We start from the raw sequence: 576,716 nt of genomic DNA, 5'->3' as shown, positions 1-576,716 counted from the left end.
GCGGATCGATGCGGGGTGCGCAGGAAGAGAGACTTCTTGTCCTGCACGGTACCGACAGATATGTTGAGTCATGCCGACTCAAGTGCTATGGCCAGCTGTACCCATGGTGCGAGCAGCCCGATTGCGTGGTCCCACAGATTCTCGAATGGGATTAAATCCGGTGAACTTGGTAATTAGGGGAGTAAGGCAAATTTATCCTGGTGATCTTCGAACTAAGCATGTCCTCAATGATAGATGCGTATATGTGTTGAACCACTGTGCCTTCTTGAGTGACGAGATCACCAAGGGAACGCCACGAATTTATTCTCCCAGATCATACCCGTCACTCCCTGTCCGCTTTCAGATATTTCAAACCGTACACTCCAGCGGCTGTTTGTCAAATGTGGTTCGTCTCAAGAGGCCACATGTTGCCACTCAGGGGACGCCCAGCACTTTTTTCTTTACTTTTTTTCTCTTTTCGACTCATCAGTCTTCTGAATGGTTTGATGCCGCCCGCGTCGAATATTCCTCTCCCGTGCCATCCTCTTCATCCGAGAGCTCAGAGCAGCACTTGCAACTTACGCTCTCAGTTATTTGCTGGATGTATTCAAATCTCTGTCTTGTTTTACAGTTTTACACTCTACAGCTCCCTTTAGTAACATGGAATACACTACGTGATGTCTTACTAGACGTTCTACCAAGCTGTCCCCTCTTCTTGTCAGTGTTTCCCATATAGTTCTTTTTTCCTTTTCTCGCCGATTCTTCATGGAACCTCTGCTTTCCCTATTCGTCTACCGAATTTTTTGCAATCTTCTGTAGCATCGCATCTCAGATGCTTCTATTCTCTTATTTTCCGGTTTTCCCACAGTCCGTCTTTCACTACCACACAGTGTCGTGCTCCAAATGTACGTTCACAGAAATTTCTTCGTCAATTTGAGGCCTATATTTGCTACTAGCAGATTCCTTTTGGCCATGAATGGCCTTGTTTACGAGTGCTAGACAGTTGCAGTATTGGCGTGCAAATTTCATTCTTCGTCGCCGATGACCAGCAGTCGTCATGGGTGCATGAACCAGGCAGCTGCTACAGCTGCCCATAGGGAGCAACATTCGCTGAACGGTCGTTGAGGAGACATTGTTGGTAGTCTCTTGGTTCATCTGGACCGTTTAAAATGGTTCAAATGGCTCTGAGCATTATGGGAATTAACTTCTGTGGTCATCAGTCTTCTAGAACTTAGAACTACTTAAAGCTAACTAACCGAAGGACATCACAAACATCCATGCCCGAGGCAGGATTCCAACCTGCGACCGTAGCGGTCGCGCGGCTCCAGACTGTAGCGCCTAGAACCGCTCCTGGACTGTTTGTTGCTCAGTAGTTTCACGTCAATTCGCAGATATATATCCCCGCAACCGTCGCTTACCGCTCTATTTAGTGTTCGTGGTGCAGCACAGTTGCTACTGCCATTGTCACCGAGCGGTTCTAGGAGCTTCAATCCGGAACTGCGTTGCTGCTACGGCCGCAGGTTAGAATCCTGCCTCGGGCATGGATGTGTGTGATGTCCTTAGGTTAGTTAGGTTTAAGTAGTTCTAAGTCTAGGGGACTGATGACCTCAGATGTTAAGTCCAATAATGCTCAGAGCCATTTGAACAAATTTTTTAGCACCACAGTTGCCTCGGCGGCGGTTTTGGATGGCATCATTTTGTAATACACGATATACTTTATGTAGAATCTTGTAACGAAAGGCAGCAAGGAAGAGGATGTCGTTATGGGTTGCCAATATCCTCTTTCTACAATACAAATGCACACGTGGATTAACACGGTTCTTTATTTACGTGAAATGGAAACATTTACTTAACTTGAATAGAGTCCATGTTTTGTGGTACAAGCTTGTGAATAATACTCCTCTTGCAGACTGATGTACTGTCAATATCGGTAATATTGCTATTACAAACTTTAATTTCTCACTGCTGGTAAAGTACAATTCTGGCTGATCGCTGAAGTTAAGCACTGTCGGGCGTCGCCAGCACTTGGATGGGTGACCATCCGGGCCTCTTTGCACTGTTGCCATTTTCCGGGATGCACTCAGCCTCGTGATGCCAATTGTGGAGCGACTCGACCGAATAGTAGCGTTTCCGGTCAAAAGAAACAATCGTAAAGGCCGGGAGAGCGGTGTGCTGACCACACGCCCCTCCTATCCGCATCCTCAGCTGAGGATGACACAGCGGTCGGATGGTCCCAATGGACCACTTGTGACATGAAGACGGAGTGAGTGAGTGCTGAACTAGTCCCGCTATACTCACTAATCTATTCGCAATGTACTGTCCTAGCTTGTGAAGAACTAAACCTACTCTGAGGTTAAACTGGCAGACACGAAACTGGAGTCCGCAACTCGTGGTCGTGCGGTAGCGTTCTCGCTTCCCTCGCCCTTGTTCCCGGGTTCGATTCCCGGCGGGGTCAAAGATTTTCGCAGCCTCGTGATGACTGGGTGTTGTGTGATGTCCTTAGGTTAGATAGGTTTAAGTAGTTCTAAGTTCTAGGGGACCGATGACCGTAGATGTTAAGTCCCATAGTGCTCAGAGCCATTTGAACCATATTTTTTTTTTAACGAAACTGGATGATTGAGTGAGGCCCTCCGGTCAGCGGCGGCGACCTAAGTTCATGCTGTCGAGAGGGTGTTGGCGGCATGTTGCTTGTGGGTGTGTCTCTGGTCTCTCTCGTGATAGGCACGGTTGATCCAGTGCCTACTAATCGATCTTCGTACTTCATCTTTGCTAAACTGTGTGCTGGCGACAGCTTACGCCAGCACACTTTAAGCATAGCGACATGCAAACAGTACAGACTTTGTCGTTTCAAAAATCCTTCCACTCTTGCCCCAGAAGCCAATTATCACGCCCGTTTGCACGTCAGATAAATCGCTCTGTTTCCACATTATGACAATGACTGCACTGTTGTCCGTGTCCCCTCGACGCACTTTATATATCCCCAGCTGCTAGTGCTGTTGTCACCTGCCGTCTGAAAGTGGTTATTGTACATTGACGTCAAACCGTATGTGGCAATCACGTTAATGTGACTGGACCGAGTATATACAGGCGCTGCACTAAGAGCGTCGTTGTGCTTATCATAATGAAAACGACAGCTGTTGTTGTTGTTATGCTCTTCAGTCCTGAGACTGGTTTGATGCAGCTCTCCATGCTCCTATATCCTGTACTAGCTTCTTCATCTCCCAGTACCTACTGCAACGTACATCCTTCTGAATCTGCTTAGTGTATTCATCTCTTGGTCTCCCTCTACGATTTTTACCCTCCACGCTGCCCTCCAATACTAAATTGGTGATCCCTTGATGCCTGAGAACATGTCCTACCAACCGACCCCTTCTTCTAGTCGTGCCACAAACTTCTCTTCTCCCCAATCGTATTCAGTACTTCCTCATTTGTTATGTGATCTACCCATCTAATCTTCAGCATTCTTCTGTAGCACCACATTTCGAAAGTTTCTATTCTCTTCTTGTCCAACTTCCAACCATGGCTACACTCCACAGAAATACTTTCAGAAATGACTTCCTGACACTTAAATCTATACTCAATGTTAACAAATTTCTCTTCTTCAGAAACGCTTTCCTTGCCATTGCCAGTCTACATTTTATATCCTCTCTACTTCGACCATCATCAGTTATTTTGCTCCCGAAATAGCAAAACTCCTTTACTACTTTAAGTGTCTCATTTCCTAATTTAATTCCCTCAGCATCACCCGACTTAATTCGACTACATTCCATTATGCATGTTTTGCTTTTGTTGATGTTCATCTTATATCCTCCTTTGAAGACACTATCCACTCCGTTCAACTGCTCTTCCAAGTCCTTTGCTGTCTCTGACAGAATTACAATGTCATCGGCAAACCTCAAAGGTTTTATTTTTTCTCCATGGATTTTAATACCTACTCCGAATTTTTCTTTTGTTTCCTTCACTGCTTGCTCAATATACAGATTGAATAACATCGGAGAAAGGCTACAACCCCGTCTCACTCCCATCCCAACCACTGCTTGCCTTTCATGTCCCTCGACTATTATAACTGCCATTTGGCTTTTGTAAAAGTTGTAAATAGCCTTTCGCTCCCTGTATTTTACTCCTGCCACCTTCAGAATTTGAAAGAGAGTATACCAGTCAACATTGTCAAAAGCTTTCTCTAAGTCTACAAATGCTAGAAACGTAGGTTGGCCTTTCCATAATCTAGCTTCTAAGATAAGTCGTAAGGTCAGTATTGCCTCATCGTGTTCCAATATTTCTGCGGAATCCAAACTGATCTTCCACGAGGTTTCTACTAGTTCTTCCATTCGTCTGTAAAGAATTCGCTGTAAAGAATTCACTCCAAAGGATCCTATTGGAAATGGTTTTATTTACTGAGAAATCACGACTGAGTTTTTCCTCGCGGGAGTCCGTTATCAAGCGGAGGGCTGAAGCTCGTGTTTCACAACACAACGGCGAGCGCCAGCCAACGTGTGCCGCCAGTGGACCGGAACCACCTGTTCGCCCTCGTGTGTGCTTTGTGGCGAGCAGACGGGGACGGGCTAACTGTCCCGCGGGTCGGCGACCCCGGCCTGTTGACGAGCGGTGACGTCGCGACGTACGCTATCGATTCCGCCGTGGCCGGAGCTGTCTGGGCGAGGGCGTCTGGCGCCTCTCCAGTCGGCGCTGACCGCGCAGGCCGGCTGCCAATTGCCCGCCCGGAAGGCCGGCCGGGGAACTGATTTCGCCTGCTGGCACGCAGCAGCCGCGCGAGGATCGTTACCAACGCCCGGGCCGACAGCTGCAGTGCTTTCCGACCTAATGGAACGCTATACCGTGCAAAGTCTGGTGAAGCCCATCTCTGGTCCACTAAAAGGAATAAGGGGCAGTCAATGTCGTCGGACGGAATGATCCTACTGTACGATAACGCCCGCCCACTACAAGGCCGATTGAGAAACACTGAAACATCGTCTGTACAGCCTAGATTTTTCACTGTGTGATTTTCACATCTTTAGTTATCTGAAGAAAGACATGTATGGACGTAGGTTTCAGTCGGCCGAGGAAGTGTAAGAGTGGATTCGGTGGTGGATCCGTCAGCGGCAGACTGGGTTTTATGAAACTGGGATTGGTCATCTTGTCTCCCACTGGGAAAAGTATCTTAATGTGTGTGGTGATTACTTTCGAATGGAACCATTCCGTGGTCCCGTTGTGGCGGGTGTCCGGTTTTCATTTGAGTGCTCCTCCTGCTTTAGAGCAGCCGTGTTACAGTATATTGAGTAATGTTTGAACGACGAGCAGGAGTTTACCCCCATAAAATTGTGCAAATCACTTAATTCCTTTGCAAAATATTTTAATTAGGCTAAAACTAATGCTCAGCTGACGGTACCTTTGCAAAACTCTTGCTTAGTTTTGATTTTACGTGTAAAAACACTTTTTCTGGGAGGTTCTGTTCTTCTAAACATTAAACTTGTACGAATCGGTTCAAAGGTAGATAAATAAAGTCAGAAAATATTTTTTTATCCAATAATCTTTATCCGTTGTCGACGAACTAAAGTCGAGCTAAATATAGCACGTAAAATTCGTTCTCGCGTGAACTGAATGCGCGGATATGGTATAAAGTGAATCGAATAAATGAAAAACACGTTCTCACGATACAACTAAATCGTGGTCTGTCTAGGACCTATACCCGAAGTGGAAATCGATTTGTCTTTGTCGTCGTCGTTGGCGCTTTTACTAGATTTCGGTGGCTTATCCCATGTACGAAGACCACCAATACATTAAACATCCATCTTCTGTCGGCCATCTTCACTAGCTTTGGACCCCCGAGGATCTTGGTTAGAGATAATGCTGCCGCATTCACTTCACGTGTTTCAGCAACGGCATTAGGCACATTACTACAGCCCTCAACCACCCCCAACCCTCATTTGCTGAACGCGTAATAGAAACTTGAAGTCGGTCTTTCTAATCTACCGCTCAGGATCCCAACTGAGTTAGCCTTCCGGTTAACACCGCATGTCATGGGCCGCATAAAAGCACTCCGGCTATGCTGATGTTTTTATTTGCATTAACTCCCGTTTAGGCAACCTCTAGGAATTAAAACCCCAACGGGACGCCGCAAGGAGGAATAGCGAGCTTGGTCACCAGCGAGAAACCCGAAAGTAAAACAACGGTCGACGAGCAGCGTCAGTAACGGTGGGCGACTTGTGAGAAACGTGTGGAGTCGGAACAGCGACGCCCTGGGGTTCATGGCGAATAATATTCCACGCTTCGTGGGTCCCTGCAGGGTCATTAAGATCCTAACCACGGTCAGACTTTTGGTCCAAGAAATGCAAACGCATAGCAAATTCGAGAGTGACCTGAGCCATCTTAAACTGGGGAATTTGAGACAGAGGCCAGAGATAGGAGAAAGATGTGGCTCGGAGAACCCCCCCCCCCCCCCCCCCCCCGATATTCGTGTTTTTTTTTTTATTTTTTTATTTTAAGGAGGGAGGAGGGAGATTGAAACATACGTTTTGCGATCTGTCGAATATCACTGAACATCAGCATCGCTGATATTCAGGCTTGACCATCTGCCTGTGCCGAGAGGGCGCCCATGGCTGTTTCGGGAAGTTCTTAAGCCGTGTGCATATGCGGGTGTGGATGGTGTCTTGTGTCTGCTACCAGAAGCGGCGTAGCTCATGCGATGCTGGAATATGGAGGCTGGGACACGCAATCTTCTCTGTTCCAGCAAGATGCATAGATACATAAACATAGTTTTCCACGTTAGGTTTGTTTACGATTATTTGTTTACTTATTCCACGGTTATTTGATGATATTCTTGACAACTCGCTTTAATGTGGAACGTGTGTGTAGGTTTGCAAATAGGATACATTTTCTCTCTGTCAACATGGCTGCATCATGGCGATATGCTTAACCTGATTTTTGTTTTAACCATAATCTACAACAAAATAACAAAATTTGATCAATGTGCAGTGAGCCGGGGTAACTTTGTACCGGCACTCATCTTTTCTCAAAAATTCTGGACACAAAATAAATTATGCGTCACAACAGACATTGTAGCATGTTACATCTGTAGTTACTGAATGCTTGGAAAAGTGAAAATGTGTACTAACTGTTCCTCATTAAAGTAAAGTTTCATTTTTAATTGTGATACGAAGCTACATCTCTCATACACGATAACTTCTTTAGATCAGTCTTTTTTCTAAAATAAAAAAAAGCATTTTTTTCTACATCTAGTGCTCGCGGTAAATTTAGATCATGACACAAGGAAATTTGGTGTGAGTAAGAAATAAAAACAAATTATGTTAATTCAGGGCAGTAGATTTATTTTGAAATATGAAGATATTTGTGTAGAGCTAGCGCTGTTCAACTAAAATGCCGCACGGGATTAGCCGAGCGATCTGGGGCGCTGCAGTCATGGACTGTGCGGCTGGTCCCGGCGGAGATTCGAGTCCTCCCTCGGGCATGGGCGTATGTGTTTGTCCTCATGATAATTTAGGTTAAGTAGTGTGTAAGCTTCGTGACTGATGACCTTAGCAGTTAAGTCCCATAAGACTTCACACACATTTGAACATTTTTTTAACTTAAATCACTGTCACCAGAAGTTCTCTTCGTAGCCGGTGCTATTGAAGGATAATCACAAGCCTACGAGCTTGTGGGAAGCTGAAAGACAAATGAATACTAATTAGAAATGATAGGTAATAAAACTGTTACTTTTAATAGAAAGTAATGAAAGTAGGTGGAGCAGCAGCCATTTATGGTACTATGACGCAAAATGATTGCACTTCGTTTTTAAAACGTTAATTATTCACAAGGGATGTTGGAAATATGTTTATGGCTGCATATTTTCCTTCTTTGTGTGCAAGAGAAATGTTGAGTTGTGGATAGTCTAGGCTGTTTTTGTTTCGAGTGCTATATTTTCCAAGTTTACTATTATCTCGAAGTTGTTCTTGATTCATAGCAACAAACTTCATAAGTGAACAGATGAATAGTGGAAATGAGAAAACTTCTACGTGCCTAATAACAGTTTGTCAGTAGAACAGAAGAAAAGAAGGTATTTTTTTATGCTAACTTATATGTTTCTAAAAAGTTAATAAGGTATTCTGATAACATAGAATTACACTCAACACCTAGTCACTGCAAAAATAACGAGACAAATTAGAAAATAAATAATTTATTAGTAACGTTCTAAGTGCTGTACCAGAAAACACGAGCGGTTTCAAGTGCCACTAACAAAATTTTTGTTTCAACTACCATTAATGCAGAGGCACTACGTTTTATCTGTGATAATAGAAGTACAGATATACAACAGTAATGTTTTAAACAACTGAACTGTAGTCAACGAAATCCGTGTCTCATATATTTTAAGTTTTTGATAAGAGGATAATAAAAGCAAATTCAAGAAAAATAATTTCTCAGCAATGATTTATGTTTTTAAGAGAACTCCATTGGAATCAGATGCTATAAAGTTTACTGAAAACTTCCTGTGCTGCTGCGGAAGGAATGGCAACATCGTCAATACGTCGTGAACTTTTGAAACTGATAGACATGGCTGGTGTTTCGGATGAAGTGCGGCATGACATACATCTCCCACAGTCAATCCACTTCCGAAACATTGACATTTTTAGCTTTCTCTGTTTCAGAGTAAGGATGGTTAACAGCCATCTGGTATGGATGTTTAAGAGACACCTCGATCATACTGCTTTTGGAGAACTTACGCGCCTGCATTGACAACAATGTTTCAGCAGTATCTTTAAGATCAAAATCGTCAGCGGCACGTACTGGAATTACGTGAAATGTGTTCGTAGGTTTACTGACTCCACAAACCTGTATGAATCTGGCGGAACAGAGGCCTTGGTTATATTTCCTCATTTCTCTGAAGTCATAAAATTTATCCCCCAGCTCAAAAGGCTGTGCCCACTGACCAAAAGCTTTGGTGATATCTCCTCAAAACATCACAGTCTAAATGGAGAAGAGCTTCACGCATGGCACTTGGAACTCCATTGGGAAGCATTGCTTGGCGTAAAGAGCTTGTGCCATCTGGTGATGAGTGCCTGAATCATTTTCTCCACGATTTGACACATGTAAAAGTCGAGGGCATGTACCACGGTACCGCGTCCACTACTCCATTAGGTGATATACGAGTCGATAACGCGACCAGAGACTGAACAGGTGAGAGTGGTTCAAGCATTCATTTAGTCCGTGACAACACTCGACACTACAATTTGCCCGGATAACGTTATTTGTGCCACAAGTCGTCGTCCGATTGGGCGGCTTCCTCTCTTTACTCTGCTGCGAACACTTGTGAGTATTGACGGCGCAGTTCACAGTGTGCGAATTTGCAGTCTCATCAATACCGATTCATCGCGCTCGCCGGCGCAATTGCTGTCCGTTAATACCGTCGTCATGGCAGACAATGCAGCGAGCTGTCAACTAAGCCAGGATTTGCAGCCCGTTAATGGAAACGCGACAATGCTATTACGCAACACGCCTGACCAATTAGATTAGCCCGTCCCTCGGCGTCCCTGCCATTGCCTCTTTTCACTGCCCAAATTCGACCGTAGAATGCATCTCTCCTCTAAAGTGGGGTGCCAGAGTTAATATTGTGTCAAGTAATACCTTCATTATGTGTTGTTCGGCTGCTAATTGAGACAAAGCTTAAAAAACTAAAACAGATAAGAAATTGTGTTTTGAAAGGGCAATCAGAGAGAGACGTAGAGTAAGTCCGGGAGAGTAGGACCATTTTTTTTTCTTCAGAGTACAATTTGTGTTTTTCATCTTTTTTTAACTACTAGAAGCATGTTCGTATAGAGTGTCAAATAGGCTTAAGTGAAATGTATTATTAAGCACTGCCTTAATAGCTTGATAAGATGAAAATATGCATGGAAGGTGAGTGGCTGATATGGATCAGTCTAAAGAGAAAGATGGACTATATAAAAATTGTTATACCCCGAAGAAAAGAGTCAGTTTTTTGAATATCTAGTAGTGAATAGGGAATTATACTATTAAATATTTTAATCCAAAACAGTTTTATCGGTTTATTACAAAGCTTGACTGAACATCGGCCTTTGTAATGAGTTGGTTTTATATAAATACACTCCTGGAAATGGAAAAAAGAACACATTGACACCGGTGTGTCAGACCCACCATACTTGCTCCGGACACTGCGAGAGGGCTGTACAAGCAATGATCACACGCACGGCACAGCGGACACACCAGGAACCGCGGTGTTGGCCGTCGAATGGCGCTAGCTGCGCAGCATTTGTGCACCGCCGCCGTCAGTGTCAGCCAGTTTGCCGTGGCATACGGAGCTCCATCGCAGTCTTTAACAGTGGTAGCATGCCGCGACAGCGTGGACGTGAACCGTATGTGCAGTTGACGGACTTTGAGCGAGGGCGTATAGTGGGCATGCGGGAGGCCGGGTGGACGTACCGCCGAATTGCTCAACACGTGGGGCGTGAGGTCTCCACAGTACATCGATGTTGTCGCCAGTGGTCGGCGGAAGGTGCACGTGCCCGTCGACCTGGGACCGGACCGCAGCGACGCACGGATGCACGCCAAGACCGTAGGATCCTACGCAGTGCCGTAGGGGACCGCACCGCCACTTCCCAGCAAATTAGGGACACTGTTGCTCCTGGGGTATCGGCGAGAACCATTCGCAACCGTCTCCATGAAGCTGGGCTACGGTCCCGCACACCGTTAGGCCGTCTTCCGCTCACGCCCCAACATCGTGCAGCCCGCCTCCAGTGGTGTCGCGACAGGCGTGAATGGAGGGACGAATGGAGACGTGTCGTCTTCAGCGATGAGAGTCGCTTCTGCCTTGGTGCCAATGATGGTCGTATGCGTGTTTGGCGTCGTGCAGGTGAGCGCCACAATCAGGACTGCATACGACCGAGGCACACAGGGCCAACACCCGGCATCATGGTGTGGGGAGCGATCTCCTACACTGGCCGTACACCACTGGTGATCGTCGAGGGGACACTGAATAGTGCACGGTACATCCAAACCGTCATCGAACCCATCGTTCTACCATTCCTAGACCAGCAAGGGAACTTGCTGTTCCAACAGGACAATGCATGTCCGCATATATCCCGTGCCACCCAACGTGCTCTAGAAGGTGTAAGTCAACTACCCTGGCCAGCAAGATCTCCGGATCTGTCCCCCATTGAGCATGTTTGGGACTGGATGAAGCGTCGTCTCACGCGGTCTGCACGTCCAGCACGAACGCTGGTCCAACTGAGGCGCTAGGTGGAAATGGCATGGCAAGCCGTTCCACAGGACTACATCCAGCATCTCTACGATCGTCTCCATGGGAGAACAGCAGCCTGCATTGCTGCGAAAGGTGGATATACACTGTACTAGTGCCAACATTGTGCAGGCTCTGTTGCCTGTGTCTATGTGCCTGTGGTTCTGTCAGTGTGATCATGTGATGTATCTGACCCCAGGAATGTGTCAATAAAGTTTCCCCTTCCTGGGACAATGAATTCACGGTGTTCTTATTTCAATTTCCAGGAGTGTATTAGGCTGTGTCTTTCACCACAGCAATTACACTTATTACCAAACGTTAATCATCGTGAACAGGCAACACTCTGAATCTAGTCGTCATTTTTGTTAGTTTCGTAATAGATTTCAGCAGAGTCGACACGTTCATCCTCATCAAATTCATCGACAGCCGATGTGGCCGAGCGGTTCTCGGCGCTTCAGTCGCAGGCTCGAATCCTGCCTCGAGGGTGGATGTGTGTGACGCCCTTAGGTTACTTAGGTTTAAGTAGTTGTAAGTCTAGGGGACTCATGACCTCAGATGTTAAGTCACATAGTGCTCAGAGCCATTTGAACCATTTTATTCATCAAATTCATCAAAGTTATTTTCATAATCTCCTACGATGTCTGCATCTGATGAACACGTTGAGCTACTTGGAGATTTTTTCTTCTTTAGCTTCTTCGGTCTGTTTTTCTCTTCACTAGTATTTCCCTTCGATGATCTGTCTGTGTTTTTTTTGTATCTTTTCTTTTCTTATCCTTTCTTTCTTTACAGTTTCAATATTTTCAGCAGAATTTAGCTCTTTGGACACAGTTGCTGTCTTCCTCTGAAAGCTCATGGTTTTATCAATAGAAAGAATGAGTTATATTTCTTCCAAAAATTTTGTATGCGTTGGCTTAGGGTTAGTCAGTTCTGGGGTAGTAATCTTGAAACTTTTAGGTTTAGTAGCAGTAGAGTCCGAAATTGTATCATTGAAGGAATTTGACTTGGAAAGGTAATTCTGCTCTTTTGATGTGCTTGGGATCAGTAGGTCCTCTGATGAGCTTTGAAGTAGATGGTTCACCTTTGTGTGAGATTCTGCCATTCCATTTGTTGACAGACAGATATCTTCTGAGAAATAAATACAATCTGAGACTGTGCCTATCTTCACTGCGATTACTACAAGTGCCTTGAAACTAAATTTCATTGTGTACCATCTCACATTAAAAAAGTAGTCCATCTCTCCCATTTGTCTGGGAAAGATGGGCCACCCCAACTGTTATCTATAGGCAGCTAACTCTGGAGCCATTTTAGGTTAGTTTCATGCTTACACATTTGTCAACATCGTAGTAAAAATAGCTCATCAATATTGTGCAAACTGAGTCGTAATACTAGAATTATGTAACTACACAATAAAACTTACTGACTTACTATAACACAGAATGTAATGTTTCTTCAGAACTAATACAAAAATGATAGTAACACTTTTGCACCACCTTTGCTCACAAGAGAGCTTCCTCACATGTACAGGAAAGCAGCACACTGACCAAAATAAATTTAATCAAATAAAAACTCTTCCTGTTAAGAATGGTCTGTCTGATCACGATGCAGAGCTAGGTACAGTATATGACATAGCTCCATACGGTAATGCATTACAGTCCTTCAAAATAGTGCATTCAGTTAATGATTTAACAATTGAAAAGTTTAGCTAAAGCTTGCAGCAGTTAGATTGGGATGAGGTGTACACGGAAAATGATGCTAATTTAAAATTTAACCTATTTGATCTTACCTTTGTGAGTACATTTGAAAACATTTCCCCTAAGAAAACAGTGAAATATAATTGTAAGAAACCATCTAAGAAGCCGTGGCTTACTAAGGGGATAAAAATATCTTGTAAACAGAAAAGGGAAATGTATCTTAATGCTAGGAGGAGTAATGATCCAGAAACAGTGAAACATCATAAAAACTACTGCACTCTATTAAGCAAATTTATTAAAAAGTCCAGACATATGTACATTATGTCTGAGATTAGCGTAACTGATAATAAAATTAAAATAATTTGGAATATTTTTAAAAGTGAAACAAGGTACTTAAGAGCGCAGGAAGACTGTATTTCTATAATACTCAATGGAAAGTTCGTTGACAAGAAATCAGAGGCAGCAAACATTATTTAATTATCATTTTTTAAGTGTTGTGGAGAAAATAGGATCCAGCTGTTCACCAGGAAATGCAAGCCAGTGTATGGATGAGGCAATACCTATGCAAATTGATAAAATCATATTTCAGCTGACCTCCCCTACTGAAATTAGCAACATAATAAATTCACTCAAAAGTAAAAGCTTACATGGAAGTGATGCCATTTCCAACAGAATACTAAAAGCTTGTTCCCACCAGATTAGTAGGATTCTCAGCCACATATGTAATAGCTCACTGTAAGAGGGCATTGTTCCAGATAGACTGAAATACGCTATCGTTAAACCATTGGATAAAAAAGTGGATACGTTTGATGTTAATAACTACTGATCAATCTCACTTCTGGCAGCTTTATCCAAAATTCTTGAAAAAGTAATGCATTCAAGAGTAGCATCACATATTTGTAAAAATGAAGTACTAACAAAATGTCAACTTGATTTTCAGAAAGGCTTTTCAACAGAAAATGCTGTATATACTTTCACTGATCAAACACTAAACATACTGAATAACTGAACATAATGCATTGGGATTTTTTTTGTGATCTCTCAAAGGCTTTTGAGTGTGAATCATGAAATTCTTCTAGATAATCTTAAGTATTGTGGTATGAGTGGGACAGTGCACAAATGGTTTAATTCATATTTTACTGGAAGAATGCAGAATGTTGAAATTAACAGTACAGATAGTCTGCAAAAATCAGCAGTCCTCTAACTGGGGAGTATCAAGAAGGATGTCCCACAGGGTTTAGTCTTGGATCCCTTATTATATATATATATATATATATATATATATATATATATATATATATATATATATAATAAGGGATCCAAGATCATGAATACATTTCGTAATGATGTGGGACATGTGACTTTAACATAAGTTTTCTTTACACAATTTGTTTTACAGTTACTACTTCATATCTAAAAATTTATATATATAAAATTTTTAGATATTCATATATATATATATATATATATATATACACTCCTGGAAATTGAAATAAGAACACCGTGAATTCATTGTCCCAGGAAGGGGAAACTTTATTGACACATTCCTGGGGTCAGATACATCACATGATCACACTGACAGAACCACAGGCACATAGACACAGGCAACAGAGTATGCACAATGTCGGCACTAGTACAGTGTATATCTACCTTTCGCAGCAATGCAGGCTGCTATTCTCCCATGGAGACGATCGTAGAGATGCAGGATGTAGTCCTGTGGAACGGCTTGCCATGCCATTTCCACCTGGCGCCTCAGTTGGACCAGCGTTCGTGCTGGACGTGCAGACCGCGTGAGACGACGCTTCATCCAGTCCCAAACATGCTCAATGGGGGACAGATCCGGAGATCTTGCTGGCCACGGTAGTTGACTTACACCTTCTAGAGCACGTTGGGTGGCACGGGATACATGCGGACGTGCATTGTCCTGTTGGAACAGCAAGTTCCCTTGCCGGTCTAGGAATGGTAGAACGATGGGTTCGATGACGGTTTGGATGTACCGTGCACTATTCAGTGTCCCCTCGACGATCACCAGTGGTGTACGGCCAGTGTAGGAGATCGCTCCCCACACCATGATGCCGGGTGTTGGCCCTGTGTGCCTCGGTCGTATGCAGTCCTGATTGTGGGCTCACCTGCACGGCGCCAAACACGCATACGACCATCATTGGCACCAAGGCAGAAGCGACTCTCATCGCTGAAGACGACACGTCTCCATTCGTCCCTCCATTCACGCCTGTCGCGACACCACTGGAGGCGGGCTGCACGATGTTGGGACGTGAGCGGAAGACGGCCTAACAGTGTTCGGGACCGTAGCCCAGCTTCATGGAGACGGTTGCGAATGGTCCTCGCCGATACCCCAGGAGCAACAGTGTCCCTAATTTGCTGGGAAGTGGCGGTGCGGTCCCCTACGGCACTGCGTAGGATCCTACGGTCTTGGCGTGCATCCGTGCGTCGCTGCGGTCCGGTGCCAGGTCGACGGGCACGTGCACCTTCCGCCGACCACTGGCGACAACATCGATGTACTGTGGAGACCTCACGCCCCACGTGTTGAGCAATTCGGCGGTACGTCCACCCGGCCTCCCGCATGCCCACTATACGCCCTCGCTCAAAGTCCGTCAACTACACATACGGTTCACGTCCACGCTGTCGCGGCATGCTACCAGTGTTAAAGACTGCGATGGAGCTCCGTATGCCACGGCAAACTGGCTGACACTGACGGCGGCGATGCACAAATGCTGCGCAGCTAGCGCCATTCGACGGCCAACACCGCGGTTCCTGGTGTGTCCGCTGTGCCGTGCGTGTGATCATTGCTTGTACAGCCCTCTCGCAGTGTCCGGAGCAAGTATGGTGGGTCTGACACACCGGTGTCAATGTGTTCTTTTTTCCATTTCCAGGAGTATATATATATATATATATATATATATATATATATATATATATATATATGTGTGTGTGTGTGTGTGTGTGTGTGTGTATGTATTTATATGTATGTATAAGAATTTTTAGATATGAAGTAGTAACTGTAAAAAAAATTGTGTAAAGAAAACTTATGTTAAAGTCACATGTCCCACATCATTACGAAATGTATACATGATCTGTGGAGTAAATATTAACGTATGTATGCAGCAGGAGCTGCTTCTTGGTGGCGCATCTGTGAAATACTCCACTGGTCCGATTCATATATATGTATTAATGACTTTCCACTCTATATACATGAAGATGCAAAGCTAGTTCTTTTCGATGATGACACAAGTATAGTAATCACGCCAAACAAAGAAGAATCAGTTGAGGAGATTGTAATTTTCAGAAAATTATAAACTGGTTATCTGCAAATGGACTTTCACTAAATATCGAGAATACACAATATATACGATTCTGTACAGTAAATGGCATAACACCATTGATAAATGTAGACTATGAACAGAAGTCTGTTGCTGAAGCAGAATATTCAAAATTTCTGGGTGTGTGCATTGATGAGAAATTGAATTGGAAGAACAGATTGATAATCTACTGAATCAGTTAGGTTCAGTTATTTACGCTTTTAGGGTCATTGCACATTTTGGTGATAAACACATCAATAAATTAGTCTGTTACACCTATTTTCGTTCACTGCTTTCATATGGCATCATATTTTGGGGTAATTCATAACTAAGAGAAAAAGTATCCATTGCACAAAAGCGTGTAATCAGAATAATAGCTGGAGCCCACCCAAGATCACCTTGCAGACAGTTATTTAAGGAACTCAGGATATTCGCAGTACCTTCGTAATACAAATACTCACTTATGAAATTCAAAAATAACAGCTAAGTGCATAGCTAGAAAACTAGAAGAAAGGATGATCTTCACTATTCTGGGTTAAATCTGACTATTGACACAGACAGGGATGAATCATTCTGCCACAAAAATCTTTGATCATTTGCGAAATAGCTTTAAAAGTCTGACAGACAGCCAACCAGCATTTGAAAATAAATTAAAAAAATTTCTGAGTGACTACTACTTCTAATCAATAGATGAATTTTTAGATATGAAGTAGTAACTGTAAAAAAAATCGTGTAAAGAAAACTTATGTTAAAGTCACACATCCCACATCATTACGAAATGTATTCATGATCTATAGAATAAGTATTAACGTATGTATGCAGCAGGAGCTGATTTCTGGTGGCGCATCTGTGAAATACGCCACTGGTCCGATTCATCCAGTGGTCCAACCCTCTACGACTTACCCAGTATCAAGGAACATTCCTCAAATCTTGAGCTAACGCTATCGCATTTTTTGTGAACTCTGGCTTTATCAGGAAAGGACACAACGGTCTTTATGTAGGTCATTAAGATTAAAAAAATTTATAGAAAATCTGCAATTTACATCAGGCAATTAAAACATAATGACTAATTTCGGTTGTGTATAATAATCGTTTTCATACCGTGAAACAAGCAGAAAAAGAAATCGCCTAAGAAAAATTCTTAAAAATTAATATGCAGTTCAAAAGTGTTAAAGCCGAGAATGTATATGTAGTCAGTGCCGACTCCAATATTAAAATGAGCATACATTACAACCTACTACACAGTGTTATATGGATAATAATTTACTGCTTTCAGAGTGACTTACCGTTTGAATGATAAATGCTGGAGAATATGTGATGAACAGTAGTGAACATCATACAAACCCGTGCATTCGCATTAAAAAAAGGATAGAGTAAGACAATATTGATGTTAAAAGCATCATTAATGGCGAGCCAGGTCTTAATACAACAGAATTAAACAGCAATATTCATAGCAACACATTAATCCAAATGATATTGAACTTTTTAAGTAACAGAAGGATAAATACTTAAAAGACTGGGAATCTATCCTGTGTGATAACATGCCATGTATGAAAGACATATCCTTTGTCATTGTCAGATGGTACGGACACTTTAAAGTTCTAATGAAACCCCAAAAATGTAAACACATATCATAATCTTGCGAGACGCTTTTAAAACGCTGGGGAGAGGGAGGAGGGGTCACAGTTGCAGTAGCAAAATTATTTCATCAGTTTTTCATGAAACGCATTTGTAAAGCAGGCAATACACTGAGAATGCTTAATGCAACAAGGACTAAAAACTACTCCACATCCATAAAACAGTAAGTGGCAATATGGCGCTGCACACCCAAACGAAAAAAAATAAAAAATTGTGGAAGCATTTATAGTTCTACATTCTCAACAATTTCAAAATTCCACAGGTAACTTTCAGAAAACAAAGTAATACGAAAGCTAAGAATATAGGATATGACAAGGGATTCTAGTTCTCAGATAGAACCGGAAAACCACGGGAAATCGAGTAAAGGGAAGCAGAAAAGGGAAAGACTCTTCACTAAAAAGAGGGCAGTATACCAGAAAGACAGATTTCCCAGGAGTAGACCGAAATTATTGATAAAAAACAGTGTTTCTCTCGTTTCCCCGTCTGCACAGGCAAAGTCTACTGACTTGTGTTCATAATTGCGACAAATACTGGGCAGCTGATAATGATAACTGCACACCTAGATTTCATTTTCTGTAAATTATGACGTTGTTTTAGCTGTGAGGAGTTTGGCTGATACAGTTACTATACAGTTCAAAAACATAAAAACTTGAATCACTATTCAAGTAGGTGCCCCCTCATACAACTACAGTGTGGTGTGACTTCAGTCTGCCCTCGATATGTTGGAGAAGAGAACATGTTTAATGTCGATGTCGTCCTAAGTCGTACTAAATGCTTTCTCAGAAAATTATTTTGACCAGTTGGTTCAGAAGCCCGCACGAAGCGCAAATGGTTGCGAGAACGTACGCCAAAGTGCATCTCTTAAAGAAAAGAATCAGGTATAAATTCGCTTGATGCCACCCTAAGAGTTCGTCTCTCCTTCCAGTATAATTATGTATGTGATTTAAATTCAAAGAAATGGTATCGACGGCAACTGAGGGTGATATACGAAATTAATTAGTACAAAAAACAGACCGGAATACTGTTACAGAAGTACCGGATAAAGCAGGCCAAATTTAAAAGCACGCAAAATGCCCAGGTTGCTGAAGTTCGAAATTTAGTGCGATCTTCGACGCGAGATGCCTTTAACAGTTTCCACAACGAAACTCTGTCTTGAAATCAGTATCTTAAATGCACGATAGCAATGGTAATGTTATTGATGCCGGTACTACTACCAAAGCAGAGTTATGAAACACGGTATTCCGAAATTACTCCACGAATGAAGACGAAGTAAATGTTCCAGAATTCGAATCAAGAACAACTGCCAACATGAGTAACTTAGAAACAGATATTCTCAGAGTGGTGAATCTTTCGTAGGTTCCTGATAGAACAAAATTGTAATAAACTAAAACCGATAGTTTACTTTTGTTCTACATTATTACTTTTATTGTGTTAACCAGATTCCGGCTTACAAGGCCATCTTCCGACATTTACTGACTGTTGTCGCCAAGGAAGTTGTGATGTTTGTAAACGATATTTTAAAAGAAGTTGCACATCTAGACTGAAGAAGAAAATTACAGTAAATAGTATCTTGGGCAGTGTGGTGGTAATGCATTGTAAAAGGTAAAAAGTTGAACAGTAAATAAATATCAGCGGAGTAAACAGGAAAAACCTTTACACAAAACTGAAACAGCAAGCCTACGTAACAGTTTATATTAATAAAAAAGAAGCAATTTGCACTTGACGAGGCTATTTCAAGAGGTAAAAAACATGGAGAGTGATACAAAAACCAATTTAAAGAAGAGAGGATTATCAATGTATTACAGAATACATTAGGAACTTAAGCAATATCGATAAGATAAACAGAAATGAATAAATGCAGGACAACGGTGGCGTGTGAGGGAACATAGTGTAAATGCCATCTTTGAGAGTTTGATGGTGCTGCATTTTAAGAAGTGAAGAATTGAGAAGTATACAAATATATATGCAGCAAACAGGAAAAACACACGAAGACTGTACTCAAAACTGTGCCTATGTAACCCTTTGCATTAAATAAATGAACCAAGTAAAATAAAAACAGTACTTCATGAGATAACTATAAGAGGTATTGAACATGGAAAGAAATACAAGCACCAGTTAAAAGAAAGACTTAACAATTGTTACTAAAGTCTACATGGGTTACACAGACAATTTCAGTAAAGCGAAAGAACTCAATGAATACCGGGAAATGGGGGGAATATGTAGGAGCAGACAGTGTGGGAAGTAATAAAAAACAAAGACGATTATGACTGTCTGTAGGATTTCGGAATGTATATTGTGATATAATAACGTCGTGTGACGAGGGTCTCCCGTCGGGTAGACCGCTCGCCTGGTGCAAGTCTTTCGATTTGATGCCACTTCGGCGACTTGGCGCGTCGATGGGGATGAAAATGATGATTATTAGGACAACAAAACGCCCAGTCCCTGAGCGGAGAAAATCTCCGACCCAGCCGGGAATCGAACCCGGGCCCTTAGGATTGACAGTCTGTCGCGCTGACCACTTTTCTTTTCCTTCATTTTGTTCGTTGTTGATCGTTGTGTTTGGTCGTTGCGGACGTCACATGACATCCGTTAAAGTTCGTTTGTTGATCCTCCCACTCATTTTTTTTTTTTATTACAGAGGCCAATCAGCTCTCTGACAGAACACGCTGAGCTACCGTGACGGCATCACTCAGCTACCGGGGGCGGATTGTATTGTGATCGAACTTTATCAGTTAACTCGAAGAAAACGGTTTATTGACAAGTAGCCAACAGTGATTCAGACAAAATCGTTATTGTGACACACCACCATCTCTTTGTTCTTACGAAGTAATGAGTGTTATCGACAGAGGATTTCAAATTGATTACACCTCACGTACGCCACTGTACTGTTTGTTTCCTATCAGGAGTGTCACAATTCGTAGTAACTAAATGGGAGTCATCGACTAAAACAGAAATAGTATCTAGCATTCCTCGAGGAAGTGTTACAGGCCATCTATTGTTGCTGATCTACATAAACGACTCAGGTGACAATCTGAGTAACCCACGTATATTGTTTGCAGATGATTCTGTCATTCATCGTCTTGCAATATCACCAGATGATCGAAAACTAATTGAAAAATGATTTGGACAAGTTGTATGTACGATCCGATAAGTTGCAGTTGACTCTAAATAGTGAAAACTCTGTAGGTCATCCATCTGAGTGCTAAAAGGAACCCGCGATACTTGGTTACACAATAAATCACATAAATCTAACTAACGGCTGTAAACTCTACTCATTTAAATACTTAGCAGTTACAGTTACAAATAACTTAAATTGGAACGTTCTCATAGATAATGGTGCAGGGAAAGCGAACCAAAGACTATGAATTATTGGCAGAACACTTACGAATTGCATCAGATCTATTAAAGAGACTGCCTACACTACGCTTGTCCGCCCTCTCCTGGAGTACTGACTGCCGCGCGGTGTGGGATTCGCATCAGACAGGACTGACAGAGAACGTCGAAAAAGCTCAAGGAAGGGCAGCTTGTTTTGTACTACCGTGAAACAGGGAAAGAGTGCCTCAGATATAACACGCGAATTGGTGTGGCAATCATTATAACAAAGGCGCTTTTCGTTACGGGAGGATCTTCTCATGAAATTTTGATCACCAACTTTCTCCTCAGAGTGTGAAAATATTTTACTGGTGCCCATCTACATAGGGAGGGAGATACGACCATTATAACAAAATAAGAGAAATCAGAGGTGTCATGGAAATATTTAAGTGTTCGTTTTTCCCGCGCGATGATCGAGAGTGGAATGGTAGAGAAATAGCTTGAAGGTTTTTAGATCATATTTCTGTCAGAGATTTAATTGTGAACTGCAGAGTAATCTTGAAGAGATTGTTGCTGTTACTGTTCTTAAACGAAATGCATGACACATGGGCTTCTCAGATTTTCAAATGTATGACTTTCAGATGCTATATTTACCTTAATTGCAATTTTTTAGACTTTATGCAAAACCTGTGTACTAAGCACACAACATATTATGATTACATTAAAACATTTCATGCGTTGTATTGTAATTAATAACTGTATCTTATATTAAAGCGTTTTGCATAGCTCATTGTTATTGTCTTAGGCATCGATGGAAAGCTGAAATTTGAGGCGACGTCAAGTTATGTTTGGGAGGGATGGGGGGTTAAGTGTGTGTGGGGGTGGGGGAGGGCGTAGTAAAAAGCGCTGGCCTCTCCCAGAACCGAAGCCTGGATCCACGCTTGCTATTTATGTACTGTAGTTACTGGGGTGCAGGTGGAGACCAGCCCCGTTTTCGCCTAAGTGAGTGTGGAAAACCGCGTGATAACCACACCCTGTCTGACTGGTGTACAGGAACAACGATTGTTAATTCCCCTTCACCCTTCCATCCGGGTCTGGTTCCCTCCTCTGATGTGTAAACTACCGATCCGCGAGTTAACCTATACATCAACGTCACCACGTACCATCTCACTTTGTTTAACAATTTCTAACAGTTTCTGTAAGCAATACTACAGAGAATATAATATATTATCGGATGACAGCCTACCATTGTACATTTAATAACCGAACACAAATAGTTAAGTCTAATTTTTGTAACAAATGAATCATCAATAAAAACACAGCTGACGGAAACGAAATTTACAACACAGATTATGTAAGTGACAGTTTATTCAAATGATTACGACTTCAGATTTGTTTACTATTGCCAAATTTGAATGTATATTGAGGCGTTTTACAATTAGAGCGCCTACACATCACAGTAGGAAATAAAAACGAACCTGTCTATTAGAAAATTGAAACACGATGGCAGTAATCCTTTCTTACGGCTGAAATATAATCCCGAATGACATCAGACAACCAAAGAAACGATTATATGTGCAAAACGACATACATAAAATCAATATCTTTTCAAACAACAGTGGTCGACACAGAGCTCTTACACATGGTATCATTGACTTAGAACAGTTTCGAACGCATTCTTACGTAACGACATTCATAATTTCTTCCTGTCTGTTTCTGTATAATAATCTCGAGCGAGCCGTTGCCGAAATCCCAGACATGTTTAATATGCGACTATCAAGTGAATGGCCATCTCTCGCAAACAGAAAAAGTGGCACGTGGAGGGAAACTGTGCTATCCGAACACATTTCTTGTTAAAGGTTGAACAGCAGGTTCATGGTATTCTGTAGATAAAATTACAGGTCTACAGCTTTCTTGTAGGACCAGTCATTGCTGATAACGTTTGCAGTTCGAAGCATCCGTGGTGGCAAATGATTTTCCTTTAGTGACCCAAACTATTAACTCCTGTGCTGGTCTAGTATTGCTCTACATAATCTCTCTGTGGCAAGATTCATCTCTACTATACCACACGCGTATTCGGCCTCCGTTATAGTTACACTCAGTATGACATCGTGGAAAACGTAGTTTTGTTGCCAACCTCATGTGACGAATAACTAGAGCCATATTTGAAATTCTGGCGTGCGCCACATTCGGAACAGAAGAATATTTAGCCACAGCTCGCATCTCAGCATACACCATAAAAATACTGAGTTAGTGAATGGGGCGCTGCGCTAATGTTCACTACACTGAAAATAACACTCCACGGTCCGTTACTAAAGTGCAAGTGCAGTGCCGACGTCTCAGTCCATGGTCGGCAGCTATCTTTAGTTCAACTCATTCGTGGACACGTTTTCAACAAGCAGGTATCTGTAGTGACCTATTATGGTAATGTAAGCCACGTTCACCATGGCTAAGCATTCACATCCGTAACACTTTTGAAGTCCTTTCTGCACTGAAGAGCTATGGTGAACTACTTCACAGTGCTCTACTCCGTTAAGGCATGTGCCTTTATTGTAAAAGTCGAATATTTCATTAACAGCGTTGTGGTTTTTTTAGCCAGCAGTATTTTCCCGCGAAATTTTATATTTATTCCTGGTTTTCATTTATTATTGTATTTTCATGAAACACTGTTCCTTCTTTTATATTGGCCAGTGTATGAACAAAAGCTTTTTCAGTAAGTAGGAACATTGTACAAAAACTACACTTTTGCCATGAGTTAGTTTAATAATTTTGTTTACTTTTGCAATTCGGCTAGGTTTCTTTCATGTTTTCCAGTGCATATTTCTCGGTAGTTTTGCAGTATTTATGAATAGGTCTTCATTGTATCGGTCTCGCCTAGTGACAGGTATTATGAGTAAAAGTTACATATCGAGCGAATTTGCATATTTACAGCACATTAGTAAAAAAAGAAAAGAAATGCGAACTACTGCTATTTCTTTTCTTGTGTGCGCCTGAAGTTTATGAACGAAGTTTATGAACGAAGGAATGACGTACGGTTAAGTTAGACAAGAACCTTTATTAGTAACACTTCTCCTAAAGAGTTTCAGTTCCTTTAATTAATAGTGGCTTGTTCAAGATGTCAGTGGTAAAGTGAGAAATTCTAGATTGTGAGGCTTATGTGTACACTAACACCCCAGTATCTTTGCTGATCATATTAACTGGCAGCCACAAAGAAACTCCTTGAGTCGTGATTTCGAGGTTGAAGGATGCACTTTTGCTTTTACTTCCTTTCATGCGCTGTTTCATTTCAGCATGTACTTACAGCGTGTTACAAGCACGCTGCTTTTCTATGTGGTAGATGATTGAGGAATATATTTATAAAGGTGCCAGGATTTAAATGCAGGAAAATTTATAATATCAGTAGTTGTATGAAGGCTGAGGAGTAAGCATGTGTGATATTTAAAGTTTTCCTGCGGTGACATAAGAGAGATTTTTTTGTAACTACTGTTCATTTCATGGTGATGAGAGGAATAATTCTGGATTTGCACACTGTTTGTAATCCCCCCAGGCAACGGCAGCTATCCAAGACTTGGAAACATTACAGAGTAATTATTCTGTTCTGCGAAACTTAAGGACTAGATGCATAAAGTAACATGTTAACAACTCATGGAATAACATGTTAACAACTCATGGAAAATGAATAGGGCTGGTCGCACAACACGGTGCACTGTGGAGGCGTTCTTCGTTACAGCATGGCCCAGAGACAAAGTTTGAATGGCTTCACACAGAGAAGAATCACTGGAAACTGAAAGAAGGACGAAGTGTGACGAGTGGAACTCAAGAGTCTGATATTGCACACAGCATTGTTTGACGCACATAAGGAGCGTTCTGAACTATAGCCCATGCTACTCGGCAGATGGCAGGTGGTCGACCGCAGTCAAATACAGCAGCAGATGACTGGTACATTGTGCAATAATCAAGAAGGGACCAACATCAAACCGCAGGTGCAGTTGTAACAGGGCTTCAGGGCAGGCAAGCTCACGCTTCACAGGGACAGGGGTGGTCCTTTGGCCAGACAACCAGTACATTGTGTTCCGTTAACACCCGCAAATTGGCGGCGCCATTGCCAATGGCAAGAATAGCATACGGACTGGGACAGCGAGGAGTGGGATGCATTCGGCCCTGACCTCATTTTTGTGGATGACAACGCACAGTGGCATCGAAGATCGCAGGTGAAGGAGCAACGGGATATTCAGCGAATGGACTGGCCTGCCCGTCTGGCGGGCTTAAATCATACAGAGCAGGTTTGGGATGCGTTGAGGTTACTCCAACTATCATCAAGGAGTTAGCAACGGAGCTGATAGAGGAATGGAACGCCGTATCGCAAAAGAGCTTATCAACTATTTGGCCTCCACGTGAGCACGTTATAAAACATGCACTGTCCTCTGTGGAGATAACACATCCTATTAAGAACCAAGTCCCCATTTTGTAATGTCCAGGACAGCACAATGAACTGCGGTGACTTAAGCGTAGTAATTGTCTGAATAAAAATTTTACTTCTGTTCGTGTCATTGCGTACTTCTTTCTGTTACCTTCGGTCGAGCTTTTGTTACTTGGCAGGGGCACCCCATGCAAAAGTTATTTTCGTCATTAAGTTTTACACATAACCTTATATATGGTCCAAAATTTCATGTGACACACTGTCACTAGAGTGCTATTATCACGTGTATACTGAGGAGACATGAATCACTTCTTGTGTCGTCGTCATTAAAACGAATGATCACCCAGAGAAGCGGTTCGTGCCAAACAGTGCCAAGTCTGATGACACTGCGTTAAGACATGTGCAGTTAAGCTCGGTCACATGCAAGCAAAGCAGATAATACACTGAAGAGCCAAAGAAACTGGAACACCTGTCTAATATCTTATAGGGCACTCGTGAGCACGCAGAAGTACCACAACACGACTTTGTATGGACTCGACTAATGTCTGAAGTAGTGCTGGAGGGAACTGGCACCATGAATCCTACAATGGGATGGAGACCTGTTCTGAACAGGACGTTGCAAGGCATCTCACATATGCTCAATAATGTTCATGTATGGGGAATTTGGTGGCCAGCGGAAACGTTTAAACTCAGAAGAGTGTTGTTGGACCCACTCTACAGTAATTCTGGACGTGTGGGGTGTCGCATTGTCCTGCGGAATTGCTCAAGTCCGTTAGAATACACTATGGACATGAATGGATGCAGGTGATCAGACAGGAGGCTTACGTACGTATCACGTGTCAGAGTCGTATCTAGATGTATCAGAGGTTCCATAGCACTCCAACTGCACACGCCCCACACCATTACAGAGCCTCCACCAGCTTCAACAGTTCCCTGCTGACATGTAGAGTCCATCTATTCATGACATTGTCTTCAAACAGATACAAATCCATCCACTCGATACAATTTTAAACGAGACTCGTCTGACCAGGCAACATGTTCCCATTCATCAGCAGTCCATTGACGGTGTTGACGTGCCCAGGGGAGGCGAAAGCTGTGTGTCATGCAGTCGTCAAGAGTACACGAGTGGCCCTCGGCTCCCAAAGCCCATATCGATGATGTTTCGTTGAATGGTTTGCACACTCACACTTGTAGATGGCTCAGCATTTAAATCTGCAGCAATTTGGAGAAGGTTGCACTTCTGTCACGTTCAATGTTTCTCTTCAGTCGTCTCTGGTCCCGGTCTTACACGATCTTTTTCCGACCGTAGCGATGTCGGAGATTTGATGTTTTACGAGATTCCTGATATTGACGGAACACTCGTGAAATGGTCATACCGGAAAATCCATACTTCATCGCTATCTCGGAGATGCTGAGTCCCATAGCTCGTGCGCCGACTGTAACACCACGTTCAAACTCACACACAACCTGCCATTGTAGCAGAAGTTACCAAACAACTGCACAAGACACTTGTCTCATGTAGGGATTGTCGACCGCAGCTCCGTATTCTGCCTGTTTATACATCTCTGTATTTGAATATGCATGCCTCTACCAGCTTCTATGGCGCTTCCGTGTAATATTCCAGTGGTGGTGGTTAGTGTTTAACGTCCCGTCGACAACGAGGTCATTAGAGACGGAGCGCAAGCTCGGGTTAGGGAAGGAAATCGGCCGTGCCCTTTCAAAGGATCCATCCCGGCATTTGCCTGAAACGATTTAGGGAAATCACGGAAAACCTAAATCAGGATGGCCGGAGACGGGATTGAACCGTCGTCCTCCCGAATGCGAGTCCAGTGTGCTAACCACTGCGCCACCTCGCTCGGTAATATTCCAGTAATAACTGATTTGTGTTCTGTGTTGATAATATGTATTCTTCAGTCAGATAGTGGTAGAGGACCGATTTTTGCATAGTCAGACTGATAAATTATTTATCCTCTGAAGCTGATAATCGCACAATTGCTTACACGATTTTGCAAAACTCAGTTTGATACTTTCTCTGACGGAATATATTTATAATATAAAATAGCTGGTATCCTCTTAAGTTAAAGACATTATTTTGATGGGAGAAAAGCCGTATCCCGCTCTCTGCAACTCCGTAAAAACCCCTGATCTGAAGCAAGGAACACAAGTCCTACTCGTTGTTTGTGTGCTGGGACACAAACAGCATGCGGCGCCAGGTAAGTGGAAACCTTAAAGCATTAGTGTCTTGTTCTGATGTGCGAAGATACAACTAGGCCCCTTACACGAGGTTCTACTCCAGTACAAATGGACGCAGTGACACTCTGTCTGTGGTAACATAGAGAACGTTTGCGTGCAGTAGTTCTGCAGCCACGTGCCACGTACTATGCGCGTGAGCTATTTGATCAAAAATATTTGGACACCTAGGTTTTTTTTTTTTTAGTGTGTTCGATCCTACGGCAAGTCTTGTCATGGGGTAAGCCTCGTCAGAGAGGTCCACCGCATGGGCATCTAGGGAAGTGATTCCAGTGGTGGTTTCCAGTTCCCTTCCACTGGTGATGATGAAATGATGATGAGGACAACACAACACCCAATCCCTGAGCGGAGAATATCTCTGACCCAGCCGGGAACCTGGGCCCCTTAGACCTCCGCGCTGACCACTCAGCTATCGGGGCATTAATATGGGATGTGTCCACTCTTGGCTTTTATGACGTCTTCAACTCTACTGGGGACAGTTTCAATGGGGCGCCTGAATGACTACGGAGAAATGGCAGCGTGTTCTGTCCCAAGAGCCGAAACCAGGTAAGGTAGTGCTTTATTTTATTATTTTTCTGGAGCGAAATCAACGTTGACCTGAGATCAGGACTCTGCCAAGTCTATTTCAGGAATGTTACTGTCCACAAACCATTTTCTCACACATGCTGCCTCAACAAAGGGTTCACGGTCCGGAGCTAATTAAAACAATCGTCGTCTCCGAAATGTTCGTCTACAGTACACGGTACAGAATGCTGTAAACCTTTCCATCTGATTGCGAGGGGTATAGCATGATTGATCATTCCCAATGACTCCAGTATTCCACCGACCGATGGCACGCTCTTTACACCATATCGAGCGTCACTTAGCACTGACTACCGACATGTGTGGCATATGAGGAGCTGCTCAAGCATTGTCACCCCATTCGTTTTAACTCTCTACGCACAGTCGTTGTGGGAGCTGGCCGGTTGGGAGCACATGGGAATTCACGTGTGATTCCTTCCGCTAATTTTGTTCGACCGCTCACGACCGCAACCCGCAATGTTCGACGGTACGTATGGGTCAGTGTACGAGGTATGCCTACTATTGGATTAGCTGGCCGTAGTGGACGAGCGGTTCTAGGCACTACAGTCTGGAACCGCGCTACCGCTACGGTCGCAGGTTCGAATCCTGCCTCGGGCATGGATGTGTGTGATGTCCTCAGGTTAGTTAGGTTTAAGTAGTTCTAAGTTCTAGGGACTGAGATGAGTTATTTTGGTCCCCAAATAGCAAAACTCCTTTACTACTTTAAGTGTCTCATATCCTAATCTAATTCCCTCAGCATCACCAGACTTAATTCGACTACGTTCCATTATCCTCGTTTTGCTTTTGTAGATGTTCATCTTATATCCTCCTTTCAAGACACTATCCATTCCGTTGAACTGCTGTTCCAAGTCCTTTGCTGTCTCTGACAGAACTACAATGTCATCGGCGAACCTCAAAGTTTTAATTTCTTCTCCATGGATTTTAATACCTACTCCGAATTTTTCTTTTGTATCCTTTACTGCTTGCTCAATATACAGATTGAATAATATCGGCGAGAGGTTACAACCCTGTCTCACTCCCTTTCCGAACCATTGCTTCCCTTTCATGTCCCTCGACTCTTGTAACTGCCGTCTTCTTTCTATACAAATTGTATATAGCCCTTCGCTCCCTGAATTTTACCCCTGCCACCTTCAAAATTTGAAAGAGAGTATTCCAGTCAACATTGTCAAAAGCTTTATCTAAGTCTACAAATGCTAGAAACGTAGGTTTGCCTTATATTGGATTATACTCTGATTAAAGTTAATTTGCGATTGACATTTCAGGGGCGTGGCGTCAGCCAACCGGAAGTGTTCCTCGGACCCTACGTGCTCGCTGTATTGCCTGTTACGTGGGTGCGAGCAGCAGAGCCTCGCCATGGGACGCAGCCTGCAGGGGCTGGGAGGGGGCCAGTCGGGGCACGCGTCCAGGGTGGGACGGGCGAGGAGCAGGGCCCAGTATGTTGTGACTTTTTACATGTGCCACTATGAAAATGTTTTTTTTGCGAGAAAGTCAAATGAATATCGGCTGAAGGTACTCTTTGGTAAAAGGTTTAGTTTGTGCACAAAGTACTGAAAAGGAAAATGTCAGATTCATATCGTTTACCATGCGATCATAGATATGGATAAAAATTTCCATTCTTTCACAACTTACGGTCTCATATCACTCCTTTCCATCAGTGATGATAGTTATTACGATGTTTTGAAATTTAGAAAGCTATAGCAATTAATTCGGAGATCTTGTAGTGAAAAATGTGGTCGCTTTGTGTTCAGTGGACTTTAAAAAGAGACTGCACCCGAAACAGGTCTTGAATGTGGAATGTGGAAGTAATATGAGCTTCCGTTATTTTTCTCTAAGGAAAGAATGTTCTCGTGGTAATATGGTCATAAAATAGCTCTCATTGTAGTTGGTATGAAACTTTTATCATTGTAATAAACTGTTTTGTTATTTTGTTCCTACATCCATGAACGTAAAAGGCTGAGAACTTGTATAAATCATTCTACTTTGGTCATAGTCGTTGACAGATGTACTAATACGCACTGGAGATTGGTCTCAGTAAAGGCACACACAACTGAAACGTGTGAATAGTTCTGTGGCTCTTGATTTTAAAAAGTCATCAAAAAGTTGAGTAAACCTCAATAAGTTACAGACAGCGACTCTTACCGTTCGATTACACTTTTTTATTTTATTTATTTACATCTCAAGTTCCTTAGGACCAAACTGAGTAGCAAATCTCCAAGGTCATGGAACGTGTCAGTACATGAAATTACAACATACAAGTAATAAGAGATAAAAATGAATGTTGATGAACCCGAAAAAAGTCAGTCCATAATATTAAGTAAACGAAATCAACAACAGAATAAGAATCATCTCAATTTTTCAAAGAACTCCTCGAAAGAATAGAAGGAGTGACCCATGAGGAAACTCTTCAGTTTCGATTCGAAAGCGCGTGGATTACTGCTAAGATATTTCAATTCGAGTGGTAGGTTATCGAAAATGGATGCAGCAGTATACTGCACACCTTGTAAGTAGGCTGTTTATATTTTCTTACTGGCAACGTTACGTAGCGCTCTGTATGAAAATTACTGGCTGTGCTGTGTGCAGTCTGTGGCTAGTTAGCATTGTTGCCTGCCATTGTAGTGTTGGGCAGCTGGATGTTAACAGCGCGTAGCGTTGCGCAGTTGGAGGTGAGCCGCCAGCAGTGGTGGATGTGGGGAGAGAGATGGCGGAGTTTTGAAATTTGTAACACTGGATGTCATGAACTACTATATATATTATGACTGTTAAGGTAAATACATTGGTTGTTCTCTATTAACATCTTTCAATTGCTAACTATGCCTATCAGTAGTTAGTGCCTTCAGTAGTTTGAATCTTTTATTTAGCTGGCAGTAGTGGCGCTCGCTGTATTGCAGTAGTTCGAGTAACGAAGATTTTTGGTGAGGTAAGTGATTTGTGAAAGGAATAGGTTAATGTTAGTCAGGGCCATTCTTTTGTAGGGATTTTTGAAAGTCAGATTGCGTTGCGCTAAAAATATTGTGTCAGTTTAAGCACAGTCTTGTACAATTGTTCAAAGGGGACGTTTCATATGTCGACACTTAGCCTAGGATGCCTCACTGGAATCTTCTGATTTTTTCTTGTAGTATGTGTAATTAGTGTAGATTTTGTTTATTGCTAGCGCGTAAAAGTAGAGAGAATCTCCTTTGTAGTTGCAGTCTTTCATTGTTGTACAGTAAAACAGGTGTGGCACGCATGTACATTTGCCCCAAGTATTTCGCAGATGCGCTTGCAGTTAACTAGATATTATTTTCAGTGCTATGTTAATTTGTTCTCTTATTTTTGCTCTTCAAATTGTGTTTTTCTGTTTTGTCGTGTGAAATATTGTGACAATAATGGCATGTGAAAAACGTAATACTAGGCTCCAAAGTAAACTGAGAAATAACAGTGAAGAAGAAAGCAGTGTGTTAACGCAACCATGTAATGAATTAACAAATATTCAAAATAGTAATTTGGTAACTGTGCATAGGGAAATGGAGCGGGCGTCAAATAATGGTGTAGGCAGTGAAACAATTAGTGAACAGGGAAGCATTATCCATCGATCGGTCGGCAACAGCTCGCCTCAGGATTCCGAAATGACAGGACACAATCTTGCAAATCCTGTAGATTCAGGTTTTGCGTCCTCACCGTTTTCTCAAACAAATCAAGACACTTTCTGCTTTTCAAAATGCGAATATTGCCGGTTCAAATGCACTGCCGAATAGCACTGAGGAACATGTTTCAGACACCAGTGCACTGTTATTACAGTTAATGCAACATTTTGGTTTACTTGAAGAAACATTCTGGATTTAAAGTACTTGCTGTGAGATACCAGATGACACAGCGGTTAGTTTATGTGACAGCTACACGATTTTATCACGACACTACTAACGAGTGACAATTTACAATGTTGATTTTGCGGTGTTTCTGTTTTATATCTGCACAGTTTTTCTGAATTATTCTGGAAAGTAAAACATGTTTTAGTCGTAACTTTTGTGGTATAGCTACAATGAGACAGCCTTTTCCGTAGCTCAACAACACATTACAGCACAGTACTTTCTTCATCACGGCAATAAGAGTAATAACTAAGATATCTATATGCAAAGCATTTCACTTTTGTTTATCATGAGGTAAGTACATTGGCCTCTAAAGAACTTAGCTTTCGGAGGACAATAGCTATGACACTTCCACAGAGATTATCTTACAGCAAGACGCACATTTAGCGCTACAGGACACGTATTTGAGTGATTAATTTTGTACTTAAATCATTTATTTTTAAAGATATTTGAAGGACAATGATACAAAGGTTTTCTGTAATACATTTCATTCCATTGTTGTAATCTGTAACACCTGAGGGTATAATTACATTAATCCTCAGGGGGGTACACGCTTACTTTGTGTATCATGTGTTTGGCAAGCACAAGGAGCCCTAGCTAATACGGTATTTGCTTACACAACTTTACACATCGGTACCATATTTCTCTAACACATAATTACACAGCTATCTGATCATTTAACTAAGAGAGACAAACTTTTTTTACTACATCAGTGACAGATGTTTACGCAATTACACAGTTGGGTAACTTCACACTTATGAAATTGTATTTTGTTTGTACTTTGTGAACTGTTCATATTTTTTCAGACCCATTGTGATATTATGAGAGCTTTGAATGATATATTTGGTATGGGATCACGATTTTTAAACTACGTTTGAGGCAGATGACACTTCTGACATGAGCAGAGAATTTTTTTTTTAATTATTGGAGGAAGCTACGACGATTTTGAGAGTTGACTGAGGTGTTATGATGTTATTATTACGATGACTATGTGTATTATGCTGTTGCGGCATGTTTATGATCAATAAGCTGATGCTATATGAGTTATTTGCTTATGCTACGTATCTGTTATGATGTAATATTGAAGAAGTGTCGATGAATAAGGTAAGGAATAATGAGTAGTGGTTAGGGACTCTGGTTTGTGAAAAAGGTTGTTGGAAACCAAGACGTTTCAACCTTTCTGCACAAGAGTTAAGGAAGTCCGATCCAAATGCAGGTTTGATTTCAACCGACTTTTAACTGAGTGAAAGCTGCTTATTCTTGGGAATAAGCTAATATTGTTAACAAGAAATGACAGTAAGGAACATATATAATGAGAAGCCAATGTCAAAATACCCAGACTCGTGAAAAGGGATCGACAAGAGTTTCGTGAAATTACACAACTTATTGCCCAACCGCCCGTTTCTGAGCTAAAAATATCCTTTTAGAATGGGAAGATTTACCCCAAAATGGTGTGAAACTTTTATCAATGTAATAAACTGTTTTGTTATTTTATTCCACACATCCATGAACATAAAAGGCTGAGAATTTGTATAAATCATTGCCCTTTGGTCATAGTCGTTCACAGATGAACTAATACGCACTGGAGATCGGTCTCACTAAAGGCACACAGAACTGAAACTGAGATTCGTCTTGATAAGTTGCCTAATGTACTTTCCAGAAAACAAGACATTATCATCTGGCTACATAGAAAAGCGTTTCTATACGAGATGACTGTAGAAAAGGTGAATTACTTGGCCTTGTGTCTCAGAATAAATATGTTGCAGATGAACTGGCGAAAACATTTGGCCATAGAATCTCAGGCTGCCATCATGTCACTGCCATGCTCCCAAGTCAAGGGTTATGTGGCAAGGAACAATATAAAACACACCATGGCAGAAAAGGAGAGACTGACAAAGGATGCTATGAATCAAAATTATTGGCAGATTGGCATAAAGTGTAAGACACACGAAGGAGGTAATAATAAAAGCATGGAAGAATAAATCTGCAGTGGAAAATAGCACATAACAATTTATTACTTCATAAATTTCTGACGGCAGTTTCAGTGACTACAGAGACGGTAATGAAAGTGATTCACATTCAATTGACGTGCATCCGTTAGTGGTATAGCGTGCTACCAAAAATTCCGTTGTGTTTACCCCTTACAATTTTCGGCTCTTATTTAGGTAATTTGATACTTTGCGATATGTGTGTGTGACTTAATGCTTGTCGTATTCTTGTAATTCGCCAGTAGCATGTGATTACGGCATCTTATAGCATCACGGTCGCTACAGCAGCAGCAGCAGCGACCACCACCACTGCCCTCCCCACTACCTGCTAAGACATTGACAACAGCCAGCAAGTACACACCTTGTCTCTTTCTGGTTGGCACGCAACTGTCGACCGCATTAGCTCGTGACATGTTATATACAGTATTGTCCATTATAATTGTTACACCGAGAAGAAATGCAGATGACAAACTGGCATTCATTGGACAAATATATTATATTTGAACTGACATGTGATTACATTTTCACGCAATTTGGGTGCATAGATCCTGAGAAATCAGTACCCAGAACAGCCACCTCTGGCCGTAATAACGGCCTTGATACGCCTGGCACTGAGCCAGACAGAGCTTGGATGGCGTGTACTGGTACAGCTGCCCATGCAGCTTCAACACGATACCACAGTTCATCAAGAGTATGGACTGGCGCATTGTGACGAGCCAGTTGCTCGGCCACCATTGACCAGACGTTTTCAATTGGTGAGAGATATGGAGAACCTGCTGGAGAGGGGAGCAGTCGAACGCTTTCTGTATCCAGAAAGGCCCGTACAGGACCTGCAACATGCGGTCGTGCATTATCCTACTGAAACGCAGGGTTTCGCAGGGATCGAATGAAAGGTGGAGCCACGGGTCGTAAAACATCTGAAATGTAACGTCCACTGTTCAAAGTGCCGTCAATGCAAAGAAGAGGTGACCGAGACGTGTAACCAGTGGCACTCCATACCACCACGCCGGGTGATAAGCCAGTATGGCGATGACGAATACACGCTTCCAATGTGCGTTCACCGCGATGTCGCCAAACACGGATGCGACCATCAAGATGCTGTAAAAAGAACCTGGATTCATACGAAAAAATGACGTTTTGCCATTCGTGCACCCAGGTTCGTCGTTGAGTACACCATCGCAGGCGCTCCTGTCTGTGATGCAGCGCGAAGGGTAACCAACCGCAGCCATGGTCTCCGAGCTGAAAGTCCATGCTGCTGCAAGCGTCGTCGAACTGTTCGTGTAGATGGTTGTTGTCTTGCAAACGTCCCCATCTGTTGACTCAGGGATCGAGACATGGCTGCGCGATCCGTTACAGCCATGCGGATATGATGCCTGTCATCTCGACTGCTAGTGATACGAAGCCGTTGGGATAAAGCGCGGCGTTCCGTATTACCCTCCTGAACCCACCGATTCCATATTCTGCTAACAGTCATTGGATCTCGACCAACGCGAGCAGCAATGTCGCGATACGATAAACCGCAATCTCGATAAGCTACAATTCGACCTTTATGAAAGTCGGAAACGTGATGGTACGCATTTCTCCTCCTTACACGAGGCATCACAACAACGTTTCACCAGGCAACGCCGGTCAGTTGCTGTTTGTGTATGAGAAATTGGTTGGAAACTTTCCTCATGTCAGCACGTTGTAGGTGTCGCCACCGGCGCCAACTTGGTTTAAATGCTCTGAAAAGCTAATCACTTGCATATCACAGCATCTTCTTCCTGTCGGTTAAATTTCGCGTCTGTAGCACGTCATCGTCGTGGTGTAGCAATTTTAATGGCCAGTAGTGTACGAAGCGGCATCTGCCATCTCTCAATCGCAAAATAATTTTGATCGGAGTACAGCCGTGGTTGTTCCTTCGTGTTTCCATTTCCCAGTGACATCATCAACAGACGACTTTGGCAGCCTTAGGAGGGTAGAAATGTCCCTGATGAATGTGTTACTCAGGTGACATCCAGTGACTAGTCCACCTGACAGATTACTTCTGCTGTTAGTGTTTCACTGTTCATAACGTAAGGCCCCCGACCTCTTCCATACTGTCGTGACCGCTTCTCTTGATACCTAGTGGTCATTTCCACATTATTTAATGGTGTCCAGATACTCACTATCGAACAGTGTACTTCATTCCTGGTGGGAACGGTATGCTGTCAGATTTCGCCGTACTCTCCAGGTGGCATCGCAGGAGGCTGGGAGACTGTAAGGAGTTGGGTCGGGCGGCCGCTCTGTACGAGCGGCGCAGACCGCAGGCTCGTGTGTTATTAATGCGTGTCCGGCGGCGAGCAGACACCGCCAGATGTACTGGAGGCTGCGGCCGCGTTCCCACGGCGGCCGAGTCCGCAGACGGACGGACCGACGGCGGCACCTCCGGACGGCCTGGGACCTCGTTAGCGACTACCCAGAGGTCACGTGCAAGGACACGGCTCACTGCGGCGGGTGCCACGCCACAGATACTGCGGCCTGGAGCTGCTACGTGCATCTCTGGTTGTGAGGCAGGAACATAAGCACACACGCGTGCACTCTCTCTCTCTTTCTCTCTCTCTCTCTCACACACACACTTACTCATTCTCTCTCTCGCTCTGTTACTTGACTTCCGAAAGGTATTTGACTCGGTACCACCCAGGCGCTCGTTACTGAAAGGACGAACATACACCGCCGAGACAAAAACCCTTCAGTACACCTGGAAGGACGACGTCGATTTTGATCCGCTGACAGTATGTGCCACATGATACATTAGTAGATGTATTGGTTACAAACAGTCTTGGTTGCCATTTTAGTTTTTTATTTTTCAACGTCGCGTTTCGCCTTATTTAGGCATGTTTAGGTTATCTTTTCTAGATGGTCGCGAGAGGCACCAAGATCTGCATAACGCGTAAGCATATGCTTACTACCGAGCCCCCATCTTACTCTGTTACTCGCTCCTGTGAACGGGAACGTGTTATGCAGATGCTGGTGCCTCTCGCGTCCATCTAGAAAAGATAACCTGAAGATGCCTAAATAAGGCGAAAAGCGACGTTGAAAAATAAAAAACTAAAATTGCAACCACGACTGTTTTTAAGCAAGACTGTTAAGCACTGGTTTGCTGTATGCTACATATGGATTGGAAGAATTTCATTAGTAGATGTACTGATAATGGTTTCAATTTCGTCCGCCAACAGATACTGCAGTGGCACAGCTACCAGCGCGCCATCTGTTTCTACCCTTTAATAGCGAATGCTCACAGCCACGGTGCTCAGTGTGGTACAAACGTGTGGAACAAGCAGGTGACGATGCCAGGGAGACGCACTCTTGCTGCTGCTTATAGCCATCTGTGTGAGCGTGAAAGGGGTCAGACTATGCCCTCCCGAGTGGCGGGATGGTCCTTTCGGATAACTGCCACACAAGCTGGACGAGCTGCTTCAGTTGAGCAACTGTGCTGGTATATGTGGTCACGTGAACACCCTCACACCCGCAGATGAGGTTCAGGACGTCCACGCAGCACAGGCGGACACCAGGATCGTCGTATTGAACAGGCAGCAGTGGCAGAACGTACAGCTACCACAGCACAGATAAGAGGGCTTGTGAGCCCAGACGTGCTAACACAAACTATTGCGAACCGGTTATTAGCAATTGGACAACGGGCATGCATACATTTAACCCGTCTTCCACTCACGTCACAGTATCGACGTGCAGCGCTCTACTGATGCTACCAGAGGATCTCTTGGAAGATGGAACTGTGCGCTGTGGTCTTCAGTGATGAAAGGAGACTCCGCATGCACGCAATTGATGGCCGTTTGCGTGTACGACTAGACCTTCTGAGTGCTGTCTCGCAGAGTGCATTCGCCCAGTACCTGCTGACCCCACCCCAGGTCTTATCAACAGGTGTGCAATAAGCTACAGCTCTAGTTCACCTTTGGTGTTTCTGGACATGTTGCTAACCTACGCTTGGTACGTGTAATTTGTTTTTAGACCTGTTCTTTTGCCGTTCCCCCAACAGGATGGTGATGTGTTGTTCTAAAAGGATAATGCTCGCCTACACACACTCCGTGAATCTCAATGTGCCCTGCAAGATGTGCAGCAGCTTCAGTCTCTTGACTTTTCTCCGATCGAGCCAATGTGGGATACAATGGGACGAGAAGTGACTTGTAGACTTGTGAACCAACAACATTTACAGAATTACGTCAAGAGGTCGAGCGCCGACCGGGGTGGCCGAGCGGTTCTAGGCGCTACAGTCTGGAACCACGCGACTGCTACGGTCGCAGGTTCGAATCCTGCCTCGGGCATGGATGTGTGTGATGTCCTCAGGTTAGTTAGGTTTAAGTGGTTTGTAACACCCCACTCGTTACTTAGCTGGTTTCGGCGTTTGTTCACCCCAACTAATTGACTAACAGATCAACACAGAGTGCAAAACTGCCGCAATATCGGATAACGCAAAAAAGTAATAAGGCCCTGTGACTCCTGATTGAACTGCAGCGGCAGTGTTGACATTAATTTATTCAGAATTGATCACTTTTAATTAAAAAGGGGTGCACATTGATGTTATATTCAGCTATTGAACGCCAGATGCAAATGTTGAACATAAAATTAATTAAGAAAGTGACTTGGGATTTCAACTGCTTGATTGAAAACAGATGCAGCCGATTAGCACAAATTTATTTTAACGCAAGACCTTCAATCATGACATTACAAGACTCTCTTATCAGGCAGTGGTAATAAACTGCGTTTGCGTTGAGTAAAGCGCGATACTCAAAAGTAATTCCTATCGACTCACCCAGGTGTAATGCGAAGTGCGAGAGGAATTCTACAATACACGGCCCATGAAACCCTCGTCGAAACTTTGCCGACGTTATCCAACATATTAATCAGTGGCCGGAGCGGGCGCAATATCACCGAATACAGCGTGGCGGAGCGGCGTCGTTATGTGGACGTCGGCCGACCCCGTGGTGCTGCAAGGCTGCGCTCGTCTATTCACTCCTAGCTATCTTGCTCAGTACATAGCTGAACCGAAACTTCCTATCTCCAAGCTCAATCGTTCCCTTTGCTAAGTCCTAAACTGCAGAGATGCTCACTCTTTCTCAGGCAAGCTGAGTCAAGAACGCCACGTCCGCACTCTAGGCAAGCTGGGAATGGAAGACCACTATGGAGACTTCTCACAGTCCGCTCTTTGCCTCGGTTTCCCCTCCAGCAAAATCACTTACGCCAATTGCAGTGCAAGTCGCGTTAATTATGCATCGGTTCCCAGCGCCGACCAATGCCTGCTCTGGGAAGTGAACAAATTCCCACAAAATTCCCCTTCCTCTCAACTTCTGTTATTTAGATCCTCCCAGGCCACCCATCTAGGTTATCGTCTGCACAAACACCAATTTTTCCGGAATTCTGACTCCCAGGAGAGTACTTCAAATTCCTCGGTCCTACGTTCCCATCAGAGGCCGGCGTATTTCATTCTGTCGCTCTTCATCTGATTTACTTCAGATTCTGCGGACCGTGAATTCAGCGTGAAGTTGCTATAGTCACGAACACACACATTTTGACCTCTGTTGACTGCTCCACCGTAGCTTTGCGCGGCTTTCTCGCATGTTTCACTGAAAACGGGCCGCTGGACATTTATCAACAGGCGTACAAGTTCTCTGTCTGCTTCCCGGTACACCAGCATGGGGTCAGGGTCAACCACCCACTCTCTGTCACTCATCTTAAGGCAGCTGTAGGCCGCGCCCCGTTACCGCTTTCTCAGACCTTGAGCCGCCCTAAGCTGCCTATTGTCGCTTCCCTTTGCCGCTCCCCAGCTGGCCATGGTCAACTCTGAATACTTCCCTGGGATAAACTAGCCTCCAGTAAATCGAAGCATTTCCATAACGTTTTCATGTCGTGTGAATTACTTTAAAACCATCACCCGACAATGATTATTCCAATATGTCCATACTATACCATCTACAAGATGCATTGTGCCTTGACAGTCATTTTGTTCAGACCTACTGTTCGCTCAACGTGAGTTAGGTGATCTTTAATGACTGCATGTAAGGGGCATACTTCTTGCCATCTTACAAGTTCTATGTTCAAGGGGACTGATGACCTCAGAAATTAAGTCCCATAGTGCTCAGAGCCGTTTGAACCAAGAGGTCGAGCAGGCATGGCATAACGTGTCCCAGGACAGTATTCGTCGTCTGTACGATGGATACCAGAGACAGCGCCTGCATTGCCGCCCATGGAGGCTACACCAATATTAATATGGGTGTCACATCATGGGTTGACACGTGGTACCTGAGAACAACTTGTGCTGTTGATCTGTAAATGCTGTCATTTCATTTTACTCCCTATGTACTGTTACATCAACAAGTAACGAGTGGACTGGAAACCTCTGAAAGGGTATAATAATTTTTTCTGGCAGTGTATTAGCCGAGTCAACGAAGATAAAAAAGGTCGCCTGTACGAAAGTTAATATACTCACAAATTTTTTAGAGTGGTAGGAAGGAGCATAATTAATAACATACTAAAATGGTATCTGGTAGGATGTGAGTGTGAATATCTGGAAAACACCATTCTTAGCAAAAATGTTACCCAGTTCAAGATTAATCTGAACGAAATTTCCTGCAAGAAAGATCGTATTCATTTTTTCCCTAAAACTAACAATTTCCACATTGCAGGGGATGAAAAAATAGGAGATTATTGAAAATAGTGTTTTAATGCTATTAAATTTATGCTTCTTGCTAGAACAAGTGGGTTAAGAACATAAATTAAATGTGTGTACCACATCTGAGTGCAGTAGAACTGTATTGAGGATTCAGTTATGTTCCAGGTGTGTGACAGGCTGCAGGAGGTGAAGGGGTGGGGTGGAGAGTAGACACGTGAGGAAAGGCCAGCCGCCGGATGCCGGATTAGGGTCATACACTTCCCTCCTTCGTAGGCCTGTCAACTGAAGAGCGAGCGAGCGATTCTGCACTCTCTCTCTCCTAAGCCTCCTGTAAGTACGAGCTGGCGCATCCGCCATTTTAATTCTCAGAGCTCTGAAGTGTAAACGTTCTGCAGTGCTTCAGGATTTGCGTCACGGCACTTTAGCACAAAAATATGAGTGGTTATGCTGCCATAAATTCTTTTAACCACTCTAGAAGTGGAATCAGAATGGTTCGTTTCGCAGAAGATCCGGAGAGAAGAGAAAAATGGACTGTTAACTGTCGTCGCGAAAACGGGGAACACAGACGGGGCTCACAGTTATGTATTGTAAGTAAATAATATTTATTACGACCTGAAGCAATATTTAATAGTAAAAATAGTATGTGATATTCGAATTTTGGTCGTAAGTAAAATCTATGAAAGTTATGAACAGTTCAATACCTTCTCTTGCTGACAGTACAGGTAATGTAACTGATGATGATAATGAGAAGGTCGAAATTCTAAACCTAGCTTTCAAAAACTCGTTTACGATAGAGGACTACAGCACCATTCCCCCTTTCAATTATCGAACAAACGAAAGGATAGTTGACATAGTGTTTAGTGTATCTGGGATTGTAAAACAGTTAAGATCCTTAGACGCCAGGAAGGATCTGGCCCAGACGGTATCCCCGTAAGATTTTATGTTGACTATGCTACAAATATAGCACCATTATTATCCGTGATCTATCAGAGATCATTGGAACGGCGGGAAGTTCCACGGGACTGGAAGAAGGCCCAGGTCATAAGCAATCTATAAAAAGATAGAAAATCGGATGCACATAATTACCGGCCAATTTCACTGGCATCGATTTGTTGTAGAATCATGGAACATATTTTGTGTTCAGACGTAATGACCCTTCTAGACTCTGAGAAACTCATCTGCAGAAACCAGCACGGTTTTAGGAAACAGCGGTCATGCGAGACACAGCTGGCCCTCTTTGTGCATGATATACAACAGGCTCTAGACACCGGCTCCCAGGTTGATGCCATATTTCTCGTCTTTCGAAAGGCGTTCGACTCAGTTCCGCACTGTCGCTTGCTACAAAAAGTGGTCGCTTACAGTCTATCCGATGACATAAGCGGTTGGATAGAAAGTTTTCTAACAGACAGGGAGCAGTATGTCGTCCTGAACGGGGTGATTTCAGGAAAAACAAGCGTAACTTCAATTGTGCTCCAGGGCAGCGTAATAGGTCCTCTGCTTTTTACGATTTACATAAACGATCTGGTTGATGGTATTGACAGAGGCATTAGACTGTTTGCCGATGATGCTGTAGTCTACAGGAAAGTAGTATCACACGAAAGTTGTGAAAAAATCAGTGAGGATTTGCAGTAAATAAATGCATGGTGTAATGACTGGCAGTAATCTCTCAATATTAGTAAGTGTAACCTACTGCGTATAACAAGGCGAAAAATCCCCATTAATGTACGAGTACAAAATAAATGCCTAGTCTTTGGAAGCGATAACGTCCGACAAGTATCTGTGTGTGACGATTCGAAATGATCTCAAATGGAATGATCAGATTACACAAGTAACGGGTAAGGCCAACTCTAGATTGCGGTTTATTGGTAGAGTCCTGAAGCGATGCAGTCCTTCAACAAAGGAAATAGCTTACAATACGTTAGTTCGTCCAGTCTTGGAGTATTGTTCGTCTGTATGGGACCCTTACTAGTTGGGTCTGATTAAAGAGATTGAGAAGGTCCTAAGAAGAGTGGCAAGATTCGTGACTGGTGCATTTAGCCATCGCGAGAGCGTTACAAATCTCATAGAAAGTATGAAGTGGGACATACTTGCAGATGGACGGCGCGCTAAGCAGAAGGGCCTGCTCACTAAATCCCGAAATCCGATCTTCACCGAGGATGTAGAGCATATATTATTACCACCAACTTTCAAATCGCGCAATGATCACCATTCAGAGAAAAGGGAAATTAGAGATCGTACTGAGGCGTTCAGACAGTCGTTTTTCCCTCGCGCTATCCGCGAGTGGAACAGAGGGGCAGAAATATGACTTTGGCGCCAATTGTGCCCTCCGCCACACACCGCTTGGTGGCTAGCGGAGTATATATGTAGATGTATGTAGATGTAGAACGTACGTTTTTCTTTAGCTGTTTTGAAAGTACTACTTCTTAACACAGATTCTGCCTGGGCATTTTTCCAGATAGGCTGGAATATGCTATTGTTAAATCACTGCATTAACAGGGGGATAGGTCTGACGCTAACAACTACCGCCCAGTCTCACTTCTGGCGACGTTATCAAAAATTCTTGAGAAAGTAATATATTCAAGAGGTGCTTCATATATTTCTAAAAAAGAAGTACTAACAAAGTGTCAATTTGGTTTTCGAAAAGGCTTGTCAATAGAAAATGCTATATATGCTTTTACTGATCAAATATTAAATGCTCTGAATAACCGAACATAATCCTAATGGATTTTCTGAGATCTCTCAAAGGCTTTTAACTATGTGAATCACGAAATTCTTCTAAGTATTGTGGTATGAGAGGGACAGTGCACAAATGGTTTATTTCATATTTAACTGGAAAAATGCAGAAGGTTGAAATTAACAATACAGTGTGTCAACTTCAGTCATTTTTCATATTTACACATAACTTGTGCTTTACCTTGGAGAAGGAACTGCGTAGTGTGTAAGTGTCAAGTGATTTAACAAATCAAGCCCTGATTCGATCAGAAGTGCCGTGTTTGGTGAGTTTCGTATTTATACTTGGTTATTGCGCAAATACGCAGCCGCGCCAACTCGTACATATAGGAGCCTGGTACATGATTTAATAAACGTCGTTATCGAATATTTAGTTTGAATTCCGCGAAGAAAATAAAACATAGTACGCGATTCTATCACAGAAATATATATGTTCCTTGCACCTTTATTTTCCATTCGGACAGCAAAGAAAAGCAGCAATAAGCAACTAAAACGCGAGATTTTTGCCTCTAATCCACATACCGATGTAATCACGAGCGGAATGAAAGCTCAAAGTAGCACGATCTAAGCGTCAGTGCAAGACACTTCTAAAATATTTCAGAAAACTTGAACGAAACAACACAGTTCGCATAATTTACGTGCTATGTTTAGCTTTCATTGGGAAGCAAAATGGTGGATGCGCCAGCCTGTGTTTTTAGGAGCTCTACTCTCTCCCTCTATGTCACAAAAAGCTGCCACAGGATAGCACGCAAATGTATACCGACCCTTCCACAGCTCGCCTTACTACTAACTGTCGACGCAGTGTGTAGACTTTCCTGGATGGGTGTTTATTTCCATAAAGTGTGTTAACATTCAATACAGGTATGCGTTGCCAAGCGGAGTTATAATAGTAACGCAACAAAAGCACGTGTGAAGATTCTATGTATATCTTCTGCACAGTGTTCCTCCACTGCTGGAGGGAAAATTGATTCTTCGTTGTCCTGTACGGCAGCTGTAGCATTCTTCCTGGAAAAAACTTCCACCACCGCGATCACTGCTCGATTTTCAGTTAACACACAGGCTACGCATCTCCCCAGTATAACATGTCCAGTTCACTTTTGTAAGTAGGCAAAATAACTTCACTTAGCATGTCTTTATACTGTAGTTATTTTCACTTTATTTGAATGACTATTTATTCTTAGTTGTTAACTGAGCTTTCATGTAAAATACGTTCCTACAAACAATGACTGAGAAGCTCTTATTTTGTAGGTTTGATGTCAGGTCCTGATGTCAGGTTTGATGTCAGGATTGGTAAACGCGGCGTCTTGCAGCTGTCTGTAGTTGATAGCATACTGTAAATCCGTGTAGTTGTGTTGCAATCGCTTGGTGCTGAATCAAGAAATCAACAGAAAGTTACTGCACTTCTCTCACCATTGTACTAATGATGGAATGCCTAAATCGCTACCACTCAGGAATTTATACCAACCTTTCCGCAGCTCGCCTTATGAATCAGTAACGACATTGCGCAGAAATGCCCAGGGGTGTTTATATTCCACAATTGTGTTAACGGTGCAAGTAATACAAATATGAATTACCAATAATACTAACCCCATAATACGAAGTGGACGGAGTCTACATAAATCTCTGCACACTGTTCTACACTGGCACAGGGGAAATTTATTCTTAGTCATCCTTTATAGAATTTGTAACGTCCTTCCAGGAATGGTGACTTACCCTACTGCTAGTGCTGCTCGCTTTTAATTTGCAAGCAGACCTTGTTTTCCCAGCAGTTCTAGTCCACTTCTCTTATGTAAGTAGACAATATAAGTTCACAAAGGTCGTGTTTATGTAGTGGCGTTACTTTCAGTTTATTAAGTGACTACTTATTTGCAGCTGTTAAGAGAGATTTTATGTTAAATACATTTCTAAAACAATGGCAGGGAAGCGCTTAATTTGTGCAATGCTTTCTAAATAGTGGCGGTGGGAAAGGAACTGGATTGGTAAATGTGGCATTTTGCTGCTTTCTTTCGCTGACGCCATATTGTAAAGCCGTGTAACCGCGTTGTGGTCACTTGGTGGTGAATCAAGAAATGACCAGAAAGTTACTGCGCTTCTCTCAACATTAATTGTGTTACTGGTAGACTGCATAAGTCTCTTCCATTCGGGATTCATAGCACTTATAGAGTGAGCTGCACTGAGGGTAGCCACTTACCACACATCTTGCAAGATGGATGCAATTAAGTTTGATAGAATGGGACAGAACAGCAATTGGTTGCATTGCATTGCTTGACTCGTATTGAAATATCTGAAATTCTATAGCACCTAGGTGACCAGCTACTTGTACAGAGGGAACAAATTTAACCCTTGGGGCCCTGTTCAACTGTTGGGAGAGGAGAGGCAGGTGTAATACGTTTCACAAGCTCAAGCTGCGAAAACTGTTCCACCCATCGACAGTTGTTGTTGTGGTCTTCAGTCCTGAGACTGGTTTGATGCAGCTCTTCATGCTACTCTATCCTGTGCAAGCTTCTTCCAGTATTACTACAACCTACATCCTTCTGAATCTGCTTAGTGTATACATCTCTTGGTCTCCCTCTACGATTTTTACCCTCCACACTGCCCTCCAAAGCTAAATTTGTGATCCCTTGATGCCTCAAAACATGTCCTACCAACCGATCCCTTCTTCTAGTCAAGTTGTGCCACAAACTTCTCTTCTCCCTAATCCTATTCAATACCTCCTCATTAGTTACGTGATCTACCCACCTTATCTTCAGCATTCTTCTGTAGTACCACATTTCGAAAGTTTCTATTCTCTTCTTGTCCAAACTAGTTATCGTCCATGTTTCACTTCCATACATGGCTACACTCCATACAAATACTTTCAGAAACGACTTCCTGACACTTAAATCTATACTCGATGTTAACAAATTCCTCATCTTGAGAAACGCTTTCCTTGCCATTGCCAGTCTACATTTTATATCCTCTCTACTTCGACCATCTCGGTTATTTTACTCCCTGAATAGCAAAACTCCTTTACTACTTTAAGTGTCTCATTTACTAATCTAATTCCCTCAGCATCGCCGGACTTAATTTGACTACAATCCATTATCCTCGTTTTGCTTTTATTGATGTTCATCTTATATCCTCCTTTCAAGACACTGTCCATTCCGTTCAACTGCTCTTCCAAGTCCTTTGCTGTCTCTGACAGAATTACAATGTCATCGGCGAACCTCAAAGTTTTTACTTCTTCTCCATGAATTTTAATACCTACTCCGAATTTTTCTTTTGTTTCCTTTACTGCTTGCTCAATATACAGATTGAATAACATCGGGGAGAGGCTACAACCCTGCCTTACTCCTTTCCCAACCACTGCTTCCCTTTCATGCCCCTCGACTCTTATAACTGCCGTCTGGTTTCTGTACAAACTGTAAATAGCCTTTCGCTCCCTGTATTTTACCCCTGCCACCTTCAGAATTTGAAAGAGAGTATTCCAGTTAACATTGTCAAAAGCCTTTTCTAAGTCTACAAATGCTAGAAACGTAGGTTTGCCTTTTCTTAATCTTTCTTCTAAGATAAGTCGTAAGGTCAGTATTGCCTCACGTGTTCCAACATTTCTACGGAATCCAAACTGATCTTCCGTCAGGTCAGCTTCTACCAGTTTTTCCATTCGTCTGTACAGAATTCGCGTTAGTATTTTGCAGCTGTGACTTATTAAACTTATAGTTCGGTAATTTTCACATCTGTCAACACCTGCTTTCTTTGGGATTGGAATTATTATATTCTTCTTGAAGTCTGAGGGTATTTCGCCTGTCTCATACATCGTGCTCACCAGATGGTAGAGTTTTGTCATGACTGGCTCTCCCGAGGCCATCAGTAGTTCAAATGGAATGTTGTCTACTCCCGGGGCCTTGTTTCGACTCAAGTCTTTCAGTGCTCTGTCAAACTCTTCACGCAGTATCTTATCTCCCATTTCGTCTTCATCTACATCCTCTTCCATTTCCATAATATTGTCCTCAAGTACATCGCCCTTGTATAAACCCTCTATATACTCCTTCCACCTTTCTGCCTTCCCTTCTTTGCTTAGAACTGGGTTGCCATCTGAGCTCTTGATATTCATACAAGTGGTTCTCTTCTCTCCAAAGGTCTCTTTAATTTTCCTGTAGGCAGTATCTATCTTACCCCTAGTGAGATAAGCCTCTACATCCTTACATTTGTTCTCTAGCCATCCCTGCTTAGCCATTTTGCACTTCCTGTCGATATCATTTTTGAGACGTTTGTATTCCTTTTTGCCTGCTTCATTTACTGCATTTTTATATTTTCTCCTTTCATCAATTAAATTCAATATTTCTTCTGTTACCCAAGGATTTCTATTAGCCCTCGTCTTTTTACCTAGTTGATCCTCTGCTGCCTTCACTACTTCATCCCTCAGAGCTATCCATTCTTCTTCTACTGTATTTCTTTCCCCCATTCCTGTCAATTGTTCCCTTATGCTCTCCCTGAAACTCTGTACAACCGCTGGTTCTTTCAGTTTATCCAGGTCCCATCTCCTTAAATTCCCACTTTTTTGCAGTTTCTTCAGTTTCAATCTGCAGTTCATAACCAATAAATTGTGGTCAGAATCCACATCTGCCCCAGGAAATGTCTTACAATTTAAAACCTGGTTCCTAAATCTCTGTCTTACCATTATATAATCTATCTGATACCTTTTAGTATCTCCAGGATTCTTCCAGGTATACAACCTTCTTTTATGATTCTTGAACCAAGTGTTGGCTATGATTAAGTTATGCTCTGTGCAAAATTCTACAAGGCGGCTTCCTCTTTCATTCCTTCCCCCCAATCCATATTCACCTACCATGTTTCCTTCTCTCCCTTTTCCTACTGACGAATTCCAGTCACCCATGACTATTAAATTTTCGTCTCCCTTCACTACCTGAATAATTTCTTTTATCTCGTCATACATTTCATCTATTTCTTCATCATCTGCAGAGGTAGTTGGCATATAAACTTGTACTACTGTAGTAGGCATGGGCTTTGTGTCTATCTTGGCCACAATAATGCGTTCACTATGCTGTTTGTAGTAGCTAACCCGCACTCCTATTTTTTTATTCATTATTAAACCTACTCCTGCATTACCCCTATTTGATTTTGTATTTATAACCCTGTAATCACCTGACCAGAAGTCTTGTTCCTCCTGCCACCGGACTTCACTAATTCCCACTATATCTAACTTTAACCTATCCATTTCCCTTTTTAAATTTTCTAACCTACCTGCCCGATTAAGGGATCTGACATTCCACGCTCCGATCCGTAGAACGCCAGTTTTCTTTCTCCTGATAACGACGTCCTCCTGAGTAGTCTCCGCCCGGAGATCCGAATGGGGGACTATTTTACCTCCGGAATATTTTACCCAAGATGACGCCATCATCATTTAATCATACAGTAGAGCTGCATGTCCTCGGGAAAAATTACGGCTGTAGTTTCCCCTTGCTTTCAGCCGTTCGCAGTACCAGCACAGCAAGGCCGTTTTGGTTAATGTTACAAGGCCAGATCAGTCAATCATCCAGACTGTTGCCCCTGCAACTACTGAAAAGGCTGCTCTCCCTCTTCAGGAACCACATGTTTGTCTGGCCTCTCAACAGATACCCCTCCGTTGTGGTTGCACCTACGGTACGGCCATCTGTATCGCTGAGGCACGCAAGCCTCCCCACCAACGGCAAGGTCCATGGTTCATGGGGGGACAGTAGAGACAATGAAATCGGCACTGTCGAAAACATATTGACAAATGTTACACTGGGGTTAGGCTCTTCGCTGTGGTAGACAGCTCCAGCTGTTGAGCATTTTACATAACTGCAAACAAATACTCACGCAAAAAACTGAAAATAACTCCACCTTATAAACAAGAGCTCACTGAAGTTATTTTGTCTACTCACATGAGTGCACTGGTAAGGAAATGCTGGGGAGATATAGTCTTCAGTAAACTGAAAAGCGAGTAGTACTCACTGTGAGGGAAGTTTCCTTTCCCAGAAGAACGCTACAGCAGCCGTACAGGATGACTTGTATCAATTTACCCAGAGCAGTGTACAGCAGTTGCCACAGGTTTTTGTAGATTCTGCAGACATGCGTTCCTTACGTTGTTATTAATTGTAATTCATGTCTGCCTTTCGTGCAGTGTTACGCACTTTGTGGAAGACAAGCACGCGTCGGGTATTTCTGCACACTGGGGCGCCAGTGAATCACAAGACGAGCTGTGGAAGAGTTGGTATAACTTTGTGAAACACCGTGCAGTTGTTTTTTGTGACGTAGTGGGATAAATGTGGAATCGTCTGTTCGCACTTTATTTTGTAGTTTGTGAGTGAAAGTCGGAAGTGCAAAAGCCAAAATACGGCGACCTAACTTCCCTCACGATTCTCGTCTCAGTCCTTCCTTTCCACCCTGTTACATCCCCAGAACACACTTTATACTTAATAGGGTTCTTCTGTACTTAGATGTCTACGTCTACGTGGTTACCCTGCTATTCACAATACAGTGCCCGGCAGAGGGTTCAATGAACCACCTTCAAGCTGTCTCTCTACCGTTCCACTCTCGAACGGCGTGCGGGAAAAACGAGCCCTTAAATCTTTCTGTGCGATCCCTGATTTCTCTTATTTTATGGTGATGATCATTTCTCCCTATGTAGGTGGGTAATAACAGAATGTTTTCGCAATCGCAGGAGATAACTGGTGATTGAAATTTCATGGGAAGATCCCGTCGCAACGGAACACGCCTTTGTTTTAATGATTGCCACTCCTATTCACGTATCGTGTCTGTGGCACTATCTCCCCTATTTCGCGATAGCACAAAACGAGCCGCTTTTCTCTGAACTTTTTCGATGTCATCCGTCAGTCTCACCTGATGCGGATCCCATAACACACAGAAGTACTCCAGAATAGGGCGGACAAGCGTGGTGTAAGCACTCTCTTTAGTAGACCTGTTGCACCTTTTAAGTGTTCTGCCAATGAACCGCAGTCTTTGGTTTGCTCTTCCCACAACAGTATCTATTTATTTGTTCCAGTTTAGATTATTTGTAATTGTAAACCGTAAGTATTTAGTTGAATTTACAGCCCTCAGGTTTGTGTGACTTATAGCGTTTCGAAATGTAGCTGATTTCTTTTAGTACTCATGTGAATAACTTTACACTTTTCTTTATTCAAGGTCAACTGCCACTTTTCACACCATACGGATATCGTATCTAAATCATTTTGCAATTTGTTTTGGTCACCTGATGACTTTACAAGACGGTAAATGACAGCAGCATCTGCAAACAATCTAAGAGGGCTACTCAGATTGTCTCCTACGTCGTTAATATAGATCAGGAACAATAGAGGGCCTATAACACTTCCTTGGGAAACGCCGGATATTACTTCTGTTTTACTCGATGACTTTCCGTTTATTACTACGAACTGTGTCCTTCCTGACAGGAAATCACGAATCCAGTCGCACTACTGAGGCGATACTCCATAGACACGCAGTTTGGCTAGAGAACGCTTGTGAGGAACGGTGTCGAAAGCCTTCTGGAAATCTAAAAATATGGAATCAATTTGACATCCCCTGTCGATAGCACTCATTGCTTCGTGAGTATGAAAAGCTAGTTGTGTTTAACAAGAACGATATTTTTCGAATCAGTGCTGTCTGCGTGTCAATAAATCGTTTTCTTCGAGCTAATTCATAATGTTCGAATACAGTATATGTTCGAAAACTCTACTGCAAATCGAAGATGCACAATGCATAGGCCGTGCATTATGAACAGGTGCTCGATCGTGCTGAAAGATGCAGTCGCCATACTCGAATTGCTCTTCAACAGTGGAAAGCAAGAACTTGCTTCAAACATCAATGTAGGTCTGTGCTATGACAGTGTCACGCAAAGCAACATGGGGTGAAAGCCCCCTCCATGAAAACACCACCACACCATAATACCACTGCCTCCGAATTTTACTGTTGGAACTACACACGCTTGCAGATGACGTTTACCGGGCATTCGCCGCACTCACACCCTGCCATCGGATCGCCACATTGTATATCGTGATTCGTCACTCCTCAAAACGTTTTTCCACTGTTCAATCGTCCAACGTTTACTCTCATTACACCAAGCGAGGCATTTTTTGGCATTTACCGGCGTGATGTGTGGCTTACGAGCAGCCGCTCGACTATGAAATCCAAGTTTTCTCAGCTCCCGCCCGTCCGCTGACCGGTCAGCGCGACGGAATGTCATACCTAAAGGCGCGGGTTCGGTTCCCGGCTGGGTCGGAGATTTTCTCCGCTCAGGGATTGGGTGTTGTGTTGTCCTCATCATCATCAATTCATCCACAGCGACAAGTAAGTCGTCAAAGTGGCGTCAACTAGAAATAGTTGCACGAGGCGACCGTTCTACCTCACGGGAGGCCCTAGCCAATGGAATTTCCCCGTCATGGTACTTGCAGTGGATCCTGATGCAGTTTGGAATTCCTGTGTGATATTCTGGACATATGTATGCCTATTACACATTACGAACCTGTTCAACTGTTGGCGGTCTCTGTCAGTCAACAAACGAGGTCGGCCTGTACGCTTTTGTGCTGTACGTGTCCCCTTCACGTTTCCACTTCACCATCACATCGGAAACAGTGGACCTAGGGACGTTTACGAGAGTGGAAATCTCGCGCAGGAACGCATAACACAAATGACACCCAATCACCTAACCACGTTCGAAGTCAGTGAGTTCCGCGGAGCGCCCATTCTGTTCTCTCACGATGTCTAATGACTACCGAGGTCTCTGATATAGAGTACATGGCAGTAGGTGACAGCACAATGCACCTAACATGAAAAACGTATGTTTGTGGGGGTGCCCGCATACTTTTGATCACGTAGTGTATGCGTAAAAGTTATGCTGATCGGAAAATCTGGAGATGCAACCTTTTGTGTACAAGATTTTGAATGTTACGCGATAAATCAGTAAAGAAACCAGATAGTGAAAATCTTCTGAGTACGAACAGCCCGTGTTACCTAACAACCGTCAGTCGGTAAGCGTTAACATTTAACAACGTAGGTCGGTCAGAAAGACAGCAACCTCGACACTCTTGTGTGTGACTTCGAGCGAGCTCAGCAGAAAATGGTAAGAAGAGCACAGACCGTGCTGCCTTCACAACGTTATGTAAGACACACTAGGTAGGACGCAACGTCGCCTTGCAAGAGTTGGACTAAGCAGTAATTCGTTAAGCAACTCTAGCGGAACTGAAGACAACTGTCAACTCGAGCAGAGCAGAATCGATTCTGTCATTACGAATGACGTCGCTGAGCGGAGCCTCCCCTCGACGACGTAAGTAATCAAGTCCCACTAGCTTGGAGCACTCGATCAGTAGGATCGATGGAGTTCATGTCGTTTACACTCGGTTCGCTCGTAATGTTATGGCAACGACTTGTGTGTTAGATTGTTCTAGTGTTGGTCTTACATTTGCTGCCTCACGAGAAGATCAATGATTTGTAGCTGTGCATCATGAATCCAATAGCGAAGTCAGCACAGCAACTGCAAATGATGTGTGGTTCAGGGTCTACCATTATGGCTGCGGTACAGGCCAGAAGCTGCCTAAAACTCCAGCGTCTCAGAAGTCTCAAGGCCTGCCCTACTGGCGGACCAGGTTCAGCACTCAGCATGGCATCTTGCCATCCGCCATCGCGCTCCACCTGAGTGGTAACATGGGCAGTGATCGGGATGGATTGAGTACTCCCCGAAACGGCGTGTGAATCGAACAAACAAGTCGCGGTCACTTCCATCTCAAAGCAGGGCACCCGCTGGGCGTGCCAACTTCTCCAGCGGGCTGCACACCGCCTCATAAGGAGTCAGCAACTTCTCCTCCGAGCCGATGCAGCCTTGAGTCTTATGGCGGCTTCAGCTCTCCGGATTACGTAGATACCAGTCGTCGCAGAAGACAAAGCAACGACTTGTATTCTGAGTCATAAATTGAATATCTTGAAAGCTGTTTAATTGTGTCTAACGACGCATCACAGGCCCTCGAATCGCATCCTGACAAAATACACTACTGGCCATTAAAATTGCTACACCACGAAGATGATGTGCTACAGAGGCGAAATTTAACAGACAGGAAGAAGATGCTGTGATATGCAAATGATTAGCTTTTCAGAGCATTCACACAACGTTGGCGCCGGTGGCGACACCTACAACGTGCTGACATGAGGAAAGTTTCCAACCGATTTCTCATACACAAACAGCAGTTGACCGGCGTTGCCTGGTGAAACGTTGTTGTGATGCCTCGTGTAAGGAGGAGAAATGCGTGATGCCTCGTCTAAGGAGGAGAAATGCTTACCATCACGTTTCCGACTTTGATAAAGGTCGGATTGTAGCCTAACGCGATTGCGGTTTATCGTATCGCGACACTGCTGCTCGCTTTGCTCGAGATCCTATGACTGTTAGCAGAATATGGAATCGGTGGGTTCAGGAGGGTAATACGGATCGCCGTGCTGGATACCAACGGCCTCGTATCACTAGCAGCCGAAAGTAGGCATCTTATCCGCATGCCTTTAACGGATCGTGCAGCCACGGCTTGATCCCTGAGTCAACAGATGGGGACGTTTGCAAGACAAGAACCATCTGCACGAACAGTTCGACGACGTTTGCAGCAGCATGGATTATCAGCTCGGAGATCATGGTTGCGGTTACTTTTGACGCTGCATCACAGACAGGAGCGCCTGAGATGGTGTTCTCAACGACGAACCTGGGTTCACGAAAGGCAAAACGTTGTTTTTTCGGATGAATCCATGTTCTGTTTACAGCATCATAATGGTCGCATCCGTGTTTGGCGACATCGCGGTGAAAGCACAATGGAAGCGTGTATTCGTCATCGCCATACTGGCGTATCACCCGGCGTGGTGGTGTGGGCTGCCATTGGTTATACGTATCGGTCACCTCTCGTTCGCATTGACGGCACTTTGAACAGTGGACGTTACATTTCAGATGTTTTACGACCCGTGGCTCTACCCTTCATTCGATCGTTGAGAAACACTACATTTCAGCAGGATAACGTACGACCGCATGTTGCCTGTCCTGTACGGGCCTTTTTGGATACAGAAAATGTTCGACTGCTGCCCTGGCCAGCACATTCTCCAGATCTCTCACCAATTGAAAACGTCTGGTCAATGGTGGCCGAGCAACTGGCTCGTCACAATACGCCAGTCACTACTCTTGATGAACTGTGGTATCGTGTTGAAGCTCCATGAGCAGCTGTACCTCTACACGCCATCCTAGCTCTGTTTGACTCAATGCCCAGGCGTATCAAGGCCGTTATTACGGCCAGAGGTGGTTGTTCTGGGTACTGATTTCTCAGGATGTATGCACCCAAATTGCGTGAAAATGTAATCACGTGACAGTTCCAGAATAATATATTTGTGCAATGAATACCCGTTTATCATCTGCATTTCTTCTTGGTGTAGCAATTTTAATGACCAGTAGTGTATTACAGGCTTCCAGCCCGGCAGTGGGGCCGGCCGAAGTGGCCGCGCGGTTCTGGCGCTGCAGTCCGGAACCGCGAGACCGCTACGGTCGCAGGTTCGAATCCTGCCTCGGGCATGGATGTGTGTGATGTCCTTAGGTTAGTTAGGTTTAACTAGTTCTAAGTTCTAGGGGACTAATGACCTCAGCAGTTGTGTCCCATAGTGCTCAGAGCCATTTTTGAACCGGCAGTGGGCGACCCCTGAATGAAGAAGATATGTTCATCAGAAAACTGTTTCCCATTGTTGACCACTGTTTTCCTCATTTAATACGTCATATTCACAAATACGCCCTTGTATACTCTTCCTGTACGTCTCACATCCGTTTTTCAGCCTTTTCCGGCAGAGGCAGCTCTCTAGAGGCCGTGACGCTGCTATTTTTTTTCGATAGCGGTCCTACGGGACGTTCATCAAGATGGCGACCTCCTGCGCCGCCGCCGGTCTGCCGGAAGAGACCGCACGCCATTTGGGCGGTGCGGTGGCGAAGCGAATCGGCCTTCCGCGGCGGGTGTTCCTCAGGTAGCCGCCATCTGCCGCGCCTCACGATAGACATCTGCCAGTCTGCCCCTGACACCTTGTGGCGCTTTCCCCTTAGCCAGCGAGGCACGCCGGTGCTTTCATTTTGCTTGCGATGGTCGTAGCAAGAAGATCGATCAAAAAATTGGTCACCCTTTTTAAAGGAGCACATGTGGCTCATTCGAGGACTATAGACTTTTTAGAACCGGTACTAGGCAGTCATGTAAGCCACCATCACTGACGCAGGTCATGGCAGTGAAGTGGCGTCTGTTTACCAAGTTGGGCTTTTGGAATCAGTGCAGTAAGAACAGTCGACGCAGAGGCACCACAGAATGGAAGCAGGAAGGTATTGTGTTGCCATGTACCCACGCCCACACCGTGAGTGAAGTTAATCTATATGTTGAGGCTAAAATTTAACTTCGCCTTTTATCAAGGATGCTGACTCAGTAAAGGAAATGGAGTTTATGTTGCTAAAATTTGCCTAAATCCTAAGAGAATATAATATAAAAATAAGTAAGAAGAAAACAAAAACTATGCTAGTAGGGAAGAGAAAAGAAAATGGTAAAGCTAATATTAAACTAGAAGATGATGTTCTAGAGCAGGTTGAGAACTTCTGTTATTAGGGGAGCACAGTCACTGACGACAGTAAATATCACAGATATAAAGAGAAGAATAGCCTTGGCAAAGCAAGCTTTCCAAAATAAAAGGAATTTACTAACAGACAATCATATAAGCCTAGAAAGTAGGAAAAAATTTGCCAAAACGTTTGTCTGGAGTGTATTAACTTGCGGACGTGAAGCGTGGACTCTGAGAAAGGCAGAGAAAAAGAGACTGGAAGCAATGGAAATGTGGATATGGAGAATAATGACAAAAAAGCTGGGTAGATAGAAAAAGTAATGGAAAGGTCTTAAGAGAAGAACAGAACGCTGCTAAATTACATAGGAAGAAGAAAATAAAAAATGAGAGGATACATAATGAGACACAACCAGTTCCTAAAGAATGTATTTGAAGGAAGAGTTTTAGGTAAAAAACCAAGCGGCAGGCCAAGAGCAACGTATTTTAATAACATCAAAGAAGATATGGGGATAAAATCGTATGAGGAATTGAAGAGGATGACAATAGAGAGAGGGACGTGGCTAAATCGACAAGGCATAGCCTTTAGTTTATGATGATGATGATTTTATCAAAGACTTTGGGTAATCTTCTGAAGTACAATGAATATTAATTGATTACTAGCCGTAATCTCTAACCTACAGGGAAAACCGTGCAACGGGAATTTAATCAGTGAACTCCAGAACGACCAGTAATATATTATACTTCGTTAAACATTTTAAGAAATTTTCACTCACGGGACGAGAGGATACATGCTTGCTTGCACGATTTGGGCGAAGTTTATCGAACTGAGTGGATGCATATTGAGCAATTTATTTAACACATGGAGCATATTCCTGAATCTGTATTGACACAGAACACACATAAAAAAACGAATCCTATGGTAAGATTCTGATCATTTTTGTGTTTCAGCAACGCTACATACAAGAGTTTCAATGGATTGGAAGTATGCAAGAGCTTCAATGGATTGGAAATAGCAGCCAACCAGTTAAAACATACCGGTTTATTAAACCTTGACCAAGGTTTCGACAGTTTTAAAACTGACTTCTTCAGAAGATATTGCACGTAAAATCAAATATTATCTGTTCCCAATGTAGGAGTCGTTAACTCTGTTTAAATCGTGTATTTTAAATGGTGAAAAAAGTGGCTGACGCGCACTGTAATAGACGACTCTTACATCGGATGCAGGTAGTATGTGATCCTACATACAATACCTTCTAAAGGTAAACTGTCGAAACCATGGTCCAGGTTTAATAAATCGTATTTTCCAATTGGTTGGCTGTTATTTCCAATTTACTGAAGCTAATACAGTGGTTCCATACGAGCAAACGACACTAAATTACCGATCGTTATAAGTCAGCAAGGACTTATAGACTAAGGAAATGTAACGTGGACGCGCAAACTACTCCCACACAAAGATCCGAAAGTAAAGTTCACCACTTACCATTAATAAATGAGTCACCAAAGCCAACTTGTTACTCACAGCAAAAAGAGTAATAACAAACACAGGGCAGATGATACACGAATTGAAAATATTGCAAAGGCAACAATAAGCAGCGGGTATTTGAGGGGTGGCGAGGAACACCGAAACTGTGCAGTAGCTGACTGGAAGCGAGTAGTGAGGTGCGGCGAATCGCGGCTTGTTCTCTTTCCATATGATGCATGGCGTCAAAATAAACCGACGATCCAATGAGCTGTCTGACCGGTCCCGCTGTACGTGCAAGATGGAGTTCGAGCACTACCACGAACTGGGTTCACTCATTCAGAGTTAACGTGAAATTTAACCAGGTTATTTTGTGAAACCCCCGATTCTGTTACAGAGAGATTACTGATGCTAGCTAGTTGCCTACATACATCTCTGTTAAATGAAACACTGTTAATTAAACTGCGCGCAACAGAATTAGTCAGCGCTAATTTACGGCACCGAAGTGACTCAATGGGTGTGAAATAGTCACAAATTTTCCCTTGTTCTGCAAATGGATGACTAACTACGGCATCAAATTCAAAGGCAAAATAAATCAATGAGTTTAATAACAATAACTGATTTTGAAACAGTGGCAACTGATTCAGTACAAGCTTTCTCCTGATACACTGAAGCGCCAAAAAGAACTTTCATAGGCATGCGTATTAAAATACGGAGATATGCAGAATACGGCGCTGTGGTCGCCAACGCCTATATAAGACAACAAGTGTCTGTCGCAGTTGTTAAATCGCTTACTGCTACTGCAATCACAGGTTATCAAGATTTAAGTGAGTTTGAACGACGTCTTATAGTCGGCGCACGAGCGCTGGGACACAGCTTGGCCGAGGTAGCGCTGATGTGGGGATTTTCCCGTAAGACCATTTCACGAGTGTACCGTGAATATCAGGTACCTGGCAAAACTTCAAATCTTCGACATCGCTGTCGCCGGAAAAAGACCCTGCAAGAAAGGGACTAACGACAACTGAGGAGAATTGTTCAACATGACATGTGCAACCCTTCCGCAAACTGCTGCAGATTTCAATGCTGGGCCATCAACAAGTGTAAGCGTGCGAACCAGTCAACGAAACATCATCGATATGGGCTTTCGGAGCCGAAGGCCCACTCGTGTAACCTTGATGACTGCAAATGAAAGATTTACGCCTCATCTGGGCCCATCAACACTGGCATCGGACTGTTAATGGCTGGAAATATGTTTCCTGGTGGGACGAGTCTCGTTTCAAACTCCCCAGACATGAACATTATTGAGCATATCTGGGATGCCTTGCAACGTGCAATTCAGAAGAAATCTCCACCCCCTCTTACTCTTACGAATTTATGGACAGTCCTGCAGGATTCAAGGTGTCAGTTATTTCAAGCACTACTTCAGACATTAGTCGAGTCCATGCCACGTCGTGTGGCGGCACTTATGCGTGGTCGCGGAGGCCCTACACGATAGTAGGTAGGTGTACCAGTATCTTTGGCCTTCAGTGTATAACAATCACTAATAACAAGACGAAGAAACAAAGAGATGAAGAGTAGGGCAGGGATGAAGAGTAGGGCAGGGGACTGTGTAATGCTAAATTCATTCAGATTCCCAACATACTAAAACTGACTGACCAGAGCCCGCGACTGGACTGATCGCTTATCATGTCTGAAATAGAAGTGTAGTTGCACTAAGGTGACGAAGGTCTCGTGATAGCGATAATCACGTATTCAGATGGTGATAGTATCGCGTACACAAGGTATATAAGGACAGTGCATTGGCGAAGCTGTCATTTGTACTCAGGTAATTCATGTGAAAAGGTGTCCGACGTGATTACGGGCGCATGACGGGAATTTTCAGAGCTTGAACGCGGAATTGAAGTTGCAGATAAACGCATGGGACATTCCATTTTGGAAATCGTTAGGGGATTCAATACTCTGAGATTCGCAGTGTCAAGATTGTGCCTAGAAAGACAAATTTCAGGCCTTGCCTCTCACCACGGACAACGCAGCGGCTGACGGCCTGCACCTAACGACCGGAGAGCAGTGGCGTTTGCGTAGAATTGTCAGTGCTAACACACAACCATCACTGCTTGAAATAACCGCAGAAATCAATGTGGGACGTACGACGAACGTATCCTTTGGGACAGTACTGCGAAATGTGGCGTTAAGGAGGATTTGCCAGCAGACGACGGACACGAGTGCCTTTGCTAACATCGCCTGCAGTGCCTCTCCTGGGCTCCCGACCGTATCACTTGGACCCTAGACGACTGGAAAACCGTGGTCTAGTCAGATGAGTCCCTATTTCCGTTGGTAAAAGCTGATAGTAGGGTTCGAGTGTAGCGCGGACCCCAAAAAGTCAGGGATCAAAATTTCTAACTAGGTACTGTGCAAGCTGGTGGTAACTCTATAATGGTATGGGCTGTGTTTACGTGAAATGGTCTGGGTCCTCTGACCCAATTGACGCTATCAATGACTGGAAATGATTGCGTTACGCGTGCTTGGAGACAATTTGCAGACAGTCGTGGATTCAAATGGCTCTGAGCACTATGGGACTTAACAGCTGTGGTCATCAGTCCCCTAGAACTTAGAATTACTTAAACCTAACTAACCTAAGGGCATCACACACATCCATGTCCGAGGCAGGATTCGAACCTGCGACCGTAGCTGTCGCACGGTTCCGGACTGCGCGCCTAGAACCGCGAGACCACCGCGGCCGGCAGTCGTGGATTTCATGTTCCCAAACAATGATTTCAAGTCACTGGGCCACAGTTGTTTGCAGTTGGTTTGAATAACATCCTGAACGAGTGATTTGGTCACCCAGGTCACCCGTTATGAATCGCATGTATGGGACTTAATCGAGAGGACAGTTCGTGCACAAACTCCTGTATCGGCAACAGTTTCATACTTGTGGGCTGCCATAGAGCCATCATTTCTGACCAACGACTTGTTGAGTCCATGCCACGTCGAATTTTTGCAATATGCTGGGGAAAAAGAGGTCCGACCCAATGTCAGCAGGTATCCGATGATTTTTGTCGCCTCAGTATATTGTGCAACTGTGCCTGCCCACTATGGTCAAGTCGAACCAAATCGTATAATTATGGACGTTTGCTAAATCATTGCGACCTACTCTGATGCAGCACGTCAGTCTCACCATTACGGAAGTTTTAATGTGTTAATTGGCTCATTAAGTCCTTCAGTTTGGACGCAGCTGCTGCATCGTCCTCGGACAAGGTCTGAATTGTAGTCTGCATAGCGTCTCAACTTAGAACTGAATCCGGAGTGTCTCAACTCAAAGCAGATCTCGAAGTTTCGAAAGAGCTCGAATTGCGTTTGTTCTGCGAACGTTTCTCGCGGTTCATTTTGCAATAATCAGCCAAAAAAAGTTATATTTAGCGTCCTGCCAATGAAAAATTACGATGACGCCGGTGTACTCTCCCGCGCAAGAAAAATGCGCCCATCACAACCAAGTGTAGTGACGCTCCACTTCCAAAAACCTGAGTCCCAAAAATTTTACGCTGCGATGTTCTAGCCGATCCCTGTGTCTCATTTCCTGGCGCCTCTGGCGCCCTGTTTTCTGGCGTGGCAACACAAGTAGATGTAAAAATCCTGGGCCAGACGTCAGACTGGTGGTCGAACTGAGCGACCATTATTTTCCGATACTGCACGTGTCTATTAGAGAGTTTATGGAAGTGGACACATGGATATTAACAACAAAAGCCGCCCATACTGTCACAGTAAGTACAAAACAAAATTTTGGATCCAGATCAACAAAGAAACAATACTCCCGACAATGCATTAAAGCTTGTTCCATCTTATTCTCACAGAGCCAGCACCCAGCATTACCCTTTGAAACAGTTACGTAGCCACCATTACACAATCTGAAGATGATCCTGAAACGAATGGAAAACCGGTTCATGGAATAAGTAACTATTTCAAAAAAAGTGTTTCTTTGCTGTTTTCTGTATTTAAATTGAATAAACAACCACAGGTTCTTAAACATCCGCAATAGATAAGTTAAATCTTTTAGGGTGTTTCTAAGATCTGCATCTCCCCTGGAAAGCTCCTCTTAGGAACGCCTCAAAAAACGCTCGTGGGGTTTAAGAACCCATCTTCCATCAGCAGAGAATATTGTAGATGTTCACAGAGGTAAAACTCTTAGGTAGGGGCGCCTGGCCGACGTCGTCTCTGCAGGAAGCAAGTCATGCACAGGGCGACTCTGGGCACTCTCTCTACGCTTGCGGTCTGACCTTTTCCCAGCCTCCTAAGCCCAACGAGGGGTTTGATACTGACCCTTTGTTGGCATGTCATGTCTACTCTGGGGCGGATGCAGTTTGCTACAGTTTTAATCCGCACTCAGTTCACATGCAAGGTTTTGTCTACAAGTGCAGAAATAAAAAAAAAGAAACCACCTACGCAAACTCAGTAGTTGTACTACAAATAGAAATAAATATGCGTTTACATCAGCTACGTTATTTCAATTGGGCTTAATTGAGACGTCATTAATTTGCATATCAAACTGTCTTGAATTTCCATACAAAAAATGTAACTAGTTTGCATATTAAATGGTCACCGAATGAAAAGAAACGAAGCACACGGCGTCGACACTTTCCAGTTTACTTCAACATCTTCGGTGTCCAAGTGCTGCCTGTTGTGGATTGGCAAGACAGCCAACCCACTATGACAGGAAGCCGAAAGGCACGCGTTTAAGCTCACGCAGGCTGGCGTGAGGTCTGGAACAGGACAAGGAAATGAGACTAGCATAAAACATACGTAGCTGCTGGAATACTTAACTTTAATCCATAATTGGTGAACATCGCTCTTGACGGTACATGTTTTACAGCATCAATAGTAACTGGTAATGGCGCCTTGCTAGGTCGTAGCAAATGACGTAGCTGAAGGCTATGCTAACTATCGTCTCGGCAAATGAGAGCGTAATTTGTCAGTGAACCATCGCTAGCAAAGTCGGCTGTACAACAGGGGCGAGTGCTAGGAAGTCTCTCTAGACCTGCCGTGTGGTGGCGCTCGGTCTGCAATCACTGATAGTGGCGACACGCGGGTCCGACGTATACTAACGGACCGCAGCCGATTTAAAGGCTACCGCCTAGCAAGTGTGGTGTCTGGCGGTGACACCACACTGCCCTTTATTCATTATCTTCCTGATGACAATACTGAGGATGCTCCTGTCTTTCAAGATGAGATCGGCTACGTTCGCAGAGCTGCATACATAGGTTCGAGTTTGACAGTCACTCAGGGATCCTGTTGCTACTCGAGTGGCTCACTGAATTATCCGCACTTAATTGCATGTAATATGTCTGGTGCTATTCGTAACAGTGGTTAAAACGCAACTGTCAGCGTCCGCTCACTTTTGCAGCTCTGCAGGATCTAATCACCCATGTATAGCTTCAGGCTGGATATAAATACCGGAAGAAACTTGTGGAGACTCTTCCTGTCGAAATTTAAGACCATTACCAAGAGAGACGCGGAGGTATACGGTATTAGCCTGTTGACTTCTGGGAGGTCACTACCTTATTATGCGGTGTGCTACGATAATCGTGTGCCTCCGAGCCTCAGTGGCTCTTAATTATGAGAGTTATCCCGAAAGTATACGTGAATGAGTTTCATAACATCCCTCTGGAACTCGACAGTAAACACACTTTCTCAATTCTAGTGACAGAAATAGGCGCCTCAGATCTCTTTTCAGCTACGAGGTTACAACTGTGATACGTTATCTAACGTTAAGAACTTAGTGTCGACCGACATACATCATTAGAATAATGTTTTAGGCACTATTTCAGCCATTGTCGAAATGTCTAAGAACAAGAGTGAGACTGGCGACGGCCCCTCATCAATGACAGTATTTGTGTACCAGGTAAGGTAGCGCATTCTCAAGAACCGTCGCTTAAATATCTACATCTACATCTACATTTATATTCCGCAAGCCACCCAACGGTGTGTGGCGGAGGGCACTTTACGTGCCACTGTCATTACCTCCCTTTCCTGTTCCAGTCGCGTATGGTTCGCGGGAAGAACGACTGTCTGAAAGCCTCTGTGCGCGCTCTAATCTCTCTAATTTTACATTCGTGATCTCCTCGGGAGGTATAAGTAGGGGGAAGCAATATACTCGATACCTCATCCAGAAACGCACCCTCTCGAAACCTGGCGAGCAAGCTACACCGCGATGCAGAGCGCCTCTCTTGCAGAGTCTGCCACTTGAGTTTGTTAAACATCTCCGTAACGCTATCACGGTTACCAAATAACCCTGTGACGAAACGCGCCGCTCTTCTATACGGAACTCTAATACCATTTCTCACAGATTTTCCGCCCGTGGACATTGCAGACGATTGAAATAAAAGAACTTTATTTATCAGCCACGATCAGTTGATCATTTACTGATTGATGGAGCTACAAATTTTTCATAACGCATAGTGCAAAGATCAGTAAAAATGTCTGTTGAAAGTCAGTTGATATAAGTCTTGTTTATACCCAACGCGAAACGTTAGCCTTTAGAGTTACTGTTTATAGATGTAACCGGTTCTTATATAATTCTCAGCCTGAGACAGTATGTTTTTCGTCACTGATGGCGCAGAATCAGTGCTGAGACTTCGTCCTTCCCATATATTTACGATGTGTACAGCTCTATGAACTTGAAATTAAGATGAGCAGCTTCAGAGACCGATTCTGTAATATCAGTTTTGGACAAAATACTATTCAATGATTATAGTTGTTTCGAAGTCGATTATAAGTGAATAAATAGTAATGAAATTATGAGTGACAGAGTCGTAGCCTGAAGATCGCTACCTCTTCCGAAAATTCAAAACAACTGTCGTTAAAACGTGCACTAAAAAAATAAATAAAAACAGTACGCGAGGATGTGTTTTTAAACTTCTAATAGGACGTCTGACAAACATAAAGACAAAATTGTTTCTAACTCTACCATCCTCTTCTTCGGTATTCTATATCAAGTGATACTTGCTGTAACTAAGTTATTTTGAGGCAAATATCAGTACTGTAACATCCAGTTTCAAGAAAAGCTTCGTCACTGTAAGAGCCAGTCTTTTTCTTCTCCATATGACCCTCAGCGCAATACATTTCTTGCAGATGAGAGTAGGTGAGTATGCTTTTTGAAAAGTTTCAACCTTTTTTATAATCTCGAAGAAAATTCCTGCTCCATCGGCATTTTCGCATTGAAGAAGGGTGGAAACGGTCATCACATATTGGTTCCAGTATCAGTTGACACGCTTTGACGACACGGAAAGACAAAAGTTTATCTCTAGATAACATAATTAGCTTATTTCAGGGGATGAATATCTTGAAAAGTTTCTCAACGATTGCTCTCCGTCTAACCCTGGTACAAACTCAAAATCCGGGGGATCGACCGCGGTTCCGGATTCTATTTTAAATCTTCGGTGTGCTTGAAATTCAGTTATCGAGACTGTTAACATGTTGGCAGTGGATTGGGCAATAGGATGCTCCTCTGATTCTTTAGAGAAACAGTGGTTTACTGGTGTACAGCAAAGCTCTTTTTAACAATGGAAGATTTATTGCCAAAATTTACATATTTCTTCGGCTGGTGGCGAATCATTTTGAGTCTGCATCTAGATGTAGATGTAGATGTGGAGTGTTCCATAATCTCTACAACCTTGTAGTGCATTCAACAGCCGGCTGAGTTTATCTCAGAATAGGTGAAAACTGGTACATCTCTGCCAAACGCCCAAAAGTTGTTTTAGAAGTGAACCAGCCAGCACATACGTTTAAATACCGACAAGACCAGGACGGAAACCTCTAAGTCGTCAACTGCAGGCTACAACCTTTTTTGAAAGAACAGAAACAATTATTTCATTACACGTAACTAAACTGATCTCATGTCGCTCTGAGAATTATTGTCAGAAGCCCTGCGGGAATAGTGATTACAATTATATAATAACTGAATTAGAACCCTTTAAATTTACAAATGTGTACCGAATATATAAAGGATTCTTTATTTTTCTTCTGTTAGAAACCGGCAGTTTGGAGGTTTTGGCAGCAGGAAGGGACGTGGCGTCTCAGACTGGCTACATGACAAGTCGCTGCAGCATTCAGGCTGTTGTATTTAGTGCTAAAGCAGTGTCTCACATGTAGCGCGATTGTTACTAGTGGAGAAATGTGAACTGCAATGAAATGAATACCCCTACCTGCATACAGGCGTTGATATAAGTCAACGGGGAAACTTGAAAATGTGTGCCGACCGGGACTCGAACCCGAGATCTCCTGCTTACATGGCAGACGCTCTATCCATCCGAGCGACCGAGGACGCAGAGGATAGTGTGACTGCAGGGACTTACTTACCTCTGGGACGTCTCCCATAGGCATTCGCACAGAAGAATATGGTCAAGTGGCCGGTGAGCCTTATATACAGGGTGTTTCAAAAATGACCGGTATATTTGAAACGGCAATAAAAACTAAACGAGCAGCGATAGAAATACACCGTTTGTTGCACTATGCTTGGGACAACAGTACATTTTCAGGCGGACAAACTTTCGAAATTACAGTAGTTACAATTTTCAACAACAGATGGCGCTGCAAGTGATCTGAAAGATATAGAAGACAACGCAGTCTGTGGGTGCGCCATTCTGTACGTCGTCTTTCTACTGTAAGCGTGTGCTGTTCACAACGTGCAAGTGTGCTGTAGACAACATGGTTTATTCCTTAGAACAGAGGATTTTTCTGGTGTTGGAATTCCACCGCCTAGAACACAGTGTTGTTGCAACAAGACGAAGTTTTCAACGGAGGTTTAATGTAACCAAAGGACCGAAAAGCGATACAATAAAGGATCTGTTTGAAAAATTTCAACGGACTGGGAACGTGACGGATGAACGTGCTGGAAAGGTAGGGCGACCGCGTACGGCAACCACAGAGGGTAACGCGCAGCTAGTGCAGCAGGTGATCCAACAGCGGCCTCGGGTTTCCGTTCGCCGTGTTGCAGCTGCGGTCCAAATGACGCCAACGTCCACGTATCGTCTCATGCGCCAGAGTTTACACCTCTATCCATACAAAATTCAAACGCGGCAACCCCTCAGCGCCGCTACCAATGCTGCACGAGAGACATTCGCTAACGATATAGTGCACAGGATTGATGACGGCGATATGCATGTGGGCAGCATTTGGTTTACTGACGAAGCTTATTTTTACCTGGACGGCTTCGTCAATAAACAGAACTGGCGCATATGGGGAACCGAAAAGCCCCATGTGGCAGTCCCATCGTCCCTGCATCCTCAAAAAGTACTGGTCTGGGCCGCCATTTCTTCCAAAGGAATCATTGGCCCATTTTTCAGATCCGAAACGATTACTGCATCACGCTATCTGGACATTCTTCGTGAATTTGTGGCGGTACAAACTGCCTTAGACGACACTGCGAACACCTCGTGGTTTATGCAAGATGGTGCCCAGCCACATCGCACGGCCGACGTCTTTAATTTCCTGAATGAATGTTTCGATGATCGTGTGATTGCTTTGGGCTATCCGAAACATACAGGAGGCGGCGTGGATTGGCCTCCCTATTCGCCAGACATGAACCCCTGTGACTTCTTTCTGTGGGGACACTTGATAGACCAGGTGTACCGCCAGAATCCAGAAACAATTGAACAGCTGAGGCAGTACATCTCATCTGCATGTGAAGCCATTCCGCCAGACACGTTGTCAAAGGTTTCGGGTAATTTCATTCAGAGACTACGCCATATTATTGCTACGCATGGTGGATACGTGGAAAATATCGTACTATAGAGTTTCCCAGACCGCAGCGCCATCTGTTGTTGAAAATTGTAACTACTGTAATTTAGAAAGTTTGTCTGCAGTGAAAATGTACTGTTGTCCCAAGCATATTGCAACAAACGGTGTATTTCTATCGCTGCTCGTTTAGTTTTTATTGCCGTTTCAAATATACCGGTCATTTTTGAAACACCCTGTATATGTGAAGCTGGATGTTCCTTCTGCGATACTGCAGAAAGGATTGGCAGGAATGTAGCCACTGTACGTGATTGCTGGCAGCGGTAGTCTCGAAAACGTACGGTCGCAAGAAGACTGGGCTCTGGAAGTCCACGTGACACTACCGAGATGAAAGACCATCGTGTTCAGGGTGTCACTCTGGCGCATCGTACTGCATCTGCAGCAGAAATCTGATCAGCAGAATGAGGTTTTCACTCTGCAGCGGAATGTGCGCTGATATGAAACTTCCTGGCAGATTAAAACTATGTGCCGGACCAAGACTCGAACTCGAGACCTTTGCCTTTCGCGGGCAAGTGCTCTACCATCTGAGCTACCCAAGCACGACTCACGCCCCGTTCTCACAGCTTCACTTCCACCAGTACCATGTCTCCGCAATATCCTTTCTTCCAGGAGTGCTAGTTCTGCAAGGTTCGCAGGAGAGCTTCTGTGAAGTTTGGAAGGTAGAAGACGAGCTACTGGTGGTAGTGAAGCTGTGAGAATGGAGCGTGAGTCGTGCTCGGGTAGCTCAGATGGTAGAGCACTTGCCCGCCAAAGGCAAAGGTCCCGAGTTCGAGTCTCGGTCCGGCACACAGTTTTAATCTGCCAGGAAGCTTCAGTCTGACCAACAGTTGGCACCATAATGACACAACGAACTGTTACAATACGACTTCAAACACAGCTCCGAACCGCACACCCTGTAGCGTTCATTCCAGTGAACCCAAACCGCCGCCATCTGCGACATCAGTGGTGTCAAGCGAGAGCCCAGTGGAGGGCGCAGTGGAGATCTGTTGTGTTTTCTGATGAAAGCTCATTCTGCCTCAGTGCCCGTGACGGCCGTGTGTTGGTTAGAAGAAGGCCAATTGAGGGCCTGCAACCAACTTGTCTGCGTGCTGAGCACACAGGAGCAACACCTCAGGTGCGATTTCCTACGACAGCAGGAGCACTCACGTAGTTATCTCATGTACCCTGATTGCAAATATGTACGTCGATCTGGTCGTTCGACCTGCTGAGCTGCCATTCATGAGCACCATTGCGGGGAGTGTCTTCCAACAGGATAACGTTCGCCCACACACCGCTGCTGCAACTCAGCGTGCTCTACAGAGTGTTGACATGTTGCTTGGCCTTCTCGATCAACATACCTGTTTTCAATCGAGCTAATATCGCATATCATCGGACGACAACTCTAGCGTCATGCGCAACACCATTAACTGTACCTGCATTGATCGACCGAGTGAAACAGGGCATGCGAACTCCATCCAAGAAACTGACATCCGGCACCTGAACAAAACGAAGTAGGCACGTTTGCGTACTTTGCATTCAACATTCTGGCGCTTACACCGGTTTTTAATGTACAAACATTTAACTTTTGCAGTGGCTTATCTCACGCTTACATCAGCCTGTGATCTTGCGTTCTCAATTACTTAAATATGTTACCTAGTCAAATGTATTCCCGAAATTTTGGTACTCTACATTAATTATATTTTGGTGTTGTGGCTTTTTTTCCGTCAGTGTATGTTGCCTGTGGGTTGATACCGTGTCGGACGTAATGTTTTTTCTCTTTGAGAATTCTACAGATGATCGGCGAGATAACTGTGGAGAATCGATTATCTCGCAGGTGTGCCGCCGTCCAAAAATTTAATTCGATGCGACGGTAAATAGGTCGCCGTAGTCCAGGTGCTACACAAATTTTCAGATGGTAAGGGAATCTATTATCCGCCCAGTTTTCTTGTTTTAATGAATTTTTAGTGTATCACTGTTAAAATATTACAAACTGAGCCGAAAAAATAAACCCAGGAGACAGTCGAGCGAGACTGAACTCAAATTTGAGGGTGAAGAGTACTCCGGGCATACTGTTGACAATATGAACATTACCGCGATTGAATGGAACACGTATGTTTCCATAGAAGACTCACAACCCAGACTGTAGACATTTGAATTGTTTTGCAAGATTTTGAAGGGAATACAGATTGCAACAAGCCATCGGAGACCGTGGATTCCTTGCACCAAATTACTCAGAAACTATTCCTGAACACTCTCAGAAAGATATTGAGTTTCGCGTTTCCCTTAAAGGAAGAATATACTAATTAGTACTGATAAAAATATTTAGATAGGTAAATCTACCTAGACTTAGAGAACGTATCTGCTCATTAAATTACATTACGGAAAACGTAATTAACTGTACCAATTACTGCACATACCAAACACCGCAAATATGATTTTAAGTCACTATATCGTGCAAATTTGCGTCTAATTATTAGCAGCAGTCGTATGATAGTGGCATCTCAGTTGCGAAAACCTTGAAATTCAAGAGAGCTTTTAATACAGACCTGAGTCCTACAGAACACCATTGGCATGTTTTTAAACGTCGACTTCGTGCCAGGTCTCACCGACTGAAATTGATACCACTCCTTAGTGCAGCACTCCGTGAAGAATGGGATGTCACTCCCCAAGAAAACTTCCAGCGCCTAATTGAACGTCTGCGAGAGTAGACTAAAATTAATGATCGGGCTTGGGACAATAGAAATCGATAGTATATTTGCGTAAATGGTGTGACTAAATAATGCTCAAATGGATAATACATTTCAGCTAAAACTCGGTATACTATCCACCTACCCGAAGAGTGGATGGATCGATGACCTAATGTGAAGACCAAGTAATAGCAAAGGAGGAAGATCAGTTTCTATAGCTCTATAGAAATAGGCGACAAGCTGTGGTTGGAAAAGTTTGAGGAGGAAAACAATTGTGTGCCTTTGAAAAGAACAAACCCAACATTCGCCCTAAACAGTTCAGGGAAATATAAATATGTGTGGCCGAGAGGGAACTTGAACCTCGATCTTGAAGAATGCATATCCAGTGTGTTAATCACATTGCGGTGATAGTAAACAATATCTGATGTTCAGAAAGAATCAAAAAGCCTGATGCTTAAATTATTTTTTTGTTCCTGTTGTTTTTCATGACATTCTATGATATCAGAGTCATTATGATCATCATCACTATCACCAAAAAACAACAACAGAAGCATCAGGAGAAGACAAAGGTGGATTATTAATGAAATCGTTATTTATTTTCTGGAGACGGAGTAAGCGGCATTTAGTTGAGATTCAAGAGGGACGTATTGGACCCGTTTTCTGCAAAGTAACGCATGTTGTGTCTATTGCTACCATATGTGTTACACAATATGGACGTAAGTTTTCGATAAGAAGAGAAGAGCTCTATTTATTTATTTATTCCACCTAACGTTGTCATTAGGTGAAGAATTAAAAATCAGAATCGTCAGTACATAGCGTTCTAAGATTACTTACAGTATAACAGACATAATCGGTTTATCAACGAAATCGTGAATTTCTTTTCCAAATCTCTCACTTTCTCTCTCTCGCGTTTACGCACACACACACACACACACACACACACACACACACACACACACACATATTCACACATACAGGCAGAAAGACACGCGTATACACACAGACACACGTGGTTAGGCGTCATTTTGTTACGTGACGGTGGGTGAGTGGCGATAGAAGGAATTCTCTTTGACGTATCGCGTTACGCTTGCCTGTGCGATTGCGGTCGTTGCTTTCAACGCGCCTTGTCGTGACCTGAGGTGCAACCTTGTCGAATTCTTGAGTAGCATAGTTAATTTATGAGTAATTGTACGTCCAATATAAATGTAAATTATACTAATTAATCTTATGAGAGGACAAGACGGGTAACAAAAGCTTTACCCAAGAGGCGGGACCTCATCTACTGAGAAGCTGACACCTATACTTCAGTGGCAACACTAACCCCAGCTGTAGGTACAGTCACTGATCACTCTTGCTGTTCGCTTAGTTAGTCAGCATTTGATAGCATCTAGTTTTTTTTTCTTTTTTGAAAGAGGGAAGAATAAATCGATAAGCCGGTAAATCTTTCAGACTGTTAAGAATGTTAAGAAAGGGAGGAAAGACTGTGACCTCACTTCATTATTCACATTTTCCATGCAATGATGGCGAAATACAACGATTGTGAAGATATTTGATCGCTGCAAATAAATTCATATTATTTATTCATAACGTGTCACAAGATTAGCCAGCTTCAGGCAGACAATAATTCCCATACATTCCACTTAAAGCAAATGTTTGTGTAGTGTTACTCATTTCAAGTTGCTTAAAGTTGTTTGCATGGTTATGTGATTACTTACATTCTATAGCTATAGAAGGTGAAATTTGCAACAGCAGGCAAGAGTGTTTGTATCTTGGTTCACTTTTCAGACTTTATCATCTAGCCAGTCCAGAAAGATAAGTTTAATGTATTTCTTATTCCAGTCTTAAATGATGGCATTCGCTTTTTATCTGCTGCAGCCTTTTTCTGAAATTACAAAAACTGCTCCAGAAAATCAAGGGAGCACGATGAGAAAATACACGGTTACATATAAGCCAACGCATCTTTTACTACTGGAGAGGAAACTGAACCAAATTTTGCATGTGTTATCATTGTGTTATTGTCTATAACCTGTTTTTTCTTTCAACGTTTTGCCAAATAATTTGATCTGGGAGTTGCTGGATACTTTTAGAACACATACTATCTCATGAGGAACATTTTATTGTTACTTTACTTATCGTTCTGAAAATATCGTAGGTTATTACTATTAATTACATAAACAAATCTGTATATCAGTTTTTTTAATATTAGTCTCAGACCTCTCACAACATTTTTTTAAATTTATGTCTATGAATCAAAGAAACTTTTATTTCACAAAATTTTAAATAAATTTGACAGTTGTACACTGAAAAAATGTTGTACCGCAGGAGGTTGTGTTATAGTATTTCCAAAGTCTGCTGAAAATTTCGCCTTTTCATCTATAATGGTTCAGCAGAAAATGTTTCTTATATACTTAAAACTTACTACCTCGGGGATTCTGTGTCCTATCGCTCGTGTCCCGACTATAACAAAAAAGTTCAAACTCACTTGAATCTTGATAACCTGCATTTTAGCAGCAGTAACCGATCTAACGGCTGCACCAGACACTTATATAGGCGTTGCCGATCGCAGCGCCGTCTTCCGCCTTTTACATATCTCTGTATGTGAATATGAATGTCTGTATCAGTTTCTTTGGCTTTTCAGTGTATTTACATATATTATTATTACTTACATATGGCTTTATGTAACACCGTTGGTAAAAAACGCAAAGTGTGAATAAAAAACGCGAAGTGTGGACGACGGTTATTGGTGTGTAGCTGGGTGTCACACTTTGGTCAAGCTCGGAAAAGGAGAAATGCTCTAGGTCTTCTGTTCTAACATAACTGCAGTTAGTATTCTTCACAGTACTGCTGTTGGCACATAGTATAATTACACTGCGCCAAGGTATTAAACGGTAACTTCTTTGAAACCCAGTATTTTGCCTCCATTACGACGCAGAAGTGTGAAATGTGGCTCACACGTGCCTACAACCATCCTCTGTAATTGTGCAAAAGTGAAGTGCTCTGTGACGTCACCATTGTCTCTGCGACTCTTCAAACTGCAGGGTGTCAATATATGCGGAAAAATGGCCAGAACTCAGTTCGTATTAGGTGTAAGGTGGATTAACTGTGTCACATTGTCACCAAATTTCCCCATGCCAACACGATGGGAAGGTTGCCATACCCTTCCTTTCCCACATCTGATCCCTTATGTGGACGCCCTTGCTAGGGACAACAGAACCACGACACCCAGCACTGGAATCACGCGGTTTGCCTATGGGTGGTCGAGGAAAGCATTTGAGACACAACGCTGCGCAAAATCGACATGAAAAGGCCTCAGGAAGTGACATCAAGGCGTCAGTAAAACCACCCCTTTCCTTGGGATGTTCTTCTGCACACATTTTGCAGATCGATATGCAACAGAGAAACGTTTCTGACAATCTTTCACACTGTCGGCACCTTGCGGACGATATAGCCCTTCACTAAGGACATAGTGAGGCTACAACCGGCTTGACCACATCTAACTGCTTTGAAGTACAGAGCGACCATAATTTTTGGTTTGGTATACAGGGTAGAACGACTAGCGACTCTAAAATTCGAAAACATTTGAGCTTGATCCAGTGGAGCAAAGGGTGCTTATGCTTTTTCAGCCCTCTTTGGAGGAAGAATGGAATAAGATGCCCTTGTAAACCATACAGGAACTGTACTTACCCTTCCCGAGACTACTGGAAGCCGTTTTGAATGCAAACGGTTTTACTGCACGTATTAGGCATGGTAATAAGTTGTGTTTTAAGAGTTTACATGTTTTTGTCCACCCTTCTGTGTTTATCCGTACCTGAGGGTGTATCCAGACACTGAATGTCGGCGTCAGTCTTTCTGCAGCCGAACGCCGGATCAGTCAGTAGTAAATGAAGCAGTCCGATTTGCGGAAATTGGATTTCCGCCCGTTCGAGTCTCAGTTACAGATATATAGTAAAACAAAGGGAACTTATGACGGAATGAAGATATCCACACACCATAAATTTCTTTGTGACATTTTATACGGAGAACTAAACAGTTTCTTTTTCCCTCACTCAGTTTTTTAAGGGTTAGCCTCTTGTTCTTTATTTATAGTGTGAGCTTGCCAGGCACACCATCATACCGTCAATAAAAATGTATAACAGCTCAGGGGCATAATAAAATTATATAGGAGAAATGAAATGACCGAATGGCCTTGATGACTGGCAACCGCCACCTGAGGAAGTTTGGTCACCGACTTACATGTCTTTCCAAATGACGGCACATTAGGCGATTTGCGTGTCGATGATGATGAGAATAACACAACACCCAGTCCCTGAGCGGAGAAAATCTCAGACCTGGCAGGGGATCGAACCTGTCCTTCTGTACAGCAATCCGACTCGCTGACCACTCAGCTAAGTGTTTGGAATAATTATATACGTAAAAGACATCAAACAGCGTAACATATTTTGCACTATGAGAATCCTTAACTGGTTCAGCGTGTATTTAGTGAACTATAATCTAGCCAAGGGATCTTGTTCTTTATGATTCGTCATAGATGTCGTGAGGTAGCAGTTGCACAGTGGTATGTTTACCTTCTATAAAACGCCCCCAATGATTAGAGAGAGGGAGAGGAATGCTTACAAGATTGAAATGCTTCTAAGCTGTTCAGCAGCATAACTTCAGTAAGAGAATATTGCTGCAGTATGGAAACAAGTCGCTGAAAACTGCTAGAGCTATCGTTGTGTCTGGCTACAAGACCGAAGGAAATGGCGCAAGAAGTTCCCCAATTGAACTATATTCCCAGTGATACGGGAGTCTATAGACAGCTTATATTGAGAGGGTCTGTTTATTCGTTTGAGATTATCTCCGCCGGCACGTCAGGTCTAGCAGCGAGAGAACTTCGTGTTCAGCTGAAGAGTTAAAATTGCTTCCAATTTTTAAAGGAAAGAGGTTAAGGCTCGTAAGTTTTTATTTGAATGAAATAGACGGTAGCATCTGTGGACTACATCACGTAAGAGTAGTTTCTTACAGAACTTACTATTTCAGGTCAAATTTTTGTATTTCTTTTAATCCTCTTCAGCACAGAAAATATTACGGAACTCGTATAAGAATCGCAAAGCACGTGTTAGAAAAGAAGGAACTTCAAAATTTCATAGACCACTTACACCTTAGCCATGACAATTTATTGCCTCTTTTTCTAGCTACTGTTCATAATTAATATGAGAGTAAGCATCGAACGGCGATGGACTACTTAATCTATTCTGAACACCGCTAAATGTAACTTTTCCTGGTGGTACTCGTAATCGATCTCATTTTTGAGACGTTTATATTCCTTTTTCCTTTATATATTTTCTCCTTTCATCAATATATCTTCTGTTACCCAAGGATTTCTACTAGCCCTCGTCTTTTTACCTAATTGATCCTCTGCTGCCTTCACTATTTCGTCTATCAAAGCTACCTATTCTCAAAAAAATAAAAAAAAAGCTTCAAATGGCTCTTTGCACTATGGTAATTAACGTCTGAGGTCGTCAGTCCTCTAGAACTTAAAACTACTTAAACCTAACTAACCTAAGGACATGACACTCATCCATGCCCGAGGCAGCGTTCGAACCTGCGACTGTAGCAGCAGCGCGGTTCCTAACTGAAGCGCTTAGAACCGCTCGGTCACAACGGGCGGCTACTGTATTTCTTTCCCCCGTTCTTGTCAATCGTTCGCTAATGCTCTCCCTGAAACTCCCTACAACCTCTGTTTCTGTCAGTTTATCGAGGTCCCACCTTTTTGCTGTTTCTTCAGTTTTAATCCACAGTTTATAACCAATAGAGTGTGGTCAGAGTCCACACCTGCCCCTGGATATGTCTTACAATTTAAAACCTGGTTCCTAAATCTGTCTTACGATTATATAATCTCTCTGAAACCTTCCTGTATCTCCAGGCCTCTTCCATGTATACAATCTTCTTTCATGAATCTTGAACCAAGTGTCAGCTATGATTAAGTTATGCTGCGTGCAGAATTCTACCAAGCGGCTTCCTCTTTCATTCCTTACCCCTATTCCATATCAATCTACTACATTTCCTTCTCTTCCTTTTCCTACTGTCGGATTCCAGTCACCCATGACTATTAAATTTTCGTCTCCCTTCACTATCTGAATAATTTCTTTAATCTCATCGTATATGTCATCAATCTCTTCGTAGTCTGCCGAGATAGTTGGCATATAAACTTGTACTGTACTACTGTGGTAGGCGTAGGATTCGTATCTACCATGGCCACAATAATGCGTTCAATATGCTGTTTGCAGTAGCTTACCCGAATTCCTATTTTTATTCATTATTAAACCTACTCCTGCATTAGCCCTATTTGATTTTGTATTTATAACCGTGTATTCACCTGACCAGAAGTCTGGCTCCTCCTGCCACAGAACTTCACTATATCTGACTTTAACCTATCCATTTCCCTTTTTAAATTTTCTAACCCACGTGCCCGACTACGGGATCTGACATTCCACGCTCCGATCTGTAGAACGCTATTTTTCTTTCTCTTGATAAAAACGTCGAGCAGTTCCCGCTCGGCAATCCGAATGGGGGACTATTTTACCTCCGGAATATTTTACCCAAGAGGAAGCCATCATCATTTAAGCATACAGTATACCTGCATGTTCTCGGGAAAAATGACGGCTGTAGTTTCCCCTTGCTTTCAGCCGTTCGCAGTACCAGCACAGCAAGGCCGTTTTGATTAGTGTTACAAGGCCAGATCAGTCAATCATGCAGACTGTTGCCGCTGCAAGTACTAAAAAGGCTGCTGCCCCTCTTCAGGAACCACACGTTTGTCTGGCCTCTCAACACATACCCCTATGTTGTGGTTGCACCTACGGTACGGCTATCTGTATCACTGAGGCACGCAAGCCTCCCCAACAACGACAAAGTCCTGGTTGATGGGGGGAGGAAAAGTACAACGGCCAAAAACAGTCCTTCAGGTTGCTTTCGTCTGGACCGGAATAGTAGTTTAGCTGTCGACAGAGACACACGGTAAGGTGCGGCAGGGGACGAATTGGATGTAGGGCGAACAAGACATATTACCCATTCAGTAATGTAGGCAGTTAACTTACGAACTCTGTTCATAATCTAAATGGCAAAACACAGCAGTGTTAATGAGGACATTTTTTTCAATTGGAAGTTTGAATTCGTGAGTGTAGAGAAGACCAAATGAACGATGTACGACACAGATGATAACACTTACGATTGACCTCTTTAGCTGAAACATATATCTTTAGTTTACTTTTGAGGTTTATTTAGATTTCAGAAGGTAATCTGGAGGATCGAAGGAGAAGCGTGTTTTTCTATGGATGTAATCTTTTTGCTGTCGAGTTAGACCTTCCTCCTGGGATTTGTGCCATCCGCAGACCACTTCCTCCTCCAACTGCTATTGCTAGCAAGCGGATCGATGTTAATCTGCTAACAGCGTTCAGGGAACCGAAGAGCTGGCTGTCCTGGTGAGCATCCATGCTTACTGTAGCAGCAAACAGTACAGTGTCCTGATGGGACTATATGAGGGGGAACGCTATTTGACAACTTTCAGGTAAGACGAAACTGGGTCGATGGATTTCTAGCTTTGTCTGTAATACAAACGTATGTTACCGACCTTGATGATTGCGTTAAATCCAGTTTCTTTTTCATTTGTTGGTAGTAGATGTCTCCTCGTTAATAGCCAAGTGAAGAACAGAAGATTATCTTCGTGAAGGCAGGTACTGACTCAAGGGATATACTATTTTTCAGGAACGATCAAAAAAGCGTTCCCTTGTGACAACTATATAGTGACTTAACGCTAGTTTGATGTATGGGCAAATTGTCTGACTCCTACTGAACGTGAGCTGGCTTTAATCCGCAAACTGAAATATTTCAAATTTTACCAGAATGATGTTAGTCAGTGTCTCTGATTGGTGTTTCGAGCGGCGTAACAGAGCACGTGGACCGATGGAATTTTAGAAAATTTAGCTGGCATATCGTGAATTGTTAACAGCTCTATGCTACATGATTGATCTGAAAACTCAGATTTCTTCTGTGAACGGCTGCCGGTTCCGGGAGTATAGTAAGAAAAATATTAGTAATGAAATCGAGCTAATGGTGTAGCGGTACCAGATCAGAGTGTTGTGTCTTCCATGTGATAAATGCAAAAAAAAAAAAAAAAAAAAAAAAAAAAAAAATAGAACTCGTAATGCAATAAGTGTTGAGGTAAGGATTTGATCTGGTCAGTTAGTAAAGAATCAGTATATTTGTAACTGAAGGTAAGGCCGTGCATTAAGAATCAATTACAACTACAGCCGAAGATGCTTACACACTGGTAGCTGCGAGCGGAACGACAAGTGCGAGCAGCCAGGCTTCTGCTAGCTGCTCTAAAAGAAATTGAAAGCTGCATTTTGTTTTCTTACACAGATAATGCAAATATGAACATCAACTCTTTGATCGCAAATCTTTACCGGAATTTTACTTGAAAAATAATTTTTTAGCGCTGCGTATTACAGCAACCACACAATAAAGAAGACGTTTTTAAAACATGAATCCGATTTCATAAAACTACATCATCTACAGAAATGAAGACAGAAGCTTGGAACAAATTTTAACTGACGCATAGCACCACAAGTTATTAAAGCTACGTCTTATACAGGCACACAGATACAGCCTTGCTCTTTACAATTACGTTTAGGGTGAGAGCTTTCATTTACCTTTCCCAAATGTTTAATTTTCCCTCCACCGCACGTATGACACTCGTCCGGACGATAATCAGACTCCCCGCACACTTTTGAAAGGGTGTTCGGAGTTACTACATTCGCTACTGATGCTGTGCCACTTTGGAGTGCACTCACAGTTGATGGAAGGCCGTCGTTCAGGAAACCCCTCAAAAAAAAAAAAATTACTGATCGCGTACATTTTTTTATTCTTAATGCATCGAAGAGGAACCGTTTTTTGGCAAGTTTGATGGAAATGCTTCGTCAGCGTTGAATTTTCCCAAAAAAAACAGATCCGCATAACTTCAGTGTGAAACCAATTCCTAAAATTTACAAATTAGTTGCTGGTTGAACTCCATGAAGTGCAACCGTAAAAAGAATGCTGGATATGATATCGTTGTCACTGTGAGAAGCTGCTGAGAAATAATAATAACCCAGTTTGTAACAACTGCCTTATGAATCGTGTCGTCTGAGGTTAAAATTGGTCCGTATCATAGTCAGTCGCCTTCTTAGCATTAAAAAGGAAAAGAATAGAAATGAGCTAGTTGTGCCTTTTAGCTGTTACATTAAAGTCGAGGGAGCGTATTCAATATTGAACAGTGAGCGAAGAGGGACCGGGAGATGAAGTTAGAGTTCATTAGCCATGAACCTTCGAGATAAGGAGGATCCCCGCGTGAAGTAGAGTGTCGCAGCAATTATTTTGACATCTGACCTACGCCTTGATAATTTTCCACCACATCAAACATTTTACATATGCATTAGTGATGTGCAACTTCTGTTTTAGGATAACGTTCTACAACGCTATTAATTTCCGGCCTTTGCATTTCCTGTAGTTCAATGTCTGTACGCCATTTCCTCTCCAAGCAACACGTCCAAGTGTAATTTCGTTCTGTGTATGACTGATAGCCTGGGTTGTCGCGATTACTTACGTTTTGCTCAATCGAATAGGAATAGTGTTTATCCCAAGCGGTAACCGTCTGAATGAATTTTAAGTCTATCTGGATCATTCAGCATTGGTGACTCGCAGCTTTTAGGGGGCCAAATTAAAATTACGCCGTAAGAACTGTTTACCACAATATAAGTTACTTACGTCCTAAATGTCCAAATGAGTATTTATTGATAATATGCTGCCCAAGCGTAGAAAGCGTCACAACAATTGAAATAAAATGTAACACTTCTCTAACGTGACCATCACGGACTTTTTTCAAGATATACACAGGAGGAAATAGTGTATTGATTGACTGGGCTTTCAAAGTACCCTAACGGAGTGTTCATAGTAAATAACACAATGATGCACAACGTCTCACATGTGAAATCAGCCACTTTAGTTGGATGAGCGTCACAGTTACGCTTTTGCGGTTAGGAAACGAACCTGTGAAGAAACGCTCTGCTACAAAATTGTTAAGGCTTTCGTGGCCACTTGTTGACAAACTGCCTATTGGCTTCTGTCTCGGGTTCTTCGGCCGACGTTCATCTAATGATTTTTCTGACGTTTCGCCAGCACGAGTGGCTGGCATTGTCAAAGCTTCACCCTCCATTGCCGGTGGTGAACTGGAGGCGAGCTCGCGGCCGCAGACTATATGTACCTGGCGCGCCAACGTCCGAGGGCTTCTCCGCGGTCATTTCCGGTGCGGTTCTCCTCTTGCTACCTGCGACGGTCGTTCGCTGCAGTACGGGAAGCCAGGATCCATTTACCTTAAGGCTTTCCTCTTTCTTGTTGAAACTGTTCGCGTGTTTTTGGATTTCTACAGCTTCTCTGAACAAGCGCGTGTGATAGTGCTTCTCTACAGCCAGAACTTCCGTGTCGGCGAATTTTATTACGTGGTCGGTCTCATTCAGTGCGTGCTCTGCCACGGCCGATTTCTCCACCTGCCCCAACCTGCAATGTCGCTTATGCTCTTTGATCCTGGTGTTAATGGATCGTCCGGTCATTCCGACATAAAATTTTCCGCATGTACTGCAGCGAACGACCGTCGCAGATAGCAAGAGGAGAACCGCACCGGAAATGACCGCGGAGAAGCCCTCGGACGTTGGCGCGCCAGGTACATATAGTCTGCGGCCGCGAGCTCGCCTCCAGTTCACCACCGGCAATGGAGGGTGAAGCTTTGACAATGCCAGCCACTCGTGCTGGCGTAACGCCAGAAAAATCATTAGATGAACGTCGGCCGAAGAACCCGAGACAGAAGCCAATAGGCAGTTTGTCAAACGCTCTGCTCTTCGTTAGATTTTCTCTCTTTATTATACAAGTTCTTTCTGATAAGGGTCCCACACTGACGAACAATTTTCAGGTTTCGGTCGAACGACGATTTAGTAAGCTACCTTTGTCGTAGTTGGGCTACACTTCCTGAGAATTCTTCTAATGAATTTGAGTTTGGAATCTGTTTTCTTACGGTCACTTTCGCGTTCTCGTCCCATTTTAAATTGCTCCTGACGCAACCTGCCAGATATTTATTTAGTTAGGCTGCATCCAGTGATTGTTCTGGAATCGTGTAATCATTCAGTGATGGTTCTTCCCGTCTCTTTATGCACAGTACGTCACATTTGTTTATGCTTAGGGTCAGCTAACATTCCGTACGTCAAGCATCGATCCTCTGCGGGTCTAAATGCATTAAGCTACAATTATTTAGCGTTGTGATGTCTCTGTTTGAAATAGTATTATCCGCGAAAAGCCTCATTCAGTTTCAAATGTTATTCGTTTGTTCCGTTACAGAAATAGTGAATAACAATGCTCAGTCGGGTGAGCTGTTCTGTTTGTTAGGAAGTATTCAGTCTAGTCAAAGCAAATTGATATTCAGTACGATCGTCCTTCGTTGATTAGACGGCAGCGTTGAACTGCATCGAATGCCTTCCGGAAATTAAAGAACACGACACCAAGCTGACTGCCGGTATATACAACCCTCTGGGCCTCGTGGACAAAGACAGCGCGATGCTTTTCACAAGATCGTTGTTTGAGGAATTATAGGTTCTCTCGCTTACGCTATGTACAGGTATCCAGTCAGTTTTAGTCGCCTTTCACCTATTCAGCAATTTTAGTTGATTTTCTTTTCTACTTTTTTCGGTATTTCATTCTGACGTTCGTGCAATGATTGGAAATAGGAACCGAAGTGCAATCTTCCCAGTTACATAATAACGGGAAAGGGAATTTAGTAATTCGGCATTCCCTGTCATTCTCCCTTTCGATGCCATTGTGATCAATGAAAATATAAAGAGATTAATTTCATGATTTAGCCTAAGACCGAAACTTTTTAATATTTTCTACCAGCTCGGTAGAATGAATTTTACTTTCGAATTCGTCGAACCGTTCACAAATGGCTCTCCCTACTCTGATTTAGACGTCATTCAGTGTTTGTCCAGGAAGTTCTGGCTACAGTTAAATTTGCGACGAAACTCTCTTTGCCTTCGTAGCATCCTTCTAAGACTGCTGAGGAACGAGGATGGATCATTCCAGCCCCTCATAATTCTACTCACCAATTACGTGTCTAACATTAATAGTGCAATTGCAACTATGCCCATTTTGTTTTTGTTATCTTTTGGAACCGCTTTCCCTATTTGCTAACCGTTAGGCTTACGATCTCACGAACATTTTGATTTAACTGTCAAGCAATAGGACCTGACACATGGTTGATTTGCTACTTGATACGGAATCATGGAACAAGAGCAAGTAAGCTGTTCAGCTGCTGAGATGGAAACACCATGAGAAATGTATGATTCAACATAAATGCAGATGCTAACCAAGTCTGCAGGTTGCGCTGTAGTGTTTGACCATGAACGCTGGTAGAGAAATGTCCTCAGTACGTTGCAAGTCTCACTCGTGGTGTCCTGTGTAGCTGTGAGTGAATTATGTCGGAGCTAAGTGAATTCGAACGTGGACATACTGTTGAAGATGGTATGATGAGTGCTTCCGTAAGAAAGGTTGCCTCAGTGTTTGGGGTTCTAGAGGCAAAGATTTACATCGCATAGAGGGAAAGCGGGAACACAACATCCGCTGAATCACAACGAGGACGAAAGTGTGTGTCCAGTGATCGCGACAGACGATCACTGAAGAAGATTGTGAAGGAAACTTGGAGGACACCCGTCACGGCAGATCTGAATGTCGCAGCCACGAACACTGTCATCAACAAAACCACACGAGTGGAGTTCCATAAACAAAGAATTTCATGGCGAGCTGAAATTTTGCAACGTATCATCAATGATGCAAATGCCCGTGACAGGAAAACGTTGTGCCGAAGCCATCAAACCTGGACAGTGGAGAAATGGAAGAAAAGGCTTTTGGTCGGACGAGTCTTGTTGCGCACTATTACCAATTTCTGGTCGAGTTTACGTTCCAAGGGTGAAACGTGGTGAGGTTCGTTGATGATATGCGCAGTCATGCCTTAGTATTCTACTGGCCTCGCGACTACTCGGCAATGTCGATTTACTGTCAAGGACTATGTAACCATTTGGGCTGATCGGGTCCATCGCGTAGTACGATATTTTTCCCTAGTGGCGATGCTGTGTTTCAAGAGTACAGGATCCCACATCAAATCGCCCAGGACTGGTTTTTCTCTCACGAGGATGAATTATCGCATCTTACATGGCCACCACAGTCATCAGATATCAATATTAGCGAGCCTAAGTAGTCTACTTTGGAGAAAAGGATGCGTGATCGCGCCGGCCGGGGTGGCCGAGCGGTTCTAGGCGCTTCGGTCTGGAACCGCGCGACCGCTACTGTCGCAGGTTCGAATCCTGGCTGGAGCAAGGATGCATGGATGTGTGTGATGTCCTTAGGTTAGTTAGGTGTAAGTAGTTCTAAGTTCTAGGGGACTGTCGACCTCAGAAGTGAAGTCCCATAGTGCTCAGAGCCATTTGAACTTTTTTTTTTTTTTTTTTTATTGCGTGATCGCTGTCGACCTCCACCATCGTTAACTGAACTTTCCAATATTTTTTTTAAAGACGTGGTGTAATATTCGCTTTAGAACTACACTGGCCCGGTATTTATCCATTCCGAGGCGATCGAAAGCTGTTTTGAACGCCAGCAGGTTGCCTACACCGCATTAAGCGTGGTAATGTGTTATTGGTGCCTCCAGGCTTCTCTCCATACCCTTTGTAGTGTCGGCAGTAGCTAAGCTGTCGTTTATCGACTAATAAAGTCATCAGAAGATCAAAACAAACCGCAAAACGATTTAAAAGAAATACCAGAATGGTGCGAAAAGTGGCAGTTGACCCTAAATAACGAAAAGTGTGAGGTCATCCACATGAGTGCTAAAAGGAACTCGTTAAACTTCGTTTACACGACAGATCACTCTAATCTAAAAGCCGTAAATTCAGCTAAATACCTAAGTGTTACAATCACGAACAACTTAAATTGGAAGGAATACATAAAAAAATGTTGTGGGGAAGGCTAACCAAAGACTGCGTTTCACTGGCAGGACACTTAGAAAATGTAACAGACGTACTAAGGAGACTCCGTACACTACGCTTGTCCGTCCTCTTTTAGAATACTGCTGCGCGGCATGGGATCCTTAGAAAATAGGACTGACGGAGTACATCGAAAAAGTCCAAAGAAAGGCAGCACGTTTTGTATTATCGTGAAATATGGGAGACGGTATCACAGAAATGATACAGTATTTGGGCTGGAAACCACTAAAAGAAAGGCGTGTACGTTGCGACGGAATCTTCTCACGAAATTCCAATCACCAACTTTCTCCTCCGAGTGCGAAAAAATTTAGTTGACACCGACCTACACAGGGAGGAACAATCACCACGATAAAATAAGGGAAATCAGAGCTCGTACGTAGCTGTTCATTCTTTCCGCGCGCTGTACCAGATTGGAATAATACAGAATTGTGAAGGTGGTTCGATGATCCCTCTGCCAGGCGCTTAAATGTGATTTGCAGAGCATCCATGTAGATGTAGATGTAGATGTAGATGTAAGCTGTTTCTGTATACAGTTCAGAATGTAAATGTTATAAGTGAATTGACGTCGTGAATAGAGGAGGCTGGATGTATGTAGGGTCTGTCAGCAACGACAGTTCTACGTCCGCTTAGTGAGCAGACTGCCAGCTACGCAGCCAGCCACCTCCACAACCGGAAGTGGTAGGAGCCCCGCGTGGGTGGCGCTGCGGTGACGCAAGGAGAGGAAAGGGAAGAGGAGGCAGCGCAAGGCAAGGCGACGCGGGCCGAGGCGCGGCGCGACAAGGCGCGGAGGTTGTGAAGAAGCGCCGGAAGTGCGTGGGACCGGGGTGCGTGCGTTCCGCTGCTTTGTGTCCTTCATCCAAGGGCGAAGGTGCCAGGGGCGACACGTCTAGCGGCGGGTATGGAAAAAAGGAAATCGATAAAACAAAAATCAGAAAAAAAATCCTAAACTTTCACTTTTATTTGATCCCATAATGCTTATCTCAATATATCTTCGTCATACGTGGTTCGATTTGTTAGTAATACGCTGATGAATTATTGCACTGGATAATACACTAGTGGCCATTCAAATTGCTACACCAAGAAGAAATGCAGATCATAAACGGGTATTCATTGGACAAATATATTATACTAGAACTGACAAGTGATTAAATTGTGACGCAATTTAGGTGCATAGATCCTGAGAAATCAGTATCCAGAATAACCACATCTGGACGTAATAACGGCCTTCATACGCCTGGGCATTGAGTCAAAGAGAGCTTGGATGGCGTGTACAGGTACAGCTGCCCATGCAGCTTCAACACGACACCACAGTTCATCAAGAGCAGTGACTGGCGTATTGTGACGAACCATTTGCTCGGCCACCATTGACCAGACGTTTTCAGTTGGTGAGAGATATGGAGAATGTGCTGGCCAGGGCACCAGTCGAACATTTTCTGTATCCAGAAAGACCCGTACAGGACCTACAACAAGCGGTCGTGCATTATCCTGCTGAAATGTAAGATTTTGCAGGGATCGAATGAAGGGTGGAGCCACGGGTCGTAACACATCTGAAATGTAACGTCCACTGTTCAAAGTCCCGCCAGTGCGAACAAGAGGGGACCGAAACGTGTAACCAGTGGCACCCCATACCATTACGCCGGGTGATACGGCAGTATGGCGATGACGAATACACGCTTCCAATGTGCGTTCACCGTGATGTCGCCAAACACGGATGCGACCATCATGATGCTGTAAACAGAAACTGGATTCATCCGAAAAAATGACGTTTTGCCATTCGTGCACCCAGGAAAGTCGTTGAGTACACCATCGCAGGCGCTCTTGTCTATGATGCAGCGTCAAGGGTAACCGCACCAATGGTCTCCGAGCTGATGATCCATGCTGCTGCAAACGTTGCCGAACTGTCTGTGGAGGTGGTTGTTGTCTTCCAAACGTCCCCATCTGTTGACTCAGGCATCGGGACGTGGCTGCACGATCCGTTACAGCCATGCGGATAAGATGCCTGTCATCTCGACTGCTAGTGATACGAGGCCTTTGGGATCCAGCACGGTGTTCCGTATTACCCTCCTGAACCCACCAATTCCATATTCTGCTAACAGTCATTGGATTTCGACCAATGCGAGCAGAAATGTCTCGATACGATAAACCGCAATCGCAATAGGCTACAATCCGACCTTTACCAAAGTCGGAAACGTGCTGGTACGCTTTCCTCCTCCTTACACGAGGCATCACAACAACGTTTCACCAGGCAACGCCGGTCAACTGCTGTTTGTGTATGAGAAATCGGTTGGAAACTTTCCTCATGTCAGCACGTTGTAGGTGTCGCAACCGGCGCCAATGTTGTGTGAATGTTCTGAAAAGCTAATCATTTGCATATCTTATCATCTTATTCGTGTCGGTTAAATTTCGCGTCTGTAACACGTGATCTTCGTGGTGCAGCAATTTTAATGGCCAGGAGTGTATTACCTGGTAACGAGTAGCACTGTCCTTTGCATCTGCGTATAGATCTACATTCACACTATGCAAGCCACCATATAGTGCACGGCGGATGGTAGTGCGTACCACTATTTGCCATGATTACCATTCCTGTTCCACTCACAAATCGAGCAAGGGGGAAACTATGATATATAAGTCTCAACACGACCTCTAATCTTCCTTATCTTGTTTCCGCGATCTTTATGCGAAATGTACGTTAGCAGCAACGAAATCGTTCTGCAGCCAGCTGCTAATATCGCTACTCTAAATGTCGTCAATAACGTTTCGCAAGACAAACGTTGTCTTCCCTCCAGGGACAACAATTTCATTATACGAAACATATCCGTAATTCCATATTACTTGCGTGTTGATGGAACCTGTCATTTTCGTAACATCCTCCCAATGTATCAAAGTAGACTACCACCTAGTACGAACCTTATATGATAGTTGCAACCCATATCATTTTGCAAACGCTTCGCTTAGATATTTAATTTTGTCCGACAGCACACCATTAATACTGTATCCAGACATTATGGGATTGTTTTTCCCATTTGTAGAGCACTGTAATATATCTAGTCTTACAGCCACCATATTCGGCGACTAGAAGCTCTTCTTAAAGCAGCTGGAAAAGCTTGTGGCAAGATGACGTAAAGTGGTGTGAGGTACCGATGACAGATAGTTAGTTCGGTACGAGTATCATGAGAAAGACCACCTAAATTGTGGTCCTTCTCCGCGATTGGCTGCTGGATTCGGAAGTCGCGCTCCAAAAGGATAATCTTCTGTTATTAATATTAGACAAACCAAACAGCATATTTACTTGCATTTCACTTTAAAGCACCTCTCAATAGCGTGCTACCATTCCATTATTTCACAAGTATTAATAATCAGATGAATAATAAACAACTGCTGAACGAAAAGGCAGACGAAGCACTTCCGTGTTCTTCGGATCGCGCTTAATTTGTGTGGCAGGCGAAGTGGTTAAGGCTATAAAACCAGAGCTGGCTCGGTACTGTCGAAGAACAGGTATGTTGTCTGCCACGGTCAGTGTCAGTAAGATTTCATGGTAACTCATGGTTTGTAAAAATAAAGCTGATTCGACAGTCTTTACATCTACATCTACATCTACATCCACGTGATTACTCTGCTATTCTCAATAAAGTGGCTGGCAGAGGGTGCAATGAACCACCTTCAAGCTGTCTCTCTATCGTCCCACTCCCGAACGGTACCCGGGAAAGACGAGCACTTAAATTTTTTCTGTGTGAGCCCCGATTTCTCTTATTTTATCGGGATGATCATTTCTCCCTATGTAGGTGGGTGCCAACAGAATGTTTTCGCAATCGGAGGACAAAACTGCTGGTTGAAATTTCATGAGGTAGATCCCGTCGCAACGAAAAACGCCTTTGCTTTAATGATTGCCACTCCAATTCACGTATCTCCCCTATTTCGCGATAATACAAAACGAGCTGCCCTTCTTTGTATTTTTTCGAGGTCATCCGTCAGTCCCACCTAATACGGATCCCACACCGCACAGCAATACTCCAGAATAGGCGGGACAAGCGTGGTGTAAGCAGTCTCTGTAGTAGACCTGTTGCACTTTCTAAGTGTTCTGCCAATGAATCGCAGTCTTTGGTTGGCTCTACTCACAATATTATCTATGGATCGTTCCAATGTAGGTTATTTGTAATTGTAATCTCTAAGTATTTAGTTGAATTTACAGCCTTCAGATTTGTGTGACTTATCGCGTTATCGAAATTTATCTGATTTCTTTTAGTACTCATGTGAATAACTTCACACTTATTCTCATTCAGGGTCAATTGCCACTTTTCGCAGCATACAGATATCTTTTCTAAATCATTTTGCAAGTCGTTTTGAACATCTGATGACTTTACAAGACGGTAAATGATAGCATCACCTGCAAAAAATCTAAGACGGCTACTCAGATGGTCTTCTATGTCGTTAATATAGATCAGGAACAATAGAGGGACAGATATGTTATCTACCGCGGTCGGCATCAGGTAAAGACTTTATTAGCAATGTATGGTTATTTGTACAGATAGTTGAGAAGAATGCGATAATAATTACGGAATTATTTTGAAGAATAAAAATTATTTGTGACTCTCAAGAGGAATGTAATTGTGTAGTTTCTCGTGTTCTGCCAATAGAAAACGAGTGGCATCCCACGTAAATCACCTGATTGGAAATTTAATTATTCACATAACATCATTTCCTCGCTAATAGTTTATTGCAGTCTCAAGATAACGGTTTCACGACCTACGTGCTGTTCCCTGCGCATGGGACAACCGTAGAAGACTGCAGATTGGCGAACATTTATGAGAACTCATGCATTCCACTCCGGGCGGAGGAAGCAAATAGTCACCTCGCATGTACTGCAGTCTTAGTACAATTGAGATCAGTGACACGTCGTCTGTGGTAACACAGAGGAGGTATGAAGGACAGAAATTTTCGAAAGATGGGGTTTAGAATACGCACGTATATATAAATGCCGTAGCATCATCAGCGAACACTCGCAGCTTATTGCTCATCCTGTCAGTCACATCGTTTATGCATTCAGAGAACAAGAACAGTCCTGTCACACTTCCCTGGGAACTCCTGACTATAACGTTGTCTGTAATGAACACTCGCCGTCCAGTATAGGGTTTTATTACTTAAGAAGTCTTCGAGCCATTAACATATGTGGGAACCTATTCCATAAGTTCTGACCTTCGTTAACAGTCTGCAGTGTGGCACCATGTCAAACTCTTTTTGGAAATCTAGAAATATGGAATCTGCTTGCTTCTCTTCATACATGGTTTTCAGGACATCGTGCAAGAAAAGGAAAACCTGAGTTCCTCACGAGCAATGCTTTCTAAATCCGCGCTGGTTTGCGGACAGAAACTTTTCGCTCTTAAGATTTCAACGTGATAACGGCAGCGAAACTTCGCAGTGGGGAATGAACTAAGCACCATAAGTGTTCCGTTCCATTGCAGCTCATAAGACAAAGATTAGTCAGAGCTGTGAACAAGGCGCGATGATATACAGCGACAGTGCCCAGAAGTCAGGGGATGAGGGGGCTCACAGAAGTACCAAGAACCCTCATGTTCGTGTAGAGTTCCCTAGACCGTTCGGATACAGTCCCGGAGTGATGGGGTGAGGCATTTCCTTTCTGAAGGTAGGGATGTCCTGCTGTGTGCTTCAGACGAAGACACGGGCGCGAATGGTTACTACGCTCATGTGTCGTTTGCCACTGACGTCGGCTGAAGCACCAGGTCCCTCATTTAATTTTATATGAACACCACCCACACTAGTATTATTCCACTAAATGGTAGAACAGTTCCATATTGGCAAACGCAATACACCGCTTCATGTGCTGTTGGATGTTATTCACGTATACGAACACTTACCATTTCATCGGCATGTACCTTCGTATACCGAGACATATCAGTCTGTGGTTCGAGCATCCGACGACGATGTTCTTGCATCTGTAATTATACCTGGCTTTTGTGATATGCAGCGAGCAAAGGTATACGATTGGGGATGTAACTTCTGTACCCCACAGGGTTTTCCCGCCCAGCATAGCTGGTCATGTGCAGAATTATGACCACATTTTGCCGCAGTAGTCTACGGTGAACCATGGCATCTCAACACGTTGTTGCCCAGGGCAGGGGAGCTGTGGCGGTGCCGGTTTTCCGCAAAGTGTAGTGCGAACGGTACACCATACAGTATCATGTAAGAAGTCAAATATCTGTACAACCAGTTAAGCTCGCTATCAATTTTTTTTTTTTTTTTTTTTTTTTTTTTTTTTTTTTGGTCGTCAGTCTACTGACTGGTTTGATGCGGCCCGTCACGAATTCTTTTCCTGTGCTAACCTCTTCATCTCAGAGTAGCACTTGCAACCTACGTCCTCAATTATTTGCTTGACGTTTTCCAATCTCTGCCTTCCTCTACAGTTTTTGCCCTCTACAGCTCCCTCTAGTACCATGGAAGTCATTCCCTCATGTCTTAGCAGATGTCCAATCATCCTGTCCCTTCTCCTTATCAGTGTTTTCCACATATTCCTTTCCTCTCCGATTCTGCGTAGAACCTCCTCATTCCTTACCTTATCAGTCCACCTAATTTTCAACATTCGTCTATAGCACCACATCTCAAATGCTTCGATTCTCTTCTGTTGCCGTTTTCCCACAGTCCATGTTTCACTACCATGCAATGCTGTACTCCAGACGTACATCCTCAGAAATTTCTTCCTCAATTTAAGGTCGGTATTTGATATTAGTAGACTTCTCTTGGCCAGAAATGCCTTTTTTGCCATAGCGAGTCTGCTTTTGATGTCCTCTTGCTCCGTCCGTCATTGGTTAGTTTACTGCCTAGGTATCAGAATTCCTTAACTTCATTGACTTCGTGACCACCAATCCCGATGTTAAGTTTCTCGCTGTTCTCATTTCTACTACTTCTCATTACCTTCGTCTTTCTCCGATTTACTCTCAAACCATACTGTGTACTCATTAGACTGTTCATTCCGTTCAGCAGATCATTTAATTCTTCTTCACTTTCACTCAGGATAGCAATGTCATCAGCGAATCGTATCATTGTTATCCTTTCACCTTGTATTTTAATTCCACTCCTGAACCTTTCTTTTATTTCCATCATTGCTTCCTCGATGTACAGATTGAAGAGTAGGGGCGAAAGGCTACAGCCTTGTCTTACACCCTTCTTAATACGAGCACTTCGTTCTTTATCGTCCACTCTTATTATTCCCTCTTGGTTGTTGTACATATTGTATATGACCCGTCTCTCCCTATAGCTTACCCCTACTTTTTTCAGAATCTCGAACAGCGTGCACCATTTTATATTGTCGAACGCTTTTTCCAGGTCGACAAATCCTATGAAAGTGTCTTGATTTTTCTTTAGCCTTGCTTCCATTATTAGCCGTAACGTCAGAATTGCCTCTCTCGTCCCTTTACTTTTCCTAAAGCCAAACTGATCGTCACCTAGCGCATTCTCAATTTTCTTTTCCATTCTTCTGTATATTATTCTTGTAAGCAGCTTCGATGCATGAGCTGTTAAGCTGATTGTGCGATAATTCTCGCACTTGTCAGCTCTTGCCGTCTTCGGAATTGTGTGGATGATGCTTTTCCGAAAGTCAGATGGTATATCGCCAGACTCATATATTCTACACACCGACGTGAATAGTCGTTTTGTTGCCACTTCCCCCAATGATTTTAGAAATTCTGATTGAATGTTATCCATCCCTTCTGCCTTATTTGACCGTAAGTCCTCCAAAGCTCTTTTAAATTCCGATTCTAATACTGGATCCCCTATCTCTTCTAAATCGACTCCTGTTTCTTCTTCTATCACATCAGACAAATCTTCACCCTCATAGAGGCTTTCAATGTATTCTTTCCACCTATCTGCTCTCTCCTCTGCATTTAAGAGTGGAATTCCCGTTGCACTCTTAATGTTACCACCGTTGCTTTTAATGTCACCAAAGGTTGTTTTGACTTTCCTGTATGCTGAGTCTGTCCTTCCGACAATCATATCTTTTTCGATGTCTTCACATTTTTTCTGCAGCCATTTCGTCTTACCTTCCTTCACTTCCTATTTATTTCATTCCTCAGTGACTTGTATTTCTGTATTCCTGATTTTTCCGGAACATGTTTGTACTTCTTCCTTTCATCAATCAACTGAAATATTTCTTCTGTTACCCATGGTTTCTTCGCAGCTACCTTCTTTGTACCTATGTTTTCCTCCCCAACTTCTGTGATGGCCCTTTTTAGAGATGTCCATTCCTCTTCAACTGTACTGCCTACTGTGCTATTCCTTATTGCTTTATCTATAGCGTTAGAGAACTTCAAACGTATCTCGTCATTACTTAGTACTTCCGTATCCCACTTCTTTGCGTATTGATTCTTCCTGACTAATGTCTTGAACTTCAGCCTACTCTTCATCACTACTATATTGTGATCTGAGTCTATATCTGCTCCTGGGTACGCCTTACAATCCAGTATCTGATTTCGGAATCTCTGTCTGACCATGATGTAATCTAATTGAAATCTTGTCGTATCTCCCGGCCTTTTCCAAGTATACCTCCTCCTCTTGTGATTCTTGAACAGGGTATTCGCTATTACTTGTTACAGAATTCAATTAGTCTTTCTCCTCTTTCATTCCTTGTCCCAAGCCCATATTCTCCTGTAACCTTTTCTTCTACTCCTTCCCCTGCAACTGCATTCCAGTCGCCCATGACTATTAGATTTTCGTTCTCCTTTACATACTGCATTACCCTTTCAATATCCTCATACACTTTCTCTATCTGTTCATCTTCAGCTTGCGACGTCGGCATGTATACCTGAACTATCGGTGTCGGTGTTGGTCTGCTGTCGATTCTGATTAGAACAACCCGGTCACTGAACTGTTCACAGTAACACACCCTCTGCCCTGCCTTCCTATTCATAACGAATCCTACACCTGTTGTACCATTTTCTGCTGCTGTTGACATTACCCGATACTCATCTGACCAGAAATACTTGTCTTCCTTCCACTTCACTTTACTGACCCCTACTATATCTAGATTGAGCCTTTGCATTTCCCTTTTCAGATTTTCTAGTTTCCCTACCACGTTCAAGCTTCTGACATTCCACGCCCCCACTCGTAGAGCGTTATCCTTTCGTAGATTATTCTATCTTTTTCTCATGGTAACCTCCCCCTTGGCAGTCCCCTCCCGTAGATCCGAATGGGGGACTATTCCGGAATCTTTTGCCAATGAAGAGATCATTATGACACTTCTTCAATTACAGGCCACATGTCCTGTGGATACACGTTACGTGTCTTTAATGCAGTGGTTTCCATTGCCTTCTGCATCCTCATGTCGTTGATCATTGCTGATTCTTCCGCCTTTGGCGGCAATTTCCCACCCCTAGGACAAGAGAGTATCCTGAACCTCTATCCGCTCCTCTGCCCTCTTTGACAAGGCCGTTGGCAGAATGAGGCTGACTCCTTATGCCGGAAGTCTTCGGCCGCCAATGCTGATTAGTTATCAAAATTTAGGCAGTGGTGGGGATCGAACCCAGGACTGAAAATGTTTTGCTTATGAATCAAAGACGCTACCCCCCCTTTTTTTTTGCATTTTGCTCGTTATTGATCGTTGTGTTCGGTCGTTGCGGACGTCGCAAGACATCCTGTTCAAGTTCGGTGGTTGATCCTTCCACTCAGTTTTTTATTACAGAGGCAAACCGGCTCTCTGACCGAACACGCTGAGCAACCGTGCCGGCGCTCCTAGACCATGGGGTCTGATGTCTCGCGCTTTACCTGCCTTTTACTGAACTGCCTATGCGACGAAATAGCAGCCGATTCACAGTGTGATATAAATCTACCATTTCGCTCTTTCTGTAAACCAAAGATCGACTGAAACAGTTAGAACTCTCTAATCAATTGCTTCAGAAGGAAGACTCTTTCTTAATCGTAGCCTCAATTTTCACGTAACAAAACTTGTTTCTAATGTAATAAAAGCCTGCCGTTGTGGCCGAGCGGTTCTAGGAGCTTCAGTCTGGAACCGCATGATCGCTACGGTCTCAGGTTCGAATCCTTCCTCGGGCATGGATGTGTGTGATGTTCTTAGGTTAGTTAGGTTTAAGTAGTTCTAAGTTCTAGGGGACTGATGACCTCAGCACTTAAGTCCCATAGTGCTCAGAGCCATTTGAACCATTTGTAATAAAACAGACGCATTCGTTTTTTACAAAAAATTACTTGAAATTCGGCTACTGTTTCAAAATAGTGTGATTCAAGCTTTCGAGTTTGCTCTGGTTCAAATGGTTCAAATGGTTCAAATGGCTCTGAGCGCTTTGGGACTCAACTGCTGAGGTCATTAGTCCCCTAGAACTTAGAACTAGTTAAACCTAACTAACCTAAGGACATCACACACATCCATGCCCGAGGCAGGATTCGAACCCGCGACCGTAGCGGTCTCGCGGTTCCAGACTGCAGCGCCAGAACCGCGCGGCCACTTCGGCCGGCGAGTTTGCTCTCTCTTTGAGAAATTATTGGAAGTCGTGGTTGACGTTTCACATGTGGCTGAACACTTCCTGTTTCCTTCAATAACGTAACTATACGGCGAACGGTCCGGACAATTGGATGATGTCGTCCAGGATACAGAGCAGTATACATAGCACACGCCCCTTGGGCATTTTGATCACAATAGCCATACATCAACACGATATCGACATTTTCCGCAGTTGGTAAACGGCCCATTTTAAAACGGGTAATGTATCACGAAGCAAATACCGTCCGCACTGGCGGAATGCCACGTGACACCACGTACTTACACGTTTGTGACTATTACAGCGCCATCTATCACAAAGCGAAAAAAGTGGTCCAACTAAAGCATTCATATTTCTTTACGCACTACACGAATATGTAATAATGAAATGGGGGTTCCTACTTAAAAAAAAAAAAACGCTGTTGATCCGTTTGACCTATGGCAGCGCCATGTAGCTTGCCAGCCATAGCGCCATCTGGTTTCCCCCTTTAAGCTAGACAAATTTCGTTTTGTAGTTTTTTCGTTTGATGCTTATTTCGTGAGATATTTGGCCCGGTCACTATCAATGGACCACCCTTTATAATCACCACCTGATGAGGTGCCAAGAATTTCGGTTCCTCGTGTCTTCTCGGCAGAAGTAGATTGGTTGCTGTGTCACGACGTAATTAGATCAATAACAGTCCATCAGAAGCGTACAGTCAACCATTCTTCCCAAGCTTTGCCTGTAATGGAATGGGAGTAAATGTTAATAATGGTGCAATAAACAGCACGTGCAATTTTTTGTCATGTGCAACGTTTTTATGTAAGTGTGGATGCACACATAATTTCTCAGGCTGGCAGATACTTATTCCTTTACAGTCATATAAAAAATAGGTAATCACGCTTATAGAGTTACAATAAATAAATAAAAAAAATGAATTTCAGGCGTTCTCTAATAGCGTTGTTTTTGTTTTAACTGCTCAGTTTGTGCCTGCGTCAACTATATTCAACACAGGAAACTGAACTTCTTTCCCTTATCCATAACTATACTACTGGGATGTATACTTCATGCCTAGAAACTGCTGTTTGGAAACTACTCTTCGGCTGTAGAAACTGCAAATACACGAAGTTCAGTACGGGGAAACTACGGGAATCTCTACTACAATTGGAATAGCTTTCCAGAACTGCTCTTTTCACACGTAACCACAAATGAATTGAAAAATATTCACGACAGAGACTTAACTCCAGGTCGTATATCAAACTGCAGTTAATCATGACAGCTGTAACTACCGCCGTCCTGAATACGAAACAAGTCTTAATCCTGACTTACACTGATTCGTATTTAAGGACGGTTGTTGTTCTATCGGCATTTGTAATTACAGAATCTAATTGGACGCCTATAAGCAGATGCCTGAACGATTCACTGTGATTAGCAGTTTAGGCCGGCGGCGACATTCTCGTGACTTGACAGTTCGTATCTCTTCTACAGCCTAAAAAACACTGCCCTCTTTTGAGATAATAGCAACTTCGTGCTTCAGCTACACTCAGTAATTATTGCAGGGGCACTGTGTTGGTTTATTTATACCAGAACGATGACAGTGGACGCTTTCATTACATTCCTCTTTGACCCTCCGATTTCTGTATGCATTAATAATACAAAGTCTTCCAGGAAGTGGTCTGCTATATTACAGGAATTCGAGTTAATCACAGACATTTGTTGCGCCACGGACGAGACTTCGTGGTGTGCAAGAGGTGACCCTTGTAAAATTAAGTTGTTGTTACGTTATTCAATAATGCAGTAGTGTGGAAACTCTTACATTTATTGTCAAGAACGTAATATGAGCAGTCGTGAACGTGTATTCGTTTTGCAAACTAATACACATAACAAAAGAAACAGAAAAATGGTATCTTTTTTATTTTGTTTTTGTTTTTGCTGGAAGGCATCCTCACAGAAAACAACATGCATAAAATGTGAAATGAACGAATGCAAACGTGTGCTGGTTGAAATGGGTCGTAGGGCAACCAGTAGTTGTTGAGTGTACTTGATACATACACATATTTGCTGCCTGCGTCTGGGTCCTTTTGTTTCATACTTCGTGAACGAAATTTTCCAAACCAGTGCAGGTATACAGCTGGTTGAAAGCTTGCCCACTTCCATTAAATTAAACGATCTTTATGGAACTTCTCACAACCTGGGAGTATGGCTCGGTGTCGAGAGGTAGTCACATGACAAGACGTCACGACTTACAGTTATTAATGCTAACGGCTCCAGTTTTTTTGTTAGACATACAAAATCTGATTAATTGACATGCTAACCTCGCAGATTTCAACTTAAGAAATGTCACAGGTATTAACGAAGAATTCTTCACGTACCTGTTCTAGCCTCTGGTATTGAAGCCATGGAATGGAGAACATTCAAATCAGTCTCTGGCCGTTTAGATTTACATTCTCTGTAGTTTGTCTAAATCACTTAAAAAGAATGTTCGGAGGAATGTAGCTGATTTCTTGATCAGTCCTTGTTTCTTGAGTAGGTATTACTGTTATGACGACATTGATGCCAAAGAGGCTATAAACCTGAGCCGTGCGTGGCTCATGCCCATGCCATCTTTATTTTACATCTTGGTTTTACCGTACGGCCACCTCGTCATTTTAATTTCAATTACTGGTGTCACTGATTTGCTGTCTTGTCTGCCCGTTAGTGGCAGCAGCAGCGCATATCGATAAGTCCACTATCGTACTATCTCTGGGCGACCGATAGTATTTCCAGGTCGTCGTGTGCCTGGCTGTCAGTTGGAGAAGGACCAGCAGGGCTGTTGGGACACAGCACCAGTGCAGACGGGCATGGAGCCCCAGTGAGGTCCACACAGCCAGTACCAGTGTGGACGACCGTTGGTTGGTCGTTCGGTCGGTCGTCTCATCGACGACGTGTATTTGGATCGGTTCCTTCCTGTGCAGAGATGTCGGTTGTGTTCTCTCTGCATTGTCGGGTGCGAACCAGTGTCTCTGGCCCCAGTGAGGTCCACACAGCCAGTACCAGTGTGGGCGACCGTTGGTTGGTCGTTCGGTCGGTCGTCTCATCGACGACGTGTATTTGGATCGGTTCCTTCCTGTGCAGAGATGTCGGTTGTGTTCCCTCTGCATTGTCGGGTGCGAACCAGTGTCTCTGGGACGTCGTCCAACCAAAGAAACTTAGTGAGTTGGAGACGCACCAGAAGTGCAGTCGGGATGGAGCAGCAGTCACGGACGGACCAGCAGTCCAGTCGGTCGGTTGGCGTGGAGCAGCAAGCATGCCCCCGTCGTGTGGAGCCGAGCTGGAGCTGCTGGCGGCGTGCACGCGCAGTTGGAGTATGAGGTACTGCTTGCGAGTGCTACGAAATTCGTCGCCTACCGATCTTCTAAATGAAAGTTGAGTCCTCACTTAACTTACTATCGAGCCTCGACTGTTTACATTTCTTCATTTGATCGTGGTTGTCGTGTTTGGGACATTCCTGTGAGCAACAACCCCGAAGTCTGTACACTCTGAAAAATATCCTTTTTCTTCTTAATCCAGGTGATCGCGGGTTCCCACGCCTTGCTAAGGATGTAGCCGCTGTCACGATTTAGTTGTCGCTCCCTTACTCTGATCTCTATGGCTTCTTTGATGACACAGTCGCAGTATTTGGAAGTCTGGGAGGGGGGAAGGAGGGAAGAATAACGAGCGCGGTGCCGGCAGACCCTCCTGAACGAGAAGACCTAGGACTCAGCGTCCAGACGGCGGGAGAACGGACGCTGTATCTGGAGCGCGCGCGGGGCGCGGATCACAGTATTGTGACGAGGCAGTTGCTCGGCCACCGTTGACCAGACGTTTTCAGTTGGTGAGAGATCTGGAGAATGTGCTGGCCAGGGCAGCAGTCGAACATTTTCTTTATCCAGAAAGGCGCGTACAGGACCTGCAACATGCGGTCGTGCATTATCCTACTGAAATGTAGGGTTTCGCTGGGATCAAATGAAGGGTAGAGCCACGGGTCGTAACACATCTGACATGTACCGTCCACTGTTCAAAGTGCTGTCAATGCGAACAAGAGGTGACCGAGACGTGTAACCAATGGCTTCCCATACCATCACGCCGGGTGATACGCCAGTATGGCGATGACGAATACACGCTTCCAATGTGCGTTCACCGTGATGTCGCCAAACACGGATGCGACCATCATGATGCTGTAAACAGAACCTGGATTCACCCGAAAAAATGACGTTTTGCCATTCGTGCACCCAGGTTCGTCGTGGAGTACACCATCGCAAGCGCTCCTGTCCGTGTTGCAGCGTCAAGGGTAACCCCACCCATGGTCTACGGGCTTATAGTCCATGCTGCTGTGCAAACGTCGTCGAACTGTTCGTGCAGGTGGTTGTTGTCTCGCAAACGTCCCCACCTGTTGACTCAGGAATCCAGACGTGGCTGCACGATCCGTTACAGCCATGCAGATGAAGATGCCTGTCATCTTGACTGCTAGTGAAACGAGGCCGTTGCGATCGAGCACGGCGTTCCAAATTACACTCCTGAACCCACCGATTCCATATTCTGCTAACAGTCATTGGATCTCGACCAACGCGAGCAGCAATGTCGCGATACGATAAACCTCATTCGCAATAGGCTACAATCCGACCCTTATCAAAGTCAGAAACGTGATGGTACGCATTTCTCATCCTTACACGAGGCATCTCAACAACGTTTCACCAGGCAACGCTGGCCAACTGCTGTTTGTGTATGAGAAATGGGTTGGAAACTTTCCTGATGTCAGCACGTTATAGGTGTCGACACCGGCGCCAACCATGTGTGAATGCTCTGAAAAGCTAATAATTTGCATATCACAGCATCTTCTTCCTGTCGGTTAAATTTCGCGTCTGTAGCACGTCATATTCGTGGTGTAGCAATTTTAATGGCCAGTAGTGAAGGTATGTTTTCCGTCGTAGTGGTTAGAGTAGTATAATTGCAGTGTTTAAGACAAATCCAACATTGTTTTTCTTAGCATATGTGCTCTGTTCCGTGTTGGGAACCTCAATGGTAAGGCAATGGAGTATAAATTGTATATAGATATGTGAATACTGGGATATTGCGTGTGGTGCAGGAGGTCTCAAGTCATAACTTTCTGTCTCATAGAGTGAGAGCATTTGATACAGTCGATAATATCTGAGCCACTGCATTGGTCGTAAATCATAGACGCATCGTTGACGACATATGTAAGTTTGGGTCTGGCCATGAGCCGTGCGCGGACAGCCAAATGGTAAGGCGACCACTGGCGATAATAGGGAAATCCGGGTTCGAGTCCCGGTTCGGTACAAATCTTCACTGTCGTCATTCCATTATGCATGCATGCATGACGCATTTGTCACTGCAGATTAAATTAGAGGAAGTAATTAGAAACTTGTTGAGGGCCACACAGTGTACGTAACATACGTTGCTAATTTTGATTTCAAATAAAAGTACACAGCTCTCCGATGCTTAATATTGCTGAAATTTATACCCTTCTTCTGGCTTTTATCCCTCATCTTCGTGGGGTCAGCATGTCTATCTGAACTTTCTAATGTTAAGTGGTATTGGACGAGCGGATGGCCTTCCTGTCGTCACCTCTTCCCCTCCTGGGAGGGAAATTGTGTACACCATCTGTTTGCATCTAGTGTTATCCAGGTGAAAGCGTGAAAACGTTTCCGAAATGTTTGAAAATCGTGTGACTGACTTGGGAAGTGGGCACCAACGCGATATTCACCTAGTTGGATATGGAAAACCGCGTAAAAGCCACACCCCAGCAGGTTCAGCAAACGGTTCTGGTCTTTAACCCACTGGGCGGATGCGATCCCGGCCCGGCGCGCCTCCTCGAATCCCGGAAGCGGCGCGCTAATGCAGGCAGCTATCAGGGCGGGTCACTAGCGAAGCTTACAGCAACACGACAAAAGTAAATAGTAAGCAGTCACGACTCTTTTGCCGTTTTTGTAATGTAAATAACAATAGTCACGATGTTTCCTCGTGAGAGCGTGGTCATTATGTACTAGACTTGATATCGCATCGCTAAGTGCGCAAGCATCAGAGGTGAAGCGGCAGCTCTTAATATTCTACGTCCGCCACACCCAGGCGGGGAGTCGTGCACGAAGCCTGGAAAGGCCTGAAGAAGCCGGCAACGACTTAAAAAGAATTAGCGCGGCGCGAACGACGATGGCAAAAAATATGCGACCGCTGTGTGGGTTCCACGTGGCCACTTCTTATGCACGCCTGCTGCTGCATCCGGCTCAGGAGCTGCCAGACACGGCTTTATGACTCCGCAGATTATCTTCCCATCGTGCGAGGCTGCGGCGGCGCGGTACGGACCACAGAGTGTCGGTGATCATTATCCCAGGTTGACTGCGTTCTAAAAGCACGTCATGGGGCAATATAATTTTGATCCGCTTTGTACTTGAATTCGTCAATCCGGTCTCCGGATGTGTACATCAGTTTCTTCATTTTCTGTTGTATAGCAACATATGTATAGCAAACACTCTGGTTGCTCTCTTCCTTCCTTTCCTTTGGTACGTTCTACAGGGTGTCCCAAACCAAAAGGTGTAAATAAATAGAAATGTTCACTGTCCAATGCCCGTTGGGCACGTGATCGCTAGATATTTATGTTTCATAACAAACAAATGCCTACGACATCGTAATTGGTAAAATTACGTACCTTGAAAAACAATGTATAGTCGTCTGTCAAGTGTTCAGGATGGAATTTACCACTATTTACGATTCATGACTAGTAGGTGGTTGGGTTGTTTTGGGGGAGCAGACCAGACAGCGAGGTCATCGGTCTCATCGGATTAGGAAAGGAAGTCGGCCGTGCCCTTTCGAAGGAACCATCCCGGCATTTGCCTGGAGCGATTTAGGGAAATCACGGAAAACCTAAATCAGGATGGCCGGACACGAGATTGAACCGTCGTCCTCCCGAATTCGAGACCAGTGTGCTAGCCACTGCGCCACCTCGCTCGGTACTAGTAGGTGATGGATCATTACTCATTACAGGAGCTTTGGGCATGTGTTTAACGTATGCTGCAAAAGGAAGTATTGACCGGGAAGCGGAACGAATGTACAGAGGACACAACGGGTTGCATCTTTATTTGAATAAATTCATCGTCGTTGATTGGTAGTTACAAGAATTTCTGTTGTTCAAGTAATGGAGAGGTGGTGAGTTCACACAGTGGAATTTGAGAAGGTGTTGAATAATGTGGGAGAAGATTCATCATCACCCACCTGCCACATTACCTATGAAATGCACACTTGGAAGAGCACAGTGCGAAAGTACAGATAGGACAGGAATGGGGTGAAATGATTTTTAACCTATAGTTCAGTTCTGACAATGAATTATCCACACACTTACTGAGACTACCGGTCGTCGCTTTTAACGGTTGCTGTGTACTGAGTACTTGCTTTAAACCGTCCTTTTTTTACATCATTTAACAATTCAACATTATTTTCCGAACATTAATTTTTTATTTCGAAGTTCTCAGTTTATGGCCAGCTACCATCCATGTAAATTCGCAATGGTGGCTACGGGGTCCCATCCGGGAAAGTTCGACCGCGAGTCTTATTTCAGTGTACGCCACGTCGGGCGACTCCTTGTCTGTGATGAGGATGAAATGATGATGAGGGAAACATAACAGTCCACGAGCAGAGAAAATTTCCGACCCGTCCGGGAATCGAATCCGGGCCCGCTGCATGCAACGCAACCACTTTTTTTTCTTTTTTTTATCTCATTTTGTTCGTTTTCGTTTGTTGTATCTGCTCTGGGCGGACGTCGAAAGACATCCGTTTCAGTTCGTTGTTGATCCATTAACTCAGTTTTTTTTTTATTACAGAGGGCCGCTAGCCCTCTGACCGAACACGCTGAGCTACCGTGCCGGCGCTACTCAGCTAAGCAGGAGGACATCATGTATGTAATTTAGACACGAGATATTTGGAACACTCCATACATTGTTCGTAAGGTCACCCTTCACAGGAAACACTGGTGGTCATGGAGAGTTCTAGTTGGTGTAGACGTTCCAGGCGGCCATATCCACACCTCCTCCTCCTCCCCACCACCCTCCTCACAACTATGACGTAATTCGCAGCAGTAAAGTTTCAGTGACAGTTTCAAATCTGACAAACTGCTGTCGTCAGTAAATGCTGGTCCTTTTCAACTGTTTTCCGAGCGACCATTGCGAAGGGAAGTGTGTGAAATGGATCATTTGGAGTCGAGTACCATGCACAAGGTCATTGCTGTACGTATATCCGCTCATTCTGCGATGGGACAAACAACACAGAAATTGGACAGTAGGTAGCTAGAGGCCTTTAGTGGAATCCGAGGTGTCGCGATTGTTAGTGCTAAGTGATCTTTTCCTTGGAATAGCGATAAAAACAAAAGTGTTTTGTACGCTATTTCTGAAAGGATATCTACTTATCTTATATACCTGTTCTGTTGTTGTTACTAAAAAGACTCCTGAAATGCTTGCATCTTTCAACTAACTTGAAAGCGAATCCCTCTGCAGTTTTTCTTACTTTTGACCAGATATTCTGTCTTTTCTTCAGTGACATGTAATCTGGTTTTCTCAGCTTTGCATAATTGCAATTAAATCTGTTTTGGAACTACTTATTAGATCAGATAATTAATCAGTGGCCGGCCGAAGTGGCCATGCGGTTGTAGGCGCTGCAGTCTGGAACCGCGAGACTGTTACGGTCGTAGGTTCGAATCCTGCCTCGGGCATGGATGTGTGTGGTGTCCTTAGGTTAGTTAGGTTTAACTAGTTCTAAGTTCTAGGGGACTAATGACCTCATAAGTTGAGTCCCATAGTGCTCAGAGCCATTTGAACCATTTGAACGAATTAATCAGTGACTTCATCTGGATATGGCATAACTTAAGAAACTGCTCGAGTCTCTTCCTCTCCGAATTAACCAACGTTAGAGGCGGCATTACACGGTTATAGCGGAATGACTGTTGGAAGTTTTCCGTCTTGCGCCTATAGTCGTGCGTGTGAGTACCCCCTTAAAATGTTATATTTTCCAGAGTGAATAACAAATAACAATGAAACATGCAGTTTTAGTATTAATAACTGTAAAAACATCCAACTGTGTGTGTGTAGAAAACTTGTACCGTCGCTTCGTAACGACATAGAATAAGCCTTCCATCAGTACGGCTATCACGCCAGACTTTCCATTACAAAGCGAGGGGCTAATATTTCGGTACGGAAACTGTTTCGCTATAAGGTGAGCAAAATCAAGATATGTAATTTTAACTGTTTGGGACTGCTGCTTATTCTGAAGGACTGTTGCGCTTACCAAGTGATTGTACAGCGAAGCAGTTTGATTCACTTTCGCGGACAATTTCCTACAGTAATACGTGTACATGGAATTGAGGTGGAACGTGAAAGCATGCCGCAAACGTCTGACGGGGACTACAATTCTTATCGACAAATTACGAAATCGTAGGGCTGAATAAATGACAAAGTCCGTGAGCAGAGGGCGCTAAATAATACTGTTAGATCAAAGTGATAGCGATGATAATGCGAAATGCTGATACTGCAGTATCTCTGTACGCGGACTGCGCCTCTTCTGCTTGAGTGGTGTAAATGTAACTGTCGTATGACGCTGTTAAGCAACGATATAACGTAGCAGTTCAGATACGCACATCGGAATTTTTATCATTGTTTTGTGCACACTGTGTACCTGTACATTGTAAAATGTAAATGTTGTATCTTGCATGTAACGGTGCCGTGTACATGATTGTTATATATTGTCCTGGTATTGACGTCGTCACCAACCACAGAGAGAGAGAGAGAGAGAGAGAGAGAGCTGGATGAGGGCGCAATATAAGACCAGTACGTAGTACATACACTACCTGATCAGAAGTATCTGGACGTCTACCAGCGGGCTTTAATATGCGGTGTGTCCCCCTTTCGTCTTTATGAAGGCTAAGGCTCTGCTGGGATCATTTTCAATGAGACGTCTGAAAGTCTGTAGAGGAATGGCAGCCAATTCGTCCTCAAGACCTAAAAGCAGAGGGCCTGCAGCGAAATCTTTGCTCTAACATATCCCAAATCTGTTTCAGCGAGATCAGCTAGGAACTCTGGGCAGGGGTGTTGTTACCCATGGAGACCACAACCTATCAACGAGAAACGTCACCATATCGTAACACCACCTGCACCATACTTCACTGTTGACAGTACACATTATGGCAGGCAACGCATGCATTCGCCATTTCAAATCCTTCCATCGTTTTGCCACGGAATATAGGGTCATTCACCACTTCAAAGCACCCCTTGCCAGTCATTCAGTGGCGTCGCTTTTTGCACCGCCTCAAGTGTCACTCATCACTGACTACAGAAACGAATGGCTTATGTGGAGCTGCCCGACCATTGCTCCCCATTCTTTTTAATTCCTTACGCACAAGCCGGCCGTTGTGGCCGAGCGGTTCTAGGCGCTTCAGTCTGGAACCATGCGACCGCTACGGTCGCAGGTTCGAATCCTGCCCCGGGCATGAATGTGTGTGATGTCCTTAGGTTAGTTAGGTTTAAGTATTTCTAAGTTCTAGTGGACTGATGACCTCAGATGTTAAGTCCCATAGTGCTCAGAGCCGTTTGAACCATTTGAACTTAAGCACAACCATCGGGCTAGCTGGACTGTTGATAGCACTTTGGAACTCATGAGTAATTGATTTCTTCGATTTCATGCGACTTTTTACAAGCACCCGCCGGCAATCTCGACAGTTTCTGTCTGTAGGTACTTAAGATCTTTGTGGTAGTGGTTTATCTGTGGTTGTTCCTTTTTTTTCCTTTATTGAGTTTCGATTCCCCCTGAAGGGGGCGGGCTGGCAGCAACTTAGTACGCCGCTCTTCAGCCTACAGAATTTTGAAAACATAAGAAGAAGGTAATAAACAATAAAAGCGGGCGATAAAAACTGTGACTTAAATTGTAAAATGGTGGAAAATTGTGGAAGTTAAAACATAAAATAAAGGGTTGGCGATGCTAATAAAATACACAGGAAGCAGACAGTTAAAATAGTAGACAGACGATTAAAACAAAACACGGCGACAGTCTGGTTTCTGTTCGCAAGAGATACAAAAATCACACCCAGCCACATTATGATTTCCATTCGCAACACTTTAGAAAAGATGAACAGCACTTAAAACTCACTTGAAACACTGCACTAAAAGTTGGCACGAAGATGACACCCCACAGCCAAAGGCCAATGGTGGGGGGGGGGGGGGGGATGACCTGGACAGATGAGGACGAAAGAAGGGGGAGGAGAGGAAACCCGAAGTGGGGGGGGGAGGACTGACGGAGGGACAGGACTCATAAGGGGGTCGGGGGGCAGGGCAGATGCAAGAGGGAGTGGGGAAAGGCAGAGGAGAGGAATGTAAAAGTACTCGTGGGAGAGAAGGGAGGCAGAGAGAGGGTAGGTGGGGAAAAAACAGGATTTAAGGGGGGAGAGGGAGCCCAGGAAAAGGACAGAGGAAGGGAGGGGGAGGTGAGGATCAGAGTTGATAGGAGGGATAATTGGAGGTTGAGAGGGCATCATTCGGGAGGGGGAGTCGATGGAAGCTACCTTGGGAAAGGAGATGAAGGGTGTAGAGGTGGAGGGTAGGGGGGGGGGACACAACAGTGAAGCTGCGGCAGTGGGTGGGAGTTAGAGAGGAGAGGAGTAACCAGGGGATGAGGGGGATCAAGATGGCGGAGGTGTAGAGGACACAGATATGTTCGAGGGATAGAAGCAGATGGGGGAAAGCAATCAGGTCGCAGAGGATTTATGTGGGGGCCGGGAGGCGTATACAGAAGGTGCATGGCGCTCAAGGGTCTGGAGGGACTAATAGAACTTGGGGGGAGGGGGGGGGGCAGATATCCAGGTGGGACCGGCATAACAGAGGATGGGATGGATTAAGGATTTGTAGGTGTGGAGGATGGTAGAGGGGTACAATACCCATGTCCAGCCAGAGACGAGTTTGAGGAGTTGGAGGCAGTTGTGGGCTTTGGATTGGATAGAGTGGAGATGAGGGATCTAGGTGAGGTGATGGTCAATGGTGAGGCCAAGGTAGGTGAGGGTGGGGGAGAGGTGGACAGGACGGGCGCAGATGGTAAGGCAGAAATCAAGGAGCCGGAAGTAGCGAGGGGTATGACCTATGGTGATTGCCTGTGTGGTTGTTCTTTCGCGTTTTCACTTCACATTCACTTCACCAACAGTCGAACTGGGCGAGATTAGAAGGACTGAAACTTCCCTGATGGATTTGTTACTCAGATGACATCCAATGACTAGTCCACGTTCGCAGCCACTGTCACTCCTGATCGACCCATTTGCTTCTCTGCTGAAAACATAACACTGCCCGCCACCTTTTATAGTGGCTAGTCCGCCTTTACTGACATCTGGTGGTCAGTTCCATATTAGACAGAGGTATCTGGATACTTTTAGTCAGATAGTGTAGCCTACCCTCTCCCTGTCGCATAATTCTAACAAGGACTGTTAATGTCTTATCAGCATTTACATCCGTTCTCATTGTGAAACACAGTGAAGTGGCTATATTTTTAATCAAGAATATTGGAGCCTAGTTTGGTGATTACAAACTTAGATAAATACTTCTCCCACCCACGCTCTATAAATACCAGTGATGAAACTTTCTCCATTACCAGAAATCGAGTTACTTATTTCTGACAAGATCTCCACAATTTGTTCATCAGTGTTTTGTACACGTGAACAGCTGTCTTCGATTACTGTAACGTGATAGCCAATATCTCAAGAACAATTAAAACGCCATTTGATTTGATAAAATCTCGAAATTTTGGTTTTAGCTCACAGTTTTTTGTAGAACAATAATTTTGTGAGGACCGTTTAACTGTATTCGTCTGATATTGTATATAGTTCTGGTATTACATGTAAGTAGATTGACAGTTTTCATGCTATATCAGTAGCTTACTTGCGTCATTTGGCGTCAGTCGTAAGTGTGCTACTACAGTTTTGGATTCGAGCGGCTGAAACGAATAATAACAAACTGAGAAATGACAGTAACAGCTACAAGGTAATGAAGCAACACTTACATTTCTTAACGAAGAGTGGTCTAAAAGAGTTGTGCATAGAGTTAAATAAATTTAGAATGGGTCACAAGTAGAGATGAAGGGCAGATAAGACAACGTGAAATGTATGAGCGTGGAGAAATTGAAAATACAAGTCCACCTAATGAACAAACGGGAAGAATCGAGACGGGCCAGTGAGTGGTGAATAAATTAGAACAAAGTAGAAGAAAAGGAAGAAGGAAATGAAAAGAAGCGAAGTGAAAGAAGAAATTAAGATTTTCGTTACTGCTGTACAACGAAGTGTTAATTTTACTTAATGTTGAGGGATAAAAACTTCAGCGTCTTACCAAATTTCAACTGGTTCTTGATTCATTTTGGTTTTGTGTTACATGGTACCTTGTTACATAGACAGAAGGAGAAATGATGAAGGAGTTTGGAAACAATTTTTGTTTATGGATGGGTGCAGCCACAATACAAGCTAAATTTATGTTACAATCGTGATAGCCTGAGGTGTGTTTGTTTTTGAGATGAGATACTGAAATAAACCGGCGAAGTATTCACAACCTGTGGTATTCAAAACACTTGGTGATAACCATTCGGTCACATCCATACGAACTGTACACGTTTGGCACCAATATGGTCAAACAGTTGAATGTTACTGATGTAACGCATTGAGTGTTTGTGAGTTGCTCTAGTCGTCTTGTGTTCAATTGTTTAATACTCATGCGAGGTAGGATTAGATCACAATATTGTGAAACCTAGACACAAAATATGATTGCACAACAGGTGGAAACAACACTTCTCAGTATTCCTCGGAGAGAACTGCTTACACCGGGTTCCACCTCATTATGTTACAGGGTACCATGTAAGTAGCGTACCGAACCGGCTTATCGGCTAATCCGGTAATCCCCCATCGACTCTCGCTGTCGAAACTTGTGAACTGCGGAAAGTCATTTACTCATGTTCGAGAAACACATTGTTCTCCTCATCCACTCAGTTTTATTCACTACTCATGTAAGCGTTTCACATTCTCGCTTCATGATTTCCTATGTATGATATCATCGCCCATCGATACCACAAAGGAAGCAATCGATTTAGCCATTGAAGTTAGCAATGAAGAGTTCAGGAGCGACCGCTACGGTAAGACACACCTGCCCAGCCGCTGGATGCGGAAGTACGACGCCTCTGAGGGAAGCCCCAGCACAGGACCACAAACAAAGTGTTTAAGAAACACACGATAATATTACGCTCCTCACCCTGAAGACGAGTCGTAAAGAGCAGTTTTTGATGATGAACGACGATGTAAAAAACGTCATTATATTTTCAACACCTACTAATTTGAATATTCTGCGAGGGGTTTTGCGAATACGAGTATATGTGGATGGTACATTCAATAGTTGCCAAAAGTACTTCGCGAGTTGTTCATCGTTCGTGATCTGAAAGTTAGGGTCTACGTGCCAACTGCATTCATCCTCTTGACCGATAAACGCACATGCTCATAGACGACAGCGTTATAGGATGTTGCGCAAAATTCTCATGGTTGCATCATCCGAAAGGAAAGATGTTTTCATTGATTCTGAAACTGCTGTTCATGAAGTGATGAACCACGTTTTGCCAGATTCACGTATCAAGGTTTGTCGGTTTCACTTTGCTCAGTTTTGCTGGCGGAGGATACAGGAGCTACGCTTGTCAAATGGTTCAAATGGCTCTGAGCACTATGGGACTTAACATCTATGGTCATCAGTCCCCTAGAACTTAGAACTACTTAAACCCAACTAACCTAAGGACATCACACAACACCCAGTCATCACGAGGCAGAGAAAATCCCTGACCCCGCCGGGAATCGAACCCGGGAACCCGGGCGTGGGAAGCGAGAACGCTACCGCACGACCACGAGCTGCGGACTACGCTTGTCGAAAACGTATAAATCATCTCCCAACATGCCAGAGTTGTTACTTGAAAACTAGTTCGGGCTGCCTCCCTTGAGTCCAGATGAGGTGATGGAGTGCTTCCTGATGATTTTGTGGCAGCTATCTCACCGATGCGTCTTTAAACAGAAACCTGTAGTAGTAAAATTTACGAACTATGTTTTAGACACGTATATATGCCCCGAGCCTTTTTGTCGTCAACTATACAAGCCGAACACTCGCCCACGTGCAACCGTACCACCAACGGTTGTGAAGCTTTCCATTCTACAGTTCGTTTTATCCTACCTATCCTGTCCGCAGTCTTGCGGAGTTACTGGTTGAGGTGGAAGCAGACACATAGTGGAAACGGTGCCTAGCGAAAAAAAGGAAGGGAGCACTTTTATGGCAATAGACGGAAGACTTGAGGGGGACAATCAGCCAAAGTGTCTCCAGGGATACGCTAACTGGCTGACTAACCCCTATCCGCAGTTCATATGTCCCCATTTTACTCCTGTCCGCTGTTCACTTATTTAAGAAAGGGTTGTCCGCAGTTCACAAGTAGCGAGGGATATGCAACAGGTGTACCCAGTGTTAGACAAGGGAGAGGGGCAGCTGGAATAAGAAGTTTAGTGGATAGTTGACCTGTAGCAAGTGTACACAGAGACAATACCCATTAAATCTCACAACTACTTCGTCGTTTATCGCGAAACTACCACAAGCAATACCTCCGTGCCTTTGCTCCTAGCTCAGGTCCTGGGTGTGCCCTCGGTATGTTGTAGACGTATTGCGTCATGTCTGCGTCATCTTTGTTGCTGTAGTTTCGTTTCCTTTTTCTTTTTCTTTCAGAAGCGTGTTTGACACGAGGCACATGCCACATGTCGCGATACTGAAGTGCGCCGCTGAGTGGCGCTGAGCGCAGAGCGCTACCACACCACACGTGGGTGGGCGCTCGGCTCAACACGGCGCGACACGCGGTGGGAGCGGAAGCAGGCGCGGCGGCCGGCTGACCTTGGCGCGACACTTCCCACGGCGCCGAGCCTCGTGGGAACGCCGCCGCGCGGCGCCACCTGCAGCGCCTATCACCGCGCCGATGCCACTCCTCTGATAACGCCCGCCTGTCGGTCGCTGTCACACTCGGAAATACGTGCTTACAATCATTAAATAACTCCGCGCTTTTCCGAACACCGCATGTTCCACCTCAAACCACCTGTACTATAGTAGATGTAAACAAACCTCGTCAGTGTCGTAGGATCCATTTGTTGATTTTTATTCTATTCATTTCGATACAAGCGGACCTATAGACCGTTCATCTGCTCCATCTTCTCCGAGGCAAATGTCCCATGGATCTCCGCTCCACCTAAGTTCTTCCACTCCCTCCAAATACTCGAACACCTCGCTTTTGGTATTCGTTTACCTTTCTCCATATCGGTCTTTTACCATCTCATCTAAATACCGTCTCTACTCACTTACATTTATCATCTCTAACAAATTACATCATCCTAAAATTTGACTCCAACCAACATATCACCTTCCCTCTAATTTCCTTTCCTAGTATTCTGCCGTGTCTGTACCTACACATTCTCCACAACTACTCCCACTGAAGTTTTAGCCGTCTCCATCTCTCAGTCAATCAAATCCACCTCGACATTCACCCACTCTACCAACTGTAGCTCCACCACACCAACTCCTCTTCAGCAGGGCGCCACCCATTCTCCTACCCTCTGCTACCACCCCTATCCTTCCCTAAATCTTTTCCCCTTCAATTACTATATCCACACTCCAAACTACTCCCCCTCTTCTAGTCTTCCCAACATCCATCCAACACCTGTTCCATCGATACTACGCACCATACCACATACTTTCACCGACGCCCTCCTACCCTATTAAACACCCAACAATTTCCCCTAAAAAATAGTTTTTCCTGTGCAGTTCAATTAACATCTTAGCGGAAATGCAGTCCTCCTTTTGTGGATCACCATTTATGAGACGTGCTTCAAACATACCGTATTCTTATGCTTTTTAATTTATATTGTAGATTTTCCTGATTTAATTAGAAAAACGAAGAAATTAATAAGTAAATGTGGTTCTGCCTTGAGCAAACACAATTTAGCTTGTGATTCTTCAACTTCTGACGATGGCGACATGTCTGATCGCCGAAATATTGTGCCCGTTGGACACTATGGACCGGCAGTACACCCGTGGACTGTTCGAGCACCATTTATCTTGTTTTACTACCCACACAAGTTTCAGGGTGAAACAAGAAAAACTGTGTTTGCTCAAAACAAAACCACATTTCCTTGTTACATATTAGAAAGCAAACAGACAAGGAAAGATCTCCGACCACAAGACGAAAGTAGTGTTTATTTTACCTAAAATGCATCAGCAAATTTACTACTTTACAAAATAAACTTTTTAAAATATGTCACTTTTTAATTTATTGTCTTCGGTCTTTGTGTATGTACTTATACTTTGGCTGAAGAGCAGGTTCATTGTACTGCTGGCAGACCTCCACCTGCCCATATGGGGTGCGGGAATAGGGAGACCTGGCAACCCTCGAAGGGGACGAAACAATAAGAAATACGAGAAAAAGCGATATAAACCTAGACTAAAACCACTAACCGGCGGAACATGGCGATTGCCCGTTCCATAATCCGCACATCTACAAAACCTGAATCGTTCCCTTCCACTGCCATACCATGTAACTGGGAAATCCGCTCAATGTAAATTCTGTCATGCCATGTAACCTGGATACCCGCTCAATGTAAGTTCTGTTACGCCTTCTTAATCACTTAACGCCAGGAACTCCTCCTTCCTTTCCACATCCATTTACCCTCGTCTAAATTGATGCTTCAACATCTCATCATTTTATCCTCTTTCTTTACACACATTGCACACCTCTGTATATGCTATACGCCATGGGAACCTGACTCCAATCAGTCACCACACTGTTTGCCATTTAGTTTCCAATTCTAGTATTCTACCCCACCTATTCCATCAAACACCACCAACCTCAAAGCTAAACACACTCCATATCCTCTGCCTACGCCATTTAACGGATTCCCTCTTCCAGGCAAAAAAACTTGCCTGACATTTTCTCTGTCGCCACATCTAACCAACTCCTATCCTCTTTCACATCAATGCTCCCTCTTCTCACCACATCCTATTCATTTCTCGTCGCAAACATCAAATGGACTCCTTTCTAGTTACTATTCCAAAGCCCTCGTTTGTCCTGACATACGACTTTCAAATATCTACCCTTCTGCTCTATTAAAACCACACATCTTACACAACCAGCAACATTCAACCTTGTATCTCCTAAATTATCCCTTCCTGCTGCACGTCCTTCCCGTTTTAATGATGTGACCTACGCCGTCAGTTGTTTTACAGCATTTCTTTTAAAAAACCATCAATGTAATATCGTTTCATTAATTTTAAAAACCACGTAAACATTTTCTTAATATTCGTTTTTATGAAAATGCTTGCGACCGAAAAATGGCGTGTTGTACAGTTGACAGCCCAATATCGCAAGGGGCGATGGATAGAAGGAACGATGAAGAGGGAAAAAAAGACATAAATTTTCCATCATAATCAGACAGCATACTTAGGACAGTCACCACTGTGGCTTTCGTTCCATATTATCTGCAGAAGATCAACTTCAGCGTCCGGGTTACCTCCTGTACCAACAACACGCACACACACACACACACACACACACACACACACACACACACACACACACAAACGGAATAAGAACCAACGAAACAAATTCAAAATTCGTGGCTGGAAACAAAACAGTGCAACAGGCGACAGTCAAAAGCGCATCAAAAACGTAAAGTGTGCTGTGAATCTTGTGTGCAAGCCACAGAAACATAACAAGACAAAGTATTCACCAATGAAGAGGAGAAAACATGAGTAATCGCTCCTAAAATACGAAACATAAGCCACAACAAGTATTTCTCAATACCGAACCTTCACACACACACACACACACACACACACACACACACACACACAACCGATGTCCACAGGTCATTTCTACTACAAAGAAACAACAAAAACACGTTACAGTTCAAATGAAGCAATGACATGGACAAAGAAGCTGCATATGCCACGATATATATATTTTGAAGGTTGGATTACAAACAAAAATTCAGTGCAGACGGCGTCCTAACATCCCTTACGCTTGCAGATGACATGGTGCACTAATTTAAACCTGTGACTGATTTCGGTTGGCACCCGCAAGGACACACAGAATGTAAAATTAAAGTACCTACCTATATGATTTAAACAACAAAATGCGATGTAACATATTTCCTAAGCTAAATATAAATTTGGTATTTCAGAAAAGTATAGAAAAAACCACTAAGGATGCTACAACTGTGGTGAAGCATATATGGGTATCAAAGAAAAATAATAATTCTGTACTTGAAAAATGGCGGACTCGTCCTTAATTCATTATAACAGAATATGCATTCACCTTCCCTCTCCTAACCCGCGCCCACTGGAAAAATTTCTATTCAAACTTATATATACATCTAATCAACTACATCGGCGTAATTGTGGCCTTTCTCCTAACAGTCCAACTTATTTAACAACAAACCTCACCCTGTGTCGCATCTTGGATCCAGTCTCAGGCGTATTCTGTGGGCCCTTACATAGTAACTCTCTTTTCTCTTATAATCAACTGATATCAAATGGTTCAAATGGCTCTAAGCACTATGGGACTTAACATCTGAGGTCATCAGTCCCCAAGACTTAGAACTACTTAATCCTAACTAACCTAAGAACATCACACACATACATGTCCGAGGCAGGATTTGAACTGGCGACCGTAGCAGCCGCGTGGTTCCCGACTGAAGTGCTTAGGACCACTCGGCCACAGCGGCCGGCCAACTGATATCCCAAATGCACATCATCCCGTGTACCTACTCCACCATACCGATGAAACCTTCCCATGGCTACCATTCGCACATACCACTGATCCCTGAAGCTGTATCACACCCAACCCTGCTAAAATACGCCACAGGCTACCATTTTGGGAGAATGACTTTTCCACTACCACTAATATACAACCACATAATTCAGCTAACTAGACTATTTAACATAACGCACCGAAAATAAAGTCCATAATAAATTCAACTGCGAATTGAGTAAATGTAGGAACTAAGCCCCGTGGCTATGATTCACACAGGCATGACCCTCATCTACCACATGCTTTGTACCTCACTTGCAGGTTCTGATTAACCTCTCACGCCCGTGCTGTGAATCGCTTGACATTGTTCCCACAAATCTAAGTCCTATTTCATAAGCTTAAGAAAGACAGTTGTTTTCATATACAGCATGGTCATAAATTCTCGATCCATTCCTAAAAAATAATGGATGTATTTACAAAATACGTAATTAGACTATACTTCTGTGGAATCTTGCATCTATTGTTTTTTCGGGATAATCAAGAAAAATTGTTATGATAAAAAAACGTGTGGTTGTTGTTAGTGCACTATCCTCCATTTATCTTATCTGGAGGCGCAACAGTTTACAAGCCAGTACCACCAAGAGCAAACATCCGGTTACACTTCAGTAGGTTCCAAAGAACTCTAACGTTGCTGATGATCCCCTGAGCTACAAGACACTGTTCAGCGAATCAGAGGAGCAATCGAAAGAAATCCGAATCCATCAACTTGTCGTTTAAGCAACGAGTAAGCCCCGCCAAAATGGACGATTTTGAACGTTTCACACTTTCCGCTATAAAGAAAATAGCGTACCAGATTCAGGTGCTTCATAAATTATACCTCGAAGATTATGCTGTTCGTCAAGGTGCGTGTTAGAATTGGCCAGAAGCTGGAAACACTAAGATCTCATGGATCACATTTTGTTTGGTTCACCGATGACGCCACATTGAACATCTGTGGAAAAGTCAACAAACATATGGGAGGACCAGGCACCTCACACTACCTCTGAACTGAAGGTGTAGTCGCAAAGACTGCAGTTTACGGTCTCTTCAGATTCACAGGGGAGACAATCACAGGAAAGTATTACTTTGCTATGCTGGAACAATTCCAGGAAACACAGCTTCAGCAAGAACGCGTTGCTGACACTGTTGTGTTCCAACAGGATGCAACACGTCATTTATCTCTCGCAGTAAGGGGATACTTAAATAGAAGATTTGCCAGCAGCTGGACTGGCGGAGGTTCAATAATTCGGTGGACAGCGCGTTCACGTGATCTGACGTGGATTTCGTCGCACGGGGTACATAAAGTCACAGGTGTGCGAAAGAAAGGTAATGGATCTCCAGGATGTTTTGCTTGCACCTCCACGCACTTTGCATCTTTTCTATCATGATTTTTATTGTACTCCTTACCAGGCTGTACGGTCATTTCTGAGTATTCTTCCTAAAAAGTGGAATCTACCCTTTCCACTCTTGTCTACCTCTCAGGTCAGCCCCCTTCCAGAACTTACATCCTATCCGTTAGGCTTATCCTGCATGGAGAAACAATATAATCTCCAATACTATAGCATATTCAGCTCTACACCCACACTCAGAACCCGTATGTATGAAGTATTACCAGACGACACGAGTACCAGTTGTATTGTTAGGTCGTCAGTCTTCTGACCGGTTTGATTTAGCCCGCGAAGACTTCCTCTCCCGTACAACGCTCTTCATCTCAGCGTACCATTTACATGATAAAAATACAATTTGCTGGATATATTCCAGTGAAAGTCTCTCTCTTTAGTTTTTATTCTCTATAGCTCACTCTAGTAGCACGGAAGTTAGTCTTTCCTTCTTGTCAATGTTTTCTTCCACGTATTTCTTTCCTCTGCGATTCAGTGGAGAACATCATTTCTTGTCATACCACTCCAGCTAGCTTTCAACATCCTTCTGCTGTGCAGCAAAACACCTCATCCGCTATGATTCTCTTCTTTTCCAGTTTTCCATACGATTCTGCGCTTCAGAAGTACATTCTCAAAATTTTCTTTCTCAAATTAAGCAAAGTGTTTGGTGCTAGTAGACTCCTTTGCGCAGGAATGCCGTTTTTGCTTCTGCTGGTCTGCTTTACATGTCTCCTTGGTTCGTTCTTCACACATATTTTGTTGCCAAATTAGCAGAATTCCCTCACATCGCCTTTTTTGTGGCCTCTCATTTTGATGTTAGATTTATCATTAACCTCATTTCTCCCACTCCTCATTACTTTCGTGTTTCTCCGGTTTATCGTCAATAGTCTTTCCGTGCTCATCAGACGGTTCATTTCATTCAATATCTCCTGTAATCCTTCCTCGTTTTCGCTTAAGATAGCGATGCCATCAGCGAATGTCATCATTGATTTTCTTTCCCCCAGAATTTTAATCCTACTCCTGTCCGACATTGGTTCTTTCATGTACATATTGAACAGTACGAAGGTAAGACTGCATCTCTGTCTTATGTCCTTTTTAATCAAAGCACTTCATTCTTGGTCTTCCAATCGCATTGTCTTATACGTATTGTAGAAACCCGTCTTCCCCTATAGCTTACAGCTATTTTTCTCAGAATTTTGAACGTCTTGCACCATTTTACATTGTCGAACGCTTTTTCTAGGTCGAAATATCCTTGGAACGTATCTTGATTTTTCTTCAGCCTTGCGTCCATTTTCAGAACTGCCTCTCCAGTGCCTTTATCTTTTCCTGAAGTCAAACTAATCTTCACGTAAGAGATATTCAGTTTACTTTTTCGTCCTTCTGTGTATTATTTTTATCAGCAGCTTTGTTGCATGAGCTCTTGAGCTGATTTTGAGATAATTCACGCACTTATCTGCCCCTGGTATCTTCGCAGTTGCTTGGATGACATTTTTCCAAAAGTCTGATAGTATGTCGTCTCTTTCATAGATTCTAAACGTCAACTTCAATGGTCTCCTAGTTACCACTTCCGCTAATGATTTTAGAAATTCTGGTAGAAAGTTATCTGCCTGTTTTGCCTTAGTTGATCTCAAGTTTTCCAGAACATATTCAAATTCTGATGCTATTTCTGGATCCCCTATCTCTTCCATACCGACTCCAATTCCTTGTTCTATATCGTCATCCGGCAAGTACTAGCCCTCATTGAAGCATTTAGTGTACTCTTTCTATCTATCCACTCTATTCTCTGCTTTTAGTTTTCGAATTCCCATTGTACTCTTAACGTTACCATCCTCGCTTTCAATTTCGGCAAGAGTTATTTTGACTTTTCTATGTGCTGAGTCTGTCCTCCCGACGTTCATTTCTTTTTCGATTCCTTCACATCTTTCCTGCAGCCATTTCGCCTTGCCTGCCGTGCACCTTCTGTTTATTTCCTTTCTAAGGGATCTGTATTTCTGTATTCCTGTTCCTCCATGAATATTTTTGTGCTGCCTTCTTTCGTTCATCATTTGAAGGTTTTTTTCTCTTATCCAAGGTTTCTTCGCACTTACCTCCCTTGTACCTATGTTTATCTGTGCAAAATCTGTGATTGTCGTTTTATTGAGACGCTCACTCCTTTTCAACTGAACTGGCTACTCTGGTATCCATTATCGCAGTATCTACATCCTTAGCGAACGTCAAACGCATCTCATCTTTCCTTAGTATTTCAGTATCCCACATGGTTCCAAATGAATCTTCCAGACGTTTCCCTTAAACTTCATTGTGTTTTTAAATACTGAACTGCGATTTGAATATATGCCTGGACCTGGATACATCTTACAGTCCAATCTTACTTCTTACAGCCTGGCATTGCAATATCTGTCTGACCACGATGTAATCCAGTTGGAAGCTTCCCATATCTTCAAGTCTTTTCCAAGTCTACCTCCTCCTGCCTCATTCTGACACAGACCATTGACTACTACCATCTGAAACCTCCCTTGGGAACATCACCTTGAAGTAGCACTGTCCATGCTGGTGGGGAGGCTTTTTTGTTCGTGGGAAGCTGAGGGCTAAGCCGGCTGTAACAACCTATGGTCAGTAAGGTACCATAACGACCTGTCATCCCACATCAATTCCTTGTCCTTTTCCCACTCCTCAATACCCAACCCAACGTTTGATGCGATCTGTAGGCTACCAGTGGGTGCATGGCAAATGGGAAGATGTGTCATGAACGGAGTCTCAGGGATGCCGGGCGACCTTCCTGAGCAATTAGCCCTGCACTGCGTGGGGTTTCTGTGGTGTGAACTGATTAGATCGCCAACTCTCGTGGGACCAAAGTGGACATGAAAGGACACTGATGGGCAAGTTGAGACCTCAAACACCCAAACATCGTGGTTGGAACCAATGAAAAACATCCCCTCAGTTGAACAGGGAAGTGGGAATGATTACTAAGAAGTTGGACCAGATTAAGATCAAGAGCTTGTCTGGACCAAAGAGGAGGAAACCTCTTAGAGAACAAAAGTCAAAGGAAGGAAAAGAGTGGCTTCCTAAACGAAAGTGGAGGGAACTAAAAGGGCTTGAGCCCAAAACCTCCAAGAAAAGACTGTCTCAGGCGAAGGGGATGTACAAATCCCTTCTACATCGAGAGCAACAGTAAGAGAACAAGGGAGGAATCAAAGACTCTCACTTCTCAGGATAAGCGTATTCAGAAAAAGCCGAGGCAAGAAATAGGTAAACAGACCATCAGCACTGCAGTCTCGGTTTTTAGGATGACAGTTATCTACCAAGGCTATCCACTTGTCAGTGTCACTTCACGGTAGGAGGAGCTCGTACAGATGGCTCTCTTTGACAACATTGGGGGGGGGGGGGGATGATGGTAAAGGACCCAAATTCAGGAGAGTCTATCTGGATCACGGTGCTCTTGTATTTGTCTGTGAGGGGGTGGGTACAGTGGACTGGCTTAAGAAAAAGGTGCTCTTAATAACACCGTAAAAGAAAGCGAAGCTGCAGGTGACGACAGCAGCTGAGCTTCAAGGCCTCAAAGATATTTATCTGGGTGCCAAAACTCCTTCAGGAGACCGCTCCAGAGATTCTGACTGAGAAGATAGGTTTTCAAAACCCGAAAATCTCGACAGATGATTGGAAAGTAATCAGCCAGAAGCTTGCACCAAATGGCCAAATCCTTGTGATGGAAGTCGGAGAGAAGTCCGTAAGGGAAATGCGGGAACAGGATCAGAGACTATTGTTACGGTTCTCGCAGGTTGCGTCAGGGTGATCAAAGACATCAGAGGCGAAAATGGCGGCAAGATGGAGACTGAATGTACTGCAGATAAATCTGCAACACAGTGAGGAGGCCACTGCTGCCCTGAGTCGTCTTCTGGGAAGACAGGAAATGGATTCAGGAACCCTATTTATATAAATGGGGTGTATGGGGCCTCGGCGACACTGAAGGTGAGCTAGTATATGCTAGGAATATAAGAAACTCCAGAACGTGCATTTATGTAAAAAATGGGATCCTCTTCATGCCGATGGCGGAATTTTGTTCTGGAGACTTAGTGACCATCAGGATGCAGCAACATGAGGAAGGTATCACGAGGGAGTTTTTAATGGCCCCGGCATATGTTCCTTACGAGGACAGGGCTCCTCCTTCTCAGGAGACGAGGAGACTAATGAAAGCCTGTGCACAACAGGGCGACCATCTATTGGTCTGATGTAATGGTAATGCCCACAACTTAGTGTGGGGCAGCACTGACACCAACAGTAGAGGTGAGAACCTTCTAGAATTTCTTCTAGCTAATAACTCAGAGGTCCTCAATATGCGCAAGGAACCTACAGTTAGGAATATAAGAAGGGAAGAGGTAATTGACATAACCTTCGGTGGCACTTTGATGGGTAGTTATGTCAAACAATGGCATGTGGCTCATCAGACCACATGTATATTAAGTATGAGGTTGAAATGGGCATTAGGCAAACCATATCCTATAGGAACCCTAGGAGAACGGACTGTGAGGTGCCCTGGGAGAAGCCTCGACTCAAACCTATTGGGAGCCACTACTTCTATAAGGAATCCAGTAGAGTTTGAAGTGACCTCTGTCATCATGACCTCATACCATGACAACTGCTCGGTCACCAAGAAGTACACGAATAGGAATGTATCTTGGTGGAACAACAACCTGGAATCACAGAGGAAAAAGGTACAAAGAATGTTTAACCTTGTGATAAGGAAAGGACAATGGGCAGAATATCGGGAGACTGTTGTCAAATACAATCTTGCAATTAAGCAAGCAAATCAAGCGTCCTGGAAGGATTCTGTGAGAAGGTAGAGGGTATGGTTGCTCAGGCCTGACTTCACAAAATCCTCACTAGGATACCAACTAATCCAGGAGGAATTTTCAGGAAAGAGGATGGGGAGTATACAAGGACAGCATGTGAAACGCCGGAACTACTCTTCAAGACTTACTTTCCTCAATGTACTCTGACAGACTACATAGACCAGGACGAGATCCCCGTATGAGATATCGGTTTTCAGGTACTCAAAGTGAGGACTGGGAATCTGCCAGAGAATGTGTTGACCATAGTAAAATCCAATGGGCGGTGGTAACATTCCAGCTGTTCAGATGGAATTTTTCCAGTGCTCCTACAACAAGCAGGGGTGAACTTAACAATATTCCTATGCAGGTTATTTAGGGTTAGCCTAGCAGCAGGAATCATTCTTAATGTGTGGGGTGCAGTTAAGGTTGTGTTCATTCGAAAGCATTTTTAATGCCAAGGTCAAGGATGTGAGACCAATCAGTCTGTCCTCCTTTCTTCTTAAAACATTTGAAAAACTGGTCAACGTGCATGTCAGGGAGAGGAAGTTAACTAGGGCCCCTCTACGCATAAACCAACATGAATACCAACCAGGAAAACTGTGTGAAACTGCACTCCGCCAACTTGTTGGGAAGGTGCTGAAAACAATACACTTTCAGGAAATAGCCCTCTGCATCTTCTTGGACATCGAAGGGGCCTTTAGCAACACGACCTACAAATCCATGGTTAAGGCGGCAGAAGGGTATAGCTTGGAGACCACCATTTCCAGGTGGACCAGAGCCATGATTAGTGGCAGAAAGGTAGAAGCCACCATGATGCAAGAAAAAGTGGTAATCAACACCATCGGAGGCTGTCCACGAGGAGGAGTCCGGTCCCCTCTGCTGTGGAACCTTGTGGTGAATGATCTCATTGTAGAATTAAGCTCTAGACAGTACTTTTGCCAGGGATATGCAGAAGATCTTGTGATACTAATACTTTGCAAATTTTCTAGTATGGTCAGAGCTACTGCACAAGGAGTACTGAACATTTTTGCCAAATTGATGCAGAAAACAGGATCTAAGGGTCAGTCCTAAGAAGACTGTTATAGTACCATTTACGAGGAAGCAGATCGAACACACATATTGGAATCTCAAGCTTCTCGATGAAACTCTACCAGTGAAGGGGATAGTGAAATACCTAGGGGTAACCCTGGATGAGAAACTATCGAGGACACCTCACATAAGGAGCACCTGTTCCAAGTCGAAAGGTACTCTAATGAGAACTAGGAGAGCTTGTGGTAAAAACTGGGGCTTAAGCACCAAGAGTATATACTGAATATACACCATGGTACTAAGATCTATGATCAGTTATGGGGCTACAGTGTGCTCGAAAAGATAGAACAGCAGGTAGCTGCTAAGAAGATTGCTAAGGGGCAGATATTGGCCTGCTTATCCATTACAGGTGGAAATAGCAGCACACCAACTGCTGGGATGGAAATCATGCTGGACATGACCCATTACACCTATGTGTCATGATGGAGGTAGCAGCTGAAGCACACACGTTAAAGACTGGCAAAAACTGGAACTCACTGGGGTATCCTGGATCTCACATTAAAATGGTAGATAAGGTAGACATAGGTATGGTTGGAGAAATGCCAGCCGACTATATAATAAGTCTTAGCTGCTTCAACAAGGCTTTCAATGTAGTAATGGGAAATAGAGAGCTCTGCGAGAACAATATTGACACTGTACTTGGGACATAGTCTGGTTCACAGACGGTTCGAAAACAGACCAACGTGTTGTGGCCGGGGTATAGGGTGTGCAACCAAGGCTGGAGAGTGCAATCTCTCAAGGGAAGATGACCACTGTGTTTCAAGCAGATATATCTGCCATCAGGATGTGTGCGGAGGAGAATTTGCGGAGGTGCTACAGAGGTCGTAGCATTTTCATTTATATTCAGACAGCCAAGCAGCCCTGAAAGCACTGGCAGTCTCCTCAATAAGATCAAAGATCGTGGCAGGATGCCACCAAGTCCTTGTGGAGCTAGGGGGAAGCAGTAGGTAAACCTATTGTGGGTCCCTGGTCACTCAGGGATTAGTGGTAATGAGCAGTTGGCCAGGAGAGGAGCGATGACACTATTTATTGGACCGGAACCTGTCCTGAAAATCACCAAGGCGATGATCAAAATAAAACTACGAGGCTGGAAAAGGAGCAGCATGTAGAATATTGGGGTAAGGTCCAAAAACAAAACATGGCAAGGTGTTGATGCCGAAGCCATGTTCTAAGAGAAGTCTCTCAATCCTGGGCTTGAACAGGAGAGAAATGAAACTCATGGCTGGACTACTGACAGGCCATGGGAACTTCAAAAAACACCTACTTATAATGGGGATAATAGAAGAATACCAAAATGCAATTTTTGTGGTGTGGGCGAGGAAACCGTATCACATTTTATCTTCGAATGCGAGACACTGGAGATTAAAAGACACAGAATATTTGGATCAGCTAGACCTGAAGAAATTGTGTCTAGCAAAGGACTGGCGAAAGATCTCCTTGCGCTGTTCAAGGGCGTTGGTTGGCTTTACTAGAGACGCAGGGAACGATACCGCACAATAAACGCTGTTTCGGTGCGGGCAGCAGCTGACTTGACCAAATCCGTTTTTGCTTACCTGATAAAATCAACTCAAATCAAACCATCTGAAATGTATTGCAGAAGTCAATTAGTCTTTCTTCTCTGTCATTCCTACCGCCAAGCCCATATTCTCCCGCAACAGCTTTTCCTATCTCTTGCCCTACAGCCACGTTCCTATGATTGTTGGAATTTTATCTCCCATTACATACTGAATTACTCGTTCAATATTGTCATTTAGTTTCTTTATGTCTCCCTCTGCTGCTTGCGACGTTAGCATGCACATGGGAACTATCATTGTCGGCGTTGTTTTGCTGTCGACGCTGATGAGAGGCGTCCTATTACTGAACTGTCACTGTAGCTTACCCACCGCTTTAATTTATTATTCATAATGACTCCTACTCCAGTTACACCGTTTTCTGCTGTTGTCGATATTAACCTACACTGTTGTTACTACCCTACACTAACCTGAATCAACCCTTCATCCTTCCATTCTTGTAATATTTCTCTTCCGCTTTTCCAGAAGCCAAGCTGGGCCAAATGCATTTGGTACTTTACCAAAGGCCTTGAGAAAAGAGATATGCAAGAAGGCGGTTGACCCACGGCCTGCCTGTTATTTCAAAATGAACCTTCGGCTCTAAAGTGGAATAAATGCTGCAGTTGGTCTTTCATATCCATGATAATTATGTGAGAATCGGAAGTTTTTAACAGTAGAAGAGTGGCAATTGGAAGAAAAGAAGGAAGAAACATTAAGATTTCATGTCCCGTCGACGATGTGTTCATCACAGACGGAGCACGAGATCGGACTGAGGAAGGGCGGGGAGGGAAATCGGCGATGGCCTTTACAAGAAATCATTGCAGCATCTGGCTTTAGCCATTTACAGAAATCATGGAAACCTAGAGCTGGATTCCTCTGGATACGGGTCCACTGTCTTGCCGCTGCACTACCTCAACCGAGCATAGTTGCAGATTGTTACGTGACCTTAGCAGACATACAACCATTCTGGAGTCCCCGTCATCTCTCCACTGTGACGGAGACTGCTACCATGCAGAACTGTACTTGCACACGGTAGCAAGGCGAAGTAATTTTTAGGTTTTTTCTCGTCGCACAGACCTGGCGTATTTTCGCTTCACAACTCATTAACAAATAGGAACCAGAAAATTAAAGTAACTGCGTAATTTCAGAGACTGTCTTCGTGTATAAGAAATTAAAAGCCTGAAATAAATCTGTTATCTTCTGTAGCATTGAGTAGACTGACTTGTCGTTTCAGAGGAATTCAGTTTGACGCGCTTAAACAGTACCCTTGAAATCAATCCCGCAATTTGAGCAACTGCGCAGATCAAGATAAGATAACCATCAAAATATTCTGTACCTAACGAAACTCTGAATGATTTGTACACCTAGATTTCCCACACAGATATAGATAGGCCCTGCGTAGTTAGATGCAAAATGTTCTGCAGAATGACGAATTTTATTTTATTTTAACTCCACAAATGTATATGGCGAATGTATAGATCCATCAGTGTTTTACTGCCTTTTGATGAACGTAAATGAGTCAAGTTTATCTTAAATAGGTACGAGTAAGTACCTGACACCTCTTTTAATTGCTTACAGTTATTCCAACCGCTTGTCTGCTCCTCTTTCCTCTGGCTTTATCGCGTGTCTTGACCGGCAGTGATAGAGGTGCCCGCTGGCCCTTTCTGTCGCTACCTCTTTTAGGCCTGTTCGAAAACATATTGTTTGAAATCGATACTCCATGACAACTCACAGGCACATTTACCGCATCTAGATAACAAAACTCCCAAGTCCAAAATTCCTGAGCTCTAACTTGGAAGGATATTACATATGTTCTTGAATCATTTGAGAAAATCAGCCCAACAGCTGCAGGTATAAAGGTTTATTAAAAATTGCAGCTAGTTGGCTGATTTTCTCAAATCATTCATTTGCGTTCACCGTTGCTGAACAGCAGCTACATTCAAAACTTTACATGTGCCCAGTTAAGTGGGCAGCAAGCAATTTTGGTATATGGCAGAGAGAGCTCGTGTGTGTATGTATGTGTGTGTGTGTGTGTGTGTGTGTGTGTGTGTGTGTGTGCGTGCGTGCGTGTGTCCGTGCATGGATGATTCAGAGGGACAAAGAGAGAGAGAGGGCTACAAGTAGGTAATGGAGGAAGAGAGATGAGAAGGCGTTGGAATCAACATGAGACATAGGACTTCGAGAAATGACATTCGCTTTAAAGCCGCCCTTGTTACATATTGGAATTTGAATCATTAAAATATAAGAAAATTTGCATACCATTTTTTATGAGAGTGATTTTCATGAGAAAAGAGAGCTTGGTTGACTTGGTTCATACCTGGGAATGCAAATTACAAACACGAAGGATTAAACGGTGCCTGCGTAACTTCTATACCAATGACTTGTTGATCACTGCATTAAAGTATTTCCTTTCAATCAAATTTGCTCTTGTAGGACAGTGAAATTTGCAATTCGACTGCTGGCGTCATTTGTTTCCAGTCTGTTTCATAAAATATTATCATTAAATCGACCGGAATTCCCTCTTTATTGCCTTGGTAGTAAACAACCTTACAGCTTTATAATGATATTTTTTTAATTTTCCCATGAATCTTGGTTGTTATGTGTGCGAACGAGACAAATTTTTCATACTGTTTATTTTCATCAGCTTGACCGAGTCCGAAATTCGACCTGATATCCTGTTAAATCCCGCTTTCGGGTAGTCCACCATGTACGGAGTATATGTTATTTTTATTTTGTTTTCTTGGAGGAGGGAGCAGGACACTGAGTGGAGGAGTATTCAGTGCTTCCGTGAGAGATCACGTTGGGACCTGTGATTTGGACTACACTGCTGGCCAATAAAATTGCTACACCAAGAAGAAATGCAGATGATAAACGGGTATTCATTGGACAAATATACTATACTAAAACTGACATGTGATTACATTTTCACGCAATTTGGGTGCTTAGATCCTGAGAAATCAGTACCCAGAACAACCACCTCTGGCCGTAATAACGGCCTTGATATGCCTGGGCGTTGAGTCAAACAGAGTTTGGATAGCGTGTTCAGGTTCAGCTGCCCACGCAGATTCAACATGATACCACAGTTCATCAAGAGTAGTGACTGGTGTATTGTGACGAGCCAGTTGCTCGACCACCATTGACCAGACGTTTTCAATTGGTGACAGATCTGGAGAATGTGCTGGCCAGGGCAGCAGTCGAACGTTTTCTGTATCCAAAAAGGCCCGTACAGGAACGGCAACATGCGGTCGTGCGTTATCCTGCTGAAATGTAGTGTTTCACAACGATCGAATGAAGGGTAGAGCCACGGGTCGTAAAACATCTGAAATGTAACGCCCACTGTTCAAAGTGCCGTCAATGCGAACGAGAGGTGACCGATACGTATAACCAATGGCAGCCCACACCACCACGCCGGTTGATACGCCAGTATGGCGATGACGAATACACGCTTCCAATGTGCGTTCACCGCGATGTCGCCAAACACGGATGCGACCATTATGATGCTGTAAACACAACATGGATTCATCCGAAAAAACAACGTTTTGCCTTTCGTGAACCCAGGTTCGTCGTTGAGTATACCATCTCAGGCGCTCCTGTCTGTGATGCAGCGTCAAGGGTAACCGCAACCATGATCTCCGAGCTGATAATCCATGCTGCTGCAAACGTCGTCGAACTGTTCGTGCAGGTGGTTGTTGCCTTGCAAACGTCCCCATCTGTTGACTCAGGAATCGAGACGTGGCTGCACGATCCGTTACAGCCATGCGGGTAAGATGCCTGTCATATCGACTGCTAGTGACACGAGGCCGTTGGGATGCAGCACGGCGCTCCCTATTACCCTCCTGAACCTACCGATTCCATATTCTGCTAACAGTCATTGGATCTCGAGCAATGCGAGCAGCAATGTCGCGATACGATAAACCGCAATCGCGATAGGCTACAATTTGACCTTTAACAAAGTCGGAAACGTGATGGTACGCATTTCTCCTCCTTACACGAGGCATCGCAACAACGTTTCACCAGGCAACGGCGGTGAACTGCTGTTTGTGTATTTGAAATCGGTTGGAAACTTTCCTCATATCAGCACGTTGTAGGTGTCGCCACCGACGCCAACCTTGTGTGAATGCTCTGAAAAACTAATCATTTTCATATCACAGCATCTTCATCCTGTCGGTTAAATTTTGTGTCTGTAGCACGTCATCTTCGTGGTATAGCAATTTTAAGTCCCATAGTGCTCGGAGCCTGTATTTCAAAGCTTTTCACACAAATCCTTATACTGTCAGAACTAAGCGCGAAGTGAAACACAGGGCGGGAAACGGCGGAGGAGGATGGACGCCTCAAGCAGAGGCATGTTAAAGCTGCGCGAGGCGCTACAGCGTTACAAGTACATCACACGTCGTTTCACAAAGCGACCGCTAAAGGCAGCGAAGCGTACCGCACTCGGGAACGGGAAACAGGGGTAATGGCAGCTGCGGGCAGAAAATTAGTATTTCACTCGAACTGACGCCATAAAATCAAGGTGTATACCAAACCAAAGTCGTATTAATTAATTAGCTGTTACTTTGGAACTATAATTCTCCTGTCGTTTGTGGATCTGAACTCTCGTTTGACGTGTGTAATCCTAATATGAAAGTTTTTCTCTTCAGTACCCTTACAAAATAAATCCTAATTAGAAGAATGATATTCCTACTTTATTTTCGCAGACAGTTGAAACAATCCGCGGTGTTTGTTTTTTATTCCTTGCGTTGCATCGTACGCTGACCCTGCTGTAGAAGTAACAGTTTCCACCCTTCTCCACATACCACTATATTACTACTACTTTTAACTTCGCATACCTTATTCATAATCATTATTTCTTGCTCGATCCTTCGCTAAATTGTGCCAGTATTTTCATATGGATGTTTAAGACTGGTTTATCCAAAATACTTCATGATAGTATTGTTACTGAAAGAGACGTGGCTGTGTCAGCGCACTGCTGCAGTGGTAACACCGCTTCCTGTCGGATCACCGAAGATAAGCGCCATCGGACTTGGGTAGCACTTGGGTGCGTGACCGTTACGGTCAGCCGAGCGCTGCGGGCAGGCGGGGTGCATTCAGCCCTTCTGAGGCTACTCGAGGAGCTACTCTGGTTCCGAAGAATGACAACGACCGGGAGAGCGTAGTGCAAACTACATGATCCTCCACATCCGCATCCATTGACGCCATACGGCGAAAGATAACACGGCGCAAGTTACCATTTCGCCTTCCAAGGCCTGTTCGGACGGAGTTTGAAGTTTGAGATGTGGCAGTGGTTAGTATATTTGACATACATTCTGCAATATTAATTACGCTTTAGTATAACCATAGTTTTTTTAGATTGCATTTGGCAAATGACAGGTTCTACACTACTGGCCATTAAAATTGCTACACCACCAAGATGACGTGTTACAGACGCAAAATTTAACCGACAGGAAGAAGATGCTGTGATATGCAAATGATTAACTTTTCAGAGCATTCACTCAAGGCTGGCGCCGGTGGCGACACCTACAACGTGCTGACATCAGGAAAGTTTCCAACCGATTTCTCATACACAAACAGCAGTTGACCGGCGTAGCCTGGTGAAACGTTGTTATGATGCCTCGTGTAAGGAGCAGAAATGCGTACCATCACGTTTCCGACTTTGATAAAGGTCGGATTGTAGCCTATCGCCATAGCGGTTTATCGTATCGCGACATTGCTGCTCGCGCTGGTCGAGATCCAATGACTGTTAGCAGAATAAGGAACCGGTGGGTTCAGGAGGGTAATAGGGAACGCCGTGCTGGATCCCAACGGCCTCGTATCACTAGCAGTCGAGATGACAGGCATCTTATCCGCATGGCTGTAACGGATCGTGAAGCTACGTCTCGATCCCTGAGTCAACGGATGGGGACGTTTGCAAGACAACAGCCATCTGCACGAACAGTTCGACGACGTTTGCAGCAGAATGGACTATCAGCTCGGAGACCATGGCTGCGGTTACCCTTGACGCTGCATCACAGACAGGAGCGCCTGCGATTGTGTACTCAACGACGAACCTGGGTGAACGAATGGCAAAACGTCGCTTTTTTCGGATGAATCCAGGTTCTGTTTACAGCATCATGATGGTGGCACCCGTGTTTGGCTACATCGCGGTGAACGCACATTGGAAGCATGTATTCGTCATCGCCATATTGGCATATCACCCGGCGTGATGGTATGGGGTGCAATTGGTTACACGTCTCGGTCACCTCTTGTTCGCATTGACAGCACATTTCAGATGTGTTACGACCCGTGGCTCTACCCTTCATTCGATCCCTGCGAATCCCTACATTTCACCAGGATAATGCACGACCGCATGTTGCATGTCCTGTACGGGCCTTTCTGGATACAGAAAATGTTCAACTGGTCATCTGGCCAGCACATTCTCCAGATCTCTCACCGACTGAATACGTCTGGTCAATGGTGGCCGAGCAACTGGCTTCTCACAATACGCCAGTCACTACTCCTGATGAACTGTGGTATCGGGTTCAAGCTGCATGGGCAGCTGTACCTGTACACGCCATCCAAGCTCCGTTTGACTCAATGCCCAGGCGTATTAATGCCATTATTACGGCCAGAGGTGGTTGATCTGGGTACTGATTTCTCAGGATCTATGCAGTCAAATTCCTTGAATATGTGATCACATGTCAATTCTATTATAATATATTTGTCCATTGAATACCCGTTTATCATCTGCATTTCTTCCTGGTGTAGCAATTTTAATAGCCAGTAGAGTAAGTCCACGACGTATTTCCTCATCAAATTTTGCACAGCTGCGCTATTACTCTGCGTCTGGTGAGAAAGAAGTTTGAAGATATTGGGTTCTACAGTTCTTTCCTTCAAATTTTTGTATTAGACTGATACAATACAGTTCACTGCTCTTTCAAGTGTGAGATTAACGACTGTTTTTGTTGTCCCACTGCTCTGTCACTACGTCTCGTAAGATTTACTTACAACCGTCCTTCTCTGTCTTCGTACATGGTGTAACTAAATTCCCTTTAAATATTTTGAGAACTGGTCTCTGCCACGAAAACAAGAAAATATCATTTCTCTAAAATGCCTTAAGAGACGTGTTCCACAATAATGAATATGAGCAAGAGCTCGTACCACTTAACGTAAGCATTTTAGAGCCATTGTTTACTGGACATTTTTGTTTTATTTTGGAGCAAGGAACGTGTTCTCAAAGTCTATAAAGGGAGTTTAGTTGTACCCTGTAAATCATAAAATGGGTGGGTATATGTAGATGCAGCATCTCCTCCGAAACTACACTCCTGGAAATGGAAAAAAGAACACATTGACACCGGTGTGTCAGACCCACCATACTTGCTCCGGACACTGCGAGAGGGCTGTACAAGCAACGATCACACGCACGGCACAGCGGACACACCAGGAACCGCGGTGTTGGCCGTCGAATGGCGCTAGCTGCGCAGCATTTGTGCACCGCCGCCGTCAGTGTCAGCCAGTTTGCCGTGGCATACGGAGCTCCATCGCAGTCTTTAACACTGGTAGCATGCCGCGACAGCGTGGACGTGAACCGTATGTGCAGTTGACGGACTTTGAGCGAGGGCGTATAGTGGGCAAGCGGGAGGCCGGGTGGACGTACCGCCGAATTGCTCAACACGTGGGGCGTGAGGTCTCCACAGTACATCGATGTTGTCGCCAGTGGTCGGCGGAAGGTGCACGTGCCCGTCGACCTGGGACCGGACCGCAGCGACGCACGAATGCACGCCAAGACCGTAGGATAATACGCAGTGCCGTAGGGGACCGCACCGCCACTTCCCAGCAAATTAGGGACACTGTTGCTACTGGGGTATCAGAGAGGACCATTCGCAACCGTCTCCATGAAGCTGGGCTACGGTCCCGCACACCGTTAGGCCGTCTTCCGCTCACGCCCCAACATCGTGCAGCCCGCCTCCAGTGGTGTCGCGACAGGCGTGAATGGAGGGACGAATGGAGACGTGTCGTCTTCAGCGATGAGATCGCTTCTGCCTTGGTGCCAATGATGGTCGTATGCGTGTTTGGCGCCGTGCAGGTGAGCGCCACAATCAGGACTACATACGACCGAGGCACACAGGGCCAACACCCGGCATCATGGTGTGGGGAGCGATCTATTACACTGGCCGTACACCACTGGTGATCGTCGAGGGGACACTGAATAGTGCACGGTACATCCAAACCGTCATCGAACCCATCGTTCTACCATTCCTAGACCGGCAAGGGAACTTGCTGTTCCAACAGGACAATGCACGTCCGCATGTATCCCGTGCCACCCAACGTGCTCTAGAAGGTGTAAGTCAACTACCCTGGCCAGCAAGATCTCCGGATCTGTCCCCCATTGAGCATGTTTGGGACTGGATGAAGCGTCGTCTCACACGGTCTGCACGTCCAGCACGAACGCTGGTCCAACTGAGGCGCCAGGTGGAAATGGCATGGCAAGCCGTTCCACAGGACTACATCCAGCATCTCTACGATCGTCTCCATGGGAGAATAGCAGCCTGCATTGCTGCGAAAGGTGGATATACACTGTACTAGTGCCGACATTGTGCATGCTCTGTTGCCTGTGTCTATGTGCCTGTGGTTCTGTCAGTGTGATCATGTGATGTATCTGACCCCAGGAATGTGTCAATAAAGTTTCCCCTTCCTGGGACAATGAATTCACGGTGTTCTTATTTCAATTTCCAGGAGTGTATTTAACCGATTTCAACCAAACTTGGTACATGCGTCACTTGCTGTCTGGAAAGAAGCACTGTCTGTGTAAGAACCACCTACCTCTCAATGAGGTGAAAGTCGGGGTGAGGGTGAAAAGGGGCGTAACTCAGCGCGCGCAGATACCCAGGCTATATACATCCAATATTTGAGCTTGGGAGTACTTAGTGATTTGCAACAAAATTTGCACATAATCTTAAACCATGATGACGTTTTTACTTGCCGACACAACCCACAAAATGGTGAAGAGAAGAAAGTTACCACCTACTACACTTTTGGTATTCGTGGAGTAAGGCTGCAGCACCAGGAATAAGGTTTTAACGTATAACTTCTTTACTGCTAATTCTGTTGCCAATACATTTTGTAGACAGTATCTAGATGTGCCACTAAATGTGCCTGTGAATCTGTATCATTGTTCGACGCATGGTTCAGGAGATATGATGTTACAAACATAGGGACTCGTGAAAATCTCCTGCATCGGGCATTATGTTTTAGTTATTACTTCTTTATTATTAACTCTGTTCGCAACATATTTCACAGACAGTACCCGGCTACACCACTGAAAGTGTCTACAAAATTGTATCAGTGTGTCACGTGTAGTTCAGGAGATACGGCTTCATAGCACTAAAATTCATAAGAACCAGGTTTTCTGTAAATGGAACACAAATTACCAAGATTATACTCATGCAGTGTTTGATAATCAGAACACTTAGTGACTTCTAAGAAACTTTAAACGTAACTTTAAACCCTTATTATACTTTTTCTGGCTTATGTATTTAACGTCATATGTTTAACTCATGCACTTGCAACCGCCTGCTTACCTGAGTGACAACGTGTTTACCAACCACGCAGCGGGCCCGTGTTCGATTCCCGCCCGGGTTGGAGATTTTCTCCACTCGTGGATTCGGTACGGTAGCTCAGCGTGTTGGTTGTAGGGCTAGCTGCCCTCTGTAATAAAAACAAACTAAGTGAATGGATCAACCAAGAACTTTAATGGATGTCACGGGACCTCCGCCCCAAACAAATGGAGCGAACAATAACGAACAAAAATGAGATACAAAAAAAGGAGATTCTTTCATAATCATCACAGACACGCAAATCGCCCAATGTAGCGTCACCTGAAATAAGATTGCGACCAGGGGGCCGAACTTTCCCCGCTAGGGGCATGCCCGTTAACAGTACCATACGATCATTTCATTTCTTTTTTCATTTGTAAAGTAATCAGTCGTTTGACTATGTGCCATACAGCAGTGTTTGATTCTTTAAAGAATCACAGGTTTGCTGGGTATTATATTGGAAGAAATACTGTAGGGTTAAGAACGACATACATCTCATAAGGTTGGTACTGAAAATTGTGGTGTAACTGAGGGACAGCTGGAGCAGTTTCGTCCACATTTTTTTAGGCACGTAGGTTATTATTTGTGAAAAATATTTTCGATTAAAATTCATCGCTAACACTGTTGTCAGCCGTGTGGATAAGAAGGGTGACGTACAAATGTTGGAAAACAAGTGGTTTGTGTTTATTTCATGTATTTAGTTGGTTTAGAATACTTTTGACAATATGAAGTGCAATTTGTCTTGTGTCGTTCATTGTGTCAACAAGACCGCGAGAATTAACAATATGGCGAGCCATTATCTTTGACAACGTGTTTCAGAATTTAAGATCAAGTCAAGCGGCTGAATACCACAGATAAATTTAACAACCTCTCTGGAGTCGTATGACGTAAAACAGCAGAGAATGAGACACATATTATATGTGCAATGTATGTCACATACGCTTTTATTCAATATCTCCTCCTAAAGCCTTAAATCGATTTCAAACACTTGATGCGCATAGTACTTTGGGAAAAAATACTGTGGACGCAAAAACCACAAATCTCCCATTGTGAAGGGAGTGGGGGCAGGGGAGGGTGGTTGATAATGGGGTGATAGAGGAGGAGACAGAAGTGGACAGAGAGAGGGAGGGTGAGGAGACGGATGGACAGAGAACGGGAACGGAGATAGGAAAAGAGAAGGTTAGAAGGAGGCAGAAAGACAGGGAAGGTGAGAGGAGATGGGCAGAAAGAGCGAGGGGAGGAGGAAGATATGGACAGAGACAGAGAGAATGGGTAGAGAGAGTGTGAAGGAAGAGGTGGATAGAGAGAAAAGAGAGAAAGAGACGGAAATAACGAGGGGGCAGGAGGAGATGGGCAGAGAGAGGGGTGGGAAGAAGACGGAGCGAGACAGGAGAGGGGAGGAGATGAACTAACAGAACACTGAAATAAATTATTATCCGGGAAAAGCTTAGTTTCTCCATAGGTAGCTGGGAGCGAAAAAAGTATTTTGGCATTCGGAGGAGAAAATTGGTTGTTGAACGACGTTTCCGGTAGTGGGCACGAATCCCCAACTTTTACATCTACACTAGACCTACAATCCGTCGAAGCCTGTCTATATATTTTCGGTACATATCATAACTGTATATTCACTCATTCACACGTTTATCAGCTACAAGTGAAGAGTGTTTTTTCATCTTCTCAAGTGCCCTGGTTTTAGCTTATATTGTGATTTCAGCTCTATTTTCTTCTCTGAGATTTGTAACACTTTTTTTATTCACGCTAGAATATAGGAGGATTATCTTTTCGTTTTGCGGAAGACCCAGGCTCAGACCAAAAATTCAAGAGATAGGCTACTTGCGCCCATGCCGTGATCCTGGACTTCCAAAAGATCGTGGACACATTTGAGCCCTACCACCAAATGAAAACAGTATGACTGTACAGAATATCACACCACATGCGCGATTATGGTGAAGAGTTCCTAGTAAAAAAAATAGAACAAGTCATTCTTAACCAAAAGAAATATCGAGACGTGTAAGTAACTACGGGCGTACCACAAGGAAGGAAACAGGACCTTTATACGGCACAACACGATTTATATAGATTGGAGAAAACGTCCGAAGTTACGTGAGAACTTTCATTGATGATGCTGTTTTATACATCACCATGTTTGAAAACTGTAGCTATATGGAGGAGGACCAGCAATGGATCCGTGCTCGGTGCAGGGATTGGTTATTGATGTTCAACAAAAACAAATGTAGCGTATTGTGCATAAACAGGGAGACTGTATTATTGCACGATAGCAAAAGATTCACTGGATGCCGTCACAGATATTAAATATTTTGAAGTATGTGGACCAAGCAACTTTGAGTGGAACGACCGTATAATACTAATCGCAGGTAAAGCAGACGCCAGACAGTGAGTCATTTGAGGAGTGTCCAGGAAACGTAGTCCATCCTCGCTCGAGCAATCCTTGAATACCGCTCGTCAGCCTGGAATCGTTACCAGATAGGTTTGACAAACGAAACAGACGGGACGCAAAGAAGAGCAGTTTGGTTCTTTGTAGGTTCACTGAACTGGCGCGAAAGCGTCAGGGAGGAGCTCAGCCAATTCCGGTAGCAGATGCTGCAAGAGAGGCGTTGTGCATCAGATGTGCCTCAGTGTTAGGCTTCCCAAAGCGTACGATCCTAGGAGACTGAACCAGTGTATCGCTTTCTTCAACGTGTATCTGGTCAAATATTCTCATGTTGAAAAATGAGAAGGAGCGATGTATTTTACGTGATAAAAACTTTCTGTAGCTAATCACAACCAGTTTCGTCAGACTTTGCTGTCATCCTCCGATCTTCTAAAAGACCATGAAGGTAAAATTAGAGAGATCCACTCTCACAAACAGGCTTATCAGATATCATTATTTCCGTGGACCCTTCATGACTTGAACAGAATCAGTGGTACACAACGTACGCTTCGTCACACACCATGAAGTGGCTTCCGGAATACAGGTACAGATGTGGAATTGCAAACGATATATACGTTTTTATGTCTTCTGTTGAAATGCGAGGTGTTATGAAAATATCAAGAAAAAATTTATGATGTTATTACAAATTGTGGCGTACTTTACAAATTCTGTTTTAAATACCTGAAAAGAAGAAGTCGACGTAGCTTGTTAAGGTTTCATCGTGTCTATCTTACGGTTCGTTACCTGCAGGCTATATTCCCTCAAATAAAGGACATTCGTTAACTGTAGCTACTTAGTTATCAAATTAATCTCGACGTAATCTTTGCTGTGGGTCGACTGGAACTTTACTTATTTACTTTCTACGTTCTACACACTTCTGTATAGCACACCAGCACACCGCTTGGTCGATACGTAGAAGTGGAGATGCCGAGTTCCTGATGCTTAATTAAACAACACGCTGTAAATATGCTAGCGAATGTGCGTTTGCGGAAGTGTGTACCGAGTAGCGTTCAATTATATAAGCAGCGCGGTAGTGCTCGCTGAATTTTGGATGCGGCGCTACTAACCATACCGTGTCACACCAATGGCCCTCCCCTCCACCTCCCCCCCCCCCCCCCAAACCTGTTCTCTGGCAGAATGAGCCACGGTGTCGCAGGCGAGGGCACTGCCATCCCGAGATAGAGCAGAAAGACCTTGCTCTACCTGATAACCGGCGCGCGTCATCGCAAGGCAAACATTTTTGCTCGTTCTGGTATCGCATTAAAGTGTTGGCCGCGAGGAGACGATGCGCAAGTGCAGATATGTGAACTCTCATTAATTATGGCACGTTCACTGTCGTGAGTCTAACTATCGGCCAAGTAAAGGAGCTTGTATTTGAGCAATGAAAAGTATAAATAATTTGATAATAGGTGTTTCTCGTCAAGAAACGCTGATGCGAACTCCCTGCGTCACTGAAAACTCTTCCTCTTTATGATAAGGAATATACGTAACAGGTAACAGCGATCAAAACTAGGTACACAATGTGATAAAAAGTATCTGAACATCCCTATATAATGCAGAACTGACACACTATATGTCAGACGTGGCGGGCCCGCCGGTATAAAACGAGGTCGGGAGTATTGTCAGAAGTCGAGCAGGAACGGTAAAAGGGGATGTACAGGAGAGTACAGTAGATTCGAACGTGGACAAATCACTGAATGTCACCTGAGTAGCAGATCCATCAGGGACATTTCAAACCCCCTACAGCTGACGAAGTAAACTGTTGGCTATTTGGCTGTGAAGTGGAAGGGAAAAGAACGACGACAGCTAAATCGAGACTAGGCAGAGATCATGTACTGACTGTTTTACCATCGAGCACTGATGAGAGTGGTTGCAAGAATTGCATGAAATTAGCAGGAGCAATTCCTCGTGAGTTCCAGACTGCTCTCAGCAGCCTAACTAGCACAATAACTGTGTACAGGTACTTAACATAACGCAGTGAAATGGTCGAACAATTTTTTACTAGCCACACTTTGCGTGGTTGTTACTGAGTAACGCTTCCGGCGGTGTAAAGAACGACATCCCTGGACGGAGGATAAGTGGAAACGAGAGATTCAGACTGATGAATAGCCCTACACCCTGCGGAAATCCGGAAGAAGTGTATGGCTTTAGCGAATGTATGGAGAACGTCACCTACCATCAAGTGTAGTGACAACTGTGAAGAACGGTAGTGATGATCTTTCGGTGTGGCGGTGTTTTTAGTTGTAAATTTGTGGGTCCATTATTGTGCTTAAGAAAACGCTGAATGAGAAATGATGACAACAGTGATTACAGCACTGTATACTGCCTGCAGTACAGGAACAATTTGGAGACGACGGTTCTTTCTACCAGCGTGACAAACCATTCAGTCATAAAGCAGCATATGTCAGGCAATAGCTTGTGGACAATAAACGTTCCTGAAATGGACTAGACTATCCAGAGTCGCAACCTGAACTTAATGGAACACCTTTGGGATGGGTTAGAGTGTCGACTTCGCTTCAGACGCCAGCGTCCAGTACGACGTAACTGCTCTGGTTTTGGCTGTTGAGGAGCAATAGGTTGCCATCCCTCGACAGACATTCAGATACCTCTCTGCAAGTGTCACCATTAGAGCTGAAGCCGTGGTAGAAGCGAGCGGTGAACACACCCCGTATTAATGTCCTGTAATAGGTGACCGGATAATTGTGGTCAGGTAGTGTGCAGCAGCACGTCGCGAATTACTGTCTAGAAACTCTCCTGAGAGTCACCACATGCCACTCCACAAATATATCTGAATATATTATGAATTCCGTTTATCAGTGGTTTGGGCTAACTCAGCTTGAATGAATGATTACACACGGTCCAGTCACATTAACGTGACCACCTGTCAAAATCCTAAAAAACTACTTTTTACAGCGCGGATTTCTGCGACACGTGCAAGAAGAGATTCAGTTACATTTGTGAGTACTACCAAACCATCAGATGAAAAGGTCATTGTTGCTAAATGTTGGTACGAATTGTTTACAGGAGAATGGAAAACTGTCTGAATCCGACCTCCGTGAAGATCAGCTTGCGCTCCGGAGAAATGTTGGAACCCGCGAGGCAGTATTCACAATACAACTTATCTTCGGATCTTCGTAGACGGAAACCTTCGATTGTAGAGAGGGAGAGAGAGAGAGAAAGAGGGAGAGAGAGAGAGAGAGAGAGAGAGAGAGAGAGAGAGAGAGAGAGAGAGAGAGAAATATTTCAACAATGTCACTTTAATACACTCCTTGGAATTCTGAAGGTAGCAATGATAAAATACTGGGAGGGAAACATTATTAACAACTTGTCTGAAACGATGCTGGAGTTATAAGACTTGTACGCCTTGGTAGCTGCAGAGTCAGCGCGCGGATTGTTAAGGAAAGGAGCCAGGGTTCGATTCCCGGTAGGTCGGCGATTGTCTCCGAACGGAGACTGGGTGCTGCGTTGTTCTTACTTTAGTACCGTCACAGCTGAGATTTCACTAGGGACATGGCTGAATTGGAACGGCCTGAAAGCCAATAAATGAATGGAACAAAAGGTATGGTTGAGAAGGGAGTGGGACTGGCTTGTAGCCCAGTCCTGAAGTTATTCAGTCTGTACATTCAGCAAGCTTTGAAGGAGAACAAAGATATATTTGGAAAAGGGACTGTCGTCTGCCGATAACTTTTTGATTGCCTCAGATCCAGCAAATGACTTGGAATATCAGACTGAGGGAATCGACAATGTCGTTAAAAGACGATATGTGGTGTTCACAAACAACAGTAAAACAAGTGTACTGGAATGCAGCCGATTTAATTCAGGTGACTCTTAGAGCATTGGATTTGGAAATGAGACAGTAAAAGTAGTAGATTGGTTTTGTTATTTGGCAGGTATAATGAATGCTGATTGGCAAAGTAGCGAAGGTGTAAAATGTAAACCTGCATTAGCAAAAAAGACGATTGTGAAGGAGAGAAATATCAAATTAAATTTAGTCTATAGTCGTTTCTAAAGGTATTTTTTGGAATGTATCAGGTTTGGAAATGAAATATGGACGATAATCATTTCAGACAAGAAAAGAACTGTAGCTTCTAAACGTCCTGCTACAGAAAAATGCTGAAGAAAACATGCGTAAATCGAATAGCTAATGAGCTACTTTATGGCGCAACCTGTATATAAGAAAGGATCTATTGATGAGACACATCCTGAGGCAGCAAGGAAGAGTCAGTTTGGTAATTGAGGGAATTGGGGGGGGGGGGGGGGGGAAGGGAGAGGGTAATACTGCAGCGGGAAACCTAGTCATTAGTCATGGATACAGTATGGAGGTTGTAATGGATGGAGATGCAGTAGTACCATAGAGTGGGGTAAGTCTTCGATGCGGGTAAGACCGCTCAACACTTGTATCCCAGTTTCAATAATACGGCAGTTGGCTATGCTGCAGGGCACGAAACAGCCTCTGTGTCTGACTTTTTGTTGCCGCAGTTTGGTTGTTGTCCCGGTGCTAACTGCTGCGCAGGCGTTAAGAATTGTTTTACGTTATTTTCATATAAAATTGTATGTTGCGGAATTAAACTATAACTCAATCAATAATGGGATTACGAATTTTAACTTGGTTCCATTGCCTACTACGATGTACTGGCAGTCTTGTGATATATTAACACATCGATATTCCTACAAAGCGTTTCCATGTGCAGACGAAAACTGCAGTCCCATATTGCGGGGCAAGACTACGCCTCGTAGGTGGGGTAAAACTGCGCAGCGCATAAACTTACCATATCCATTATAATTATCAGATTTTGCGTTGATATGGAGCTAGAAATGGTTATGAACGTTACAGGTGGATATTAAACACCGGTAGTAGTCTTCAAAGAGTAACTCTGTTTCTATTTTAGCGCTTACAAAAGGAAAACCGAACGGAAGCCATGCACTCAAGAAATGCTGGAAACTTCAAAAGAGGGCTTGAAAACAGGAATTCTAAGCGACAAGCAGCGGGGAAACTTGGAATAAGGAAACCTGCCCTCAGAAATCGCCTTAAAGAGGTGCAAGGAACTTTCAAGCGCACTTTTATCTCTATATTTTTAATTTTGGAGACAGTTACCTACATATAGATAAGCTTAAAATTAATTTTCGTTCTGGGATTCGGGGTAAACAAACTAGAAGATTCGGAAGACCTTTTAATCATGATCAGGATATGGAACTCGGCGAACACTGCAGATATTTTGACAGCTGCTATTGTGGTATCACACTGAAAGCTTTCAGAAGATTAGTTTACGACTACTCCGAGAGGAATAATATAAAAACAAAATTTGCCAAAATCACTAAGATGGCCGGAAAGGACTAGGCTTATGATTTTATGTAGAAACGAAACCTTAGCCTTCGCATCTCATAGAAAAGCAGTCATAGATGTGTGATGGGACTCAACAAACCACAAACGAGCATCTTCTTTGATAACCTTTCGTCGCTAATGGAGAGAGATAAAAACGAACCCCACCGCATATTTAACATGAATGAGTCGGAGGTTACAAGTGTTTCTGAGAAAATTCTGAAAGAGATTGCAACATACCGCTAGAAGCACATAGGCTAAATTGTAACTGAATAGTTGTCTGTTGTATGGGAGCTGGGAGAAGGTCTATCGCTCCAGGAATAGTATTTCTTTGGAAAAGGATGAAGGAGAGTTTGAAGAATGGTGCCCCTCTTGCGCCACCAATGATGTGTTCGGACATTGGGTACAGCAACTCAGATCTGTAGCTTACATGGTTACAACATTTTGAGAAACATGCACAGCCAACAGAAGAAAATCCGGTATTGTTAGTTTTGGACAGTCACTCCTTACATTTGAGCCTGAATGTCGTCTTTTATTGCAGGGACCATAACATTCACGTGCTTAGCAGTCCTCCAGACAGTAGCCACAAACTGCAGCTTTTTCAAGCCGATGAAGGATTTTTATTCACAAGAATGCGACCAGTGGTTCATTAACCACCTGTATATGTCATTATTAAGGAATTTATTGCTGAATTGTTAGGAAATGCGTATCAAACGACGGCCACAATGAAGAAGGTAACAAAGGCGTTCAATATATGCGGCATTTATCCAATCGATCGTCACATATTCACCGAGGAAGATTTCCTTACCTTAGACTGTTAGAAACCAAAATGACAAATTTAATGAGGCATCCAAGGTTGAAACTGGACCTCCCCAGAGCAAAATTTCACAGATATCCGCAAATGAACCACAACCAGAACCAAATATGTACATTTCCCCAAAAGAAATAAATATTTTGCCAAGAAGAAAAGATTGCCAAAAAAGACAGAAGAAAGGGAAGGAGCCGCAAACAGTATCCGGGATCCCATTCAGGAAGCAACTGGAATCCCAATCGCCAGGACAAGAAATAAAGACACCAAAGAGGGAACTGTTTGATTTAGATCAAGCATACAAAAAGATAGCAAAGCCAAGTTTATATGCGTCGACAGAAAAATCCACAAATTTTTCACTATCCAGGCTATACTAAAAAGTAGAATAATCCACCAAACAGAAGATTGGATTCAATGTCTCAAGTGCGAGGAATGGTAGCATGAATCTTGTTATGAAGGTGCTGGACACTTTATTTGTTATCTCTCCTAAATAGCTTTTCTTACGATTGGAAAATTTTTGCAGGTTTTTGTGCACAGGCCCCAGAATTGTTCATTACTTAACATCTTGTATCAACAGTAACCGTTATATGCCGATAAACAATGCATACAATGTTTATGCACGCTGTAAATTAAATAAAGAAGAATAACTGACTGGCACATACGTTTTTCTCATTTAATAATTGTGCGCAAATCTATTCCACTAGAAGCGCACTCTTACCCCACAGACAGGTAAGACTGTGCATTTGCATTACTTTTTTTACTAAGTGCGAAATACAGTTTAAATTGTACATATGACTTTCGCACTCTGTTATATAACAGGCAAAATTCAGATGAAATGGCAGTTAAAACGGAACTGTAATTTGTGAAGTTCCTTCAGTATACTGCTAATTAAACTTGAAGTGCTCAATCTTGCTCCACTGTTCTCTATTGGAAGTTCAAAGGGACTGCAGAGGATACACTGGTGTGGAGAGCTCCATCAAACGAGTAGTCGGACTGAATACTGTAACACTAACACAGATGTAATTTCCGTCTGGATTGTCTCATGAAGTTACAGCATACAACACTGTCTATGACGACTGGACCGCCAGAGAGAACAAAGCAACGCATTGCTTAGGCGTTGGGCTGATATTCAAGAGAACTGGGTTTCATATGTGCTCGGTCGATACAGTTTTAGATTGTCCCTAATGAGACAAATGCCTGGATGATTGCTTTGAAAAGTGCTAGACAATAGACGATATCTTGTCTGGTCATTATCGCTCGAGATAAGGCTCAGTGTTTAATAAATATTTTATCAATGAAACATTAAATCTTAATGTCCTTTGCGTCCCCCGTATGCAAGTATTAATTTCAGAAGCCTAATTCGTGCTCTGTGAGAGGAGAAGTCTGCAGACCTTTATTTGTACACTCTAAGAAAAATGACGCACCAAATGGAATGGAAGTCGGTAGATGCGATGCACACGTACGGACGACCATACGATTACAGTTTTAGAAAAAAATGGATGATCTATTTAAAAGAAAGAGCTTCACAAATTGAGTAAGTCAGTAACGAATTCGTTCAGTTCTGGACCTTATGCAAGCAGTTACTCGGCTTGGCATTCATTGATAGGTGTGCTGGAGGTCCTCCTGAGCGATATCGTGCCAAATTCCGTATACTGGGGCTTTAGATTGTCAAAGTCCCAAGATAGTGGGAGGTCTTTGTCCTTAATGCTCCAAACATTCTCAATTGGGAAGAGATCTGGCTATCTCTCAGGCCAAGGTAGGGTTTGGTAAGCATGAAGACAAGCAGTGGAAACTATCGCTGTGTACGGGCGTACATTGTCTTGCTGAAATGTAAACTCAGGATGGCTTGTCATTAAGGACAGCAAAATGTGACGAAGAATATCGCTGACGTACAGCTGTGTTGCGAAGGTGCCGAAGGCGGCAACCAAAGAAGTTATGCTATGAAAGAAATGGTATTCCAGACCATCACTCCTCGTTGTCGGACCGTGTGGCGAGGGACATCCATGTTAAAATCCCAGCGCTCTCCGGGACGTCTCCAGACACTTCTTTGGCCTGGAATCTCGTTGACTGGAGTAAAACTGTCTTCAGTGATGAGTACAACCCGAAATGAGCCTATGATCGACGAAGACCTGTGTGGAGACGCCCTGAATAGCGAATGGATACCAACCTAGCTGTCACCCGTTTCATTTCATAGCGGGCCTTAGGCTGCCATCCGCGAAATCCTTACGTCACAGCGATATGTCGATGACACTACACCCAGTTTTCTTGCCCTTCATGACAAGCCATCCTGGACTTACCCTTCAGTAAGACAATAACCGCCCGAACGGTGAGATTTTCTACTGTTTATCGTCGTCTTTTCCAAATACTGCCTTGGCCAGTAAACTCGCCGATCTCTCTCCAGTTGAGAACTTTTAGAGTAGTATGAGCAGGGCCATCCAACCAAGTAGGGATTTTAGTGATCTGACGCGCTAATTGCACAGAATGTGGCACGGTGCCCCTCGGGAGTATCAATCAGTTCCAATCCGAGTAACTGTTTGCACAAGGGCCGAAGGTGGAGCAACACGTTATTGACTTGCTCAGTTTGTGAAGCTCTTTCTCTTCAGTCGATCATCCAGTTTTTCTGACAACGTAATCAATTGTTTGTCTGTACTTCTACACTACATCTACTTATTTCCGCTCCATTCGGACAATTCCTTTTTCGCGTGTCTATTTCTTTTCTTTCTTTTATTTGTCTTAGAGTGTATTTTACCCTATCCCTGGGCTCTGATCTCATGAAGAAACTGTCTCTTACATACTTGTCCATACAAACACTGAGGAGACAGACGTAACTGGGCTGTTTTGGTTAACTAGACCAGTTATGAATTCGAAGTATTTGCGTCTTAAAGTAGTAAATGTCAGACAAAGAAACTAAGCCAGTATTATTTACATGTATCTCGTGTTACTGGGGCATGTAACTGTTGCCGTGTGCACGCCTCATCCAGCTGCAGTGCACAGTGTAGACCTCTAGAGATGCCCATCTGTGAGAACGCAGCCTTGAGCGCGGGCACCGAGGCGGGTCCGCGGTTCGCCGCTGGGAGCTGGCAGCCAGTGACCTGTGCCGGCGACCACTCGAGCGAGGTCGGGCGTATTCAAACGCGGCGGCCAACGCCCGCGGCGGGCGAGTCACCAGGAAGGAGAGGATAAGGGACGAGGACCCGCGTACAATAACCTGATGACGTCAGCGCGTCATTGCGCCGCGCACGGCCGAGCTGCGCGGCGGCGCTCTCAGCTGCATTCTCTTGTGCACGTCCGCGCCGTACTTGCTTTCATGGTCAAAGTCATACAGTTTAATGTTGAATGTACAGTGCGCAACAGAGTTAAAGGATCACTCTTTCGAAACACCACAGATTGTAAGTTCTGTTTCGCTCGGGGGGGGGGGGGGGGGGGGGGGGGGAGAGAGAGGGTGGCGGGGTGGAGGGGGCTGGAAGGGTGCTGAATTATCATGTCCGTGAATAAAACGGCCAAGGGAACTACAAAAACTCCCCAATCCGACAACACTTACTGCGCCACCCACGCTCCTTTGTTGAGCACGTTATAAATGTATCTGTCAGAAATTTTGACACTAAATCAGCCTTGTCGTTGCTCTACCGCCTGCGGGTTAGGCAACCCCTTCGACACTGTTTGGGTGCAGTATGTCTACCTTCACACATAGAGCAGCCGCACCGCTGAATTTGTTTCGAAGTTTCCAACAGGTATCTTTGTAGCGTGCTCAACGAAGTAGTGTAGGTAGCACTGAGGGTGTTGTTGTCGAATTGAGGGCTCTTACAGGGACTCTTTGTCGTTTTACTGACGCACATGTAAATGTTTCACTACCGCACGATAGCACTACAGAAGGGCGGAGATCCAGAGTGTTGAAAAAGCACAACTACACTTTGCTGCTTCGGATCACGTTCAAATTTCGTCGAATGGTTTTGAATGGTACCTGGTCGTTCCAACCTGTACATGAGAGTAAAAATTGTGGTTGCGCTGCACTCCGAAGGGCATCGGTCACGTTCAATGGGGGAGCAGCCCCACAATGTCCTTAAGAAGAGTTTAAACATCCGAGAGTGAAATCGGTGTCAAAGGTTGTCAGCCGCGCGGGATTAGCCGTCCGGTCTCAGGCGCTGCAGTCATGGACTGTGCGGCTGGTCCCGCCGAAGGTTCGAGTCTTCCCTCGGGCATGGGTGTGTGTGTTTGTCCTTAGGATAATTTAGGTTAAGTAGTGTGTAAGCTCAGGGACTGATGACCTTAGCAGTTAAGTCCCATAAGATTTCACACACATTTGAACATTTGATCAAAGGTTGTCAACAACATCTTCCTGCTGCTCATCGGATTGTGAAATGTCATTATCGACGGCAAATGCGTGCGAATTAACGCCCCAGGAAAAGGACGCCCTTTATGAACCCCCCTCTGGCCTTTTCACGTCGGCTCTGAGCTACCGTGTGTCTGAAATGTTTTCCTAGACTACCCATAAGTTAACCATGTGATTTCAACACTGTGTGTCATGTGTCTGACCTCTATCTCAGAAATGTCAAAAGATGGAGTGAAATGTGCATAACAGGGGGTGTGACGGCCTTCCCATAGTATGTCACGTCCACAGGGACGCAGGGCAGAATTGCGGCGAAATCTTGCGCCAATGTGATTTAATTAACCTATCTCACAGATCACAGGAACTTCTGAGCTGTGACCTTTTCTCCATGTGTCGACAGCTTGCTGTCTGAAGTGGCGTCGAGGCCGAGGGTGCCGCAGGGAGCCATGCTTTTTCACCATTATGGAGGAAGATTGTAGACACCTTTGATCCAAATTTCACACTTATCCCCCACAGTGGGAGACAGTAATGTGGTTTCCAAAAAGTACGCATTTAATTCATTCGCGCAGTGTGTTTTAAGTTAATTTACGAAATAATTTTTAATTCCCCTTTCACCTTTTATTAATATTTACTAGCAAGAAGCATTTTGATAGCAAGCTGCCACCGTAAGGTACATTCAAGTTACATGTACATCATATTAATGTAAAGTGTAACTGAGATTATTTGCTGGATGTGTCAGTGAGGTAATGTATACTCATCAGCAAAAAATCAGGGCCACTGTAGACATAACGGCAAAAAAATGGGACCATTTGGCAACAGTAGCACAAAAACTGGACCAAGGTGTGACATCTGACAGAGGAAGCGGCTCATTGATTCAGGAGATCCGAGATATCCGACGTTCAGACTGTATTCACCTATGCCCTGTGTTCTAAGGATTGATTACTTTACATCACCGATTGCGGACCTGAAAATGTTTGAATCACAGTTACAGCATCTGGATGCCAACAAATATGAGGCACAGAAGATATAAAAGTGTTAAGATGCACTTACAGCAGTGTACTATCCACCGTTAAGCCTTGACAAAGAATGAAAGACCAGTTTCACTAACTAGTAATTTTTTCCTGAAATCGCTCGTATTCGTCTTTTCAACCTGAAATGATAACTTTACACGTTTCAAACTGAAGACAAAAGCTACAAAATTAAGTTCGACAAGAATTTTGACTCAACTATTCAAGGAGACTGCCGTGATGTTGCTCTCTTATGGCGTTATGTTTGCAGTAATGGGATGCTGATCTGAAGATGCTGGGTACAAAACTACATGTTTCCGCTTTTTTAAAAATTGTTTGTACGATTTCACTAGAATGAAATTTCCGACAATGGTTACCTGCATTGTGAAATTGACTATGAGAGTAACGAAATTTCTGACCGCACTGTATGTCAGCTTCGCCAAACTCAAATATTGTTCTTCGAGTAATTAAAGTCACGAGAGATACGGTGCGTGATGCCAGAGAAAATTTCTACCCGTAAAAGCAGCTTTTGGAGAGTTATTCTCAAAAGATAGAACCGAACGTGAAATCATTATTAGTTTAGTTTAATAAATGTTACGAATTCGTACAGATAACATCTAATAGATATTACTTATAAGTGTTTAGAAGTACTGATTACATTTTTCCAGCAGCTGACAAGTAAGGATGTTACGAGTACTTGTGTGCCTTAATTGTCATTAAGGCACTCGTGGTCACATTTTTATGAAATTAGTAACATAACGTTACTGGATCACCTGCTTGTCATAAAATTTAACTCTAACAGATAAAGTTTGTTACGGACTTCTAGAAATAAGTTATGCCCATATTTGAAAGCTTTACAGAGGAGTTCGACCTCTAATGCTCGTACCTCGAGTAATGAGGTAAGTGTAATTAATGGGCTTTTAGTTCGGTATAGTTCGTTAAATACAAAACAAACATTGTGGTAAAAGAATGAAAACAGAAAAAATCTACCTTTCTGTCGCTTATACAGTTAACCGAAACGTGGTATAACAGTACTCCACTATATACATAAAAATTTCGTCAGTCACAGGTGCCTAACAATTATTTCACTTTCCATTCCGATGACTAAAATACTTACAAAAGATCCGGTGCAACGGTAATTCTGTGCAGTTTCCACTAACCTTATAAGGCAAACAAGTCTCCAATTTCTTCATGGGTTTCCTGCCTCGGGCATGGATGTGTGTGATGTCCTTAGGTTAGTTAGGTTTAAGTAGTTCTAAGTTCTAGGGGACTGATGACCTCAGAAGTTAAGTCCCATAGTGCTCAGAGCCACTTGCACCACTCTTCATGGGTTTGTAGTATTATTCAGGTATTCGTCACATCGCCATTCCAGAAAAACAATGACATAACTGTCAAAATGAATAGTTTACAGAAGTAGGAAACCAAACAACACTTTTTAAAAACTTCATAAAACAACAGTAAAATTATCTATGGAATTGAAATTTGTCCTAATTGCGGTTCTAAGTGTTCTCTACAAAATACAAAAATTATTTCCTTCAAACAACATCCCAATCACCCCTTTACAACCCTTTAAGTAAATGTGTCATTGTTCTTCCGACATTGTTATCGAAATTAACAAAGACGACTAAAGAGGGTGTGTGGGCAAAAAATAAGTATATCTGTAAAGCATAATTTTTTGTTCACTCTTACAATTTCATTATTTTATTATAATTTTCGTTATTTGCATCTTGTAACTGACATAAAATTAAATACTAAGTGAAATAAAGAAGTTACAAATGACATTAAAGCAACAAATTACATTCATGTGGGAAGAGAATCATAGAAGGCCTTGTAATATTTAGGAATGATGTTGCTGTTAACCAAATTTTTTCCATCTAGAGTTTTGTTTCCTGAGAAGGTCGTTTTTGTAGTATAAGCAGGTTTCAGATCCAAATTACTTCCAACTACATTCCCTGTTAAACGCCTCTTTCTCCCTTTGAGCTATACGTGTACCCACCTTGACTGTTTGTAGCTGTTCTTATAATGAAACACATCACTTTCCTTTTCTCATCGAAATAATTTAATTTCAGACACTGAAAATACTCCCGTCAACGTCCTTGGCCATGTAAGGAGCCATCTCATCATGCAAAGCTTTATGTTACTGAAATTTGAAAAACCCATTTCTCTAAGCTGTAGCAGACTTCCCTCCTTTTTTGCATTTCGGATGACTGATATGTATTGATCGGGCACATAAATTGGCCCCGACTTCTTAACACTCTAAACTGCTCTCTCAATGATGCTGTGAACTGCGTCTCTTTCGATCAGGGTGTAACCACGAATCAAATACTTGTGCGTAACGGGCCGAATATCCAGCCTTTGTACTGCATACAAATACGTTGGAATCATGTATCTGAAATAAAAGAAAAAGAAAATTTTAATCAATACGATTCTTACAATAGAAACATATTGTTACATGATTTCTGTGAATCACAGTGTGAATTTATGGTACTTTCTTGTTCTTCTGTTGCCGTCCACAACTGTCGGAATAAAATACATCCATCCCAGGAAGATTCTTGGGTAACTCTTTTAAGATATTGTAAGACACAAGTTGCTATTTCTACCACGCCTCTGTTTCCAATGGCCTCGTGCCAAAAAAAGCAGGTAGTTTTGTCGTTTCCAATCTCAGTGACCTGCAACAAAGAACAAAAATAAGCAGAACAAACTTCAAGAGTAATAATAGCTAGTGAAAAAAATGTATGCATGTACATCTACTGTGAAATTGTAACAGCTGAGCCTCGACTTGTAGAAAAAGGCAAATGTTTGTAACGTTGGTACCGGTAAGACAGCTTGTAAATTATAAACAGCAAGTTGTATCTTCTTATTTTGAGCCAACTCTTTATGCAAGTTTTTTTCTATGCGACTCTATTTTTTTTCCTTCTGAGGTTCTTGAAACGCTTTTGTAGCTTTCCCTTGTGTTCATCTGTAGCATTTTTGTAAGCTTCACACTGGTCGCACTGATCCTTCTCTGGAACCAAAAATCCGACATTAAATTCGGTATTGAATATATGCGCGTAGGCGTCATAATTCGCAGCTGGCAGGTTAGCGGAAGATCGGTCTTACGAGTAATTTCAGTGCATTTCTGCGATGGATAAGCCGACATCGATGAATTCTCTTGTTGTGTCACTTCTTACATAGTGACTCTCAATATGGGGAATTGAGTTTATGTGATTCCTAACTGATTCCAAGGTTTCTGGAGCAGTTCTTCCATGTTGTCCCCTTTTGTCCACAGGTGCTGTCTCAGTCTCAGCCCATTTCGCTTCGGATTTGTCTTCTGGTTATTCCCAAAACTGTTTATCAGAAATGTTTTGCACACACGAAACTCTGCTCATTTTCCACCAAGTAGAAAATACAATTCGGCTTTTTAGGTTCTTGGGCAGTAATGCGACGATATTTGAGAACGAGTGTTTCAATGCATGTATTTAGAAAATACCGTTGTCTTTGTAACGATCCCAGTGCCCAGTAATTCGTGAACAGTTGACATCTATAGTTACTTTCTGTGTACAAGAGGTGATACATTTATCTGTACACGGAGCACCCATTTTTTGAGTTTTGACAATTTTACCCGCACGTGATGCATAACTTTTCCCACTGTGTCTCAACGTTCTGGCTTTTACTTTGCCCCAGTTGCCAACATTTCGAATTCTTCTTTTAGGCTTTTTAATGTGAGATTTTTCCTTATGGACGACTGATTTTTCATTTAAATTAGACGACTCAGCTCTGCTTGATGGCTGATAACTGTCACTTGAGTCAGAGGACAAATCAGAACCGCTATCGAAGTACTGCTCGGCAAAGCGGATGTTATTGGCACCATTTTCAATACTGATATTGTTACAATTGCCCTTTCAACCACATACACATTTCAAGCTTCCAGCAATTGTCTTACCTTGGATTTACATTTTGATGATGATGACAATGGCTCCACCTTGCTCACTTGCTTGTCTGTTATTTCACAGTGTGGGCTTGATAGTTGTTACTGTATACTGCTCACCCGTGCTTGTGGTTCACTTATCATGCAACAGTTTATTTCCATTGTTCCTTTATTAGCCTCCGCTAGCCCTTGAAGAACAAGTCGCATAATCTTCTTTGCTCGTTCGCCTATTTTTACCCCTATAAAACAGAAATGAAATTGACTTAAATGTATTAAAAAGCCATTTTGTTCACATCAAAATGACGCGAAGAACAATTCTGACGAAAAAGTTATTTAACAGTTGAGGAAACAATGACGCTATCAACAATCACGACGCAGAAGTTATTCAAACATCGGGAAAACAATGACGCAATGTACTCTTACGTCGTTATTGCACCAAGAATTTTAGTAGAAACGATTCTCGGTCCGCAGTATTCATAACTTGTGTCGTTGTTTCACTGGATACGTTACTACACTCACCAAAATGAAACACCAACTGACATTTACGACAATGTTCTTCCCAACCCAAGTCACAGCAGGCGATATTTCCACAAAGACGCAACTACCCTGCACTACATATAACACAGTTCTGACGAACTTTCACTGCTTGCGTTACCTTTTTGTGAGATGACCGTGGCAATAACCTCGATTTGGTGAATTTTGCAGTTGTGTCCTTGTTCTTCCGATATAAGGTTCATGTCTTGGACGCGAATTCTGGAACACTATACATCATGGGCCTGCCCCTGTAATTATTTACAAAATAACTGACAACAGACTACCTGCCCCTAAAAGAAAAAAATACAGAAAAAGCGAGGAATAAGATGGCGATATGAGGGCCTGTCATGAGTTGAACCACGAGTACAATGGTAACTACAGCGTGCGACACATAGCAGTTGATAAATTTGGCAGAGACCTTTGAACAATCGCGGTATATTAAATGCTAGAAACAAACATAACAGATAACTGTAGATGAACAAACGAAGACATCATTGGACGTCGTTAATCATGTCCTGGGTTAAATTCGAACCGTTTACCCCCAGTTAATTGTATTACACTCGTGGTGCTGACTATGGATGTTTGTGACTTATGTCAGACGAAGTATGATGATCTGATTTTGTTTATCTTTCTTGTTATGCTGATGATGTCGAAGGTGTTTACAGCAGTTTTTTTCGACCACACGGCCTGCCCTCCAGTGAGAGCCTAGCTGCAGCTGCACAGCGTTCAGCAAACACCTGCAGTATACAAATCAAGTGACTAGCCATCACATCTGGCACACTTATGAATTTTTATGTGTCATGGATTCACACGGTAGTGATTAAGTGACAGTAACGTTCACTGTCAAAGAATAAACAAAATCGCCTCAAGGACGACTATGGGAATCGAGGTTGACGGCGTATTGGGAACTGTGGATTAAATTTTCATCTGTGCGACGACTGGAATCTCAGAACGTCAGGGTGTATTCCTAGATTCGAGCTGTGGACTTAACAAATGTATGGTCTTCAGGCCAAACCGACAACAACCCGAGACACATTACATGTATGTCTGCTATAGATATTTCCAGTGCACATGAATCTTTTTCCTTTTGTTTAGCAATTAGGCGTTGGACACATGCGTGCTACAATATGTCCTATTCTCGAAATTAGAATTGGACAATTGCGCAAAACAACGATTCAGTGTGTTTTTTCGTCAAAAGACGACACAAACACTGTAGAAAAATCACCGTGCCTTGGAATACATTTCTAACCAGCGATCTCCGTCTTACCACGTTACTTCCATGTGACACAGGAGGTGGCCAAACATACTTCTCTTTATTTGGACATACATGTCTTACAGATACTGGTCTCGGACAAATGCTTGCTTTAGACACGAACTACTGTGTGTTAAAAATTCAAGCTAAGTTTCTTAAGAACTAGTTCGTAAATGAAACTTCCTGGCGGATTAAAACTGTGTGCCGGACCGAGACTCGAACTCGGAACCTTTGCCTTTCGCGGGCAAGTGCTCTACCAACTTTTTATTTCTTTTTTTTTTTTTTGCATTTTATTCATTGTTGATCGTCGTGTTCGGTCGTTGCGGACGTCGCAAGACATCCTGTTCAAGTTCGGTGGTTGAGCCTTCCACTCAGTTTTTTATTACAGAGGCCAACCGGCTCTCTGGCCGGACACGCTGAGCTACCGTGTCGGCTCCAACTGAGCTACCCAAGCACGACTCACGCCCCGTCCTCACAGTTTTACTTCTGCCAGTACCTCGTCTCCTACTTTCCAAACTTTACAGAAGCTCTCCTGCGAACCTTGCAGAACCAGCACTCCTGAAAGAAAGGATATTGTGGAGACATGGCTTAGCCACAGCCTGGGGGATGTTTCCAGAATGAGATTTTCACTCTGCAGCGGAGTGTGCGCTGATATGAAACTTCCTGGCAGATTAAAACTGTGTGCCGGACCGAGACTCGAACTCCGGACCTTTGCCTTTCGCGGGCAAGTGCTCTACCAACTGAGCTACCCAAGCACGACTCACGCCCCGTCCTCACAACTTTACTTCTGCCAGTACAGCACTTGCCCGCGAAAGGCAAAGGTGCCGAGTTCGAGTCTCGGTCCGGCACACAGTTTCAATCTGCCAGGAAGTTTCATATCAGCGCACACTGCGCTGCAGAGTGAAAATCTCATTCTAGTTCGTAAATGTTTAACCAGAGACATACAAAGACACACAAGGACAAGCACAAATTCAAAACAAATTCATCAAACTGTCTGGCAGGATTCGAATCCACGATCTCCTAAAAAGATTATTGGCTTAAGGGTAGAAGTAAAGCGGCAAGAATTTTTGAACAGGTCTTCATCAGTGTGACACAACTACTCTTCTTACTGACGGAAATATGTTTACCTGCCCCACAGGCATCAGTTTAAGAACGGCAAACGGAAATCTCATCGCAGACAGACAGGCGCAATTGCTCGCTGAGAGAACTGAGTTCGAGTCAGAATCGTCGCTCTTGTTCTCAGATAGAGGTGCGGCAGGCGATGTGGTGTGTCACCTACTATTACAGAAAGATGTTGGAGAAATGATGTTGAAAGAGGCACTGCCAAGAGAGAGACCAGCTTACACAGCTACAATGACACAGTTTGCCGAAGGTTGAGAAGAACTGGAACGCACGCAGAAAGATCCGCTGTCATACAGGAACTAAGAGAGGAAAATGTTTATTGACAGCTGGCATTAACGTAACTTCATGTGAACATGGCATGAGAAAACGCGAGAAACAACGATGGGCTAAGAGTGATTTCAAGGGTGCAAGGGACAAGACATAGTGCAGCATATGTAGTGACTACAAACAGAAGCTATCGCTTTCCTGCTGGAGTTGAATTGCTGCATGAGGTGCAGGAATATTTCACAGAATTGAGGGAACTCTTGATAGCAAGCAGTACGTCCATGTAGTGAAGAATGCGATACTTACTTTCTTCGAATGCTGTACACTGAAGGTAAAAATGATATGCCTGTGTGATATCGTACGCAGAAAGAACCGATTTGGTGTGTTCAGCCCCCTGGTGGAGGTCGTTTTATTTGACGCCAGTACGGCAACTTGCGCATCGTTGGTGAGGACGAAAAACACACACACACACACACACACACACACACACACACACACACATGCACACACACGCACACATTCCCCAGCAGAGAATGTTCTCGACGCGGTCGAGAATCGAACCCGGGACCCCGTGACTGAAAGTCGGCAATGTCAGGCAAAAGACCACTAGGTGCTGACACAGTCAAGGAGAATTCACGTTACGGGAAAGTCGTTCTCCTACGTATAATTCCGCATTCATTCAGCGGCAGCTGTCCAACATGGTCATTAACGCCATGGACTGGCCATCACAGGCTGCTGAGATGAATCCAGTGGAGGAATTTGAGCTGAGATACCACGAAAAACTGTCTGACACATGGCAACGAAACGAACGATATACGTCTGACGGCCTTTGAAGCTGTTCTTGATCCTGGCAAGAAGCTGTTTTGTTCTGAAAATTACGTCCGACTCCCACAGATACTTTGCCAAGACGCACGATTTATGTTAGAAGTAATGGTGGACACTGTACAAGATACTAAAGCACTGAAAACCTTAATTTTTCAATTGTTTTTTGCACACACACGCGCACAGTCCCCAGCAGAGAATGTTCTCGACGTGGTCGAGAATCGAACCCGGGACCCCATGACCGAAAGTCGGCAATGTCAGGCAAAAGACCACTAGGTGCTGACACAGTCAAGGAGAATTCACGTTACGGGAAAGTCGTTCTCCTACGTATAATTCCGCATTCGTTCAGCGGCAGCTGTCCAACATGGTCATTAACGCCATGGACTGGCCATCACAGGCTGCTGAGATGAATCGAGTGGAGAAATTTGAGCTGAGATAGCACGAAAAACTGTCTGACACATGGCAACGAAACGAACGATATACGTCTGACGGCCTTTGAAGCTGTTCTTGATCCTGGCAAGAAGCTGTTTCTTCTGAAAATTACGTCCGACTCCCACAGATACTTTGCCAAGACGCACGATTTATGTTAGAAGTAATGGTGGACACTGTACAAGATACTAAAGCACTGAAAACCTTAATTTTTCAATTGTTTTTTGCTCAATTTTTCTGTCAGTGATAGCCGGTGGACGATCACTCAGTGACAGAGAAGCATCGCACCCCAGATAATAAAACAGTTTTTCCCTAAGTTGCCTTTTTAATTAAAATAAATTTCTTCTAAATATCTTTTTTTAAGTATTAGGTTGCTCATTCATTTGCTCTCTGCCTACGTTCTTAAACAATAATAAATTATGAGAAACTGTTTAAGGCTATTTTTTGTTATTTCAAATTCATCTCCCTCTTGCCCTCTATTACTACCTCCAGCATCCCCACAAAAAAATGTAAAAAAAATTTCTAATATTTATTCACCTTTGAAATCCCGTCCCACTTTCTCTCAGTCCAATGGGCTCCAGACTGAGACATATAGCCTAGCTGGATGCCACCATCTGTATAAAATAATTACTGACGAGAGTCCACATTTGTCGACTGTCCTGGCCTCGATGTCGCTGTTTCCTGTGACATCATGACAACTTTTCTGATGTCTACGGTGAAAGGGTTATTCGTGTTTTGATCAGAACGTAGTGCATTGTACAGTAGTACGAGGGCGTTCAGTAAGTATTGCGACACATATACACTCCTGGAAATGGAAAAAAGAACACATTGACACCGGTGTGTCAGACCCACCATACTTGCTCCGGACACTGCGAGAGGGCTGTACAAGCAATGATCACACGCACGGCACAGCGGACACACCAGGAACCGCGGTGTTGGACGTCGAATGGCGCTAGCTGCGCAGCATTTGTGCACCGCCGCCGTCAGTGTCAGCCAGTTTGCCGTGGCATACGGAGCTCCATCGCAGTCTTTAACACTGGTAGCATGCCACGACAGCGTGGACGTGAACCGTATGTGCAGTTGACGGACTTTGAGCGAGGGCGTATAGTGGGCATGCGGGAGGCCGGGTGGACGTACCGCCGAATTGCTCAACACGTGGGGCGTGAGGTCTCCACAGTACATCGATGTTGTCGCCAGTGGTCGGCGGAAGGTGCACGTGCCCGTCGACCTGGGACCGGACCGCAGCGACGCACGGATGCACGCCAAGACCGTAGGATCCTACGCAGTGCCGTAGGGGACCGCACCGCCACTTCCCAGCAAATTAGGGACACTGTTGCTCCTGGGGTATCGGCGAGGACCATTCGCAACCGTCTCCATGAAGCTGGGCTACGGTCCCGCACACCGTTAGGCCGTCTTCCGCTCACGCCCCAACATCGTGCAGCCCGCCTCCAGTGGTGTCGCGACAGGCGTGAATGGAGGGACGAATGGAGACGTGTCGTCTTCAGCGATGAGAGTCGCTTCTGCCTTGGTGCCAATGATGGTCGTCTGCGTGTTTGGCGCCGTGCAGGTGAGCGCCACAATCAGGACTGCATACGACCGAGGCACACAGGGCCAACACCCGGCATCATGGTGTGGGGAGCGATCTCCTACACTGGCCGTACACCACTGGTGATCGTCGAGGGGACACTGAATAGTGCACGGTACATCCAAACCGTCATCGAACCCATCGTTCTACCATTCCTAGACCGGCAAGGGAACTTGCTGTTCCAACAGGACAATGCACGTCCGCATGTATCCCGTGCCACCCAACGTGCTCTAGAAGGTGTAAGTCAACTACCCTGGCCAGCAAGATCTCCGGATCTGTCCCCCATTGAGCATGTCTCACGCGGTCTGCACGTCCAGCACGAACGCTGGTCCAACTGAGGCGCCATGTGGAAATGGAATGGCAAGCCGTTCCACAGGACTACATCCAGCATCTCTACGATCGTCTCCATGGGAGAATAGCAGCCTGCATTGCTGCGAAAGGTGGATATACACTGTACTAGTGCCGACATTGTGCATGCTCTGTTGCCTGTGTCTATGTGCCTGTGGTTCTGTCAGTGTGATCATGTGATGTATCTGACCCCAGGAATGTGTCAATAAAGTTTCCCCTTCCTGGGACAATGAATTCACGGTGTTCTTATTTCAATTTCCAGGAGTGTATTTTTTACTTAAAGCAGGTTGTTTTCATTCAGGATTCCAACATCATATTATTAACGTTATTATCTACTCTCTCTTTTGGTGACAAAACCCTATTGTTCAACACAATATCCGTTCAATGCGACGGCCGTACGCCACATTACTGGGAGGGCCTGTATGCCTGCTTGGTGCCAGTCTATTAGTCTACTGACCGACGCCAGAGATAATGTATTTCTTCATCAACAAAATGCCTATCTTCCACGTACTGCATCCCGCAGAGTGCATCCTCTGAGTACCCCAACAGGTGACAAGTGTGTCATTACTACCAACAGAGGCGTCCAGTTCAGCAGCCAAGTGTTTGATTGTGACCGGCCGATCCCCTCGAAAGAGAACGTCCATACGTTCCAACACTGCAGGGGTCACAACTGTTTGTGACCGGCCGGCAAGCGGGAGATCAGATAGGTTTGCGCGACCTTGTTGTCCTGAAGACAGACGTATCGGTCAACGACTCACCGTGCTTTTGTTCACTGCCAGCTCTCCGTAGACATTGTGCAAGCGCCTATAATGCTCTGGTTTTCCGCCAAAAGTAACTCAGTGACAGCTCTCTGCCTGGAACGTCCCTCGGTTACCGACGCTATTTTGAAGGCTTCTTCATGAAACTAAAGGGCCTAAAGTGGGAATATTCTACGATGTCCTACAACTAATTCCGTACTTTTTCAATAGAAAACGTGCGAGAACGCCCCTTGTCTTTTAGGGCCACAGGAGGCTAAGTCAGTGTCAACAGTCGTAGGTGCGGCGAGGTGCCAAACGAACTGTAGCTACAGCGGCGCTTAGCGAAAATGGAAGATTCTTAAAAATTTGAGGGACCGCTGGGATCGTAGCATTGACAAGCCAGTTGCTGTCACTCGGTGGCTTAAGAGAGAAGACGTAGTGGCCAAAAGGACGCCAATTTAGTAGTAGTATATCAATATATCAAAACTGAAGTTTGGGATCATCAGCGACTGGTCAAGCACATTTCGGGTATGAAAGGACTACAAGGACATGTTCTGTGCCTGTCAGTGGGCATCGAGTTTCATCACCAGCATCCGACATCTGAAGTGGAGCGTTGATGTAACGTAGAAGCTCTTGACTTAATTTTGGGGCTTCAGGTTATCAGCAGTTTTGTTCTTCGAAGTAGAGTGTATGGAGACGGAAGAAGATGGTGTAGTTACGCTAAGGCAAAGCCAATAACTAGCTATGGAAGTTAAGGGCCGTTATGAGGCTCGTTAATCTGGAACTTGATCATGTTACTTTGTTTGCCTTGAATTTTTATTTTCCTGAAATTTCTGATGTCATTGCAGGATGGTAGTCGGCGGTAAAGGAGTGTATATTTCTGCTTCAGTTTACGATTTTCTAGTGATTGTTTCATGTTGGTCCGTGCTACTATCACCCGGGAGGTCGCATGTTTCAATGTCTATTGGTCGTTCTGGTTTTGCCCTCCTTGCCTACCCAAATTTTTCAGTTTAAAAGGAACTGGTAAGCTGGTTCTGTAGGCAAGGCTTCATGTCCATTGTGCTTACGGACGAACTTGGACAATTCCAGAAGGACAATGTGACACCTAAAACGTCCAGAACTGCTACAGAGTGGTTCCAGGAACACTCTTCTGAGTTTAAACACTTCCGTTGGCCACCAGACTCCCCAGACATGAACATTATTGAGCGTATCTGGGATGCCTTTCAACGTGCTGCTCAGAAGAGCTCTCCAACCCCTCGCCCTCTTACGGACTTATGGACAGCTCTGCAGGATTCATGGTGTCAGTTCCCGCCAGCACTACTTCAGACATTATTCGAGTCCATACCACGTTTCGTTCTGCGTGCTGGCGGGAGCCCTACACGATATTAGGCAGGTGTACCAGTTTCTTTGGCTCTTCAGTGTACTATTATCAGCTCTAAAGCAATCTCATACACTGGGAAATTTCAAAATTCCCCCCACTGAACCGCAAAAATACATAGTCAACAGTCTCCTCTTAACTGACTCCGCTTAAACTCCCAACTAAAACACTGCACTGTTATAAAAAATCTGAACAAAGAAAAGTTCTCAATCCCATTTTTAAAGCCTGGAAGATCAAACAGTCACAGGAGATCAACAGCATTCAACCTCACTGAACTTTAGCTACTTGAAGAAAAATATTTGAATTGTAGCGAAGCTTATATGCAGCAGGGCGAGATAATTACCTTACTCTATCTTACTCTCACACCTGGTTTCATAATTTGGGTAAACACTGTCCGAAATATCGTCGTCATTTTCATTGTAGAGATTTCGTAGAAACAAAAATGAAGATCGGAACATGTAGATTTCAATTCTCCACTTTCGGATTACCATTTCCCCACCAGGAATAGACGACAGAGCAATCTCCTTGAACACCTGGGTCCAAATGGTGGTCGAAGTTAATTTTGTGGCTTTTATCTTCATTCTGAAACGTCGGAAGTTATGAAGTTATCATTTCATGTTGGAAAAGACGAATATGAGCGATTAAAGAAAATGTTGGTAATATTCGTCTTTCATTCTCAGTTAAGCCTGAACGGTAGACAGTGAGCCCTTACAAGCGCATTCTTAAAACTTCAGTCAGACCCATAATCCGTGTCATAAAGTAACCCATAATTAGTACACGGGGCATAGATAACTACAGAGTGAGTTTAGGATATCCCTAATTTCCTCCATTAATGAGCCACTTCTTCTGTCTGATTTCATATCCAGGCCCAATTTTTATGCTGATTTTTACAAATAGTACGATTTTTCTGCCGTTTTGTCTACAGTGGTCCAGTTTTCTTGCTGTTGAGTGCACATAAATTTAACCCCATTCAAAAATTTGTAAACGGGAAACATTTAATTAGTTTATTAGCTTACATTTTTGTTGGCAATTCATTTCTATGGCACACAAAGCACTTAAATAAACACAGCACCATCACTTAACACTTTCACATTCAGAAGTTAACATTGTTCCAGATACTCTTGATTACTAACATAAACTAACTTCATTTGCTAAGATGGCACGTACTATGAAGGCACAATCCTTTTATTTTTTTACAAGCGTATTTATGTCACATCACGTCTTTGAGTGTATAATTAGATGGTGTTTCTTACTGTCATACTATGTAATATGTTCTGTGACATAAGTGGGAATACTCCCTTGGAGAAGTTCGGCTGTGGAGTTGTAAGTCTTTTCAGTTGCTTCCACATTGGGTGACTTGAGTGTAGATGACGATGAAATGATGAGAACAACACAACACCCAGTTCCCCAGCAGCGAAAAATCTCCAACCCGGCCGGAAATCGAACCCGGACCCGCCGCATGTAATTCAGACAAGCTGACCACTCAGCGCTGGGACGGATGCCATGACATAAATACGCTTGTATAAAAAAGACTTAGGCCTTCTTTTTCATGGTGACTCACCGCTAAGCTTCTTCATTTCTCATTCAGTAAATCCATTTGAACAGTGTTCCATAACAGACTGTATGAGCACTGCAATCCTTTTGTTACTCGGTGAATGAATTTAAATTTAGACCTCATTATAAGAACGTAAGATCTGGTACATTTTAGACGACCGATTTTTTCTTCAGAAAAAATTTTGTGGGTAAATTTCGTTGCAGAGAGAGACAAGAAAGCCGCTTGTCTGGAGCGGCAGGAATAATAAAGAAGAAGAAGAAGAAAAAAAAAGGTTCAAATGTGTGTGAAATCTTATGGGACTTAACTGCTAAGGTCATCAGTCCCTCAGCTTACACACTACTTAACCTAAATTACCCTAAGGACAAACACACACACCCTTGCCCGAGGGAGGACTCGAACCTCCACCGAGATCAGCCGCACAGTCCATGACTGCAGCGCCTGAGACCGCTCGGCTAATCCCGCGCGGCAGGAATCCCAAAGCAACAAGTACACATTACAGTGAATTGAGGTCCACTTTAGATGAAGCTTGGGATTTTATGAGCACTTTTTTTCCGCTAGACAAGTGGAAGTGTTATATTCTGCAAACCAAGCCTAGTGATGAAATCCGCTTGTCTAACAGGTGACATCAAAATCCTAACTGTGGAACTCGACAAGTGCACTGTAACTTCTGTCTACGAACCCCCTCCTCCTGAGTTAGTTTTCCGTCTCACAGGAAATCACCATAACCAGAAAAACAGAGTCTTTACCATCAATTTCAAAAGCCACCACAGTGATTGGGAATATAGTGCATGTAACAACGATGGAGCTGAAGTTGAGCTGTGGGTAGAGTTCCAGCAACACAAACTCATACATGACCCACATAAACAATAGAGATTCTGCTGCTGACGATGGAAGAAGTGTTACGGTCCTGGTGTCCTTGTTGTCAGCTGTGACATCAGTCAAACAATAAAAAGGCAGGTTCCCCAAGAAATACTCTCCACACAACACAGACCCGTTACGTGCTCCACTTAAATGTTTTACAACCTCAAAACCCGCACTTCAGACGTAGATTAAGCTTTAAAAAGACCAAGTGGGATGTGGTCACCAAAATGGTCGAAGACAAAGCGTTGGAAACAGATGGCAATCAAAAGAATTATGATGTATTCATCAAGCTCCTGGATAAATCTGCGTGTGATGACACGCCTCGACTTTACTCACAACAGCAAGTAGGCTTGGTCTAGAATAAAGAAATTATCCAAAGATCCACACGAACATGTACAATTTAGCAACGTCACTGCGAGTGAAATAGTCCATCAATTTGTAGTTAACAGGAAGTGCAGCAGAAAGCGTCTGATGGCTACTGATAAAGTAACACGCGGTATAAAATGAGAAACTGACAGCATCTGCCACCCCATCACAACAGAAGAAATCACTAATGGTATCTCAGCTCTGGAAGATAGCAAAGCTGTTGGGGTAGAAGATGCATATGTAGAACCGCTAAAACACCCTAGCAAAAGAGGTACTGACTGGCTCCGCCAAATGTTCAACAACTGCCAGTAAATGTAGAACGTTCCGAGCTCTGGAGACAAGCTCATGTTGCCGCTCTAATCATGGCCGGAAAATTACGATTTGAAAAATTTTCGGCCAACATCTTCAATCTGACATTTGTCCAAGCTATTTGAACGAATTCTTCTAGCCTGGCTCACCCCATTCATAGACGATAAGCTCATTAAAGAACAAGTCCGCTTTCGACCTAGACGGTCTTGCACAGGGCAGGTACTGAATCTTATCCAGCATATGGAAGACGTCTATGAGAAAAGTCTTGCCACCGGTGTTGCCTTTGTTGACCTAAGTGCGGCCTACGACAAAGTAAACATTGGAAACTTCTCACGAAGGTGTACAGCACAACCAAAGATTACGGTTCTATGAACATCACTGCAGAGCTACTCAACAACAGAGGAGTCTATGTTAGTTCTCAAAACACCGAAAGTCGGTGGCGCAAAAGAAAAAAAAAGTCTTCCTCAAGGAAGCGTTCTTGCTCATATGCTATTTACTTTGTACACGAACGACCAACAACGTAACAGGGCTTGCACCTCATTTGTTTATGCCGACTCTCTGGCCTTCTCTACCCAGCATAAGACGTTTGAAGGCATTCGGAGACAACTTCCTTCTGGTCTTGATGACACAGGAAAGTATTACGAGGCTGATAGGCTGAAGCCAAATCCATGCAGAACATTAGTCGGCGCTGTCTATCTACATATCAAATATTCTAACTACAGGTCAAAAGTCTCATAACTGGGAACTCCTCTTAGTGACAGTTTTCCTCTTAAATACGACGGGGTTATTCTTGATAGGATTCTGACATTCAAGTAACACTGTGAAAATATCGGAATGAAGCCGCAGCATGAAAAAAAATGTCAAAAAAACTCAAAAGCACAATTTGTGGTGCAAGCCGACATATACTTCGGACGTCGGCTCCAGCCTTGTGTTACTCGGCTGGTACCAATAAAAATTTACCGCCAGCTGGTAGAATGTTTGACTTCAGCCCCGATGGAGAAGATCCAGTTTCTGGCCGAAATAGCTCCACCCGGTATCAGGCAATTAGTAACAGCAAAATCCGAAAGACGAAAAGTCAGCACTGATGGCAGACACCCATTTCATGGGCGTGAACTTGGTGCTCGACGCCTTGGCAGCAGGAAAACATTCATCTCAAGTACCTACCCATTAGTGGCCAAAGGCGGAATAGAGGCTTCATAACTGCCAGGACAGAGCTAAAAGTTATTGGAAACCACCAAAAGGTCAGTTCCCCCAGAAGACAGCCTCTCATGGCCAACACTATTTAATCGTCTTCTCGTGGACGTTGGCTGAAGTAAAAGTGCCATGTTGAAATGGCGACTCTGCGATGACTAAGATGTGTCCTGTGCGTGTAGTGTTGAGCAGACGATGATCCATTACCTTCACTCCTCTGTTTACACCATCTCTTTACACTAACCTCCATAACTGGCTCCAAGTGATGAGACGTGTTTCCTAACCTAAAAAGTGCCTTTAAGTCAAATGAAATGGTTAACGACAAATATTATGGAGAGTTTTTGACAGCTTAGAGAGACTGAAAGCCGTCTAGTCAAACTGCTGCGATGGAGACTGTTTCAAAAAATAAATTTTTATCTATACAAAAACGTTATTTGTCGTGTGGTATATTAGAATTATTCTGTTCATTCATATACTTTTCCACCACCAAGGAAATGCATACGTCTTTAAATGGCAGTAGATGTATTTTACAAATGACACTTTATGTTAGAGTCCTAGAGGAGCATAGTGCTGCAGCTTTCACGCACACTCCGCACCATTCCGTCGCCCCTGCGTGCCATGGCGCCCTGTTGCCGGTATCTGCTTCTAGTTACTACTGTGCGCCCGCAGCTGGAAGCGTGTCGCTTCTTCCGTGGCCGTCGCAGCCTTTTTGTGGCGTCGTCCGTGCCTGGGTCGCATTCCTGGGGGCAGAGACGCGTGATAATGGACGCAGCTTCCGTTCTGTCGACGGGGCCCCCGTCGCCCGGAAAAACGAGTCGAAATACGATATCACGCGCCCCCTTCCGTTCCGAACGGACACTTGAAAGGAGTGTTTCACACTGCCTCTCCTGCCTGGGTTCCTCTGACTGTAATGCGTGTCGTAGCCGTTGGGAGCAACGCCTTCCTGTTGGAACGTTGTGTAGACGCACAACCGCAATTTATCGTCGAACTTACCTGCTGATATGAAAGTTCTTATTAAGAAAAGGTGTACGTTGTTACTGCTCTTCTTTTTCCTGGTCTTTATTCCGTGTCTTCACCAGGTTGACGTGTAAATCATTGGATTTGGCAATTTTAGTTGTAGAAGGTGGTCGGAAGCCCTTCCTGGCACATCCCATTTCCATTCTGGACGCAATTTGTCTACCCCAACTGCCTGTGTCTGGTGTTATCCCACGTGAAAGTGAGCGAACACTTTCTGCTTTCCAGATGTTTACAAATCGTGAGACAGAGACGGGACGTCAGTAGCGGCCCGGTACTCACTTAGCCAGGTATGGGAAAGCTTCCTAGACCCACAATCAGGCTGTCCAACAGACGGATCCTCGTCGCTAATCCGCCGGGCAGATTTGATCCGTGGCCGTCAGGGCTCCCCAAATCTGCGCTAACACGCGCGGCGAGTTACACTGTTACTGTTGTAGTCGTCATTTACCTTTCGTAAGATAACAATCGAAAAAGAAAGTAATGAGAAGTAGTAGAAACGAGAACACGGGGAAATCTAACGTCACAACTGGAAATCAAGGACGGGGCAAGGAGGACATAAAAACAAACTAGAAATGGCAAAAAGGGCATTCCTGCGCAAGAGAAGTGTACTACTGTCAAACATAGCCTTTAATACGAGGAAGAAATTTCTGAGAACGTACGTTTGGAGCACTGAATTGCATGGTAGCGAAACATGGACATAAGAGACTCGAAACATCTGAGATGTGGTGCTACAGAAGAACGCTGAAAATTAGGTGATCTGGTAAGGTAAAAAATGAGGTACTTTTCCGCAGAACTGGCGAGGAAACGAATATATGGAAAACACTGACAAGAAGAAGAACCAGGATAATAGCATATGTGTTAAGACATAAGGAATAGCCTCCATGGTTCTAAAGGAAGCTGTAGAGGGTAAAGAATGTAGAGGGAGACAGAGCTTTGAATACATCCAGCAAATAATTAAGGACGTAGTGTGGGAGTGCGTCTCTGGTATGAAAGGCTGGCACAGGAGAAGCATTCTTGGTGGGCCACATCAAAACTTTCCCTGCCTCATATCGAAAATGGAACACTAATGCTGCGAGTAATACTACACATTCTATAATGAGTGATCGAAAAATTTCCGTTTGAGAGCATTCCTTCAACGTACACTCCTGGAAATTGAAATAAGAACACCGTGAATTCATTGTCCCAGGAAGGGGAAACTTTATTGACACATTTCTGGGGTCAGATACATCACATGATCACACTGACATAACCACAGGCACATAGACACAGGCAACAGAGCATGCACAATGTCGGCACTAGTACAGTGTATATCCACCTTTCGCAGCAATGCAGGCTGCTATTCTCCCATGGAGACGATCGTATAGATGCTGGATGTAGTCCTGTGGAACGGCTTGCCATCCATTTCCACCTGGCGCCTCAGTTGGACCAGCGTTCGTGCTGGACGTGCACACCGCGTGAGACGACGCTTCATCCAGTCCCAAACATGCTCAATGGGGGACAGATCCGGAGATCTTGCTGGCCAGGGTAGTTGACTTACACCTTCTAGAGCACGTTGGGTGGCACGGGATACATGCGGACGTTCATTGTCCTGTTGGAACAGCAAGTTCCCTTGCCGGTCTAGGAATGGTAGAACGATGGGTTCGATGACGGTTTGGATGTACCGTGCACTATTCAGTGTCCCCTCGACGATCACCAGTGGTGTACGGCCAGTGTAGGAGATCGCTCCCCACACCATGATGCCGGGTGTTGGCCCTGTGTGCCTCGGTCGTATGCAGTCCTGATTGTGGCGCTCACCTGCACGGCGCCAAACACGCATACGACCATCATTGGCACCAAGGCAGAAGCGACTCTCATCGCTGAAGACGACACGTCTCCATTCGTCCCTCCATTCACGCCTGCCGCGACACCACTGGAGGTGGGCTGCACGATGTTGGGGCGTGAGCGGAAGACGGCCTAACGGTGTGCGGGACCGTAGCCCAGCTTCATGGACACGGTTGCGAATGGTCCTCGCCGATACCCCAGGAGCAACAGTGTCCCTAATTTGCTGGGAAGTGGCGGTGCGGTCCCCTACGGCACTGCGTAGGATCCTACGGTCTTGGCGTGCATCCGTGCGTCGCTGCGGTCCGGTCCCAGGTCGACGGGCACGTGCACCTTCCGCCGACCACTGGCGACAACATCGATGTACTGTGGAGACCTCACGCCCCACGTGTTGAGCAATTCGGCGGTACGTCCACCCGGCCTCCCGCATGCCCACTATACGCCCTCGCTCAAAGTCCGTCAACTGCACATACGGTTCACGTCCACGCTGTCGCGGCATGCTACCAGTGTTAAAGACTGCGATGGAGCTCCGTATGCCACGGCAAACTGGCTGACACTGACGGCGGCGGTGCACAAATGCTGCGCAGCTAGCGCCATTCGACGGCCAACACCGCGGTTCCTGGTGTGTCCGCTGTGCCGTGCGTGTGATCATTGCTTGTACAGCCCTCTCGCAGTGTCCGGAGCAAGTATGGTGGGTCTGACACACCGGTGTCAATGTGTTCTTTTTTCCATTTCCAGGAGTGTATGTGTAACGAAGCGCAACTCTGATGCAGTACCGACATGTTTGCAAGAAATTAGTGTGGCATATGAATCTTCCCGACGTGCATGCAGTACATGCGATGTTATTGCCAGTTGCGTTCAGACAGGACCAACGTGCTTTTATTCGTATTTTGCCTGCCGAAGAAGAAACATCGGCAGACATCCATCGGAGAATGACGAATGTGTATGAGGGAGCATGTCTGTTGAAAACCATTGTTGTGGAATGGTACGCCAAGTTCCGTGCTGGTCGCGATTCGACACAAGATACCAATCGATCTGCAAGGAAAGCCTCATCCATTATGGGACTTTATATCTCCATCACTGGGTAACAGTACTGCTCAGTGCAGGATAAACTACGGCCTGCAGTTAAGGCGAAACTTCCCAGAAAACTGCGACATATGGTGTTGCTTCTTCATGTTGACGCACGTTCCCTAACCGTATATGTCATAATGCAGAAGTTACGCCAACTTAAGTGGGAGACTCTCGAGCATCCACTCTACAGTTCTGACCTCTCACCATGTGATTGTCACACCTTCTGTCCCTTAACAAAGTCGTTGCTGTCGGACGAGGCTGTGCAGCTGGTATCTGGTATCTTCAAATTGGTGCAATGCTCACGGCAATTTTCCCTGAGTGGCATGAGAGTTCTGGACTGTACGGCCTTTGAACAGAAACCTTTGATCGACCCTTATGAGAGGACGTGCGACATACAACTCTGAAGTCCCATTAACCAATGCTCGCAATGGGGCTGCTGTAAAGGATGTATCATAGTTAACAGCCAGAAATAATACGGGAGAAATTATTTGGTAATACAGGACGAGCATTAAGTCTTTCCCTGGTTACAAACGTTTATTTGTAAGTAACCTTGCTAGATACAGCCTGACTGAGAGCTTTTATACGTACACTTTCAAATGTGTTCCGTTTTGCATCCGTAGGCGATACTAAATTTCCCCCATGACTTTGCGAACGTCTATCTTGCGTCACCATCTCTACCGCATCCGATATTCATGCCACAAGTGTTTGCACATCAGGAATGGGTAAAAAACGCTCTGTATCCTTAATGTAACGCCACAAAAAAGGTGAAGAGAGGATATATCTAGTGGACGTGGTAACCTTGATGAAAGACTGTGACAACTGATCCATCTGCCTGGAAAGCATTCATCCAATTACTAGCGACAGATAACCCCCAGTGTGGCTGTGCACCATCTTGTAGAAACACTACCCGTGACTGAAATTCTTCTAACTGAGCTGTCACATTACATGTAAAACTTTATCCATAAATACACTCATGCTCACAAGTTAAGGACAACTGCAGAACGTGGTGCCACACAATGTGGCACTACACAAAACTGGCGCTGATAGCATAGGCACATAGCGAACACACACGACACAGATCTGTAAGTCCACGGTATTGGCGATAATTTGAGAAAACGCCACTGTTTCCTGCGCATGTACCCCGACATCATTATGGGATATGATCACCATGCACACGTACACAGGCCGCACAACGGATTGGCATACTCTGGATCAGTGGTCGAGCAGCTTCTGGGGTATAGCCTCCCGTTCTTGCACCAGTGCCTGTCGGAGCTCCTGAAGTGTCGTAGGGGTTTGAAGACATGCAGCGATACGTCGACCGCGAGCATCCGAGACGTGCTCGATGGGGTTTAGGTCTGGAGAACAGACAGGCCACTCCATTTGCCTGATATTTTCTGTTTTGAGGTAATCCTCCACGATGGCAGTTCGGTGGGGTCGTGCGTTATCATCGATCAGGAGGAAGGTAGGACCCACTGCACCCCTGAAAAAGCGGACATACTGGTACAAACAGACGTCCCGATACACCTGACGTGTTACAGTTCCTCTCTCAAAGACATACAGGGATGAACGTGCATCAATCATAATCCCACCCCACACCACCAAATCACCACTTCCATACAGGTCCCACTCAAGGACATTAAGGGATTGGTATCTGGTTCCTGGTTCACGCCAGACGAAAACCCGGTGAGAATCACTGTTCAGACTGTACCTGGACACGTCCGTGAACATAACCTGGGTCTACTGTTCCAACGACCATGTACTGTGTTCTTGACACCATGCTTTACGGTCTCTCCTGTGACCAGGGGTCAGTAGAAGGCATTTTGCTGGTCTCCGGGCGAATAAACCATGTCTGTTCAGTCGTCTGTAGACTGTGTGTCTGGAGACAACTGTTCTAGTGGCTGCGGTAAGGTCCCGAGCAAGGCTACCTGCAGTACTCCGTGGCCGTCTCGGGCACTGGTGGTGAGATATCGGTCTTCTTGTGGTGTTGTACACCGTGGACGTCCCGTACTGTAGGGCCTGGACACGTTTCCTGTCTGCTGGAATCGTTGCCATAATCGTGAGATCTGACTTTGTGGCACACGGAGGGCTCGTGCTACGACCTGCTTTGTTTGACCAGCCTCCAGTCGCCCTCATAACGTCATCAGTATGTGGTCTTTGAGCCATTTTCAACACACAGTCACCATTAGCACGTCTGAAACGTCTGCACACTTACTCACTGCATCGTACTCCGACATGCACCAACACACCTCTCCGTATGTTGACTGCTGCAAGCGCCAAGTGCGATGACCACAGGTCAAATGCACCGTATGGTCATACCCTGAAGTGATTTAAACCCGCAAACCGCCCACCAGGGCGATGTTTCACAATGTATCAGTATTATACTTAATTTATGAGCATGAGTGTATTTATACGAGTTTAGCTACAATTTGCATAAAACTGCGCAGGGAAGGGGAGTTATCGAAAAAAACTTTTTCAGTTAAGCTAATATTTGATACAAGCTACATAGCTGTATCTAGCATAGTTCCTTAGAAATATTTTTTTTAATCAAGGAAAAACTCCATGCTCACCTGGTACATGCAAAAACATACTTATCAAAAGCGATCTGCAAACGAGCAGTTTACGCGATAACTGCGAATATGTCCTTACGAGCTTTCAATGACTTCGGTATGAAATATTGGCCCACTAATAATAAAATGTGTGTTTGATATTTTCCAAATTCACCTGCGTCCTGCGTGATTGGGGCGCGAGGTGCAGGCGCGGTGAGAGGAGGGGGGGGGGGGGGGGGGATCGGCACTTTCTGCTGCTAATGCAAGACGACCTCGATTTTGATCCGATAGCGGCATATGCTACGTGGGGGATAATAGACATACAGACATACTGATAATGGTTTCAGCGTGCGCCAGTAGATGGCGCAGTGGCTTAGCTACCAGAGCGCCATCTATGTTTACCCTTCAGAAGGGAGTCCTCATGGCCAGAAGGCTCACTGTGGTGCAAATGTGTGAAGCAAGCAGGCACCCATGCCACGGAGATGCACTCAAGCTTCCTACAGGCAACTGAGCGAGTTTGAAAGAGGTCAAATTGTGGCCTTCCGGTGGCGAGCTAGATATCGTGAGTTAGTTGTACAACTATACTGGTATCAGTGGTCACGTGAACATTCTCACACCTGTAGACGAGGTTCTGGACGTCCATACCGCACAGGCGCCAGGCAGAATTGTTGTACTGAAAGGGTAACAGTGATACATCGTACAGCTACCACAGCACTGGTAAGAGGGCTTGTCAGCCCAGGTGTGCCAACACCAACTGTTGCACACCAGTTATTAGCAGTGAGACTATGGGCACGCACACGTCTAGCCCATCTTCCACTCGCACCTCAGCATCGATGTACACAGGTCGTGCATGCGTGGTCTAATTCATCCCAGAACAGTGTTCGTCATCTGTACGATCGACTGGGTGCTAGAGTCAGTCAGTGACTTCGTTGCTGCCCGTGGAGGCTACACCACATACTGATGTGGATGTCTCAGCATGAGTCGACAGCTGATGCCTAAGAACCACTTGTGCTAATGATTTATAAATGTAAACGTTTCATTTTCTCCATATGCACTGTTGCAATACTTGATCTTAACTGGAAATCCCTAAAACGGTGTACGATTTTTTCCCATATAAAGTAAAGTCGTGTGGCGTGAATAGCTGTGAGACCCCGAAGGGCAGGTAAAGCCATCTAGTAGGAAAGATTACCCCTATCCTTCGCACCTGTAGGTGAGCTAATGAGAACATGTGTATCCACGTCATCATGGCCCTTGACCAGTGCGAGGTCATCCACGTCAGTACGAAAAAAAATCTGTTAAAAACCAGTTATACGATAAATTCACAAGGAATTAAAATAACGAACAATTTAAATGTAAAAGATAAAGTTGTTGGGAAGGCAAGCCATAGACTGCTTTTCATTGCAGAAATCTTAGAAGATGTAAACAGGCTTGCTAAATAGACTGATTACACTACACTTGCCCATCCTCTGCTAGATTTTTGCTGTGCAGTACGTGGTCTTTACCAGATGGCACTGACCAAAGACGTCGATGAAATCCAAAGAATTGCAGTTCGTTTTGTATATTCACGAAATAGGAGAGCAAGTATCATGGATATGATGAGCCGTTTCGGATGGCAATTATTAAAACAAAGGCCTTGGCGTTGCGGCGAGATCTTTTCAAGAAATTTCAATGATAAACTTTCTCCACTAAGTTTGAAAGTATTTTACTGGCGCTAACCTACATATAGAGGAATGATCATCTTAATAAGAAAAATCAGAGCTTATACCATAAAGATTAGGTGTTCATTTTTGCCATGCAGTTTATAATATTTTCTGATACCAGGATAGTGACGGTACTAGTTACTGCGTGCCTGCAGAGAACAACTTTAAATGTAAAGGTGAGAGCAGATATTCTGCTCGTTAAAAGCTAAATGGCGTCATGGAAGCATACTGTTCAAATGGCTCTGAGTGCTATGGGACTTAACTAAAAAATGGCTCTGAGCACTATGGGACTTAACTGCTGAGGTCATCAGTCCCATAGACTTAGAACTAGTTAAACCTAACTAACCTAAGGACATCACACACATCCATGCCCGAGACAGGATTCGAACCTACGACCGTACCGGTCGTGCGGTTCCAGACTGTATCGCCTACAACCGCTCGGCCAGACAGGCCGGCAAGCATAATGTCATCGCTTCTCACGGCACATTTCGTTATCGTGAAATCCACACCACCTCGGCACGAAACGAATACTAGTTTGTAACACAATAAGTTTCTCTTGATGTAATTGTCCACACAGTAGGTAAATTACGACAAATTAGCAGAAACAAACATTAATTTTCTGTGATTGAGCTAGAATGGCAACGAAACGTAATAAAGCAACGGAACTAGCACGTACCAGTAGTTTGTTTCAGTGTCAGCTATCCGTAGAACAGTGCACTCCGTGTTCGAGCTGCTGCTGTGTCCGTCGCAATAGAAATAGAACTCCATTGATTCTCGAAGTGTTACGTACTTAACGTTGCTAGGAAACAGTGCCCAAACACTGCGTTCTTAGAATACTTGATTGAGACATCTCCGGTCAGTTCCTTCCGAACAGACAAACAATTCGTTGTTGAATCATTGAAATGCGTTCTCATTAATTACGTGTAAGTTGTTATCCAACGGAAATTTATGATAACAACTGACATAGGACATTCTGAAACAGCAAGTGCTATATTACAAAATTCATCTTATGTTTAAGTGTAAACAATACATTAATAGCGTTTCCTATTTGTAATCACTATTTGTGAAAGTAACCGAAGAGCAGTTCTTTGTTTTAACTATTGCGAATAGAAGGTCGACTGCAGCAGCCAGATTCATCTACATCTACATCCATACTCCGCAAGCCACCTGACGGTGTGTCGCGGAGGGTACCTTGAGTACCTCTATCGGTTCTCCCTTCTATTCCAGTCTCGTATTATTCGTGTAAGAAACATTGTCGGTATGCCTCTGTGTGGGCTCTAATCTCTCTGATTTTATCCTCATAGTCTCTTAGCGAGATATACGTAGGTGGGAGCAGTATACTGCTTGACTCCTCGGTGAACGTATGTTATTGAAACTTCAACAAAATTCCTTACCGAGCTACTGAGCGTCTCTCTTGCACAGTCTTCCACTGGAGTTTATCTGTCATCTCCGTAACGCTTTCGCGATCACTAAATGATCCTGTAATGAAGCGTGTTGCACTCCTTTGGATCTTCTCTATCTCTTGTATCAACCCTGTCTGGTACGGATCCCACGCCGGTGAGCAGTATTCAAGCAGTGGGAAAACGTGTACTGTAACCTACTTCCTTTGTTTTCGGACTGCATTTCCTTAGGATTCTACCAATGAATCTCAGTCTGGCATCTGCTTTACCGACCATTAATTTTATATGGTCATTCCATTTTAAGTAACTTCTAATGCTTACTCCCGGATAATTTATGGAATTAACTGCTTCCAGTTGCTGACCTGCTACACTGTAGCTAAATGATAAAGGATCTTCTATCTATGTATTCGCGTCACATTACACTTGTCTACATTGAGATTCAATAGCCATTCCTTGCACCATGCGTCAATTCGTTGCTGATCCTCCTGCATTTCAGTACAATTTTCCATTGCTACAACCTCTAGATATACTACAGCATCATCCGCAAAAACTCTCAGTGAGCTTCCGATGTTATCCACAAGGTCATTTAGATATATAGTGAATAGCAATGGTCCTACGACACTCCCCTGCGGCACGCCTGAAATCACTCTTACTTCGGAAGAATTCTCTCCATTGAGAATGACATGCTGCGTCCTGTTATCTAGGAACTCTTCAATCCAATCACACAAATGGTCTGATAGTCCATATGCTCTTAATTTGTTCATTAAACGAATTGTTATCCAATGCCTCTTAAAATTTTTAATATGCCACGATGGCATATCATAGCTCTAGTCTTCTAGTGCAGTCTAGATCTACACTGATATATTGTCCTAATACTGTGTGGCACCAATAAAGAAAGTGTCAGCACGACTATACACGACTATACTTGACTGACGTCAGAGATTTTATAGGCTTGTACATTTCTTCATAATGCGCGCTTTCCAAACATGCTTCTCGTAACAGAAGACTACTTTTTCGAGATTTCTTGCAAGTAAAGAGCCTCTAATCTCCTGCTTTCAGTCGTACAACAAACCGGTCCGCTTTAAAGTGCTCTCCATTGCTTCTTATTTGATTTTGGAATAGATGAGATTCCTATGACGTAACCCCGGCAGTGTAAAAGATTGCAGTTGCATGTTTTTATTTGAGTACTGCATGTGTCTTTCGATTACGACACAAACTGAAAAGTATAAAAGCTCATTTTCTTGGGGTGCGGTAAGAGAGTGAAGAGGGGAAGGTATTCCGACTGGTCTGATGCCCTCCCCTCTCCACGACTTCGTCTGCTGTGCCAGCCACGTCATCTCATGGTAGCATTAACACCAGACTTGTTAAGTTATCTGTTAGATATATTCCAATTTCTGTCTTTACCTACGGTTTTTCCCCTTTATTGCCCCCTCTAGTTACCTGGCAACTTCCTTATCCGTTACACCTTCTTCTAATAAGTACTTCCCAATTGTTCCTTTCCACATCGCTTGGTGGAGAGCCTCCTCATTTCTAATTTTATCACTTCACGTACGTCAATTTTTACCATCGTTGTGTAACATCATTTCTCAAATACTTCGACTCCCCTCTTTCCCGGTTTTCTCAGTCCATGATTCACCTCCATACAATGATGCGTTCCGAAGATACCGTTTGGCTATAATTAAAGAACAGATAGTAACAGAGGTCCAGCGTGTGCTGTAATTATCGCATGGCAGCGAAACTTGGTAATATGCTAATGCGTGAATGCAGAGCCAATTTACGCTGGAAAAGAATGCGTTCCAATTTTTGCCAGGAGGTGCAAATCTTGTGCTGAGAACGCAAGAAATACGTATAGAAATGTTTCCATATGTAATGGATTAGGAACGAGATATGGACAGAAAAGGTCAAACAAGTGAGAGAAGCAGCGCCAAATTTGCACCTTGAGTACGAAATTGGAACTAATTTTTTCTGTAATACACAATTAAGTGCCTGGCAGAGGGTTCAACGAACCACCTTCAAGCTGTTTCTCTGCTGTCCCACTCTCGAATGTTACCGTCAGAAGCTGTAATTTCTCTTATTTTATCCCGCGTCCGGCCATCCTGATTTAGGTTTTCCGTGATTTCCCTAAATCGCTCCAATCAGGTACTGGGATGGTTCCTTTGAAAGGGCACGGTCGACTTCCTTCCCTAATCTGATGAGACTAATGACCTCACTGTTTGGTCTCTACCCCCAAACAACCCCAACCCTCTTATTTTATGATGATGACTATTTCTCCCTATATAGATGGGCACCAACAAAATATTCCCACACTTTGGGGAGAAAGTTGCTGATTAACTTCACTAGAATATCATGCTGCAACGGAAAACGCCTTTGTTTAATGATCGTTACCAGATATCATGTATTATATCCATAGAAGTCTCTCCACTGTTTCGTAATAATACAAAACGATCTGTCCAACTTCGCACTTTTTCGATGTCCTCCGTCAGTCCTATCTGATGTGGATCCCACACCGTTCAGCAGTAATCCACAATCGATTTCGTTACTAACCGCCTCTTACACAGTTTGTTCAGTATGAGAACCGGAGACATCGACGAGATAAGAGAGCATATATAGGTTCTCTACGACAAGATGCTGTACGGCGCCAGACTTGCAGCTTGTAGCCAAACTTGAGACTAATTTTTATCCAGCGCAAATCGGTTCCACGTTAACGCATCAGCTTATCTACTACGTTTCGCTGCCATACAATAATTACAGTCTACACTGAATTTCCGTGAGTAGCTGCACTTTGATTATAAATACATGGTACGCTCTCAGAAATTTCGTTCTCAAAATAAGGCTTGTGTCTGATATTAGCAGAATTCAAGAGGAAGATCTCTTTGTCAGTGCTGGTCTTCTTCTTACGTCATACTTGCTCCTTCCTTCATTGCTTTATTTTGCTTCCAAGTTAACTGAATTCCATCAGTTCGTCTTCTCCGCAGTCCCCAATTCTGATGTCAGGTACATTATTCCTTTGACTTTTCCTACTTCTCTTATCTTTTTATGTTTCCGTACCTCGATGGGTAAAAACGGTACAGGATCACTTTGTTGTCCGTCAGTCTGTTTGTCCGTCTGTGTGACTATTCGGAGCCCTTTTCTCAGGAATAAGCGGACGTATCAACTTGAAATTTACCATACACACTGAGGTCTACGGTCCCTTGGCAGTAGAAAATACTTAAGGTTCTAAGTCAATGCAATCAAAACAGCCGGCCGGGATGGCCGTGCGGTTCTAGGCGCTACAGTCTGGAACCGCCTGGCCGCTACGGTCGCAGGTTTGAATCCTGCCTCGGGCATGGATGTGTGTGATGTACTTAGATTAGTTAGGTTTAAGTAGTTCTAAGTTCTAGGGGACTGATGACCTTAGAAATAAAGTCCCATAGTGCTCAGAGCCATTTATGGCTATTTATGCCACATATTTTGATACTACAAAACTCATCTTCAGGGTACCTCCCGTGGACGTAGAATCATGAGATTTTGTAGGAAGTCAGGCTTCACAGTACAGGTAAAGGAAAAAAATCCGAAATCGTTGATCTGCAATTATAGCACACGCAAAAACGTTTTTGCCGTTTGTTATATGACTTCTTGTTTGTCCGTTTGTTTAAACGCCTTTCTCTCAGGGACAGTTAGACGTATAAAGTTGAAATTTATGCCTCGCACTATGGTTCCTTAGTGGCATAATAAAGTTAAGCTTCTAAATCAATGTAATCAAGAGATACTAAAACTTATGTCACATATTCCGATACTTGCAATCTCACTCATTAAAACCTGCGGGTACTTTCCGTTACCTTAGGATCATTAAATTTGGAAGAAGCAATGTCTCACAGTACAAGTAAAGGAAAAGAATCAGGAAACTGTTAATTTGTAATTAAATTTCTTTTTCCATTTGTTATCCGACTTTAAACTTAAACATCCTCTAAAGTCTTGGAATTCCCGGGATCGATATGTTGGCAGTATCAATGTAGATAACAGGCAAAAACTGCCGAGATTTTCGATTCCCAGGATGTATGAACTGTGTGTATGTATAACTAAGTTTCTACGGAATCCTCAGAGCGCAAGAACTTCTCCCATTTCCAATGCACGTTCTGTGAGGAGCTGACTTCGTCCATTCGACATGTCTTGTAACTGTACGTCACTTTCAGAAAAATTAGCAATATTGTCGATAAATCGTATTGCGGATTTCTTTCCATCAAGAAAGTCAGTACTACCCCTGAATCATTCTTTTATTAGTATCATCACTTCTACGGTATACGGAGTGAACAGCAGGCCTTAATCTTAGTTTAATCCGGTCTTCGCGCAGTATTTATATAATTTTTATTGTATATGCACTCGTCTTTCCTCTACAGCCTATAGTTATTTTTCTGAGGACGTCCGCACATTTTGCACTATTTTAAGTTTGCGATCACTTTTCCTAGATCGAGAGATCCAGCGAACGTGTCTTGACTAAGCGTCTTGCTTCCATTATCAAGAACAAAGCTAGAACAGGCCCCCTTGTGCCTTCACCTTTCCTAAAGCCAAAATGATTGTCATCTAATGGATTATTAGTTTCCTTTTACAATACTCAGCTTATTATTCTTCTCAGTGACTTGACTGCGAGAGCTGTTAACCTCTTGTGCAATATTTCTCGCTCTCATTTGTCCTCGCTAGCTCTGAGATTGTGCAGATGATGTTCTTCAAGAAGTCCGATAGCATCTTTCTAGTGAGAATCAGTTCGCTGACATCAATAGTTGTTTTAATATCACTTCTCCCACTGATTTTAGTACTTTAGAAGGAATGTTACGTACTTATTTTCAGGAGGTGGTACACCACAGCACTTATGTATTTGAATAATGTCATATTACCGCTTGAGCTGTTGGTAAAATACTTTATTTGTACAACCAGTCTATGAAAACTGTGCTAGATTGACGACTTAAATTATATTACGATATGGTAACAGTGTATTTTTTATATTTCTATCACCTGGCGATAAAGATTATATATTTCGCCTAACATGATTATATGAATCCTTTTATGAACCAGATGACGGTCAGATAACTGAAACAGTTTGTATTTTACAAGTAGCTCAAGGGGGCAACATGATACTTCTCAAATGTTTCTAATGTTACCCATCACGTTTGTTTTGTATGATTGTGACCTTACAAGTCTCTGTAATCTCTAATATTGGATCCGATATGTTTTCTACACCTTCATGACGTCATCAGAGAGCTCCTTCCCCCCTCGGAGGAACTCAGTGAACTCGTTCTATCCGTCCACGCCCTTCTCCGAGTTTAACAGCGAATTTCCATCTGAAACCTTAATATCGATGCATTTGCTTTAACTTCTCCGAAAGTCATTTTGCCTTTTGCTGGACCCTTCCCTTAGATTACAGTTGCCTCTTCGATATCTTCACTTTCTCTTTCACATTTTTAAGTCCAATTATTTTAGTTACAACCTGACTAAAAGAAAGGATCGGTTGATAGGACAATCTGGGACACCAAGGGAGCGCCAATTTAGTATCGGTTAGAAGTGTGGGTGGTAAAAATCGAGGAGGGAAACCAAGAGGGGAATACAGTAAGCAGATTCAGAAAGATGTTGCTTGCAGTAGTTATTCGGAAATGAAGAAGCTTGCACAGGATAAAGTACTATGCAGAGCTGCATCAAACTTGTCTTTGGACCGAAGACCACAAGAACAACTACTTCCTATTGACTTCTGTTTCTACATATACAAGGGTCATTCCGCAGTGTTGTTACAAGAGAAGGGTAAATGAATCAGTATGTGGCACGGCACGCTCGTCCAGAAACGACTGAACTGAAAGTAATAAGGGTAAATCGTTCTGATACTTCTGACAGTGGACCTATTCTACTGCAAGCTCTTTGCTTTTAATTTTTTAGGAGGAGTTAGTACGTATCAGAGTAACAAAAAATATCCAGTGTGCGTGGGCTCCAAAGTGCATGCCTTATGAGCTATGAGCATTTGTTCAGTTTTGCTACTGTGAAACATCTCTTCTACTGAAAAAGTGCTCATAGCTCTTACGGTATGCACTTTAGAGCTCATGTTTACTATACAATGTTGTATCTTCACTGGATTCCTGAATGTCAGACAAGTAATCAACATTACTACCTCGAGGTTCTTGCTCAAACCCGTGGGAACAGAAGACCCGGATTGTGGAAGGATAAGTCCTAGGTTCTACATCAGCGCACCGGATCAACTGGATCATACTGCATTCTTTGTTAGGAGATTTCTAGCGAATCCGAATGTCGGACCACCCACCTTATTCGCTTGAGCTAACACCATGTGACTTATGTATTCCCCAACGTCAGATCTACTTCAAAACGAATAAGAGCTCAGTCCGTTGAATAAGTGAAAGAAAAAGCAGTATTCTTCATCAACGGCCGGCCGCGGTGGTCTAGCGGTTCTAGGCGCTCAGTCCGGAACCGCGCGACTGCTACGGTCGCAGGTTCGAATCCTGCCTCGGGCATGGATGTGTGTGATGTCCTTAGGTTAGTTAGGTTTAATTAGTTCTAAGTTCTAGGGGACTGATGACCACAGATGTTAAGTCCCATAGTGCTCAGAGCCATTTGAACCATCTTAATCAACGAGCTTACAGAGAAAGACTTCCAGCACTGTTTCGATAAATGCAAAATTCGCATGAAAGGAAAGGGGAGGGATGTAGATTGTGGGTGACAAACAAATGTGCATGTGCTTGAAATAAAAGGTTTCACAGCAATAGTTCCGTAATTTTCCAGCCACACCTCGCATAAATCTTTCACTCCTTTCCCCACTTTTCCGCACTTTCCATTCATTCAGTTTTAGCAGTTCATGCATTAGATCATGTTTTCCATTCCATCTTCCTCACACAACTCGCTATGCTACTCCTCTTTTTTGCAAATGAGTGATCTGTAGTGGCTTCCCTGCAGTGTCTTAAAAACACTTCAGTTTCAATGGTGAAGCTGTAGTTCTGGATTTCTTCTTCTTTCCTGCGGCTAACTATTTTTTTTCTTTTTGCATAGGCTATTTCAGTTGACAGGCTCCTTGCTTAGGCTTTGCAGTTTTCCTTGATATTTTCGTCATTTACCTCAGTTCGGTCATATATCCCGGACGGACACTATGTTCCTGCCATGACTTCTTCTGCATTGAAATTATGATGCAGTTATGCAGTTAAATACTGTTCCTTGTGGTCTGGAGATATGCCCGAAATCAACGTCGTGCTCACAAAATCAGTCCTGGACGAAGCGAGCTGTTTGATCAGGGGCTCTGTCGTCTTGAAACACAACAACACTATTGGGGAACAAACACTGTACGATGGGGTGGACATCACAGGTAAGAAGGCCGCATGGTTCTTGGCAATAACGAAACCTTCCAGAGTAACTGTGTGGCCCATGGGATATCTGGCAAGGCTGCCCCCATCACCACCGAGACCCCGCCATGTTTCACTCCAGAGACATATAATCGACCAGAAGTTGGAAACAGTGTGAAACGAGGCTCACCCGACCGAATGACTTTCTTCCATAGCACCATAATCCAGATTCTATGGCTACGGCATCACGTTTATCTGTTACGGGAATTTCCGCCACTAACTCGTAGTTTTGCATTTCCAGCTCACCTTGCAGTTCCCAGCTTCTGGAGCTGCCCTCGTGTAATTTTGGTGCTGACTGGGTACACGAGTGCGATATTCAGTTCCGCAGTGACTTTTGAAATTTTTTTTTCGTCACATTTCTCCTCAATGGTCGCCACCACCACTCAACAAACGCTTTCTTCTGCGTAGTGACTTTGTGGATGATGTTTTTCCCGTTTTCCACGTACGCGGTATAAATCTTTGATACGACACCTCTTGAAATATGAAATGCCAAACACTTTGGCTATCTTGTTTACGGAATCACGCACTATAAGAGCTGTTTTTAAATGAGAATTTTATATGCCTATTCGACAGAGCGCTTCCAACTTAGTCTAGTCCGATAGTCATTTTATCGATACGTATTTCCAGGGACAGAAAAGACGAAGAACAAAGACAATCCTTTAGCGCATCAGTAGGGCTGCATGCTATGAGTTAGCATTCAGCGCAGGCAAGAGTGGTGCTGTGACTGCTGGAGTACTGGCTATTCTTCGAGGGTTTTTTTTTTGTTCCTATTGATCCATATCGATAAAACAAATATCGAACTAGGGAAACCTGGGCCCGCTCTATCGAATGGGCTCGTTAAATTGATCATTAAGAACCATTTTGTTTGTAACGGGAGACAAATCGACCGGTTTCGTCGACACTGGACGTCGCACGAAAGACGTGATGAGCGTAAGTTGTTTCTGCTGACTCCAGCTACACAATAGAAAAACGAAATTGGAAATATCTGCCGAAACACCAGAGAAAATGTACCTGACGATTCTTAGGAAAGACACCCTGTAAGTATAAGAAGAGGGGAATAATAACAGGGATGAATAAAAAACAGTAAATATACTTTGAATTATGAGCCAATAGAATATTCTGAATATAACGTATCAGTTCAGTATAAGTCTGAAAAGTTTTCAATATTTAATGGATATTAAGTGTACCTGAGTCATTTGACATGAAAACTGAAAATAGTTTCGTCATTAGCAGTGAAACTAACATAAGTTACCCCCATAGTTCCTAGGTACGCTCTTGATAGTACACCTTTTTTATGAAGAAGATTCATAGTTCACAGTGAGTTCCTGAGTTTTTGCTAATGAAACAAGGAAGTGAGGTAAATACTAAGCATTGGTCGATTTTTTCTGGATTGACACCAGACAGATTTGTGTAACACGTTGCGTGTAACCTATGAAATGAACGCAGTACTTGGACGAAATTGATTGTTTTATGTACAAATTTCTTTTATGAGCAAATACCAAAGTTGCTTTAGGAACATTTTAGTACTGGGTACACATTTTACGCATTCGCTGGCTCCATGAAAGACGAAAGACGATAAAACTGCAGAGTCGAATTATGGCTGCAAGAGGTCAACGACCTGCCCTGCCCTGACTAATGAAGCCTGCTTCCGCCGGCGACAGCGACGGGTTGTGGCTGGCCGTGCACTTTCTCACGAGTTTCTTGACCGTGGAGCAATCCGATTACACAAAGGACGGGTCGCTATGGTTGTGCTATTGACAAGTGCGCAGGCTCGTCTTAACACAGAATACCTTAAAAACGCACCGAAAACATCTCAGCCGCATCCATTGGTCACCTCTCAGTGTTTTTAATATGGGGTTTTTGAATCACCTATGGTACGCTACGTATTTGTACACAGGATAATAATAATTTTAATCGTAGGACAGTTCAGAGAATGTTATTAAAATTTAAAAAAACAACAAAAAACTGGAAATTATGGGAACACCGATCGTGCTTAAGCTCAATCAGATTGTGTTTAAGACATTTTTTGTTTTTACTTTAAGACAGGCTGTTGATAAATCCATATAGTTTTATCACCCAGCCAACCTGTGCTTCGTTGACTTGCCAAAAGGCGTTGATTGTTTTAGAAAAATGATGTAATTTCGAAGCTTAACCGACAAGATAGCAACTAATTGGTTTAGTGAAAGGCATAGAAGATGTACATACAGGTAATAAAACGAGAATTCCGACAGACGTAGGATCCACAGATGAAATTATACTATATAAAGGAATTTGACAAGGAAACTAATTAAATCCACTTCCGTTCAACTTTATGATGGACCACCTCACTCGCGGCGTAAGGAAGGAAACGGGCAACAAAATGAGTAATAAAATGGTAAAATAGTGAGGACGATTTACACCAGTTTAATAAAGCAGCTAAGCATATAACATGGAAATCTTATCCAAAAATACTAAGGGTATGGTAATATCAAACACACCTGATTGTGTAAATTAAACGTTGATGTGTGTCAATTGAGCTTTAATTATCCAGGAATTGTTACTACCAACTACAGCGACCTAACAGTGAAAGTGAAAAATCAAGTGATAAAGGCAGTAAGGGTAGCCTGCAAAATATTTATGGAAAAACAAATTCATGAGAATTGAGAGGGAAATAAAAATATGTAAAGCAATGGTGTACCCTGTTTTGTTATAGGCAGCAGAAATTAGAACAGAAACGAAGATCAAATAAAAGTTAATGGCATTGGAAAAGAAGGTACTAAGATCCAAGAAGTAATCATGTGGGACAATATAAGAAATGGGTCGATAAGGGAACAGTGTTGGATACAAAACATAAATAAATGGATGAAGCAAGAAAAAGGAGCTGGAATGATCACATGGGAAGGATGACCTCGCACGGCTAGATAAAATTTGTAAACATGGACGACAGCAAAGGAAAAGACTACCCCAATTACCACCCAAGAGATAGGACAGTAGTTTGTCCTGTACATCCACGGAATGAGGCACACAAGTAGAAGGCGACCCTAGTCAGTAGCAGAAGAAGAAGAAACAGGACTAGATATCCAACGCTGTATTTGTCTGTGGGAGAGAACAGGAATAAAGTCGATGATTGACTGCTCATCTAAATAGTTGGTATCAGGGAAGGGGCACTGGACCCAGCAGACAGGGGTTGGGAAGGAAATCTGCTGTTGTCTTTCTGAAGGAATAATCAAGAAATTCACCTTCAAGTCTGCTGATTGAAAAGATTCAAATACGATTTTGGAAGGAATATGTTCAGAATTTAGTTGTAAAAGTGGGGGAAATAGAGAAATTTTAAGTTATGAAAACTGATTACCGAATAATTCTTATTATAGGGAACAATTTCAGATATTAGTTTTGGTGAAGCAACATTTTCATCAATGGCAGCATATTTCATTCTTATGCAACGATGGAACTATTTTGGTAATGCGTAATTTACTTTGACGGTGAATTAAAAAGATATCAGTAACCTCAAAATTTTAAAAATATTTAGGTGGTCTACACAACGAAAGCCTGGTTGGCAAGTAAGCTAATAGGCACAAAAGATAGTCTTCCGGCATTTCGAACATAATAATATACTGAGACGTCGGCGAATAACACGAAACGAGATAGGGAAATGAGAGAGTCAGTGAGATATCATAATTATTTTTATCTTCGAATACAGTCTTATCATACCACGCATTACTTCTCCCGGTTAATGCCGTCACGTGCTCTGCTGTCATATATTATTTTAGTTTGATGTTTCTTTACACTATCAGAACAGAATAAACACTGACAAAAGAGAGGATATGTTAGGTACAAACTGTTCTCATAGTGACAACGAATAGTTGTTTATGACGACTGCCCATCAGTCGTCAAGTTTGACATCTCACAGTTCTATCAGATAGAGCACTGGTTGTCAATCTTATTCTCTGGCAGATAGTTTCAGTAGAAGAAGCATAATAATGCAGAGAATTTAACAGGACACACGTATCACTGCTAAGTACCATTCACTTACATGTACGTCTGGTAATATATCAAACTGGATAGTACTGTTTTAGTTGCAAATATTTTACAAACCACAAGATGTATCAGCGCTGGCTAACAACGCAGATTTTATTAGCTGATGAAACAAATGACTTAATCTTTTAGAAAATTGACACATGTGATATAAGGTAATATTAAAGTGACAAACTGTTAGATCACACAGGAGTTGTGTGAATTAACTTTTTAGACAGAAGCAGTATTGTTGTGATTCTTAAGGGGACACGCCCCTTACCGGGCTACATTTTTTGTATTATCTTCACCCTCATAGTGCAACTGATCTATAAATGAGTGATAGCTCAAAATTCTTACACACAGTTAAGCTCATTAGTCAAAGCATTTTCCAAACAATCATTGAGATATTTATTATAATTTGTTACTGATAACAATATTTATAATAGTATAAAAAACAGAACACTATTTCACTGTGGTACCATTTTCTTTTGAACCACTGACTGCACAGCTTGGAAAGAGTGTCAGAGTACAGACAACGTTCACATAAGTGTTTTATGCCTCCAAGTTCCTTTCCTGATGTTGATCTGTGAAAAAGGAAAGTAATTTATTTTACTACAACAAAAATATTTAAAAATTTAGCTCAAATATCGCCGACATTATCATGTTATAAATTTTTCAGGAAATAGTAGGCAAGGGATGTAGAGGATGTCATTCTAAATATTTGTACCAATTGTTGTGAGTTTAACTTCAGTCATTTGGGAGAAAAGTGTCCCTGAATGATGAAAATTCAAGTCTTCGGTAAATCGCAAAAAAAGATTTACAGATTTATCAACTTACCACATGTTTAGAACGTTCCAGCTGAATACTCAAGTTTTCCTCCTGTTTCCTTATCCTCCATAGTCTTTCTCTTCATTCTTTTCTTTATCCTTGACTTCTTGGTAGCAGCTTCTGCAGCTGAGTCTGCTTCGGTTACCCGCCGCTTATCAGTAGCAGTTAGAGCTGATGCCATATTCCTTCCCGTCTGGATGTTCAGTTCCTTCATAACATTGATCCTTGAAATTGCAGCATCATTGAATGTTATTATTTCATCCATTACACCAATCTGCAGCCCTGTCAGCCCAACAAATACGTTTTTGGGTATTCTCTTCCATATACAGCTGTTGAAGCTTTCTTTTACATTCTGAGAGAGACTATGCATACATTTCTTAAGTATATTTTCATTTGCCAGATCCCTATATATATAGGCTAAATTCCCCCATTACAGCAAGTGGTAAGGAATGCTTGTGGGTATATTGAATGCCTGTAGCATTGCTCAACCATTACTTGCACCTTCTGGACACGAACCATGCTGCGGGGTTTGATCTGCTGACACTCTGTGAAACCATGTTGCCCAAGCAGCTCGTCTCATGTTCTCCAAATCTCCTAAATTTCTCCTTATTGCTAGTTCATAATATTGAGTTCAAAAATGGTTCAAATGGCTCTAAGCACTATGGGACTTAATATCTGAGGTCATCAGCTCCCTAGGATTAGAACTACTTAAACCTGACTAACCTAAGGGTATCACACACATGCGGTTCTAGGCGCTACAGTCTGGAACCGCGCGACCGCAACGGTCGCAGGTTCGAATCCTGCCTCAGGCATGGATGTGTGTGATGTCCTTAGGTTAATTAGGTTTAAGTTGTTCTAAGTTCTAGGGGACTGATGACCTCAGCAGTTAAGTACCATAGTGCTCAGAGCCATTTGAACCATTTGAGGCCAATCCATCACTGTACAAAACGTCTGGGCAGCTCTCCTTCCCCTTCCAATACATAGCATTGCATAAATAAGCTGAATATTTACACTGTAATGTCGACTATCAGTTACTGGCGATGTTATAGTATCACTGTGCATCTTACATGAGTTACAGGCAATCACTAACCGAGTTGAAAGACCCTCCTTGCTGGAATGTCCTCAGAAACGTCAGTACTATCTTCACAATTGCAGTACTTACATTATACAGCACTCTTCAAACGTCTTGACAACATATTTAGGTTCACATAACATTACCGACGCTATTGCTTCTCACAATAGTACTAGGCTTTTTCTTATTACATTCATTGTGGTTCATGGTGTGGGTTCCTGTAGTCATGTCCTAGTTCATGAACCACGGGCAACGTATGAGTGGCCAAGAAAGTGGTCCTGACAGTCGGGATACCAGTTACTTTGGAATAAGGCTGGACATCTCGGACATATTCTGAGTCGTGGTCACCTTTGTGCTCATACGGCAAAGACTACCAAATCCACCGGTTAGTCCCTCAGCCGTTAGGGGTAAAACCCAATGGGACTCGGGGCAAGTAAGGCTAGCAACCTGCTTCCCTGGTACTTTAAATATGATGCTGGCAACAATCAGAGCAAAATGCCTCGGACCTTTGGAGGTGACGGAGTCCCACCTCTAACTGACAAACCAGGGACTCCTAAGATACGACTTGGCAAACAAATGCTAATGAGATGGGGAGCTATTAATATCAATGGGGGCTACTCTGGGAAGAAGGTAGAGCTGGCAGAGGCTGCAAGTAAGATGGGGCTGGACGTTTTAGCTGTTAGTGACATTCGGGTAAGGGGTGAGAAAGAAGAGGAAGTGGGAGAATACAAGGTCTACCTGTCAGGAGTCAAAGCAGGAATAGCACAATGGGGTGTAGGGCTTTACATCAGGAAAGAAATGGAACCCAGCGTAGTTGCAATAAGGTATGTAAACGAACGACTGATGTGGATAGATTTGACAGGGTCTATCAAGAAAATTAGGATTGTGTCAGTATATTCGCATTGTGAAGGGACAGATCAAGATAAGATGGATAGTTTTTATGAGGCACTCAGTGATGTAGTTGTTAGAGTAAAGGACAATGACAGTGTTCTGCTCATGGGTGATTTTAACGCCAGGATTGGAAATCGAACAGAAGGGTATGAAAAGGTTATGGGTAAATTTGGAGAGGATATGGAGGCCAACAGGAACGGGAAAAAACTCTTGGATTTCTGTGCCAGTATGGGCTTAGTAATCACAAACTCCTTTTTTAAACATAAGAACATTCACCGGTATACTTGGGAAGGCAGGGGAACCAGATCTGTCATTGACTATATAGTAACAGATCAGGAATTCAGGAAGGCTGTGAGTTACACACGTGTATTCAGGGGATTCTTTGATGACACTGATCATTATTTAATCTGCAGTGAAATTGGGATTGTGAGGCCGAAAGTGCAGGAGGTAAGGTCCATATGTAGGAGGATAAGAGTGGAGAAACTTCAGGATAAGGAAATCAGGCACAAGTACTTAACAGCGATCTCAGAAAGGTACCAGTTAGTTGAATGTAGCCAATTACAGTCATTGGAAAAGGAATGGACAAGGTACAGGGGCACAGTACTAGAAGAGGCTAAAGAATGTCTTGGAACAGTAGTGTGTAAAAGTAGGAAGAAGCAAACAGCTTGGTGGAATGATACAGTCAAGGCAGCCTGTAAAAGGAAAAAGAAGGCGTATCAAAAATGGCTACATACCAGAACCCAGGTAGACAGAGAAAGTTATGTTGAAGAAAGAAACAAAGCCAAACAGATAATTGCAGCATCCAAGAAGAAATCGTGGGAAGACTTTGGAAACAGATTGGAGACTATGGGTCAAGCTGCTGGAAAACCATTCTGGAGTGTAATTAGCAGTCTTCGAAAGGGAGGTAAGAAGGAAATGACAAGTATTTTGGACAGGTCAGGAAAACTGTTGGTGAATCCTGTGGATGCCTTGGGAAGATGGAGGGAATATTTTGAAGAGTTGCTCAATGTACGTGAAAATGCGATCAGTAATGTTTCAGATTTCGAGGTAGAATGGGATAGGAATGATGATGGAAATAGGATCACATTTGAGGAAGTGGAAAAAATGGTCAATAGATTGCAGTGCAATAAAGCGGCTGGGGTGGATGAAATTAAGTCGGAACTCATCAAATACAGTGGAATGTCAGGTCTTAAATGGCTACACAGGATAATTGAAACTGCCTGGGAGTCGGGACAGGTTCCATCAGACTGGACAAAAGCAGTAATCACACCAATCTTTAAACATGGAAACAGAAAAGATTGTAACAACTACAGAGGTATCTCTTTAATCAGGGTTGTGGGTAAAATCTTCTCAGGTATTGTTGAAAGGAAAGTGCCAGTATTAGTTGAGGACCAATTGGATGAAAATCAGTGTGGGTTTAGGCCTCTTAGATGTTGTCAGGACCAGATCTTTAGCTTACGGCAAATAATGGAGAAGTGTTATGAGTGGAACAGGGAATTGTATCTTTGCTTTATAGATCTAGAAAAGGCATATGACCGGGTTCCTAGGAGAAAGTTATTGTCTGTTCTACAAGATTATGGAATACGAGGCAAACTTTTGCAAGCAATTAAATGTCTTTACATGGATAGTCAGGCAGCAGTTAGAGTTGATGGTAAATTGAGTTCATGGTTCAGAGTAGTTTCAGGTGTAAGACAAGGCTGCAACCTGTCTCCACTGTTGTTCATATTATTCATGGATCATATGTTGAAAACAATAGACTGGCTGGGTGAGATTAAGATATGTGAACACAAAATAAGCAGTCTTGCATATGCGGATGACTTAGTTGTGATGGCAGATTCGATTGAAAGTTTGCAAAGTAATATTTCAGAGCTAGATCAGAAATGTAAGGACTATGGTATGAAGATTAGCATCTCCAAAACGAAAGTAATGTCAGTGGGAAAGAAGTATAAACGGATTGAGTGCCAAATAGGAGGAACAAAGTTAGAACAGGTGGATGGTTTCAAGTATTTAGGATGCATATTCTCACAGGATGGCAACATAGTGAAAGAACTGGAAGCGAGGTGTAGCAAAGCTAATGTAGTGAGCGCTCAGCTACGATCTACTCTCTTCTGCAAGAAGGAAGTCAGTACCAAGACTGAGTTATCTGTGCACCGTTCAATCTTTCGACCAACTTTGTTGTATGGGAGCGAAAGCTGGGTGGATTCAGGTTACCTTATCAACAAGGTTGAGGTTACGGATATGAAAGTAGCTAGGATGATTGCAGGTACTAGTAGATGGGAACAATGGCAGGAGGGTGTCCACAATGAGGAAATCAAAGAAAAACTGGGAATGAACTCTATAGATGTAGCAGTCAGGGCGAACAGGCTTAGATGGTGGGGTCATGTTACACGCATGGGAGAAGCAAGGTTACCCAAGAGATTCAGCAGTAGAGGGTAGGAGGAGTCGGGGCAGACCGAGGAGAAGGTACTTGGATTCGGTTAAGAATGATTTTGAAGTAATAGGTTTAACATCAGAAGAGGCATCAATGTTAGCACTGAATAGGGGATCATGGAGGAACTGTATAAGGGGGGCTATGCTCCAGACTGAACGCTGAAAGGCATAATCAGTCTTAAATGATGATGATGATGATGATTCAGAAAGCGAAAGTTTACTTCTAGAAGCAATGCCTGTAGACACAGTTTCCGCGGGCAACTTCTAAAGCACCTGATGTGTAGCCCTATAATTCGGTTGTGTTTGGAACTGGTTGTTACGAAACTTTCGTTTGGGGCTAAATTTCTTTACCCTCTGAATTTGTAGCACAGGAAACACATACACAGAAACAAAACAACACACAATAACTAAAAAACCACATGCATGTGAAATTCCGAAATCATGTATTCTGAGATGTTTGTTTGCATTCAGACTATAGCCTTCTAAACGTGCCTGTACTTTGGTTCCGGGAGTCAGTGCCTTCTAGAATACACCTGTGATAACGATCTGTAACTAACGACGGAAAAAACGTACGAACAAAGTAGTGCATCACGTATTCTGACGCACTTCAAACTGACAGATGGGTGTGGCCCCTGTGCAACATTACGTCAACCTCAATTTTAGAACGAACGAAAAATGATAATCCCACAAACTATACATTCTTTATATCAGCATGAAATGCTCTTTTCTAAAGACCAGAAATTTTTTTTCAGTTTTTTTGTCATTTTCACTAGCATGTCCCCTTAAACCTGACACATCAAATTTTGTTGCTTTAATTAGCTCTTATTCGTTAGTAGAATGACAGAATAATTACATGAACGAAGTTGTTTGATTTAAAATACATTTATATTTTATGTAATATCACAGAGAACAATAAGGTCTGTTTCGGATTCGGCTCATTGCAGAGCAAGATTCCTTTCAGCCAAGTCCAACGTTGCAAGTTGTTTGGTGGTGTTTCCAAATTCAGAATATCTGGGAGGGGTTTCATTTCTGACACTTATCTTGCTTTCCAATAACGTTTGTCGTATCAGAGGGTGAGGAGATGCGAGCTAATTTTAATTATTTTGGAGGAGAATTCGTCCAACACAAAACTATGAAAGCATAGCGAGCATTTCTATACTCGTTAGTGTGTTTAACAAACCCGATCACTTACTCGGCTTACGTTAAGAGTGCACCAGAGCGATTCTTTTGCAAATACATACGCAGGGTATCACATAACATATACTGTTAAACTGTCTGTGAATTCCTAACGGACCAAACTGTGGAGGTCATCAGTCCCTAGACTTACTAACTTAAACTAACTTATGGTAAGGACAACACACACACCCATGCCCGAGGGAGGACTCGAACCTCCGGCGGGAGGGGCCGCGCAATCCGTGACATGGCGCCTTAAACCGCACGGCCACTCAGCGCGGCTATCACACAACATCGGAAACTATTGAAATGAGTAATATCAGTCACACACAGTTGGCAGCATTGCGGAACAGGAGCCTTAAGCTGTAAACAATCTCGCCATTTAGTAATCATGGATCCTCGGTAAGGTCAACAGTGTGCTTTTGCCATAATAATCTTTTACAAACACAATCATAGTTTGAAAACTGCGCAGAGGGAGCTCCGACGTTTTTCCAACTTAGTGAGTCATGTTCGGGTTCCCTAAAAACACGTGATAAAACATGAATTAAAATTTTTGAAGAGACTGAATCTCCTCTGAAAAAGAAACCCACTAGTCGACCGAGAAGCGCTAGTACTCCTCGGAATATTGAAGCCGTAACCGTTTCAGTTTTAGGGAACCTATAGCGTTCTGCTCGTAAGCGAGCAGCTCTGGGCAGTGTAACAAAAGTGTTTTGGCTGAATTCTCCATTATGATTTAAAGTTTCAACCGTACAAGTCGCATATCGTGCAACAATTAAAGAAGAACAATTACCATTTTTGATTAGAATTCCGTCGGCAAATTGTGACAAACATAAAAGAGAGCAATGGATTTCTGGACAAGATATGCGAGGCCCATTTTCGTCTCACAGGTCACACATTACCATTGCTGCGCAGATAGAAACCCTAATGAATGCCATTTACATATCACCAAGGTGACAATATGGTGTGCAGTTTCGTCACATATGATCATCGTACTTTTACTTTTTCGGAAACGAAGAGCGGGTCACAGTGACTGTCACTTCGGATCGGTATGTTGAGATGTTGCAATCTTCTGTTAAAACTGCTTTGAACAGTGTTCCACAACTACACTAAACCTGGTTTCAACAACATGATGAAACATCGCACGTTGCAAGGTGATCAATGGTAGTTCTGCGAGATTTGTTTGGTAACCATATCATCACAAGATTCGGTAACATTCTCTGGCCCCGAAGTTCGACAAGTTTGTACGTTTGTGATTTTTGTATGTGTGGTTACTTTAAGAGTTGGTTCTACTCGTCTCGGCCAAGAACAATGGAAGAATTAAAGTAAATAATTCAAGGCAAAAATCGTGGTATCCCAACTGAGATACTGCAGCACTCAATGGGGAACCTCAAGAGCAGACTGGAAGAATGTTTAGGTATATGAGGACGACATCTACAGAATGTAACTTTCAGACACTGATAATTTAGATTACTACCTCTTAAAAGGCAAGTTGTAGTGGTTCAATTGCTGTTAACAAAAGTTTTTGTCGGACTTTTTTTCCTATTTTTATTTGGTGCTTCAAAAGTTAGTTTTTCTGTGTCACCCTGTATCAACCAATACGTAGCGTCATTCGTCACACGCACCGCACGCCGCTAAAAGCCATCATCACACGGAACGAGGCAGTTAATGTTGACGTGGACGTTAACGGGACGTCTGACCTCACGAATAACAGCGCCATCGGCACAGGGGACGAGCTGGTTAACGCGACTTGAGCGCCCAGCTCTCTTCAGCGACAGTTATCGGCTTTATTTGGCTCGCAAATCACACAGTTTGTTTGCGAAAATGGACGAGCGTTAAATTTCTGCGTAAACTCTATTAAAAGCCACGTTTCCTCCGTTGTCCATATTTACTGCATGCATGAACACGTCATAAGCCAATAAGTAAAATTCCATGTCCAGTTAGCAAGGGCATCAGTTTATAAAGCTTTACAAACTTGCTCCTGAGAGACAGAGCTCTTATATTTACGTAACACTGCGTATTACAGAAATTCTCTCTATTAATTTAATAAAGAAGTCACGCAACCATTTAGAAACACCAAATCCAGATACAGCGGGAAGCAAATCCATTACAGATTGTGTCATAGCTCAGCGACTCTACCAACTATGCTACACAGAAGTTCTGCAAGGAATGACTTTATGTTTTATGTTACGATCTTTGCAGGCTTTACTCGCCGACTTGTTATTAACTGGTATTCAATCATATATATTATTTCCCAAGTCAACATCTCTTTCCTCAATGCTTGCTAGTCATACCGGGATTAATCAGGAATCTTTACAAAGGTTTTTTAAACAGCTTCTGACATTGCATATCGATTTTGCGCTAAAACTTACTATTTGTGGAAAATTTTAGCACAAAAGACACTTTTAACCATCGCATTATGGGTGGCCAGCTTCACACATGTATTTTATGAAGATACCGTATTAATCTCGAATAAGAGACATACTTCTCACATTAACCAATTACAAATAACATTTCATTTGTTTTAAAGTACATATTCACTGGATAGGTTGTATATAGCATTGTCATAGGTAATAATGGTGACTGCTACGCTATTCCAATATCTCTGCCGGTCGTACAAACTGACTTTTCTAAACGAATATGCGTTCCGAACGACAAACTTGATTGTCACTGTCGGTTAGAATTGTGATTTACACTGAAGCGCTAAATAAATTAGTATATGCATGCGTATTCAAACACAGAGACATCTAAACAGGCAGAATACGGCAAGTTATCAAGATTTATGTGAGTTTGAACGTGGTGTTACAGTCGGCGCACGAGCGATGGGACGCAGCATCTCCGAGATAACGATGAAGTGGGATTTTCCCGTACGATCATTTCACGAGTGTGTCGTGAATATCAGGAATTCGGTAAAACATCAAATCTCCGATATCGCTGTGGCCAGAAAAAGATCCTGCAAGAACGCGATCAACGACGACTGAAAAGAATCGTTCAGCTTGACAAAAGGGCAACCCTTCCGCAATTTTCTGGAGATTTTATTTATTTATTGTTCCGTGGGACCAAATTAAGGAGAAATCTCCATGGTCATGGAACGAGTCAATACATGAAATTATAACACGATAGTAGAAACAGATAAAATGAAATGTAAGACATCAACAAGTGTCAGCATGCGAGCCATTCAACGAAACATCATCGATATTGGCTTTCGGAGATTGATGACAGCACGACAGAAAGCTTTACGCCTCGAATGGGCTCGTCAGCAGCTACGTTCGACTGTTGATGACTAGAATCATGTTGCATGGTCAGACAAGTCTCGTTTCAAATTCTATTGAGCAGGTGGACATGTACGGGTATCGAGACAGCCTCATAAATCCATGGACCCTGCATGTCAGCAGGTGACTGTTCAAGCTGGTGGAGGCTCTGTAATGGCGTCGGGTGTGTGCAGTTGGAGTGATATGGGACCCCTGATGCGTCTAGATACGTCTCTGACAGGTGAAATGTACGTAAGCATCCTGTCAGATCATCTGCATCCATTCATATTCATTGTGCATTCCGACGGACAGTGCGACACCTCACACGTCCAAAATTGCTACAGAGTGGCTCTAGGAATACTCTTCTGAGTTTAAACGCTTCCGCTGGCCACCAAACTCCCCAGACATGAACATTACTTAGCATGTCTGAGATGCCTTGCAAGGTGCTGTTCAGATGTGATCTCCACCCGCTCGTACGCTTACGGATTTATGGACAGCCCTGCAGGATTGGTGGTGTCAGTTCCATCCATCAGAGAATCGTTCAGCATGACAGAAGTGCAACCCTTACGCCAATTTCTACAGACTTCAGACGTTAGTCGAGTCCATGCCGCGTCGTGTTGCGCCACTTCTGCGTGCTCGCTGGGGCCCTACGCGACATTAGGCAGGTTTACCATTTTTTTGGCTCTTCAGTGTACCTGTTACTACTACGGACCAATGTGCTTACGGTAATTGAACAAAGTTGTAGATTATATGGTCCTACTGAGCCCTACTGTGGTCCCACCCGGGACAAAAATTGGAAATTTGTAGTAAGGTCTTATAGGACCAACTGCTGAGGTCATTGGACCCTAAGACTACACACTACTTAATCTAACTTAAAATAACTTACGGTGATGACAACACACACACCCATGCCTGAGGGAAGGCTCGAACCTCCGACGGGGGGAGTCGTACGGACCGTGCAAGGCGTCTGAGATCGCGCGGCTACCCCGTGCGTCAAGCCGGGTGCATACACTGTGAATGAAAAATCACATTTTTGGACACATGGAAATGTATATACAAGGATGCATAATAAATTCCTGATTAATTTTTCACGTCGTTCGGTTGATTTTTAAAGATGTTTTCTCTTCATTCCCACAACTACCCTTATCCTAATGATTACAATTATTCCAAATACTGTCATTATTTGAAACTACGAAATTGCTCAGGTCCCCTGGTTGAAAAAAATCCTACTAATAACGTCACGTTTTTTGACAAATCTTCGGTCTATCGTTTCCTTAAAACGGCGTACTTACGTAACACGCTAACTGTAACACGAGAATAACTACATAAAAAAATTCTCTAATCAACAAAGTAACATTTCCCGTCATTTTATTACAACAGATCGTACAAAGAAGACGCATTGTCGAATGATCCCCAATGAGCTGGTGCCTAGAAACAGCATATATTCATATGCTTAATTAATAACAAAAAACTCCAATAAAAATGGCTTCATCTGAAAATGACGAATACTAAAGTGACCAAAATAAATGTGCATATTGCCGAAACTTTAATACTGAACGTTTTGATCCTGAAATACTCGTATGTTATGATATCAATACATTCGTTTGCATGTAATAGTTCAAATGGTGCAAATGGCTCTAAGCACTATGGGACTTAACATTTGAGGTTATCAGTCCCCTAGACTTAGAACTACTTAAACCTAACTAGCACCTAGAAGCGCTCGTCCACAGCAACCGGCCTGCATGTAATGCAATCCAAGAGGAGACAGTAAATGTTTCTAGCACGAGGGGGCAGTATGTGCAATCAATGGCACCCGAAGAACCTGTAAACATTGCCCTCTTGCGCTCTGTGTCATTACGAGGGTTGCGTTGCTTCAGGATGGTTCACACAGCAGTAACGTAAGATCAGACTCCGTACAGTCAGTGTAATGGAGCAGTGACAGATGGACGGCGCAGCGGATGTCGCTGTGAGTCAAAGTGATGTCACTAGAATCTGAAATAAGTTTCTAGCGGGAGAATCAGTTGTGGATCGCCACAGAAGTGATCGCTGCGGAGAAACAGCAGGTATGCAGGACCGATATCTTCAGATAACAGCAATCTGAAACCATCAACACAAAGCGACAGTCCCAGACGCCTACAGTTGTGCCAGGTGTCACCACAAACGATACGAAATAGGCTCCTTCAGCAGTGCCGGAAGAGCTTTCAAGGCTCCTGTCTCAAGTCCGGTCCAAAGAGGGGCTCGTGCCGCAAGGGCACGAAACCACTCTTCGTGGACTAGGCAACAGTGGGACACGAAGTTCTTTTCTGATGATACCTGTGTTAGCCACCACCCTGAGAAAACTGATATTCGTGTGTGGAGGCAAAGAGGACAATGTTTACACCTAAATGATTCGTAGACCGCAACCCTTATCATAGCGGTTTTGGGGAGGAATCATGTAAGGGCGGAGGACGCCTCTTGTGCCCATAAGTGGAAGTACGACTGGTGTGAGGTATCGGGACGACATCCTTGCACCCATTGTGGCTCCATTTGGTGAACATACTGAAGGGGGATCCACGCTGATGGACGGCAATGCACCCGTTATAGTCACAATCACGTGATCGCCTTCCTAGTAGAGCAAAGAATCAGTCGGATGGTATGCCCTACATATGCTCCACATCTTAGCTGCATTGAGAATGCATGGGCCATGCTAAGGCGAACGGTTTGCAATCGTCCTGTCCCGCCACAGACCTTGCAGGGTACCGTTGAGACTGCTGTGGAGGAACGGGACAATATCGCACAGGCTTCTCTGGCAAATTTACTGAGGAGTGTTCCCAAACACATTCAAAAGTGTCCCCAGTTACGAGGAGGGTCAGTTGGTTCAAAAACAACGTGTTAAGCAAGGTAACAGTGAGAAGGAGCTATAGTGCTTGCAATTCAACCTTTCGTATGTTTTTTTTTTTAGTTTATCAAGTGGAAATGTGTTTATCTTCTTTGTTGTTGTTTTCTTTTGACTTTACCTGACAGAAAAGTCACTTATGTTTCCTGTTAAGTCCCGTATTGAGGGTAAAACAACATGCAACATTTATTTTGATCACTGTATATGGCGTCTCGCAAGTTCTGTTTGTGGTGTAGAGAGTGTACTTTCTTCTTATTGGTTCTACTTTAAATGCCATGTTACGGAAATAAAGCAGAGCTTATTTTGTGTTTCACGTGACGAAATGGCTCCTCAACGTGAAACAACAAGAAGTGGAGTCTCAAAACTCATGCCACTCCACGTCGACGACAGCTAACTCGTCCCGTATGACGATGGCTTAAGAGTTCGTGGACTCTCACCACAACTGAGTGGTACTTCACCAGACGCTGCAGAAGCTCGCTGACAGGAAGAAGGAATGTTTCAAGATGTAGATTTTCTTTAGCAAACGTGAATGCGAGCAAAAGCACATGATTTGTGCCTACTCACTAATGTAACGGATGCGCGGGAAGAATTTTACGTTTTCTATGAACCGATTTTTAAGCACTTTACCTCTCATAGGCGTACACAATCTAAAGGTGTTTTACTGGCAAGTGGCGAGACGCCACCCAGCGTGCGACTTTTTGAATTACAAAGAGAAATAATTCACACCTCAATCTGCAAGCATCACGCGTCCAGAAGACACCGGATTGGCCGCGAAATGTTGCAGCAGCGGCGCGGTGTAATGGCGTGCTGCACACGCAACGTTTACCACGGCGCCGGGGGAAATCAGCGAGCCGCGAGGGGCAATATTTGATGGGGCTGTAATATCGAGACTAATCCACTGATCCTCAGACGATCACACTAGGCAAATCCAGTGACCAGGAATCGATATTTTCCATATGTATCTACATCTATACTCCACAGCCCACAGCACGCCTTACGGTGTGTGGTGGTGGGTACTTCGTGCACCACTGTTACTCCCTTCCCCCGCCCCCCTCTCCCATTGTAGTCAGGTATGGTTCGCGGGAAGAACTTTTGTTGGCAATCCTCCGTATCAGCTTGAAGCTTTCTAATTTTACGTACATAGTCTTTAAGTGGGATGTATGTAGTAGGGAGCGGTGTATTGATTAATTATTCTAGCAGTGTACGCTCTTGGAACTTTAACAGCAGACCACACCCGATTCTGTAATGTCTGCCTCAGGAGTTGGGTGAGCTTCACCATGACGCTTTTACGCTTACTAAATGAACATGTGACGAAATGCGCTGTTCTTCTTAGGACCTCCTCTGTTTCCTTTCTCAATCCTACCTGGTACGGATCCCAGGGCCGGCCGTAATGGCCAAGCGGTTCTAGGCGCTACAGTCTGGAACCGCGCAACCGCTACGGTCGCAGGTTCGAATCCTGCCTCGGGCGTAGATGTGTGTGATGTCCTTAGGTTAGTTAGGTTTAAATAGTTCTAAGTTCTAGGGGACTGATGACCTCAGAAGTTAAGCCATTTGAATCATTTGAACGGATCCCAGACCGAAGAACAATATTCAAGTACTGGTCGGACGAGTGTTTTGGAAGCTGCATCCTCTGCTGCATTTTCTGAGGATTCATTCAATGAATCTCAGTTTGGAATCTGCCTCGCTCGCGATTAATTTTATGTGGTCGTTCCACTTTACATCGCACTGTGTGCCTCCTAGATATTTTATGGATGTGTTTGTTTCCCAATTTAGTAATCACACAATATGGGGCCTTTCTACTGGTTCACAGTGCGTTGTTTATGTTTTTATGTTTGTTTATGTTAATGTTTATATTTATGTTGTTTATGTTGAGGGTCACTCGCAACTCCTTTCATCCAGTGTCGAGCCTCTGCTGGTCTTACCGCAGTTCGGCACAATTTTCTGCCGTTGGGACTTCTCTATATACAACAATATGGTCCGTAAAGAGCCTTCCGACGTTACCTGCTAGGTCAGGGTGTAAATTTTAAGTTGACAAACCTGAATAACTCGAAAAATAAGCTTCACACAAAAAAGTCTGTAAAATTCAAAGTTGATCATTTTCGAGGGGGACATCTGCTGGTGCTAAAGTTAGTAGTAGGTTGTTAGTTAGTTAGCAAGTCAGACGATGTGTTTGGTAATTAAAAGTTGTGTGACCTCATGACTACGAAACAAACAAAACTTATCCGAATCTGTTGAAAAGATTAATATTTGGAACAACATTTGTAAAACTCTAATTCCTCTCTCTCAAACCCCACCCTATGGGGAATCAAAATTTACTAAGGAAATAAGTATTTTTTATTTATCCGTAACCATTTTCCACCCAAAAACGAGAACATGGATTTCCTTGGATTACAGAGCCACGTACCAAGAATCAAAACAAATGTTTAAGACAAAATGTACGTAGTTTTTTATGCAGAATATAATACTGCAATACAAAATGGGGGTTCCCATATGAAATTTTAAAGTTGCCTCTCGCCCCACCCCCAGGGGGCTGGAGTAGCGGGCTAATTTTAGGACCAGCAGATGTCCCCCTCGAAAATAATCAGCTTTGAATTCTACACATTTTTTCGTGTGAAACTTATTTTTCGAGTTATTCTGGTTTGTCAATTTAAAATTTACACCCTGTATATTGCGAAAAGTAATGGTCCTGTACACTCACAAGGGGCACACCCGAAGTTACTTTTACGTCCGAAGGCTGCTCCCCGTTGAGAATGATATGCTTCTTTCTATTTGGTAGAATCTCTTCAGTCCAGTCAGACAGCTGACCTGATATTCCATATGTTCGTATTCTGTTCACTAAGTGGCACCGCGGAACTGTATCAAATCCCTTCCGCTAGTCACGGAACACGTCTTCTACCTGGGCGCCAGTCTCTACTGTTTTCTGGGTCTCGTAGAGGAACGGAGCGAGCTGGGATTCACGTGATTATTTGTTTTCGAAACCCGTGTTGGTTTCTAAAGAGGAAATTTTCGGCCTCCAGAAATGTTATATTACGCCAGCATAAAACACGTTCTCAAGTTATGGAACAGACCGACGTCAGAAGTACAGGCTTGTAGTTTTGTGCATCTGTTCGGCGATACTTCTTGAACCAGACGGAGCCGATGGCAAAAATCCGCAGCTCATGGCAGCTGATAGGACATTTCTACGTTAAGTGTAGGATGTAAATGTTTTCATTACATATAGTAAACGTACTGCAATTGTGACGTTGCCAGTTACTTTTCCAGTTCACACTATACTGATTTTGTAACTTGCCATTGGATGAAATTTCTTAAACTTTTTCTCCACCAGTATACAGTATAATTTTTTGTTTTCTGTGAGAATTTGCTGTTTTAAAAATAATTGATGAAGAATAGTTGATTTAGGGCTATTTATCGTAAAAGCGCAGGGACGCTTATATTATAATAAATATCAATGGACGTTCGAGTGTGGTGAAACCTGAATAAAAATATCTTGGCAAACCAACATGAGGCAGCGTTATGCACTCACGTATAAGCAAGGCGTAGCATGTCTGTAGATTACAACTGTACAAGCAGTTATGCTAACGTTTGGTTTCTTTTACTTTTTATGGTTTGGATACAGAGAATAATTTCGAGCGCTGTGGATTTACTTTTTTCAAAATGGTTCAAATGGCTCTGAGCACTATGGGACTTAACTTCTGTGGTCATCAGTCCCCTAGAACTTAGAACTACTTAAACCTAACTAACCTAAGGACATCACACACATCCATGCCCGAGGCAGGATTCGAACCTGCGACCGTAGCAGTCCCGCGGTTCCGGACTGCGCGCCTAGAACATTACTTTTTTTTCTGCACTTCAAATATTGGGCTTTTGCGCATTAAGATGCCCGTGTTTTCCTAGGCCTTGTCCTTCCTGTACATTTATTGAGCAAGGTAAACGAACATTTTACAAAGACTGGAATGTACTTATGGAAATATACGCGAACATTTGTCAAAATCGCAACAATGTTAAGGATATCCCTAACTAAAGAACCTCATACAAATTAGCAGTACCCACAAAATAGAATTATAAAATTGTGTATAACATCTGACTGACCATTAAACGGTATGGAACCAAAAAAGAACCTATTATTTCCTTGGAGAGTACCACCCACAATGTTAGTGAGCAGAGAAATGTGGAGAGACAGTCACTTACGATGTTAACCAACATGGTTGGGAGTGTCAGCCATCTTACTTGTGATAATTACTTACGAAGAAACAGTTACGATCCAAGATACAATTTATTTGAAATGTCCAGTTTTAGCACACACAGTAGACCATCTTAAGATTGATTGCACTGTAAAGATTATAAAAGTGGATGGTAATTAGGGCAGTTAGTCTAGCATATCATGTACAAAGGTTAAACTAAAGTGCTGTGATGTTTTCCCATCTGCTGGAGATGGTGCCGTGCTAGGCATAAGCGTGTTGTCAAGACGCTAACTACTGCTAGTGGCCGTACTGTCACGCATTAAACAGTGGTCGAAAGCGCGCTAATTTGCTGCATTACGTCATCTGCAGCCAATGGGGTCTTAGTTTACGTAAAAAAATTTATGACGTGCGAATGTAGAATAAAATTAATAGTAGAGCGATGGGTATATCGATAGAGAAGTCTGTCCATACGTAATTTTTCTCAATTTTATATACAAAAGAATGGTTCAAATGGCTCTGAGGACTATGGGACTTGACATCTTGGGTTGTCGGGTGTTCTGCCGGATATCAGCGTCGTACTTGCACGATATTTCGGTCACGTAGCTCGTGGCCTTCATCAGGTGCGACCTGAGACTGCTCCTCGAGTGGACCTGGTCCAGTATTTATGCCTATGGCCTTCCCCGTCCACCAACGGCTGCAGGCGCTTCCTCTGTGGCCCGCGCCCATTCCCTGCGACCTGCTGGAGCGTTGCTGCTCCGTTTTCCGTCCGCTGCGGTTCTAGGTGTTCCCTCTGCGGTCCGCGCCCACCAAACCCGCTCCTGGGGGTTTCATCTACGGTCTGGGATACCAAGCGTTCCCCCTGCGGTCCGCGCCCGCTCACCACGACTTGTTGGAGCGTTGCCGCTCCGTTTGGGTGTTCCCTCTGCGGTCCGCGCCCACCAGTCCCACTTCTGGGTGTACCATCTTCGGTCTGGTGCGCCTGGCAGTCCGTCAGGGGCTCGTTTTCCATCTCCATGTCTCTGGTTCTTCTGTTTGTGTAGTGTTTGTGTAGTGTTGCAGCGGCAACGCTCCAACAAGTCGTGGTGAGCGGGCGCGGACCACAGGGGTGCTTGGTACCCCAGACCGTAGACTGTCACTGTCACTGTCACTTGTCCATATGGGTCTGCCCTGACCCGTGTTGGGAGCAGGCTAAGCATACACTGCTGTTCCTGCATAATCCTGTATCTGTGGAGTGGCATCCTTACAGTACGAATTGGCCTGAGGTGTTTACTGGTGTGGAGTTGTCCTCTCTCTGCCACGAGATATTAATCTCGTAACTGGTCAGGCCAACGCGTGGTTGGCCTGTGGTGAATAGGATGGCCCAAGTCCCTAATGAGCCTGTTGTCGGACTGTACAGTCCGCTCATAGAAGAGCCGCGCCGATTGTTTAAATCGGTCGCGGAGGAAGGGGATGGCGGTTTGGCGGTGTAGCCGAGCGGTCGAATAGAGCCTCGGTAGGCGCAGAGCGAGCTTGAGCGCCCTGTTCTGCACCCTCTGCAGCTTGTTGATGTGTGTGTCGGCTGCGTTGCCTCACACCACGGCCGCATATTCCAGCACTGGACGAACCAGGGCCAGGTACAGCGTGATGCCGTGGTGGGGAGGCAAGGCAGACGACGGGTTGAGCAGAGGGTGCAGAACGCGTAGGCGCCCTATTGCTCTGCCCCTGACGTCCTCGATGTGGGGTTTCTGCGTTAGCTTCTGGTCGAGAATGACTCCCAGGTAGCGGCCAGTCCTGCCCCATGGGACGGGGCTTCCCATGACGGTGACTGGCGGAAGATCTGGTGGCAGTGGTCTTCATGGGAACACCACTGCCTGGCTCTTCGCTGCATTCTGTTTCAGGCGCCACTTCGTCGACCACGCACCAAGGGCCTCACATCCGCGCTGGAGCAGGCGGCGCATCTCGACTGCCTTCATACTCCGCACGAATAGCGCCGTGTCGTCGGCGTAGAGTGCCAACTTCACCGGCGCCACGCGCGGAGCGTCGGCCGTGAATAAGGAGTAGAGCAGGGGGCCGAGGACGGACCCCTGCGGCACTCCAGCACGGATGGGTCGGTGCGTGGACGTCCCCTCGTCCAGGCGGACGTGGAAAGTCCTGTCGGCCAGATACGACTGGAGTAGGACCCCGTGCGATGTCGGGACCCCGTGCACAAAAAGTTTGTACACGAGGCCGTCGTGCCACACGGAGTCGAATGCCCTGGAGACGTCGAGGAACACCGCCCCAAGGGATTCCCGCGTCTCCAGGGCGCGCATGGCCTCTTCCACCAGCCGCATCAGCTGATGGACCGTCGAGTGACCCCTCCGGAAGCCGAACTGCTCATCCGGTATCACTCCTTCCGCAGTCACGTGGCGAAGCAGGCGCCTGGCGTAGAGGCGCTCGAACACTTTAGAGAGGGCCGGTAGCAGACTGGGGGTCTGTAATTGGCAGCGTCACGCGGGTCCTTGTTTGCTTTCGGGATGGCCACCACCTCTGCATGTTTCCACACAGAGGGGTAGACACCCGAGTGAAGGACCTGGTTGAAGATACCCACAAGCAGCGGATGGGCTCCTGCTGGAAGGTTCCTCAGCAGTTGGTTGGTGACCCCATCAGCGCCTCCGACCTTCCTAGTATTGAGCGCCTTCAGCTGTGCGGCCACCTCCACTTCGGAGATGGCTTCGATGACGTCCCCGTCGTCCCTTGCCTCTAGGAACACTGGGAGTTGCTCGGCTACCCGCTGGATGTGGTCTGCATCCAGATTGTCGTCCACCGGGGTGGTGAGTGACGATTGGAATTGGTCCGCCAGGACACCTGCTTTGCCGTCTGGGCTGCAGACGACGTCTTGCCCAACTAGTATTGGTGGTATGCGCTGTCGTCGGCGCAGGAACGACTTCACCGTGCGCCAGATGCTGCCGTCCTCTGGGTTGAGGGAGGCGACGAAGGCCGACCACACGCTGTTCCGGTGCACCTCAGCCGCTGCTTTGATGTCTCTCCGCATGCGGTTGAGGCGTCGCTTCGTCGCGGGTTGGCGGGTGAGCTGCCACTCCCGGAACAGCCTGTTCTCCCTGATTGCTTCCCGTATCGGAGGCGGTAGGTTGCGGGAGAAGTCCCTGGGCCCCTGTGGCTGAGGGGGGGGGGGGGGGGTGGCTGCGTCGGCTGCGTGCAGTAGCTGGTGGGAGAGGACACGCTGAGCGGCGTCGGCGCCCACTGCGTCGGGATCGGGTGTGTCCGCGATCGATTCCAGGACTATCTCCTGGAAGCGCTCGCAGTCCATGCGCCGGTACGTCTGTCGGCGTGATGGCAGCGTGGCTCCGGCTACATCTATGTCGAAGACCACCGGCAGGTGGTCTGACGACAGTGCACACCGTGTGGAGGCGGTCGTGTGGTGCCCGATGCCTTTTATGACTGCGACATCAAGCATGTCCGGCCGTCCCCTGGCTGGGTAGATTGTGGGCTCCTGTGGGCCCAGGATCAGGGCGCCGTTCCTCGCGGCAGCGCGGGAAAGTCGGCGGCCACTGACATTCGTGAGGCGGGAGTTCCATTTCAGGTGCTTCGCATTGAAGTCACCCGCAATGAACACCCTCCACCCAACTGTCAGGAACGCGTCGACGTCCGCCTCCTGGAGGTGTCCACGTGGCGTCCTGTATACTGCCACGAACGTGATCTGCCCGGCTGTCGTGGTGACCGTCACCCCAGTGGCTTCCAGGGTTGCCAGGTCCAAAAGTTGCACCGGGTGGTGCCTGAGTGATGCACGTACATAGATGGCGGTGCCACCGCCGGCTGTTGGCCTATCATTGCGGTAGCAAACATAGTTTGCTACACGCACGTGGACCCCAGGTTTAAGGTGAGTTTCACTGACCAGGCAGAGGTCAATGGCCTCGTCCTGCATGAACTGGCGAAACTCACCTTGTTGGGGGAACAGGCTGTTTGCGTTGAAGCCGCAAACGGTCAGGCCATGGATGAGTAGATTATCCATGGTGCAGCTTCATGGTGACGGTAGCAGCCTGGAGGGCCTCCGTGATTGCCGTGAGTAGCACGGGCAGTTGTTGGAGCAGGGCAGAGAGAGAGCCCAGAAGGGCTCCCAGGTCTGCGGCTCCTGGTCCTGTTGATGGTGCAGGTACAGCCGCAGCGGCGGGCGCGCGGACGGCTGGGTGCGGCGACGCCGTCGCGACCGATCGCTCGACCGCGCGCCCATCAGCCTGCGGCGCGGGAGTGTTGAGTGGACGGGCAGTGCGTCGTCCACCCTGGTGGTGGTCGGCCTGGGAGGCAGCCTGTGGGGCTGACGAGCCAGGCGTGGTGGATGGTGCGGTCTCGTTCGAGTCCCGTGGCGGGAAGGCTGCTTGTCGTCTCGTGGTGGCGTCAGCGGAATCCCCCTTGGTGGCGGAGGTGTAGCTGGTGCCAGGTTGCACCTTCCAGGCAGGTGCTGATCGTCCGTTCTGCCGTGGGCGGCGGTGGAATGCAGCGCAGCCTCTGTAGCTCGCCACATGCGGCTCGCTACAGTTGCAGCACTTTGGCGCCTCCTTCGTACAGTCCCGACTCTGGTGGGAGTCGGCGCACTTGACACAGCGGGCCAGCATGGAGCAGTAGCGAGCCACGTGGTCAAGGCCCTGACAGGAGAAGCACTGGGCGCGCCTCCTCTTGGCCTTGAGCGGCTCCACTTCCACCCCAATGCGGGCCACCATCTGCAGCTGGAAGATGTTTCGGTTTTCGAAGTTGTCTGGGAGGACAACTAGGAAAAGAGGCATGTCTCGCCTCGTCCTGGGCGACTTCAGGATGGTCACGGAGCTGGCCATGTAGCCCAGCCCCGCCAGTTCTTCTTTGAGGTGCGAGGGCTCCATTTTCAGCGGGAGGCGGCGGAAAAACCACCTTCAGCTGCTTCACGGGCTCCGCATTATGTGTAAAGCAGTGGAGCTTGTCGGTCTCAATGATCTTCATGGCTGCGCGATAGTCATCCATGGTGGCGGTCGAAACCCGGTATGGGTCTCGCCCGACACATTTGACCTTGGCAGCGGACGCAACTGTCTCAAATTTATCAAGGAAGGACTTGTAAGTGCCCGTCCATGAGACAGTTATCGGCGGTGGGGCGGGTGCCCGCCTCTTGGGTGGCTCAGTGGCCTCCATGGCCTCTGCCTCGTCGACATCGATGAATGAGTTCGTCGTCAGGAGCGGCTGCACTGTTTGGAGCCGTTTGGCCCGAGCAGTGTGCCGCCGCTTCGGGGCGGTGAACCCGTCGTCTGGTGTCTGGCCTGCCTCAGTGGGGGCAGGGTCGTCTGCCATCTTCTGCTTCTGGCTTCTCCTGCAAGCAGACTGAGAGAATGTGGAGGAGTCGTCCTCCTCTATTGCTGCCGGCCGCTTCCTGAAGGGCTGCGGTGTTGCCATGGCTTCCGCCTCGAGCAGGTCGCCAAGGTTGGCCTCTACGATAGTGTCGTCACGTGGCCGGACGGTGACGTCTTCTCTCGTCACGCCTGGCGGTACAGTTTCCGGTATATCTGTGGCCTCTTCACTGGAAGAGACCGGAGTGGCAGCCAGCAGTGCACCAGTTTCTTCTGGAACTGGGACTGGTGGCGCAACACTCATCGGGGCCGCCGCTGACAGAACAGTGTCGTCTGTATTGAACACGCCTGTCAGGGCTCCCGACGGTACTCGTTCCTCTTCATTGACCACGCAACCGAGTGACTTGAGGTACTGGTGGAACAAGTGGAGAGCTCGTTCGTCGGCTGCTCGTTCCCGGTAATCAGTATCCCGTGACATTCGGCGCAGGATGACGTACAATTGCGCCGCTGTAAGCGGGCCTGTTTCCCTAGAATATGCCGTCTCGTGGTCCATTGTCGTTTGCTGCGTCGTCGTACGTGGGGGGCCGGATGGGGCCGCAGACGGGGCGGACTCGGTCGCCCGAGCCCGTCCCGCCTGGCGGCGATCCGCCACACCCTTCGCTTGAGTACCGTGGTCCTGCTTGCACTGCATCGCTTACTCGAGTGCCAGACCGTAGATGAAACCCCCAGGAGCGGGTTTGGTGGGCGCGGACCGCAGAGGGAACACCTAGAACCGCAGCGGACGGAAAACGGAGCAGCAACGCTCCAGCAGGTCGCAGGGAATGGGCGCGGACCACAGAAGAAGCGCCTGCAGCCGTTGGTGGAGGGGGAAGGCCATAGGCATAAATACTGGACCAGGTCCACTCGAGGAGCAGTCTCAGGTCGCACCTGATGAAGGTCACGATCTACGTGACTGAAATATCGTGCAAGTACGACGCTGATATCCGGCAGAACATCCGACAACCCAAGAAGTCATTAGATCGCCGGGAAAGCCTGAAGAGTTACACTATGGGACTTAATTGCTGTGGTCATCAGTCCCCTAGAACTTAGAACTAATTAAACATAACTAACCTAAGAACATCACACACATCCATGCCATAGGCAGCATTCGAACCTGCGACCGCAGCGGACGCGCGTTTCCAGTCTGTAGCTCCTAGAAACGCTCGGCCACTCCGGCCGGCTTTTATATACACCTGAGAGTGAAAAGTGTTCATTCGCAATGCCTCCTTACCCGCAAATACTATTTTAAATAAATTAAGACACACTACTGGTAATTCCAATGAACACTTTTCTCGTTCAGGTGTATATAAACTGACTTGTGTGAAACTGGGTGTAATTTTAAAACACGTTTTAAGGAACGTTCCTCAGGAGTCTCACTAAATAAATCGATGTTTGGACAACATATTATAAATGAGGAACACGCAAAAAATTATAACACCAACTGCCACGAAATAGTACACACAAGCCCAAAGGCGCTACGCTTGAAAACACTTGAGGAGCTTGATATTTTTATTCACCGGAAAAATAATTCTACAGTTCTTTCAAATGAACAGTTAGATTTTCACGAAACGATCTTTTTCGATCTTTTTAAGAAAATAATGTAAGGGAGGATTGTAGAGTTTTCGTTTTCTCATTTAATAAGCTTATGTGACAAGTTATTTTAAATTGTTCCGCTGAATTTATTAGACTTTACTTATTTAGTTTTTATCATCTGACTCCGTCACTTAGTTTTTATATTTTAATTCCCAAATCTTTTATGGATACTGATACTGTATGTTGCAGAAAAACGCACTTCTGTATTTACTTTAAGACTGTCATAGCTACATAGCTCTTATTACAAATTTTTATTAATTACCTAAAAATTTAGTTTTGTCCTCATGCTACTCTGATAACTCACACATTATAATTACTGTAAGTGTCGTCTGATTCTCTCAGTCTTTTATAAATCACGGTATTCTCCAAGCACAACAGTGAAAACTTCGAGCGAAACGCTAATTCATCCAATGTAACGGCCACATGGAAAACGTCGCCATGGAAACAGCGTAATCCACACATCTCTTCGGACGCCAGTAGGCACTATACAACGTCACATAGGCAACATTGTGCTACAATATGGTCTTTGATAGCGTCTCCATGGGTACAGGATAATAATCTATATATATCTTTGGACGGCAGCAGGCACCCTACAACTTCGCCTAGGCAACAGCGTTCTTCAGCGTGCTCTTTGACAGGTAACGGCCAACACATCACAACATCACTTCCACGGAAACGGCGTCGCCTTGAAGTACCAGCACGCACCATCGGCTGGCGTTCAGTGTTCGCACACACTTTTGTATTGGTACATTTACAATTGAAGTTTATTTAAAGTTAAGCAATTTTATTAATGACATGTAATATACAGTTAAAAAGTAGCACTTGCGTAGTGATGTACATACAGCTGAACTGTTAGTTTTATACTTCTTTTGCATATCATAAATATTTTTACGTAAAGTACTGAAAGGCCCCATTGGCCCCACCTGACGCAATGCAGCAAATTGGCGTACTATCAAGCACTTTTTAACGTGTGGTAGTAGAGTCACTAGCAGCAGTTATCGTCTTGACAACACACAGCTGCTCAGCACATCGCCATCTCCAACAAACGTATGAAACATAACGACTTTCTAGTTTAATCTTTGTACAACTCATGCAAGACTGAGTTGTCTAACTACCATGCACTTTCGTAATCTTCACAGTGCAGTCAATGCGAAGATGGCCTCCTGTATGTGCCGAATCGTTCTTCTCAAATACACTCCTGGAAATTGAAATAAGAACACCGTGAATTCATTGTCCCAGGAAGGGGAAACTTTATTGACACATTCCTGGGGTCAGATACATCACATGATCACACTGACAGAACCACAGGCACATAGACACAGGCAACAGAGCATGCACAATGTCGGCACTAGGACAGTGTATATCCACCTTTCGCAGCAATGCAGGCTGCTATTCTCCCATTGAGACGATCGTAGAGATGCTGGATGTAGTCCTGTGGAACGGCTTGCCATGCCATTTCCACCTGGCGCCTCAGTTGGACCAGCGTTCGTGCTGGACGTGCAGACCGCGTGAGACGACGCTTCATCCAGTCCCAAACATGCTCAATGGGGGACAGATCCGGAGATCTTGCTGGCCAGGGTAGTTGACTTACACCTTCTAGAGCACGTTGGGTGGCACGGGATACATGCGGACGTGCATTGTCCTGTTGGAACAGCAAGTACCCTTGCCGGTCTAGGAATGGTAGAACGATGGGTTCGATGACGGTTTGGATGTACCGTGCACTATTCAGTGTCCCCTCGACGATCACCAGTGGTGTACGGCCAGTGTAGGAGATCGCTCCCCACACCATGATGCCGGGTGTTGGCCCTGTGTGCCTCGGTCGTATGCAGTCCTGATTGTGGCGCTCACCTGCACGGCGCCAAACACACATACGACCATCATTGGCACCAAGGCAGAAGCGACTCTCATCGCTGAAGACGACACGTCTCCATTCGTCCCTCCATTCACGCCTGTCGCGACACCACTGGAGGCGGGCTGCACGATGTTGGGGCGTGAGCGGAAGACGGCCTAACGGTGTGCGGGACCGTAGCCCAGCTTCATGGAGACGGTTGCGAATGGTCCTCGCCGATACCCCAGGAGCAACAGTGTCCCTAATTTGCTGGGAAGTGGCGATGCGGTCCCCTACGGCACTGCATAGGATCCTACGGTCTTGGCGTGCATCCGTGCGTCGCTGCGGTCCGGTCCCAGGTCGACGGGCACGTGCACCTTCCGCCGACCACTGGCGACAACATCGATGTACTGTGGAGACCTCACGCCCTACGTGTTGAGCAATTCGGCGGTACGTCCACCCGGCCTCCCGCATGCCCATTATACGCCGTCGCTCAAAGTCCGTCACCTGCACATACGGTTCACGTCCACGCTGTCGCGGCATGCTACCAGTGTTAAAGACTGCGATGGAGCTCCGTATGCCACGGCAAACTGGCTGACACTGACGGCGGCGGTGCACAAATGCTACGCAGCTAGCGCCATTCGACGGCCAACACCGCGGTTCCTGGTGTGTCCGCTGTGCCGTGCGTATGATCATTGCTTGTACAGCCCTCTCGCAGTGTCCTGAGCAAGTATGGTGGGTCTGACACACCGGTGTCAATGTGTTCTTTTTTCCATTTCCAGGAGTGTAGATGATATTTTGCCATAGGGGTCTGTTCTTCATAAGTAAGAAAGTGCAGTGATAAGAAACTGCACTCTATTTCGGGAGGGCAACAAGGTTTTCGTTTTACGTGGACCAAAAACTAGATGCTGAGATGGTTTCTCTAAAAAAAGTAGGATGAAGCAAATTAATGCTGCGTCGCTAATGCTTTCGTCGTCGACGGGACATTAAAGACTAATCTTCCTCCCTTCCGCTCTTCGAGTCGCGATGCAGCAACAGTTCTTACTGGAGGTCCGCGACGAACAAGTTACTCGACAACCACGTACCACACATCATTAACAGGTGACATGTCAGGTGGAGATGTATGCGGTGAAGTAGTGGCACTCTTCGTTCAACAAATAAAGCTCCTTTATGCACCGTTATTTTGGTTAGGCATTCGTCTGTTAAAGTATGTGGTAAAAGCATAGGTTCAAGGTGCACTCACACGATAGCACTATATTTGGCCACTCAACTCGTAATAGTTTCTGGACAAGGACAGCCGACGCAGGAGAGTGTCTGCTACCAGTCAACATCCCGTTCGGGCTAATGGATAAGATGGCGGTCATGTCTTGTATTGGTTCAAATGGCTCTGAGCACTATGGGACTTAACATCTATGGTCATCAGTCCCCTAGAACTGAGAACTACTTAAACCTAACTAACCTAAGGACGTCACACAACACCCAGTCATGTCTTGTATTCACAGCGCGTGAGCGACCACCCATTTTTTTACCGATTCCAGCCTGTTCTATATCTGACGAAATGTATGCTGAACATATTTAGCAGGAATGTGCAGCTCTAGCCTGTTCGAACCCCATGAATGACGACTTTACACCCTTCCACGTGGACGAGGCTCACACGTTTCTTTATATTTAAAAGTGGGATATTTTTTGACATACTGATTAATCACTGAAGTTTAAAATTTCCGGTTGTTTTGTACATATTTAATACGTACTTGAATCTCTCATTTTATATGATTATTGTTTATAAAATTTTTTTTGTTCATTGCTCGCAACGATTTGCTGTGTTATCCAGAGGAAACAGTAGTGGGCAAGACAGAGCAATATCTGAAAATGTGTCATATTAACAATTATGTAATTGACGTTATCAGCTTTCGATGGGAGTTTATTTTATGGATTACATTCAAAGACAACAAAAAAAAGACGCACTATGAAGGAATTAACCGAATGGGACTGAAATCAATAGATATGATGTGCATGTACAGACAAATGAATGATTACAATTTCAGAAAACTTTATGATTCACTCATGAGAAAGAGCTTGAAAAATTGAGCAATTCAATAACGCATTGGTACATCTCTGGCCCTTATGAAAGCAGTAACGTGACATGGCAGTGATTGATTGATTGAGTTGTTGCATATACTACTTACCGTACCAAAGCCTGTCAAATGGGTGTGATAGATCGTCAATATTCCGAGATGGTCGGAGGGCCATACCGTTAACGATCCAAACCAGATTATGTAAATGACAAACTATCAGTGCAGGAAACCATACCGTTGGTCCTGCAAAACCATATAATGTGAAATCATGGTAACAAGCAAAACGAACAAAAACTTCCTTTAGATCTCACTTCGTTAAATCAATTATAACGTAAAACATTTTCACTTTTTACAGTTTTCAATAAGCATAAACCCACTGATGATGGCACAGAGGTGCTGAAACATTTTTGAATAAAAAGAAAAAGCAGTGTGTTTGCAAAAAGAGGTGCAACACATATTCTATAATTTAACTGCAAATGCGGAAAGAAACGACAGGAGCTGCAGATCCAAAAGATGAAGTTATATATACTTCGCTGGACGTTTCATAATAGCGAGTTTACATTCTGACAAATTGACAATCGAGTTAATATTTCTGAGCACTAGGGAAACATTCCAGTAGTTGGCCTTTCGAACAAGAATTAAAGCATATACACGATTTATAATAATTAATATCGACTTTTCAAATAGTACTTCTATTAAATGAACAAGAAACACCCAGTATCTTTTAGAAAACAAAAGGTGAAAAAAATATACTACCTTTCTCTGTGTTCTACAGCTATCAATATTTGATAAAATATGCAAATTGCACCGAAAAGACGCACTTTCAGCTACAGCTACATCATACTCCGCAAACCGCCTTATGGAGTGTGGTGGAGGGTACTTTCGGTACCACTATCTGGTCCCTCCAACCCTGTTCCACTCGCGAATAGCGCGTGGGAAGAATGATTGTCGGTAAGCTTCTGTATTGGCTCTAATTTTTCGAATTTTCTCCTCGTATTCAATACGCGAGATGTATGTGGGGGGGAAGTAATATGTTGTCCAAATCCTCCTGAAAACTTCTGTCCCGAAATTTCGATAGTAAATCTCTCCGTGATGCACAACGCCTCTCTTGTAACGTCTGCCAGTGAAATTTGTTTAGCATCTCCATAACGCTCTCTCACCAGCTAAACAATCCCGTGACGAAACGCGCCGCTCTTCGTTGGATCTTCCCTATCTCCTTTATCAGTCCTACCTGATAGGGATCCCAAATGGATCCACAATACTCAACAATCGGGCAAACAAGCGCCTTAAAAGCCACTTCTTTCGTGGATGAGTTACATTTCCTTAAGATTCTTCCTATGAATCTGAGTCTGGTATCTAATTTTCCCACACACTGTTTTATGGGGTCATCCCACTAAAGGTCGCTCTGGATAGTTACGCCTGGATATTTTACGGCAGACTCTGTCTCCAGTTGTTGGTCATCAATAGTATAGCTGTACAGTAGTGGATTTCTTTTCCTATGTATCCGCAATATGTTACATTTAACCGGCCGGTGTGGCCGAGTGGTTCTGGCGCTTCAGTCCGGAACCGCGCGACCGCTACGGTCGCAGGTTCGAATCCTGCCTGGGACATGGATGTGTGTGATATCCTTAGGTTAGTTAGGTTTAAGTAGTTCTAAGTTCTAGGGGACTGATGACCTCAGATGTTGAGTCCCATAGTGCTCAGAGCCATTTGAACCATTTTGTTACATTTATTTACATTCAGGATCAACTACCAGAGCCTGCACCATTCATCAATTCTCTGCTGGTCGTTCTGCAAATTCTTACTATCTCCTGGCGTTGCTACTTTGGTATAGAACAACATCATCTACGAATAGCCTTAAGGAGCATCCGACGCTTTCTACTAGATCATCTATATGTATTGTAAACAGCAACGGTCCTATCACTGTTCGCCGGCCGTGGTGGCCAAGCGGTTAAAGGCGCTACAGTCTGGAACCGCGCGGTCGCTACGGTCGCAGGTTCGAATCCTGCCACGGGCATGGATGTGTGTGATGTCATTAGGTTAGTTAGGTTTAAGTAGTTCTAAGTTCTAGGGGACTGATGACCTTAGAAGTTAAGTCCCATAGTGCTCAGAGCCATTTTTTCCTATCACTGTTCCCTGTGGTACCCCGGATATTATCTTTACATCTGCCGATTTTGTTCCGTTAAGAGCGACATGTTGAGTTTTATCTGCAAGGAAGTCTTGAATCCAATCGCAGATCTGCTCCGATACTCAGTAAGCTCGTTTTTTTTCTCATTAAACGGCAATGCGGGCCGGTGTCAAATGCCTTTCTGAAATCAAGGAACACGGCATCAACCTAAGCGTCATTGTCCACTGCGCTGTGGATCTCAAGGAGGAACAGAGCGAGCTGAGTTTCGCAGTATCTCTGTTTGCGAAATCCATGTTGATTTTTATTGAGAAGATGTTCATTTTCCCAAAATGTCATAATTCTTGAGAATAAAACATATTCCATAACCCTACAACAGATTGACGTCAACGATATGGGTCTATAATTGCGTGGATCTGTCCTGCGGCTCTTCTTAAAAACGGCAGTGACCTGTGCTTTTTTCCAGTCTTCAGATACCTTTCGTTGCTCAAGCGATCAACGATAAACTACATCTAGAAGGGGAGCAAGTTCTTTCGCACAATCTTTATACAACCTTTTAGGTATATCATCTGGTCCTGAAGCCTTTCCACTACTAAGCGATTGTAGCTGCTTTTCAGTTCCGCGATCGGTTATCTCAGTATCTGCCATTTCGACTTTCGCACGACGATTGAAAGGAGGGACAGTGTTACGATCTTTCGCGGTGTAACGATTTCGGAAGACCGAATTCAGTATTTCGGCCTTTTCTCTATTATCTTCCGTTTGGGTGTCGGTGTGGTTCCAATGGCTCTAAGCACTATGGGACTTAACATCTGAGGTCATCAGTCCCCTAGACTTAGAACTACTTAAACCTATCTAACCTAAGGACATCACACACATCCATGCCCGAGGCAGAATTCGAACCTGCGACCGTAGCAGTAGCGCGGTTCCGGACTGAAGCGCCTAAAACCACTCGGTCCCAGCGGACGGCAAAGGTGCCGGTGTGGTTGCTGAGAGAACGAACAGATGATTTTGACCCACTTACTGATTTTACATACGACCAAAATGTCTTAGGGTTTTTAGTCACATCGGTTGACAACGTCTTACTTTCAAAATCATTGAACACTTCTCTCATTGCTGTTTTTACTCTCATTTCCGTTTCATTCAGCTTTTGTTTGTCAGTTAGGTTTTACTTCTCGTGAATCTGAGATGAAGTGCTCTTTGTCTACGTGACGCTTTTCTAACACGGCTATTAAACTATGGTGGATCTTTCCCATTCCTTAAAACCTTACTCGAAACATACTTGTCTAGGGCATATTGCAAGATGCCTTTGAATTTTTTCCATGTGTTCTCTACTTCTTCGTCCTTATCACCGAATATTTGATGCTGACTGTTGACATATTCTGAAATTTATGTTTTGTCACCCTTTCTGAGCATATATATCTTCCTACCTTTCTTAACATTCCTTGAAGGACCCGTCGTCATAGATGCTGTCAAAGCCTTATGATCATCTACGTTAACTTAATCGATAAGTTCAGATCTGTTTGTAGCTAGGAGGTCTAAGACGTTACCCTCACGTGTTGGTTCACTCACTATTTGCTCAAGGTAATTTTCAGACAAGACATCCAGAACAATGCCACATGAGTCTCTGCCTATGGTACCAGTTTTGATGGCATAACACTCCTAATCTGTACCTGGCAAGTTGAAGTCACCCCCTATTACAGCGGCATGATCAGGAAAATTACTAATGATATTGTGCAAGCTCTGTCTGAAGCTCTCTACAACTACAGATCCTGACTCAGTTGGTCTATAAAAGCATCCGATCACCATTTCTGACCGTTGTTTGATACCCAATTTCATCCAAATTAATTCACATTCGGAATCCGTGATAACCTCACTAGATTTTATCGAATTTTTACTGCAATAAACTCGCCGCCGCCATTGGCGACTAACCTATCCTTACGATAAACATTCCAATCTGAACCTAGGATTTCGTTCTCATTGACGTCTGGTTTCAACCAGCTTTCTGTTCCCAATACTATCTGTGCAATATAACCTTCAGTAAGCGATATTTATTCTGGGACTTTTCCTTGGATGCTCCTGCAGTTTACTAAAATCATATTAATCTTTTCTATCTCTGATCTGCGAGGACCAAGACTCTCTGAGGTCACTGTGGCTGATTTAACAGGCATATCGTCTTTGATCCCAAGGGAGGGGTTCTCTAACCTAAAAAAGCCCTATGTGCACGCCACACGTACTTCGCTACCCTAACAGCCGCTTCCTGCGTGTAGTGCACGCCTGGCCTATTGAGGGGAACGCTACAGTTCTGCACCCGATAACGGAGGTCGAGAAATTCGCAACCGATATCGTCGCAGAGTCGTCTGAGCCTCTGATTCAGACATTCCACTTTGCTCCAGACCAGAAGACCGCGATCAACCCTGGGTGCGATGCTACAAATAGACAGCTTAGCCTGCATTCCGTCTGTGTTGCTAGTTGCATTCATCAAATCAACCAGCCGCCGTAAGGAGCCGAGAATGGCCTCAGAACCCAAGCGACAGGCGTCATTCGTGCCGACATGTGCCACTACATGCAGCCGATTGCACCCAGTGCGCTCGATAGCCGCCGGCAGGGCCTCTTCCACAGCACATATGAGACCCTCCGGCAAACATACCGATTGCACACTGGAATTCTTTCCCGCCTTGCGTGCTATACCCTGAGGGGCTCCATCACCCGCCGAACACTGGAGCTCCCAATAACAAGCATACCCACCCTCTCTACTTGTCCGGACTGGGCAGGAAAATCGACCGTTGGCCCAACAGATGAAGCATCCCGTGCTGGCTCCATCATCAACACTGGTTAGCACCTCGTGCCTGTTGCTAAGACGTAGGGAGCCAGCCACACGGCCTGCTCTCTCTTTCGCGTGCCGCCCAGTGACACGCGAATCCAACACTGTCCGCCACCCGCTCTGGAGTGAGGACGGACCGGTCAGATGTTGCGTATCAGAACCCGCAGCGACGTCCGGGTTACCAGGGGATTCCAGTGGCACCAAGGGTGTCGCAGATCTCGTCGCTGGGGCCCCGACGTCACCGCAACTTTGAGCATTGGCTAGAAGCTTGTCGACGGTAGCCAACGCAGCTTCCACCTGTTTACGGACAGCAGCCAACTCTCCTTGAGTCCGCTCACAACAAGCACAGTCCCTAGGCATATCGTACTGTGTATAGAATAGATATATGGTCTCAATGGCACTACTGAGTTTGAAATGTATACAAAACACAACAAAGGAGAATAAAGTAACACTAATAAACTGCTGTGCAGATTTCTCACTGAACTCTGAGACCCCACGCTATTAAACAGAAATAAATTTCCCTACTGAATTTGATGTATTTACAGATACTTGTTATTAGAAGCCCTGTTTAACCAAAAGTTACAGCACGAGATGGATATTCGAACTGGAATGCACTGATCTAAACTGTATGCTGTCTACAAGCACAAAATCAAAACTTAGTGGCGTGACGGAGTTTCTGGCGACGGGACATTTTACATTAGGAAGCCGTCCTACACAAGGATATTGACAAGACTTACGTATAAACAAGAATTACGATTAATGTTCTAAGCACTAGTCTACACAGTAACATAAACACGTATAGTTCACATCTTTGCAGAAGCACGGGGAAAAAACAAAAACTAAATTAATTTATCAGACAACTGCTGCTGGCTTTTGAGAAATCATCAATGTGCAGCAGCATTGACACGGTATCCTTTCGTAGCGCTCACGTTGTAACTCTGAAAATATCAAAGACAGGAAACCGTTATTTACAGATACTTCGTTTCCTGTAATTTTATTACAGCAAATCTTAACTAAAACGACACGTATTCGCGACATCCTCAATTTTCTGATGCTTTGAAACGGCTTATATTCGTGTCAAGTACTTTATAAGAAAGAAAACCCACTAAATACGATGTTTAACGTCACACGATATGATAACTCCTGTGTGATGCTTGTACCGTAAAACGATGCCGCATCTCAAGGGTCATGTTACTCTGCATGAGGTAAAAATTTAAAATGCCACATTCCTTATTCACGCTGCGCAGTGTGATGAAATGTGGTTTCAGGCGGTTTTTCACATTCCCCTTGGTGAATACCGGGCTGGTCCCCACGTTGCGCCTCAGTTACACGACTCGCAGACATTTGAAACACATTCGCGCTATTTCATGATTTACACTAGACACAGACAGCTGGGGTACACTGATTCCATCCCAGGGGGCACAGGGTAGCTTCAGAAAGGGCATCTGGCCACCCCTTCAAATTAACCTTGCCAAATCCGTTGTAAGCATGTCGACCCTGCGAAAACTGCAGGACAAAGGCGTCAGTAAAAGAAGAAGGATGTCATAAAGTTTACTAACTGTGAAATATTAGGTTCTTTAGTTTTAAAAACATTGAAATGTTGTTGTGTGAGTGGATGTACCTTATTTTTCTGAGACCGCAGATTAATGCAGATTTGGACTAACATTTGACTGTCAGTTATTGGTTCAAATGGTTCAAATGGCTCTGAGCACTATGCGACTTAACTTCTGAGGTCATCAGTCGCCTAGAACTTAGAACTAATTAAACCTAACTAACCTAAGGACATCACACACATCCATGCCTGAGGCAGGATTCGAACCTGCGACCGTAGCGGTCACGCGGTTCCAGACTGAAGCGCCTTTAACCGCACGGCCACACCGACCGGCCTGTCAGTTATTGTCGAATTTCAAAGAACTGTAACTTAGCCTTCTTTAAGACTCTCCGCCGTTTCTTGGAGCCTGTACAATGGTCGTTCAAATTCCCAACTTTGGGATTTGCCCCATTTTCGGTGACGCTGCTACTCTTTGTACTTGGATTCGCTCGTACCGGTCACCTAGCCCGAAGCCGGAACTGCAGCGGCCAGCCCTCAGACCTGTACCCGCTAGCATTCAGTTGCACATCAAATTAAACATACCTCTTAGCAATTCTAGGCCTACATACTCGTCAATACAAGGTCAGTTCATGGACAGAATCCTGCACCGGCAACGTTTACCAATTAATGACAGCAGTTGGGGCAGCATGGCTCAGTATTTCTGCAGGGGTCTTCCAACGGCTTGTTGAGTCCATCGAGATGCTAGACTGCGCGGGACAGAAGTAAGTCCAACAATATATTAGGAGATATCGCATGACTTACATCACCTTATTGCTTGTGTCATACCTGAAGAAACATGCAGTCCTCTTCCTCCCGAAATAGCGGTCATTATCGATTCTAGAGGCGATATTACTCGGTATTAGCACTTTGTCTCCTGGGAGTAACTAATATTTTGTTTTGTTTGCTTACATTCATCACTAATTAAAATCTGGCGTCACTACATTCGTTCTAGAAGCGATTGTTACTCTATACACACTTTCTATACTCTGTTCGTTATGCGATTGTTGTTCTTGTAGGTACACTAAAGAGCCAAAGAAACTGGTACACTTGCCTAATATCGTGTAGAGCCCCCACGAGCACGCAGAAGCTCCGCAACACGACGTGGTATGGACTCGAAAAAAGTCTGAAGTAGTAATGTAGGGAATTTACAACATGAATCCTCTAGAGCTTACCATAAATCCGTCAGAGTACGGGGGGGGGGGGGGGGGGGGGGGGTCGAGACCTCTTCTGAACAGCACGTAACAAGGCATCCCAGACATTCTCGATAATGTTCATGCATGTCTGGGGAGTTTGGTGGTCACTCAGAAGAGTGTTCCTGGAGCCACTCTGTAGAAATTCTGAAAATATGGGCTGTCGCATTGTCCTCCTGGAATTGCCCAAGTCTGCCAGAACGCGCAATGGACATGAATGGATCCAGGTGATCAGACAGGATGCTTACGGAAGTGCACCTGTCAGAGTCGTATTAAGACGTATCAGGGGTCTCAATCACTCCAACTGCACACGTCCCACACCATTACAAAGCCTCCACCAGCTTTAACAATGCCCTGCTGACCTGCAGGGCCCATGGATTTACGCGGTTGTCTCCATACTCGTACACGACCATACGCTAGATGCAATTGAAACGAGATTCGTCCGACCAGACATGTTGCCAGTCCAAAATGAGATTTTCACTCTGCAGCAGAGGTGTGCTTATATGAAACTACGTGACAGATTAAAACTGTGTGCCGGACCGAGACTCGAACTCGGTACCTTTGCCTTTCGCGGGCAAGTCCTCTACCAAGGTAGAAGATGAGGCACTGGCAGAATTGAAGCTGTGAGGACGGGTCGTGAGTCGTGCTCAGTTTGTAGAGCCCTTGCCCGCGAATGGCAAAGGTCTCGAGTTCGAGTCTCAGCCCGGCACACAGTTTTAATCTGTCAGGAAGTTTCCTGTTTCCAGTCATCAAGAGTCTAATGTCGGTGTTGACGGGCGCAGGGAAAGCGTAAAGCTTTGTGTCGTGCAGTCATCAAGGGCATATGGGTGGGGCTTCGGCTGCGAAAGCCCATATCGATGACACTTACTGATGGGCCAGTATTGAAATCTGCAGCCATTTGCGGAATGGTTGCACTTCTGTCACGTTGAACAAATGGTTCAAATGGCTCTGAGCACTATGGGACTTAACTTCTGAGGTCGTCAGTCCCCTAGAACTTAGAACTACTTAAACCTAACCAACCTAAGGACATCACACACATCCTTGCCCGAGGCAGGATTCGAACCTGCGACCGTAGTGGCCGCGCGGTTGCAGACTGTAGCAGCTAGAACCGCTCGGCCACCCCGACCGCCCACGTTGAACAATTCTCTTCCGTTGTCTTTGGTTCCGTTCTTGTAGGATCTTTTTCCGGCCGCTGCGGTTGGAAAGATTTAATATTTAACCCGGATTCCTGATATTCACGGTTCGTTCCTGATATGGCCGTACGGGAAAATCCGCACGTCATCATTGACTCGGAGATGCTGTATCCCGCGTGACCGCTACGGTCGCAGGTTCGAATCCTGCCTCGGGCATGGATGTGTGTGATGTTCTTAGATTAGTTAGGTTTAAGTAGTTCTAGGGGACTGATGACCACAGATGTTAAGTCCCATAGTGCTCAGAGCCATTTGAACCATTTGCTGTATCCCGTCGCTCGTGCGCCGACTGTAACACCGCGTTCAAACTGACTTAAATCTTCATACCTGCCGTTGTAGCAGCAGTAACCAATCTAACAACTGTGCCAGACACATGTTGTCTTACACTCCTGGAAATTGAAATAAGAACACCGTGAATTCATTGTCCCAGGAAGGGGAAACTTTATTTACACATTCCTGGGGTCAGATACATCACATGATCACACTGACAGAACCACAGGCACATAGACACAGGCAACAGAGCATGCACAATGTCGGCACTAGTACAGTGTATATCCACCTTTCGCAGCAATGCAGGCTGCTATTCTCCCATGGAGACGATCGTACAGATGCTGGATGTAGTCCTGTGGAACGGCTTGCCATGCCATTTCCACCTGGCGCCTCAGTTGGACCAGCGTTCGTGCTGGACGTGCAGACCGCGTGAGACGACGCTTCATCCAGTCCCAAACATGTTCAATGGGGGACAGATCCGGAGATCTTGCTGGCCAGGGTAGTTGACTTACACCTTCTAGAGCACGTTGGGTGGCACGGGATACATGCGGACGTGCATTGTCCTGTTGGAACAGCAAGTTCCCTTGCCGGTCTAGGAATGGTAGAACGATGGGTTCGATGACGGTTTGGATGTACCGTGCACTATTCAGTGTCCCCTCGACGATCACCAGTGGTGTACGGCCAGTGTAGGAGATCGCTCCCCACACCATGATGCCGGGTGTTGGCCCTGTGTGCCTCGGTCGTATGCAGTCCTGATTGTGGCGCTCACCTGCACGGCGCCAAACACGCATACGACCATCATTGGCACCAAGGCAGAAGCGACTCTCATCGCTGAAGACGACACGTCTCCATTCGTCCCTCCATTCACGCCTGTCGCGACACCACTGGAGGCGGGCTGCACGATGTTGGGGCGTGAGCGGAAGACGGCCTAACGGTGTGCGGGACCGTAGCCCAGCTTCATGGAGACGGTTGCGAATGGTCCTCGCCGATACCCCAGGAGCAACAGTGTCCCTAATTTGCTGGGAAGTGGCGGTGCAGTCCCCTACGGCACTGCGTAGGATCCTACGGTCTTGACGTGCATCCGTGCGTCGCTGCGGTCCGGTCCCAGGTCGACGGGCACGTGCACCTTCCGCCGACCACTGGCGACAACATCGATGTACTATGGAGACCTCACGCCCCACGTGTTGAGCAATTCGGCGGTACGTCCACCCGACCTCCCGCATGCCCACTATACGCCCTCGCTCAAAGTCCGTCAACTGCACATACGGTTCACGTCCACGCTGTCGCGGCATGCTACCAGTGTTAAAGACTGCGATGGAGCTCCGTATGCCACGGCAAACTGGCTGACACGGACGGCGGCGGTGCACAAATGCTGCGCAGCTAGCGCCATTCGACGGCCAACACCGCGGTTCCTGGTGTGTCCGCTGTGCCGTGCGTGTGATCATTGCTTGTACAGCCTTCTCGCAGTGTCCGGAGCAAGTATGGTGGGTCTGACACACCGGTGTCAATGTGTTCTTTTTTTCCATTTCCAGGAGTGTATACAGGCGTTGCTCACCGCAGTGCCGTATTCTGCCCGTTTAAATATCTCTGTATTTGAATAGGCATGCCTGTACCAGTTTCTTTGGCGCTTCGGTGTATTTCTTGGTGTACGGAGGAAAATGCGGGGACCTGGGCAGCTGTGGCAGTGTCGGATGCGGGCGGGAAGTGTTGTCCCCCAGACAGGCCGCCGCCACGTCCGCCGCGGCCTCCTGGGGGCGCTGAGTCACCGCCGGCGAGACGTCGCGGCGTCATCCGCCGTCTCGCGGCCTCTGCAGACAGCTCAGCCAGCAACCTCGCCCTCCCCAGGCACCAGTCACACGACCGCCAACCCTGCCGTCCGTCGTCCGTATAACTTAATCAGGGCTGGGCAGAATGTTCCTGCATCTTCCGCGGGGCAGATCCGTCTTGCGTTTTCCTGTCAAAAGGTGAAGCTTATGACACAGCAGAGGAATTCATAATTAATAAGATACCATTTCATAGCCTCGTTATTATCCAAACGTGTCTCAGGACTTTTTGTGCTTTCCTAAGTGGGACTTTTGTTTACTTTCCTGCCGAAAAATTATTGTGCAAGTTAACCCCTTGTGTAGACTACATGAGTTTTTCGCTCAAAAGTACTTCCATCTGCAAAGAAGTGATTTTTAGGTGTCAAATACACTCTAAGAAAAAAAAAAGAAAAGAAACAGAGCGACGCATCACGAAGGAATTTCCCGAATACAACGGAAATCTATAGGTGTGATGTATACAGGGTGGTCCATTGATAGTGATCGGGCCAAATATCTCACGAAATAAGCATCAAACGAAAAAACTACAAAGAACGAAGCTCGTCTAGCTTGAAGGGGGAAACCAGATGGCGCTATGGTTGGCCCGCTAGATGGCGCTGCCATAGGTCAAACGGATATCAAATGCGTTTTTTTAAAAATAGAAACCCCCATTTTTTATTACATATTCCTTTAGTACGTAAAGAAATATGAATGTTTTAGTTGGACCACTTTTTTCGCTTTGTGATAGATGGAGCTGTGATAGTCACAAACGTATATGTACGTGGTATCACGTAAAGGTCTGCCAGTGCGGACGCTATTTGCTCCGTGATATATTACCCGTGTTAAAATTGACCGTTTACCAATTGCGGAAAAGGTCGATATCGTATTGATGTATGGCTATTGTCATCAATTTTAATTTAAGAAACCTATCTATCACAAAGAGAAAAAAGTGGTCCAGCGGGCGTGTGCTATGTATGCTGCTCGGTATCCTGGACGGCATCTTCCAAGTGTCCGGACCGTTCGCCGGTTAGTTACGTTATTTAAGGAAACAGGAAGTGTTCAGCCACATGCGAAACGTCAACCACGACCTGCAACAAATGATGATGCCCAAGTAGGTGTTTTAGCTGCTGTCGCGGCTAATCCGCACATCAGTAGCAGACAAACTGCGCGAGAATCGGGAATCTCAAAAACGTCGGTGTTCAGAATGCTACATCAACATCGATTGCACCCATAGCATACTTCTATGCACCAGGAATTACATGGCGACGACTTTGAACGGCGTGTACAGTTCTGCCACTGAGCACAAGAGGAAGTACGGGACGATGACAGATTTTTTGCGCCCGTTCTATTTAGCGACGAAGTGTCATTCACCAACAGCGGTCACGTAAACCGGCATAATATGCACTATTGGGCAAAGGAAAATCACGATGGTTGAGAGAAGTGGAACATCAGCGACCTTGGCGGGTTAATGTATGGTGCGGCATTAAGGGAGGAAGGATAATTGGCCCCCATTTTATCGATGGCAATCTAAATGGTGCAGTGTATGCTGATTTCCTACATAATGTTCTACCAATGTTACTACAAGATGCTTCACTGCATGACAGAATGACGATGTACTTCCAACATGATGGATGTCCGGCACATAGCTCGCGTGCGTTTGAAGCGATATTGAATAGCCTATTTCATGACAGGTGGATTGGTCGTCGAAGCACCATACCATGGGCCGCACGTTCACCGGATCTGACGTTCCCGGATTTCTTCCTGTGGGGAAAGTTGAAGGATATTTGCTATCGTGATCCACCGACCACGCCTGACAACATTGTCAATGCATGTGCGAACATTACGGAAGGCGAACTACTGGCTGTTGAGAGGAATGTCGTTACACGTATTGCCAAATGCGTTGAGGTTGACACAAATCATTTTTAGCATTTTTTGCATTGATGTGGTGTTTACAGGTAATCACCCTGTAACAGCATGCTTTCTCAGAAATTATAAGTTCACAAAGGTACGTGTATCACATTGGAACAACCGAAATAAAATGTTCAAACGTACCTACGTTCTGTATTTTAATTTAAGAAACCTATCTATCACAAAGCGAAAAAAGTGGTCCAACTAAAACATTCGTATTTATTTACATACTACACGAATATGTAATTAAAAATGGAGGGTTCCTATTTTAAAAAATCGCAGTTGATATCCATTTGACCTATGGCAGCGCCATCTAGCGGGCCAACGATAGCGCCATCTGGTTTCCCCCTTCAAGCTAGACAAGTTTCGTTTTTTGCAGTTTTTTCGTTTGACGCTTATTTCGTGAGATATTTGGTCCGGTCACCGTCAGTGGACCACCCTGTATATAGAGACAAACGAATGATTTCATTTTCAGGATAGGTGGATGATATATTCAGGAGAAACACCTTCACAAATTAATCAAGTTATTAGCGTGCTGGCCGAGCTCTGGCCTTTCTGCAGGCGTTTATTCAGATTGGCCTTGACTGAAAGAGTTGTTGGATGCATCCTGAGGGATATTGTGCCAAATTACGACCAAGTGGTGTGTCAGACTGTCAAAATCCCGAGCTGCGTGAAGGGCCCTGTCCATAATGTTCCAAAAGTTTTCAGCTGAGACGAGATCCTGTGGCCCTGTAGGCCAAGGTAGTGTTTGACAAGCAATTGGACAACCAGTAAAAACTTTGTCTCTGTGCAGAAGGGCATTATCTTGTTGAAATGTGAGCCCGGGATGGCTTGCTATGAAGGGTAACAAAACGGGGTGCCGAATATCGTCGTCGTACCTCTATCCCGTAAGGGTGCCGCGGACGACATCCAAAGGGGTCTGGCTATGAAAAGAAACTGCACTCCAGACAATCATTCTTGGTTTTCGGGTCGTATGTCGGGCGACAGTCAGGGTGGTATCCCAACACTGTCCGAGGTGTCTCCACACAGTCTTCGGCCTGGAATCTTATTGAGTGGAGAAGAACTGCCTCCAGTGATGGGTGCGGCTTCCAATTGGGCCACGATGACCAGCGAAGAAGGGTCTGGAGTCGTCCCGGACAGCAGTGCGATCTTAACTCCACTGTCTCCCGCCATATGGCCCTCCAACCAGGAGTAATGGTCTCGGCTGCCACTTTTTTTTCATAGCAGGATCCGTTTGGTTGTCATCCGCGCCCAGCACCCTTGCAGCACAGCGGTAAGTCCACAATACTCTACACCCCGTTTTGTTTCCCTTGATGGCAAGCCATTCTGGTCTTACATTTCGACAATATAATGCTCGCCTGCGCTCGACGAGAGTTTCTAATACTTGTCTTCGTGCTTGTCAAACACTACCTTGGCCAGAAACGTTGCCGGATCTCTTCCCATTTGAGACACTTTCAAAAATTCCTGGCAAGGACTTACTGTGGTGTCACCGCCAGACACCACACTTGCTAGGTGGTAGCCTTTAAATCGGCCGCGGTGCGTTAGTATACGTCAGACCCGCGTGTCGCCACTATCAGTGATTGCAGACCGAGCGCCGCCACACGGCGGTCTAGAGAGACTTCCTAGCACTCGCCCCGGTTGTACAACCGACTTTGCTAGCGACGGTTCACTGACAAAATACGCTCTCATTTGCCGAGACGATAGTTAGCTTAGCCTTCAGCTACGTCATTTGCTACGACCTAGCAAGGTGCCATTACCAGTTACTATTGATACTGAGTCATGTACAGTCAAGAGCGACGCTCATCATTAATGGATTAAAGTTAAGTATTCCACCAGCTACGTCCGTTTTTCTGAAGTCTAATTTCCTTGTCCTGTTCCAGACCTCACGCCAGCCTGCGTGAGCTAAAACGCGTGCCTTTCGGCTTCCTCTGGTACCCGGTGTTGGCTCTCCTGCCAACCCACAACACTTACAACCTGCTAAAGATTTTCTCGATGGAAAGCAGCAGTTCGACAGGAGTTGGTACGATATTCTTAAGGACATCCAACAACTCTATTACTAATATCACGCCGAATAATTGAGTCCATAAAGGCCATAGGTGGACCAACGCGCTACTGACTTGCTCAATCGGTAAAGCTCTTTCAATGAATCATCCAACGATTCTGAAAGTTTAATCATTTGTTTGTTTGCACATGTACATCACATCTACCGATTTCCGTGCCATTCAGATAATTCCATTGCTGTGCGTCGTTTTTTTCTTGTCTTACAGTGTAATTTGTTAGCAGAACACAAGATTTCTGCCACCCTAACAACACGCGAAGAAACGCCAGATCATGATACTGACACAACTGACTATGCAGAGCTCGGAGCTCACAATCTGAATATAATTCCTATAAGGTTGAGTACCCATACGGTAAATAGTTTTCCGTCGACACTGGCTCAAGTAGCGGAAGTTTAACTATAACCACCTTTCTGGTCTGATCCATTCTGGAGTTTGACTTGTCTTTGTGTTCCCGAGTTGGTCTGCTGACCACTTTGGTGGTAATTTCTGTCAGTAGATATAAATACTCGTGTCGTCTGGGGTCGCTGACTGCGTCATGTGCAAGGTTCAAATGGTTCCAATGGCTCTGAGCACTATGGGACTTAACTACTGAGGTTGTCAGTCCCCTAGAACTTAGAACTACTTAAACCTAACTAACCTAAGGACATCACACACATCCATGCCCGAGGCAGGATTCGAACCTGCGACCGGAGCGGTCACGCGGTTCCAAACTGACGCGCTTAGAACCGCACGGCCACACCGGCCGGCCCATGTGCAAGGGATTCGTTATAAAATTTCAAGTTGTGCTTCGCTCATTACAAAATTACGTTTTTCCTGTTTCTCGTGTCAACAGACGGAAAACTAAACACCGCGGTAATTTCTCCCACTGCATCGCATTCAATGAATCTTTGTCCACGACGCTTCTCGGCGAAACCGTGGAGGTTGTTTGAATGTATTCCGTGTCTGATGTGGCCGATGACTCTTCTTTTATGCTATTTCCTCTTGTTAATCACCTTTGGAAAGTAATTAATAGTTTCAGCAAATAACCAATCTGCGTTAGTATCGAGTTACTGATCTGGTGCCATGCCTGCGTACTGAAATTTACGTAACATTTGATCGATAATTCAGTTCGAACACAGGCCCATACAGGCGTTCTTGCTTCTCTTTTTCCTTTTCGATATTAATCAGATGTTTTATTTATCTCAGTTTTTCGCAGACGCATGCAGTAACTCGAACAGTTTTGAACAAGCTGTGCTCTACTAGCAACCGCTCACGTATTTGTGTGCCTTCAGCCGTTGACCATATGCATTAAGATTTTCCGTGTGAGTTTGCTTGCTGTGTCTTCATTTGATTGATTGGTTGACGGTTATTGGACTAAACAGAACAGTCATCTATGCAGTTTCTTCGGCAAATATATGTTAATTTAAACGATCTTATTTATTAATTTGTTCAAGCTGAATATAATTTTTGCATCCTCCCTCCATATTCCTCAAGGTCATTAGTCTAAGAACCCCGTAAAGAGAAATAAAAATGCTTTTTCTTTCGGCTCACAAAGTAAGAGAAGCATAACAGACAGAGTTTCGGCTGCACAAAACATTTGCTAGAGCTACAGAACGAGGGTCACTTTCTAATTGGACAAGCCTCAGAAACCAACTTCTGATACTTGAGCATTTTAATGCAGTTCAGGACGTGCAGAACGTAAGATTTCAACAACCAAGAGTAATTTGTTTTGGTGATAATAATGTAACTTTGTAACCTCCCCGCAGAGAAAAATGTCAATGAAAATGTAAATGTGAGCCAAGAGTAAGCTTCCCACAAAATATAATAACTTATAATTAAATGAATTTTTAAATTGTAAACTCTGAACAAAATTAATCTTAATGTAACCTCTGAACAAAATTGGCTCCGATTTATAGTCTCTGTGCAAAAAATGCACTCACACGTAATATTCCCACAAAATTCTTTTCTCATTTAATGTCAAGTTCGAAATAGAAAAATTCCTAAACACCGAAATAATAAAAAATTCTGTAACCTGATAAATTTTATGAGGACAGCAGCGCTGACCTTCGGCCCTGTATTCTGAATAAAAAAAGCAAAAATTCTTACCTCAATAAAACTGCAATTATATCTGCTCTTAAATTAGTCATTTTTCGACACAGCTTCGTGCAATGCTGGCGTATATTTTTTTTGAGTCTTGGATGCAATGATAATGCATTGGAAATTCTTTAAATTGAAATGAATGCTTTTCTTTAAAAGAGTTGCTTTATATTATAAAAATTATTATTGGGGTATTTCTTTGAACAAATTAAATTACAATTAACATACATTATTAAATATGTGCAAGGCTGCTTCTTTACCTTCTACAACAATGCTCATCCACCAGAGTCCTGACCAGAGTCGCGAGCAGAGCACGCAGCCGACGCGTGCCGACTCGCCGACCCACGCAGACTAGCACGGACTGACGACTACTGTCGACAGACAACTACTACAGTCGACTCGCGCGGTCAAGCGCAGACTAGCAACAGCTAACGATAAACTACTCTCTGGTCAGAGATTCTGTCATGCCTCGCCCATCGCCGGCAATGTACACGTCTTTCAACTTTAACACTAAACAACAGTTTCTACTTGTGAAGATATGTTCACCTGAGAAACCTATTTATATTAATTTATCCATTTTACTGGTTGCTGCACTCCGTGGCTGTGGATTATATTATTTCAACAAATGCCGCAACCAGGCATTTTTTTGTGTGTTTTTATTTATGCCAGCACCCGTTTCAGGCTTTCACTCATCTTCAGATGTCGTAATACATATTTAATCATCACTTAGTACATCGCAAAAAAAAATTGACTTCAGTGTGAATGCTGCAGCTGCCCTGTACAAATTAACAGTTTTTTTTAACCACTACACTTAAATCTTTCATTAAAATATTTAATCTATAGTCCGAAGTGGCTTCGACAGTAGTTTCCGAACCTGTAAGCAAGATAGAACTCTGAGCGCAGATATACACTCCTGGAAATGGAAAAAAGAACACATTGACACCGGTGTGTCAGACCCACCATACTTGCTCCGGACGCTGCGAGAGGGCTGTACAAGCAATGATCACACGCACGGCACAGCGGACACTCCAGGAACCGCGGTGTTGGCCGTCGAATGGCGCTAGCTGCGCAGCATTTGTGCACCGCCGCCGTCAGTGTCAGCCAGTTTGCCGTGGCATACGGAGCTCCATCGCAGTCTTTAACACTGGTAGCATGCCGCGACAGCGTGGACGTGAACCGTATGTGCAGTTGACGGACTTTGAGCGAGGGCGTATAGTGGGCATGCGGGAGGCCGGGTGGACGTACCGCCGAATTGCTCAACACGTGGGGCGTGAGGTCTCCACAGTACATCGATGTTGTCGCCAGTGGTCGGCGGAAGGTGCACGTGCCCGTCGACCTGGGACCGGACCGCAGCGACGCACGGATGCACGCCAAGACCGTAGGATCCTACGCAGTGCCGTAGGAGACCGCACCGCCACTTCCCAGCAAATTAGGGACACTGTTGCTCCTGGGGTATCGGCGAGGACCATTCGCAACCGTCTCCATGAAGCTGGGCTACGGTCCCGCACACCGTTGGGCCGTCTTCCGCTCACGCCCCAACATCGTGCACCCCGCCTCCAGTGGTGTCGCGACAGGCGTGAATGGAGGGACGAATGGAGACGTGTCGTCTTCAGCGATGAGAGTCGCTTCTGCCTTGGTGCCAATGATGGTCGTATGCGTGTTTGGCGCCGTGCAGGTGAGCGCCACAATCAGGACTGCATACGACCGAGGCACACAGGGCCAACACCCGGCATCATGGTGTGGGGAGCGATCTCCTACACTGGCCGTACACCACTGGTGATCGTCGAGGGGACACTGAATAGTGCACGGTACATCCAAACCGTCATCGAACCCATCGTTCTACCATTCCTAGACCGGCAAGGGAACTTGCTGTTCCAACAGGACAATGCACGTCCGCATGTATCCCGTGCCACCCAACGTGCTCTAGAAGTTGTAAGTCAACTACCCTGGCCAGCAAGATCTCCGGATCTGTCCCCCATTGAGCATGTTTGGGACTGGACGAAGCGTCGTCTCACGCGGTCTGCACGTCCAGCACGAACGCTGGTCCAACTGAGGCGCCAGGTGGAAATGGCATGGCAAGCCGTTCCACAGGACTACATCCAGCATCTGTACGATCGTCTCCATGGGAGAATAGCAGCCTGCATTGCTGCGAAAGGTGGATATACACTGTACTAGTGCCGACATTGTGCATGCTCTGTTGCCTGTGTCTATGTGCCTGTGGTTCTGTCAGTGTGATCATGTGATGTATCTGACCCCAGGAATGTGTCAATAAAGTTTCCCCTTCCTGGGACAATGAATTCACGGTGTTCTTATTTCAATTTCCAGGAGTGTAGTTTTTCGAGGTAAGCAAACATGTCAGTCGGCAGCATGACGGATACTGCGCTGTCTTTGTGGAACATACAAATAAATAAAAATCTTTGTACGACCATTACAAATGCGAAAATTACAGCAACAACAAGCACCTTTAAAACTGATGTCGATATTGGCTCTGAGCACTATGGTTCAAATGGCTCTGAGCACTATGGGACTAATCATCTGTGGTCATCAGTCCCCTAGAACTTAGAACTACTTAAACCTAACTAACCTAAGGACATCACACACATCCATGCCCGAGGCAGGATTCGAACCTGCGACCGTAGCAGTCGCGCGGTTCCGGACTGAGCGCCTAGAACCGCTAGACCACCGCGGCCGGCTGACGTCGATATTCTTAGCGATTTACTAACTGAAGGTTAAATAGGCATTACGGCAACTGAAGATACATGAAAGTCTGAAACGCGTATTTTCATAAATAAAAATACTTAAAACTTAGTTTTTTGCTGTATTTCTCAAAATAATATTTATATATTCAGTCACCAAGTACTGGAGAATTAAACAAGTCCGTTCGGTATTTCTGTGGCCTATCGTAGGTTTGGGACATGCTGCGGATTTTTCAGAATTAATGGATTACGTAACAGATAATCCATGTCATATGCAACAAAAAGAACGATGAAATTTAACCTGTAAAATAAAATTTTTGGTCTTGGAAGTAGTTCTGCAAAAGCGGAAAAAGAATGATGAGAATTGTGTTGGGCATGTGTAAAGTAGTTAAAGAAAGCTATGCATTTCCAATTATTTAAGAATTTTCAGTTACATGTGACACTGTGTTAATCCAATCGTCTACGGTTAATGTACACGCTGTAAGCTAATGGACGTCGAATAATCAACTATCAATTACTGCTTTTATCTGCCCGAGGCACTGAAGGAATTGCCAACAAATACGTGCTATTAACAATAGGGTAGTCCATTAACGTATTTTCTGAAGCGCCTGCCAAAATCTTGTAAGCTAACCGATTGATGCCCCATCTCGCTGATCAACCATGACTTTGAAATAAGAATATAACTATTCCCATGAACATGAGGCAAAATCAGCTTGTTCCTTTATATTGCCAACAGGTTACAAAAATGAACAAGTACATAATATTCGCATTCTCTACGATATTCTTCGTATGTTAGGCTTAAATTAGGTGCATACCTCACAGATTCGCAAAAAACTGTTAAAATGAGCCATTGCGGAATATTTTCCGTTGTGGGTACTAAGTCGAAAGAATGCTCACGGAAGGTCACCTTTAGCGCATTCCTAACTTCTATCGCCAATGCCAGGAGATATTAGCTTCAGCTGTGGCCTCAGAAGATAAAACATATTTGGCATTTGCTGACTACAGCAATATGTGATGGAATGCAGAGAACCAAGGTCTTGCTGATAAAGAAAATAAACGGCGCACAATAACGATAAAGCAGTCCGCTCCAGCGATTGTCAAGAACATCGTCGTGTTATTCGTCACACTACGAACTGTCGTTTCGGCTGCGAAATGTGTTGGGAAACAACGCCGCAAGGAAAGGGGTGATTTCAGTGACGCTCTTTACGCCCTCCTCTAAGGCCTATAGTCTCGATTCTGAGCGGCGTTTTGTCTGTAATGTTTTCCTCGGCCATCTTTAAAATTTCAACCCTGGGTGTCGCAGTTCTGACCTCCATTGCAGAGGCGTCTGTAGAATGGGTGAAATGTGGCTACGAGAGTACGTGACGACCTTCCCATCGTGAAGCACGTCCACGGTGGCGTTTGGGAGAACTTTGGTGAAATTGATTGCTAATAAGATATCATTAACCCACGTTACACGTCACACGAACTTTTGAGGTACGGCCTTTATTTCGCATGTGACTACAGCGTGCTTTTGAAGCGTCGCCAAGTCCGTGGGTGAGGTCGCAGGGCGCCACTCTTTTTGCCAATAGAGAGGAATGTTGTAGGCACCTGTGGGCCAAATGTCAAATTTCTACCTCGCTATCGGAGACAGTTAGGGCGTTTAAAAAAGGCGATCCTTTATTTGCAATGGTTAGCGTGGGTAATACTTTTCTAAGGTATATCGCGAATGTAACGAAGGAAAGTAGGTTACAACTGTCAACAGGTAGGGATAGTAAACCACCGGGTCTTTCAAGTACCGTTATCTGCGGCGATGCAACCTCTTCGAGGATAGTCTGTGCTGAGGGCATTATCTCTAACATAGGGAGAACGAAGAGTTTCGAGGATGAATTGCATCGTCATTACTTTCTTCTAATGAAAGAACTGGTTCATCACGAGGGGCAGCAGCCCTTTCAGTAGTTGCGGGGGACACACTCTGGATGATTGACCGATCTTGCCTTAGATTATCAGCCAACATGTCCTTGCTGTGCTGGTACTGCGAAGGTTTAAAGCAAAGGGAAACTACAGCTTTTATTTTTCTCCAAAGCCAGATGATGACACTTTGTTGAGTAATATGTTACAGAGGTAAATTAGTCCCTCATTCGGATCTCTGAGCCGAGATTACTCAGGGTGATCTTGTCTGTAGAATCGATATGACGTCGTGATGTCTCAACGTGTTTCACCCAGCTTGCCAACATGCGGGACCATTAAATAAAGCAACCATCTAATTGCGACGTCCACGAGTCAACACACACATTTTTAGGCACATATTGCTCACAACAGTTATATTGAAAACGGAAATTCAAGCAAAATAACCCAATAACATTCTTTCAAATTTCTCATAGTACGATGTTTCACCATTTTCGGCCCCAGGGTACGTAGAACGAAACTCCAACGGCGATGGCACAAATATGTTCAACATTAGTCGTAAATCGTACTTTGAGTCGTATTTGAATAAATATTACTTTTTACTGTAACCGAGCATTTTCGTGAGTTTTTCGGATGGTAACGTTAAATACTAGCCGAAAGTACGTATTTGAAGTCCTGTTTCGTACCTGTGTGATCTATTGGGAGGCTGTGTGAGCGCTTAAGGCTTATTAGTTTATACAGTGGAAAATTCATTGGGACATAGAAGGAACTTTGACAACTCAGCTGGCGGGTCACTGATCGAACTACGAGAATAAAGACTGTGGTGCAGTCGTCAGAAATTCAACTTGCAAAGGTAGATGGTAGCTCTGGAGTACATACTGACTGGGTGTTTCATTTTTTATTCCGTTAATAATGAGCTGTCATTGGGAGAGCAATATAGAGGGTGTTTGTTTTAGTTTGAGGCAACTAAATATCTAGAAAACGACGCATCGTGAGAGAAAGAGTTCTCAGTGAAAATATAATATTAGTAAAGAGAACATATGTCTGTGTTACAACTCGCCACTTCCTAACCGTCCTTCCGGAGTGAGCGGGATCAACTTTGTATCTTTAAATGGAACTCACCGTTTTTCCCCAAATTCAGGCAGGCCGGAGTGGCCGTGCGGTTCTATGCGCTACAGCCTGGAGCCGAGCGACCGCTACGGTCGCAGGTTCGAATCCTGCCTCGGGCATGGATATGTGTGATGTCCTTATGTTAGTTAGGTTTAATTAGTTCTAAGTTCTAGGCGACTGATGACCTCCGAAGTTAAGTCGCATAGTGCTCAGAGCCATTTGAACCATTTGAACCCAAATTCAGATTCTACGCCAAATAATACGTACGGTTTATTCAAACCATTGTTTCCCACTTGTGACAGATAGTGCTGTAATCGACAGATATCTAGTGCGCTTGTTTTTGCGATTAATAAGCAACGCATGTGATTCTACACTTGGTTTACGATGTAAAACTAAACCATTGTGCTCTAACGGTTTGTACTGACGTTCAAACGTTATCTGAGTGTTGCAAATGTGATTATATAGTACAAATAATATGACTATACATTGATATTTTGTGGCAGATAAGCTACTTGTATGGTCACATAGTTTTCTGTCTCCTATTCGGTTTATTGTGGTTAGTCCCCAAACCATCGTAATGCTTGATTTCGGTGGCCGCCTTCAACACCACCATCAGGGTGACAGTCTTCTGTGTGTGTTTCCATCCAACCGCCGTAACTCTCGCGCTGGCCGCTACGTGGCTATCGGCGGAATGCAAACCACAATAATTGTAAATAGGTAATATGTCCATCACGTGATAACGAACAGGCCGCGGTGGCTGTGCGGTTGTAGGCGCTCCAGTCCGGAGCCGCGCTGCTGCTGCGGTCGCAGGTTCGAATCCTGCCTCGGGCATGGGTGTGTGTGATGTCCTTAGGTTAGTTAGGTTTAAGTAGTTCTAAGTCTAGGGGACTGATGACCACAGCAGTTGAGTCCCATAGTGCTCAGAGCCATTTGAACCATTTTCGTGATAACGACTGGCGCACCTTCCATGGATAGAAACGTATCGCGTAAACACTCGCTCACCCCATCGCTTAGCGTTCCACCATGCCGCACGGCCCACTGCGGCGCCGCGTAATTTATGACTACAAACACTGAACCTCTCGACACCATTCCTCTCTGGAGTCTATTCTGGCGCAACTGGCGTAATGGATGTTGTGTCTGTTGCAGAGAAGATCGAAATAATTTAATTTATGGCGACGCTGCCGCGAAGTTGAACAATGCTGTTGCTCATTATGATGAACGTTTTACTGATAGGCCACGATCCGGCGTTATTATCCATCGTATAAGGAGAAGAAACCAGAGTAGAGTTGAAAAATTATGAACTCTGAGTAAGTTAATGATGCTATTTTATGGTGATTAGCGTTTGTTTGCGTAATGATCAGTTTCATAATAATTACCCCTCTTCTTATTTGACTGTCTCTCATCCTCTCATAATGTGTTATGCAAGTCATGTCAATCTTATGTTTTGTAGACGTCGGGCATCTAGCGCCTCTTATACTATTTCAGCGTAGTCCAGGATAAGGTTTGTGTGTTTCTGTATCTGCGCTACAAGTCAGCCCTGGAATGTATATCTAAATCTATACGCTCCTGTCCTATATTATTAATTATCTAGCATTTAAATAGTTTGTGTGCCATCCCATATACAGTTCTACCTTCACTTGGCATCTATTCTTTTGCTACTTTGGTAGAAAAATCATCTATGAAATAAATGTCGCATGGCTACGTCACATAATTTCATTATTTTATTATACAGTAGATCGTTTTTAGCATAACTTTATTCAGAGTTTTAATTTATGTGCTTTTGAATCGGCACTAGCATTTGACCTACGGATCAGTTCTTGCTTTACGAGACCATTTGCAACTAGTATCCATCTTTATTAAAAAAACTCCACATGAATTTAAGTCGCTAGCTACCTGCTAATAATTTTAACTTAATCTGTTTCAGTTTTAAAAGATTTTCACTAAGATACCTCTTGTTCTAAATAACTTACGTTTTCAAGACCCTTTGTTTCAACACGATGTGGTTAGTTACGTAAAAAATTTTCTAAATAATATGCTTCAAAACAACGCTTAGTAACTCACTGTGAGCCAGAGCCACGCTTGCCACAGGCCTGAAAGTGCCTCGGCGTTCAGTACTGTGTACGTGGTCGCAGGATGTAGAACGACGCTTCGATCGTGTTTACCATTTAATAGATTGTACAAGCGTGATATTGCTTTTTATTCACTGGACCAGATTACACGTCCCCGCAAGGTACTTACTTCGCATCTTTTTTCGCGTTTTCCTCCCTCAGTTTGTGCACTATAACTTTCATGGAAAAGACCAGTTGCAGTTTTGGTTTTCTTTAATTCATTCCATTTATTTCAGGGTATCAGATGTAATGCTTTTAATAAATGCGGGGAGCATATATTTACCTTCACTTATTTTTGATTTGCTTGTAACGACGGCAATTCATTTTTGCGAATGTTCTATCATCAATATCCTTAATTTGCTTACCAACATTTATCGGTAAATCCAATTTTTAATTCTTATAATTTCATCCAAGACAAGTTAAGGATAAATATTTCCAATTCAATTGTATTTTAATGTAGGCCAATGTGAAGATGCTTTGAATTAAGCATTTCAACATCGCAGCCAACATTCCTTTCTTCTCCTCATTCTACATAATTGTTGCTGTATCAGCATGCCATGGACTGAAAAACCTTTTTGTTCGTAGTGTCGAACAACAATTTACTATGTCAGGAAGTGAAGCCGGCCGCTGTGGCCGAGCGGTTCTAGGCGCTTCAGTCCGGAAACCGCGCTGCTGCTACGGTCGCAGGTTCGAATCCTGTCTCGGGCATGGATGTGTGTGATGTCCTTAGGTTAGTTAGGTTTAAGTAGTTCTAAGTCTAGGGGACTGATGACCTCAGATGTTAAGACCCATAGTGCTCAGAGCCATTTGAACCATTTTGAAGTGTGAGAACTTGTAGAGCAACTACAACGGGGAACTAGCTACGGTGGCTCACAGTACTCATGCAAGTACCACAGACTTATCGTGGCTGTCTGGAATTGCGTTGGGTGACCCTACACCATCACAAATAGCATCCTTACCACATCTCCATATACGAATAACTCCATGAGAATGCAATTCTTCCGTCAGGTAATGACCTTTGACAAGTCAACATTTACAAACCATAGCGAAATTAATCGACAAAGCATGCATTATTGGAGCGTGGAGCATCCGCACTAGAGGCCACTCGTCAGAGCATCCTTAGCCTGTTAACATTTGGTGCGATATCATAGGCGACAATCGGTCCCCTTGTTGTCAAAGGCTCATTGAACAGGGAAAGGTATCCTAAGTTATTACAAGATGAGCTACCCATTATGTTGCGAGGTGTATCTTTCGTTGTGGACAGAAAATGTGGATGCAAAACGATGGTTGTCCGGCACATTGCTCCGCAAGAGCCAAAGAAGCATTGAACCGCGATTTCAATGGTCACTGGATCGGTTATAGTTGCTCCGGTAACGTGGCCTGCCAGATCACCCAACTTTGCGTCGCCGGGTTTTTTCTTGTGGGGTCATCTGAAGCATAAAAGTGTATTCAGAAGTACCAGCTATCCGACAGGACATTGTAGAACGTATCATAAATGTCTGCGGGCAAGAACCCTGCCTTTAAGCTGTGTACGTGCATTCTAGGCACGAGTCAATACATGTATCAAAATGGAAGGTTGTATGTTTGAGCATCTGTTGTGAATTACGATTGTGGTGACAGGCAAGGGAACTCGTCACAATCAGGCACCCCAATTTTGAGAGCAAGGGGACTCATAGATTTGAAGGACCCCAATGGTGAGAGACAAGAGCGCTCACCGACATCAAGCACCCGAATGGGAGCAGAAAACGATTGCATTCACGTCATTATTCCTGGGCCACACTAAATGTAATTTTCAACCAGACACTGAAACGTCTAAGCATATTGCGCTGTGCAATCAAATTTGGAACACTGAAGTAAATTTCGAACACACATTTGAACAGTTAGAACACACATGTTACGATTTACATCGTAAATGAAATGTGGAATCAAATGCGTCGTTATTTATTTGCAAAACAAGCGCACTTGATACTTTAGATTACGCTGTCATCTGCTACGAATGAAAAACAGTGGTTTGAGTTACCCGAACGTATTTTTGGCCTTAGAATACGAATATACACGTGGGGTGGTTAGGAGGTGGGCAATTCTAATACAGATAGGTATCCCCTCTACTAATATTCAGTTTGCACCTGAAACATTTCTTTTTTTCGTACGATGTGTCTTTTGAGATAATTAGTTGTATAGGAAATACCCTGTAAATGAGTGTTTATGCGCGCATGACAACACCCAACTTGCTGCTCAGCTTGGGGCAGCCCTGCGCCTGCATGTAGCCAACATGTGCGTGTGAGCCGGCCGGAGTGGCCAAGCGGTTCTAGGCGCTGCAGTCTGGAACCGCGCGACCACTACGGTCGCAGATTCGAATCCTGCCTCGGGCATGGATGTGTGTGATGTCCTTAGGTTAGTTAGGTTTAAGTAGTTCTAAGTTCTAGGGGACTGATGACCTTAGAAGTTAAGTCCCATAGTTCTGAGATCCATTTGAACCATTTGTGCGTGTAACGCCACTTTGACGGTAGTAAGGATTGTACGGCACATATCTTATAAATCGTCGACAACAAGCACATTGCCTATACTACGTTTGTAGTATGAAAACAAAGCTCAAGATCACGTTACTAACCATTTCGCTGTCGTGTTTGTTAGTGTGAGACTCTAACGAATAGATTAGATTAGTTTGGAAATGATCAGAGAACTGTAGGATCACATTTGCTCATCTGACATACTACCTACCGGATCATGCAAAAAAGAAGTCGAAATCTTCTTGGTTTGAAGCTATTGCAATAACATCTTAGATCAGTTAGCAAGACGTTACACAGTACATAATTTTCCTTATCTTTTGTGTTTTTATGGCCATAATAAAGGATTATAATATTCACTAGCGTGCAAAAAACTGTCGAAAGTTACGAGTGTCTTAGCGTGTTGAGTGTACCGTCCTGTACTTTCCGTTCAAACGTGTTAAGATGGGAGTTCTGGCTGGTGAATTACCGGTTTCTACCCGACTCCACGTCGGTTCCAACATCTACCAGCGGCACGTCGACGACGCAGGGCTAACCAGAGTCCGATCGGCGGGGACGTCCGCCCACGCACGACGAGGTGGCGCCACACGGTCGGCCGGACTGAGTCACGCGTTGGCGCCACCAACAAGTTGAGAGGGAGGGAGGGGGGGAGTGTATTGAAGGAGGGGTGGCGAGACCGCCCCACCGCCCCGTCCGGCACTGTTGTTATCAGGGGCCGGCTGGAGCGCTCGCGTGTTTTGTCTGATAATGATACTGCCCTCTAACCTGACACCGCTTATCAACGTCTAATACCTCAGAATCATTGTTCGGCACTTGACAGGAAGAAGCTTGTCTTTTGCTGCACTAACGCTCAGAGCGTGCGATTGAATGTATATCACATGATGTTTATCTTCGCGATAAGATGTGAAGTAGTGACTTGACAAAGTTGCGAATAAAAATGACGCTTCTATTGCTCAGTATTTATTGCCTAATAATGTGTATTGTGCAGAAGTGTAGGCCATCTGAGATCAGTACTGACAGTTTGCACAATATGGTGAAGCAAAATGCAGAGATTTTTAACATATTAACACTTGTTCAATATATTGTACTATAAAGCTGTTTGGCCGTGCGGTTCTAAGCGCTTCAGTTTGGAACCGCGTGACCGCTACGGTCGTAGGTTCGAATCCTGCCTCGGGCATGGAAGTGTGTGATGTCCTTAGGTTAGTTAGGTTTAAGTAGTTCTAAGTTCTAGGGCACTGATGACCTCCGAAGTTAAGTCCCATAGTGCTCAGAGCCATAAAGCTGTTATTGAGGAATTGACCCGTACATGTCAGTTCCTGGTGAGACGGAGAGAATTTGTTTCACTGAGAACCATAAGGGCCCAAAGTAGAGAAAAATTTTTTTGACAAAAATAGATGTTTCTAAGCTTATAGATAAAACACCAATCACTGCACTTAAACCAAGTCTCAAAATCCCATATTCCTATGAAAAAATAGTTTACTCACATTATGTTAGGAAATATTAATTATTATTTAACATTAACATTATATTTATTATTAATGTTAATACACAAAATTTCCGTATGCAAGCTAGTGACAGTAGCGTCTTTCGACAGTTGTTAAGATTGTAATTAAGTTTGTAATTATCTAGAATCAGTACGTAAAGAACAGATACTAAATGCACCATTGGCACAATCACGATCTGCTGTGGAAATTCGTGGTCCTCGTTATCATCACTTTCATTAAGAGCATTTCGTGGCTTGATGTTAAGATAAAACTGCTGATATATCTCAGATTATGAAATATTACTATGACGTACATGATCTAAGCATGAAATTGTGTCATCAGTCGTAGATAACAATTGAGCCGCACAGAGCAAAGAAATTATGCTTTGTGCTTTGGGACCATAGGGAAATGAATATCCTAGAAATAGGTGAGACAGTTTTTCATGCATGATCTCATATATAGTGTGAGAATACAGATACAGATAAAGCTGGTTCGCCACAAAATCAGCATGTCAGGAGCACGCTTACGTGCTTCAATCTCAGAATCGATGACGGTGTGCTTTAGGCACTTACGGTTCTCAGCGCTTTAATTTAATTCGCTCCGAACAAATTCTCGCAGAGAACTGAAAAAGTAAATGAACAAAGAACAGAAAATGGGATGAAATGTATATGAAAGCTCCATGTGGCACTGTGAAGAAGTGACCTTCCTGACTGATCAGAAAGCACCAGATACCTCGTTCAAAATAGCAGAGGAAGCTGACGATCATGTTGTCATGACAACAATCAGAAATGTTCGTTTCAATTGTAGCAGAACTGCTATCTTCTACAAGGTATCACAACAATTTTTGCTTTTATTTTTCGATCCAGTCGTCTCCCTACCAGGGATCCTTACCTCAAATTAATACATTTACCCTACCCTATCAATCTAGAAACTTTGTAACATCATCAGTGCATTATCCTCTCATCTGTAATAGTGGAGGTGTGTGTATGTTGGAGGATTGGACTGCTGGGGGAGGGAGGAGAAGGGGGAATAGACGGTTGGCATTGCAGCGAGCTATTTTCGGCGTTAGCTCTGGTTGCCGGCAGTGTGTCTTCGGGCTGGCATTCGGTGTTGGTCTCTTGTTGTCGGCAAGTTTGAGACTAGTTTGGCGGCCATAGGTCTTGTTCAAGGAATTTCGCACTTGGAAGTTTTTATACGACAATGAATTGCCATCGGTTGTAATGAAACATTCCATTCCATTTAGACATCTTTACTGCTAGCCTGCAGCAGTGCTGTAAGTGAGACATGTCTGACATAAGAATTAACGTAAGTTTAAACTATTATACTTCAATGTGGGCATCATTACTGGTAGCTTCTCAAGTCAAGCTCTTCATATACATACGTTTCTAATGGATCATATCGACCACAGCAACCCCTCACGGTAAATTTTTTGTGCCATCGGCGTACCGTCTTCCCCTAGACCACAAAGAACAGCCGGAGAATCCTTGTAGTACTGTACATTGTTGGAAATCTCCATTGGTAAGCAGTAACGTCAGGTTTACTACGTCGCTGGGGGCTCATGAGCAGTATTAACAGTAAGAAAGCCAAGACACCGTCTGTTCATGTTACCTATGTTACTAGCATGACGTGAGCCTCATAAGTACTGCAATCAGAACTTCCAAAAGGAGTTTTAAGTAAGTCGGCGGGAGGGCCTACATAGATACGTAGTGAATAGCACCCCACATGGATTGTATATCTGTTCACCTAGTGTCAGCAATGATTTCTGTAGATAATGAAGGAAAGGTTGCGGACAGATACATTGAAGTGGCGGCACATTAGGCCACCATTCATATTAGGAAGACAGTTGTACCAACTGTCATTCGAAGGCGACTTGTACCCCCGTCATACAAAATGCTGGTCTTTTCTTGCTGAAACATGGCCTGTGGAAATACAGAAAGGAGCTCTAGCTCAATGGATAAGCCTTACCTGTCATACAACTTGTGCTTCAGACTGCTTGCAATATCACCGTGTAGCATATGGAGTCAAGCACCAGTTACGAGAAAAGCGTCGTCAACAAGACCCAACACTTCTCACTCGAAGCACAGGCGAAAATACAACAGAATATGAAATACTTGTATCATTTTAGCATTAGGCATAAAGTATTATTGTATGAAAATACAGTATTCTAACAAAGCAGAATATTCCATGAATAAATAAAACCCAGATCCTTGCAGACAGCACACTTACTGAATGATAAGAAATGGCTGCAGCCTGGAATCGAGGTGGTGACCCACAAGTCACCAGATAGTGACTACACCCGCTACAAAATAATCAAATACGCTCGAAAGGCTACATTTTCCACTCGGCATGTCAACGACGGTGTTACACCAAGCAGTATATAGAGTTAGTGGTAGGTAGCACGTAACAGTAACAGCTTCACCCTGTAAAATCGGAAATCCGCATGCTGCAGGGGAAAATCACTAAATATGATAAACAGATGTGAGATCGAAGTAGATAGCGTAATAAAATAGAGGTAACATTACATAATAAAAAGTTAGATACGGTATACATATAGCATTATCACAAACTGGTTTAGGTACTAGGTACGTGGCGAATCGATTTCTTCGGACTTGTTTTCAACGCCTCTCCTAATTCATCAGCTACAGTCTGATCCAATACGCCATCTGACAGAGGCCGGAAAACGGGTGGAAACGCCTGCAGCAATCGGGTCATGGCCATTATGGGCTGCCGCGCAACGCCACAGTGTTCGCCGTCGTTTGTGAAACACCTTGCATACATCGTGATGTTTAGTGACCTGAGAGAATGTGAGGGGAGACAATCCGAAATATCAGATAACGAAAATGCAAGGTGCTTGTGAAGTAATTTCTTAACAGCCCAAAATTTAATAACTTTTCCTAACATCTATTAATTTAGTCTACTCACAGTTACAATTCACGGAGGCGATTACGACTAGTACACTATATAAGCAAATTCTTGTCGTTTCTTGATTATGTAATTAGTGTAAGATGGCCTGCATGAAAAACTTCAGTGTCAGCCAGGGAGGGAGTAACTACATTCTTGGAAATTGAAATAAGAACACCGTGAATTCATTGTCCCAGGAAGGGGAAACTTTATTGACACATTCCTGGGGTCAGATACATCACATGATCACACTGACAGAACCACAGGCACATAGACACAGGCAACAGAGCATGCACAATGTCGGCACTAGTACAGTGTATATCCACCTTTCGCAGCAATGCAGGCTGCTATTCTCCCATGGAGACGATCGTAGAGATGCTGGATGTAGTCCTGTGGAACGGCTTGCCATGCCATTTCCACCTGGCGCCTCAGTTGGACCAGCGTTCGTGCTGGACGTGCAGACCGCGTGAGACGACGCTTCATCCAGTCCCAAACATGCTCAATGGGGGACAGATCCGGAGATCTTGCTGGCCAGGGTAGTTGACTTACACCTTCTAGAGCACGTTGGGTGGCACGGGATACATGCGGACGTGCATTGTCCTGTTGGAACAGCAAGTTCCCTTGCCGGTCTAGGAATGGTAGAACGATGGGTTCGATGACGGTTTGGATGTACCGTGCGCTATTCAGTGTCCCCTCGACGATCACCAGTGGTGTACGGCCAGTGTAGGAGATAGCTCCCCACACCATGATGCCGGGTGTTGGCCCTGTGTGCCTCGGTCGTATGCAGTCCTGATTGTGGCGCTCACCTGCACGGCGCCAAACACGCATACGACCATCATTGACACCAAGGTAGAAGCGACTCTTATCGCTGAAGACGACACGTCTCCATTCGTCCCTCCATTCACGCCTGTCGCGACACCACTGGAGGCGGGCTGCACGATGTTGGGGCGTGAGCGGAAGACGGCCTAACGGTGTGCGGGACCGTAGCCCAGCTTCATGGAGACGGTTGCGAATGGTCCTCGCCGATACCCCAGGAGCAACAGTGTCCCTAATTTGCTGGGAAGTGGCGGTGCGGTCCCCTACGGCACTGCATAGGATCCTACGGTCTTGGCGTGCATCCGTGCGTCGCTGCGGTCCGGTCCCAGGTCGACGGGCACGTGCACCTTCCGCCGACCACTGGCGACAACATCGATGTACTGTGGAGACCTCACGCCCCACGTGTTGAGCAATTCGGCGGTACGTCCACCCGGCCTCCCGCCCACTATACGCCCTCGCTCAAAGTCCGTCAACTGCACATACGGTTCACGTCCACGCTGTCGCGGCATGCTACCAGTGTTAAAGACTGCGATGGAGCTCCGTATGCCACGGCAAACTGGCTGACACTGACGGCGGCGGTGCACAAATGCTGCGCAGCTAGCGCCATTCGACGGCCAACACCGCGGTTCCTGGTGTGTCCGCTGTGCCGTGCGTGTGATCATTGCTTGTACAGCCCTCTCGCAGTGTCCGGAGCAAGTATGGTGGGTCTGACACACCGGTGTCAATGTGTTCTTTTTTCCATTTCCAGGAGTGTATATGAGCACTATCGTGGATGTTGTAGATGAGAGGTTGCGAAGTTGGTGGGCTGGTTGTTGCCGTGTAACATTCCACAGATAGTGACGTCTTTATTTTTCACTATTAGAACCTCGTTTACGGCTGAGTGTTTTTTCACCTTTATTTCCACATCTCGCTGAGAAGTGATCCGGCGTATCGCCACTGAGATACTAAGTGTACTGACCCATGCATACATTGACCTCGACTGGAATAGCCTCTCTTGCACAAGAGCAACAAAATGAAATACCGAGCCGCTAGCTCAGTGTTACTGTTCACGTCGAAATAATAGCGAGGTGTTTAACGTCCTGAAATATTAAGTTACTATCAGTTTCACAAGTTGAACCATTATATTAAACCAAGATTTAGACCTGGTTTTGTACTGTTCCTGTTGAAAGGCCAAAAGACAATATTTTGTCTTAACATATCATTCACTGCAAAGCAATAGTAGGTCCGCTCTGCTATCATTAAACGTTTGAAATATCTCCGGCTTATTCTGACGCTTTTCTAACCATCGTTTGGATGTTGTAAGCATGTACTAATAAAGTGCGTCTGCTTATTATTCAGGCATTTAACTCTTCTGATGTTCTTTGGAGAGTTTATAATGGTAAAAACAGGTTGAAGTTCGTAGCGTACAGTAGGTTTAGTCCGACTGCTGATATTAGTAGGGTTACGGACTGCCCTAATCTAGAAACTCTTTGTAAAGTAAAGAACACATCGATTCAAAATGCAGATTCTTTTTGTATAGGTGTAATGGTGTCAGGTTTGGAACCTAAGAAGGATTTTAAAGATCAAAGTGAAGTGAAATTCGCATCATTTGTGGTAAAAAACCGAAGTGTACATGATATTTTGTAAAAGGTATTTTCTTTACAGCATACGTCTGCATTGGAGTTTTTCTATTGCAATAGGGACCATAGTCGGAACTACCTAGATCCCTTGAAGCTTGCATTTCTACGTCCAAATGATGCAAGAATTGTTAGCTGTTACGTTTTAAATAAACTAAATTAATATTTCTGCTGCTTTTATAGTTCTTGAGGAATTGTGGTATTAAAAACCGAACTGTAATGCTTTAATTAGACAGTTTAGGGACGCATACAGAGATTATGTATTTATGCTGAACCGTATAAGATGTGCCAATAGGTCACCCCACAGTCTGCCTGGAAGTGATATAAGTGATATCAACAAGGAGATAAGGTTCACCAAAGAAGTAGAAGGCGAGAGGATGCTTTGATCGTTTGTTTATCTGCGCCTCATCGATCGACTTGCATGGCTCAACGATAAAGCGAGCTTAATAAACCGAAGTCTGCAATAACTTAATATAAACATTATTGCTTCCCCAGCAGTAGGCATTGATCTAGCGACCAATCATATTGTGCACCAGTACTAAGCACATCTTACCGAATATTTTATGACCGACGGCTGCTTGCAAAACATCGACTTCCTCGGCTGCTCTATCATGACATGTACAAGTTTGGGTGCTCTAAAGTTCACTCGCTGTTGTACGATGTGAAGTTGTTCCGGTCAATGCCCAACCTAGTTATATGGCGGTCGTTTAAACTTCGATAACAGAGGATGCTGATAAGCAAGGAATTCGCAGTCTTTGAGCGTTTGAGAGCAGGGAAGGGCTGGGTCCCATTACGCCTCTTACTTCCTTGTCTCGGTGTCGCATGGAAGTGGTTGCTTTGTCCGCCAAATACCCCGTGACCTTTTTCCTGCTAGCCTCTAGCGTCTGAAAACTGTACGCTTTTTCATACAGCAATATGAACCCTGTTCCCTGTACTGCAATCAGCAGATGATTTCGACACTTACGACCATTGCCTCTAAGAGATTACTGGCACATCTCTTTACTCATCCTCTCCACACCACCTTGTCGACTGCTCACTCCTCTTTAATTGAACCAATTAATTGAGTTAATAGGCGTCCCCTCTCAGTGCTTCAGCCTGCTTACGGCCCCTCGCTCTGAAACTCAGAAAGGGGAAAACTACAATAAGTCTTGTCGGATTAATGGAAGAATGCAAAACTTGAGAACATGCTCCTTAGCCGATGCGACTAATGCAGGATAGTGCGGCGTCTGTCTTTTCGGTGGCAGTTCGTTTGACTGCAGATAATGTAGGGTAATGGACCGGTAAGTGGAATGTTGCAAATGAAGAACAGTTAGTCAGTTAGTGCCACAAGTTAAGACGTGGGGGGGGGGGGGGAGGGGGGAGTGACTGTCGTCGTCAGCCGCATCGCTGTTGTTTGAGAGGGGTACACTACGTATCGATACCGAGTTTCGCCGTCTCCTTTTTCTACACGTACATTTACACTCTAGAAACCACTGTGAAGAGCATGGAAGAGGGTACTTCTCATTGTGCTAATAATTTGATCTTTTTCCCCTTGATTCACGAGGAGAACGACTGCTTAAATGTCTCTGTGCTCAATAAAATTAAGTTTACCTTGTCTTCGCAGTCCCTATGCGAGCGAAACGCTGGAGATTGGGTTATACTGTTAGAGTCTTGTATTACTCCTGCTCCTTCCAACGTTTTGTAAGTGAGCTGAAGAGGTGTAGTTGATGTCTACTAGTATATTGAAGCGGATGTGAATTTACGTGCCGACTGGAGTGGCCGTGCGGTTCTAGGCGCTACAGTCAGGAGCCGAGCGACCGCTACGGTCGCAGGTTCGAATCCTGCCTCGGGCATGGATGTGTGTGATGTCCTTATGTTAGTTAGGTTTAATTAGTTCTAAGTTATAGGCGACTGATGACCTCAGAAGTTAAGTCGCATAGTGCTCAGAGCCATTTATTTGAATTTACGTGTTTTAGTAATTCCGTGCAGCTCTCCTGTGAGTAGGAGAAATTGTGTCCGTTTGTGCTGCTCTTCTTTCTTTTCATCCGATATAAGCTGTTAATCTTGTTTCGTATGGGCCTCACATTTTTGAGCAATGTTCTAGGATATATAACTGTACTCGTTACACGTGCGCATATGGCTACAATACTAACACAACGTAAATGAAAGGCGGTAATATGCGCAGTGGAATAAATCCTTCCTAATTAAGAAAGGGTCAGTCAACCGACAATTCTATTTTACTCTTCCTTTACCTACCTTAAGCCCAGTTTATATTTTCAGTAAACACTAACACTGGTTGCTACTGACACGAGATTTCGACCTTTTCAGTCAATGGGTATTTGATGGAGGCTTAGTTGAGCGATAATGGGGATATGGATCTGATTTCAGTTCTTTTCCAGTCATCTGATCGGACCATCGACTCGTATCTGTTCCTGTCCTATAGTAAAGTGACATCCGTGTTTCGACTTCACCTAAGATCCTCGGAGCCTGCTTTACATTCATAATCCTTATCAACCCAACTATTTTTCTCCTTTGCCTCATCTGATGTGCTTTTCTACATACTCCTTTGCTTGCTCATTTATTCTAGAACCACTTCATTTCCAACTCTGTCCATGCGGTTACTATGCTCACTACTGTTTCCCTCCCTTTGTTATTTATAATGACACATCAACCATGTGATGAGGCATCACGAGAGATGTTAGCTCCTACAGCCAGCTTCAATAGATAGACGACTTCGCTAACATGGATGTGAATGAACGGGAGCCCCGGGGTAAGAAATTTCAAATGTTGGCTTCAACCCTTATTTAAAGACACTTTCCCAACAGTGCCCGTCACGAAGTACAGTATTTGGCATGTGGACCACAGAGTTACGGGATCGACCCAGCAATTTAAGAATAAGACGCCACTTGCTCCCACTGCAAATGATTCTTGGAAGCTTGCAAGATTTCTCCACAACGTGCCCCTTTTATTGTTTCGAATTTTCAATGATTTGTTTTCTCGCTTGTTCTCTATCTGTATAACCTACATTTCCTTACTGACAAGAACAACACACAAATGCACTCTACGACAAAAGAAACAACAATCACGAATGGAATGGAACTCGGTAGATGTAATGAACACGTACAGACAAACAGCAGATCAGAATTTAAGACAAAAATGGATGATTATGAAAGAGAAAGAGCTCCACAAGTTGAGCAAGTCAATAATTCGTTGGTCCATCTCTGGCCATTATGCAAGCTCGACTTGGCATTGACTGACAATTGTTAGATGTCCTCCTGAAGGATATCGTACAAAATTCCGTCGAACTGGCGCATTAGGTAGTCAAAATTTCGAGATGATGAGAGAGCCCTGCCTACAATGCTCCAAATGTTCTCCAATGGGGAGAAATAAAGCGACATTTGTGACCAAGGTAGGATTTGGAAAGCACGAAGACAAGCAGTATAAACTCCTGTCGTGTGCAAGCGGACATTACCTTGCTGTAATGTAAGCCCAAGATGCCTTGCCATAACGGGCAACAAAATGGGGCGTAAAATATCATTGACGTACCGCTATGCTGTGAAGTTACCGTGGATAACAACCAAAGGGGTCTTTCTATGAAATGAAAAATGAAATGGCACCCCAGCACATCACTCCTGGTTGTCAGGCCGTATGGCAGGCGATAGGCTGGTATCCCACCGCTGCCTGGGACGTCTGGAGACTCGCCTTCGCTGGTCATCAGGGTTTAGTTCGAAGCAGGACTCGTCAGAGAAGACGACTATACTCCAGTCAGTGGGATTCCAGGGCGAAGAAGTGTCTGGATGCGTCACGGACAACAGTGGAGTACCAACCAGACTGTCGCCCGACATACGGACCGACGGCCAACAACTACGGTGTCAACTCTTTTCACAGCAGGACCGCTTTGGTTGTCATCCGCGTTACCTTACAGCACAGCGGTACTTCTCCGTTAATTTACGCCCTGTTTTGTTACACTTCATGGTAAGCCATCCTGGGCATACATTTCTAGATAATAATGGCCTCCCGCACTCGGTCATAGTTTCTAGAGTTGTCTTCGTGTTTCCCAAACCGTACCTTGGCCAGCTAGGTCACCGGATCTCTCCCCAATTGAGAACGTTTGGAGTATTATGGCCAGGGCCCCCAAACCAGCTCGGAATTTTGACAGCTTAAGCCACCAGTTCGACAGAATTTGGGCGATGTCCCTCAGGAGGACTGCCAAAAAGTCGTCAATCGATGTCAAGCAGAATAACATTTGCATAAGGGCCCATGTGGACCAACGCGTTATTGACTTGCTCAATTTGTGAATCTGTTTCTCTTGTATAAATCATCCAGTTTTTCTGAAATTGTAACGATTTGTCTGTCCGTAAATGTACATCGCATCTACCAATTTTTGCCACATTCCGGTTATTTCCAGAACGGCGGTGACCCGAGCACCGGAACTACACAACAGTCAGAGAACATGAACTGAAGAATACAAGTCTAGGTCGAGTTCGATCACATGCAATGGTAGAGGTACTGTAACACGTAACTGCCCAATTCTGTGAGTGGAACCTCCAGCTACGACGACTGAAGCACAAGAGAGCGCGGCCGCGCTGGCGGCGCGCCGCCGGGACCGCTCGTCCGGCGGTGGCGCTGCCATCGAGTGGAGCAGGCGTGCTCATATTATTTTGTCGCGGGCGGCGCCGAATACGAACGTTGCAGAAGTAGTGGCGGAGTATGTGGGCGCTCCAACACATATATTTCTTGATTCTGTACTTCATATGTGTTACGGCGTGAAGTCTAGCACCGGAACGCCAGTCGGGATCGTTAAAGCAGGGAAGGCTGTGAAGTAGAAGTCAGCCAATAGCACGCTGACCGACCCATCTCTAGGACAACAACGCGATAGCAGCGGCCTCTAGGCGAAGAGAACATAAGCACCGCTGCCGAATGGTCGCGGCCAAGTTCTACGAGTTCTACAGAAACGTCAAGACCAGCGACCTGGATAGAATCATACACAGTATTACTTCACTTTAATTAGAATAGTTATACTGAAGGACGTTGATTATACTGCTTGTCGCCCTTTGTTTGCTATACATCTATGTATTTCTCAAAGTTAAGTATTGTCATTGATTCATTTCGTAATAAAACTCTTATTACGATTTGCTTGAATTGTTGTCTAGCGATCCGAGAAGCAGGTTTCCTAGACACCCCATCTTTGACAACTAGGAAGGATACACCAATATGCTCTCTTATTATATTCCTTAGTTGTCTCTAACCAGTTCCTTCTTACAAAATGCGAGGAATAGACGTAAAGGTTTTTTTATCACCACGATAAAATGAAGTTACGTAATTAAATTTTTGTTTGTTTTCAGGCACGTGTCTACAATCCAGGTACAGGCCACAGTACCGCAGCACACCGCTAGGGGAGTTGGAAACTAACTGCACATCCCGTTGATAGTGGAGTATTAGAAGGTAGTTTGCTTTCTCAATTCGAAGAGAACCAGTGCTGCACCCATCAGTGCTGAGCCGGCATTAATGCACTTTCGTACGACATAGCGGTTAGATAGCGGGTAATTCCAGTTGGCCACACAAGCGTGAATGACGAAGAGCGAAGTGGAGGACATCCTCTCTGTGAGAAACCGGGAGTCGCTACAGAAGTGGAGGCTCTGGTGATCGAACACCAACGTATCACAGTCGAGGCGATAGTGGGAAAAGTGAAAAACAGTCATTGAGCAGTTTTCAGTACCTTGTACGACATTTTCAGCATGACAAGGATTCTCCGACCGCTGTGTTTCTGGACTGCTCACGCTCTTTCGAAAACCCACAGAACCGAGGACGCAGTGAAACTGTTGCAGCTGCGTCTGGCCAATCCAACCGAGTTGATTTTCGAAGAGTTATTCAACGAATAATTATCACATTGAAGGGCGAACATATAGAGAAGGATTAAAACCATCACCAAATTTCATTGTTGCGGCTTTAATATTTTGACAGGATAATTAAAACTTTGTAACTAGCTTGTAAGAGCCAGTCACGACAAAATTATTCCATCTCTTGTGCGAGATATATCAGAGTGAGATACTCTCAGACTTCACGAAGAATGAAACAGTTCGTGAGAAGAATAAAAAATAAATAAAATAAAAAGAAACTTGTTGAAGGCGACCTCTAAACGCCTGAGGCCACACTGACCCGACAGTTGTTTTGTAAGACAGACCGGAGAAAAGCATGTATAAATTTTTAGCATTTCTAGAGAAACCTTTTGACAGTCTTGACAGGAATACACCCTTTGAAATTCTGAAGGTAGCAGGGTTAAAAAACAGGGAGTGAGAAGTTATCAGCAACTTGCACAGAAACCAGATTGCAGTTATAAGAGACGAAAAGTGTGAGAGGAAAACAGTAGTTGAGAAGGGAGTGAAACAGGATTATAACCTCTCCCAGATGTTGTTCCATTTGTACACTGAACAAGCAATAAAGGAAATCAATGATAAATTTGGAAAGCGAAATAAAGTTCAGAGAAAAGAAATAAAAACATTGCGGTTTGCCGATAACATGGAAGTTCTGTCAGCGATAGCGAAGGGCTTGCAAGAGCGGAATGGATATTGTATTGAAAAGAGGATATAAAATATATATTACAAAAGTAAAATAGGGGTAATAGAATGTAGTCACGTTGAATTTGGTATTGTTTAGGCAATTAGGTACGTGGCATTAAAAGTTATCGATGAATTTTTCTAGTTGAGGAGCAAATACATGACGAAGATTCAAATAGAGACGATATTAAACGCGACTGTCAAAAAAAAAAAAATAATAATAATAATAATAATAATAATAATGATAATAAATAAATAAACTTTAGCGAAACAGAGAAATATGTTAACATCGAAAATAAATTTTACGTAACACAATTGCGAAATAAAGTCTTACAGGAGGCAGGCGGCCATATTGCAGGTGAACAGCAATACTGCATAAATGCTCAATTCAATCCTATCTTTTTTCCGTACCACTGTCCATAAATTTAAGTGTTGGGAAGTATTACTTCTAAATTTATTTTTATGGAGTATAAGACCGTACAGAAGTGAAACGTAGTAGGTAATCAGTTCAGAAAGAAGACGGTAGAGCTTTAGAAATATGGTGCTGCAGAAGAATATTAAAGTATGGATCGGTCGATCTGACAACTAACAAAGTGGAAATGAAGCGAACATGGAAAATAGACGTTTATGGCACAGGTGAAATAAAAGAAGGGACAAGTTGATGGGACACAACCTATGCCATGAACAAATCTTCAGTTTGGTAGTGGAGGGAAGTGTGGAGAGTAAGAATTTTTGACGAGTACCTAGGTACGAATACGGTAAGAAGGTTGAAATGGATGTGGGTTGCTGTAATTATTCAGAAGTGAAGAGCCTCGTACAGGAGTGAATGGAGAGCTGGATCATGACAGTCTACTGTCTGAAGACCACAACCACAACGTGAGTACCAACATGTAAAGTAATAGTATTTACTCCGTCAGGGTTCATTCAGGTGATATTCCGACTTACATTGCCATCGTCCTTCTGTTGTAAGCAACCGACGCCGTTCAGGACTCCCCACAAGCGTCGATCTCGGCGCCGTACCTCAACATTTGCTTCACGTCACACCGCCAGTTCTGCTCACCGAAACTGAACAACTTGGCACTCTGATCCGAGGCGTTAGCTCGCTGCTTCAAAAAAACCAGAGATCTCCCCCATTCAGAGTCTGAGAATAGGTTCAGGTCGTTTCTGCTCCAAGGCCTATAATCACTCAATTTGATGGATGAGACTCATACGAGCACCACATGTGCTGAAGGAAACTTCTTTGTGAACCAGCTACTGGATGGTTCGATTAGCCTGAAGTACTGTCGTACCAGTGCCCAATTCCTAAGACAGATTTGCAAGTAACAATCGCTAAGGAACACGATCAGAGTTTACCCTGACTTTGTCCTAATCAGGAATTGTTCACTGTATTTCGGGTCCCAGCCTGTACGTTCTAGGTGGCATCATCTCGCAATGAAGACATCCCGAGCGTGCGGAAACCGATGGCTCTACAAGGACAGGGAAGCCCCATCCTCCCTCTGCCCGCGCAAGGTGAGACCTTCACTCTCATTGTGCCTTCAGATTTTGCGCAGCCCAATGACTCGAGCACACGTTGGGATACGTGTTGTTATTTTCGAGACATCGCACGTAGGAGTATTTGCCCTCTAAAACTGTGCAAAAACCAAAATCGCCAAGTTACTTACAAATAATTTCAAACCTGCTAATCTTCAAGATCGATATCCTTCCCGTCTTTCGGCAGCCGGAACCTTCCTCTTCGCTCACGCCACCTGTTATAAAAAGTCAATGTCAAATGACACATATAGTGAGAAATGCATGTGCTAGTCCGTGCGTTCTTGTTTGTTACTCTTGTTTCTCTCGATTTTGAGGTTAAATTTAGGTAAAAACACTCACTGGATATGGATATTACAGGTATTTTATCTCACATCATATCTTTATTCTTCAAATCGTACATTTACAGACAGTATTTCTATAGATATTTAGACTATGTGATCAAAAGTATCTGGACACGATCAAAAACATACGTTTTTCATATTATGTGCATTACGCTGCCACATACTGCCAGCTACTCCATATCAGCGACCTCCGTAGTCATTAAGTCATTAGACATCGTGAGAGAGCAGAATGGGGCGCTCCACGGAACTCCCAGACTTCGAACGTGATCAGGTCATTGGGTGTCACTTGGGTCATTCGTCTATACACGAGACTTCCACACTCCTAATTATCAAATGGTTCAAATGGTTCTGAGCACTATGGGACTCAACATCTGAGGTCATCAGTCCCCTAGAACTTAGAACTACTTAAACCTAACTAACCTAAGGACATCACACACATCCATGCCCAAGGCAGGATTCGAACCTGCGACCGTAGCAGTCACGCGGTTCCGGACTGAAGTGCCTAGAACCGCACGGCCACCGCGGCCGGCACTCCTAATTATCACTAGGCCCACTGTTTCCGGTCTGATAGTGAAGTGGAAACATAAAGGGACGCGTACAGCGCAAAAGCGTACCAGGCCGACCTCGTCTGTTGACTGACAGAGACAGCCGACAGTTGAAGAGGGTCGTAATGTGTAATAGGCAGATATCTATCCAGACCATGACACAAAAATTCCAAGCAGCATCAGAATCCACTGCAAGTACTATGGGCCGGCCGCGGTGGTCTCGCGGTTCTAGGCGCGCAGTCCGGAACCGCGCGACTGCTACGGTCGCAGGTTCGAATCCTGCCTCGGGCATGGATGTGTGTGATGTCCTTAGGTTAGTTAGGTTTAAGTAGTTCTAAGTTCTAGGGGACTGATGACCACAGCTGTTAAGTCCCATAGTGCTCAGAGCCATTTGAACCATTTGCAAGTACTATGACAGTTAGGCAAGAGGTGAGAAAATTTTAATTTCATGGTCGAGCGGCTGCTCATAAGCCACACATCACGCCGGTAAATGAGAAACGACGCCTCGTTTGGTGTAAGGAGCGTAAGCATTGGACGATTGAACAGTGGAAAAACGTGTGGAGTGACGGATCACGGTACACAATGTGGCGATCCGATGGCAGGGCGTGGGTATGGCTAATGCCTGGTGAACGTCATCTGTCAGCATGTGTAGTGTCAACACTAAAATTCGGAAGCGGTGGTGTTACGGTGTGGTCGTGTTTTTCATGGAGGGGCTAACACCCTTTGTTGTTTTGCGTGGCACTATCACAGCACAGGCCTACACTGATGTTTCAAGCACCTTCTTGCTTCCCACTGTTGAAGAGCAGTTCGGGGATGGTGATTGCATCTTTCAACACTATCGAGCACCTATTCATAAGGCACGGCTTGTGGCGAAGTGGTTACACGACAATAACATCTCTGTAATGGACTGGCCTGCACAGAGTCATGACCTGAATCCTATAGAACACCTATGGGATGTTTTGGAACTCTGACTTCGTGCTAGGCCTCATCGACCGACATCGATACCCCCTCTGAGCGCAGCACTCCGTGTAGAATGGGCTGCCATTCACTAAGAAACCTGATTGAACTTATGCCCGCGAGAGTGGAAGGTGTCAACATGGCTAAGGGTGGACCAACACCATATTGAATTCCAGCATTACCGATGGAGGGCGCCACGAACTTGTAAGTCATTTTCAGCCAGGTGTCTAGATACTTTTGATCACATAGTGTATGTTACCTCAAAATGTCTAGATTTCAATGTTTTTGTCACCTGTCGGTTTTGTCGAGCTATATTTCTTTTACATTCATGCAATTTAGACCGATGACAATTGTTTAGCACGAGAACATGGTCCATCTTCATCCGCCATTTTTGTTCAGGCAAAATGTAGTGATAAATTCGTTTGAGTATTTCAACGCTGCAGTTTTTCGTCTTTTTTTACTCTATATTCTTTGTGAACAGTCAAGGAATTTATCAGAAAAGCTTTTACGGTATTTTAAATCTATTTTAAAAGGGAAGAAAATGGAAGAGAAGTTTTCTTGGATTTAATTAAACGATTCAACGTAAACCTGGAAATGATTTCGAATGGCCACAGCATTGATAGTGATGAATTTGATACCATTGCACATGAAACTGCAAAAATGGGTACAGATTTGTATGGTTGTTCCTGTGTCACCAACTCTTCACAACGTTTTAATGCATGGTATCGGAGTTACGTCAAAATCAATTCTACCTATAAGCCAATTATCGGAGGAAGGAGCTGACGCCCGTAACAAGAACATACGGCAATGAAGAATAAATTACTCTCAAAAATTTTCTCGTGTGCATTGTGACAGAGATGTACTACACAGGTTTTTACTAAGTTCGGCTGCATGTTTCAGCTGTAGCAAACCAAGGCATCATAAGGTAAGTGTCCCATTCTCGCAGGAGGCAATCAGTCTAATGGTCGCAGGCACAACTACCGGGGTTACCTTGAGATTAAAATGGCAGAGACGAAACTGTAGAGGAAGGCAAAGACGATGACCAACAGTTTGACACTGAATAAAGATATACTGGATGTTCGAAAATTCCCTTACAAACTTCTCGTATTTGTATAGGGGAGTGAGTCGAATTTGAACCCATGCATGGAAACGTATCGCTTCAGTGCTACACAATTTGAAAACGTGTTGGTAATGCGACCACTTTTACAATTAATTGACTAGACGTGACCCAGTACATCACTTATTTTACACTTGCACTCATCAGTAGCCCAAGACGTTGCTCGTGTACTCGTTGACGGGTTCTCTTCAACTTGATACAGTACGCGTGCGGCGTCTGCTTGGAGCAACACAGCCACGCTTGCTGACGGTTTCTCGAAGCCGTTACCTAATTGCGGCGAGGAGGGTATGCGATGGAGTCGGACGTTGTGGGGAACTATCTTGATAAAAGCGATGAGTAGCTCTTCCATTACCGTGAGCTTCGCCATTCAGAAGGATCATGTCAGTGTTTTCGTCAAACGTGTAGTCAACTATTTTGCTCTGACAGTCACAGCCATGTGAATGAAGCTCGAACTGAGTCAGAGAGTTGGACAGATGTCAAATGACATCAGCCGATCCGAAGTAACTACCCCACACCATGTCCATCCTGTTGCATACCTACCTAGCAAACACGTATTCAAACTGCCGCGTTTCCGGACGTGGGTTCCTATTCAAAGTAGTATGTACTCAGTCCTCCATATATGTCCTAAAAGTTTGTAACTGGAATTTCCGAACTCGCTCTATTGTAATAGTTTGTATTTCAAGTTTGTATATTTTGTAGACAAACGTATAAGTAAGTTCGAAATCATATTCCATCTGATCCCATTACTTGTTCAATTGTTGGTGCTAGTCTTCTTCTAAAGAAGGCTCAGTAGAATGATACAACGAACAATACTTCTGATGCAATAAATAGGATTATTCCTCATCGTAATCCAATCGATACAAATCCTGTATGTAATCCTTGATAAATTCCTTCTCGTACAAAAAAGCATAAAATAATTTTGACTGGTTTTTGTATGTAAAGACTCCTACTTGAATCGCGTCTGAAGTGATGAAACCTGTTGCATCGCCTGTAACGATGTTCGACAAAAAACTGTCACTAATAACCTCGTAAGATAGTCGTTCGTTGTTCTTTGTGGTCTTCTGTTAGACGTAGAGAAACCCAGCTGTCACACACCTTAGAGTATCCCAATTGGTGGACGAGTGTGTCAGCAGTACCAACACGAACGTCCAGTTGTGCAGCTAGATGTTTGACTGTGATCCGTCGATCACCTCGAATGAGAGTGTTCGCACGTGCCATCATCGCAGGAGTCACAGCCGTGTGTGACCAGCAGCCAAGCGGCACAGGTTTGTCCGACCTTGCTGCGGTCGTGATAGACTCCTCGCCCAACGACTCAGCGTGCTTTTGTTCACTGCCAGGCATCCGCAGACGATCTGCAAGCGCCTATGACTCTGCTAGTAAAGCACCTCTCTTGCAGAAGCTATTTTAAAGGCTGCGTATAGCGTCGCCATCTATGGGCACTTCATGAAACTATAGGGGCTGAAGGCGGAATATTCCACCATGTCCCACAACAAATTGTGCATTTTTTTCAACCGATAATGGCCGAGGAAAGAAATGTGTCGCATTGCTTATTGAACGCCTCACAACCGGCTGAATCGTCTGCAGATTAATAGGTACTGTCGATCTTTGGTGGATCTCTGCAGACGTCTAGAGAGACAGCCACGGTGCTAACGACTCGCACAGTGACCTCCGGATAGGAGAGCCTCGACGAGTGTCCCCGTTTTTCGCGCAGCGCGGCGCGGCGCGGCGGGACCCCGGCGTCTGGCAGGCCGGCGACTCGACTCGCCGCTGCACTGTGGCCTGCTCTGCTCTGCTCTGCTCGGCGCAGGTTAATAACCGCGTGGCTGCGGGCGTTCCGCACGACCGCGGCGGGACAAAGCCCTGTAATGAATGCCGCGCGCCCGCTCACACGCCGCGGGCACCGCAGCCGCGCAGGCGGCTGGAGAGCCACCAGCTCTGCACGGCGGAGCGCAACAGGGGCAGGGGGCGGGCCGGCCGGCCGTATCTCTCATCTGGAGACGCTCCTCGCTGCCGTACTTGCTGGGCAATCCCTGACATCTGCATCTCCGAACAGCCCTCAATTTTCGTTCAGCTCCTGGGCAACATGAAACGACGCAACAAAAAAGCTGGGAAACATCGAAGCCGTAACTTCAAAGAAACCTCTTGAATGCGAGGTCGCATGTTCAGTCTTTAGTGGGGCTCATTTCAAAGTGCTGTGTTAATAAATACGGGAGGAAAAGTGTTAGCTGCTATTGACTCACACTGTGCATCAGGAGAGTAACAGAATATGTGTCTCTGGGAGATGCAGTCCGCAGCTCGGGGTCTTGCGGTAGCATTCTCGCTTCCCACGCCCGGGTTCCCGGGTTCGATTCCCGTCGGGGTCAGGGATTTTCTCTGCCTCGTGATGACTGGGTGTTGTGTACTGTCCTTATGTTAGTTAGGTTTAAGTAGTTCTAAGTTCTAGGGGACTGATGACCATAGATGTTAAGTCCCATAGTGCTCAGAGCCATTTGAACATTTTTTTTTTTTTTTTTTTTTTTCGGAGATGCAGAGATCAACCTTCTGTGGGATGTGTGTAGCACGCTTCACAAGATGACCATCGTCGACATCCAAGAAATGTTCAAAACAAACCATTAATTTGCACCACGAATGTCGAATGAAAATCGGCGCGCCGCAGTGTCACAAAGGTTCGCATTATAAAGATCGAATTTCTTCGGACATACAAACAATAAAGGACGTTCAAAAAGGTATCCACTTTTAAGGATCGGAAATAGACTCTCGTGGAGCTTATCGCGAAACTTGCTGTCCTTTAAGGTGTAGCTGTAGATAGCGCGACAATATATTTTATAGGCAAGGAAAAAAAGGATACACAGAAGCTAAATTCGTCTAGTGGTTCCAGGTAGTACGAGCTACAATCTCACGCACTTTTCTGGAGGGTAGTTTGCTCTAAGCCAACGGCCTTGCCGTAGTGGTAACACCGATTCCCGTCAGATCACCGAAGTTAAGCGCTGTCGGCCTGGGACAGCACATGGATGGGTGACTATCCGGTCTGCCGAGCGCTGATGACAAGTGGGGTGCATTCAGACCTTGTGACGCACATTGAGAAGATACTTGATTGAGAAGTAGCGGCTCCGGTCTCGTAACCTGACATACGGCCGGGAGAGCGGTGTGATGACCACATTCCCCTCCATATCAGCATCCAGTGACGTCTGTGGTCTGAGGATGACACGGCGGCCGGTCGGTATCCTTGAGCCTTCCAAGGCCTGTTCGGAGGAAGCTTAGTTTAGTTTAGTTTGCTCTAAAATAGTATGATTTTTACACGCGGACGAGGAATCAAACAAAAGTAAGTTATTACGACCATCTATTGGCCAAAAGCAGCGCTCATACTATAGTTGTAGTTCTCTTACACCCATTTTCCCACTGTTCATTGCTGTGATGCAAATATTCTCTACTGCCCTTGGAAGAATACGCGCACGAGAAAGAATCGTAGGGGAGAGAGCAACTTCCAATTTCTCGCAACACAATAAAAAACTTTCCAGACAATTTATTATTCAGATGAACAGTCGGCATAATTCTATACGAATGCGTCGAGGTATTTATGTCAGTTGATCTTGATACAACTCTCTTGGTATCTCTAATTTCCAGGGTTCCTTTCATACGTACCGGTATTTCCTCACCAAATCCCTAGTGGTCGGAGTTGAAAACAAATTCCTTACTGAACGATAAGTTTGCTTACCTCACCTAAAACAATTTCCATCAAATTCCGCAGTTTGCTGTGGATTGTCAAGTTGATGCTTTGTTTGAAATTTTCTTATCTTAAGTTTTGCACTCCTGTAACACTGTTTGAAGCTTATGCAATCATCCATTGCCAGCCTCTTTGACCGAACGGTTCTAGGCGCTTCAGTGTGGAACCGCGCGACCGCTGCGACCGCAGGTTCGAATCCTGCCTCGGGTTGTCCTTAGGTTAGTTAGGTTTAGTAGTTCTAAGTTCTAGTGGACTGATGACCTCAGATGTTAAGTCCCATAGTGCTCAGAGCCATTTGAACCATTTGAACCACTGCTTCCCTTTAAATCACCGTAATCTAAGTCGCACGAAATTTGATGTGTGTAGCGTAATAGATCACTATCAAGTACATCCTGTGAATTGTGTTGAAAGTCCTTGAAACGTGCAGACACCTGTTTTTGTAACAAGTGCGTCTTCCATCCCCTTGGATATCCGTAGTTTTTCTTGTGCTTTACACAGTGATATTGCTGTCGACTTAATCGAAATTTGTTAGTAATTGGTTCTTTTTTTTTCTTCCACTTACGTAATTATGTTAAGTACCCACTCGCTGGACAACTGTCCTTTACTGCGTTTCACTGGAGACGGTATTTGTGGCTCTGTCTGACAAGGATGATGAACTACATGGCTCGACATCTATTTCAGTGTCACTTTCACTTTTAAACAACGTATCACCATCATTGTACTTCTCATGTACATTGTCCGCAAAGGCGTGCGTATACGATGCCACACATTTCGCTGCAGAAACGCTAATATTTCATTTGCCACTTCTTTCTCACTCTGTGAAATTCCTTTGGCCCTTTCTGATGAAATGTCAACTTCGACAACTGTTGTTGTAGGTATAACTCAATGTTCGCTTTGTAACAATACCACTAGCACTGTAATACTGTTGAGAATTACTCGCCGACTAAGTATTTCAACTACACTCCGTAGCCTGATGCTCTGCTCACAATCGGATACGGCCAGTTCCGACCCGTATTGCTATTAGCTGCCAATATTGTGGTTGCACGGTAAACAATATATTGGGCGTCGAATGGCGTAAACATCATTGGCCTCTTGGGATCTCGCACTCAAGAGGTTCCTTGTCAGTACATCTTTGCTGACGACCTACGAGAAGCTTTGTACAAGTAATATCATAATTTTTTTCACAACTCGTGTCAGTTGAAAAAATGCGGAATTTATTGTGGGACATTGTGGAATTCCCCACTTCACCTCCTGTAGTTTGTGATAGATGACGGCGCTATAAGTAGCCTTTAAAAAGGTGACCTTTTTTTTTTTTTTTTGATAGCGCTTGCAGAATGTCTACGGAGACCTAACAGTAAACAAAAGCAAGTTCAGTCATTTGGTCGAGGCGTCTATCATCATCACAACAAGGTGGCGCAGACCTGTCCGATATCCTGCACGGCGGTCGTCCGTACACAGCTGTGACTCCCGCAATGCTGTAACGTAAAACAGAGGGACTGCTGTAGTAAAGATAAAATAATAAAAAAGCACTATACAGTGCGTTTTATTAAGCATGAATCCTTCCTCTGAAAGCAACATGCTGTGTGACTTACTGTCTTATTAGCTACATCATTTATATTACGTTACAGGTGTCTCACAACAACACTCGTGTCATCTGCAAAAAGAAAAATGAGTCACCTATCACTTTTAATGGCAAATCATTGACATGTCTCAAGAAAAGCCCAGGACAGAATACTATGGCATCACCTCACTTTACATAACTCCGGTCGTATTCAAACCTCTCCCATGCTTGGTGACACTAGAGGACGACGTTTTGCTTCCTGATTTTTAGATTGAAATGAATCTTTATTGAAGTTTTTCCCTATTCATATGATGTTCCAGCTTACGCAGAAATATCTACATCTACATTTAAATACATATTGTGCAAGCCACCTTACGACACATGGCGGAGGGCACCTTGTACCACTACTAGTCATACGCTTTACTATTCAGTTCGCAAATAGAATGAGGGGAAAACGACTATTTGTATGCCTCTATAAGAGCCTAATATCTTTTGCCTTCTTCCGTTTGCTACTGTTGTGATTGTATATTACTGAGAATACCCACACACCCGTGTAAATGCGTTTTGTATAGAGTAAGAGTAACGCAAATCTTTCCATTAGTTCCTGGCACAATAATTAAATACCTTCTTCCCTCTTCAGCGTCTACATTCCCACAGTGCACGTCGCAGGCGTGTCTCGGATGTTTGTTTTAGACAATGTTATTTACACGAAAGCTATAAAGCAAAACAGATGGATTTACATATGAAGATTGTTATCATTAAGCGTGAAAGCCGCCTGGTAGTATTTTGCACAGAGCACAACTTAATCATAGCTAACACTTGATTTAGGAATCATGATAGAAGGTTGTATACATGGAAGTACCCTGAACATACTAAAAGGTATCAGATAGATTATATAATGGTAAGACAGAGATTTAGGAACCAGGTTTTAAAGTGTAAGACATTTCCAGGGGCAGATGTGGACTCTGACCACAATCTATTGGTTATGACCTGTAGATTAAAACTGAAGAAACTGCAAAATGGTGGGAATTTAAAAAGATGGGAAGTGGATAAACTGAAAGAACCAGAGGTTGTACAGAGTTTCAGGGAGATCATAAGGGAACAATTGACAGGAAAGGGGGGAAATAAATACAGTAGAAGAAGAATGGGTAGCTTTGAGGGATGAAGTAGCGAAGGCAGCAGAGGATCAAGTAGGTAAAAAGACGAGGGCTAGTAGAAATCCTTGGGTAACAGAAGAAATATTGAATTTAATTGATGAAAGGAGAAAATATAAAAATGCAGTAAATGAAGCAGGCAAAAAGGAATACAAACGTCTCAAAAATGAGATCGACAGGAAGTGCAAAATGGCTAAGCAGGGATGGCTAGAGGACAAATGTAAGTATGTAGAGGCTTATCTCACTAGGGGTAAGATAGATACTGCCTACAGGAAAATTAGAGACCTTTGGAGATAAGAGAACCACTTGTATGAACATCAAGAGCTCAGATGGAAACCCAGTTCTAAGCAAAGAAGGGAAAGCAGGAAGGTGGAAGGAGTGTATAGAGGGTCTATACAAGGGCGATGTACTTGAGGACAATATTATGGAAATGGAAGAGGATCTAGATGAAGATGAAATGGGAGATAAGATACTGCGTGAAGAGTTTGACAGAGCACTGAAAGACCTGAGTCGAAACAAGGCCCCCGGAGTAGACAAAATTCCATTGGAACTACTGACGGCCTTGGGAGAGCCAGTCCTGACATAACTCTACCATCTGGTGAGCAAGATGTATGAAACAGGCGAAACACCCTCAGACTTCAAGAAGAATATAATAATTCCAATTCCAAAGAAAGCAGATGTTGACAGATGTGAAAATTACCGAACAATCAGTTTAATAAGCCACAGCTGCAAAATACTAACACGAATTCTTTACAGACGAATGGAAAAACTAGTAGAAGCCGACTTCGGGGAAGATCAGTTTGGATTCCATAGAAATACTGGAACAAGTGTGTCAATACTGACCTTACGACTTATCTTAGAAGAAAGATTAAGAAAAGGCAACCCTACGTTTCTAGCATTTGTAGACTTAGAGAAAGCTTTTGACAATGTTGATTGGAATACTCTCTCTCAAATTCTAAAGGTGGCAGGGGTAAAATACAGGGAGCGAAAGGCTATTTACAATTTGTACAGAAACCAGATGGCAGTTATAAGAGTCGAGGGACATGAAAGGGAAGCAGTGGCTGGGAAGGGAGTAAGACAGGGTTGTAGCCTCTCCCCGATGTTATTCAATCTGTATATTGAGCAAGCAGTAAAGGAAACAAAAGAAAAATTCGGAGTAGGTATTAAAATCCATGGAGAAGAAATAAAAACTTTGAGGTTCGCCGATGACATTGTAATTCTGTCAGAGACAGCGAAGGACTTGGAAGAGCAGTTGAACGGAATGGATGGTGTCTTGAAGGGAGGATATAAGATGAACATCAACAAAAGCAAAACGAGGATAATGGAATGAAGTCGAATTAAGTCGGGTGATGTTGAGGGTATTAGATTAGGAAATGAGACACTTAAAGTAGTAAAGGAGTTTTGCTATTTGGGGAGCAAAATAACTGATGATGGTCGAAGTAGAGAGGATATAAAATGTAGACTGGCAATAGTAAGGAAAGCGTTTCTGAAGAAGAGAAATTTGTTAACATCGAGTATAGATTTAAGTGTCAGGAAGTCATTTCTGAAAGTATTTGTATGGAGTGTAGCCATGTATGGAAGTGAAACATGGACGGTAAATAGTTTGGACAACAAGAGAATAGAAGCTTTCGAAATGTGGTGCTACAGAAGAATGCTGAAGATTAGATGGGTAGATCACATAACTAATGAGGAAGTATTGAATAGGATTGGGGAGAAGAGAAGTTTGTGGCACAACTTGACCAGAAGAAGGGATCGGTTGGTAGGACATGTTCTGAGGCATCAAGGGATCACCAATTTAGTATTGGAGGGCAGCGTGGAGGGGGAGACCAAGAGATGAATACACTAAGCAGATTCAGAAGGATGTAGGTTGCAGTAGGTACTGGGAGATGAAGAAGCTTGCACAGGATAGAGTAGCATGGAGAGCTGCATGAAACCAGTCTCAGGACTGAAGACCACAACAACAACAACAAGCGCGAAAAACATCCATGCACCACCTCGTAAAAGCTGTCATGATGAAGGCGGTAGAAATTGTGAACTGCTTATCTTAAGAAACGGATCTGTACTCTATGTTGGCAATGTTCAGTAACTTTATTTCTGTATTACTTCTTTTGGTAACCTTTCGGCATGTGTTCTTGTACACTTGATCAGGGTGTTAACATTTTTGAAGTTAATGCTGTCGTCACTTACTTCTGCAGCTCGCAACGCACGTTACAGTGGTTTTTATAGTGACTGACAGACAACAATTCCGGTAACATATCGTCCCTTTCTCTTTTCATACACGAATGGCGTCCAGCAAGAGCGACTGTTGGTAAGTATCCGTATGAGCTGTAATGTCTCTGGTTTCCCCGTTATGGTCATTTTACGACATGCGTGTTGAGAGGAAGTTATAAATTGACTTCGTCTTCTTGGAACGTCCGCTCTCAGAATTTCAACAGTAAATCTCTCCGTGATGTACAAGCCACCTCTTGTGACGACTGCCAATGAAGTTCAATGAGCATCCCCGTTAAGCCCTCGCGCTTACTAAACGACATCGTCAGTCTTCACATTCTCCGTTGGTCGCACATAGTAACTGTCCCACACTAACTGTCCCAGACTGCGGAGCCGTACTCAATAATTGGACGAACGAGCGCTTCGTGAGCTACTTCTTTTGTAATCGAATTATTCCTTAGGATTTTTCCAATGAATCTGAGCCTGTCATTTGCATTTTCTACAACTTTTTTTACATGGTTGTTGCACCTGGTTGCTACGGATGCATAGATGTTTTATGGTTGTCAATTATTTCTAGGGGTTTATTGACATAATCTAACAGCAAAGTATCTTTCCGTCTACACACAGGCAATACGTCACATTTATCTACCAAGAGCGTCTACTGCCATTCCTGCATCAAACGTCAACCTTCTGTAGGTCTTTCTTTGAATGAACTACAGTTTCATGGCAATGCAACGTTTCTATTCGTAACAGCATTATGTGTGAATAGCCTCACTGAGCTTTTCTATGTTCTCTAGAGAGAGAGAGAGAGAGAGAGAGAGAACGAACATTAACTCAGTTTTGTATCTGACGATTTCGCCCCGTTAAAAAGGTGTGGTGTTGTGAAGCTTGGAAATTCTTAATTGAAACACATAACGGTTCCAGTATTACGAAAGCTGAAAACTGAAAGGAAAGGGCGCCATCCCCGTGTCCGGAAAATGGGAGAGCGAACTGTTGAGGGTTAAATAAATACTGTGTTTGTACTGTACTAATCTTTGTTCTATATCTCTGACTAGTAACGTAAGTAAAGCTGTAACAACGATATATATTGTCCTGTCAGTCATTATACGAACGTAAAATGGTGTCGAAACTCGGGATCCTGTGACTGGTGGTGAAGGAACCAGCTGCTAGACGGGAACGGAAAGAAGGAAACGACGTCTGTTTGTTTCACGTCCTCGAAACGAGGTAAGAGCGAAGACAGTCTACAGCACGGCTGCCTGTAATAATGTTATTTCATCACCGGCATTTGACTTGTAGGTTTTCCCTGCCAGGCATATGTTAATGGACACGCATACTAACTCATACATTAACAAGGATTGAATGTTGTGTGCAACGAGACTGAGTAGTGGCAGTTTTTACGTTATATATTGGACGCGAACAGCGCCGTCTATTGTTCGTTGTACTACAATCTTTGACTGCTACTCCTTAACGGTAATCTGAGACAGCGCAATATTTACAGTTTCTTATATACATTCTTTGATAGTTTGTGTATGAGATCAGTTTAAAGTACGACGACGGAGACAGATATAGAAACATGTTTACGCAACTTGAAAAAGAAGATAAATGAGAAACACGTTAAGATACAGATAATGAGTACTTTCTGACTACAAGAGACATTGGACTGTTTGAAAGTGCTAGACGGTGCAATTCAGCATCTGCTTTCCGAAACAGACTGTTACGCCAATGTCAGCAAGTGCGAGAAATACTGTATATAGACATCGCTGGGAAGGCAATTTTGAAGTAAACCAGTGAGACTAAGCATAGTTTGTCATCATTAATCACAACCCTGACACTAGCTTCATCCGCGACAGAAACTCTGACACCTATGACACATTTTGTACAACTTCCCATCATCAAATTAGGGTTATTTTCAGGTGAAGCGGAGAAGTGGTTTCTATTTTGGGAACAGTTTCAGTCATCCATCGACAGCAATCCTTCGATTTCTACTATAGACAAGCACCTCTTCCTCCGAGGTTATTTAGAAGATAAGCCAAAGGACATGGTTGAAGGCATTCCCATCACTGAGGATTCGTATGAGGAAACGAAATGTATATTAGTGTCTCACTATGGCAACGAAAACCGTATATTTCAGGTTCACCTCGATTACTCGGAAATTATGAAACCCATGTCACCTGCGACAACGGATACAGTGAAGAGTACATTTATCGAATGTAACAAACGCATGCAAGCCTCCACAACATTAGAGGTTGTAGCGTTTTAGATACATTCACATCCACAGCTGCGACTCTGCAGGTGACTACAGAATGGGAGAAGCCAAGAAATTACCGTTATATTCTGTTGTATTTACATATTGGCTTGAGCCAGTACGCAAAACGGCGGCACTAGTTAAAGTATATCATCTGTGAAATTAATTTGTTTACTACGATGTCTTCCTTAAATTAGGGCACGAACTTTCATTCCTTCTGTTCCCAAGAATTTTCGTCGATGACGTAAACTCCCATCTCTCCTTGAAGCGTTGACAGAACTGTCCGAAACCCTAATGTCTGGTTAGTTACAGGCGATGTAAGAGCACAACTGAATGTAACATTTTAATTTTATTTTTTAACCTCTTTCTAATCCCCTTCGAAATACGTTATCGGTAGAACACAAAGGGTACGTTTTCTCGGTATAAAAAATACTTATTACCCGTTGGGTGGCCACAATTAATCAAACATTTATTTCCGCAAACTCTGTCATCACTTGGTTAGAAGTCTATTCATTCTCTTCTGTCAGCCTTTTCGTAGGCAAAACTCACGTCTTTTCTTCCCTCCGAACCTTTTACTTAGTGAAAACGATAGGTCTCCGCACAATCTGCCGTTAAAACTGCTTCTTTCACGTTATTGTTCGCTGCAGTCTCTGAATCACATTTACTTTTCGGAATGTGATCTACGCTAATACAGTTTCAGTTCCAGGTTCCTATATACGAGACATTCGAATCAATAATTAATTTCCGTCGGCACTGTACGCTAGCGCTAGAAACTTACTTTTCTCATTAAACAGCATAGGGACATTCCGCGCACAGTTGATCACTAACGTTTGCTCATCATATGCAGACGAAAGCGTACACACGTGCACTCATATTAAATGCTGCGCCCTCCCTCGGCTCGCGTACTCTCGACAAACACGTTTAATTCCGATAAAAGCCTCAGTTACAATTAATGTAAATTACGAGGATCTTTCGTATATTAAGAAGGGCTATTTAATTTCAGCGTCGTGCTTCTCTTATATTTTGTACGTTTCATGAGGTCCCCTCCTGCCATTAAAGTTATTATATGTGGCCAGCAGAGAACCAGTAAAAGGACAGAGACTGTGAAGTTCCACAGCTGAACAAAATAATTTTTCTGAAGTCTTTTCGTCAATAAATGACCTGGTGAGAGACGCCCACGGGTGTGTGGTAAGATACATACTACTAGATGTAAAATGTTTATCGGTGTGATGCACTATGGTGAACTACTACTGTAAATAACAAATTCGCCATATACAGCAACGAATAACCAGGAAGAAAAATATGTAGATTAAATGGAAGTTCTATATGTAGACATGTACCTACTGGGTGTCTGTTCTTAAGGTCGACAAGTCCGTTTTCTGTGTCGCTACAGCAGATGTTCGTAATTTGGTTTCTGCAATGTGTTGATGGATTCGGCCAAAAAAGAAAAAAAATTGCTGCTCAAGTGTTTTTATTGCGAGAACCCATGTCAACGGAAAGTACCAATTTGCTTCTCGTTACAAACAAAATGTTTCGCATAGAATCTTATTCGTCCACTCGATAGAGTAGTGGAAAATTAGTATAATGCGGTATTTGGATTAAAGATATGTATTATCAGTGACAACAAACACGAAGATTAGGCTGTGTACCAGCAGTGCTGCAGCATGCCGCTTGCAGACAACGTGGGGCGTGAATATGGAAAGCGAATCACCAGACCTTCTCATATAAAACCAGGGGACCAGTGAAAAATTTATGCAGTTTCGTAGTTTTCAATAATAGCAGTATTTGGAGCCCAGTTTTCGATTGTAATATGGACCTCGAAAGCATCCCTTAAGAGCTACGAGCACTTCTTCATCGTCAATACTGTGAAAGAAATCTGTTCTATTGCCATCTCATTGCTAACTTAAAGCCTTGTGACTTCTTCCGTTGTGGCTAGATTAAGGACCGTGTTTCCATACCCCACTGCCAGGAACACCGGAATAGAACACCGGAATAGCACATAGGACGCACCAACTGCTGTGACGACCAATGAGAGGCTGTTGCTACGTAAGGTATGGGATGAACTTGACTATTGCTTGTTCTTTGTCGTGTGACTAAAGGGCAACTCATGGAACATTTACAGCATGCTAAATGCAAACTTGGTGAATTCACGGTTCTATTTACGCATCAGTCATATTTGTACATGTATATCTTCGGTAGATATAGAGCTTTGAAACCGAATTTTATAGTAGTCCAGTTATAAGACGACATGCTATGGATGTGCTGGTCCACGTTTGCAACACTATATATCAACGATCGTCTGTGGCATGGCTTCGACAAGTCCTCGGTAGGTTTTCTGAGATGCCTACATACAAGTCACGAAATTCCCGTCAATTACAAGCTGGTGATTTTAGGGCATGGAGCTGGCGTCCGATGGCCGAGCACACTTGTTCCATGGGGTTCAGATCAGGCAGATATCTAGGCTAGGATCTCAGCATGAGTTCACTATCATGCTCCTCAGGCCACTGCAGTAAGATTCTGTCCCTATGACAGTGATAGTTATCCTGTTGGAAGATGTAATAGCTTTTGCGAAAGACATTAAGCATGGAGGGATTCAGATGGTCTACAACAATGTCAACAATGTTAGCACCTGCCAAAGTGCTTTAGATTTCTACCAGAGGTCCAATGGAAGTCCGGGTGAATGCCCCCATGGCATAAGACTGACCCAAAAGGCCTGCGTCCGTGGCACGGTGCATTTTTCCAGCACCCGTTCGCCTGGATGACCGTGTGTCCGGACACGACCATCGACCCAGTGTATCAACTCATGTGATTTATCTGGTCTGATGACACGATTCCATTAGTCTTCTGTCTGTTCCCCACGATCCCGTGCGCACTGAAATCGTAATTAACTGTATTATTGAGGAAATATAGGATCAAGTGGTAGTTGTCTGCCGCAGAGTGCTATCTTCAACAATGTGCGCTAAAGGTGTGCTCCAAAATAGTTGTGCGTGTCCTCAGCACTGTCCTTTGGCGTCATATCTGTCACAGATCGCGCCTGCACTGCTTCACAGAACGGGCAAGTCTCCGACCAATCAAGTTCTGTGAGGAGGCGTGAATGTCCAACATGGTTTCGCTTACTCGTGGTTTCATCGCTATTCAACCACAATTATAGATTTTCACGACAGTAGCAAGGGACAACTTCGCTGTTTCCGATATGCTCGTACCCAGCGCCGGCCCATAGGAATCTGTCCTTTGTCGAAGCTTCCACGTCAGTACACTTCCTTTCTGTGGTCCGTACGGTTGCTACAATGGTCCCCATTCATCTCTCCAGTCAAGAACTTCCCTTGCCGAAGTGCCCGCAAAGCCACCATGCCTCATTCAGTTTTGTGTGCAGTGGTCATAATGTTTTCGTAAGCCAATTTAACTACGTAGCAGATGAATAGCTTCTTATGATGAAACTTCCTGGCAGATTAAAACTGTGTGCCCGACCGAGACTCGAACTCGGGACATTTGCCTTTCGCGGGCAAGTGCTCTACCAACTGAGCTACCGAAGCACGACTCACGGCCGGTACTCACAGCTTTACTTCTGCCAGTACCTCGTCTCCTACCTTCCAAACTTTACAGAAGCTCTCCTGCGAACCTTGCAGAACTAGCACTCCTGAAAGAAAGGATATTGCGGAGACATGGCTTAGCCAGTTGGTAGAGCACTTGCCCGCGAAAGGCAAATGTCCCGAGTTCGAGTCTCGGTCGGGCACACAGTTTTAATCTGCCAGGAAGTTTCATATCAGCGCACACTCCGCTGCAGAGTGAAAATCTCATTCTGGAAACATCCCCCAGGCTGTGGCTAAGCCATGTCTCCGCAATATCCTTTCTTTCAGGAGTGCTAGTTCTGCAAGGTTCGCAGGAGAGCTTCTGTAAAGTTTGGAAGGTAGGAGACGAGGTACTGGCAGAAGTAAAGCTGTGAGTACCGGCCGTGAGTCGTGCTTCGGTAGCTCAGTTGGTAGAGCACTTGCCCGCGAAAGGCAAATGTCCCGAGTTCGAGTCTCGGTCGGGCACACAGTTTTAATCTGCCAGGAAGTTTCATATCAGCGCACACTCCGCTGCAGAGTGAAAATCTCATTCTGGAAACATCCCCCAGGCTGTGGCTAAGCCATGTCTCCGCAATATCCTTTCTTTCAGGAGTGCTAGTTCTGCAAGGTTCGCAGGAGAGCTTCTGTAAAGTTTGGAAGGTAGGAGACGAGGTACTGGCAGAAGTAAAGCTGTGAGTACCGGCCGTGAGTCGTGCTTCGGTAGCTCAGTTGGTAGAGCACTTGCCCGCGAAAGGCAAATGTCCCGAGTTCGAGTCTCGGTCGGGCACACAGTTTTAATCTGCCAGGAAGTTTCATATCAGCGCACACTCCGCTGCAGAGTGAAAATCTCATTCTGGAAACATCCCCCAGGCTGTGGCTAAGCCATGTCTCCGCAATATCCTTTCTTTCAGGAGTGCTAGTTCTGCAAGGTTCGCAGGAGAGCTTCTGTAAAGTTTGGAAGGTAGGAGACGAGGTACTGGCAGAAGTAAAGCTGTGAGTACCGGCCGTGAGTCGTGCTTCGGTAGCTCAGTTGGTAGAGCACTTGCCCGCGAAAGGCAAATGTCCCGAGTTCGAGTCTCGGTCGGGCACACAGTTTTAATCTGCCAGGAAGTTTCATATCAGCGCACACTCCGCTGCAGAGTGAAAATCTCATTCTGGAAACATCCCCCAGGCTGTGGCTAAGCCATGTCTCCGCAATATCCTTTCTTTCAGGAGTGCTAGTTCTGCAAGGTTCGCAGGAGAGCTTCTGTAAAGTTTGGAAGGTAGGAGACGAGGTACTGGCAGAAGTAAAGCTGTGAGTACCGGCCGTGAGTCGTGCTTCGGTAGCTCAGTTGGTAGAGCACTTGCCCGCGAAAGGCAAATGTCCCGAGTTCGAGTCTCGGTCGGGCACACAGTTTTAATCTGCCAGGAAGTTTCATATCAGCGCACACTCCGCTGCAGAGTGAAAATCTCATTCTGGAAACATCCCCCAGGCTGTGGCTAAGCCATGTCTCCGCAATATCCTTTCTTTCAGGAGTGCTAGTTCTGCAAGGTTCGCAGGAGAGCTTCTGTAAAGTTTGGAAGGTAGGAGACGAGGTACTGGCAGAAGTAAAGCTGTGAGTACCGGCCGTGAGTCGTGCTTCGGTAGCTCAGTTGGTAGAGCACTTGCCCGCGAAAGGCAAATGTCCCGAGTTCGAGTCTCGGTCGGGCACACAGTTTTAATCTGCCAGGAAGTTTCATATCAGCGCACACTCCGCTGCAGAGTGAAAATCTCATTCTGGAAACATCCCCCAGGCTGTGGCTAAGCCATGTCTCCGCAATATCCTTTCTTTCAGGAGTGCTAGTTCTGCAAGGTTCGCAGGAGAGCTTCTGTAAAGTTTGGAAGGTAGGAGACGAGGTACTGGCAGAAGTAAAGCTGTGAGTACCGGCCGTGAGTCGTGCTTCGGTAGCTCAGTTGGTAGAGCACTTGCCCGCGAAAGGCAAATGTCCCGAGTTCGAGTCTCGGTCGGGCACACAGTTTTAATCTGCCAGGAAGTTTCATATCAGCGCACACTCCGCTGCAGAGTGAAAATCTCATTCTGGAAACATACCCCCGGCTGTGGCTAAGCCATGTCTCCGCAATATCCTTTCTTTCAGGAGTGCTAGTTCTGCAAGGTTCGCAGGAGAGTTTCTGTAAAGTTTGGAAGGTAGGAGACGAGGTACTGGCAGAAGTAAAGCTGTGAGTACCGGCCGTGAGTCGTGCTTCGGTAGCTCAGCTGGTAGAGCACTTGCCCGCGAAAGGCAAATGTCCCGAGTTCGAGTCTCGGTCGGGCACACAGTTTTAATCTGCCAGGAAGTTTCATATCAGCGCACACTCCGCTGCAGAGTGAAAATCTCATTCTGGAGCTTCTTATGATGTTCTTCTCCGATCTCCATGCCGGATCAAGCAATCATCCGAACAAACTATTGTCCCGGTCCACCAGACTAGCTTTCCTTCAGGCGAGAACGATGTATGCTGATGCTGATCACGCCGGAATTGATAGATTCAGTGAACGGTGGCCCTTCCCCACACAACGGAAAGCCAATAGCTCTTGCGCCACAAACTGTCGCTGCTGCACCCTAGCGCAGGTGAACATACAACGTCCCAGTGGTGAAAGATGGCAAAAACGGTAAATGGTTATCGAATACCACTGTCAATAAATTCTGCCAGCCGAGTAGCCACAGTGTTCTTTAACGTCAGATAAAGCAGGGTTCCAAATCTCTCGTAAATGTTAACTCTTTTCTCTATTTATGATTTTGTTTGCCAATCTAATTTCGAGGGGTTCTTTTAAAACATAGTCTCAATAGCGAGACACAAGGAGTAATCATTTGTGTCTTATCGTACAACATTCATTGTTCCTCGGTAAGACAGTCCGCCGCCGCCGCCAATTTTTGAGGCTTATCGAACTTGTGTGGCGATGGTGCTCGGTACATTGGTGTTGAATAGTGCGAACTGTTTTGAGCTATATTCGATTTCCCACAGGGGCAACGAATTTTATAAACACGGTGATTCCTCAATCTTAGGTCATCTTTAATCAACCACAGGAGCGCCAGCGGACGAAATACACTCTTGACGTTATATTTCTGTTTTCCAAGATATGCTCCCAGCATAAGGTAGAAAGGCTACCGACGTACATACATCTTATCGTGGTTCCTTGATCCGACTGCAGATCCGACAAGAATGTCATCAATTAATGTGCCGACAAAGCTTACTTACTAACAGCTTCATATCAAACAGACCAACGTAAGGAATTTTGACACAAAATACAGTCTGCTGTAAAATCAAACTAACAAAACCACAATGCAGAGAAAGTAAAAACCATCGCAGGTATTCGACATCCTCCTATAGACTTGTCATCCTTTGCAGGTTAAAACATTACATATTTGTATATATAAAGGACGTCGGCTATAAGTGCAGATATTTATATTGGTGGCTGAGTACGGTGTACTGAACTACATTACATCAATATTTACGTCATTTGCGGGCTACTACTAGCTACTAAGAGTAGTATGTTTTTTAATGATTAATACCTCCAAGTACGTACGGCAAGAGCAAGCATTTAGAGCTCATTTTCCCTAGGCAACAGGTAAGATGCTGCAGCGTGAATGAGTCGACGCAAGACGGTTAGTCTATGCAGACTGGCATAGTTGTCTTAGTGTTGCAGTTGCGACCTGCTGCAAAATTTCGGGTAGTAAATTATGTTACTTGTTTTCGGGAACATTGTTAGAAGCAGAGAAAAAACAAGAACTTTTTGCACATATTAAGATACCACATATGAAAAGTAATAACTTCAGTGGATCGTGACCAGAAACTGAGAAACTGTAATTAATGAGCCACACTTCGAGAGGTATTCAACAGGGTTATTATCAATTTTTTCCTGACAAATGAAACTATCAGTCTTCATTTTTTCCTTCCACGTATCTGAGTGTTTTTTTCTGTCTTATATCGAGCTGTGACTGTGCAAGTGGCAACTCCTGTTACTGGATCGCAGTGGATTATATTTTAATCTTGACTGTATTAATTTAAAAACGTTTCCTGTGTAATTATAAACTTATACGTATTCCTTTAATTTTCCGGTGGCCGCATCGGAAAGATTGAGAGCGGATTATTCTGTTGTATAACGACCCGACACTTTAGGTGGTTATTCCTTATTACGAAGAACAACCAACCTGAGATTCATTTGTCGATCGTTTCCTCATTCTCGAGTACATTTTTGCTTATGAAATTCGTCAAACTTATCGGCCCACAACCACCAAACAATGAGGTTGTCAACTGCCTCAATAGCCTGATGTTCACAGTCCCTAAATGATGCCCACAGTTCCAAAATTTAATCTTGACGATGTATTTGTTGATAAATGCATGCTGGCTTACGATTATTCAGGATTTTACAGCATTTTGTCTAAACAGGGACTAGTTGTTTTCATCGTCATTGGAGCTTTCTCTTTCTCGTCACGTATTCGAGTTAGACAAAATTTCCTGGTACTCGTAGTATCGTCGTTCATGACATACTGACAATACTTTTTGTTGGTATGTCTCAGGCATCAGAGAGAGAAGCAGGAACGCTTCAAGATTTAGGTTCTCGTGTACCTGTTGCTTCTGCATATCTTGTACTGCAAGATTTCCACCTTCAATCGTGTCGTCACCACTGCCTTTTCTCTTGTATAGGAACTTGTGTATACTGATTTCATATTCTCCTCCAGTCCCTGATCTCCTACCTTCCAAACTTCACAGAAGTTCTCCTGCACGTCTCACGATTGGAGCGCTCCAAGAGTATCTGCAATGAGTGAAGATCCTGGATTCGAATCCGCCCCGTAACACTGTTTTAATAAACCTAAACATCCATTGTCGGACAGGAATTTGAACCACCCACTTCCCAAATCCGATTTCGGTGTCTAATCACCTTGCAACCTCGGCCGATGGAAGTAGTAGCACTGTAGTTTGGACGCATCCGTTTTCTGAAGTTGCCTGCAATCATCAACACTTGGTCGGCATCGCGAATCGGGTCTGTAGCCTACCCTAGTCGCCACCTCTATGCCCTCAGCTCAGGTAGTTTCCGTAAACACTCTTCCCAGGAGTCCACCTGGCAGACATCCTACCGGCGGGGTCAGGTCTTACAGCTTCTCGTACCCGGCCCCATCGCTCGTGAGATCTGCGCCCCTCGCCCTTGGTCCTGTTCACATAGCAACCGCACACATTCGTAGGTCACGGGGACACACGGCTACTCTCTCTAGCTGCCGGTAACTGCCGTGTGTGGCGAGTACAATGGTCGGCGCGGGACGGAGGACTCGTAACGTGTAATGGCCAAATGGAGCGCCATTGAAACCAGAACGCAGCACTGTTACGGGTGTGCGTGTGGGATTTCACTCTGAATTCAAGCGCGGTAATGGTGTTTTCCGAGTTTCAAGCTGCAAGACACGTTTTCGCATACACTCATATAAGAGCCACAACAGCGGACACTCGTATTTTGTACGTAGAACGGTTTCTGGAGGTCGCTTCGTCTTATCAGTAACGGAACAACGTGCCGTACCAACAGACGAAACAAGTGAATCCCCCAGAAGACATGGCCAGCTGCCAATGTAACTTCGTACAAGTGCGCTCTACCGATGCCCAGTTAAATGATTAGAGTGCAAATCTCTGTGACAGGTAGAATGTCCATCACAGTGCATTAACGTTATTCGTGTTTAGTGTTGTAACTAGGCTCGGTAAGATATATAAGGGGCATGAACAGCGTTACGTCTTCAGAGATCACTATGAAGGGCACAGGGGTGCCACGTACTTTTTTGAGACAACGCTGTCAACACTTAAAAAAGTTTGAAATGGGCCTCATAGTGTGTCTTCATTTGGCCGGCTGGTTGATTCGTGCACTATCCGGATTTGCATGGCATTTGGATGTGACAATGGTCAGATATTGGATGTGAGAGCAGGCATACTCGTAGTCAAGGTTTAGATCGACCACATTTAACCACCACCATCGCCCTATTGTGCACCGAGCACACTGAAACCCCTGAACATCTGTGTCTACCATCTGAAAACAATTACGGACTTGAGACTAGCAGCAGCATGCCTTGCAAATTGCCGTCCCACGTGGAGCATGCATGCCATTAACACAAGGGGTGCAGTGACCAGGAAGCATGGACTGCCGATTAATGGCTTCGTATTGCTTTCAGTCAAGAATCGTACTTCTGCACTACCCCGGATGACTATCGTCGTCGGGAATGGTAGGGACCTGGCGAGTGGTCCCAGCGCGAACGTTAAGTCCGTCCCATTGCCAGTATGTAGGACCAGTTACAACATTTGATACTCAGAATGCCTCGAGAGAGGATACTACAGCTTTACGACACCCTTCCGAAACGAATCAGTGCATGCATCCAGGCCAGAGGGTGTGCAACGTCGTAATGATGAGGGGGCTCATACTGTCAAGTTCTGCGTAAATCTGATCAGCTTTCGTAAACGCTGAAGTATCATCAATACCCCTTCAAATAGCGAAGTTATGTTTCGTTTCCTACTCTCCTGGATGCATAATTTCTTTTGTCAGACCACTGCATGGAGAGGCCAGATGAATACTGATTTAATTTGATTTTACTGAAATATGTGCGTTTTAAATTTGAGAGTTCTTGCTTAGAAATTAGCCTTTTGTCCATAGCTTTGCTCACGTAAGTATTCAACATATACATTGCTCACATGTCTTCCTTTTACCCCTTTCTATATCCACCTCTTCTTCCCCAAATCTCTCTAACCATCCCCACTTCCTGCCTCTGTCCGGTTCCTACTCGCTCCTCTCTGAATTTCCATCTCCTACCCTCTCTTTCTGCCCATCTCGTCTTCCTCCCTCTATCTGTCCACCTCTCTCTCTGCATCTCCATCTCCTTCTCTCCCTCCTCTCTTTCCATGTCCTACACCCCAACCACCATATCTCCAAACAAACTGCTTCTCTCCATATCCCATCTCCTCTCTGTCCATGTGCTCCTCCTCCCCCTCGCCCCTTTCTCTCTTTATCCACATCCTTCTTTCCTCTCTGTCCATCTACTCCTCCATTTTTCTGTCCATCTTCTCCTTTCCCCACATCCCACCTCTCTCAGTCCAGCTTCTCCTCCCCCTCTCTCACCGCCCATCTCCTCCCCCCTGACTCTAATTGTCCCTTCCTCCCCCTCCTCTCTTCCTCGTCCTCTTTCTATCGATCTCCTCCTCCCCCTTCTCGCTCTGTCCATCTTCTCCTGCCCCCTATCTCTCTTTCATCTCATCATGCCTCCTCTCCCTATCCATCTCCTCCTCCTCCTCCTCTTTCTACCCTTCCCCTCCTTCCCCATCCCTCTGTCCCTCCTGTCCCCTCTATCTCTGTCCATCCCATCCTGCACACTCTTCACCCATCCATCCCCTATTGCTTCCCTCTCTATGTATCCCTTCCCTACCCATCTTAACGTTCCCTCAGATGTGCCCATCAGCTTGTGTAGTCACTATGAAACAGATCGATAAAGAGGCCGACACTACTATATCAAAACAACTGGTCGTAGAGGTCAGCCTATATTTTGAGGCTGGAAAACTGCTTTTTTTTGCCCCTGATGTGTAGGCTTTCCTGTAAATCAGGTCGGGAAAGCAGATTGGCACTACTGTTATGCAACACGTCTGTCGAGCTGAAAAAAAGTTTTTTTCTGTACCTCCGTTCCTAGTTATAGCATCCATAGAGTCGATACATCTGAATTTTACTGTTTGTTCACCAAATCTGGTTGAAACAGATCCAGGGGTTTCAGAGGAGATGATATATGTAAATAATACGTCATCCGTGGAATTTCTGAGAAGCACGATTTTACTGGTGTTCGCGATTATTATGGCTCACCTAACAGATTACAACAGGAGGCCACGCTGGATTTTCAGCTATTCTACTATGAGAATGAATTCATCACCTTGAAGCAGACCGTGTGCCGTTCTGAAATTTCCTGGCAAATCTCATAAACGAATGTTTCAGTATTTTATGTTTAGTAGGAAACAGAGGCGATTGAACGGACTCATTGATGCTGTACTGTCACAGACAATAAAACGAAACTGTGATTATTTTGTGTGCCTCACAGCATGGTGAGAAACTTTCTGGTTGCCGACAACAATTTGCGTGTAACTGTATAATGCAGTTGACAACGGTACGATAAGTGCACTGCGTGTCAATGAAATAAGGAGCGAGAATGATGAAATTCGGTGGCAGGGCATAGCCTACTCACATTTAGGAACTACCAAGATTAACGTTCCCACTAGAGGAAATAATCACCAACGACTGATTCACGTGCTCTCACTCCCTGAGACGTTGGAGAGATATTTCAAATTTAATTTAACGTGTTGGCGTACAATCTGATGATCAGAAACCTTAGGTCACTACTCCTGGGGCAAATTTCTTTCCTGGTTATGTTTCTAGCCAGCTAACTCCGAGTCGAGTGTCAACACAGATGCTTACAGCTACATAAAAGCATTAAGTATAAAAATGTACATGAAAGAATTGCAATGAGATGCATGTCGAATAAAGGAATGGCTAACTGGAACATACGCTAAGGCAACTAGAAGTAATAAAATTGTCACTGGCAGGAATAGTAGCGGTACAATATAAATAGGGGCAAATAAGAACTAGGACGCGTGCTATAAATTACTAAGTGTGTCCCACAAATATAACGAAGGAGGCAACAGACGAGTAGAAGTACATATAGCTATGCAAGGTTATGCATGAAAAACGTAAAGAGATACGCATTTAATACAATCACATCATCTCAGTAATTAGAATTTCGGTATGCTGCCTTCTTGAGCCGCAGATACTAACCTCAGAGGTAAAATACATATGGACAAAGAAAATTATTAATCTCGCATTGTCTTTTTTTCATTAGTTCTTTGTTCGTAAGACAAATCTATTGGAACAGATGAGTGACTGAACAGACACTTCTCAAGAAAATTATGAAACTTTAGCAGGACAAAAAGCTTAACATCATTAACGCAGTTGTTCGCGCAGTTTTCCACATCCAAGTCCTTTGATCAGCGCTTCTTCCTTTGCTGTCTGTGATGTTTTTCCATCCAGAGAGGGAGACTGTTTTACAGAGCCCCGTGAGCAGCACTGCCATTTAATTAAGGGTCGTTGACGGAGTTAGAAGGGAGAGGGGTGGAAGTTCTGGTGTCCCGAAACTCTTCAGTAGCCAAGCGATTTAAGGAAAAACCGTCGACAAAAAAGTCTATTCCAACATAGAAAGTTCCAGATTTCTATTACTAAGGCATCTCAGTGTCCCCTCTGACAAAATGATGATAACAGTCTGTTCAGAGATATGAGAAGCAGTCATGCTGACGACGTTCCAAACGTGAATGGAATAGGCAGAAAATGTAATATATGGTACAAAAACTACAGTTTCTCTTTCACTTAATGCTGATTCGTAGCGTTTGACTGTATAAGTAGATACGACTTCTTGTTTGCAAACTTATTTGGAGCATGGTAATAATAAAGTCATAACGGCGGTATTGACTCACTAAGATGCGCTGCTCTCGAATGTTTAAGTACTCTTTTCACCACAAAACGCAATATGCTACTGGCTTCTTTATCTGGGAGTGCGGTAGTGTAAATAACAAAATTTCTTCACGTCAGTGTAGTCACACTACCTGCCGTGGCAAACAAGAGCAAGCCTTTACTGTTCTGATAGTATGGCATACGTAAGACGTCTCCATTCTATAGTTTCAGTTTCCTTATTATTCTTCTGTTTCTTCTTTCTTTTTCCTTCTTTTTCCTTGGTGTTCAACACAGATTTTTGGTTTGTATAAATACACCATTCCACTCTCCTCTCTGCCTTCCTCTTCATTTGCATACTCATTAACTTTTGCATATGTGACATTCTTGATCCTTCTCAGCGATTCTTTCCCTTAGTAACTCTTTCCACTATTGTTCCAATTGTCTTCCACTGTGTTTCTAAATAGGTCGTTCGAGTTTGTCTCTTCTTGTTTGGATGTGCATCCTGAGAGATCTGGATCTTGGTAACTCTTCATTTGTAAATCTACCTCCCCAGCTAGTCTTCATCATCCATCCATAAAAACCAATTCTCCAGCGCTTATGGCTGCCCTCTCTCCTGTCTGCCGATTGTTGGAGTTCCACATCCGTATAGAACCAGTCCCCAAACAAACGCTTTAATGATACGTTACTTTAGTTTCTGACTGATGTTCTTGCTGGCGAGTAAGTTCTATCTCAGATTAAGTGCTATTTTAGCCTGTTGCATTCTGCCTACAATTTATTTCCGGCTGATACCACCCCTTGTGATCCTGCTTCCAAAATAGATAATGACCTCTATCAGTTTTCTTTTTTTCGTGTTCATTCTGATAACACACTGATACATAAAATACTTTCTATTGCGGTAAGGTCCTTCTCTAGATCTTCTTTCGTCTCCGTGATCACAGAATAATGCAGAATGTCCATCTTCTGTCAATTAATTTTGAACCCTACATGATCTGTTTTCTGAACTTCATCCATAGCTTCAGGACATAAGAGTTCAGTATAAGAGGAGAGAAAGTATGTCCTCGTCTCATGTATTTTCTTTATTTTGCTTCTTGTTCCGTCCGGAAATTTCCAATCACAGCCGCAACGTTCTTATAGTGAATGAGTACCACCTGCATGTCTTACTATTTTAGATCTGCTTTCTTCAGGACTTTGAGCATCTCTTGCTATCCAGTGCTGTCCATAATCGTCTGTCTTGTTCCTAACCCTCTTGAATACACCGAGATCTTCACTCACCATATCCTCCATTTTCTCCACAACTGTTCTCAGAAACAATCTAAATCAGAAATTACGATGCATGTGATATTAGATCTAAGGTAAAGTATACAAAAAGGTAACTTTTGAGAAAATTTCTCGTGGAGAACAGCGAGTTTTCTTAGTATTTTAAAATGAACATAAGCAGTTCCGACCACAAGAAACCTTTATTTTTGTGGTTGCCGGTTTCGGTCAGTTACCGACGATCTTCGACCTCACACCGCGTTAGTAGGTGGTGGCGGCGAACGGAGCAGGCGTTACAAACTCCACGAATCTCAACTGCAGTTACCGAAACCGGTAACCATAAAAATAATGGTTTCTTCTGGTCGGTACTGTTCATGTTCATTTTTAAATACAAAAAAGTTAGCTCTGAACGTCGTACCTCTTTAGTGTAGAAGAGTCTCCATGAAAACGCTGGTCCTCTAAATTTTCTCAATAGTGTTCGTCGAAAAGAACTTAGCCTTCCTTCTAATGATTGCAGTTTGAGTTCCCGAAGCGTCTGTATAATACTTGCTTGTTGTTCGAACCTACATGTAACAAATCTAGCAGCTCGTTTCTGAATGGCTTCGATGTCTTCCTGGTGCGTATCCCAAACACTCCAACTGGACTCAACAGTGGGTCGCACTGGTGTCCTATGTTTCCTTTGCGGATGGACCACACTTCCCTAAAATTCTCCCAGTAATCTGAAGTCGACCATTCACCTTCTCTACTACAGCCCTTACATACTCATTCGAAAATGGCTCTGAGCACTATGGGACTTACATCTGTGGTCATCAGTCCCCTAGAACTTAGAACTACTTAAACCTAACTAACCTAAGGACATCACACACATCCATGCCCGAGGCAGGATTCGAACCTGCGACCGTAGCAGTCGCGCAGTTCCGGACTGAGCGCCTAGAACCGCTAGACCACCGCGGCCGGCCATACGCATTCATTTCAGATTGCTTTTGCAACGTCACGCCTAGTTATTGAATCTAAGTGACTAAGTCAGGCAGCACACTATTAATTCGGTACTCGAACATGATGATTTTGTTTTCCCTACTCATCTTCAGTAACTTACATTTTTCTACATTTAGAGCTATCTGACATTCATTTTGCTTACGTTATCTTGTATTCTCCTACAGTCACTTAATGATGAAAACTTCACATACGCCACAGCATCATCAGCAAAGAGCCATACACTGCTGATTACCATGCCCGCCAGTTCCTTTATGTATACAGGAAATAAGAGCGGTCCTGTCACATTTCCATGGGGCACTCCTGACGACATCTTTGTCTTTGATGAACACTCGCTGTCGAGGACAACATACTAGGTTCTGATACTAAAAAATTCTTCGAGTTACTCACTTTACCCTTATTATATGGAGGAGTCACCTGCATTTTTTTTTTCAATCGCTTGGGACTTAGCGCTAGGTGAGAGATTCGTGATAAATTCAAGCTAATTAAGTGGCCAGTGCTGCAGAGTACTCTTTGTAAACGAATTTCTATTTGCCATAGTCTGAATATAAGCCTATAAACAACTTGTGTGCCATGTTAAATGAGTTGTATCAATGAATTTATCAGAGAAATGTTACTTCTTATTTATTTTTAAACCATACGTGACTTACGAGTTATTACACATCATGAATCGCTTATTTTCTGTGTTCAGAACTGATATATGTGTGTTTAAAATAGGCGCAGTCTGCTACCCTAGTGTACTGAGCAAGAAAGTGAAGTTTATTTCTATTCTTTAATTTTTTCCTGCTCTGACTGAAACCATTCGGCTGCGTAGTTATTAACATTTCATCTCTTTATTCTTACTCAGACATTTTCTTACGACTGTTGTAAGACTATATTTATTTTTGGTGTAATTAAGATGTACGACTGTAGTTTTTATTGCAGTCTTACTTGATAGTTACTTTATTGTTCGACAGATGATTTGTAAATGCCAGTTATCATAACGTCGTTCTCCGATCAATGATTACTAGCTTCTGTTACCACGTGTTTTCACTCGTCCCAGTTTTCGCCGTTAATTTGCACATACCATGTGCCTGTATGAAAGTCGCACTATGGCACACGCAGCAGCATCGTTCAGTTTTGAGGGACTGAATTCCTTTACTGGTCTGTTCTAGATGTGAAGTGTTTTCACCTCGTCTTTGGTCACGCCTACGTCAGGTAACTTGATGGAATATTACCGTAAGAAAGTGACACACTTACCGTGCATTTCCATAGAAATGACCGCATTAGAAATCCCTGTCCTTCCTAACGAGGAGAAAGGAAGGTTACACATTTCGAGAGTTTTGAAGACCCCGTTGCAACATCCTGTTCGCCCTATCCAGTAACAGAGAACACAGTGAAGATCTACTCATTTTGTTTGTTAGTTTCAAGAAGGCCTATACCTACATAGGCTGCTCGAAATGACCGTTAGGACTGAGTCTACCTGTGACGGATTGCGCGGCCTCTCGCGCCGGAGTTTGGAGTCCTCGCTCGGGCATGGATGTGTGTGTGTTGTTCTTAGCGTAAGTTAGTTTAAGTGTGACCGACGACCTGAGCAGTTTGGTCCCTTAGGAATACACAGACATTTGAGCATTTGATTTGACTACGTGCACCACCAAAGTCTGTTCATTTGCATAAGTTAACGCAGGATGCCACAGACACTCATCAACGTTGAAGCGTCAAGATGGAAATCCGAATAACAGGTTACGTTGAAATTGTGACGGTTCTCGTGCAAGGAGAAGATGACACGAGCGACTATTAAACAGAACTCTGAAGCGATCCCGGCCGAAGAAAAGAACTTGGTATTGCTAGCCTAAGCAGATGGTATCTGCTTACCCTGCAGGTCTGAAGAAGAACTGAAATGAATGACCAGGGCTCTGGAAATAGCCGCCAGCAAATTTGGGCTAATCATAAACGAAGCCAAAACGGATTACCTCTTTATGACTCGTAAACCAGGGCGAAATACTGGGCAGCTATAGGCACTCGTACAAGACAGTCAGCTATGCTTGGGAGCGCTTTTCACAGAAACACTCACCATGCAGAGTACACATGAACGCCAGGATACAGGTAGGAAAGACTAATGAGAGTCACAGAGTATTTCCACGTGGTTCCTTTGTTATGAAACTGAAAGAATTACGTGGCTGGTAGCTGATCTGTGGTGATGATACAGCACCGAGATGTGTGTTTTCAATATGCACGTGAACACGTTAAGTAGAAATAATCATCATTTACTGTTATCAGCGGATAAGCAATGAAGTATTCCTGTAACAATGAGTATAGATAATATATTAGTTTCACGTTGGGTATATAATGAATGTTTACTGTTGTAATGTGTGTGACGTTCACTAGCGAAATACTTAGTCAGACATGATTGTCATTGCTCTTGCTCAAGGTGTGCAGCATCTGATTTCATGAGATGACTTCCTGTCTCTATGCTTACCCTAGACAGCGGCACGTAATGCAAGAAGGATAATTTCCAATAGCTGAAAACTGTTCCAGTATCTTGGAAGTTGTTCGTTAGAGAACGTCTTCCAAATAATCATCTTTTACACAAGTCTTAAGTTTCTGGTGAGGTGCAAAGACACTCTGTGCATGGGATTCGTGTGTTAGGAATGCTACAGTCCTTGGCTGTATAGCGTAAGTACTATATGTCTATAAGCTTTGAGTCGGTATTTGACTGATCAGTTCTGAGTCAGCGTGGATGAGATTTGAGCTGGCATGCCCGCGTGGACGGGATGACAAAGCACTCTTGTGTGTCCTGAAGTGCTGGAGCTAAATGTAGTGAGTGGACGTGGCCTGCACTTTTCATGCCAGTCATTCGACGACTTGTATAAAGTTGCTTGCAGGCGTGCTTTGGAGTAATATTACTTTCGCAGAAGTTTCATCTTTATTGACGTACTTTCTTTGAGACCAATGTTAAATCCACTTTTCAAGGCGTGAGACTTTGTTCCATGTTCAAGGATCAATGCCGGTCTTTCGTTTCTTCATCCGTGACTGTAGGCCACGGGGACGTTACTATTCCACTTATTATGTATTACCAAGGGGTTTTATGGTCCAAAAATTTCGAAAATTCGATTTTTTATTGAGTATTTCGACATCTTATATTGTGGAGAACGTAGAGGCGAATCCGTTTTTCCCGTAAACTACTGCACATAGTCGATATACACGCCATCGGGCAGGCAGTCCGCGTCGTCGAGGGCCTACGAACGGCGCTCAGAGTCAATCAGACCTGCAAACGAAGACCTATCGAATGACAATTTACTGGAAAGATGTGTTGGTGCAAACACTCAAAACTCTAACGGGTCGATAAATTCGCTGACTTGGACGCTCTCCCCGAAACACATATTCCGGTAAAGAATTAGTCGAAATTGCAAATAATTTGGCTGCAGGTATCCTCAACGACATGGAACTCGCTCAGACAGTGAATGCCATGGGCATTGAACTTGGCAAAACGACGTTCGAATTTGGCAGAAGGCGCAACGCGGACCACCATGTACGCACAGAGCACCGTGCGTCTGCGGCCAGTAAAGAAGTCAGATCTGCGTCCCGGGGGGAAGCAGTGCTCGCGAACAAGTTTTACGAGATCGAGGAAGGCGTACCGTATGCTCCAGGCATCGCAGACTGATGGTAAGTCCAAAAATTCGGCGAAGCCTCTTTCCAAAACTTTGAACGCTATTTCCTAAATTTCACATTTTTTGCTGGGTGTTTGAATTGCCGAAAAAATAATCGGCCTATTTTGATGCCACTTAGATATTTTTGTAGAGAATTGAACTGGATATGGTTAGAATCTCTAAAAATTAAAGTTTTCAAAATATCGAATTTTATGTGCGTTTGAATGCCCAAAGAAAGTCGATTTTCCTTACTTTTTCTTCAAATAGCCCCATTTTGTGAAACAATGACATTTTTTTCACTTTTCAGAGATTCTGACCATAGCTATACTCATATATTTTAATAATTTATTGGTCTGGTCCGTTTCTGGCCACACAGTTACCTGAGCCAAGTCCACCCACCCACCAGTGCACGGCGTGCGTTACGATTTTCAGCGCCATTTTGTTTAATAACCGTTTAATATTTCTGAACAAAAAAAATTTTAATGCAGGTAAAAGATAGATGAATAAAATCATACAAACATTGTTTGACTTATCTTTTGATTTCTCCTTAAAAATCGGACCTCTAGACCAGATGGCTCCCTTAAGGGAAGTAGAAAATACGTGGGTTCATTTTATTTTGTTTTTGGTGTTTTGTGATCTCAGGAAAGCCACGAGGTTCATGGGAAGACATACGTAACATTATAAATAAATTCTGCTGCCTGCCTCATGAGTGGTAATCCAAGATTATGTCACACTCTGCTTACTCATTTTTCAACCTGAAGAACTTTATACTTTATTACATTTCTCCTTTTTTGCATGCATTTACAGCAAATATGAGATACGTTTGTGCTGCTGAAAAAGAATTCCTGTTGATCCTGAATATGTTCCGAGTCACTACTATGAATGATGCTGGTTGAGCATAGTAGTTGGACTATACAACGTGGAGTTTTACACCCCCGTTGCACGTGTTATCTTTGTAAGAGAGAAAGCACATACACTCGCAGACCGTGCCAAAGGGTTTTAATGCTTTGATAATAATTTGTCATTCACTTAAGTACATATTCAAGAACCCCTTATATTTACCGTTGCACTATGAATGTCCTTCATAATTCTGAATGTATCACCAAATGAAGTCAGATCACTTTGCTGTTCGTTCATGGGTCAAAATTTTTTGGTCATTTACACTGAAGTCAAAAAAGTAGTTACGTACTCGTCAGCTTAGGTTCAGAAATTAGAATAAAGGCTTTCAACCTGACACTTATATCTGCATTGCTGTCCACAAAGCAGTCTTGCAGTTTGTAGTAGAGCGCCTGTAATCTGCAAAGTTAATTCTCTGTCCTTTATAACACATTCACTAACGGAACACGACAAAAAATATTTCCGCTGTTTTTATTGTTGTTGTGATCTTCAGTCAAGCTCTCCATGCTACGCTATCTTCATCTCCATGAAATTACTGCAACTTACATCATTCTGAATCTGCTTAGTGTATTCATCTGTTAGTCTCCCTCTACGATTTTTACCCTCCACTCTGCCCCCCACCTCTCCCAGTACTAAATTGGTGATCCCTTGATGCCTCAGAACATGTACTACCAACCGATCTCTTCTTCGAGTTAGATTGTGCAACAAATTCTTCTTCTCCCCAATTCTGTCCAGTACCTCCTCAATAGTTACGTGATCTAACCGTCTAACTTTCAGCTTTCTCCTGTAGCACCTCGTTTCAAAAGCTTCTATTCTCTTCTTGTCTAGACTATTTATCGTCCACTTTTCACTTCCATACATGGCTACACTCCATACAAATACTTCCAGAAACGATTTCCTGAGGCTTAGATCTATACTCGATGTTAACAAATTTCTCTTCTTCAGAAACTCTTTTCTTGCCATTGCCAGTCTACATTTTATGTGCTCTCTGCTTCGGACATCATCAGTTATTTTGCTTCCCAAATAGCAAAACTCGTTTGCTACTTTAAGTGTCTCATTACCTAATCTAATTCCCTCAGCATCACCCGATTTAATTCGACTACATTCCATTATCCTCCCTTTGCTTTTGTTGATGTTCATCTTATATCCTCCTTTCAAGACACTGTCCATTCCGTTCAACTGCTCTTCCAGGTCCTTTGCTGTCTCCGACAGAATTACAATGTCATAGGCGAACCTCAAAGTTTTTATTTCTTCTCCATGGATTCTAATCATTACTCCGAGTTTTTCTTTTGTTTCCTTTACTGCTTGCTGAATATACAGATTAAATAATATCGAGGATAGGCTAGCACCCAGTCTCACTCCCTTACCAACCACTGCTTCCCTTTCATGCCGCTCGACTCTTATAACTACCATCCGGTTTCTGTACAAATTGTAAACAGCCTTTCGCTCCCTTTATTTTACCACTGCCACCTACAGAATTTGAAACAGAGTATTCCAGTCAACATTGTCAAAAGCTTTCTCTAATTCTACAAATGCTAGAAACGTGTGTTTGCCTTTCCTCAATCTGTGTTCTAAGATAAGTCGTAGGGTCAGAATTGCCTCAAGTGTTCCAACGTTTCTACGAAATCCAAACTGATCTTCCCCGAAGTCGGCTTCTACAAGTTTTTCCATTCGTCTGTAAAGAATTCGTGTTAGTGAGATGCAGCTGTGACTTCTTAAACTGATAGTTTGGTAATTAACACACCTGTCAACACCTGCTATCTTTGGGACTGAAATATTATATTCTTCTTTAAGTCTGAGGGTATCTCACCTGTCTGATACATCTTGCTCACCAGATGGTGGAGTTTCGTTAGGGCTGGCTCTCCCAAGGCTATGAGTAGTTCTAATGGAATGTTGCCCATTCCCGGGGCGTTTTTTCGACTTAGGTCTTCCAGTAGTCTGTCAAATTCTTCACGCAGTATCATCCCGCCCATTTCATCTTCATCTACATCCTCATCCATTTCCATAATATCGCCCTCAAGTACGTCGCCCTTGTACAGACCCTCTATATATTCCATCCATCTTTCTGCTATCCCTTCTTTATATTTCCCTTACGTTATGAAAAAAATGGAGTTTCTCCAGTTTTAAGTTCGTGGTCGATACGTGATACGTGTTTGGGTGGAAGTAATGTCTTTCTAGACTTTTATTTTATTCCAGAATTCTGAGAGTACCACTTTTCGATGCACAACGCCTAATTTGTAGGCGTTATTACTCAAGTGGTCGAGAATTTGAGTAACGCTGTCGCTCTGAGGTAAATAAACCGGTAAAATTATGCAGCCCTTCTTATATGCTTCTTGAATCCAGTTTTGTAAGTCTCCATGCAGATCGGTCTCAACTCAAGAATTAGTAAAACTAGGGTTTAGTAAGTGACCTCCTTTGCGAATGAAACAGGTTCCTTAGAGTTATTCTGACAAATCAGTCCCAGATGTATGTTGTTAGTCAAATGTGTGGACAGTCAAATGTTATCGGATCTGTTCATTTCTTTATGCTCACTACAGTGCATTTCCTTATTCTCAAGATCACCTTCCAGTCTATGCTCGATGCTCTGATTGTCTCAAAGTCTTCATCTCCTTACATTTTTCTAATGACCCGAAGTGTATGTTAAAGGAGCGCGGGTGTTCTCTGGTCGAGTTTGGTGGACAGGGTAAGTCACAAGCAACTCGAATATTATATAAATCTCTATCGAGCAATGGTCTACGTAGTAGACTTTGGACCACGTCAAACAGGCGCTGGGTGGTGGGTGTCGAACCCACAGAAGACGGTGCAAGGAATTAAGAGGAGATCTAGCACAGCAGCCACTACATCCGTCTCAACACAGCAAGGAGGTGACCTGCGATGTTTGGATTGTCAGGCGACCGTCAGGCGACCGTCGATCGAGTTTAGCCATAGGTGGATAGCCAGGCGGAAAGTTTCGGCATTTGGTGGCAGAGGCATCGGGCTATGAACCCTGGTCTTGCGTCTGGTAGCCTGGTAGCATGCGTCTGGTGCTGGCAGACGCCCAGTGGCTCGGAAGCTGGGAGGGCGTGAATTCGACCGACGGCCCATCAGTGCTGCGTCTGGAACCCCAGGCAGGCGGTTTCGTCAGAATGGCTGCTGATACTGAATGCAGGAGCGTCCCCGTTGGTGGTAACTTCATTGCTGATCGACTGCAACGGGTGACCTGCGACTCCTAGGCAGGCAACGTAGCATAATGGTGTGCTGACGTGTTGCAGCAAGTAATATTCTTTCGGCATCTAGTCCTGGCCCTTCGATCATGCCGTTATCCTCCAGGCACTGTCGTAGCCGTAAACAAACTTCAGATATCTACAGACTTCATTTTCCAGGACATTTCTATAAGTGTTTGAACAGTAGCAACTCTATCGTACTTTCTTGAAGTTTTGCTTCTCGAGTTCAGTTTGGTATTGAATCTTAAATCCAATCAAACACCTCTTCTCTTATTCCATAAGCACGTATTTCATTTACGAAGCGATGTTGTGGAGCATACTCTAAGGTTTTCCGCAAATTAAGAATCGTGGGATCAAATTCGGCTCTGCAATCTGCGCTCATAACGGTCACGTTAACGAACAGAGCCAAACGTTTGATATACGTGGCGTAATTGTTGATTCCTGCAGATAAACCAGTCGATCTGCGAGAAGGATTCGTTTTAGTATCCTCCCCCCCTCCAATACTGACATGGGGTCAGACAGCGCGGCGCTCGAAACAGTCCGAGCAACGCCACCGGCTACTGATCGGTGGGTGACAGCACCATCAATATCACCAGCGGTACCATAAGTGCCGCATACCATTGGAATCAAGCCTTACTTAAACGAGCAGCAAGGACCTTCGAACACCAGTGTCGTACTTAATCGTCTGCTTTTCCCTACCACCAGCAGTAATGCAGTATGCACCATATTTAGGACTTGGTTCCTTGCAAGGGCTATCATTGGGACTTGTATTACCTGCTCATTGATGGACTTTGCTCAAAACATATCGGTTTTATTTTTGATTTTTGTGAACTGTGGGCAGTAGCTCACAACAAGTTAGCAAAGACTGGATGTTTTTTACACAATGTAGCAGCATCCAGCCTGTGACTGTGCTTAATTTAAATTAAGTTGCTTAAGAAAATAAATTATACTCATTTTTGAGCTCAGAGTACGTACAGTGACTCTATCATTGAGTCACCACCAGCGTAGAAATCACCAATCCCTTTTTCCACGTCAGAAGCTGTGTTCGGTAAGTGATGGAAATTTTGTAACAAAGCATATCCTTTCAGACCGCTTTGCAAGTCTCCTCACTGTCGTTTTTATAACCTCGAAGGAACTATCCGAATGAGATGGAAATGGATAGATGTGATGTACATGTACAGACAAACAAATGATTTCACTTTCAGCAAAATTGAATTGTTTATTCAAGAGAAGTCACCTTTAGCCCATATGCAAGCAGCTGACTAGTGGAGAAGTTCTATGTCTTGAAGAAAATAAATACCAATAGCCGTAATTTTATTCGACTACCAGTTTCGGTGCCTCATTTAGACTATCTTCAGGTCCCTACAAAAATCGACAAAATCAAGCTTAAAATAGACAACAAATCTGATACGCAGTATCAGTTGTCATTATTTAAAACAATCAGACATGTACATTGGTAAAAAGTATAAGAGAAGAGATCAAAGATATCAAACTGGCAAACGGAAATGCATGACATACAAACACTGGTAACTCATTTCAGTTTACCATCTTCATATCTTTGATCTCTCTTCTTATACTTTTTACAGACGTACATGTATGGTTAATTTATTTTAAATAACAACTGATGTTGCATATCTGATTTTCTGTCTATTTTAAACTTGATTTTGCCGATTTATGCAGTGGCATGAAGATGGTGCCAATGAGACACTGACACCGGTAGTCTAATAAAATAATAAAATTATGTCTGTCGGTAAGTATTTATTTTCTTCAAGAGTTTGACTACCTGTAGTCCAACTCCATTTGTGCAAAATTGAACTACAGAAACTTGTTCTACGTCCTGCTGAGGGATATCGTGCCAAATTCTGTCCAACTGGCGCGTTAGATCGTCAAAATCGCGAGCTGTAAGGAGTACCCTGGCCGTAACGCTCCGAACGTTCTCTATTGGGGAATGATCCGGCAACCTTGCCGGCCAACAGACGGTTTGGCAAACACGAAAACAAGCTCGCGAGCATTGTCTTGCTGAAATGTAAGCGCAGGATGCCTTGCCATTAAGGGTAACAAAACGGGCCGTAGAATATCGCTGACGTACCGCTGTGCAGTAGGGCTGCCGCGGATGACAACCAGAGGGCTCCTAGTCTGAAAAGAAATGGCACCCCAGATCATCTCTACTGACTGTCGTACCGTATTGCGAATGACAATAAGGTTGGTATTTACCGCTGTCCGCGGCAGCCCCAAACACGTCTTCGGCCTGGAATATCATTGACTGGAAATAATTCTCTTCAGTGATCAATCCCGCTTTGAACAGAGCCCTATTGACCCCATGTTACATGGGTTTTGCTAGTGTGGGCGAGTGTTCATTTTGTCTAGAAAGGGATCAGGGACTTTGTATTAAATTTTGTTGCAAGAACTTAATAAATGCAGAAAAGCTTTAGAAATGTTAAATATTGGTTTGGTGAGTCTAATATGCGTAATACAAGGGTCTACGAGTGGTTTAGGCATTCCGTAGACGGCAACAAAGATCTTACGGATGACGCCCCAGCACATCACAAGTCGATGAAATCGTGGGAAAAGATACAGAAATGATTTACGAACTATCGCTAAAAGAAGTCATTGATGATGGTGACGTTTCACCTGACTCAAATCATGAAGTTTTTATGTTGGTCTGTGTGTGTGTGTGTGTGTGTGTGTGTGTGTGTGTGTGTGTGTGTGTGTGTTTGGATATGAAGCGTGTGACAGCAAAATATGTTCTAAAATTGTTGAATTTTGTACATAAACAGCGGAGAAAGGAAGTTGCTCACGAGTCACTAGACGAAGTCAACAACGACGCCATTGATCAACAGTCTATGCTTACCGGTCACGGCACCGCTCCAGCCTAGCGCTTTGTGTTATTATGTTAATGGCAGCCGGCGTATAGGACAGTAAATCAAATGGTTCAAATGGCTCTGAGCACTATGGGACTTAACTTCTGAGGTCATCAGTCCCCTAGAACCTAAGGACATCACACACATCCATGCCCGAGGCAGGATTCGAACCTGCGACCGTAGGGGTCGCGCGGTTCCAGACTGTAGCGCCTAGAACCGCTCGCCCACCCCGGCCGGCACAGTAAATCCCTAGGACTGCTGTTATTCCCAAACCAATGACACTTGAAGACAAATAATGTTGCAGAGTGTCCATTATTTTTTTCGCAGATGCAAGAAGCCCATGTGAAGAGCTTACTGTGTGGTTGGTACACAATACGACGAACCTTCCTTGTGGTGGTCAGACGTGGTTGACCGGAATCTTGATGACGAATATGTATGCCCTCAAGCTTCAAGTAGTCCAGCATCATCCCACTGTCCGATCCAAATGCCCCAAAAATCTGGATATTGCATGATTAGATCTGCCGGCTAAATGGAGATCCCCAATGAGGCCCATTTCATACTCTGTCAGGTGCTGATTACGTGTCAGTCACAGGGTTCTGAGCCGGCCGGAGTGGCCGAGCGGTTAAAGGCGCTACAGTCTGGAACCGCACGACCGCTACGGTCGCGGGTTCGAATCCTGCCTCGGGCATGAATGTGTGTGATGTCTTTAGGTTAGTTAGGTTTAAGTAGTTCTAAGTTCTAGGGGACTTATGACCACAGCAGTTGAGTCCCATAGTGCTCAGAGCCATTTGAACCACAGGGTTCTGACACTGTTTACGCCCCTTGTGTACCAAGCCAGGCCTGGCAACAATACTAAACGCGAAAAACGCTAATACACTCTGGTGGCCTGTCACCTGTCACAGAGAGTTGTATATCTAATGATTTACGTATCCACAGGTGATGTGTACGTGTACAAAGCTACATTGACATCTGACGGTGTACCCCGGATGCTTCATTTTTATTGTCGGGCCCTACATTTACATTCTCCTGTTTTTCGGAAAAAAAATGGTTCAAATGGCTCTGAGTACTATGGTACTCAACTGCTGAGGTCATTAGTCCCCTAGAACTTAGAACTAGTTAAACCTAACTAACCTAAGGACATCACAAACATCCATGCCTGAGGCAGGATTCGAACCTGCGACCGTAGCGGTCTTGCGGTTCCAGACTGCAGCGCCTTTAACCGCACGGTCACTTCGGCCGGCTGTGTTTTTCGAAGCATTATATCATCTACCAATACTCAACTAAGTCTTCACCTATATCGTTTCCTATCATTAACAATTAGAGAAGAGTCCATCATCTTTCAAATTTGTTTCGCTGTATGTCTCGTCCAGTTGTATTTCAGTTGCACAACAGCTACTAGATTAGCATAAAATCTCGTATTTCTGTATTTATCTTTCTGTCTATTCTCCCTATTGCCAACATACAGTGGTTAGAGAAACACAAGCTTGAACATAAACGCTATCACACCTGCTGGTTGCTCTGCTGTTTTTGACAACGGACGCCAGCTGTGCGGCCGGCCGCGGTGGCCGAGTGGTTCTAGGCGCTTCAGTCCGGAACCACGCGGCTGATACGGTCGCAGGTTCGAATCCTGCCTCGGGCATGGATGTGTGTGATGTCCTTAGGTTATTTAGGTTTATGTAGTTCTAAGTCTAGGCGACTGATGACCTCAGATGTTAAGTCCCATAGTGCTTACGGCCATTTGAATCAATTTTTGGCAGCTGTGCAACGTCCTCAATAGGTTGCAAGTGTCAGTCGTAGTCAGAACAATGTTCTCTGTAGTCGTGAGTGCATTACGTAGCAGCTAAGTGAATTCGAACGAGAGCAAATTGTTGGTGCTCGAACGGTGGTGCTGCCGTAACCAAGGTACCTGAAGTGTGCCATGTTTGAAAAGTCACCGTATCTAAGATTTATATCACGTCCAGGGAAAGCTGAAAAACGTCATCGCCTAAGTCACAACGCGGATGAAAGAGTTTGTTGATTGGTTGCGACAGACGGTCACTGAAGAAGACTGTGACGAAAATTAAGAAGACGACAGCTGCAAAAGCCACTGCAGAACCGAAAGTCGCACTCGCGAACCCTGCCAGCACGAAAAAAACGCGAAGGAAACTCAACAAGCTGGAAATTGCTGGGCGAGCTACAATTCCAGAACCACTCGTCAGCGTTACAAATAACCGTAACAGGAGAACGTGGTGCCGAAGCCATAAAACCTGACCTACGATGCAATGGAAGCATGTCATTTGGTCGGATGAGCCTTGTTTCACACTGTTCCCGGCTTCAGGCCGAGTTTACGTCCAAAGAGTGAAACATGGCGGGCGGTCGTCGATGACTTGGGCGGTCATATCATGGTATTTCGTTGGGCCCAGGGTTACTCTGCAAAGTCACATGACAGCCAAGTTTTATGTGACCATTTTGGTTGGTGAGGTTCTTCCCACAATACAACGTTTGTTCCCCAGTGGTCACGCCGTGTTCGAAGACGACAGGACCCCTTACAGATTGTATTGTCCAGGACCGGTTTTATGAAATGGTTCAAATGGCTCTGAGCACTATGGGACTCACCATCTTAGGTCATAAGTCCCCTAGATCTTAGAACTACTTAAACCTAACTAACCTAAGGACACCACACACACCCATGCCCGAGGCAGGATTCGAACCTGCGACCGTAGCAGTCCCGCGGTTCCGGACTGCAGCGCCAGAACCGCTAGACCACCGCGGCCGGCCCGGTTTTATGAGCAAGAGGATGAATTCTCTCATATACCCTACAGTCTCATATACAGTCTCATATACCCCCATATACCCTACAGGGGTCTTTGTGGTCTACTTCGAGCAGTCGACTGCGCGATCGCTGTACGCCTCCATTATCGTTACCTGAAATTGCCAGTGTTTTTGAAGAAGAATCGTATGAGTTTCGCTTGAAAACCATATAGGATCTGTATTTATACATTCTGAGACGACTGGAGGCTGTTTTGAATGCCAATGGTTTTGCTACACCATAAAGTGCTGTGTTTGCCGTGTCCCCACATTTTTCTCCAACCATTGTATTTAAATTCACTTTCCATTAGAAAACTCTCAATGTTGGAAAACTTTGGCGATGGTGGTGGTGGTTGTTAGTGTTTAACGTCCCGTCGACAACGAGGTCATTAGAGACGGAGCGCAAGCTCGGGTTAGGGAAGGATTGGGAAGGAAATCGGCCGTGCCCTTTCAAAGGAACCATCCCGGCATTTGCCTGAAACGATTTAGGGAAATCACGGAAAACCTAAATCAGGATGGCTGGAGACGGGATTGAACCGTCGTCCTCTCGAATGCGAGTCCAGTGTGCTAACCACTGCGCCACCTCGCTCGGTTTTGGCGATGGAGTGCCCTGACTACACAATGGAAATTGTAAACTCCAATTATCAACATCTGGATATTTTGTTTATTCAAATTCCAATACAGACTGCTACAAAATGACAGCTGGACTGGACATGGTCTTGGGGTGTAGACTTTCCATTTCAGGCGCGTCGGGAACATGGGTCAACAGGTACACTGACTGCCGTTCTTGGCCCACGCTGGCTCCTCTTTTAGCCGCGCGGCATGCCATGCACTGCCTGGACACGCGATCCCAGCTGCTGGTGCCCGCTAATGGCGGCACGTGTTCCCTAATGACGGCCATTACACTGCGGCCTGTTTGCATCTGCCGCGCCGCGGCTGCTGCTGCGGCCGACACCAGGATGCGGTCGCAGAGCGCGGTCGCGCACTGCGTTCGGGGCTCGTTTTTGCTGCCAGTCTGCCACTCGCTCGTGTAAAGTAAAGACTGGGCGTGTGGAGGAGAGGAGGACACTTGTTCCCTTATTACATAGAACTGGTCCAGTCTTTCACTCTAAAACGAGGCCCCCGTGTAGATCATTCGTTTCATCGAATCATTTATCCGCAAGCGTGTAGAACTGTTATAGCGGAAACGAAGGAGAGGAAGCGCGCAGTTCTAGCTCATCTAACTCTGTTCGTGCTGACATAAAACTACACAAAAATGGATTTATTTATTCATGGAATATTCTGCTTTGCTAGAATATTGTATTTCCATACAATTATACTATATGCCTAATGCTATAATGAAACAAGTATTTCATATTCTTTTATATTTTCGCCTATGCTTTGAGTGAGTAGTCGCTACGGTCACAGGTTCGAATCCTGCATCGGACATGGATGTGTGTGATGTCCTTAGGTTGGTTAGGTTTAAGTAGTTCTAAGTTCTATGGGACTGATGACCTCAGATGTTAAGTCCCATAGTGCTCAGAGCCATTTGAACCATTTTTTTTGAATGAGAAGTGTTCGGTCTTGTTGATTGCCCTGTTCTCGTAACTCGTATTTGATTACGGATACTACACGGTGATATTGCAAGCAGTCTGAAGCACAAGTTGTACGGCAGAAACGGTTTGCCCACTGAGCTACAGCCCCTCTTTCTGTATTCCCACAGGCCATGTTTCAGCAAGATAACGACCAGCATTTTGTATGACGGAGGTACAAGTCGCCTTCGAATGACAGTTGGTACAACTGTCTCCCTAGTATGAATGTTGGCGTAATGTGCCGCCCCTTCAATGTATCTGTCCGCAGCCTTTCCTTCAGTATCTACAGAAATCATTACTGACGCTAGGTGAACAGACAGACAATCCATGTGGGGTGTTATTAACTATGTATGTATGTAGGCCTTCCAGCCGACTGTAGCGCCTAGAACCGCTCGGCCAAACAGTCTACACAGGCAGTTTATCCATATAGAGCACATAGCACTACTATGGGCCACACATTCTCACGACGTTTGTACGAGATAGTGTCTGGAGCGGCGTGCAACAGTGAAATGCCGATAGTTATAGCCATGGTAACAACCTGGAATAGTGGTTACCTCATACTGCACATCCCACACCGCAATAAAAGTAAGACTGCCTTGGTCACTTTGTCATTTTCACTGTATCAACGACCCAAGGAGGTAGAGGTCCAAAATGTTATCTCGTTTTAATGATGGAAAGACTTATTATTCGTAAAAGTCGACTTGAATAAACTGTTGTACAGTGCTAGTCCAATTACTAGTAATGTGAACGAAACATGTTGTTCTCTTCAGCATTTACATGAAAATGCTGTATGTTATAGGATCAGTCAATAAAAAATCGGTACTTTTTGTAAAGAATCTATTATGAGAATGGAATACAACTCTTTTGTAGGGTACCATAAATCAGCTTTGGTTTACCTTTTCTGTATTTAACTTTCGTTGTTTCCAGACTTCTTTCATCCTTTGAGTGTCGTTCCTTTTCTCCCTGGGCCCAATTTTTTCCTTGTGCAGACCACTTCCTTTCCTGAATCATCATAACGACCGGGAGAGCGGTGTGCTGACCACACGCCCCTCCTATCCGCATCCTCAGCTGCGAATGATGCGGCGTTCCGATGGCGCCGATGGGCCACTTACGGCCCGAAGACATAGTGCTTTTCCTTTCCTGAAATCCTGTATTTTGTGTTGCTTCTCTAAAAAATATTCCGTTATCTGTTATATCCAGTCTAATTCCTGTGTTTTTTATCTTTGTTAATTTGGTGAACCATGTGGGTTTGTACTTATAACTGTTTAGTAAACTGAAGATCGTGTATTTGGCCACAAAACTGTAGTTTTCTTTTCCTCACTACATCAGTTAACTTTTCCATTTTCAAGTAGAGCTCTCTGTTTGATCTTAATTTGTATTCAACATTACTCTTACTTCCAGGTCCAAGTATTTTCCTTACAAATATTCTTTAAACTTTTTCCAGTTTTTACGGGCCCCAAAATGTTGTTAGTTCAGTTGTTTCTGCTGCGTACACTGTTTCACGCCTTGCCACTGTTTGATGTGGTCTTCGTTTTGTGTTGCAGGACAAAGTTTTTTTGTTTTATATGTTTCTCGTCATTTCGAATGCCCTTTCCATTTGATGTACTCTATTTTCTATGGCTATCTTTTCTTTTGTGTTGCTTGTTATCCATTCTCCTAGGTATTTAAAATATTTTGTTTTAGATATTGTGTTGCTATGAGTTTTAAGATTTGAAGGTGCATCACTGAGCCGGCCGGTGTGGCCGTGCGGTTCTAAGCGCTTCAGTTTGGACCCGCGTGACTGCTACGGTTGCAGGTTCGAATCCTGCCTCGGGCATGGATGTGTGTGATGTCCTTAGGTTAGTTAGGTTTAAGTAATTCTAAGTTCTAGGGGACTGATGACCTCAGAAGTTAAGTCCCATAGTGCTCAGAGCCATTTGAACCATTTTTTGCATCACTGATATTAGTCGTAAAATGTGTATTTTTCAAATGATGTTTTTAATCCCATTTTGTCTGTAGACAAAACAGACAACAATTACTTATTTTTTAGTGTAATCCTTCTCAAGACCTATGTACTTAAGCCAGAGCTGAACAAGCTTCTCAGTTCCACGTGCAAAGAATTCTGGATGTTGTGTGCATATACATTTGTGGGGGACTTCCTCATCATGAGTGAACCTTCAGACATTTGATCTAAAGTTGACACATCCAGAGGAGTTGGGGCAAACGGAAGAACTTCAGGTTTCCCTGGACACATCCATGCGCTTTTCTTTCATTTCTGAAGTCAAATGTTTTGGAACCCACCGCACACACACTTTCTTAAAAGTCGTACATAATTAACAATATAGTGGGCTGATCCGATACTAATATACATTGTTGCAGTACTATCACTCACCGCAATACGCCTGTTTTCCCGTAGCAATTAATCAACTCTTGTATTGATGTTCAACGTGACTGTACAGGCACAACGTCCTGCACACAGAGAATATTCATCATACTCTACATCCCATTTTAAATTATCTGACCACTGGTATACTTGTATTCGACTGAAACAACTTTCACCATACTGTGCTGCCATCTGGCGGTGAATTTGCATGGGTATCAACACTTCAGCTAACAAAAATCGAATGAAACTCAGCTGCTCCAAGTTGGTGCAAAGGTGCCGCCATCTTGTTTCGCTGATTCCCAGCATCCCATTCGATAGTCAGGCCTGCCAACTCACCTGACAATAGTTCTAGGACAACACCAAAAAATAACTAAGAAGCGCAAACTTTGTCCAAGTTTTGTATTTTCTATACAACTTTTCCGTTATTTACTGAATGGACGTTGTAGATTTAGAGCACTTGGAACAAAATTTTCCCTCAAAACAGCAACTGAGATTTCCTTAATCACCCTCATTACTTTTAAGCTAATGAAGGCTTTTTTTGCAGAATGACCTCACGTTGGTCAGATTGCTACCCCTTTTATTCATTTCCCACTCTTTGTTTGGATATGAAATTTCGGGCAATACTCATTGTGTAATTACTTGAGAGTCTTGTTTTCACTCCACTCATACATTTGACCGATAATAGCTTATAAAAATGAATATCTATTGCCGAATATCGCCTGGCAGTTCAACTCTGTTATATGCTTCACGCAACTTTAAACCTATCTTAGCCCACTATTCATTGCCAGCTCAGACAAGCAGTTTTGAATAGAACATTGATCGCAGATATTATTAGGCCTGAAGGAGCAACAGGAAAGTCAAGACAATTCTCCCATACGATAATACTAGAAAATAAAAAATAAAAAAAAAACAAAGACAGCCTGTTCGAAAGTTCTTATCTGTGAAACGAAAATGTGCTGCTGGGTAACTTTTAATACTGTGTTGCTGCACCCTATCCGCTGTAACAAACTTTGATCCCCATTTGCATCACGCTCCAACTTGTCCACTCTTCCTGAACTTACCCAGTGTGTGAGATGGCTTCCTGTCACGACACGCGGCTGGGTTGATATCAAAATTCCTGGCACATTAAAACTGTGTGCCGGACCGAGACTCGAAATCGCACACTCCGCTTCCGAATGAAAATCTCATTCTGGAAACATTCCTCAGGCTGTGGCTATGTCTCAGCAATATCCTTTCTTTCAGGAGTGCTAGTTCTGCAAGGTTCGCAGGAGAGCTTCTGTAAAGTTTGGAAGGTAGGGGACGAGATACTGCCAGAAGTAAAGCTGTGAGGACGGGGCGTGAGTCGTGTTTGGGTTGCTCAGATGGTAGAGCACTTGCCTGCGAGAGGTAAAGGTCCTGAGTTCGAGTCTCGGTCCGGATACAGTTTTAATCTGCCAGGAAGCTTCGGAAATGTTATCGGTTAGAAGCAAGTGTTCAGCATCACAATCGAAGTAAAGACTCCAGGTACAAAATTAGTATACGTCGAGCATACATAAGTCTGTAGTCAATCAGAGGAGGGAAGTTCAGCACACTCCACTTCCTCTGGTTGTATAAAGGCCTCTGTCAAGCAATGCTGTCAATTTAGAGGGGAAGTCTCCAAGTGCTTCGTACTAATTGCTTCCTGCTTCACCACAGTATTTTGTACACACATGGCGTTGTGAAAGTGTCTCTTTCGTCAGCACCATTCTTCTCTGCAGTAAGATGAAAATGCCAGTGTAGTAAAGATCACGTGAACTGTACTGTTCGAGATTTATGTACACATAAGGATAATTTTCCGATATCTATAGCCACTTTATCGTCTGTTTCTGAAGAATGCGAAGTGTAAGACTTGACACTCACTCCTTTGCGACTTCATTTTTATTGCCTCTGTAGAAAAGCGGACAGGACAGGAAAATAGCACCACCAAATAAACCATTTTTTATGAACATAAAATGAAGAAATTAGTGACCCAGACTTTGGCCCGCTTTTATCTTATACGTAAAGGTGTAAATTGTTGGTTTACAGATGTTAGTCTCTTAGAAAATGCTTTTGAAATTTGTGGAGCAGGAAACGGTGGGAGTGGAAGGTAGTTGGTGTTATGTGGGAGTAAATTCTTAAAAATTTTGAATACATTTACTTATTCAACTCAACAAACCCTAGCGCTTGCATAAGGTGATAAAAGTAAGGTACAAAGCGCTCAAGTCACCAAAATGCAGGAATTAATATCTGACACAATACAGCACACGGTAAAGCTCATCAGCCGCATCCAATGCCTTCAGCTTTACAATGGGGAGCACAAAGCAATATAACACTAATAATAATACTCTGTAAGACAAGAAAGACTCGCAAATCTCAGTGCAGGACACACTATTAAAATTGTACTCCATCAAAAGGTTAGACCATAAACTAATAATATACAGTCAGCTAACAAGAGAACAGAGTATAAAAAATAGAACATACCAAACCAAGTTGCTCGCTTCTGACCACAGCCCACAATAAATGAGAGAAGCAAATTAGTGAACACCAGAAGCAAGAAAAGAGCAAAATTTCACTGGACACAATAAACTCTAAAATATAAATTTTCGTGGTTTAACACGCTAGGCGCTACCGTGGCCTCACTGTATTTAGAGTACGTCCTCTTCCACAATTCAAATTGGCCAGGTGCGACAGAGCCTTCTGCCTAACAAAGGTCTGCATTGAACATGACTGGCACCACCTCCTTCAACTATTGTAGCTGAACTCACACCGCAGTTAATAACGACTTGTAGAATTCTTTTATTTCCGTCAGTGATCACATTTATTTTTGCTGTTGCCGGGCAGCAATGAACGTCCTCAGATCTGCAGCAAACATGCAAGTGAAATAATGCCATAGTGGCATCGTCACAAAACATACACAAAATCAGCTTAGTATCGTTGCACATATTTAAAATATTGTGTAAACCAGGACACAGTGCCGGCGAAGTCTTACTGTCAACAGCGCTACTATTCGTAAGAAACTGCAATACAGTAGTCACAACATGTGTTTCTGCCGAAGCTCGGTGAATGTCACTACTTTAAGTCTACACGTATTCCCCAAGTATAAAACAGTACAGAATGCAATAAATGAAGAGTACATTAGTTAAAGTCTATGGTGGGTTTGTCAAATGTATAAGTTATTGCAGTGATAACATGTAATAATTGATAACACTAACAAAGTTAAATTTAAAATTGTTAAAAGGAAATGTTTAAGAGACAATATGTGATTCCGAGACGCTCTTGTAGACATTTTTGGTAAAAACAATAGAATACATAAGAACAAACTTACGCAGCTGATAAAGTAATGTAAAGTGGACAAAACAACTACGGAAACGAGGTCGTCCTAATAAACGTCGCTGATTACTTTAGTCTTCTGTTTGCATCCTTTTCACTTCTTTTTCTAGTTATTTTCGTTCTTGTGCGTGTTAAAATGACAACAAGAGTGTCTCAGAATCATGTATTAACACTTAACCATTACCTATTGACGCTTTTTTAATTATTATATTTTATCACTGTAATAACTTACACGTTTGGCAAGCCCGCTATAGACTTCACTTACTGTATTCTCCATTTATTGCATTCTGTACTATTTTATAACTAATATGTGTAGACTTACTGTATCGACATGCAGCAAGCTTCGGCACAAACACATGCTGTGGCTACTGTAGTGCAGTTTGTTACGAACAGTAGCGCTATTGTTGGTATGACTCCGCCGGCACTGTGGTCTACTTTACGCCATATTTAAAATATGTGCAACAATTATAAGCTGATTTTGTGTCTGTTTTGTGGCGATGCTACTATGGCTTTATTTTATCAGGACATCTTATAAAACAGGTTACACTATGTGATCAAAAGTATCCGGACAACTAGCTGAAAACTACTCACAAGTTCGTGGCGCCCTCCATCGGTAATACTGTGTTGGCCCACCGTTAGGCTAGATGACAGCTTCCACTCCCGTAGGCATACGTTCAACCAGATGCTGGAAGGCTTCTTGGGGAATAGCAGCCCATTCTTCACGGAGTACTGCACTGAGGAAAGGTATCGACGTCGGTCGGTGAAGCCTGGCACGAAGTCGGCTTTCCAAACATCCCAAAGGTATTCTATAGGATACAGCTCAGGACTCTGTGCAGGCCAGTCCATAACAAGGATGTTATTGTCGTGTAACCACTCCGCCACAGGCCGTGCATTATGAACAGGTGCCCGATCGTGTTGAAAGATGCTGTCTCCTTCCCCGAATTGCTCTTAACAGTGATGCAGTGATTAATGCAATGCAAAAGTTCACCTTTCAGATACCAGTGTGACTACTCTAATTTGTTTTTTCAACCCAACTTACTGTGAATGCTGGAGTGGTTCCTTCATCGAATTCTTGATCTTTTCCATGCCCCATACATGGCGTATACGAGTACTAAATGCGACTTAATGACAATGATGTTGACTGTAATCTTACCCTCCCACACATCACTTTTAAATTCACTGTCTTAGTATCTTCAATATGTTTAAAGCTTCAAGAAGTGTAAGATATACAAAGTAATAACTTTTTATTTATCTTCATTATCTCGTTATTGTTGTCCATGTCTCAAAGTCTTCTCTAGGGGTACATTCTTGCAGCTGAAATTTCGATTTCTTAGGTTTTGATGACTAAATACTTGATGGAGATATGTCTGTATCATTCTTGAATTTTATTCTTTGTCACATCTTTCAGCGTCACATCGTTTTTTTACATTTTCCACATTAAAAAAACCAGTAAGTACATAGTTGCAGAATGAGATTTTCATTCTGCAGTGGAGTGTGCGCTGATATGAAACTTCCTGGCAGATTAAAACTGTGTGCCAGACTGAGACTTGAACTCGGGACTTCTGCCTTTTGTGGACAAGTGCTCTACCATCTGAGCTACCCAAGCACGACTCACGCCCCGTCCACCACTACTTACATTCTGCCGTACCCACAATTTCCAAAGAGTTTACATAGCAAAAGAGTTTACAAACATTCTCGACGGGACAAGAATCTTTACCAAGTTGTATCACTATTTTATAAATAAATCCAGAAATAAACTCAATAATTAGCATTAGATTGTGCAATTAATAATATTAATTATAAGTATGCCAGAAATTTCGTCATTTCAATTATTTTTAAAAGAAGAGTAATTTCTACTGTTAGTACTTATCGCTTGTAACACACAAACACGCTTTAGCCTGAAATAAGATACATCCTATATAAAATCATATGAATTCTTTAAGTGAAACAACTGAGATAATTTTAACCTACGCAAGAATCGATAGTATACATGGTATTGTTTATTTCTATAAAAAAAAGGTAATGTTAGAGGAGGATGAGCAGTTATAAGACGAAACATTTGATTCTAACTTACCGTCCTTCTTCGCAAGTCGACGGGTTGTGCGGTACTAGCGTTAGCCGTTTCAAACACTTGAATTTGCATTTGTTCCTAGCGGGAGAAGAAAATTTACCAAAGTACCTAAAAAGAATTGGAAGGAAGAAGAGTGACTTCGGGGACACTGAAAAATCAGCACTATAATGATTCTAGACATAATGATGTTTAGTAGTATGTACGGCTAAGAGTCCCAAAGCACGTTTCCAATTTTTATGACCTCTTCCCCTTTGGTATTACTGAAACAGCTTTATACTTTTGCATTCTTGTACATAGAACATGAATAAAGTAAATTACTTCTGTTGTCGGAGATGGCCATTAGATAATTCACGAAGTGTTGTAATGATGCATTAAGTTGTTCTGAAAGCGGTGCTGATATTCAAGAAAATGAAAGCGGGTTAAAAGCCGCGAGCTATCTGGGGAAGTTAACCTTGCATTACTGAGTAACTGTTTCACCAGGTATCCAGTCTAGCTTACCAAATTTCCAACGAGACTAACATTAATTATAATCTTTTAATAGTCATCTTACGACAACCGGTGCGAAAGAGAATTTAAATAAAAAGAAATAAATAACATCAAATATGTAGCCAAGATTGGGAGATTGCATACAACACTGCATTTATAAAATAACACACGAAGAACGTTGAAACATATGCAAGCGTAAATTATCCACAACCAACCGATTCAATTTTCACCCAAAGAAGTTACGTTCGTAGCGTAATCCTGTCCGTCATGAAATTACCACATACTGGTATACTAAATTCATACTAACTCTCTGTGAAATCTTCCCGAAAAGAATAGCTGAGGGCTACTTTGATGATTACAGCACATGCTTCACGTGGTAAACTTGGTTTACACAAAGAGTGTAACTCCACAGTAATTTTGATAATTAAAATAAATTACGTCGAAAAGCAATTTACAAAAGAAAAACCTCGAACTGGTTACTATTGTCTTACTATTAACCTGATGGGTCAAACAATTGTATAATCAGGTGGTACTGATCTCACAAAGTGGGTTGAACATAAAGAAAAGTTGCTATATTGAAAAATATTGTCAAGACGAGACGTTATAAACTCACGCACATTCGCATTTAAGATTGATGATCTTAGAGTTACGAGTCATCAACACGTGGTTCCACTTTACTCACAAAGTAGTGACAAAGCAACTACTGGAAGTTATTCTGAACTACACACTCGAATTACACTGCGTTGCAATTTAAGATAACATTAGATATTTTAGATCCAAACCTGAAATATAGGTGATTAAATTTTCAGTTAGGCTGAACTTAAGAAATCCATTGTCCTAGCCAGAGATCTTACCACTTCCGACGCTCGCTACGGACAGACTGCCGTGGGCGCCTACCGAGGGTGTTTCACCGAAACAAACGTAAGTGACCAGAGAGTCAGCTTCCTATACCAACATGACAAGGGACGGACAGGACCACACTAAAAGTAGAAAACTCTTTGCTTTTAGAAAGCGTAGCTACCTGTTCCGACGTTGGTCCTACTGTTCTCTAGCAGACAGGCCTGTCTCCTACCATCAAGCATGCAACTAGAAATACATTTGCTCATTCATCCTTTCACACAGAAGGGAAGGAGGATGACAGTATCTTATCATATACAATAAATAAAAGAAAGCGGATGTAGGTTCCGTATGAGACTGTGTGACATGAATTACATATAAACTGTGTTTTAAAGTGTAGTAGTGTGACAGATCGTTCTTGATTATGTGTAAAAATAACACGTTCCACTGCTCAGTCTCCTCCCAGATAGAGTCAGAGACAGCACAGTAAATTTAGAAGTGGAATGACCACAGATTTAAGAAATTAACATGAAAGGAATCCAACAGAGACCTTTCAGTGTACTTGATAGAATCAGCGAAAAAAGTGTCAGCCAGAGGTTGCATAAATTGTATTAGAATTGGTTCGGACTTGCAAACAAGTCGTTATGAGATACACAACTGAACATGCACAGAGAGGCGCTCTCCGCCATTTAATCCAGCTCTAGTGTAGTTCTATGCCTTACCTACAGCAATAGTTACGTAATTTTTACTACTTTTTGACTTTTAGAAAACTCACATTCAGTTTTACATTAAGAATGCTGTTGGTCTTGTATTAATAACACACCGTTGTGCAGAACTTGAGGACAAGATACAAAAAGTGACATAACATAATAAGAACTGGATGGAAGAAAGTGAAAGTGAGGGAGCATGCCGCCAGACGTCTCCCATTCGCGCACAGGCGTCATAAGGCGTGAGAGCAGCAGCGTGACTATCGCGCCAAATGGGGCTGGCCCCCGCAACATGAGACTACTGAAAAATATGTGAAAAGACAGCGCCTATGCGTCAATCAGCGAGCAAGCAGTTACTGTGCACTGTGATTGCGTTGTTCATTACAATATGGCCCACAGACAGCATTTGGATGAATTCGAACCGGGAAGAACCATCGGGAAACTGAAAGAAGGACGAAGCGTATCCAGTGTACCCCAGCAGTTTGGTACTGCACAGAGCGCTGTTTTCACGTGCATGGCGAGCTTTCTGAACCGCAAATTCTGCTGCCCGAAAGAGATGAGGTGGTCGACCACGGTCAACTGCAGCAGCAGGTGACTAATACAGGGTGACACAGTAAAACGGGAACATTTCCACAACCCAATGAAACTAGAAGGGATGAAGGAAAAAAATTGCATTCACAGTAACTGAAACCTTACACCTTCGTCATTCACGAAACACTGATGGCATTTACCATTTTTTTGATTTTTTAAAAATTACGTCCTTTAGATGACGCCCTCCTGTACAAATTCATTCATGATATCTGCTGTTCAGATTCCTCATTGACCGCTGCATCATCTCAGGTGGGATACTGTGAACTGCATCCAGAAATCTCCGTTTTAACTCATCCTAGGCTCTTGAATAAATATGGGGATCGAGGGGGCCAGGGAATGTTACCGAATCGTGGGATCACACGGTTGCCAGACAATTCTCGCACATATGCCATTGATTGCAGTGCAGTGTGTGATGTCACTCCGTCCTGTTGAAACCAGACTTCTGGAACGTTTGTAAAGTTGTTCAATGCAGGTGTAACGAATGTTCGTAACATCTCCACGTAACATCGGCATTGACAGTTATTGTGTTTCCCTGTTGAATATGGTCCGATAATCCCATATGTTGAAACACCACACCTTGCGAGTAAAGGGCGCTCATGAACGTCATTGGAATTTGTGTTTGCCCAGTAACGGTAGTTCTGTTTATTCATATGACCTGTGAGATGAAAATGTGCCCCATCTGACATCCACAGGCCGAGCGGTTCTAGGCGCTTCAGTCTGGAACCGCGCGACCGCTACAGTCGCAGGTTCGAAACCTGCCTCGGGCATGGATGTGTGTGATGTCCTTAGCTTAGTTAGGTTTAAGTAGGTCTAAGTTCTAGGGGACTGATGACCTCAGATGTTGAGTCCCATAGTGCTCAGAGCCATTTGAACCAATTTAACATCCACAACTTGTTTAGAAATTCATCGGCATTGTTTATTATTGCTATCATTTGTTGACAGGATCCTAATCGTAACCGGTAGTCGTTGTCCTTCAACTGTTGCACCAACTGTAGTTTGTCAGGATGAAATTTTAAATCAAGATGAAGAATTCCGCGAACACTCTCCCGGCATTTCCAATCACTGCTGCTTGTTTACTCCGTATGACAGACTCGCGTAGAAAATCAACGTTCTCTGGAGAGCGCACACTTCTTGGTCGTCCTGTTGGTTTCTTCTTGAGGGCAGATCCAGTCTATTCAAAGTTATTAATCCAATATTTTATCGTGTGTTTCGACGGAACGACATCATGACGTCCTAAATTATAAAAACGCCGAAACTCCCTCTGCGCCGCTACCAAACTATCATTGCATTTATAAAACATTTTTATGGCTAATGCACGCAGTTGTCTGGTCCACTAATCGATGATTACTGAGATGACGGACTGTTTACTCGCTAATTGTCACAAACCCGCAGTGCTGCCACCTGCCGATGGCTGCCACTACTCATTTCAAACATTTCCATTATTCTGTGTCTCCCTGTAGATTGTGCAACTGGCGAGACGGGATCCACCTCAAACAATGGCACAGTTGCAACCATGGTTAACAGGACTGCAAGCCACATAGTCTCACGCTTCACAGTGGCACGATGACTGCATGGAGTGGGGGGGAGGGCCGAGGTGGTCTTTGATCGATGGCATGTCGGTTGTGTTTCGCTGACACCCACGCATCGACAGCACTGTTTACGATGGTTCCAAGAGCACAGGAGATGAACCAACGACAAGTGGGGTCGAGTGGTCTCCAGGGATGAGAGCAGATTCAGTCCCAGGAGTGATTCTGGACGTACCGTCATTTGGCGAGAGGTGGGAATACCTAACGCATCGAGAAATATTATGATGTAAGGAGGGGTAATGTTGCATGGGCTTCCTCCTCCCGAACAGACCATGAAGGTCCAACGGTACCGACCGGCCGTCGGCGTTACTGGATGCGGATGAGGAGAGGCATGCGGTCAGCACACCGCTCTCCCGGCCGTATGCCAGTTTCCGAGACCGAAGCCCCTACTTGTCAATCAAGTAGCTCCTCAGTTTGCCTCACAAGGGCTGAGTGCACCCCACTTGCTAACAGCGCTCGGTAGACCGGATGGTCACCCATCCAAATGCTAGCCTAGCCCGACAGCGCTTAACTTCGGTGATCTGACGGGAACCGGTGTTACCACTGCAGCAAGGCCGTCGGCTTACATGGGCTTACTGACCTTCAAACCTTTGAACTCGGTACACTCTCCAGTCAACGATATTGCAAGACTGTACTTCTTTTCATGTGCGTCTATTCAGGATTTGCATTGGGTCCTTATTCTTAAGGATGACAGGGCTCGATCGCATCGAACAGCGCAGATGCAGGAGCTCTTGGAACGAAAGAATATTTGGCGAACGGACTCGTCTGTCCGTTCCTCCAGCTTAAATCTCATCGAGCACGTGCGAGATATGTTAGGGAGACGTACCGCGACACATTCATTTGCACCAACGATTATCCAGCAGTTGTCAAGCGCACTGGTGGAGGAATGGAGCGCCCTACCACAATAACTCCTTATCAAAAATGGTTCAAATGGCTCTGAGTACTATGGGACTTAACATCTGAGGTCATCAGTCCCTTAGAACTTAGAACTACTTAAACCTAACTAACCTAAGGTCATCACACACATCCATGTCCGAGGCAAGATTCGAAACTGCGACCGTAGCGGTCGCGCGGTTCCAGACTGAAGCGCCTAGAACCGCTCAGCCACTCCGGCCGGCAACTTCTTATCAACTGTACACTTAGCATGGGAGTCCGTTCCAGAGCAAGCACTCCCGTTTGTGGTGATCACTCGCACTATTAAGAACTATATCCCGGCTTTTGTAATATCCAGGAGACAACCATAAATCGCGGTGACTGCAGTGTAATTAATGTACTTTGAATGCAAGTGTCATTTCTGTTCTGTTCGTCTAACTGAATACTTCTTACGGTTACCTTCTGTGAAGTAACTTTTTTTGTGTATGAGTCAAGTTTCATCGAGCTATGTTAATTGGCAGTGACATATAATGCTAAATTTACTTTCGTCCTTAAGTTTTGCGCACCAGTGTATTACATAAACGAAGTTTAATCTACTGCACCATCAAGTTCCAAAAATTAGAGCGGAGACACATTTACATCTGAGTATGTGTCCTGCCCTGTTCAGCTTTGCTTTTCACGAGTTACTATTGTAAGTGTAGTGTTTAGGATTTTCTGTTGGTAACGCCACGTAGCGCGCCGTATGAAAATCACTGACTGTGCTGTGTGCAGTCTGTGGTTGGTTGGCGTTGTTGGAATATTCGCTATTGGGTGTCGGGCAGTTGGAGGTGAGCCGCCAGCAGTGGTGGATGTGGAGAGAGAGATGCCGGAGGTTTGAGAGGTTGCTATAAGCGGACGACCTGGACGTATGTCCGTCAGAAAAAGGAAATTTGTAAAGATCGATGTCATGAACTGATATATATATATATATGATGACTTTTGAACGTTATTAAGGTAAATACATTGTTTGTTCTCTATCGAAATCTTTCATTTGCTAACTATGCCTATCACTAGTTAGTGCCTTGAGTAGTTAGAATCTTTTATTTAGCTGGCATTACTGGCGCTCGCTGTATTGCAGTAGTTCGAGTAACAAAGATTTTTATGAAGTAAGTGATTCGTGAAAGGTTTATGTTATTGTTACTCAGGATCATTCTTTTGTAGGGATTATTGAAAGTCAGATTGCGTTGCGCTAAAATTATTGTGTGTCAGTTTAGCGATGATCAGAATAAGTAAAGAGAGAAATTTCTGATTACGATCAGTTTTGCTGAGCTGTTTGAAAATCAAATAACGCAAGAGGTTTTCCAGCACAGCTATTTATAAATTTTTCTAAGGGGACGTTACACTAAGAGTATGTAACGTACTTTGGTGCGCGTAGTTGCGTTAATTTGACGTTGTAAACTACTTTCCTAGTATTTACTCTCCTCCTTTCTCCTTCTGTTGAAGTATGTTATCTGATTATGACTTGCCAAGTAGTCGAAACCATCTATGATAACAGTTCCGTGTTCTGAAACTGGAAAATAAATAAAAGAGCATCAGTTCAAAAAATGGTTCAAATGGCTCTGAGCACTATGGGACTTAACTTCTGAGGTCATCAGTCCCCTAGAACTTAGAACTACTTACACCTAACTAACCTAAGGACATCACACACATCCATGCCCGAGGCAGGATTCGAACCTGCGACCGTAGCGGTCGCGCGGTTCCAGACTGAAGCGCCTAGAACCGCTCGGCCACTCCGGCCGGCAAGAACATCAGTTAGACGACGGCCACTTTGTTCCACCAAGGCAGTCTCCTAGTTCAGAGAATTTCGTAAAGATGGACTTTCGGTTACTTTCAACACTGGAAACATGTAAGTTATCAAAACAGCGCCCCGTGTAAAGAACGTATTTGGCTGGCTGCTGGTAGGGTGCGCGCTTCGTGCGTACGGCGTTCTCAGCGGGCAGGAAGCGCTGGTCCGCGAACATATAGCGCTGGTGGCCCGTTAGCATACATCTCCACTCCACTCCGCTCCACAGGTTCCGTTGCGTCGCTCTCGTTTCGGCCGAGGAGTCGCTAGTTTGAAATGCAAAGCAGGCGAGAGCTGTCCTGCAGACAAATAACTGCCTTCTTGCGTTACGCCGTCCAAACTGGCGTGAATTACTAGCATAGGAAGGCGTTAGTGCCCATAGGAGACAGTCCCTGAACTCTTTAGGCTCTCGTCTTTAGCGTTTAGCAAGAAAGAGATCGGTTTGTTGCAAAATGCACTGCTCGTATTTCATTGTTACAGTATCACTTTTAAAATGAACGATCTAGGTAGCTCACTGAAAATGCCTACTTTCTTGACCTCTATTAACCGAGCGAGGTGGCGCAGTGTTTAGCAGAATGGACTCACATTTGAGAGAAGGACGTTTCAAAACTACGTCCGCCCATCCACATTTAGGTTTCCCGTGATTTTCCTAAATCGATCCTGGCAAATGCCAGGATTCTTCATTTGAAAGGGTACGGTCGATTTCCTTCCCCATCCTTGACTGAAGCCGAGCTTGTGCTCCGTCTCTAATGACCTCGAAGTCGATGGGATGTTAAACCCAGTCTTCCTTCCTTTGACGTCAATTAGTATGGGCAGTTCTGAGGTTGGCCCCAATGTTATCGAAGTGTCTACATCGGTGAGCAAGTTTGGCGCCTCTAAGATTTCTGTTACTCAGCCATTTGCTTATTCGCTGACACATATAATAACAAATAACACAACTGAGACAATTTATACAGATGATTAAATTGCTTTCGCCGTAGTACCGCCAAAGAGGAACAGTAAGTAAGATCTCGTATCCGGTACGGAAGGAGTTACGATTTTATTGGCAATTGACTGCACTGGAAATTCTGGCTACCAAGTTGTATATCAGTATTCCAGCTCTGATCTTAGTTTACAAAATATGATTCCTTCGCATATCGTGATGAGAAAAACATTAATATGAGTTTGTCACTATAAAACCTTATTCCTGTGAATCTTTGTCTTTTAACCAATATGTGAAACTGAGGAGGAGACATTTAGGCAGCCTGTCACAAACACGTGACTGCGTACTACAGTGTGTTACAGTGCGAACTATATTTGTGTAACATATCTTCCCGATATATTGTGTGAGACGTTTGTGCATTAACCAAGATGACGGTTATGTTGTAGTTCGGTTTTAGAAGGCGTGCAACACTCTTGGAGCTCATCACGACTCTCTTCGACACAATGTCACCCGTTTGCGTCGGCAGATATCTCGCCATTATAGCACCGGTGTCATAAAAGGAACGAATCGCTCCATTTCATCTTAGAAGTGTAGAACTCCTACCCTCATTTTTACAATGTGTGAGAAAGAACCGTGCCTTCGACATGGAACGCTCCAAGAAAACAATCGCAATATTGCCCCCAAAATCTGAATACTGTTTTCGTGAAATTATGGACACAAATAGCGGAGAGTACGAAGCGTACGGTTCTAAAAGATAAACTGAAGAACAAAGGAAGTATTCCACATACCGCGCGGTACGGAACGCATTCGGAAAATAACACTGACCTTCGAACTCGCCTGAGCATACTGTACCACTTTCAGGTAACATTTTTTGGCAAAACGATAATTTGGCCCAAGAAACATTTGGCACTCTCGAAATGCATCACGTTAACAGAGAAGTTGTAACAGGGAACGCGGAAACTTCATTCATTGTGTTGGACTGGAGACAAAAGGTTATTATTAAGGCATTCGATCAACATAACCTGTTATTGTATGTGTTTTGCTTTTATGTCTTTCGGGATTGTCATTCATTATATCACTGAAATTTTCAGGGCTTTTCAGGACTTAATCACAATGACAGAAACCACACTAGTGTCACAAATTTTAAGATCACGCTACTAACTTTATTTTTAAGACATTCCGCCTGCACTTCAATGCAGAAAACAATCAGCTTCATGTTACCCATCTCACATTGATATTTACTGCCTACTTTTCACTATGTTCACATAAAATATATTCATAAATATTAATAGAAGACACTAAGTAACTAGTCAACAAATTTTCTCACACTTTTGCCCATCATCAAGTGGCAGTGCTGGATTTTATCACCCGAGAAATCAACGATGTCGTAAAATATCTGCAGTCCTATGCGTCTTAGTTGTGTACCTTCCTCAGCAGCGCTCCATGAGCTTGACACATTCACTATTAACAATTTTAACCAGAGATGTTAAATGTGTTACAAAAAACATTAGTGCCTAGTGGCGTTGCGGTTTCATTTTAAACGAAGTGTCACTTAAACAGCTTACTATATTCGTAAAATATAGTTCCTTTCTTCTTCCATATTGCCTAGTTTAAATGGTTCAAATGGCTCTGAGCACTATGGGACTTAACATCTGAAGTAATCAGTCCCCTAGAACTGAGAACTACTTAAACCAAACTAACCTAAGGACATCACACACATCCATGCCGCAGGCAGGATTCGAACCTGCGACCGTAGCGGTCGCGCGGTTCCAGACTGAAGCGCCTAGAGCCGCTTTTTTTTTTTTTTTTTTTTGCATTTTGTTCGTTGTTGATCGTTGTGTTTGGTCGTTGCGGACGTCACATGACATTTGTTTAAGTTCCTTGTTGATTCTTTCACTCAGTTTTTTTATTACAGAGGCGAACCAGCTCTCTGACCGAACAAGCTGAGCTACCGTGTCGGCCGCCTAGAGCCGCTCGGCCACACCGACCGACTCCATATTGCCAAGTAGTAGTAGAGTAGTAGTAGTAGTAGCAGTTTTATCCACAGATGGATTACTTTTAGAAGGAAATAGGACGTAACGTGATAATACCATTTAAGAACAAAAAAACATAATTCATATGTAGATATTTGCACATTTGCAGGTCTAATTTGACAAGGGTAGGATAAGAAGTCGATAGTCACCTGAAGTCTTATACAGGTGGAGCAAATAAAAGTGAACCGGACGAGTGGGTACGATTGGACGTGAATATGTGACAGCATTGACGGAGGAGGAAAAGAACTAAATTTACTTCCAAGAGGATGGAGCAGCTGGCCGTACGGCCGGCCGAACTTGTTAAGGTCAGCAGTCACGTTGGGAAGGCAAATATACCTTCGGAGTGCTTGTTTGCCCAAGTGAGATACGGTCGTAGGTTTCTGGGACTTAGTGAAAAAGTGATGAGACCATTTTCCCTCTGTGTAGTGGAAAGCGAACGGAGGATTTGAGGAATGCAGTCTGACGCAACCAGATTTAAAAATATGTCGACCAACGATTGTTCATATGCTGAAATATTTTATGAATGAGTGGCAAACTATCTGCATGAGAAGGTAGAATTGTGGGTTATTTTGTCATTTCGTACTACAACGATTTTATATTTAACGGTAGAAACGCAGGTATCCAGCTAGTTCAAGTACTTATTACAAATAACGTTTGTGTTATTAGGACCTCATCACGTTGACGACCTACTAGCATCCTGCATTCCAAAAGACGCTAGTGTATATGAGAACTATACCTTGAAACGTGTTATTAAGTACACAGAACATTTCCTCTTATCAGTAAGCAGGCAAGCTGTATAGATATTGTTAGACGTTGAACAGTACTACAGTTAAACATAAACGCATTGATTACAGGCTAATGAATGGCTGATCACTGACTGGCGCAAACCAGGAGTATACAGTATGAACCGGAACTCCACTGATCAAAACAAGAAGAAAGTTTAGTAAACATGGACTCCAAAGTGCTTACCTTAAGAGCTGTGAGCACTTGGTCACTTCACTACTGTGAAACGCATCTCTTCAACTGAACGCGTGATCGTAGTTCGGAAGGTATGTATTTTAGAGCCAATGTTTACCAAACTCTTTTTCTTGGTTTTGTCCATACTACCACCTCTGAAAGTTTACCCTGTATAATAATCTCAGCTGAGGTCCACACACACACACACACACACACACACACACACACACACACACACACTACTCTTAAGGGAACGAGGCGAGCCAAGACGTTAGACTGCTCTGCCCAGCATTAACATCGACACAACACGAACAGGTAAGAGTAAAAACAGGCCGCCCGGGATTGGCCGAGCGGTCTGGGGCGCTGTAGTCATGGTCTGTGCGGCTGGTCCCGGCAGAGGTTCGAGACCTCCCACGGGCATGGGCGTGTGTTTTTCCTTAGGATAATTTAGGTTAAGTAGTGTGTAAGCTTAGGGACTGATGACCTTAGCAGTTAAGTCCCATAAGATTTCACACACATTTGAACATTTGAATTTGAGTAAAAACAGCTGGAGTTCTAGTATCCGGCACAACTGCATATACAGGCTGTATTTAACACATCCCATGTAAGGGTGTCTCCATGGTGGAAGGGGCTGGGAAGTAATGCATTCTATTTTTCCCCAGAAAGCCGCACAAATTTCCTTAAGCGCCGATGCCAGAATTCAGAAACTTGATTGAAATATGAAATCAGTTCAGGACGAATAAATTTGTAGCATATAAACGTTGGAATCAAGGAAGCCAGAAGGGCATCACATCAGCCTGAAGGAAGATTAGAAGATGGAGAAGACAAAAAGGGAGAGAGAAAAAGACATAAGAAAAATCAAAAGTTAAATGTTATTTCCTTGTCCTGTACCTTCATTTTCAGCTTGTGAGAGAAAAAGTATTCAATGCATCTCGATGGCTTAGCGTGATCTGAATCTATCGTATCTTATCTTTTCGACCACTTCCTTTGTACTGTGATACACTACAGATTAATGTTCTTTCAGCTGAAACAAGGCTCATCGGTTTCTCAGCGGGAAAGTTCACGGATGTAGCGTCGTGAACTACAGACTCATTACAGTGAGTCACTTCTCGTAACTCACAACTCGAAGCCGTGCACAATATCTAATGCACCTTAAGCTGAGGAACAACACCGGGAAACACGGCAACGATATTAATCGGAATGTATGGCTAAGGAAATCCCGCCGCGTGATATTCCCTCACGTCTTGAAAATGCTCTTGCATAACGCACTCTCCTTCGTCCTTGAAAGTTTTTTTTGTGATGAAAGGTCAGGCATTAAATATGTATAAAATATCTGTAAAAACCACATTTTCTTGTTTAATTATGTAACATGACAGTGAATTATCCTCCTCTGCTTCGGCGTAGATCGGGATTATCACATGTTAAGAGTAAGGCTCATGTCGAATCACCTGGAGATATTTGCGACTGATCACACGAGTAGTCAAGCTTGCATACTGTTAACAAAACGAATGTAACCTCCCACAATCCTGAAAAATGTGACAGTGAGTGGCGTAAACGGTGGTTCTTCAGAGAGCTTAATATTCCAAGCAGTGAGGGAATTAGAGATACATATCGCAAACCACCAAACCCGTATCACCAAACCCAACAACAGGACAAAATTATATCATTTTGAGAACTTACGGGCAGTACGCTGAGCAACCGCCTCGCAAAACAGGGCCCTTCTTCCATGTCGCTGACAACGGCAAATTCACGTCGACGTGATCTTTAAGAAGGTTACGAAAATTATTTCCATGCAACTGCTTAAATTATCGTTTCTTATCACCATATGCGTTTCCTGTATAAAGCAGCGGGTGTTATGCTGAAAAATTGACAGTGGAATGAATATTTTATTTCGTATTACTAGGCACTTCCTTGGAGTACACAGGTAACATTTATTGAATTAGTCGTAAATTAGTTACAAACAACGGCGTGCACACGCTTTATTCAGTATGTAAGCGTCATTACAGATATTCGGGTCTAGGTTATGTCACGTTCGATATGACTGCCATCATTGGCGATGATGTGACGCAGACGAATAGAAAAATTCTGCATGAACCGCTGAAGTGTTGGAATGTTGATGATGTCGATGACGACCTGAATGTCTGTGTTCAGCTCAGAAATAGTCATTGCTGTATACCCCTCTTTAATACAGACTCCCAAAAGAAGTCGCATGTGTTCAGATCCGGAGAATATGGATGTCAGTTGAGGCCCATGTCAGTGGCCTCTGGGTACCCCAGATCAGGAACGGGTACCCAGAGTGCTCCTCCAGGACATCAGACACTCTCCTGCTTCGATGGCTTTGCGCTCCGTCTCGCACGAACCACATCTTGTCGAAATCAGGATCACTTTGGATAATGGGGATAAAATCATCTTCCAAAATCTTCACGTACCGTTCGGTAGTCACCGAGCCATCAAGGAATCTTGCACCGAATATCCCGTGACTGGACATTGCACACCACACATTCACCCAATGAGGATGAAAAGACTTCTCCATCGCGAAATGCGGATTCTCCGTTCCCCAAATGAGACAATTTTTGGTATTGACGAACCCATCCCAAATGTAAGTGAGCTTCGTCGCTAAACCAAACCATGCATGCGCATACTAATTTCCATCATGTCTCGCGGCGAACTGTGGAGTTTGAACGTCCTAACACAAAGAGTTCAGGCGTTATGACGATTAAATTTCATATAATACAATAGTTGTCACCTTGTGCATAGCTGTTTTAAAGCTTGTGCATGCGACTCACGTTCGGCTGTTCGCCCATTCATATTTGCGTGTATGTGTCTGTTTTCATACGGACAGTGGAACGTCTGCAGTCTCTTTTCTTTGTTTATTGTTAATGATCTAAAACATTTACAGAACGTTTTTTGTTGAGTGAGATGGACAATTACAGACTGCCGAATTCTCACGTGTACTGTGTTTGTGAAAGCGTTTCTCTGCTTCCTTCAGATGTTATTATTGGTCATCGAATTTTGGCTTATTCTGTTGATCTGCCGACGTGTTACCATATTATTTCTGTCACATAGTCTTTGAGAAATAGTCGGTTGTCGGTGGTTCGTCGAGTATAAGGGCGATCTAAATAAAAAGAGCCGCTCAAACGATTAATACAAAAGCTGACGCGTATACTCACAGACTGCTGTTAGTCTAGTAACGAACAACGAAGAAGTGCATACGTGTTCTAAAAATGTTTCTGTGTGTGTGTGTGTGTGTGTGTGTGTGTGTGTGTGTGTGTGTGTAAGTGTTCCACATCTGCTCCTAAACCACTTGATTGATTTCAACTAAACTTGGTACACATATCCGCTGCTGTCAAGCAACAAGCGCTGTAACCTATCACAGTTCAGAAGATATGACGTCATAAACAATGAGATGAAGGATAAACTGCCGCATCATGAATGACATTTAAATGTATTATTGCTGAGTTACTGACTCCATTTGCAATAAATTACGCAGATAGTATCCTCATATGCCGCTAATGCACCTATCAAAGTATATCACGATATCACACGTAGTTCAAGTGATACGACACCATAAACACTGAGATGCCCGGAAAACTGTCGCATTGTGCATGCCGTTTAAATTTATTACTTCTTTGCTACTAAATGTATCGGCAACACATTGTGCAGAGATGTTTGGCATATGCCATTAAATGTACCTACAAAATTATATCACTTCACTATATGACACATAGACCAGGAGACTGACGTAATAACCACTGAGATGCATACACTTAAATTTATTACTTCTTTCATACGAACTCTTTTCGCAACATATTTCGTAGACAGTATCCACATACGCCGCCGAATACTCCCACAGTAATAAATCACTGCACGACACGTGGTTCAAGAGGTATAACTTCATCAACACTGAGATGCGTGATAAATGCTACATCATGCATGGTGTTCGAATACATTTATTCTTTACTGCTAAGACACTCCTACAGTCGAGTCAACTTGCGGAAATCTCTGCTACCTGGCAGCGCTTTTGATAGCTTTTAACTGCGAAGAGCAAACGGCTGTAGCCGAAAATCACATCCTTCTGTAGAGCTATGAAGAGGCGTTTACAGAATCGAGTTATAGACAGGCGAAGCAACTGTACGTATACATTAGTGTATTGCGCATTTTCTTTGTACTGCCGCGCGGGATTAGCCGAGAGGTTGCTGGCACGGTAGCTCTGCGTGTTCGGTCAGAGAGCTGGTTGTCCTCTGTAATAAAAAAACTGAGTGGAAGGATCAACAAAACGAACTTGAATGGATGTCATGTGACGTCCGCAACGACCAAACACAACGATCAACAACGAACAAAATGCAAAGAAAAAGCGGTCTAGGGCGCTGCAGTCATGGACTGTGCGGCTGGTCCCGGCGGAGGTTTAAGTCCTCCCTCGGGCATGAGTGTGTGTAACTTCCTGGCAGATTAAAACTGTGTGCCCGACCGAGAGTCGAACTAGGGACCTTTGCCTTTCGCGGGCAAGTGCTCTACCATCTGATCTCCCGAAGCACGACTCACTTCGGTAGCTCAGATGGTAGAGCACTTGCCCGCGAAAGGCAAAGGCCCCGAGTTCGAGTCTCGGACGGGCACACAGTTTTAATCTGCCAGGAAGTTTCGTATCAGCGCACACTCCGCTGCAGTGTGAAAATCTCATTCTGGATGAGTGTGTGTGTTTGTACTTAGGATAATTTAGCTTAAGTAGTGTGTAAGCTTAGGGACTGATGATCTTAACACTAAAGTCCCATAAGATTTCACACACATTTGAACATCTATTTCTTTGTACTACTGTTTCACAATTCCAAAGATAGTATTACGAATATATGGCAATAAAATTTTTCGACATTAGACAACAAACACAGTTAATTATTTTCCGTTTCTAATAAGAAATTAGCAAAATGAATACCAGGGAAATGCCTTTTCCGTCATCTAGTTTATTGTATACTAAACTTTGCTATAAAACTTCACTTATGAAACCTTGGTAAAAAGGCGAATTGTGGGTGAAACCAATAAAAGAAAAAATAATCAGTTATAAGCGGCTGTATGGATACTATATAACGCCATGAATGGTTTCTCGTGTGCGATGTTTTGCTGTAAACATTTATATCTGCGACGTTTTTCGCCGCATTTTCATCGAGTTCATGTGCTCCGATATTCCGTCTAGAGTCTTGAATACTTGGAGCAGCTTGGAACACTTAGAATTTGGCAGGACACGAGTCACATAAAATTTGTTGTAATCACAGTGCTGAACAAATGAATTAAGGACGCGTCCCTAGTGGCGGCTAGCACCTGCTATCGCTTTCATGACGGAGGAGATAGACATGATTCGTGCTCCACAAGACACCGAAAGCCTAGGGAAATCATACTGGCCCATGATTTCCCAACACTAGCTCGCAATTCATAGGGATTGTTCGCAACAGCGACAAAGGCGCGTACGACCCAACCGTCAAATAAAGTGAATGCCACTTTAAGGGCCAGAAAAGCAATCACCTGTCAATAATAGGTTCATCGAATCACCAGCACATTATTCAGAGCCGATGGGGTAATGTATTATCTTGACAAATGGCGTAAAATTCCAACGGAATGCTGTGTGTAAAGAAACAATTGCATGCTCTCTACAGGCGAGCATCTAAAGCGTGTGAATGATTGTAGCTGTGGATTCGGTTTTGCCTCATCCCACGTAAAATTTTTCCACATGAGGGTAGCGCCATCACTGTCAATGGGATCTGACATCCAAACCAAATCGTTCGCTGTTCAGAACGCACAGCTCATCGATCGACATGACGTTCATCCATGCTCGGAGGATGTTGCAGTAGTTCCTGTCATGTTCCACTTTCGCATACTTTTTGTCTTCTTCATCTCTGCAGTACGTATTTAAATAAATGACGCACACGTAGCACCGTCACATCCGTGAAGCGAGATTATGAAACTGTTTCTCACGGAACATGATATCTGATGTGACAGTTGATCGTCAATGCAGCGCACACGAAAGCTGAACGTTGCCAGTGAACAATGCGGTCCCCACGGCACCGTTTCGCAGGGTGACCTACATGTTCGCCGAAGCTAAGAGTTGGAAAGCAAGTAGCGCGCGAAAAGTATGAATACTCTCTTAGCAGCAAGTGTTCCCTGACGGTAGCGGTTGGGGTGGCACAGCTCTATAAAGCGTCACTCAGTATTAACGTTTTTAAATAATGATAATAAATAGAACTTGAATATAAATTAATGGAGATAACCAAAGTGAGATGAGGATCGCGCAGAGCTTGAAAGGTCTTCATAAAATTGTAAGAACGAAATTAGTTTGTTAGTCAACCATGGTATTGCGCAGTGTTGTAGGCCTATCACTTGTTAAACTGTATTGTGATACTGAAATCAGACTGACTTTTAATTCTTTTAGAGTAGCATTTGTGGATGTTTTTAATAAGAGGAATGACGTTATCACCTCGTTAAACGTATGCAGAATACGTAATATTTTCCAGCCGATTACTATCATGATTTGTGAACGTCGGACTACAACAGCTAATTTTATGTCTGGAAATGACTGCCTACGGTCGCTTCTGCCGTGCCAACGATACTGATCAGCTTCAGTTCTAATTGTCACCTTTCCTCGGGAACTGTTACAAACGACTTCTGCACTACGTACCAACTTTTGAATGCCGTGGCTTTTGGAAAGAGTAATGACTCGTGCGGGGCTGTTGTTTGTTCACCATCATCGCAAGCAAATTTTTGTGGATGTTGAGGATCGTTCAAATGTGGTAGTTCGCCGTTGAACTGGCGTGTGATCTGGAGCACAAGGAATCTGAGGGTGAGTCTTCATTCCTGAAATCGCTGAAGTGTAGATCTTGATATCTTGCCATTGTCATTTAATGTTTTAGTATTCGGTTCTGGTGTTTTCCTTCATGTTCATCCTTTACTTTTTTCACGTCTCCTCGTGATAAAGAGGAGTCCCTTAGCAGACAGTCTGCTCCACTGTTTTGGTAACCCGACGACGACCGCTATCCTCCACACTTTGTTGATCTTGGTAGGCGATTATTCAGACGATGATTCCTCACAAATAGAGGCACGCACGCTGGACCCTTCATATAACCTATATAACATAAAAGTAACATATTAAACCCCGCAGAACAGCTTCAGAGATGATGAGGCCTATGCGTCTGGCCTTGATGATCTGGAATTGTCCACTTGTTTCTTTCCGTTCCAGTTGCTTACGGGACGCGGAAAAAAAGACTGCTTACATGTATCTGTACACTTTCCACCGACATTTCGTGTCACATATAACAAAAATGACTCCAAAAATGCTTGTTGGTTTTTGAAGAAATCTCATACCTATTTTTCGAGATTTTTTATTTTCAAGTTCACGACATGTTTCGGGGCCAGCCCATCGTTCGGTGACCTGTTAGTAAATAAAATTTGGGATTAAAAACTCTTCCTATAGTAAAAATGCAAAATCAGAAGATTCAAAAACGTATAAAAATAATAAAAATCGAAGATTTCAATCAGGCAAAAATGTACATACCGTATGCAATTTACATAAGCTCAAGAGGCAGTTGTAAATGCGGTACATCAAGAAATGCACATGGTACATCAGGTCCAATATCCTTTCACTCGCGCAGACAGGAACCAAATATACCAGTGCCAGAGCGGTAAGTAGCGCACGCCGTGGCCAATAGAAGGCACCCAGGGCTAGCGCAGTGCCATGAGGCGGAACCGCCACTATCATAAGGAAATTTAATACGAGTTGTTTTTTAAGATTACTAATAACGACAAAAGTAAAGCCGAAAGACACGTGTTTATGTAAGATATGACAACAACTAGTATATAAGCGAAAATATCACATATTAAAACATAAACTCAAATTTGGGGCAAATATCACTGAGCATTTGGTGTTATAAACAATGGCCGCAAAGAGCACACGACTTTTACTTCCAGTGGCAATTAAAGAAATTACCAAAAGAAATTACACACTGCGATGGTTGACTAACAAGCATTTTTAGAGTCACTAACATCATATTTGTCATGATGGTTGCCTACCTCTACCACGTGTCACTCCACGTGGAATACGGCGGTCTACCCAACAACCTTGCACTGGTGTACTTCTTTATTTACCCACTTATTTCAAGTACTATCGCAACAGCTTCGTCTATATACAGACTCAGTATATCACTGCGAATTATGTGGCAGAGCGTAGTTGGCATTGTAGCACATGTTTGGGTTTCTTCCCGTTCCAGTTCCTTATGGAGCGCGGAAAAAAAGCCTGATTACACGTATCTGTACACGCTATAATTAACGTTGCGTTGTTTTTGTGGTCCCTACGGGAGCGAAGCGTGAAAGGCTAAAGCAGAGTCCTAGATTTCTGTCACTTGAAACCTTGTAAGCAGGATTTCGTGAAAAAATTGACGCCTATCTTTAACTGTGTGCCAATTCAGATTTTCCTTGTTTTCCGTGACGCTCTCCCACATGTCAAACACACCTGTTACTGAGGAGCAGGAAAGAGCATTAGTTGCTATATTGGAATCACTGTTAATTTATTCAACAGTGACGCACGTTTTTGCTAATTCAGGGCATCTCCAGATTAGACGATAAATATTGATAAGCAAATTACGGGAATCGATGATAAAACATCCTCAAAAATAAATTGCACTCGTCATGTGCAAGAAAAATAGTACAGGCAAATATATGGCACCGTCTCGTATTGCATACTGTGTATGTGGTTGCAGGATGTAGAACGACGCTATCAGCATGTTTACCATTTGCGGGTTGTACAGGCCCGATCCTGGCTTGTATTCATTGGACCACATTACACGTCACGCAAGGTGGTCTAATGGTAGGCTTTTAATACATGACTTATATTTGCCTCGACAATTTTTCTTGCACACCACGAGGGCAATTTATTTATCTGATGTTCGCCCATAACTTGCTTATCAACATTTATCGGGCAATCTGAAGACACCTCAAACTATGTGAAACGTGCGTCATTGATGAACAGCATTGGAGCCACACCTGTTGGTGTTCCCGTTGCCCTTATTTCAACATGTCGAGCAAACTTCTATAAATCCTACTTGGCATAGATCCTACATACTTGAGTAATATTGTAAGCTAGGACACAGTGGTTTTTTGTAGGCAGTCTCGATTATTGACTGACTGCTTTTTCTTACTTTCCTAGGAGTGAACCGAAGTCGGCAAAATGCTTTGTCTACGACTGAGCCTGTGAGATCATTCCGCTTCGCCACCACCACCACCACCACAACCACCACCACCACCACTCAGATTGGAAATTTGGATATTTGTGGGAAATTCCTGTGGGACTAAACTACTGAGGCCATCGGTCTCTAGGCTTACACACTACTTAATCTAACTTAAACTAACTTACACCAAGGACAACACGCACACACCCATACCCATGCCCGAGGGGGAACTCGAACCTCCGACGGAGGGAGCCGCACGAACCGTGGAAAGGCGTCTTAGACGGCGCGACACTCATAGATTGCACCTTAGGCCTGTTCCCATTGGGTGACTGCTGCCTACAAGGCAGTAAGAAGAGAGATGTATCTGCAATCACGGGATATGTGCGCACAAATGTCGTCAGTTCCTCCAGCCGTTATTTGCAGTAAATGAAGGCTGACATTGCTGCTGCTTCTTTATCCAAGCAGATGTCCGTCTGGTCTCACTAGGCTGAACGGTCACTTTTCCAGATCTACCCCCCCCAGAAACAATCCGAGGACGTATCGTGAATCGATTCCAGGTACCTCCGCACAAAGGTACGGACGCTAACCGATTACGAAGGCTGTCACTGTATTTATAGTCACATAAATTTAAAACACAGGTATTTGTATAAGTCGACTGGTTCCAAACTAGTATTGTAGTTATGGGATAGGCACCACGTACGTTTCCAAAGTCCACAATTTTACATTACATGTCGATATCTGTACCACTTTGAAAACTTATAAAGATGTGACTGGATGACTGTATAGCTATTTTCACACAGTATTTAATAAAAGATACCTGCAGCACCTGGAAAAAAGTCTGAGTTTTCTACACTGATGGAAATAATTCCTACACCATGAATGAGTTGTGCGGCATAAGCCAAAGTTGGTAGGCGTGTTTCTACATGTGGAAGATGGTGTCCATTCAAATGTCGCGCCAGACGCACAAGAGCGGTGCTGGCAGTTCCACTATGAGGATGAAAATCAGGTTTCCTTATATACTCGCCGTAAAGGTCGTAAGCGATAGTTGGCTGTGAGACAGGACGTGGTGAGTTGATGTTAATCACGAATGCCTTTAAGGTGACAAAAAAGCAGTTATCAACACCTCGTTGAGTTTAAACAAGATAATGCGATAAGGCTACAAGAAGCTGATGCTCCTTCTGCGACATTTCAGAAAGACTTCGCGGGAATGATGCCACTGTACAGGATTACTGGAAGCGATGGTCACGAGAATGTACGGTTGCAAAAATGCTGGGCTCCGGACTGCCACATGGTACTATCAGGAGGGAAGACTATCGTGTTCGGCGTATGACTATGTCGCATCGTACTCCATGTCCAGCAGTAACCTGAGCAGCAGAGGCACCACAGTAACACAACGAACTGTCACAAATCGGTTACTTAAAGGACAGATCCGAGCCAGACACCCTGTAGAGTGTATTCCACAGACCCCAAGGCACTGTAATTTGCAACTTCAGTGGTGTCAAGCGAGAGCTAATTGGACGGCAGGGTGGAGGTCTGATGAGTTTTCTGATGAAAGCTGTTCTTTCCTCGGTTCCAGCAGGCCTCGGTGGCCGAGCGGTTCTAGGCGCTTCAGTCCGGAACCACGCGACTGCTACGTTCGCAGGTTCGAATCCTGCCTCGGGCATGGATGTGTGTGATGTCTTTAGGTTAGTTAGGTTTAAGTAGTTCTAAGTTCCAGGGGATGCAGATGTAGATGTAGATGTAGATGACCTCAGATATTAAGTCCCATAGTGCTCAGAGCCATTTGAACCAATTTGAACCTCGGTGCCAGTGGTGGCCGTGTATTGGTTAGAAAGAGGTCAATTGAGGGCCTGCAACAAAACTGTCTGCGTGCTAGACACAATGGACCTACACCTGGAGTCCTATTCTGGGAAACGACTTCGTGTGACAGCAGGAGCACTCTTGTGGTTATCCCATGCACCCTGAATGCAGATTTGTACGTCAGTCTGGTGATACGGCCTATTGAGCGGCCATTCACGAACAGCATTCCAGGTGGTGTTTTCCAGCAGGATAACAACTGCCCGCGTATCGCTGTTGTAATTCAGCATGCTCGACACAATGACGAGATGTTGCCTTGGCCAGCTCGATCACCAGATCTGTCTCCAATCGAGCACATATTGGACATCATCGGACGAAGACTCCAGTGTCATCCAGAAACAGAATTAACCATCCCTATACTCACCGAAGAAGTGCAAGAAGCGTGGAACTCCATCTACAAACTGATATCCGGCACTGCTATAACGCAATGGACGCATGTTTGAAAGCTTGCATCCAACGTTTTGGCAATTACACCGGTTATTAATGTATTAGCAAAAAAATGGCTCTGAGCACTATGGGACTTAACATCTGAGGTCATCAGTCCCCTAGAACTTAGAACTACTTAAACCTAACTAACCTAAGGACATCACACTCATCCATGCCCGAGGCAGGATTCGAACCTGCGACCGTAGTGGACGTGCGGTTTCAGACTGAAGCGCCTAGAACCACTCGGCCGCACCGGCCGGCCATGTATTAGCATTTCATATTTGCAACGGCTTATCTCGAGCTTAAATTAACCTGTAATCTTGCAATGTTAATCACTTAAATATGTTACATAGACAAATGTATTCTCGAAATTTCATTAGTCTACATTAATTTTTTTTTTTTTGTGTTGCAATTTTTTCCGTCAGTGTGTTAATATTGTCTGGCATATCAATGGTATATGAAATAAACTGCAGTGGTACCAAGACAATTCCCTGGGACACGCCCCAAGTTACTTCATCAGTTGCCGATATATTTCCATCCGATGTAACATACTGCGTGCTCTGTACCAAGAGATCCTCAGTTCTTCACGAAATCTATTTTATGCCTCATGTGATAGTGCTTTTGTTAATTAATATTGGTGTACTACCGAGTCAAATGGCTTTCGGAAGTCAATGTACACCCCATTCACGTGGTTGCTTCAAATCATGGCTTTTACGATGTTATGTGAGAATAGCGCATGATCGATGTTTTCAGAATCAGTTCTGGTTGGTACGAAAATGGAGAAGGTTTTTAATTGATCATAAGGAAAAAAGTAAGAACGAAATATAAACAAAAACAACAGCAGGCTGATATACAGAATGAAGAAACAATTATGCTACTGTTTTTACGCTGCTACACAATGCAGCAACGCGCAGCAGCTACTGCGTTTTGGTTCTCTAGCATCAGTTCACTTTGTGTGCAAGATAAGGAGCATTCTGCGCACTGGAGCATGTGGGAGGCCCTCTTTTCTTCTAGACAGTCAAGGTAGCTGATTCCGTAGGAAGACTCTGCCTTCTCAGAAGATTCCTTGATCTGCCAACACCTGCACACAGCCAGTCAGTGACTTCCATGTAGGCGATGGTTCTTAACGCTCGTGTGACGCCCTTCCTTGCACTGGCGTCTGGACTTCTGGATTACTACCACATCTACTATATGGATCTATAGCGTGCTGGAGCAGCCATTCCTAGATCTGAATTGCACACGTGGACAATAGTGGCTCCGGATTCTTCCCAACCACGAGTCTGTAGCCTAACTGCCCTCAACCTTCGGCTTACAGCCTTCTTTATATTCTCACTTGAGTGCATCCTTTTAGTATAAGCAGGCCTTATGGTTCTGGGAAGAAAACGACTTTGACGATTCCTAGCACTAACCGAACTAGCACTCTTTCCTGGTCTGTTAGTCGGGCATAAAAAGCAGCAGAACCACTTCACCCTCTGCTCAGAAAACAGCAGTACAGATTGGTACTTAATTACAGTCGCGTTGCCATACAGAGCGATAAGAAGGGAGGTGGCCAAAGCCGCTGCACATAAAACTAAAGTTTTGGAAACTACAAACCATACCACAACGAAAGTTTTATTTGCCAAACGGATTAGCATCATTAGTGCATCTGCTCGATTAGAATTAATGGTTTATTTATTTGAAGTGTACGAGCCCTGTATGCGTTGCGAAACATCCAGTGTCACAAATTGACATCGGCTGTTCCGCACTGGTAATATGATTACTTGTCTACATTTTTCTGTCTTTATGTTCGCTATTAGTGTTCAAAGCAATTCTGATCGCGCTGCGAGTTCTTATTTGTTGCAATGTTCGTGCTGTAACTACTCTGCTGGCTATTAAATTTGGTGCCTCAGAAAGAACAGCAGATAATGAGATAGTAGAGAGAATTCTCGGTTAAATTAGTTTGTGCTTTGGAGGTATATAGGGAGGTGAATTTAGTACACACAGCGGGCACTTATAGCACCAACTATGACTCTAACGTGGCTGAGTATCGGGTCGAACTGAGCTCATGTGAGAGAAGTGCATCGTTAGGAGTGTCCGAGGGAAGTGTTATAGGGCCGTTGTTATTATCTGCATACATAAATGATGCGACTTAAAAGGTGAGCAAGAATTTACAGCTGTTTGCAGATGACGCTATGGTGTACGGGAAGGTGTCGTGATTGAGTCACTGTAGCAGGATACAAAGTGACTTAGACAAAATTTCTAGTTGGTGTTGCTCTAAATATACAAAAATGTAAATTAATGCGAATGAGCAGGAGGAACAATCTTGTAACGTTCGAACAGAGAACTAGTACGGTGCTGCTTGACAGTCACGTCCATTAAATGTGTATACGGAACGTTGCAAAGTGACATGAAATAGAATGAGCACGTCAGATTGGTAGTAGGTAAGGCGAATGCTCCACTTCGTTTTATTGTGAGACTTATGGGAAAGTATGTCTCGTCTATGAAGGAGACGGCGTATGGAATGCTAGTGCGACCCAGTCTTGAGTACTGTTCGAGTGCTTGGGATCCCAATCAGTATCGATTAAAGGGTGACATCTAAGCATTTCAGAGGAGAGCTGCTAGATTTGTTATCGGTTTTGTTTCTGTCCGCACGCAAGTATTACGGAGATGCTTCGTGAATTCGAAAGGGGCTCCTTGGAGGGAAGACGGTGCTCTTTTAGCGGAAATTTAGAGAACCGACATTTTAGGCCGACTGCAGAACGACTCTACTGCCGCGGACGTAAATTTCGCAAAAGGACCACGAACAGAAGATGCGAGATATTAGGGCGTGTAAGAAGCGTATAGACTGTCGTTCTCCCCTCGCCCTACTAACGAGTGGAACACCAAGGCAATGATTAGTACTGGTACAATGTACCCTCCGACACAAACCGTACGGTGACTTGCGGAGCATGTACATAGATGTAGAAATGGACCCAATGGGATTCCATTCCACCACTCCAGTTGCTGGCACCGTATGATAATTACGAAAGCAATTTGGCAACGTTCGTTCTCCTAGAAGTGTCTGCACAGGGATACCTTCATCATGATACTGTAGACGGAACCAGCACTTGCCTGAAAAGACAAAGTGTAGTCTCTTCTGCGTCCACTGTTGTCATTGGGCGTTTCACAGTCAGCGCACCTGTTTCAGCTGTCACGTCGATGGAAGCCGCAATAGTGATCGACTTGGTAAGAGTTCGTGGTGCTCCAGCGGTCGACTCACTGTCGCTGTGGATACCTGACTCGCTGAAGACGAGCCCATTTCCTGGCTCAAGATACGAGAAGTGTGTGTAGGATCATGAACGAACAGTATATCTGTGCTCACGGCCGCTAGCCACTTGAGGCTGTTAGTATCCTACGTGTTGAGTACAGCCCTGCTGAACTCATCGGTTTCTCATTCGCTAGACTGTCTTCGGATCCCGAACTGCACGAAAACCAGTGTCGTGGAACGACAAACCTCAGTCTCGATAGGTTACTATCCTGCCGCTGTCGAATTCCGACAAGTTCTGGCTAGACATGACTCCTTCTTACGCATACAATTAACAATCAAATGCAGCTTTCGTATGAGAAAACTGCTGCGTAATGTTTCCTTATATAAAGTGTCTGTTTTAACTTGAGGTAACTAAATGTCTCGAAAACTACGCATCATAGGTTCAAATGGTTCAAATGGCTCTGAGCACTATGGGACTTAACTTCTTAGGTCATCAGTCCCCTAGAACTTAGAACTACTTAAACCTAACTAACCTAAGGACATCACAACCAATCATGCCCGAGGCAGGATGCGAACCTGCGACCGTAGCAGTCGCGCGGTTCCAGACTGTAGCGCCTAGAACCGCTCGGCCATATGCATCGTAGGAAAAAGATGTCCTACGTCAAAAGTTATTGTTAGCAAATGGGACATATGTCTGCATTACAACTCGCTATCTCCTAACCAAGCCTCCTGCGTGTGCGGGATCAACTTTGTATTTGGATTCTATCCCAAACATACGTACGGTTTACTCCAACCACTGCCTTCAACTGGTGGTGGATCTCGCTGCATTCGACAAATATCATGTGTGCTATTTTTGCAATTAAGAACCGACGTATTATATTCTACAGTTCATTTACGATGTAATTGTAAACCTTTGTGTTCTGAGATTGACATTTATGTCAGAATTTACATTAGTGTTCCAAATTTGATTGTACTGTTAAGTGTGTTTGCCCGTTTCAACGTCTGATTAGAAACTACATTTAGCGTGGATGTAATAAATTTGTGTTCCCATCGGGATGCTTGATTTCGGTGAGTCCCCTTGCCTCTCACCACGGTGAGTCTGCATGTCAGGTGCATCTGCCACTATCATTTCACAGACATTTTCACTTATTACATTGATTGTGGTTTGTATTCCGCCGGTAGCCGCGTAACGGCTAGCGCGAGAGTTACAGCGGTTGGATGGAAACACACACCGAGATCAGTCACCCTGATGGCGGGACTCGAGTGTGACCCATTGTAGTCAAGCATTCCGATGATTTGAGATCTCACCACAATCAACCCTGCAGGGGGAAGAGCACCACATTACCAAAGAGGTACCCTATTTACCAGAAATGTCGATGTCTAGCCGTATTATTTGTAACATATAATCAATTCTGCAGCACTCAAGTAACGTGTGAACATCAGTATAACCGTCAAAACGCTATGGTTTACAGTCACGTCGTAAATGAAATGTAGAATCATATGCCTGCTCTTATTTTGCTTGCGCCTTTGTCCCGCAGTCGTCGCAGGGTTGTCGTGGTGAAGAACGCATCTGGCACAGTTAACTGAAGGGGTGGACAGATGCCCTTCCTGCCGCCATCTGCTATCACCCAGGATGGAATCAGCGTACCCCAGCTGTCTGCATCTAATGTAAACCATGAAATAGTGTTAACGTGTTTCAGGTGTCTGCGAGTCAGGTAACTGAGACAGGACGTGGGGACCAGCCCGGTATTCACATAGTGGGATGTGGAAAACCGCCTAAAAACCACATCCAGGCTGGCTGGCACACCGGCCCTCGACGTAAATCCGCCGTGCGGATTCGATCTGGGACCGGCGCGCCTACCCGAGTTCAGGAAGCAGGGCATTAGCGCTCTCGGCTAACCTGGTGGGTGAAATCTAGAATCATCTACGTAGGTTCTTAATCGCAAAATCGGCACACATGATATTTTTCGGTTACAGCGCCATCTACCACGAGTGGAAAACAACGGTTTCAGTAAACCGTACGTATTTTTGAAGTAGAATGCGAATATGCAGTAAAAATGTGGTGTTCCGCCTTGAAAATACAATGTTGACCATGCCCATTGCAGGAATGGCTGATTAGGAAGTGGTAGAGGTGACCGGTTGTACTCGTAGCACAGACAGATGTCTCCTTTACTACTATTAACTTTTCGCCTGGAACATTTTGGTCGTACGACGCGTCATTTTCGAGAAATATAGCTGTCTCGAGATGAAACGTGCACCCTGTATACATAATGTAAATGGCATTACTCCAGACTGCTTTGTGAGCTTGTACTGAAATGCCAATCGTATCCATATCCAAGCATGTAGTACACGTCATGTCAACTTGATGTTTGTCCAAACCGCTGTCATGGTGTTGCAGTTTTAACGCTAAGCGGTGTTCAAATGGTTCAAATGGCTCTGAGCACTATGAGACTCAACATCTTAGGTCATAAGTCCCCTAGAACTTAGGACTACTTAAACCTAACTAACCTAAGGACATCACACACACCCATGCCCGAGGCAGGATTCGAACCTGCGACCGTAGCAGTCCCGCGGTTCCGGACTGCAGCGCCAGAACCGCTAGACCACCGCGGCCGGCTGCTAAGCGGTGTGCTTTAACTTCTACTGAGCCACTTTTCCAGCGTATTTACTTTACTACAGTTCTGCCTTACTTTCTTCCGTCGTGACAAACCTGTTACCGATATTGCTTCTCTTAAATTCATCACCTTAATTCATGGCATGTTTCTGGATACAGTTTCATTTGTATTTGATTCTTGTGTACTGATTCAAATATTATTATGCTTCAAGTACCTGCGTCAGTTGGTTTCGTAAAGTTTCAACAGAGTTTTGGTCAAAAAATGACGAGTTGCAACATAATCGCAGCGAAAACGAAATGATCCTGGAATGGACTTTTTTATATTCGTCACATCCACGGACCGCAATATTTCATCTCATGTTATTAATTTTTGTCTGTGCTAGCAATCTTCACATTTGAGTACTAACAATTTTTCAATCGAATCGAGCCAACAGATGACTTACTACTTTAATTGTAGCGTATTTACGTATGTTGAATTGTTGATGAAAACTGTGTATCGGACCGAGACTCGAACTCGGGATCTTTGCCTTTCACGGGCAGGTCTTCTACCACTGAGCTGCCCAATCACGACTGACGGCCCGTCATCACAGCCGTAATTCTGCCGGTACTTCGTCTCCTACTTTCCAAATTCCGCTGCAGAGTGAAAGATCATTCAGAACCATCTTAGACAGAAATTAAGAAAGTGATGTTAAATATTGTCGCTAGTAACTGGAATAAATATCAAAATAATGAAGTACAGACCACTGATCATGAATTTGTATCAGCACATCTCTCCATGCTGACAGAAATATAATGGTCAAGAATCTTCCGTTAACTGTTTAAGTGAACCACCTACTCTTTCATTTAGCAACTTTTGCTATTGGAAAGCTGTGTTTTTTTTTCACGTTTGAGATGTAAGTATCACGTGGAATACAACTGAAATGATTTTATCTGTTTAACGGAGACTGAAGATAAACCAAAGTATGCCGTGGAAAAAAAAAATATTCTGACTAAAAGAGTCGTAACAGTAATTATGTCGATATAAAAATAAGCTAAGGCATGTGGCAATGTCACCTATGCGTGACTGAAAAGACGAGTGACCATTGCTTGGTCCCCAGCCAAGGGCCGGCCGATGTGGTCATGCGGTTCTTGGCGCGACAGTCTGGAACCGCGCGGCCGCTACGGTCGCAGGTTCGAATCCTGCCTCGGGCATGTATGTGTGTGATGTCCTTAGGTTAGTTAGGTTTAAGTAGTTCTAAGTTCTAGGGGACTGATGACCTAAGATGTTGAGTCACATAGTGCTCAGAGCCATTTGAACCATTTTTGAACCAGCCAAGGTGTCTTTGGACTGCGGTTTCGTGGCTGTTAATGGCGACTTCGCAGAGCGGAGCCAGTTCAGCCAATGCATCTCCTTGAAGTACTTCCTTGGTTATCCTCGAAGTGTTAGCAATACTGTGTTCTAAATCTTACACCAAAGAAGTAGCTTGGGCAATACTGACAATATTGAAGCCGTCTCTTCCGTGTGGTAGTCGGACGCTTCGGCCACACAGACACGAAAGCGGAAACAAATTACTGATTACATCCTTCAAAGTTGTTTATCAATAATTTTACTATATCTCTCCGAATGTTAAAAGATAATACGCTAACAGAAGTTGGAGAGTGTTACGCCATGAAACACCAGGCTGAAATTTTTTTAAACATTGCGGCGTTTGCCGGATGTCTGGTAGGCTAAATTTGGATTTTTTTTTCTTTTCCTCTCCCGGTGGTTGTGAGTGTGGGTGTGGACACGAACGTGGGTGTGTGCGGGTGCTTTTACCTATTTCTGTCGCCTATTTTGGCGCCATACTGATATGGTAACAATTGAAGGTAAACAGGGTCTGTACACACAACTGCGTTTTGTAGAGTAAAAACTCTTATTTACGAGGGTATACCGAAAAATGTGTTTGGTGTTTGTGTGTGCATTTCAATAACACATGAAACTGCAGATGAAATAGTAGTTCGAAACCATCCGTAAGTAATCGCATAACGAAATTAGGTTTAGACACCAAGTAATTTGTTAATTCGCCAACCAAACTCACAGTAACTTTACATAATTGCAGATGATAAGCTACTCGTGTTCTACAGAACCCTTAATGTTAAAAAATGAAGGTAATGACAAGGACGGACAAAAGCTGTTTTTAGGACTAATTTCTGTAAAATAATTATTACTTAAAATTCTTTTACATTTTACATAGATCAATAAATTATACTATGACGATGATACAAAGGCGCTGAAAGATATTAGGGTTCATATAAAGAAACATGTGCTTTCATAACAGTCGGACCTGATACCTCGCAATTTTGTCTGCAAAACCGTGAAACAATAGCTGAAAAAGAAAATGAAAAATAATCTATGGAGAGGTTCATGCCATAACGGTTGGGAGTGGAAGAGGGAGAGAAGATGCTAGTTGTGGTGCGAGGTACCCTCCGCCACGCACCGTATGGTGGATTGCGGAGTATGTATGTAGATGTAGTAGATGTAGATGTAAAATCTTAAACTTTCATTCCACTCGGAAGTGATGTCCAATATCAACACTGAGGCGTGACTCCTCTTGGACAGGAATATACTATTTTTCGTTGTGGTATGGGACCAAATCGTCTCCGAATGTCATCTTCAAGAACTTCTTGCCATGCCTAAAACACGTGTTACGTTAGTTCATGAAGACTGGTTGCTGGAGCCTGCTATGAAAGAAAATATCTTCGAATCGCATCTGTGGGTGATGTATCAGGGGACTGAGCATACCGTTAAAGACTGCATACATTTCTCAAGGCGTTTGTCGTCTACATCTACATCTACATCTACATGATTACTCTGCAATTCACATTTAAGTGCTTGGCAGAGGGTTCATCGAACCACAATCATACTATCTCCCTACCATTCCACTCCCGATCAGCGCGCGGGAAAAACGAACACCTAAACCTTTCTGTTCGAGCTCTGATTTCTCTTATTTTATTTTGATGATCATTCCTACCTATGTAGGTTGGGCTCAACAAAACATTTTCGCATTCGGAAGAGAAAGTTGGTGACAGAAATTTCGTAAATAGATCTCGCCGCGACGAAAAACGTCTTTGCTTTAATGACTTCCATCCCAACTCGCGTATCATATCTGCCACACTCTCTCCCCTATTACGTGATAATACAAAACGAGCTGCCCTTTTCTGCACCCTTTCGATGTCCGCCGTCAATCCCACCTGGTAAGGATCCCACACCGCGCAGCAATATTCTAACAGAGGACGAACGAGTGTAGTGTAAGCTGTCTCTTTAGTGGACTTGTTGCACCTTCTAAGTGTCCTGCCAATGAAACGCAACCTTTGGCTCGCCTTCCCCACAATATTATCTATGTGGTATTTCCAACTGAAGTTGTTCGTAATTTTTACACCCAAGTACTTAGTTGAATTGATAGCCTTGAGAATTGTACTATTTATTGAGTAATCGAATTCCAACGGATTTCTTTTGGAACTCATGTGGATCACCTCACACTTTTCGTTATTTAGCGTCAACTGCCACCTACCACACCATATAGCAATCTTTTCTAAATCGCTTTGCAACTGATACTGGTCTTCGGATGACATAACTAGACGGTAAATTACAGCATCATCTGCGAACAACCTAAGGGAACTGCTCAGATTGTCACCCAGGTCATTTATATAGATCAGGAACAGCGGAGGTCCCAGGACGCTTCCCTGGGGAACACCTGATATCACTTCAGTTTTACTCGATGATTTGCCGTCTTGACTGACCCATTATCGCCCAGTTCCAACTACTAAGGATAGAAATTTCAAACTTGGAGATTTTGTTGGTCTTACAGTGCAGGAATCATTGAAGAAGGGATTTTTCGAAATAGGCTGTTAAGCCAATTATGAAGCTAGACCTACGAAAATTAGTATTTGATTCCACGGTCAGAAACAAAACGTGTTTCAGTGTTTTTGGAAACTGAATCCCTAAGTGGGTGAAATATGAGATGAAATTTTTTATTAAAATATGTCGTTATATTAAAACATTTTTAAGACTAAATCTATGAAAACTGATAATCGACTTCTCGGTTAAAAATGAATAAATATGTGTGAGGGAATGAAAGTTTCTTTGAAGGTATCACCACAAGGACTTAAAAGTCAGGATATACGTCTCGATCTAGATGGATGCTGTGCAAATCACACTTAAGTGTCTGGCGCAGGGTTCATCGAACCATCTTCACAATAAATTTCTATTATTCGAAACTCGAACAGCGCGTGGAAAAAACGAACACCTATATCTTTCCATGCGAGCTCTGATTCCCCTTATTTTATTATGATGATAGTTTCTCCCTATTTAAGTCGGCGACAACAAAATATTTTCACATTCGTAGGAGTAAATTGGTGACTGAAATTTCATGACTAGATCCCGCCGCAGGTACAAAAACATGTGTTTTAATTATGTCACCACAGTTCTTGTATCATGTCAATGACACACTCTCTCCTTTTCTCGATAGTACAAAACCGCTGCTCTTCCTTGAACTTTCTCGATGTACTCCGTTAATCCTGTTAGGTAAGGATCCCACACCGCGAACAGTACTCCACAAAAGGACGGAAAAGCGTGGTGTAGGCAGCTGCATCTTCTAAATGTTCTGCCAATAAAACGCTGTCTTTGGTTCGGATTCCCCAAAACATTTTCTGTGTGTTCTTTCCAGTTTCAGTTGTTCGTAATTGCAATTCCTAGGTATGTAGTTGAATTTACGGCCTTTAGATTTGACTGTTGCATGTTGTAACTCATGTGGATGAACTCGCACTTTTCATTAATTACTGTCAACTGCCAATTTTCGCACCATACTGATTTCTTTTCTAAATACTTTTGCAATTAGTTTTGATTTTATTTTCACTTTACTAGACGATAAACGACAGCATCATCTGTAGACAACCTAAATCGTTTATATAGATAACGAAAATCAGAGGGCCTATAACACTACCTTGGGGAACGCTAGATATCACTTCAGTTTTACTCCATGACTTTCTGTCAGTTACTACGAACTGTGATCTCTCTGACAGGAAATCACGAATCCAATCACGTAACTGAGAGGTATTTCATAAGCACGCAGTTTGACTACAAGTCGCTTGTGAGGTACAGTGTCAAAAGCGTATTAGAAACCTAGACACACGGAATCAATTTGAAATCCCTTGTCAGTAGCATTCAGCACTTCGTGTGAGCAAAGAGCTGGATGTGTTTCTTAGAACGGTGTTTCCTAAATCCGTGTGGACTGTGTGTCAATAGACTGTTCTCTTCGAAGTAATTCAAAATGTTCGAGAACAATATATGTTCCAAAATCCTGCTCCATATCGACGTTAATCATACGGGACTGTAATTTAGTGGAGTTCTCCTACTGCCCATCTTAAATATTGATGTGACCAGTGCAATTTTACAGTATTTGGGTATGGATATTTCGTCGAGCGAGCGGTTGAATGCGACCGTTAAGTATGGAGCTATTGGATCAGCGTACTCTGAAAGGAACCTAATTGGTATACAGTATGGACCGGAAACTTGCTTTTATTAAGTGATTTAAGTTGCTTCACTTCTCTGAGGATATCTACTTCTAAGTTACTCATGTTGGCAGCCGTTCTTGGTTCGAATCATGGAGTATTTACTTGGTCTTCTTTGGTGAAGTAATTTCAGTAGATTGTATTTAGTGACTCTGCTTTGGCAGCACTGTCATCGATAGTATTTCATTGCAGTCGTGGAGAGAAGCCATTGACTGTGTCTTGCTGCAAGCATATTTCACACACGACCAGAATCTCTTTGGATTTTCTGCCAGGTTTCGAGACAAAGTTTCATTGTGTAAACTATTATAAGCATTTCGCACTGAAGTCCGCGCTAAATTTCGAGCTTCTGTAAAATGTCGCCAATCTTGGAGATTTTGCCTTTGTTTGAATTTGGCATGCTTTTTCTTTGTTTCTGTGACAGTATTCTGACACACTTTTTGTTCCAAGGCAGATCAGCTCCGTCGTTTGTTAATTTTATTGGTGTGCGTCTCTCAGTTTCTATCGATATTGCTTCTCTGAATTCAAGCCACATCTGGTCTACGCTTACATTGTTAGTTTGGAAGGAGTGGAAATTATCTCAGAAGGGCATCAACCGAATTTTTATCTACGTTTTTGAATAGGTATGACTTTCATTTATTTTTGGAATATTTTGGAGTTAATATATCCAATCTCGCTACGACAACCTTGTGTTGATGTGTTCACTAATCCCCTGTATCTATTTTGATGCTCGTTATTAGCTCAGGATTATTTGTGCTAAGAGTTTAAGTGCGTTTTTGCAAACAGTTGATATTCGAGTGAGCTCATGAACTAACTGTTCGAAATAATTTTCAGAGGCTGCGTTTTGCACAGTTTCAGATAATGTTTTATGCGTACCTCCGAATTTAAACATGTGTTTAAGCCAGCATATCGAGGGTAAAATGGAATCACCACCATCTGTAACTGTATGAGTCGGGTACATGTTAGAAATTAGACTCAAGTTTTCTTTGAACATTTCAACAATTGTATCATCTGAGTAGGGATGTCGTTAAAAGGATCCAATTATAATGTTATTGCCGTTGCCAAGAATGGCCTCTACCCTTACTTTCCCACTCGATCTACTTCAATTTTGCTAGAAGATAAACTACTTTGAACAGCAACAAACATGCCATCGCAATCTGCCCTCAGCCTATCGTTTCTGAACGTCGTTAGGTCCTACGCAAAAATTTCGGCTGAACTTACCTCCGGCTTTAGCCAGCTTTCAGTGCCTATAACGATTTGAGCATCGGTGCTTTCTATCAGCGCTTGTAGCTCTACTACCTTTCCTACACAGTTGCGAAAACCACAACTCTTTTACCGATGTTTCCTGAACCTACGTCCTTCCTGCGTTCGACCCGCAGCCTTTGAGAATGAAGCTCTTTTTGTATTTCCCCGAGCCCCTTTAACCTAACAAGCCGCCCAGTCCACAACACACAGCCCCTGTTACCCGCGTAGCCGCCTCCTGCATGTAGTTGACGTAAGATCAACTAAAACCTACGACACCAGCTACCACAATCGCTTGTTGGTCAGAAGTACATCAGGAATGGCCTTAATCAGCGTGAAAACCTATGAAGGTGAGGCAATTTGTGAACTAAATCAAAGAAATGTATTTAACAATCAGCACGACATATCAGCTCCGTCAGAATTTCGTCGAAAAAGAAACAGGGCTTAATACACTGATTTTTCAGTGGGCCTAATATGCGTTTATAAAAATTATTTTTGTTGCAGTCAGTTGAGAGGCACCCACATGCCTTGCTCATACTGCGGCATCAAGCAGTCAGGCCTGCAAGATGGGTGGTCTGCCAAGCGAGTGGATTCATTCTGATTTCTCGCAAAACATCAATGACTGATAATGAGCTCTAGTACCCACAATTAAGCTACAACTTACTCTTCAGTTTGAATATTACGCAACGAAAACGGATAACGCACATTTGACTATTGGGAATTTACACAACTCTGATTGTTCACTACGCTCTGGCAATACCACATTTTCTTTCTTACCCAACGGCTTAGATCAACACGTGGCCATCGCACTGAATATGAATGGCGCACACATTATAAATCCTGGTTATCGTGACTACACACTACTCGAAGAACAAGGCGATCAATCTTTTTTATTCCGATAAACTCTATTATGATTCAAAGATAACCTAAACACACAATTACATTTTATACAACAACTACACATGAGAAACTCCGCCCAATGGGCATGGCTTTACATTGGTGATTCTCTATCTTATGGTCTCGTAATTATCTAACGCTACAGTGCACTTTCTGGATAGGATGGTGGATCTTATGCTATATCTCACATTTCGACTGTCACACCCATCATCAGGAAAATTTACTCCAGACCGAGCGCTACAAAAAGGAACATGCGTAACTCACTGCCTCTGAACCTATCTTGCTACTCTCCCATGCAAACCACACATACTTAAATTACATGAAATACATCACACTGGCAACATAGAATACAACACAAAGAATAGTCTCAGCGTTAGAATCACTTCACTTTCAGCTTTCCCAATTCAATTACTATTCAACCCAGTTTCACACGACACTGCCCCACTTCGTAACTTTTCTTTCCTACTACGAACTCTGGAGGATATATGCACGTCTTCCTGTGCAATGCAAGCCAAGTGGCGTTGCAGGATAGACCTGCACACCTAAGACAGGTCCTACCAACACAAGATCCAGCACCAGAGTGCTGAAACATAGCCGTTCTTCAGGTCATCTCGCACCTCCCTCAAGGTGGGGGAGCACCATGATACCGTATTGGCCAGCCACCTTTGAGGCGCTCAAAGCTCAGGTAAATTTCATCTCTTTGGTTCCACCAAAGGTGACCAAAGGACCGTCTCAAAGATGATCATATATTGCACATTCACTATCTGTGGTTAGCAGACGACCATACATTCATTCATTTCGCAGATCTCACCAAATTGGATGTAGGTATTTATTTTGTGGGAGTGCACATGTGATCAATTAAATAAATAAATTGTCCTTCTTTCCTACACTGGTATCTGGCTTCGGTGTATTAAGTGAAATTGAGTTATTATTACAAAAAATATGTTGTTCTGACAAGAATAACGAAGAATGTTGTACCTAGTTTCAATGTCAGGCGGTACTGTACCCTTTCACTGTTCACAATTCGAACACAGCAGCGGGCGCTAATAGATAGTGCCAAATATTTCTGAGGATCTGACGAGGTGAACAGTAACGCCTCTTCGCTCCGAGTATGTTGGTTGAGGCACGCCACATGCTGCAGAACGTTATACAACTCCGACGGGGTATTCCGTTACGGAATTACCGGCAGGGGAGACGTAGCGCCCTACATTCGAGGAGCAGCAACGCTCGCCGCAGCGCCACGAGCATTCCGCATCGCTGGGGTGAGGTGGGGGGTGTGCCGTGCGGGCCTCCGCACCAGGCCGGCCATCAGGAGATTTCCCTGGGCGGCCGCACACCAGCCGACAGCCCCGGGCGGGCAGCGAACAGCGCCCCGCGGGCGCACTAGCGCCACTCGCCTCCACACGCGCTCGGCCCCGAGCAGATCTTCACGCTGCCACGCCGTTCTCATTTCGCTGTTCCTCGTCAACGGTGCGAGAATCTCCAACTATTTTGCTTCTTCAGTGGAGCAGGCGTCAACTGACACTCGATAAAATCCTTCTTTTGTTTTGTATCACACTACTCTACTAAAGGTGTAGCAGCATCAGTCCGCAAATACAGAATAACAATTTATTATTTCTTCATAAACATAGACGAATACAGACAAGCAGGGTTGACCAATATCGTCTCACACCTGAAACAGTTGAATTTTCTGTTGACATTTTCGTCAGCCCTATGTTCCAGCCTTCGGTGCCCTTGTGTACTGCGCACGATCTGTTGTCTCTTTCCTGCTACTTGCGATGACGTCACGGGCAGCCTGACCGCTCTCGGGGCCGCACGTAGCTCGAAAGAAATACCTCAGACATGAACCCAACAACGGTAGACTACGAAATAGTTCCAAAAACATCTCCTTAACAAGAAACTCTAATTCTCAACTGATTGTGCTAGTTCATTTGTTCGAAGCTACACAACATGGATATAGAATCAACAAATGTAAGGCAGACTTTATGCCCGTACAACCGTCATTCTTGATTCATGGCAAATATTTTCAACAATGAAAAAAAATTGGTTCAAATGGCTCTGAGCACTATGGGACTTAACATCTGAGGTCATCAGTCCCCTAGAACTCAGAACTACTTAAACCTAACTAACCTAAGGACATCTCTCACATCCATGCCCGAGACAGGATTAGAACCTGCGACCGTAGCAGTCAGGCGGTTCCAAACTGTGGCTCCTAGAACCGCTCGACCACCGCGGCCGGCTTGCAACAGGGGTTTAAGTCTTGTACATATTCCGGTAAATATAGCCGTGTCTTTCAGCTTCTCAAATTTCTGTCACGATCTCTTGTACAGTAGTTTAAACGATAGAAATTCTTTACCAAAAAAACACCCAGTTCTCTTGCTTCTGTCCCAAGCATTTTTAAGCACTATTGTCCCGCCATCATTGCAAGTGTTTCATATTAGGTTTATCGCATATTTCTGTTAGTTTAAGGTATCTAATTTACACTCAGGTGACGACAGTCGCAGGATACCTCCAAATGTTGTGTCGAACCTGCGGTTGCAAGCGTAGTGCATAAGCTCGACGTTCATGGACGCAACAAGTCTTTGGAAATCCCCTGCATAGTTGTTCAGCCATGCTCCCTCTATAGCCGTCCGTAAATGCGAAAATGTTGTTGGTGCATTGTTTTGTGCATGAACTGATCCCTCGATTATGTACCACAAATGTTGGATGGGATTCATGTCGGACGATCAGAATGGCTATATCAGTCGTTCGAATTGTCCATAATATTCTTCAAACCAATCGTGAACAACTGTGGACAGCTGACATAGTGCTTTCTCATCCATAAAAATTCCACCGTTTTTTGCTAACGTGAAGTCCATGAATAGCTGCAAATTGTCTCCAAGGAGCCGAGCATAGCTGGTTCCAGTCATTGATCAGTTCATTCCATGTAAACACAGGCCACACCTTTATGGAGCCGCCGCCAGCTTGCACAGTGCCTTGTTGAGAACTTGGGTCCATGGCTCTGCGGCGTCTGCGCCACAACCACTATCAGCTCTTACCAAATGAAACGCACGGACAACTCTACGCAAGCGATGCTGCTCTCTGTCGTTAAGTGAAGGGCGTTGGTCACTGAGTTGTCCGTGGTCAGAGGTGATGCCTGAAGTATGATACTCTCGGCAGACTCTTGATACCGTGGATCTAGGAATACTGAATACCATATCGATTTCCGGTATGGAATGTCGCATGCGAAGAGTTGCAACTAGCATTCCATCTTCAGGGCCTGTTAATTCCCGTCGTGAGGCCACAATCACGTCGGAAACCTTTTGACATGAATCACCTGAGTACAAATGACAGCTCCGCCAATGTACTGTCCTCTTATACCTTGAGTACACGATACTTCTACCATCTGTATACGTGCAAATCGCTATCCCATGATTTCTGTCACAACAGCATAATCGAAAGAGCAGAAATATTTTTCTTTGCTGACGATACAGGCATTAAAATCAAGTATCTTGCAAACAACATTTATTGAATATTAATCATTATTAGTTTTTCCATGTTCAGGCAGTGCTGCTGTCCCGCAACAGTTAGCGAAAGGAGACTCCATTTGCTGATATATGTAATTTATTTAAGTTCGTTAACAGTTTCAAGCCACACACACAAGAACATTTTCAAGTGGATGTGAAACTGCTATTGTTTTTGCATAACACACAGGCTGATAAGAGACGTGAAGCATCCAGAAGACATGGTCAAATGTCAACGTAATTTCGTAAACGTACATTCCAGTATTAGATTTCAAATTGTTTGTGACAGAACGGCGAGAAAGCGCATTAGTGATGTTCGTGTTCAGTGTTGTTACCAGGCCTGGAAACGTATAAAAGAGGCGTCAACAGCGTCGGATGTTGAGTGATCACTGTGTAGGACACGAAGACAACGTGTACCCGTGTGAGACGGCGTTATCAGCACCTGCCAGAGGAGCTTCATTGTCGATATCCGTTCGACCAATAATATCCAGTTTCGTGTAGGATCCGAGTGTGGTAGGGGTCCAATGTTCACTGGAAGGGAACATAAGGCCAGGCGTTCTCGTCGTCAGGGTTCCATTCTACCGTACCTGATCAGATCATTACAAGTGGGGTGCGGGGGGGGGGGGGGACGTCGTATTATGCATCAAGCACATCAGAGTCCCTTGACTTCTGCACCTGCCATCCGAGAACATATAATGGAGTCCTTGCCACATACTGTGTCATCCCGCACCATTGATCGAAGACTACCAGCAGCCGTCCGATGAGTGGGCTGCTGTTAACTCCACAACACAAACGGCTGCCTTTTAAGCGGTACTGTGACCAGGAAGCGTAGATTGCTGATGAATGGCATCGCGTTGTGTTCAGCCACCAATATCAGTTCTGTGTTACTCCAAATGATCATAGTCGGCGAGTACGGTGATGACCTGGGGAGAAGTTCTATTCTTCCAGTGCTGTCTAGAGGCCCAGCGATGTTACTCCCTGCGTTATTGTGTGGGGAGTCTTCGGCTATGGCATCAGGTCACTGCTAATAGTAACTGAAGGGAGCTCAGACTCCTTAACGGCATGCCACAGAGTTTCTGCATCCCCATGTCCTCTTTCTCGTGAGCCATTATCGAGGACACATTTTTCAACAGGACAATGCTCGTCCGCACACTGCACTTGCCTCTATGACTGGTCTACGTTATGTTGAGGGGCTCCAGTGTACCATAAAAGCCAGAGGCCTGCAACATCATACTTATAAGTGGGTTCATACTTCCAAGTTCTTTATATAGGATGAGTCACTAACTTTTGTTACCTAGAATAACTCCGAATGTGTGATAGTAGTTGAGGAGTATGTGGGACAAATGTTGCATGGGACAACGGGGGTCATAATATGACGTTGGTTTTTGTTGCTATGTTGCGTCGCGTCAGAGATACGAAGATCAACTTTGGTTTTTTAAATGGGATGCTATAGTTTTGTACTAATTTTCTGATAGCAGCTTTCGAGACGAATCCAATTATGTGTAACAGTAAGATCTTTGAAGGTTAACGAAGGTCAAAACGGTGGCACGACCGTCCATTTAAAGAAGCAGTTCGAAGTGATGTACATTTCCAGAATGAGATTTTCACTCTGCAGCGGAGTGTGCGCTGATATGAAACTTCCTGGCAAATTAAACTGTGTGCCGGACCGAGACTCGAACTCGGGACCTTCGTTGCTAAAGGTATTTCATCCAATAACAGACCTAATTTCTCTTGTGTGTGTACTTCCTACAATTAAGATTTCCTCTGATGAAAAAGGGGCCTATAATTCTGTCCTCCAGAGACCCATAGTATATGTTCACCGACCACAGTTTTTGGTGTGCAACTTCCTGCAGCCACCATGGATTTTCAGTTGCCCAGTAATGCATGTTATGCACATGTACATTTCCATGGTTCGTGAATGTAGCCTCGTCAGTAAGTAAAATCAAATTAATAAATGTGTTATACCTCTGAATCTGAAGTTGAACCCATCGGCAGAATTCAATGCGACGCATACAATCCGTACTAGTTAATTCTTGGTGGGGACTGATATGATAAGAATGATATTTAGGCGATACAGAACACGAAAAACACTGCTGTGGCTCATGCCAGATTCCCTTGCGATTTGACGCGAACTAACACAAGGATCTCGAACCACAGTGGTAAGAGTACCACTTTCCGTTTCAACATCACTAACTTTCCTTTGCCGGATATGTTTCCGATGTTAAGGATCCAGTTGTTCTCAATTTATCATATACACATTTAAATGTACGACGTGTAGGGTGAGTACGTTAAGGATATCTTTCAGCTTATAGCTCTCTAGCTCTTACTGAATTTCGTTGGCATTCTCCGAAAATGAGAAGCATATCGACTTGTTCTTCGAATTAATACATCATTTACATTCGCTTGATTCGACGATGCTAATCTTACCGTTACTGTTAGTGTTGTAATGCGAAACAGTCGAAAGGTGTTTACATGTCAATGGCACGTTAGATGGATACGCCGTATTCAACGAATATTTACTATTTGCGCGATATACGACAGAGATTTGTCAGAACATGTGCTTCGGTAAGTGCAGAAGTGATAAGGAATACCATGATAAGAAGATTGCAGCGCTGCATTGATACCAATGTACATCACTTCGAACAACTTCTGTAAATGGACGTTCAAGCCAACTTTTTGACCTTCGTTGACCTTCAAAGACCTTACTGTTACACTTCATTGGATTCGTATCGATAGCCGCTATCACAAAATAAGTACCTAACCATAGCATCCCACTTTAAAAACCGAAGTTGATCTTCATAACTGTGAAGTGACCCCACCTAGCAACAAAAAGTCAACGTCATATTATGGTCCCCTTATCAAATGGTTCAAATGGCTCTAAGTACTATGGGACCTAACATCTGAGGTTATCAGTCCCCTAGACTTAGAACTACTTAAACCTAACTAACTTAAGGACATCACGCACATCCATGCCCGAGGCAGGATTCGAACCTGCGACCGTAGTAGCAGCGCGGCTCCCGACTGAAGCGCCTAGAAACGCTCGTACCTAACTGGAAGGGTGCAGAAAGTTGAAATAAGTAGTTCTCATAATATGCAAAGATCAGCACATTCTTCAAAATGGGGAACTATCAAGAATGGGGTTCCACAAGGGTCAGTCTTGGGTCCTTTGTTGTTCTTAATATATATTAATGACTTGCCATTCTATATTCATGAAGAGGCAAAGTTAGTTCTCTTTGCTGATGATACAAGTATAGTAATCACACCTGACAAACAAGAATTAACTGAGGAAATTGTCAATACTGTCTTTCAGAAAATTACTAAGTGGTTCCTTGTAAACGGACTCTCACTGAATTTTGATAAGACACAGTATATACAGTTCCGTACAGTGAATGGTATGATGCCATTAATAAATATAGACCTTAATCAGAAGCATATATCTAAGGTAGAATATTCCAAATTTTTAGGTGTGGCCATTGATGAGAGATTAAATTGGAAGAAACACATTGATGATCTGCTGAAACGTTTGAGTTCAGCTACTTATGCAATAAGGGTCATTGCAAATTTTGGTGATAAACATCTTAGCAAATTAGCTTACTACGCCTATTTTCACTCGTTGCTTTCATATGGCATCATATTTTGGGGTAATTCATCACTGAGGAATAAAGTATTTATTGCACAAAAGCGTGTAATCAGAATAATAGCTGGAGTCCACCCAAGATCATCCTGCAGACATTTATTTAAGGATCTAGAGATATTCACAGTAGCTTCTCAGTATATATACTCTCTTATGAAATTTGTTATTAACAACCAAACCCAATTCAAAAGTAATAGCAGTGTGCATAACTACAATACTAGGAGAAAGGATGGTCTTCACTATTCAAGATTAAATCTAACTTTGGCACAGAAAGGGGTGAATTATACTGGCACTAAAGTCTTTGGTCACTTACCAAATAGTATCAAAAGTCTGACAGATAACCAACAAGTATTTAAGAAGAAATTAAAAGAATTTCTGAATGACAACTCCTTCTACTCCATAGAGGAATTATTAGATATAAATTAAAAAATAATAATAATAAAAAAAATAAAAATAAAAGATAAACACAAAAAATTAAAAAGTTGTTATATTAACTTAAGTATGTTGTTAAATTAATTTAATTATGTCATGTATTGGAAAATTTGACACGTTCCACATCATTACGAAATATCGTATTCATGATCCATGGAACTTGTATTAATCTAATCTAATCTAAACAGCGGGCGGCGCCATCCTTGTCCCATGCAACTTTTGTCCCACAAACTTTTCAGCTCCTATCATACTTTCGGAGTTATTCTTGGTGGCAGTAGTTAGTGACTCACTCTGTATATTTGACTCGATTTTGTAATCATTGAAATAATATCAGGTACGACCTCAAAATGGATGTAGTTTCATTACATTTTCTCTTCTTTTTCTGCAGGCGTCACTTTTTTTGTATGATAGTTTATAATGGATATCTCTCTGTCCGAACCGGTCTCGGAAGGCCCACCGCTACCGAACGACTGCCATGTCGTCCTCAGACGATGGACGTCACTGGACGCGGACATCTCCCAGCCGTTGTCAGTTTTCGTGACCGGAGCAGCTACCTCTCAGTCAGGTAGCCCCTCAATTGGCCTCACAAGGGCTGAGTGCACGGCGCTCGGCAGGCCCCGACGGTCACCCATTCAAGTGTTAACCAAGCCCGAAAGCGCTTCACTTCGGTGATCTGACGGGAACCAGTGTAGCCACTGCGGCAAAGTCGTTGGCATATAATGAATATACAATATAAATATATTACACATCACATGTATAACTAATGTTACTCGTCTCCGGTGTAAGTACAAGAACATAAATATTTTACATTGTGCTGGAGTGAAGCCAAGTCTGACTAAGGAAGTAAAAGTTGGGTGGACTTAAAAATCATATGTCCACTGATATCATAAGAAATACTGTCCAGGTGTGAGTAGGACACACGCTCTGAGGGTACCGAAAAAATTTAGTTATGTATATACACAGTTCGTCCATCCTGGGGATCGTGTATCTTCATGATTTTTGTCTGTTATTGGCATTGACACTCTCGAGCTATCGGTCTCAGGAATTCTTAGACTTTCGAGAATATTTTAATTTAAAATTTGAATTCGCGCAACCCATAGCAAAATAAGTAACTTTTGTATGGTATCGTTACAAATTAACCATTTTCTGATATTTTCCCTTTGCTTTTACCATGAAACCTTGGTTCTTGCCAAATTTCATGATTCTAGGTCAATGGGAAATATCCTGCAATTTTCAGTGAGTGAGTTTGCGAGTAGCAAAGCATGTCAAATAAATAGTCGTCTGATTTCATTGCCCTCGAAGTTGAACTTTTTTACACTGCCAACGTACCGTAGAACTCAGTATCTGGCATAAATTTCAACTTGATACGTGTATTCATTCCTGAGAAAAATAATTTTTAGCTGTTGAACTGACAGATAGAAAGAGAGACAACAAAGCAATCCTATACCGGTTCCGTTTTTACCAACTCACATACGTAACCCTAAAAATGGGTGTGCCGATAAGAAGCTAGAAGCACATTTTTCGATTCAGTTAAACCTTAAAAACGTTGCAGGAGACGGTGCGTCCACTTAGAGTGAAGACACGCGTCCTCTAGCCTGAAAGGGCAAAAGTTGGAACACATGAAATTGTTCAAGGCCATAGTGTGAACTGTTTACCAGGATATGTTCACTAACATCTAGATGCAGCTACGAAACTGTGGCGTACCTTTAAACAAGGTTGTCAATAACAGGGTGGCGTATTTCCAAGAAACTGGTGTTTCTTAGTGTGCCCTCATCATTGAGTGATTTTTCCCTGGATTTTTTTTGAGATGGACATAAATTTATATTTATTCATATATGTGCGTATAGAATCCCTACTTCAATGTAACCGATATGTTGTACTATTATGACAAGATATTAGGAATGTTCCGGTCACGAATATGCCATCACGGGTTAACCTGACCCACACTCTTGGACTCGAGGGCAGTGTGACAGAGAGAGCAAATATGTGAGTCCACGAGTCCAGGGATAAGCCGCTGAAAGCCTCTTATCACAGCCAACTTCACTGAGCCACCGTGGACTATGGACGGAGCTGTTACCTCGCTCTCCGTTAACGTGTCAGAAGAAAGTTCCAGAAGAAGTACGGCTGACTGACTACGAGAAAGAAAGAAGACATTATTCCATGCGTTTGCACGTATACTATGGGTGGAAACAGAACAGCCTCCCATTAAACTAGCTCTGTTTATATACTTTCACTCGGTTCCAGTTACATATCTTTACGGAGGAACGTATGACGAACTCGTCACATCTGAAGTCATAGTATGAGTGCTATAGGCCCTAAATATTAGCTGTTATTTGGACTGCTTTGCTACGGTGTCTCGTAGGAATACAACACAATATTTACAGTCTCGGCATCAACACTTTGCCAGTATTGTCACGATTAAACACTTTTTTTGTATTCATCGTAATTTGGTTACGCATCCATGGCCACTATGTAATAACTACGAGGAAGATGGGCAGTTTCCTGCTCGTAATGCTTCCAGTCAGTTAAGCAGGAATCTAATGCCTCCACTTCAAGGTTTGAGTTTCTCTTAACAAGATGAGCTGTTTTCCTGCAATCGGGATATGATACTGTTTCCGTATAACTTGTAGATACTTTCCGCCGTCCTTGCAAAAAGGAAATCATGTTAGCTCTTTATTCTAGAAGAAGTTGATTCAGATCTTGCTGATCAAAAAAGTATTCGTCATCAGAATGTTTTTCGCTTGATAGGGACGTATAGTTCAGGATGCAGTTCACTATTATCACAGTGTAAGTAAAATGTTGATCAAATTACCACTTTCGCCGTGATGTACAACGCAGGCCACCGCTGCTGGTAGACCGAGCCTCCGAAGAACTGATTAAATTCAGCTGCACGTTTAGTGACTTTCGAGATGAGTAGACTTCATGCAATTACTGGCTGTAATCGTCCACCTATATTTCACTCATCCACAACTCCACGAAAACCACGCTGCGCTTGAACGCACCAGAAAGGTAATCATTTGGTACAGCAGTCAGGGATCAGAAAAAGCCATTGCTTGATCACCGGAACTAAAATTCTTACCTATAAGGCTTCCCAGGTGTTGCTCGTTGCAAACCTGTTTGATTTTTCGCTTTTCATTTTCCAGTCACTCCACGAAAAAGTGCTTTCTACAGTGAATCCATCCGAGAACTTACTTTTACTGCAGAAACACCTATGAGTTATTCCTCGTACTCATTATTTGTGGGACATAACTCATTGTTACTCAGAAACACGATGAAAATTAATAATCTAATATTTCTGCTGGTGGGCTGCTGTTTACAGGTGGGAATTGTGAACAGTGAGCAACGATGAAGGTGAGAAGCTTATAAACTACCAGTGTTAATGAAATGAAGAGAAACAACAAACTGTCCGTGTTGGATATACACTCCTGGAAATGGAAAAAAGAACACATTGACACTGGTGTGTCAGACCCACCATACTTGCTCCGGACACTGCGAGAGGGCTGTACAAGCAATGATGCACACGGCGGTGTTGGCCGTCGAATGGCGCTAGCTGCGCAGCATTTGTGCACCGCCGCCGTCAGTGTCAGCCAGTTTGCCGTGGCATACGGAGCTCCATCGCAGTCTTTAACACTGGTAGCATGCCGCGACAGCGTGGACGTGAACCGTATGTGCAGTTGACGGACTTTGAGCGAGGGCGTATAGTGGGCATGCGGGAGGCCGGGTGGACGTACCGCCGAATTGCTCAACACGTGGGGCGTGAGGTCTCCACAGTACATCGATGTTGTCGCCAGTGGTCGGCGGAAGGTGCACGTCGACCTGGGAACGGACCGCAGCGACGCACGGATGCACGCCAAGACCGTAGGATCCTACGCAGTGCCGTAGGGGACCGCACCGCCACTTCCCAGCAAATTAGGGACACTGTTGCTCCTGGGGTATCGGCGAGGACCATTCGCAACCGTCTCCATGAAGCTGGGCTACGGTCCCGCACACCGTTAGGCCGTCTTCCGCTCACGCCCCAACATCGTGCCGCCCGCCTCCAGTGGTGTCGCGACAGGCGTGAATGGAGGGACGAATGGAGACGTGTCGTCTTCAGCGATGAGAGTCGCTTCTGCCTTGGTGCCAATGATGGTCGTATGCGTGTTTGGCGCCGTGCAGGTGAGCGCCACAATCAGGACTGCATACGACCGAGGCACACAGGGCCAACACCCGGCATCATGGTGTGGGGAGCGATCTCCTACACTGGCCGTACACCACTGGTGATCGTCGAGGGGACACTGAATAGTGCACGGTACATCCAAACCGTCATCGAACCCATCGTTCTACCATTCCTAGACCGGCAAGGGAACTTGCTGTTCCAACAGGACAATGCACGTCCGCATGTATGCCGTGCCACCCAACGTGCTCTAGAAGGTGTAAGTCAACTACCCTGGCCAGCAAGATCTCCGGATCTGTCCCCCATTGAGCATGTTTGGGACTGGATGAAGCGTCGTCTCACGCGGTCTGCACGTCCAGCACGAACGCTGGTCCAACTGAGGCGCCAGGTGGAAATGGCATGGCAAGCCGTTCCACAGGACTACATCCAGCATCTCTACGATCGTCTCCATGGGAGAATAGCAGCCTGCATTGCTGCGAAAGGTGGATATACACTGTACTAGTGCCGACATTGTGCATGCTCTGTTGCCTGCGTCTATGTGCCTGTGGTTCTGTCAGTGTGATCATGTGATGTATCTAACCCCAGGAATGTGTCAATAAAGTTTCCCCTTCCTGGGACAATGAATTCACGGTGTTCTTATTTCAATTTCCAGGAGTGTATGTACAAGAATATTCATAAGTGAAATGACCAAGTTCACCTATTACATCACTGGTAAGGGATAATACGAAAAATGTGGTTAAATAGACCAGTAATTGAGAATGTCGGTCGCTAGAAATGAGATGAAGGAGTCGCCGTAAGGTAGTTTCAGAATTTGACCATATTATGTCTCTGGTAGACATGTCATGCCATGGATTTGCTAACACCGCCCAGTGGGAACAGATGCCATGCTGGTTTTCCTGTTCTTGTCCCATCCGGACTGGTACTCAGCCTTTAATAGCTTCGTCAACGACAGTTGTCAAATCATAGAACTGGGAGACATTTAGCGAGCTGTTGCGTCGCTCATAGTCATTAGTTAGTTCATCGCTGTAAGTCGCACATACCCAACCACTCACAGTTACACTTTCTCGTATGCAGTGCATCAGGTCTTTTGATTACAAGTTACATGTTTCCAACTATCATTCTTTCTTCTGAAGGGTGTCCCAGGAACATTGGTCAATATTCAGGGATGTGATAGAAACGATCATTCGAAATTAGAAACTCTAGTAAACATGGGCTCTAAAATGCATACCTTAAGAGATATGAGCACTTGTTCATCTTCGATACTGTGAAAAATAAATTCTCTACTGCAAGCATTTGCTTTCCATATTTTGGGGGGAGGAAGTATGGAGAAAAACGAATGTCAAGTAAACATTGGCTCTAAATGCATACATTAAGAGCAATGAGCACTTGTTCAGTAGAATAGATGTGTTTCACAGTACCAAAGATGAAGAAGCGCCAATAGCTCTTAAGACATGCACTTCACAGTACATGTTTACCGGACATTTTTTTCATGTTTTGGTCCGTAACACCATCTCTCAAAATATGGAAAGTGAAGTGCTTTCAGTAGAAGAAATTTGTTTCAGAGTATCGAAGATGAAGATGTGCTCATAGCTCTTAAGATATTCCTTTTAGTGCTCACTTACAAGAATTTTTCCTTCGAACAATCGTTCCTCTCATGTCTTGGAGGACTGACCGTAGTCTGTTTCAAAGTCTTCACAACTTTGACTGGACAGGAGAATTCAACGAATGAAAACCTGTACCAGCAGGTACAATAATGACGGCAGAGCTTGTAGCAATTCTGGAGGCACTCGAATACGCAAGGGCGGTGTAACAAGACATCCTTCTAATGCTGGTCTGCCGATCAGCGTAACTGCTGCTGAATATAAGCTTTAAGCGTTGTACTAACCACTCGTACCTGTGGACCGTTTCGAAAGTTAGCATGAGTATCGACGTTACCGCATAGACTCGAATACAGGTGAAGACACACAGCCAAGTTCAGGATAGTGAGAAGGCAGACCTTCTAGCAGAACAAGTGGCATATGAACTGCAAAACATCACAATAAAATGTCAACACCGAACTACAGAGTGAACCTCATCTCCACCGACCAATTTTCCATTGTTATTCTAAGGATTTTGATACAAGGGGTAAACGCCCTACATCACATCGATAGAGAGTAATAATGTAACAAGAGGAAAAATGCCCTTATCGGACTACAAAAAAAAAGACGAATATGCATCTGTTTAAAATATTCTGACTGAAATGTGGGTTACCAGCTTTCTCATTATACCTTTCCAGCACCTTTAAAAATTTTCTCAAAAATTTTGCCATGCGAACATTTTCGCGCTCTTTCAACATGCAACTCACTCCTCACACCCACAAGATCCCCTAACAGTAACTAGCTCATACTCGTTAGTGACTTAATCGTTGGAAGTCGCTCATATCCGTCCATTTTCCCACTTGACCATTCTCACTCACTCATTCAGTCCAGCTCATTGTCGTCATCTCTCTGTGTCACTCTATCACTGTCCTCTGTCTCGCAGGCACAGTCTCCTTCGGTTCTGTCCAACCGGTACTGTCTCCTCTGACTGTCAGTCTTCCTCTTGCTCTTTCTCACTGCTAGTATCTCATTCATTCCTTCACACTGCTGCTGCTGTTGCTGCTGCTTTTCCCCCTGTCACTACCTCTCTCTTCCTGGGTGTCATGGTCACAGGCTTAGTCTCTCACCATCACTAGCTTTCACCCACTTCGGCTTTCTCCTCCTCTTATTCCCCTCCCACTGCCACTGTCACCCTCACTCTTTTCCTAGCACTGTTCTTTGGCTGTCAACTCTGTTCCACTGCCACAGTGTCCCTCTCTTTCTTTCACACTGCCACTGTCTCCTTCGCTATTTCTGTAAAACAACTACTCTCTTTCCCACTCCCACTGTCTCCTTCTCCTATTCTTTCTTTCTTTCTTTGGGCGTTGTCTCGCGCCAACGCGGGGTTGCTGTGTTATTACGGATTTGGCAGTGTTAGTTGCAGACGGTGGCCGGATGCCCTTCCTGCCACCACCCTGAACCCCTGGGAAGTAAGTATTGTACCCCATCTGTCAATGTCTAGTGTAAGCCACGAAATATTGCGAATGTTTTCAAATGTCCGCGAGCCGCGTAACTGAGGCGGAACGTAGGGACCAGCCTGGTATTCACCTAGTGGGATGTGAAAAACCGCCTAAAATCTACAACGTGGCTGGCCGACAGACCAGCCCTCGTCGGTAATCCTCCAGGCGGAGTCGATCCGTGGCTGGCGCGCCTACCCGAGTCCAGGAAGCAGCGCATTAGCGCTCTCAGCTACCCTGGCGGGTCCACTGTCTCCTTCTTCCTCAGCAAAAAAAGTGCAAATATGTTTGCGAAAATTTTTAAAGATGCTGAGAAAGATAGAATGAGACAGCTGTTACCCCACTTCTCAGTAAGAACCTTTTAAAAGGAGCGTAGTCGCCTTTCTTGTGCTCCTACAGGAGCATTTTTCCACTAGTTCTCTTCTTTTTCCTGTAGCATCAGGACACGTCATTTATAAGAACAGAACGTTATGAATCAGTAAAATTTTCGTAGTTTACTTATGTGAAACTGAAATAACGCAAAACTAATTTTACACCTCATACCGGGTTTCGTGTGCACAAAAATTTTTCAAGTTCTTCAGTACAACAACAAGCGGTTCCGAGAACCGTGCTGATGGTAAGGGAGATAGTTTACAGCATTAAATTAAGCTTATCCATTACGGATATTTTAGAACCCGTGACTGTTTATTGAATGTAAATACATAAAGTTGCATCCAGTCACTTTCTTGAATAGTTATTTATTATTCCATGAATCGGTTTTCGAGTCTTTTCAGATTCATCTTCAGATGGTTTTCTGGAAGTTACATCACTATTTCTAGCATAATGCTGGTTGGAGGCTTCCGACAGTACTGTACCCGATTTTTACTGCAACTGTCTGACTTAGGCATTCCACTGTTAATCAAACTTCCAAGGATTTCCTGCCTAAAATACCCACCCAATAGGTCTTCGTTCCATGATTTGTGTCTCCTCTTAGTTTTAATGTTTCTAGTTTCAGTTATTTGGTTGATGTTTCATTCATGTACAAAACTGTGAACAAGAGAAAAGTGTTCTTCGATTCCATATCGACGTATCGAACTCATAGACGAATTTTATTGGAGCAACCTTTCTTTGTCTGCGGCTACTCATTTCATATGCTGGAAACTAGAATTGGCGTTAGTGATTACTTATTATTTCCCATATGTGACTAGTAGTACTTTACTTAGCGAGTGTTGGATCGTGAGAAACGTTGACGCACTTGGAGAGGTTGCCGTCAGAGTCCTGTAGATGACTACCAGTAGTGACCTCAAATCACAGGCGATAGCTCCTCACATCAAGACTCCACACATGACAAAAGAATGGCACTTCTCTACAGGTCGCGGCCGTTATTGCCAACGATGGACATCTGGGTTAGCACAGAATCGCGATTCATCGGTGAACACAGTGCACTTCGTGCTTCCCGCTCACCGCACCACTTCAAACGCAACCATTTGCGTTGTGATGTTACCAAAAGCCTAGGCATAGGACGGTAATTCCCTGGTCGGGGTGCTGCTAGTCTCCGACCAATAGTGTGGAGTGATACAATGTTGAAGAGTGTTCATAACTCGTTCTCTGATTACTAGCTCAGATGGGTTATGATATGCTTGGTGGTGAATACGGCGATCCTTCTTCATGGTGGTCAGGCGTGGTCGACCGGAAACTGGACGTCTAGTGTCCCAGCCTTCACGTATTCATGCAGTCCAATACTGGACCATTGCCACAAGCGAACGCCCAAAGACTCTGGATATTGCACGATTCGACCAGTTGCTCAAATGGAGACCGACAATGAGACACTCTTCAAACACTGTCAGTTGCTGACAACGCCGTCCCATACAACTAAGCGGCATCTCCGTGTACTTTAGAGTGATGAGTTAACATCTGCCGCTGTTCACAGCCCTTATATACCCCATCAGACCTGATAACTCTGCACACGACCGTCGCTAATGCACTCTGTTGGCCTTTCTATATGTTACAGAGAACTGCAACTCTTAATCATCTACGTGCCCGCCGGTGATGTGTACGTGTACGAAGTTACGTTGACATCCGACAGTGCCTTTTGGATGATTAGCCTGTTTTAACTGGTGCAGAGTATATACTGTGTTGTGGGCGAAATGACAGGAAAAGTGGAACATCTTTATGGCATCAAATTTTGCTTTAAGCTTGGCGATTCTCAAGTCGAAAGAATACCCAAGACTGGACTAAACAATGGGTACCACACGGATATAGGAGCGGAAAACCACTGATAAAGGAGCGGTACAATCACTTCAGAGTTGGCCACTCGTGTGTGCAGAGTGAAGTGCATTCAGGCAGGCCCTCAACATGTACAAATGAGATTGATATTGATAATGTAAGGACCCTGGTGATGCAAGACAAACCCATCACTATCAGCGAACTCCGACACGAGGCTAAAATTAATATTGGAACCATTCATTCCATTTTAACTGACCATTTAGACATCTGGAGGATCCCAGAAAAATTTGTGCAGAAGTTGCTGACTGAAAAGAAGCAATGTCGTTCAGAGATCGCACTGGACATACTGTACACCGTGAACACTAATCCCTACTTTCTATACACAGTGATCACTTGGGGGCAGTCCTAGTTTATGGGTACTAGCCAGAAACAAAGTTCGAGTCATCGCAATGGAAGCATCCGTCATACCCGAGATCCAAAACTGCAAGGCAGATCCGCAGGAACGTGCAAGTCATGCTTTCTGTACTCCAAGGGCGTGGTCCATCACAATCTCAGAAGGTGCTTATGTCGATAAGGACTACTACCAAAAGGTTCTACGTCGCCTTCATGAAGCAGTGAGACGCAAGTGGAGGCGCAAACGGCCGGACTTGTGGGCAGTGATCAGTTGGCATCTTCACCTCAGTAACGCAACTTGTCATCGTTCTCAATAAAACAGAGGTTTTTGGCCGCCCTAGCAGCGAGTGACTTCTGGCTTGTCCCTGAACTGAAGAAACTCTGAAACGATCCAGATTTCAGAACTGGAGAGACATTATGTAGAATTCGATGGAAGAACTGCGCACCACACCTAAAGAGATTTTCTATCGATGTTCCAGCAGTGGCAACAGTGTTGGGACGCGTGTGTAGAAGCTGAAGAAGACTAATTTGAAGGTGACTGGAGTCAAGCAAATGTATTTAACTAAAAATTGATTTAATAAAACATACACTACTTGCCATTAAAATTGCTACACTGAGAAGAAATGCAGATGATAAACGGGTGTTAATTGGACAAATATATTATACTACAACTGACATGTGATTACATTTTCACGCAATTTGGGTGCATAGATCCTGCGAAAATAGTACCCACAACAACCACCTCTGGCCGTAATAACGGCCTTGATACACCTGGGCATTGAGTCAAACAGAGCTTGGATGGAGTGTACAGGTACAGCTGCCCATGCAGCCTCAACACGATACCACACTTCATCAAGAGTAGTGACTGGCGTATTGTGACGAGCCAGTTGCTCGGCCACCATTGACCAGACGTTTTCAATTGGTGACAGATCTGGAGAATGTGCTGGTCAGGACAGCAGTCGAACATTTTCTGTATCCAAAAAAGCCCGTACAGGACCGGCAACATGCGGTCGTGCGTTATCCTGCTGAAATGTAGTGTTTCACAGCGATCGAATGAAGGGTAGAGCCACGGGTCGTAACACATCTGAAATGTAACGTCCACTGTTGAAAGTGCCGTCAATGCGAACAGGAGGTGACCGAGACGTGTAACCAATGGCATCCCATATCATCACGCCGGGTGATACGCCAGTATGGCGATAACGAATACACGCTTCCAGTGTGCGTTCACCGCGATGTTGCCAAACACGGATGCGACCATCATAATGCTTGTAAACAGAACCTGGATTCATCCGAAAAAATGACGGTTTGCCATTCGTGCAACCAGGTTCGTCGTTGAGTACACCATCGCAGGCGCTCCTGTCTGTGATGCAGCGTCAGGGGTAACCGCAGCCATGGTCTCCGAGCTGATAGCCCATGCTGCTGCAAACGTCGTCGAACTATTCGTGCAGATTGTTGTTGTATTGCAAACGTCCCCATCTGTTGACTCAGGGATCGAGACGTGGCTGCACGATCCGTTACAGCCATGCGGATAAGATGCCTGTCATCTCGACTGTTAGTGATACGAGGCCGTTGGGATCCAGCACGGCGTTCCGTATTACCCTCCTGAACCCAACGATTCCATATTCTGCTAACAGTCATTGGATCTCGACCAACGCGAGCAGCCATGTCGCGATACGTTAAACCGCAATCGCGATGGGCTACAATCCGACCTATATCAAAATCGGAAACGTGATGGTACGCATTTATCGTCTTTACACGAGGCATCACAACAACGTTTCACCAGGCAACGCCGGTCAACTTCTGTTTGTGTATGAGAAATCGGTTGGAAACTTCTCTCATGTCAGCACGTTGTAGGTGTCGCCACCGGCGCCAACCTTGTGTGACTGCTCTGAAAAACTAATCATTTGCATATCACAGCGTCTTCTTCCTGTCGCTTAAATTTCGCGTCTGTAGCACGTCATCTTTGTGGTGTAGCAATTTTAATGGCCAGTAGTGTAGTTCGATACCTTTTGAGCAGCCCCTCGTATACATATTAAGAAGGGATCCTAGATCTTAAAGTACTTCCTGGGGCTAAGAAGCTCCCATGCGGTCTGCAGGAGGCGTCGTGGTACGTTGAGGAGAACAAGGCGTGAAGGGTTGGCTGAAGCCTACGACGCGGCCACCACCGCATCCGCCCCCACGGCTCTGCCGCCAGTAACAAACGCCTCTGAGTGCTGCCCCTCGTCGGACAAAGAGTCACTCTCGCGCCGGAATCGATTTCAGATAGCCGTGCCGCCGCTATCGACTGCGAGATAACTGACGTCTGCAATAACTTCCCAACGTCAGCTGGCGCGGAAGCTGAATAACACCGGCCGGAAGATTTATTGTTCTCACCGTGCGACTATCAAGGTCGTTTTTATGTTTGATGCTTGCCGTATCCTTCGTTCCCCAACGAAGCGCGAGTATAAAAAAAAAGAGTTGATTGCAACGGGAATTAATCATTTTTTTATCGAGCATTGTTATTGGACTGCACAAAGAGATGGAAAGAAGAACTATAGGTGGCTGTCATAGCGTGAAAAGTAGTACATATTCTGAAAGCTTGGATTCTGGACAATAACTCTTTCCCACTGTCAGACAAACTGCGTACGCCACACACCGCCGTTCCATCTTGATTTGAGATCTCTTTAATTGGATTGCGAACTACATACGACACTCTCTTCAGTAACTTTACTTCCTATCAATAATATCGTGTATCACTGTTAAAGTACAGGTAATAGTGCAGGAAAAAACAAACGTGAGACTGTATTCAAGCTTGAAGGCGGAGGGTAAAGAGGCGTTACTGTTGTGAGCAGCCGATAGTGTGACTGAGTGGGACAAGTTTGTTTCCAAATAAGACACACAGCGAATACACTATGTGGAGATACTTTCAGTGCAATACAGTTACAAAGATAAATTGGAGGTGATAAATCAAACTAAATTTAATCAGACCGGTACGAGCCGCTGCAGACGACGTGTCTCTTGTACCAACTCAAGCAGAAAATATCCCTGAACAATTACCGAAATTTTGTCGTAGTATTTCGGGTCCACTCTGTTTAATAAGAATATCTTGTTCCTTTTATTTTCTGTTAGTGAAGTAGTACCACCGATCGCTGGTGTACGTCAGACATTTCCTGAAATATGAGACAGATTGGTAATTTTCGCAGACGATACTAAGATACAATAAATCCCGTAAAAGAGAAAGCAACAGAAGAAATTGTTAATGATTTTTTTCTTACAACTATTAAGTGGTTTTCAAAAATGAATTGTTCTTCAATTTTGAGAAAGCACGCTATATTTTGTTCAGTACAACAAACGGAGTCATACTAACAATCGACGCAGAACATGAATACAAATCAGTAAACTGAGTAGAATGCTCAGAATTTTTAAGTGTACACATTGATCAAAACTTGAACTGGAAGAAACAGATAAATGAGCCTCTCAAACGATTAAATCGAGCTACTTGCGCTCTTCGTATAATTACTCGGCTTGGAAACCGGCTAATCAACCTTCTAACATATTTCGCAAATTTTCTAACTGAATAACTGTATGGGATAGTTCCTCACTTAGAGAGGACGTGCTGATTGTCTCATGTCAGTATCTATAATACTACACGTAAAAAAATGACCTTGGTTATTCTTTACTGAAGCTGTCAGTGCCTCAGACAGGAATCAAATTGGCTCAACAAAAATATTTGATCATTTGTCCAATAACATAAAATCTTCTATTTTGTAGACGAATTCTTATTCAAAAAATGGTAGTCTGTAAAAAACCTAGTTTTTATTATAGTTGCCTCAGTAGAACTGAAAAATAATATATTCATTGATGTTCAGTTTAGGCCAGTTTAGAAACTTGTAAATGACCAACATGTTGGTATCCACTGAAACTAATCTCGTATGCATATCATGTGAACTGACACGTTATATATCTTTTGATAAAAGCTGACGGAACATGTCACCAACTAATTAAGTAAATTTTATATAGGAAGAAATTCTGGCCAAGAGATGATTAACGGGTAATGAAGATATATAAGAATATTTTGCAATAATTATTGCGAATCGATACACAGCTGCAGTACAAACTTACTAAATGCGGCTAAGATAACGCTTAACACTAAAATCAAATCGATGCATCAGCTTGAAAGTTTTGACATGCGAGGATACACCTATGAGGGGAAGTTGGGCATTGCAAGATGGCAATGCCTGGCACTGTTCCAGAGAAGTGCTTCAAGATGTGCTGCAAAAGATACTTTTCGGTTGGCCATTACAAGCAGAGTCACTATGATCTTTCATCTACGTTCTTTGGCAGCAGTGATTTAAAATAGCACCAAAGACGAGCAGTAACTCTCACTTGCCTACTTTCAGAAATGCCTTGGAGTAGTCAACACGCGCTGTGAGACCGGATCAGCAAGCCTTAGTGCCACATGGACCAACCAACACTTTGGGTGCTATGTTGTAAGCAGTGGTCCTGGGCCCTGGAGCCGCAGAAGTTCGGGGAACTCTGCCGGTTTTCGATGAGCAAACCGTTTATGCAACTAGCTGCTCGTTAGTTGCGACAATTGGAATAATATATGTTAATGCGGTAGATATAAAGTAATACCGCACCGAACTACAAAGCCATTCACGTTGCTGCTGCTCCGGTAAAAGTAAATTTTCTGCTGTCGTCGGATGACGACTTGACAGATCTCTCGCGATCGCCTACATCGTCTCGTGTATTTGAATAAGCATTATGTGTCTTATCTCTTGTTTAGCGAATAGTAGCTACCGGTCCAATAACATGTAGAAGTTCTACAGTTCATGTAAGATTTGCCACTCGACTCATTGCCGTCACATTATTTGATTAAATGAGTTTATTGCATTTGTAATACATTTGCTCATTAGAGTCTGTCTAATCCTTTCCTTTGTGCAGCTTCGCAATCTCCCTACTTAACCTTAAGTTCTGTTATTGCCTGAGCATAGTCACAGAGAGGTTGTGGTTAATTACACCTGAGCGCAAGAGGAAGATGATGCCTGAACCACGGTCAGGAGAGGAAGCTGTAACGCAGTTGTCCGTTTATGTAAGAGCAGGCAGTATCCGGATGGGGGACCATCATAATATCTCCATAACCCAATGATTGATGCGTTGATTATCACACAAAAATATACCATTCCACTGCCACTAGCTATCTAGAAATTTGAACGTATTTGGTAGGAAAACAAATCCGTTAGGCTCAGTTTTATTTCAGTGGTACACGATACAGGACTGGAATTTTATTGATTTTTGGAGTACATTGAACTTCTATAATCTTGTTACGCGTATTTAAGGATTATTGAACATCTATTCGTTCAATTTTGTACAGGGTCCGGCATAAAAAACTCCCCGATTACAAAGTAACGTGCAGCGGACAGTAGAAGGAGCAGAGTGGTGGGGGGCGCGTCGTTACGTAGCTGCCTACGTGCCGTTTTCAGTGTACGCCATGGCGTGGTCTGGTGAACATCGTGCCTTCGTAGTGGAAGATTTTATTCAAAATGGCGAATCGCCTATTAATACTCAACGTGCTTTTCGCGTACGCTTTGCGCTCGGACGACGGGACCCTGTTCCCGATAAGAAAACAATTTATTCTTGGGTTGCTAACTTTCGTGAGACAGGTTCCGCATTAAAAAGGAAACCACCTGGACGACCACGGACTGCAACAGGCCCCGGAAATGTTGATGCAGTTAGAGCTTCAGTTCAACAATCTCCTCGACGATCCGCTAAAAAGCATGCGGCAGCATTACGGATATCTGATCGAAGTGTGAGAAGAATCTTGCATCGAGAGCTTAAAATGCATCCTTACAAATTTGTAACTACGCAGGAACTGAGTGAACGAGACTGTGGTGTCCGTGTAAGTTTGTGCCAAGACCTTCTTCGGAACATTCGTCCCAACGATATTGTGATTTTTTCTGATGGACATGTGATCTCGTTGCGTGGAGACATTGGCTGGCCCCCACGATCGCCGGACTTAACGCCCTGTGATTTCTTTCTTTGGGGCTATTTAAAAGCAAAAGTTTATGAACAACGTCCACAATCTTTACGAGCCCTGAAAGAAGCAATTACACAAGAGGTTGAAGCTATTCCACCTGAAATGACTCAAAGAGTAATGAATAACTTCAGGGAAAGACTCAATCAGTGTGTCGACAGTGCAGGAAGCCATTTAAGGGATGTTTTATTTAAAAAGTAAGACCATAAGAGTATTTTCTAAAATGGCATAATATGTACTTTTATTTAGTATAAATAAAATTGTTCTACCTTATTTGGTTTTGTTTTTATTAGCTTTCCTTAAAGGGGAGGTTTTTCTGCCGGACCTTGTATTAGTAGCTTTTCATGGACGTTACACTGCTGGGAACAACTGGCAACTAAATTTAAACATTTTTTCTACAGACATAATCTCATCGCACCGTTTAGAGTAGGTATAACAACTGAAATATTTTGTCTTTCCAGTTCAAAAACTGTAAATTTCCTTAATAAACCAACATTCCAATGTCATTTATTGAAATTGTTGCATCATTATTTGTATCGCAGGGACATGTGCTACATTTTCAGCGTTACGTGAAACTAATGCTAAAAACTAAAGACGTCATGAGAATAATTTTTGCTTCTATTTTGACAACAATGGTGTCCAAAATTAAAGCAACAAACAGTTATTTCCCCGTCCTGTGTCTAATTCACGATATAATCATATAAACAGTCAACCAGATGTCCATGCGATCTTGTTCTACATGGAAGACTGTCTGCGGTAGAGGGAAACGGAAAGAACGGAAGCAACACAGTCGCAAAACTAATTTGCCCCTATGGCTTAATGTGAATCGTTCTGTTGTTTCTCGGACGTGGCGACAGTTTATACAGACCGAAACTGTATCCCGAAGACCAGGAAAGGGCCGACCATGTGTATCTTCAGAAGAGAGGACCGCCATTTGGCTGTAAGAGCACAGTAGGGTTTTCGTTGTGCAAAGTAACTGGAATGTGAGCATGCAGCATCCACTGGTCGTGTTGTATTGAGGCAAACGGTGTGTAGAAGCCTTCAGCAGAGTGGCCTTTATTGTCGGAGACTTGCTGCATGTCTACGTCAGGCGCATCTTCACAGAAGAGAACGTCTAGAATGGAGTCATTAACTTGCCGCCAGGGCGGTCGAACAGAGAGCCAATCTTGTTTTCACAGATGAGTCCCAATTTAGTCTGGAGAGTGAGTCTTCATGGATTCAATTCTGGAGCCAACGTGGAACACAATTTCCGGACAAAACCATTGGGAAAAGAGCCGATATCGAGGAGGATCCCATCGAACCCCCATTAATGAAATTGTAGGGGTGAATCGGCAAGGTTTAACTCCTGTCAAGTATCGTGGCGAATATTGGGCCCTCATTTGTGGTTGTTGTGAGGTGCTGTAGGCCCAGACTCCGCATCGATGGACGATGATCCTCGACCTTATAGAGAACGAGTGGTTGATGTTCTCTTGGAAATGGAAGATATTGATGCGTGGGGTGACCTGCTCGCTCTTCCAATTTGAACCCCTTAGAGCATGTCTGGGAAGCACTAGGTGGATGGCGTTCATCACGTCAGCATCCACCAACCACTCTCCAACACTACCAGCAGCTCTGCGGGAAGAATAGTCATTATTGCCTCAGCATGAGACTGATGACATCATTCACAGCATGCCCCGTCGTTGTCAGGCCTGTATAGCTGCCAGAGGGGTTCACACGCAATACTCAGTATGTTAACCAGCTGGAAAGTGTGTGCAAATCCGTTAAGTTCGAGAGAACTAGGAACAGTTTTGTCTACCGTTATGCGTATTTCAATTGTTTACCTTCTGAATACTTTGCTTTGTTTCCACTTTACTATCACCTCTTTATACTGTTTTTTGGCAAAATAAAAGAAACCTTGCAAAATTTCCGTTTGTTGCTTTAATTTAGGACACCAGTCTGTTTATAAGTTTTAGTTTGTTAGTTCTCTTGGAGAACAAGGTTTTGGAGTCACTGAGACTGTTAGAGAAAACCATATTCCCCGAAACTGTCCCCTTTTAAAGAGGAAGGAAACAGACAAAACAAAAAATGCCTGTTTCTGTGTAAATGGCATGACAGCTCAGTTGTTTCTGCTATATCAAATACAACTGGTGTGAACCCAGTAACTAATTTGAAACCATATTCTCAACGATCAAAGAAACGCATCGAATTTCCTCAACACTCCTTCCTTACAGAATACAACAGGAATATGTGTGGAACTGAACGATTGAATCAAAACGTGAATCGTTACACGATAAATATTCTTAACAGTACTGGGCTCTTTGCAGTTGGCTATTGGATGTCACTGTACACAACGCCTTGATACTCTACCGAAAAAAATGGAAATATGGTCTCTCAGGTAAATTTTCGAACATAATTTTTTTAGCTGTTTTTGAGGGTATATGAGACACCACGGAAATGGCCTGAACGAACCCTGCACTCCAGTACTGTATGTAGTATGTGAGCTCCCATTTGATAGAATGAAGTACCTGAATGTTGAGATACACGAAATGAAAAAAAGAAGACGATGTATTCGAATAAACTGTAAGACATCAGCGCTTAACCAGTGCAAGAAATTTAATGTCAAACTGTGTCGAATGTTTTTCTGCTTATCATAAAAACTAATTACTTGCATTTGTTTTTGATCTAAAATGTTTATTCGCTTTAATTTATTTCATTCAGTACAAAAGTGTGTAATCTTTTCAGATAAATGTATGATTTGTTCTGCCTCGTGCTTAGCATTACACGCATGGTACAGAACATTATTTTAAAAGTGGACGATAAATATTACTTTTTCTCTTTAAATACTTCTTTTTCGATACAAGTAAAACAAGGTAAAAGTAATAAACGTAAAAAAATTAACAAAAAAATTATTCGAACCTACTGTGTTAACATAGTTCTGAAATTTTGAAAAGAATCTATATCTACATCTACATTTATACTCCGCAAGCCACCCAACGGTGTGTGGCGGAGGGCACTTTACGTGCCACTGTCATTACCTCCCTTTTCTGTTCCAGTCGCGTATGGTTCGCGGGAAGAACGACTGTCTGAAAGCCTCCGTGCGCTCTCGAATCCCTCTAATTTTACATTCGTGATCTCCTCGGGATGTATAAGTAGGGGGAAGCAATATATTCGATACCTCATCCAGAAACGCACCCTCTCGAAAGCTGGCGAGCAAGCTTGAGTTTGCTAAACATCTCCGTAACGCTGTCACGGTTACCAAATAACCCTGTGACGAAACGCGCCGCTCTTCTTTGGATCTTCTTTATCTCCTCCGTCAACCCGATCTGGTACGGATCCCACACTGATGAGCAATACTCAAGTATAGGTCGAACGAGTGTTTTGTAAGCCACCTCCTTTGTTGATGGACTACATTTTCTAACGACTCTCCCAATGAATCTCAACCTGGTACCCGCCTTACCAACAATTAATTTTATATGATCATTCCACTTCAAATCGTTCCGCACGCATACTCCCAGATATTTTACAGAAGTAACTGCTACCAGTGTTTGTTCCGCTATCATATAATCATACAATAAAGGATCCTTCTTTCTATGTATTCGCAATACATTACATTTGTCTATGTTAAGGGTCAGTTGCCACTCCCTGCACCAAGTGCCTATCCGCTGCAGATCTTCCTGCATTTCGCTACAATTTTCTAATGCTGCAACTTCTCTGTGTACTACAGCATCATCCGTCAAAAGCCGCATGGAACTTCCGACACTATCTACTAGGTCATTTATATATATTGTGAAAAGCAATGGTCCCATAACACTCACCTGTGGCACGCCAGAGGTTACTTTAACGTCTGTAGACGTCTCTCCATTGATAACAATATGCTGTGTTCTGTTTGCTAAAAACTCTTCAATCCAGCCACACAGCTGGTGTGATATTCCGTAGGCTCTTACTTTGTTTATCAGGCGACAGTGCGGAGCTGTATCGAACGCCTTCCGGAAGTCAAGGAAAATAGCATCTACCTGGGAGCCAGTATCTAATATTTTCTGGGTCTCATGAACAAATAAAGCGAGTTGGGTCTCACACGATCGCTGTTTCCGGAATCCATGTAGATTCTGGGTTTCCAAAAACGACATGATACGCGAGCAAAAAACATGTTCTAAAATTCTACAACAGATCGACGTCAGAGATATAGGTCTATAGTTTTGCGCATCTGCTCGACGACCATTCTTGAAGACTGGGACTACCTGTGGTCTTTTCCAATCATTTGGAACCTTCCGTTCCTCTAGAGACTTGCGGTACACGGCTGTTAGAAGGGGGGAGAGTTCTTTCGCTTACTTTGTGTAGAATCGAATTGGTATCCCGTCAGGTCCAGTGGACTTTCCTCTGTCGAGTGATTCCAGTTGCTTTTCTATTCCTTGGACACTTATTTCGATGTCAGCCATTTTTTCGTTTGTGCGAGGATTTAGAGAAGGAACTGCAGTACGGTCTTCCTCTGTGAAGAATGTGTTTAGTATTTCAGCTTTACGCTTGTCATCCTCTGTTTCAATGCCATCATCATCCCGGAGTGTCTGTATATGCTGTTTCGAGCCACTTACTGATTTAACGTAAGACCAGAACTTCCTAGGATTTTCTGTCAAGTCGGTACATAGAATTTTACTTTCGAATTCACTGAACGCTTCACGCATAGCCCTCCTTACGCTAACTTTGACATCGTTTAGCTTCTGTTTGTCTGAGGGGTTTTGGCTGCGTTTACACTTGGAGTGAAGCTCTCTTTGCTTTCGCAGTAGTTTCCTAACTTTGTTGTTGTACCACGATGGGTGCTTCCCGTCCCTCACAGTTTTACTCGGCACGTACCTGTCTAAAACGCATTTTACGATTGCCTTGAACTTTTTCCATAAACACTCAACATTGTCAGTGCCGGAACAGTAATTTTCGTTTTGATCTGTTAGGTAGTCTGAAATCTGCCTTCAATTACTCTTGCTAAACAGATAAACCTTCCCCCCCTTTTTTATATTCCTATTTACTTCAATATTCAGGGATGCTGCAACGGCCTTATGATCACTAATTCCCTGTTCTGCACTTACAGAGTCGAAAAGTTCGGGTCTGTTTGTTATCAGTAGGTCCAAGATGTTATCTCCAGGAGCAGGTTCTCTGTTTAATTGCTCAAGGTAATTTTCGGATAGTGCACTCAGTATAATGTCACTCGATGCTCTGTCCATACCACCCGTCGTAAACCTCTGAGTGTCCCAGTCTATATCTGGTAAATTGAAATCTTCACCTCAGACTGCTGAGAAAATGTATGTGAAATGTATTCCAGATTTTCTCTCAGTTGTTCTGCCACTAATACTGCTGAGTCGGGAGGTCGGTAAAAGGAGCCAACTATTAACTTAGCTCGGTTGCTGAGTGTAACCTCCACCCATAATAATTCACACGAACTATCCCCCCCATGAACCATGGACCTTGCCGTTGGTGGGGAGGCTTGCGTGCCTCAGCGATACAGATGGCCGTACCGTAGGTGCAACCACAATGGAGGGGTATCTGTTGAGAGGCCAGACAAACATGTGGTTCCTGAAGAGGGGCAGCAGCCTTTTCAGTAGTTGCAGGGGCAACAGTCTGGATGATTGACTGACCTGGCCTTGTAACATTAACCAAAACGGCCTTGCTGTGCTGGTACTGCGAACGGCTGAAAGCAAGGGGAAACTACAGCCGTAATTTTTCCCGAGGAAATGCAGCTCTACTGTATGATTAAATGATGATGGCGTCCTCTTGGGTAAAATATTCCGGAGGTAAAATAGTCCCCCATTCGGATCTCCGGGCGGGGACTACTCAGGAGGACGTCGTTATCAGGAGAAAGAAAACTGGCGTTCTACGGATCGGAGCGTGGAATGTCAGATCCCTTAATCGGGCAGGTAGGTTAGAAAATTTAAAAAGGGAAATGGCTAGGTTAAAGTTAGATATAGTGGGAATTAGTGAAGTTCGGTGGCAGGAGGAACAAGACTTTTGGTCAGGTGATTACAGGGTTATAAATACAAAATCAAATAGGGGTAATGCAGGAGTAGGTTTAGTAATGAATAAAAAAATAGGAGTGCGGGTTAGCTACTACAAACAGCATAGTGAACGCATTATTGTGGCCAAGATAGACACAAAGCCCATGCCTACTACAGTAGTACAAGTTTATATGCCAACTACCTCTGCAGATGATGAAGAAATAGATGAAATGTATGACGAGATAAAAGAAATTATTCAGGTAGTGAAAGGAGACGAAAATTTAATAGTCATGGGTGACTGGAATTCGTCAGTAGGAAAAGGGAGAGAAGGAAACATAGTAGGTGAATATGGATTGGGGGGAAGGAATGAAAGAGGAAGCCGCCTTGTAGAATTTTGCACAGAGCATAACTTAATCATAGCCAACACTTGGTTCAAGAATCATGAAAGAAGGTTGTATACCTGGAAGAATCCTGGAGATACTAGTAGGTATCAGATAGATTATATAATGGTAAGACAGAGATTTAGGAACCAGGTTTTAAATTGTAAGACATTCCCTGGGGCAGATGTGGATTCTGACCACAATCTATTGGTTATGAACTGCAGATTGAAACTGAAGAAACTGCAAAAAGGTGGGAATTTAAGGAGATGGGACCTGGATAAACTGAAAGAACCAGAGGTTGCAGAGAGTTTCAGGGAGAGCATAAGGGAACAATTGACAGGAATGGGGGAAAGAAATACAGTAGAAGAAGAATGGGTAGCTCTGAGGGATGAAGTAGTGAAGGCAGCAGAGGATCAAGTAGGTAAAAAGACGAGGGCTAATAGAAATCCTTGGGTAACAGAAGAAATATTGAATTTAATTGATGAAAGGAGAAAATACAAAAATGCAGTAAATGAAGCAGGCAAAAAGGAATACAAACGTCTCAAAAATGATATCGACAGGAAGTGCAAAATGGCTAAGCAGGGATGGCTAGAGGACAAATGTAAGGATGTAGAGGCTTGTCTCACTAGAGGTAAGATAGATAATGCCTACAGGAAAATTAAAGAGACCTTTGGAGAGAAGAGAACCACTTGTATGAATATCAAGAGCTCAGATGGCAACCCAGTTCTAAGCAAAGAAGGGAAGGCAGAAAGGTGGAAGGAGTATATAGAGGGTTTATACAAGGGCGATGTACTTGAGGACAATATTATGGAAATGGAAGAGGATGTAGATGAAGACGAAATGGGAGATAAGATACTGCGGGAAGAGTTTGACAGAGCACTGAAAGACCTGAGTCGAAACAAGGCCCCGGGAGTAGACAACATTCCATTTGAACTACTGATGGCCTCGGGAGAGCCAGTCATGACAAAACTCTACCATCTGGTGAGCACGATGTATGAGACAGGCGAAATACCCTCAGACTTCAAGAAGAATATAATAATTCCAATCCCAAAGAAAGCAGGTGTTGACAGATGTGAAAATTACCGAACTATCAGTTTAATAAGTCACAGCTGCAAAATACTAACGCGAATTCTTTACAGACGAATGGAAAAACTGGTAGAAGCCGACCTCGGGGAAGATCAGTTTGGATTCCGTAGAAATGTTGGAACACGTGAGGCAATACTGACCTTACGACTTATCTTAGAAGAAAGATTAAGAAAAGGCAAACCTACGTTTCTAGCATTTGTAGACTTAGAGAAAGCTTTTGACAATGTTGACTGGAATACTCTCTTTCAAATTCTAAAGGTGGCAGGGGTAAAATACAGGGAGCGAAATGCTATTTACAGTTTGTACAGAAACCAGATGGCAGTTGTAAGAGTCGAGGGGCATGAAAGGGAAGCAGTGGTTGGGAAAGGAGTAAGACAGGGTTGTAGCCTCTCCCCAATGTTATTCAATCTGTATATTGAGCAAGCAGTAAAGGAAACAAAAGAAAATTTCGGAGTAGGTATTAAAATTCATGGAGAAGAAGTAAAAACTTTGAGGTTCGCCGATGACATTGTAATTCTGTCAGAGACAGCAAAGGACTTGGAAGAGCAGTTGAACGGAATGGACAGTGTCTTGAAAGGAGGATATAAGATGAACATCAACAAAAGCAAAACGAGGATAATGGAATGTAGTCAAATTAAGTCGGGTGATGCTGAGGGAATTAGATTAGGAAATGAGACACTTAAAGTAGTAAAGGAGTTTTGCTATTTAGGGAGTAAAATAACCGATGATGGTCGAAGTAGAGAGGATATAAAATGTAGACTGGCAATGGCAAGGAAAGCGTTTCTCAAGAAGAGGAATTTGTTAACATCGAGTATAGATTTAAGAGTCAGGAAGTCGTTTCTGAAAGTATTTGTGTGGAGTGTAGCCCTGTATGGAAGTGAAACATGGACGATAACTAGTTTGGACAAGAAGAGAATAGAAGCTTTCGAAATGTGGTGCTACAGAAGAATGCTGAAGATAAGGTGGGTAGATCACGTAACTAATGAGGAGGTATTGAATAGGATTGGGGAGAAGAGAAGTTTGTGGCACAACTTGACTAGAAGAAGGGATCGGTTGGTAGGACATGTTTTGAGGCATCAAGGGATCACAAATTTAGCATTGGAAGGCAGTGTGGAGGGTAAAAATCGTAGAGGGAGACCAAGAGATGAATACACTCAGCAGATTCAGAAGGATGTAGGTTGCAGTAGATACTGGGAGATGAAGAAGCTTGCACAGGATAGAGTAGCATGGAGAGCTGCATCAAACCAGTCTCAGGACTGAAGACCACAACAACAACATCCAGTTCTACTTCACTACAGGATAAACTACTACTAACAGCGACAAACACGTCACCACCGGTTGCATGCAATCTATCCTTTCTAAACACCGTCTGTGCCTTTGTAAAAATTTCGGCAGAATTTATCTCTGGCTTCAGCCAGTTTTCTGTACCTATAACGATTTCAGCTTCGGTGCTTTCTATCAGCGCTTGAAGTTCCGGTACTTTACCAATGCAGCTTCGACAGTTTACAATTACAAACCGATTGCTGCTTGGTCCCCGCATGTCCTGACATTGCCCCGCACCCTTTGAGGCTGCTGCCCTTTCTGTACTTCCCCGAGGCCATCTAACCTAAAAAACCGCCCAGTCCACGCCACACAATCCCTGCTACCCGTGTAGCCGCTTGCTGCGTGTAGTGGACTCCTGACCTATCCAGCGGAACCCGAAACCCCACCACCCTATGGCGCAAGTCGAGGAATCTGCAGCCCACACGGTCGCAGAACCGTCTCAGCCTCTGATTCAGACCCTCCACTCGGCTCTGTACCAAAGGTTCGCAGTCAGTCCTGTCGACGATGCTGCAGATGGTGAGCTCTGCTTTCATCCCGCTAGCGAGACTGGCAGTCTTCACCAAATCAGATAGCCGCAGGAATATTTCCTTTGTTCTTACCTGTGGAAAACAGTAAATGAGAAGCTGGAGAGAACATACACACACACACACACACACACACACACACACACAAGCAAACCATAGTACAAGAGGCGAAAGACATTAAATTTGAAGAAAAGTATTTCGTTGCTAGGCTTTCTGCAAAAAAGTGTACTAGTACAGAAAACCAGTAACTTTTAAAGAAGATAATTTGTTGCTGTAGTCTCACCAAAAGAGTGAGAAAAGGCCGCAGAAACGCTCGAACGCTGATAAGATAAATAATGTCTGAATCGAGAATGAAAGTACGAAAGATTAAAGATTGTTTCACGCCGTCGAGACAGAGTCTGGCCGTTGGATGGATGAGGCAGACTAACGTGTCTTTCTTCAGTGAATTATCTAGCATTCCTTTCAAGTGCTTGTTTGGGAATAGCGGATGATCTAAAACGAAAAGCCCAGATAGTGATGTCAGTCTCATTACTGTCGAATATGAGTCCAGTAACGTAAAGCAACGCAAATCCACTCCATAACAGGAAAACACAAACACAAGATTGCCTCAAGTAAATGGCAGAGGTTTGGGGAAGAAAACGTCCTAATTTGTTTGGAAATTGAAAAACATTAACATGAGCTGATTTTCAATAAAATGCAAAGATATTTAGTACATAACCTAAAATTACTTTAGTATCAAGACTTACGGTACTGCCAGTAACGATATAATCGATGCTGAAAAATTAACTCCTGTTATCACAAAGTATATAAAATATGTTGTTAGAACTGCGAGGATAGCGGTCAGAGAACTAGGAAACATTTGACTCAATGTATTCAAAAAATGTTCAAATGTGTGTGAAATCTTATGGGACTTAACTGCTAAGGTCATCAGTCCCTAAGCTTACACACTACTTAACCTAAATTATCCTAAGGACAAACACACACACCCATGCCCGAGGGAGGACTCGAACTTCCGCCGGGACCAGCCGCACAGTCCATGACTGCAGCGCCTTAGACCGCTCAATGTGTTAAACTCACTAGTCCATACAACCAGTTCATTAATTGAACACCACGTGACATTTCGGTGGTTGAAAATGTGTAATTTTCCTTTTTCTCTACTGCGCGAGTAGCTGCCCGCTGTTGTAGCGTATGCAGTCCAGTGCGACATCCGCTGCTTCGCCAAACAGCGTGGCCGTCACGGCGTGTACCCGAAACGTGCTATCAGCGGACCCCGATCTATTTCGATAGTCACCTCGTACTTGTGAAACTGTTTTGATAAGACTCGACAGCGTCACTTTGATCTGCGAAAAAACATTATGTACGTCACCAATATAATCCTTGTAGCCATCTGTTTGCACTTGAAGTTTCGTCGTATGACTAGAACCCGTATTTGAATGACAAGTCATATTTTTTCCTCAACTGTAAGTGTGAATTTTACAGCAATTTATACACGAAGCCATGTACTGTAGTGTACAAAAATGTATTTTCATTGTGCATTTAAAGTCATATTTACACATTTTGTCTTAACAGGTTGTATTTCGGCCAACGTTTGCCAATAATGCATATATTTGTCATATCTTTAAACATGAAAATGTTTCACACATGACAGTTTTCCGAGTGATATTGTCACGTATAATCACAGTCGTTACTACAAAGTTTCATTTATCAGGACTGTAGTAGATAATAAGCGTAACCCACTAGTCGGTTCGCTGGCGTAGGACAGTGTTGCTGGAGGTCGACTAAACACTCTCTGAGCCAACAAAGGGGGTTCCGACGTAATAAACACCGCACACGCGGTCACACTATTCAATTTGAATACAAACTGGTTCAACAAGCTGAAACTAAAATACTCCAACAGCATACATTTCCTAGGTTTTATTTATGATCTTGGAGAAAAGTTCTTCTGCACTGGTGGGGAAATATTATTTTGTAAATCAAATTAGTGCTGAAAAGCCCTTTCATGTGAAACAACACTACAATACGGTCAAACGCAGTGGCAATGTGAAAGTAAGTGCTGAAAATGACCGGAGACAACAGGGTTGCCAACTGTCCAGTCTTAGACCGCACGGTCCGTTTTTTAAACAAAAACTGTCGTGTCCGATAGAACGTCCCAACCGGAAGTCCGATTTTCGGGCCCTTAAATTAGGCAAAATTCGAATTTACAGATTTGTTTTTTATTTTTTATTTCTTTTACAGAAGCCAATTGTGTCAAGCTGGGGGTATTGTGGATTTGTCGGGATGAATTCCACTGTTTTTTAATATAAGTTGGTGCGTTCATTTGTTCGGGAAGCTGTGTCGAAGAGGTCGAAGAGGCCTTGTATTTGTATTACGCCGCGGTGACCATTGTCGTCCATTGACGTCAAGTCATTTTAAGAGCGCGCCAATAAGAACGAACTAGGAAAGACAGGCCAGTAATAGTTTATTTTCTAATGATAGTTGCATTCACTTCATGTGGTCAATAAAGCAGAGTTACAAAATCAGTTCATGTCTATTTGTCCTTCTGCACGGTTATACTATATAGTGATAAAAAACAAACAAACAAAACAAGCCGTGACAATGTCGCATTTCCGTTCTATTATCGGTGCTTGCAATAAAGTCCTACTAATTTTAAAAGGAATACCGCTGTCGAACAAATGAACGCACCAAGTGTACCCGCTTTTGAGATCGGCTGGTTGACGTAATGATTTATTTTGTCGTGGCTGTATTAGGTGAACTGCACACATGATGTGTTTAGTTTAAAATTTGAGTGTTTAAGAACGGTATTGTAGTTACTGAGTGACGCGTGTACGCGTATAACTTCGTATTATAGGTAATCTACTCAAATGCAGCAGGCTCAAAAACAGCCCCGTGAGTGTCATTTCAATGACAAATGTCTACAAGAAACAGACTTTTCGGGATGGCTTTCGAAACAAGATGAACATACCAGATATTGTAAAACGTACTCTGTAAGTTTTACAGCGAAATACAACTCAGTGAAAACATTAAAACGTCATCCGAGTATCAAGACTCATATTGATAAGGTGCGGAATGTGTTAAGAAACTCCACTGTCCAAAGGTATTTCTTGCCAGTGGGAACTATTCAGGAACAGGAAGTGTCAGCAATAGAAGTAACCATAACATACCATGGAGTGAAACATCGTCGCACTTATCTTTCACAAGAATGTGGGAATGGGCTCCTGTCTCACTTTTTGTTTCGAGAATCGAAACAATCATCCAAAATTCCCTGTGGCCGTACTAAAGCTGAAGCTATTCTAGAGATGTACTGGCTCCACATTTTCTGCAGAAAATTCTGAAAAATGTTGGTACAGCTCCATTCTTGATTGCACGTGATGCTTCAAATAAAGGAAATATGAAATTCTTTTCCAGATGCTATCCGGTACTTGAACCAAGAAATTGGAAAGACTTCAGTTGTTGAAGACTTTTACAAATATGATTACGAAATATCAACTTTTATAGCCAAGAAGCTAAAAAAAGAAAGCATCATTAAGACTGGTCTTTCAGGATCGCAACTAGGTGCGTATGGTGCGGGCAAATGCTCCGTCAGTGACGGGAAAAGGCAATTTGTTCTGCGGAGTTGAAAAAAATCTTTGAAGCACCACATCTTAGTGAAAGACATTGCCACATGCATATACTGCACAATACTGCAAAATATGGACTAAAACTGCTGTCATACGATGTTGAATCGTTAGTGGTTAAGCTATTTAATGAGTTTCTTCAAGAGCGAAGAAGGTGAGTGAGCTGAAAGACTTTTTCGAGTTCCTACAGTCAGAGTACTCCACACTACGTTCCTAAATGCTCTTTGACTCTCTTTTCTGCTGTAGATAGATTGCTCCAGACTGCTCATTATTGAAGTCATCTTTTCCAATCTAGGGTGAAGGTGACACTGCCAGACTTATTTGGACATTCGTAACCCATGGCAACGACAGTGAAATGAGCGATGAAGTAACACTCCCAAAGATTTACATTTATTTTATCCACGATGTTATGCAGTTGTTTAAGACAACCATAAAAAGGGGGAAAGTGATTATATCCAGATAACTGAAATACATTCTGTATCCCTGAAGTTGGGTGCAGGAATTATTAATAGACAAAGAAATAATTTCTTACGATTCGAGGTATTACAAGAGCTGAAGAAATGACTGCAATATGTACAAGCAAAATTTGTCAGACAAGCTCAGCAAGTCTCTGCCTGGGTTCTGGAATATGTAGACAAATAGTATGCCTTCACTGAAGATTAAACTTTCAAGCTTAGCTCTCAGTTAAATCTTGAGGAGCCCCTTAGTATGGAGAACATAATGACACTTATAGATTACTTCAACATAAATATCAACAGTGACGAAATATGTGCCCTGAATGACTTCCTGCCATTCATTAAGGACTTGCCAGAGGAAATCACATCAAACAAGTGGGTGAAATTCAAAGACACAAAGCACATAATTTGCTGAAAGTTGTTGAACATGTGGTAGCAGTGCCACCGTCCATTGCGTTTGTAGAGCGGATTTTCAGTGTGATGTTAAATATCTGGAGCAATAAAAGAAACAGACTGAAACTGGAAATGGTGAAAGCCGAACTACTTGTGAATTTTTACTACCGTATGAAATGTGCTGAATTTGTCAAATCCGACAACGGGAGAAAAACTTGTTAAAGCTGTGAAGTCATAAAAGAAGTATAACTACAAAATACAAGTTACAAAGAAACAAGAGGCTCGCAGAAATGGCTAGCTTCGCAGTATTAACAGTGAGTACTGTGTTAAATAAATGTATGCTTCCTATCGCAGCAGCTATAATGTATGTACTGTGTAATGTGTTGTGAATAATAATAATATGATAATAAATTTTTCAGCTGTCTGGCTTTGGCTCCAGTTAAAACTGGTAACCCTAGCAGACAAACTCTTATTTGAGCAGACTGGTCTATATTTAACAGTTCAATCATTCTTTAAGGACTTGTGTGAGATGACTTGGCCTTGCAACAACCCATTAGATAAGTTGAAGAATTCAAGTATCATACAGCTCTTGGAGAAGTAGACAACACATCCAATTCCAGGCGAAACTACATTGAGAAAGAACTATTTATTCTTGCAGTACGAGGAGGTGCTCAACAAAATACGAATTAGTGTTTCTTACCAAAAGGAATGGATCTCCATAGATGAAACCACCGATGTGGGGCGGGCATCATTTCGCAAATGATGTTATTGGTGTTTTTAAGGGCTCACCTGCACGCGAAAGCGATAATACAATTTTTTCGTGCAGTCAAAGAAATGATATGAAACGCTATTGATAAACAATATGTAGCTGTGGTGAAAAACAGCAAATGTTTCAATATTGTACTTGAGCTTTGACTCCTCTCGCGCTACTCCGAGTGGTGAGATGATCTGTTTCTGTACGAACTCAGTTTGTCATTGCTCCGTAAATCCAGGCATTTTGTTACGTACAGAAAAGACAGATTTACAGAGGCGCATCGACGTACAGATTTATATTAATCTACTACCAAGCAACAATTATTCTTTATATGTAAGTGTATATTCATAATTTATGTGATTTCTTGAATATCTATTTTATTAATCTTTATGTCTTTTTTCCTTTTTAGCAGTTTTAACATTCATGTAAGAGGCTGAAACATAGCAGAGGTTTGTGTGCAATCTGATGAAAATTATAAAGTCCTATCATAATAGAACTGTAAGTCAATCTTCACGGCAATTTCACTGCAAGAAGTCCGATATTTCACACGGTAATGTAAAAATAATTAGCAAACGCACGACCTCAGCCACCAACGCCATTGTTAACATGGCAGACAACGTGTGAGAAAATAATGTTGTTTAATCTTAATACTTTGAAATATTATTAATTATCTGATCTGTATTCTCATCCTTGCCTGCAGAAGTAATATTACTATTACTTACATTCGCGACTGCATGTTAGGACTATGTTGCAGGTATTATACCCTCTGTTCTCTTTTTCGTGACAATCAACAACAACCGGAGAAACAACAATCAAGAAGTCCCGGATATGACCTGGCCAAAATTGCAATCTGCGGACCCAAATTCCAGATTACAGTAAGGCGCAACATATGCGCATTTGCATTCAGTTTACAGTGTGCGCAATCAGTCTTTAGATTCAGTGTTAAATTCATCCAAAATTCAGATTCATTTCAATTTATTTCATTTTCTGACAATTCGCGAGTTCATGGAAATTACGACAATAGTTATCAGCTTAAACAATAGGTTCTTTTCAATACACAAAATGACCGTATTCAAGTTAATTTCATATAACATGGCGGTAAGTCAGCAAGATTGAAATTTTGCGTTTCAAAATGTGGTTTCATTTATTCATATTAACAGAATGAGTGACTTTATTATAGGTATTAGACATACATTTTACACACTTACGAATTTAATTACTTTCTTTTCGCATTTTTCATTATGGTCAAAACAAGAAAACAATCAAACATGGAATAACAATTAGATAACCTGAATACTGATACACACACGAACACCGACACATTCGACAACACCATGAATAACCAAATACAAAATCAGATTGTGACAGGAAATAATTTCATTTCCTTGCGATCAACTTTCGAAAGATCAAATTCCGAACCAAACTAGCGCTTGCACGCCTCGGCTAATAATACGGTGGTTGCAGCGTCATTCTCTAACACAAATTTTATCGCAATCTTGAACACAATCATCCAACCTAAATGAAAAACAAACAAAGAATGACGAACGCATTTCGCAATTTGTGAAAGACAATGCAAACCATCCAACAAAGACCGAAGAAAGACTAACGCGATTACTTTGACAACATTAACACTCGTTTGACACAGCAAGTAAACGACTTGTCTGAGACAGTCTCAGGGCTTACTTTGAAGCACGATGAGACAGTATTAGGTATCAATGCAGCCAAACATCAGATAAAAGACGTAGCCACAGTCTGTGAAAATATGGTTACTCAGATTAAGACTAATACTCGTACAAACGATGAAACATACACCAGGATGAAGGCTGTTGAACGTACACTCAATGAGGTACACTCACATATACACGACACTGTACAAAAGAAACTGACACACACTTTGCAAACTTCAGTGAACAATTTCGAACTTGGACAGCACAGAAGGATAAAGATTTCGATACGTGTTTGAATGAGGAATTGCCAGCCATAGAGCAAGACAGAGTTATTAATTATATGTCGAAAAATAAACAGGTGCTCGACCACACAGTACGATGTACCACATCCGAACAGACACATACAACAATCCTTTACCTACACAACAGTCTGACACTACACAAGATTTGGTAACGAATAGTGTCATCGTCATGAATTGCAGCACACAGAAACACCGAACGTGACCAGTGACACAAACCGACAGATGACACCAGAATACAATTACAGTTGCTGCTCAGAATACATACATTCACAACACCCACAAGAACACTACGCATTCTCAGATCGCAGCAGACGCAATGCCTATAAGGAAGAAGAAATCCTGTTTAAACAGAGGAAGTTTCAACGCTTTATTCCAGGAAGGAATACCATATGTCCTGCGATATTCCTCAACGCATTCAAAAACCCCTTCCTCGCTCTTGGAGCGATAGGAAGAAAATTTCCAACATCGTTGATTACATTCAGGGCGAATCTGCCGTCTGTCCATACAAAGAGGCTGTAACACTGTAAAGCCCCCTTAGAAAAATTAGTGAATTACTGTGCTGATAAAGCTCTTACGTTATTTGATTTTCAAACAGCTGAGTAGAACTGAACGTACTCAGACATTTCTCTCTTTACTTATTCTGATCAACACTAAACTCACTCACAATATGTTTAGCGTAACGCAATCCGACTTTCAATAATCAGTACAAAAGAACGGCCCTGACTAACATTAACCTATACCTTTCACGAATCACTTACCTCACAAAAATCTTCCTTACTCGAACTACTACAATACAGCGAGCGCCAATACTGTTAGCTAAATAAAAGATTCTAACTACAGAACCCCCCCCCCCCCCCCCCATGAACCACGGACCTTGGCGTTGGTGGGGAGGCTTACGTGCCTCAACGATACAGATAGCCGTACCGTAGGTGCAACCGCAACGGAGGGGTGTCTGTTCAGAGGCCAGACGAACGTGTGGTTCCTGAAGAGGGGCAGCAGCCTTTTCAGTAGTTGCAGGGGCACAACAGTCTAGATGATTGACTGATCTGGCCTTGTAACACTAACCAAAATTTCCTTGCTGTTCTGGTACTGCGAACGGCTGAAAGCAAGGGGAAACTACAGCCGTAATTTTTCCAGAGGGCATGCAGCTTTACTGTATGATTAAACGATGATGGAGTCCTCTTGGGTAAAATATTCTGGAGGTAAAATAGTCCCCCATTCGGATCTCCGGGCGGGGACTACTCAGGAGGACGTTGTTATCAGGAGAAACAAAACTGGCGTTCTACGGATCGGAGAGTGGAACGTCAGATCCTTTAATCGGGCACGTAGGTTAGAAAATTTAAAAAGGGAAATGGATAGGTTATAGTTAGATATAGTGGGAATTAGTGAAGTTCGGTGGCAGGAGGAAGAAGACTTTTGGTCAGGTGAATACAGGGTTATAAGTACAAAATAAAATAGGGCTAATGCAGGAGTAGGTTTAATAATGAATAAAAAAATAGGAGTACGGGTAAGTTACTACAAACAGCATAGTGAACGCATTATTGTGGCCAAGATATACACGAAGCCCACGCCTACTACAGTAGTACAAGTTTATAAGCCAACTAGCTCTGCAGATGACGAAGAAATTGATGAAATGTATGATGAGATAAAAGAAATTATTCAGTTAGTGAAGCGAGACGAAAATTTAATAGTCATTGGCTGACTGGAATTCAAGCGTAGGAATAGGGAGAGAAGGAAACATAGTAGGTGAATATGGATTGGGGCTAAGAAATGAAAGAGGAAGCCGCCTGGTAGAATTTTGCGCAGAGCATAACTTAATCATAGCTAACACTTGGTTTAAGAATCATGAAAGAAAGTTGTATACATGGAAGAACCCTGGAGATACTAAAAGGTATCAGATAGATTATATAATGGTAAGACAGAGATTTAGGAACCAGGTTTTAAATTGTAAGACATTTCCAGGGGCAGATGTGGACTCTGACCACAATCTATTGGTTATAAACTGTAGATTAAAACTGAAGAAACTGCAAAAAGGTGGAAATTTAAGGAGATGGGACCTGGATAAACAGAAAGAACCAGAGATTGTACAGAGTTTCAGGGAGAGCGTAATGGAAAAACTGACAGGAATGGGGGAAAGAAATACAGTAGAAGAAGAATGGGTAACTTTGAGGGATGAAATAGTGAAGACAGCAGAGGATCAAATAGGTAAAAAGACGAGGGCTAGTAGAAACCCTTGGGTAATAGAAAAAATATTGAATTTAATTGGTGAAAGGAGAAAATATAAAAATGCAGTAAATGAAGCAGGCAAAAAGGAATACAAACGTCTCAAAAATGAGATCGACAGGAAGTGCAAAATGGCTAAGCAGGGATGGCTAGAGGACAAATGTAAGGATGTAGAGGCTTATCTCACTAGGGGTAAGATAGATACTGCGTACAGGAAAATTTAAGAGACCTTTGGAGAAAGGAGAACCACTTGCATGAATATCAAGAGCTCAGATGGAAACCCAGTTCTAAGCAAAGAAGGGAAAGCCGAAAGGTGGAAGGAGTATATAGAGGGTCTATACAAGGGCGATGTACTTGAGGACAATATTATGGAAATGGAAGAGGATGTAGATGAAGATGAAATGGGAGATATGATACTGCGTGAAGAGTTTGACAGAGCACTGAAAGACCTGACTCGAAACAAGGCCCCCGGAGTAGACAGCATTCCATTAGAACTACTGACGGCCTTGGGAGAGCCAGTCCTGACAAAACTCTACCATCTGGTGAGCAAGATGTATGAGACAGGCGAAATACCCTCAGACTTCAAAAAGAATATAATAATTACAATCCCAAAGAAAGCAGGTGTTGACAGATGTGAAAATTACCGAACTATCAGTTTAATAAGTCACAGCTGCAAAATACTAACGCGAATTCCTTACAGACGAATGGAAAAACTGATAGAAGCCGACCTCGGGGAAATCAGTTTGGATTCCGTAGAAATATTGGAACACGTGAGGCAATACTGACCCTACGACTTATCTTAGAAGAGAGATTAAGGAAAGGCAAACCTGCGTTTCTAGCATATGTAGACTTAGAGAAAGCTTTTGACGATGTTGATTGGAACACTCTCTTTCAAATTCTGATGGTGGCAGGGGTAAAATACAGGGAGAAAAAGGCTATTTACAATTTGTACAGAAACTAGATGGCAGTTATAAGAGTCGAGGGGTATGAAAGGGAAGCAGTGGTTGGGAAGGGAGTGAGACAGGGCTGTAGCCTATCCCCCATGTTATTCAATCTGTATATTGAGCAAGCAGTATAGGAAACAAAATAAAAATTCGGAGTAGGTATTAAAATCCATGGAGAAGAAATAAAAACTTTGAGGTTCGCCGATGACATTGTAATTCTGTCAGATACAGCAAAGGACTTGAAAGAGCAGTTGAACGGAATGGACAGTGTCTTGAAAGGAGGGTATAAGATGAACATCAACAAAAACAAAACTAGGATAATGGAATGTAGTCGAATTAAGTCGGGTGATTCTGAGGGAATTAAATAAGGAAATGAGACACTTAAAGTAGTAAAGGAGTTATTCTATTCGGGGAGAAAAATAACTGATGATGGTCGAAGTGGAGACGATATGAAATGTAGACTGGCAATGGCAAGGAAAGCGTTTCTGAAGAAGAAAAAATTGTTAACATCGAGTGTAGATTTAAGTGTCATGAAGTCGTTTCTGAAAGTATTTGTATGGAGTGTCGCCATGTATGGAAGTGAAACGTGGACGATAAATAGTTTAGACAAGAAGAGAACAGAAGCTTTCGAAATGTGGTGCTACAGGAAAATGCTGAAGATTGGATGGGTAGATCACATAACTAATGTGGAGGTACTGAATAGAAGTGGGGAGAAGAGGTGCTTGTGGCACAACTTGACTAGAAGAAGGGATCGGTTGGTAGGACATGTTCTGAGACATCAAGGGATCACCAATTTAGTATTGGAGGGCAGCGTGGAGATTGAAAATCGTAGAAGGAGACCAAGAGATGAATACACTAAACAGATTCAGAAGGATGTAGGCTGCAGTAGGTACTGGGAGATGAAGAAGCTTGCACAGGATAGAGTAGCATGGAGAGCTGCATCAAACCAGTCTCAGGACTGAAGACCGCAACAACAACAACAACTACTACTACTCAAGGCACTAGCTACTGATAGGCATAGTTAGCAAATGAAAGATTTTGATAGAGAACAAACAATGTATTTACCTTAATAATATTCAAAAGTCATTATATATATATATATAAGTTCATGATATCCAATCTTACAAATTTACTGTCTCTGGTGGACACACGTGCAGATCATCTCAAAACTCTGCCATCTCTCTCCCCACATCCACCACTGCTGGTGGCTCATCTCCAACTGCGCAACGCTACGCGCTGTTCATATCCAACTGCCCAACCAGTGATTTTCATACAGAGCGCTACGTGGCGTTACCAATATAGAAACCTAAACAGCCTACTTACAACACATACGAACGATTCGAAAATGCATTCCTGAATAGATACTGGTCAGAGACTGTTCAGGAACGCATTGGGAAACAAGTAATGGAACCTGAGCACTTCAACCCAAGGATCGGAAACCTGAGACGACACTTTGAGAAATGTCTCAACATGTTCCACTTCTTCGACGAACCAGTCGCACCTCGTGACATAATCCGTTCACTCAAATTCCAATTGCCATTTCACATGAAAGAAGAATTACTTAATTTCCCTGACAACGACGGAGAATACTTTTCAGAAAGACTTGACACTACTGATCTACTCTACGAAGAGAACCAACAGCACCAGTCTCAGAACAGAAATCATAATTTTTACCTAGCGACTATGGCGAACTTGCAGGCCTACCAACCCAGCTCAGGCGCGCAGGCAAATGTTTCTTTCGTGCGGCCACAAAATACACGAACGATTTCCAAAATTCACCACCCCAGTACAACGCAAATAACTACATCATCAAAACAACTCCACACAAGGGGGCAACCCTACAAAAGACGAAAATTTAATAACTTCAATCCGACAACAAGTCATAACCTATACAGACAATACACTAACAACTTCCGTAATATACAATCTACAAACAGAAAACAGTGGCAGATACATAATACGAATTACACAGCACCACTAAACCACATGCAAAGGTAAACTTTTATCCACATTATCAATTTCGCTACAGTGAACACTGGTAGCCACCGGCGTAGTCGATACAACAGAACAATTATGCAAATCAATACAACATGCCGACACCATTTCATACACAACAGCAACACCAAAATCAACCTGGAGAACGCCGGCAATACCCACAGGCAAATATAATTGAAATGCAAAGCGAAACGCCACCTCCAGCTAACACTGAGCTAAAGAATTTAACTACCCAAGAGTTAAACTAGACGCAGTCATTACAGAGCCTCAGGGCGTGACTGAGGAATATTTGGGGGGCAGCTTCGACACATAATTACTATTTCACACACCAAACACTAACATACCACACAGTAATACGATCAGATTCACACCACATGAATCACACATACTATTCTTGAGATACGACGAATAAGGAAACTTGGCTGATGACCTCACGAGTGATAACACACTCTGTCTGTCCAAGAAGAAACAAATTGTGCTATTATACCCTGCAGGTACAGTAGGGGGAGTACCCAGTACTACTGTCACATAGATCTTGAGATCTGTACACCTATGTCACAGACAGAGTATGAATGCAAAGACATATTAACACAAATTAATTCTAAGCTTTCAGAATGCACAGCGATCGCTGAAGAGGAAATGATACAGTTAAAGGATATCCTAGTGAAAAATATGAGCCGGCTGCTGTGGTCGAGCGGTTCTAGGCGCTTCAGTCCGGAACCGCGCGACTCCTACGGTCGCAGGTTCGAATCTTGCCTCGGGCATGGATGTGTGTGATGTCCTTAGGTTGGTTAGGTTTAAGAAGTTCTAAGTTCTAGGAAACTAATGACCTCAGATGTCCCTTAGCGCTCAGAGCCATTTGAACCATTTGAAAAATATGAATGTATTTACGAAAAGACCCGGTGCGATCAAAACTTACACATACACCATTGAAGTGAAGCCTGACCAGATATACTTCCATAAGTCTTAATACGTATCTATATCTCTACGACCTGTAGTTTAGCATGAGTTAAAGCAAATGCTAGAATGGAGAATTATAGAGATATTCACTGCACCCTATTCTAGCCCGTCACACATAGTGAGAAAACCTAACGGAAACATACGCCTTGTACTTGATGCCAGACCTATTATCCAGGTAACATTACTAGTCAGAACACAAGCTGAGAATTTAGAGGAACAGCTACAGCGAGTTTTGGGCGCAATGTACTTTGCTTCACTTGATTTGACAAATTCATTTTGGCAGGTACATCTCACACCTGAGTCCAAGAAGTAAATGCTTTTATGTTTGCTGGTCGTACCTATCAATTTCGTGTATTACCTTTCGGTCTAAACGTAAGGTCAGGAGTACTTATAACCACTCTGAATACTGTTTTAGGTGATGATTTGATGGAATATGTTAAATTATGTTTATGACACACTTATAGCCACGAAAACATGGACAGAACATGCTGAAACACTAAATACCGTACACTACTGCACAGATTTACATAAGCTGGAGTAACTGTTAATTTTAGTATGTCAAAATTTGCCTGTTCTGAGATCAAATACCTAGGACATATAATCAACATGCAAGGCATTAGGCCAGATCCTAAAAAACTTGATTCAATCAGACACTTCCCAAGCCCTACCACTAAGAAACTGTTACAATCATTCCTTGGATTATGTTCTGTCTTCCGTCGTTATCTTCCTGAACAACTTCTCAACAGTAAACACCTGTTAAATTTGTTGAAGAAAAACCATATATGGATTTGGTATCGAAACTGTCAGAACGACTTTAACAAAATCAAAGGAGCTTTTGTAAACTCACAAATTCTTGATCACCCAGATTTTAGCTTAGATTTCTGCATGACTTGCGATGCTTCATGTAGTGCTTATTCCAGATTGTCAAACTGTTGAATCTGAGCAGATCAAAATCACTGGTTTTGCCAGAAAAACTCCTACAGAATGTGAAAGAGCCTGTTCTACAACAGAATTAGAGACCTTGTCGATAGTCTGGGCCTTTAAGAAGTTTAACCAATACCTTTATGGCAAATACACCAAGGTATATACAGATCACCAAGTATTCACTTTTCTCCTTACATACAAACTTATGCACCCCAGATTGACACGTTTGACACTATCTTTACAAAATTACTTATTTGAAATAATACACATCAAAGAGAAAGATAACATCATTGCTGACACACTTTCTAGGTTACCACATTAATAACACAGACCTTGAAAACACAAATGACTACAACAGGATCTTCGTCATGAAGAATAAACATTACACACAATACTACAGAGACCTTTGCAAAAACGTGGCTACATTAGAAGATGAAGACAAACATTGGAGAAAGATCAAAGACATTTTAACACAACCACAAGATCACCCACTGAAAACTAGATACATGCTACACAACAATGTTCTCTTTTACAGAAGACTCCCATAAGCTACAAACTGGTTCGTTTGTATTCCTGCTGACTCAGTTAACAAACTCATTCAACACACACTTGCAGTATGGGGCTCACTATGGAACAAGAAAATGCTTCACAAAAATACACACGTAATGTTACTTCATCAACGTGAGACGCAAAATATACAGCATAATCAGCAAATGTATACTATGCCTAAAGACGAAACCACAGAACCAATCCACAAAACCTGATTTACATTCCTTTTTACCCAGAAAACCTAGAGAGCTAATTTGAACCGACATCAATAGACCTCATCCCTCAAGTACAGGAGTTGTTAAAAGTTGACGGGCCTGGGGAAATGTTCCTCTTAGTGTGTGATGCTGGCAGTCTGGAACTGCGCGACCGCTACGGTCGCAGGTTCGAATCCTGCCTCTGGCATGGATGTGTGTGATGTCCTTAGGTTAGTTAGGTTTAAGTAGTTCTAAGTTCTAGGGGACTGATGATCTCAGCAGTTAAGCCCCATAGTGCTCAGAGTCATTTGAGCCATTTTTTTGTGTGTGATGCTCTCCAGAGAGTAAACAAATCGCAACTGTCATTTTGTTTGATAATTCTACGAAGCTGCTGTGGTTGGATGGTGTGAACAGAAAGAACGTTTTGCTGTTAGTAACAGATGATGCTTCATACATGGCTAAAGCAGCCGAAGGGGCTACAGTTTCTCTGCCCCTGTCTAGTGTACGTCGCTTGCCTTGCACATGCATTAGACAGAGTTGCAGAATAGGTGCGATCATATTGCCCTGATGTTGACACATCAATTTTCTGTGGTAAAAGATTCTGTGTGACAACTCCGCCACGTGTGCGCAAGGAAAAGACACCTTCATTGCCTCTTCGTACTCAACCTGTTCTTACCCGATAGGGTTCTTGGCTTAATGCTATCGTGTATCAATGTACTAACTACATCACCAAAATGAAGACAATCTTCGGTGAGCTTCATAGCGCTGATTCAAGTGCAACATTCTGTTGACAGATGAAGCCCATTTCCATCTTCAAGACCGAGAGAGGTGACGTAGTGGTTAACACTGGACTCGCATTCGGAAGGACGATGGTTCAAAACCCGCTACCGGCCGTTCTGATTTAAGTTTTCCGTTATTTCCCGAAATGGTTCCTTTCCAACGGCCCGGCCGACTTCATACACCGTCCTTCCGACCGATGACCTTGCTGTTTGTTCCCCTCCCCCATATCAACCACCCAACCACCCAGCCATCTCCAAGGACACATCAACACACAGAATTGCAGTATATGGGGAACGGAAAATCTACTCTCGCATCAACATGAAGGTTCAGCGCAGGATTCGGTGGCCGGCGCGCAGTGACCAATTTTCGTCCAATGCGCTGGATGAGTTCATTCGTTTGTTCGGAAAGTGGGGCCAACGTAGCCTGATTTCGGCCGGTTAGCGACGCACAGGGCTGACAGAATCGAGGCGCACTCCCTGCAGAGTTTCCGTAACGATTTTACGGATATTATTTGGTAAAAAAATTCAGTTTTTGCGTTACTTATAGCTTTGTACGTTAGTTTCATGACGACGTGCCCGTCATTTCGTTAAGTCATAATTATTGTGATATTTGCATTTAAGCAGGACAGTGCGCTAAATTGGAAAAGTTTCCAATGAAAAATAGTGGTCGCCATGATTTTGCGTTTTTTGCATATTAGTAGTATGTTGCTGTGTATGATATTTGGCTAACATACTGAATTTTTCTTTAGATTTGGGTGGAGGTCTCTATCTGTCACCAATCTCGAGAATAATGATCTAATGTAGCATACTCATTTGCGATCGTGAACGACAGCGATAAAACCAAGATGAAGTATCCATAACATGTCTCGTATCTCAAACGGTTTGAGATACCGAAACGATATTTTGGCAAATGATATCACGAAAAGAGGGGAGTATTATTCCGGTTGGTTATTACGCGATACTTCATTATCTACCGTGTTATTCAACTAACTACAGACTTGTCGATGCAAGAATGAAATTTTTTATGGCCATCGGTATCTGGTATAACAAGAAATTCTGTGGATTTGGAACATAATAAGTGAATACATTACACTTTTTTTTGTATTGAGGATGTAGTTTTTCATAAGCTGTTGAGCTTACTTGTCCTAAGTTCCTCACGTAATGCAGTCAATAAACTACTGTTTCAGTTTTCTCTCGCAACTGCATTTGCACAGTATTTCAGTGATGTGACATTGGGTTAACTTCACCCTATTTTGGCACAAAACGTAAATTTTAACATGGCAACAAGAGAAATGTAGGTTTTACTCAAAATCCGCCGCTAATGACGCTTCTCTGAAAGTTGCAAACGGTTAAAAGGTAGACTCAAGTAAATGGCTGCTTTTGGTGCGTTTGCAGAATATGGGCAACGGAAAGTCTGCACGCACGCCAACCGGTAGCACTTCGTTCTGCAGAGAAGATTGCGTGGTGCGGATAGATATTTCTCCGAAGAGATGAGTCCTGCGGGTCCAGTAACTGGTTAACTCTATGAGAGTCTTTTGAGTACCAGCGTTATTCCAACGCTTCAACAGCGCGGATGTGTGGCGAATATAATTTTTATGCAAGGTGGTACTCCTCCGCACACTGCACAGCCAATGAAGTAGCTGATGCAGAGACATTTCGGAAATGCTAGAATTATCAGCTGTCACTTCCCTATTGCCCTTCCATCCGTATCACCTAATCTTAATCCGTGTGACTTCTAGCTGTGGACCGAGCGAGGTGGCGCAGTGGTTAGCACACTGGACTCGCATTCGGGAGGACGACGGTTCAATCCCGTCTCCGGCCATCCTGATTTAGGTTTTCCGTGATTTCCCTAAATCGCTTCAGGCAAATGCCGGGATGGATCCTTTGAAAGGGCACGGCCGATTTCCTTCCCCATCCTTCCCTAACCCGAGCTTGCGCTCCGTCTCTAATGACCTCGTTGTCGACGGGACGATAAACACTAAATCTCCTCCTCCTCCTCCTTCTAGCTGTGGGGTAATCTGAAAGATGTGTACACTGGTCCAATCACTAACGTAGCTGAACTGGAGGAAAGCATTGCGCAACACGTTCTGAGCGTGATCCCCAGGACACTCAGATCTGTTATGGAACTTGCTGTGTCTAGATTTCAACTTGTGGCAGAAAACGGAGGATTGAACACGTCTTCTGTTACCAGAATGAGATTTTCACTCTGCAGCGGAGTGTGCGCTGATATGAAACTTCCTGGCAGATTAAAACTGTGTGCCCGACCGAGACTCGAACTCGGGACCTTTGCCTTTCGCGGGCAAGTGCTCTACGTCTTCTGTTAGTTTAACAACAGCTAGGAACCGACATCATTTTGCTTCTTATCTGATCTTTTTCCCCAGGACGATTAAAAACTAACGTCATTTTGCTTTTGTATGCTGTTTTTGGCCTCAGGATAATCAAAAACCGGTTTTTCCCATCCGATGTGTTACAACCTTGCCCTGGTGGATGGATTTACCTAATTCAGAGTTAGACAGTTGTTGACTGCCGGAATTGTGTAGTGATCCACATTGAACACTGCGCATGGTGTAATGTATAGCTCAATCCATAGCCATCGTACTGCGATTCTCTGTCGTTTAAAGCCGACCACATTTACGTTAAGACGCTTACAGTGCCATTTTTTCCCCCGTGGCGTTTCGCTCTGAGTAAATAATGTACTGTTCAGATCTGATGTCATTCTCAGCAGTAGTTCTCTCTCTACAGCGCTTTGAAACTGGAACTTTAATCATGGACACCATATATGTACACTGGTGTGTCAAACTATTATGACCATCTGCTCAACAGCGGGTTGGTCCAAGGTAGGAAAACAGCACAACAGCGATTCAGCCTGTCGTGAATTCGACAAGTCCTTAGCACGTTTCTGGTGATATTTGGTGCGTGACGCAATTCAAGTGTGCTACGGGGCAGTGGCTTGTGGCCTCGAGATGGCGCCCAACAACTGTTCAGGATAACCGTCCGTGTTACAGAGCCGGAATTGTGGTGCAGTTGTTCGAGGAGCATATTAGTGAGCTCGCGTTGACGTCTAGGTCACCAAATTCACGTGACCTGGATCCTATGGAATACATCTGCGTCGTTGTTGGGCGCCATCTCGAGGCCGAAGTCGTATTGTGTGTTAATGAGCATTATCGCCAACCACTTGGATGATGTTGATGTATTCCATAGGATCCAGGTCACGTGAATTTGGTGACCTAGACGTCAACGCGAGCTCACTAATATGCTCCTCGAACAACTGCACCACAATTCCGGCTCTGTAACACGGACGGTTGAGGAAGACATCATCCAAGTGGTTGGCGATAATGCTCATTAACACACAATGCACATCCCTCGGAAGACCACTCAAGTGTTTCCAACACGATAATACTGTCCCACTGCGCTGTGTCCGTGTCGCAATGTATGTTTCGAGCAGTCGTGCACTTCGGCGACGACGTATCCGGACACCATCGTCCTGGTGTAACAAGAAACGTGATTCATCAGACCTGGCGACACTTTTGCGTTGATCCACGGTCAAATTCAATGAACCCGTGCCCACTGCAATCGTAAATAATTTATTCGTTGGGACAACATCGATAACACGTTCGGTCCTCTGCTGTGGAGGACCTTGTTCTACAGTAATCGCTGAATGGTACGCTCCGAAAGACTTGTATCTGCACCAGCATGCCGGCCAGTGTGGCCGAGCGGTTCTAGGCGCTTCAGTCTGGAACAGCGCGCCCGCTACGGTCGCAGGTTCGAATCCTGCCTCGGGCATGGATGTGTGTGATGTCCTTAGATTAGTTAGGTTTAAGTAGTTCTCAGTTCTAGGGGACTGATGACCTCAGATGTTAAGTCCCATAATGCTCAGAGCCATTTGAACCATTTTTTTGCACCAGCATGATACTCTGTTGTCATATCTGCCACAGACCGCCGCGTATGAAGCTTTATATAGCCGGCCAGCCTCCAACCTCCATGTTCTGTGATGAGGCATGAACAACATCTTGTCGCTTACTCGTGGTTGTACCGTCCTACAACCATTTTCCGTAGAATCTCACGGCAACGTAGTGCGAACAGTTGATTACCTTCACCATTTCCAAAATTTTCATTCCTACGCCACGAGTCGTAACATTCTATCCTTTTTCAAAGTGGCTTATGCCAGTGCTTTCTCAATTTGGGGCCTGCATCGTCACTGAACGTAAAAAATGGTATAGAAGTAGCGTCTGTGACAAGCAGTCGAAATGTCCTGGGTACCGGGGTGGAACGCAGCCATTGCTTAAATTATGAAAAAAGTTGTCATTAATGGCGGCCAAAGAAATCCAGTATGAGAAGTCATCCTCGTTCTCCCAACGGTCTTATCAGAGAGAGCGGAGGAACGGACGTCGCCTTGCCCTTGGGAGGAGAATCTACTACTAAAAGGCGGAAGAATCACCAATGATTAACGAAATGAGGATACGAAAGTTAGTGGAAACCACTGTACTAAAGACACATAAGGTTTATCCTCTAATAGAAAAAGTGTCATGACGATGTCTCCAGTGGCAAAAGATTCCGGATATGTACCACATTCGAACCTGCGCGAGGACACTGCCAAGGGGATCTGACCACGAGAAAAAGAAAAACGTAGGCGTCACGTTCGGTGCATCGGAGCAAGAAATGTCAGAAATTTGAACGTGGTAGGGAACACACAAAATCTGAAAAGGAATACGCCAAAGCTTAATCAAGATGTAGTGGGGGTCAATGACGTAAAACGGACGGAAGGTAACTACTCACATAAAAAAAAAAAAAAAATTGCATCACCTCGGTTCCGAGAATTCCGGAACCTGTACAGAAAATTGGAATATAGATCAACCTAAACATCATTCCCGCTCTTTTTATTGCTCATGAAAACCACACATTGCATGTTGTACCACCACACAGCGAGACCTTCAGAGGAAGTGGTTTAGATTGCTGTACACACCGGTACGTCTAATAACCAGTAGCACGTCGTCTTGCATTGATGCATGCCTGTATTCGTCGTAGCATACTATCCACAAGTTCAGCAAGGCACTCTTGGTCCACATTGGCCCACTCCTCAACGGCGATCTGGCGTAGATCCCTCGGAGTGATTGGTGGGTCACGTCGTCCATAAACAACCCTTTGCAATCTATTCCAGGCATGTTCGACAGGATTCATGTTCGAAGAGTATGCTGGCCACTCTAGTCGAGCGATGTTCTTGTCCTGAAGGAAGCCATTACCAAGATGTGCACGATGGAGGCGCGAATTGTCGTCCATGAAGACGAATGCCCCACCAGTATGCTGTCGATATGGTTGCACTATCGGTCGGAGGACGGCATTCACGTATCGTACAGCCGTTACGGCGCCTTCCATGAGCATCAGTGGCGTACGTCGGCCCCACATAATGCCACCTCAAAACAGCAGGGTACCTTCATCTTGCTACACTCGCTGGACAGTGTGTCTAATGCCTTCAGCCTGACCGGGTTACCTCCAAACACATCTCCCGCGATTGTCTGGTTGAAGGCACATGCGACATTCGTCGGTGAAGAGAACGTGATGCCAATCCTGAGCGGTCTATTCGGCATGTCGTTGGGCCTATCTGTACCGCGCTGCATGGTGTCGTGGTTGCAAAGATGGACCTCACCATGGACGTCGGCAGTGAAGTTGCGCATCATGCAGGCTATTGCGCACAGTTTGAGTCGTAAAATGACGTCCTGTGGCTGCACGAAAAGCATTATTCAACATGGTGGCGTTGCCGCCAGGTTTCCTCCGAGGCGTAATCCGTAGGTAGCGGTCATCCACTGCACTAGTAGCCCTTTGGCGGCCTGACAGAGGCATGTCATCGACAGTTCCTGTTTCTCTGTATCTCCTCCATGTCCCAACAACATCGTTTTGGTTCACTCTGAAACACCTGGACACTTCCCTCGTTGAGAGCCCTTCCTGGGACAAAGTAACAATGCGGACGTGATTGAACCGCGGTATTGACCGTCTAGGCATGGTTGAACGAGAGACAACACCAGCCGTGTACCAACTTCCTTGTGGAACGACTGGAACTGATCGGCTGTCGGATCCTCTCCCTCTAGTAGGCGCTGCTAATGTATGGTTGTTTCCATCTTTGGGCGAGTTTAGTTACATCTCTGAGTAGTCAAGGGGACTGTGTCTGTGATACAATATCCACTGTCAACGTCTACCTTCAACAGTTCAGGGAACTGGGGTGATGCAAAACTTTTTTTGATGTGTGTATTTCTGGCCAGACGAATGTAGGGTAATGTTAACAGCAGTAAAAATTGGTAAAGCGGGAGTGGAATTCGTTATGTACAGGGAGGTAGGGAAGAGAGTAAGTTACTGTGAACAGTTCAGTGAATGGGTTGTTTTCATCACTATCGACAGCAAAGAAACGCCAACAACAATAGTTCAGGTGGCCATACGAACGTCACGAGTATAAGATGAAGAGGTAGAGAATGTATACAAGGATGCTGAACAGATAATTCCGAAATTAAAGGAGATGCTAATTTAGTAATCGTAGGGACCTGGAACGCGGTGGTAGGGGAAGGAATAGAAGAAATAATTAAGGGAGAATGTGTGTTCGTGGGTAGGAATCAGAGAGAAGAAAGACTAATAAGTTGTACAATAAATTTCAGCTAGCAATAACGAATACGCAATTTAGAAATCACTATAGATGGAAGTATACTCGGAAAAAGGGCAGAGAGACAGTGTTATTCTAGCTGGGTTACGTCTTGGACAAACAGAGATTCCGAAGTCAGATACTGGATTGTAAACCATACCCAGGGGCAGATATAGACTCAGTTCACATTTTGTGGTGAAGAGCAGAATGGAATTTAAGATCATCATCCGGAGGAATCGATGAAGGAAAAAGTGAGGTATTAATACGCTGAAGGCCTCAACGATGGGAGTTCATGTCTCATGACGTGACATGTGCGAAAATGTAGGCGATCCAGTATTAGAGGCAGAGCTTAACAGAACTTTGGAAGATTTGCAAACAAATAAGACACAGAAGATACATAACATTAGTAAGTTGGAGGGTGAGATCTACCTCCAAATTCAATGTCTCGATGTAATCTGATACTCCGCCTACGCACCTTGGAAAATCGCGTGAGGTACTTTCATGGTCAGGATGTAAACCTGATAGCCGTCACTTGTCTCCTCCAAGATCACCCAGGCATCTTGGACAATGGTATGATGGTGGAGAAATGAGGGTCATTCAACCACTGTGCTAGTTCGAGTCCAGATAATGATCTAAGACGAGATACCCCTCCCCCACCCCTCTCTCTCTCTCTCTCTCTTCCCCCAATGACCTGGACCAATAGTAACATGGGAAAGCCCTAATTCATTTTCTCTAGACGCATGAGAAGAAATTAAAATGACAATAATTCCCTTCCCTCTCCCCATTTCCTCTTTATAACGATTGCCTGAGCCTCGTAATTCGAGGTAGGTACACTGTAATTGAAGAATAATTAGCAGCGGATTTATCCTGCTTAAAATTCGCGATAAATATAGCAATAATTTAAGAGGTAAGATACTTTAACATTTCAGCACATGGCTCAGATACTACAGATTGACGATATCATGGCATATTCCGCAAAGTGGTGATAAATATTGACGTAATTTATGATGTGTGCTACTTTGACTATACAGTATTGACTGGGGAACTGTTGAATTACTATAAGTTAATGACATCACGGCATTCTCTGTAAGCACTCCCACCTCACTTCTTGTTGATATTAACGGTTTTAGCCCGCTATTCTCCAAATAGCCCAGTTTCCATTCTAAGATAGGTATACGTAATTAATTTTAAATGTGTAATAGTAACTGTAATAAGTTAATATTTTAACATAATACACCGAGATCTGGAGTCAAAATTTTTCCGTAAAGTATTATTGACATGAAGTGTGATCTTGCTGAGACTTTAAATGTTAAAGAAATGGCACTGTGCAATACTTAAACAAATAAACTCTTGATATGTGCCAAATCTACGCCATCTCTGCATTAGTAAATGTGTGATGTCATAGTGTGTCTGTTAAAATAGATGCAATGATCTGTTGGCAGAATTACTATAATTTGATGACATCATGGGATTTGCTATAAGCGCTCCAAACCATGACCACTACCCAGTGCCACAAACAAACACAATATACACTCCTGGAAATTGAAATAAGAACACCGTGAATTCATTGTTCCAGGAAGGGGAAACTTTATTGACACATTCCTGGGGTCAGATACATCACATGATCACACTGACAGAACCACAGGCACATAGACACAGGCAACAGAGCATGCACAATGTCGGCACTAGTACAGTGTATATCCACCTTTCGCAGCAATGCAGGCTGCTATTCTCCCATGGAGACGATCGTAGAGATGCTGGATGTAGTCCTGTGGAACGGCTTGCCATGCCATTTCCACCTGGCGCCTCAGTTGGACCAGCGTTCGTGCTGGACGTGCAGACCGCGTGAGACGACGCTTCATCCAGTCCCAAACATGCTCAATGGGGGACAGATCCGGAGATCTTGCTGGCCAGGGTAGTTGACTTACACCTTCTAGAGCACGTTGGGTGGCACGGGATACATGCGGACGTGCATTGTCCTGTTGGAACAGCAAGTTCCCTTGCCGGTCTAGGAATGGTAGAACGATGGGTTCGATGACGGTTTGGATGTACCGTGCACTATTCAGTGTCCCCTCGACAATCACCAGTGGTGTACGGCCAGTGTAGGAGATCGCTCCCCACACCATGTTGCCGGGTGTTGGCCCTCTGTGCCTCGGTCGTATGCAGTCCTGATTGTGGCGCTCACCTGCACGGCGCCAAACACGCATACGACCATCATTGGCACCAAGGCAGAAGCGACTCTCATCGCTGAAGACGACACGTCTCGATTCGTCCCTCCATTCACGCCTGTCGCGACACCACTGGAGGCGGGCTGCACGATGTTGGGGCGTGAGCGGAAGACGGCCTAACGGTGTGCGGGACCGTAGCCCAGCTTCATGGAGACGGTTGCGAATGGTCCTCGCCGATACCCCAGGAGCAACAGTGTCCCTAATTTGCTGGGAAGTGGCGGTGCGGTCCCCTACGGCACTGCGTAGGATCCTACGGTCTTGGCGTGCATCCGTGCGTCGCTGCGGTCCGGTCCCAGGTCGACGGGCACGTGCACCTTCCGCCGACCACTGGCGACAACATCGATGTACTGTGGAGACCTCACGCCCCACGTGTAGAGCAATTCGGTGGTACGTCCACCCGGCCTCCCGCATGCCCACTATACGCCCTCGCTCAAAGTCCGTCAACTGCACATACGGTTCACGTCCACGCTGTCGCGGCATGCTACTAGTGTTAAAGACTGCGATGGAGCTCCGTATGCCACGGCAAACTGGCTGACACTGACGGCGGCGGTGCACAAATGCTGCGCAGCTAGTGCCATTCGACGGCCAACACCGCGGTTCCTGGTGTGTCCGCTGTGCCGTGCGTGTGATCATTGCTTGTACAGCCCTCTCGCAGTGTCCGGAGCAAGTATGGTGGGTCTGACACACCGGTGTCAATGTGTTCTTTTTTCCATTTCCAGGAGTGTGTGTGTATATATATATATATATATATATATATATATATATATATGTATATACAGGGTGAGTCACCTAACATTACCGCTGGATATATTTCGTAAACCACATCAAATACTGACGAATCGATTCCACAGTCCGAACGTGAGGAGAGGGGCTAGTTAATTGGTTAATACTAACCATAAAAAAATGCACGGAAGTATGTTTTTTAACACAAACCTACGTTTTTTTAAATGGAACCCCGTTAGTTTTGTTAGCACATCTGAACATATTAACAAATACGTAATCAGTGCCATTTGTTGCATTGTAAAATGTTAATTACATCCGGAGATATTGTAACCTAATGTTGACGCTTGAGTACCACTCCTCCGCTGTTCGATCTTGTGTATCGGAGAGCACCGAATTACGTAGGGATCCAAAGGGAACGGTGATGGACCTTAGGTACAGAAGAGACTGCAACAGCACATTTACGTCCTTATGCTAACACCTTTTTATTGGTCGTTTTCACTGACGCACATGTACATACTTCCGTGCATTTTTTTATGGTTTGTATTAACCAATTACACTAGCCCCTCTCCTCACGTTCGGTCTGTGGAATCGAATCGTCAATATTTGATGCGGTTTACGAAATATATCCAGCGGTAACGTTAGGTGACTCACCCTGAATATTTGACAATCTCTGCAAAATCCGAATCTTCGGATGCAATATAGAATCTTCACACGCAGTACAAAAATTTCGATAAAATCCCCCAAAAACAACATCTGAAGGATCACACGCTGTCACTGATAATAGATTCGCATTTGGCGACTGTGCATTGACGTCATCGTAAGAAGGCCTGTGACTGCGTGACATACGGTAATGTGGACAAGTCCTTAAGGAGTGCTCGAATAGCCGAAGTTGTTAAAGGGGACCGCTCGCGATATGCACCAAACCCGGCTTCGAGTCCCAGTTCGGCAGAAATTTTCATGTGACGCAAGCAGCTGGCGTCAATGCAAAGTAGCAGAAGGCGGATCTATTTTGTAATGAAAGTGTGGCAGTGATGTCACAATATATACCATTCCGGGTCCCTATTAACTATAGTTCACCAAGTCTGCAGTAGAAACGTATGCCACTAAACCTACATGGGGAAGTGAGCTGAAACCACGTCTTCATGTCACCATCTTCCGCAGATGGCACGTTCTTGTACTTACGCACTTGTTAAATTCTCCATTCAAGGACAGTGTGACGATCCTTTCGCCTCCCCCCCCCCCCCCGGCCCGCAAACCATACTGTATTTAACGTACTTTCCAGTATTTGATCGCATTAATTTTCTTGTATCAGTCAGCCTTGTCACGATATTACGATCCCATTTCTCACTTACAAATTGTAATTGTGGCCAGTGGCTAATTATCAGTTTTCTGATTTTTCTGGAGCTGCATTTCGCGGGTACTCTAAGCTAGCCAACCCTAAAATCAGTGGGTGTACCTGTCGCTGACTGGTGTTTGTCAGAACACGCGTTTTGGTTTCCGGGGAGCATTTCTGAGTATATACTTGGAGGGCTTGAACCGTAGGGAGTGCCATTGCCTCGTGCCTTCCGCACTGCCCAGGGAACAGAGAACCCAGCGCATCGATACCAATTGAAGACAAAGTCTGAAAGTGAGTCCGTGGCCATATTGTGGCACATTATTTTAAAGGTCCGTCTTCATCACACAAAAACATTTTACACTTCGTTATTACTGGTTTGGGCTACTGCCATATTCAGATCTGTCATAAACGAAAACAGGGTGGAACCAACTAACTTCAGTTTGCTGGAACTAAGTGAAGATCTGGATGCTTCTGATATTTATACAAATAACTGAGACCAGCAGAGGGCTCTATAGCTAGGGTGACCAGATCACAAATTCAATAGTTAAAAGGCATTATGTGCAGACATTAATTAAAATTACTTCGCATGGCGAAATGAGCGCCTAACAACAAAACATTTACTGCTATACAATATGTGGAATTAGATCCGCTTTTAACGTGGATTCTAAGTATATCTCTGATTCCAAATATTGTATATGAGTACATGTTTTATTGTTAGACGCTCATTATGTCATGCGAAGTAGTTTTAATTAATGACTACATATACTGCATTTTAACTATTAAATTTGCGATATCGGTTACTCATGTACCCTAGCTATAGTGCCCTCCGCTGGCTTTAGTTATTTGTATAAATATTACATGCATTCAGATCGTCACCAGCACGTACTACGTTACTACATGTATAATTTGACGTTGACACCGTCATCAGAATATTTTATGATATGTATTGCTGGTGGTGCATCGCGGTTAGTCATGGAAATACTTTTTATGTAGCATTAGGCCTTTTACAGATTTAGGTTCAGCAAATTGAACTTAGTTGGCTACACCCTGTTTTCCTTTATAACAGATCTGGAGATAGCAGTAGCCGAAACCAGTAATAGTGAAGTGTAAAAGTTTTTCTGTGATCAAGGTGTACCTGTAAAATTAAGTGCCAGCGCATAGAGCTGAAGACCCCAGCATATTTAATTCATTCTTGGAGTTACCCCAGCTTAATGGGTACTCCATGTCGGCTAGGGCTTGCAACCAAATGACGTCGACGTCTTGCCACTATGGTTGCGCTGGCAGTCATTCAGGATCTTCATGTGAGTTTTACACTGGCGATTGCTCGAGCACGTGACTGGCTTTGCATTGAAACACAGTGTGGTGGCGCATACTCATAGATAGTAGCTGCGTTACAGCCCTCTGTCGAGCACAGCGCCTTCTTTCTAAATTAGCTCCATCTAAGGCGCGTAGGCGCATGCGTAAAAGTAATATTGCATGCTCCACCTGTGTCGAAATGCGGACCTGCAGGGTTAAAATTCAGTGATCAAAATGATATAATTAATATTTTTCTGAAGATATTAGAGAAACCACTAGCTCCCAGATCTTATCAAAGTGATGAATGTCATCGCAACCAATAAGACCTTCTGCAAACTTGTTTTCAGAGACTGAAATTTACCCTTGTTTCAGTACCAGGCGCACTCGGCTAACTATCAGATGAGTACCGGGATCTCTATGGCTCTGAGCACTATGGGACTTAATTTCTATGGTCATCAGTCCCCTAGAACTTAGAACTACTTAAACCTAACTAAACTAAGGACATCACACACATCCATGCCCGAGGCAGGATTCGAGCCTGCGACTGCAGCGGTCGCGCGGTTCCAGACTGTAGCGCCCTTAACCGCTTGGCCACCCCGGCCGGCTACCGGGATCTCTCCCTAGGATAAAAGGGACCGGGGAAATGGACTCGCCACCCTCTATCTGATAGTGCCGCAGCGAAGAAGTGCTGCACTCTATTTGCTGTCGAGCCAACAGCCCAATCAAGGGCTTCCGCAACTGATTTTACCATTAATCTTAATAAACGTGTCCCAAAAGGATCTCCCACTGTGCAAGATTTGCGAGGCGGAATAATCCATAGAACATCCTGTGAAAATACGAGGGCGTGCTGATTGCTGTTCTTGCTCCTTTGCAAGAACGTCTTTATAACATGTGCCCGGAGAACCAGCGTATTGAGGACGCCCTTCGTTTTGTGAAGGGTGGTAAGAGACGCCCGCTGTTATAGGTGTATATTTGCGGGATTATGGTAAACATAATGGTCTAATGACCCGTCCACTTTCTCAGTAATACATTTAGGATGGTTGTCACCCAAAATATCTGGCAAGATGTCGACCTGATCCGGCTACGAGCCTGAATCCCGAATGGAAGTCTTTAACTTACTATTATTAGCAGCACAAAAGGCGGGTATTATTATAAACTGTTACGGTGTCTCCCTCGCGCCTCATTTATTCTGCATCACAAAAAATCGTTTCACACATTAACACTTTGCGTACCAGTGGTTTGTGCCTTAAACCACTGTTTTATTATTATTATTGTTTTACTATTATTACTGTAAGTACTAGTACTGTTAGTGTGAAACCACCGATGCTGTTTCAGTACAGAGGCGTCTAATGATACACTGAGATGTTTCTACGAATGTAGTGCGTTGTAGCACAGTCATGGATTGTGCGGCTGGTCCCGGCGGAGGTTCGAATCCTTCCTCGGGCAAGGGTGTGTGTGTGTGTCTGTCCTTAGGATAATTTAGGTTAAGTAGTGAGTAAGCTGAGGGACTGATGACCTTAGCAATTAAGTCCCATAAAATTTCACACACATTTGAACATTTTTCGTTGTAGCAGTTACTTCAGCGTTCAAAGCAACAGTCGGTGCGGGGCTTGTGCTACGTGATTGTACGAGATTGTGAGAGAAGATATTTTTTATAGTGGACATATGGAGTAAATCACTGATAGTGTAATGAAGTATATCTATAGTTACGTATAGTTACGTATAGTTAAGTATATCTATAGTAACGTTGATTATAATCTGAACTCATGTTTTAAGTAGTTTCAGAATGAAACCAGTGAGGTGGTATGTAGTTTTGATAGGGAATTTATTAAATGTTATGCCAATTTTTACTTCTTATTTAGGACTCTAATTTGTTTTACACGTTATGAATTCATCGAAGTTTCGAAAGGTGGATTTTTGTCGAGGAAAGATGTGTATTTCCTTTCAGATAAGTCAGATGAAATGTGGATGGTTGAAAATTGTATGTCCACCTCCTTGAAACATCTGATTGTTACCAGAATGAGATTTTCATTCTGCAGCGGAATGTACGCTGATATGAAACCTCCTGGCAGATTAAAACTGTGTGGCAGACCGAGACTCGAACTCGGGACCTTTGCCTTTCGCGGGCACGTGCTCTGCCAATTTTTTTTCCATCTTCTTTTTTTTTTTAATCTTATTTTGTTCGTTTTCGTTCGTTGTATCTGCTCTGGGCAGACGTCGAAAGACACCCGCTTTAGTTCGTTGTTGATCGATGAACTCAGTTTTTTTTTATTACAGAGGGCAGCTAGCCCTCCGACCGAACACGCTGAGCTACCGTGCCGGCTAAAATGGAAATGATCGTGTTGGCGTCTTTGACCTGGAGGTCCCTTACGGGGGTTGTCCGCCCGCCTTGGTGCAGGTCTTATTACATTCGACGCCACATTGGGCGACCTGCGCGCCGGATGGGGATTACCAGCTGAGCTACCCAAGCACGTCTCACGCCCCATCCTCACAGCTTCACCTCTGCCAGTACCTCGTCTCCTTCCTTCCAAACTTTACAGAAGGCCCGCGAAAAGGCAAAGGTACCGAGTTTGAGTCTCGGTTCGGCACACAGTTTTAATCTGCCAGGAAGTTTCAGCTGATTGTTTGCTTCTTGCCAACTTCTCCTTCTATTCGCTTGTTTACTGTGATAATAAAGGTTAGTTTTGTGAAAAAATTTTAAATTTTATTTCTTTCGACATTACTGGGGCTCAAAGATGTATATTTGGACCAGATAATTAAACGTTGAGAAAGCTCGTCGCTTCAGGCTCGGGAATAGTATGGAACAGGTGGATAGTTTTGTGACACGAAGGCTAAGGATTACAGAGAGCAGAGACTGGCTGCGCTGCACCTATGTGTGGGAGTAGAAGTGTGGGAGGTGTTTTCGTGGCAGAGCGGCGGCGTGTGCGTCGCAGGTGGCGCCGCGCTGTCGCGTAGCTTTCCGCCGTCGCGCGGATTTGGCAGCGCCATGTTTATGCATGGCGCCGTATTGAGGAGCCGAGGTCGTTCACCTGCGGCCCGGCCACTGTGCCGGCGTCCGCATGCAAAGCGGGACAGCGCGGGGCAGATCGCGAGATAAGCCGCGACACCTGCCGCCGAGGAGCGGACCGCGGCCAGCACATCCGCCCAAGCGGGAGCTCTGTTTCCTTAGGCCCCTACTACTCGACCGACTTTCTGGCTCCAATTGACTACTACTCGAGGCAAGTGAGTCTGCTGCAGAGCCCCTGACGTTTTATGCCTGTGCTCAGTATCGTGTGTTCCGAGAGTCGTCTTCGTTTACACGTCACCGCAAAAACTGCCTGTTCTTTGGGAGCTGTCTGTTGTGCAGTCTGACAACTCATGGTGAAAGTGAGGTTATGACGGACAATCCTTCCAACGAATAAATCGAAATATAGTAATAAAATATAGGAATAAGCAATGATACACTGAAGCGTCAAAGAAACTGGTATAGGCATGCGTATTCAAATACAGATATGCAAACACGCAGAATATGGCGCTGCGGTCGGCAACGCCTATATAAAACAAGTGTCTGGCGCAGTGGTTAGATCCGTTACTGCTGATATAATGGCAGCTTATCAAGATTTAAGTGAGTTTGAACGTGGTGCTACAGTCGCACGACCGATGAGACACAGCACCTCCGAGGTGGCGATGAAGTGGGAATTTTCCCGTACGACCATTTCATGTGAGTACCGTGAATATCAGGAATACGGTAAAACATCATATCTCCGATATTGCTGCGTCCGGGAAAAGGTCCTGCCAGAACGGAACCAACAACAAAAAAATGGTTCAAATGGCTCTGAGCACTATGGGACTTAACATCTACGGTCATCAGTCCCCTAAAACTTAGAACTACTTAAACCTAACTAACCTAAGGACATCACACATCCATGCCCGAGGCAGGATTCGAACCTGCGACCGTAGCAGTCGCGCGGCTCCGGAGTGAGCGCCTAGAACCGCTAGGAACCAACAACAACTGACGAGAACAGTTCAACGTGACAGTAGTGCAACCCTTCCGCAAATTGCTGCACATTTTAGTGCTGGGGCATCAACAAGTGTCACTGTGCGAACCATTCAATGAATCATCATCGATATGGGCCTTAGGAGCCGAAGGCCCACTCGTGTACTTCTGGAGGACGACGGTTCAATCCCGCGTCCGGCCATCCTGATTTAGGTTTTCCGTGATTTCCCAAAGTCACTCAAGGAAAATGCTGGGATGGTTCCTTTGAAAGGGCACGGCCGACTTCCTTCCCCATCCTTTCATAATCCGATGAGACCGATGACCTCGCTGTTTGGTGTCTTCCCCCAAACAACCCAACCCAAGCCCACTCGTGTACCCTTGATTACTGCACGACACAAACATTTACGTCTCGCCTGGGCTCGTCAACACCGACATTGGACTGTTGATGACTGGAAACATGTTGCCTGTTCAGGCGAGTCTCGTTTCATTTTGTATCTAGCGGATGGACGTGTACGGGTATGGTGACAACCTCGCGTATCCATGGACCCTACAGGTCAGCAGGGGACTGCACAAGCTGGTGGAGGCTCTGTAATTGTGGCGTGTGCAGCTGGAATGGTATGGGACCCCTGATACGTCTAGATACGACTCTGACAGGCGACACGTACGTAAGCATCCTATCTGATCACCAGGATCCCTTCATGTCCATTGTACATCCCGGCGGACTTGGCCAATTCCAGACACACCCCACACATCCAGTAATGTTACAGAGTGGCTGCAGGAACACTCTTCTGCGTTTAAACAGTTCCGCTGGGCACCAAACTTCCCAGACGTCAACATGATTGAGCATATCTGGGATGATTTACAACGTGCTACACAGAAGAGATCTCCACCCCCTCGTACTCTTACTGATTTATGGACATCCCTACACGATGTAGGGATGTCCATAAATCCAGCACTACTTCAGGCATTAGTCGCGTCGATGCCACGTCGGGTTGCGGAGCTTCTGTGGGCTCGCGGGTGCCTTACACGATTGTATTAGAGTTAATTAATGATCAAAGCAGAATTTATAGTGGATGTTTTCGTCAAAGATCGTATGGGTTTCGAGATACACTCCTATGAACTAAAAGAATAGCAAAGTGGTCACCGATACATTTCAGTCGATATACAAGGTGTTTCTCGAATAAAACGTTCTCGGGTTTCCAGCTGCGTCAAGTGATTAAAATTAGACGAGCTTTTGCCGAAGACTGCTTCACCGAATGCTCGTGTATATTAATCACTTGGCGCAGCCGGAAACCCGAGAACTTTTAATTCAGTGTTACCGCAGTGAGACTCTGCGTTCTTACAAGGTGTTTCTCGTTCGATTGGACTCACAATATACTAATATATTCAAACTGGATGTAAGTGCCAGTATTCACATGTACAACCATAAGTAGATAATTTCATCAATGTTTTATCCGCACGTTACTTGACAATGGCAATAAAGCATAAACAGCTGTCATAACAAGGAATATTGAACTTACTACATGTAGTCTGGAGCTCTCCATTCCAAAATATACGAGATGGTTATAGTTAAACTTTCGCTACTTCAGCCAGTGTAAACAAAAAACTGTTTACCGTATGGGTACCTAACACTACAGGAATGTTTTTCAGACTGCGCTGCATGATTTGCGTTGTTAGTAATGTTGGTGTCATGAATTGCTGTTAGGTGCCGGTGCTGGTACGGCGACGTAGGGTTGAAACAAAAGCATCAGTGTACATTACGGTTGCAGACAGTAAACATGGATGTGTCAAGGCGACCAGGGGTTTACTCGTAAAGCTGTTTTATCAAAACAGTAGCAATAGCGCTGCATCTCTTCGGGAGCATCGACGCATTACAGGAATACGGAGAGCTCCTCTTACAGCACCGGCGTTGAAGAACATGATTCGGAAGTTCGATCTGACTGGCGATTCGGGAACTGCTCATGGGTGAGGTCGACGGCCATCTGCGCCACCTGTTGTTCAAGAAGTTACTGTCGCCATGGTTGAAATTTTCTGGACGCCATGTGCGACCTTTGATCTGTGTCACGACAGCTGAACATTCCACGGTCCACGTGTCGTAAAGAGCTGCGAACAACTGTGAAACGATGCCGGTAAAAACTTCCAGGTTGTCATGGATGCAGTGGTTGTCACATTGAGCAACGTTTGCAATCAGGGACGTAAACGTGGTTCGCAAATAACTAATGCTACTCTCTCGTGTAGAAATTAAAATGTGTTTCTTTCAGTGGTCTATTAATTATATCTCTTCCGCATTTCCTTACAAATGTTCCCACAAAGTTTCATTGTCCTACGATCACTCGTTATTCATAGGAGCACTTTCAAGTACCGAAAGTTCGATAATAACTAACCTGTACAATTATTTGGCCGAGAACATAAGTATATAGTTGCAAACACGTCATACAACGTCTAGAATACAGTACATAGCACCTTTTCCTTTATCCTTTGTATCCTGTTTCTTTCCGCACATGCTACATAACATCGAAAATTATTTTTCTAGTAAAACGCATCAGACTTCTTCACTGTTGAAATAATCTTCCTTAAAATACTTATTTATGCGGAGTGTAGGCTTTTTCTCTGTAAAACCTGGACACTTTTTTCCTTCCAATATTTCGTCTGTATTGTAGGAGAACACTGGTAGGAAAAAACACCAGGAGCTTGTGTAATTTATCTCTGTGGTTACATTTTCACGCAATTTGGGTGCACAGATCCTGAGAAATCAGAACCCAAAACAACCACTTCTGGCCGTAATAACGGCCCTGATACGCCTTGGCATTGAGTCGAACAGAGCTTGGATGGTGTCTACAGATACAGCTGCCCATGCAGCTTCAACACGATACCACAGTTCATCAAGAGTAGTGACTGGCGTATTGTAACGAGCCAGTTGCACGGCCACCCTTGACCAGACGTTTTCAGTTGGTGAGATATCTGGACAATGTGCTGGCCAAGGTAGCAGTCGAACATTTTCTGTATCCAGAAAAGCCCGTACAGGGCCTGCAAGACGCGGTCGTGCATTATCCTGCTGAAATGTAGGGTTTCGCAGGGATCGAATGAAGGGTAGAGCCACGGGTAACATCCACCGTTCAAACTGCCGTCAATGCGAACAAGAGGTGACCGAGACGTGTAAACAATGTCACCCCATACTATCACGCCGGGTGCTACGCCAGAATGGCGATGACGAATACACGCGTCCAATGTGCGTTCACCGCGATGTCGCCAAACACGGATGCGACCATCATGATGCTGTAAACAGAACCTGGATTCATGCGAAAAAATGAAATTTTGCCATTCGTGCACCCAGGCTCGTCGTTGAGTACACCATCGCAGGAGATCCCGTCTGTGATGCAGCGTCAAGGGCAACCGCAGCCATGGTCTCCGAGATGACAGTCCATGCTGCTGCAAACGTCGTCGAACTGTTCGTGCAGATGGTTGTTGTCTTGCAAACGTCCCCATCTGTTGACTCAGGGATCGAGACATGGCTGCGCGATCCCTTACAACCATGCGGATAAGGTGCCTGTCATCTCGACTGCTAGTGATACGAGGCCGTTGGGATCCAGCACGGCGTTCCGTATTACCCTCCTGAACCCACCGATTCCATATTCTGCTAACAGTCATGGATCTCGACCAATGCGAGCAGCAATGTAGCGATACGATAAACCGCAATCTCGATAGGCTAAAATCCGACCTTTATCAAAGTCGGAAACGTGATGGTCCGCATTTCTCCTCCTTAAAGGAGGCATCACAATACGTTTCATCAAGCAACGCCGGTCAACTGCTGTTTGTGTATGAGAAATCGGTAGGAAAGTTTCCTCATGTCAGCACGTTGTAGGTGTCGCCACTGGCGCCAACCTTGTGTGAATGATCTGAAAAGCTAACTATTTGCGTATCACAGCATCTTCTTGCTGTCGGTTAAATTTCGCTTCTCCAGCACGTCATCTTCGTGGCGCAGCAATTTTAATGGCCAGTAGTTGTATTTCATTTGGTATACGCCATTTCAGGTGGGACAGGATCAATGTTTCTGCCGAGGCCATCCCTTCTGGATTAGCAACACGAAGCACAATTTATACGTTTATTTTGTTTTAACAATTTAAAAAATACAGAACTTCCATTTCCTATATTTCTATTACTTTTTCTAAATTACTAGCACATTATATTTCAACACTCTTATTTAAATAACTAATTTAATTTTCCTTTCAACTCACTGTTATCATCCTTGTTTTATTGTAAAAACATATTTTGCTAGGAATGTGGAACATTACTATTACATATAAAACTATTATTTACGATCTGTGTTTTAAAATATCAGACAGTATATCTTTAAATACGCAAAATCTGAAATGAAATGTCGAACATTGACACAGGAGATGAAACATAGGTTCGTCACTTCGAACAGGAAACAAAACGAAGACCCATGGACTGGTGCCACACCATCTCTCCTCAGAAATGAAAGATCAAAGCCGCACCCTCAGTTGGAAAAGTCATGGCGTTGGTCTTCTGCGGCTCTGAATGTGTTATTCTGTTTGATGTTCCCCCTCATGATGCTACGACCAGCTGTGAAGTATACGGTGCTACCCTCAGGAAACCGTAGAAATGACTTCAGCGTGTACATCGCCAAAAAAATGCAAACGAACTTCTCCTTCTCCAAGTCACCCCAAGGACTCACGCAGGTATGCGCACCCGAGAGGAGCTCACAAGTATCCATTGGACTGCTCTTCCTCATCCACCCTGCAGCTCAAATCCCGCCCCTTCTGCCGCAATGAAAACGGATGCTTTGGCAGAATGAAAGATGAGCTCCACGGGAAACAGTACATGGATGACGGGGAGATTACTGATGCAGCAAAACATTGACTCCGACATCCACCAGTGGAGCGGTACCTTTCGGGCATTAAGGCCCTCTCAGAAAGGTGTTGTAAGGCTGTCGCACTGAACGGAGATTATGTTGAAAAATGGAGTTTTGTAGCAAAAAGAATGGAAAATAATATGATGTACTGTAATACTGAGTAAAACCAACCTGCTTTCAGGAAAAAATCTGTTGGATTACTTCTTGAACGCCTCTCATCAAACGGCAGTAAGAACAGTGGTCGTAAAATGGTCTTAACCTATGGGGACTGGTGGCGAGCGTCACATCTTGTCAACGAGAGCTAGTTTCAAAACACTAAGGAAATTGTAGCTGTCAGTGAATGCAAGTCCATTTCAACCAGTTTGCGGGCGAACATTGTGAAGGGAACTCAATGCAATGGACATTTGGCGTCAGATACCTAGCAAAAGGCGACTGCACACTGAAAAAAATGAAGCTCCACATCTTCGGTGGGCTAAACTACATATAACTGAACAGTAACTCACAGAAGGAATTAGTTTAGTCCAAAGATTCGCAGTTTGGCCTCATTATGGTCGAGTACACAACGACTCATGGCGTGTTTAACCCGCCATCTGTGAAGAACGTTGTTCTGGAGAGTTTTGGGGGCGGTTTTCGTTGCACAGCTTGGGCCACACCGTTCAGGTTACCTTCAGAATCAATCAGGATGTTTATTTCAACATTGTGGATTTAAACTACTGTCTTCCAGGATTACAACAACAATGTTGACATGGCAGACAGTATGCGCTCCTAGTTCGAAGAACCATCATACTTCGTATCTCACCGCGAACGGCTCACTAAATACCTTATTTTAAACCATAGAAGATATCGGAATTATTTGCGAAACCAGATGAAACTTAGTAACCAACATCCCCGCTATGTGGCACCTCTGCATAATGTAATCACGAATGAGTGACTTGAGCTACATCTGGTAAGCCTGAAGACATTTGTTGACACTGTTCCTCGCCGTATTGATGACATTTATCAAAGCTGGAGGCGATGGTACAATGGATTTGCTATGAACCTCCTCGGTGCCCCAATTTTTCATTTTCTTTTTGTTTTATTTTTTAATTATTATTTTTTTTCACCTGTGCACTTGTGTAAGCACAGATGCATGCTAACGAGAATACAGTATTCCGAAATGCCGATGTAAACAGTCAGCAGACTACAGCATTTGTGATTGTGTACAATTTTTATGACTAGATGAGGGTCTTCACTGTTACAAAGGTATAGAAAAATTTTGTTAGCCGTTGCTAAATATGTGAGCAGAATAATGCTATGACGAATGCATGCTGAATTAGATGAAATATATCCTCCAATACTTTATCCTATTTAAAGGTTTGGATCGTTCAAAATACGATCTGCATATTGTAACGCTTCATTCTTTCCCAACTGCTCGCTTCGATAATTTACAACTTAACGATTACCTTGATCACATCGATAAGATTGTATCTGGTGGGAGATACGAACTGCTGCGTCAAAAACATTTTACGTAGAAATGTCATAGATAGAAACTGCGATACATTTTGGTCCACGCATGACAGAAGTTATTAAAGTGTTTTCTAAACAAGGACTTCACAAGTGGTAACCAAAAATAGAAATACCACACGCAGCGACTATATCTCTTAGTTTTTTATATAGAATATGAATTTTTACGACGTTCTACTTCTCTGGACGAACATATACCGCTCATCGACGTGATTTCTTGACAAAAGACTTATTTTATAAATTTCTGTTAGTTAGGGTTCACAGTTACGCAGAATTTTTTTAACGGCTTCGATTTCGCCGCTGACTGTAGAGATTGTTTGTTTCAGAATAACAGTTTCTGCGTTAAGGCCATTATCAAGTAGTACTTCAAAGGATTTTGCTTCGACGTATGCCAACCTTTGAAATCCTTCGACATGTATACATGTCATCGTCAGAACTGATGTTAACATGTGAGCAGTGTGTAACAACAAAAGCTTATTACGATTTGCGTTAATGATGTTAACATTGGCAATAGTTCACGCAATTTACATCGTTTCACGATGGCGCTGGCTCAGTGCTGCTGTATTTTTATAGGGAAAATGGGGATCTGTTCTAAAGACAGCATGTATACATGTCGGAGAATTTTAAAGTTGACATGTGTTGAAGCAAATATTTTTCAGTTAAATGGTTCAAATGGCTCTGAGCACTATGGGACTTAACATCTGAGGTCATCAGTCCCCTAGAACTTAGAACTACTTAAACCTAACTAACCTAAGGACACCACACACATCCGTGCCCGAGGCAGGATTCGAAGCTGCGACCGTAGCAGTCTCGCGGTTCCGAACTGAAGCTCCTAGAACCGCATGGCCACCACGGCCGGTTATTTTTCAGTCCTCTTCATAATGGCCTGAAGACAGAAATTGCAGTGGTGAAATAAACTATCTCTACATTCAAAGGTGCATATGCTGCCCTTTAAGAAAACACATTTTTCGTAAGTATCGTGCACGGCCAGTTGGAATTTGTTGAAGAGCGAAGAAAGATCTGGAAAGAAATAAAAACGACCTGCTCCCGTTAAGTTCATCATATACATGAGGTGGCATCGTAAGAACACTGCCAGAGTCCATTAGGAACGTACGAACAGATGCTAAGGGGACTTCTTTTTAAAATTATTTCCATTTATTTAAATGCTGTAAACTGAAGAGGCAACATATCCAGAATAGTGTACAACGTAAATATACGCTCTAAGAAAAATGTGAAACGAGAAACCAAGAAAGGAATTATCTAAATGTCACGAAAATCGTTAGGTGTGATGTACAGACGAAAGGAGTTTACAATTTTTTTTTTAAAAAAAGGATGATTTATTCACTGTTCATCGGGGCTCAGTTCGAAGTGGGACTCATCACTGACGGCAGTTCTACACTAGTCAGTGAGATCTCAGGCCGAAGTCATGTCTGAATACGCCCAGACAGCGGTGCGATGGGATACCAACCTAATTGTCGCCCGCCATACGGCCAGACAGCCGAAAGTGGTAGTCCTAGGTGCCATTTCTTTTCTTAGTAGGAGCCATTTAGTTGTCACTCATGGCACCCTTACAGCACAGTGGTACGTCGACCATTTCCTACGCCCCGTTTTGCTGCCCTTCACAGCAAGTCACCCTCGACTTACGTTTCAGGAAGATGATGAGCGCCCACACTCGGCGAAAGGTTCTGCTGCTTGTCTTCGTGCCTGCCACACCCTGCCTTGGCCAGCAAGGTACCCGTATCTGTCCCCAACTGATGTCGACTGGCCGCGCGGGGTAGCCGCGCGCTCTTAGGCGCTTTGTCACGGTCCGCGTGGGTCGGAGGTTCGAGACCTCCCTCGGGCATGGGTGTGTGTGTTGTCCTTAGCGTAGGTTATTTTATGTTACATTAAGTAGTGCGTAAGCTTAGCGACCGATGACCTCAGCAGTTTGGTCCTATAAGACGTTACCACAAATTTCCAAGATCGACTGGAGCATTATGGGCAGGGCTCTCCAACCAGCTCGGGTTTTTGACGCTCCAGTTAGACAGAGTTTAGCTCGATGTCCCCTAGGAGTACATGCAATAAGCCTTCAGTCAAGCCAGTTAGCTGTTTTCTTAAGGGCCACATCTGGACTAACGCATTATTAACTTACTCAATTTGTGAAGCTCTTCCTCTTGAGTAAATCATCCAGTTTTTCGACAACTGTAATCATTTGTTTGTCTCTACATGTACATCACATCTACCGATTTCCGTAACACTCGGATAATTCCTTCGAAGTGCAAGGTTTTTTTTTTTTTTTAGCTTAGAATGTATTTTGTTAACATCTCTTTTATCAAGTTAAATGAGTCTCTACCTTTTCCAAGTCACTTTTCTGTGTGACACTTCCGGAAAATCTTCATTGATAGATGTTATGGATAGCTGCATTCACATGTCAGTAGTTCCATTAAGCTGGTGAGTAGTAACTAGTAATTTATACATGTCTGGGTATATAGTGTTGTAGATATGTATTTATGTATCTTTGAATATCTGTAGTGCTGACATACAAGTACATAATGAATGTGTTTCTCGTATTTTGCTGTATGTCGAATCTTAGTTAAAAATATTAAGAGCCACACAAAACACTGTTTCTTATCAAATATTTATTGCATGACCATAACACAGCTCTATAAACATTTATGGTCTTCTCTTCTTTTGGCTGCTTCCGGGAATCAAGTTGAGCACTAAAAATGTGGGCTTCCTAAAATTATTGTATAGCATTAAAGTAGTGATCAAATAAAATAAAGAAATTGTAGCTCAGTTCAGCGCAATATTTAAAGTATCTGTACACGCAATAACATCAGCTACCCTCACATCTCTGCCTACTCAGGTAAGCATAGCTCTTGATGTAGATTCCTGCCAGTCCCACCTTCCTCCCCAACTACTTAACACTCTGTGATGCGGCATGCACACTGTTGTTTCCCTGTGGTGCGTACGAAGGGGTGTGGGCAGGCGTGCACACCTATGCATCATGATATTGAAGCAGCTTCACGCTATACTGCGTGTACATTACATGTCAGCTTTAATAACATTTTGAGATTGTTTATGTCCATTGATTATTTTTTATCCTCATGTAAAATTTCATCAGAATCGCTTCACTGGTTTGGTCACGAAAACATAGAAGACAGAGTTATTCACGCATTTGCAATATTAGCATGGACATGAGGTACATTTTGGAGAGTTGTACAACTATGGATCCAAGAATATGACCAAATTCTTATCTCGTGAGAAATTATAACACACGGATACAGAATATACGAACATAGAATGGACAGAAAAAACGTCTGAGGTATCCAGTGCTCTTATTAGCATACAGGACTCATATTCAGAAAGAGTGGAGTTCAACTTCCTGTCAGATCATCCTGATCTCATTCTCTTCCATTTACTAACTTTTACGGCCTGTGCGGCTATGTAAGCACAAATGCATCCTAACACGAATACTTATGCATGAACATGTTTTATTGTCGTAAACGAAGTCACCAGAATTACAAATTTGTGACTACGTACCATTTTTATGATTAGATGAGAAGCTTCACTCTGGAAGGGGCATAGAAAAATTTTGTTAGCTGCTGCTGAAGATGTATACGAACTAATGCTGTGACGAATGCATTCTGAATCAGGTAAAACATGTGCTACAATCCTTTATCGTACTCAAATGTTTGGATCATTTAACATAAGATCTGCTTATTGTAACACTGCATTCTTTCTCAGCTGCTCGTTTTGATTATCTGCAGTTTAACGATCACCTTGAACTCATCGATAAAGACGTATCTGATAGAACATAAGAACTGCTGCGTCGAAAAACATCTTAGGCAGAGATGCCATAGACAGAGATTGTGTCAACGAATGTCAGAAGCAATTAATGTGTTTTCTTAACAAGGAACTTCATAAGAGGTACCCAAAAATAGAAATATCACACGCAGTATCTGCAAGCATACCAGAAGATGAAATGTGCTTATATCTTTTTTATTTTAGTTGAATGTGAAATTTTACTACTATCTACATATACCGTTCATCGACTTGATGTCTTGACAGAGAACATATTCTATCAACTTCTCATTGTGGGGTTCAGAGTCATGTAGAATTACATAAAGGACGTCATACTCGCCCTAGACTGTACTGATTGTTTATTTCACAAATGCTATTTCGGCTATAATGTGAGTTGCAGAGTATCCATGTAGATGTAGATGCATAAAGTTTTTGTGAGCTCCTCTCGGGTGAGCAGACTTGTGTGAGACCTGGCGTTGTCATGGAGAAGGAGAAGTTCGTTTGCATTTTTGTGGCGACGAATGAGCTGAAGTCATTCTTCAATTTCCTAATTACAGCACAATACACTTCAGAGTTGATCGTTGAGAGGACGTTAAACAGAATAACCTCTTCACAGTCCCAGAAGACCGTCACCATGAGTTTTGGCCTTGAGGGTGCGGCCCTGAACTTTTTCTTTGGAGGAGAGACGACGTGGCGCTCTTCATCAGTTGCCTTTTTCTTTCCGGTTCGAAGTAGAGGACCAATATTTTATCGCCTGTGACGATGTTCGAGAAAAAATTATGACGATCAGCCTCGTAACTCGCAAGCAATTCCGCACAGACGGTCCTTCGTTGCTCTTGATGGTCTTCTGTTAAGCGGCGAGAAATCAGAGGGAACACACCTTTGTTAATCCCAACTGGTGGACGGATGTGTAAGCACTACCGATATAGACGTCCAGTTACGCAGTTAGATGTCTGATTGTGATCCATCAGTCACCTCGAATGAGAGTGTGCACACGTTCCAAAACTGCACGAGTCCAGCTGTGTACGGCAGGCCGGCACGTGGAAAATCGTACAGGTTTGCGTGACCTCGCCCAACGACTCTTCGTGCTTTTTTTCACTGCCAGGTCTCCTTAGATATTCTGCAAGCGTCTATGAATACCTGCGATGTTCTGGTTTTCAGTCAACAGAAACTCAGTGAAAGCTCTCTACTTGGTACTTTCCTCCTTTACTATAGAGGCTGGAGCGGGAGTATTCGACGATGTTCTGCCACTAATTCCGTGTATTTCATCCGAAACTGGCTCAGAGAAAGAAAATGTTGAATTAATTATTAATCACCCTTCTTACTACTGTTCGTTGAATGCCTATTATATCATGTTTCTCTGCAAACTTCGTGAGATTTTATCCATGACTCAGATAATATAACAGAGGATCGATAAGAAGGAAAAATGAACAAACAGGTACCTCTATAACGATATGTCTTGGCCCGCACCGCCGTGTTTGACATTTATATGTTTATTATTGCTAAAAATCGAACCTACAGTCTTATTATGTAACGCAGGTTTTATAGTATGCGTCAGAATTGTGACAAATAGTAATACAATGCATTCGTACATTAACTGACATCAAAAGTCTTACACCGTTAACATCTAAAACAAACGCTACCAGAATGACACTTCCGTAACTCCATGCCTCTAGGATATGCTGATTAAAATTTGATTCTTATGCTAACGAACGGTAAGACTGTGCGCCCGACCTTCGGTCTCGCACGTAGTTTTAAGCCACCACGAAATATCAAAGTAGCGAGACGAAGAGAAAATGTTATCATCTAATAGTTACCAGTGGTTTTATGTAACTTCCGCGCCTTTTTTCGTTCTGTATTATTCCCGCTGATCCACCTAACCTCGAACGTTTTATCTGGAATGATTGGAGTGGCCGTCATCTCACCAAAATGACTAGTCTTAGATTTTGTGTCTTTTTTTCGTATTTTAGCAATCGCTAAATGATGTTAATCAGACAACATATCAGAAGGTATTAGCTTGTTCCCGTAGCTCATTTTGCATACATAAAGTCCAGTGTACCTAAGTCAAACATTAAGATACCAGTTACCTGAATGTTTCTATCAGTTTCACCACCGCTGACATAATTACGATAGCGTTATCTGTTGACCATAAAATAAATTTTTACATTCTTGACAATATGTTGTTGTTGTTGCGGTCTTCAGTCTTAGGACTAGTTTGATGCAGCTCTCCATGCTACTCTATCCTGTGCAAGGTTCTTCATCTCCCAGTACCTACCACAACCTACATTCTTCTGAATCTGCTTAGTCTATTCATCTCTTGGTCTCCCTCTACGATTTTTAGCCTCCACGCTGCCCTCCAATACTAAATTTGTGATACCTTGATGCCTCATAATATGCCCCGCCAACCGATCCCTTCTCCTATTCAAGTTGTGCCACAAATTTCTCTTCTCCCCAATTCTATTCAATACCTCCTCATTAGTTATGTGATCTACCCATCTAATCTTAAGCATTCTTCTGAAGCACCACATTTCAAAATCTTCTATTTTCCACTTGTCTAAACTATTTATCGTCCACGTTTCACTTCCATACATGGCTACACTCCATACAAATACTTTCAGAAATGACTTCCTAACACTTAAATCTCTACTCTCTGTTAATAAATTTCTCTTCTTCAGAAACGCTTTCATTGCCATTGCCAGTCTACATTTTATATCCTCTCTACTTCGACCATCATCAGTTATTTTGCTCCCCAAATATCAAAACTCATTTACTACTTCAAGTGTTTGATTTCCTAATCTAATTCCCGCAGCATCACCCGATTTAATTCGACTACATTCCATTATCCTCGTTTCGCTTCTATTGATGTTCATCTTATATCCTCCTGTCAAGACACTGCCCATTCCGTTCAGCTGCTCTTCCAGATCCTTTGCTGTCTCTGACAGAATTACAATGTCATTGGACAACCTCAAAGTTTTTATTTCTTCTCCATGGATTTTAATTTCTACTCCGAATTTTTCTTTTGTTTCCTTTACTGCTTGCTCAATATATATACCGATTGAATAGTATCGGGGATAGGCTACAACCCTGTCTCACTCCCTTCTCAACAACTGTTTGCTTTTCATGCCCCTCGACTCTTATAACTGCCATCTGGTTTCTTTACAAATTGTAATTAGCCTTTTGCTCCCTGTATTTTACTCCTGCCACCTTCAGAATTTGAAAGAGAGTATTCCAGTCAACATTGTCAAAAGCTTTCTCTAAGTCTGCAAATGCTAGATACGTAGGTTTGCCTTTCCTTAATCTATTTTCTAAGGTAAGCCGTAGGGTCAGTGCCTCACGTGTCCCAACATTTCTACGGAATCCAAACTGTTCTTCCCCGAGGTCGGCTTCCACCAGTTTTTCCATTCGTCTGTAAAGAATTCGTGTTAGTATTTTGCAGCCGTGGCTTATTAAACTGATAGTTCGGTAATTTTCACATCTGTCAACACCTGCTTTCTTTGTAATTGGAATTATTATATTATTCTTGAAGTCGGAGGGTATTTCGCCTGTCTCATTCATCTTGCTCACAAGATGGTAGAGTTTTGTTAGGCCTGGCTCTCCCAAGGCTGTCAGTAGTTCTAATGGAATGTTGTCTACTCCCGGGGCCTTGTTTCGATTTAGGTCTTTCAGTGCTCTGTCGAACTCTTCACGCAGTGTCATATCTCCTATTTCATCTTCATCTACATTCTCTTCCGTTTCTATAATATTGTCGTCAAGAACATCGCCCTTGTATAGACCCTCTATATACTCCTTCCATCTTTCTGCTTTCCCTTCTTTGCTTAGAACTGGGTTTCCTTGACAATATATTATCATCGAAATTGCTACAGTAATGTAATTTAATCAGTAATAACTCTGTGTTCGCTAACAGCAGGGAAATGATGATGTGCTTATAATTGAGAGCCCCGTAATCTTCCCGTCACGCACCACGTCCCCTCCCGACCGCCTAGCCAAGGCTACACTTGCTGTCCTTGCCATCTGCAGCAAATGCGCAATTGTCTCCCACTCGTTAATAGCCGACATTGTTACAAGACCTCGAACTAGCGTCACATGATCGAGGCACTTGAGCGTTTTAAAGGCCGTTAACAAATCTGGTGATTGCAGTCGCAGATTATGGTACCTGTTACTGAGAATTCACCTTGTACGATTATCCTTGACCAACTTATTTCGTAGTCTCGTTCAATTATGGCCTTACTTGCTGTGATAAATTTCGACGTTCTCCACTGGAATATAATCAGGTTTGCCGAATATTATAAGGATTTAAAGATTATCTGCATGAGATTTTATTCGAATTTCTGGCTGATTCTGATATTAAATGGAGCTGTTAATGCTACGTCAGACGCTAATGAAGCAGGTATTGTACAACGCAAAAACTGGGTGATTTTTTTATGGGAAACTGTACTCTTTTTGTTTCTGTTATTATCCATGCGAAAATGACGGCGTCAGGATGAGCATGGTTTTCATGGAGAACAGTAAATCTAATTTAGCTGCTCATTAACAAACGTAAATATTCAACTGGTGGCAAGGAATTCCAAATTATGCAGAAGTATTGCTACATTTAATTCCTTCTCTCTGTGACTAAATGACGAAAGCGGTTAAGAAGAGCATCGCTGGAAGTTAGATCCACAGACTTCCTAATTTAACTAGTGAAGTTAATGATAATGCACGACGCGTTCGGGGTGGCGTCCTTCTCCTTACTTGTTCTAAATCTGCGATGGCTGTTGTGAAAATATGATAAAATGGCTTGATGTTTAAGGCGGATGTCGATATGTGTTTCTTTCTAGTATAATCACTATGCTTGCACAGGCTAAAAGAACTATCGAGAAGGAATGCTGAACTTATCATTTGTGAAGCATCGAGCTTCTTGGTAGTCTGAAGATACGGAGATCACTGGGTACAGGCGCGGTGCCGTTAACTTTGTGATGTTCTGCAATCGAACTACCGCCCCAACAGCTTGACACTAAAAGTTTATTGTATTTTAAGGACCACTGAAGAAAGATTTAGGTGAGTGGCCATTGACGACTGACATGTTCACGTTGTTGCATGAAGTTCAATGTTACCCGGTTGCAAGCACAAACGGTTTGCTTTTCTCATGGAGCAACTAACGAAAACTAGCAGCATACTGCATATGGAAAAAAAATAGCATCATAAACCCGTTGTTATCATAAAATATTAATTTCAGTCGTAAAAAAGAAAGCCTGACATCGATCGGTTCGGCTAGGTAGACCTTTGGTATGTAATTTTAATCGTCGTGTACATCATAAAGATAGGAAATTTTATCGCTCGATACTGCTGAGCGAACAAGCCAAATTACGAGTGGGGGATGTATCCGTACTAACGTCCGCAAAAATATGATGCACTGACTGTTTATTGCAACGAGCCCCGCAGCATCCAGAAGGGTTAGGTACAATGAAATTGCCTGACACCCGACTGTGTGAGCCACGACAGCAGGGCGGCAACACACTGGCAGCAGATGAACGTCCGGCCTCCATTGAGGCTGAACAGGACACATAAAAAAATCAGTTGTATACATTCATTCGTTGTATTGTTTTCTTGATACACGGACGTGTTCTTTTTATTATGCACAAAGCCAAGACTAGTGCTGAAATTGCATTGAATTTGAATACTTAAAGATAGAGACGGGAGAATCCGTATAAAGTTTATTCGACAATATACTACGAATGTCTTACAGCATTTGTACTCTTGTGTTTGACAGTTTTCTGTTACTGAAGTGATAGAATTTTGCAATAACTAGTGACTGAGGTTTAATGCCAAACAGCTTTATTTAATTCACAGCGGAGAAATACACTCCTGGAAATTGAAATAAGAACACCGTGAATTCATTGTCCCAGGAAGGGGAAACTTTATTGACACATTCCTGGGGTCAGATACATCACATGATCACACAGACAGAACCACAGGCACATAGACACAGGCAACAGAGCATGCACAATGTCGGCACTAGTACAGTGTATATCCACCTTTCGCAGCAATGCAGGCTGCTATTCTCCCATGGAGACGATCGTAGAGATGCTGGATGTAGTCCTGTGGAACGGCTTGCCATGCCATTTCCACCTGGCGCCTCAGTTGGACCAGCGTTCGTGCTGGACGTGCAGACCGCGTGAGACGACGCTTCATCCAGTCCCAAACATGCTCAATGGGGGACAGATCCGGAGATCTTGCTGGCCAGGATCAAGTTCCCTCGCCGGTCTAGGAATGGTAGAACGATTGGTTCGATGACGGTTTGGATGTACCGTGCACTATTCAGTGTCCCCTCGACGATCACCAGTGGTGTACGGCCAGTGTAGGAGATCGCTCCCCACACCATGATGCCGGGTGTTGGCCCTGTGTGCCTCGGTCGTATGCAGTCCTGATTGTGGCGCTCACCTGCACGGCGCCAAACACGCATACGACCATCATTGGCACCAAGGCAGAAGCGACTCTCATCGCTGAAGACGACACGTCTCCATTCGTCCCTCCATTCACGCCTGTCGCGACACCACTGGAGGCGGGCTGCACGATGTTGGGGCGTGAGCGGAAGACGGCCTAACGGTGTGCGGGACCGTAGCCCAGCTTCATGGAGACGGTTGCGAATGGTCCTCGCCGATACCCCAGGAGCAACAGTGTCCCTAATTTGCTGGGAAGTGGCGGTGCGGTCCCCTACGGCACTGCGTAGGATCCTACGGTCTTGGCGTGCATCCGTGCGTCGCTGCGGTCCGGTCCCAGGTCGACGGGCACGTGCACCTTCCGCCGACCACTGGCGACAACATCGATGTACTGTGGAGACCTCACGCCCCACGTGTTGAGCAATTCGGCGGTACGTCCACCCGGCCTCCCGCATGCCCACTATACGCCCTCGCTCAAAGTCCGTCAACTGCACATACGGTTCACGTCCACGCTGTCGCGGCATGCTACCAGTGTTAAAAGACTGCGATGGAGCTCCGTATGCCACGGCAAACTGGCTGACACTGACGGCGGCGGTGCACAAATGCTGCGCAGCTAGCGCCATTCGACGGCCAACACCGCGGTTCCTGGTGTGTCCGCTGTGCCGTGCGTGTGATCATTGCTTGTACAGCCCTCTCGCAGTGTCCGGAGCAAGTATGGTGGGTCTGACACACCCATGTCAATGTGTTCTTTTTTCCATTTCCAGGAGTGTAGTTACGAAAAGGGGAAAACGTTTACTCCTTGGAAAGTATAGACGTTTTACAAATTAGCAACTTGCGTTACTCATGCTGGGGAGAACACTGATTTACTCAGTTAGATAAAAAAGATTGTTAGACAGGGCCATTATTTAAAATATCTTTGTACATTCATTGTGGATGTACAGTATTTTAGACGTCTATTGCGGGTGATCTGACCTGGACCAGAATCAAAGTTTCTTTAAGCTTCCAGGATAGCTACAATGTGAAAATTGATGGACAGCGTCCGAATATTCAATAAAGGCAGTCCGGCACAAACAAAACTTACTACACACATGAGCATTGAATTGGTGTTAGCTGCTGTGCTGGGAAAGAGTGCTCCTGTCATTGTGGCTAATGAAATATTTCGAGGTGTCATATGGCTTGTATGTCGTCTGATGTGGTACTGGTCTTTGGCGAAACAGTGGAACGGAAGAAGGGCAAGGTATACGATACCACGGGGTGTGGCGTGTCCACATCGTGGTACGCCTGGCGCATGGGAGTATGCCCCAGGTTGTTCAGGCACTGCTCTTTTCGGGCACCATCCTATCAAGGGTGCGGCATGAGTATCTCGATTCTAGAAGAACCGACTTCACTCGGTACATTCGCCGTGGGTAAACGTGTATGTGAGACATGCCTTGCTGCCGATTGTCACGGATCGTAACAGCGACTATACGATCGCCAGTGCAGCGTATCATTCACAAATTCAGTGGTGAACATCAATAACTAGTAAGCACCCTCACCATCCAAACATCAGATGGAACTCTTTTGAGTGCCACATAGAAGTCACTGGTTCTACACTTCCACCTCTGATCATCGCGCTTATAAGGAATACTGATTAATACTTGCACAGAAACATCTTAGTAGTGGGTCACTGGGCGTTCTGGTGTGAATGTGCTGACATCAGCATCAGAGATTTCTTTTCTGTGGTGTCATGTTACAGCTGAGACAACTTGCATGTCATACATCGTCATCACTTCCTTCTCTATGAGGACATAATGGGAATCATGACATTAGCATCACTGCATCTTGCCACAGAGGGGAAGGGGAGGGAGTGCCACCCCTCCTCCGTGTGCATCACACCCCCTGCACACTCATGCTCATCATGTTAATCAGCCAATGACGTGAAATTTGATCGTGCGCTGTCAGCATGAAGTGCAGCATTAATGTAGTTGTTGCATTCACACTTTGTGCAAATAAGAGGCACACGCATAGCATTTGTCTGTATGTGTCAGTACATTCATGCTTTTTGTGGGACACAGTGTTAGCTGTAGCTCACATGTTTGCAGAACACATGCACTTCTGCTTACTTGTAATCCAATGTACTTGCATGTATTGGAGCATACATAATCCAGTGAGCAAGCACAAATGCCCGTCACTGGATTACAAGTACATGGCAGTTGTGTGTTGTATGAATGTATGAACACCAGCTGATCTTTACTCCCATGAAAAGTGCAAACATAGTGATATGTGTGGTCAAGTGCTACACATATGGCATGTGGTCAATTGAAAAGCGTGAATGCAACAATTATGGTAGCACTATGATTTATGCTGACAACATGCATGCAAAGTGCACACAATTGACTGTCAAGCAGAGGTGCTCAGGGTGGCGAGGACTTCATGCTGACAACATGCATGCAAATTGCACGGTACTGGCTGTTGAGTGCAAGGGCACGGAGGCACAGAGATATGGGATATGAGTGTTGTCCCTCTCCTCATCCTGCATGGCCTTGGGACATGGCCAGATGAAGAGATGTGATGTCATATTCCCGATATGGCCTTGGAGGTAAGGAAGAACTGATGCTGATACACTGATGGAAAAGAAATATCTGCACCGAGAAGGAGTCGTACAACATAAATGAAAGTTGGTAGGCATGTTTCTACATCTGAAAGGTGATGTCTATTAAAATGTCGCGCCAATCACATATGAGTGACGCTAGAAGTGTCACTAAGAGGATGCAAATTAAGTTTGCTTTAAATATACTGTGTAACGGTCATGAATGTTAGTTACCTTTGGACGTGGTGAGCTGATGTTAGTCAACAATGCTTTTAAAGCCACAAAGACACAATTATCAACATCTGACTGAGTTGAATGAGGTTGTATATCAGGGTTACGAGAAGAAGGATGCTCCTTTGGTGATACTGCAGGAAAACTGGACGAGAATTTAGACATTGTGCTTGACTGCTAGCAGCAGTGGTCACAAGAATGTACAGTCACAAGAAGACTGGGTTCCAGGTGGCCACATAGCACTACTGACAGGGAAGACCATCATGTTTCGCATATGGCTCTGTCACAACATACTGCATCTGCAGCAGCAATTTCAACAGCAGTTGTGACAGGACTAACTGTTACAAATTGGTTACTTCAAGGACAGCTCCAAGCGAAACGCCCTGTTGCATCCATTCCGCTGATCTCAAACCACCGCCATTGGCGGCATCAGTGGTGTCAAGCGAGAGCTCTTGGAGGTCAGGGAGGGGGCCTGTTGTATTTTGTGATGAAAGCTGGTTCTGTCGCAGTGCCAATGATAGCCGTGTGTTGGTTAAGTGTCCAGTTGAGGATATGCTACAAAATTTGCTGTCTGTTAGACACACAGGACCTACAGTTGGAGTTATAGTCTGGGGCATGATTTTATATGACACCAGGAGCACTCTCGTGATTATACCATTGAATATAACTGCAAATTTCTACTTCAGTCTGGTGATTCGACCTAATGTGCTGCCGTTCATGAGCAGCTATCCAGAGAGTGTTTTCCAACAGGATAAAGCAAGCTCACATACCGCTGCTGTAACTCAAAATGCTCTACAGAGTGTCGACATGTTTCCTTTGCCTACTCGATCACCAGACCTGTCTCCAGTCGTGCACATATGTGACATCATTTGAAGACAAATCCAGTATCATCCACAAACAGCATTAACCATCCTTATATCGACCAACCGAATGCAACAGGCATGGAGCTCCATCCCACAAACTGACATCTGCCACCTGTGCAACACAATGCATACACATTTGCATGTTTACATTCAAAATTTTGTCAGTTACACCAGTTATTAACGTACTAACATTTCACACTTGCAATGGGTTATGTGATACTTACATTAACGTCTACTCTTGCCAAGTTAATCATTTAAATATGTTACCTAGACAAGCATATTCCCGAAATTTCATTACACTACATTTAATGTTGCGATTTTTTCCATCAGTGTGTGATATGTGCAGTTGTTTAAGCTGTAAATGACACCACAGATAAGACAGCACTGATTTTGATGTCAGCACATTTTCCACTAGAATGCCCAGTGACCTACTACTCACCACCACTGGGTGTTCAAAGCATGAATATAAGTCACCTGGACTGGTGTGATTAGGTAAATTGCCGTTATGCGCTAATGACGGTGCACAAGTACGTCAAAATATACATGAGACGATGTATCGTGCTTCCACAAAGAACACTTATGATGCACATAGCAAGTGATGAAGGTTGATAGTATCGTGTGGAAAATGACAATATGAGATGGGACGAGATAGTGGCTTTCATCGGGGAAAAATACTCCTGTAATATGTGCATCCTTTCGTTCATTAACACTTACAGGGTTTGGAGAGGAATGTGGAAACGCTGCGAGAAACGCACGGTTGAACATAAACAGATATGCCTGTAGGTTAAGCGGTTGTATCTGACCACGAACCGCACCTCCGCAATGTCCTGAATACTTGGAGAGTGTCAGTCGTGGGCACATCTGTGTTCTGTGTATATGTGAGTACATTAAATCGGACCTTAGGGTATTCGAATGTTGGCAGATTGTTGGTGCTCGGGTTGTGGTTGCTTCCATAATCAAAGGAGCCGAAGATTTTGATGTTTCAGGAAGCTACGTATCGACGATATGTACCGCATAGAGGAAAAACGGGGAAACTTCATCCGCTGAGGCACAGCATGGAGGAAGGTGTGCCATGAGTGATCATGCCAGACCGTCATTGAAAGAGATTATGACGAAAAATAAGAGCACGACAGCTGAAAAGGACATTGCACTACTAAACGTCGCACTCACGAACGCTGTCAGCACCAGAACGTCTTGATTGGAGATTCAGGAGGAGGGAATTGCAGGGGATCTGGATTTCCAAAACCAGACATCAGTGATTAAAATGCCTGTAAGAGGAGAACGTGATGTCTCAGCCACGAATGTTGGAACATCATGCAGTCGAAGAACGTCATTTGGTCGGATGAGTCTTGTTTCACATTGTTTCCGAGTCAACGTCCCAAGGGCGAAACAAGGTGGGAAAAGCGGTGATGATTTGACCAATTATGTCCATATTCCATTGGCACGTGGATCCTCTGCAAGATCGAATTACTGCCAAGGATTATGTGACCATTTCAGCTGATCAAATCCATTGCATGTTGCAATGTTTGTTTCCCAAAAGTGATACTGCGTTCCAAGACCACAGCGCCCCTCTTCACACAGGTTGCATCGTCCAAGTCTGGTCTAATGAGAACAAAATGATTTGTGCATCTCCCTGACCACAACAGTCACCAGATGGTAATATTATTGACCATTTGTGGTCTGCTTTGGAGAGAAGGGTGCGTGATGGCTCTACACCTTCATCATCCTTATCTGTGTCCGCAGCTCGTGGTCTTGCGGTAGCGTTCTCGCTTTCTGAGCACGGGGTCGCGGGTTCGATTCCAGGCGGGGTCAGGGATTTTCTCTGCCTCGAGATGACTGGGTGTTGTGTGTCTTTCATCATCATTGACTCGCAAGTTGCTGAAGTGGCAAAGTCCTAAAAAGGACTTGCAATTTCGGCGGCCGAACACCCCGCATGCCATATGGCGTCTCCCGACCAACAATGCCGTACCATCATTTCATTTCATCGTTGTTTGTACGTTACCTGCAAGAACAATAACATAAGATTCCTTTGAAAGCTATTTCGAGACAACTGGAAGCTGGTTTGAATGCCAACTGAAGTCCGTATATGGTTGAATACTCTTTCTGGAGTTTAAATATTTCTGTCCAACCCCTATATCTTTAGCCAGTGTAATGTAACGACTTTGAAGCCGTACCACTACGGCTTCACTATATGTAGTAATGAATGTAACGTAATTCAGTGCATAGCAATTAAATATATTAAGTGTTATTTTCACGATACTGCCGAATGATTGTTTTTTTCTGTCCATGGAGAAGAAATAAAAACTTTGAGGTTCGCCGATGACATTGTAATTCTATCTGAGGCAGCAAACGACTTGGAAGAGCAGTTGAACGGAATGGACAGTGTTTTGGAAGGAGTATATAAGATGAACATCAACAAAAGCAAAACGAGGATAATGGAATGTAGTCGAATTAAGTCGGGTGATGCTGAGGGAATTAGATTAGGAAATGAGATACTTAACGTAGTAAAGGAGTTTTGCTATTTGGGGAGCAAAATAACTGATGATGGTCGAAGTAGAAAGGATATAAAATGTAGACTGGATATGGCAAGGAAAGCGTTTCTGAAGAAGAGAAATTTTTGAACATCGAGTATAGATTTAAGTGTCAGGAAGTCGTTTCTGAAAGTATTTGTATGGAGTGTAGCCATGTATGGAAGTGAAACATGGACGATAAATAGTTTGGACAAGAAGAGAATAGAAGCTTTCGAAATGTGGTGCTACAGAAGAATGCTGAAGATTAGACGGGTAGATCACATAACTAATGATGAAGTATTGGATAGAATTGTGGAGAAGAGGAGTATGTGGCACAACTTGACAAAAAGAAGGGATCGGTTGGTAGGACATGTTCTGAGACATCAATGGATCACCAATTTAGTGTTAGAGGGCAGCGTGGAGGGTAAAAATAGTAGAGGGAGACCAAGAGATGAATACACGAAGCAGATTCAGAAGGATGTAGGCTGCAGTACGTACTGGGAGATGAAGAAGCTTGCACAGGATAGAGTAGCATGGAGAGCTGCATCAAACCAGTCTGAGGACTGAAGACCACAACAACAACAACATGTGCTTAACGCGGAGCCTGACACGACAAAATGTATCTTCAGGTGCAGCACACCATTTCGAGGTGCCAGACAGTTATTTCCGTACGGGCAGTCATTCCTCGCGAAAAAATGGGTTTCGCTTTGTTCAAACCGCCGCTGATAGTTATTGTAATTGGAAATAAAGAATATGCATTCGAACGTAATGATGAATCAGTTGACTTTCACCCACAATTGCTTGCACATGTTTGTTAATAACTTAATACTTCTTTATACGCAGCCAACGGCCTTGCTGCAGTGGTAACATCTTTTAGCGTCAGAACACTGAAGTTATGCGCTTTCCGCCTAAGCTAACACTTGGGTGAGTGGCCATCCTGTCTGCCGAGCTCACTCAACCCTGGTGAGGCAAACCGAGGAGCTACTTGATTGGTAAGTAACGGCTCCGATCTCGTAAACTGGCATACGGCCGGGAGAGCGGTGTGCTGACCACATGCCCCTCCATATCCGCTTTCATTGACGCCTGTGGGCTGGGGATGACACGGCCGCCGGTCGCTACCGTTGGGTCTTCATGGCCTGTTCGGGCGGAGTTCAGTTTAGGTTTTTGCAAATAAGAGCAACTTCTGTATAATGAATGTACACTAAATTGCTCTGAAGATTTTTTAAAATGAATCAGAGATCCTGTGATGAACTTTCTTTAATCATTTACTTAAAAATATTGAACTTTTATCTGTTGGAAAAATAATCCTTAAAGAACTGATAAACCAGGATCAAAACTGAAGTGGACATAGTTCGGGAATTTACTACTAGCCTATACACTGACCTTCGTTCTTAATACGTAACGACGCCTTGAATTCATGACAGAATATTTGGATGTTTTATGATATAAAAGAACTACGAGCTCTCTATTACTTAAAAAGCGACATTTAATTTCTTGATAGTGATCACCGATCAGAAGTATTTGGAAGTTGAAAACTAAATCTAATTCGTTTGAATAGCTAATTTAAATGCCAGGTACTATTTCTAGCCACTACACTGCACTCGCTGAACGTCTCTGCCACTTATAATAACGTGCTGTACAGCAGTGAAACATCTAACGTGGTTTTGAGGGAAAATTTTGGTGGGAACGGACAGAAGTTGGGTTCTCCTGGTGTCTTAACGAATTTCTGAACTCGAATATGAACTTTTCTTTGTTTGTATACAAATTATTATGCTGATCAACATGTAAAGACAAATTATTACTGAGCGTCCAACCCAGAATTATAACAAAACAAAATTCCCCCGTTAAATATGTTGACTCTTAATTTACAATCAAAGCAACGACAGTGGTTAATCAGGAGAATAGAATTCGGTTACAAACTTGGATATGATATGAAGCTCACATTAGTAAATGACTGACACTAAGAACAATTAGCCCTTATTTAATGTTCATTGAAGCACAAAATATCTCCAATGTAACGAAGTATTTACTGAAGTGTCTAATGTGAAATTTTTTGTTATGTTTTATAAATGACCAAAACGATTTTGATTGTGCAGATAAAATTTGCTACGAGAGCTTTATACACATTTTTATCGTTTCGGAGCGCTTTCTGCTAATAGCAAGTTACCAGGAACACAAAGAGCAGCAGTCAGAGCGTATTATATGTAATTTTTCATACACTTAGGCACATATAGATTGTTGTGGCATATTAAAGTTGAGTTTCAGACCTGGGGATCGAATCTGAACCCTTGCCTTTCGCGAACAGTTTATCTACTGAGCTGTCCAGACATACTACACATCCCACATACACCAGCTTTCCTGAATAGACCGAAACTCTCTGCCAGATCACGGTGTGACGGCGAGTCGTGTTGCACACTTCAGCGTATAAGATGACTACTAACGAAACGGAAGTATCCGGCCAGGTTCAAGTCCTTGCCCTATACACAGCTCTAATCTCTCAGTAAGTTTTAAAACATTGAAGCCTTCGCTACGAATATTCATTCTGTAAGTGTAGAACCGATTGATCAATGACATACTTTATAAAGTCACAGTAGCTAAATTTTTTTAAGATTTCAGGTGATAGTTAAATCAGCACTCCTGCACCGTGAGTTTACCATCTGAGTACTCTGTTAAAAACTTGAATATGATGATAGGTTCTCTTGATTTTATTTGTCTTTTTCTCTAATCAAGCCACTTCAGATGACTAGACTTCATATGGGAAGATGGAATGAGAACATACAATTTTTTTTTGTAGTTACTCAGTATTTAGGATATTTCTTTATTTAATCTCATCACCAATTGACTTCCAGAGTGATAAACTAGAAATAACATGGTGGAATCAAAGCGTAAATGTTTTACTTGTAGTTGCACGTTGCGTGATGTTGCAAGTGAAATGGAGCTTTCGAGGTTTGTTAAAGAAGGGAAGCCGTTACGTTTAACTCGATATACGATGTCAGTACCAAAAAAATAGCGAAGGGAGTTCTCTAGATAGCGTTTAGTGCCTTTAGACGTCATTGAGATAAAATTTGTATGGCGAAATTTAATATACTTTACAACTCTTAGGTCGTAAATTACTTATTTTTCTTATACATCCTAAGAATGAGAACGTACATATATTATAAAAATGGATATATGTATTCGCGTAAGTGTGTATCTGTGTCTGTTCTACATATCCTCCTAAAAAACTGGACTGACTTCAACCAAACTTGGTGCACACATCCCTTACTGTCAAACAACAATCGCTCTCAGGGTAAGAGCCATCTACTTATCGTAGTTCAGAAGATATGATGTCATAAACAATGAGACGAATGAAAAAGTGCAGCATTGTGCACAACGGTTAAATTTATTACTTCTTTCCCACCAAGCAGCACATTGCACAGACAGTATCCTACAGTAATAAATCTTGGTATGACACACGCATCAAGAAATATGACGCCATACACACTGAGATGCACGAAAAAATGTCACGACATGCTCGAAGTTGTAATACATTTCCTCTTTAGTACTAAGACACTCCTACAGTGGAGTCAGCTTGAGAGGTAGCATGAGCCCCCTCTCATATTTCTATCTTACTCTGAGTAATTCGATTTTCCTCTCTAATTGCATGTGGTGAAAAGTTGCTATTCCTTCACACGCGGACTTCCCACACAGCGTCTCTGGTCACCTGGGTGGTCCAGTGACAGGCGGGTTCTGCTGATCGTGAAAGGGTTAAGCTGACAGGTGTGAGGGAGTCGAGTGGCACCGGCAGATTAGGGAATTTTGCTAGGTGATAATCAGAGCTCAGCAGAGAGCGCCTGTTCGTCTTTTCTAACTTTGTTCTGTCTTCGGTGTTCATTGTCTGAGTTCTCGCTACTGTAGCAGCAATTAATGTTGCGTTGGCTGGGTGTTTCTCTTAAGATTTGAGTTGCAAGGAATTGGCTCTACATACCACTTAGTCATAAGTGTCACAAGCTAGTTTATGGACAACTTCACCTTCACAGCATTTATTTGAGTATCCCATTTGACGTATTGTAAATGTTTCATGTGTTGTGGTTATTATTTTGAGTTTAGTCATAATAAATCAAATTGTTATTTTGGACAGAACTTTCATTCTGTAGATCGGTAGAGCAACCCTTTCATTTTTCACCACGTTAATGAAACTTATTTACCATATTAATTTCTATCAAATTAAATTATTGCAGGTGCCAAACTCTTTTCTACTCCACTTGCAGGGTCGATTAGAGTCAGTTCGCGTTTCTTCTTAATCCAAGTGCAACAGCAAAAGTCGGAGTTAGAAAAGGGGGGCTTGAAGCATCATTTCCACATGAAGATTCTAGAAGAATTTAGTGTTAAATACACTGCTAGCCCCGGCACCTCGCAAACTTACTTAAATCCCTGACACCTGCCAGCACTTTTGACAGGCTGCAGGTAGAAACAAGAACGGTCTATATACCTACGAAGAAGCATCTCATAATTGCAGAGGTGTATCCACGAGTGCATGGAAATAAAGTATTTTTGATATTACTCTGGAAACAGTTTTTTTTTCGTTGGTAATAGTGAGTTGGCAAAATGCGCCATGTCGGGTTCGCCAGATAGCTGGGTAAATGAGTTTCAAGACGGCAGGCGCTGTTAACGTCCTCTTCCTTTGTGAACTACGTTGCTTTAGGGGTCTCGCACTACTTTAACGCGAGAGACCCTGCTGTGCAGGAAGCCGAGACGAGACCCAGACAAAGAGATGGAGTTTATCGGTGTAACTGGGGCACGCGGCCGCATAATGTGATGCTGTCATTCATTGAGGAGAATAGCTTTGTTCATAACTCTTTGTTCCTTTCACGTCGTTGGAGTGGCAGTCCCCTCCGCCTAGCTAGGCACACGGTGAGATTAGCGCTGTTCTGAACAATCCCGATACTGCACAAGCTACAGTCTGTATGGCGGGTTTCCACCGGCGTCCCATACACCATGTATAGATACTGCGGAACATTTCAGCGGGGAACCGCAAGCACTACACACACTCCCGACGAAAAGTGTAAGATGTCTTTGATTTTTCCTGTTCTGTAGTCCCTTGACGGGGGATGAAATTAGTATGAATGCCTGCAGCAACTATTAGATACCTCATAAGGCTTTTGAAGAAATCCTCTGACAGAAACTGAAGATTAACGCAATTAACACATTGATAGAATGATGCTAAACTGATATTCTAGTATTCTCATGTCTTTGGGGTACGAGTGATTAAAATTTCGTCCTTATGTGAATTTGTTTTCAACACAATAAAGATCCATTCCTACAGATGAAGAATAGTGCGAGATAACTATTTTATTATTTATTTATTTAATTTGGATTCTGGCGTTCAGGCCCTCCCATATATCGAACAGGAATTTCACATAAAGAATTTCTTACTTGACGGTTGCCTCAGAAATAACACCAATTTTAATATGACAAATTGTAATAAAATAGTGTTAATGGAATTAAAAATGATTTGAATCTAGGTAGAGGCAATGTGAATAAATAGTACCGACTAAGAAGTAAAACAGTTTATCACTACCAGTCAGTTAGGTAGTTACGTGTTCCACGGAATATTTATACGATTCTTTTATCGAAATATTGTGGAACGAACCAGTTTACAAGATATGTATACATGATTAGTGTTAACGTTAATTTTAGCCCTACTCATGCAATTACACCTTTTTTTATTTATTGGCTACCAGTTTTTAACTATAAATTAATATGGAATATAAGGAATTGTCTGGTAGAAAAGATTTAAAATTAAGCTTAAAACTTGCATCGCTACCTGTCAGATATTTTATATTATTGGGCAAAAGATTAAAAAAATTTAGTGCTGCATTTTGAACTTATTTCTGGGCCACTGTAGGCTTTAACTGTGGGTTATAAAGCTCATTTTCCTCCTAGTGTTGTAGGTATGTACATCGCTCTTCTTCTCAAATTGTGATGGATTATTTTAGGCGAATTTCACTGGCGAATATATGTACTGCGACGGCACAGGCAAAATGCCTAGTTCCTTGAAGATGTACCTACACGAGTCCGTGGAACCACTCCCTTTTGCGCAATCAATACTTCCTTTCCACGCGATGAGTTACCCCAGAGAATTATCCTGTACGACATTATTGAGTGGAAATATGCGAAATACGTCAGCAGACTGACGCTCTTCTTTCCAAGTTTAGCAATTGTACCAAGAGCAAACTAGCTGAACATAATTGTTCTTTAAGTTAAATATTTCGTCGATATTTACACCCAATACAAAGCGTTCTACCCTATTTACTGACTATTGCTCAAGTGCTACATAAATTGTTGGTATGGCTATTTGTTGTGCAGAACTGACTATAGTGCGCTTTTTCCAAAATTTAGGAAGTGTCCATTTTAAGAGAATTCATTATAAAATAGCGTTTACCAACTCTTTCGTTGCTTTCTCTCTAATGGAGTTTATTATAACGCTATTATTGCCTGCAAAAAATACCAATTTTGCTTGTTGAACATTAAGTGGAAGGACATTCACATGCACAAGGAGTAGGAGTGGACCCAGACTGAACCCTTTGGGACACTGTAATGTGGTAAGTAAATTGTTTCCACTTAAGTGTGCGACTGCTCTTGAGCACGTCATTTTTTTCAAAATTTTGGAAAAATATGTCAGTAAGGAAACTGAACGATAGTTGTTTCAATTTGTCTTGTCACTTATGAAGTGGTTTTGTAATTGCATATTTTAACCTATCTCGAAAAATTCTATGTATATGTGTATATCCGGGGTGCACTCAGCCTCGTGATGCCAATTGAGGAGCTACTCGACCGAATAGTAGCGGCTCCGGTCAGAGAAAACCATCAAAACGACCTGGAGAGCGGTGTGCTGACCATACGCCCCTCCTATCTGCATCCTCAGCTGAGGATGATACGTCGGTCGGATGGTCCCGATGGGCCATTTGTGGCCTGAAGACGGAGTGCTGTGTATGTCAGGACATGCATACTTCTGGACATTTTAATGAATTTCCTTAAGACACTATAGTAATTTTTGTGGTAGGCGAGTAATGTCAGATCTTGACTTACTCTGACTTTCACAGAAATGTCCCTTTTTCTCTTACATGAGATTTTAATTCCCTTAGTTTTCCAAGGCTTCTTCTGGATATTGTTTTAGGAAATTTACTTTCAAATATTGGAACAAATGTACCACGGAATAAATGTAATTTGACATTAGCATCTCTTTCTATATATATTTCGTCCCATATCACTCTTTTTAGCTTAGTCTTAAGACACTATGCCTTGTTTTTATAAATAGGCCTCATTGGTTAGTATGAGCCTGCCTGAAGGTTGTAACGTGCAATACAGCTATTTCCAATAATGGTTCATAATGATCAGATAGTCCATTAGCAGTTGGGTACTCATTAATTGTTTCCACCTGAGCACTGTCTATAAAAATGTTACCAATCAGTATCCTACTATTTTGCTATACATGAATTAGAAAACTGACTACTGAAATGAGATTGAAACACCCAAATAATAATTCTCGCCCATGTCTCCTGTCCGTATCTTTTAAGAAATCTACGCTCAGATCTCCACAAACTACTAGTTTTCTCCTTTTTGTCTGACAGGTGGCTGAATAATGCATCCAGGTTATCATAAATAACCGAAAGTTTCGTGGAGGCGATATGTAGTCTGTTTCAATTATAAGAGTAGTATTCTGCAGTAACACATGACAGCACATAGAGCTAGGATCGGATCAACATAAAAACTATTTATTTCAATATTTTTGACATCGAGTCCAACTTTTACATATGTTGCAACTCCTCCTTTTTCCGTGTTAACTTTAGGCGAAAGTGGTGCTGTTTATAAGCCTGACATTTAACTTCTTCATTCATATAGTTGCATGATGTTTAGAGACTCACAGGACGTCTGTTACTTCAGAATTTTCCATGTCTTCTAGCCATACCTTTCTTGTTCTTCAACTCTCTAATGCTCTGATAAAACAAGTTAATTTTATTTTTCTCGAAACTGTTACAAGTCTTACTGCTTTCAGTGCTCTCCGTCTGTTACCTGACTAGTCTAAAAGATTGTGCCTCTTTTGTTCCATTAACCACAGTGATTTTGTCTTGTGCGCTTGTAGCTTATATTTTCTGCAAGGTGCTCAGCTCATATTCCGGTGCAGACCGCGATTAGTGTATTCCCACCTCCGATCGCAGCAGGTACTGCACAGATACGTCATCTTGTTTCCGTAAAAAGCAATTCACTCAGCTCTTTGTTCACACGGCTAACAGCCGTGTGAACCCAGGGCTGGTCACGTCGTGCAATACCTGAACAAACCACACACGTGTGTGTACTGTTGCTGCCCCTACTTCCTTCAGGTCACCTTTAATACTATGTTATAACGTAAGTTGTCATCCAGGCTGTTTCCCGCTCCAACTACAATGACTACCTTACCCTCACCATCAAAGTCTCTACAGAAGTCCCCTATGACTCCTGTCACATGGCTAAGCTTGGCGCTAGGTTTCACGATGCTTGTGACCCGGAATTCTACGACTAGCTTTTCCTGTAGCAATTGGTCTACACCTCTCCCGCGACTACTCCCTAATGGAAAGACACTTTTCTTTCTACGTGACTTTTCTACCGACCTAGCTTTAAAGCCATTCCTACATGTCAGCTGCACCCTGTTTAGATGAAACACTGCTTGAAGCTCTTTCCCTAATCCAGGTAACATGTCAAACTGATTGCTAACCGGACACTGAAATGCGATTTCTGAGGTTTTCTCCGTTTGCTGATCACCTTCTGCCAGCTCCTGTAGTCTCTTTCCCCCTTCAACTTTTTGTAATTCAAAATATACCACTTCTAATTCCGCCCGGCTAATCTTTATATCACCTGTTCGATGATGTTCCTGTCTCGAATACATGCAAGAGCCTCATCTGACACTTCTTACCTTCGCCGCTGCATTCACCACAGTGAAATACTGACCCACAGGCCTGACATGTTTCTTCCATACCAATTAAACTACGACAGTATCCACATTTGCACACATACCGTTCCTCACAAGCGACTATTAATCAAATTGCGTGCATATGGATTATCGTCTCAGTTGTGTGGCTGGATTCGTGATATCCTCTCAGAGAGGTCACAGTTTGTCGTGTTAGATGGTAAATTATCGAGTAGAACAGAAGTGATATCTGGCGTTCCGCAAGGTAGTGTCATAGGGCCTCTGCTGCTCCTGATTTATATAAATGATCTTGGTGATCATCTGAGCAGCCCCCGTGGATTGTTTGCAGATGACGCTGTAATTTACTGTCTAGCAAAATCATCAGACGATCATTTCCAATTACCAAATGATCTAGAGAGAATTTCTGTATGGTGCGAAAAGTGGCAATTAGTACTAAACAAAGAAAAGTGAGAGGTCATCCACATGGGTACTAAAAGAAATCCGATAAATTTTGGGTATACGATAAATCGCACAAATCTAAGGGCTGTCACTTCGACTAAATACCTAGGAATTACAGTTACAAGCAACTTAAATTGGAAAGACCACATAGATAATATTGTGGGGAAGGCGAAACAAACACTGCGCTTTGCTGACAGAACACTTAGAAAATGCGGCAAACCCACTAAAAGGACAACCTACATTACACTTGTGTCCGTCTTCTGTTAGAATATTGCTGCGCGGTATGGGATCCTTACCAGGTAAGATTGACGGAGGACATCGAAAAAGTGCAAAGAAGGACAGCTCGTTTCGTGTTATCGCACAATAGGAGTGAGAGTGTGAGAGTGTCACTGATATGATACGCGAATTGGGGTGGTAGTCACTGAAACAAAGGCGGTTTTCTTTGCGGCGAGATCTGCTTACGAAATTTCAATCACCAACTTTCTCTTCCGAATGTGTAAATATTTTTTGACACCCACCTACGAAGGGAGAAATGATCATCATAATAAAATAAAATAAATCAGAGCTCGAAGATTTAGGTGTTCCTTTTTCCCACGCGCCTTTCGAGAGAGGAATGGTAGAGAAGTAGTATGAAAATGGTTCGATGAATCCTGTGCCAGGCACTTAAGTGTGAATTGCAGAGTAACCATGTAGATGTAGACATGACGCTACTTTGACGGTATACTACAACACACGTAAACTGTAATAAAGTAATAATCAGTAAGAACTTATCTTTCGGTGAGTTGAGCAGCTAACTTTCAGACATAAGACCAAAGTAGTGCATTCTAAATTCCCGAAATGCATTTTAGCAAACACGAAGTTCGTTTATCATATTACGCTAATCTAAATCTTGAAGAGAGGCTTTCCTTTCATACCATGTTTCCTTCGAACTACGTTACATACCACCAGAAAGTGGTTTTTAATATCCAATGAGCCACACTTTCTCCTGTTTCACTCACTATCTGCCCTAAGTAATGGCTCTGAGTGCTATGGGACTTAACATCTGTGGTCATCAGTCCCCTAGAACTTAGAACTAATTAAACCTAACTAACCTAAGGACATCACACACATCCATGCCCGTGGCAGGATTCGAACCTGCGACCGTAGCAGTCGCGCGGTTCCGGACTGAGCGCCTAGAACCGCTAGACCACCGCGGCCGGCTGCCCTAAATTTAGAAATCTTGTATACTGCTAAATGGCCTCAAGTCCTTAGCACACTTTTCCACACACTTATCAGCCACTCAGTCTTTGTCCTCTTTCAAAAAATTTATGGATTAAGTGAGCTTCTGGTCAAATTAATAGACACGTCCTAACGTACTTGAGGTTGCCGAATGAGTATTTAGTAACTTTTTACACAATCTGCATTGCGAGACACTTACCGATTTATCTGAAGCAACCTCATAATCACTCGACAACTTTTACCCTGCCGGACTGGGGCTCTGTTTCGTGACTGATATATTTTCCATTGAAATAAATAGTTGTAGCTCCCTCATAAGTTACATTGAAAAGTTTCTTTGTTTTGTGATGGTGACTGTTTTCGGACACCTGCATCCATTTTGAAACCTTCTGTACCGTAAGTATTAAACACCACGTACTTTGACTGAGAAGTTTCTTTTTTTATTTAGTGATATTGACTAGTTTCGGACACCTGTGCCCACTTTGAAACCATCCTTACCATAGGTGTGACACACCACATACTTCTTTAATGCCCGTCCTACGTAGTGTATTTTACTATTGTTGAGACGGCTATAGTGCCCCTTTGATCACTGCAGGGGAAGTTTGTGTAAACAGGCTATCGCCTGTATTTGTCACGTTTTTCGTTACTGGTGGTTTGAAATGGACACAGGTGTCCGAAAATAGCCACCATCAAGAAATAAAAAAATAAACTTTTCAGTGCAACTTACACGGAACTATAACCATTTATTTCAGTTATAAGAAAAGTTGTGGACCTGTTTATCACCGCCGGCAGGTGTGGTCAAGCGGTTCTAGGAGTTTCAGTCTGGAACCGCGCGACAGCTACGGTCGTAGGTTCGAATCTTGCCTTGGGCATGGATGTGTGTGATGTCCTAGGTTAGTTAGGTTTAAGTAGTTCTAAGTTTTAGGGGACTGATAACCTCAGGTGCTAAGTCCCATAGAGCTCAGAGCCATGTGAACCATTTGTTTTTCACCTGAAGCATGCTCCAAGTTCGTACATATTCCCCAATTCTTAATTTCTCCTCATTCTACTTTGAATTTGGTTTGTTCATATTGCTGCTCCCATCTTTACGATAAATGAACAGCAGTGGGACTACCTACACAAACATATACGAGGGCTGTTCAGAAAGTAAGCTCCGATTGATCGCGAAATGGGAACCACAGTGAAAATTAGAAATGTTTTATTTTTAACAGTTAGCTACACCATCCAGCTACTTCTCTACGTAGTTGCCGTTCTGACTAAGACATTTGTCGTAGCGTTGTACCAACTTTCCAATACCCTCATCATAAAAGACAGCCGCCAGTGCTTTCCGCCAATTCTCTACGCTGGCCTACAGCTCGTTTTCTGTGCCAAAATGTTGTACTCATAGCCAGCGGTTCATGTGAGCAGAAATGAAACGCAGGGGGAGTCAATTACGGGCTGTATTGTGGGTAGTCAAACATTTCCAATTGAAAACGATGCAGGAGCATCTTCATTGCCCCTTCAGAATGCGGCTGAGAATATTGCCTTGTAGAAGAAACTGCACGACAGTTATGTAATGTTGGCTGTATAGCTTCAGGCGAAATTTCTCACCAGGTTCTCGTACTTGGCGGGAGACACTATTCTCTAGACAACTTTACGCGATCACTGTGAGCTCAGAAATGACAGGAGTGACGTGATGCTATCTAAGGTCATACTAGAGACACTGCCCAACATATCTGTGCAAAGCTTTATCGGATTATCATAGTCGTTTCCATTTCGCGATCAATCGGAGCTTACTTTCTGAACAGCCCTCGTACATACCTAGTCACGTTGGATTGACAGTGTAAATGCGGGCAGGTGCAGCAGGCTGAATGGGTCTCGTCAAGCTTGCCAGGCTAGCGGAAACCCACTTGGCCTGCTTTAACCACTGTGCTTCAGTACACATGCCGTGCGGCAGGTTGAGCTGCTTTAGTGGTTGCGGCGGAGATGAGGTAAGCAGGCTGGAAGGAAAATTTGTACACCTCGTTGCTAGTTTGGTCGTTTGTATTTGGCGAAACTGAAAACAAAAGAAGAACACAATTTTTTTCTAAATACGAGATAGATACACTTCTCGAATTGGTCAGTGTGAATACATCAGTTCACGAAAATAAAAGACCTGACGACTGCAGTATAAAGAAAGAAATGTACAGTGTCTCATTTCGTTTTGCTTTTTCCGTTCAGTATGAAACATAAAATTCATCAAATATGTGCTACGTAACATGTAATTATTAGTTTTATGAAAAATGTACGTCTTCTTATTTCTATTTATATGCTGCATACAAAAATCCAGTTTTCGTTGCAAACAAAACTATCTTAACTACCGATCTTTTACAGAAGATTGTTATCGAGACTGTATGCTTAAAAAACTGCAAATTACATTATTTTCTATCTTTTTGTATTTTACTCCTCACGTAGCCTAAAAGCTCGTACTACTTGCACCTTTCCTTAATAATTTGAATCAGTCTGATATCGAGCACAAGTCCCCCACGCAGCAAAAAAGCACGCAAACACAGAAACACACTCCTTGTTAGAAATACATACTTTGAAACTTCCTGGCAGGTTAAAACATTGTTCCGGTCTGAGAATCGTATTCGGGACCTTTGTCTTTCCCGGGAAACAGCTCTACCAACAGAGCTACCCATGCAGGACTCTCAACCCCTCCTTTACTTCCGAGCACCTTGTCTCCTACCTCCCTCGCCCGCGAAAGGCAAAGGTCCCGAGTTCGAATCTCGGTCCAGCATATAGTTTTAATCATCCAGGAAGTTTCATATCAGGGCACACTCTGCTGCAGAGTGAATATTTAATTCTGAATCCATACCTTATTTTAGCATACTAAACAGGATCGGGAAACTTAGAAGTCGATTTTCTCGAGAATTTTAGAGAATTGCATCGAACTGCTTTACGAGAGCTATATCTGAGTTTTGGACTTCATGTACAATAAATATAAAATTCTGCAAAAATTCGATTGCCGAGTGGTCCGCTTGTTAAGAGGAAAATAGGCAATATGGTCACATGTGGAGAGACAATTAAATTCTACTCCCTGTGGATTTGATTCGTAAACTAATAAACTCTCTGGGTTCATTTCAAGTACATGGTGCGGTATACGATGCCTTGAGACTGTCTCAGTACATCAAAACGCGCCACCATCTTAATACCGTACGCTTATAAAACCCTGCTCATGTCACGAAAACCGGGCGGGAACCACGGTCATATTTAACGGCGTACAGTTACCTCCTTTAAGTCTGATCGAGGTTAATGCACCAGAATTTTGAGTTGAACACGGTTAAACCTCAACTTTACCGCGTTTTACTTTTAATGGAGGCTGGTGCATTCGACCGTCGCTTCTGTTTGTGGCGATGAAATAGAGCCCAATGCATCCGCAGACGATCCCGTGAAATGTCAGTGGAAGCAGCGATTCTCGAGACCCATACATCTCCAATTCCTGGTAAAATGGTGTAAAGAACTGGATAACTATTGATTAAAGCTGGTTTGCTAATAGTGGAAGTAGGGCTGAATGGTTGCCAGTAAGCTACGTGAGAGGAATGGTAAATCTTGTTGCCGTGCTCTGATGACCAGGATACCGAATAGAATATTTATTTGAGTAATACAAGACTCCATATTGCAGTTCACACGAAAAACACCTCGAGGAATGTATGGATCCTTACTCAGCTGCTAGGTCCCCTGGTCTGTGACCTACAGAGCATCTCTAGGGTGCGATCGAAAGGCGTTTAACTTCCTTTCAGCCTCTACCTAGTAATCTTCATGAAGTGATACAGCTTGTGTTTCGCAGATTGCAGGAAAATTTTAAGATGACAGACGGTGGCTGTTTGCTCGGTGCCACAAAGGACACAAGAGTATATTCGTGTGCCTGGGAGTCACACCTCATGCTGATGTTGATGGTGAACGTTAGTTTTGAATGGAATGAATGGTTAATCATTTAATACCTGGTATGTGCTAAACATCTCCACCAAGTTTAATAAGCTTCGGACTTTTTCTTCATGGTGTAACATTTTCCAGTGCCATCATTATACGAGGGCGTGCAGGAAAATAATGCCACCGAATTTTTAATGTGAAAACTCTTAAAGCTTTTAATCTATATGAAGCCCTTTGCCGCTAGACATCTCCGAACTGCAGAGTGTAACTTGACCGTAGGTAGTAACGTAACCATGTCAGTGTGTGAGAAACAGCGTGCTGTAATCCAGCTTCTGACCTCATAAAACGTGCCTCCAATTGAAAACCGGAGAAGATAAAAATCTGTGTAAGGTGATGATTGTACTGACATGGCCATTTATCATGAGCCACGTGTGGCGCTGGGTTGTTCGTGCTCGTAATTAAGGAAACGGTGGTGAAAACCTCAACGTGTGTGACAGAGCTCGAAGTGGACGACCACGAACGGAAACCGAAAAGACTTACCGGAATCTGATTGATGAACTCATGACAGAAAGTAATCGGTAACACAGGCGCAGATCTCAGGTAAGTGTGCATTTCATGAGAACGTGTGGATGTTATCACCGCAGAAATGCAGTACATAAAACTGTGTGCACATTGGGTGCCTCGAATGCTCACTCCTGACATGAAGCAGAAGATATTGGACATGTGTCAACAGTTTCTTTTGCGTTTTAAACGTGAAGGTGATGTGTTTCTTAACAACGTTTTGACATATGATGAAACAGGTGTCACCATTTTGACGCCGAAAAGAAGAGACCATGAATGGAGCTCCGCCACACAGGATCACCGATAGCAAAAGATTTCAAGACTATACCATGATCAGGCCAAAGTATGCTCGCATCGTTCTAGGGTGTTCAAGGTGTACTGCATGTGGAATTCATGGCTAAAGGCACCTCAAAAGTTCTGCAAGGTACTGCGAGTCGCTCAGAGAACTGGAAGCACGAATTCTGAAGGTTCGTCTACATCTGGAGTACCCTCTCTTTTAGCATGATAATGCCATACCGTAAGCAAGTGCTACGATATGTGCAACATGCCGACACCTTCGGTTCACTATGGTCGATCATCCTCTATACAGTCGCGACTTGGCCACATCCGATTTTCATTCGTTTCCAGAACTTAAAGAACACCTTCGAGGACTTTACTTTGATAGTGCCGACTCGGTGCAGGCAGAGATGGGGTTGCAGTTCCATCAACAAAGTCAAACATTCTACAGTGACGGAATCAACAAACCTGTCTCTTGTTGGGAGGAAGGTGGTCGTCGCCAGCGTCACTATGTTGAGAAATGGCTCTGAGCACTATGGGACTTAACTGCGAAGGTCATCAGTCCCCTAGAACTTAGAAATACTTAAACCTAACTAGCCTAAGGACATCGCACACGTCCATGCCCGAGGCAGGATTCGAACCTGCGACCGTTTCGGTCGCGTGGTTCCAGACTGTAGCTCCTAGAACAGCTCGGCCACTCCGGCCGGCGTTGAGAAATAAATATGCAGACAAGTACAATAAAGATGTAAAACGTTAATGAAGTTTTGTTTTATTTACAAACCTTTAAGAATTTGCTCATAAAAGAAGTGAAAGGTATTGTTTTCCAGCACGCCGTTGTAAGAATCAAGAGTTGTTTCGTTTTCTGCTGATGGAAATAGCAGTGAACAGGACGTTTTGTGGCTCAGAACCATTCAGCGACGGTGTGAGCATTTATTTCATATCTCATCTCTTTTTAAACGGGTGTCATAACGAACTTCTTTAATTACTGTTGAAGTATGCGACAGATGAGAAAAGGTGAATCCAGTGGCTTCAAATACAGTTATCGAAGTTAAGGGTTATGCAAAAGCAACTCAGCATACAGGCAGTGTTTCAATGACTCGTAATCTGCATTTACAGCAATTCCAACGTTTGTTACTGGACGTCAGGTGACACCTCTGCTTATCTCCTCATCTGCTGCCTGTGTACGTTTCCCGTCCCATTTACCGCCTACCCTTTCTCTTCGTACGTTCAGTCTCTCCTTTTTGTGTTCTCGGAACGGCGCAGTGAGAAATGTGTTGGTCCCTCGCTTGAGGCAGCCGTCAGTCGGCCTGAAGCATTGCTTTCTCAGCGGCCTACTCCGTCATGTCAGGCCGCCTGCACCTCTAAGAAATATTTAGCCACTCGTTTTTCTTTCTGTCCTACGTCTTTTCTTGGTGCTAACTTGGGACGACCCGCCCTCTCATGTTATGTTACAGAAATGTCATACGTCAGACATAGCACTCGAAGTGATCCACATTTAGCTGACAGAAAAGTAGTATCTGTCAGGATAGGTCACTAAAACAAAGGCAGCTGTTGGTTTTGTATTTCTTCAGTATGCTTTCATTTCTTGCAGGCAATAATTGGCAGAATGGAAGAAAATATGGAAAGTAAGTAAGACATGAAGTCAGAAAATACGTGAAACCAAACGAACACATCAATGTGGGTGGTACCAGGACAGCTTCGAGCGTAACAATGATATTTTAGAAGGCTTTTCCTACGACTCCAACACATTACCGGTAGTTTCGAGATGCTGGATGTTAGGAACACATTGTGTAGCCATTGCAGATGTGCAGGTTTACTAATTTCCCTACTCATATTTGTAAATGGTGACCAGCGTTTTGCTTGATTTATAAAGAAGTTCTCGTACTTTTAAAATTACGAGATTAGAAATTGGAAATTTGTGGTAATTTCCTATGGGACCAAACTGCTGAGGTCATCGGTCCTTAGGCTTACATCTTTCTTAATCTAACTTAAACTAACTTACGCCAAGGACAGCACACACACCCATGCCCGAGGGAGGACTCTAACCACTGACAAGGGGGAACAGCGTGAACCGTGGAAAGACGCGTAGACCGCGACTAACCCGCGCAGCCGAGGTTAGAAAAATGGATTGTGACAATATTGGAACTCGTGTAACACACTTCAGAGTTTAAAATATCATACAGGTCCCACAAAATGTAAGGTGGACGTTATTCACTTGGAACTTGAATTAATTTCTTTTAATTTACATTGTTTGTAACTGATTTTATTTTTAATATTCTGTTTTGTTTCTACGTTAGTATTAGCAATGACTGCTGTTAACATGATTTATTGCTGTATATATTATATAAAACGTTGTTTATCACTATGGATATTGAATATGGACGACCTGTTTAGACTTCCCACATAACGGGTCTAAAATTCGTGGCAATAAATTGAATTGCAATAGTTGACCTGACTGGCTTATTGTAATTTGTTTTCATCGTCCAACGCAATAAACTGATCGTACTTGAAAAGGCAGGTATTCATCGTTCCATACCATGATGTATCTCAGCCAAGAGGTACCTATTGTTTGCATCTGCATAAGACTTCGTCAACAGATGTATTAAATATCGTTGGCGACTAACTGTACTCTTCTGTGACACCCTGTTACGCATATATCATACCTGAAATTCTTGCACCTCTTCTGACCGTCATCTATATTCTGTGCTCAAATATTTCACAATCTTTATGAAGTGTTTAGAATAACGTCGTGGCTGTAGTATGCTCCATTGTATTTGGTTATTTATGTGATTGAAGGTTTTTACGTAGGCTAATTGATAAAGGCTTTATTCGTTTCTATGTTACATTTGCATCTTTTCTTTATCGACTGCTCTATAATGAGTACATTATCTGTATGCAAGGTTTCCTTCCTGTGACCATTATGTTCTTCTGAAAGTAGTATTATAATCGTATTAATATTATAATCGAATTCTATCGTCTTCTTTCTCTTTGTTATAAACATTACCTTGCAGGTTTCAGCATTTAAAGTTAACTGTCATTCATTCTGTAATTCCAAGAATTATACTTTCCAGTCGATGAGCGATCTGTCTCATGGTGCTTCTAAGCCAACCTGATAAATTGTTTATGTACATTGTGGACATTAGAGGTCCCATTACGCTTCGTTTGGGCACACCCGGTACCACTTACGTTTCTTTTAAATACTATGATACAGAGTATAGCTTAATGGGTCCTATCAGCCAAAAATTCGACGAGGCAATCGCATGACTGCAAGATTGACTCCATTCCGTCTACAGGTCACAAGTGGCCCATTGGGACCATCCAACCGCCGTGTCATCCTCGGTGGAGGATGCGGATAGGAGGGGCGTGGAGTCAGCACACCGCTCTCCCGGTCGTTATGATGGTATTCTTGACCGAAGCCGCTACCATTCGGTCGAGTAGCTCCTCAGTTGGCATCACGAGGTTGAGTGCACACCGAAAAATGGCAACAGCGCATGACGGCCTGGATAGTCACCCATCCAAGTGCCGACCACGTCCGACAGCGCTTAACTTCGGTGATCTCACGGGAACCGGTGTAGCCACTGCGGCAAGGACGTTGCAACAATGAAAGATGCTATGTACAATTATATGTTGGTCATTAAATCTAGACTGAGGCAGCGTCTAAGGCGGTAGACTCTACCTTTCGGAAATGAGTATAGTAGAAGCAGAGAGACACCCATGAGAAGATGGACAGTAAAACTATTATTCATGACTTCGATAGTGCCTAAACTATCATGAATTTCACCGTGCACCAGCTGCTTAAGATGTCCTCTAAACTGAACCCAGTGAAATTTGGGCCTAGAAAAGATCGAGGGTCCACTAACCTCCCCGTCCGATTTGCCCCACTTGCCCGTCAGGTAGCAGAGCATATTTTACGGCAACATGTGGCCGCAGTGGTTGCCAGCAATATTAATGCAATGACAATATTGCTGTATGGCCAGGTAATATTGCTGACGGAACAGGTTGTTGCAGGTAATTAGCAAAGTGTTGCCGAAGTGTTTTCAGTATACTCCACCGGGAGTGAAGCATACATCGTATTCTCGGGCTTTATGTGATTTAAATTTTCCGTAGTTTCCCTAAATTCTTTCAGAAAAATGCAGGGATGGTTCGTGCTATACGGTCACGGTCGACTACCTGTCCGATCCTTATAATACTAGACCTAGACACGAAAACCTGTAAATGCCTGTGTATGCGAATTGCTTCATTTTTTGTTATTATTAAATTGTATAACCATGACACGCCGAATATCCTCGTAAAAGAGATCTATAGATGAACAATCGTACTATTACTACTAATACTACTACTACTACTGCTACTACTACTAGCTTCCTTCTCACTCTCTGCTTTGCGTGCTCTATCTCACGCCGTCTTCGCTGCAATGCCAAGTCACGGGAAAAAATATTATTTCGTTTCACTTTGAAAGTTGGTGCGCATATCTAGAGGCATGCGATACCTTTCTTCTTTACAGGAATGCAGAAGTGGGCAACCGGAACAACAACGAAATACCAGAATATGATACAACCATCTCCGACCAGAGGTACCGACTGCAGAAACCAATACATGCAATGAAAGAAATCTGAAAAAGGGACATTCGCGCCGCTACCTTCCTAGTACATCTACTTGGGTACACTACTAATTACTTCCCATAACTTTTCGTCGTAGAAACACAGAGTTACAAAAACTCATGGGGTGCATTCCGTATTGTGTCGGACCTCCTTTCGCCCGTCGTAGTCCGGGAACTCGACGTGACATGGACTTAATAAGTCGTAGAAGTCTCCTGCAGAAATAATGAGCCATGCTGCCTCTATAGCTGTCCATAATTGCGAGGTGTTGCGGGTGCACGATTCTGTGGATGAACTGAACGCTCGATATTTCCCATGTATGTTCGATGTGATTCAAGTCGGGTGATCTGGATGGTCAAATCATTCGCTCAATTATCCAGTACGTTGTTCAAATCAACAGCCCACAGCTGTGGCCGGTGACGCGGCGCACTGTAATCCACAAAAGTACCATCGTGGTTTGCGAACATAAAGTCCATGAATGGTCTCACAGTAGCCGAACATATCCATTTACAGTCAATGATGCAACACATTCCATTGCATTATGTAGCCCCCACCAGCTTGTACAGTGCATTGTTGATAACTTGTGTCCATGGCTTCGCGGGGTCTGCGCCACACTCGAATCCTACCATTACATTTTACCAAATTAAGTCAGGACTCATCTGACCAGGCCACGGTCTACGATCAAACCAGAGAGGCGCTGCAGGCGATGTCGTGCTGTTAGCAAAGGTCGTCTGCTGCCGTATGCTATTATCGCCTAATTTTTCCTCACTGTGATCACGGATATGTTCGTCGTATGCTGCACATTGATTTTTGCGGCTATTTCATACAGTTTTGCTTTTCTGTTAACAATTACAACTCTACTCAAACGTTCCTGCCCTCGGCCGTGAATTGAAGGCCGTCGGCCACTGCTTTGTCCTTGGTGAGAGGTAATGCCTGAAATGCAGTATTCTCGTCACACTCTTCACACTGTGGATCTCGGAATGCTGAATTCCCTAGTACTTTCCAAATTGGAATGGCCCATCCATCTAGCTCCAAGTACCATTCCGCGTTCAGAATCTGTCAATTCCCGTTGTGCAGCCACAATCAAGTCGTAAACCTTTCACAGGAATCACCTGAGAGTACAAATGGCAGCTCTCCCAATGCACTGCAGGCGATACTACTGCCATCTGTACGTGTGCATAACACCACACCCTGATTTCTCATCGAGCGAGGTGGCGCGGTGGCTAGCACACTGGACTCTCATTCTGGAGGACGGTCATCCCGCTTTAGGTTTTTCGAGATTTCCCTAAATCGTTCCAGGCAAATGCCGGAATGGTTCCTCTGAAAGGGCACCGCCGACTTCCTTCCCCGTCCTTCCCTATACAGATGAGACCAATGACCTCGCTGTGTGGTCTCCTCAGCTGGCCGCTGTGACCGAGCGGTTCTAGGTGCTTCATTCTGCAACCGCACGAGCGCTGCGGTCGCGGATACGAATCCTCCCTCGGGCATGGATGTGTGTGATGTCCTTAGGTTAGTTAGGTTTAAGTAGTTTCAAGTTCTAGGGGAGTAATGACCTCATATGTTAAGTCCCATAGTGCTCAGAGCGATTTGAACCATTTTGAACCATCTGGCCTCCTCCTCCAAACAACCCAACCCAACACTGATTTCTCAGTGTCTATCGCATTCGTACTAGTGAATGTCAGTAAAGTATTAACGAACATTTGACTGTTATTTCAAACTAATGGAATCATTGAGTCGTTCCACTAAAACGTTGCAGATGCCTTGTGCTAAGAGCCATAACGATGAGAAGTGCACTTTAAAGAGGTAAATCAAAATTCTGTATGACTCACCACTGGCCAGAAGCTGAAGTGTTCTAACTCGTCAGTCATTCTTTTTAGAATTGGTGTTACAAATTATTGGATGAATTATTTTCAAACGATATATTCAGAATCGTGTTCCAGCGTTCTGGAAAAGAGATGTATCCGCTAACCATTCACAAGCTAAAGCTTCGTAAACACTTCGCTTCCTTAAAAAAGAACTTTCCTTCGAGACCAAGTTTCCCTTCCCCTCGCTAACTTTTCCCTTGTGCATTGGAAATGCAGGAGGGCCACACTCCTTGCACTATCTCGCTTTCGATTTCGCAGCCGTAGTGAGGTTACTGCAAAACACGAACAGATAAGCGGCGGCCCGCCAGCCGAGTCCGATTCGCGATTATTTCCAATCCTGCCCGCGGAAGACATTCCTGGGAGAGAGAGAGTGAGCCGCTCGCATTGTAGTCTGCCCCGGTCACATTTTCTACTCTGCTATCACGATTTTGAGTTTCAGTGTTGACGACATATAACTCGTGCTTGTCATCTGCAACGGTAGTGCCGCGCGGAGTGACCGCGCGATTTGAGACGCCATGTCACGAACTGCACGGCACTTCCCGCCGGAGGTTCGAATCCTCCCTCGGGCATGAGTGTGTGTGTGTGTGTGTTATTCTTAGTGTAAGCTAGTTTAATTAGTGTGTAAGTGTAGGGACAAATGGCCTCAGCAGTTTGGTCCCTTAGGAATTCACACACAAAATGGCTCTGAGCACTATGAGACTTAACATCTGTGGTCATCAGTCCTCTAGAACTTAGAACTACTTAAAGCTAACTAACCTAAGGACATCACACACATCCATGCTCGAGGCAGGATTCGAACCTGCGACCGTAGCGGTCACGTGGTTCCAGACTGAAGCGCCTAGAACCGCTTCCAGAAATACTGACGAATAGTACTGACGCCGACCAAAATACATTTCCTCGCTACTAGTAATGCGTATCCAGCGTATGAGGGTGAGTGTTATCAGTTTAACAATTCGTCTTTCTCTTGTTCGCAGTTTTCCGGTTTGATTTCTGTATAATACAACCGTTATACGCTAAGTTCAATCGATTTCGACTTTTAACCTTTTTAAAATGGACAAGGAAATGATGCCTATATTTATTTAGTGTTACAGAATCAACCCGTGCCAATGAAGTTAAGTCATCAATAGTATTTCTGGATAAATATTTAAAAAATGCATGGTAACACTATTTGTGGATATTAACATTCTACATTTCAAAACCTCGAACAAGCTGGGTGTCTCCAAAAATCGCAGATTAACTGGTAACTGCTTGTTCAACTGACACTGCCCGTCTGCCTCCTTGCTGTATTTTGCGTTTCTGTTCTTTCTTGTACTAACATTAGTAAATAATTTTTGTCCGTTGTGGACATATTAGAACACTGCAACTGCTGAAACTGAAAAGAATTTCAAATGTTTTTTATTCCAGTCTCTGATCACAATATCAGTTCTTTAGACGATGACCGGTTTCAGTCCGTAATGACCATGCTCAGATCTTTTTTACACCATATCTTAAAGTGACAAGGCCATAATGGCATCGTCAAAACATGGTGTAAAAAAGATCTGAGGATGGTCATTACGGACTGAAACCGGTCATCGTCTAAAGAACTGATATTGTGATCAGAGACTGGAATAAAAAACATTTGACAATATTGGATCACTGTTTGTGTACGTGATTATGTCGTAGTTGGTGAAAATAATTTGTAGTGTATTGGATACAGAGGGTTGCGTTTATAGGCGTTTATTTTCCCATGATGACATTTTAAAATGTGTGGCATTCCATCATCATATGTTCACATTTATTTACGAATCGTGAACAGTGTTTCTTTACTAATGGTGTTGTAGAATTCTGAAATGGAAATCCTTAAGACGGCTAATATAAAACGTCGTAAATAAATAAACTGTGTTCTGACGCGTAAATAAATTGGTTGGTTATTTTATTTGGGTATGGGGACCAAACACCGAGGTCATCGGTCCCGTCGGATTAGCGAAGGACCTTTTGAAAGGAACTATGCCAGCATTCGCCTGAAGCGATTTTATCACAAAAACCTAAATCAGGATGGCTGGACGCGGGTTCGAACCACCGTCCTCCCCGTAAATAAGTGTAAACATCTGAAGATCGGGTGAATGTAAAGTAAATGTGCTCTGAAAATGCTTCTTTTGAGGCATAATTTGTTGGCATGGCATGTGGAGAATGGAATGTCATTCATATCGGTGCGTTACACCGTAAACACTAACATCACGCACGCTATAGTTCTGACTTCTTGCATTAGGAGCTTTGCTCTCGTGTCACGTGACGAGGCCGACTGCGAGCTGAAGTATGTCAGTCAGGTCCGCGGGTCACCAAAGGTTGCTCATGTCTGGTGCAAAGAGTCATCGCCTGGAAATGTTTTGCCGCAAACATTGCCATACATGTGGCTACAATTCGAGAGGCTGATAAGTTGCCGTTCACCGTTGACGGGAGGACGTCCGCAGTGCAACTAGACAGTGTCTCACAGGGATCGCGTCTGGAGGGCTTGGACTCCGAGGCGCGCAGGTATGCCCTGACCGTGAGCAGGTGGCATACAAGAATACTGGATGCAAAATTTGCATATTTCTTTTTTGGCGCCAATTCCGCCAGGTGCTGTTCTCACACATCCGGTGCAGACAGCTGTGCTGGAAGTCCAGGCTTTACTTCCCAGGGTGGTCTCTAGTGGTGAATGGTGCTAGCCGCGGTCGCGTGCCTCCACTACCTGCGGCCGGCGCAGGCAGTCCCACGGGATTTAGCCGGGGGACACGGGAGGGCGGAGGGGCAGGGACAGATTGTAACGAATTACGGCCGCTATATCGCCGGCGACAGACGAGGAGACATGAATCCGGCAACCCGATCCCTCGCGCCAGCCACGGCGCAATTTGTCTGCGCAGGATTACGGCGGCCGAGGGTGAGCCACCGGCCGGACCGCCAGTAAGGTGGATTCAGGGTTTACCGTCGAGGAGCGGGGCACTGCGGCAGGTTCAGCCTACACCTCCTCGAGTTGTGGTTCATCTACATCTGTCTGCATCTGCACGGATACTCTGTAAACCATACTTTAAGCACCTGACAGAAGGTTCATCGAACCACCTTCACAATAATTCTCTATTATTCTATTCTCGAACAGCGCGCGGAAAAACACCCATACCTTTCTGTGCGAGCTCTGCTTTATCTTATTTTATTATGATCATCGTTTTTACCTGTGAAGGTCGGCGTCAACGGAATATTTTCCCATTCGAAGGAGAAAGTTGGTGATTGAAATTTCATGAGTAGATCCCGCTGCAGCGAGAAAAACCTTTGTTTTAACGATGTCCACCTCAAATCCTGTATCAAGTCAGTGACACTCTCTCCCCTATTTCTCGATAATACAAAAAGTATTGCTCTTCTTTAACCTTTCTCGATGTACTCCGTTAATGCTACCTGGTAAGAATTTCACACCGCTCAGCAGAACTCCGAAAGAGGTTGGACAAGCGTAGAATAGGCAGCCTCTTTGGTATGTCTGTTGCATGTTTTAAGTGTTCTCCCAATAAAACGCAGTCTTTGATTCGTCTCCCCTACAACATTTTCTGTGTGTTCCTCCCAATTTAAGTTGTTTGCAGTTGTAATTCATAGTTGTGTAGTTGAATTTACGGCCTTAGATTTGACTGATTTATCGTGTAATCGAAGTTTAGCACTCATGTGGATGACCTCACAGTTTTCATTATTTGGGGACAATTGCCAATTTTTGCACCATACAGATATCTTTTCTAAATAGTTTTGCAATTTGTTTTGATCTTATGATCAGTTTACTAGAAGGTAAACGACAGCATAATCTGCCAACAACCTAAGACGTCGGCTCAGGTTGTTTGCTAAATCGTTTATACAGATAACGAACAGCAAAGGGCCTGTAACATTACCTTGTGGAACGCCAGAAATCAGTTCTGTTCCACTTGAAGACTTTCCGCCAGTTACTGAGAAATGTGACCTCTCTGACAGGAAATCACGAATCCAGTCGCATAACTGAGGCGATATTCCATAAGCATGCAATTTGATTTCAAACTGTTCGTAAGATACAGTGTCAAAGGCCATCTGGAAATTTAGAAATACGAAATCAATTTGAAATACGTTATCAATAGCGCTCAACACTTCGTGTGAGTAAACAGCTAGTTGTTTTTCAAAAGAATGGTGTTTTCTGAATCCTGTTGACTGTGGGTCAGTGGACTGTTCTCTAAGAGGTAATTCAGCTATTATTCGACAAAGGCGACTGTGGCGCCTGCTGTAGAGAAAACTTACTTAGTCACGGGAGTGAGTGCTGCCACAACGCACCTCAAAGAAGAGCGCATTGTTATCTAGCAGTTCTATCGAACTCAACAAAGTTATTGGCTATGAGAAGTCGGAGGAAGTGCCATTGGCAGCTCACACATGCATCCAATGCACGGCTTGCATGTGTGCTTTTACCCAGTAGTTTCTACAGTGCTGAGAAGAATATAAGAAGATAGTTACCACCTTGATAACGCCACCAAGATTCCACAAGTGTCGTTCCGTATGCTATATCTAGTTCAAGCCACTCATCATACAGAAGAAAGGACTACATCTGATCACTGAGGATGTTGAAATATGCATTCTGGTTCACGCTATCCTGAATGACTTGACCCAAGTCATGCGTACGATCGCGACCCCCTCCAAAGAAAAAGGATAAACTCGAAGAACCGGCTCCAGTCTGAATTAAACACTTCATACGCTGCGGGATGAACACCTCATTGAGCCGTAAGTGCACAATGGCTTTGCATAATTTAAAAAAGAGGCTAAATTCCAGGTAGCCGAACCTCACTGTATGTTACCAGACAGCTGTCCTACTTCTGTACTCTTTCGCCCACTGAAGATTACGTGTCATTGTGAGAAATCGTCTTTATGAAGGTACTCATGTTCAGATTTCCCCTACATGCTGCTCCTTCGCGTTGGACACTCTGTGACTGGTTGAGATGGACCTACATTAACTGACAGAGTGATTCCTGTCCGGTTTGAAACCAATGGTCATTGAGAAGACGTGACAGTTAACTAGGGTCCCTGTTGAAAATGATCTTTTTATGACCACTGTTCTCATGCCGCGTTACATGGGTGCTAGTGGTACACCATTCCATGTAAACACTTAGGAGAGCCTGCCTTGGTAGACGAACACATCGGACAACTTCGTTCCTCTCTACTACGACCCAACCGATTCAATATAATCGACTGGTACACACACACGCTGTAGGGTGATACAAAAGTCGCTTGACATTTTGGGGAAACACATGTCTGTTCACAAAATGGAAATTATAGCTCCATTACACACCACATGGGGCGTACACACCAATCAGTGTGGTAACCCTGAAAACTTAGGCACAGTTCTCTCTTGTGTGGCACGAAACACGGTCGCCAACATGACTTCTGTTATTGCTCCTGCTGCTTCGGTTATTCGCGGTATCAACTGGTGTAGGCTGTTAAACTTTACCTGGTACACCATTGACTTTATAAAACCTCAAACAAAAAAAAAGTTTAAGGGCGTCAGGTCTTGAGAACAGGCAGTCCGTAGTCTAGGTGATGCACGGCCAATCCATCTGCCAGAAAATGTTCCTCCAAATAATTCCGAACGGTGATTGCAAAGTGCGGAGGTGTGTCATCTTAATCGAAGCAGCAGAGTTTTTCATCCCATCCTGTTCCAATTGTGGTTCCAGCTACTGTCGAAGCATACCTAAGTAATTGTCTTTTCGTTAAATGTGAAAGGTCTGCATACCTTTGTCTTGGTGGCACCCATCCATACATTCACTTTAGGCGTGTCACATTCCCAACACTGAACAGCATTTGGGAGTTAATCCACACAAATGCGACAGTTGTGTCTATTCACCGTGCCACCAGTGTGAAATTTGGGTTCATCACTGAATAGAACGATTAGCATTAGATTTTCGTCGTCGATTGCTTGTAGCAGGGCTGCACACGTGGCAACACGAGCAGCAGTGTCTTCAGGACCAAGGCGGTGCATAGTATGGATGTGGTATGCAGGTTTGTTCATGCAACATGAATCTCAGTGTCCGCCGCATAGTCCTCTGCAGGACATTTGGCTCCCTAGCGAGCCGTCGTGTTGAGGCAGTTGAACTGCGGATGACAGCGTTCTGTATGTCGCATATGGTCTCTGGTGGTGTTACTGGCTTCCCAGAACGTACGTCATCAGCAACACTTCCTGTTCTTTTGAACTTATTCACTAAATTCCTGATAGCTTGCCTAGATGGACCTAGCTGTCCAAAATTCCTCAGGAAATCCTGTTGGACCTCTTGGTTGGTAATCCCTCTCAGTCGAGCCGAAACAACGGCTATTCTTTCTGTAGTTGTGAGCATTCAAAAAATAAGAAACACTGGTTTTGGCTCGATCTCACCACATTAAGTTGTAGGTGGAGGCTGAAATGGCTGCAGTCATTGGCAGCACACCAACAACGCTCGTCAATGGCGAAGTGCAGACGAGCCCTAAATCGAAGTCCCTCAATGCGTCTGCTCTGGCACTGGACTCTGGAGGTAAACGATCTCGGAGGTAAAACAAAGAGTGCTCTCTACAACGAAATAATTTGGTACCGAGTGTTCGCTAAAAGAAAAACTCACAATTTCTTGTTTTCTCGCTTTACTCTATTCAGATTCTCTGGGATATGGATTTTCCGAGTGCTGGAAGGTAAAAATGTTCCCTAGAGAACGCTGCTCCCTTCCATGGGTTACTATTTAGGTGGTTACAAAGCAACGATTGTCCAACCACTTAACATTGACAAAAGACATATCATTCTCTCTCCATCTTTCTCGGAAACCAGGCCATGTGGTGTAGGCCCTCATCAACACAGTCGTGTTTCTTTGTCAAACCTCTAGTTTATTCATACTAGCCAATACTGACAGTTCTTATGTTGCGTAAACATTTAGTTTTTTGTGAAGTCAACGTTCAGCAGTGTGTCTTGCCTAAAACCGTCCCAAAGCTATGGGTCCTCATTCTGTTTTCGAAGCAGCATCTGTAGCATTTGGCACTTTCTGGAGAAAACGTAGCTTTCTACGTTTTGTGCACAATAATGCCTATTTGAAATTCGCTAAAAACACCATTCCTTCTTATTCCTCTGCTGAGTTGTAAAAATGGCCGCAGCTGGGCCTTACACCACAGGAGATCTCCGTGTTTGTCTGAGGTGCTTTGGCTGCCCAACCTCCTGGTGCTCCCTTCCAGAAACTGCTCCAAAGGTGCTGGCCTAGATTACTCCAGAACTTTGTCGCCTTGTCCCAATCTGCTTTAAACGTCCTCTCCTAGAAGGTACGCCAATTCTAATAAAAGAGTAAATCATGTCAGTCAGATACTGACAATTACTAGTACTGTTATATATCACATTTATCGGCGTTGATAAATTTTCCCGTTCAAATGGGTCTTTCAGTAATGGTTTTACATACATTAAGGGACTGTTGCTGAAAAAACGCTCATGTGACACCTCATACCCGTCGCACAACATCTAGATAGCTCCAAAACGACCACTGTATTGTTTCATGGCGTTGACTAATGTTTTTGATGGTGGACTTATGTTTCATGTGGACGCAGTTTTCAAAAGGGACAGATAAACTGTTCGTTACATGTGAACGACAAAAAATAGCTGCTACGAGTGAGTACTACAAAATGTTTTCTTTTAAATTAATCATAAAACGGTTAAAGTTTTGTTTAGATGGAGTGTTCATTCACATACGCTACAATGTAAATGAATACAGGCAAGATGATAGTGTGGGATGAGGATTATAGAACAGAAGTTTTTGAAGTGGTGAGATTTTTAGTGCATGAAACTTCTAAAGGGACCAGAGTACAGACAGGAGCTTTGTACCTGTCTCTGTCTCCTTCTTTCTTAGAGTTACTACCACAGAACTGCCACTCTTATCAGAAAGTCAGTTGAGACTGTTGTGTAATAGACAGCCGACTGAGTGTCCTATAAAATGATTTATCGATGTATGAGATGGCCAATCAAAGCAATTTAAACAGTGCTGAACAAATAGTTTGTTAGCGACAGTTTGAAATGCAACATAGCTAGAGTTCATTGTCACAATAGTTCTTCCTAATCAGAATGTGAAATACAGAAATAATAACATGCCTGTTTCTAACAGTTTATTAGTTCTTCAAGTAGTTCTGAGTTCCAACGTAGATGAGTCGTCAGTAAGCAATATTCTAGGAATGCAACAATGTTAAGCTCAAGCGTAGTGATGCGGGTTGACCTAATATGGCAGAAATAAGTATTCTTATTGATGTTCCTACTATTTCTGCTGTTAAGCTAAAGAGTATGATTAAGGAGGTATGGATTGGAAAAAAAATACAAGACTGCAGGAGCATGTGTAACTAGAGAGAAGGTAGACGTGGCCTGTAGGGAATCAAATATGCCTTGAGAGGAAAGAGAAGCAACTGTACGTATATCTAGAGATCAAATGGCAATCCAGTACTAAGCACAGAAGGGAAAGCTGACAGGTGGAAGGAGTACACAGAGGGTCTGTACAACAGGAACAAAACCTGAGGACAATATTATAGAACAAGAAGTACAAATAGGTGAATATCTACATCTACATCTACATCCATACTCCGCAAGCCACCTGACGGTGTGTGGCAGAGGGTACCCTGAGTACCTCTATCGGTTCTCCCTTCTATTCCAGTCTCGTATTGTTCGTGGAAAGAAGGATTGTCGATATGCTTCTGTGTGGGTTCTAATCTCTTTGATTTTATCCTCATGGTCTCTTCGCGAGATATACGTAGGAGGGAGCAATACACTGCTTGACTCCTCGGTGAAGGTATGTTCTCGAAACTTTAACAAAAGCCCGTACCGAGCTACTGAGCGTCTCTCCTGCAGTCTTCCACTGGAGTTTATCTATCATCTCCGTAACGCTTTCGCGATTACTAAATGATCCTGTACCGAAGCGCGCTGCTCTCCGTTGGATCTTCTCTATCTCTTCTATCAACCGTATCTGGTACGGATCCCACACTGCTGAGCAGTATTCAAGCAGTGGGCGAACAAGCGTTGTTTTCGGAATGCATTTCCTTAGGATTCTTCCAGTGAATCTCAGTCTACCGACGATTAACTTTATATGATCATTCCATTTTAAATCACTCCTAATGCGTACTCCCAGATAATTTATGGAATTAACTGCTTCCAGTTGCTGACCTGCTATTTTGTAGCTCGTCTACATTGAGATTCAATTGCCATTCCCTGCACCATGCGTCAATTTGCTGCAGATCCTCCTGCATTTCAGTACAATTTTCCATTGTTACAACCTCTCGATACACCACAGAATCATCTGCAAAAAGCCTCAGTGAACTTCCGATGTCGTCCACAAGGTCATTTATGTATATTGTGAATAGCAACGGTCCTATGACACTGCCCTGCGGCACCCCTGAAATCACTCTTACTTCGGAAGACTTCTCTCCATTGAGAATGACATGCTGCGTTCTGTTATCTAGGAACTCTTCAATCCAATCACACAATTGGTCTGATAGTCCATATGCTCTTACTTTGTTCATTAAACGACTGTGGGGAACTGTATCGAACGCCTAGCGGAAGTCAAGAAACACGGCATCTACCTGTGAACCCGTGTCTATGGCCCTCTGAGTCTCGTGGACGAATAGCGCAAGCTGGGTTTCACAAGACCGTCTTTTTCGAAACCCATGCTGATTCCTACAGAGTAGATTTCTAGTCTCCAGGAAAGTCATTATACTCGAACATAATACGTGTTCCAAAATTCTATAACTGATCGACGTTAGAGATGTATGTCTATAGTTCTGCACATCTGTTCGACGTCCCTTCTAGAAAACGGGGATGACCTGTGCCCTTTTCCAATCCTTTGGAACGCTACGCTCTTCTAGAGACCTACGGTACACCGCCGCAAGAAGGGGGGCAAGTTGCCTCGCGTACTCTGTGTAAAATCGAACTGGTATCCCATCAGGTCCAGCGGCCTTTCCTCTTTCGAGAGATTTTAATTGTTTCTCTATCCCTCTGTCGTCTATTTCGATATCTGTGACGGAAGGTATGATGCTGCGAAAGGAATTTGTTAGAACAATGAAAGATCTAAGTGGAAACAAAGAATTTGGAGAGACAACATCTCCTCGCGGTCATTAAGATCCCTGAAATCCACTACAAAATTATTCCATCTGATGTGCTAGCTGTATGAGACGGAGGAAGTACTGCCAGACTCCAGAAAGAATGTAACAATTCCATTATCGAATAAGGCAGATACTGACAGGTGCGAATACTAGCAATCAGCTTAGTAAATCACGGCTGCAAAATGTCGACACAAATTGTTTCTAGTAGAATCGAAAAACTGGTTGAGGCCGAACTTTGGGAAAATCAGTTCGTGTTCCGGAGAAATGTAGGGACACACGAGGAGATACTGACCCTGCGACTTAGCTTAGAAGATGGCTCGAAGAAAGGCCAGCCTCCATTTATAGCTTCTGTAGATAGCTTGTAATAAAAAACTGAGTGGAAGGATCAACCACCGAACTTGAACAGGATGTCTTGCAACGACAAAAAAAAAAAAAAAAAAAGGGTAGCGTCTTTGATTCATAATCAAAATGTCTTCGGTCCCGGGTTCGATCCCCGTCACTGCCTAAATTTTGATAAATAATCAGCATTGGTGGCCGAAGACTTCCGGCATAAGAAGTCAGCCTCATTCTGCCAACGGCCTTGTCAAAGAGGGCGGAGGAGTGGATAGAGGTTCAGGGCATTCTCTTGTCCTAGGGGTGGGAAATTGCCCCTAAAGGTGGAATAATCAGCAATGATCAACGACATGAGGATGCAGAAGGCAATGGAAACCACTACATTAAAGACACGTAACGTGTATCCACAGGACATGTGGCCTGTAATTGAAGAAGTGTCATGATGATCTCTCCATTCGCAAAAGATTCCGGAATAGTCCCCCATTCGGATCTCCGGGAGGGGACTGCCAAGGGGGAGGTTACCATGAGAAAAAGATTGAAAATCTACGAAAGGATAACGTTCTACGAGTCGGGGCGTGGAATGTCAGAAGCTTGAACGTGGTAGGGAAACTAGAAAATCTGAAAAGGGAAATGCAAAGGCTCAATCTAGATACAGTAGGGGTCAGTGAAGTGAAGTGGAAGGAAGACAAGGATTTCTGGTCAGATGAGTATCGGGTAATATCAACAGCAGCAGAAAATGGTATAACAGGTGTAGGATTAGTTATGAATAGGAAGGTAGGGCAGAGGGTGTGTTACTGTGAACAGTTCAGTGATTGGGTTGTTCTAATCAGAATCGACAGCAGACCAACACTGAAAACGATAGTTCAGGTGTACATGCCGACGTCGCAAGCTAAAGATGAACAGATAGAGAAAGTGTATGAGGATATTGAAAGGGTAATGCAGTATGTAAAGGAGGACGAAAATCTAATAGTCATGAGCGACTGGAATGCAGTTGTAGGGGAAGGAGTAGAAGAAAAGGTTACAGGAGAATATGGGCTTGGCACAAGGAATGAAAGAGGAGAAAGACTAATTGAGTTCTGTAACAAGTTTCAGCTAGTAATAGCGAATACCCTGTTCAAGAATCACAAGAGGAGGAGGTATACTTGGAAAAGGCCGGGAGATACGGGAAGATTTCAATTAGATTACATCATGGTCAGACAGAGATTCCGAAATCAGATACTGGATTGTAAGGCGCACCCAGGAGCAGATATAGACTCAGATCACAATATAGTAGTGATGAAGAGTAGGCTGAAGTTCAAGACATTAGTCAGGAAGAATCAATACGCAAAGAAGTGGGATACGGAAGTACTAAGGGATGACGAGATACGTTTGAAGTTTTCTAACGCTATAGATACAGCAATAAAGAATAGCGCAGTAGGCTGTACAGTTGAAGAGGAATGGACATCTCTAAAAAGGGTCATCACAGAAGTTGGGAAGGAAAACATAGGTACAAAGAAGGTAGCTGCGAAGAAACCATGGGTAACAGAAGAAATACTTCAGTTGATCGATGAAAGGAGAAAGTACAAACATGTTCCGGGAAAATCAGGAATACAGAAATACAAGTCGCTGAGGAATGAAATAAATAGGAAGTGCAGGGAAGCTAAGACGAAATGGCTGCAGGAAAAATGTGAAGACATCGAAAAAGATGTGATTGTCGGAAGGACAGACTCAGCATACAGGGAAGACAAAACAACCTTTGGTGACATTAAAAGCAACGGTGGTAACATTAAGAGTGCAACAGGAATTCCACTGCTAAATGCTGAGGAGAGAGCAGATAGATGGAAAGAATACATTGGAAGCCTCTATGAGGGTGAAGATTTGTCTGATGTGATAGAAGAAGAAACAGGAGTCGATTTAGAAGAGATAGGGGATCCAGTATTAGAATCGGAATTTTAAAGAGCTTTGGAGGACTTACGGTCAAATAAGGCAGAAGGGATAGATAACATTCCATCAGAATTTCTAAAGTCATTGGGGGAAGTGGCAACAAAACGGCTATTCACGTTGGTGTGTAGAATATATGAGTCTGGCGATATACCATCTGACTTTCGGAAAAGCATCATCCACACAATTCCGAAGACGGCAAGAGCTGAAAAGTGCGAGAATTATCGCACAATCAGCTTAACAGCTCATGCAGCGAAGCTGCTTACAAGAATAATATACAGAAGAATGGAAAAGAAAATTGAGAATGCGCTAGGTGACGATCAGTTTGGCTTTAGGAAAAGTAAAGGGACGAGAGAGGCAATTCTGACGTTACGGCTAATAATGGAACCAAGGCTACAGAAAAATCAAGACACTTTCATAGGATTTGTCGACCTGGAAAAAGCGTTCGACAATATACAATGGTGCAAGCTGTTTGAGATTCTGAAAAAAGTAGGGGTAAGCTATAGGGAGAGACGGGTCATATACAATATGTACAACAACCAAGAGGGAATAATAAGAGTGGATGATCAAGAACGAAGTGCTCGTATTAAGAAGGGTGTAAGACAAGGCTGTAGCCTTTCGCCCCTACTCTTCAATCTGTACATCGAGGAAGCAATGATCGAAATAAAAGAAAGGTTCAGGAGTGGAATTAAAATACAAGGTGAAAGGATATCAATGATACGATTCGCTGATGACATTGCTATCCTGAGTGAAAGCGAAGAAGAATTAAATGATCTGCTGGACGGAATGAACAGTCTAATGAGTACACAGTATGGTCTGAGAGTAAATCGGAGAAAGACGAAGGTAATGAGAAGTAGTAGAAATGAGAACAGCGAGAAACTTAACATCAGGATTGATGGTCACGAAGTCAAAGAAGTTAAGGAATTCTGCTACCTAGGCAGTAAAATAACCAATGACGGACGGAGCAAGGAGGACATCAAAAGCAGACTCGCTATGGCAAAAAAGGTATTTCTGGCCAAGAGAAGTCTACTAATATCAAATACCGGCCTTAATGTGAGGAAGAAATTTCTGAGGATGTACGTCTGGAGTACAGCATTGTATGGTAGTGAAACATGGACTGTGGGAAAACCGGAACAGAAGAGAATCGAAGCATTTGAGATGTGGTGCTATATACGAATGTTGAAAATTAGGTGGACTGATAAGGTAAGGAATGAGGAGGTTCTACGCAGAATCGGAGAGGAAAGGAATATGTGGAAAACACTGATAAGGAGAAGGGACAGGATGATAGGACATCTGCTAAGAGATGAGGGAATGACTTCCATGGTACTAGGGGGAGCTGTAGAGGGCAAAAACTGTAGAAGAAGACAGAGATTGGAATACGTCAAGCAAATAGTTGAGGACGTAGGTTGCAAGTGCTACTCTGAGATGAAGAGGTTAGCACAGGAAAGGAATTCGTGGCGGGCCGCATCAAACCAGTCAGTAGACTGATGACCAAAAAAAAAGACGAAGAAAAAGCCTTATAAGAACTTCTGTCAGTGATGCCTAAGGATTAGACGAGCATTTTAACAGAATGGATGGTGTCTTGAAAATAGGTTCTGAATAAAACCACCGCGCAGGAATGTAGCTGAACTAAATCAAGCGATGCTGAGTAATTTAGATTAGGAAATGAGGTACTTAAAGCAAGTGATGAGTTTTGTTGTTTGGGCAACAAAATAAATGATAATGGCCTAATCAGGGAAGATATAAAATGCACCCTCGCATTAGCAAGAGAAGCCTTTCTGAGAAAGAGGAATTTGTTAACATCGAAAATAGACTTGTGTTAGGAAGGCTTTTCTGGATTATAGCCTTGTATGGAAGGGAAACTGTGCCAGCAGGCAATTCAGACAAAAAGAAGATAGAAGCTTTTGAAATGAGGTGTTACAGAAGACTGCTGAAAATTAAACGGATATATCGAATAACAAATGACCAGGTACTGCATCGAATAGAAAAGAGAAGTTTCGCCACACCTTGAACAAAAGAATAGACCAGTTTATGGGACACATCCTAAGGCATTAATGAACAGTCAGTTTGGCAATCGAAAAAAGTATGTAGGGACGGGGGAGGGTAAAAATTTTGGAGGGGCATCGTTCCTTGAGTGCAGTTAGCAAGTTCAAATGTATGTAGGTTGCGGTAGTTATGCCCATGTATGTAGAGGCTTGCACGGGACAACAACATTGTAAAATTTTTAAAAAGTGGTAAATTACTACCTTACTTGTTCTAACTGACAGAAGAACGAAGAAATAGTGTTTCAAGCAGATAATATGTAAAATATCGAGCTTCACTTTAATGAATTTAATTCAAAAGACTTTTCTAAGTTAACGATGACGTTTAAGCTTTTTACAAAATGACTCTGAGATCTATGGGACTTAACATCTGAGGTCATCAGTCCCCTAGAACTTAGAACTACTTAAACCTAACTAACCTAAGGACATCACACACATCCATGCCCGAGGCAGGATTTGAACCTGCGATCATAGCGGTCGCACGCTTCCAGACTGAAGCACCTAGAACCGCTCGGCCACAAGCTTTTTACAGAACACATTTCCACCTTTCCATCTTACGATTGCACAGTGTTTCCGGATGCATACTGATCTTTCTATGTTATTTTTGTCAGTTTTTGTACAGAATCAGAGCAGACACAAAAATTGGCTCTGAGCACTATGCGACTTAACTTCTGAGGTCATCAGTCGCCTAGAACTTAGAACTAATTAAACCTAACTAACCTCAGGACATCACACACATCCATGCCCGAGGCAGGATTCGAACCAGCGACCGTAGCGGTCGTTCTGTTCCAGACTGCAGCGCCTAGAACCGCACAATCACTCCGGCCGGCCAGCAGACACAATTTGGTCGAAGATAATCTTAGGGTGAGATAACTGAAAGAAAGAGTTAAAACGAAAATCAAAATTCTCACAGGTGTTTGTCATTCCCCAAAAGTACAGAGGATTCGAACTCTGCAATGAAGTGTGTCCTTGCACCCGTACCCGCCCGTGTGTACGTGTGTGTGTGTGTGTGTGTGTGTGTGTGTGTGTGTGTGTGTGTGTATTTGAAGAGCAAGTTACATGAGTAAGGAAGTTTGATTAGTAAACCTTTCTTCGACTTTCTCTGAGTGGAAAAGTTCCTGTCCACCTCAGTCGTTCAAGAGTCCCCCTCTTCCTGATTCTATTGTTATTCATCGCATCAGTCATACTTTATACTTTTTAGGTAGTGCAGACGTATGCCACGTCATGTATATTACTCATACCTATACGTGTGAGCTTCGAAGACATTTTTGAGAAATTTTGTTTATTTAAACACCCTCACACTTCAAATACGGAGAATTTTCAAAGGCATATCACACGCATGGTGGAGCCGCAACGGCTGTCCAGTTCTGTCCAGACCCCATCGCAAAAACTAAGCGCCCAATAAAATTAATTTCTTCACTTCAATCACAGACGAGAGTTTCTTGCAAAATTTCTAATTCATTGATAGTAATCACAGACCTAACTGCCAATTAATTAAATAGTCATTAAACTAAATCAATCATCTATGTAATAAGATTAATTTTCTCTAGCCAGCGGACACCACCTATGGCTTGGCTACATGTAGGATCGTCGATCGGTGGGGAGAAGTAATTCTCACATTCACTGTTTAAGTAATTTAGTTAGGATGTAAGATGGCGAAAATCTTTAAAGTTCGAGGCCGTTATGTTGGAGCCACTCCAGCGCAGAGGGGCACTAACGTCGCCCATGTTTGGAGAACTGAAGCCTAGACAGGTTTCCCGACTTACGTGTCGAGAGGCCGCTCCGTCCCACAGGCCGGAGGCAGCAGCATCAGCTCCACCTTCACCCTCTGTCAAATTGGCTGTGAGGGCCTATTTGTCACACTACGATGTGAGATCCGTGACTGCAAAAGTACGGAGACCGCATTGTCAGTATCTAAGATATTTCAGCCACTGTTGCATATGGCCTTCTTCAGGGTGTTTCGCTTACTGACAACGGCAGTGGAACCCTTCGCTTACAAATACGAAAATGTGTTGTTATTTCATATCCCAAGTTATTTAAGTAGAAAAACTCTCGCACGTCCTATGTATTTTCTCCTTTTTTAAACGATTTGCGATGGTTTCGGCTTTTTCGGTCTGTACAATGAACGATCGTATGGCTGGCCGTTGTGGCCGAGCGGTTCTAGGCGCTTCAGTCTGGAACCGCGCAACCGCTACGGTCGCGGGATCGATTCCCGCTTCGGGCATGGATGTTTGTGATGTCCGTATGTTAGTTAGGTTTAGGAAGTTCTAAGTTCTATGGGACTGATGACCTCAATGTTAAGTGGTTCAAATAGTTCAAATGGCTCTGAGCACTATGGGACTTAACATCTGAGGTCATCAGTACCCTAGAACTTAGAACTAATTAAACCTAACTAACCTAAGGACATCACACACACCCATGCCCGAGGCAGGATTCGAACCTGCGACCGTAGCAGTCCCGCGGTTCTGGACTGAAGCGCCGAGAACCGCACGGCCACCGCGGCCGGCTCAGATGTTAAGTCCCATAGTGCTCACAGCCATTTTGAACGATCGAATGAGTCATATAGAAACCTGTCGTTTCATTCTCCACCTTATCCCATACCATGTAATCCCATTTTGCATCTTCTAATGTCACGTTATGTCATGTCATGTCAGCTCATCTCATCTCCTACACTATTAACACCCTCATTTCATCCAGATATCATCTCAACGTCAAGTTGGTTTCGTCCCCTTTTCTCATTACGGTGTCAAATTTTTCAAGTCATTCATCAGTGTCTAATTACACCCCACAACACATGATCGATTCCCAACAACGCTCTTTCCAACACGACCTCGTTAATTCAGCATTTAGTATCATTTCATTCTCAGTTTCTAGATAGTTCATATGTAGTTCAATGCATTGTCATTTTAAGTACCACATCGGTGAAAGTCACTGACAGTATCTGCCTACAAGTGATTTGCACAAAATTATAAAATTATTGTAGTCATTTTTATGGCACTTTCACCCGACTAGTCTGACAATGGTTCTTTTGTTGATTGTGATCGATGTAGATATCTAGTTCCTTCGCGTAATCATGATGTGAACGTAATGTTCTCTTTTCAATCACTCCATTTTGCTCTTGCTTCTGCTGAACCTCTTTTCTAACTTACAGGTGTGAGAGACTTTGAGCCACGTATTTCTTCTCTTCTTCTCCAGAGTGTAATTTGCCACTACAGTGAATTGTGGGCCAGTGCCTGTTCAATAATCAGCATGTGTTCTGTCACATGCTGCTGGCACGGCATGGTGAGGTACACAGCTATACAGCTGTACCAGTGTCCCCTCCATCATAATCCAGAAGCCGGCGGATATTTTGCTGCTAAAACACCACACTGCCAGTGTAATATGCAAAGAAATTTCAGTGTGTTTACTTGAAATAATCACCATATATTAGTAAGGTATCAGTAACATCAAGATCATATATGTTGTTACGTTGCAGTCAAAAATAGCTGAGTAGTAGACAGTCATTGTAGTGTGTGTATTTTGTAATGAATATGAACAATCAAGTAGAGTTACATTGGATTTACTTCAGAATGCCATTAATTTGGTTTCAGTTGGGCATAAACTTTTTCTGTGACAGTTTTCTTCCGCCATATTTCATCGCTGAAAGAACAAGAAGCGTATCAGGATTAATGTTAGTCAGCGTTTATATAATTGAGCGCAAGGACTTTGAAACAGCTATCCCGAGACATTTCCTTCACTAAACGAGCTGACGCAGTGGGTAGTAGAGTGGACTCCGATTTGGGAGGGTTATGGTTTGGTGTTGCGTCCGGTCATCCAAATTTATGTTTGCTGTGATTTCCCTAAACCGCTTAAGACAAATGCCGGTAGAGTTGCTTTGAAAGGAGACGCCCAGTTTCTTTCGCTACCGTTACAAAATCCGAGGTTCCGCTCCGTCTCTAATTACCTCGATGTCGACGGTACGTAAACATTAATCTCCCTGCTCTCCCTTCATTCTTTGTTTTTTACATTTCTTTCGGTTTCGTAAATGCTGACGAATGACGCTACTGAACTAGACGTCGCAAACAAGCCAAGAGATCAAAACGGTAAAACGGCTCTATCGATCAAGATTTCCTCCTGCTTCACAGAACTGTTTACACTAAGTGTTTGTTTTAAACACGACATAATGCGTCCGTAACGGAATTTGTCCGAGTTTATTTCGAACACTAAACTTCATGTTTCTGTCCTCATCTGAAATTGTATAGCTTTCTTAGAATTCACACCAAAACGTTAAAGACTGTAATATATTGTTACGGGACGTGTTCCTATAAACAGGGTTTACTGTCTACGGCTGGTCTTATTTGTCATACTGGAGCACTCCAGACGCAGTGTAGCACCGAATGTGTGCCGTCAAGATGTAATAATAGGCTGCAGCAGCAGCGTGTATTGTAGCTCAAAGCACTTGGCTCATGAATTATTCAGCAGCTGAAAGGTCGGATGAGCACACAGGAAGTCAGATGCCCCCACCGCCCCTCTCGAGCCTTAGGACTGTGCTTTGAGAATGAGGACACTGGAGAACCACTGTCGTTTCTCAGTCTGTTAAAGGCTGTTGTTGCTTGTTGAATAAATCTGCTAAGTTTGTCTGGCAGTTTTATCAATATAGTCTCTTCTTTGTGCCTTGCTCGCTACCAAAAGAAGATGAGTTGCTACAGATTTCTAAAATAATCTTCCTTTTGTAGCAAAACATATGCGAGAAGAAGCAAGTAAACGAGAAACGACTCTTAATGAACTAAGTTTCGTGTTTTTAACTGCTAGGGGAAGAGGGGCTGAAGGATGCTTAGTTTGTCACGCTACATAAGAGAGGAGTCGAAGAGCAGATTCTACATTAACAAACGGGAAATTTTGAAAGAAGAAGACAAATTAAAAATGAAACGTAAACAGTGATTTAATGTTAAGTTTTTTTTCATTTGCGACGCGGTTTCACGGCTTTGCTCCGTCCTCAGGAGGTAGTTGTGGTGTTTAGTTTATGTGCAGCGCTGCTGCGGAATCAACGACGTCGGAATATAGGCTGTCCTGATCGTGTAAATTCCGATTGTTTAAACAGTCACAGTGTTGAAAATCCAGCGTTCTCGAGGAAAGTTTGCCACAAAAACGAACCTGACTGTAAATAGTTCCAATTCGTCAGTTTCCATGAAATAATGCACGTGAGCTAAAGAAGTGTTCCTCCGTCTTTCATCATTTGTACTATGTTTTACCGAAAGAAACACAGAACCTAACACTATACAAGATGTTAGGGATATAAGAGCAGATATTTTTACTGATGACTGAGGACAGTGTCCTGAACAACATTACAACACTATTGACTTCATTTGCAGACTGCTAATTACCGACATTAGAAACAGTATGTTTTAGGTTGATTACTATCGTCAAGCACATTTGACAAGAGCAAACCAATGCATATTTTAGCCTGGGAAGCAGATCAGATGGTGAAGTGTGGGCGTATTAACATAAAATGGTTAGTCTATGCTGACAAGCGTAGTCTACTCCACGGTGCAATGGAGCGCAAGGACAAATCAAATTCACTATAACAAGCACCCATTAACCCTATCATGTGTCCATCATTCGTTGAGAAGTATGAGAATCATATGCAAATGTACGGTGTTTAGTTTAACATACTCCACAGTTAACTATGTTTTAAGTGGTTGCTGTAAACATCGATTTTAAGATGACACGGGTCCATGATGTTCAAAGTGCACTAATTTGCTGCTTTTAGCTGAAGAAGCACATGGAAATTATAGAAGTGGGATGTTCTCCTTCATGTGGTACCATCAGGATTAAAACAAAATTATTGGATGTATATATCAAAAGACAGTCACATCACGACACGCTTTTATGGATTATTGTTGTGATTCTGTGCGATCTTCTCCAAATACTAAGGCCGATCGATACATATTTTCATCAAACACATGGACGCAGCTGAACAGGAAACTGCAAATGCTGCCGAACATCGCCAGCTGATAGTTATAGAACAATAAAAAGCCGAACTGCGCCACTAGTCCCTCTGGATACTTTTCAGTAGAAAAGATTTTGATTTTCAGTAAATAACACATTTATTATTATGGACAACACAAACCTGATTAGAAGATTGATGGTCAGATCAATGTTTTGTAGTGGTCCTTCGTGTTTTATTACTTATCTTCTTACATTCCATATATATGCGATTTTTATTTTTAGATATTTACTTTATGACCCCTTTTTAAGAAATAAAATATCGCCCGTACAATGGCGACACCCTTATTACTTATGGAAGCAATGGGTGCTGTTTAAAGCATAACAATGACCTTTACTTTTAGAATATGACTCACCTACTGAGGAAAGTGAGGCTAACCAAAAACCATTTTAGATATTTCTTAAAAATGTTCAAATTATGTACTGTGATTTTCCTTGGTAATAGTTACTTGCAACCGAAACCGGTATACGTTAAACAAAATACACTGAAGAGCCAAAGAAACTGGTACGCCTGTCTAACATTGTGTAGGGCCCCCGCGGGTACGCAGCTCTGCCGCTCTGCCGCAACACGACGCGACATGGACTCGACTAATGTCCGAGGTAGTACTGGAGGAAACTGACACCATGGATCCTGCAGGGCTGTCCATAAATCCGTAAGAGTACGAAGGAATGAAGATCTCTTCTGAACTGCATGTTGAAAGACATCCCAGATATGCTCAATAATATTCATAAGACTGGTGGCCAGCGTAAGCATCTAAACCCAGAAGAGTGTTGCCGGAGGCACTCTGTAGCCATTCTGGACGTGTGGGGTGTCCCATTGTGCTGCCGGAATCGCCCAAGTCTGTCGGAATGATCAACGGACATGAATGGATGCGGGTGATCAGACAGGATGCTTATGTACGTGTCACCCGTCAGAGTCGTATCTAGACGCATCACGGGTCCCATATCACTCCAACTGCACACGCCCCACACCGTTATAGAGCCTCCATCAGCTTGAACAGTCTCCTGCTGACATGTAGCGTCCATGGATTCATGAGGTTGTATCCATACCCCTACACGTCCATCCGCTCGACACAATCTGAAACTAGACTCGTCCGACCAGGCAACATGTGTCCAGTCATCAGAAGTCCAGCGTCGGTGGTGACGCGCCCAGGCGAGGCATAAATCTTTGTGTCGTGCAGTCATGAAGGGCATACGAGTGGGCCTTCGGCTTCAAAAGCCGTTATCGATGTTTCTTTGAATGGTTCGCACGCTGACACTTGTTGATGGGCCAACATTGAAATCTGCAGCAATTTGCGGAGGGGTTGCACTTCTGTAACGTTGAACGATTCTCTTCAGTCGTCGTTGGTAACGTTCTTGCAGGGTCTTTTTCCGGCCGCGGTATTGTCGGAGATTTGATATTTTAGCAGGTTCCTGATATTCTCGGTACACTCGTGAATTAGTCGTACGGGAAAATCGCCACTTCATCGCTACTGCCGGCCGCTGTGGCCGAGCGGTTCTAGGCGCTTCAGTCCGGAACTGCGCTGCTGCTTCGGGCATGGCTGTGTGTGATGTCCTTAGGTTGGTTGGGTTTAAGTAGTTCTAAGTCTAGAGGACTGATGACCTCAGACGTTAAGTCCCATAGTGCTTGGAGCCATTTGAACCATTTTCATCGCTACTTCGGAGATGCCATGTCCCATCCCTTGTGCGCCGCCCGCATCTCGTGGTCGTGCGGTAGCGTTCTCGCTTCCCACGCCCGGGTTCCCGGGTTCGATTCCCGGCGGGGTCAGGGATTTTCTCTGCCTCGTGATGGCTGGGTGTTGTGTGCTGTCCTTAGGTTAGTTAGGTTTAAGTAGTTCTAAGTTCTAGGGGACTTATGACCACAGCAGTTGAGTCCCATAGTGCTCAGAGCCATTTGAACCAACCTTGTGCGCCGACAATAACACGTCGTTCAGACGCAGTTAAATCTTGATAGCTTGCCATTGTAACAGCAGTAACCGATTTAACAACTGCGTCAGACACTTTTTGTCTTATATAGGCGTTGCCGACCGTAGTGCCATGTTCTGCCTGTTTACATATCTCTGTATTTGAATACGCATGCCTATACCAGTTTCTTTTGCACTTCAGTGTTGAAAGGTGAGTATAGGCTAAATAAATTATTGTTTTCCAACGTGTGGGATAACTTCGAACGTTAATTTTTTAGTGCCCTATTCACTGATTTTTATGGTGAAAAAAATAAAATAAAAAAGACACATGAGCGGTGTTTCACAGTCGCTGTTAGCCTGCAGAAGAAGTGAGGCGTAATGCAGCGACGCTTTGTTACCAAGGCGGGGTGGAGCCACAGCTCGCCGAAACAACGGGACAATGCAATCTGTGCGGAGCGCAGACAGGGGGAGAAAGCCACGACTTCCCGTGTTGTCTCGCACCGGCCGCTGCCTCACAGAGGCACGCAACCGTGAGTCACACCAGGAAAGTGCCGTCAGACGCGCGCGGTAAAACTCAGTAAGTCCACCACAGCTCCAGTGTTTCTGGACTACTCAGAGTAATGACAGCACAACTGCAACTGTTCCAGTCCAACTGACTAATGCCACAGAACGTCTTATCATCCGATTAATATTCGAAATGTAGAGCGATCGTTTCCTGATAAAGATCTGATGGTAGAGGAAAGTGTACAACAAGTTAGAGGAGTTGATAACAGTCACCACAGTAGCACAAAAACGAAAGCGAAAATTTAAAACAAATTCTGAAATCACTCAGAACTGACAAGGAACATCACCAGCATGACCTCACATTTAAAGAGAATAAAGTAAAATTGCAAGATATCAGCTACAAAAATTGATCCCACATGAAAATTTGGGCAATAGTTCCTTCTGAATGTACAGCTTTCAAACTAGGTGATCCCTGGTTGTTCGTCACTTCCTCCGCCTCACTTTAGCCGGCTGAAACCAGAGCGCGAAATCCGGGATGGTTATAATTAAACTTTCTCTACTTTAGCCAGTGTAGATGGACATCTGTTTACCGTATTGGTACCCAGCTTATAGGGAAGATGTTCAGACTGTGAGCTTCAGGGTTTGCGTTGTTGGTAGTGTTAGTGTCATGACTTGCTGTTAAGACGACGGTACTGGTACGGTGACGTAGGGGTGAAACGCAAGTATTAATGTGCAGTTCAGGGGCAGACAGTCAACATGGGTGTGGACAATGTGAGCAGGGCTTTATTCCTAAAGCTGTTTCATCAAAGGAACAGCAATAATACTGCTGCTCTTCGCGGATATAAATTCGTTAAAGGAATACAGACAAGTCCTCTTTCCGCATCAGCGTTGAAGGAGATGATTCGGTTATTAGAATTAACTGGCAATTTGGGAACTGCTCTTGGGAGAGACCGACGGTCATCTGCGCCACAAATTGCTGAAGAAGTTACTGTTTCGATGGCTGTCAGTCCTGGACGCAATGTGCGATTTTCCAGCACTGCACGAGCTGTTTCACTACAACTGTACATTCCATAGTCTACCGTTCGAAAAGTGCTGCGAACAATTGTGAAATGGTGTCTCTAGTGCGGTTCCAGGCTGTCATGGAAGCAGATGGTCGCCACATTGAGGAACGTTTGTAACTTGGAATGTAATTATGGTACGCAATTAACAAATGTTAGCCTCTCATATGGAAACTAATATGTGTTTTTTCAGCGACTGATCCCTCATTTCTCTACCACGTGTCCTTACAAAAGTTTCCACAAAGTTTCGCTGTCTTACTATCATTCATTTTTCATGTGGGCCCTCTGAAGGAGCGAAAGTTTAATTGTACCATCATATGCTGTACAGTGTAGTAGCAACCTTGCTTGATTTGGAGGGATGGGACCAAACAGTGAGGTCATCGGTCCCATAGAATTATGGAAGGATGGGGAAAGAAGGCGCCCGTGCCCTTTCTAAGGAATCATCTCAGCATTTGCCTGAAGCGAATTAGAGAAATCATGGAAAATCTAAATCAGGATAGCCAGACGCGGATTTGAAACGTCATCCTCCCGAATGCGAGTCCTGTGTATTAACTACTACGTCACATCGCTCCGTTAGTGACAACCAGTGCCCTCCTTCTCGTGAGATGTCGGTTAGACTGTCAGTGAGAGAGCACCTCGAGTTCCTGTTGCTAATAAGGCGAGTACATCATTCGTTTGTTATATATTTTTACGAGCTTCAAACAGGAGCGACTTATTTTCAGTTACCTGTGTGGTTACTAGTTTATTTTTGTAATTTCTTGCGTGTTTGAGTGCTTACTAGGCACAACCTTTTATTTTAATAACAGTGTAGCGTATGGTACCGCTGTTGTTATCGACACTTGATCAAAAATGTTCAAATGTGTGTGAAACCTTACGGGGCTTAACGGCTAAGGTCATCAGTCCCTAAGCTTACACACTACTTAACCTAAATTATACTAAGGACAAACACACACACCCATGCCTGAGGGAGGACTCGAACCTCCGCTGGGACCAGCCGCACAGTCCATGACTGCAGCACCTTAGACCGCTCGGCTAATCCTGCGCGGCTGTCGACACTTGTATCGACCCTTGTATCGTACAGGCTTTTGTTTGTTTTGGTTAGTATAACTCAGTGTCGACTAGACCGTCAGTGAGAGGGCACCTGAAGTTCCTGCTTCTAATAAGCTGAGTACACTGTTCGTTTGTTACATATTTTTACGAGTTCAAACAGGAGCGACTTCAGTAATGGATAGGAACTGTGATTGCTGTGTGCAGATGCGAGCTGAGTTGGTGGCCCTTCACTCACAGCTCCAGGCAGTGTTCGCTTCCATCACACAGCTTGACGCTGCTGCCAAGAGGCTCCACGCCGGGGGATCAGACGCGGGGTTGCGAGGGACGTCGAGCACGTCTCACGTGTCCCCCGATCGGTCCACTGCTGCGGCGGCTCTGGTAACTACCTGCACTGATGTTGACCCCTCACCCATGGTCGAGTGGGAGATCATTCCAAAGTCTATCAGGCACTGAAAGACTTTCTAAGGGGCCAATAGTAGGGTATCCCCAGTTCATTTGACGAACAGGTTTCTGGCGTTATCTGTGGCTGAGGATGTCTCTAAGTCGGATGCAGTCGTCCACCCTGTTCGAGGAGAAGCTTGTCGGCACGCAAGGTCTGGGCATTCACAGAAGGTGGGTTTGCTAGTAGCTGGAAACTCTAACGTTACGCGCATAACAAGGGCCCTTAGGAACATGGCTGCCAAGGAGGGGAAGGAAGCCAGAGTGCACTCTGTGTGGATACCACGAGAAGTCATTCCGGATGTGGAAAGGGTGCTTCCGGAATGCCATGAAGAGTAGAGGGTGCAGCCAACTGCAGGTGGTGGATCATGTTGGTACCAATGGCGTGTGTCGCTTTGGGTAGGGAGAGAATCTCTCTAGTTTCGGCTGGCTAGCGGAAATGGTAAAGACTGCCAGACTTGCGAGATTAAGCGAAACTCGTCATCTGCAGCATCGTCGATAGAACCATCTGTCGTCCTTTGGTGCAGAGGCGAGCAGAAGGTCTGAATCAGAGACTCAGGCGGTTCTGTGGCCGTGTAGGCTGCAGATTCCTTGACTTGCGACATCGCGTGTTGCGTTTCCGGATTCCGCTTAATAGGTCAGGAGTCCACTACACACAGCAAGTGGCTACTAGGTTAGCGGGGGCTATGTGGAAAGGACTGGGCGGTTTTTTAGGTGAGAGGGTCTCAGGAAACAACAGAAAGAGGGTACGTCTAAAAGGGGGCAGGTAAAACACAATAACGTAGTTGTAGCAACAATCGGTATTGTAGTTGTAAATTGTCATAGCTGTGTTGTAAAAGAACCAGAGCTCCAAGCCCTAATAGAAAGCACTGAAGCTCAAATAGTTGTAGGTATGGAAAGCTGACGAAAGCCGGAAGTAAGTTCAGCCGAATTTTTTTCAAACGACCTAACAGTTTCAGAAAGGATAGATTAAATACAGTTGGTGGTGGAGTATTTATTGCTGTCAGAAGTAGTGTACCTTGTAGTGAAATTGAAATAGATAGTTTCTGCGAAGTATTATGGGTAGAGATTATACTTGACAATCGGACTAAACTATTAATTGGATCGTTTTGCCGACCGCCGACTCAGAAGATATTGTTGCTGAACAGTTCAAAGAAAACATGAGTCTCATTCCAAATAGGTACCCCACTCATATAATTATAGTCGGTGGTGATTTCAATCTACCCTCGATATGCTGGAAAAATTATACGTTTAAAGCCGGCGGTAGGCGTGAAACGTCATCCGTAATTGCACTGAATGCTTTCTCAGAAAATTATTTTGAACAATTTGTTCATGAGTCCACTCGAAGCGTAAATGGTTGCGAAAGCATACTTGACCTCTTAGCAACAAATAATCCTGGACAAATTGCTGGTAACATGACGGATACAGGGATTAGTGACCACAAGGCTGAATACCGTAACACCCACAACCACCAAAAAGAAACGCAAAGTACATTTATTTAAAAAAGTTGATAAAAATACTCTTAACGGGGTTCGAGCCTTTGTACGTAACGTGCCGTTTACTAACTTGCTACAGGATTATTTCATTGAGTCTTGTAATGAATTATTGCACTTAATAATACTTTCTGCGTTAGCTAGAGCATGATTTTAAAATCATGGGATAACACACAAGTCGTAGACAGACTTTATAACACAAAATTCCATGTGAAATCTTACATAAATTAAGTAGCAAGCAGTTTGGTTTAACTTCAGTAAAATAATTGTAGTGACTCTTCGTTACACGTAGCCAGAACAGCAACACAAAAAATTATTTAAAATCCACTTACTTGGAAAAAAAACCATAAAATATTGGCTGTAGTAGACCCGTCTTGTCCTGTGAAAGGAAGTATTAGTATCTGTTGCGCTGATATGAGCGCTGCTGGAAACAAAAATGTTTAAATTCAATTTTGCCGCTTAATGGCGGCGATCTGGTCGATTAGGCGCTGTTGAATTGTTTTGCCGTCGGCCTGCTATGAACGCTGAAGTAATGCAGATATTTGACACGGTTCACACAAAACTACGGAATAAAGGCATTAAATAACCAGTTTCAAACAAGTATCTATTTTAATTCGTTACATATACGGCCACAGACTTGATATGACTACGTAAGCTGTTATCACATCTACGAGAACAAGAGGACTACAGAACAACAAAGACGGCGAACGACATAAGAGGATCGTACATTGTCTCCTCTGTGAAGGGTGTTAAAAAAAAGTGTCGAATGCTTTGAGAGCATTGAGAAAAATATGTCCAATGAACGTGGGTCTGGAAATGACTTCCTGAGATAAATCCAATAAACATGGATCCGGAAATGCATACTTCCTGCTATAATCAAGTGTTTACAGAAGGTGTTCAACGTGGCATCCTTTCACGACAATGCACTCCTCTGCCCACCGTCGTAAGGAACGGCGCACTCTTTCAAGTACACCCGGTTGTTGTTGTATCTGCCGGCACGCGTTGAAAACGCGACCTTGTAGTGACCGCACGTCGTTGATCGGCGTGGCGTAGGCCAATTCCCTCAACTGTCCCCGTAACCTAAATTTAGGAAACTGAGTGGTGTGCCATCATGAGTGAACCACATTTGTATTCATTACTGTAATGGCACAGCCCCCAGCAAGATAGGCAATAGATTAAGGTCCAGATAATGTGCCCCAGTTAGTCTTTGTGGTAGGACATATGGCCCTATTAATCTACCGAGAAATACGCCTGCCATACGTTGACTGAGAATCGGTGTTGTTGCCGTCTTTCCTGAATTGCTTGGGGATTTACATCTGCCCATAGATGTTGGTTATACAAATTCACAATTCTATTATCAACCCTGAGTCATTGGTAAATAAAATGTTGGATGTGAACACTGGGTCTGCGACACACTTCTGCCACAGCCATTGACAGAACGCCATGTACAATGACCTCACCGCGCGGTAGACGGTATGGGTACAGCTATTGTTGATGAAGTGCTCCCCCAGATAAGAATAAGAAAGAGAGAGACGCCTTCTGCTGCTGCTAATCGTCGCTCAGTAGTCGCATGGGATTTCTTCCACCGAACGTAGCACACGCTCCTCCATGTCAAGTATGCTGACTGTGCAGGGCCTTCCACCGTTAGTCTTCCAAATTGCAAGGATACCTGTGTCCCTCAGACGCTGGAAAAGTCTGCCGAGGAACTTTTCAGAGGAAACTATGCGCTGTGGATGTTTTTCAGGTGCGTGCTCGCACCCTACCTCCATTTGTTAAACCATAGCAGAATATCATATCCACCATTTATCGAGTAGTACGCCTCTATTGCTAACAAGTGATGGAAGAGAGAAAATGTATATGTGCTACACCACTTGTATGTAAAAACAGAGCAATAATAGTAAACAAATAGTGAATCCGGGCTTGGAAGAAAGTAAAACACCATGATACGTACCCCAAGTTGACAGTACTGTACAATAAGACACAAATACGACAAAAACTACCGTAGCCTATAACACAACTCGAACCGCACAACTGACTATAGATCACTCAATGGTAGGTAGAGTACTGTGAGTAAGGCATCATAATACTCTTAACGACACAGTCAACGGAGCGCCAACGCAACGACTGTGCTAATATCCGTAAATAAGCGTCGCGCAGCCCTGTCCTATAAACACGTGTTTATTTCGGAAAGTATGCGTTTCCGGACCCATGTTTATTGGACTTATTTTTCTTGTTTCGATGTGTACTACCACCTCTCAAAGTACAGGACAATTTTTTAACACCCTATATGTAAAAAATCATAGATTATAATTCTCGTTAATACAGTTACCATAATATGTTTACCATAATATGTCTATATGATGCATATCTTCCGTGACTTACACTAATAAGTTTTACAAAATTAATTATTTTTGATGATATGTTGGTCCATAAGTCCACATGACGTGATCTGCTAATTTCATAGTGTCTCATATATATTTAGTCGAACTGCATTTTATGACATATGGACAACCCATAGCAGCCATTCGCCATATCCTTCATGTGTCACTGACTTCACTTACTGTCTGTACACAGTGAGTGAAGCCTTTCTGCATTATCACAGACAAAGACGTTGTTAGGCCGCTAAACAATGCTAGGCTACAGTCTAGATCAATGGTCACAAGTCACACCGATTCGAACCGACTATTCTCGTGTCCTTGTGAAACACAGCTCTACACCTTAAGCTATAGGAGTGGAGCGAGCGATGCTGTTAAAGTCATTTATATGGAATAATTTCTTTCGAAGACGAATAGAGTTAGCACCATCGTCACGACAGTGGACTCTTGCTACGTAGAATTTTACTCAAGCTCTCGTTCCGACACCCGAATTGACGGGTTTTAATCATTTTATGCTTTAGCGGTATGCGTCTGTCTCCTGACCCGTAGGTGAGTTTGTCTCCTATTTTTGTACAGTAGAGAGCTGAATCCAAGAGTATAATGTTAACCAGCAACTTACAAATACTACACTTTGACGGCAGGGTGAGATGGTACCTGAGTTACAAGAGCACCTTAGCTACAACTCGAAGTATTTAATTTGAAGCACATGTCTTACAGCTGTGTAACTCTCTGCCATCATTTTCTGAGTCTGCTGTATCAGAGACGCAATTAATAACTGGTATGGCGCCTTGCTAAGGAAAAAAAATTGATTCTAGCAGGAGGTCGATCCGTCCCTCGACTTGTACGCTCACGCGATGAATCTTTGTCAAGTGGGGAAATGCAGGAAATGCAGGGACCTCTCACCTTCGATGCTTAAGGCTCTGACCAGAGTTGGCTAATATGAACGCAAGGCACATGTATGTTTAGTTGGTTCCAGCATATAGTTTGAACCAGAAAGAATTCAGCGCTCCTCGTCTCGTTTCCCGTCCTGGCAGTACGCTGGCAACGAATAGTAATTCCCGCATGTCTTGTGTTCGAGATGGAAGCACTTGGACTCCGCACTCCGATGTAAATTATGATATGCCTCTAGCGTGGTCTTTGCAATTGCTTTCATATGAATGAGCTTCATAATACTACAAGATTCTGACGAAGTTGTCGTTATTTCACGTTACTATTCAAATGCCGGAGTGGCCGCGTGGTTTGAGGCGTCATGTCACGGACTGCGCGGCACCTCCCGCCGGAGGTTCGAGTCCTCCCTCGGGTATCGGTCTGTGTGTGTGTGAGTGAGTGTGTGTGTGTGTGTGTGTGTATGTGTGTGTGTGTGTGTGTGTGTGTGTGTTGTTCTTAGCATAAGTTATTTTATGTTACTTTCAGTAGTGTGTATGTCTAGGGACCGATGACCTCAGCTGTTTGGTCCCATAGGAATTCACACACATTTGAAAATTTTTTATTCAAATGCAAATGGCGTGTGCTAAATGTGGGTCTTTCTTCACCCTCGTATTTCCTTTATAACGCATACTTACTCAAATTTTAATGACAGGCCTCTGTAACCTGAAGTGATTTGTAAGCAGCTCCTTCAACTTTAAATGTCTGATCTCTTGGGGAATGTTAATATCGTCGTAAGATAATGAACGTGTTTGAAGATAGTCAGTTTCGATTGCATGTTCACACTCACCAAAGACTGAACTGTAAATTGAACTTATTTGACAGTTTTATGGGATTTCAGTTCTTTGTCGAGGAAACTCATTGTTTTACACCACTTTTCCTGATCGTCAATTGTACCACCTATACCTGCATCCCTGTAGGGGTTTCAAATATTGGTCCCATGAGACAACGTATCCACTGAATATACATTGTACTTCGCTTAGGAGTCACACTGCACATGTGATTTCTTAGAATTTAGTTCTTGTAAACGAGTTTCAACAGTTAAGGTAACTATAACGCTGATGAAGAACTGCTAGATCATCCGACAGTGGTGACGACAAATTTATAATTGATAACTATCGTCAATAATAATTATACTGTCAGCTTATTATACTGTGATAAGTGCATTACTTGAGCTAGTTTGGGATTGGGCCTATATGGTCCAACTTATAACCGTCTGAGCTCATGTAGTGTGGAGATTACAGTTTCCGCTACACATTCAGTGTTCAAATGCCTTTTTCCTTATTGCTAATCTAAAGTCTGATAGCGTTGTCACTAGATAATATTTTCTGTTTGGGAGTGTGTACCAGGGCATGAATAGTGTTCGTATAACAGTAGGAAAACATGTGATTAGTTTAAGAAGAAATGGCAAGTTTTACTGTACATACTCAAAGTCTTCAATGGTTTGTAGATACTCACATGCGGAACAAAATAACCGTAGGAACCCATGTCCGGAAACATCATCAAATCAGGTTACAGAGAGCCGAAATTAAACGGTACATTTTCCGTCGCTAGGCATTCGACCAACTAACTTTCAAAACCTGTAGCGTCGATGAATGACCTTTCTGGACATGGGGCTCCAATCCTCATTTTGATCTTCATGACACCCTCTAGAATCCCTCGAAGTATAAATACTTCTATCCTCCAAACCTTCGGGACAAAATAGACTTGCGAGCAACTGTACTTCAGTCCATCTCCTGTCACTGTAATTAGCTAGGTACAACAAAAATATTGGCTGACACAAATCAGTACAATATCGAAGCAGACTTTTAATTAAGTTGGTTTATTTCTGGACACAGCAGCACACAGGGGCTGTGTGTACGGCTCTCTAAAAGTAGACTGAATTTCTCACTTCTTCAGAATAAAATAATTAAATGTATGACGGAAATGGGCGCTAAACGTATTGGCCGTATTCTCCACCGAAAACCCTTTTAAATATAACATATTGTACGTACATGCGGAGAACTGTGGAGCAAAGGTCATAATCCGTTTTAAATTCTTTTCATTCATTGTTCACCATAGAACTGCCAGGCCCGTACAAAAATAAGGCTAATCCAGATACTGGCGTTGATCACGTCGCCAGGGGTGTGCTCGGCTCACCTAACGAGAATTGCTCGCCTTCACCGGGGACAGAAGACAGTGTGAGACGTCACAGCAGCAAACACCAATAAAGGAAGTCTGTTAAAGTGTTGAGAGGCAATGATTTCTTCTAGACTGTTTTCGCAGATAGTAGCTGGAAGCCCTGTAGCGTGTCCTGTCGCCTATACAAGACCGTTGAACAGATTCCAGTCTGAATGATGATGATTGCAACAACATGAAGGAAGTCATCCATTTTTAGTGCGTTCTAGTTAATTCACAACGCCATGGGAATGTATGGAAGTGCGTGTAAATGGCGATTTAAAGAGGAACAACCATATAAAAGTAATTGTAGGACACGCAGATGCTAGACTAAGATTAATGGGAAGTACCGTCACGATGTGTAGTCCACTCGTGAAGGAGGCGGCTTACAAAACCCTCGTTCGCCCCTTAACTTGAATATTGTTCATTGGGCTCGGACCCTTGCCACGTAGAACTGATAGCTGATACGCATAAAATTCAAAGAAGAAAGAAGAGCATCGCGTTTCGTCACAGCTTCGTTTAATAAGAACGACAGCGCCCCAGTGAGAGTCATCACACTCCAGCAGCAGACGCTACAATGGAGGCGTTGTTTATGTGTGTGTGCTTCACTGTTACAATTCCAATAAAAGAGTCAGCTAACACCTGTTGTTTTCTCCTACGTATATCTCATGAAAAGATCGTGAAGGTAAAATCAGACAGATTAGACCCGCACACCAACCAACAATCCCTCTTACGTTCCATTCACGACTACGACAGGATGGATGACAAGTAACAGTACACCAAGTACCCTCTGTCACACTTTTTAAGGTGGCTTGCGAAGTATAGGTGCAGATGGAGATGCGGAAATTGATAACCTATGGTAGACCTTCACAATATTCCTGACATATGTTACCAGCAACCCGTGGCCTCGAATGCTGTCGGAGAATTCTAAGTTCTGCTCACGTGGCCGAAGCAGGATAACTCCTGGATGCACGAGGATGTATCTCTAGGAAGAGACACTGCAAAACCGCTTGAACTCGCCCTGTCGGTACAGGTGCGAAAACGCAGAGTAAGAATCTGGGTCTTAAGTCGCAGAATGAAACTTGAGCATGACCAAAGTCATGCTCCTCAACGATTCCGAAAAAGTGCAACTAAGTCGCAAGACCGTCCGATTCTGACGAAGATCAGATCCCAAAACCCTGCGCCCACGCAACGCAAGAGCGAAGCCGTCATTTAACTCCCCACTACCCTCGAAAAGCCGCGAATCAGTTTTCGGTGCTGATTCCAAAATTCCCCCACACTATCTCAGAACATCATCCGCGCAATATCGATCGTTCCCTCCAATTTCGTCCAGAGCCTTATGACGTCAACTGGTCTCAGTTTAAGGGGACCAATGGTGCCACTGCTACTTAGCTGGTGGCGCTGAACTTGCCGTTTGACCGGCTACGGAAACAGCATGACTAGACCACCAGCCATCTGGCACCAGACAGTCGCACCTGGCAGGGCACTGTCCACAAGAATTCTCAGAGTCACGAAGACAATACAGTCAGTCTGTGCCAGCAGTCTTGGTTGCAGACGCACTGGAACGGTAAACACATAAACTGCGGCGACACTCAGACAGCTCGCAGGTCGTTTCGCCGTCCATACAATAGGCGAAAATCGACCGAGGTCACAACAAGCCATCAAGGGAAGTGACAGAGAAAACTAAAAGCAAGACCACATACAGTTCCCGACATGTACAGCAATCAAGTGAAAAGCAATTTGAGCTCAGTACAAATACTCTCATCAGAATAACCTTATTCAGCCCGTTCCCACCGTTAAATGATATAAAACATTAATAAAATTGACAAAAATGAGAGGTGGCATGCAGAAGAAGGCATGGAACCTCTAAATATCACATACAACGTGACATATGAAAGTATATTTACTCACATACAACGTGACATATGGAAGCATATTTACTCTTTCTCGTTTGAAGTTTATCATATTTTCAAATTTTCGAAATTGTTTTTATTTCAGTCGACCCCAAATGTGTGACGTAAGGAGTGGAACATTTTTTCTTATTTTTATTTTTATTACATCAAAGATGATGAACTATGGTGCAAATTTATTACACATGCTGCATAATGTCCATGTTGTACGATGTATAGATATTTCAATATCACGATGGTAGATACCACTACAACAGGAAGACACAAGAGAACAGTTGACATTATTGCATGTACTACAGCTTCATTACTGGGCATTACTATTTATAACAAAACTTCTTATATGCACGCACAACTGCAGGTAACAGCTAGTACGGAATAATTAATTTGTTAATGAAAATTTCCCGAGAAGAAATGTTAAAACAGAAATACCCTTCTTTCAACGTATTTTAATAGTGAAGTTAGACACATGTGCCAAAAAAATAGCTTCTCGTTTTGAAGTCTCGTATTAGGGTTGCATATTTTTAATTTGATTGTTGTTGTCGCAAGGAAGGAGGTCGGTGTGTTGCCTGCCTACGTTTTCTAAGTACACCTTGTTTGTTCAAGCAAATGCTCTCCTCATGGTTCATAACATGTACAGATTCCAATACCGGTTACCTAATCCCTTAAAAGTTAGTGAACATATCCTTAAATTCACACTTCTCTCTTGCCATCACGACCTACTAGGAACAGTCTACGGTCTTCCGTGTGTAACACGGATCATTACCACAGAGAAACATTCCGCTACTTAAGAGACTTATTCTCTCACATAGCAAAAAATAAATGTGCAAATAAAAGGATAAAATAAAATAAAAGCATACTGCCGATTGCTCTGTGGGAGAGTGCCTCGGGGCCAGAGCTATAAATACGATACTTTCAAAAGATATAATTCTTCATCTGCAAGTGTATCTGCAGTACCCATTAGTGCCGTATTTCTGCCTTCCCGACAGGTAATGAGCACTTACTTCGCCACTATATCTTAACGGCTGCTGATCGTAAATTGTTGTAAGTGGACAGTTAGAGTTACCAACTTAAACGGCGTTCTCGTTGGAGAAGGGGATAAGAGTTCCAGTAGTGCTGTTTTGCGCCGGGTTTGAGGCAGTCACGTGATCCCCAAACGCCCTAGCGTGCAAAGTTTGACATTATGAAGAAATGAGGAAATTGTAAACGGAAAAAAGGATCAATCATCTTAAGGTTTCTGACGAAAAACCGTAACTGTTCAGCCGCTATATGAAAGGGATATTCTCTTCCTCGAAAAAACAAGTGAACAGGGATTAAGTAAAGCAGCGCGGTAGATCGGTTATATTAGTGTTTTTTTTCTTTGAGGACGAAATACAGGATCTCGTATCGTAGTTCACGACAGAACGTCACAAACACAGTAATAGGACGCAGCTACAGAGAACAGAATCCTGTGAAGCTTTGACTCAGGCCAGACTTAGGTCACTGTCTTCGAAGTCTTTAAAATGACGTTGGTCGTGAGAGACAAAGACTTGTGTCGGTAGTGGACATTACAAGGTCAACCGAAAATAATCACTCCACAGAAGGATCAATATCTGTTGCCACTGCACTAGAAGTCCAGTGATGTTTCCACTAAAATAGACTGCAAATATTAACACGTGGTTCGGGAGTTGAGTTTCCTCTGAATCTGTGTGTGGGATTATCGAAGAAATTGGTCCGAATATCATGCGCCAGTAATGTATGTCCCTCTCAAGTCTGTACTAAGACTGACCTGTTTGTAGTGAAATCAGCAAGAGTGAGCTAGAGTCGTAGAAGAATAGAAGACACATATCTGTTTTCTCAGGTTCCAGTTTCGTTTTGTCACAAAACATATATGTAAAGAAGCTATTGTTCACTTCGTCCTCATAAGACTATCATTCGTGTATTAATTAATTGCAACTGATATTATAGTATAAAGTATTTCAAAATATGCGCCAGTGTGCTGTCAGTGTAACAAGTAACGCCATCTGTTAGTAACGTAAGGAACTATTTAAACATACGGTGTCATTCTTCTGTCTGAGCAAACTAGTAATGGCAGATATAATTAATTCCATGTAATAAAACGATACACAGTATGGAAACATTTTATCATACTTCTCAAAGAACTACACTTTCTAGGCTTTGTTTATTGTAACAGCATTGGGAGTGCAGGTAGTCTGTAGCAATCAGTCCTCATAATGTGTGCTCTGAGTACAGCTGTGTGCGCTTATGCTGATCGAGGAAAAGCATGTGGAAAAATACCTACAATGTGGCTGAGTATGGAGATGCTAAAAAAAGAGGTTGATCACTTCGAAACTAAATTAAAGTAAAACTGCAACAGAAGGACTCTAAAAGTGGTTTATACGAGGCTGAATCCTTCTCCGTAGCTGAGTGGTCAGCGCGGATGACTGTCATGCAGAAGACCCAGAGTCGATTTCCGGTACGGCCTGGAATTTTTCCTCTGTGAGAGGAGCGGTGCTGAGTGCACTTAGCTTAGTGCAAGGCCAACCGAGAAGGTACGAGAACGAGTAGTAGCGGTTCCCACGTTAAGAAACTCAACAACGGCCGGGTGAGCGGCGTGCTATCAAATACCGCATCCGATGACGGCATTGGGAGAAGATGACGTGGCGGTCGGTCGGAACCCGATTGGTCCGCCTCGTAACTATGTCCCTGAATGACGACGGCTAGACCAACAAGCCAGCTGGGTCCGATTTATTTGTAAAGTGCAGTTTCTCAATAGGTCTTTCCGTTCTCGTTCTGAAATTCAAGAATTAAATACGTTGCAGACAACGTGATTTTTTTACTATGTTTTACAAAGAGTTATCATAAAATATTTTTATTGCTGATGGATGCTTGGCACTAAAGTATTAAGTATCTTTTATGAAGGTACTGTTCCACTGCTGCAGTCAATTAATAGATTTATCTGCTGCACGATATCATCTGCATAAATATTTATGTTTTTTAGTTCATGATTAGTAGTATAGTATATTATGTGAGTCAACACCATATTTGTTACGACCGTGTCGTTCAGTACTATGATATAACATCATTATCAATACCTAGGTCAACTTCCAACTACCGTAAACGTTTTCTTCCCCTCTGATTTCTAATTCTCAGTCAGTACAGGTAAAAGTGAATTATTACTGTCGCTTATTCTTTAAATTTTGTTATAGCATGGTGTTGGGAAGTCTGAGATTATGGCCATCTATTTAATGGGTAGATGACATAACTAATGAGGAGCTATTGAATAGAATTGGGGAGAAGAGGAGCTTGTGGCACAACTTGACTAAAAGAAGGGATCGGTTGGTAGGACATGTTCTGAGACATCGAGGGATCACCAATTTAGTATTGGAGGGCAGCGTGGAGGGTAAAAATCGCAGAGGGAGACCAAGAGATGAGTACACTAAGCAGATTCAGAAGGATGTAGGCTGCAGTAGGTACTGGGAGATGAGGAAGTTTGCATAAGATAGAGTAGCATGGAGAGCTGCATCAAACCAGTCTCAGGACCGAAGACCACAACAACAACAACAACAACAACAACAACACCAACAACATTTAATAAAGCAGGATAGTTAAATAGCAAATCCCGACGACAGCATTATAAACAATCTCTAAATATGTTAAGTGAGATTGGTAAACAACAACGATTATTTTATGAGACATTGCGGTGAAATGAATAATATCAAAATTTCGGACGTAATCAGAGAGTTGTTGGATACTTCGAAAAACATAGTAAACTCTAAAAACGAGATTGTTGGTAAGACTGTGAGTTACAAGTTAAAAAAGGGAGAAATACTTTTCTTGTTTGATTCCTTGCGCCCTTTTCGAGCATTAAGCTTTGTAATAACCTGCTCAAAAAATAATTTGCGCCACTTTCATAACTCGCACTCTTTTTTTCTACTTTTTTGTTTATCACAAACTGCTTTCTCAGTTCTCGTTTTTACTCAAGAAATCGTTACGTACTGCCTTGTGACTTATGGGGGTAAAAGTAAACTTGAACGAAGTTTACGAGAAAGCGCTGTCTACAATCGTAAAAGCAACACCACGGTTTCTGCACACTTTTCACTTCAGCCTGTAAACGTACGGTACCCCGACGAGTCATTTGAAACTGAAACCGTGGACGCATTATCATTTTACGTCAAGAAGGTTCTTCAGCACGAGAAGTTGTGCGCCGGATTGGAATACTTTAGAGCAAGTCAGCTGAAGATTAATAGCACTCTCATGAAATACAAGACATTGATGCTCTACTTCGTACCGGTCACTTGCCTTCAAAAGCAGCAGCTGATGACTAACACCTATAAATTATGGCTTACATGCATCCGAAGGGGAATGTAAGCGAACTGCCTATATGATGGTAACTAACAAAACTAACAAGGGGAAAGAATGAGTTCGGCGGGGGGGGGGGGGGGGGTAGCTGTCTGTGGCGCGACAAAGACAGCACGAATAGACCTCAAACGATTTAGCTTCTAGGCGTCTGACAACGTGGTACGGTTCTGCAACACACAATCGTAGCAGTAGTCTATACGAAGAGCTCGATACTGAATTCTCGCCAGATTGGTGGAATTATCTATGATTTTTGTAGCGATAGTGTATTGTTAATCTGCTGCTACCAAATTTTGGCGAGCCGTGATAAATTCCTCAACATTTGGTAATAAATATTGTTTGCTCCCACCGTTTTTGTTACACACATTGAAGCAATAAACAGTTCATATTTTTGAGGGAGTGTCATAAATCTTTTATTAATTTATATGTGTGACTGAGAGGTTTCGGCATTATTGAAGCTTAGTTCTTTTATCTGAAACTGTCTGCATGTGACTCATGAATCCTTTTGAAAATGTTAATTTGTTATCTCAGTTAGTTTCCATATCTCTGTAGCGTTAGTATCGTTAAGTATATTGTTGGGCGACTTTTTTCAAACATTTAATGTAGTGGTGGATTAATATACAGTCTAGCTCACGTAGCTAAGTTACATTGATTACATTTGTTATATACGAATAATGCGTTTAAGAGTAATAAACTGCATAATAAAAAAACCATAGTAATAAATATTAGCGTTTATTACTCCAATTCCAGGAATGCAGTTGAAGAATACCGTAATTAGTTTTATTTGCATATGAATTACTTCTTTTGTAATATGGCGAAACTTATCTCACTCCGAAGTGTTTAAGCCACAACAACTAATATGTTTTAATCACTAACAAATGTGACGGTACTCATTCTGCTGGTGGTAGTCTCAGGGTCATTTTACTAGGCCTCAGTTATTGGTTACCTGGTACTGTAGTGGCACTGAGCGATCGTTGCTTTGATGTTTCTTGCATGAGATGGTCACATATGTACGTGGCGGGTATTGCTTTCTTGTATCTGTAGTGGGGTCAGACTGGAACAGCAGTGACTTAAACTGATCACCATGCTTATGTTCATGACCAGTAGAAGTCAAAGTGATTCAAATAAGATGTACCAGAGTACAGTATTACAGCAGCGTTATATCTGAATCTCTGGTTTTCCCTCGTGTTCCGCCAAATTCGCACCAGGCGTGTCCTTTCGGTTAGCCAGTTTAGTTTGCCCGTATCGTCAATCGAATTATTTGTTAACAAATGTTGTTGGTTCTGAGAAACGCCCTCTTCCCCTATAATACAAAATATAATTCCTGAAATGTGTTCCATCAGAGCAACACTTAGTTTAGGAAAATTTTTGCAAACTCTGTATCCTGCTGTCTTGATGTTTTCATGGTCCCTGGTGCGTCCGCTTCTCGCGCAGTCCGAACTGTAGACCTGCACACTAGTGTGATGTCGCTCTCACAATCCAGCGGTACTTGGGGAGACACGTGGGGTGTAATTTTGTGGCCAGATGTTCTCGTTCCTGGTTTCCGGTCTTCTGTTGCATAGATACATTGCAGTTATTGTGTATCAGTTTGAAACAAATTAACTCTCTGTCACTTCTTCTTCTTTCTACATCTACATCTACATCCATACTCCGCAAGCCACCTGACGGTGTGTGGCGGAGGGTACCCTGAGTATCTCTATCGGTTCCCCCTTTTATTCCAGTCTCGTATTGTTCGTGGAAAGAAGGATTGTCGGTATGCTTCTGTGCGGGCTCTAATCTCTCTGATTTTATCCTCATGGTCTCTTCGCGAGATATACGTAGGAGAGAGCAATATACTGCTTGACTCTTCGGTGAAGGTATGTTCTCGAAACTTTAACAAAAGCCCGTACCGAGCTACTGAGAGTCTCTCCTGCAGTGTCTTCCACTGGAGTTTATCTATCATCTCCGTAACGCTTTCGCGATTACTAAATGATCCTGTAACGAAGCGCGCTGCTCTCCGTTGGATCTTCACTATCTCTTCCATCAACCCCACCTGGTACGGATCCTACACTGCTGAGCAGTATTCAAGCAGTGGGCGAACAAGCGTACTGTAACCTACTTCCTTTGTTTTCGGATTGCATTTACTTAGGATTCTTCCAATGAACCTCAATCTGGCATCTGCTTTACCAACGATCAACTTTATATGATCATTCCATTTTAAATCACTCCTAATGCGTACTCCCAGATAATTTATGGAATTAACTGCTTCCAGTTGATGACCTGCTATTGTAGCTAAATGATAAGCGATCTATCTTTCTATGTATTCGCAGCACATTACACTTGTCTACATTGAGATTCAATTGCCATTCCCTGCACCAAGAGTCAATTCGCTGCAGATCCTCCTGCATTTCTGTACAATTTTCCAATGTTACAACCTCTCGATATACCACAGCATCATCCGCAAAAAGCCTCAGTGAACTTCCGATGTTGTCCACAAGGTCATTTATGTATATTGTGAATAGCAACGGTCCTACGACACTCCCCTGCGGCGCACCTGTAATCACTCTTACTTCGGAAGACTTCTCTCCATTGAGAATGACATGCTGTGTTCTGTTATTTAGGAACTCTTCAATCTAATCACACAATTGTTCTGATAGTCCATATGCTCTTACTTTGTTCATTAAACGACTGTGGGGAACTGTATCGAACACCTTGCGGAAGTCAAGATTTCTTCTTCGTCTTTACAACACTTTATACTTGGGCACCTATTGCAGACATTTATCGTCCTACTAATTTTCATGATATTTTCTCAACACATTTTCCCATGCAGCAGCATTCACTGTTCGTTCTGCAGACAAGTAAATGGTTAGATATTCTAAAAAGTCTTCAGCAGTTTCTGGCTGAGGATGTTTCTGAAAGCAATTTTTACCAATAAATGCAAAGTAAGACTACTTCTCGTTGCCAAATGTTCGAAGTTCATCATAATTGTCCATTGCACTTATTTTATTCTCTATTTCACATGTATCTCTATCTCATATCCTAAAGGAACTGATATTCACAGCCTATAACTGAAAGGTAATCCAAGTACATTGTCTCATTTTAACCTGTCCATTGTAGGAATTTCTGGAGAGTACACCACTGTCTCGTTCTTCCATATACCCCATTCATTCAGTCACGCTATTCCGTGATCTCTGATTATCTCTTTGCCTCTAAAGCTGTTTGTAGCTTCACGCTCCTATCAGACAACATGTGCACTGAAGTCATCACACGTCAGACACGATGCCTGCTTCTGGACGAGCTTCTCACACACTATGGAGAATAACACACTGCAGCATGCTGTCGTCGAGTTACAGACTAAAGTCCAATTAACGCGGCTGCACAATAAAATGTCAAACATGGGGAGTCAACGATTGTTTAACGGCCAATTTGAGCGTTGAATGATCAGTAAATGTTCTGCCATGGAAAAATGTTTTGAGAAAACATCGTAAAAATCAGTAGGACGATAAATGTCTACAATAGGTGTACAAGTATAATGTGTTGTAAGGAAGATGAAGAGACAGGAAGCCAATTTTTTCAAACTGACATACAATGGCTGCAATGTATATGGACAACTGGAGACCAGAAATCAGGATGAGAACATCTGGCTGCAAAGTGACACCCTAGGTGCCTCCCCAAGCATCGCTGGATTGTGAGAGTGACATCACACTAGTGTGCTCTGCTGGTCAGAGACAATGTGAAACGGACGCTACAGGGGCCATGAAAACATCGCGACAGCAGTATATAGAGTTTGCAAAGATTTTACTAAACTAAGAGTTGCTCTGGAATTCTTTTAGATGGAACACATTCTAGATGTTACATTTTTTTAGTATAGGGGAAGAGGGTATTATTCAGAACCAGTAATAATTGTTAACAGATTATTCGATTGGTGACACGAGCCAACTAAGCTGGGTAATAAAAAGAAAGGGCACAGCTGGAGCGAATTTGGCGGAATACAAGGGAGACAAGAGATTCAGATATAACGCTGCAGTAGTACAGTGTGCTGCTATAGCTTATTTGAGTCACTTTGACTTCTACTGGTCACGAGCATAAGTACGGTGATCAGTTTAAGTCGTGTTGTTCCAGTCTGACCCCCTACAGATACAAGGAAGCAACGCCAACCACCTGCATATGTGACCATCTCAAGTAAGAAACATCATAGCAATTATCGTTCAATGACAGCACAGTACCAGGTGAAATGATCCTGAGACAACCACCAGTAGAATGAATACCGGCACATTTGTAACGCTTAGTTTGTGATTGAAATATGCTGGTTGTTATGGCTTAAACTCTTCAGAGTAAGGTTAATTTCGTCATGTTAAAAAGTAAATAATTCATATGGAAATAAAACTAACTATGATTTACTTCTCTATCACATTTATCTAGTCGAATGTTGGCCTTGGGTTACACTTTTAAAGGCGTGTGTGTGTTTAAAAAGAAGAATACACGAGACTATAAATAGTGATAAATAAGCCCAGAAACTCTGAAGACAGGGAGAATAAAAAATGTAATGCAAAAAGAAAACAGAGTTACTTACGTCATCAGTGGTGGAAATTGTACATAAAATAGTCACACCACAATCGATTTCATAAACTTACCGCAACGGTGAGAATTGAGGGCCTGCATATCTCCATACTTTCTGCAGCAAATGAATGAATTTCTTCGTAACTGTACTGGATACTCTGAATAAGTGTTAGCCTTCCAATTGTAGCTTCCAGAAGTGTACTGGGACAATCTCCTCAACTCTGTGCTCATAAATATGAAATGCAGAGAATAATTAATTAACAAAATAATCATTTAATAAAACCCTCACTTCCCATGGAACAAATTATTATCACAGATCAATGACGCATCGAACCGAGTCTGTGTAGTCTTACGCCATTCGGTTCCTGTCATCTACATAGCATACAAAAAATTTATTTCCTTACCACTGTGCCTTAATCATCATGTCTCATTAGCCCTAGATTTGATAGTCAGAGAGACTATGAGTTTACCATTTACTTTACACGAGACAAAACAAGCTGGCTGTCAATCAGCGTGGCATATTCAAATGGATTTTATTTAAAGAGTGATGGGCTTCTCGGTAAAATAAAATCATTTGAACTGAGAAAACCAGCACATTATCAGAAGTATATTCGAGGGTTGGACATTTAACTGTGGCAACTACTTATTTACAGCTCGTATAAAATAGATACGTATTTCAAAGTTTTACTGACCGACGTTGTGTTCCAAAAATGAACAGCATAGAGATAAAAGTGATGACACTTTCTGCAGGATCTGACCACCATTTTGCAGGACAATGCTTAAGCACGTACAGAGCAAGCTGTTACCGATTTGTTTGACTAATGGGGCTACTAAGTGCTATATCATCTACTGCACTCCCCTAGCCTAACCCCTCGTGAGTTCAACTCGATTTCTAAACTGAAGGAAACACTTCACGGCATTCGCTTCAGAACTGCTACAGATTCGTCGGGCAATAGACCGCGCCTTTGGAACTGTCAACACAACTGGCACTGTTTGGAGTATCCTACGACTTCGACATCGCTGGCAACAGGCTATACACAACGCTGGTGACTACTTAGAAGGTCAGTAAAACTTTGAAACACGTATCTATTTTGTACGAGCTGTACATAAATATTTGCCACTATTAAAGTTCCAACCCTCGTAAAACCAAACTTTACAACTCCGTAAGGATATTACATTCTTTTAAGTAAGTTCCGAATTAGCAACCTACCTGAACCAATTGCAGTATGCAGATACAAGCGATCGAATACGTACACTTGGAGTGATACCAATACCTAATGGCAGCTAATCTCACTCGCAAAACTAAACTTCCTCACTATATATAAATTAGATTCATATTACCAGATTCCTTGTACACTGTAATGTGTGTTCAACGACAAGGATAAAGGCGACTTCCTTCTCTACACCGAGTAGACTCGATTGCAACTCTCCAATTCATAACCAGAACCTGACTAGAAATAGTAACACGTAACTGTCTTAAAACTAGAAAGCCATTTGGCTCCCCACCCGCAAATGATTGCTGTTGGACGAGAGAAAACCATCTCACCAAAGACTTAATACTGACAGTGACAGAGCGAAAGAGCTTATATCAATATACTGAAACTGGTTAGAGTGAGGTCTTATGGATTATAGGAAAATGAGTATTGCGATTCATAAAACAGGTAAAAATATTCTGTGTCGAAGTGAAAGCGGCGAGAAATAGCCGCCTTTCAACTTAATTAAGATAGTTCAAAATATGGGGCCTTCAGAACATATACGTTTCAACTAAAATAACGACAGGTACCATTACAAGAAGCGTAAGGCTTGAAAATAACGTCGTGCGTCTATTAACCAGATCACAAGTTGGTTTGTATGCAAAGAAAGAGTAATGCATTGAATAAATATTGCAAAGGCTTTTATTTATTTATTTCTAGTATCTCAACTTCGAGTGCTATACTCAGAAACATTCTTTATTATTTTTGGTGATATGTAATTGTGTTTTATCAGTGGTTCAGATTTTCTGTTTCAGTTTCAAATTCTTTTCATTGTCAACCTGATACTACGGTTTTTGCGAATGTTTTGTAGCTCCATTTCCCAGTTTGTTCGATGGGCTGGGTTTAATCATACGAGGATGTAACATCATTTCGTTACCCTCGGTTCATCAAACCTGTTCCATAAAGATCTTATTCTCTCCACGAAATATTTTTGTAGACATCTACGCTGTCGAAGAGTTAACTGCTAAACACTGGTTCATACTTTGTCAAAGATGACGAAAATAAATCACTAGAGAGTCGCATGCTAGTAATGAGAAAATATTATCACACAAGAGTAACGTTTCCTTTTCCTTTTGTGTGTAAGCACTTACCTCCATAAAATTTTCCCCTGACAAATCTCCATAAAATTTTCCCCTGACAAACAGAATTAGTGTTTCCTGAAATCAGACATTCTAGCTGCTAATGAACTCAAAAACAGAAGTGTGATGCCATATTCCCATTGGGGACAAATTACTATCGCTATTTCTGGATTAGGGTCATTACGCCAAAACCAGCCACTGAGTCTAGCAAAGACATTTCAATGTAAAATTCTTAACATTAACTTTAATTTATTTGTGATTTTAAGTGTGTCGGGAGGATAACGAGGTATAAAAAATGGGCAGGAATGATGCCACGGTACAGAATTATCGTAGATAAATTTTTCGGAAATTCAACAGTTGTTTATCTTGGCCAAGAAGGTGCTTCCGTTGTAAGAAAGCCTTATGTGCCTAGTTTGAACCGCTCTTCGCGCTTGTATACATCAAGGGCGCCAGAGAGACCATCTGCACTCTTAGAGGAAGGCACTGCCAGCCATCAAACTTTGTAGTCCGTCCAAAACTGCGTAAATGGGCACTGTTATGTTGGCTACGTAAAGCAGAATCTTCTCTCTATATATATATATATATATAAGCGCTACAGGCACCAGGAAGTGCACTGGTTAGTAGGAAAATCGAAAAATCGATCCATGGTCCTGTTCCCCAATGTTTGCGACTATCTGACCGTCTGAAATTACGATGGCCACTCGGAACTGCAATTGTAGCCAGATCACCGACACCTCCAGGGACCCTCTGAGGTAAAGTGCTTCATTATAATGCCATATGCCACGATTAAATCATAACTGTCTTGCTCATCCTTTGTTCTGTTTACTTATCTCTTCCTTTTGTAATTGTCCTGCAATCTACACTAATCTAAATTAATCTACAGGGTGCACCGGAAATGTTGTGACAACATCGAAGGTTGTAGAGGGTGTCTTGAGGAACAAATCAAGGATAGGAGCCCATGCCCAGTATGGTCATCCAACGACGCCACAGAACGTCGAATCTATAGACGACGGCGCCTGCCACTAGACCTCCCCTTTGGCAGCAAAGTGACTTTGCACGCTGACGCGCCATGGGTGAAACACGTCGCAATGTTGTTTGTTATTCAATGTTCGTGACTGATTGCCACGATTGCCAGTGGGGAGGAGGCAGCTACTTGCTGAGCAGAGAGGCCTTATCCCTGTGAATGCGATGCTCTGCTGCCGTGGTGGATGGTGATTTCAAGCACAGCTTTTCATCTACAGTTCATTTTTCTCCTGAAAATGAAAAACATTGGAAATTTTAGAGAATTCCACGAGAAAAATAAATTGCAGATGGAAATCAGTATCTGAAACCGTCATCCAACCAACCAACAGAGCATCGCACCGCATTCACAGGAAACAAGGTCTTTTTATTCGGCAGCTAGTTTCATCTTCTCCACTGACGATCGTGGCAACAAGTCGCGATAACTGAACAACAAAATTGCGAGACGTTCCGCCTACAGTCCGTCAGCGTACAAAGCCACGTTCACCGTCGAAGGGGCAGCGTAGTGGTGGGCACCAGTGTCCATAGCTTTGACGTCGTTGAATGACATTTCTTGACACGAACTCCTATCCTCTATTTGTTCGTAAAGACACCCTCTACAAGCCCTCGAATTTTGTCGCAACGTTCCTGGGACGACCTGCATAATGGGGAAACGTTGTTTACAAAAATCTCGAAAAGTTCTTGACCGATTTACTTCAGATTTTTACAGGGTACTGTAATAACATTACGACGGACATAGGACATATATATTTTAATAAATAACGATGTACAGGTTTTCTGTTAAGGTCAACTGCGAGAAAGAAAATACTCAGCTATGCTGAGAAAATGCGTGGTTCCATTTTATTTCTTCGGGTCAGTTTTAACTACGATATCATGGCATTTAAGTAAGCAGTTAAAGTTTTCACATGGTCAGTTGTATGTTGCCTCTTCAGAAATTGATAGTTCAAGAAACCATTTCGTAAAAATATCAAACTGAATCCAAAAAACTAAAAATGTTGTACGATGTGATTATAATTAAACTTCCACACCTTGAGAGGATCCCCATGAAAAACGACTGATTGTAGGACAATGAAACTTTGTGGAAATATTTGTAAGGACATGCGGAAGAGAAATAACGAATAAATCATTGAAAGAAACAAATTCTAATTTCTACATTACAGGGTACTGTTTGTTAATTGTGCACAATGTTTACGTTCCGGGTTATAACAATTGCTCAATGTGACGACCATCTGCATCCACGGCAGCCTGGAACCGCCATGAAATTGCTCTGCTGCTGCCTGAAACAACGGTGGACCATGAAATGTTTTCGTGTGGTGACTCAGCATTGTGCACTGCTTGAAGGTCGTACAATGCTTCCAGCATTATCAACCGTGGCAACAGTAACTTCCACAAAAATTTGTGGTACAATTGACGATCTGCCTCTCCAAGGAGCAATTTGCACATCTCCAATTAATTCGAACCTACGAATCGTGTTTTTCATCCCTGAGGTGGGAAGAGGACTTCTCCGTATTCCTTTAATGCGTCGATATTCGCGAAGAGCAGCAGAACTATTGCTGTTGTTTCGGTAAAGCAGCTTTACCAGTAAAGCACTGCTCAATTTTTCCAGACCCACACTGACTGTCTGAAGAGTAATGCACACTGATGCTTGTGTTTCAACTCATCCTCGCCTAACAATATGACATATATTCAATTCCCATAAATATTTAGCAATTGCGAAGCACTTGCCGCGCCCGCTGCTAATACATGTATGCAGATTTTCTTCATTGACAGAGTGTCGGACAAGTGACCATTATCTTCTGGCAGTTTTGAGGCCGATTTGAGTGGCCTTTTAGCTTATGTGGTTTCCATTATTAATATAATTGTGGTTTTTGCACTTTCCAAATTATACCTGTTTTGCAACCCGTTTCTATCCTCAATTCAGCCTCAAGCTTGATTTACTCTTTTCGTGATCGTATAGACGAGGTGGTATCACGTCCATAGTAGTTATCAATTCGATGTCTTAAGCTCGGGCAGGGCAACGAGTAGAGAAGTGGGCGCTCGTTTCCTAGCCAGACTCTTGGGAACGCGGCTCGACCTTCCCACAGATTTACGTGATATTGGAATTCAAGAGAAAACACATTGCAAGTCGACATTCGATATCTTGTTCAGTGGCCTCACCATGATGTGTTGTAAGAAGAACAACTTGATTCATGATTCATGATGTAACGTATTGCTATGCGGTCAGTGTACAACGGAACTCTTCGAGCGGTGAGTTGAAGCAATCGTTGTCATGTTACGAGGAAGCGTAATGAATCACTCAGATCCCTCACCTTTTGCGCCATCAGACTCTCAATGGCGGAGGCGTAACCAGACTGGGGCGAGTAGGGCATTGCCCAGAGACTCCCAGAATGGTGAGCCTCTTGAGTCCGAAAGGAAAAAAAAGTAAAAGCAAGAAGAAATTATTGCTGAAAATTTAGTGAACTCAGTCAATCAACTGAGGTCTTTTCCCGTACTCGTCACAATAATCAAAGTTGATTCTGACCGTAAATACATACAACTCTTCTAGTCAGCCTTAGCTAGCAGGCATAGTTGCGTTTAGTACGTCTACCTATTTACAATGACTTGTCAACAAAAACTGAGACTGATTACTTTTCACTGGCTTTTCTTACTCTATTTCAGTGTTCACTCCGCTCCTACTTGTTGCACTTTTTGTGGTGTCTCTGCCAGTCCTCGACCACATGGTGACATGGTGCAGGCTATTCTTTGTCACTTTTCTCCAGAATTGCTTCAGAGTTCTCGAATCGAATGCCCCGAAGCTTTGCCTTTTGTGATGGGAATAAAAAAGGTCACAGGATGCAAGATCGGGGCTATAAGGCGGACACTGTACACAGGTAATGCTGGATTGAGCTAGAAACTGCATAATATCATTTGGGACGCGAGATCACGCGTTGTCACGATGAAATTGCCACCAGCCCGAGAAAATTCTGGCCGTTTCTTTGTAATGTTCTTCCTCAGTTTAGACAGTACTGACGTGTAGGATGCTGCTGTAACAGTAGTGTGAGGGGGAACTGTATGCTGGTAAATCATTCCATGACAGCCAAACAATGCGATCACCATCACTTTCCCTGCAGATGGAACAACTTTCGCCGTTTTTGCTGTTGGAGAACGTAGTGATTTCAGCAGTGGGATGGCTCGTTTTCCTGCAGGATCATAATGATGCATCCTTGACACATCACCGGTAATAATCGATTCTAGAAAAGCATCCCCTCCGTCATCAAAGAGTCTGAGCACCTCACAGCTTCTGTCAATTTGCGCAACCTTTTGTTAGGTAGTCAACAGTCGTGGGATCCAACGTGCACCAACACGAGTCTTATGAAGATAACTACTGTCATATGAAATTCTCAACACTTCACTGAGGTTACTAATGTTATCCGCTGATCCTCACAGACATTCATAGCAGATGTGTTGATGTCGCAGCGGAAGAAGAAAACACCTGGCCCAACTTGGTTTACACAGATAAATGGGCCTTCTTTGAAGTCCTTGAACCACCTAAACGTTGTACAAGACGGGGAATCTTCACCGTACGCTTGCTGCAGCTTTACGTTTCAGTCTCTGTATTGTTTAAACAAACACATAATATTATGGCGCCGTACTGCTCCTCTTGCACTACGCCAACCGTTTGGTATGCGAAATACACAGAACAGAGCGTCTATAAAACAGAGAATTACTACCAACTTACTGATACGCGTGCACGGCAGCATAAGGACATTACAAATTAAAAAAACTGCTATTTTCAAATATTCATGGTGCAGAGAGGTAACTATCACAGAAGCTACAGGAAAAAATCAGTCTGTCTTTGTTGATCAGACCTCGTAAGCGACAACAAACGTGACACAGGACCTTAAGATTACAGAAATGGTATTTGTAGCAAAATTGGAAATGATTTAAATTGATTGATACATTCAATGAAGTTACTCTTTGCTCACAATATTTAAAGTTAAGACTGGTAGCGACCTGAAACAAATAAATGTCAATCGGACGTTACACACTGTCTTTCGACTTCTGTCGAAACAATTACTTCCGTCAGCCACTTCTCCGAGAGTCTTGTCGGCGTGAAAAATTAATACTTCTTGTGTAACATCAAGGGGTAGAGAATGACGTAGGAGGTTATGTACAAAGGTTACTCACTGCTACAAATTATCTATCTTCGACATGAACCACAGCATTACACAATAACAATAGTCAGGCCTACTGCGCGCTATATCATTTCGTCGCCAAAGTTGGCAGCCAAAAAATAAATATATTAGCAGCTCTTAATTCCAACGATCTCTACCGATTCAGTTCTAGGCAGACGAGAAGTAAAGAAAATGTGGTCCCACTGTACTTGGATTGAGGATACGAATTGTGCTGGCACACTTATCCACCTTGATTAACTATGCGTAAGCAGAAATAACCGTTTCAGATCGTACTTCTTTCCGTTTCTAAGATACCTATGACTTTAAAAGGTAAATTAGTTTCTGACAAATACTGCTTTATATCTGAAATTCTCCTATAACCGTAAGAAATTCGGTAATTTCCAAGAATGATTGCCTATCGAATTTGAAGGGTTCCAAACGATATATATCGATCGTGCGATAGTATATCGATTATGGAAGTCTCGTGGCACACGTTACCAGTATGTTTCGTCACTAAAGCAACGACGAAACAAAAACGTTAGAGAGGCACTTGTAAATTCAAAGGAGACGGTGTTACAGTCTTGTGACAGTCCGTGTGATGTGTAAGCTACAGGGGCAATTCCTTTTTTCCCGTACCCAGGATAAACTCTGCCAATATCGCGCAGGAATATCGGAAGAGTATCGCATGCGTCGACTTTCCCCTGCAAACGCAAGTTGTGGAAGTATAGGTACCGGAACAAGTACAGTTCGTCCGTCTGTCCTGGACGCCCTTCTCTTTTTAAGGTAGACTTGACAGACTTCCACAGCCGTTCTATATTCTGAGTATGGACACTGGCGTCATCTGAAGAGACGAATTCCACAGCGTGGTTCCTGAATTCGTGTTCGAACCCTTCAGCTTTCAGAGTCTGGTACGACTGAAACCCGTCTGTGATGACTTTTGTTCCAGGCAGTATGAAATGTTTTATGAGATCCACAAAAGTCACCTTGTCTCGGGACAATACCTTCACAACGAAAAACTTACGGGACTCTCTTTGTATCCCGCCGAAAACCCAGATATGATCTACTTCACTTTTAGAAGGTCGTCGTCTCTGATTCTTTCGTCTAGCAATATAAGATTCGTCTACTTCTACTGTTTTATTCACTACCAATTGGCACACGGTCATTTGTCACTACCACGTAGCACACATCTCGGCAAAACCCGAAGTAGTCACACACGGTATTTGCCGATAACTCAGTTTCTGATGCTGTGGCTTGCAACGTGTAATCTCGAATCCAGCACGACACAAGAATTACGCTCGTCTGAATCGATAATTTGGAGGACTCGAACCACGTACTTCTCCTGATGCTGGTTCGCTTTCCGCAAAGTCCCCAGTGAAATGGCAATGGAATCTCAGTGTCCACACTCCTCTTACGAAGCTTCACAGACTTCGCAGCACTACAGTCAAACACAGTCCTTCCTTTCGTCGTCCGGCAGAAGTCCATATCTGCGGCAAAAAGTCAAACATTTGTCTACGTTGGATATGCATGGAATTAGAGTTTTCCATGTCAGACAATCCACAGAAGAAACGTGAGAAGCAGCAGACATTACACTCGCTATCAACAGAAACCGTGTCGATTTCCCAATGGAATCACAAATGATTACGGCGGGAATGTAATGTACACGAACTGAAGAAATAACTGATAAAAATGACGATCACAAATAATTCATCATAACGCGCGCTACGAGACTTCCATAATGGATTTACTATAGCACGATCGATATGTATCGTTTGGAGCCCTCCAACTTCGATAGGCAATCATTCTTGGAAATTACCAGAAATTCTTATAAAATGAGTTATTTCTGAGGATATATGAATATGTCTGCAATAGTAAGAAATTCATACGAAAATGTATTTTACTGAAGGCATGCGAGTAGAAAGCGTGTATTTTCCGTGGTGATACACTCGGACTGTCGAAGAATCCAATACAGAGACATGTGCGACTGTTTGCATCACTGGGTTTGAAAAATTAAACTACCTCTAATGTAACTGCAATGTCAAAGATTTCCATGTTCATTAAATATAGGCCCACATGCCTGTGAAAATTTATGTTACGCATTCGTGGAGAGGTGCAACAGATTTGACGCTTCGATTTTGCTACCACAAAATAGCGAAACTGAGGTGTTTGTCGAAGACTTACCTTCTGACTGCTGTCGTTGTGCTGTTGCTACATATTACGCTTTTCTGCAGACTTTGCAACTGAGGATGAACTCACTCGCGTTTCTCGCCAGTCGACTTATCCCAGACTGATGCTAAGCAACGTCCTGGGACTCTGCAGAGACCCCCGTATTGTTGAGAACTGCGTCACGTCGCGTTATTTTGTTTACGCTATGCGGAAAATAATCAGCATGCAGTTACAGAAAGTCTCCAGCGATACTGACAGAGACTTAACTATATCCAAGATGCTGTTCCAGGTGGGTGTAAAATGCATGTGCGCAACGGAAAATAACGAACTCTTAAATGATGATTTGACCATGTCTGACTATCCCCCTGAAGCAGATCTTAGGATCTCTTAATGCTCTTTAACATATAAATTACAACATAAACATAAATGAAGGATTAAGGCAACTAATACTAGTAAATAATATAGATTTAAAAAAAAACCTTTATTACAAATGTCTGTATCTCCTAACTAAAAGTCCGCAGCTCGTGGTCGCGCGGTAGCGTTCTCGCTTCCCGCGCACGGGTTCCCGGGTTCGATTCCCGGCGGGGTCAGGGATTTTTTCTGCCTCGTGATGACTGGGTGTTGTGTGCTGTCCTTAGGTTAGTTATTTTTAAGTAGTTCTAAGTTCTAGGGGACTGCTGACCATGGATGTTAAGTCCCATAGTGCTCAGAGCCATTTGAACCTAACTAAAATTGCTGATCAATTGCCAAACTCTGCCCGTTTTTATGGCCACGCTATCTAACATAAATGACGCGAAATGACTGACATCATCTACTTACCAAACATTAGAAAACACTACCTTCAAAGATGATCTACGATGGTGTGAAACATCAGTGGAAATACACTAACGTGATCACAGCTGTTTAGCTTTATAGCCCTAATAAGCCGAAGTAATTAGCAATACCACCGTATGCGTCCAGTGCGTCGGAGTGATGGTTCTAGTACCTGCCAGCGAAGATGGAAGAACTCCAGCCACAAAATAAGCTCTTTCAAATCCTAGTACGGTAGGAGGCGGTCCTTCTCTAATTCTGTCTTCTCCTCTTTGTGTTCAACAGACAATAAACGCGAACTCCCAGTCACAAGGACGGACTTCAAATAACGTCTCAACGTAAGTTTAAGCAGAAGAAGTGCTCTCAAACACTGAACGCTACGTACTCAATGACGACTTTCAACCAGGAGTCGAAGTCCAGAGTCGTATAAGTTCGCAACAGTACAGTGCCTAACCGTTCTAACTCTCCTGAGAGCAAAGACAGCAAACAGTCCAACAAAGCTGATACTGAGCGACTATCACACACGGGCGCTCAAAAACGGAAGACTTCTCTCCACCGCTGGCTCCCCAGCGCGGCTCGTCTCCCCACCCTTGTAACTCAGAAAAGAAACCATCTTCTCGAAACCACGGAATATTCTCCCTCTCCACAGATTCTGCCAATCGCCCACCAACCATATTTTAGTCTTTTGTCTTCCAGCGCGGAAAGTTTGTGAGGAAATACCTATACTCATACAATTTTACGCTTCTGAGTAAAATCCGCTGAAATAACCCATCCTGCCTGATTTCCAAGGTGACGATCCCTCGTTCCTCTCAGCTGCGTCCAAGATTTTCATAGTGTCCAAAGTATAATCCTTCCGTCCTAACTAAAAAACCGGCCACCCACCGCTGTATTATGTTTCCACTCTCAGGTGTCCAGACTGTCCGTCTTGACACTTCCTGTGTCAAGCAGGACCAGCACACCTGTGCGGGCTTTTCTCCACCCAGGCCTTGAGTTCCGCCTGCTGTTTCATCTCCACTGGCGTTCCAGCCTCTATTAATATACGCAATCATTCATTACGCCATTTTGACAATAAAGACACTCTGGCACCTTTCATGCAAAAGTGTTAACAGTTATTTACAAGGCGTACGTGACAATGTCGGTCTTCTTTAAATATTCATATATAAGATGTACAAATTATCAAATGACACCTAACTGTGGTTGTAGATCACGGCAGAGTATGTAGATGAGTGCTTGTAAGCTGCGAAATTATAGCCACCTTACACACTATGCGGAAAATAATCACCGAACAATTAAGGAAAGTATCCAGCGATACTGATAGGGTCTTAACCACAGTGAGACGACTGAGGCAATGCCTGTTAGACTGAGATGCCTTTCGAAACGAAAAAGAGGAAAAACGTGGAAAATTAAAATGGGAAGAAACAGTGGAAAAATTAGTAAAGTCGCTCAGTGAAAAGAAGTCTTTCATTAAGTTAAAATAATGAAAGATTGTTTTGAAAATGATTCTGACGTAAAGATACGCGAATTATTTACCTTGTTTTCCAGGCCAAAGTTCAATCTCTATTAGGATAAGCATGTAAGATAACTGAATATGCAGAGGGAAAGTGATTAGATGTGAGCAAGACTTGCCGCCAAAGCTATTGCGGAGCATCCGTCATCAATGGCGTACACAATGTTGTTCAAAATCAGTCAAGTCGCAATTTAAATTTAACTCTTAAAGGTGCCGTAGAGGCTTTTCAAAACTTATCCGTAAGTATTTCCAACGTAACGCTGAAGGCACCAAATCAAATGTGCTGGGCTGGCAGGTAGGAAACCTTGAACGTTAATAAAACCCTCAAACTGCAGGGACGAATCCCTGACTACTGGAAATGGAGAGAAAAGGTACTGTGAACATGTGTCCGGAAGGAACGGTGTGCGTGCAACGACAACGAATCGTTTCGCAACACAGTACAGAGCTGATCCAGTCCACGTGACAAGTTGTTCTAAGTGGCTCCCATGGTAGCAGGAGTCATGTAGGATACACATAATGAAATTTTTTTTACACCATGACTGGCCTGTGTGGCCGAGCGGTTCTAGGCGATTCAGTCTGGAACCGTGCGATCGCTACGGTCGCAGGTTCGAATCCTGCCTCGGGCATGGATGTGTGTGATGTTCTGAGGTTAGTTAGGTTTAAGTCGCTCTAAGTTCTAGGGGACTGATGAGCTCAGATGTTAAATCCCATAGTGCTCAGAGCCATTTGAACCATCTTACACCATGTTTGCGGGCCATTTTCTGGAGCTTGTACGAGGGTTCATCTCAATATCCTGTAAAACCCAATCCTCTAAAACCGGTGTATGCACAGTCAGCCGCCTCCTTGCACGTTCACCTGTCTGAAAGGACTCATGGTGACACAAATGCCCAAAATGGGCTTGTAATGTTGTGTAATGTGATTGGTGTCTATCATATCTTGTCTTGGTATATCCGTGCTGCCTCTTGACCGTTTCCATCGGCTTGGCCATACTCAAACACCATACGGCTTGTTCCCGAGATAAATACCGGACCGTTCTGCTGCTTACAGAACGCTGTGTCAATCAGAAGCCTGCTACACGCAAGGGGCATACGGCAAGTGGCCAGAGGAACTCTCATTCGTCAGCGCCATCTAACGAGGTAACGACACATTTCCGGACACATGTTCATGGGACCTTTTTCCCTCCGTTTCCAGTCAGTAATCCGTCCCTGCAGTTTGTGGGTTTTATTAATGTTCACCCTGTACACATATATATCTTAAGAGAGGCTCATTGATTTCCTTAAGCCTCTGGAAAGCATAAGTCGTAAGAGTAAGATATGCAACGTACGAAATGTAATCATAGGCCTTAAAATAATGTTACCTGTTTGAGATTTAATATAAACCACACGGAAGCGTTAATACAACACCTACGATCTTCCAGTCTGAGGGTATGGACGTTGCAGCTTCATATGACTTCTTGGTCGCTAGACTCGCGGATGGGAAGAAGTATGGTTTAGAAACAGACAAAATTCTTTTGAGATATTTGGTGGAAAGGGGCCGGGGGTTTCATCGAACCACAGTCTGCATGGGCGGACGGGGATTAGAACCTCCGACCTTCCAAATAGAAGACCATTGTCTTACCTCTGCGACATATGGCTCGGTTGGTGGTGTAATAACCTGCGTCGAAGGAACACGCGGCAAACTACTTGACGAAACAGTCAACATTTGTGAGAGACGGGTTATTGAGTGTAAATTTCCTAACAAGCGAATTCAAGCAGTAGAGAAGCACATTTTGAGAGGACGAGAGGTTGCCGAAGCCAGTACCTAGATTTAAAGTAATACCTTTTCATCAAATAACTGACAATATTTTTTTTTTCATCTAAATATCTGGTTCTAAGAAATGGTGCGTGTTATAGAGGCATACAAAGTAACAAAACCCGTTCAAAACACTTTCTGTCAGAAACGGTTAGATGTATAAGGCTGAAATTTGTGTCACATAGTAAGGTCTGCGTGCCTTGGCGATGTAAAAAAGTGGAACTTCTAAGTCAATGCAACCAAAAGATACGGCCATTTACGTAACATATTTTGAAACTCGAAAACTCACTCATGAAAATTTATAGGATATTTCCCGTAGGCCTAGAACAAAGAAATTGGACCATAAGTAAGATTCTGCAGTACAACCAAAGGAAAAAGATCCGAAAATTGTTAATTTGTAATCACACCAGAGGAGAAAAAAATTTGTCATTTGTTATCAGACTGTCTCCCCGTCCGCTCCTCTGTTAATACCTCTTTTCTTCAGGAACGGGTAGACGTATCAATTCGAAATTCATGTTATGTACCAAGTTCTATGGTCCCTTAGAGATACAATAAACGTTAGCTTCTAAGTCAATACAGTCAACGGATACGGCCATTTATATTACATATTATGATACACGCAAATTCACTCACGAAAAGCTAGAGGGCACTTCCCGTTGGTGCAGAATCATGAAGTTTCACAGTGAAAAGAAAAGGATGAATCTGATATTGTTAGTTTGTAATCATATTACATGAAAAACTATTTATTTTGTCATTTATTGTCCGGCTTTAAACTTGAAATTAAAACTTTCATGGAAGACCTCTAATCCCTGGGACCGATATCGTGCTAGTATCAAAGTCGATAACAGACAGAAATCGTCCGTATCCTCGATTCCCGATACGGATGAACTGTCTATATACATAATTAAGTTTGTACGAAGTCCTCTAATCGTACCTGACTTGTATCGTTATTTTATTTCTAACGCCTGTGATGAAGACGTAAATCACGAAGCTCTTAAGTTTTACAGTCACGACATTTTCTGAACAAAGTTCGGTTCTGTTTCATGCATTGCTAATGAGAACTTTATTTAAAGTACAAGTATAAGAGAAGTAGGGTGTACGAGACTAAACAGAGCCGATGTCGAGTTACCCTGACATGCAGAATAGCCGTTCTGGTGTAGCTGACAGAAGTTATGGTTGTTACAAGAACTCATCGTTCTTTTTCCGAGCTGAAAATTTTATTAAAAAGACAATTACCCTTATAACGAGTCACGTATGGTTATTCGGTTTTCCAATACTACCATTACGATATGGGTGGCGCCAACCGGTTACAGGTGTGTTTGTCCGTTGAAAGATTGTAAGAGAAATGTTGAAAAATCTTAACTGGCAGAACACGGAGCAAGACATCGTACATCTCGAAAAAACATTCGGCGCTTGGAAAACTCCAAGGCCCATCTCTCATCGCAGAAACCACGAAAGTTCAGCCCCTACTTAGATCTCTCATAGAAGCCGTTCCTATGAAATTAGACGTGCACAGTGGCGTATAAGCTGCCTTTCTACCCATGCTGCATTCGCGAATGCAACAGGAACGGACTTCAATGTATGGTTCCGTAAAATGAACCCTCTGCCACACAGTTTACAGTAACTCATGGAGTAAAGATGAAGATGTAGGTGTATACATTTTTGTAGAAAATGAAAGCGCACGAAATAGTCATCTTCCCAAATAACTGACCATTTTCACATGCAAAATCGAGGAAAAATTCATTTAAGTTACTTTTGTTTTGTGAGCATCAGGCCGTGGTCCAACGTGCGTAGGGTTTCTAACGTTTCGTCCCCTAATGACGGAAACAGATCAGAGGTTATAAAGATTCAGCCAGCAGTTTCAAAATAAAGCTCAGCAAGACGAGCAGTAACGTCGTGCAGTTTCACCGACGTAACTTACGGAGCATATAGTGGGGGACAAAAAAAATGGCTCTGAGCACTATGGGACTTAACATCTGTGGTCATCAGTCCCCTAGAACTTAGAACTACTTAAACCTAACTAACCTAAGGACATCTTACACATCCATGCCCGAGACAGGATTCGAACCTGCGACCGTAGCAGTCGAGCGGTTCCGGACTGCGCGCCTAGAACCGCTAGACCACCGCGACCGGCATAGTGGGGGACAGTTGGCGCTGTTTGCTTTATTTAGTACTACGGCAACCTCTTTCTGCCATCGTTGAGTTGTGTGACATGTTGTCACTGTCCGTTAAACAACGAAATTAACGCAATTTAATGGTGCCATTACATGTCAGTAGACGGTATACACACTTAAGAGCCAAAGAAACTGTTACACCCGCCAAATATCGTGTAGGGCTCCCGCGAGCAGGCAGAACTGCTGCAACACGACGTGGCTGGAACTCGACTAATGTCTGAAGTAGTGCTGGAGGGAACTGACACCATGAATGAATGATATGATCAATAATGTTCATATTTGGGGTGTTTGGTGGCCAGCGGAAGTGTTTAAACCCAGAAGAATGTTCCTGGAGCTACTCTGAAGCAATTCTGGACGTGTCGGGTGTAGCATTGTCCTGCTGGAATTGCCCAAGTCCGTCGGAAACACAATGGACAGGAATAGATGCATGTGATCAGGCAGGATACTTACGTATGTGTCAACTGCCAGAGTCGTGTCTAGACGTATCAGAGGTCCTATATCACTCCAACTGTATACGTCCCCCACCATTATGGAGCCGCCACATGCTTGAACAGTTCCCTGCTGACATACATGTCCAGGGATTCATGAAGTTGTCTCAATATCCGTACGCGTCCACCCACTAGATACAATTTGAAACGACACTCGTCCGACCAAGCATCATGTTTCCAGTCATTAACACTCCATTGTCGGTGTTGACGGGTCCGTGGGCGAGGCGTGAAGCTATGTGTCGTGCAGTCATCGAGGATACATGAGAGGCCCTTCGGCTCCGAAAGCCCACAACGATGATGTCACTATGACACTTGTTGATAAATCTGCAGCAATTTGCGGAAGGGTTGCACTTCCGTCACGTGGAACAATTCTCTTCAGTCTACGTTGGTCCCGTTCTCGCAGGAACTTTTCCCGGCCGTAGCGGTTTCTGAGATTTGATGTTTTAGCGTATTCCTGATATTCACGGTACACCCGTGAAATAGTCGTGCGGGAAAATCACCACTTCGTCGCTACCTCGTAGATTATGTGTTTCGTAGGTCGTGTGCCGGCTATAACACCACGCTCAAACTCACTTAAATCTTTATAACTTGCCATTGTAGCAGCAGTAACCGATCTAACAACTGCGCCAGACTCTTGTAGTCTTATATAGGCGTTGTCGACCGCAGGGCCGTATTCTGTCTGTGTTCATATCTCTGTATTTGATTACGCCAGCTTATAGCAAATTCTTTGGCGCATCAGTTTAGAATCATAAGCATCTCCAGATTATTGCATCGCTTTGTACAAACCGAGAAAAAATTTATACATCCCACAGAGATTTTCAAAATCTTATCATTTACATTCGCAGTGAATAGCCTAATAGAACCGCACCTTCTCGTGCACCAGAGTTACAGGCAAGTGACGGGCTATGTTCCTTGTGTTTCCATGGGGACCTCATTTGCCGAAATAGACTTCGGTTCTGCGTCACCCAGGGTTGCTAGATAACCAGTTTTATCTGATTCCTCCGTTTTTTGATTTTCATTTCGCTTCTCCGTTTTTCTTTGCTAGAAGTCACCAATTTTCCGTTATGTTTAAAACTGTCCAAAAGTCAGATTAAACATGGAACATAAACGAGAGGATATTTTTCAGCCTGAAATGTGGCTATCTCTGATCAGAGACCCTGTTTTATTGTGCATGCCAGTTCTGGTAAAAACTGCAAAAAAAAAAAAAAAAAAACGGAGAGTAGGTCGACAGTAGCATCCTTCTAGTCCTTTGTTGTTGTGGTGTTTAAGCCCCCTCGCCACAACTGGTGTTGTTTGTATTCTGTGCTCTCTTGAACTGCGTCCAAGCAACGCCTGGATCAAGTTAACAGTTGTCAACACGTGGTAATTATAAATAAATGATAGTGAAAATTATGTTTCAAAGAGTCCTTCGAACAAGAAAGTAAAATTTCAACATTAGCACGTGAATTTGAAGCAGCGGGATAAACTATTTTCAAGCGTAAAACCGGAGGAAAATAAAGATAGGGCATATTGCGTGGGGGGGGGGGGGGGGGGGCAGAAAGAATTTTACGATATTTCATGGTGGATCAGCTAATCCCAGACAACATTCTCTACATAAAGGACATCAACTGAAGGAAAGTTCAAATATAAGCACTTTTAAAATCACGAATTATTTTATAAACTTAAATAACAAAATTGAATGTGATGGTGTTGCTGGATCCAGCCTTGACTGTGGGAATAAAGTAGTATCCCATGTTTTCATCGATTCAACAACTGCCTTAAACCAGAAATGTGGACTTCCGAAGGCAGAAGTGCTTGTAAAAAATGTGCTAGCTTCCAAGAGTGTTAAAGACCAGAAAAAAACTGCCAAATCCTTTTCTCTGGCGACTTATGCACCAAACACAAACAACAGGAAACTGTTTCCAGTATTTATAGTCTTATTTGATCCTCTGCAGCGAGTTCAAAATAAACTTCTTGATTTTGTCGATAATGCTGACTAAACTTCCGTAGAAATAACTGATTTTGTGCTCTAGAACTTAGAAAGCAGTAACTGGAGTATAAATCAGATATCATCGTACAATGCTGATAATGCAGATGTTAATTTCGGAAAGAAAACTTCAGTGTATCAGTTGACATTAGAATATGTTTAAGGCCAGTTGTTCTAACAATATTGTGCAGAATGCAATGAAATTTGACATACATAAATCAGGTATCGATATAGTGAACTTCGGACTGAAAATCTGTAATCTTGGTATTTCAGTCCACGAGAAGAGAAAAGATATACTGAAATCAGTTATTCAATCTACGAATTTGGAATGGCCTGAAGTCCCACACCACGTCCCCACTAGATGGCTTTCGTTGACTTCTGCTTTAACCAGAATGCTAAATAACTCTGATCCAGTTAAAAGTTATTTCCACAGTACTGATGTTGTCTTAAGTTATTGTCCAGAGTTTTCATTAATAATAACCCTGAGCAAGTAGTCTTGTCTGAAATTTACAAACATTTTATTAGAAGTGATGGAAGCCAGCTGCACATAGTTACTAAGACTGATTTAAGAATCTAGAAATAAACGAACAACTGGAACTTCTCACCACAAAAATCCAGCAAAGCAACAAGGATAACTTCTACGGCAGCAAAGCAAGGAACTCATGAATAGGCTATCTGTACCACTGCAAAGGAAGATATCTGTAGATTTCACCAGTTTCTACACTTATAGCAGAAGTATTTTGGATACAAGGTTGATATTACTGAAATTAAGAAGTATGCGTCTTTAGAAACATTTGATCTACGAATGGAAATTTGTTTTCAAGATTTCGACAATGCAGCGGAAATACTTCATCTTAGCGACCAAGTGTGCATTGAAGACATGTATCAAGAGTTCAGCAGTTACAGTGATAATCTTCCAGAAAGCGTAAACGAGGAACGTTGTGACATGTCAAACTGGCTTCGTTTTTTCTCAACATTGCCAGATCATAATGTCCCAAACTTGCTTGAACTTGTTAGTTTTTTGTTTAGCGTCTAGGCTCCAATGCCTTTGTTGAGAGTTTTTTCGCTTATGAAAACGATTGGTGTGATACAAGGAAGAGGTGCTCTGTGGACTTAAAGGAGAGTTTCAAGTAGTGGTTAATTATGATTCATTCTTGTGAAGAGTTTTATAAATTTGCAAAGGATGATGCAAAATTGTTAAAGGATGCCAAATTATCAACAAAGAACAACTGCAGAAAAAATGGAATTTAAAATATATCAGGATTAACTCCTACTGTATGCAGTATATTTAAATGTCGAAAGGTTACGTTTTGCTCTTTTGGCTTATGAAATCATAGTAATTATGTGTTAAATTTTTATGTACTGCTTTGCTTTACATTTAGTTATTTAGTGAAAAATGTGTCTTGTGCTGATGTGACCCTCAAAGATGTCATATATATATATATATATATATCGCTGTTTTAGTTTATGTGTAACTGCAATGTACCAACGTGAGCTGGAAAGAACGGTCCTTAAAAAAGCAGAGGGAAGAACACTTTTATTTATTTCTGAAAATCAGGTAACGCTACTGTCCTCGGAGGCCCTCAGCTACAGGAAAGTTCCCAGATAATGTACACTTATTTCTTCAGACAGACAGTGTTAGTAAGTAATTCTTCAGATAGTTGCCTTAGGCGCTGATTGCTTCACCCGAGTGACGGTCCATAAGATTACATCAGTGGTAATGACACAACATAGCGAGTGTCGACGTTCCTGGCAGCACGTGCGTTATCTCTTGTGGGCGCTGACGTGTCTTCGCACGCGTCCACACGCTCCGGTTTCTCTCTCTCTCTCTCTCTCTCTCTCTCTCTCTGTGTGTGTGTGTGTGTGTGTGTGTGTGTGTGTGTGTGTGTCCGGCTATTTGTAATAGTAGATTAGTAACGTCTGGCGGTAGCGTGGCCGAGCGGTCTAAGGCGCTGGTTTAAGGCACCAGTCTCTTCGGAGGCGTGGGTTCGAATCCCACCGCTGCCATGTATTTTTCTTTCCATAGAACGTCAGAAAAGAGGAAAACGAAGCAACGTTGACAAGTTTCCCGAAGTAAATTGGGGAGCAACAAGGAGACACATAAGGAATCAATCGATATAGCGTGGCACATGTAAGTCAATTAGCAAGATCCATTTTTCACTTGTTCTATGCGTCAAAACAAAGAAAAACAAAAGGACATTACAGAACATAGAAGACCAGTAAACATATCAGGTGCATGGAAGATTACTCCATGGATGACCAAAAGCGGGCAACCTCAAGAGGACTTCGAGCTATATAAGGTTGACCTTCCTCGGTGCAGAATGCAGAACAGAGTCAGCATCAGGGCAAACAATCTATCGTTTGTAGTTATTCGCGTTCTTAGTGGATGACGACGACTGAATAACTTCCTTTTTGAAAATTACATCTTGATCTTTCGACTCCAGAATGTAGAAGTTTGAGAGCAAACCATGTAATCGACTTCTCTTGTTGGTCAGAAAGGAGATTTTTAGAAGGTAGAAGCCAACGTGGATGATTCGCAGCTTGGGCTCTTTGTAGTTGTGTCTTGCTTTGGATGGAGTCGGTCGTTCGGAGGATGTTGTGGGTTTTCCTACATCACTGTTATGGCTCGTTGGTACAGCGTGACACAGACAGACGATAACTTTTGAAAAACCCAATAAGAATAGAAAATGGTTCAAATGGCTCTGAGCTCTATGGGACTTAACATCTATGGTCATCAGTCCCCTAGAACTTAGAACTACTTAAACCTAACTAACCTAAGGACAACACACAACACCCAGCCATCACGAGGCAGAGAAAATCCCTGACTCCGCCGGGAATCGAACCCGGGAACCCGGGTATGGGAAGCGAGAACGCTACCGCACGACCACGAGATGCGGGCAATAATAAGAATAGAAAAATCCAACAAAAATATTATTGATAGCAACTGAAACAATACGACTTGCATTTTAAGAGACATAAATCCAAATTATCAACGTTACGTCCTCTAGCTGGCGTCCTCATATACATATGTATTCTTCCGATCTACTCTTGTTGTTTCTCACTGAGCGCTGCAACGTCTCAGCTGGAATATCACGAATTTCGTCTTGAATTCTTTTCACTTCAGTGCATCCATTGTTCATGGCTGAGTAGTGTAGATCTGACTCGTAATATAGCCATAAAGAAAAAGTAAAGGACAAATCTGGCGATACTGGGGACCAGGAATGTCACTGAATCTTGAGATGATATGGTTACCGAAAAAATCTGACACAGCTGCCATTAATTGTCGTGTGTATGCGATGTCGTAACGTCCTGTTGAAACCAGGTTTCTTGGAGTTGTTGAGTATTATTCAATGTAGGTGCAACAAAACGTTGCAACACCACAACATACCGATCCCAAGTGACAGTCAATGTGATCCGCTGTTGAATTTCGAAAAAGTAAGGTCTGATCGCCCCGTGTGACGATACTGGACACAATAATGTCACTTTTTCTGACGTGTCAAGGGCAATCATGAAATTCATTACTGTTGCTGTCTACAGTTACATCCACATGTACGTCTGTATGGATACTCTGTAAATCACTCTTAAGCACCTGTCGGGGGTTCATCGAACCAACTTCACAATTATTCTCTGTTATTAAATTCTCTAATAACTGGTGGAGAAAACGAACTCCTAAATCTTTCCTTGAGATCTCTAATTTCCCTTATTTTATTATGGTAATCGTTTCTTCCTATGTAACATTCGGAGGAAAAAGTTGGTGATGGAAATTTCGTCAACGAAAAACGCTTTTTTTATGATGTCCACCATAAATCCTGTATCATGTCCGTGAGCAGCACGGGGTAGCCGCGCGTTCTGAGGCGCCATACCACGGTTTGCGCGGCTCCTGCCGTCGGAGGTTCGAGTCGTCCCTCGGGCATGGGTGAGTGTGTTGTCTTTAGCGTAAGTTAGTTTAAGTTACATTAAGTAATGTGTAAGCCTAGGGACCGATGACCTCAGCAGCTTGGTCCCATAGGAACTTGCCACCACCACCACCATGTCCGTGATAAGCATGCCCCTATTTCTCGGTACTACAAAACATACTGCCCTTCTTTGAACTATCTCGATTACTTCGTTAATCCTATATGATAAAGATCCCACACCACGCAGCAGTACTCCAAAAGAGGATGGGTAAGAATAGTGTAGTCTGTCTCTTTAGTAGATCTGTTGCATCTTCTAAGTCTCCTGCCAATTAAAACCAGTCTTTGGTTCCCCACAACAGTTTCTATGTATGTGTTCTTTCCAATAAGTTGTTCATAATTGTAATTCTTAGGTAGTCTGTTGAATTTACGGCCTTTATATTTAACTGATTTATCGTGTAATCGAAGTTAAACGGATTCCTTTTAGGACTCATGTTGATGACCTCACACTTTTCATTATTTAGGATCAGTTGCCAGTTTTCGCACCACACAGACCTCTTATCGATACCGTTTTAGCCGGCCTCGGTGGCTGTGCGGTTCTAGGCGCTCCAGTCCGGAGCCGCGCTGCTGCTACGGTCGCAGGTTCGAATCCTGCTTCGGGCATGGGTGTGTGTGATGTCCTCAGGTTAGTTAGGTTTAAGTAGTTCTAAGTTCTAGAGGACTGATGACCACAGCAGTTGAGTCCCATAGTGCTCAGAGCCATTTGAACCATTTTGATACCGTTTTGCAATTTGTTTTCATCTTCTGATGATTTTACTAGACGATAAACGACGGCATTATCTGCAGACATCCTAAGATGGTGACTCAGACTGTTACCTAAATCGTTTATATAGATAAGGGACCACAGAGGGCCTATAACACTACCTTGGGGAACACCGGAAATCACTTCCGTTGTCTGGATGACTCTCCGTCAATTACTGACCCCTCTGACAGGGAATCACGAGTCCAGTGGCATAAATGAGACGGTATTCCATAAACATGCGATTCGATTACATGTTGCTTGTGTGGTACAGTGTCCTAAGCCATCTGAAAATCTAGAAATACGGAATCAATTTGAAATCCTTTGTCGATAGCACTTAACAACTCATGTGAATAGAGAGCTAATTGTGTTTCAAGAGAACGATGTTCTCTAAATCCATGTTGACTATTTTTCAATAGATCTTTCTCTTCGAGGTGATTCATAATATTCGAACACAATATATGTTCCAAAATTCTACGACGTTAATGATATGGACCTGTAATTTAGTGGATTACTTCCAGTGCCTTTCATGAATATTGGTGTGACCTGTGCAACTTTCCAGTCTTTCGATACGGATTTTACGTCGAGCGAATGGTTGTTTATGATTGTTAAATATGGAGGTGCTGCATAAGCATGCTCTGAGGGACCTTAATTTGTACACAATCTGGACCGGAAAACTTGCCTTTATGAAGTGATTCATAATGCTGTAGTGAAGTTTATTCGCTACTCCGAGGATATATACTTCTAAGTTACTCAGGTTAGCAGCTGTTCTTGATTCTAATTATGGGATATTTATTCCGTCTTCTTCGGTGAAGGAGTTTCGGAAGATTCTCCCAGTGAAACTCAATCTAGTATGTGATTTTCCTATTGTTTGTTGCTACTTTAGGTCGCTCCGGATGGTTCCTCCTAGGTATCTTACAACAGTTATTGTTCCCAATAATTTATCGTCTATTGTGTAATCGAATAGTAGTTAACATATTCGCCAGCTTACGCGCAATACTTTACACTTATTTAAGATCAGTTACAGCCTATCTAACACCAAAAAGCGTTATCCGTGAATATCCTCACGGAGCCACCAATGTCATACACTAGATCATGAACATTACGAGGCAGTTCCGTATGTAATGCAACACATTTTCCTTTCTTGACCAGTTTCGGCTGAAAAAGATGCGGAATTTGTTTTGTGATATCGCAGAATCTCCCGCTTCACCTCCCTCAATTTCATAAATTTCTGATAGCTATACGTAGCATTCGTATTGGCTTCCGTAACGGAGTTGGCTTCAAAGCAGAAAGCTGCCATTGAGTTCCTTTTTGCGAGAAACCAAAGCATCCCAGTTATTCTTAGGCTCTTGTAGATTGTCTATGGAGAGCTGGCAGTGAACAAAAGCACGGAGAATTGTTGGGCGAGACATCTGTCATCACCGCAGCAGGGTCGCGCAAACTGCCCCGGACCATCTGTGATTCCTGCAAAGTTGAAACATGGGGACACTTTAGTTTGAGATGGTTGACGAGTTGCAGTGAAACACATCGCTGCACAACTGGATGTCTCTGCTGGTAGTGCTGAGAGACTCGTGCACCAGTTGGGGTACTCAGAAGTGTGTGCCCGCTGGATTCTTCGCCGCCTAACAGAAGACCATGAAGAGGAACGATGGGCCATCTGTGCGGAAGTTCTTGCGCGTTACAAGGCTGATCGTGATATATTTTGCCAAAGGTCGTCACAGGGGACGCAACTGGTGTTCATCACTTCGAACCGGCAAAAAAGTGGAAATCCATACAATTGCGCCACACCATCCCTCCTACAAATAAGAAGTTCAAAGCCTCACTCTCAGTCGGTGAAGTCATGGCGACAGTCTTCTGGGTGTCTGAAGGTGTTATTCTATTTGATATCCCCCCTTATGGTGCAACAATCAACTTGGAAGTGTATTATTCTGCCCTCAGGAAACTGAGCATGTCCATCGCCCCAAAAATGCAAACGAACTTCCCCAAAGGCCTCAGACAAGTCTGCTCACTCAAGAGAAACCCACTAAACTTCACTGGACTGTTTCCTCACCCACCATACAACCCGGACCTCGCACTTTCCAACTTCCATCCCAGTGAACAATGCGCCCTGCAATAAGCAGTACGTGGATGAAGGGGATGCTATGGTGAAGCAAGACCTCGGCTCCGGCATCGATCGTTGGAGTGATACCTCGGGGTCATACAAAATCTCCCAGTAAGGTGGCGTAACGTCGTCGCATTGAACGCCAATTATGTTGGAAAATAGGGTTTTGTAGCCAAAAGAGCCGGGAATAATAAGGTGCGTTGGAGTCCTAAGTAAAACAAACCTGGGATTCTTGAAGTTTTCCCGAGATGAGATTTCGGGATTGCAGCCGGATCATGTTGACTTCTTGCCACTATATTTCGGCTGGCAATCGTCCAGCCATCTTCAGGTGAGTGTCCGTCACTGGAGACTGCAAGTTCCCGGAGTCAACTTTATAGCAAAAAACTGGCGCGAAAACAGATGCGCATTGGCCTCCGTCACAGGAGCGTCCTCTATCGAAATCCGCGCCCTCTGGAGCTACTGTTCTATCTGTGACGCGAAGGCGCATGCGTAAAGGTGAAAACTACGCGTCCGCCCTCTGTCGGAATGCGCTCCCGCGTCGCTAAAAACAGACGTCAAATGTCGCCGGACGTGTCCTTATCAATAAAATGTCTTTTCTCAGAGGAAATTAGAGAGATCACCGGGTCCCAAGCCTTGTCTAGTTGAAAACCGCCATCATTATTTATAAGATTTTGCGCTATGCGTATCTACACAGATTCTTTAATTACTGAACCCAGAAAGTTTTCGCTGGGGCCAAGATTTTCGTGGCAGAAAAATCCATGGCGCGTCCTGTGGTAATACAGGGCTCAGCTACGGCCGACTTACTGGGCTGCGAAATGCGAATGTGGCGTTCTTGTTCAACGCACCTTTCATGTACTGTGCGTGTCGTCTTACCGATTTAAGCTTTGCCACACTGGCAAGGTATTTTATATATCCAGGCCTCCCGCAGACCCAGATCGTCCTTTACTGAACCGAGAAGGGCAATAATCTTCGCCGGTGGCCGGAAGATCACTTTAACTTGATGTTCCCTTAGGATCCTGCCTATTTTAGATGAAAGGTTGCTGGCGTATGGAAGGAACGCCCTGGACTTGAATAGCTCCTTATCTTCTTGATTTTGTAGGTGGTCACGTATCTTCCTTCTTAGCGCTGTTCTAACCTGATGTGGAGAGTAACCATTACCTCTGAACACCGACTCTAAATGTTCCAGATCCTTTGTAAGGCTGTCTCCATCAGAAACAACATGAGCCAACGTTCTAAAGACGCCGGTGGTTTTTGCAGGATGATGACAACTCGACGTTTGCTGGTAAAGGTCCGTATGTGTTAGCTTACGGTAGACAGAATGCCCTAATGACCCCTTTACGCATGCGCCTGCGCGCCACAGATAGAACAGTAGCTCCAGAGGGCGCGGATTTCGATAGAGGACGCTCCTGTGACGGAGGCTAATGCGCATCTGTTTTCGAGTCAATTTTTTTGCTATAAAGTTGACTCCGGGAACTTGTAGTCTCCAGTGACGAACACTCACCTGAAGATGGCTGGACGATTGCCAGCAGAAATATCGTGAAAAGAAGTCAACATGATCCGGCTGCAATACCGAAATCTCATCGAACAATAAAACAAACCAATCTCAAGAAAAACATTGTTTCATTCGTTAGTGAACGCCATTCATATAATATTCCCGTAGAGTACTCCTGAAATACATTTCAGGTACCTAGGAAGCATAATCTCGACTGGGAATACCATTAAGCAGGAAATACTTACAGAAAGCATTCTGTTTTTTGAAGTCAAATCATGAATTTTCTATGGGATGATAAAATACCACGAAAAGCAAAAGCGACCTTGTACCACACTTATCTTGTACCAGTCCTAACATATAGTTTAGAAACATGTACCCTACTAAAGAAAGACATCAGCAGAATTCAGGCAACAGAAATGAGATTCATTAGAATTATGAATCAGACAACTAGAAAGGGCAAAATCAGGAATGAGGTGAACAGAAAGGTATCTGGTATTTAGGTTCCTGTTACGAGTGTCATAAAGAAACGCAGGCTTCAGTGGCATAGGCACATAATGAGAACGAACAGCCAAAGACCTGCCAAAAGGTATTTCAACCTGAGTCTCAAAGGAAAAAAGACTACGGGGAAGAAGAAGAAGACTCTGGGTAGAGACTGTAAAATCTCATGTGGAGGAGAAAGGACATAAATGGGAAGCTGCCCTGGAACAGAAGATTTATGAAGACACAACAAGATGACGAGGGCTTCTAATCCCCACATCCGGGAAACTGGAGTTGGAAAACGATGATGGCTCCTGAAATTACGATGACATTGTCGATTTTGTATGGTTAAGAACAACGTGTTGAGTTCTATCTGCAAGAAATCCTGTATCCAGTCACAGATCCGTTTCGATACTCGGTTAGTTCATATTTTGTTCGTTGAACGACAGCGCAGAACTGTATTGAATGTCTTTCGGAAATCGAGGAGCACAACATGAACTTAAGCACAGTTGTCTGTGCCATCCTGAATCTCACAAACGAACATAGGTAGCTGAGTTTCACAAGCTCGCTTGTGGAGTCCATATTGCTTTTTATAGGGGAAAGTTTAGATCCCCAAGTACGTCGTAAGGCGTGAGCAAAAAGTCATGTTCCTTAATTTCACAAAAGATTGCCGCTATCGAAATAGTCGTATAATCACCCGCGTCTGTCCGACGGTCACGTCCATCTCCCACAACCTTCCTTAACATATACTTGTTTAGTGCATATTATACAATGCTTTTGGGCCCCACCAATTTGTGCTGCACACTTTTTTTTCACTCTAATCATTCCTTTGTTTACATTAGAGCCAAATATTAAATAAGACCAAATCTATTTACATCATCACATAATATTAAGTGTAAGCTTCCTCCTTCCGAACATTCGAAGTACCATACATCTCCTGGAGAATGGTCTGTATGCTATTTTCGCCCTAAGTGAGTCACTAATACAGAAGGAGTGAAGAGATTGTGTGAGATTCATCAGATTCTCTTTGATCTCTTTCTGTAACTACGGGCAATTATTTGCTTTCACAGGCGGCTCACGATTCAAGGTTTTGGGTTGAAGTCGTTAGAACCAGCCACACTAAGATGGCCCACGTCCTTTTCAAAAGTTCGTTTCTGACAGTAACCAGAAGAGATTTAATCCGATTCAGGTTGGTTTTCTATTGAATACGAATACACAGTTTTGGTTAAAAAATGGTTCAAACTGCTCTGAGCACTATGGGACTTAACTTCTGAGGTCATCAGTCCCCTAGAACTTACAACTACTTAAACCTAACTAACCTAAGGACATCACACACATCCATGCCCGAGGGAGGATTCGAACCTGCGACCGTAGCGGTCGCGCAGTTCCAGACTGTAGCCCCTAGAACCGCTCGGTCACTCCGGCCGGAGAATACACAGTTTTCACTGCAATATCTGACGATTGTGGTAGCTAAAGGGAAGCTGGAGAATACGTGTGGTGACGCTTCGGTTGATACTGGCAGCTTTCACCCCTTAATTGTGACAAATTTCGTCCAGTGACAATGAAAGATGCGTAAATGATGACTACATCCAAGCCTACAGTAGTGATATCTAGGTAGGATGTAGTCAAACAGATTTCTGGTATCTGCTGTACTTCAGTAACCAGTAGCAGTAATGACTGTGTGGAAGACGTGGCCTATTCTACACCTTATTTTAGATCTACGTGACGACGCTGTGCTGCCTATATTTATATGTTTTGACGATACCATTATGGCCTTATCACTTTAGAATATGGTGTAGAAAAGGTACGTTTTACTGCATTTTATCTGTACATTTCCCTGGTTGTATGATAGTATATTGTGATATGTGTTACTGTATTGTGTTGAAAGACACACTGCTCACTAGGTGTATATATTTGTATGTTGTAGATCTGAGGATGGTCATCACGGACTGAAATCGGTCTTTGTCGAAAGAATTGATATTGTGATCAAAGACTGGAATAAAAACAATTTGAATGAAAGATGGGTCACATAGTTCCTAAAAATCAACCGCTGTCGATTTCAACTCCATATACCATGTTCATTGTTAAAGACTGTCTAAAATTTTTCTTTTTATTCATTGCATCATATTCAAATTTCGACTGAAATCATTTTCTCTAAGATATTGTTTTCGTAGCTTTGATCAACCTTTTCTGTTTCCCTACTGGCCAAACAATGGCCAGACCCTACCATTACTGGTTTTTTTCGTGAGGTTTCATTCTTACATAAATCTTTAATTGTTATGACCATTGTTTTACGAATGACAACATAGAATAGGAGGGTTACTCCTTTGCAGATGTATGTCGGTACATAATACACTCGAAAAAACGTAGGAAAACGCAGAGCACGTCTACCAGCGGGGCCACTGACGGAAGTTACTGTGTGTCGCTGATAGCGACGTCTGATTCATTGTATTGCCCATCACTCTTTAAATACGTATGATTATATCATTTTCACTCTGTCAGCACCGATACTTCCGTCATGTTGAGTAATGCGTTGACAAGAAGCCTGCAGCAATACAAGACCGGAAATAAAATACAGGAACATGCCATAGATAACAGCGACAAGTGAACCAGCGCCGAAAGATAAGAGAGACATTGTTTCCTGCAGCTATCAGTAGAACAAAGCTATGAACTCACATGTTTGTGGGTGCAAATGCGGTATGCATCTGATATTCTGGCGTATTCGTAAACTGAAAACACTGTTCTAAAAACATATTTTTTATACAGCGTTTTATTTGTGTCTTAGCAGTTGATGCGTCTAACTGCTAGTAGACATGATAGGTCGTTTTAATCTATATATGGAGACTTCTTGTAAACTTCGTTGAAAGATAAATAATTATCTTAGGAAAAACGATGAAAATATCATTTTTTTTAAATTTATGTTAGTGACTGAAAACCCACGAAGTCAAGATCGCACATGAAATATTTATTTGGATGGATTATTAGTTTCAGCTACCGATCTTGAGTTCTAAGAAACAAAAGAGATTTTTTTTATCATGCTGGCAACATACAACTGCACATAGTATTTTAGCAGGACGCAAGAGCGTCACACTCGAATTAATTACAGAAATTGAACTATGAAACTGTCTTTATAAGTATTGATGAAATTACGCCTTCACACGCTGTTAAAACCTTTCTTAAAATTACAACATCCATAGATGACATAGTTAAAAATTGCCTTTCATCGTTCGTGTCCAGCGCAATTGAACAATGGTCATAAAACTAAATATATACGTTCATATAGAGAAGAGGCAGTAAAAATAAAAGAACAATATTTGCATAAGGAACTACCCACTAAAATGACTAAATATGAAAGGTATCGTCTTACCAAAGGCGTTATGACTTTAAAACTTAGTAGGCAACTTACACAATCAGTATTTACATCATCTCATATAAGAGACCTTCATATAAGTTGCTGAAGCGTGGTACGTGTGCATACTATAGCAGCTGATACCCATTACGACTTCCAAGAAACGCTACATTCAGCAATACACACTATAGACATGTGTGGACGTACTGAAGCGAATTGGGGACAAACGGCCACTTGTTTTGGCACGTTGCTTGAGGCGAAGACCGGTAGGTGGCGTTCACCAACTGGCTGTATTACTTACCTGAAATCTACTTATTCGAATAACATTTCAGAAGAAAATGTAACTATATTTAAAATAAAATAATTGACATCAGTACAGATTGTCTTGTAGATAAACCAACAGGACTTCAACGATAACGACTAGAATGACAGTAATCTGCTGTAGTAATATAAACCAATCGATATAATTTTATTCAACACGTTATCATATTGATACTTCAGCCATTAACTCAAAACATTTTTAATTTTATTACACATGTACGCAACAAGCTAAATTATAAAGATCATTGTCAACACGCAACATTATGGGAGACAATCATGGTCGAAATAATGAGAGAATTTTTACGTCATTGTGACGGTAGCAAGCAGTAACAACAGATTATACCATTATTATACTGAGAAGGATGTAAAATGAGTGACAAAGTACATGACAAAAGACTGGCATACTTTTAACACACACACATCAAAAAAGGTTTGCATCACCACGGTTCCCAGAACTCCTGTAGATACACTTCGACTGTGGATATTGTATCCCAGACACAGTCCCTTTGACTGTTAAGAGATGTCACTAAACCCGCCCAAAGATGTAAACAACCATCAATGAGCAGCGTCTATTAGACGGAGGGAGTCCGACAACCGATCAGTTCCAGACATTCCACCAGAAGGGAGATACACGTCTCGTGTTGTCCGTAGTCCAACCTTGCCTAGCCGGTCAATACCGCTGTTCGATCGCATCCGCATTGTTACTTTGTGCCAGGAGGGGCTCTCAACAAGGGATGTATCCAGGCGTCTCTGAGTGAACGAAAGCGCCACTACTGCAGTGGATGACCGCTACCTACGGATTATGTCTCGGAGGAACTCCGACAGCAACGGCACCATGTTGAATAATGCTTTTCGTGTAGCCACAGGACGTCGTGCTACAACTCAAACTTTGCAGAACAGGCTGCATGATGCGCAGGAGGAGATCCGTCTTTGCAACCACGACACCATGCAGCGCGGTACAGATGGGTTCAACAACATGCCGAATGGACCGCTCAGCATTGGCATCACGTTCTCTTCACTGATGAGTGTCGCACATGGCTTTAAAAATACAATCGTCGGGGACGTGTTTGGAGGCAACCCGGGCAGGCTGAACGCCTTGGCTTAGACGCACTGTCCAGAGAGTGCAGCAAGATGGAGGGCCCCTGCTGTTTTGGGGTGGCATTATGTGGTGCCGACGTACGCCGCTGGTGGTCATGGAAGGCGCCGAAACGTGAATGCCATCTTCCGACCGGTAGTGCAACCCTGTCGGCAGCATATTGCGAGTCATTCGTCTTCGTGGACGACAATTTTTTTATAGTTTGTATTAACCAATTACACTAGCCCCTCTCCTCACGTTCGGTCTGTGGAATCGATTCGTCAGTATTTGATGTGGTTTACGAAATATATCCAGCGGTAATGTTAGGTGACTCACCCTGTATAGATCAATTTCACCGCTACAAATTATTCCACATTGTTAATGTTACGTCAACCACAGCTCGCTTGGGGTTGTGTATTCAAATGGCCGTATCTCGCTTCTTGTGCTGTCTGGTATCCACGTTATGTTTTTGGCGTGCCTGTTTGAAGAGTTGTGGGTGTTTTCGGGCAAGGAGACGGCTCACTTGTTGATTAGATCCTATAGACTCCTACTAGGAACTATTGATCAAACACTTCTGCTGGTGGGCTTTCAAGCCGTTTTCAGCTGTCAGTACGTGCGAGCGTCCCAAAGCGCGCAGACCTTCGTGCTGAGTGCCGCCGCTCTAAGTCGTGGGCTGGAGCTTCGCGATACCCACCTGCTTGTTGACATCTGCATAATCCGCACGCGACATGCTCTTCCCGTTTCGAACATGATTAGAGAGTATCGAGTGTTTTAATGAGGAAGTGATTTGTTGCATGCAATAGTTAAATGAGAGCCAAACTCTTAGATAAAACAACAATCAAAAAGTGAAGTCAATCGCAAGTGTGGTGTTGACTTGAGAAAGCCGTACTTTACAAAAAAACCTGCCCAAAATGCACTTGTTGTTGTCATCAAAGCAGAGACAGTTAGGCCAAATAAATGGTAGCCTTCGTAAGCTTTTATCAACACACAAGACGTAAAACATTAAGTACTTCACAGCTGAAAAACCAAAGATGTTGCTAATAGTAAACAGTAAACCGTTGGACTGACACTTTAGCGGCACGTAAGACTCTCTTCAGAACTGTGTAAAACCATGGTTAATTACAACTCGCAAAATGAAACTAAGGATTCGAACACTTATTATTTGACGGTGATATCAGTCGTGAACATTCGATCATCACTGATCAAATAACCTTCCTCAGGACTACACAGGCACGAAGCCTTACCGCGCTGGAGAGCTAACGATACTCGTAGTTGAGAGGTGGAGCCAGTTTCGGCTCTTCGCGGCCAGCTTTAACTACAAGGAAGAGCGTCACAAAGCAGCTGGTATCTCGTGTATTCAGAGACTGTTCATCGGCTGCTATCTTCGTAAAATCACCATTACCTATGACCACGAAATACTGTTCTATCGCCTCAAAGCACTCCAGTAATACTACGTGCCTCAAGCACTCGCATAAACTCAGAAACTGAATGTTGACTAGTTAATTTCTTCTCCATATTTGAGTCGTTTTGTATAGCTGCCATTGATTTGTGTTAGATGTCATTACTCACATTCGACAAAAACCTAAAGAAGAAACCGCTCAACTCAATGTTTATGGGACTGACATTTTTCAAATACCATATGTTAGTCACTAGGTGTACTACTGTTATCCTTATATTATGATTATTATACTATTATACACTGCTCTTGTACTATGCGTATTGGGATGATTACAGGAACGGTTGTCATTATTATTCTTATCGATTATTATTATTATTACGTACTGCTCATTCACAGGGCATGTTTGTAATGTTATGAGTGCCTGAAACAAATGCCTAAATAAATACAGGGTGATTCAAAAAGAATACCACAACTTTAAAAATGTGTATTTAATGAAAGAAACATAATATAACCTTCTGTTATACATAATTACAAAGAGTATTTAAAAAGGTTTTTTTTCACTCAAAACCAAGTTCAGAGATGTTCAATATGGCCCCCTCCAGACACTCGAGCAATATCAACCCGATACTCCAACTCGTTCCACACTCTCTGTAGCATATCAGGCGTAACAGTTTGGATAGCTGCTGTTATTTCTCGTTTCAAATCATCAATGGTGGCTGGGAGAGGTGGCCGAAACACCATATCCTTAACATACCCCCATAAGAAAAACTCGCAGGGGGTAAGATCAGGGCTTCTTGGAGGCCAGTGATGAAGTGCTCTGTCACGGGCTGCCTGGCGGCCGATCCATCGCCTCGGGTAGTTGACGTTCAGGTAGTTACGGACAGATAAGTGCCAATGTGGTGGCGCTCCATCCTGCTGAAATATGAATTGTTGTGCTTCTTGTTCGAGCTGAGGGAACAGCCAATTCTCTAACATCTCCAGATACTGCAGTCCAGTTACAGTAGCACCTTCGAAGAAAAAGGGACCAAAAACTTTATTGGCTAAAATGGCGCAGAAAATGTTCACCTTAGGCGAGTAACGTTCATACTGAGTTGTTTCCCGCGGATTCTCAGTGCCCCATATACAGACATTGTGACGGTTGACTTTACCGTTAGTGTGGAAAGATGCTTCATCACTAAACACAAGCTTTCTGTTGAGCGGTCGCCATCTTAGCATCAACTGACGCTGACGCCTAGTCAACAGCGCCTCAAGCGAACAAATGTACAACTAAATGAAACTTTATAGCTCCCTTAATTCGCCGACAGATAGTGCTTAGCTCTGCCTTTTGTCGTTGCAGAGTTTTAAATTCCTAAAGTTGTGGTATTCTTTTTGAATCACCCTGTACACTAATAAACACAAGCCTCTATCACCACGTTGAGTGACTGTAGGAAGATACAAGACGACTTAGACAAAATTAATGCGGTTGAGTAGGAAGATCAAACCTTTAATGTTCGGATGCAGTATTACTAGTATCCTACGTGACACAGTCGTGTCGTTTAAATATCTGGGCGTAACGTTGCAAAGCGATATGAGGCGGAACGAGCGTATGAGAACGGTGTAGGGAAGGCGAATGGTAAACTTCGCTTCATCGGGAGAATTTTAGGAAACAGTGGTTTACCTGTAAGGGACACCGAATATAGGACGCTGGTGGGACTCCGAGCATTGCTCGAATGTCTGGGATCCGTACCAGGGTATTTAAACGACACGTCCTGACAACTGAAAACGGCTTGAAAGCCCACCAGCAGAAGTGCTTGATCAATAGTTCCTAGTAGGAGGCTATAGGATCTAATCAACAAGTGAGCCGTCTCCTTGCCCGAAAACACCCACAACTCTTCAAACAGGCACGCCAAAAACATAACGTGGATAACAGACAGCACAAGAAGCGAGATACGGCCATTTGAATACACAACCCCAAGCGAGCTGTGGTTGACGTAACATTAACAATGTGGAATAATTTGTAGCGGTGAAATTGATCTATATAGTCACCAGCGAACCCACGAGCAAGGAGCTCCTAAGGTCCCAACATCATGTTCGTTATCGTCTGAGGGCCTACGATGATGATGATGACAGCAAAAGGAAGGAGGTGTTTTCCTCACTCGCCAATCGTTGCGTCATGGCTCATAATATTTTGATGATACGTATCTCTACAGAAAACTCAGCACTGTGCAGCACCACTGGAATAAGTATGCCTAGAGGTCGCTCTATACTAAGGGAGATCTACATCTACATCTACATGGATATTCTGCAAATCACATTTAAGTGCCTGGCAGAGGGTTCATCGAACCGCCTTCACAATTCTCTATTATTCCAATCTCGTATAGCGTGGGGAAAGAATGAACACCTATATGTTTCCGTACGAGCTCTGATTTCCCTAATTTTATCGTGGTGGTTGTTCCTCCCTATGTACGTCGGTGTCAACAAAATATTTTTCCCATTCGGAGAAGAAAGTTGGTGACTGGAATTTCGTGAGAAGTTTCCGCCCCAACGAAAATGCCTTTCTTTTAATGATTTCCAGCCCAAATCCTACATCATTTCTCTGACACTTTGTCCCATATTTCGCGACAATACAAAACGTGCTCCTCTCTATGAACTTTTATCGATTTACTCAGTCAGTCCTATCTGGTAAGGATCCCACACCTCGCAGCGGTATTCTAGAAGAGGACGGACGTGTGTAGTGTAGGCAGTCTCCTTAGTAGGTCTGTTACATTTTTTAAGTGTCCTGCCAATAAAAAGCAGTCTTTGGTTAGCATTCTCCACAACATTTTATATGTGTTCTTTCCAATTTAAGTTGTTCGTAATTGTAATACCTAGGTATTTAGTTGAATTTACGGCTTTTAGATTAGACTGATTTATCGTGCAACCGAAGTTTAACGAGTTCCTTTTAGCACTCATGTGGATGACCTCACACTTTTCCTTATTTACGGTCAACTGCCACTTTTCACACCATTCAGATATTTTTTTCTACATCGGTTTGTTGTTTGTTTTGATCTTCTGATGGCTTTATTAGTCGATAAACGACAGCGTCATCTGCAAACAACCGAAGACGGCTGCTCAGACTGTCTCCCAAATCGCTTATATAGATAAGGAAGAGCAAAGGAACTATAACACCACCTTGGGGAACGCCTGAAATCACTCGTTTTACTCGATGACTTTCCGTCAATTACTACGAACTGTGACCTCTCTGACAGGAAATCGTAGATCCAGTCACATAACAGACGATATTCCATGAGCACGCAATTTCACTACGAGGCGCGTGTGTGGTACAGTGTCAAAAGCCTTCCGGAAATCCAGGAATACGCAGTCGTTGCACAAAATTCCTTTGGTTCAGTATGAGTACTGTGTGAGATGTCTGCTACGGCTATTGAAGCATTCCTCCTTCCCCCTCTAAGAACTGAGATATTTCAATAAAAATTTTCTTCAGGAAGTCACGATATGAAGAGACAATGAATACAAAAAAAAATTTGCGCACCTTGGATATCGCAACGATAAAGAGGAAGCGCAAGTGGCGATGAATAACAATAGTGTTTTTTTTAAACAAATTGACACAAAATACTTTGTAATCGTAGATCAGCATTAATTTGCGAAATAATTCATCGTCAAAAGTAAACAGTGAAGAGGGATACATCATGCAATTAAGTCGATTGGCGGTGTAATTGTTCGGCAATAGATGTCTGATTAGTTTAGCAAAATTACCAACTAGAAATGAACTAGAGAAAGCGGAAACGATCGGTAAATAAATCTGAGGTAGTTCTGCTTTGCAATAAAGAATAAATAACGAAAGAATATGTTAAGTGTCCGGTCGTCGCACCACTGGACAATCGTCTCTCAGTCTTTTCGTTCTGCCGGCCGGAGTGACCGTGTGGTTCTAGGCGCTGCAGTTTGGAATCGAGCGACCGCTACGGTCGCAAGTTCGAATCCTGCCTCGGGCATGGATGTGTGTGATGTCCTTAGGTTAGTTAGGTTTAAGTAGTTCTAAGTTCTAGGCGACTGACGACCTTACAAGTTAAGTCGCATAGTGCTCAGAGCCATTTGAACAATTTTTTTTTCTTTTCGTTGTGGCGTCTGAAACAGTAGAAAATACACATAAAATTGTATTTATTACACTGTAACCGAAGGAGGTAAGACGTATTTAAATAGAAATATGTATCAAGATTACAATGTAATCTATTTCGACCCAGTACAGGACAATGCCACTTTTGTGTTCGCAACTTGACATATGACAGAGAAAAGTAGCAGATACGCGGAAGAAAAAAATGGACAGCTATTTTCACATGTTAGAAAATTGATTGACTGATAGCACAGCTCCTCGATGCTTCTGATGGTGTTGCTCGCCAATTACAGTTTCTGGCCACTATAATACACTTACTACTCTGTCAATTTATGCTATTTAACAACATAAAAGAGAAAAATACGATGTATTGAAACAAATGTGCCGTCACGTATACATATTAGTGTGCTTGGCACTTATATATCCAGTGCCAATATATGTAACGTTCCACAACGCCCGCGAAAGTGACACTGGTAGCAGTATTGTATGTAAAGACGAGTAATACTGAAAGAGTAAGGTCACTATTGTTACTCCCATTAAACAGTTGGCCCCTTATAGATGTATTACTTATGCAAAAATTGGTAAACTAAGACTTGATATTAAAAATAATAAAATTTTGTAGAAATTTAATCCAGCCAAAAGTGAGATACGTGAGCAAATTGTCTCTTAATTGTAGTCATATCGTACAGTGAGTAGTGACGTCAACATCTACAAGCTGAGTAGAGTATGAACTGTTACTCCGAATGTGTGTGTTTAAGAACGACGCAAGAGGTCACTGCATTTGACTAGAGATTTTTGTAAAACTGTTAAAAAATCTTGTTTGATTGGACCAAATTTGTTAAAAATCTAGTTTGAGTCGCATGGAAAGTCACAAATACCTGCATATTAATTTTATAACCAGTATTTTTTTGTCCAACCTGTAGTGTTTTACACAGCTGTTACTTTTAGTGCTCGAAAGTATTGAGTACGTGCAGAAATCTTAGAGACGTGCGAGTATTAAATACACTTATGCTTTATCCATAAATGGACGAATAAGAACTCGTAACAATACGGTACGTAGATAAATTAATTTTTCGTTGCGTTTCACGACACATTTCAGTAATAAACCGTGCCCTGCATACATACGTTATTAATATGATTTCGTTCAGTTACTCCTTTGTTCTATAATTGTCAAAGAAAATTTAACATAAAAACGAATATCAGCGATGAAGGTCAACTTTTACGACCTGCAGCTTTTGTTGCTGGACATACGGAAAAGGAATAAAATGGTCGCAAAAAAAAGCAGATAAACCAACTACGTAATTCTCCTGTTCTCGACAGTTTATAACTAGCCCAGCTTTCATGAAACGAGGCCCATTCTATCTGCCTGAATTAATTCAAATGTGGCGTGTGTGACAATACCAATGAACACTGTTCCCTTGAGAGAGTAGACTCAAAACGACTTCCGTGAGAACATTTCTTTGTTTCCTTCGAATGCGCAGCCTGCACCAGTCCAGACATCCTTCACTTGTGTTTACTCGCGCTTTATCTCTAACGATTACGCTTCCCGTGCTATTGTGTTTCCCAAGCTCAAGAAATCGCTGAAGGCTAAGCTCATCGAAAATACGTTTCGAAACGTTCCCGGAAGCTGTGTCAAGGAAAGCTGTATCTCGTCATGTTCAGTCTTCGGAAATCTCGCGCTCATAATTGTTGCTCGTTGCAGTGATCGTAGCGTCACGATGACAAGATGAAATAGTTGTCTGGAAGAATCACGTTACAAACGGATAATATCTAATTTTTTTAACAATGAAAATTACCAAGAGACAGAATTATATATGAGCGATGCTTGTAATGACAAGCCTTTTTAAGCCACATTCAGAGTCAGCTGACAAGCAGTTTCCTTTTTCTAGTCTGTGATACAGACGAGAGAGTTGTATGTACAGGATAGTGTGTCTAGGAACACACTATGCGCAGTGGTTAGACACTGGACTCGCATTCGGGAGGACGACGGTTCAATCCCGCGTCCGGCCATCCTGATTTAGGTTTTCCGTGATTTCCCTAAATCACTCCAGGCAAATGCTGGGATGGTTCCTCTGAAAGGGCACGGCCGACTTCCTTCCCAATCCTTCCCTAATCCGATGAGATCGATGACCACGCTGTCTGGTCTCCTTCCTCAAACCAACCAACCAACCAACAAACTATGTTTTTTGGTCGATACTTCAGTGTAGTGACTGATTTTAGAATTACGCGAAGCAATGTGCACTATAAACCGACAAAAACATTTTCCGCCATTTTCTACAGTTTTCGTTGTGTTAGACATGAGGTTGTGTTTTGAGCAACACTTTTTCGTTTTACACATTCAAGTGCTGCATAATATCTTTAAGGGCGGCTAGAGTTGACAAGGCGGGTAAAGTGGCCACTTCGTTTTATTCTCCTGCAGACAGCTGCAGTCTAGTGGCGCACGTTTAAAACTATTCAGAGAGACCTCTTTGATTTTGTCAGTGAGTTTTGTGGCGTTTCAGTCGGGCATAATGGCAAGTCGCTGCTTTGCTCGAGCATGTATTTTGTAATGTATAAGGGGTGATCAAAAAGTTTCCGTTCGAAGTCCGTACAGTCCAGAACCGGTTTACCTATCAGTCAATCTCACCATGAGCATTGAGGCATTCATCCCACTGACGCACCAGATTGTGGATACCCTCTGGCAAGATCACTACCTTGCTGCGTGGATAAGTCCATAACAACCTGTTGCTAATCCTCAAAAAAAAAAATGGCTCTGAGCACTATGGGACTCAACATCTTAGGTCATAAGTCCCCTAGAACTTAGAACTACTTAAACCTAACTAACCTAAGGACATCACACACACCCATGCCCGAGGCAGGATTCGAACCTGCGACCGTAGCAGTCCCGCGGTTCCGGACTGCAGCGCCAGAACCGCTAGACCACCGCGGCCGGCAAATATATGTATCAATTAGAACTAAAAAATCTTCATTTATAATTATAGTCCTAATCCCGCTGAAGAAATAGAGAATAGAAACATTTCGTTCAGTGGGCTGGATTAGAATGGAGACTTGCAGCCTGGGGACTATGATCAGTATGTTCTCATCGATTTCTGGCTGACAACAGAAATAGTTGCCAGGCTCTCGTAAAAGATGGCGAACAATATTTACAACAATTCCAACGTCCTCCTATGAGTAAATGATTATTAGTATGATAATCAATCCGCCGCCCCACACATTACTTATTGAACGACCCTCGTAAGTCCGCAGGAATATAGCACTGTACTACAAAGAAATTCTAAAATACAGACACTGGCCTGCTATATTCTGTTTACTCACTACGTTAATGGATGTGGTATAACATCTGCTTTCTCCAGCCAAGGAAAAATTATGGTTCACAACATCATTAATAAACATGGACACCTAAACTCAGCACTTGGCACATTCAAGAATCCTGACGCTATCCGTGAAGAAATAGTAATACCTGGTCAAAAGTTTACTGTAGCACTGTATAGTGGAGGTGTCAGCAGTTTACAGACGCTAGACGATTTGCGCTACCAGCTATTCGCCAAGTCTGCCACAAAAAGCAGATTGCATCTTGCAGGGTTGACGACCAAATAAGATTCTGTGCAACATCATCAATTACAGAGTTACCAGCAAGTACAAATTTGGATGAGAAGCTGGGAACTTCTTGAGAAACATGGCTTGGCTCACAGTAGTCACCGTCCGAGGCTTGTTGTAACGAGCCACGACCGAGCACCTGCGTCAGTCCTTCACTTCATTTTCTGCTCATGAAAGCTGAGCTGCAGCGGAGAGTGACCCTGCAGGAAATCATGTTTCAAACATTCTTCCTTTTGCTAGAACTGCGGTAGGGTTAACTGTGCTAGAATTTTTATATGAAGGAAGTGAAGAAGAAGTAGATTTTATAGAAATTAATGAGAAAACAGACATCGCAATCGACTGACTGGAAGAGGCTGACTCACTGGTGGAAGAACAGGTCGATCTGGGGCCCAATCGAAATATTTACCCTGATTCTACTACTCAAGGCTTTGCTGGTGACACTGAGGAACTTGGTCAACTGAAACGTCGGAAGTGACTCACATATCCATCTCAAGTGCTCCAAATCTTGAAGTACACTGTAAGAAGTATCACAAATCCACAAGTGACGATAATAATAATGTTATTAAATTTCAATGACATTTTAAATATAATAAAGCTACCTATGTTTCACTTGTAAAGGATGGTTTCTTTATACAATATAGTTAACTACCTATTTCAGCTAATAATAGTTCAGTTTTCAGTCGCTGGTTATCCAACATTCCTACCATCAGAAATTTTTAGTTCGCTGAGTACCACTGGGGTCATATAGAGCCCGAACTAATTTACACCGGTCATATTCACACTATTTCAACGAAATAACATAAAAACATACATTACAGTTGTATCATGTAAATATAATTATTCTATTTTCATAAACATTACGTTCTAGGGACAGAAAGAAATTTAGACTGGGGTCATATTGACCCAATGTTACTGAGTGCGAAATATGACGAATAAACTTTAATGAGTTTTAAACGTAAAACTGAGAAAACATACAATTGGCTCAGAGAGAGAAAGTAATATATTTTGAAGAAAAAAAGCTTGGAAAAAATGGGATATATGATTTTCCAATGTGCTTATGGGATCATATTGACCCCAGTGGTACTCACTGCAAAAACCAGAAATCTATTTTAATCTATTGCGAATTAAAAGTGAAGAACGAATTATCACGGGATACAATTGGCTCACCGGAAGCAAGTCATATAATCTGAAAATAAAAGTTTTGAAAAGAAGGGAGATAGATATTTCCAAAGTGATTCTGGGGTCACATTGACCCCATTGGTACTAGGAGGGTTAGTATATATACATGGGTAAGGGGTGAAATGCCCTGGGGCATGACTTCGACAAGTGATGTGTCAATCATAATACATGGAAGCCCAGGAATCACCCGACTGCACACGGAGTAATTGAATACTTCAGAGTGAGACGTTCAGTTCCAATATATCCAACGTAATATACAATAATGTATTGCTAAGATATAGACAGAAACGGATACAAAAGTGCTCAAAAAGCAGATATTTTGCCACTATGCACAAAATTTGAAAAAAATTGATTTTTTTTTACGATCTGTAGCAGCTTTGGAATTCGGTGGAGAATGGAGTTACATTAATCAAAGTTATAGCGAATCTAGTGCTCTTTTAAAAAGGAAATATATATTTCAAAGCTCTAGGAGCAAAAGCAACTGAGATATTTTGAAAAACTGAAAAAAAGTCTGAAATTTTATGTTTTTTTTTTACTATACAAAGTTTAAGCAACATAAATTTTTTTGGAAAAATTTGGTTTTCCATTCTTTCGAGCCATGTGAACGAGTTAAAACATAGAATATTCTCTCCAATTTATCTCTATCATTTAACTGGACTGCTAGTGCTATTATCTACATCTTCATGATAATTCTGCAGTTCACATTTAAGTACTTGGCAGAGGGTTCATCGAACCACAATCATACTATCTCTCTACCATTCCACTCCGAACAGCGCGCGGGAAAAACGAACACCTAAACATTTCTGATCGAGCTCTTATTTCTCTTATTTTATTTTGACGATCATTCCTACCTTTGTAGGATGGGCTCAACAAAATATTTTCTCATTCGGAAGAGAAAGTTGGTGACTGAAATTTCGTAAATAGATCTCGCCGCGACGAAAAACGTCTTTACTTTAATGACTTCCATCCCAACTCGCGTATCATATCTGCCACACTCTCTCCCCTATTACGTGATAATACAAAACGAGCTGCCCTTTTTTGCACCCTTTCGATGTCCTCCGTCAATCTCACCTGGTAAGGATCCCACACCGCGCAGCAATATTCTAACAGAGGACGAACGAGTGTAGTGTAAGCTGTCTCTTTAGAGGACTTGTTGCATCTTCTAAGTGACCTGCCAATCATTTCCGTTGTCTTGAAACGAGGTAAATACGAGTGAAAATGGCGATCAAAATGATTTAGTTTTAGGGTGTTACTGCAGTGTATATGCAACCGAAGTGCGACTACTATGCCGGTATATAAGCACCGACTGGTAGACAATGGATTAGGAGGCATTCGTGTCTTTTCGACGTGCGTGCAGTCGCTGCGGAAACGTGAACTATGGCGACGTTATTACCAAATGCGTCTAAACAGGACCAATGTGCTTTTATTCTTTTCTTGGCAGGACAAACATCGGTAGACATCCATCTGAGAATGAAGAACGTGTATGGGACATCACGTCCGTCGAATCCTACCACTGTGTAATGGTGCGATAAAAGGTGCTAGTCCTTCATAATAATGCACGTCACTACATTTTAAGTGTCGTAACGCAGAAGTTACTCCAAACCATGCCTGAGACACTCTAGCACACGCTATATATTCCTGATCTCTGCCTATATGTTTACCACGTAATCGGTCCTTAAAAAAGGCCTGTCGGAGGAGGATTTGCAGCCGGCCGCGGTGGTCTAGCGGTTTCTTTACAGAAACACGTATGTCAGCCGACTAACAGAGAGAAATACAGACTGCTCTTGTTCTTGTACTACTTGACGGATAAAGACATCCAATATTTCTATTACTCTGCACGTATCTAACTCAGTTGCTCCCGTAAATGGAATACAATATTTTTAACAGATTGCTTACTGCTGCATGGCATTCAGCACTGTGACACTGAGGCTTTGTTGGTGAACTCTTGAGGCATCTGGGCACGCCTTCTGACTCCTATTCTGCGATGGGTACCGCACAGCAGCTCACATTTGTGATGGTCTTTAATTAATAGTACACCAACAGACGTTAGTTTGTATTCGCAAGATGTAGGGTCTACTTTCTCTTGCTGCTTTCCTGAGTTCTGGAAACTTCCGACCCTAGCCGGAGTGTTTTTAAAACACGCACGTTCGTATTAGCATGTCCTTGTTTCATCCACCGACACGTCAGCCGTTACCAAGAGACATGTTATCGCAGTTCAGTGACTTTCTTGCTGAGGCCGTGGGTGCACAACTTTCCCCTTTGTGTGTTGACACCGTTGATTCCTCTCGTATGAACTAGTTTTTTCCGGTCCTGCGAAATATGCATCAACGGAGAACCTTCCATACGTCAACGGCACGCATTCTGTGAGATTTAACCTTAATGAAATTGACAATTGTGATATGCCGTTCATTCCGTTATTTTGAAGATGAGTCAATAAATATGGAACCCATTACACTTGCAAAAACTTTCATTTTCAAACGATTTGAAATACAGAAAAGAACATATTATAAAAAGTCGGGATATATATATGATAAATGCAATGCCATTTTTATTTGCACAGTATTCGTGAACATCATGATAATCTTAATCTGCATCTACATCTACATGGCTACTCTGCAATTCACACCTTAGTTGCCTGGAAGACGTTCATCGAACCACACTTTCACACTATTTCTCTACCGTGCCACTCTCTCACAACGTGTGGGAAAAGCGACCGGTCATGTTTTCGCGAGTGACCCACGATTTCTTTTATTTTATTGCAATGATAATTTATCCCCATGCAGGTGTCAACAAAATATTTTCGCATTCGGTGGAGAAAGCTGGAGATTAAAATGTCACGTAAAGCTCTCGCCGCAACCAAAAACGTCTTTGTTTTAATCACTGCCTCCCAGAATCGCGTATCATAAATGTGACACTCTCTCCCATATATATATATATATATATATATATATATATATATATATATATATATATATATATATATATATATATATACGAGCTGCCCTGTTTTGGACGTTTTCAACGACATCCGTCAATCTAACCTGATAAGGATACCATACGTCACACCAATACTCTACCAGAGGACGGACAAGCATAGTGTAGGCAGTCTCTTTACTAGACCTGTTGCATCTTCTAAGTGTTGTGCCAACAAAAAGCAGTCTTTGGTTTGCCATCCGCACAATATTATCTAGTGGTTATCTCAATTTAAGTCGTCAGTAACTGGAAATTCCTAGTGTGTATTTAAATTGACAGCCTTTATGCTTGTGTGATTTATCACGTAACCGAATGTGCAACAAATATAGTTAGCACATCTGCCTAGTAAGCAGGAGACACGGGTTCAAGTCCTGCCACTGCTACAAATTTTAATGCATCACTTCAGCTTGTATCCTTATCGAAGATACCCACTGTAAGGCTGTTGTTGTTGTCTTCAGTCCTGAGACTGGTCTGATGCAGCTCTCCATGCTACTCTATCCTGTGCAAGCTTCTTCATCTCCCAGTACCTACTGCAACCTACATCCTTCTGAATCTGCTTGGTGTATTCATCTCTTGGTCTCCCTCTACGATTTGTACCCTCCACGCTGCCCTCCAATGCTAAATTGGTGATCCCTTGATGCCTCAGAACATGTCCTACCAACCGGTCCCTTCTTCTAGTCAAGTTGTTCCACAAACTTCTCCTCTCCCCAATCCTATTCAATACCTCCTCAATAGTTACGTGATCTACCCATCTAATCTTCAGCATTCTTCTGTAGCACCACATTTCGAAAGCTTCTATTTCTTCCTTTCCAAACTATTTATCGTTCATTTATCACTTCCATACATGGCTACACTCCATACAAATACTTTCAGAAATGACTTCCTGACATTTAAATCTATACTCGATGTTAACAGATTTCTCTTCTTCAGAAACGCTTTCCATGCCATTGACAGTCTACATTTTATATCCTCTCTACTTCGACCATCATCAGTTATTTTGCTCGCCAAATAGTAAAACTCCTTTACTACTTTAAGTGTCTCATTTCCTAATCTAATTCTCTCAGCATCTGCCGACTTAATTCGACTACGTTCCATTATCCTCGTTTTGCTTTTGTTGATGTTCATCTTATATTCTCCCTTCAAGACGCTATCCATTCCGTTCAACTGCTCTTCCAAGTCCTTTGCTGTCTCTGACAGAATTACAATGTCATCGGCGAACCTCAAGGTTTTTATTTCTTCTCCATGGATTTTAATACCTACTCCGAATTTTTCTTTTGTTTCCTTCACTGCTTGCTCAATATACAGATTGAATAACATCGGGAAGAGGCTACAACCCTGTCTCACTCCCCTCCCAACCACTGCTTCCCTTTCATGCCCCTCAACTCTTATAACTGCCATTTGGTTTCTGTACAAATTGTAAATAGCCCTTCGTTCCCTGTATTTTACCCCTGCCACCTTCAGAATCTGAAAGAGAGTATTCCAGTCAACATTGTCAAAAGCTTTCTCTAAGTCTACAAATGCTAGAAACGTAGGTTTGCCTTTCCTTAATCTAGCTTCCAAGATAAGTCGTAGGGTCAGTATTGCCTCACGTGTTCCAATATTTCTACGGAATCCAAACTGATCTTCCCCTAGGTCGGCTTCTACTAGTTTTTCCATTCGTCTGTAAAGAATACTGTAAGGCTAGGCTTTAATTATTTAAAGTGGAAATTGATTTCACAAACAGTGACACAGACAGTTGTTTCTATCTAATATTGTAATAATGTAAAACTACTCTGAATGACTGAAATAAATTTGTCAGCCTTGTCACTGGTGCAGGATACTTCTTATAGAACCAAGACTGGGAAAAATGTTTTATTACGCACTCGAAACTATGGCCGGCAGAATCTTCACGTTCCCAGATGTGTCAATAAGCTAATGCTGTAACAGTTCAACTGACAGCTGTATATGTCAATATGTGTTAGACTTCCACCACACTGCGTTATTGTCAGTGTGATGTTGTAAATAAATACCTATGATTTCCCATTGGATCTACATGGTCCAGAAACATTAATGTGACCATCGCTTATGTTTGACAGTAACGTGAAATAATCACTCCCAGACGACAGATGGCAACGCTAGCAGTGGAGGGTGTATGAAGCGTGTCGGGGAGACGCGAGGAGCAGTGCAGTCCTGGTCGTAATGCGATTTATCTGACGTCGAAAAGGGCACTTCCAAAATGGCTAAGTTTGTAAACTGTTCGCGTGCCGTCGTGGTCAAATTATACCGTGCATTGCAAAATGACGCTACGCAAAACTATCACCAAGGGAACTACGGTCACCATGGGCCATAGATGACAGGGGTGAACCACTGCTGTGGAGGTGTGTAGAGGCAAGTAGACTTGCTACTGTTGAGCAACTCAGCTCCCAAACGAACCAAGGGGCTACCAACAGTGCCTCTTCGGCGACAATTCAGCAGACGTTGCAGCTTATGGGTATCCACAGCAGGCACCTGGTTCCTGCACACATGCTGACAACCGTTCACCAGCGACGAAGGCTGCAATTTGCACGCCAATACCACAACTGGACGTCCACTGAGTGTCGACAGTGAACGTTTTCAGGTGAATCACGTTTTATGCTCCAGCGTGAAATGTCTGAAAGCGAACACCCTGCAATTGTCAGAAGGCTCCAAACCAGAGGACATTCTCCGCGTGATCTCATCATTCTGGACGGGACAATGAATCGGTCTAAGTACGTATCTATCATTGGGGACCATGTCCATCCTGTATGCTGCTTGGTTTTTATTGGCACGGTTGCACCTAACAGCAGGACAGTGCAACGTCTCACAAAGCTCGCATTGTACGTGTGTACTGTGGTAGCTAGGAGCTACAACTTTAGGCGCGTAATGGGGTCCCTTAGGGATATAGCTGCGAAGGAGGGGAAGGAATCCAGTGTGCGAGGTGAACGTGGAGCTCACGATATGTAATATCTTCGATAAAATCGACTTTGGTGCTTTGGTAAAGAGACGAGTGGAGGGTCTGCATCAGAGGCTCAGACGCTTCTGCAGCAATGTAGGTTGCAGATTCGTCGACCATAGGGTGGTGGGTTTCCACTAAACAAGTCAGGAGTCCACTACACGCGGAAAGTAGCTACATGGGTACTAGGGCTGTGTGGAGGTGAATCAACGGTTTTTTAGGTTAGAGGATCTCGGGAACATGCAGAAAGGGCTTCGCTATCAAAGGGTGCAGGACGAAAACAGGAAGAGAGTAGACATAGGAACAATCAGTATTGTGATTGTGAACTGACGTACTGTGATGAAAAAGGACCAGAACTCCGAGTGCTAATAGAAAGCATTGAATCTCAAATCGTTATAGGTAAGAAAAGCTGACTAAAGCCTGAAATAAGTTCAGTCGAAAATTTGCTAAGGTCTTAACCGTGTTCAGAAAGGATAGATTAATTATAGTTGGTGGTGGAGTGTTTATTGGCGTCAGAAGTAGTTTATCGTGTAGTGAAAATGAAGTAGATAGTTCCTCTGAGTTAATATGAACAGAGGTGCCACATGATAACTGGAATAAATTGTTTCCTTTTACCGACCCCCCTACTCAGGTGACACAGTCTTTGAACAGTTCAAAGAACAGTTGAATGTAATTTCAAGTAGGTATCCCACTCATACAATTATAGTTGGTGGTGACTTCAATCTACCCACGATATATTGGGGAAAATCCATATTTAAAGTCTGTAGTAGGCGTAAAATATCGTCCGAAATTGTACTGCATGGTTTCTCAGAAAATTATTTTAACAACCAATTCCGGAGCCCCACTAAATGTAAATGTTAAAACATACTTCACCTCTTAGCAACAAATAATCCTGACCAAATAAAGAGTATCCTGACAGATACACGGATTAGTGGCCACAAAGTAGTTATAGTTACTATGAATACCGTAAAATCCAAACACATGAAAAATAAACACAAAATACATCTACATGAAGAAGCAGATAAAAATTCGCTTGACACATTCCTGGACAGCCTCCAACCCTTCCAATCTGACAATGAAAGCGTAGACCAGATATGGTCCAAATTCAAAGAAATAGTATCGACAGTAGTTGAGACATATACCCCATGGTACACAAAACAGGTCGTAGCTCTGTTGTAGAAGCAACGAAAAATGCATTCCAAATTTAAAAGAAAACAGCCCTCTCAAGATTGGCGGAGTTTTAGAGAAGCTCGAAATTTAATGCAAACTTCGATGTGAGATGCTTTTATAGTTTCCACAACGAAATTCTGTCTAGAAATCTGGTAGAGAACCCTAAGAGATCCTGGTTGTATGTAAAGCAGGCCAGTGGCAAGATGCAATCAATACTTTCACTGCGTGATAATAACGCTGGTGTTATTTATGATAGCGCCATTACAGCAGAGTTACTAAACACGGTTTTCCGAAATTCCTTCACAAATGGAGACGAAGTAAATATTCCAGAATTCCGATCAAGAAAAACTGCCAACATGAGTAACTTAGAAGTAGAATCCTTGGTGTAGCAAAGCAGCATCAAACACTTAAGAGAGGCGAGGTTTCCGGTCCAGATTGTCTACCAATCAGCTGCTTTTAAGAGTATGCTCCTTGCTTAGCTGACATATACAATAGCTCGCTCGTAGAATGATCCCTATCCAGAGATTGTAAAGATGCACAAGTCCACAAGTCACACCAATACCCAAGAACTGAAGTAGGAGTAATCCACTGAATTACAGACCGATATCACCAATGTCGAATTGCAGTAGGAGTTTGAGACATATACTGTGCTTGAACATTATGAATCACCTCGAAGAAAACAATTTATTGGCAAATGGCCAACACGGATTAAGGAAATATCGTTCTTGTGAAACACAACTATCTCTCTATTCTCACAAAGTAATGAGAGATATCGATAGGGAGAATCAAAATGTTTCCATATTTTTAGATTTCTAGAAGCCTTTTGACACCGTTCCTCACAAGCGACTTCTAATTAAACTCTGTGCCTGTGGAGTGTTGTCTCAGTTGTGTGACTGGATTCGTGATTTCCTGTCAGAAAGGTCACTATATGTAATAACTGACGGAAAGTCATCGAGTAACATAGATGTACTATTAGGCGTTTCCCAAGGAAGTGTTGTGGAGCCTCTGTTGTTCCTGGTCTAGATAGGTGATTTAGGAGGCAATCTGGGCTGTCCTTTCAGATTTTTTGCAGATTATTCTGTCATTTATCATCATCAAATATCATCAGATGATCAAAACAAACTACAAAATGATTTAGACAAGATATTTGTACGGTACAAAAAGTGACAATCGACTGTAAATCTCGAAAAATGGGAGGTCATTTACATAGCAATAAAAAGAATTCGCTAAATTTCAGTTACACGATAAATCACACAAATCTGAAGTCTGTAGACTCAACTAAATATTCAGAGATTACAATTACGAATAACATAGATTGGAACGATGAATAGAGAATGTTGTGGGGAAAGCAAACACGATACTTAGAAAATGCATCAGGGTACTAAAGAGACCGGCCACACTACGCTTCTCCGTTCTCTTCTGGAGTATTACTGTCTGATGTGGGATCCGCTTCAGATACGATTGACGGCGGACGTGGAAAAGGTTCAAAGAAGGGCAAAATCATTAAAACAAGGGCGTTTTTCGCTACGGCAGGACCTTCTCATGAAATTTCAGTCACCAGCTTGCACCTCAGAATGTGAAAATATTTTGTAGGTGGCCACCCACATAGTGAGAAATGATCATCGTAATAAATAAGAGAAAACAGTACTCGCACGGAAAGATTTCAGTGTTCGTTTTTGTCTCGAGCTGGTTAGAAAGTGGAACGATAAAGAAAAAGTCTGAAAGTGGTTCGACGAGCCTCTGCCAGGCTCTTAATTGTGAACTTCAGAGTAATCATGTGCATGTAGATGTAGATGTAGATGTGTGTTGTTCGAAGAACACCAGGTTGAGTTTAATGTACTCACCTAACCACCAAGCTCCCCCTATTTAAACCCAATCGAGAATCTGTGGGGCCACCTTGATCGGGCCGTTCACGCCATGGATACTCAACCAAGAAATCTAGGTTCAAATGGTTCAAATGGCTCTGAGCACTATGGGACTTAACTTCTGAGGTCATCAGTCCCCTAGAACTTAGAACTACTTAAACCTAACTAACCTAAGGACATCCCACACATCCATGCCCGAGGCAGGATTCGAACCTGCGACCGTAGCGGTCGCGCGGTTCCAGTCTGTAGCGCCTAGAACCGCTCGGCCACTCCGGCCGGCAAGAAATCTAGGGCAGCTGATCGCAGCACTGCAGTCGTCATAGATCAACATTCCTGTTGGTACCTTCCAGAACCGCACTCAGTCTCTTCCTGCACGTACGTGCTGCAGAAGGTGGTTGATCAGATTTTTGACAGGTGGCCACATTAACGTGAATGGACAGTGTGTATTTACCTATCACTAGCACACCATGTTTCGGGGCCTGAGTCGGATCTCCTGATGCTTTGGTCTAGAGTGTACAACAAATAACCATTTACCAATCATGAACGTAATTATTCTCAAGAGAGGATGTGAAAGATGTCGTGATTCTCATCATATGTTGGAAAAAAATCCATTGGCAGAGCGAAGTTCAGTAGGTTTAAGGATGACATGGAAACTGAATTGTAAAGACGAACTCATCCAACTATACCTCTAGCTTGCTAACCACCGTGTATGTATCGTAAGTTGATCACGGTATTATGACGTCACTTCTAGTCCTGAGACGTAAAAAATTAAATATGTATTGACACTATCGATAAAAAAATCGTGTAACGTGATGGTTTGGTTCGTGATGTTTCTGATTTCTGTGTCAGAAGCTGCTCTTCTGTTGTTGCTGATACCACATAGTTTGGAAGCGTGTCACAGCTGCCCAACTCTACGCTAATGTAAATACAGTGACATAAAGAATACCCAAAATTAAGTGCCATGTCCGACCCAATCTACCGGGTGATCCAAAAGTCAGTATAAATTTGAAAACTTAATAAACCACGGAATAATGTAGATAGAGAGGTAACAATTGACACACATGCTTGGAATTACATGGGGTTTTATTAGAACAAAAAAAAAACACCCCATATTGCTAGACGCGCGAAAGATCTCTTGCACGCGTCGTTTGGTGATGATCGTGTGCTCCGCCACCACTTTCGTCATGCTTGGCCTCCCAGGTCCCCAGACCTCAGGCCGTGCGATTATTGGCTTTGGGGTTACCTGAAGTCGCAAGTGTATCGTGATCGACCGACATCACTAGAGATGCTGAAAGACAATGCCTCACCATAACTCCGGACATGCTTTACAGTGACTGTTCATGAGAGACAAGGGTACCGTCAGGAGTGCCCCAGGCATTGTGATCAGACGGCTGTTATTTTCTGTATACATAAATGATCTGGTTAACAGGATGAGAAGCAAACTGCGACTGTTTTCTGATGATGCCGAGGTGTACGGGAAGGTGTCGTCGGTGAGTGATTATAAGAGGGTAGAAAATGACTTAGACAAAATTTCTAGTTGGTGTGATGTAAAAGAGATAAATAAAAATAAATAAATTTAAATTGATAGCGAGGAGTATGAAAAACAATCCTGTAACATTGGGTTACAGCATTAGTGGTGTGCTGCTTGAAACAACCACGTCGATTAAATGTCAAGTTGTAACGTTGCAAAGCCATATGAAATGGAATTAACAGGTAAGGATTGTAATAGGGAAGGCGAACAGTCGACTTCGGTTTATTGGGAGCATTTTAGGAAAGTGTGGTTCATCTGTAAAAGAAATCGCATATAGGACGCTAGTACGACCTACTCTTGACTACTGATCTAGTGTTTGGGATCCCACCAGGTCGAATTAAAGGAAGACATCGAAACAATTCAGAGGCGGGCTGCTAGATTTGTTGCCGGCGGGTCCGAGCAACACACAAGTATTAAGGAGATGTTTCGGGAGCTGAAATGAGAATCCCCGGGAAGAAGACGTTCTTTTCTCAAAAGACTATAGAGTTAATTTACAGAACTGGCGTTTGAAGTTGACAGCAGAACGATACTTCTGCCGCCAATGTACATTTCGAGTGAGGACCATGAAGATAAGAACAGGGATATTAGGATCGTATGGAGGCATACAGACAATCGTTTTTCCCTCTTTCTATTGGTGAATTGAACAGCGAAGAAAATCTCATGTAGTGCTGCAACGTACCCTTAACAGTGCACCGTGCAGTGCTGGCCGAATATATACACTCCTGGAAATGGAAAAAAGAACACATTGACACCGGTGTGTCAGACCCACCATACTTGCTCCGGACACTGCGAGAGGGCTGTACAAGCAATGATCACACGCACGGCACAGCGGACACACCAGGAACCGCGGTGTTGGCCGTCGAATGGCGCTAGCTGCGCAGCATTTGTGCACCGCCGCCGTCAGTGTCAGCCAGTTTGCCGTGGCATACGGAGCTCCATCGCAGTCTTTAACACTGGTAGCATGCCGCGACAGCGTGGACGTGAACCGTATGTGCAGTTGACGGACTTTGAGCGAGGGCGTATAGTGGGCATGCGGGAGGCCGGGTGGACGTACCGCCGAATTGCTCAACACGTGGGGCGTGAGGTCTCCACAGTACATCGATGTTGTCGCCAGTGGTCGGCGGAAGGTGCACGTGCCCGTCGACCTGGGACCGGACCGCAGCGACGCACGGATGCACGCCAAGACCGTAGGATCCTACGCAGTGCCGTAGGGGACCGCACCGCCACTTCCCAGCAAATTAGGGACACTGTTGCTCCTGGGGTATCGGCGAGGACCATTCGCAACCGTCTCCATGAAGCTGGGCTACGGTCCGCACACCGTTAGGCCGTCTTCCGCTCGCGCCCCAACATCGTGCAGCCCGCCTCCAGTGGTGTCGCGACAGGCGTGAATGGAGGGACGAATGGAGACGTGTCGTCTTCAGCGATGAGAGTCGCTTCTGCCTTGGTGCCAATGATGGTCGTATGCGTGTTTGGCGCCGTGCAGGTGAGCGCCACAATCAGGACTGCATACGACCGAGGCACACAGGGCCAACACCCGGCATCATGGTGTGGGGAGCGATCTCCTACACTGGCCGTACACCACTGGTGATCGTCGAGGGGACACTGAATAGTGCACGGTACATCCAAACCGTCATCGAACCCATCGTTCTACCATTCCTAGACCGGCAAGGGAACTTGCTGTTCCAACAGGACAATGCACGTCCGCATGTATCCCGTACCACCCAACGTGCTCTAGACGGAGTAAGTCAACTACCCTGGCCAGCAAGATCTCCGGATCTGTCCCCCATTGAGCATGTTTGGGACTGGATGAAGCGTCGTCTCACGCGGTCTGCACGTCCAGCACGAACGCTGGTCCAACTGAGGCGCCAGGTGGAAATGGCATGGGAAGCCGTTCCACAGGACTACATCCAGCATCTCTACGATCGTCTCCATGGGAGAATAGCAGCCTGCATTGCTGCGAAAGGTGGATATACACTGTACTAGTGCCGACATTGTGCATGCTCTGTTGCCTGTGTCTATGTGCCTGTGGTTCTGTCAGTGTGATCATGTGATATATCTGACCCCAGGAATGTGTCAATAAAGTTTCCCCTTCCTGGGACAATGAATTCACGGTGTTCTTATTTCAATTTCCAGGAGTGTATGTAGATGTAGATCAAAAGTCGAACAGTAAATAGTTCTTCAAAGAGTAAATATTTTCCCTAATCCGTGTAATGTTCTTCAAATTAGTAAGTATCTTGTACTGCGCACTTTCTAAAATTGTCTATGTTGTTTCTCATGGTTCAAGCTACCTCCACATAAAATTTAATTGAAATCTATACAGCGGGTTAGTAGTAAAAACGTAACAGGCAGAGTTACTTTCGCATTTATAGTACTGGTATGCTTCAAACTTTCAATTATTACATCTTTTTTTGCGTGATCCGATTTTAATTAAATAGAGCCTATACGCTATGCTCAGGATTCATCCGATAATCACAAGAAAATTCGTCCATTAGCTTTGGAAATTAGCGTGTTCATACAGACAGACAGACAGAGAGACACTACTGTTTTACAGGTCTGTTATAAGTGTAGATCTATTTATTTATCTGGAAATATAGGAGCCATCAGGCCCTTTGTTGGATTTGACCAGGAATTCTATACATTTTACTTTACATATAGTGCAATAAACATGCTGTAAGTTACATCAGATTTATAATACTATATTTGGAAATTACAACAGGGCGGGAAGGAAACCATGGTTTACGCTATTTCATGAGAAATACAGCAATGAATACACAGCGCAGGAAAGTAGGTTTAGACTTCGAGAGATAGCAGCAGGGGCATGAGAAAAAGAGTGAAATGGAAGTGGCGTGACTCCGAGAGACAGAAAGAGAGAAAGAAGCGTAAGAGGGAGAAGATAGCAATAGCTTTACTGTTTGGCAGAAGGAGCTCTGGCCGTATACGTTGTTTTGGGGAAACGTTATTTACGTCAGCAACGCACAGAATGAATTAAGACCCGTTATACACATTTATGACTAGGGACGCCACATACTGATGGTGCATGTTAGTTGTCCACGGTGGAGCAGAGATTCATTACCCTGACTGGCAGGTTCATCTGCACGTATGTACTTTATTGCTTTATAAAATACTTTTACCGGACAAAAAATAGTCGTTTTCTTCCTTAAAAGCGTGTAACACCTTCATCTATTCAATAATACGTGCTATTTACTGTGTCGAGGTGTGGGTAAGTTTGTGGATGTAACAGACAAGACTTTCCAAAGAGTCTTACCACAACAGCTCGTAGGGCTAAGTGAGATTTCGTAGACGCCATCCGCAGAACCGATCCGAGTCTAAGGCGAGATAGGACCCCGCCGAAGACGTAGGCACAGAGCGGCGCAAAAAGACCTACAAAGAAGCAAAAAATAGATGATTTAAGACTTTAGCGGGAGGTGTACGGGAGTACATTTTCCTCTCTTCTGTCTTCCAGATGAAGCCTTTCCCTCGGTACAAGACTGCAACTGGACGCTGTTGTTGTTGTTGTTGTTGTTGTGGTCTTCAGTCCTGAGACTGGTTTGATGCAGCTCTCCATGCTACTCTATCCTCTGCAAGCCTCTTCATCTCCCAGTACCACCTGCAGCCTCCATCCTTCTGAATCTGCTTAGTGTATTCATCTCTTGGTCTCCCTCTACGATTTATACCCTCCACACTGCCCTCCAGTACCAAATTGGTGATCCCTTGATGCCTCAGAACATGTCCTAGCAACCGATCCCTTCTTCTAGTCAAGTTGTACCACAAACTCCTCTTCTCCCCAATTATACTCAATACCTCCTCATTAGTTATGTGATCTACCCATCTAATCTTCAGCATTCTTCTGTAGTACCACATTTCGAAATCTTCTATTCTCTTCTTGTCTAAACTATTTATTGTCCATGTTTCACTTCCATACATGGCTACACTCCATACAAAAACTTTCAGAAACGACTTCCTGATACTTAAATCCATACTCGATGTTAACAAATTTCTTTTCTTCAGAAACGCTTTCCTTGCCATTGCCAGTCCACATTTTATATCCTCTCTACTTCGACCATCATCAGTTATTTTGCTCCCCAAATAGCAAAATTCCTTTACTACTTTAAGTGTCTCATTTCCTAATCTAATACCCTCAACATCACCCGACTTAATTCGACTACATTCCATTATCCTCGTTTTGCTTTTGTTGATGTTCATCTTATACCCTCCTTTCAAGACACTGTCCATTCCGATCAACTGCTCTTCCAAGTCCTTTGCTGTCTCTGACAGAATTACAATGTCATCGGCGAACCTCAAAGGTTTTAGTTCTTCTCCATGGATTTTAATACCTACTCCGAACTTTTCTTTTGTTTCCTTTACTGCTTGCTCAATATACAGATTTAATAGCATCGGGGAGAGGCTACAACCCTGTCTCACTCCCTTTCCAACCACTGCTTCCCTTTCATGTCCCTCGACTCTTACAACTGCCATCTGCTTTCTGTACAAATTGTAAATAGCCTTTCGCTCCCTGTGTTTTACCCCTGCCACCGTCAGAATTTGAAAGAGAGTATTCCAGTCAACATTGTCAAAAGCTTTCTCTAAGTCTACAAATGCTAGAAACGTAGGTTTGCCTTTCCTTAATCTTGCTTCTAAGATAAGTCGTAGGGTCAGTATTGCCTAACGTGTTCCAGCATTTCTACGGAATCCAAACTGATCTTCCCCGAGGTCGGCTTCTACCAGTTTTTCCAATCGTCTGTAAAGAATTCGCGTTAGTATTTTGCAGTTGTGACTTATTAAACGGATAGTTGGGTAATTTTCACATCTGTCAACACCTGCTTTCTTTAGGATTAGAATTATTATATTCTTCTTGGAATCTGAGGGAATTTCGCCTGTCTCGTACATCTTGCTTACCAGATGGTAGAGTTTTGTCAGGACTGGCTCTCCCAAGGCTGTCAGTAGTTCTAACGGAATGTTGTCTACTCCCGGGGCCTTGATTCGACTTAGGTCTTTCAGTGCTCTGTCAAACTCTTCACGCAGTATCATAACCCCCATTTCATCTTCATCTACCTCCTCTTCCATTTCCATAATATTGTCCTCAAGAACATCGCCCCTGTATAGACCCTCTATATACTCCTTCCACCTTTCTACTGTTATGGCAGTGTTATTCCGACCAAGCAGTATCATGAAGAAATGAGTACCATAAATCATACGTTACACGGCTTACGTGTCAACAGTGCGCTGACTACACAGCTCATGATCAACAATGAAGTTTTTGCTGCTGCTTTCCTGCGGTCAATATGGTAGAATATCAAAGTTTGGTGAACGCGTGCTGAAGCAAAAATTTGGTTTTTGATCGAAAGCTTCCAGTTTTTGTCGATTTCGCCAACTGAGGGCTGGAGTGAAACTGTTCAAGCTAGAGTGCTTCGAAGCATTTGATACAATAGTAAGTGAACTAAGAAACCATTTCATCTCACTTTAAATTACGGCTGGAAACGTCTTAAATGAGACCTCTGTACCTCATTCTGAGAAATATGCAGCAGATTTTGGTGCCAAAAGCATCAGAAGTATCGATACAACCGAACTGGTTGATGAAATAGCGACTTTTAAATTGCCATAGAAAGAGCCGATGAAGTTGTGATGAAGAGCTCCTATTTTGAATAGAGATCTTCTTTTTTTTTAACTACTCAGTGTCGAGTACAACTGAAACCGAATTTCGAGTTCAGTTACCTTGCCAATTTAATAACACACAGCTGCTGAATTTGACTTCGACGACATTATCGATGAGCTTGCGTGGCTAAAAGGCAATGAAAAGCAAAATTACTTTAAATATTCAGTTCTTGGCAAGAAATATGTTCCTAGCACTTAATGACAGTCCTGTTCCTTTTATTTTGGATTAATAATTTACGCACATTAATAATTTATGAGGAGGAAATAGAATATGTTCTATATATGTATACATCGTATTAAAATCATTGTACCCCATGTTTACTGGAGAAATTTTTCTTTTTTTAATCCATATTACCACTTCTGATAAAATTGAAAACGAGTAGCTTGTAGTAGAAGAGACCCACTGTCCGACGTATCACAACGATTTACTCTTATAACTTTCAACTCGATCATTTCCTGACCAAGGTCCGTTACCACAAATTGATATGTTTACCCTTCTCAATCACCCCTGAAAGTTCGTAACATCATCACGAAATCACTCTGTAGGCCTGTATCCACTCGAAAGAATTTATTATGGGTTATCCATTGAGAGACGTGTGTATACTAATTATGATTCGCCTTACACGACTAGATAAATACACAAGTACATCGAATTAAAAATCGCGCGACTGACAAACGGCACGCCTATTAGTATACCATTGCGTGTTTATGCATCCTGCTATAAAAAGTTTACGAGGTAAAAATTGTTCTCCAACGATTCTGTTCGCGTGTGTAGTTTCACGACGTTCCGGGGTGTGTGCCGACATGTCTCTGCAGACGCAGCTCTCATATCAAGGCAAACTTTAATCTCTCCACGCATTTTTCCCACGTTATTTTAGGTATCAGTATTCGGCGGAGGGCTGTCTCTTTCACTTTCCATGACTGGACTGCAGCGAGGAATTTGGGAGAGCGGCAGCGTGTTCGCACTGCGTTCCAGCTCTGGGGGCGTTTCCAGGTTACAAGGAGACGCGGGCCGTATTTCTCACGCGCGCGTGCACCGTGTCTGCAAGCAGACGTAACGCACCACAATGGGCCGCCTGCAGGGAATTTCAAGTGGCCGGCTATGCGATACGGACCACCCGTGCCTGCCGCATGCGTAAGCAAGCACTGGCGCGCCACAGATCCACGAGATGGACCAGGCGCACTCTGGGCCCACCCCTGATCAGTGCGGCCTCTTGGCCCCCACATGACACTCCGCAACGTGATGCAGTGAGCATGCTGCCGTCAGAAAGGTGATGCGTGGAGGAGGGAAATGTCACCAAAAGTCAAAACAGTTTGGCCACTGTCCACCGCGACATCGAATGGCGCCTGGTGGCATTGTGTGGACGTGACACGGCAAGAGATGCATGTAGGGTGTGACGGGTGCAAGTGCAGATATCTCTACTGATGACTGACGACGATGTACTGAACAACGTTACATCAGTATGTACGTGATTTGCAGACTAATAATGTAGCCACTTCAAGTTGTATGTTTTTAGGTTGGGTAGTATCGCCAAGTACATGTGACACGAGCAAGCTTATACTCTCCGGGGCAGCAGAGCACGTGTTGAACTGTGGACTTACGTAAGCAAAACAGTTAGTCTATACCGACAGGCCTCTTCACCTCGCAGACTACGTACAATCACGCAGAAAACATCAGGTCATAAAGTTTGTGACGTGTTTGTGGGAAGACTGTTCTACCTAGAGAAACACCAAACAACATTCTGATGTGTACATATAAGCTAAAACAACAAAATGGTTCAAATGGCTCTGAGCACTATGGGACTTAACTTCTGAGGTCATCAGTCCTCTAGAACTTAGAACTACTTAAACCTAACTAACCTAAGGATATCACACACATCCATGCTCGAGGCAGGATTCGAAGCTGCGACAGTAGCGGTCGCGCGGTTCCAGACTGTAGCGCCTAGAACCTCTCAGCCACTTCGGCCGGCAAGCTACCACACATAAAGGTATCTGCCCTTATACTGGTTACAACATGTGTAAGCGGAGTAGAGACGAATGGGATTCATTTTAGTGGAGATAATGTCGGAGACTGAGGAAACACGCCGACATAAGTGGCTTTGACAAATGGCCGATTGCCGCAGTCCGTCGTCTGGGAGGAGCACCTCAGAAACAGCGAAGCTGGCAGGGTGTCCTCGAGTTGCTACCCGTGAGTATCAATGGACAGTGGTCGAAGGACTTGAAGCCACGTGTAGGAGACAAGGTGTTGGACGTCCACGCCTCATGACGGAACGTGAAGGTCAGAAGCTTACCTGTTCTGTAAAGTAGGATACGCGGTGATCTGTGTCACATATTACAAGTAAACCAACACGCTATTAAGCTCGTGGTTGTAATGTTTTCATTCAATATTGTATGTAAGATTTAGTGCACGTCTGTCTTCCTTTAACTCTCGCCCTCCATACGTGTGTGTGTTAGACAGAGCGTATAAAACGTGAAAAAAATAACAATTATAAACTAATGTCATCCACTATGCAACAACATATAATCCAATTCACGTTTTCCAGAATAAAAGAATCCCACAGACAATGGTGAATTTTCACGGAAACTGTCATCAGGTGGTGGTTTAGTGACTAGCGGTGCTGCCTCTGGATCATGGGGTCCCGGCTTCGATTCCCGACTGGGTCGGGGAATGGGTGTTTGTTTTGTCCTCATCATCTCATCACCATTTAGGAAGTTTCGAGACTGGAAATAGAAAGATTTGGAACTTATACGGGCGCTGATGACCACGATGTTGAGCACCCCACAAACCAACATCATCATCATCGTCTTATTCACATAAACTGCACAGTCCAGTCACATCAATGTGACCACCGTTTATATGGTGCAATGACCACACAAACACGACAGGTTCCAGCACTAACAATGCAGGACACATAACTCAGGTTGGAGGACGTGGAAAACAGTAAACTTGTTGTCGTAAAGCCGAAACGGAGCGATTTACCTTACGTCCGAAAGAGCATGATCATTTGCTTTCAAGCCAAGGGTAGAAGAGAGAGCGTTATGGTCTGGGGAATGTTTTCGTCGCATTCCCTGGGTGATCTCGTCGTTCCGGGAGGTGTAATGATCAACATAAGTATGCATCTGTCCTTCGGGACCATCTCCACCCCTACATGCAGTTTGGTTTTCCTCGTCACGCTGGCACCTACCAGGATGACAGTGCAACGTCTCACAGAGCTAACGGTATATGTGCGTGATTCTAAGAGCTCAAGGATGAGTTTACCGTAGTCCCCGCGCCACCAAACGTCTCGGGTATAAACCCAATCGAGACTTTGTGGGACTACCTTGATTGGGCTGTTCACGCTATGGACCCTCAACCGAGAAACGTAGCACAGCCGTCCACGTGACTGGAGTCGTCATGGCTCCACATCCTTGTTGATACCTTTCAGTACCTCAGTGACACTCTTCCAGCAAGTCTCGCAGGTGTCCGGGCTGGAAAAAGTACTGATTCATGTTTTCACACTAATGTGCCGTTTCAGGAGAGGAAACAAATTTTTTACACCAAGGCAGGACGACGAAACCGATATTGCGTGTTTGCAGAACATGGATCAATCAGCTTAATCATAAACTGATAGATGCCATCAGTGTTAGGAGACATGCGAAAAACTTCAAGATGGCATCACCAGCATCAAACGAGCAGTCCCCTCGATATGCCTACACGACATGCAATCATCATACTGTTTTGATTCGCCGTGCGAAAAGCAATCAAGGACAGTGAGAGCTGCTGAAACACTTTTTGACCAGCGTCTTCTGGCATGCAGAGTGTTGAATGCTTTTCTTCAGGCTAGGTAGGGCCAAAGCGCTTTCCTTGGCAACAAGATTCTTTAGAAGCTTCATCTTAAATTGCATGATACGCACCGTCGCAAGAATAAGTTCCTGCAGTCCTATAATGGTAGTGAAACTGTAGGGAAAATTATAATTTTGTGTATGAAGGTTTTCCGCACTCTCCCTATGGTCCCCACTTATGACTTGTCGCCCTCAAACTACCATATTTTGTGGAAGAATATCTGTGAGGCTAACAATACGTGAAGTCAGAGAACATGCAGAAAGCGGGTGCTGTATCGAACTTCTAACGCAACTGGGTTTTCGTACGTGTATCATGGTGGGAATTTTGTACGAAGGAAGAGGGACTTTATTAAAAGTATCAGTAAATTACATAGATTAAATATGGAGAGAAACCACAACAGTATAAATGTGTAGCGAACACAAGACCTGCAGAGGATCGATGCTTGGAGCAGGGTTTGTCAGTTGACCTCAACATAAACAAATGTAATATCTGCGTGTATAAATAAACGGAAAGACCTGTTACTAACATCCGGCAATGATCCTAATTATCCAACATATTACTATCTTAATAAACTATTGCCTGCAAGCCACTGGAAGCGAACACAGCTGGGAGGTTGCATAAGGAGTGATTTCAAGTGGAACGATCACAAGAAACTAATCGTAGGTAAGACAGGGGCCAGAATGAGATGCATTGTAAGAATCCTCAGAGGATGTAATTCACTCAGGAAGGACATAACGTATAAAACCCTCGTTCGTTCAATACTTGAATATTGCTTGTCAGTCTGCGACCTTTACGAGACTGGATCGACTGATGAACACGGAATATCCAAAGAGGAACAACAACTTTCGTCATAGCTTCGTTTACTAATTGCTAAAACATAAGAATGGTACTCATTCAAGTCTAGTGGCAGACGCTACAAAAGAGGCGTTGAACATCACGTTGTCGATTATTGTCAAGATTCCAAGATCATAAGTTGCTAGAGTCAATTAAGTATTGCTTTGTCTTACGTATATCTCGCGAAATTACAAAGAAGATAAAATGAGAGACATTCGAGTTTACATGGAGACTTAACAGATATTGTTTCTCCATCGCACCCTTCACGACTGAAAAAAGAAAAGAATGAGGGTTGGTGGGGGGTAATGTGACATCGGTAAAACAAGTACCCTCCGCCCCACACCACAACATGTTTTATCTATATAGAAGTAGATCTACACGGTTTATTTAAAAAGATTAATTTTAAAGTTCGTAAGTATGGGTAGGTCATAACCTATTGTTTGTCCACCATACGGAGAAATATAATTGTTTCTGTCATTGTTACTTGCAGCTACCTTTGACTCACACTGTAACTGTGCAAGGCTTAACAAGTACTTATTCCTCAATTTGTCAGTTGCAAACGACCTCAGGTATATATCTGAAGTGGCATTGTTGCTTTCCGGTCCTAAGCATTTAAATAGTTGTTCTGGTATGAGGGAGACTAGCTAGTTATTTGATTATACTGAATGACAAATACCGTACTTTTTCCGAACACGTAGTCCAGCAACACATCTTATGCTGCTTGACAGTTGCCGAGGAAATACATTGTTGCACAGGAATAATAACAGGCGGTGATGGACGAAATGAAACACAGTACATACGTATTAGAGGTGGAGTGGTATATTTACAACGAAAAACTGTACGGAATCCGTCAAATTAGAAAGCACGGTAACGGACGCAAATAACTTTCATGTTTGACACAGGTCAGACCGCAACTTAAAGGTCGATATCGGACTCTCAGTAAAGAATATGTCCTCCTCGGGAACTAATGCAAATTTTGCACCTGTTATTGATGCTGGCTATCAAACTGTTGAGGATTTCTTGGGGGATGTTTTCCGATTCCTCTCTCAACTCTCAAGCCGGTTTTCTGCCCTTGCACGTTTTAGGGCGGAGTGAAAAGGGGGGGGGGGGGGTCGGGGGTTGAGTAACATGTCTGCCAAGAGCATTCCAGGTATGTGCTTTAGCGCTTAGGTCCGGAGAGTACGCAGACCATTCTATACGTTTAATATCTTCACTTTTCAGTGCGTCCGAAGCCTCAGCGGTCCTGTGTGGGCGACCAGTAGCCCATAAACAGGTCCGCGCTCCTAAGCAGACGGGCATGATCTCCCTGTAATGCCGCTGTGCTATAATGGTAATTGGAGAGAAGATATGCAGCTGTGTTCAAATGGTTCAAATGGTTCTAAGCACTATGGGACTTTACATCTGAGGTCATCAGTCCCCTAGACTTAGAACTACTTAAACCTAACTAACCTAAGGTCATCACACACATCCATGTTCGAGGCAGGATTCGAACCTGTGACCGTAGCAGCAGCGCGGTTCCGGACTGAAGCGCCTAGAACCGTTCGGCCGCAACGGCTGGTCAGCTGTGTTCGGCCATTGTGCATAATAGCTGCCCACACTATAACGACTAAGACATACCGATGACGTTCATAAACGTTCTGTGGGATGTATCATGTTCCCCTCTCTCCCCACACAAACTGGTGGCCAGTATCTTGTCACAGTGGAGCGGGATTCTTCGGAAAACATCACTTGTAACACCCCACCCGTCACTTATCTGGTTCTGGCGTGTGTTCACCCCAGGTAATTGACTAACAGATCAACAGAGAGTGCCAAACTGCCGCAATGTCGGATAACGCAAAGAAAGTAATAAGGCCCTGTGACTCCTGATTGAACTGCGGTGGCAGTGTTGACATTAATTTATTCAGAATTGATCCCTTTTAATAAAAAAGGGGTGCACATTGATGTTATATTCAGCTATTGAACACCAGAAGCAAATGTCGAACATAAAATTAATTAAGAAAGTGAGTTGGGATTTCAACTACTTGATTGAAAACAGATGCAGTCGATTAGCACAGATTTATTTTAACTCACGACCTTCAATCATCACATTACATGACTCTCCTAACAGGCAGTGGTAATAAATTGCGTTTGCGTGGAGTAAAGCGCGATAAATCAAAAGTAATTCCTATCGACTGACCCAGGTGTAATGCGAGGTGCAAGAAGAATTCTACAATACACGGCCCATGAAAACCTCGTGGAAACTTTGCCGACGTGATCCAACAAATTAATCAGTGGCCGGAGCGGGCGCAATATCACCGAATACAGCGTGGCGGAGCGGCGTCGTTATGCAGACGTCGGCCGACCTCGTGATGCTGCAAGGCTGTGCTCGTCTATTCACTCCTAGCTATCTTGCTCAGTATATACCTGAACCAAAACTTCCTATCTCCAAGCTCAATCGTTCTACTTGCTAGGTCCTAAACTGCAGAGATGCTCACTCTTTCCCAGGCAAGCTGAGTAAAGAACGCCACGTCCACACTCTAGGCAAGCTGGGAACGGAAGACCTCTATGGAGACTTCTCACAGTCCGCTCTTCACCTCGGTTTCCCCTCCAGAAAAATCACTTCCGCCAATTGCAGCGTAAGTCGCGTTAATTATGCGTCGCTTCCCAGCGTCGACCAATGCCTGCTCTGGGAAGTGAAAAAATTCCCACAAAATTTCCCTTCCTCTCAACTCCTGCAATTTAGCTCCTCCCATGCCACCCATCAAGGTTAGCGTCTGCACAAACACCAATTTTTCCGGAATTCTGACTCCCAGGAGTGTACTTCAAATTCCTTGGTCCTACATTCCCATCGGAGGCTGGCGTATTTCATTGTGGCCCTCTTCACCTGATTTACTTCAGACTCTGTGGACCGTGAATTCAGCGTGAAGCTGCTGTAGTCACAAACACGCATATTTTGACCTCTGTTGACCGCTCCACCGCAGCTTTGCACGGCTTTCTCGCATGTTTAACTGAAAACGGGATGACGGACATTTATCAACAGGCGTACAAGTTCCCGGTACACCAGCATGGGGTCAACCACCCACTCACTGTCACTCATCTTAAGGCAGCTGGAGGCTGTGCCCCCGTTAACGCTTTCTCTGAGCTTGAGCCACCCTAAGCTGCCTATTGTCGCTTCCCTTCGCCGCTCCCAGCTGGCCTCAGTCAACTCTTGAACACTTCCCTGGAATAAACTAGCCTCCAGTAAATTGGCGCGTTTCCACAAAGTTTTCATGTCGTGTGAATTACTTTAAAACCATCACCCGACATTAATTATCCCAATACGTCCATACTATACCCCCTATCAGATGCATTGTGCCTTGTCAGTCATTTTTGTTCAGCCCTACTGTTCGCTGAATGTGAGTTAGATTACCTTTAATGAATTCATGTAAGGAGCATAGTTCTTGCCATCTTACACACTCTGGATCACTGGTGTTGACCCCAACGAACATATCTCCTACACCAAATGACTCTTTCTCGATGCTGGAGTGGTTGAAGTGGGATGCGTTTAACAGGCTTCTGAGTATACATAACAGCCAGATTCACCGGCCGTGAAATGGATCTCGCAGAGACATGTGTACTGGCAGCGGCTGCAAGATCTGCAGCGATCTGCCTAGGAGTGAGATGTCTGTTCCTTTCCACCACTAGTGCTATGTGTCGATCCTCTATCTTCTTGTGGTGTAGTGGTCCGGAATTCTTTTGCATAGTTTTTCCAACTTCAGCGGCCTTTTTTAATCGCGAGATGGCAGTTTTGTAGACATCCGTTATTGTGGCCATAGTGGTGACACTTTGAGCGTCTTCGAGCCGTGCAACTGCTCGTCGTAAGCTCTCAAATGACTTCTTTTTTTTTGACATGTTGCCATACCACACGGAATGTACCATTAATGGCTCCAAAACACTCTTCGTCAGACTAAGCACTGCATGACCTGTCGAATGCATATAGTGTGTTCGTGCACAAGCTTCGCTGCAGTTAATGTGTCCCACCCTCTACATTTCCTTTACCATCACTGATGGGGTGTCTCGCAGCAATGGTTGGTTGTTCCGTAGCAGTTGGCAACTGTTTCTTAGCAAGTGTCAATTTTTACTTAGCAGGTCTCAAGCAGTGTGTAATTCACAGTCGAAACTAAAAATAATAGTCAGGCACCATTTCTGTAGTTCGGAGTCTGCACAGGCTACGAACCACTTTCATAGAAATTGGCTTCAATGGCAAAAGCACCGGAAAAGCTATTGCAACTGGAACAACGTCATAAAGCAACAAAGAGAGAAATAATGGCAAATATGCGATATGCAGCGAATTTGTAAGTTGACGGTCTGCACTGGCTAAATGGAAGGCCTCACACCACATATACAGCAAGATAAAGCGCTGCAGGCTGCTCGGTCAGCACAACATACTGGCGAAGGTGAAATATTTAAGCATGTGCGGCAAGTATATACAACTTACGGACGTTTCTAGCCAGTCACTTACTTGCCGCCAGAAGAAATCAGTATCCTCATGGAGACAGTAAAAGATGCGGCTAATATGAAGTGCCAGGATGCACTCTAGGTGTGGTCGTCTATGTTGTCAGGGCATGCCCAATTAACAAGGCAAGTCACTTCGCTCGCCGTGGCCGAAATATCACTAAAATCAATAGGGACAAATATTGCAAGTCTCCGGTGCTACTAAGAAATGCGTAAAAAATCCTATGTCGTAGTCCCAGTTTCACCTATGAAGGCTATCTGATAAAAAATATCCGGACATTAAGGAGCATGTCCGCCCTTCGCCTTTATGGCTACTTGAATTCTGCTAGGGATACTTTCAGAGAGATGTCTGAGTATCTGTGGAGGAATGGCGGGCTATTGTTCTCAAGAACCGAAACCAGACAAGGTAGTGAGTTTGGACGTTGGGGTTTGGGGCAAAGTCGATTTAGAACTCATCCCAGAAGCGTTCCAGTGGATTCAGGTTGCTACGCTTGGCATGCCTGTCCATTTAAGGAGTGTTTCTGTCCAGGAACGATTGGCCCACAGATGGTGACAGAGAGCATTATCATATTCAAAGGAACAGTCATCGTCTCCGAAATGTTCCTCTTGTCAACGCAATACACAGTGCTTAATATGCGTTCATATCTTTTCTCATTTCCCGTTTTTAAGCCGAATAAAAAGACCACACCCTAACTAGAAAAGCCAGGAGATACTGTAACATCACCTCCTCTTCACTGTTGGCACATGTGATGGTAGATAAAGTTCTCCAGGCATTTGCCAGATCCAGATCCTTCCATCGGATTGCCACAGGGTATAGCGTGATTCACCATTCCAGATCACTCTTTACAAATAGCTCTTTACACCATCTCATTCGCTGCTTAGCATTGACTCCAGAAATAGATGGCTTATGGGTACCTACTCCACCATTCCATTTAACGTACTAAGCACAGTAGTTATGCTAGCTTGTCTCACGACAGCACTTTCGAACTCACGAGTCATTCCTTCCTCTGATTTCATTCCAGTTTTCCAACCATACTCCGCAAAGCTCTACAGCTTCTGCCTTTCAGTACATGAGGTCTGTGTGGTCTTGGTGGTTGTTCCTTCACATTTCCACTTCACAGTCACACCATTAACAGTTGACTTAGGTAGCCTTAGGCGGATTTAGATGTCCCTGATCGATATGCTACTCAGTTGACATCCAGTGAGTAGTCCACATTCAAAGATGCTAAGCTCCCTTGACAGACCTACTGTCTCTGCCGACAACACAATACTCCCCATCACTTTTATACTGTCGGTTCCGCCTCATGTGACATCTAGCGGTCATTCCAGCATTGCGTATGGCTACCTGGATGCTTTTATCAGTTAGTGTACATCTCCAACGACCAATAAAAATAAAAATCAACACTTGCAGAAATATCGTCGCTCTCCTGAGAATTACAGTGTCGTCCTGTTAACAATAGACGGTACACTCACAGCCGAGTTATCTGTCGACTTCCTTTAGTCTGCCAGTGATGGATATCAGTGTGCATTGTACTTGTGTAAATTACGCAAGGACTGTTTCGATCGGTCGAATGCGAAACATGGAAAACGGGGAAAGCAAATGAAAACACAGAACTCTTCTGAAATGTGGTCATACAGGAGATTAGATGAACTGATAAACAACAAGGGAACAAAGACATCTTACAAGGAGTCAGCGAGAGGTAATGTCTAATACAGAACACCTTTAACGGAGAGTCGGAATGGTTGGACACACACTAAGTCAGGAGCGCTTATACTGAGAAATAACCTCAGGGGCAGGCTTAGATGTGAGTACATAACGCAGATCGTCGATGGCGTGGTATGGAGCAGTCATGCTGAAACCAAGAAAGTAACAGGCAGGCGATAGGAAAAGGGACCTACATCAACCAACTCCATTGTGGATGACCCAACACGCAAATGTTGATTTAAAAAGGTTTGCTCTCCAATTCTACAACTGAGACAGCCGAAATGGTAGATAAATTACCCAGTAATAATTACAGGTGACAGGTCCATTCTGTACATCATATGAAGAACGGAGACCATACACATGGATATTTTGGAACTAAACGACAATATCTTTCGACGGCTTTGATACTTTACTTGCAATTGTTTAACCTCATATTACGTTTGAGAATGTCTTCCGTGACTGTAGTTCTGGTACTCCATCGCTTTCAGTTCCCTTAATGAAGGTACAAACATCAAATACAACACAATGTCCAAGAAAGCTACGTTTTACAGATTTCAAATTTCAGAATTATTCGACTGCGTAAGTCCGTTACTATCCTCTTGCATTGTTTCTACAAAGCGTTATTCAGTCGGCAGACTGAAATCAAGACATGCGGAGCCAGATATGCAGAATCATTGCATGCGTTATTATCTTTGATGGTAACTATAAACCGATAATTTTGTCCACTGTGGATGGTAGACTGACACTATGATTTAAATTGGCGTTTATAGTGGGTGTAACATGCAACTGGTAGTGACTGGTTTCAAATTGTGACCACACAAAGAGCCAATGATAATACTATGTCTTGCTACACATTTAAGAATTGGCCGATTTTTCGATAACAGATGTGCGTCTGTACACAAAATAAATAAATAAATAAATATTCTGTGAGATGCCAACTGAAAAATCGCTCATGCGCGACCAGCCTAAATTTGACATAACAAGACATCTCTGTAACCCACACAGTATGTTTATAAGGAGATGTTAAACTGTTTCACGTAATGTGTCCAAGACTGCTGTACTTCTATGTATTACTGTTGTATTTAATTCAGCTGCTATGACTTGAAAATGTGTGTATAGATCCGACAGTAGTTGTCAGCTTCGTTTATATTGCGGCTATGAGAGAAAATAAATTAAAAATGAGATACTTATGTGGCAGTAGGACCACTGTTACACACCCCGCTGTAAATGTACCACGAAAGTAATCATGGCATGGATACTGTGTGTAACAACAGTCGAAATATAATTTTTATAATGATATCGTCAAACACCCAACACAGTTGTACTGATACTTTCATATATTGTTTACAGGTATGAAGAATCAAGAAAAATAATAGAATAAATCTGTCGGAACTGAATGTAGGACTGGATTTCACTAAAAAATGTCGTGGCGTTTTAAAGAATGAAGTTTAGTAAATGGGGCAGTTATATCAGAGAAACATGGAAGTTCCGTAATAAGCCATGTGATTTTGAAGCAGGTACGTAGTACCAAGCTGGTTACTGTTCAGTACTGAATTGTAAGATAATCCGACCACTTCTGAACTTTGCGCAATTTACTACAAGAAATTTAATTTTGAATAAAACTTTTCAGTTTCGGAATAATTTCCTACACCACCACATTCACCGAGGACGTCTAAGACTCGCTTCATTTTGTAAATACGTATTTGAAACGTATGTTTTAGAAAATGCCGTCAGCATACTCATTGAGACAATTAATTTCCAATTTGTAGCTGTCACCTCGTAATATTTCTGGTATTTTCCGATCTGAATCAGCCTTTCTTCCGTCCACGTGTTCGAGTGCAGCCACTACAGGAAACGGATCTGAGGGAGAGGGCGGCCCGCAAGCGCGAGCCGTTGGTAGCTGCTGTGTGTTGGCACCCCTGCGCAGGCGGTCGGCTGACAAATGAGCCGCCCTAATGAGGCACCAACAGCGGCCAAGGCAGCGTACAGCCGCGTGCAGCGGTCGTGCAGCAGCGCCCCCAGACACAGGAGCGTGGGTGTGACTCCCGTGGTCCAGTCCCCTCCTACTCTCTCCTCCACCCTCCCCCAGAACACCAGGTGCGAAATTCGGTGTACATGACATTTCGTCAAGGGAATACTTCGGAAAGATGAGGGTATTAGTTTATTTCGTCTTTTAGCTAGGTTGCCAGGTGTCCGGTTTTAGCCGGGCAAGTCTGGTTTTTTACGGTCGTGTCAGGCCAAATACATACATGTCCAGCCTGTGCGGCTCTTATTTGGCTTTTTAGTGTTAGTTAGATAGTTAACTGACTCGCAAACCATACAGTTTGTTCATGGAAATAGACGATCGTAGAGTTCCTATGTTAGCTCTATTAAAATGCACATTTTTTCCTTGACGATACGCTAGTCGCGTCTGTGACATACACAAATAAAAACTTCAGTGTCTGTGAACGTGTAATAAGACAAAATGAAAGATACGAGTCCACTCAGTAAGGTCATCAGCTCACTGAATTCCACCAAATCGACTAAACTCACTCCTGACACCTAATCGAACAAACTCACGACTGACAGAGAGTATATTTACGTAACATCAACTATTGCAGAAATTATTTCTATTAATTTCGTACGAAAGTCCCACAACTTGTTAGAAAACGCGAAGGCTCTATATATATGCCTCGTATTGTATTTTAATTCTTCTAAAAGCTTCACTAGCTGAAATGTTATTAAGTGACACTTCATTACCGAAATGATACTTAATCATAGGAGATCTTAACAACAACGACCCGTTTTCAGAAATCTTCAATGGGTCGTTGCCTTAAAACGGCTTATTCTCATAACAGGCGAGTTATAATGCGAATGTAACTAAATACGAAAATTCTTTAACCACCAATATGATCATTCCCGTCATTTTATAACAACAAATCGTACCAAGAACGATACGTTCACGACAAATTCAATGTGATGGTGCTTAAAAATAGCATATATTCATAGGGTGCAGTACATAACCTAAAACCCACCAAATATGGGCTTCTAATCAACATAACAAATACAAAATGGTTTCTTGCTATCTGCTTGTGACGTACGGGGAGTTTTTTTGCGTCGTATCGGTTCTACTTTACGTCGCACGTTACCAAAATACAGCGTAACTTATTCTGTTTTTCACATGATGAAATGGCTCCTCAGCGTGAAATAGTGGGAAGTGACGCCACAAAACTCGTAGAGTCCCATTATTAATTGGAAACAAGAGACCCGATAAGTGGAAAGAGTACATCAGATGACTACGATTGGGGAAGAACTGTCTGATGGCGTGACTGCGCAAGAAGTGGAAGTCGATATGGAAGACATATGGGCTCCAGTACTACAGAGTATAACAGAAGTTTATAAGCCTTGTGATCTAATAAGGCAGAAGGGTTAGATAACTTTCCTTCGAATTTTATGTTATATCATTTGCGGAGGAGGCAACCAAAGGACTTTTCAGGTTGGTGTGTAGAGTCTATGAGTCTGCAGTCATACCACCAGGGTTTCAGAAAAACGTCATCCACACAAAACGAAAGACAGCAAAAGCAAATAAGTGCGAGAACCATCGCACCATCAGCATATAACGGCTCATGCATCTAGGTTGCTGAAAAGAATAATATACGCAAGAATGGAAAAGAAAATTGAGACCTTATTACACTCCTGGAAATGGAAAGAAGAACACATTGACACCGGTGTGTCAGACCCACCATACTTGCTCCGGACACTGCGAGAGGGCTGTACAAGCAATGATCACACGCACGGCACAGCGGACACACCAGGAACCGCGGTGTTGGCCGTCGAATGGCGCTAGCTGCGCAGCATTTGTGCACCGCCGCCGTCAGTGTCAGCCAGTTTGCCGTGGCATACGGAGCTCCATCGCAGTCTTTAACACTGGTAGCATGCCGCGACAGTGTGGGCGTGAACCGTATGTGCAGTTGACGGACTTTGAGCGAGGGCGTATAGTGGGCATGCGGGAGGCCGGGTGGACGTACCGCCGAATTGCTCAACACGTGGGGCGTGAGGTCTCCACAGTACATCGATGTTGTCGCCAGTGGTCGGCGGAAGGTGCACGTGCCCGTCGACCTGGGACCGGACCGCAGCGACGCACGGATGCACGCCAAGACCGTAGGATCCTACGCAGTGCCGTAGGGGACCGCACCGCCACTTCCCAGCAAATTAGGGACACTGTTGCTCCTGGGGTATCGGCGAGGACCATTCGCAACCGTCTCCATGAAGCTGCGCTACGGTCCCGCACACCGTTAGGCCGTCTTCCGCTCACGCCCCAACATCGTGCAGCCCGCCTCCAGTGGTGTCGCGACAGGCGTGAATGGAGGGACGAATGGAGACGTGTCGTCTTCAGCGATGAGAGTCGCTTCTGCCTTGGTGCCAATGATGGTCGTATGCGTGTTTGGCGCCGTGCAGGTGAGCGCCACAATCAGGACTGCATACGACCAAGGAACACAGGGCCAACCCCGGCATCATGGTGTGGGGAGCGATCTCCTACACTGGCCGTACACCACTGGTGATCGTCGAGGGGACACTGAATAGTGCACGGTACATCCAAACCGTCATCGAACCCATCGTTCTACCATTCCTAGACCGGCAAGGGAACTTGCTGTTCCAACAGGACAATGCACGTCCGCATGTATCCCGTGCCACCCAACGTGCTCTAGAAGGTGTAAGTCAACTACCCTGGCCAGCAAGATCTCCGGATCTGTCCCCCATTGAGCATGTTTGGGACTGGATGAAGCGTCGTCTCACGCGGTCTGCACGTCCAGCACGAACGCTGGTCCAACTGAGGCGCCAGGTGGAAATGGCATGGCAAGCCGTTCCACAGGACTACATCCAGCATCTGTACGATCGTCTCCATGGGAGAATAGCAGCCTGCATTGCTGCGAAAGGTGGATATACACTGTACTAGTGCCGACATTGTGCATGCTCTGTTGCCTGTGTCTATGTGCCTGTGGTTCTGTCAGTGTGATCATGTGATGTATCTGACCCCAGGAATGTGTCAATAAAGTTTCCCCTTCCTGGGACAATGAATTCACGGTGTTCTTATTTCAATTTCCAGGAGTGTATATGACGATCAGTATGTCTCTCTGAAAGCTAAAGGTACAAGATATTAAGAGAAACGAAGTCTTTGAGATGTAGCTGTAGAAGGATGTTGGAAATTAGGCGGAGTGATAAGAAAAGGAATGACGAGGTTCTCCGCAGGTTCGGCGAAGTAAGGAACAAGTAGTAGGGACAAGATGACAGGACATATTGTGTTAAGACATTACGGAATAACTTCCATAGAACTAGAGGAACTTGCAGGGGATAAAAACTTGAAGGGAATACACAGACTGGAATGCATCCAACAAATAATTGAGAACTTTGGGTGCAAGTGATACTTTGAGATGAAGAACTTGGCACAAGATAGAATCTGTTCTCATTAAAAATTCCAAATGATGAATAAATTCATTGCATAGTTTGGGAGGGTGGGGTTCAAATGTTCATTGAGACATATATATGAATGAATATAAATTCTAAATCACTTCTAGCTAATTCTGGGGTTCTTTCGTAAGCAATCCACCGGCTGGATATCGTCCGTATCATTTTCACATCCGAACCGGCTAGTGTTCACCCAAAACGATGTTTACGTCAACTGGTTATCAAACCCAATTCTTCCTTAGATCCATAAAATCCTTGTCTGCTCTAGATTATCTCTATCTTTTGCTAATTGCCCGAGACAAGTACTGGGATGAATTTATTAATGCGGGTAAATTCACTGTCCTTCTCCATTCTTATCCAATACGAACTTATGCTTCATCTCCAATGATCTTGCTGTATGCAATGTAAAAGTCAGCATTTCTTCTTCCTAAATAAAATTTCTCTGTCTTAAGGCACACCAAGAATGATCCATTGAGGGAAATTGCGATTTTCTCAGGCCCATCGTTACCTTTTGCGCTGAAGGCTTAGCAGTAGTCATTGGACTCGCGATTCTTACAGAATTCATGGCGTATGAAAAATTAACGTGTATCAGCAGACCCGCGAGGTACATTCCCCATAGTTGCTATACACTGCTCAGCCAGAACATTATGAACATCTACCTAATAGCCGGTACATCCACCTTTGGCACGAATAACAGCAGTGACGCGTCGTAGCATGGAAGCAATGAGGCCTTGGTAGGTCGCTAGATGAAGTTGGCACTACTTCTGCACTCCCCCCCCCCCCCATCCCCATTAATTCCGGGGAAGGGGCGGAGTGAAAGACCATGAGCTCTGACGCCACTTTCAATCACATTCCAGATGTGTTCGATCAGGTTCAGACCTGCCAAGTTGGGTGGCCAGCACATCAATTGGAACTCACCTCTGTGTTGCTCGAACCATTCCGTCATACTCCTGGCCTAGTGACAAGGCATGTTATATTTTCGTAAAATGCCGCTGCCTTCTGGAAACCATGTCGTCTCATGAAGAGGTGCACGTGGTCTGCATTCAGTGTACGATACTCATTGGCCGTCATGGTGCCTTGCAGCAGCTCCACTGGACCCATGGGTGCTCACGTGAACGTTCCCCAAAGCATAATAGAGTCGCCGCCAGCTTGTCTCTGTCCCGCAGCACAGGTGTCAAAGTGCTGTTCCCCTGGAAGATGACGGATTCACACTCTCCCATCGGCGTGATGAAGAAGGTATCGGGATTCTTCAGACCATGCAACGCTCTGACACTGCGCCAACGTCCAGTGCCGATGGTCATGTGCCCACTTAAATCGTAGTTGTCAATGTCGCGGTATTAACATTGCCATATGCATGGGTCATCGGCTGCGGAGGTACATCGTTAGGAGTGTTCGCTGCACTATGTGTTCAGACTCCCTTGTACTACGACCAGCATCAAAGTCTGATGTTAGTTCCGTCACAGTTTTCCGCGTGTCCTGTTTCACCAGCCTGCACAGTCTACGATGTCTGACATCTGTAATGAGGGTGGCCGACGTGTGGACTTGGGTTGACCTTGGTTTCACCACGTGTTCAAGACACTCGCCGTAGCAATTCTCAAGTCGTGCAGTTTCCGAGATTCTCGTTCCGAGTCTCGGGGCATCACAATGTACCCTCGGTCTAACTCAGATACCACGCGCGGCTTTCCCATTCCACAGACGGACAGCACGCTCACTCATCCTACATGCACCGTGCACGTGTCTAACAGTCATTCCTCGCCAGGCGACGTTGCTATCACCTGGACGGGTTTGTATCGCTACTAGGTAGGCAGTCACAATATTCTGACGGATTAGTGTAGATCGTTTCTCTACGAGACAAAATTATCTGCAGCATATCAATACTGGTTGCTCACAGTCTTCTTTTTAAGCAGAGTACGTTGCTTATTCCTACCCATGAGGTTGCCTGGCCTTTCTGAACCATCACATGTACAAGCAGGTTGGAAGAGGAACTTATTTTTATGGGCTCTTTGACTGAAGTGACATCTACCTTTAAGTAGTTAGGATGACCAAATGTTTAGTACGACTGCCGGCACCCTAACTTTACAAGTAATCAGTTCCAAGGTATAACCTTCATAAAAACTGGACTAAAATTGTGCTTTCGATGGAAGACAGTCGTGAACAATCACGCCTCTGGAGTAGTTCACGAATATCATGGTTTTCTGCGCAGTTCGAAATCTCTACAACACACCAAGATTCACGGAAGCTTTCACGCATTTTGACCGAATTGCACCTGCTGTTGCGTCAAGACTGATTGAACATTAATGTATCCTATATAAAGAAATTTCTACATTTCGCACCATCCTGAAAGCTGCTATTATGAACATTGATGTCACAAGATATTAGGGGGGGAATTGTTTACTCTTCTGTCTGGCGAGCTTAAGCGCCCTACAACATGCAACGGCACTGCGATCAGTCCTCTGTTAGCGGATATAATCGGCAGTTAATCGATGTTGTGTGTTCATTTAGTGAAGTGCTTGTTCAACGAACGACGTCATGTTAATCAACGGAAAACAGTTATGGGGCTTGCAATAGACTTAAACGACCGTTGTTCTGCTGTGCATTTCCGCGAGGCTAGCAAAGCGTAGTTGGTAAACGAAGACAGGAAGAGGAAATGATGCCTGCTGTAAACAAAATGTTCGAATTCCTCAATCTGCAGCAAGATTATAGTGATAATAGTGAAAGTAAGAGAAATATTAGGATACCTGGAGTAGTGCATCTGGAAAAGTTGTAGTCATAAACATAGCAACGAGGTAATGGTGTATTATGGAATACGTTCTTGCTGGATGTATGTCTGACCTAAGCACTTGATTGTTTCTAGAATATCTTTCCTAGCGCTCATAATAACAACACGTTTGGAAATAGCACGAGATATGCGCTTAGTGCCATGTCTTTTAATGCTCGATCAATGGTGAAGTGCGAAAATACCTCATAGGTCCAATATACCATTTTAAACATGGCAGTTCTTTGGCTTGTTGATTGTCAGAATAACATGAAAAAGAACGTATTGTCAGTTAGAAATATGGGATGGTCGATAAAATTACAAAACCGCCAAAGTTGGACAGAAGTTTGTTTTTATTTAAATGGTGCCCAGTTTCGGATATTCGTAGTCCGTTATCAGACCATCCTGCAGGACTCGATTGCTGATTTTTTCGTACGGAGGGCACAGATAGTTATGTTGGGTGTAGAACCATCGACAGATGTAGAAGTAACTTCAGCTGCGTCACAAGGAAGTGCCGTTCGTGGTTTATATTAATAACCTTGCGGAGAATATTGATAGTAACCTTAGACGTTCGCAGATGATCAGTCATCTTACAAAAAAGTACTATCTGAAAGAAACTTCAGAGATATTCAGGCAGAACGTCAAAAGATTTCAAAGAGGTGCAAAGATGGCAGTTGCTTTAAATGTTTCGAAGTGTAAATCGGTGCACTTAAAAAAAGTAAATAACTAAAAATAAAAAATAAAATAAAAATAAAAAGCCGTAATATCCTACGACTACAATATCAAAAATGGTTCAAATGGCTCTGAGCACTATGGGACTCAACTGCTGAGGTCATTAGTCCCCTAGAACTTAGAACTAGTTAAACCTAACTAACCTAAGGACATCACAAACATCCATGCCCGAGGCAGGATTCGAACCTGCGACCGTAATGGTCTTGCGGTTCCAGACTGCAGCGCCTTTAACCACACGGCCACTTCCGCCGGCGACTACAATATCAATGAGTCACAGTTGGAATCGGTCGACTTATACAGTCACTTCACGGTGGTTTGCAGAGTATAGACGTAGACATGTATAGTACAAGTAGGTAGTGAGCGTTTGACGTACAGTCGACATTAGAGACGGAGCACAATTTTGGGCTGGCGAAGGATAGTGAAGGAATTTGGGCGTACTCTTTCACACGTAAAGATGCCACAATTTGCTTTAAGTGACTTACGGGAATCGCGGAATACATCAATCTGTTTGCATGGAAAGGTAACATTGTACCTTACCACTGCGCCCAGTAAAAACACAGTGTAATAATAATAATGGTTCCTCTCCTCTTCCACCATCATTTCCTCTCTCCTCCTCCTTCCAAGAAGGCATGCCACTCTGGTGATCGTGCTTACACATTACACTTGTATGAAATGTACTAGTAATGCAGTGGTGACCTATTATTGCCTCTACTGTGCTCCTTTACGGAAAAGCACATTTAATTGTCTGATACAATACGAGTATTTGCTACAACTGGATCACACTCTTTGTTGAACGTTTGTTGATTAATCTGGAAATTTGGTTTGTGTGTCAAAGAACACAACGCCAGTGGAATTAGCCGAGTTAGCGAAGTTATCTCTTTACTGAAAGAGCGTTAAGATTATATTTACAATAGTGTTGAAGTCGTTTTAAGGGCACTGTGTACTTCTAAATGGTGGAACTTATATCGCAGTTTTCTTAAATTATGTAGCCTTTGCTTTCTAAATTCATATATACTTCACTTCGTTTAGAACTAAAAACGGCTGCTATATATAAAATCTTTGAAATAGGATCGTGTAAGCTACCCTTCATTTCAGTTATAGAAAACCATAAGTATTTGGTAAACAAATGGACAATTTTTGCCTCTGAGGACTGAAATATATGGTAGGCCGTATGTCGGTAGTACTGCTGCTTTCCATCATCTGTAAATCATCAGCTCTGATCCTCTTTATTTTGGCCCTGTTGAAGTGTTTTGTTTGTGTTTTACGGAAAGTTTGTATGTAAGTACTACAGATTTTTATGGCTGCAGAAATTCTTTAATGTGTAATACATACTAACTATTCCACACATCAAGAAATCCGTTAAAAGAAAACTCAGTGGCTATAAATTTACAAAAAAAGTAGTCCATGCTATTGAGAGGCTGATATATCACTTCCTCAGGGAAGAAGCGCCCATGGCTCGCCTCCTGATGATTCAAATTTTTAACATTGACACTCTTTGTACTGGATGCTAAACCCGTCCTACCACATTGATATTTAGGTACTTCTAAGTAATCTACACATCATATTGTTTACCTTTCGCCAAATCCTTTATCAAAAAAGATGCTCCGATAACCCATAGTGAAATTACGAGATCACAATACCCTCCCCAGAGTTTTATACATAATGATTATCTAAGTGTAGAAATATGTTTCCAGTCAGTTACATTTCGTGTGAAATTATTTATCTTCCCAATAACCTATCGGTACAAAAATAAATTTAGCATCTAGTTTTGTTGATCTATGTCGAAATCAACGTAATGAAGATGCGTTCACAAAAGAAATAAGAGGTGTTAAAAAAAAGATGCTAAGAGAAAGCTTGAAGATGACGAAATGAAGCAGGATGAAGGCCATGAATCATGGATCTTCTGAGGCACAATATAATATAACTCATATCTTCGTTGACTATTTCCCGCATTTTCTATTTTTCAGTGGTCAGCAGCGCATATCTCCATAAGTTTATAAGACATTGCGCTGATTTTTTTCTTGAATTTCCAGTCGTTAATAACTATCTAGTGGACTTCAATTATATTGCAATTTCAACTAATTATACCGAAATATAATATTTAATTAGAAAAACTGTTCCAAAAATTAAATTATAATCCATAGTAATATTTATTCTGATTAATAAACATTACGTGCGAAATTAAATACGTGTAGTATCTCAGCTATCGTATAATACATTTCTGGTAAAAATTTGGTCTTCTTCACAAGTGCATTAAATGGTACTTAATCCTGATAAAGCATTCTAGAACAACTTGTTCATCGGTCTTCCTGTTTATTTTCTATCTTTATTTTTTACAAACACTAGTGCGTGCCAAGTTGTCCAGAATATTTGCAAATTCTTTAGAAAGCATTCTGCATCAACTGTGGTAAACTAAAAAACTGTAAAACACCTACAAAAGAAACAGAGTATACAATTAATAGATTCTGATTTTCACGCAATATGGAGCCGGAAAAGTACGCAGTGCTCTAAGGCTATGTCGTGGAGAGTTTTTAAGGACAACGCGTATTATTGTAGCTCAGATACAGGTATTAATGTTTAAAATAAAAAATATTGCATACAACTTATTGAAATACATCTAAATCACTAATCGAATTGCAAAGTGTCTTTCGGAAAACCGATTCCCTCAGAACATTTAGAGCTCAACGCAATACAGCTCTAAATTTTAAATGCGCGGGAGAAGCAACCCACCTAGTAGATTACGTCCGTCAGTTTTTGTAATAGCGTGTTATGAACTGTACGTACGAGCAGATGGAAGTGCACGGCTGGTGTCTGTTCCGCCGCGTTGAGCGTCTGCAAACAACCTGCCCGAGGGCTGCCACTACTCGGCGGTGTTAGCGCAGTTTTTGCGCGGCCTTGCATGGGCAAGCACCTTATTAGCCGCTTGGCTGGCTGCACCTGCGTACCACCGAAACAAATGCATGCCCAGCTCGCCAGTGAATCTCAGGCGAGGAAAATAAACCGGGGAGAGGTGCTCGTGTTCTCTGTCTGTTACTGCCACTAATGCCTGGCGGAGTGCTTGTTTTACTGCAGCAGCTAGGAACGATGCATCCACTTCGCTTCATAATGAAAAACCAAGCTTCCTCAGGGAGATGCGAGCAGTTTAGATGTTCAGTGTAGCTTTACAATTTGTTCGTGACCTTGGGGCCAGGGTGATCATTTCGTATTCCGATTAAGCTCGAGAACGTTTATCAAGAAACTACAGATACTTTTGTCGTTTCTGCCAGGGTATAAGTTTTCCGAAGTAATCGTGTTTTCATAGACTCTGCATTAATGAGTTTCAGCTTTCAGTGATAATATTATGTATATTCCCTTTATTTTTATCATACACTACCGTTTGCTGAATACTTCAGCACCAAGAAGGAAACAAGTGCTCACAATGAAATTTATTCCAGAGTTTAGGGACATGACAATACAGAAAACACCTTGCATACGTACTTTCGTCGTGGGAATTCAGTTAGTGTCGCGGTCAGAGCATCCAGAAGTCGTGGCATGGAATCAACGAAAGCCTGGACGTGCTGTTGTGGAATACACTGCCATGCACTTTGTAGGCGCTTACAGAAAGCATCGACAGTGGTCCCAGGAGGACAACAACGAACAAGTAATCGAGAGACCATATTCCAGAAATGTTCGACGAGTGTAATATCAGGCAAATGTGCAACCCAGGAAAGCAGTGGTATCCGTCTTTCGCCGAAGAAGGCTTGCACATTCTTCATCACATATTATCGGGCGTTGTCGTGATGAAATATGGCATGTGGAGCCGCCCGCAGGGAGGACTGCTTCGGGTTCTGAAACATTCCTGACGTAGCGGTTTCTGATCAGATTGCTATCAATATGTATGAGGCGAGATCGTATGTTGTGGCCAATGGCGCACCAAACTATCACACTTGTCGTTTGTTCGCTTTGCCGCACAACCATTCAGTCTGTCCTATTGCGTTCACCACGGTATCATTCAACATGTACGCTACCACCATTGTAGGATCCGCCGAAGTAGAACGCGCCCAAGAACCCTACGTTTTGCACTCAGCAGGTCCGTGACGGACTACACGCACCCACAGCAGTTTGAGACGTCGGTGGTTTCTGGTCAGTGGAAGCGAAAGTAGTCATTGCAGATTCAACTATCTAATTACGTAAGATGTTAAAGCAACTAATTTTCATCACAGGGCTGTAAGGGGTGAGCCTTGGGCAATACATTAACAGAAGGAAAGGTGTTGAGCGGATCTGGAATGCAGCAATCTAGAAGAACGTTAAAAATACACTAGAGACACAAAGGACGACGCGAAAGGGCGGCTCATGGAAGCAAGGAGTGTGCAGAGGCATCCAATATTATAATGTTATTTTTCCCAGTCAAAATATTGTTACAACTGAATTACAATAAAATGGTTTGTTTTCGCAATTTAACTTAAAAAACAGGAATTGCGATCGTGCTGAGATTGAGCTGAGGATGAATGCGCCGCTTCTGGCAATTCCTCCTAGGAAATAGGGAATGCTGTGAAGGGAGAATAGAGGAATGGGTACAGTAGGGCAAAACAGAATTGTATCGCTTTGTCTGAGA

General features: G+C 43.5%; 1 non-coding gene and 1 pseudogene across 1 annotated transcript; one reads left to right on the top strand and one right to left on the bottom strand.

The window, feature by feature from the left end:
• Positions 1 to 310,678: 310,678 nt before the first annotated feature.
• LOC126103360 (5S ribosomal RNA) lies at positions 310,679 to 310,796 on the bottom strand (annotated as a pseudogene).
• A 203,574-nt stretch (positions 310,797 to 514,370) lies between these two features.
• Trnal-aag (transfer RNA leucine (anticodon AAG)) lies at positions 514,371 to 514,452 on the top strand. Its single transcript has one exon. It is a non-coding gene; the product is annotated as a tRNA-Leu (tRNA).
• Positions 514,453 to 576,716: the final 62,264 nt, after the last annotated feature.

This window comes from Schistocerca cancellata, chromosome 1 (assembly GCF_023864275.1).
Source record: "Schistocerca cancellata isolate TAMUIC-IGC-003103 chromosome 1, iqSchCanc2.1, whole genome shotgun sequence".
NCBI lineage: Eukaryota > Metazoa > Arthropoda > Insecta > Orthoptera > Acrididae > Schistocerca > Schistocerca cancellata.
The sequence above is the reverse complement of the archived record's forward strand: the minus strand, read 5'-3'. Positions and strand labels throughout refer to the sequence as shown.